Source organism: Ochotona princeps, chromosome 21 (assembly GCF_030435755.1).
Source record: "Ochotona princeps isolate mOchPri1 chromosome 21, mOchPri1.hap1, whole genome shotgun sequence".
Classification (NCBI taxonomy): domain Eukaryota; kingdom Metazoa; phylum Chordata; class Mammalia; order Lagomorpha; family Ochotonidae; genus Ochotona; species Ochotona princeps.
In genome coordinates this window covers 6,188,865-6,765,580 of record NC_080852.1, presented here as the reverse complement: position 1 = coordinate 6,765,580, position 576,716 = coordinate 6,188,865, and the positions used below count along the sequence as shown (strand labels likewise).

General features: G+C 41.2%; 1 protein-coding gene, 2 non-coding genes and 2 pseudogenes across 3 annotated transcripts; 1 reads left to right on the top strand and 4 right to left on the bottom strand.

The window, feature by feature from the left end:
• Positions 1 to 65,905: 65,905 nt before the first annotated feature.
• Positions 65,906 to 66,069, bottom strand: LOC118760317 (U1 spliceosomal RNA). Its single transcript, XR_004996715.2, has one exon. It is a non-coding gene; the product is annotated as a U1 spliceosomal RNA (small nuclear RNA).
• Positions 66,070 to 253,818: 187,749 nt separating this feature from the next.
• Positions 253,819 to 537,041, bottom strand: CNTN3 (contactin 3). Its single transcript, XM_004581629.3, has 22 exons — positions 536,910 to 537,041; positions 500,082 to 500,208; positions 483,394 to 483,569; positions 412,845 to 412,940; positions 354,089 to 354,292; positions 352,919 to 353,021; positions 352,221 to 352,405; positions 348,069 to 348,205; positions 347,049 to 347,178; positions 345,826 to 345,976; positions 323,061 to 323,188; positions 320,082 to 320,257; positions 292,055 to 292,172; positions 291,051 to 291,209; positions 290,812 to 290,961; positions 289,073 to 289,143; positions 287,533 to 287,767; positions 284,730 to 284,845; positions 271,209 to 271,395; positions 257,763 to 257,875; positions 256,634 to 256,802; positions 253,819 to 254,527 (listed from the first exon to the last, which is right to left on the bottom strand). Exons 1-22 carry the CDS (start codon positions 536,962 to 536,964, stop codon positions 254,427 to 254,429), a joined length of 3,087 nt encoding a protein of 1,028 aa, XP_004581686.2. The 5' UTR covers positions 536,965 to 537,041; the 3' UTR covers positions 253,819 to 254,426.
• On the top strand, positions 295,171 to 295,251 carry LOC118760310 (small nucleolar RNA U2-19). Its single transcript, XR_004996709.2, has one exon. It is a non-coding gene; the product is annotated as a small nucleolar RNA U2-19 (small nucleolar RNA).
• Positions 493,941 to 494,433, bottom strand: LOC105941605 (transmembrane protein 50A-like; annotated as a pseudogene).
• A 14,176-nt stretch (positions 537,042 to 551,217) lies between the features above and the next one.
• On the bottom strand, positions 551,218 to 551,341 carry LOC131482943 (U2 spliceosomal RNA; annotated as a pseudogene).
• Between the last annotated feature and the right edge of the window lie 25,375 nt (positions 551,342 to 576,716).

The window sequence follows — 576,716 nt, the reverse complement described above, 5'->3', positions numbered from 1 at the left end:
ACTTTACCAGGAATAGGAGTAAACATAACAAATGCGAATACAAGTCAACCATAAAATAAACTATAAGTTATTTGGCTTTTCTATATGGAAAAAATTCAGGGGCATGCGGTATATATAGAAACCACAAGTAAAACGGAATTTTGTATACAAGATCTTCCTACTTTTCCATGGGATCCCAACAAACTTAGAATATAGCTTCTTTATCATTCCTTAATCTAGAACTTTCTACCTTTTCATTGAAAGAGCACTTGCTGATTTTTTCTTGGCATATCTGAATTGCTTTTGCACCTTGGGGCTATTGCCAAGTAAAATAAGAGTTCCATGAACACAAGTTCTGGATGGTGCAATATTACAACAATCAATCTCATAGTTGTGATAGCTCATGAGTGATAAAAAGGAGGGTAGCAAATGCAGCGTGAATACACTGAAAGAAGGGGTGACTCATCCTAGACAGGATCAAGCAAGTGGAGAGAGATTTTATCAAACTGCTCAGAGCAGAAGAAACCTGAAAATGCATGAATGACTCCTGGGTGTTTCCATTTAGTGTTTTCAGACTGTGAGTAAGGAGGGAATAGCTCTAATATGTGTTTCTTTGCTCTCATAATGTAGATGTTGTTAATTATTGAAAGTTGCAGCAAGCATCTGAACAGATTTATAGTAAATTAAATATATTAAATCTTGCTTTATATTAAACAAGAAATTTGGGCTGCAGTGTGAGCATAAAGTGGCCCAGTGAAAGGCCATTGGGAGAAGTAGAGCCTTACCAAAATTGCATGCAAACGGCAAGTGTCTTTTTTCCGGTTGGAACACCTAGGTGTTACCTTAATAGTCAGAACTAGTCTAATGTGGCAATCACGTCTCTCTGGGGCGACTTCTTAAAAGACAACAAGCCTTCTGGTTCTGTGACCTCTCAGCAGAGGAATCCCAGCAGGGATCCAAGTCTCCGCTAACACCCTCTAGCATTATGAAATCTTTGAAGAGACCCAACTTTGAAGCGTGCCTTCCTGCTGTTAATGCGCATGTGCGTTCACAATCGGAGAGAACACCATCACGCTTGTCTGCTTTCCAAACCCCATCTAGCCTTGTCTCTCTATATCTCCCACGAGAGAAGCTGCCCAAGTCCCTTGAGAATTTTCAGGGGCTTCCTCTGGCTCCTAGCGTGGGCATGCTGCCAACAGGAAAACTAATGGGTGAAGAAAGGAAATTCTGATTGTCCAGCCATGAGGTCGGAAGCTTTGGTGGCTGCAGGCCAAGAGATGGGAGGGAAACTAAATGACAAAATAAATCAAAGACATCTTCACTTTGCAGTGTGTTTAAAGAGGAAGAGACTGGCCTGTTTGTGCTGTCCCAAGGCTTTCACCAAATTTAGCGTTGAATTTTAGCTCATTATTGCAACTTCCTTTCAAGTGCTTTAACACAGTCATGATGCAGTTCAACCTCTCCTTTTCTTTTTAACCAGTGATAAATCAAGCAATTTGTGTGGCTCCTCTCTACAGTGTTCAGCTATCTTGGAGGCATTTCCCATGACAAAGATAAAAAAGGATGACTTCAAAAGAGTTCAGAATCCAGGGGATGCCACCTTTTATAGAGCGAAGAAGGAAGAGTCCAAAGATGTGCCAAGAATGGGCTGTCTGTAAGAATTACAGAGAACTCAGTCACCTGTAGTGAGCGCATGAGGATACAAGGGTTCCACGTGTGCCACACACATTCACCAAACACTTCTTGGCTCTGGTACTGGGTTGCGAGTTTTAGACTCATAACCTCCCTTAATTTGGCTAAGAGGTGAGGTGGTATGCTTTCTGAAGTATTCCCCTCACTTAAAAATGGTTTTGATATCGGCCACAATCTGTAAAACATTTTACAGTTTCGAGGTTAGTGATCAAAATGTGATGTTCATGTTGTGGGGTCATAATTTAATGCATCATCCAAGTAGTTTCCATTCCTGATTTACATTTTATCCACTGCCTGCTCTTTAGACAACCAAGTCAGGGGAGTGTCTGTCACCCTGTAGGAATGAGTTTTTGAGCTTCAAAGCTCTTCTGAGTTTCTCAAATCAGACATAGACTGACACCATGAGTTTCCCCTTTTAGTTCCTGGCTAGAATCTCTTTTCCTCTGACCCCTACAAGTGGTCCTGGAACGAATCCCTGGGTACAACAAATCCCTCAGGCAAGTTTGGAGAGATCCAAAAACTTAGATGTCCCATGGCCTGCCTGGATCAGCAAGTGGGAACAGGTGTCATGCCCAGCTTCTTCCCACCCAGCTGCCTTTGGTTTCCAGTACAGCTATTCAGACAGATGGGCCTGAGACATTATCAGAGAGTTCCTGTTGGATTTCATTTGGCTCAAGGAGAAGCCAGACATTTCTGCACCCTCTGAGTGACCATGTGAGCTCTGAGAAAGCAAGGATTAGGATGGAAGAGGAAAAGCAGCAACTACCTGACACCTCCAGACTACGTAGTGCAGCACTTGGGCACCTGTTGGCACAGGAGGGTGGTAATAGCCCCTTGACCTCACTTTTTAGCATTTCACCCTCCTCCTCTCTCTGGCACATAGGCACAATTAAAGGGACAGTGGACTAGGTGAAAAGTTGATGGAAACGACACCCTGCTTGTGCAATTAATTGTTCTTTGTGATACAGTGAGGTCTTAAAAGAGTACTTGGGCTGAGTGTCTGAGTAACAGTGATGCAAAGCAAATGGAAATCCTGACACCAGTAAGTGAAGAGGTAAGCACCTGTAAAGAATGGGACTTCAGTCCAGGGCAGCAGACAGTGAGAGCTTAGCTGTGCAAGGTTTATTCTGCATGGGACAATAAAAAGAGATGGCTTGTGTTTTTGCCAAGCCATGAGGGACCCAGAGGTTTTGGAACTGGTATTACAATATTGCATTAGTACTGGTCCTTCAGGCAGTTTGCTGAGCAAGGCCAGGGACAACATTTGAACATCGGGGCTGGACAGCAGGGTTGCTCAGGTTAATGAGTGGTCAGTGATCAGCATCCTTCAGAGACAACAAGACACAATGTGATGTCACTGCAGTTTTCTGTCAAACCATGAGTAGTACACCTAAATGAATGACCTGATACTCACCCTGCACCTATTCTTGGTTCCCTGCAATACTCTGGGATGCTATGTGAGAAAGAAATTAAGCAATGCGTACATCAAACCCTTTGAGCAGTTTCTGCTGCTTCTCTAAGTTTCTATTTTCTATTATAAGGGAAAAATTGAGGAGAAAAAGGCCCAAATTCAGCGTCACAATCTCCCAGAAGATTCAGAGGAAATCAGCACATGGGCCCTCCCTCAGGGGCTCTCTGTCCATTCCTACAAGGGAGGCAGCCCATGGTGATCCAATTTATTAGAGGACATCCTCCTTTATTGATTAGAACTGAGCTACTGACAGCTTTCATTATTCTCCTCATTTTGTGGCATATTTTCAACATATGTTTATTTCATCCCTCCCCCCTTTAGATCTAGTCACCACTCCTCTTCTTGGCAGTAATATTGACAACCTCATATACCTCCAGGTGTTGTTCTTAGTTTTATTGCATTTATATTGAGCACTCATGTAATATAGATACATGATGGCTGAGAACAAGAAAAGGAGAGAGCAAGAGAGAGCGAGAGAGAGTGAGAGAGAGAGGAGACTGTGGCTCCATATTAAAAACAAAAGTTTAAAAATTATTTGACCAGTTAACTGCTTTTTAGAACCTCTAAGCCTTCTATAATTGTGAGATAATATGTGTCCAGAATACCTTTAGCCGCTCAGAACATGACCTTATTTGAAAACACTTCAGCTGTTGAAGCAGGGTTCCACCTGCTCTGGTGACCTTAAGACGGTGGCCATGCCAAAAAGAGATGTACAGAGAATGGCATGGGATGGTAAAGGCAGAAACAGATGTTTGGTGGCTATAGCCAAGCCACAGCCACAGTTGTCATTAACTCCTTGGAAGCCAGGAAGAAGCAAACAGGTTCCCAGTGCAGGCAGCAGAAGGACCATCGGTCCTGCTGACATGATGACGCCAGACTTCTCATCTCCAAGATGTGACACAGTAACTCCCCACCACCGAAGCCTCTTTCCTCAGTGCTTACTCATGGTAGCCCCAGAGTAGGAATACAAGCAGGGAAGAGCAGGTAGCTTTTCCCAGACAGGAAGCTCTGTAGCTCCATCACTGGCTCAACAGACTGCAGAGCAACACGCTTCTTCTCCCTCCTCTCATGTTGCTGGAGTCACGGTTACTCTCTCCGCCTGCAGTCCACCCTACAGGCTGCATTGCTGGAAGAGGCAGCCATACCAATATTCTGTCTCTCTCCTTGGCACAAGACCACCCCACTGGAGAGCAGTGTGCAGAAATGTGCAAACTCCCGCACATCCCCAGGGCTTTCTCCTTCTCAAGGCAGATTTTGTAGTCAGGTGCTGGAGAGGATTCTAGAGTTTGATCAACTCCTGCTGACTTGGTCACAGTATCTAGATGGATTCTGCTTTGGTAACCGGCCTGGCAGACAAACAATAAGCATCAGTTCTGCATATGGAGAGAACTCAAGTACCACTTCGGGAAAACGACAAACCAAGGAAAGTACCATGAGTTGGGGATATATGTGGGACCTATTCTGCTGTGTGGATTATTTATAGGACAGGGCAGATGGAGTCCCCATTTTCAGAATGGGAATGACTCTGCTCTTAGTTTGCCAAGTGCATGTTTATCTACTCACAGCCACACGAGTTAAGACATTTTGCTTAGATTTATTTATGTACTTACACATTCATACCTGCAGTCGAAAATATTTATTGAACATCTGTGAGATGGGATGCTCTGTGTGCTAGAGATATGACAGTAAATAAAGCAGAAAACTCCTCATCCTCATGGATTGCAGATCAATGGGACAAATGGGATGATATGCAAAATAAGGAAACATATAGATGACACACATAAATGATGACCGAGAGAGTCTAACGTAGGAAAAAGAAAGACCAAATGCCCAAAAGAAAGGGGTCAGTGGTCATTGGAGCCAAAGTTTAAAGACTTGGTGCTCTTAAAGTGAAATGAAAAAGGAAAATGAGTTTAAATCGGAACCATCTGGATTTAGCTTTTGTGAGAGACTATACACTATCTTCCTGAAACCAAAGCCTTAACCCCAAGTACCTTGTCCCGTGGATGTGCATAGCATCCTTGAAAAAGACAATGCAAGTAAAATGAGGCTGTTGGGTGAGGCCCTAATGCAACCTAGTTGACTTCATGTTGAAGATATGCCACACAATGAGGATGATGATAGGCACTGGGGTACTTCAGTTCTTCATACAATCTGCTATGGCGTTCTCATAAGGTGAAAAGGAGGTACCATGAAGAGTGTGCACACTGCACATCCCCCTGAGGACACAGCAGGAGGCCCCACCGCCTGCCAAGCCATCTTCTGCAATCTAGGCCACTCAGCCTGTTTGTGTGGCATTGATTATGGCTGCACAGCAGACACTGAGGACCCTGGGCTCAGACACCTGTCAGTCTTGTGACCCTGGGAGTATCTGTAGGGTACTTTGTGTGCTGCACAGAACAATGGGACAAGCTCACAGAACACTGAGGTCTCAGACACCTGTCAGTCATGTGACCCAGAGGGTATCTGGAGGGTACCTTGTGTGCTGCACAGAAGCAATGGGTCAACCTTACAGAGCACTGAGGCCTCCAGGACCCAGGTCACAGCAGGTGCAGAAGTCTTGCTCATTCTGACTCTGCCAGACTCCACCTGGAGTCCGCTCCTGAACTCCTCATGTCTACATTAAAATGCCATCTTCATCCCTGTACTTGCATGCTCAACATTTCAAAGTGCCTGAAACAGCTCCTCACTGTTGCCCCACCTCCTCTGCCTGAGCCCCTCTCTTCTCCACTGATTTCAGTGACGCCTGCCTTGTTTCTCAGAACCAAAACCTTAAAAACATCCTTGACCTCTCACCTGGTCCAAACCAAGACAGTATTTTGAGAAATTCGATTGGTTCTACTCTTGAAGCACACACAGACTCTTCTTTAGTCTTACCACATCTGTTTCTATAACTGACCTGAGTCACCAACCTCAGGCATTCAGCGTCCGTTTCCCAGGGTGTCACATGGTTTCCACTCAGACCTGCCCAGAGTCAGTTTCAGTGACATTCAGCATGAACACTGCAGGCTGACTGCTACTTTCCCAGGTCAACAGCCACCAACTGGGGGTAGACCAGTAATCTTTCTTTTTTCCCACTGCGGAACTTTTCCACCTTCCTCCCTGCCTTTTGTTCTCTGTGAAACACAAGAGATGGTACCTAGAATTTGTGTGGGAGCCAATCTAGTCTAAATAGGCTTTGCTTGTTCTCATTTGGGTGGTCTTCTTTGATTTTCACAAAAGTCATGTTTAAAACATTTGGTAATGATGAGGCTGGTTTTATGGGCCACAATGAACATTTTTTACCTTTATCTTTGCTCCATAAAGTGCTTATTTTGAAGATTGGAGTTTTCTGGATCGAAACAGAGGGAACATTAAGTACAGATAACTAAGCAATTATTGGACCAGATAGAATCTTTTGAGCTCCTTTTATGTAGTTCTGTCATACAGTCATACTTAAACCATCTCTGATATTTTCTGAAAATCTGAAACTCATTAACCATTTAGGGTCTCCACATCAAGGCTCCCTGTTTTCTTTCAACACATAATGATTTTTATGTCATGTCCCATCACATTTGTTCTTATCTCAATAGAAACATTTCTATGGAAAAATGGGGTAGCTTGACAATCTAATCCTCAATCTGCAAATTCCAGCATCCCAATGGATGCTGGTTTGTGTCCCAGCTGCTCTGACTTCCCAATCAACTTTGCTTATGGAGTGGGAGAGCAACAAAGGATAGCTCAATTCTTTGGGACCATGCACCTGATTGGGAGATCTGGAAGAAGCTCTTAGCTCCTGACTGACTCAGCTCCTGCGTGAACCAGCAGATGGAAAATCCTTTTTAAAAAAGATGATGAAGAAGAAAATGAAGCATATTCTATATTACAAGCCCCATTCTATGCTATAAGCATATTCTATCTTTTTTAAAAAGATTTATTTCATTCTTATTACAAAGTCAGATATACACAGAGGAGGAGAGACAGAGAGGAAGATCTTCCGTCCGATGATTCACTCCCCAAGTGACTGCAACGGCCGGTGCTGCACCAATCCGAAGCCGGGTACCAGGAACTTCTTTCCAGGTCTCCCACGCGGGTGCAGGGTCCCAACGCATGGGCCATCCTTGACTGCTTTCCCAGATCACAAACAGGGAGCTGGATGGGAAGTGGAGCCACCGGGATTAGAACCGTTGCCCATATGGGATCCTGGCGAGGACTTTAGCCGCTAGGCCACGGCGCCGGGCCCCAGCATATTCTATCTTGAATACCCTTCAAATACTGGATCCTCTGTCAACTGGTCTTTACATACATTTTCTCACTATTAGAAAACACACTTTCTTCATTTTTCCAGGATTGCTTCCTTACACAAACTTCCTAAGAAATGTGTTTTGGAATCTTTTCTGCCTGTACTCATCTACATACAGCATCACGTGGTTCAACAAGTATTAGGAAGATAGTACGAATTCCCAAAGCCTGGCATGATGATATGCAGAGAATCTTTAAGACACAGAGATACTTACATGAAACTGAACGACTCCTTTCCTTGTGCAGCCTTTTCATTTTGTCATTTCACATGCTCTAATGTTCATGTATTGTTCATGACTCTGATCAATGTTTCCATGCACTTCCCCTTAAATAAGCCTTCCATGAAGCAGGCATTTAATTTAGCAGTCAACAGGTTGTGAACACACACCAGGAACCTGTGTCTGGCTCCTGACTCTTAGTTGCTGCTGCTGTAGATCCTGGGAACCAGCTGATGGTAGCCCAAGAAATTTGATTCATGCCACCCTCATAAAGGACATCCATCGGTTCCCAAATTCCTAATTTTGACCCGATCCAACCTCAATCACTTCTGGTAATTGGGAAATCAACATTGGACAATAGTGTCTCTCTCTCTCTTTCTCTCTCTCTCTCTCTCTCCCTCCCTTACTTTTTTTCTCTCTCTCAGATAAACAAATAAAAGTTCAATGAAAAAAATGAGAGAAAATAGCCATAAACTACAGGAGTATTTGCATTTGGTAGCATCCTAAGATGGAAAAGTTGGAGGCAGAAAAGGGCACATCCCCTTGTGGAACAGAAACGTATCACAAAGAAATAATTTGTGGATCATAGTGCTCTTGGTGGGCTTATATACAAATCAATGACTTTCAGAATCTTAAAAACATTCTGTCTTGGTTATGTATCAAGGGATAAGGTTTCAGTGCTGAAAATAACTGCTGCCATAACTTCTCTGTTGCATTTTCCTACTAAAAAAAAAGATGCTGTATTTAGCACGTTTTAATTAATGCTGAGACCCAGATGTCATTATGCACAAGTAAATTTAATATTATAGGAGTCTTTAATGAAACTTTGATCCAATCAAATTTAGATCGTACAATCCTGCAGCTGATTCTTATTTCTTTGATGTGCATATTGTTCATTTTTGACAGTGTCTTTCTGTGTCTTTTCCTATTTCATCTCGTCCTCATTCTCGGCACTTATTTATCTTTCTTCTTGGGTAATTAGAAATTGAATTAAGATGCTTTTGCTAAGTACACTGATGCATTTTTGTGTCAGCTCTCAATTTAGCAAGACCGGGATGAATGTTAGTCATTTACTATGAGATGAAAGTCTTTATCCAATTTATGGCAAACAATGACCTCTTTGCTCTGTGTACACTTTATAGTTTTCAAAGCAAACTCAAGTGTGTTATTCCTTTGAGGTACAATGGCCGAGGCTAGAAACTCGAGCTCAGGGCCTAAGCAGACCAGGAGTTTGGAAAGACCGTTACTACCATTGATAGTCTGCCTTGGGGGATGTTAACTTAGTCCCCTTTAATTCCTTTCTATGTAAAGCCAACCTAGTAATAGTCTCATTCTCAGGGCTTTGAAATAAATGCTACCATACAGGAAGTTTTCAGTTTGGTATTAAATACATAGTAAGTGTTCCAATATTTTGCATAGTGAGGGGGGTAGGGATTAAGACTTAAACACTTTGAAGAAAAAAGCATAAATATGATTTATACTTTGGAAATGTAGTTGTTAATGTATTAATGAATTGTATTATTCAAAACCATATATCTAATTATTGGAAGAATCAAGCCTGGATTTTTTTTTTTACTTCAATAAGCTCAGTTTAATTCCTTAAAATTCAATACATAGAGGAGAAATGCTTCTTTTTTTTGTAATTTTGAATTTTATGGTGCCATTCCATAGGCTCTGGGATTTCCCTACCTCCTACCCAAGTTCCCACTCCCCAACTAATTTTCTCCATATTATTACAATAGTATAGTCCCTCAAAAGCAGTCTTAAGTCAATTAGTCAGTTATTTATGTGTATCCTGACATTGCTGACACAGACAACGTCAGACAGTCCAACATCCCATTGTCTAGATATCTCCAAAAATGTCACTGGGAGTCCATCTTTGATTTGGAAGTAGAAATGCATACTGCATTATATCATCACACCTGGATGCGATAGTCTCTATGACGCCATCACTACACATTCCCTTAGATGAGAAGCCACAAAACAAGGTCAACGACAGTTATGAAGTTAAAACAAAAAATCTACAGCACCATAAAGTCAAAAACATGCCACTGAATAACCAACACATGGGTGAAGAAATGAAAAAGAAAACACAAAGTCTCTTGAGTAAAATGATGCCACTGTGCAATCCATGAGGCAGCGATGAATTTAACAAGAGAAAAGAAACTATTTGGAAGAAATGAAAATGAAAAAAAAAAACATCAAAGCACATGGGATGCAGCAAGAACACTATAGGAAGTGTTATTGATCTTGCAATTTGCATGAAGGCTGCCTTATATCAGAGAAAACATATGGTATTTGTCCTTTTAGAATTGACTTATTTTACTGAGCATAATGGTTTCTAGTTGGGACCATCTAGATGCAAATGGCATAATTTCATTCTTTGTAATGGATGAGTAATATTCCATGGAGTAGATGTACCAGAGTTTCCTTATCCACTCCTCTTTGGACAAGCATCTGAGTTGTTTCCATGTCTTTGCTATTGTAGATTGCATTGCTGTAAATATAGAATTACAGATCCCCTTGTCATACGAGGTTTTCATTTCTTTTTGGGTATTTTTTTTTTTACTATTTCTGGATTTCTGAAGCTCTTTGTACACCCTGGACATTAGTCCCCTGTCACTTGTGGAGTGTGCCATTGACTGCTTCTTCACTTTGTTAAAGCAGAAATTATTTTTAAATTGTTTCGCAACACTCTTCACCACGGTTTGAATTTGATTTATTCAGCCACACTTAAACTCATATGGAAGTTTAACACCCAAACCTTATGTTGATAGTGTTACAAGGGTAGAAGCTTACTCTACATTGTTTCAAATGGAGGCTTTTGGAAAGTGGATTAAATTAGACTAGGTCATTCAGGTGAAGCCCCCAAGACTGGATGACATTGGATTTCTAAGTAGGTGATGAGAAACCACACAGATTTGCTTCCTGTCTGCTGTCTTGCAATGTTCTGTGGTGAACAGAGAATCACTACTGGTTGCTGCCACCTGGGTCTTAGGCTGTCTTGACTATTTTTGCTGAAACCTGAGTTCTTTGCCTTGCCTTTGATTCTGGGCACTGCTAATTTATTCCTCTCTCTCATTTTGCTGAAAAAAAAAAATTAGGCAGAGTCCGTTTCTTATACAAAGAAATCCAGATCAACTATTATCTCTCTCTCTCTCTCTCACACACACACACAAGCTGTAAAAGCAATCACCCTTAAACTAAGTGGCACACAAATATCTGCAGCTTCCATATTCAGGAAATCAATTGATTCAAACTGAGGTGAGATGTAGTTTGGCCCCTAATCAGTTCTATCATTTCTTACCCTCTCTGGAACAGTGATATGGTCTTTTCATGGAAAAGCAACTCAAGAGGGAAGGCCCATTCCAGTTTCTGCTTTTATCTTGTCTCCTACTTTTTCATCAGTTAAAACGGGTTAAATCAGGTCTGGAGTGATAGCTCTATTAGCTAATCCTCCACCTTGTAAGTGCCAGGCTCACTTATGGGCACGACTTCACATCCCAACTACTCCACTTCCCATCCAGTTCCCTGTTTGTGGCCTGGAAAAGCAGTAGAAAATGGCCCAAAGCCTCAGGACCCTGTACTCACATGGGAGACCTGGAGGAAGCTCCTGGCTCCTGGCTGCTGATTGTCTCAGCTCTGGCCATTACTGCCATTTGGGGAGTAAGCCATTAGATGGAAGATCTTTCTCTCTATAAATCTGCCTTTTCAATAAAAACACATGGATTTTTAAAAAGCAAGACCAAAGCAGAACAAGAAAAACCCAAACATGTCAAATAGCCAAATCCCTGTAGCCGTGACAGTGGGAGGACCAGAGTGAAGAGTGGCTAAGTAGGAGGGATGGTGTCTTCTCCAGATGTACTGGTTTGCGTTAAAAGGCATACCATTCTTCCATTGGAGAGAGTCATTTCCTTAATCCTATGGCTAGTTGAAATGTTCTCCTGCAACACAAGACAGATTGACGGGAGAAAAACACACAAGATTCTACAGATATCTGTGTGCTCACGGGGGACATCCAGGACTTGTCCTGCCCAGTAACTTTGCATGTCAGTTTATGTACATCTTCAACAACAACAACAACAAATGATAGATTTTTGGAAAAATGACATTAGGGGAAAACCCCTTTAACAGCCTAAGAATAGCAATTTCTGGGCCCTAAGCAATTCGTATTCTCCTTTTAGGGTATTGGAAGGAGGCCAGAGGGCTTCCTGTACCCGTGCTTCTCAGCTTTCATTCTGTAATGCTTTGGGGCGGCACATTTCTGACTGCCCACACTTCTAAGATATCTTCGCTTAAGATGCAAATGCTGGCCTGGGAGCGTTAGCGTGGTGGTTAAGGTCCAGGATCCCATATGGGCTCCGGTTCTGGTCTCGGTGGTTCTACTTCCCATCCGGCTCCCTGTTTGTGGCCTGGGAAAGTAGTCAAGAATGGCCCAAGGCCTTAGGACCCTGCACCTGGGTGGGAGACCCGGAAGAGCTCCTGGCTTCGGATTGGCTCAGTTTCAGCCATTGCGGCCGCTTGGGGAGTGAACCATCGGACGGACAATCTTCCTCTCTGTCTCTCCTCTCTGTATATCCACCTTTCCAATAAAAATAAATGAATATTTTTTAAAAAGATGCCAATGCTTCTGGGGAAGGAAAAGAAAATCTCCCATCAACACCGTCCGCCTAACTTGGCTGTTCAGCGGACTAGTATGAGGTGGCCACAGAGGGCTCGGAAGAGGAACCCCTTGAGTGAGAAACAGGTGAATCCACATGGCCAAAGGGGATTGGATCCAAAAGAAAAAGAAGCCGAGGTCTTCCTCAATGGGATGCAGTAGCATATAGGAACGCAAATAACTGATGCTTTGGGGGACAAAGGTGAAAGGTGAACTTCGTGGAACATGAGCATGTTTTTCTTATAGTAAGTTTGAGGGAAAATAGAAAGAATTTACAGATTTAAGTTTCCAAGAGTGGCTCTTCAGTTCTATGGTTCATGTGAATGGCTCACAAATTGCTTCCCTATACTCTGCTCTTGCCACATTGTCAGAATGGAGTTGATTTTTACCACACGCACACACACGGCACAAAGTCTCAACCAGGGGAGGATTATGGTGTTCCCGTTGCTGTGGGAACATATATTCTTCCAGCCACTTCTTGGTTATTGTGTCTATTGTATTTTAGACAAGGTCAATACAAATACCAGGTGAGGACGTTGCATGAGACACAGGTAACTTGCCAGGTTGTAAGGAAGCTCCGGGCGCTTTCAGGGAGTGTTCATTATTGGGTTATTGGAGTTTCAAAGGAATAGGAGTAGAGGCCATGGCCAAATCTGAGTCTAAACATGTCTAAAGTGTGTAAACCTGAATATCTGTGCGAGTTTGGGAGTCTGTGTGGAGGTGGGGGAGTCCATTTTCCTATATAATCCTATATACGTCGTTGGAAGGCTATAATTGGAGTGCGAAATAGCCACATTTGAACAGAACTCAATTCCACTCCCAAATGTATCAGCAGGCTTTGACTAGACTCTCATGCAAATTAGGTAGATATATGGCTTAAAAACCAACTGCTCTCAGAATAAAGGATATTTTCCCCAAGCTCACTTTAAACAAAATGAATGATATGCAGTCTCATAAAGACAGATGATTGACGTTTCGCAGTGCATGGAATTTTTCTTTTCAAATCATGACATTTTGTAACATAAAGAGATGGTGATTACTTTATGTACTCCCCAAACTTAAAATTTGAAAAAGAAAAACACACTACCGGGAAAACAAAAATAATATGCCCTACAAAGAATGCAATTAGGCAGAGCTGGATTAGTGAATCCATAGAGGATAAGCCATAGGGGCTGATTATCTCGAATTTAATTTGCTGCTTTTGATATTTTTCCCTCTGCATTTTGGCAATTCCGCGGAGATCAGCTTGCAACAGCTTCATTTTTCAATTGGTCTATTTAAAACATTTTTTTTTGTATCTGGCATAACAAAACATAACTATCCAGGACTATTATCAGTTCTTCCAGAAGCCTTGGTGAGAGCAGAGCAGTGTGGTACTTCACATCTAAAGCTGTTCCCATTGGACAGGTGCAGACCAAACATTTTAAGATAATCTGAAATGAAGCTTTACAAATATTGGGATTTATTGAAAATGGACCCACATCTAGTGAATGGAGCAAAACATCTCTGCGAGCCTTCTCTGCCCATTGACATCCTTGTTTCAAAGAGTGCCTCGAAGCTGTCCAATTGCCAACAGGTGTCCTTGGCTCGTAGCATAGCCAGAAATGATTGTAGGTCAGAGTCACAAATGCAGAAATGTTGACTTTGGGGTATGGCCCATGAGTTCCACTGTCTTCTCTCTGTGGGCTGTATAAGCCTGCCTATGCCCGAGGTCTGGCTGATGTTAGCTCCTCTCATGTTTGTTCTCAAGAAATGTTATCACATTCAAAATATCAATGGTCAGAGTCCCCCAAATTTCAGATCCTGCCTGTTTCCTGTAACTTCTTAGATTCTCCAGAGCTTTAATTTTTCTGAAGTTACAAAGTGTTTTTCCCCTTCCTTTTCCTATATTCAGGCTTGTGCCTTTATTTTTGTTTGTTTGAAAGGCATGGTGACAGAGATGCCAAAGAGATCATCCAGTTGCTGACTCATTCCTCCAACTGTCGTGACAGCCTGGGCCAGAGCTAGATGTCCCGAACACCATCCAGGCCTCCTACGTGGGTAGCTGGGTAGCAAGTACTTGGGTCATCCTCCACTGCCTTGCCAGGTGCACTAACAGGGAACTGGATTAGCAACAGAACAGCTGGAACTCAGCTGCTCCCACATGGGTGGGTTGCCAGTGGCACAAGCAACAGTTGTACATGTCGCGCTATAGTGTCAGTCCCATGACTAAACAGTTGAGCTCCTTTCCCATGCAGGCAACAGTGTCAGTAACCATGAAATGCACCCGGACTCTTGCTACCCGAAGAAGCTGTTTTGAATCTGTTCATCTTATCTTTACCAAACCTCAGCTTACAATCACACACAGTTGGGCCTGAGTAAACTAGTCATGGACCATCACCTGACTTCTATGATGCATTCGTTTTGCCGAATTATGGCTTGGAAAAAAAAATGGTAACAACAATGTATTTAGAAGAAAAACAATGACTTGAAGTTTAACAAAGAAAATAGTAGCTTTCAATGCTAGTAACCAGTGTGTCTTTTATTTTCTTTAGACATCAAAAACTGTACAACTTGAAGGGAACTTCCAGTGAAAAACACAAGGAAACTTGGTTTAGATTATCCTGTTTTATGTCTGTCTTTCAACATGATGTCTTGTGTGCTGATGAAAAGACTTGCAATGGAAAGTCACAAAACTATTCCAATACCGTTAATGCTCCAATGTCAAGAAAATAAGCTGTGTTTTTCACAGTAAACAAGGACAGAGAATCAAGGAAACGAGGTAAACTCTGTTATACCAAGATATTATAAAGAAGGCAATCCCCAATGAGGCCACATTTTGCTACAATCATCATTTTTGAAGAACTCAACTTAAAAAAAAATCGTACAATTTAGAAATGTGAAGTATTGATTATTTATGCACTTCTCATTGTAAAATTATAAGTATGTTAAATTTAAACTTAATTGTGTGTTTAAATTATGTGTATTTTAATATCTGTTTTAAATATGTGAATTTAAGTATCCATATTTAATCTCATACATGAATATTACTAAAAATTATAAAAATTGTGGTATACCATAATATCATAGCTTAATACTATTGCTTTTGTATTGCTTACGTTCTAGTAACCAAGTTTAAGTCTCTTCCATGTGATTTCTGCCAGCAACATCATCATCATCACTAGAACTACTTTTTGAGTCATTTAATGCTGAGTTTTTATACCTTCAATTTCCTCACAGTTTTCTAGCACTTTTTTAAAAAAAATATTTACTTATTTTTATTGCAAGGTCAGATACATAGAAAGAGGAAGAGAGACAGAGAAGAAGATCTTCCATCTAATGATTCACTCCCCAAGCGGCCACAACAGCAAGAGCTGTGCTGAACCAAAGCCAGGAGCCCAGAGCCTCTTCCAGGTCTCCCATGTGGGTGCAGGGTCCCAAGGCTTTGGGTCATCCTCAACTGCTTTCCCAGGCCAGAAGCAGGGAGCTGGATGGGAAGCAAGGCCGCTGGGATTAGAACCGGTGCCCCTATGGGATCCCAGCGCATGCAAGGCGAGGACTTTAGTGGCTAGGCTACCACGCTGGGCCTTTCTAGCACTTTTTAAATCCATAGATGAAGTTCTCTGTGGAAGTTTTATCACAAACCACAAGCACTCACTCAGAAAACCTTGAGAATTGTAACCATGGGAGGGTTTTTTGTTTTAATTCATCCCATAAGTACAAATCAGCTCACTCTCCTCACCACTCCATCTCTCTCTCTCTCCATCTCTCTCTGAAGATTTATTTTAATTTTGTTTGAAAGGGAGAGAGAGAGAGAGAGAGAGAGAGAGAGAGAGAGAGAGAGAGAGTCTTCCATGTGCTGATTCACTTCCCAAATGGCTGCAATGGGCAGAGCTGAGCCCAGCCAAAGGAGGAGACTGGAGCTCGCTCCATGTCTCCTCTGTGCGGGTAGGAGCACGTGGACCTCCATCCATCCTCTGCTGTTGGCCCAGGATATAAGCAGGAAGCTGGATCAGAAGCAGAGCAGCCAGAACATAGAACAAGAACTGCTACTCCGGCGGGATCCTGGCACCACAGGCCGAGCCTTAATTTAACATGCCACAATACCAACCCCAAATCAGCTGGACCTACGCTGATTTGGAGCCAAGAGTTTGCTCTGGATCCCCCATGGGGGTACAGGGTCCCGGGCCATCCTGTACTGCTTTCCCAGGCCACAAGCAGGGAGCTGGATGGGAAGTGGAGTAGCTGGGACATGAACAAGCCCCATATGGAATCTTAGTGCAAACGTCTCTTTTAAGTGATCATGAGATCGTAACAACCTTAAGCATCTCACGTTAACCACCGCAAGGTCATACCTGCAGGAATAAATACTAAGCCTGTGATAAATTCTTATAGTTCCCTTGTTAACAACTCCATCTTATAATCTCTGCAAGCTGGCACATATGGAATTAATTTGTGAGTAAAGTAGATATTGACACAGCTTTTGCTTGATAAAGTCACGAACGTACATACCCTAATCCTGCCTGTACCCCGGGAAAGCAACTGAGGATGCTTGAACCTATGTGGGAGACCTCAAGAAGCCCTTGTCTTCTAGCTTTAGATTGGCTCAGCTCTGACTTTTGCGGGCACATGGGGAGTGAACCAAGCAGATGGAAGATTTCTCTCTCTTTTTTTTCTGTCTACTTCTCTTAATAAATCTGCTTTTCAAATAAAAGTATAAATAAATAAACATTTGTTTATTTATTTTTAAATTTTGTAGGAAACAGGGGAAGGTAATCGTGCGCACTTTACATTTTTGGCAATAAAGACGTGAGTTCCCACTGACTGAGCTCTTAGGAACTACCTGCCAATGGCGCTCCCAGCATCAACACAATGACTTGACATTGCTGTTCTGTTTTTATTGTGGGAAGACAGTGGCCAGACTGGGTAAGTCCTGTGACCGAGTTGACGCAAAAATTAAGAATAGGGTCAATTTTCAAGCTGAGGCATTTGTCTCCGCAGTGTCAAACCTACATGTCACATCACCCAAACTCAAGATAAAGGCACGTGAGCACATTATCAAAGAAACTTTCTATGGATGATTTCCACAATGATTCTTTACCAAAAATTCCTCTTCCACCGTAATGTTAATTTTCCTCATGTTTGTGAGTATACTAAAGGGCGTATACAGGTTAAGAAACGGTATATTTTTCTAAAAAGAGATTTCATAATTTTCATCAGTTTTGAATGACGTGTGTGATTTTATGTAAAAGCCATTGCTTCAAAGAAAAGCTAGGCACTGGAGCTAGCATTATAATGCAGCACATTAAGCTACTGCTTGCAATGTTGCTATACCATACCTGAGTGCTGTTTCACGTCCTGGCTATTCTCTGCTGATGCAAGTTCCTGCAAATGTGTATGGAAAAGCAGGAATGGATGTCCAATTTGTCCCTCTGCCACCCGTGTGGGAGGTTGAAGTGAAGCTATTTCCGGAATGAACCAGCAGATGAAACATGTTTCTGTCTCTCTTCCTGTCTCTCTTTCTTTCTGCCTCCACCCCTGCCTCTCTGCCTGTCAAGCAAACAAATAAATAAATCAAAGAGGAAAAGAAACAGGTCATGAGCTTGGGTCAACCGCTGGCCTCAGGATCTCAAGCTTATCCTGGGTTGGTCATTGCTTGTGGATCAGCATCAAGGTGTAGCTGTCCAACCTCCAGGCAGAAAGCAGGATGGCTCCCAAAGCAGTTCTCCTATCTTCAAGGGCTGGGGTCTTCCCACCTTCTCCTGCCTCCCTGACCACTGGCAAGACAGAGGAGAACAGAGTAACACTGCTATCAAACAATTGTGTGATGCAAGAGAGTCGGTGCTTGGCGGGGGGATGCTTAACTGCCCATAAGAGAGATTTATATCGTTACCATGAGGTAGAAATAGATAAAGGAAAGGTTCGGGTGTGGGGAGGGGAGGAGAGATGAGGTTGCAGTGTAGCTACAGGTTGCAGGCACTGATGAGACATTTGCCGTTTTTTCAACTCTGAGTCAGCAAGTCCTGCCAGAAGCTGCGCTTCATCACACTGGGGCAGACAAATAGAAGTATTCGAGGTTCTGAAATCAACAAATGTTCATTCTAAAGAACAGCTTTTTGGGTTCAAAGACACACTGAGTTCAAATACGAAGAAAGCTTTCTCCCTGCCATTGGACACTGTGAACTGACTGTAGACCTTGTTACGGTGCCTCAGAGGGTTTATTTATCCCCTTGTTTTGAATACTTCAAAAGGCCACTGACTAAACAGGCAGCCTTAAACTTGATCTATTACCTTTCTCTGGGAGCCTAACAGCCCCAAAGCACAGGAATCATACGGCTCCTCCAAACGAACCTTTGGGACTGCGGTTTTGCACGGGCAAGAAAGAAATACAAGCTGCCCATGGACCACTTAAAACAGATGGTAAGGCAAATGTCAGGGGCTGAATTTTACCTGCACATCATTCATCTCATAAGTTATTCCTGTCCACTCGCCGACTGTTTCCGTCATGGTCATGAACTTTTTTACTACGCGAGTAATTGCCTTCACATCCATATTGAGAGGCACTTCAATGTTTACACGTCCACACCCATGATTTCACGTGCATGACTTTGTGATCTGGCATACAAGAAGAGTCATTTTGCGCCATTGCATCTGGAGCCAGCTTGGATGGATCACAAGGATTGAAACAGAGGAAACATTCCTTGGAATGTACTTGCAAAATTTCCTTGGCTGTTCTGATAACGGAGAATCATTCACCAGATGCTCATTGTTTGTTTTCAAGAGAATTTTTAGCTTCAAAAATGAAATGAGCCTTCCTCTTGTTCCCTGAGAGCCAAATGCGTTTCACCCCAAGTGCTACCTCTTATCCATTGTAACTTGCCATGTGAAATTCGGTAAACAAAACTCTGAAGCCTAGCCCAAAATTGAGGCGTAATGAAGAAACACAGATCATACTCTGCCTCTAGCCTTATCCACCCAAGGTGTAGGTGTCAAAGAAAAGGTGAAATGATTTACCTTGGCCACTTGAGAACTTAGCGGAACAGGGGAGAATGGGCCTTGGAAGTGAGATGTATACCCAACTTCTTTCCAGTAACCCCAATGAGCACTTTAGATAGAAGGAACCTGTGATTATTTTTCAAGAACTGATTCCCATGTCCTATCTTTGCAGGGTTGTGCCTATAACTATCGGATACTTTCTCTTTTTGGCAGGTGACTCTGGTTAAGAGGGAGGGGACCCCGCACATTTTCTTCCTATCTCCATGTAAGTGACTCACTGCCTGTGGAACAGAGAGCAGAATGGAAGCAATGGACTCTCAAAATGGGAAAGAGGCATGCAAAGGAGTGAGGAGTTTATGTTGGGGACCGGGCTTAACCTCCAGCAAGCTGTAGAAGGCAGCTTGAAGGGGCAGACAGTTTGGGAAGCAGGGAGATAGGAGGATTATTCAGAAAGTTGCTGCTTTCCTCATCTTTTCTCCACTGCCCCTTGCCAATTCCGGAATGCCTCAATCTTCTTCATTAGCTCTTTCTCTACCTGTAGAACTTTTCTCTCCCGGCTTTCTTTCACACATAAATTCTCAAATGCCAGGATGATTTTGGTTTTAAATGACAACTTCCACTTGGTGATATCCTAACCTTGCCTGGTTTCTTTATTTTTTTGAAGTTTTTTTTTTAAGATTTATTTTATTTTTATTACAAAGTCAAATATACAGAGAGGAGGAGGAGAGACAGAGAGGAAGATCTTCCGTCCAATGGTCCACTCCCCAAGTGACTGCAATGGCCGGTACTGCGCCGATCCGAAGCTGGGAGCCAGGAACTCTTCCGCGTCTCCCTTGCAGGTGCAGGGTCCCAAGGCTCTGGGCCATCCTCAGCTGCTTTTCCAGGCCACAAGCAGGGAGTTGGATGGGAAGCGAAGCCACCGGGATTAGAACTGGTGCATATATGGGATCCCGGCTCTTTCAAGGCGAGGACTTTAGTGGCTAGGCCACCGCACCAGGCCCAAAGAAGTTATTTATTTGAAAAACAGAGAACTAGACAATAGAGGCTTCCCATTCATGGCTGCCCTCCTCTAATGCCTGCAACAACTGGTATAGGGCAAGCTGAACCCAAGAGGCTGGAGCTCCATGCAGGTCTCCCTTATGGTGCAAGAGACACAAGTATTGAAGCCTTAGCCTGATGTGTCTCAGGATGTACATCAGCAGGAAGCTGGAATCAGGAACTAACCTACTTGAATCCAGGCACTGGTCTGCATGTTGTGGGCATCCCATGCAGTGTCTTAATCCCTCTGCCAGATGCCCACACCCTGCTTGATTTCTTCATAGCATGTATCGCCTGACCATGACAATTGGTTATGCCTGTGCTGATACAACACACGGTCTGACACAGAGTATTTGTTACCTTGTAGTAAGTTAGGTGCTTGCTTTTCTGACCTGTTATGGTGAGATGTTCAGATGAACATGTTTTTTTGTTCATGGCTAGTTCCCAGGCCGTTAAATAATCCTAGCACACAGAAGCCAGCCAGCCATATTTGTTGGTTTAATTAATTTGAAGAGTTGTTTACATTTGAGTAGATCTAGCTTTCAATTTCTGACTATATGGAGTTTCACAAGTGACAGTCTGTAGGGTACATCTAGCCTGTTCATGTAAGTTTTTTGGAACACACATTCTCATGCTGCTTTTATGTCGCAGTGAAGTCAACGCGATGGCAACTCTACATGAACTGTTTCAATCTAACCTTGTATAGAAGAAGTGTTCGTTCACTTCTGCGTTAGACCATTAACATGGATGAAAACAGTCAATGACACCTATAGCTCCCCTTCTGTTATTGACTTCATTGACCAACCAAAGAGAGGAATAAGTGTGAGACAGAGTACTGCTCAGGCTCACCACCCCCGTACTTGAACAAGGCCTAAGACAGAAAACTTCAGTCTACAAATATGTGTGTGTGTGTGTGTGTGTGTGTGTGTGTGTGTGTGTGTACCTCCTCTATGACAGACAGATCCTATGATGTATCACAGGATAAGAACAGAAGTTTTTGCCCTTTGGAAATGTACAGCAACGGAGGTAGACAGTAACCAATGGAAACCATAAAACAAAGGACTGTGCGGCACAGTAAGAATGAAGGACTACAGAGGAAGAAAGGGGAGTAGGAGAAGATGTGTTAGGGGGCTGTGGATATACGTTTCCTAGTGCATATAGGAGCCAAGGCAAAATTAACATTCAGCAAGCTAAACATGAAAAGGGTTGTCATAGAAGGGATGTTGGAAGACTACGAAAACAAACAACCATTGCAAAGGACCCAGGACAGAAGTGAGCCCAAGGAACAGCCCCAAATCACTATGAATAAAAAAGAGGGAAATTGATGGTGGAGCATCTACAGTGAACATATTCTTTTTGAAATATGTTTATTTATGGCCTGGCATGAGGGTTCAGTGGCTAAATCCTTGTCTTGAATGTGCCAGGATCCCAAGTAGAAGCCAGTTCATGTCCCAGCTACTCCACGTCCCATCCAGCTCCCTGCTTGTGGTCTGGGAAGGCAGTGGAGGATGACCCAGGTCCTTGGGATCCTGCACACATGTGGGAGACCTGGAGGAAGTTCCTGGTTCCTGGATTTGGCTCAGCTCCAGCCACTTGGGGAATGAACCAGCAGACGGAAGATCTTTCTCTCTCTATCTCTTTCTCTCCATGAATATGTCTTTCCAATAATAAATAAGTAAGTAAATAAATAAGTTTATTTATTGAAAAGGCAGAGTTACACAGAGAGGTGAGAAGAAACACACCCAGAGAGAGGGAGAGAGAGAGAGATCTCCCATATCTTGTTTCACTCCCCCACATGGCCATAACAGCCCACATTGGGGCAGGGCGAAAACGGGAGTTAAAACTCCATTTTGGTCTCCCAGTAGGTGGCAGAACTCCTAGCACTTGAATTATCTTCTGCTGGTTTTCCAGGCACATTAGCAGATATAAGGATTGAGGAACAGCCAAGACTCAACGCTATGGAATGCCTTTGTCAACAGGCAACAACTCAACCGTCTACACCACAACGCCTGCTCCTAGCTCATCCTGTGCTAATGAGACACTATAACTGGAAGGTAGTCACGTGGTCCAGTGCTCAAGACACCTGTGTTGCACACCAGACACACTGGATTGGACTCCTGATCCCAAGTCCTACTGACGTAGCTCTTGGGGGCCGAGCCATGGCTCAAGTAATTTAATTCTCACACTCAACATGTAAGACTTTAGTTGAGCTCACGGCTTCAGTGTGGCCAAATCCTAGCTATTACAGGTGTTTGAGGAATGACTGCCGAATGCTTGTTCTCTTTCTCTCACTCTTCCTCCCTCCCTCCCAAATAAATATTTTAAAATACATTCTTAATGGGAGCAACATGCAACTTAACATATCATGTGCAAACTTGATCGGACACTTTGGGAAATACGACACTGTCAAATTTTATTACACGCATTACCTTTTAGAGGCTCACTTGCTTTGATTGTTCCCCTAAGTTGCAAGAATTATTCGTTTCAAGAGTGAGGGAATTGACAACTTGACTCCCTGTGCCTCTGGTCCTGGAATGCCCTCAAAAGGGTCTCTACCCCGGGCAAAACCTCTGTTTTGTTTTGTTTTGTTTTTTATCATGAGATGGCACAACGTGTTTAGTTCTCGACACAGTGTTCATAAACATTTACATGCTTGAAAGCTATGATTCTGTGGTCTTTCTGTTCTCTGCTTGAACACTTCCAGACACAGGGAGTTTATTCTCTCCTGGGGAAGCTCATCCTCAGCCCTTAATTTATTTTTACTGGCCTGGGTTGTACTATTGTTTAGGGTTAAAAAAAGAGCTCTTCAAACACCCGCTTCCCCGGCAGCCATTCTGTGCTTAGAGGCCAGCAGAGGCAAGCCCCTCTCCCATGATCTGATCCCAGACTTGCCTCTTTTCCCATTTTTCTTTCCCTCACCACACTGGTTTTTCTTCTTGAATCTTGTTCTAATTCACCTTCCATCTATATATCTTCAATTGTCGTTATATTTCTTTGCAAATTTTTCCATGTCCGTCTTCTTGTCATTATTATTTCTTTCTCATACATTATCATTTGCACATGTCCAGGTTTACAACACTTATACTTCTAATCTACAACCCCAGTCTCTGCAGTTCTTCAGATCTTATGATTTCCTCTTCTTCCTTCCTTCTCTCCTTCCTTCTCTCCCTTCCTTCCTTCCTTCCTTCCTTCCTTCCTTCCTTCCTTCCTTCCTTCCTTCCTTCCTTCCTTCCTTCCTTCCCTCTCTCTCTCTCTCTCTTTCTCTCCCCGCCCCCGTAGGCAACTCAGCTGTATTTTCCTCTCTACAATCTTAACATCTCAATGGCTCCAGATTTGGTTGTACTTGACTAAAATTCACCTGGAGGACAATGTATTTCAAATGATCAACTTCTTATACACTGCCTCCAGATTCTGTGTCCCCTATTCTGTTTTTGTACAACAGATTGCTCCTATGACCCTAAAACAGAAACTTCTTCTAATCTTCTCTCCTCAAATATATAATACCAGCTTTGATTTTCCTTCCCTTCACTCATTAGGATCTTTTGGCATCACTGCTAACGTCAAATCAATAAGAAAATTTTAGTAGTATAATTTCTAAGTCCTTGTTCAAGGAACTAGCCTAAAACATCAAGAACCAAAAACAAGAAAATTTCATGGACTGCTAGACATCACCCACAGATTTCCAAATATCTCATCTGATTAAAACAACCAACAATGCTAAGTCATACACGTGGCAGAAAGGACTTACTCCTCTAATCATGAATGTATTTTGAGAAATCTTCCAAATGCATGCTCTCCCTTGGATATGAGCACCATGTGCAGCATGTTGAGATTTATTAGTTAGATATCAAACCAGGATGAAAGCAAATAGCCCTGTACTGATCTGACTTGTTGCTTACCCAGCACATCTGTTTAGAAAATCAAGTGATGTTTGTGCATTGAGTACAATCATTCTATGCTTTCTGTGGCCACAGAAGACAAGCCCATCAAATACATCATGGTTGCCCTTTCATTCTGGAGATCTATGGTTCATACACAGGACAACGTATGTCATTTTTTGTCATGACATACGAACAAAGGTGGTGCCTGTCATTCTCAAGCTGAAAGAGTGAATGTAGTTAAGCTACTGCTTGGGACCCCATATTCTGGCTACTCTGCCTATAATCCAGCTCCCTGGTAATGTGCCTGGGGAATAGTGCAGGACAGCTCAGGTGCTTGGGCTCTCTCACCAGAAGGGAGCTCTAGATGGAGTTCCTGGCTTCCGGCTTTGGCCTGACGGAAAGGAAAGGAAGGGAAGGGGAAGGAAGGGAAGACAGGGAAGGAAAATGCAGGGGGAAGAGCAGGGAAATCTTGACTGCTGGTGTCCATGGACAGTTTGTGAGGCAAATTCTCCCTGATTACCCTTATGGATCATGCAGATGGATAAGGAATAAAATGTGTTCTTACATGAAATCAACAGTGTTGGGAGGGGTAGTTTGTCACTGTAGTGTACCCTGCACCATGTAGAGTCCTCTCTCCTGTCCCGAGAGGAGAGCCCCAGCTCCTAGCATGCATCATTTCACTTCTCTCCCTCCCAGCACTCCTTCATCTCACTGCACTCAGTCTGCTCTGATCATGCTGACCTCATGGTTGTACCACACACTTCAGACCCAAGTCCTCGGGATTCAAGATCCCCAGATGTCTTCTCCTCTCTCTGGACCTATTTTGACCACACTTCCTTTAGATTCTGACTCAAGATAGCTCCTCAGAGAACACTTCCCAACTCACCTAAGCTTAATGATGTGATGTAGTCATCTCTTTCAAGGCACTCTGTACGTAGCACATACAAAATATGCAATGTTTTTATCTTAGTGCCTATGTTCTTTGCTAGAGTATAAGTGAGGGCCTTGACATTGGAGCTTTATTTAATTCAAAACTGTAACCCCCATGTCTTCTATAGTGACAGGCATAAAACCCTCTAAATTTTGACTATTCTGACACAACAAAAATGCACGTTTGTCCTTGAGGGCCTCAGGTCTAGTCATCCAGTCTTGTTTCAACTATGAAGGCTAAGTCACTTAACGCCCTGCCTAAGAGAATTACCTTCTTATTGATTGAGCTTATCAGCTCCCCACAGGATGTGCACCACCAAGTAAAGAGGGTAATGACGATGAAAGTCAGCATCTAACTGAGCAAGACAATCAGAAGAAGAGAGACAAGTCTATAGAAGAATGGAATTACAACATCTGTGTATCTTTAAAAATTAAATTAAAAAAAAAAACAGAACAGGCATTTCCCTTGGGTTGTTTGAAAATGGCTCATTTTCAGTATTCGGTTACTATACATTAATACTTTTAAGTGTTTTTTTTTTTTAAAGATTTATTGATTTATTGAAAGGCAGCCTTATGGGAGAGAGAAGGAGATCTCAAAAGAGAAATAACCTTTTATGTGCTATTTTTCTCACTAAATGATCTTAACAGCTGGGGCCTGACCAGACCAAAACCAGGAACTTTATTTAGATCTCACAGCTAGGTGACTGGGACCCAAATACTTGTGTTATCTTTTACTGCCTTCCCAGGCACAATAGCAGGGAGCTGAACCTGAAGTGGAACAGCTGGGACACCAACGAGTCCCTATGTAGGAGAACAGTGTTGTAGGCAGCAACTTCACTACGATTCACAGCAACCAACCCTTCCTTTGTTTTAAGCACTCTGTACTATTCTAAATACTGAACCTTCCAAAGTGAAAAAAGAGAGCTAATCTATGTCTATATAATACTGTAGTTTAAATGATTGAAATGAAACCTACTAATTGCTGCTCTTCCTTCTTGACACTGACTAGGCAACACGTCCATGCTTCAGATTCTTGTAGATGAGATCCAGAGATTGACAAAGGTGTTGGGCAAGAGGAAGGGGGAAATCAAACATGAGGGCAGGGGGCGGGCTCCCCCATCTCCAACCACTGTCCTTTCATCTAAACTTATTGGAGGCAAGGACTTCCCTCTTACTCATTTTAGTCATTTATTTTTCAGCATTTATTGAGTACCATCTGTACACATAACATTTGTTGGATCCAAAGGGAATATGATAATTAAAATTTTCATATTGACCCCAAAGACCTTATACAGAGCCTCCTCTGCTAAGTATGGTGGAGTACATACATTGCATGACATCTCCTGAAGGAACTGGACTCCTTGGTAACTTAAACCAGCCTGCAAACACATTGTTCTTAGGAACCGACAGATAAGGCACTACCAAAACATCAGTGTAACCCACCAGGACTGCTGACCTGCAGCATTCTAAGATCAAGAGGAGTACCTCAAGGTGCCAAGTGATACTGACTTGTGCACCAATAGCAAAGTAAAACAGAAGTAAAGTAAACTTAGGAACTTGGTCTGGATTTCAGAATACCGTCTTCTAACACAGAAAGTAGACTTTGCACGACCTACATGCTCGCTCACACATTCCCACAATTCTCATATTACCAAGACCATTCCTCAAAATAATAATGTCCACTGTTATTATTGAGAGTACTAAGTCAGTGTCCAGATTGCACTCACTCCATAAAAGTTTAATATGGTCTAACTGTATAACCATGCACCATACACTGTACAGAGCCCCAGCATTCAAAACTTGGATTCAGTGTCTTCCTTAAAGATAGCATAGGGGGATCCAGATGACAGGTGCCATCCCCATGCTGTGGGGTACCAACAGAAGTGCTTGGATATGCACAACAGCTTTAACTCAGTGCATGGGAAGGAACGTACTGACGGAGGCAACATTGACCCTGAATGTCAGAAGATATTGGGAAATCAAAATGTCTAGGAATTTTTTTTAAATTCCATCCAGTGATGACCCTTAAAATTGTGTATTGTTCAGTGGGCACAGTGATGAATTTAACAGGCACCCTGTGAAGTCGCAAGACCACTGTGCAAAAAATAACCCCCACAAAAGTTCACTCCATACTGACCCTTTGGAGAGTTACCCATGGTTGCTTTTGAAGTCATTTAACTTGATTTCTTTTTTTTTTTTAAAGATTTATTCATTTTATTACAGCCAGATATACACAGAGGAGGAGAAACAGAGAGGAAGATCCTCCATCCTATGATTCACTCCCCAAGTGAGCCGCAATGGCCGGTGCTGTGCCGATCCGGAGCTAGGAGCCAGGAACCTCTTCCAGGTCTCCCACGTGGGTGCAGGGTCCCAAAGCTTTTGGCTGTCCTCAACTGCTTTCCCAGGTCGCTAGGCCACGCCGCCGGGCCCAATTTAACCTTATTTCTTAGAAAGAAAAGCTTAGTGATTGAGGAACTTGACAAATCAAATGCATTTCCCTGTTTTCCTCTTAAATATATTTGCACTGGATTTGAGAAAATAGATTTTAGAAGACAGAGAAGCTGATTGTATTTCTGAAAGAGTAACTGTAGTAAAGTGATAATGAGGGAGACTCAACATTGCAACCCTTTCCAGGCATTCTTTGGTGGGTTGAGAGAATCAGCGGGGTGTCTGGACAGGTGTCAGCAGAGGCGCAACTCAGATTCTCATCAGGACCTCAGCATGTGAGGAAATGCAGAACGATTACATCTGCTTCCTAATTTTCTCCATTTTAAATTCAATTCCCTGTTTTTATTTTCTTGTGAATTACAAATTGTCCTTCAATTGTAAGACATTTTCAGAATTACAGTCCAAGGTCAAACACGAAAAAGAAAAAAACTCAAAGATCATTTTTATGCAAAATAGAGGTTTGTACACATACACGCTCACATACATGCTTCCTTATTTACACTGACGGGCTTATAATGTAGAACCGAACAAGCTTGAATCTCAACAGGTGTTGCTTTTTCACAATTCTGATGTCCAAAATCCAAGAACAATGACTATTGATCTCTGGTCTGTGTTACAAAGCGAACTGTGCTTTGTCCATGGGCTCAAGATGAATGTCTCTCACATACTAAAAGGCAGTGCAATTCAAAGTGCAAATTGACAAGAAAAGGGCAAGGATAAGAAATCCATGAAATATAAACACAAAAAGAAATGAGTGGGAGAGCATTTACTGAAGGAGAAGTCAAAATTCGGAAGGGAGAAGAAGTACTCGTTAATATGTACAGATTAAGGCAAAAAAAATGTGTGTGTGTGTGTGTGTGTGTATATATATATATATATATATATATATGGAAAAGCTTATGCTGTACCTAAGAGTACCTCAACAGAGCCACAAAGCAAGTGGGTAGGACTAAAAGGATGATAACTACTTGTGCCTTATTTAGCTGCAGTTTGTAAGCCGATTCATTTAGTTGGGGCCTTATACTGATGGGCTAGTAGTCCAATGGCTTACTTAAAACACACACACACACACACACACACACACAGCAGAAAACCACTTCCATCTGTACTCCTATTTCAAATTATTTGAAAGTTTCACGATTAGCATTGCTCTCCCAGATACTTTCTGATGCCATTTACTTTCCAACCTGCTCAAGGAAGATAGTGTTAGACTTCTCAGCAAGGACCCAATTCAACCCGGCAAAGCCTAAGCGAAGGTGAGGCCACAGTCAGAGTAGCATTTTTTGCACTTGCCAGTGTTGAGGAGACAATAGAGATCTGGGGAAACAACACACGAAATGAGTTGGTTTGTTGGGATAGTGCTTAGCAGAGTCTACCTGCTGCTACTCAGGAGCAAAAGCAGCATTTGCATGAACTTCACACCTTCCTGTGTGCACTGTAGACACTGACACCCTTAGTCCTCCAAGCAAATTGGAGTTGGAGAATTCATCTTCATTTTACTGAAGAACATGATGAGAAGAGCGTAAGTAAGTTGTACAATGTTAATCTCCAAGAAGTAGTGCCGCTAAATCTTGACCCAAGAGTCAGGTTCCACATTTTGTGTGGTTGTCCAATATCTTTCTGGGTGGCATAGTTGTACACAGTGACTGAGAATAACAGTTCTAGGTTCACATTGCCAATTTCTACCAATGATGTGATTTTTCCATTTTATTTCTGATCCACCCTGCTCAATCTCAGAAGTACCCTGATCCCATGGTGTGATTATGAAGACTGAATAAGATCTTCTCTGTAAGGTGCTAAGTGGCACGGGGACTCCTGCCTGTTAATCCCCGATGCTCTAATCAGTACTAAGAGAGACAAGTCATCTGTAAGTCATGATTTGGTCAGACAAGCAGTGCATCCAGAAGTTGCATAGGATAAAGGATTCATTACAGGATCGGCCCTTGTACAATAAGTAGGCTTTTATCCCTTTGTCTCATGCTGAGGCGGACAGTGCTGTAGACCAGGTGGACTGGCATTCAGGACAGAAAGAAAACAGGACAATGGCTCTGCCTCCAACCTTGATACGATGGGTGATCTGCTGGACAAGATGGTTCCCTCCATGATTAGCTGGCTCAACACTTGGGCTAAGGCTCAGAGAAGCTGGAGGATGCTGAGCCAGGTGCTTCTCAAAGCTAGCAATAATGTGTGCAGGCAACTTTAGTGCCATCCTAGCTTCATTTATTCAGTCCAAATGTGGCTACAAAAAGAAAATCTTCTGGTGGCTGATGGTGATGTTCACAAAATGAGAAATGGAATTCATGAAAAGATCATTTCAAATTAGCTGAATTGGCACAGCACCATCAGAGATACATGCTTCTTATATTCCTAAAATTGCCTCGTTTCTTTGTTTTAAAATATACTGCTTATTGTCACACTATGTCTAAACCACAATTGGACTGTAACCTGGGGCCACTTTTTGGTGGTCAAGGTAAATCTGAGCCTGTTTGTCTCTTCAGCTGGACTTACAGACCCCAAGGACATGTCAGCTTTATGTTCTGCCCTTTGCCATTGTCTGCAGCTTTGGGCATATGATGCTTCTAACCACCAGGTTCCTCCCCCATGCATAAACCTGTTTCAGAAACTGTTAAAAGATGATCACGATACTCTGCTAGCTCTGTCTTCAGACCAGAGAGGGTATACCTAAGAAGACGTTGAACTTGACTGGACAATAAGATGCTGGACTCTATGTTTGGTGTATGCTTGCAATGGGGGAATCTCAACTGAACTTGAGCTGTGGTTATGCAACAAGGTGGAGGAATCCACCATGGTGGGAGGGTTTGGGGAGGGGTGGGAGAACCCAAGTATCTATGTAACTGTGTCACATAATACAATGTAATTAATGAAGTTAAATAATAATAATAATAATAAAAGAAAGTATACAAATGGCCAACAATCAAAAAAAAAAAAAGATGATCACGGACTAATGATGTGGCACTATGGGTTAAACCTTCGTCTACAATACCAGTACGCCATGTGTATGCCCATCTGAGTCTGTGCTGCTTCCCTTTTTATCCAGTTCCTTGCTGCTTGGGCTTGGGGAGGCAACAGAAGAAGGCCCAAGTGCTTGGGCCCATGCACCCATATGGGAGATCCGGAAGAAGCTCCAAGCTCCTGGTTCAACTTGGCTCAGTCCTAGACGTTGTGAGCATTTAGGGGGCAAAGCAGTAGATGGAAGATCTCTTTTTCTTTCTCTCCACCACTGTCTCTGTCACTTTGTCTTTCAAATAAATAAATCCATTTTTAAAATGCTCAAACTCCATAATCTGATATTGTCAAGTCCTAATAACAATGTCACATTTTATTAGCAGGTGGGACTTCAGCCCAGCAGCTGAGGCACACAAGTTCCAAATCAGAATGCCCGGCTTTGATTCCTGACCCCAGCTCTTGATCTCTGTTTTCTGAGACAAAGATCCTGGGAGGCAGCATTGATGGTTCAGGTAATCGCTTCCCATTGCTCACATGGGAGACTTGGATTGTATTCCTTGGTCTCCACATCAGCTCAGCTCTACCCTGGCCATATGTATGTGTGTATATGAGTGTATGTTATATTCCTTTCTTATCAATGTTTAAATTAAAAAGATAAAAAATGTTAAAATGATATGCCTCTCCTAGGTAGTATTATAATTGTCAATAGCTATGTTTGAGTCTCTTACCAGAATTGGACTGCTTATGAATGCAGCCCAATTTAATAAATGGTTGAATGTAGGATTGGTTAAAAATAATTCAAATTGACTATGTCTGTTGTTCATTTACTTCACCAGTTTAACTTGCCAGTTTGTATTGGTGGCCTTCTATGCATTAGGTACTCTATTCAACAAACAAAAAAAGGGAATAAAACAGGCTTGCAGAGCGAACACTTTGACCAGCAGGTGACATGCTGAAAGCAGATGTGAATAACTCCACAATCTGTGTTTGTGACAGAAGTGAGAACATTTCTACAAGTCCATCATTATTTATATTAAGTAAATTTATTTTCCAAAAGACTGGGTCCATTTTTTTAAGGCTTGTTTTATTCATGTGAAAGGCAGAGTTAAAGATTGAGAGAGAGAGAGAGATCTTCTATTGTTTCATTCCCCAAAATGTTACTTGGGTCAGGGTAGGGCCAGGCAAAAGCCAGCAGCCAGGAGCTTCCTCAGGTCTACCACATGGGTGCAGAGGCCCAAGGTTCTGGGCCAGCCTCTGTTGCTCTCCCAGGCACATTAACAGGGAACAATTACAAGTGAAGCAGGAAGAACTTGAATTAGCTCACATGTATGGGATGCTGGTACTACCGGCAGTGGAATAACTTGCTATGCATTTGTGAATGTAAGAGCTCAGCATGAATGAGCCCAGTGGAGAATGAGCATTCATACAAATCCAACTTCAAATCATCCAAAGAACAAAATCTACTCACTGATTATTGTCGCAAAATACGTTTCTGGGCTCTGAGCAAGTGATCTCTTCAAACTCTACTAGGTAGCTTTGAGGAAACACGAACACAGGCTCTGAAAATGCCTATGCTCACTGGCTGAAATACATTGCCCTGTTATTACTTGGAGAGGAAATTCAGCTCTTGGAGATGAGGGTTAAAATGTCAGATTGTAAGATAGGTCTTATCAGAATAAAGAATTTCAATGAGTATATAAGATGCCAACCTCTTCTGAAAATTATCTGGCTTAAAAAAATGAGTTCCGGGCATTGGATTTCAATAATGGGATGTTAATCATTTATTTTGCACCTGACACATAAGATTCTCAGATCCTAACTCATTGCCGAAAATGGACATGTGGACAACAGCAGGCATGAGGAGATCAATCTTGTGATTTATGTGCCCTGCTGGCAGAAAGCCTCTAATGATTCGTTGCACGACTGTGGAGCAATTTCCCAACCAGAGTGTCTTTCCAATTCCTTAGCCCAAGCAGCTTATTTACCATTCACTTTGTTTATCTTTTGATCTTTATCAAAACACTTCTCTCTCAAGAATTCCCCACTTCTGAACATGGTGTCTTTGGTCACTAACAAAACATGAGAATCATTTTAAGAAGTAATATAAAAAGAGAGCTATTTAAAACCTTCCCAACCAACGGATCTCTTTGTGGAATATACTTACTCAAGCGTACTTTTTCATGTCATATTTTTGTTTCAGCTTGTCAATGGTTAGGCAAGGTATTAAAATTGCATGGGACATTATCTAAAAAGAAATGTTTAAAAACTATGTCATATTGCATTCCAAAGATTGATTTCTATTCCTGGGATGGAAGATAATGTTTTAACTCGAAGTCCTTGTGTGTCATTCTTTTAACTCATATGTTTAATCCATAAATAAATATTCAGTATATTTTAATTGCTACACATTATATCTAGTGGTAAGCAAAGTAGCTACAGTATCTTATTTTCTAATGATAAGGCTATGCCCGGATTAATGCAATTGAATGCGATAGAGTATGAACACACATGTTTGCAAGTATATTGGGGAGGGGCAACACTGTGGTGTAATGGGTAAAACTGATCCCTACAACCTGGAATCCCATGTGGGCGTTCATTTAAGTCCCTGCTGCTCCAGCTCTCTGCTCATGTGCTCGGAGAAACAATGGACAATGACTCAAGTGCTTGGGCTTCTGTGCCCAGGAACCAGAAGAAGCTCCTGATTCCTTGCTTTGGCCTGTCCCAGCTATGGCTGTTGCAGTCATCTGGGACGTGAACTGGCTCTCTTTCTCTCTATTTCCCTCATCCCCCTCCTCTGTACCTATACCTTTCCAATACATAAAATAAACTTTTAAACAAAAGTATGTTGGGAATACAATAAAATCACAGAGAAGCATTATGTTGTCCCTGAGAGTATGGCATCAGGACTTGGATTTTTCACGTGGTTGATGTTGGAGTTGAGACCAGAATAATAAGAAACCAGTTTTGCAAATATTTGAGGGAAGATTCCTTAAGTTAAGAGGAGGAACAAATAAAGACCAAGGAATAAAATGAGTTTTGAGGCACCAAAGGATAAGGATAAGACACTTTAAGGTTAAGACATGTAGGTGGAAGTAGGGGTAGGGACTAATCCAGTAGCTCTCTGTCATTTAAACATCCCCATTCAGAGTATTAAAGGGATGGTAGTTCTGAAGATCCACAAAACTCTTCAAATGTAGAGTAAAACTTTTGAGTTTGTGCATCTAGTTGTTCTGAAAACAGTCTGTAACTCTGAGATAACTTAAGAATTAAAACCTAATCTGCTGTGGTTTTCATGAAATCTAACAGTTGGTCTGATGTGTTTCTAATTTAAAATATGATGTTTTTAGGCACATCACACATTCATGGATAACTTCTTTCAAAGTCACATTTTATCTTAGAAGAGAGTGTTTGTAAAATCCCAGTACTTACACACTTACAAGGTTTGTCTTGTAAAATGACCTGTTTATTTGGGTGTTTTGTGGGGGAGATTGTATTGGTACGTGTTTTAGTTAACCATATCCTTATTTACTGAGTTTAACTTTCTTGAGGTCAGTGAAAATGGACTGGGCATGGTTATGTTCTTGTTGGACTCTGTATGAAGGAAATGCTCTCTGAAATAGACAAGATGGGTAATTCTTAGTCCTTGATAATGACTAAAAATTGTAAACTCTTTCCTCCATAATCTGCCACCAATGTTTGATAACTGCGGTGTGAAAACAATGGGAGTAGATATATGATACTATATTCAATATCCCAAAGAGATGATGAATGATAACACTTACAGTTTACAAGAAAAATGGCCCAATTTCATTTGTCCTTTCTGCAAGTTCTATGACTGCTTTGGGAAAACTTGCTAAAAATACTAAAGCAATAGAGACGGGAATGAAAAGAGTGAAATATAGTGGTCTTCATCTTTTTTTATGTTCTTAAGGATACTTACTATTTAACATACATCATTTTGACAAATTCAACTTTGTTAAGTTAAAACTTAGGATCATTAAATAGCTTTCCAGGGGCTGTGTCCATGAATAGTGAATTTTAGAAAGTTCATTATGTGAGACAAAACATTGAAAAATAGCATTTTACAATGTGATAAATGTCTCTGTCTGTTTCACCTCATAACTTCAGCTGAAATAACCTGACACATAGATAAATATTTATAACCACTTTTATACTAAAAAAAAGATAAGCCTACTTGAAAATGTTGGATTGTAACTACTCATGGACATTTGTCTAAAAATGATCTTCTTGAATCTCATTTAGAACTCATTTTGAAATAAGCAGAATCCACCACAGACTATCTGATACATCAGTCAACTTATAACTGGTTGAAAAAGAAAGACTGTTCAGAAAAATACTCTTAGACTACACAGCCTTGAATAAGTGGTTCGATTTCCGGACAAAGTGACAAGTGTACTTTTGCAAAGCTCTTGTTGCTGTGAATGCGCAGACAGAATGCTAGAGATCTTTCTCTGTGTTGGACTTTGGGATGGCATCTTAAATACTTCCCTCATTTTTTTAGAATTAGGAACTTGACTGGAGGGTTTTGAGAGAAGGAAAGGAACTGCCCAGAAGCAAAAAATAGAGGTGATGAAGCAGCAACGATGGATGCCGACATATCACAAAGAACCCTAAATATCAGAAACAGGGTTAGAATCTGGTGTGAGGTTTTTTAATCTGAGGAATAACTTGCTGAAACCTTTTTTTTTTTTTCAGAGTGATTTTTCTGCCCAGAGTCAGCCAGGTAGGCTTGTAAAAAATTGTTTTTCACTTTTGGGAGCACAAATGTAACCTCTGGAAATTCCTTCCTATAAGAAGCCAACATCAGGCCCAAGACAAGTGTCAAAAGTCTTCAAGTTCCCACATTCCAGTACACCTGCTGGCTGAATGTAGTTACCTATGTGACTCCACAGACAACTGGTACAATCATTGTCTATCTCCAGAACTTTAAGAAATGATAAATCATTGCTGTTTGAGCCAGTAAGTTTAGAGATGTGTTGCCTTGCAGTAGAAAAACCAGAAAGGTATACTTAAAAAACATTTTTTTTCTTGCAGTGAAACTCAGATTCATTGAATTGAAGGCATGGAAACCAATGAGAATGGTGTTTCAGGAAGGCTAGCCTTGGGTAGTGAGAACATGATCTAGATAAACAGAAATTGAGGGGTTGCTTATGTCCAACTGACTTCTTTTCATCAGAAAAACAAAAGTGAGGGAAAGATAGGAGTGTTGAATTTGGAAGTTACACAAAATGGGGCTCCTAGTCTGATTCTATTACTGAAATGTTTTCTTCCCTGAGAGAAGGCCATTTCTTCAAAAACTACAGAGCTAATATTGGTCCCCACATATGGAACAAACACTTTGTGAGGATTAAGTGGGGGTGTGTGTGTGAAATGGTTTAGCACCAAGATTTGCATATGGTAAGCTCATAGCAAGAAGTCAAAATAGTATTTTAAACAGCTGATGGCTGTTAAACCTTTTCCAATATTTCAGCGTCACCATGCTGTGATCTGTCTTCAGAGAGATGTCAGGGCAGAAATCCATAGAAAATAGAAAACAGCAATTCTTGCCTCTGGAGTCACAAAAAAATTGTGGTATTTGGGTTTCCAAGACTCTGCCCTGAGAACCAGCCTCTGGATGCTGAGAGCATGTAACAGAATTGTTATTTTCTCCCATTCTGCATCCCAAACAGGTAAGAAGGAAGACCGCTTAGGTTCCAGATTCTGGTGAGCAGGCCCTAAGAAGAAGCTCTCTCCCTGCCTTCACTCAGGTCTAACCAAACTGTAAGAACTACGTAATCTTGGGATGAACCTGAGCTAACTCAAAGCAGCCATGTGTGCCCTTTTACCCTCCCCAAAGGGAATGAAGTTAGAGCTTCAAGGATGCTCAGTGCTTGGAGATTTCTATCAATAAAAGCCTGAAAAGACTTCAAATGGGCAATCAGAGAACACCAGATATCCTCTCTAGCAAGTCCCTCTGGGCTCACTCTGTCTTTCAGCTGTTTTATGGCTCCATAAATCGCAGCATACAAGGAGAAAGGCAGATCATTCTTATCCATAGCAGAGAAGGTTATATCCTGGCAGCGGCGTTGACTGACACTCTGTGGGTATTGAGCAATTTGATGTGCGTTTGTAAATTCACTTTGACGTTCCCCATGCCCACCATGTCTGCCTTTTTGATTCTCCATAGAACACATACAACATGCATTTAATACAATCCCTACAAGAACAATGATATGACTCTGAGAGTTTACCAGGAGTGCCAAATAAAGTACCACAAATGGAATGGTTTCAGCAACAAAAATTTATTTTCTTCAGGGAATCAGAAGTTAGAGAAGAAGGTCCAGTGGAGCTGTTTGTGTTATGGTCTGTCAGCCTCTCCATGAGATTTGTTGGGACATAATTCAGCGATGTGGCAAACATACACACGGAATTGATTCAGCCAAAACACAAGTGCAAGTTCAATGAATCAGTGCATGAACAAATCGCCAAAAAAAGGCAAAAAGACTCCCAGATCATGGAAAAACCCTTCCCCAAGGAAAAAGATTCCAACAGAGAAATAAAGGGAAAAGCTGCTGGCCCGGAAATATCCTTCCTCACAAGTGTAGGTCTTCTGTGTACCTATCCCAGAGCATAGCGGTTGAAACCCAGCAGAATATGAAAGCCAGGGTTAAGAGCTGGGGCTTGCTTTCTAGGAAATATTAAAAGCATCATGAAGGACTGGGCATGTGAGTTTAGTATCATGACATACAAAGATCTGAACATCGTCAGGGGGACACCCCTGAAGCCATCTTGGTTCCAAGCTAGTGCTGGCTCTGAGTTTGCAACATGGTGCTGCTACTCCTAGTTTCCACAATCCAGAAAGGTACGGGGGTGTGCTGGTACATGGAAAGTGGATGTGCACAGTGTGGATAAAGGGAGGTTTGGGGGTTGCCAAGAAAGAGAAGGGAGTTTGAATCATGCCTAGAAGGGCACTTGCCCTGTGAAGGCTGCCATGGAGGCTGACCAGAACTGTCGAACGGTGAGTCAGCTGGAGCTGTCAGTCACCATTTCCCAGTGTTGACTGTTTGTTCACGTACTACTTGGTTCATAAGCATGCACTTTTGTTTTGCTCTGAGTAAATCCTGTCATGTTTCAATGCCTACCAATATTCCCCAAAGAGTTTCATTCCATTCTTCTCGGAGCCTTCACAGGATCATCCCGTGGTGTGTGTCAGTGTCTTCATCTTGTCATTTTAGGCTGGCACCAATATTTTGGAGTAAGAAAAACACATCTATCCATATCACATCATGATAAGACCCTATCTCCAAATACAGCGACGTTCTGTACATCCTGGGATTCTGAATTTAACAAGCGCATTTCAGGGAGAGGGCTAAAGTCAACACAAGGTGTTTCTTAGCGCTTCTCAAATGATGATGCCCCCAACTGGACTATAACAGTATATTCAACATAGCCCAAATGAGGTGGCATTAGGACTAAAGAGTATCACTTTGTTTCCAATAAATGTACCTGTGGACGGTACGACCAATGCAAAAACCTCATGCAGATTAAATTTAGTGGAAAACTAAGCATGGATTTCAATTTATCTTTGCAAGAAAATTAATGTATCTTTCTCTGAGGATTTATGTATTTATATGGAATTCAGAGTTAAACACAGAGAGATCTTGAATCATTTGGTTCAAAGGCCAAGGCCAAACAAGGCCAATGCCAAGATCCGAAGCTTCCTCCGGTTGTCTCAGGTGAATGACAAGGGCCAAAGTACTTGAATCACCTTCTACTGCTCTCCCAGGTGCCTAAGCGAATAACTGGATCAGAAGGGGAGTGACTTTGTAAGCATTATTGAAAACTAAAATTTAAACAAAAAAAAGTGAAGTGGATAAGATTTGAATGGGGAACCATATGCAATGTTTACACCACAATGTTTTAACCCACTGAGCCACAATGCTGGCTCTTGACATATATATTTTTTTAAGATTTATTTATTTTTATTGCAAAGTCAGATATATAGGGAGAAGAAGAGACATAGGGAAGAATATCTTCAATCCAAAGATTCACTCCTCAAGTGAGCGCAATGGCTGGAGCTGTGCCAATCCGAAGCCAGGGGCTCTTCCGGGTCTCCCACGCGGGCACAGGGCCCCAAGGCTTTGGGCCGTCCTTAACTGCTTTCCCAGGCCACAAGCAGGGAGCTGGATGGGAAGCGGGGCTTCCAGGATTAGAACCAGCACCCATATTGGATCCCAGTGTGTTTAAGGCGAGGATTTTAGCTGCTAGACCACTGCACCAGGCCTGGCATACATTTTAATTCCCTTTTTGTCCATGAAAATTTGAAATGCTCCTACATTTTCTCATTCCCTAGTATTTTTAGGGTGGATACCTTCTTTTTCATATTAGCTTACTTTCATAATTCTCTATTTGAAAATAAATCACATAAGTACCACAACCAGGGGAAACAGTTAAATTCTCTTCATTGCCTCTCATCTCCGGATAGTTCTGTACACAGATATTTTCCCAAAAAAATGTGTGAAATTAAGAAATCTGTGCTCAATAAATGCAGAGGCAAGGTAGGCTGAGGATGTCATAGAGGAAAATGAAAGTAATAAATAGAGTTCTGGAACCCAATATCTAACTTTACCTGGGTCTAGTCACCTGTGGCTTCTACCACCTTGTCTTCCAGTGTTGTACCATTGGTGAAATGAAAGTAACGTGCAGGGTAAGCTGAAAGGATTAGGAAGGTGCATGCCATACCACCACCAAACACTTCTAAATTCCTCTGGTACTTTCCTGGTACGCTGGAATGAGTCTGACTTTGAGGTCAGAGAAGTTTCTAGGGTGAAATTACAACTTTGTTTTATGGGGTTGTGTGAACACAGACGTTCTTGTTTCTTGAATTATCTTCATATCTATTGCCTGAAACCTCACTCACCTTTGAATGTGAACTCTTACGAGTTCTGGTCTCGCATTGTTGGCTGCATCTTCAGCGCCAGAAGATTGAAATGTGGTACCAGTTAAATAAGAATGAATGGAAATGATTTAACCTCTTTGTGTCTCACTTTCCTTATCATTAAAACAAGAAAACAGACAATAACACTCACTGTATTGTGTTTTGGTATAAATAACAGAGAACATATGCCATTTAGATATTTTCTGCCAGACCATTTCCCCAATCTTGTGACAAAATCAATTTCAGGTAATCATATATTTGGCTCCCAGTTTATGTTCTAGTTCTGACCTTGTTGCAGCTGCCTGTTATGTACAATTAATGTATATTTCTTTTCTAATGAAGAGTCAGACAACATTATCTGAAATTGCCCTTTGCTGAAATCCCTGCTTCCAAGAGTCTCCTGTGGTATCTGCCCTTAACCTCCATTCAGACATTGTTAGTGATGTGAACGGATACCTAAAGAACCAATGGCTCTCACTCTCTCTACATCTCCCCAGCTTCTCTTGGAAGCTTCCTTTATAATGGAATTTTGCCATGATCACACATTTGAGTTCAATGTTTGGGCATGACTGAGAGACGATGCTTGATTTGGGGAACCTTGACGTGGACAAATGGAAATTTTGGATGTGCAGTAATTTACCAACAACCTACCATATCCAGGAAAATTCCCTCAAGTCTGACTTCCAGGTGATCTCTGGGAGGGTTGGTGTTGGTTCTGATCGGTACTGACGCATCCACTTCAGCGTCAGCCTCTAACGGAAGAGTGAAGGATTACCTCTCACTCACAGGAAGTGGCCAGAAAGCTTTCACCCAGCAGTTGCCACAGGAGCAGATTTTTACAGAGGGCCACTACAGCCAACCGACAATGGAAAACCACCTGGAGCCTTGAATCACCTTTCCAGGGAACCAACCTCTTTGTGTTTCTTCCCAGTGTTTCCATGGTAGGGGAACGTGAGGACTCCAGCCTTGTCTGCCAGAGTCTGTCCTGTCGTCCTCCCTGGAGCTCTTGTTGCTGTTTTTCTGGCTCCTTCCATCACACAGATGGAGTAAGAGTCAGAATAAGTGCAGGACAGCGCTGCAAGTGGCAAGAGAGAGGTAACGAAGGAGAACACCCCCCCACCCCCCACAGCCTCAAGCACCTTCACGGAATTCAAGGTCCTTTTTGTTTTAATTAACTATTTCTTCTGCTGTAGAATCACCCTCAGGAGGAACTTAAAAACCTCAAACTTCAGAATGTGCAGATTCCCCGGAAGCCCCTTATGTCATTTTCCACTTGGCACCATCCGCGATCACACTGCCTTAAATGTTTAGCCGGGATTTTCATTTAAAGTCAAAGAATCCCTGAAAGTCAGCTGCAGCACAGGCTTACACAGCGTTTGCCTCTTTAAAAGCGTTAGGAATAGAACCAATTGACAAGAGGGACTACTAAGGCCTGAATCGTTCCCTGGACACAGGTTGAGGATCTTTGGAAATTGCATTAACTCTTTCTGGGGAGGCTTGGACATGGACCTTCATGCTGCGGTGTTAGCTTAATCAGGTGTTGGTATTTGCAGATAACACAGATTCAAAAAGGTCGCAAGGATGTCTGAGGTTTCTATTTGTGTTATTCTCAGTGACATGTGAGACACAGCTCATTCTTCTTCTAAAATTATTTCTCTATTTCATGAGAAAGTCCCCTTCCATTAGAAACTGAGAAAAGGTTTTAGTTTTCTGATTGGAGATCAGTTCCAATAACAAAGGAAGGAAGCAGAGAGAAAATGTTGATGTAATATGAGGTGGAGTGATCCTCCATAACCGTATTTTCACGTGGGCTGGTTGCATCAATTGAAAATTAAATATGTAAGAAAAATTCATCAGTACCAAACATGTTTAGAGTTTTTAAGTAGTATCTGCAAGGTATTGGCTATTAGAGTAATCTGGAGATAATTTCAGGCTTGCAGAAACAAATAGGTTAAACGGAAATGTTGCTCTATGTATGTAAGGGATTTGAGTATCCCAGGATTTTGGCATCCACAGGGGACATGGAACTGATTCTGTGTGTCCTTAGGGACAGCTATATAAAACTACATCTGTAACAGGCTTATAATAAGGTCAAGGTATTGAATCAACAAGGAAAACCTGCAAAGCTCCCTGTCAAAATTATTCTGTTTTTTTTTAAGATTTATTTTTTATTTTCATTACGAAGTCAGATATATAGAGAGGAGGAGAGACAGAGAGGAAGATCTTGCATCCGAAGATTCACTCCTCAAGTGAGCGCAACGGCCGGTACTGCACCAATCCAAAGCCGGGAGCCAGGAGCTTCTTCCAGGTCTCGCACACAGGTGCAGGGCCCCAATGCTTTGGGCATTCCTCAACTGCTTTCCCAGGCCACAAGCTGGATGGGAAGTGGAGCTGCCGGGATTAGAACCAATGCCCATATGGGATCCCGGTGCGTTCAAGGCGAGGACTTTAGCTGCGAGGCCACGGCGCCGGGCCCAAAACTATTCTGTTTTGAACAAACAATTCAAGTTAAGTTTCAGTCAAGTCAATGGATCATCACTTAGGCACCTGGGAAATAATGGGTTTGCTGTCAGGGGTATTTTTTTTTTTTTTACAAGTATGTGTATGGACAGTTTCCTAAACAGAATTTATGTTATTTGAAAGACAGAATGACATAGAGACACACACACATGAAGAGACAAAAAGGCAAAAGCATCTTCTGTTCACTGATTGATTCCGCAAATGCTTACAACCCCAGGGCGAGGCCATGGCACAGCCGAGAGCCAGCGCTCCCTCTCCCGTGGGGCTAGCAGCCACACAAGTGCTTAGACCATTGTCCCGTGGCTCCTAGAAGCACTAGCAGGAAGATGAACCACACGTGCGCAGGAATTTCAACTATGACTTACACTGCAGTGTGGGATGTGGGCATCCCGAGTGCTGGCTTAACCTACTATGTCACACACCCATGCTAGGTGTACAGTTTTAAATATACCTAGGATTTGTTCTAATTGGCAGTGGTATGGTGGACAGAGACATGAAAAGCTTGCCATGAAGGCAGTTCCGTCACAATGTCCTAGAAACTTCAGCTGTACAGCTCCACACAGAGCCATCTAGAAAAGTGTCCAAGTGATCTGCAGGTAGAGGAGTGAGGGAGGTGGAGGAAATATCAACTGGAGACTTTAAGGTGGTTTTTACCAGAAGCTAGGACTGATGGGTTTGAATCATGTCAGCAGGCTCTGGAGTATGTATGCTGTCCTTAATTGCCTAGTAACTGGTTTTAGTATGATTAGTTCAGGTGGATAGCAGCCGAGAATGACATGTCAACAGAAGAAGTGATTCAGGATGGAGAGGGAGGTGAGGTGCCTGTATATGCATGGTCTATATGGAAAATGCATGTTTTCAGGTATGTCCTGTCTCCAGGAAATACTTAACCCTGAGAAACGTAGTCTCTCCAGGTTTAGTAAGTCCCCCTAGAGCACAAAGCATCAAAAACATAAAATAAAACCAATGCAAATGTTTTCTCCTATTGATTCCATGCCTATCAGTCTTCAAAGTTTTGTGGCACGGAATGTATTTATTCTATCGTGTGCTCAATCTATTGTTGTCTGTGCGGAGCCATCAGGATTCGCCATCCTTTCCTGACCCAAGGTTAACCATCTGATCCAAACAGCCCAACGTATCAGCCACTGTTTTGCAAACTGATTTGCATGATTACTTTGTTTCTTGGTATCTCAAAGTTCAACTCCTTGGTATTTCCTCTAACTAAGCTCCCCCATATGTTGTCATTAAATCCAGATTTGATGTAAGCTGGTTAGAAGTGGTTTCTGTGTCTCACAAAGACACAGCACTGATGCGGTATGCCCAAATATAGAGAAAGTGCAGGTATTTGTTCTTTTCAATGGTTCATTGTCCTAGTGATCCAACGAAGTATTCTGATTATGGTCTTGCATCCTCTCTCATGAGAAAGGCATTCAATGATCATGTGAAGACAATGGTTTCGGTTTGCTGTGACAGCTGTGTGTGGATTTTCCATTGTGCACCGGTAAATGGGCATTCGATTTTCTCCCTCCGCCTCACTGCAGCTAGATAATTGCTCACAGTCTTTGACAAGAACGTGTCTTCGAAGCCTGCTAGTGGAAGGTCAAGTCATGTCACTCACGTGTAGACATCTTCACTCACTAAAGAGCGACTAATACCGGATACAAAACTACTGGTTCTTACAGGTTGCAGTGACACTTCAGGGACCAAGTTAGGAAGGTTAGTATAAAATTACTTCCAAGAGCCTCTGGTCATAGCAACAAGAACAGCAGCTTCATCACCTCTGAGTCGACAGCTGCCAGGACACTCTCCTTCCTGCCTCTTGACATCAGAGCAGTGCAGGCTCGCCTCTCCAGCTCTGTGTCACCTGGCTTCTCATGTAGATTTTTGTCTCATTGGTCTATGAAGAGGTGTGTTTGCTCTCTATGCATTCATGCAGGAGATGTGTCAATGTCTGCTTTGGGTCTTGAGGCAAAGGGTTTTGACAACTTGAAAGTATCTAGAAATAATGAGAAGTCAGCTACAGGATTTGGGGGATGTTTTCCGTCATGTTGAACTCCTCTTCTCTCATTCTTTGAGAAACAGTAATGTTTTCTTGCCTAGTAGGCCGTTACCGAGGTAATGGGGAGAATGGCAGCCATTTTGTCTCTTGAGAAAATTATGTATTGCAGATCAGCGTTAAGAGATGGCCGTTTGCAAAATGGTTCCTTGGACAATGAGCGCACATATGTTGGAAACATTATCAGAAGACTTTGGGTTTCAGAAAATTAGTTTGATTTTATCTGAATACGCTGTGTTCCATACATCATTTCTAATGGCATATCATGGAAGAGAACATGAATCCTGACTCCCTGTCGTTTCAGGGGCTGTAACCCAGCAACCTCTCGTGTTGTTGACACACCAGTGGTATCATCAGACCTAACTAGGTGACACTGGCTTGTTGCCTAAAAAGCAGGCTTCAGAGTATTTTTACACCAATCAAGGTTTCATTAAAGGATAATTAGTATGAGACAAGACTGGGAAATCTTTTCATCTGATTCATCAAGCTCATAAACAAGATAGTCCCAGCATGCACAGCTCAGAGAAATCAAAAGCATTTACTATCATGAGCTATAGCTTTCAGCCACCTGACTTAGGAGTCTAGAATGTCTGGTTTTATCAAGGTCTGATTAATTTAACTGTTTGCTCTATTTTTCACTCATTGTAAAAGAGACAAGGGTGCCCTGTGGCTAAATGACAGCAGTCAAAACTTTTCATAAAAGTAATTTAAAAATGTATTTAACATTCTGATGAATGTGTAAATATTTTGTACTTCCATGGGGGTATATGTAAGATTGCAGCACAAAGTTAAATCACCACTGATCAAATCAGGCAAGTAGCATTTTCATTTCCTTATAATTTTATTTGTACTTGGCATCTAAGGGCTTCTCCGTTCCAGTTCTTTATACAGAAAACAAGATGTTGTATATACAATGGCCACCACACTGCGCTGTACAATGCTAGAACTCACTACTGCGTCTAACTCTATTTTCGTAGCTATTATCCAACCATCTTCTTTCTTTCTGCCCTCGTCTTTTCTCAGCTTCTGTTAACTGCTATTCTAATTCCAGTGACTGTTTTTTTTAATTTCCATACATGAGGAGAATGTATCTGCCTTAATTAATGTTTGTGTTGTTCATTGTGCTGAAATACATCTTTTGTATTGTTTCAGAGGCAGAGGCAGATCCCATCTGCTGGTTCACTTCCCAATTGCCCATGATTGTTGGTGTTGGGGCAGGCTGAAGCTTAGAAACCTGGAGTGCAATAGAGAATTTCCATATGGGTGGCAGGAACCCAATCATTTGATCCATCACCTGTCTCTCAGGGTGTGCCTTGGGGGAATGCTTGACTCCCTAGCTGAATCTAGGATTTGAAGTCAGGTATCACAGGGAAGACCATAGGGCATCTCAAACATGAGGCTACATGCCCATCCACAAAAAACAAAGTTTCTTTTTTGCTTTTGAGAAAAGATTTAGTTGTGTTTTTTTTGTACTTGAAAACAAGAGAGAAAGAGAAAGAGACAGAGAGAGAGAGAGAGAGAGAGAGAGAGAGAGAGAGAGAGAGAATGGATCAAGTAATTGGTTCGTCCAGACAGAGATCCTTCCTCTGCCAGTTTGTTACCTAGATAGCTGTGACAGCCAGGACTGGGCCAGATGAAAGCTAACAGCCATCAGCCTCATTGAGTCTCCCACGTGATGGCATGGACCCCAACACTGGGCATCTTTCACTGCTTTTCATTATCAATTATAAGGTAGATGGATCAGAAAGGAGCAATCAAGACACAAAGCAATTTCCACATGGGATCCTGGTGTTAACCAACTCTCCTCAGCATTTTACTCTGCTAGTTACAGAGGACCTCAGATGTCTCCAGGTCTCTGCTGAGTGGCTCATGCCTTTAGTCTTCTACCACCCCGTGATTGAGGTGGTGAAACTGAGATCACACAGCCTCCTTACTGAAATCACAGGCAAAAAATTAGAATCTCGACTTCAGTGGCTAGCAAGATGCTATGTGGTCTAGGTTGCAGGAGGAGGATAGTAACGAAATCAGTCAACTACATAAAAACATGCAGTTCTGTTACTCCACAGGTGCAGCACAAACTGGTGGCATTCATGTGGAAACAGAAAAGTGTTTCTGCATTCCTATGACCTCCCCAAGTTGCTGACTAGCCCCGATCTCTTCCCTTGGGGTCTTCTCAAACCTTGGAAATTCCCTCCTGGATTTCTACTTGACCCAGCAACCAAAACCTTTGCACTTGGCACAACAATTGGCATCAGTGATCAATTCCTGCCATCCTGATTGTCCTAAGCTGCTATTGATCACTTTGAACACCTCTGGAAAAACCCTAATGACAGCCATCCTAAATGTCAAGTTCTCAGCTTGGTTCGCTTTTTCTCCAGAGAGGAAAGCTAAGGTATATACTCAACATCAGCACAATAAAAGAGAAAGTTCTTTTCCTTCTTATCCCATCAAATGCTTGTTATAAATCTCAACTTAATGAAAAAAGAAAAGATCAGGCAATGGTGGAGGGTAATTGTGAAAGACTAATTGAACTGGCAAATCTTCAGTGTCCTAAGGAAGATTTAGGGTTCTGTAAGGGATCATAATAATAATTTTTCCTTCAACTTTAGTCGTTAATTCTTTTTTGTCCCAGGCCTCTCATCTATATTAAATGTTTAAGAGGCGTCTGATGAATAGCTGATATGAAAACTGTCTCCTGGAAGCGGGAGTAGCTACCATTTAATAGTTACTTCCGACGTATTAGAAATGATACAAACATATATGTATTGTGCCAATATTCAAATTCCAAGGCATCACATACATCATATTCTAATTTTATAACATAGATGATATCATCCTCCTCTTACATGAGAGTGCTGAACATGACACGGATTTATAACTACAAATCAAGGCTGTGGAACTATTACATATTGCGGTGCAAAGTTGAAGACTCATTTTGTGATTACACAGCAAACCCCCTGAATCACTAAGAGGGACAGACCCAAAAAGGAAGGTGAGAGAGTACTGTTGTGGTACAGTGGGTTAACTCACAGCTTGCACTGTTTGCATCCCATACCAGCGTGCGTGTTCATGTTCTGGCTGTTCCACTTTTGATCCAGCTCTTTGCTAACACACATAGGAAGGAAGCAGATGACAGTCCAAGTAGCAGGGTCCCTGTCACCTCATATGGGAGACCTGTATGGAGTTCCTGACTTCTGGTTTTGGTCATTTGCCAAGTGAACCAGCAGCTGGAGTCTCTGTCTCCCTCCACTGTTGCTTCAGCTTTCGAATTGATACATTGGTCTTTAAAAATTTGTTTAAAATACAAGCTGAACTGGTCTTTCAAATTTCTGGTTAACATCTCAGCCAAGAGGGAAGCAAAGATGGTTGAAAACAAAATGGTTAACTCCTTTGAGTGCAAACAAGGAATCCAATGATTATCTGTTTGTCCTTAAAAACTTCTCCAAACGTTCTTCTTCCACTGGCATATGGTAAGCGAATTAAAGTGCACCCTCCCATCTCTACTGAAAAGAAATTAAGCCTCTGGATGAATTTAACACAAACGCAAACCTTTGAGTCCATTTCAGTCAAATGCTGTTCCCAGACTATTCCTCCGTTTGAAAGCAGAAAGGCAATATTAATTGCTTATGGGGCTTTGAGTTAATCCCCTTGCCTGCTCTAACTTACGACTACCATTAATAGACTTAATGTTGTAGTGGTGTGGGTAGTTAAAATCCTCTCCAATAAACACACACACACACACACACCACCACTAGAGGCAGGGAGGGGTGGCTGTTGTAAGGATATAAAACCTCTTAAGTATTATTGATTAACTGATTAGCCAATGTTTATAAAGAACCTTAACAATTAGTTTCACTATATGTATTTTATTAGTAGGTGGGTAGTACTGACTGATGTACTTTGCCTTTCTGTCTTTCTGTGTAGCCACGTACTTTCTTCCCTATTTGCATTAGCAGGAAGCCAGCATGGAGAGTGGAGTCAGGCTGTAGCCGGGCACATCAATCTGGGACACAGGCAATGCACACAGCAACTTCATCATTCCATTAAAAGTGCAAGTAAACATCAGGGAATGGAAGTTTAAAATGTGTGGACATACTAAGGAAAACCAATTTTGACTCAATAGAACATATTTTACTAATTTATGTATGAGAAGAATGTGAGAAATTCTCTGTAGAAGTTAAGATCGATGAAGATCATGTATATCCACATTAACATTTTGGCCTTTATTTAATATCGCTGAGAGTTTAAAACAGGTGGTCCTTCCTGAATCCCTGACATAATAACAATTATCAAGTGTTGTAAACCTAACAGAAATTCCAAGATGTGTCATCAGAGATGGATGGGGCAGCACAAAGGGGTTCATACACGCATGGCCTGACCATTAACTCTCAGGAAGGAGACTGACTGGTTCCCACCTGCCAAACTGGCTATGCTTTGCATCATGCCCACCCACAACAAACCTGCTATAGTTGATTGGACCAGAAGTGAGAACAAGATCCAAAGGCAGATTTGTTTTAGTTTAGGGAGATGCGGAACATGATTCTTCCTCTCTCTAAACATGAGACCTAGAAACATCTGAGGCAATGGGACCAACAATGGTGACATGAAGACAGAGGGATCGAAGTTAAGAAATCATGATCATTCCAGCATGAGAAGGATGAGCGGAACATGTTCAGGAACAAATAACATCAGAAAGCAAAAGCTCTGCGATGGACAAAGCTACTTCACAGACAAACTAAGATTGAGTTGTGTGGAGACTTGAGTCTCCGATGGCTACGTAGTTTTCACTCTCTCGGCTTCTGGCATTGGCTTTGCCTCTACTGAACACACGCCTGTTGCGTTTCAAGTATCGCCTATCTTCAGTCTCCTACATCTAGTCTCATCCTATACCCCACTCTCTGTCCTTGGAAGAGTGTAACTCTTCCCCAGCAATCAAAGGGACCAAAGGAAGACAGAGATTGACATCTCAGGGGCTTCTTTCTCCTAGACACTGAAGCTAGCAAAGCCCCCTCCCTTTTTTTTTACATTCATCTAGATTTACCTAGGATAAGGACACTCTCCACCACCCCAATTTGCCCTATCACTGTTCTTTTCCTATTATGATGTGGTTTAACTCATTATCTTGACCAGTTGGTTGCTCATTTCTTTGAGGCTGAAACAGATAAGACATAATACCTGCAACGCAAAAGATCTTAACCTAATACAAGGATTTGTAATCAGATAAAGGAATGCAGCAGTTTGTTAAGGTAAATAATACGTAGAGAACTCACTTGACTGATTTGCGAATGCAATGCCTTATATCTTCTCAGTAATGTTTTTGCTTGGGAAGATAAGGTACTTTTCAAAATTTCTTCCTCAATATAAAGTCACATGAATGAAATGTGTGGGTTGAGGAGCGAATAAATGGATGGGAAAAATTAAAAAGAATGAAAGACTCTTTTGATCTTGTATCTGCTGCATTTGCTATCTATCTTTGCTGTGAATTACACAATGGATATTTTTCTGATGGCAAAATAAAAAAAAAAATACAATGGATTCATGTCCTTGAGGGAACTAATGGTCTTTGTTAGTTACTTCCACTATAACATTAAAGATTGGATTCTAAGTATAAAAGAAAGTGGGAGAAGAGAAATAGCATGTTATAGAAAAATATTGATATTTATGCTGAGGTAGGCTTTGTTACTGTATATAAAGTTAGTGATTTAAAAGAAAAAAAAATATCCTTTACATGAACAACTCCCAGGGAAAGCAAAGTTGACGATTGAAAATATACTCCTATTTGAAAATGAGTTTGTGGACATTCCCTACAGTTCAATCTTTGATTTGTGTGCTTTGAGGTATAGTTCTACTACAGCGCTTTAAAATCATTATTTCATTTACTTAACAATTTAAACCACGTCTCCTCAATAAGCAGTCTTGGAAATGTGAAGGGTTGAGGATCGAACGAATGGGAAGAACAGCAGCAACAAAAAACGCTGTAGAAAAGCTTAAAAGACAAGGCTTCCTGTACAACACCGCAGTCAGCTTGTCACACACTTTGTCCTGACTGAACTGCCCATGCGCTTACACGTGTGTGATACCCAAAGCCACCCTGCCTCCAGGGACTGACGAGTTTCTGTCAGTTGCAATGCAAGCTTTGCTGCTTTTGTTCAGAACAGAGAACAGAACATCATGGTGCATTTTGCCTGGTTTGGATTTTGCTTCTTTCTAAACTGGTGCTGTTGTTCCTGGGGACCGCAGAGTTGTGACTACAGCAGTATTGTTTCCTAACTTACTCTTTCTCCTTCTGGAGCCAGAAACTCCAGCATGCAGGTTCATGGAAGTCTTCATGGGATGAAAGCTGACGCCCACAGATCTCTAGGGAATCAACAGAGAGCGGAAAGAAGGGTGTTTCATCCACTCTCCCGTGAGTGCCTAGTGAGCACTACATGGCAGCAACAGGGCACTCTAGCCACTGAGCCAGGAGCCACTGTGCATTCATCTCACCTCTCCCAGCAACTCCTGTGGGGAGTAGGGAAACATGGGTGGATATCTTGAGTGTGACAGCCCTAAGGATCTCCCAGAAGTGGGTCCATGCACACAGGGAACACAGGTCCTCCAGCCAATGTGCAGGAGCACAGATGAGGTCATCATCAAATAGATATGATGTAACCACCGTGGTACTTTACCAGTCTTGAAAATCTTCTTGGGTTACTTGTCTTGTCATGAAAAGTTAAGTCAGTAAATAATAAAAACTGAGGAGTCAAAAATGAAGCCAAAAACCTAAAACCCTTGCAGCCATCGGGAATGGTGCATGGTTGGAAAAGCTAGTTGCATGGATCTCAGCTCACCCCTTTCCCAATTTTCCCACTGATGACTTTTCCTTCCCTTTAGTTGCTCGCTACTCTTTGACTCTCGGTACCCTCAGAGGGTAATGCCCAGGCCCTCCACTTTGTATTCGTCCCAGCTCAGTGACCAATTATGCTAGACTTAACTGAAGTCCCTCTCCCTTGTAATGTAATGTCTGATCATAGAACAGAAGATTAGAGCTTAGAACTGGACCCAAACCTATATGTAAATATAACATAGTGGCGAAGAAAATTTATGACATTCCTGAAAATAATCGTTGCATCATTCACTCATTTCCTAAGACATAATTTTATCCATGGTAAAAGTTTACACAGTGAAAGCCAAAATATTAAAGAGTAGCTCAGACAAAAAGCATTGGCTGTGTTTGACTTTCAAATAGTGACAATATTCTGTGTCACAAAAAATTATAAAATCACAGACTATGTAGTGACCATTTTGCAATAAAAATGTTTAAAGGAAAGGGTTTTTTTTTTTTTAATGAAAATAGCACTGCAAACAAAAAAGGCAAAGACCCCAATAGGATAAACAATTACAAGGGACACACAGAAAAAGGTAACATAGAAAAAGAGATCTGTAAAATGTGATCGGAAAAATTCAACCTCATTCTTAAGAAAAAACAGAAACGGAAATTGAGTAATGAACACCTGAACACTTGAACACTGTTGACAATGATTCAGTAGTTAAACATAACTCCCTGGCAATGGGTGCCCTAACACTTGGTAGGCAAGGCAAAGCCGGCAGGGAGGGCAATTTACTGTCTTTACGTTTACAAATGTTTGTAAGTGTGGACTCAACACCTGCACTTTAGCAGTTTATTCATTTATTTCCTTTAAGATTTATTTTTTTGGGGGGGGGCCTGGCGGCGTGGCCTAGCGGCTGATGTCCTCGCCTTGAACGCCCCGGGATCCCAGATGGACAACGGTTCTAATCCCGGCAGCTCCACTTCCCATTCAGCTCCCTGCTCGTCACCTGGGAAAGCAGTTGAGGACGGCCCAAAGCCTTGGGACCCTGCACCCGCATGGGAGACCCGGAAGAGGTTCCTGGTTCTCAGCTTCGGATTGGCGCAGTACCGGCCGTTGTGGCTCACTTGGGGAGTGAAACATCGGATGGAAGACCTTCCTCTCTGTCTGTCCTCCTCTCTGTATATCCAGCTTAAAGATTCATTTATTGTTATTGGAAAGCCAGATTGACAGAAAGCAGGAGACACAGAGAGAAAAATTTTCCTTCTGCTGGTTCACACGCCAAGTGGTGGCAATAGCCAAAGCTGTGCCAATCCAAAGCCAGAAGAAGCCTGGAGCCTTTTCCAGGTCTCCCATGTGGGTGCAGGGTCCCAAGGCTTTGGACCATCCTCGACCACTTTCCCAGGCCACAAACAAGGAGCTGGATGGGAAATGGAGCAGCTGGGACACAAACTGATACCCATATGAGATCCTGGCATGTTCAAGGTGAAGATTTTAGCCACTAGGCTATCGCACCAGGTTCACAAAAGTTTTTAGGGATAGTTGCAAATTCATTCATATATGAGTCTAAAAGAAAAAAAATATTGTAAAAATTGTAAGATAAAAAAAAATCTGTCCCTCATCCAATATAGAACTCATAAGACAAATAGCTAGTCAAACACTAGCATTAATGAAGATATCCAAATATATATTTACGTGTGTAATAAGGAAGAATATGCAGAACATATCACTGAGTTAAATCAAACATCAGAAACAGAATTGCAACATGCTCCTTCTTGGGCCACGCCGCCATCCTACATACATGCGCATCTACTTGGCTGTCTATAGCCTTTCTCCCAGTAAACGCATAAGAGACAGTTAATGGAGGTTGTTCTTGAATAGGAAGGAACTAGGTTTGCAAGAGGAATGGAAGACGATCTTGTTTTCAGTGTTTCTCTCTTGAATGTTATACTCTGCACCTTTATGAGCTAGTCAGAGTGTGACTTTAAATACTCTTTCAATTGCCCCACTTTCTCGCTCAAAAGCCCTGTGTCTGGACTTCACCCTATGCCGTCACTATTTGCTGGGTGGGTAAATGAACAGATAGCCCTTGTCCAGCACTGCTGTGAATGACCTGTTCATCCAAAGCAAGCGTGCACACTCAGGATTGTGCAAGTATGTGAGACCTCACTCACTTTACCATAGCCCAGGCACTGTTGGTAACACCACCTTCCAAGAATGATTTTATTTCCATCACAGCATGCATTACTACTCTGGTATCTAACTGCTAATGTATAATTTGCTTATGTAGTATCTGTTTTCTCCATTCTGGGTCTTCATCTGTCTTTACTTGTTCTGTGCCTCCAGCTTGCAAAAATTACCTGTGTTCCTGGGTCTGGCCGATAGGAAGCATCAGAAAAGAACTACAGGAAGAACAGCCGAACAGAAGTGTAGATGCATAGAATTCTCAAAGCTTACTTACAATGTGATTGACTTTAGATAGTGTCCAAAAGAGTTATTTTTTCTAGGGTATTATTTCCTCTCTACAAGCTCTGGATCTAATAGCCAGCAGTGAAAACTCCCAACTCAAGGGCACATCAGACACATTGGCTCCCAACATCAGGGCTTCGATGCCCATGCTCCACTAATGTTTGCTGAAGAAGAACTCCTAGAAGCAGACACTCGACATCTCTATTATTTTTTAAAACCTCTAAATGATTTGGGCGAATTGCTGACCATCACATCACACTTCATTCCATCATCATCCACGAGAGAAATAATGTGTCCATGAAACCAAGAACTAATGAGCAAAAGACAAACAGTTGAGAACTAATTAGTTACTTAAATTCAAACTTCATCAAATTCTCCCTTCATGGTGGTAACATTTGCAGGCAAACTGAGCCATTGAGGAAGGAACTTGAAGGATGCAGAATGGGAAGATGCCTTCCTGACGAATCTTCTGTTTAAAAGTGACAGCAATTTTCATCAAGCTGGCATAACCAGTGAGCGGAACTTGGCAATTCAGAATGAGACAATGACTTAGTTTGCAGGCAAGGCTTGACCCAGCCACTTGCATGATGGTACTGATTCATTTCTTTCTGCCTCTCTTCCTTTCTCCATGGTGGCAATTCAACCCTCAGCTTCACAAAGCAGATGCCCCTGAAAAAGCAATTCAAGTTCTTTGTCATGGTAGCAAATGGTTGCCACTGTTCCAGAGATCATATCCTTACTCCCATACGTTCCAGAGCTGCCTTGGGGTAATATGGAGCACTGTTGGTTGTCTATGGCTCTTGTGGGTCTTGGGGGAAAAGTTATTTTTCCAAAATCCCAGTTATATATAAACATCACCCTGAATCCCTTTAGCTGCAATGGTCTACCTCTTTGTCTCTGGAGCGATGAAAATCTTCAGAGCTTTTGGATATCTCTCCCGTTTCTCAAGCAGTAACCACATCTGGTGGAAGGAAGAATTCAGTGGCAAAACTGCCCCACAACCTCCTACTTCCTGTGCAGTCTCCTAACCCTTGGTAACTGCTTCTCTGGGAGCCAGTGTCTTTAAGGAACTATACTTGTTACAAGGAAAGCAAATCCAGCTTGAGATTACTTATTGACATCCAAACTGAGTAGAACCCTCATGTCCACTAAGGGAACATAGGCATGCCCGTTCGTTCGAGTATGCTCTATAACTGCTTTTGTGCTAAAGCAGTCAAGTTAACAGCTGTGACTCAGACCTTACATCCTGCCTGCTCCTTTACAGAAAGTTTAACATCTACTGTCTCTGTCTGCTGGTCTTACTGCAAGTCTGTTTTCACTCAAGTCTTCAGTGAAGTCTCCAGTTGAAATTGGTGATGATGGAGTATTTACAACATGAATATATTGTAACCATTTGGAAGTTAAGGCACCCCATCCTGGAAGTACCGTTAAATTATTTACCAATGGGTCGCTATATATATTTGGATATATACATACATGTGGATGTGATCCAAATCATCATTGCTTGGATGATTACCCATATCCAAAAATTATGTTCACAAATGGGAGAGTAGAGCTTTCTCAAGAGCCAAGATGAGGAGGAAGAAAAGGAATACAAAAGGGAAAGAATGTGCTGGATGCTGAAGACATCCGCTTAGCAGAAGCTGTTCAGAAAATGAACATGAGGAACAAAGGCAAGAACTGAACACGGGGCTGTACCCAAATAGAAGAAACGACCGCATCTTACAGGAAGAACCTCACGTGTCTGCGCTGTCCGCCTGTGGAGCATGGCTAGTCTTCCTCCAAGTAGGGTTTTCCATCGCCAAAAATTGAAGGAGCATATTTTGCTGATAGCACCATCAGGATTGCTGGTAACAAGGCCAGGATTTCATACAGCTCATGGGCTTTCTTGAGTGCTTGGAGAGATGGAACAGAAACAGTATCTGCCTATGCTGGTCATTAGATTGGGGAAAAAAAGAAGAAGAAGAAAGAAAAGAGAGATAGGGTGGGGAAAGAAAGAAAGAAAAAAGAAAAAGAAGGTCGTATGAGGTTCGATTTGCTCTTGTCAGATTCACAGCTTTGGGCTTTGTACATGGTATGAAGTGGATGTGGTTAGAACACACCTTGCTGGCGACAGTCGGCCACATCTCACATGCAGAATTTGCAGGATAGAGATACTGATGCATCCAAGGGTTGAGCTTCATGATCCATTCAAATGGAACAGTGGTGTACTTTGTTGGCTTCCTGTCACATGGAGTCTTACCACAAGGCATGGAAGTTATGTTCTTTGAAAGCAAATCCAAATGTCCATTTGTGGAGTGAAAAGACAGAAATAATTCTAGCAGATCGATGGGAGGAATCATAATATCCCCATAAACCACAAGAACATTTAAATTACTGGAAAAACAATTTAAAAGACAGAAAGATTTTACCTTTTTAAAGGCTTCCATGGCATAATCAGCAAGTATGGCAAGCTAGGATTACTGAAGTCCCCTTTCAGAACAGTGTGTGTAATCTCTGATGTCTGACTGGTGAGGGATTTCAAATGTATATTGCACTTGCGTACATCTGGTCTGGATTTATTCACTCCCCTGTGTTTCATGGCAGCATCCTTCATAATTAGCAGCTTTGTGATCCTGATATCCATTCATGCTCAGAAGAACATCACTGGTTTTAATTTGGTCCCTCCCGCATCTGCTTATTCAATTTGTCAATTCATTGATCCATTGATTTCCAGCAAAAAAAAAAAAAAAAATCAGTCAGTCAACAAAAGTGAAGTGAGCTACCCCTCATTTTGTGACTTGCTAGTCCTGGAGATACAGTTTAAGATAGGAGAGACATGAAAAACAAATGTAGAGCAGGTTCTTAGACATGTCGTTAAGATTCTATTTAAGATATCTGTATCTCCCATCAGAGTGCCTGGATTTGATTCCCAGCTCTGGTTCAGGACTCTGGCTTTCTGCCAGTGCAGACCCTGGGAAACAGCTCCAGTAGCTCAACAACTTGAGTTCCTGCTGCCCACATGGGAGACCTGCACTGAGCTCCAGGCATTTGTCTTGACCTCGGTTCAACCCAAGTTCAACCTCAACCGACTGAATGCCTTTGGAGGCTAACCCAGCAGGTGGGAGCGACCCACTTCTTTCCTCAGCACTCTCTCTGCCTCTCAAATAAGTAAAATAAACACTTTTAAAGTGTTTAAATAACAACTAATTGCCACTTGTGGAAAAATTATAATAGTATTCTGGAGAATAATAGAGGGGTAATTCATAAATTTACTCAGCTGTAAATGACTGGCAATGGGAATAATAATTATTCTCACTGATGTTTGGTTTCTAATTAGGCTGAAGGCCTTAATGTGAAGAAATGGAATTTTTATAGTTCACTGGTTCCTAAAGTTGTTCAAGTGTTGAACCACCTGGAAATTGTAGTGTTCCCTTCAGAGCATAATGAAATATCATTAAATGTAATGATACCGTGAGCGTAGTTAACACAAACTTATATAATTTGATTAAGTTTGGGGAACTTAGGGATAGTCAATTAATTAAATATTCATACCACAGAATGAAAACCAAAAAAAAAATACAATATGCAAACACTTCCCTACGAAGTAAACTACTGCTATTATTTCACTGACATTACTCAGTGAAATAAAACAATCCCAGAAGGATGATTGTATGTTCTCTCTGATATAAAACCACTATCATCCAAAATATAAAATGAGTAGATATGTAGCTAAACAAGTATACACTTGTAATCTCAAACAAATGGTATAATGGAGACCAGAGTACTGGTAAACAAATTGTAGTTTACATCTAGACCCCAATAAAACTGTTACATAGACCTTGACAACAAAATACTAGACTCAATCATTGCTTATATCTACAGTGCCATAACATATGTAAACAACCGAACACTGGAGTTGAGACTATAGCTGAAGGATTATATTATTTAAATACAGGGGACAATGGAGAAAGGAGATGGAGAAGCAAGAAAAGGGAAGGGAAAAGAGGGGGGAAAGCCCTGTGCCTACAAAACTGTCAAATAAAAATAAGAATTAAATAGAAGAAGTCAACCTCTGAAGAGTAGGTCTTACCATCTTAACATTCCCTGCCGGTATTTATTTGCTGTAATTAAACCACAGGCAGATGCAAAAACACTGAAGAAAACTTTATGGAAAGAAAATCCTTAAAATTGAGAAAATTGCACATTTTATCTTAACTGTATTCCCGTGCTCTGTTCTTTCTCACAAATTTGGAATATGTTCCACACAACACTAATTTTAGAACACTGGCTGCTCGTGTAGGCTCTCCATGATTAACTTGAGTTCTTAAACCCCGAACCTAGTAGCTGAGTCATACACGTAGCTGAATTCTGCTAAATATCTTCACTGTAGACTATTACAGTAGGATTACCAGAATTTGAATTTAAACAACTTTTAAGAAGACAGTTTTTAAAAGGCGATCTCCAAAATGTCAAACAAGTTTTGAAATTTATTTTGGAGCCTAAGGGGTGGATTGATAGAGTAGGATGCAAAATGGTACTTGCTTGTTTTTGTTTCTCTACACATCCTGAAGGCTTCTGATGAGCAACTCCTCTTCAATGCTGCCTCAGTGTAGTGGCATCTTTGAGTCGCACATGGAGGACAAAGATCTGTTGAATTGTCACCATCACAGACACATATGTGAAGTTCACATTGTTTCCTGTCTTCTGGGTCTACATTATCTACTAATAAAGCTTTACGAAGACCTTTTCAACTTTTCTGGGGTGTCAGGTATCAAGAATTTTAATGAAAATGAAAATCAGTTACTGTAGGGCTACACAGAAAGCTTTTAGTTGGCAAATGATAATCTCCTTCTCACCATCTTAAGGGTAACAGATATGAACTGATAATGAAATTCTCACAGGTCAGGACTGCTTGGCAACAGAAGCACGTCTCCCTGCTCATTCTGCCAATTTCCCTCTTGTATCGGTCCCGGAATCTGATGGCTTTTGCAGTCTCTGGTTCCTTGGTGATTAGCTCCAGATAACAGAAAACTCTGCACATAAAGTTTCTGAAGCAGCACAATTTGATGTCAGTCTTCAACAAATCGACTCTGCGTATGCCCACATCTAAATACCCTGCCTAGAGAATCACCATCATTCTTTATAGAAATGTCTCGGTTTTCTGGGACACAAACTAATAAGACTAGACAAGAAAGCACAGTATTTTGGTTGTTGTCAATCCTGACATTATATGAACAGCCTCATCTAATCTATTTATAAACATCTGAATCACAGGGGTATAATTGAGATACATTATTTGTTTATAACCATTCATTCATGTTCAGCTTCTCAAAATATGTTTTCATAATGAATGAAACAGTCTAATTTTGGGGGAACAATAGGTGGATTAGGATCCCATGGCTCTAGATGGAATTGAGCCTACAAATGCTATCAAAAATGTCAACATTAAGCATAAACCAGTAGTTTCCATAACATTGTGGGAGACTGCTCCTGGTTCTCTGCCTGCTCCCCGGTGGGCATGACCCACTGCTTACCTGCCAGCCCACATGAACTGTGACATGATCGGAAGACTTAAAGGGATAGACATGCCTTCTAGCCAATTATCATGCCTTTGTTGGATGGGGGAACTGTCTGGAGACTCCCTTCTGCCTTCCCCTTTCCTAGTCTGTGTAAGTTTGTGCTCGTTTTACAATGAACAGACATGGCTCCACCAGACTGTCCCCAGTGCTTCCTGTGTCACCTTATCCCCTCGGTGGCCTTGGGCCTGGCTGGCAGGAAAACACTCAAAAACATATGGCCGTATTAAATATATATAAATGTACATTTATAACATATAAACATATATATCAAATATTTTATATATAAATATGTATATAATCAAATGATATAATTCAAAATAGAGTATACTATTTTTTCCTTAATTTTGAGAGACCAATCAGGAAAGAGAATCTGCTGGTTCACTCCTCCCAAGTCCACCACTGCCAAGGGTAGAAGGAGGCTAGTCCAGATGTCCCATGTGGGCAGCAGGCATCCAACCACTAGAGTACTAAATGCAGGAGGTTTGAATGAGGAGCCAGAGCTTCAACTGGGACCCAGTTACCTTGTAGGGAAGTGTAGGCATCCTCATGGGATCTTAACTGTTATGCTAAACACACTCTGATTATTTCAATTGGTTCAATCCTCACATTGCAAGCTCCTGGATCCCATTTGGGCACCAGTTTATGTCCCAGCTGCTCCACTTGCCTTCCAGCTCCCTGCATATGGCCTGAGAAACCAAGTGAGGACGGCCCAAGGTGTTGGGATCCTGCAGCCACAATGGAGACTCAGAGGAAGCTCCTGGCTCCTGGCTTCAGATTGACTCAGCTCCTGCCATTGCAGCCATCTGGGGAGTGCACCAGCAGGTGGAAGTCTTTCTCTCCGTCTCCCCTCTCCATATATATGATCTTGCTTTTCCAATACAAATACATAGTTTTAAAAACAGTTATTTTTAGAATATTCCATTGTATCTAAGAGCAAAGTGCTTTTATTCTGAAACTTCAGGCATTCACTTTAGCTCAAAAGTAAGTATGTGGTGTAATTAATTATTTTAAAATTAAATATTGCATAGGTCATTTAGACAATATTTTAGAACAACGTAACATAAGCTGAGGACTTTCCTAGATGCTTTAATATAATACTGTATGCAATATGTGCATGTGGGGGGTCATATAAAATAATGAAGACCATCTGTGTCTTATTTTAAGTAAATAAACAAACAATGGAAAACAAAAATGAGCAGTGGTGCTAGAGCCAACAGACTGAAATTATTGCTGGAGTGGAAGAAAAATGCACAACTTTGAAAGCATTGACCAGAAACCCAGGAAGCACCATGGTCTGTACTAAATGCGATCACAACAGCCTTGAGAAATGGGTATTAACTCTACTTAAAGAGAAGGGAGGCTTAAAATGAGTTAATTATCTAAAGCCACAAAGCCACATTATGGAAGATACCTGATTTTCCAACCTTTAGCACCTATGCTTGCCTCTTCAGAACTCTTGTTAAATGTAGCAGGCACACACACACACACACACACACACACACACACACACAGAGTACAAAAAAACATGTGTAATTAAAAGAATAACAGCACAGTCGTTAAAAAAGCAGTATCTTACCAGTAACGTCAGTACCCGTTTATACCCGTCCTATAAATGTAATTCCCATTCTGTAAACCAAAGGTTGGCTGGACAGCATAGTTTCACCCTTTGCTAATTCACCTGAAACTCTAATTGTTTCATTTTGTCAATCGGAGCAGTAAACTTGTAACACACTCAGGGGAAGTTCATATTGCCACTGTTAGTTTGAGGCAACTTGGAAAATATACTGCAAGGAGTGCTTAAAGTCTGTTGACAGTTTTCCTCGGGTTAGGACTGTCAGTGTGAGTTGCCTGGAGGTGAAAAACTATAATACTCATTACAGGTTTAGCCACCTCATGTGAACCATTCAGGAAATGATATTCAAAGAAAACATGTACGCATATGAGCTATGCACATCTAATATTTAACTTATTTAAAACATAGAGACATCTTCCATTAGCAGTCTTACATTTACCTTCCAAATGATTGCAGCAGCCGAGAGATGGTCCAGGCAAGAACCAGGAGCCAGAAACTCAACGTGAGCCTCCCGGGTGGTTGGCAATGATCGGGCTAGCTGAGCTACCTCCCAGGTGGTACAGCAGCCAGTTGCTGGAATGGAGGGCAGAACCCAGACTCGAGCAACGACCTTCGGATGCAGGAGATGGTATTCCTGACAACAGATTGGACAGTTGCACCAAATGCTCATTCCTGTGCATTTTTTGAAGGGTTTGCATGGAGGGTTTCTTTATAAAGTTATGTTTTTCTTGTATCATGGAGGCAATATCCTATGTTTAAAAAAGAAAATGTTGGACACAGCACATTAGCCTGGTGGCTAAACTCCTCGCCTTGCATGTGCCAGGATCACATCTGGGCACTGGTTCAGTTCCCTGCTGCTCCATTTCCCATCCAGCTCTCTGCTCATGACCTGGGAAAGGAATGGAGGATGACCCAAAGCCTTGAGACCCTGCACCCGTGTGGGAGACCTGGAAGAGGTCCCTGGCTTCTGACTTCGGATCTACTCAGGTCCAGCCATGGCAGCCACTTGGGAGAGAACTGGCAGATGAAAGATTTTTCTGTCTGTCTCTCTTTCTGTCTGTAAATCTGACTTTCCAATCAAAATAAATAACCTTTCCTCCAATCTGCTTGATCTTGGAGTTCAGTTTTTATCTTGGTTCCATGTTCAGTGTCACGGTTTGCCTTAAATATTTTAAATCTTTTCCATGTATCCTATTTTGAGATCCAGAACGTGGAAGCTCATGGGAAACTCTCACAACACGAGTAAAATTGTCAGCTGGGATCTCCATCACAGAGTCCTTTCAGGCAACTCTTGATCCTCGTCCCTTTCAGTTTTTCTTCTTGGATTGTTGAAATGTACAAGTTCATGCGCAGGATCTGGTTGCTAAGCAAATCCGGTGAGGGAAAAGGCTGGAGTTACCACAAGTAACATTTTAGCATGACTTATGCATTGAAAAGGGCTTCACAATCCTATTGCATATAGACATTTAAACTCCAAAGTCTTATATTAACAGATAACAGACTTGACCTCGTGAACACATCCGAGATGTGTGTCTACGTGGAGATCTTGATGTCAGTGGGGGCATGGCCTCAGAAGAGAGTTCTCACGAGAAGGTCAGATCTGTAAACTAGGCATGCGTCCCGTGGTTCTCTCCACACCCAACTTGCTTGGTAACTAGTTCTCTCACACTCCGCACCATGGCCAGCCTCCTCCAGACGCATGCCTATTGGGACTATCAGTCTTGAAGTGTTAACCTCCAAAATGTAACCCAAAGAAAATTGCTTCCTTCCCAAGAAGCTCCCTTCAGATAGTTCGGTTAAAATGATAAAAAAAAAAAAAAAAAAAAAAAAAAAAAAGCGACCAGCCAACGCCCTATGCATAGGATGACTTGAAGAAATTACTGCATCATTCAATGTTTCTTCATTTTATCATCTTGTGTCCACTAAGTGTTTTCATTCATTATTTCAGCAACATGAAACAATGGAGGCATGTCTTCAACTGTCTTCTCTATTGGATTGGGATTCAACCTCACTCATAAACTAACTTGTCACTATTTGCCCTTCTGCTTTTCCTCTCTCTAAACTTTTAGATCCTATTACTATTTTTTTCCTTTCTGCTCTTCCATGTGTGTGAATGTGTTTGTATTATCACAATCTTCGTGATTTCTGAAGAGAACGGAAGTAATTACATATTTTTACCTCCACCGACTTCACCTGGTAGAATATACAACGCATTGTTTCTGTGCGTCCACTGTAGATGGAGACCTCCAGAAGGTGTGGCAGTTACAACTGACCTGGTGAGACGTGATCTCTATTCCCAAGAGATCTATTACTCAGTTGAGAAATTTAGACTTTGTATATGCATGAAGAAACAGGAGTATTGATATTTGGCTAGTTAAGATATCATGTAAAAAAAAAAAAGCCTAGCCCATTATTTTATTTTGGAATACAGTGTCAGGAAAGTCAGGGATATGTTGTAGGTGATGATTTGAAGATGGAACAATACAGGGTGTAGGCAACAGGCATACTACGCAAATCTCAGTGCTTCAAAAGGTGTGGTCAGGGGCCTGGCACCATGGCCCAGCTGCTAAGGTCCTCGCCTTGAACATGCTGGGATCCCATGTGGGCACTGGTTCTAATCCCAGCAGCCCTGCTTCCCATCCAGCTCCCTGCTCATGGCCTGGGAAAGCAGTTGAAGATGGCTCAATGCCTTAGGACCCTGCACCTGTGTGGCAGACCTGGAAGAAATTCCTGGCTCCTGGCTTCAGATTGGTGCAGCTGTTGCAGTCACTTGGGGAGTGAATCATCAGATGGAAGATCTTCTTCTGTGTCTCTCCTGCTTTCTGTATATCTGCCTTTCCAATAAAAAATGAATAAATCTTTTAAAAGAATAAGCTTAATTTGATATATTAAAAAAAAGTTTTGAAATCCTTCTGTAGGAGGGGGTTTCCAAAAGTTCATGGAAAAATGTATATTATGTAAGAAACATGCATGGATTTAAATTTTTCTTTCCCTAAAACTTATGGTACCTCCCATGAACTTTTCAAAGTACTCTCCATTCAGTATCTGTAGGATTATTACAGAAAGCCACAAGGGAGAAAGAACGGAAAAGAAAAGGAAATGGGGTTGGTGAACAAGGAAACATCAAAAGGAAAGATGGGAGCAGAAAAGCTCAGGTCAGCTACTTACACTTTTCTTCAACCAAGCTTCATTGCCAAGGTCACCTTTCACCATTCTCAGAGGAGCAGTGGGCCAAGATTACATTTTACTGTTCCATTACTGAGCAATGGAAAGGAAGGGCTGGATCTGAGCCTCTTCTGTGCGCACACATGTATGGGCTGGGATAAAGTTGGAAATATCCTGGCTCTTGGAGCAGAACTGTCTTATGCTTCCACTAATTAATCCCTGTTTACCCTTGATGGGCAGCAAGGGTTTGGGTACAACAGCGAAAAGATGTTTTGAAAATATCGCCATCTTCTTAAACTTCAGCACTTTATCCATTAACCTGGGCTCTTGCCCTATCTCAGGCAAGAACAAATGAGGGATTAGCAGTCATGAAACCAGATCATAAGCATTATTACATTAAAATTCTTTTCAATAGCAAGTGCCTTTCTGGGTGGATTTTTTTCCCACAATTATTGCAGTTTTAGGCAACAGCAGCATGGTACTTTGGTAGCTATGGGTAAGATTATTTCTAAATTCTTGTTGCGTGAGGTGGTTGGTTGTTCCTATTTGAGTGGGAGCCGGACTTTGAGTAGTTTAAATATCAAACATGAACGTATGAAAGAAAGGCTCCTGGAACTGTTGCTTGAAATGTTAGTTTTGCCCATGTAAAATAGAGCCAAATTAGACTCCACCAATTAGCTAAAGGAAATTAATTAGCTACCTGTTGACACACTTTCAAATATACATATGACTGTGTGAATTCCTTATTAACATTTATTTATAAAAGATGATTTTCCCAGAATAAATTAGAAACATCTCTTTCGAGCCAAAAGATTTGTTTGACATTTATGGCTGGGAGATGTAACATAAGGTGATGTCATCTTTTTAATTTGCTTTCACCTTTTCCATAATTTTTGCCTCTTTCTTCTCTGTTAATACGATTGCCTTGGTCTTTCTATGAGTAAAGATTGCCAGACTGAAGAACCCCACAATACCACCGGAAGAAGAGATACCAGGTCTTTAAGGGGACTGCAGAGAAGCCTCATCTGGGCCATGGAGTTGGATGAACACTAAAGGGCTAGGAAACAATAGCGTGCCAGAACAGTGATTCACTGTCTTGCAAATGTCCATGTGAAGCAAATTAAAGGCATAAAGTTAGAATCTTTTTAAAAAATTTTTATTTATTTTTATTAAAGAGGAGAGATGGAGAGGAAGATCTACTCTCTGTTGGTTCACTCCCCAAGCAGCTGCAACAGCCGGAGCTGAGATGATCTGAAGCCAAGTGCCAGCAGCCTCTTCCAGATCTCCCACACAGGTGTAAAGATGGCTTTGGGCCATCCTTGACTGCTTTCCTAGACCACAAATAGGGAGCTGGGTGGGAAACGGGGCTGCTGGGATACAAACCAGTGCTAAATGGGATCCCAGCACATGAAAGGTGAGAACCATGCTGGGCCCAGTTTTTTAAATCTTAGGAACAGCTTTTGCTGCAAGTCTTGACATTTTATCCCACAAAGCGCAGGAAAACTGATCAGCAAAATTTGCAAATACTTTCTTCATGCTATGTGTTCATGGGAGAGTCAAATGAAATTCTGAGCTCCTCGCTTCACCAGAGGCTGCTGTTTGGGGGGCGGGGGTGGTGAATCAGCAGATGGAAGATCTCTTTCTCTCTCTTTTCTTTTTAAATAGAACAAAAATAGACAGACTTAAAAAAAATCCCTTTCAACTCTATGAAAATATTATGGGAAAGAAGGAAGTGGGTTGGGGCAGATAACCCTAAAACTTGGAACCTTTAACCTTGAGCTTTCTTAATCGCACAGGGTGTTAAATAACACTGATCATCTGACTGCTGATCTCTACCTAGCAATCCTGTGGGGTGAAAGGCTGCAACATACCGCTTCACAGAAGAAACCAAAGCCTCGTGCTTCAGTATTCCCCTCTGTCATTTTTCCCTCTGCACTCCGTTGCCATGATCACAGCAGCCATCATCACCCCTACCAAGTCAGGCCTGCACATTTCCACTCCACTCCTAAGATTCTTTTGGACACTTAAAAAAAATGATTCGTTTGGACAATCAGTGGAGTGGAAAGAATAGACAAGTGGGGACTAATATAAACTTTCTACTTTGTCACCCCACCCTACCTGTTTTCATAGATTAGAAAAGTGTTTAAGGTCCAAAGAGGATTCCCCAAGATCTTGCCTCTAATTTCAGATTCTGCTCAGATTAGAATCCAGTCACTCAGACTTCTTTGACAATGCTGTTTTTTTGTTTGTTTTTTATTTTTTGTTTTTTTTTTTTAGGGGAGAGCGCGAACGCAGTCCCCCACTACCACAAATTATGCAGTCGAGTTTCCCACATTTGGGGAAATCGCAGGGGTCAGCACCTCCCAAGTGCAATGGAGGAGCCTCACCCTGGGAAAACCACCTGCCTGATCATGGTATCTCCCCTGCCAGGTAAGTATAACAATGCTGTTTTTAATGTCCTGGGAAGGGTATAAAAAATGTAGAAAATTTGCTTGCCTCCAAATTTAACTGCATTCTGAGCACGGTGAGTCTGTGTCATGCATTTCAATTGTTTGTGTCAATCTGAATGTGGTGTCTGACTAAGTTTACTTCTAAAGACTGCTGAGCCCAGTTGGCTTCACTCATTCCCACTGCCTGTCCTGATACTTCTCCTCCACTCCTTGTGCTGTGAATCAGGCGATCCTAGAATTCAGGGAAGAAGGTTTAATGAAGTTTACTATTCTGGTAATTATTTCCATGCGTGTTGGGTTTGCATCTTCAGAAGGGTCAGCATCTCCTTGTGTCTTTGTCTTATCTTTCCTTGTGTGCGGCAAGAAAACCAGAGTCACTCTAAAAATGAAAGCTGTAGATCTTGTTTTTCCAGCGTACAATAGAGAATTCCTCATCTGAACCCTGCATAGGTGGATTGGGCGCCGTACTCATTTTTACAGTTTGAGGAGGGATGTGTGGGGGCTGGAATGTGGAGTGAGGACATATGTTTCCTGGGATGCTGTTGGGGGGCGTGACCTGGGCTCTGTGCATTCAACCCCTCAGCCACGGTGGACCTTAATTGACCTTGGTCAGAAGTTCGGACCTTCTCTTGCTTTCTGTATTGCCCACTTTGCTGTTCTTCGGTGCTCCATAGCTTCCCATTCCTGCTCTGTTCTCCCAGGAGGCCTCACTGTGTGCAGAATATGGTGGGGGCTGTGCTGTGTCCTGCCTTGCCTCCTGCTTCCGGTGGGGATTGGGTTTGGGAATGACCTTAGTGAAAGTGTGACCATACCTTGGGTCTCTTTGTGGCCTAAAAGCTGGGCCTATAGAGTAGGATCACTTTTTTCTTTTTCTTTCCGGTGAAATGAATGGTTTTTCAACTTAAAAAATAATAATAAATAAACCCTGCATATTGAACACCTACAATATGCCAGAATCAGACCAAATGTTTCCATGTATTCTAATTCATTAAGTTTTGGAGCAGTCCAATGAAGGACGGCTAGTTTTAAAATGAGAAGATAAGAAATATCAGAAGAGATCATTGTATTAAGAAAATAACATGTGTAATCAGTATCATTTCCTTAAAATGTAAAATGGACAAAGACTGTGCCACGGATGTTTATATAATAACTAACAGAAATCACTGACAAATTCATAAAACTATAATTTCCCCCATAAAACAGATAGGAAAACTGAAACATAGGGGTCTTAAGAATCGTACTCAGCATTCCATGCCTGGTAAGTAACGACATCAGATTTTGAAACCAGGCTGTTCTTTATAGAACATGACTCTTAAGGACTATAATTATGACTAAAAACACGGAGCAGAGGAAAACAGTAGAGTAGATACTACCCAAATGTACATCAATGGTGAAAGGGTGAACAAAACATGTTCTAGCTACACAACAAAATATTATTGTGCAGTGAAACGGAACGAAGAATAGATTCATGCGGCCACATTTAGTCACACAAGTAAATTACAAGGGATTACAGATTCTGTGAGCCCATTGACATTAACTGTCCAACAGAAGAGGGAAATCTGTAAATAGAGGAAGTAAGATTAATGACCCAAGTCGAGGATAAGAAGGAGTTGAACTAAGAGTAACAGCTCATGGGCATGGGATTTGGAGGGAGAGTAATGAGAGTGTGAGCCGGTTTGCTTTTCGCATGGTTGCTGCAAGGCTCTGTGCACACTCCACACCATGGAGTGGTGTGTGTTTTCAGTGGCTGAGTTGTATGACATGTAACGTACATCCCTGTGCATTTTTTTTTACCTATATCCTGGCCTGAAATAACAATTCCAGCTTTTTAGACTTCTAGACTGGGATGTTTTTCTACCATATTTTTCTGACACTTATGTCTTCAGAATTCCTTTACACCACTGCTTAGCTTCCCATATTGGTTCATTTCTCCTAATAATTGCTCTGTGGATGACTTTAGGGCAAGAACTGTGTGCTATGTTTGTTGTACCAAGTTCCAATAGGCCTAGGTTGATGGCATTTCATGTCAGTGTGAACTTAATACATCATCTGTTGAATGATTAGAATAAGATTATCCCCACTGAGGTGATTTTAAGCTTTACTGATTAATTTTATTCCTGAAAAATTTATTCATATTTTAATTTTATATTGTATACTTAAATAAGCTATTTTTGTCAATATTTGGAAGACCTTTTGCTCATTTCCGGAAAATACATTTTATTTTGTATGCACATTAATATCTTCTTACACCTGGATGCGTCTTTAACATTCTTGTCTATTTCCAGTTGATTTTATACATTGGTACAGGGGCTGGAGACTCTACAAAGGAAAATTTGAACTTGCTAAAAGTGTTTCTGACATTTACTGTCATAATAGTCAGAGTAGATTTCATTTCAACATTTCCATTAGCTGGTGTAATAACATAAAAAATAACAAATGATTAGAACATTAAAGCATGCAATAAACAACTATGTAGGTGTGTGAGTGTTTTTTCAGCAGTGTTCATGTTTTGGTGCTGTGATAAAATCATGCATTTGAATGTCATAAAATAATATTTGTGAATAGTAATATGAATATTTATTCTCCGTCTTCCTCGCCAACAACTAAAGCCCAGGATACAACTGAACAGTACAGTAATTACAGATAATATTAGTGTGTTATGTATTTCTCTGTTTTAAAAGTTATAATACAAGATATTGGATGACTTAAAAAATAAAGGACTTCTTTTTTTAATGATTTATTTATTTTATTACAAAGTCAGATATACAGAGAAGAGGAGAGATAGAGAGGAAGATCTTCCGTCCAATGATTCACTCCCCAAGTGAGCTGCAACGGCCGGTGCTGCACTGATCTGAAACAGGGAACCTGGAACCTCCTCCAGGTCTCCCACGCGGGTGCAGGGTCCCAAAGCCTTGGGCCATCCTTGACTGCTTAGCCAGGCCACAAGCAGGGAGCTGGATGGGAAGTGGAGCAGCCGGGATTAGAACTGATGCATATATAGAAATCCCGCGTGTTCAAGGTGAGAACTTTAGCCACTAGGCCACGCCGCCGGGCCCAAAAATAAAGGACTTCTAAATGGTTGAAGAGATAAACACATTTAACCCAGCTGGACATTACACAACGTATACATGTACTAAAACTTTACATAGTGCCCTATGCAAATGTGCAATTGTTATGCACCTGTTAAAGAAAAACAATACCATGAAGACCTCCCTTGCTTTCTTATGTCCCTTTTGTACATGTCCTTTATACTTCCATGAAAACTCTTCTGTAAGACAGACAGGAATTACTCATTGTAACACAGGGTTCTTCCGTGTTCTTAGAAAGGACTGATGAAGAATGTTTTGGGCAATTTGATTGGGATTGCGTTGAATGTATATATTGCTTTTGGCAGTATAGACATTTTAATGATATTGATTTTACCTATCCAGGAGCATGGGATGTTACTCCATCTTTTGAGGTCTTGTTCAATTTCTTTTTTAAGTAGTTTGTAGTTTTCTTCAAATAAGTCTCCTACATTTTTGGTTAGATTTATTTCCAGATATTTCATACTTTTCTCTGTTATTTTGAATGGTATCTTGCTGGTTAAGTCTTTTTCCATCTTGGGGCTGTTCGCATACACTATGGCTGTTGATTTTTGTTCATTAATTTTGTACCCTGCCACTCTACCAAACTCTCGTACAAGTTCTAGCAGTCTCTGTATTGAGTCTCTTGGCTCTTCTACATAAAGAATCATATCATCTGCATATAGTGAGAGTTTAACTTCTTCGTTTCCCATTTGGATTCCTCTGATTTCTTTTTCTTGTCTTATGGCCTCAGCGAGTACCTCTAGGACTATGTTGAATAGTAGTGGAGAAAGTGGACATCCCTGTCTTGTTCCAGATCTCAGTGGGAAGGGTTCCAGTTTTTCTCCATTCAGTATGATGCTGGCGTTGGGTTTTTCATATATGGCTTTAATTATGTTGTGGATTTTTCCATCTATGCCTACCTTGGTTAGGGTTTTTAGTAGGAAGTGGTGTTGGATTTTGTCGAAAGCTTTTTCTGCATCTATTGATACTATCATGTTGATCTCCAGAATATACAAAGAGCTACAAAACAACCAAAATGTCAAAACAAACAAGCCACTCAAGAAATGGGCACGGGAAATGGGCAAACACTTCACAAAGGAACAAACCCAAATGGCAAATAAACATATGAAAAAATGCTCAAGTTCCCTGGCAATAAGGGAAATCCAAATTAAAACATCAATGAGGTACCACCTAACACCAGTAAGACTGGCCCACATGAATAAAAGCACCAACAACACTTGTTGGCGAGGTTGCGGGGAAAAGGGAACCCTACTCCACTGCTGGTGGGGCTGCAGGCTGGTACAGCCTCTATGGAAATCAGTATGGAGAATATTCAAACAACTCAAAATCAACATACCGTATGATCCAGCAATAGCACTCCTAGGAATATATCCAGAACACTTGTTTTATGAGAAACCAACATGCACTCCTATGCTCATAGCAGCACAATCAGTAATTGCAAAAACATGGAAGCAACCAAAATGCCCATCAACAGAGGATTGGATAAGAAAGCTATGGTTCGTCTACTCCATGGAATACTACTCAGCTATTAAAAAAAACAAAATGCAGTTCTTTGTGGCCAAATGGGCCAAACTGGAAACCATAATGCTAAGGGAAATGAGCCAATCCCAAAAGGTTAAATACCACATGTTTGCCTTAATTTAAGATGATATGATGTTATGTATAACATGTTATGTTTTGAATGTTATATGTTGTGTATAAACTAAGATTGAAGTATAGGTGAGGTGGTCACAGAAGGTGACTGGGAACTCGCATTTACTTTTAACATGTTGGTTACTCATTACTATGTCAATTAATTCCATAATGATGTAAATTTTTGCTGATGGTATGTTGGAGCTTTCAATTGACTGGGATGATGCTCTGCTGGCTCTGTCTTCAGACCAGAGAGGGTATACCTAAGAAGCCGTTGGACTTGACTGGACAATAAGATGCTGGACTCTATGTTTGGTATACGCTTGCAATGGGGGAATCTCAACTGAACTTGAGCTGTGGTTATGCAACAAGGTGGAGGAATCCACCATGGTGGGAGGGTTTGGGGAGGGGTGGGGAGAACCCAAGTATCTATGTAATTGTGTCACATAATACAATGTAATTAAAAAAAAAAAAGTAGAAAACAAAAAAAAAAAAAAAAAAAAAAAGAAAGAAAGGACTGATGAAAAAGGGAGGGGAGCTGAGAAAAGGGAAAGGACAAGCGTACTGTGGCCAAAGTCTGAAAGAGACAGCTGGCCGTGTCAGGTCGTGTTCTGGGCCGCCTCTCTCGCTGCTGTCCAGAGACGATTGTCCACCAGCCCACTGAAGATTAAATTTGACAAAATGCTAATCAAATCTGTATGGAACAGCTTTCGGCCACATGCATTCTCACCCCCGTTTCACCTTCTCCCAAGCAGGTGCATACTGAGACCTTCATGGAAGAAGTCATTCTACTCTATTTATCTACAAAGGATATGTTATAAAGAGTCACTGATTATACAAGAAGCATTTATGTCCCACAGGCTGAAAGTCCAAGACTAACGTGCCAGTTTGGTTGATTCCACGAGGGATTCAAATTTCTCTTTGGCCTGTGGGTAATCATCTGTCTTCTATCATCATTCCTTCACTTTTTCTCCGCGTCCACATTTTGTCTCCCAGAAATGGTATCTGTCCTGTTGGATTTGGGTCCCTGTTAACGACCTCTTTGTTGCAAGGAGATGGGAGAGTCTTCCTCCAAATATGATCATGTTTCAAGACACTGGAGGTTAAGACCTCAACAAATGAATTTCAGACTGGGGTCAGAAAACAACTCAACTCATAAAACTTAAAGAAAATGGCATCGTATATCAAAACCACTTCTTTATGTGTAGCGTTTTCCAGAGCTCATTGCTAGAACACAAATCATTTTCACATAGCCTCACATCATCTGGAAAACTTAAGATGGAAAATTTCAAGTATAGGCATTTGATTTGGTTATAAGGAGACAGAATCTCAACACATGAAGTGTCTGAGAGCTGAGACATGAAAACGTTGTGATCTTTCCAAAACTTCCGATTTCTATGCAAAGCAATATTGCATAAAATGACCCACAACATTAATGATGTTTCTTCTATTACTCAGTCATGGGAAGAGAAAACTATCCCAACATCGCTGGGGAAACCTGATTGGATTGGATTTACCAAAACATGACAGTTATGCGAGTTTATTTCAGAATGATATTTATTAAGAGGATTGTTGTATTACACACTGACTCTAGAATCAATATTTTGACATGTTGCCCCGTATTCTGTTAGTCAACACAGAATTTCTGCATTTGCTTTTTTGAGAGTTTATGGCATCTATATTACTTATATAACACAATTTTAAGACAATTGCATGTATTTGTTAAAGAACTTATGTGTAAATACATAAAGAACACTTGCCAGCAATAACAGTAAAAGGAATAACCAACTTAAATGTGATCTTTAAAAATATTTATTTTATTTTTATTGGAAAGTCAAATATACAGAAATGAGGAGAGAGAGAGGAAGATCTTTCATCCGTTGATTCACTCCCCAAGCAAGGTTGCAACGCCAGAGCTCAGCAGATCCGAAGCTAGGAGCCAGGAGCCTCTTCCAGGTCTCCCACGTGGATGCAGAGTCCCAAGCTTTGGGCCATCCTCGACTGCTTTCCTAGGACACAAGCAGGGAGCTGGATGAGAAGTGGAGCTGCTGGGATTAGAACCGGCGCCCATATGGGATCCTGGTGTGTGCAAAGTGAGGACTTTAGCCACTAGGCTACTGCTCTGGGACTTTAAACATGATTTTACGATTTTATCTCTGTGATATTATTTCCAAAACTTCATCAACCCAGTTTAATCATGAGAAAAAACATCAGATAGATCTAGGCTGAGGGATGTTCTAGAGGATAGTCAGCTAATACTAGTTAAGACTGTCTAGCTCATGAAAAACAAAGAAACTCTCAAAAAATAACGTAAATCAGAGAGGAAAGGAGATGAAACAGGTTCACGTTACATGGGACCCAAACCAAACTCTCAGAAAAAAGCAGAAAAAAATGGAACACTGGTGGGATGCCAACGAAGTTTGCAGTTTAGTGCAATATGTCAGTGTCTACTTCCTAGGTATGATGAAGTTCTGTGTTCATACAATATGTTAATAATGAGGAACATCATAAACATTGCCAGGGAGAGAATTTCTAAAAGTTCATAAAAAATGTGTTGTGTGGAAAAAATACATGGAAAGAAAATGCATTGCACCAAACTAATCTTTTGAAGCTCGTTTCTATGAACTTCTTGGAATACCCTCTTCAAATAAATTTTGGGGTCTTTTTTGTAAATATTTTGTAAAACTAGAATCAGAAGAGTTCATTTTTTAAAGCTGGGTAAAATTTGAGTAAACCTTTCACAAAGAAGATACAAAGTGATTGACAAAAAAAAAGTGCTCAGGATCATTAGTCAGCATTAAAATGCAAATTAAAAGCATAATTATTTTAAAAATAAAAACCATCATTAGATACCACCACCACCACACACACACACACACACACACACACACACACCCCATAATTGCAAGAATCCAAAACAGTGACAATGCTATTATACTAGGTAGGGATAACTTAGGTCACCGGTGGGTGGAAAGATAATGAAGCAATGCTGAAAGCATTTTAGTAATTTTTACCACCTTACACACCAATGTATGCCTGAGTAATTACATTTCAGGTTATCTGCCTAAAAGAAATGAAAACTCATGACCCTACTTGAATTATTCACAAGAACATGTAAAAATAACCAATCAATGGATGAACCGGCCCATAAAATCCAAAATATTTGTGCAATGGAACATTATTCAGCCAAAAAAAATGTGTAGTACATGACACACCATGGATATACGGTGGAACATTATGACCAGGGACAGGGATTAGACACAGTGGAGACATCATGCTGTGTGACTCTATAAACCACCCAAAGAAGGTAAACAGAGAGGCAGATGTTGTGAAATGCTGGTGACCAGGTGACCAGGTGGAAGCATGAAGTGACTGTACGCACACATGTGCTTCTCTTTAAGAGGTAGAAACACTCCAAAGCAGCGCATCAACATGACTGTCCCACTCTGGAACTTTCCCTAAAGCCATCCCCCTTTCCAGCAAAATAAATGTATTGTGCATTATTTGTAAATTAATGAAGTTGTCATACATGCTCTTGTATGAAATTTAGGTCATGAGAGAAAACATTTATCACTGAAAAACTCCTGTTTTGTGGCTGGCATGATAGTTGTCTAATCATCCACTTCTAAGCACAGCATCCATGTGAGTGCTGCTTTGTGTCCCGGTGGCTCCACTTCCCATCCAGCTCCCTGCTTGTGGCCTGGGAAAGCAGTAGAGGATGACCCGAAGCCTTGGGACCCTGCACCTGCGTGGGAGACCTGGAAGAGCTCCTGGCTTCTGGCTTTGGATTGGCTCAGCTCTGACTGTTGCTGCCACTTGGGGAGTGAACCAGGGGATGGATGATCTTTCTCTCTGTCTCTCCTTGCAAAATCTCTTTCCAACAAAAATAAAATAAATTTTAGAGAGAGAGAGAAAAGAAAATCTCTTCATTTAAACACACATTTTGGCATACATCTTTTGCAGTTTTACTATTTTAATTTTAATTTTCAATTTTGATTTTAATTTTCAAATTGGAGCAAGTCTAAAGCGACTCATATTCTCAGTTGATTATACTCACCTTGAGAGTGCACCAGTGCAGGGTGTAATTCTGGGGGATTCTGTTTATAGAAATGGCTCTCCCTTCTTAGCACCTGTCACTAGTCCCTGATGACGTGACTGACAGGTGGCTCCTTGAAACAGCCTGAATGTCCCACAGCATCCTTGTTTCTTGGTCAAATGAGAGCCAGAGTGTTGCTTCTAACCCAATTAGAGATACAAAAGCTCCATCTTCAGAGTCTGAGGAGGTTATTCCACCCACACCTTGATGTTTCAGGTTGGAAGGCAGAGGGCACTTTTCCTGACATATAAACAGGTTGGAGTGACAGGTGCTGTCTGAGCTCTTTAGTGGCCATGCTGTGCACACTCTTATCTGCACGATCTGGGAAGAAAAGTGCTCACAGCACAATGTAAACACAATGGGACACAAAAATGGCTGTCCTGCATTGTTTCCCTTGATTTTCTTTTTAGTTTTGTTCATACAGATAAAAAGGGAAAGCTGTTGTATACCGCACAGACATTCTGAAAGTTAATGACAAGCTCTCGACCCCCAAACTAAATAATTCTCCGGAACTTTTTTGGCTAATCATGAAAGAATCATTGGCAAACCCCGAAGATGCAAGTTGTTTTAACCTGCATGTAGAAAATATAGAGAGACAAGGTTGCGAATAAAGGAAAATCCAACACAAAGGAAAAATCCATGACTTCCCTCATGTCAGTCAATGTCACTGTGTTTCTTCTTCTTAGCCAGGTGAAAAGTATACGCAAATCTCTCCTGTTATAATTGGCAGTAAGAAGGAAGGTAGACTATCCCAGCAAATACGAAACTATGTATTTCCTGCTCTTCATCTACCAAGTGAAGAACACTTGTAAAATTACTCGTGTTTCTGGGTCCTGGCTTCTTTCCTGTGTGCTATGGAATTATAGAAAGGCAACTATCTCTAAATCATTTAACTTAATTCAAAACACCCTCATTAATAGATGTTTGGCATCCTTAGAAATATGCCCACAGGCACTAGAGGGCAATGCTGGACAAATATTACTGAGATACAAGAAAGCACTAACGAGTATAACTGGATGCTCATTAGTTTCAAATCCATACTTGTGATGCAACTCTGAATAGTTGGAAGTTTCCAGCTCTTACCTTCGAACCTGATGACAGCAACAAAGAGGGCAAGAGTCTCCTGATAGCAATCAGCTCTGCCTCCTAGCCTCATCAGGGCATTTTGCCTCAGCTGACACTGGGCCAATTCAAGAGCACGTTGGCAGACCGACCAGATAAAACCGTCGTCAGAGCCAGGAAAGTGCTTGGAACTGAAAACGACAACCAGAAAGCCTGAACTCTGCAGTAGAGGACAAAGTGAATAGTTCAACAGTGTCTCATGATCTCAGATAATGTAAAGGACAGTTGCATAAGCAAGACCAGAACAAAAATCAACTCAGTTCAGAGTGGACCTGACACCAGGTTAAGTTGCTGCACTGGATCCCATATGTGAGCACTATATTCAGTCCCAGAAATTTGGACACCTTTTCAGTACCCTGCTAATGTTCCAGGGAGAGCAAAAGAAGATGGCCCAAGTACTGTCCTTCTGCCACCAACATAGGACCAAAAGATGATGATTTTTTCTGGGAGATAAACCAGGAGGTACAAGATCTCTGTGTCTCCCTCTTTGTGACATTGTCTTTCAAATAATTGCATGTATAAATAGATTTTTTTAAAAAAAAATTCAAAAAGTCAATTTGATTAAAAATTAGGTAACTCCTAAAACCATGAAATGCCATTTGGTTGTGGGCATGGCCATGGTGTTTATAGGTTACAGATTGCTCCAATATTGAAGGATTAAGCTCTGTCTGATTTTTCACTTCTCTCTCCTGTATGGTCTCACAGTCCTGGGGCATCAAAGTGCCGCAGAATCCTTGGAGGACCTCCACCTCTAGGAATCTGACTGCAGTGGTTTTCCAAGTGTGGTCCCTGCACCAGCAGTGCACACCATCCCTGGGGAACATGCTTGAAATGAAAATCCTTAAACGTTGTCCCCAAACCTTCTGAATTAGAATCTCTGAGGATGTGGCTTTTAAAATGTTGTTTAATGTTAACGAATCTTGTATGTGTTTTTGGAGAACACAACGAGGAAATGATATTTGCATACCGCACACTATGATTGAGCCAAGCTGATCAATATGCCCATCACTACACTTAACATTTATTCCTTCTATTCAAGCAAATATTATACCTTTTCATGAACACTTTCCCTTCCCCCACTCCAGCCCCTGTCCCTTGATAAGATACATGCTAATGTCTGTGGTCACTGGTAGAACTGATCATATTTAGAAAACAATGTACCCACAATAACACACATAACCATAAAGTATCTAATCTAGTATCTCCTCTATGCTTGCTTTAAGTAACATAAAAATCACATTGTAAAAATTATTTTCCAGAATTCATTACTCATTTCCTTTAATTTAGGAGGACTTTCAGCAGTGGATGCTCAGATTGTATGGCAGCTCTATTTTTAGTTAGTTTTTTTTTTTTTTTTTTTTTTTTTTGAGAAATCTTACTCTTCTCCACACTGTCTTCCCTAATTTTACAATACACCACTATCTGTTACGGTTCCCTTTTCTCCGCATCACCACCAGTGTTTGCCGTCTTTTGTCCTATCAATGAGCTTGAGGTAATATTTTCCTGTGATTTTGACCTGCGTTTCACTGACATTAGTGCTATAGAGCCTTTTTCATGTGCCTGTTGGACAGGTGTAGGTCATTGAGAAATATGACTGTTTCTATACCCATTTTTAAAATTTGCTTTTATTTGAAAAGCAGAGTTACAGAGAGGAGGGACAGAGAACATGTATCTGTCCACTGGCTTACTCTATGAACGGCTTCGACGGCCAAAGCAAGTAACCAGGAGTTGCAACAAGGTCTCCCATGCGGGTGCAGGGATCCAAGCACTTGGAACATCTTCGGTTGCTTTCCTAGGCATATCAGCGAGGAGCTGCATCGAAAGTGGAGAAGCCAGGACTTGAACCTGGGCCCATATGGGATGCCAATGCCACAGGCAGAGGCTTACCTTACTACACACAGCACCAGCCTCTTTATGCCCAATTTTAGTTGGGTTCTTTGTTGTCAGGTTGTCTGATGGCCTTCCACATTCTGATACAGAACTGGATTTAATTAAAGAAAGAACTAAAGAGATGATCTGGCTTTTCCAGAGAATGCGAGAAATTTTTGGAGTTTTTGAAAGAGTTAAAAAAGCAATCCATATTTGAGAGAGAGACTAGGAAGATGAGCCTAACTAAATGCTAAACTGTAAACATTTCTGTGAAAGGGACAGAGAAGGAGCGTCCTGTTTTTCTTCAGGAATAGAAAGAAAAACAGCGGGTATATTTGGGTTGGGTGGGGAGTTGATCACTGTTGCAGCCGTAGAGTTTGCAACAACAGAGACTGAGCAAAGTGTGAGTTGCTCATTATAAAGCAACTAACATTTGTTGAAAAATCACTATGCAATATACCCTATTCTGGGGCCAGGACAACGTGAAAGTGAGTGAGACACGTGTGTCAGGTACAAAATCTAAAGGGATAGCATAAACAAGTCATTACTTAAGATAAATAATATTTTAATGCAATATACTTAAATACCCCAATAAGTGTAAGAAATCCATACAGAATACAGTAACAAAATTTCAAATAAACACAGCATTCATTTTATTCATGTCTTTCTTGTTTAAAGTCTGTGCTGGAGTTCAGCATGATGTGATTACTAATTTAGTTTTCAACAGGAATGTTGATATTTTGTTCTTCTGGTTTTTTGCATTAGTTTTGACTTTGAGGATATTGCATAAAAATACCACTTCTATTGATTACTGAGATTTTAATCTTAATTTTTTAATCTATGGAACATACATCTTTACTTCACTGTAGTCCCAGTTCTGCCCTGTCCTAGATTAATTATCTCAAGGAATCACTGCACCCAAAATTGAACACAATTTGTAGAGTAAACCATTTGGATGCCTTTAATTCAGGAAATCGTTTTGGTTCCAAATGTATGTTAGTGTTCAATAATACATATATGTAAATAATCTATCACATTTGGCAATAGGAAATACCAGCTAAATCTCACCTGCCAGGTTGTTGTAAGAGATCACAGAATGTATAAAGATACAAGTCCATGTAGTATTTTCTTCATCTTCAAGCTAGCAAGTACACTAAAACTGTATTAGTCCTGTTATTTCAGGAACCACTGGGATAGTCTGCAAGAGTTCGATGTGGGTCACAGCATTTGTTGATTAATGAATGCTGAACCACCCTTGTGTCCAGGGATAAATGCTTGTTGATCGTGATGTATGAGCTTGGTGATGGATTTGCTCTATCAAGATTTCATTGAGGATCTCTGTATCTGTTCATCGACCATATTGACCTACAGTCTTTTATAACTTAGTTTCTTTATATGTAAAATGAGTAAGCATAGTGATAATTCACGCTCTATCCTCCCTCCTGTCTTTATTCCCCACCCTCCTCTTTTTAATTCTTTTCTTTTTTAAGAATATAATGGCATGCTTTCATGTCACTTCACAAGCACAGGCTTAATACTCCGTTAGGTATACTTTTGTTTCTGTGTTGTGTCTTTGGTTTTGTGATTAGAGAAATGCTGGCCTCAAAAAAGAGTTTGGCAAAATTCATCCTTTTCAAAATTTCAGATACTTTGTTGAGTATAGGAATTAGTTCCTCTTTGCATTTGGAAGTTATCAGGTCCCAAACTTTTCTTTGATGGAAGACTTGATTACTGTTTCTATCACATCATTTGCTATGAGTCTGTTTATGGTTTCTACATCTTCCTGCTTAATTTTGCCAGGTTATATTTGTCTGGATTGTATGCAGGTATCCATTGACATGTTCCAATTTATTATCATTTAGTTGGTCACAGAAATTTTTTATGATTCTCCTCATTTCTTTGGTTGTAATATTTTCTCTTCACCTTTAATTTTATGTGTTTGAATTTTTTCTCCTTTGTTAATCTGGCTAAAAGTTATTCTAATTTTTATTTATCTTTTGAGAAACAAGTTTTCTGTTTGTTACTCTTTGTGAATTGTGTTTTCTTAGTTGGTTTCATCTATTTATGCTCTGATTTTATTATTTCTCACTCCTCCTAAGATTGGTTTTAGCTTATTCCTATTGTTCTAAGCCCTTGAGATGATGATTCATACTTCCAATTTTAATATAAGCATTTATTAACATAAACCCATCTCTTACCACTGCTTTTCCTGTATACCCAAAGTTTCTATATGTTATCTTTTATTTTCATTTGTTTCGAGAATTTCTTTTCATTTCACGTCCCATGTTCTGATGAGAATGATGTCAATGATGTAGCTGCTGTATGAGAAGTTCTCGAAGTGTCTGGTGGGCCCATCTGTTCTACAGCATAGGTCAAATGTGATTTTTTTTTTTAGATTTATTTTCTGCCTGGGTTATCTAGCCACTGATGAGAGCAAGATGTTGAAGACATCACTCTTACTGTATTAGATTTGCCTCTCCCTCCATGTCTGATAACATTCACTTTTTGTATCTTGGTTGTGTAAACAAATTCTAGGCATCTCTAACACCATGCAAGCAAGCCTTGAAGGAGATATCATTTTTTGATAGTCAAAACATGCTCAGCTTATTAACCAGATAAACATGATCCTCTTTTGCCTCCTTCTAGGACAATTTAAGCAGCACAGAAAATCCTTGTCCTTATTGCTGATATAGCAAACCAAGCCACTTCATGTGGGGTATTCATAACAGAAACACATTACAATAAAAATGTGATGAGTCATTAACATAAAGTATTGTCTTTGCTCAATTTTTTCTCTCAAATGTGAAACTTTGAATTAAAAATAGTCAAGGAGTGGGTGTTTTGGGGCACTGGAGTAGGGCACGGCTTGAAACACCTGCCCCCACCCCCCTTAGGACTGCCAGTTCATGTCCATTTTACACAGTTTCCATCCAGCTTCCTGCTGATGTACCCCAGGACTTGTACTCCTACTGTTTATGTCGGTAACCCAGTAGGAGTTCTGGGTCCCTGCTTTTGCTGGAGGACCCTTGACTGTTTGGGGCATTTGGGGAGTAGGCCAAAAGTTGGAAAATATCTCTCTCCCCATGTCCCCTCAGTCACACTCTGCATTAAAAAGAAGAGGAAGAAAGAGAAGGAGGAGGAAAAGGAAGAGGAGGAAGAGGAGAAAAAGGAGGAGGAGGACCATGATGAAGAGAAGAAGAATCTTAAATCTCTTTGCAGGTGTTACCATCCATTCAGAATCTTGGCATGTTCAAGGCAAGGACTTTAGCCACTAGGCTAAGGCACTCAGCCCCAAAATCCATTACTTAAACAATTTTATTTATTTCAGAGGCCAACAAGAGAGAGAAGGAAAGAGAGATTTTATTCTCAAAATAACCAATACTGTTAAAAACAAGATTCAGGAGCCCCATCTTAGACTCCCACATTGGTGCCAGAAGTTCATCTGTTTGGGTCATTTCCCACTGTGTTCCCAGGGGCATTAGCAAGAAACTGTATTGAAAGCACAGCAGTAAGAACTTGAACCTGTACTCAAAGATGGGATTCCAGAGGCACAGGCAGCACCTATTGTACCACAATGCCAGCCTCTACTTTCATCACTTTCAAATGTATGCTTCAGGGGCATTGATTATGTTTACAATATTCAGCAGTCATCATCACCATCTATCTCCAGAACTCTGGGGTAATTCTTGACATGAATTGTATTCTGTTTTAAACACTGACATCTTATTCCTCCTCTCTGTAGCCTTTGCTAACCTCTGTGATCTTTATTCTCTCTGAATTTGCTGCCCACAGACACCTCATAGAAGTGGAATCAAACAATACTCTGGTCATTTTTTTGTCTGACTTTTTTTTTGCACTAGCAGTGTTTTCAAAATCCATACATATTGTGGTGCATGTCCAAATCTCATTCTTTTTATGACTGAATAATATTCCCTTATGTGTATATGCCACATTTTGCTCAATCGTAGGTCAACACACTTAAGAAGATCTAATCACAGTTAGTGAGAGGAAAAGAGAGATTTAGCTTTGTATCATGAAAATTTAAGTGAAGAAGGCAGATGAGGTGAGGGCCATGGAAAAGCAAGGATCATGGTGAAGGCTGGCGCGGATTCATGGCGAAACATGTGGGTCAAGCCCAGGTTAAGAAGTCGCCAAAGAAAGCTTTGTGAATGTGGATATTGAATGTTGATTTTTTCTGTCCTAACACAAGCAAAGCCCTCTACTCACTAGTTCATTAATATGCATGATTCCTTGTTATGTATGTATTTATTTGTCTTTCAGCATTGGATTCGAGGAAAGGCTTGAACTTTGTCTCCTGGTTTAAGGATGCACAGTTGACTGTAAGAAGGTAAGTGAAATACTGACGAGGGTCAAGTTGATCCCAGCAGAGCTTCTCAGGCCTCAGAAATCCTGTCACCCGATTATCGCTTCAATCATTTCAAAACCCCACAGAAAATGGAATTAGGTGCTAAGATTATTGTTGTCTTTCCAAAATGTGGAAATCCAATCCAATGAAAGAGTATTTAAGAAGCTCAAGAGAAATACGCATTATGAGAACATAGCATGTGAATTTGAAAAATTGGGGCACCAAAACAAGGCTACCTGAAATTTCAACATTTGTGAATGGCTCTAATAGTCCTTTTGTTTTTCTGATTTTTTTTTCTTTTGCCACATTTGGCAGATAGAAGATTTTGGGGGAATGACTACACCAACCTGACCAAACAACAGCCATCAACCACCATCTTGTTCTATCGCCTGTTCTCCTGGTAAAGAACATGAGGGTGACTTGGCAAAATTCCCCCTGGAAGTCCATTCAATTATAACAAGACCACAAGATTCAACTACATCAGAATTTCAGGGGAAAATCTCCTGGCATCTGTTAAAGATCATGTTTTGCAAAGCTGCTCCAAGTTGTGTAATTTTGAGTTTGCAATTCTGGAAAAGAGCCCTGATGCACTTGCCCACAGAAATAGCCCAGCATGTGGAAGGATACATGCATACTGCTTCTGAGCATGTGGGAGACCAAGAACAATCTTGTATTTGCTTTGGCAATAACTTAGATCCTGGGACGTTTACTCAATTGCCTTTCTTTTGCTCCTTAACTCTTAGAAACATTTCTCCTAGCTGCCATTCATATCAATGCTTTAGTCTTTTTATTGTGTTTCTCTTTCTGCTTTTTTTTTTACCCTCATCCCTATACTCATCTCTCTCTTACACACACACATACACACACATTCTCAATCATCATTTTCTGCCTGTTGAATGCACTCAAATTATCTAATCTTTTCTCATAATATTCCTCTTTTTTGACCAGCAAAAAAAAACTGTTCTGATATTGATTTGGACATCATTAACAAGCAGCAGAAGCTTCAGTGACTGACATGTCTGCTGGAGTATGTGGACTCTTATCAGCAATCAGCCTGATGAAGGAAAACGGCACCAAGACAAATAAATGAAAGACCCATGACACTATTAGGAAATGGCTTTTCTACTCCCCGCAGGCTTATTATGAGGCCATGTCACATATTATGTTTATCATTTGCTGCTCTGGAATCACTGACTTGGGTTGATGTCAGTCCTGCCCTCTCAGGCATGTCTCTGAATTACAGGACAGGTAAACGGATCAGATAGAGTAATCAGATGCTTTGCCCGTTGTAATTACTTGAACTCGTGTTACAGCTGTCCTTGTTCCTATGACCTTGCTTAATTCCCAGCACGCAACCTGAGGCTCTGCTTCTAATAACACACACATCTGAAGAATTCTAACCCTGGAAACAGCAAATCATGCCTTCTCTGTGATACTGTACAATCTGCCTTTTGATGGGACATTTGAGTCCTCTCTGGATAGGTCAGAGACCGGGGCAGACAAGGTTAGGAAAATCAGATGCAAATGATACATGCACAGGTAAAATTCCTAAATCCCAACTTGATAAACAAATTTCAAAGGAGTCATTTATTTATTCTCTTGTTAGCTTTGCAAGGAACTATTTTAGACATCCCATGTCCTTAAACATTCTTTGCAGGAGGAGATCACCGTTTTACTGAATGCTAGCACACAATATGCTTGGATAGTTGCTGTGACTAAAAAGACCACATCAAGTTTCCAGGATTGTAAGTTGAATCTTGACCCAAAGAAAAAAAAATATCTTAAGTAGATAAGTTCATTCTTCTCTATATCTGTTTACTACTTATAGTTTCCTTTCCCATTCTTTCTTATATTTATTTATTCATGCACATGAGTATGACATATCCTCAGTAGCCATGGTTGATTGGTCCTAGGAATTCCCATGGATACTGAAATCTGCAGACACTCAAATTCTTCATATAAAAATGGTATGTTATTTGCATATGACCCAAGCACATCCTCTCATGTATTTTAAATCATCTCTAGATTACTTATCATACTTCATGCAACATGAATATTAAGTAAATAGTTGTTATACTGTATTATTTAAGGGGCAATGTGTTCAGTATCGATGCAATTCTTTCTAAATAGTTTGGGTCTGTGGTTCTTGAACCCATGGATGTGAAACTGCAGATCTGGAGAGCCAGTTGTGTGATGTTATGTAAGAAAAGCATGAGGGCTGATAGTGTAGGATAGCCGGTAAAGCTGCCACCTCAAGCACTGGTACTCCATATGGGGGCTGGTTTGCCCACGCAGCTCCCTGCTAATGACCTGGGAGAGCAGTACTAGATGGCCCAAGTGCTTCAGCCCTTGCTGTTCCAGTGAGAGGCCCAGAAGAAGACTCTGGCTGCTGGTTTCTACCTGGTCCCAAATGAATGAAAGGATCAAGGAAAACAGACAGACAAGACCCTTCTCTTTCATGAACGTATGATCCAAAAGCCATGGCACTTTGTGCTTACTAATCATTTCATCAACAATAAAATATCAGTCCTAACAATAATGATGGATGGTATTTCCTAGGCAATTGATGAGGGCCCTGGCATTATTTCTTGTGTATCAAATCTATCAAGATAGCAACTGTGAAATGGGGTATTCTTATAATATCACTTTTTGGTTCATGAAACCACTAAAGAACAAAGTCATTACGTAGTGTTTCCAAGGCCCCATGTCTAGCGAGTGGGAGAGCCACCTTGCAATTCCGGGGTGTCTTATATCAAATAGCTTTTACCCCAGTATCCCTTTGTTTGTCTTGGTATTTTGTTATTGTTGAATGTAATTCTCCTTCATCTCTTCTGGTGGGAGAACAACAGCAAGAGAAGCAGGAAGGGAATCTGCAAATGCAGACAACAGGAGGACCCAGTGAAAATGAAACAGAATGGAATACAGAAGGAATAAACAAGTAATGCCTAGGGGAAATTTGAATTTAGATAAATATCTGAAAGCATTCTGTTTTATCTCTTACCAACTGACAAAGTGATACATGATTTAATTTTTCCTCATAAATTAGGTTGTCAATAGGAGCAGTGATTATCAACGATGATCTTAGTTATTTTTATAACTTATAGTAAACAGAGGCTTAAATCCATTCAAAACATTTTTGATTACTTCATTTGATATGAGGAGCCCTGTTATTAGACCTCCCTGAAATAGAGCTTTGTGCAAGGTTTGGTAAGATGTTAACTCAATCAACTTTCTAGAATTGCATCAAAAGTTAAGCGACCGGAAGTAGATTATTTGGTGTTCACCAGTGACATAATCATAAATGAAGACCATATGACTCGAGGTCCACATAGTTTATATAGTACACAACTCTATGAACTGCGTATCTTATAAAATAAGGTATGAATGACTACCAATGGAAGGAACTAACACCAGCTCTAACACTAGTTGGTCAGTAATGGTTTGACTATGCCTATAAGAGTGAAGTTTGCCTTTTTGCACTTCCTAGTTTTTTGCATCTTTCTCAATAAGTTCTTGTGATTCATTACTCGAGTATCTATAAGAGCAGGATTGCTTGTAAACAGCTGAGACTGTTAATGTCCCCTTCAACACTCTTACTGCTACATCTCATGGGTAATGATGCTCTAATTTTTATTGTAATTTCTTTAGCACCACGTGGGTCACGCACTGGCATATATTCCTACATGAATGTTTTTGAATCTCTTTCCCATCACTCTAGAGAAATATTGGTACTTTTATTGCATGTTTATTAACTTCGTGTTGGTGGAAATTTGCATTTTTCCTTCCTGTTGTGGCTGTGTCCATTGGCTCTGTATTTAAGTGGATGTATAATGGGAATGTAGCAGAGACTGAGCTGTTCAGATGTGGAGACAGAGAGCACTGTGTCTCTATGCATACAGAACAAGGGTGGACTCCCGGTGAAATAGTTAAAGATGTCCTGACAGTAGGATGATGGATTCTCCAATGTTGTCCATGCCTACATAGTTGGGAGACACTTCAATGACAGCATGATGGACTTATGACTGCTCGGCAAGGCCACCTGTGGTAAAACTAGAGGGGAAACCAATGTGGTGTGGGAAGAAACCTGGAGAGAGAGATGGGAAATCCCAGTGTGTATTAAACTGAGAGAGAAAGAAAGCCAGAACTCTTACAAAAGAGGTCCCAGCAGACTCATTCACTGCTTCTATCCTGTGAGGAGGAAGACAGCAGGCCTGCCTATGGTTCACCTGATGTAGAATATGCTGACACCCTGTCTTGTACTACTTAGGCTCTGGATCTGTTAGTCATGAAATCCTGCTGCTTATAAGCTAGTCAATATACAATATTTTATTGTAGAGCCTTAATGGGACTAAAGCAGTAGTAATAATTCAGTAAAAGGTACTTCAAGACATCGGGACATGGAAGATAAATTCACTTTGGTCAAAATTTTTTAAAAAATCTATGCACATAAGGTGTCTTCAAAAAGTTTATGGGGAATGTGTATTATAAAGAAATTAGGCATGGGGCTCAAAAATTTTTTGCTCCAAAATTAACTTCTTTACCCCATTTTCCATGAACTTTTGAATGTACTCTCTGTTAGCCCAGAGGGCCCAGGGGGCGGTCAGAAAGCCCCTGGGTGGCACCAAAAGTTCCCACAGAGAATATCCACCCCAGACCCATTCAAATGGAGCCAACCAATCAGAAGACAACATCAAGCCCAGGATCGCCACTACTTAAGGAGTGTGTGTGGCTCAGTGCAGGTGCAACTTTAGTGGCCTGTCCATCTTAGCTACCTTGCACACCGATGAATTTCACCTGGGAGCAGATTTCAATAAACCTGGTTTTACCATCATTCTGGTCTTGTTAGTCCCGCCGTTTCCTTGGGATTTGTATCTAACACTCTCCAATGTCTTCTATTTGCTAAAGCTATTCCAGATTACCTCTGTAAGAAAGGCACGTGATCCCAAAATATTTCTCTACAGAAACGTTGTGTTTTGTGTGTTCTGTCTGGGCAGATAGAGAGCATCACTTCTGTGAGTGTTGGAGGAGGGAGAACATTCCGGAGTAGGCAATAGCTGCTTGGTTGCTTAGTTGTACAAGTCCCCACAGAAGTGAAATTTAGCCTCCTGTTTGTAACTGGCAGCTTCATCAATAACTGAGACTGTGCGTGCTATAATTATTGTGTTTTTACATCTTTAAACCTACGTGAAAATACAGACGTCATTTCATTGCTGAAGCTCCCCAAGGAGTCATGGAAAACACAATTAAAGCATTACAGTAACTAAAATTTTTATAAGGAAGCTATATTAAAAATCCTTTAAAAAGTCAACTACCAATCATTGGAGGACTGGAAGCAATGGGGAAGTCGATCTGATCAGGTTCTTAGCTGCTGGCACATTAATAAAAAATAAAGATCAGCTGGATGGTGTGACTTAAATTGTTCCCATCTTATATGGCTTCTTTTTCCCTACCCAAAATTCTATTTCTTATGTACCCAAAAGGCTTAAAATATGCTGACTTAATGCCGGTGCCGAGTGCTACTGTGGGTGTAATTGCGACATTTCTCCAGATCTTTGGCATTTTGTCCATTTATATATCATCACCATGGCTACTGTGATAACATTTAAAATAATCCCAATGTAAATCTGACAGCACCTCATTAGGTTTTCTTAGAATCGTGTAATTAGGTAAGAAAAGACTTGATTGAGAAGGTAAGAGCAACCCAAGACAGGATTACATTCCAGGATTAACATCGCAAGGATTCTTTCTCCAGAGCCCCTTCCAATTGAGCCCCAGCTCCTGGCAGGTAACAATCAAGACACGGAAGTTTGAAGGGGTGGGGTGGAGATGGAAAGCACAACACTTGATGGAGTTTGGTGTCTTCAAGTGCCAGGAGTTAGACGAAACTGACACCACTTTCCCTTCCACCGCCTGGAGACTTGGCTTTGACGCTGGCCTCAGAAAAGCCTCAGGTCCTATACAGGTTAAGTCCCTGGATCTTAATATTGCAATTTATCATTATCATCATTTTTCTTAACAAATTGAGTCTAATTAAGAGAGATAAAAGTGCCATTAATTTGAGACTCTCTAAGGACTAAAAGTCACCTACCACTAGAAATGGCACAAACCTGATTCATTTTCTTAATAATCTCTGGATTTATGGCGAGTTCTGGGGCCTGGAGGTGACATTAAAGTTAAACACGATTTTTAAACAAACATATTATCTTTTCTGATGAGCGAGCTGCATGAAGGCTGTTTAAGCTTGCCACCACGGCCACATTGTTTGCAAAAGGGCATCATAAACACTCGGTTTGATGTTTTTTTGGGCTTTCAGCTGGGGGGAAATGTTTATGCTCTTGATAACGAGAAAGAAGTTAGACTAATTGGCAAATCTAATAGGAGAGCTGATTAGTTCATACAAATAACTCCTTTATTTGACACAGAATTCACAACTGTGGCCTTTAAAAAAAGCTCTATTTAATTTTATAACAGGCGAAGAAAATACAGACAAAATCAGTTAACTATTGTTCTCCGAAGCGTTAGTCTCCCCCGTGGAATTGACTTACAAAATTTGTGTTTAGAACTGAATTATCTAGTCAGAAAAACAACTCTACCTAGACACTCCTGCCACATCGAGAGAATAAGTAGAAGAAAGCAGTGTGGAACCAAATGGCTGGGTGCCTGCACCATACTGGCTATGACTTGGTGCTAACCAAGAACAGATTTTTCCTTGGTCCTATTATATTATTCCCTGTGCTTGCTTTTAACCCCAAAAAAGCAATTATCCGTTATTCACTAACCAAATTTAAAGAAATCCAAGTTGACAGGTGTGGCCTGTGACAATCTCACCTGACTCTCTAATCAGCAGTCTTAGACAAGGATGCACAGGCTGACAGTTTCTAGAGACGCATTTGGTTGCTACAACTTTGGGGAGTGTCGCTGGCTTCTTGTGGCTGGAGCTGAGGGATGTGTCAAGCAACCTGTGATGCACAGAACAGAACCAAACCATCAATATTGCCAAGGTTAGAAACCTCTGTGTATTGATGAAAGAAAACCATTCATTGGCTAGCCTTCCAAATGGGACCATTCAGACGGTTCACAAAAGAGATGGTTCTGATGGGGCTGCACTTGTTTGGAAGCAGTTAACACTTTTTTTTTTTCTTAAGAGAAGACCTTAGCACACAGTACCCTCTGAAATGGCGGAGAAAGTTCTCTTCGTGTGGCTGTTTAGAACGTACCCACAAAGGAAGCCCTTGCAATTCAGAATCAGAGGAGGCATCCAGCAGTCTTTCAGACAAGGAAGTTTCTTGGAAAATGGAGTGTGTGCCATGGGTACCGCTTCACTGCCAACCTTGAAGAGAGGCATGAGCAAAAGCAACTCTACGAACGCAGAGCAGGCAAAAATTCCTCATCATGAGCAAAGCTGAGCTTTTGAACATATTCTTTCTTATAACATTATATTTATATAAAATGAACAAATTTCACAATAAAGATTTACGGGCACAAGTGATACTTCCCAACCTAACCTGCCCATGTTCCCTACTTATCTGCTTCATGTTATTTTATTTATTTATTTTTTTATTTTTACAATGGCATACTTACATTTTACTTCTCAATCACAGACTGACCACTCTGCTTAGGGAAGGAGCTCAGCCCAAGCTTACCCTTCCTCGACAGAATGATGAAAGCCGCAAACAACAACAAACCTCAAGATGTCCATCTTGCTAATATATATCACAATTTGCTGTATTCTGCATATTACTACCACATATCAGGGACAACACATTTTTGTCTTTTGGGATTGGCTTCTTTCACTGAGCATGATGGTTCCAGTTGCATTCATTTGGTTGCAAACTACAAGATTCCATTTTTGATGGCTGTAAGTGTGTGCCACATTTTCTTTATGTGGTCATCTGGTGATGGGCGTCTCATTTGATCCCGTGTTTTAGCTATTGTGAATAGAGCTGCGATAAGCACAGGTGTACAAAGAAGTCTCTTGTATGCTGATTTCATTTCATTTGTGGTAAATTCCCAGGAGTGGGATGGCTGGGTCCCAGGATAGGTATATTTCACATGTCTTAGGAATCTCCATTAGGAATCTCCAAATGGTCCTCCATAATAGTGGTACTAGTTTACATTCCCACCAACAGTGAGTTACGATAACTTTTCCCCCATATCTTTGTTACGACTTGCTGTTTCTTGAATTTTGTGATAATAGCCATTTTATCTTGGGTGAAGTGAAACCTACTTATGGTTTTTATTTGTGTTTTCCTGATGGTTGGTGGTCTTGAGCATGTTTTCCATGTGTCTGTCCTTCATTTGTGTGTCATCCATTGATGACTACCTGTTCATATGCTTTGCACATTTCTTGAATGGATTGTTTGCTTTGTTTTGTTGAGTTTCCGGAGCCCTTCACTGATCCTGGGTATTAATCCAGCTATCAGCTGCAGAATTTGCAAATTTTCTCCTGTTCTGTTGGCTCCTCTTCACTTTGCTGATGGTTTCCTTTGTAGTATAGAAGCTTGTTACTTTTGAGCCCAGCCCTATAGGGCAGTGCTAAATCTTTACCATGCACACACCGAGATCTCATATGGGTGCTGCTTCATGTCTCAGCTACTTCATTCCCCATCCAGCTAACTGCTCGTGACCTAGAAAACAGTAGAAGCTGGCCCAAAACCTTGGGACCCTGCACCCCCGTGGGAGACCCAGAGGAAGCTCCTGGCTCCTGGTTTCAGATAGTCTCAGCTCTAACCAATGTGGCCACTTGAGGAGCTAAACTAGCGGACAGAAGATCTTTCTCTCTGTATCTCCTTCTCTCGGTAAATCTGCTTTTCCAATGAAAATAAATTTTTAAAAAATCTTTTAAAAAATGAGAAAGAAGCTTTTCAGCTTAATGTAATTCCATTTGTTTATTTTTATTTTAGTTGCCTCTTCTTCCTCGGTTTTTCCATAAAGCCTTTGCCTACATCTATGTCTTCTTGCATTTCTCTGATGGTTTCCTCTACTAATATGATGGTATCAGGTCATAGATTTAGATGCTTTATCCATTTAGATTTGATTTCTATAAGGTGCAAGTTTGGATCTTGATTCATATTTCTACACATTTATATCCAATTTCCTGTGCATCATTTATTGAAGAGACTGTCCTTTCTCTCTGAATTGATTTCAATTTGTTTGTCAAATATAAATTGAGTGTAGATATCAGATTAATTTCTGTGATTTCTGTTCTGTTCCATTGACCTTCAGGTCTTTTTTTGTGCCAAAACTAAACCATTTTGATTAAGCTGCCATATAGTTTATTTGAAATCTTGCATTGAGATGCCTCCAGCTTTGTTCTTGTTAACATTGCTTTGGTTGTTTCAGTCTCTTACGTTTCCCTACAAATTTTAGCATCATTTTTCTAAATCTGAGAAGAATGTCATAAGGATTTAAATTGGTACTTACACTGAGTCTGCAAATTTCTTCCAGTAATAAGTACATCTTGGTATTAAGATTACCAATCCATGGATACAAAAGATTTTTAAAAATTTTCTTTTAGTGTCTTCTCTCTCTAATGCTTTTCATGGTAGTGATCCCTTACATTGTTGGTTAAATTAATTTCACAATATTCACATCTTTTTGCAACTGCTGTTGATGAAATTGATCTTAAAAGTTCTTTTTCAAACAAGACAAGTTTGTGTACACAATGGTTATTGATAGTATCGATTTTATGTCCTGCAAGTTTTACCAGACTCTCGTATGAATTCCTGTAGTCCCTTCGCTAGGTTCTCGTGGTCCCTTATATAAAGAGCCTTGTCGTCTGCAAACAGGCATAGATTCGTTTCCTCCTTTCTAGTCTGTATATTCCTTTGCTTTTTTGTGCCTAATGGCTGTGGTGAAAACTCCCAGTACTACACTGAGCACCAGTGGTGAGAGAGAACCTTCACCTCGTTCTGGATTTTAGTGAAAATACCTCCAACTCGCCCCACACTCCCTGCTACACACACTCAATATGATGCCGGCTATGGGCTTCTCATATACTGCCTTGATTGGGTTGAGGAATGTTCCTCCTACACCCAGTTTCCTTAAGTTTTTTCAAAAATGTCACCGATACTGAGTGGAAAGCAGAAACATAAATTAGCGAAGGTCATTGATTTTTGAATAAATGAAAACATTGCTGAAAAATGTACTGGGCCTGGTGAATATCATTTCTTCTGCTAGACGAAGATGGACATGATTTTAAAAAATGGAATAAATGAACAGCATACAATTCATGACAAGCATTAAGTCAGAACAAATTTGTTCTTTACATAGCAAGTTTGGTACCGCTGATTAAATATGTCTGCTGTCATAGGTCAAACCATTCAAATTAACACAAATATATAAGTATTAAATTATTCCAATTCTGGGGGAAAAGCTTTTTTGGAAATAGGCACTTGGGTCATCTACCTAGGACAAAATGGCTTGGAGCACCATAGAAATTATCACACCATCAAGAGAAAACTTATGAAGTAGTTGTTTTTAAATGGAAGTGAAGTTAGCTCAAGTTGATGTTCCAGGATTTATACCAACAAAGGTTTCTGGGAAAAGCTGAGAATACTACACAGAGTGCATTTATTATTCTGCTCTGCGGGGCTGTCATCCTAAAAAGACAAAGCCTTTCTCTTTGGATTATAGTCAAAAGGAGATGGACAGAAATAATCTAGCTACAGTTTGAAAGATGAAAAGATGACATATGGCAAAATAGCACATTCTGTGAAAGATCAAGTGACTCTGGAACTAAAGATGTAGCAGATACTTTCTGCCTACCATTAAAAATAAATGGAAGGTCCCTGTAGTAAAAATTTCAAAACTACATTCTCCCCAAGAGGAGTACCCTTCTGCTTTCTCTACCCCTGCTCCTTGTTTCTTCTGTCACGGCTCTTACACTCTGTAATCTTTCCCCATGGCCACTTTAGGCTTGGATCTTAAGGAGAGGGTTTGATTTGACTGGAAGAGTCAAAGTCTTTACAGTGCTCGCATGCATGGCTCTCTATGCATTCTGATTGACCTCTCTTCTTAACACAGTCTGAGTAACTGCATTACTAAGTTATTTGATTATTTCTGCAACTCTAAGATTGATGGGCTGAGAGTGGGAGGTGGATCTGTTGGAGGGGGTTGTCCTTAGCTCCCTCAGCCTCTGCCCTCAGAAGGTAATTATCATGGAAAGGTTGATTCTTCAAGATGATGCTAGCCTGCAGGCACCGGTCTCCCAAGGATTAACTCCACAGCTTAGCTTGTTTCTCAGAGGGTAACAGGATGAGCAATTTTGGCCTGATACATCTAGCCACTGGCTTAACCGCAAGTTCCTGCTTCCTATTTGTCAAGTTATCTGCCAAGGGATTGGATAAACACAGGGAGGAACTCAAGGGATTTAGGGTGGAGACTAGAGGATTGGATAAACACTGGGAGGAACTCAAGGGATTTAGGGTGGCCACTACTGGGAGGAACTCGAAGGATTTAGGGTGGCCACTTGAGGACTGGATAAATACTGGGAGGAGCTAGGCAGAGTATAAAAGAAAGCCTGGAGTTGCAATAAAGATCAATCAATCAATCTATCATCGATCGGCATTCGGTGTACTGTGTGTTGCCTTGTGTTGTCTCTCTGCTTTGTCTTTTTTATAACCCTAGTCCCTCTGCTCGGCTCGGGGTACGTGGCGACGAGGGCGTTGCCAACACTAGCCCACATTATTTCTCTGACTCCAGGCTCCCACTGTGCTCTTTCCCCAGACCAGCTCCACCATGACCAACCTGCACCAGACAGCAAACTAATGGGGACATCTGATCCTGAACTGGGACTTGCAAACAGCAAGCCAAAATAAAACTCTTCTAAGAAGCTCTTTCCAGGTATTTTAATTAAAGTCATGAAAAGTTAACTAATAAAGAAGGAAATACCTAAAGATCAACTGCAACATCTTTCTTCAGAAAATTAGAAGTTTGGGCAAGAGTGGAATGCCACGCCTTAACGAGATCAGCTACCTCCAGCTGAGCAGTGGACGCTCATGTCCGAGAGTGGGCACTCACCTGTTCCCCAGAGGTCATGGTAACAGTGGAATTCACAAACCCATTTTTATGCAGTCAGAATGTTCTCTTGCATTTATCCTTCAGGTATTTGAAATCAAGTTTGTGACACATGCTGATTTATGACACAATATCACCGTCACTTTACCTCCTCATTTGTTTTATGCAGTACAACTCCTGCCTCTTTCTAAAGACAGGACCCTAGTGTGTTTTCTACAGTACCACCATATTTTCTTCATTTTTGATGTATATATCCTTGGAAAATGTTTATTTAGATGAATGGATTCTTGGAAATATTGTTCTCTCGGTAATACATCTGTGGGTGATAACATAAGACAAATCTCATTCCATTGCTTCTTTAAAAAAAGAGTTCTGTTCTCATTTAAGACATTGGAGTGGGAAGGAGCATACAAACACACAGACAATTCTCATCTGCTGGTTCACTCCCCAGATAGCTGCCACAGCTTGATCTGGCCAAGATAAAGTCTAGTGACGAGAACTAGGTCTGAAAGGTGACAAGAATTCAGTTACTTGAGCCTCACAAGGTCTGCATTGGCAGAAAGCTGCTGGCAGGAGCAGGTTTAGTTAGGGTACCCAGATACTTCAATGGGGTCATGGGGAATCCATTTTTACCATTTTTACTTAAAATGCAGAGACATAGATAGACTTGAAAAAAGATCTTACATACACCGATTCAATCCTTCAGTATATACAACAAGCAAAATGGAGCCAGATCAAAGATAAAAGCTAAAAACTCAATTCAGATCCCCAGCATGGGTGGAAGGGACAGCATCCTGCACCAGTTGGCATAGATCTGGATTTGGGAACACAGTTGAGGCTCAAACCTAGCACTGCAATGTAAATTTACTACACATTCTAAAACATTTTCCACCATGTCAAGTGCCCATCTCAGGTGCAGGCATCTTAACAACCACGCTAAAAAGCCAACTGTAAGATTCTTCTTTATAATTTTTATACAGTGCTGTTTTTAAGATCTACCTGATCATATGGCAGTAAAGGTCACGGTTAATGGTGGTTGAAGAGCATTCCATTATGTGTACCTAGTATGTTCTTTCAGCCTTCCTCCTGGTGATAGAACTGAAGTCACATCCAACTCCTGTATCTCACAGTATGGCCATGGGCATCCTCATGCCTTTCTCCTGTGGGTGTGGAGAGAGAAGGTCTACATCTGGCTGTACTAATGTGGCTGATCAGAGTCAGCCCAGGCAGATGGATTCCATTGAGTGGATCCTGTGCTCCCACCAGCACAGTGTGGGAGTTCTAGACCGTTCAGTACTTCTCAACATTACACAGTTTCTGAAGTTTTGCCAAATTCATAGATCATGATATGCTGTCTGCTTTCCATTTTAATTTGTGTTGCTTTATGATTCTTTCTTCTCGGAAATGTCCCTTATATTAAGGGGAAAAAATCCTCAGAGCAAAAAAAGCTAACAAAGGAAGAAATATGATGATCTGCAAAAGGTCCATGGCAAATATCTCTTACATAAAACTATGCATAAATTTCAAAGTGTTTTCACGTTTAAAAAAACAGTATTACAATTCCTTTTTCTATGAATTTTAAAAGAAAATTGTGTCTGTAAGACAGAGGGAGAAAGAGAGAGAGACAGAGAGAGGAGAGAGAGAGAGCTGCTATCTGTTGGTTCATTCCTCCAAATCCCTAAAATGTCTCCGACTGAGCCAGGGAGAAGCCAGGAGCTAGGAATTCAACTCATCTCCACGAACCATTACAACTGACACCCAGGATCCGCATCTACAGAAAGCTAGAATTAGGACCTAGAAGCAGATACTGAACTCAGACATTCCAAGGTGTAATGTGGGCATTCCAACCACAGGCACACTGCCTCCCCTCCATCAGCTCCTTATAGATCTATCCTAGGAAAAGGTTGTAGTCATTCAATTCCTTTCCATCAACTTTACAAGGAAGGAGACCAACATTGGTCTGACCTTATTGGGATCGGATCCTAAGAGATGTGGCCAATTTTATTCATCCATCGAAAAAACAACCCATACTCATCCTTAAAGGCAAAATGTATCAAATACTTGGCTAGATTTTCCACAACCAAGAATTCTAAACGATGTGGTTCTGTTTTCACATTTAGTTTAAACTCATAGAGGATTTTGATTGATTGAGATCCATTAAATGCATGGCAAACTTCTTTTTTATATATATAAAGATTTATTTATTTATTTGAAAACTAGAGTTTACAGAGGGAGAGAGAGAGAGAGAAAGAGAGAGAGAGAGAGAGAGAGAGAGAGATATCTTCCATCTGTTGGTTCGATTCACACCATGGCCAAAACCAGAATCCAGGAACTTTATCCAGATCTCCGATGGGTTACGGGGTCTGAATTCTTGGCTGATCTTTGGTTGCTTTTCACAACAGCTAGATTGGAAGTGGAGCACAACAACACAAATCAGCACCCACACGGGATGCTGGCATCGCAGACATCATGTTGGCTGTTGCATCACAATCCCAACCACCATAGCAGTCCTCTCTATCAGTCACAGGACAGACAGCGCTGAAGGCCCCAAACAATTGTAGAACCTTCCAAAAACATTACAAAGTTCAAAATGAAAAACAAAATGATAATCTTTTTTAGTGTAAACTGTTAATTACATTATGGAGGAAGAACCCACAAAATCAAATCTGACTAGAGCTGTTAACTATAGGAACAATATCATATTAAGCAGAATATAGCTCTGACACTACTTTATTGATTTGTACCACTATTAAAGATAGTTGTATTTACTTTCACAACATCTTATTTATGATCAGAAAAGCAATTTAGAGTCACATAACTACTTTTATGAGAAATAAATTCTAATGCATGCCATGAATCAGAAGCTAGACTCCTAGGAAAATTTTGCAATTAAATAGGGGGCTTGTTCAGAAGGATTTGTTTATTCAGGAAGTAGCCAGAGCAGCAGGCTGGACAACTCATCTTTGGACTCACAGAGATTCTTATCAGTGTATTAATCCAGCATTAGTTGGCATACACTGAATAACTGCATGATGTAGATGCTTATCTGGAAAAAAAAAAAGCAGCCAGTCTTCAGCATGTATCCTTGAAGAAAGAATGTAATTAAAAATTCTGACTTTTGTTTTTCATTTTTGAGCTCTTCCTACAAAAGTAATATAACGCAGAAGCTCTGTACAGTCCAAGGCACTGTGATGATTTGCAGAACGTAGAAATGCATGCACATCTCCTTGATGAAGCATATAGCGGCAGCTTTGAGAGGCACCGTATCCACTCCAGCTGTTACCTTAGGATGTGATGGTGTGTGAGGGACTTGCTTCACTGCTCTCTTCACCTTTTACGTCTTCATCTTGCTCTCCTTTCCACTCAGTCTACAGCATGCTCAAATCTGTTGCAAACCAGATAAAATGCTCCCTTGATCCTGGATTCTCACTGAGTTCCTACTATCTCCTGGACCTCTCTTAGACAAAACCCCTTCAGAGACCTGTATGCATGGAGTGAGTTTCTCACCATCTATCCTCCACTAGTTGTGTGAAATTTGGTCACAACATGAAGTCATTTTGGTTCAAACCTGCATACGTTTGCTAATGGGCTCTTTACATTTCTGTACGAAATGCTTTGCCTGTTCCCTGCTTTTGGGGACAGGTCACAAGGAGTGACATGCCCTGCCAGAGACCCTCAGTTCCAGGAATCAATACTGTATAATTTATTTACCTATTGGTTCTATAACTGCCTCCTGTGCCTGCTCAAGCCCACCCATTGTTCCCATGGCATCCTCCTGTGGCTGCCCAAGCCACCTGGTTCTCACAGCTGTATAACGTACTCTTGGTATAAAAACCTGTTTAACTGTTACCTCGGGGTCCCTCTCTGAAGGAAAAGAAAGCTGACCCAGCCAGTCAGTCTGATTACCTGCCTCCTCAATAAACTTTGCTGCTTTGTCTGGGCTGTGTTTCTTGGGGAGAGGCTCAGGTTGGATGTAACATTTGCATCACACCTTTCTGGATTTTGCCCTCATTACTTCACTAATAAATGCAAATGAAGTTTAGTAAATTGCAAACTCTAGCTGTCAGGCATTCGAGTTATATATCATTTTTTTTTTTTTTTGCCATAATGAAAACCATCTTGCTAGCAAGATGTCTGTAGTTTCTCTCAGTGCACATGCGGGGATATTTTTCTGAGATGAATTCCTGGAAACTGGATTTGGACCAAAAGAACAAAACTTTGTTAGGTGCAGCCAAGGTATCCTCCAAGAAGGTTGGACCAGTTTGTAGCCTTCTGTTGTCATTGGTAATGAAATCATACTGTCCATTTGAAAACACCCTACCCCATTGCTTCTCTAACTCTCACATGGATGAGAATAATTTCGGGAACTGGTTAAGATTTAGGTTCCTGGGACTGACAATGGCACAATTGGCTAATCAATCAACAGCTCTGGTTGTTTTGAATACTTTGGGAGTGAATCAGTGGATGCAAAATCTCTCTGTTGCTCCTTCTTTCTGTAAATCTGCCTTTCCAATAACAGTAAAAACAAATCTTTATTTTAAAAAGTCAGATTCCTGCGCCCAACCTAGATCAGAACCTTTGTCAAGCTCTGATACCCTCTCCTCTTGGCCTTCCTTCAGTCTCTGTGTCTGCCCCACCTAGGTCTTTAGCTGAGAAATTCTCTCTATGCTCCTCTCATATTCAGTGATTCTTCAGCAATTACCTCCTCTCGCTTGAGTGATGTCATTGACTTGCCTAGGTTACGGTACCACGGATGGTGCTGATAAATCTGACGATTCCTGGAACTCCACACTCACCCAAGAGTGATGCCCGTACGGCCATCAGTTTTTGTGTCATTTGTTCCACTTCCCATCCAACTCCCTGCTGATGGCCTGGAAAAGTGCTAGATGAGGGCCCAAAGCCTTGGGACTCTGTACCATTTGGAGACCCAGAAGAAGTTTTTAGCTCCTGGCTCTAGATTGACTCAGATTCGGCCATTGTGGTCATTTGGGGAGTGAACCGGCTCTCTCCTTCTCTGTAAATTTGACCCGCCTTTCCAAAAACAATATACAATTCTTTAAAAAAAAAATGATCACAGCTTGCTGCACCACCTTTCCTTATCTATCTACTCCTATTGTATTCTCTAATCCAGTTGATGATGACCACATTGGAGATATTCTTTGATTCTCCGTCTTCCATCAAGCTCTGCCAATCCTTTTCCTAGCCCGTTCACATTACTGCCTCTTATCTTTATTGCCTCTGTTAGACAGCTGGAATGACTTTGTCAAGGATCTCGGCATTTCCCTCCTTCTGTGGTTCCCTTGCTAAGCTATTTACCCTAGAGTCTGAGCTAACACAAGGCAAGCATGACTGATCTACTGTCTTCTGTAAGCCTCTCCATGGCTCCACGCCCACTGGAAGCAATGCATACAAAGGTTACCGCATGCCTCGTGTCTCACAAGGCTATTCCTTCCCAGCTCTGTGCATTTTACACTCCATATCACTGCTTCTATTTTTTCTAGACACAAAGAGTTATTTCATGACAATATGCCAAGTCATGGTTATGCTATTCTCTTCACCTAGAAATCCTATCCCGTTTTAAATGCTAATGTGCCAAATTATTTTTTAATGTATGGATTAAATTTTAATTTAGGTATAATCCTTTCTAGAAAGCAATCTCTAGCTTCCACTCAGAATAAAATGTACATCATTTGTAATCCATGAGCACAAAATCATTCTTGCATCTTTCCTCCACTCGACAAGTTCTGCGAAGTGACTGATCTTCTTGGGTATGCTAATAAGCATTGAGAACACGGTGGAGAATGGAGCCGAATGAGACTTCCTCTCATTGAAACATCATCCATCTTTGTACCCACATTGTTTGTAGTAGGCTCTAAATATTTTGTACAAAACTATTTGAGACTCACCCAAAAGGGATATTAATGACTACTGTAAAGTATACAAAATTTTGACATTGAAAATGATTCTTAAGATCAGTATTCTTTTAAAAACAAGTACCCCTAATCTGGGCCTGACACAGTAGCCTAGTGACTAAAATCTTCGCCTTGCACACACCAGTATCATATTTGGGCACTGGTTCTAACCCCGGCTCCCCCATTTCTCATCCAGCTCTCTGCTTCCCCTGGGAAAGCAGTTGAGGACAGCCCAAAGCCTTGGTACCCTGCACCCGCATGGGAGACCCAGAAGAGGCTCCTAGCTTCGGTTTGGCTCAGCTCTGGCTATTGCGGCCACCTCAGGAGTGAACCAGCAGATGGAAGATCTTTTTCTCTGTCTCTCCTCCTCTTCTCTGTATGTCTGACTATCCAATAAAAGCAAATATTTAAAAAAAAAATTATTCTAATCTAAAATTCATAATAATTGCTTTCTACAGAATTGCATTATGGAGAAATATTCTGGTCACTTTTGAGGAAACCAGAAATACCCTAATCTGAATGTATTGGGGCCTTTGAAGAACTACTGTAACTAAAAATCTGTCTTTGAAGATTTTACCTTCTTCTTTAGCAACTAGTTTAATAGACACTTGGACTTCAATTTTTCCTTGTAGCAAAGGAAACATTTAATTAGAATTTACAAGAGAACTACAGCCTCTATCTACTTTACTACCATTTAAAATATGGTAGCTTATCAGATGCCCACAAATGTCTCAGATAGGAGTAAAAGGCCAAGAATGAGCTAGATTGTGGTGTTAGCAATTCCCTGGACAATGCAAAGGCTTGGTGCTGTCTTGTGAATTCATTTGGAGGCCCGGAAAGGGTTAGTGAAGTCAGCCCAGAGGGTTATCAGAAAGTGCAGACGCCTCCTTGCCTTGAGAGTGTTCAGCGGGTATAAAAAGAATATTTTGCTGAATTAGACTTCTGTAACATGTTTCAGGCAAGCAACTGCAGTTTTAGGAAAGCAACATTTAGTCCTCTTTAGATTTAATACTGAAAAGTTGCAAAGGTGTTCCTGGATGTCTAAGTACTACATAGCATTCCCAAGGTGCCTACATTCCACTTCACGGAGATTAGACAGCACATAGCATGCGAGTGGTTCTGGCCACTGCCTCACAAGATTTTAGCAGTAGAGTTTACAAGACTGCTGTACAGACTAAGAGTGATGTGGCAGATGTTAACACAAAGTAAAAAGCAAATGAGATGTGAATTACAGGGTGACGAAGCTTGTATGAATCTCATTTGTTTAACCATCTGAATGGTAGACTCCAGGTTATAAATGAGCTAGATACTGTTGAACACAATTTTCTGAATAGTGCTGGAAGGTGGCTTAATGAACTATGGCCGCCTGAATCTCATATCATCTCACCACTTCAGTCAGTCATAGCCTGCTTAGCTTTTCTCCTCAAATCTTCTCAAGTAATACTTTCCGTGATTATGACCTTGTCATTCCACTTTTCAGGTAATGTAACATTAAGGATTATTACATGATTAGTAATTTAATTAGCAGGTGTATTACCAGAGACTCTATTGCAAATTAGGAACTTAACTTTTAATAACCATTCCACAAAGAAGAAATTGGCAGTTGCAGGTGTGCAAATTTAAACACTTGGCTTCTTTTTACCCACCCCAGTTGCAAGAAGCCTAGATAACTCATCCTGGTAATAAGTGACTTGTCTGAAAACAACCCTACGCGTCTCCCATACTCTCCGTGACTTAATGATTTGATTGTATTAGCGAAGCAAAGGTGTCAGCCCAGGATGTCATCTCTCCTCTTCTTCTTGCTGTCAATCTTCAGATCATTTCTGAAGCCAGATGAAACCGCTCACTCTTGAGTAAGGAGCAGAGACTGTAATTTAATTTGCCAAGAATAATGGATAGTTACACAGCTCATTTCTCACTCACTGGAACTGTTCCTCTGCTCACAGAGGACAATCTCAGTGGCCTGGTAGGTTAAGTCAATTTTAAAACTCACTCAGAGGTTTGCTATCATCCCCTTACTTGTTAGAAATAATTGGATAGAAAATAACACTTAAAGCATATACTACTTCTGTGGCCACAAAACCAACAATTCTGGGAAACTTTTCTGACTTGTAGACACTGTGTGTTTTTTTGAAAAACAATGCTTTATTTAAAAGTAGCTTGAAATATCATAAGTGTCAGTGTACTAAATAAAATTCTGTTTTTCCACATTGCTAACAATTACATCTGTTTAGGAATCTGTAAACTTAATATGGTGGTGTGTGAGACTAAAGAAAAAACTAATCAAAAAGATGAATTGTTAGATTATGGATGAATACACACGTTCCGCTGTAGATGGTATCCTGAGACTTAACCGATACCAAATGTTTCAGATAACTGGGAAACAGTGAAAAAGGTTGACAAATATCTTCTTCTTCTTCTTTTATTTTTTACAAAGGAGGAGAAACAGAGAAGAGTTTCACGATCAAAAGAGTTGAAATGGAACTTTCACGATCCAACATTCACGGTAGAAGTTCTGACAACAAGAAGCCATTGGAAGGCCTGCACTGGATTGCAGAAGCCATCCACAAGGGGAGATTTGTTGGTCAGATCTGTGCACAGGCACCACAGCGATTCATCTATAGGTTAGTCCAAAACATGCTCTGCCTAATTCTCTAGCAATTTCTACCACATCTAAAGCAAACTCAAAGTTCTCATGACTCAGAGGCACCATATCATATGTCTTCCTCGTCCTATCTTCTTGCCTCATCTTCTGGTAACACTTTCTTATGATGTTTCTCAGATATATCAGCCATCCTACTATTTCAGAAATGCTACAAATGTTATTCCATCTGTGCTGAACATGTACTAGAAAAAAAAAAGTCATACTGACCATAGGCAAGAAACTAAATCAGGCAGATACCAACCAAGGTTGGCAGTGCTATACAACATGCATTACTGAAGCAGAGACAGCACACAAAACACACAATGAGAGGAGACAAATGAAAGTCAGGGAAAACCGCTAAAGGGCAATAAAACAATTATTTTGGTAGCTGTTCTATGAGACTTTCAAGTATCTTCAGACAAATAAAGAAAAATTAGCCACTATTAATGAGCTTTTCTTTCTTTCAAATGCAGGTAATTTGGAGGGAGTTAAACAATTGCAAGACAAGTCAAGCAGAAAATCAGCATATAAATTGCAAGCGTTGAAGAATTTGAAAGTCAAAGGAAATTTATAAATAAATTTCCTATAATACCACACCATAAATTTCCTATAATAAATAAAAAATTATACTTTTTCCTAGTTTACTACAGTGGCTATGGAAATCAAAGCTAATATTTTTAAAAACCTATGAAGTTGGAATAAGTATTGTCAAAGTAACTTGTTAATTTCTTTAATAATCAAAATATAGCACTGAGCTATATGGCTGTTTTGATATTAAATAAACATCCAATGAGGTAGCTAACTCTTCATGTGTAGATATAAACATGTATATACAGATGCCAATAGAATATATACCTTCTATTTAATATATAATATATCTATTCTAGATATGTATCTAGAATGTGTCATACATTATATTTTATTTATATAAAACAATTAATGTGCATTAGATAGTATGCACCTAAGTTGTATATAAAAATTACATTTATTTAAAAGGCAGAGTAGCTGAGAGAAAGAGAGAGAGGGAGAGACAAGGAGAGGTAAATAGAGAGAAATCTTCAATCCACTGGTTCCAGTGGTGGCTGAGCCATGCTGAAGCCAGAAGTCCAGAGCTCCACTGAGGTCTCCCACAAGGGGGCAAGGCCAAAAGCACTTCAGCCATCTTCCGCTTTCCCAAATACATTAGATGGAGGATACATTGGAGTACTGCTGAGAGTTAAATCAGTGCTCCATTATGGGACGCCGACACTGTAAACCGTAGGTTAAACCACTCCAACCACAATGCCAAATTCAAGAAAATGCTTTGTTTTACACCAACAACATGGCACATAGAACCATTATTTTCTTTTCAAGATTTACTTATTAAGGGCCCAGCGTAATGGCTCAATGAATAAAACTTCACCTTACAAGTGTTGGGATCCCATTTGAGTTCCTGTTCATGTCGTGGCTACTCCACTTCCCATCCAGCTCCTTGCTGACAGTCTGGGATGCCTGTCCCAGGGCTGTCATACTATTGATGATGAAACAGAGAATAGTGTAACATTTACCATGGGCCATTAACGAGTGCTCAGGATTGCTTGAATTGGAGTATGGGCAGTTTAGCAATCAGCCTAGCTTCACAAGCTCTCTACCTCTGCTTTTTGTCTTATCATTTTTTAAAGACATCTGCAATCTCTATAGCTTTTCAGGCCAAAGTAATCCTTTGGAAAATTCAAAGTTGGCTTTCTCTTTCCATCTTTCATGCAAATCATTCATTGGGATCTCATTTTGCACTCCTGCTCTATTTCACACCACTGAATTCTTTGTAATTCCGATCTCTTGTGCCAGAATATGGGTATGAACTCTGTTTTCCCCTCTCAGACTCCACAAGCAGATGCTCTTCTGCACAGCAGATGTGTGCTCTTCACTCCAGGACCCACTACAAATGACCTGTAACAGGTCTCCCTTAAGACAAGCATTGAAATCTAGAGTAAACGTTGCAGTAACTTACATAGCTCTGTGCTAGAATAACTTGTATCTCCTAAATTCGGGATGAAAGTAGCAGCTTGGAGTTTGCACATCTGTGTTCATGCCATTCGTTTAGTAACTCATTGCTATTGTATTTAATCCCACTACGAATACACAGTGGATTAGAGGTGGAGAGGGTTTTCAGCACAGACAGCTGGAGGAACACTTCCCTGGTGTGCGGGGTGTCCCAGAGTGCCCCTTACCTGGGAATTGGGGAGTTGACAGGTTACAGGTCATTCACTCTTGAACCAGGAGAGTTCCAGGCAACCCAGGATAAACTGGTCACTACCCCTACAACTTTTGGTTCAGAGTCTCCATTATTATGAGCATCTTACAGACTTACTTTGGGTGGTTCTCCCTTTTTATTGTTATTTTTGAGAAAGCATATTTGCAATTCAAACTAGAGTCAAAGGTTTAATGCCCCACAGAGTTCAACAAATAAAAAGTTAAAACACCATGGTTCAGCAAGTATACAGATTAGAGCTATAAACCACAGCCAGATGAAAAGATGTCTATTTCACTCATAAATAGCAAGTTTTAAAATAGTCATAGCTCAGTAAAACTAGAGTAGCTTAATGATTTGTTTGACAAGGCACTGTATTTGTGAGAAAGCTGTTACACACGGGCATTTCTTTTTCACTCACTTATTATGTATTTATTTTTGCCTTTGTCTTTTCCCAATGCAGAATGCTTTGTTTTCTGAACATCGGAATTGAAATCATGGGAGTCAAGGATGGATGACATGATTCAGCTTGGATACCAGTTACTAGAGCTGTGATCAAATACAGCACAAAGGCATCATCTGAGAAAGTCAGACAAGGCTTTGTTTTTTAGTTTTCTAACTAATTTTATGAATACAAAGGACAAATATCATATATTTCATAGATGCAATTCTGAGATGGTAGCCATATTTCCATCCCTCCACCTCTCAATCGCCCTTTCTTCCTTCCATCCTCTCTTCTTTCCTTCTTTCCTTTAAATTTCAAAATTTATTTTTGTCATTTACAAGCTCATAAAGTGACCATAATACTGAACAAGTACGAAATAAAAAGATCACTGTTCCTCGGGAGTATAAACAAGAGATTAAAAACAACAATCAAATCGTGAGATGTCAGTCTCATTCTTACTCTTTTCTCATTATCTATGAACTACCACGTATCAGGAAAGATATGAAATGTGTCTTTCATTGACTAGTTTATTTAACTAAGTATAATGGTCTCCAGTTGCATACATTTTGCTACAGAAGACAAAATTTCGTTCTTTCTGTGGTTAGTGGTATTCCATTATGTATGTATAACATTTTCCTTACCTCATCATCTGTTGCTGGACATTTGGGTTGATTCCATATCTTAGCTATTATGAATGTAGGTGCTATAAGCATTTCAGGACAGATAACTCCATTCATATGCTGACTTCATTTTGTTTGGGAAAATTCCCAGGTATGGTATGGCTGGGTCATGTAGTAGATCTATTTTGAGATTAGTGAGGAATCTCCATACTGTTGTCCTTTATGGTTATATTACTTTATACTCCCACCAACAGTGTATCTGGGTATTTGTGGTATTTGGGTACCACATCCTAGCCAACACTTACCATTTTTTTATTTTTGAATGCTAGCCATTTTAACCTGAATGAGGTAAAATTTCACTGTGGCTTTTATTTGCATTTCCTTAATGGCTGGTGTTCCTGAGCAGTTTTGATGTCTCTGTTGACCACTTTCTATTTCATATTTTCAAACTTAACCGGATCATTTGCTCTGTTGTTATTAAGTTTATTGAGCTCTTTATACATCTTGGGTAATAATCTTTTATCACCTATGTAGTTTATAAATATTTTCTTTCATCTGTCAGTTGCCACTTGTTGGAGTAACACAGGGACACAGATCACTTCTACTGCTTACCCATGCATAACTACATGAAAATAACCATCCCCGATAATTCCATGTATCCATTGTTAGGGTTAACTTTGTGTCAGCGTGAATGGACCACGGGATGGCCAGGTAATGGCGAAATGTTAATCTGGAATAATGCTGGTAAGGATGTTTCAAGATGAATTTAGCAACAGAACTGGCAGACTGGGGAAAGTGGATGACCCTCTCTAGTGTGGAGAGTGTCATCAAATCCATTAGAAGCCTGCATAGGGCAAGCAGGAAGAGAAAGAGTGAGTTCATCCTCGCTGCTTTTGTCTTCAAGCTGGGACATCGGTCATAGCCCACTCTCTGACTAGAACTTGCCCAGCTGGGTTTCATTATTCTCAGGTCTTTGAATGTGAGCTGAGACTTAGTTCATTGTATGTCTAGGAGACAGGCTCACCTAATTATGCAGGGATACATGGAAATCAATATATACTAGATAATTGTATTTATGTCTATATTTAATCTCTTCTTTTGGTTATGCTTGTTTGGAGAACACTAACTCACTTGTAAATTACTGTGGTGTCACAGAACTGTTGATCACATTGTAGGAGACATAATTAATACAAAACAGATGAGAAAAACACCAGCCTTGCCACTCACTGCAGTTAAGCTATTACCACTGTTTCAACAGTCACAGTGATATTGACCTTGTGTCTCAGGGTACAGGGAAGTGAGTGATAAGGGAACACATAAATGACATACATTTGTCTTCCTTGATTCAATTGGACAAAAATACATGTTGCTCATTATTTCAAAGTTATCCACTGTAATATTCGGATCCTGGATTTATATTAACTCAGAGTCTCAGACATCCATACTGTTGGCAATAGGCGTGTGATGCCTGATGCTGTCTCTCTTTGATTGCGTGTGTTGCATTCCGCTGCATGTGCTGTGTGGTGTTGAGTACGCAACTGACAAGTTCTGATCATGTCAAGAAACGAGTAAAACTTACCATCTCATCGGAGACAATATCATTTGCTTTTTGCATACCACACGTCTCATTATTTCATAATTTTGAGGTTAATTTAGCTAATTGCTCTTTATTTTAAATGTTATTATTTGTTGCTAAGACTCTTAGACCCTTATTTACATTAGAATATTGGCTAGCTTTATGTAAATATTTTTTTGGAAGGGGAAAATTTATTTCAATCAAACTGCGCAACTTTACACTGTATATAAAGTTCACTTTTGAAACCAAACTTCCAAATAAGATTTTTTTGCCACGATTCTCCTCTTCTTGTTTGTTTCAGCGTTTCTTGTAGGTCGTTAGAGTGGGAGCTGCAGTTGTCACCAGCCTAGTCAAGTGTGAATCTCACATGTGGCACATTCTACTGTTGGATATAAAAATTCGAGAAAAAGTTAAAGGCCATGCTTGCCTTCTGTTCATTCTTAACTAGGAGAAAATGCAAATGCTCTTTTAAAAATAATACTTACACTCCTTGGAAATTAGTGATACACCGCCGATTTGCTAGCCTTGATTAGATTCACATGAGTTTTCATTTTGATGTCTAATATTATCTGTTCTGATATTTGTTTGCAACTATTGTAGCAGCCACACAAAAGACCAGTCCCTATTTTGAATAGTTTTAAAGAGCTTTGTTTTCTTTTCTTTTTTTTTTTTAAAGATTCATTGTCTTTATTTTAAATGATGAGAAAGAGAATGGTAGATCAAGAGAAGTGAGTCTTTCAACTTGCCTTCATTTCCCTTCATTTCCCAAGTGAGGATCATCAGGATTGCGTGAGTCTGAATCTAGTTGCCAGGAATTCCATCTGGCCCTTTTATGTGGTGCAGGGACTAGAACTTGAATCGTGCTTTGCTGCCTCCTAAGCTATGCATGTAAGGAGCTGGACTGGAAGCAGAGCAGTCTGGACAGGGATGCCCATGTGGGAAGATGCAGCTTAAATTCCTGAGCACAGTACTGAACCACAGAGAACTATTTTTAATATATATAGTGCCTCTATATGTTATGTCACCACAGGATTAATTTTTCTCTAAAGGATTATAAAATCAACTTCCCTCAGATAACAACTTAAGCAAACTTATTTAAACATTTCCCTCCAACCCTTTCATAGTTGCACATACAAGCATATGTGTGAATGTCCATGTAAATTCTACACACACACACACACACACACACACATTCACATACTTCCCCTGGATCTTAAAGTTGAACACTCTTCTTGTTTGTTCCATTTTAATTATAGAAAAACAAATAACATTATCCCAGTCAGCTTTTAATCTAGAATCCTTTGAAAGATATAAGTTTCCAATGTCACGGCTGAAATAACCTACACACACACACACACACACACACACACACACACACAGAGTCAAGAAATAATTGTATTAATAAATTTAAAACAATGATACCTATAGAAATGTCTGAAAAGTAAGTTCAGTAGAGAATAAATATTATTTGCACGAGAGAATATGAAGGATCTCCCAAAAAATATACTTGTCCTGAACAAAGGTATGGTGTTTATTTAAATTCTATTATACTTCTAGAGCCCAAGTCCTGTGACTAAAATACTTTTAGATAGACTGATGTTGTGGGACAGCAGAGTAAGCACCAGCTTTAGAGCTCATATCCCACATCACAGCACCAGTTAGAGGCCCAGCTGCTCCACCTGTGACCCAGCTTCTTGCTGATGAGTTAGGGAGAGCAGAGGGAGATGACCCAAGCGCTTGGTTCCCTGCCACTCAAGTGAAAGATCCAGATAGCATTCCCGGGTGCTGGCTGCAGCCCAGCCCAGACTTTGATGTTGAGCCATTTGGAGAATGAACCAAAAGACAGGAGATCTCACTCTCTCTCTCCCTCCTGCTCTGTTTTTCAAATAAATAAATATGCAAACAATAAAATGGTTTGATATTTTATGCATTTCTATGAGATGAAATGGATATGATCTTCTCAATAATTTGACAGGATGAGAAACAAGATTTAATTATAGGACCAAAGAATTCAACTATGAAATACACACATAAACATACCCAGGTTTATTCTCTTTAAGCTATTGGATATTTGAATTTCCTTTGCTATTTCAGAATTTTGATTTCCTTCAAATAATACAAGAAACTATTTACATTTTATATAGTTACTAAATAGGCTTTTAAAATGGTACACTCACTTCTGAATAGGGTCCCCTACTGTGATTGACAATTCCAGCTACCAATGAGGGATCGGCACTTGGAATCCACTTTATGTGCATCAGCCTCCATGCCCTTGTTCAATGTATTTCTTCTAGTCACGTAAATAGTAGATCAAGGACCTGGCGTGGTAGCCTAGCTGCTAAAGTCCTCGCTTTGCACTCGCCAGGATCCCATATGGGTGCTAGTTCTAATCCCAGTTGCCCTGTTTCCCATCTAGCTTTTTGCTTGCGGCCTGGAAAAGCATTCGAGGACAACCCAAAACCTTGGGACTCTGTACCTATGTGGGAGACCCAGAAGGGGCTCCAGGATCCTGGCTTCAGTTTGGTGCAGTTCTGGCCATTGTGACAGCTTGGGGAGTGAGTCAGTGGACGGAAGATCTTCATTTCTGTCTCTGCTATTCTCCGTATATCTGATTTTCCAATAAAAATAAATACATTTTAAAAAAAATTTATTGAAAATGGATTATAAAACAGCCATGAATTTGGGCTTTTATAAATTGAAGCAAAGCAAACATTAAATATCTTCTACAATGCCTGGCTGGTAACACCCATTTTTCACTTCAAGATAATACTTCTTAGTGTTAGTGTTTCTGTCTCCTTCCAATATCTCTATTACTCCCTTAAATGTTATTTATTTGAAAGAGTGACAGGGAAAAAGAAGGAAGAGAGATCCCATTTAGTGTCTAATGTTCATCCCCCATTAGATAACAAAAGCCACATGTTGGCCAGACCAAAGACAAGAGCCAGAAATTCTACCCGAGTTTATAAAACGATGTCAGTTGGCAAAGTACTTGGGACACACTCCACTGCCTTCCCAGGTGCATTAGCATGGAGCTGAATTGGGAGTGGAGCCACCAGGATTGAAATAGATACTACCGTCTCAAATGGTAGGAAAGATAAAATTACAATACCACTTTTCAACTTGAGCAAAGCATGATGGACTCATTGACCATTGTCCTACATAGTTGTTGCTTCTTTTCATTATAAATCAAGTCTGTTTCTGCATGTTCTTTATGTTTCCAAGTAAGCATTTAGCTCCTTGTGGGCAGGGACTGTATTTCACAATTATGCACAGTCCTCATTAAGGATATGCTCAATTCCATCAAATAGACACCTGACGATCCATAAACCTCCCTGTTCCTGAGAAAATTAATAGATGAAAAGATCCCACATGATATGTATATTTAAATAAGTCCCACATCATATTTTAAGTTTTCAATAAAATGATTCCCCCAGTTGCACTCATGTCGTTTTGAAAGATCAGGTGACATAAATTGAGCCTTTTAGTTTAATTTAATTACCTGTGGCATCACAGCCTGGAAAAAAGAAAATTAAATACAATTTTATTTTAGCTGCCTGATTCCATCAAAAGAAGAAAGAGCTCAACTTTCGCAGAAATAAAACTTTGGCTTTGAAAAATTCACAGGACGTGGTGCTGTTGTCTTTAAATTAACGATCTAACCCCTCGGCTAAAGGAGTAGTTATTGTACAGGTGTAGAGAGAAACAAAAGCAGTCATGTAGAGAAGAAATAACTGCATTCTTGGAATGGAAAGTAATCAGCCAAGAAATGTTAGAAATTGAGTGGGAAATGAATGAGAATTGCAGCAAAGCATCAATACCCCAATTCTTGCCAATGGCTTGTCCATCCAGGCAGGTAACAAGTATTATAATTTGGATGAAATATTCCTTAGAGGTTTTTAGGGAAAGAGTGAAAGCTGTTCGCATCGTAGCATCCAGTTACTCAAAGTCGTCCTACTGTTTATTGCTAATATTTTATGTGGCAGTGATACAGAAAAAGGACATGAAATTGTAAGCATTCACTGCTTCCTGGGAGAAATTATTCTTGCTTTCTTCTTCAGGCCCTGAGTACCCCATTAATGGGCACAGTCCAGGTAACCAGGAAACGAAAATGAGGACAGACCTAGCAGGGATCAATTAGCTGACAACTAAGGCTTCTGTTCAGAGAGCCAACAGAGGAGGCTGTAAGTGGGAACAGGAGGGAGAGTTTGGGGACCTGGGGATGAAACAAAGGGAAGTTACAAAAACGAGAAATGAGAGCTTTAAATGTAAACAGATCTGAATGTATCTCCCCACTCACTTTATTTTCAAAGAGGTAAGACTTGTAACAACGGTGACCAACACAAGCTTCACCTGCTGAGTGTTATCTTCTGCTTTATGAAAGCTGAGATAAGCTGACAGGGGGCTCCCCAGCACCCCTTCTTAGAAGTTGCATCTTCATCTCTTGATGGGGCTGATTTAGCATCATCACAACATTTAGCAGCATCACAACAGCAGCCTAGGAGGCCCTTGCTGCCATGCCAGTGGGAAGGGAACCAGAATAAGAGCTCAACATTAACAGGGATTATCTCACTCTACTTACAAAATATTGAGGGAACAAGTACTATGCCTACAAATGCCTACAAAAGAAACCGAGGGCCATGATAGCTAAGTCATTTTTCACAAGCACATTTACCAGCTAAGAAGAGAACATCTCTGATGACCAATGTAATCTATATAACAAAGAAACTAGCTCTGAAGCACATTGATTGAATGGCCAAAAGAGGAAAAGGGATGAGGATGTTAGCAACGATTATTACAGTAGGATATTTCAGAAAATTCTCAATTCAGGAAAGCGTTCTATCCATGATCCTAGTTATTCTAAGATCCACAGTTTAGTGTTCTTGTTCAGAAAGAATAGGAGTGTATGCTAGCCACAGCAGTTAAGGCGCTTACTTCTCATGCCAGATTGCTTCGTCGAATCCTGGCTTCTGCATTTTCAATCCAGCTTCCTTCCAACGTGCACCCTGGGAGACAATAGCAATGGCTTACATACATGGCTCCCTGCCACACTGATTGAGTTCCAGGATCCTGCTCTGGTCTGCTGAAGATCTGGCCGTTCTGTGTTGTGATTATTTAAGGAATGAACAGAGTGATGGATGAGCTCTCTGGCTCTCTGTCTTTTCATCTCTATCTTTGGCAAACTTTCACATGAAGTGAAAATAAACAGACATTTTGTAAAAAGAGGAAAATTAGCTTCATTCTATTTAGCTAGCTTAACTTCTATATCAGGAATAAAGAGCACTTTAGGTCTTCCTTACAAATAAACAAACTGAATCCCAGAGAGTCAAGCGGCTCTTATCTAGACAGTATTAGACCTAAGATCTTCAACTTTTAGTTTGGACTCCCTCTACTCTAGCACATCCTTATAGTCTCTGTGCTCTAATTGCAATAAATGGCTATCAGAGTGAAGGTGCGTTCTTACCACCAATATCACAGAAGAATCCTCACATTCAGCTCTAAAGATTAAAATATTGCAGAATGAAAGACAACATCTGCACGCTGCTTATCTGATCAAGGGCTAGCACCTGGGATGTATGAAGAATTCTCAACACTCACTGGTGACAGGGCACAAAAATCCTGCCTAATATATTCCACCAAAGAGGATACAGGAATGGCATGACACCTGAAAGATGCTCACCATCATTATTCTGTGAGGGAAACTGAAATTAAAGCCACAATGAGACAAAACTCTATGGTAAATGGAATGCCTAGGATACTTATCACAACACCAAGGAGTAGCAGGAATGAAGCGAGAATGAATCACTGGTAAGTTAACTGGTCAGCTTGTAAGATGGCACAGTCCCTATGGAGAACAACTTAGTAGTTTCTCAGAATAAACTGAATATATAACTCCCATATGATCCAGTAATTGTAATCTTGGGCATTTATTCCAGAGATACAGAAACTGAGAACTGGAAATAAGCCAGATGCCTCTCACTGGTTAAATGCAAACAAGTAGTGGTAGGTCCATCTAGATATTAATTATTGATACAAAATTCATGCTATAAAAAATATTCAGTACCGAAGGCTTATATACTATGCCACTTCATTTATATACTACTCTTTTTCAAGAGGCAGAGAGAGAAAGAATTACATGCACAGGCAGATGGAGGAGTTATTATCCACTAGTTCATTTGCCAAATGTCTATTAGGGCTGTATTGGGTCAAAGCTAGAAGCCAAGAATTCATTGCAGGTATCTCATATGGGTGTCCAGGACCCAACTATTTAGAGCATCCCATGTTAACTCTGAATGTCTTCTTTAACAGGAAATGGGAATCAGGGAAAAAAATCTGGTACTTTGTCTTGGGGCATGAGCATCTTAACTCATGACTTAAATCCTAGGCCAAAGGCCCAGCCCTGTTTCATAGTCTTAGCATGAACAAAGCCAGAGAACTGGAGAACAGGTTTGTGTTTGTGATGGGCAACAAAGGGGCAAGGTATAGGAGAGAAATGATGAGACTTTAAAAGTCAGGATGAAGAATTCTAGTTTAATTACTTTGTCTTCAACCCAACAGGGAAGGAAGGCTCCAGGGATACTTAATACTGGAGAGATGAAATCGATGAATCTATTCACTACATGTGGGACTCAAAATCTAGGAGAAGGCAAAATGCTATGCAGAACCACCTGGGGCATAGGAACAGAATGAAAAGCTGGGATCTGCTGGGCACAGATGCTGCCGTATCAAGAGTATGTGATGATGGCCCTTGGTTTCCATGGGAAACCGTGAGTGACTTGCTTGAAAAAGTCCTCCATCTGCAAGGAAAACTGAAGTTTACCTTCCAGAAATAAGCAAAATGTGTTCACAATCTCATGATAAGAAAGGCTGTTTGACTAGGGAACATGATTGCATGAATAGAGTGGGGAAGAGAGTTCGGAATCAGGGGATTTAAAGCCCTCCTGGTTTTCCAAGGCATAAACGATATTGAACCTCAATTTTAGGCTCCATGCCATAGATCTTATAGGAAATGTTCTGTGTCTTACCTACATCAGTGCTAACATCCCAGTTGAGATATTGCACTGTGATTTTACAAGATATTATCATAGCAGGAAGCTGAGAATGCAGTCAGCAAAATGATGGCTTACAAGAAGAAAACATAATTTCCATAACCCGGATTTTACAGACACAGAATGTGTGGGTCAGCTTCTCTACATACTTGAAAAGAAGTTACTTATGTAGAAAAGAGAGAGGAAGAGAGAGGAAGAGAGAGAGAGACAGATTTTTTTGACTCAAGTTTGTGGAGGTTCATAGTCCAGGATAGCGCAGGATGCCCATTGTATTGGCATTCAGTGAGACCAAAACAAGGTGGCAAGTCAGGGCTAGATGGGCATCACTGCTCTGTAGCCAACCCTCCGGTGAGGCCCACCTTCTGTGGGCACACCCCAGTTGAACCTAAGCAACTCTCGCTAAGCCCATTTCCTTACTACCACAGTTGGGTTAGTACAATTCGTTTAATACTTGGTATCTAACCACATTAGTTCAATTAATTTATGACTGGGGATTTAACTTCATACATGCTTTCAGGAATGTTACCCTATTCAAACCAAAACCCAAAAGTTGAACCACAAAAGATTGGTAGGACTCAAATAGACAGCCCCAGACATGCTAAAGTGTAAATCTTAAAAGATTATTACAGGACTGATTCTTTCCTTTTAAAAAATTACAGCAAGATTACACTTCAATACATAACTTCTGTACAAACAAGAAATAAAACCACACAGTAAAAATAGAACAGAAAAAAACCATGGCATTTCATTTGCAGTGCGTGACAAAATGTTAACACAGTTAATCATAAATGAACTCAGAAATCACAACAAAGGGACTGCTTTTGCAAGGAAAGTGAATAAAGAAACAGAGAAAACAAAATAACACAATTTGCTAATAAGGCTATCCGAGGCTGATCTTACTTAACATTTACAGTTGACAAAAAATAATTTGGCTATAATGCACTTTAAATAATCCTTGTTTTGCATGCACCATTATCCTATTTGAGTACTGGTTCATTTCCCAACTGCTCCACTTCCTTTCCAGATCCCTGTTTGTGATCTGGGAAAGCAGTTAAGGACAGTCCAAGTCCTTGGGACCCTGCACCTGCGTGGGAGACTCGGAAGAAGCTCCTGGCTCCTTGCTTCAGACTGGCTCAGCTCTGGCTGTGAAGATCCCACGGGGAGTGAACCAGGAGACGGAAAAGCTTTATCTCTATATATATTTCTCTGCTTATCCTTCCAATAAAAATAAATATTTTTAAAAGATGCTGCCATCTAACATTTATACAATTTTAAGAAATGAAATACTATCATTCGAATTCTGAGAGAACTTTTCTAATTAGTGAAAAAATTATCAAAAATGTAATTTTACAAATACTTAACCATTCTATAGAAATTAAGAATGCTCACTGTGTAGCAGTCTGTCACTGATAGGCAGTTCAAAGAACTTGCTATTATTAATACATGCATGTTTGCATTGTCTACTGTCCGTTGTTTTTTTTCTACATAATTTAAGATATGCAAAAAAAGGGAGAAGACTGTCCTCCTGAAGTAGATCCAGTTTTGCAGTGTCTAAACAAAACTAAGCTATGTGATGCCATCCACTCTGATTTCGGTTAATACAAGTGTTAAGTTAGTGTGGACAGAGCATATAGTTAGGGTGTGCTCATCCAGCAGGAAATGGAGACTAGAGAGCCCTACTTAGCGAATCTGAAGACACATAGACAAAGGGAAAGCAATTGAGTTTGAAGGGACTTCAGAACTATGAGAAGATTTCAAAAGGTTTGTGAAAAACGGAATTTAAAGATAGATATAGGGGACCTGCATTGTGGTACAGTGGGCTAGGCTTCCACCTGGGTGGCCAGCATTCCATATGAGTACCCGTTCAAGTTTCAGCTGCTCCACTTTTCATCCAGTTCCCTGCTAATGCTCTTGAGAGAGCAATAGAAGATGGCTCAAGTACTGGGGGACCTCCCAGCACCATGGGAAACCCGGATGGAAATTCCAGCCCCTGACTTTGGCATGGCTTAGCACTGCTTGTTATAGCCATCTGAAGGAAGATGTCTCTCTCTTTCTCTCTTGGTCTCTGTCTGCATCGGTCTCTCACTCTCCCTTTAAAATAAAATGTTTTAAAGCATGATAAATATGAAAAAAATATTTACTTACTCTCTTAGTATAAGCTTCCTCAAGTTCCAGATTCATATAAGCATTGATACCAGCCATTTAATTTATCCCTAAACATTTTAGGGTCTGTGCCTCAACAGGTTCATCTTCCACCTTCAAGCACCAGCATCTGAAATGGATACCAGTTCATGTCCTGTCTATGCTACTTTCCACATAGCTTCCTGCTTATGGCAGGAAATCAGCAGAGGATGGTCCAAGTGCTTGGAACCCTACACCCTTGTTAGAGACCTGGAAGAAGTCCCTGGCTCCTGGCTTGGGATTAGCTCAGCTCTGGCCATTGAGGCTATTTGGGGAGTGAAACAGTGGCTGCAAGATCTCTTTATCTCTGTGTCTCTTTCCTCCTGTAAATATACCTTTCAAAGAAAAATAAATAAATCTTTTAAAAAAAATGTTAAAAAAACTGAGGGTTCGAGAAAACCTAAGCATTTTTCTGCAATCTATTTTTACAGCATTAACCCAGTAAACTAGATACACTTTGAAGTTTCAGTCAAGGTAAGGCAACAAAAAGAAGTCAGAAGAAACCGAATTGTAACTAAAAGGTGGATGACTATCAATTTTTAATTAATTTTATTTCCCTTAGAGGAAATCGCCTTCTCCTCCAGGACATTGTCTTGATGGAGAGAAACTCTTGTTCTGCTAAAACTTATCAGCTTTCTTAGAACAGTCTCCTACTTACCAGATGCCACTCTTGCTTAATACTACAGAACGTGAAGGGGAAGAAAGCCTTGAACATGCACCAAATCTGTTGCTATGACCTTTGCTGATGACTGCTCTCCATCTGCCATGACTCTTAGAAATCATTGCTTTGTGCTTTGTCTGGCAAAGTGGTGTTTCATCTCTGAAACCCCATGGTCAAAGGAGTGCTTTAGGCTCTTAAAATCAAAGTTTTAAAGTTTCAGTTGAATATTCTGCTCTCTGCAGCTGATGTGGGCATGTTTGGGCTTCCAGAAAGCAGAAAATGTGTTGTACTGTAATTTGTGCAGATTAAGCCAGTTGAGATGTTTGATATGGCATTGAATATCTTTTCCAGTTTGCATAGAAACATTTTGTGTCACCCCGTCAATTGATGTGATATGGGCTTTGTCTTCAACATTATCTGATTCTTTCTTCAAGAAAAAAAAGATGTAATCCATTTATAAATTGTTGCTTGTTTTGAAACATTGTCCCTACAAACTTCATAAATTTCCAGTGATTTCACCATTCTCCCACCAAAACTTTTTACTGTAGATTTGTTGTTTATGTTTACTTCAATTTTAGAATTGTGTTGCTCTGACAACTGAGTCATTAGCATTCTTACAGCATCAAACTAGATCCTGTTCCAATAAGTTAGTACAGGTTTAGTTTGATAACCCCAGATGTAGATTTTCATAACATACATTCTCCACTGACTTTAGACGCATCCCAGGCCAAAGAGAAATTTACTTGAAATTACTTGGCTCAGTGACTTAGACATCAGATTCTGGTATTAGGCTGAGTTTAATTAGTGACTTTTCAACCTCATCATCCATTTGACTCTAAGAAAGTTATAAAGCTTACCACAAAAGACATCTCTTTATAGAAAAGTTACGTGTTCAAAAGCAAAAAATGGCTACAAATCTCTGTCACAGTGCTGAAGTACACAACATGCACTTGGTAAACATTAATGACACTTCAAAAGATGAATAAGTATAATTGAGTCAGGGAATTAATCGTTTAAAATGTCAAGATCAGATATCTCAGTTCCACAGATACAGGAGGCAACAGGAGATGGGGATATTTCTCCAAAGGGCTCATTATCCATTTGATAGAAACACAGATTTTGAAACAGTGGTTGTTAAGCTAAGACACTTCCATCTTTTTGCACATTGAAATCATCGTGATTTTCACATAAGGAAACTGGGCACAAAGTTTATACACAGAGCAGGTAGGAACAAGGCTCTTTCTATCAATAGCCTCCATGGAACAAGACACAGACTCATGACTGATGCTACATCTGAAAAGCAAGATTCATTACTAACAGAGTTAATAGTGTGTACATGGGAAATGGCAAGTAAATAAAGCAAGTGGAAGTTTATGATGGCAATCACTTAGGAAAATCAATCATACAACAGAATAAATGCGGGATGGAAGAGAGGTCGAAGCTGGATGAACAACAGCTCAATAAGCCAGGAATGCAAGGAAAGAATTCTTCACGGTGTTGCCAGTTGGAATGGCAAGAAAAGGACAGCTGGAAATATCTGAAGGTTGAATCCACCCAGACATCAATGTGTATTTTGAGGCTGATGTCATCAATGTTGCAAGAGTAGCTATCATCCTTTGATATTTTATATACTGATTAATTAAAATGCCTTCTCACAGTTAATAACCACCTTCAAAATGATGAGGCGGCCAAAGATCCTACAGTCACTTTCTAATTATAATGGTTACTGCAAACTGCCACTATCATCTCCCCTACTTGGATAAAGGGTTCTAGACACGTGAGTTGTGAAATACTCTTCGTTTAAATTTGTTTCTCCCCAATCATGAATTTTCTAGGACAACAGTAAAATATTGTAAACATATACCTTTGCTATTACCACTAACTGTATTATAATTTTAGCAATGTCTGAAATTCTCCATGAAATATAAACACAATCAACTACCAAAGCCCTTTGTAAGTCACAAAGACATAGAAAAAAATATGCTTAAACTTCCCACAGGAACAAAGAAGTGACATTGTGATATCTTTATTTCTTATTTCAGCCTTTTAAGGAATCTTGTCTGTTATTTCTAAGTGTAGATATTACTGAGTGATCACATTTTCTTGTGTTTTAATTTATTGGTGAATTCTTATATTTGACAAATAGAAATGCATTTAACTCTAATTTCAGGCTTGGCTTTGATTTCACAGAGAATGAACTACATGAACATTTAGAAGGACATCTGAGTGAGGTGGTAGAGGGCAGTGAAACCAATGTGATGAAAGTTGCCACAGACTAGGGAAGAGTATAACTCCAAAGAGTTATTTGTTCAATAATCCTGGAACTAGTTTCTCATTTTGACAAAACTTACTTCCTTTTTATTAAAGATTTATTTATTTATTATTTGAGATTCAGAGTTGAAAGAGAGAGAGATCTTTCACCCACCTACTCCCTAAATAACCTCAGCAGTCAGAGATGGGCCAGGTGAAATCCAGGAATCAAGAGTTTTTTCTGCCAGGGACTAAAGCACTTGGAATACCTTCTTCTGCCTTCCCAGGTGCACTAGCAGGGAGCTGGATTGGACGTGTAACAGCTGGGACTTGAACCGGTGCTCATATGGAATGCTGGTGCTGCAGGCACCACATTTATCCACCACCCCACAACATATTCCTTACCACATTTAAGCTTTACTGCTTTCAAAATGGAAGAGCCAGGGCTAGCATTGCGGTGCAGGAAATTAAACATCGCCTGAGACACTGGCCTCGCATTATGGGCACCAGTTTTAGACCCCGCTGCTAAACTTCACACCCAGTTCCCTACTAATGCATCTGGAAAATTAGCAGAAAATGGTCCAATTTCTTGGGCTCCTGCACCAATATAAGAGACAAGAAGAAGCTCCAAGTGACCCAGTTTGGGCTGACTCAGCCCTGGCCCTTTTTCCTCTTTGAAGAGTCAACCAGCAGGTGGAAGTCTGTGTGTGTGTGTCCGTGTGTGTGTGTGTGGGGGGGTGCACGCACGTGCACTCCTCTTTCTGCAACTGTGCCTTTCAAATAAATAACAAGTGAATCTTAAACTTTGTTTTGGAAGATTCGGGCACTCTGATAAGATATCAGATTCCTGTATGTGCGGTAATCTAACTAAAACTGGATGTTCACAGTTTTTTCGCCCTGTCTCCAGGGCTCCATGGCTTTTACAATTAGACCTGGCTGTGTTCAGCCATCTTCATTTTCCCCCGAAAAACAGATCTCCCACCCCATTGCTCTGCAAAGGAGCTAGGCCAGGATATAGTTACAGGAACAGACCGTAAGGCAGAAAGCGTGAGATCCAAGAAAGATCATATAGTAATCAAAGAAATACCGAAAATCTATGAAAGGAGCAACTTTGGAATCCATGGGAGGGATGGATGCAGAAGAAGGAGGAGGAAAGCTTAGGGCCTCTCTGGGAGATGCTTCTAGACCTCCTTTGTATATGGTTGCACCAAAATACAGCATCTCTGCTTACATTTGAATTCCGTACATGCACGAAATTTTAAGTATAAACATGTTCTAATGGTCTTCTGATATTTTCCCCCTTTTATTTGTCTTTCATCTTGTTTTCATTTTTCTTTCTAAACCCAGTGGACCTGCCTTACATTTTTATGAACTGTTTTCTTGTATTTATATGAGATACAGAGGCAGAGAGATGTTCCATCTACCTGTTCCACTATGCAAATGATCATAGCAGTCAGACCTGGAGCAGGTTTAAGATAGGAGACAAGGTGTTTGGGAATCTTTTACTGCCTTCCCAGAAGCATTCTAAAAGAATCGAATTCAGAGCAACTGGGATTCCAACCAGTGCTGCTCTATGGGATAGCAGCTAAGCCCCATAGTGCCACAATTCAGATACAATCTTTTTTAAATCTAAATTTGACTAAGTTTATTTGGCTTGACCTTATTCTGCAATAGGAGCAGGCTGAGCCAATTTTTAAATGGCTACATTTCCAATATGAGGCATAATGGTACCATCTTGGGAATTTTCTGCAATTGAGTAAAGCCTAGTCTTGAATACTTTGAATCTGTTACAATAACTCCTTGGTTTTCACTGATCTGTGTGCTTAAATATGAGACTATGAGTCATCACAATCTAACCAGACATCAAAGTTCAGAGGGTATAATAATATAATCTATTCCAATAAAATTACTCTGTTCCTGGGAGAGTTTATTACATAATTACAACAATCATAAAATATATCAGATTTATACAGTAAGGGCAGCTTTATATAGTTATCTGCCATCCATTTTTGACTGGAATTTTTAAAAACAAAATTCATTTTCACAGCAGAACAAAGATGAAGGTTACTGTAACTTCATTATTTTACAACTTAAATTTCAGGAGAAATTGGGCACACAAAGCTGTTATTTGGCTCTGTTTTTGAGTCTGTAGATAACAGAAAGAAATCTTTATGAAGTACGGGGCATGATTTCCTTCAGATCTGCACAGTAATTAGGCACAGTCAGCCTTCTTAACAGCTTAGGAAAATACTCATATAGAAGAGCCATATGATAAGCTCTCAAACTCAGCCTTTATTTTATTATTATAGTAGTATCGACAGTTACAGCATAAAAAATGAATGGTAAAGAATTTTCCCCTTTTTGCTTCAATATTCACTTATTAACTTATTTGAAAGAGTGATAGAGTATGCAAAAGACAGAGAAGAAGAACACAGAAGGAAAGATATCTTCCTTCCTGTGGTTCACTCCTCAAATGGTTGGAGCTAGGTCAGCTGAAGCTAGGACTCAGAAACTCCATGTTGGTCTTATGGCAGGGACCCAAGCACTTGGACTATCTTCCATGCCTTCCTTGGCATCCTAACAGGGAGCTGTATTGGAAGTGGAACAGCCAAAATTTCAACTAGCACCCAGATATAGAATATGCTACAAAGTCAGTTCCTCCTTTTTTCTTTTTGTATTCTTCATCTTTTCTTATTCTACTAACAAAATTCTTTCCCATCCCCAGATGTTGGAGTTCATTCTAACACTCTTCAACAGCCCCTCACCGAACTTAGATAAAGCTCTAAGGGCTTTCACGGTTGTCGTGGGCCCTAGCTGTGTGACCTCTGTCCAAGGGTTGCGTTTTCTCCATCATGACGAGTTCTCTGAACTCATCCCCTGCTTTCCCACTGCTCTGGAACTTTAGCTGTAAAGATCCATCTTGGGCCGGTTCCAAAATGTTAAATATCAAGTGTTCTCCCTGATTTGTGGTCACTAATACACAGAATAAAAAGGTAATATACATGAAAAAAAAAAGATCCATCTTGGTGAATAATAAACATTTCTCCATGGACCCCCTTGTATCACAATAGCACCTACTGACCCTCTTTGCCAGCTTGAGTTCTGCCTTTTTGGAGAAGTCATTATCTATCAGAGATAATTAGGTGACTTTACAATTAGCTCCGGTGCAGCCTGACATTACATTACTACACAGCAATTATTATTTTTTTAAAGATTGTGTTTATTTATATTGGAAAAGCAGATTTACAGAGAAAAAGAGAGATAGAATGAACTGCCATCTGCTGATTCACTCCCCAAGTAACTGCAACAGGAAAACTGATCCAAAGCCAGGGGCCAGGGGCCAGGAGCCAGGGGCCAGTTCTTCTGGGTGTTCCACACAGGTGCAGGGCCCCAAGGCTTTGAACCCTCTTCAACTGGTTTCCCAGGCCAAGGCAGAGAGCTGGATAGAAAGTGGAGCAGCCAGAGTATGAATTGGCACCTGTGTAGGATCCTGGTGCATTCAAGGGGAGGATTTAGCCACTGATCCATTGCATCAGGTCCAACCACTATTATTCTTAATTGCACATTTTTTTTCTTAATCCATATGTCCCATTCAACTAAAAATTCCTTTAAGATTGAGCTTTATTTACAACTTCATCCCTGGTACCTAACACAGTCTTCACACAAAATGAACCATCAATGATTATTCTTGCATGAATGAACATATAAATTATGTTTGTGCTGCTAGGAATTTAATTTGCTCTGGCAGATTTTCCAATGGCAAACTGGTTGCATCAGCAATGCTAATAACAGCCATTCTAACGAGAAACCAATGAATATTGCTGCAATTAGCAAAACGGGTGGATTCCAGGCACTGGTATTTTGTCTGCTTTTGAGTACCTTATGTCTTTGAAAAAAAAAAAAAAAAACCACATAAAAGTGGTTCACTTGGATGCAGTAAATTCTGTGCTGACGTCCTATGCCACAAATCACACCTGTGAAATTTCATTAGGCTGGAGTATTGCTGAATAGAGTGATAACACTCGGCTTTAAGTCTTCCTCTTTGGGAGGCTTAGGCTTCTGTACAGCCTTCAGCTAAATGACCGGAGCCCTCCATTTAAAACTTGAAGTCAGATTCAGCAGAGGACATAGCTGCATAATCAATATTTGACCACCTGAAGCTTAAATTGTTATCCAGGTTGATAACTGTTCAATTGGTCAATTGCCCAGAAAATATACCCATTGGCATTCTTAATAATTGAAGTTAGACTGTTAATTTTTTCCAGTGTTTTGAAGGCTGGATCAAACAGACCAATTAAAATCTGGTCATTTTCTCAGCAATCGACCTGCCTACATCTGTCTCAAGTAACCACAGTTTCAGACAATAGTAATGAAATATGCAATGAGTAATATGCATTTCTTTTGTTTAAAAAGATTATTTATTTATGTATTTCATTTGGGAGGTAGATTTACAGAGAGGAGAGATAGAGAAGGCAAATTTTCCATGTTCTTGTTCATTTCCCAGATGACAGCAATGGCCGGAGCTGAGCTGATCCAGAGCCAGGGGTCTGGAACTTCCTTCTGGGTTTTCCACATGGATGCAAGGACCCAAAGACTTAAAGTCATCCTCTTCTGTGTCCTCAGACAATAAGCAGGGAGCTGGAATAGAAGTGAAGCAACCGGGGCATGAACTGGTTCCCAGATGAGACGCAAGAGCCACAGGCTGAGGACTAGCTGGTTACACCACCACATTAGCCTATGATGTGCATCTCTGTGTGTGATCATGTGACTCCCAAGTAAGGAAGAGATCAAAACAAGAAAAGAGGAAGTCCCAATGGCACTCAAAACCTGATTTTGTTGAGAACAATGCACGAAAATACAAGTATGAAAAACAAGCTAATTTTAAGAGGGATGACTGCTTCCCTCCCTTTCCAATCATTGATACCTTAGTATCCCACCTTAAGGTCAAGTGTTCCATACACTGAAGTGCCTCAGGAGTAGGGATTTATTCTTATTGTACAAGTTTAGTGAGAGTCGTTACAACTTTGTAACCCTCCCTCACAGAGAGCTAAGATAACACGGAATGATTTTTACATTTCACTGCTATTGTTGAAATAAGATGCAATATCTTAGTGATGACCTTACATTATTGCTGCTTGAATGATTTGTGATGTACCAAAAAGTGAGTTTAAACAGAGCTAACTACTTTTGAAGTGTCTGGAGAGTATGCTTGATTATTTGTACCAGAGAAACAACCTACTAGATTTGATATAAGCTTTCCAATTTATCCATTCCATTCTGAATGTTTTCCATTTGGAGGCTCTACGGTGTTATTCTGAAGCCTGTTATGAGAAATATATTAGACGCTGATAAAATATGTTGGGCCACATGTCCATGGGGAAAAATCCCTTGGCTTCACCTGAGCTATTTTCTAGAGCTTTATAAAAAGAAGTATCAAACAGTTAACATTGTTCTGGTATTTAGGATCTCAGTTTGGAAAATTCCAGACATCCAAACTTATCTATTAATTGATTTATATTTCTTGCATACAGGTGGATAAAGCTATTGATATGTAACAAATAACAACTACAAATAATGTTAATTAATTTCCAGAGTTATCGTTTCCAAATTTCAGCCACTCTGTTTAAGTGATACTGGCATGGGCTTACAGTGTTATTTCCTCTATGGCATTTCAAGTGTTTCAGTTTGACAGATGCAGAACAAAAGAAATTTTAGGAAGGAATTGTATCATTGATGTAAGTTAGAATACTTACCATAAACAGCGAAAGCACCGGAAAGTACCTCATCATTAACTCCTGAAATAAAACTTGAGTGCCTAGCTTCCTAGTACATCACTAGGTCTGACTGGGATTTGTTTGTTATCAAGCTGAACATGGCTTTTTTTTTTTTTTGAATGATAAAAAGGCAAAAGAAAATGACCTGGGGATGGTAAATCTATCCCCAGCTGTCGGTATCAGTGCAACATGAATCTGAGGTTTCCGAGATGGGAACGCCTCCCAGAAACTAAAGTTGGTGAACAGTTTTGTATCCCAAACAATTCCAAGGTAGGAAATCCAATATTTTTAGCCCTCCTAACTTCTGCCATCTTGTTTTGAAACAAAGTCATCTATCACATACATTTGTCTTCAGGAGGCCCAGAGCCACCTCATTTCACCCAGACCATCACATGTAGTCGTCAGAAGCCTCAGCATTTGCCGTGCAGGGACTTCAGGATAGAGACTCGAAATTTCCGTGTTATTTCAATTGTAATATGTGAAAATATCCTAACCATGTTCCTGACCACTTTATTTAAAAATGTACAATCTCAGCATAACCAAACCCAGCAACCTCTGTTAGATTCCATTTTCTCCATTGTATGAAGCCCTGTCTAACCCATTAAATATTTCACTTATTTAGTTGTTCTCCAAAAACTAAAATATACTGCCAGTACAAAAAAAAGGATTGGGGTGCCTTGGTCCATTGTGTTACTACCCAGGAACTCCCAAAGTAGATAAAGATAATTAATATCTGTTGAACATAAATGAATGAATATATTAACAGGCAATAATAAGCTGCTAGATAATAAAAATTATGCAGTGGAAAATAAATCTTAGCTTTAGAAAAGAGAGCTATGGCTCACAAAGGCTATTGTTAGAATGCAAGTCTTCATTTTTTTTCTCTTCCACATATACCTGTTGGCTATTGTAACAAGAGGCCTTTATCAGAAGGCAAGAAGGTACTGGCAGTATATGCTTGGTATTCCCAACTCCAAATCCATGAATGATAATAAAATGGTGTTTTTCGTAAACTGCCCAGTTTCTGGTATTTTTGTCCCAATAGAAAACAGACTATGACCACATTTAACAAGTGTCTGCAATTTAAATTGTCCAGGATAAAACTTCTGATTTCCATCTCCAGACCATGATAAGCTAGTAGCCAATAAAAGTTGGGAAGTGGAAAATAAATCTAAGCCTCGGGAAGGAGAGATGTGATTCGCAAAGGCAGTTGTAATAAGGAGACAGGGATTATTGCAGTGAGGGAATAGAAGCAGGTACACCAGGGAGAAGTCATCAATTGAAAGATCTATAAATGCTTCTAAAGTTAGGCAGAAAAGACTTTGCTGTTACAGGAAGGAAAAAGCAAGATTAGGAATAGCTGGGTGTGGGGAATGGAATGGACTATCATTGGACAGTTGGTTAGGGAAGGTTTTTTTATTTAAAAGAGAGAGAGAAAGAGAGAAACAAGAAGGAGCTCACATCCACTGGTTTATTCCCAAGACACCACAATAGCCAGGGCAGAAACCAGATGGTGGAAACACAGTCCTGGTCACCTCCATAGGCAGAAGTGACCCCAAATCCTTTGAACAATTTCTACTACCCACCCCCCCAGGGTCCTCACTGGAGGAAGCTGAAGTCAGGAGTTGGAGCCAGACATCACACTCAGCTACTGTGACATGGGGAACAAGTTTCTTCACCAGTGCTGTAGCCAATATTATATTGCCCACCCATGATTAGGGAACTTTCTCTCGGAATCTCAGAAGGGTCTGTTAAGCAGACACTGTTCTCCCTTGCAATGCTGACTGTAGTATAGCCCAATGTCCTAGTACTTGTAACATGGAGAAGTCTAAGTTTGCTCAAGTTAATAAGCATTTTGTCCAGTTTGGCCAGTGGAGGCAAACAGGTCAGGCAATCAAGGGATGGAATTTGCTAAACATGCACGGCTAAGTAGACACAGAGATGCACAGATGTTGTGAAAGTCATATGGAACAAGGTAATTTTTAAAAAATAAATCATTTCCCTTAGAAGAAAAAAGTGGAGAAACTTGTTGATTATAGCTTTTTTGCAGGAAGAGAGGGTTTGGAGAAAGTTTACATTTTCCAATAGGGTTAGTTCTGCAGCACCGTGTCATGAATAAATAAAAGATCAAGTTTGTGAGTATAAATTGCAATCGGATAAAAAATGGCACATGTAGAGATTGGGCTGCAGATTTCATTCATCCAATGTTACAAGTGTCATCATTCACACGTTTATCCCACATGCTAACCAGAGAAAAATACACTTGATCTTAGCCAAAAGGCCAAGAAGTGAAAACCAGAGAAAAATAAATGGAAGGGATGTTGCATGAAATTCTGTTGACCATTCCTCTCTATGAGTGTCTTCCCCAAATGTATGAAAGATGTGAAATGGGAATAAAAGGCTTCACGATGCTAATTGTGATTCTCCTATTTAGACACTTGTGTTTTTACTCTTGAGGAACCCCACAAGCAAACCAACTGCATTTGTGTAACTGCTGCTTCTCAGGAAATGGCAGCTTCATACCTTCAGTTCTTTGCGCTGTCATCTTTATTTCTCCTATTTACAGTTCCCTCTTGATATTAAATCTGTCTGTGAGTGCTATGCAGTCTATTGTCATAACACATGCAGAATTTGACTCTTTCTCACTACTTACGCCACAACGGTCCAAGCGCAACAGCTGGGGTTTTCCACTGACAGACACCATCACAGCAGGTCTGGTTCTCCCATGGGGTTCTGCCTTCCTCTCTCCCTCTGTTCAGAATGCTCCTCCCACATCAGGATCTCGTCTTGTATCTTTCATTCTTGTTGTGGGTATCTCAGCATTAGAAAAATTCATTCCTGTTATTTTGGAATGATCTGATGGAAATTTTCAAGGAAGAAATATGAACTTGTCTATACATCAAGGAAAATAGCTTTAATGCCGTTTGTATCATTAGTTCTATTCAAGTGACTATCATTTTAGATTTATACAAATACAAGTTGGTACAACCTCATCTGAAAATATTTACATTTTTGAGTTTGTTTATTCAACCCGTTGATCAATCAGGTAGCAGATCATACTCTCCAGATCGAATTTTGGAAGAAGAGTCAGTGAGAAGGTATATCTCCACTTCTAATGGAAACTCCTTGTAAAAGTTGGGCTAATTGGAAGTTAGCCAGGCAAGAGACCCAAAGGGCCACCTCTAGCAAGCACTGAGACCTCGGCACAGATGGAAACTGGTGTCCCTGGCATAAAGTGTCCTGTGTGCAAATATTCTGCAATCAGAGCCTACATCTCACTGCTCTTGGACAGGAAACTTGGCTCTACCCAATGGTGCGCTAAGTCATCAATCAGATTGCATTCCCAGACACATCCATTGTAGGGAGACAGAAGCCAGAGCCATGAGAAAAATTGTCCAAGGACTGCTGGTGGAATAATAAAAGTCCAAGCAATCAGGTGAGTTTCTTTTGTGAAATAACAAGCCTCTCTCTTTATGACTGGCAGAGGCAGAATTAAAACAACAAACCTGTAATTTTCTCAGACTGATCCAAATACATTCTAAACAGCGTGTGAAACAAAAGGACTTTCAATCTCGGCAATAATAATAAAAATAAATGGATATTTTAAAACTTCCAGATTTTTTTATTAGAATATAGATGTCAGCTTGCTTCTGGATATTTACAACAAGTGGGCATTCACTGGGCTCGTGGGGATGGAATATAGCCCAGAGTTGATGGAGGAGAGATTGGCCATATGCTTCCTCCAAATTAGACTGTCCACATCTTTTTTTTATTCATCCTTTCTGTCTCTATGGCTTTCTCTTTCTTCCCCTCCCACAATTCAGAGATTTGGACATATCACTTCTGTATGAGACATTCACCAATATTGTTTATATGCATCAGTAACACATTAGAAGCAATCTAAATGTTCACCTAAAAATGAGTTATTTTAAAAATTATAAGATAACCTTGAACAAAGGAAACATAATTTTAAACAAAATACTAATGCAGGGCAAAACCAGAATTGGACAGACAATAATACATTGCCCAAGATGGGCCTAGGAACTACCATTTTAAAAGCTTTTAACATTAGAGAGCTTGCTTTTCCTTGTATTGCTCTTTCAGCCCAGCAGGTTTCTTTACCTCAGTCCTCATCCTCTGCCATTGAACCTTTCTCCTCTTTCTTCAAATCTAGTCCTTTCTACTCCACTTTAAATATTTTAGTGCAAGTATACACACATACATATAGATACTTTCCAACTTCAGTGCCTTTGCAATTTTGATTTATCAATTAAAATAATACTTGTTTTTCAGTTCTGGCTATCTAATAGCATGGGGTCTGCACAATCTTGCGGGGTAGAGTTTGGAGCCATGCAGACAGCCAAAATGTTTAACAGCCTGCCAGAGGGGGGGTGGGGGTGGGGAGAGAACACAGGCATTTGGTGTGGCCTTCAGATCAGCACTTGAGAAACCCACATCCCACATCAGAATGCCTGTGTCAAGGCTCAGCGGTTGTGCCTCTGATCCATCTGCTGATGAAAGACTGGAAGCGACAGATGAGGTCTCAAATACTTAGATAGCTGCCACGTATCATCAGAGACCTGGATGGAATTCCAGGTTCTTGCCTCCCGCTTGGCCCAATCCTGGCTTTTGAAGGCACTAGGAGAATGAATCAAGTATCAATCTCTCTCTCTCTCCCATTTAAATAAAGTGAAATACATACATACATACATACATATATACATACATACATGCATACATACATACATACATACATACTACAAGATGTATGCACCCACAAGAATGTCCTCTACCCCCACAGCATGCACAAATTAGGGAACCATCTGTATAGAAGATTGTATGAGAACAGAAGTTTCAAAATATACCCCACAAATGCTGGTATTTGTCAAGAAAGTGATGCTGCTACCTGATTCTGGCATTCTGCCCACAGTTCTACAGCCCATGTCAAAATTCTTCCCTGATGTTTTCTCATATCATGATGACAGCTTGTGGATGAGAACATTCAAAGCACAAGAGGCTCTGGCAGCCTGGCCTTCATGTACAAGTCCATGCACTTTATCAAGTTTAGATTTTTCCTCAGCTTCCCTGGTCAACTATCTTTTGCTTATACCCAATGCATGAACTTCAGAAAACTGACTGAACTCTTTCCCCTCAGGGGTGTCCAATCTATAACACAACGAAGTGCCCAGATGGAGATGGTAGGCAAGTGCCTGGCTTATGGATATCTTAGGGACTCCAGGGAAAGGACCCAGAGCAAAGTGGAGAGTCCTGGGAAATGCAGTTGTCAGGAGCTCAGGATAAAAAACATTTATCAATGGCATCTTTTCTATTAAGGATACTTTTAAGGAAAAAGAATAATTCTAGTCTGCATTAAAGAGTAATCCTAGCCTATAGTTGGCTCAAGACCCCAGAGATGAATCTCAGACTTGCAATCTCTCACTTCCTCTCAATATAGATGCACCAAAGCCTGTGTGTCACAGAAGCATTTGAGAGTTAACAGAATGTTCAAAGCTGAACAGGACACAAGAACCAAAATAACTGCTTTAATCTGAGTGTTCAGTCAATGAGCTGGCCTGGAGAAAAGCAACAGGAGTCTCAGATTGAAAAATGGACCATGGGTAGCTAGCTCATTTTCTGCCCATCCAAACATTCTAGAGATGAGCGAAGGTGACTACATGCATTTTAATAGATGCAATTTGTACCTAGAAGCAAACATCTTTTTGCAAATCAGCATTTGAGCATACCTGCTCCTTCCTTTTCCTGGTCCAGTGACCTTAACAGGTTCTCATTTATTTTGTGCTCTGTTGCTTTCATGTTTAAAAACCATTTCAATCCCCAAGATGAAGTAGAACAACGCTGGAAACCAAGTTTCCAACAAAGCTTCCAAGTGCAACATTTAAACTGTTCTGTTTCTCTTCCAAAAGCAAAACGCCTTACTCTCTTTCTATTAACTCCAGTAACCTGCGCTTATTGTCCAAAGTTCCAATATTTTAATCAGAAGGCAGTCATTTGCGAAAGGGAGTTATGTTTAGAAACCTTTCCAAAATCAGTCTTCAAAGTAGGGACTTTTAACTTGTACTTCAGTGACTTTCCAGTCCTCTGAATATATGCAAGATCTTCACCGGCTGTCTTGTTGCAACTAGGAAAGTTCTGGACATAAGTGGAAAGAGAAGATGCCTCCATGAAATTTTTGATACATCTTTCCCTTAGGATTCATCAAAAATGTCTGATGGACTCACCAGCTCTTTTGATCATCAATCTTTACCTTTAGAGCCAAAGAAAAAAAAGCAGAGGCTGGCTGTATATTTGAGCCCCTGGATGAAACCACGTCTGAAGCTGTTCTCCCATTAACCTTTCTCTTGGACTAGGGCCAGCCTCAACTGAATTTTTGGCTTCCCTAATGATACATTTGACATTTAAATTTCATGAAGATGAGTGATGCTGTTACCAACTACTGGTTACAGAGATAAAAACTGAGCCATTTGCTTAAACACACAACTTCAAAACGCTGAAAAGAACAAACTGTAATTACCATCAAGGAAGGAGGAGGGGTACTGAACTTTGCCGTATGAAAAGGGGCATTTGTCCATACACACTTGACTGACATCCGAAGACCTCTGAGCGTGGCTGACAGATAAAGCTGTTGCACTCCCACATTCCTTTTCTCTAACACTTGCAGCAGTAATCCTCATTGGTTGGCCATTTTCATTCCCACTACTCATATCTGGTTTGAAGTATTCTGCTTTGCATTTGATGCACAAAGGCTGCTGGGTTGTCTGTTCCTCGCTGAAACAGAAAATCTCACAGATTTTCATTTCAAACTTCTTCCCACATTAGTCCAAGTCATAAGGGAAAAACATTCTGAGTGTTTACCAAGTCATGCATTACACATACATCATGCCTCTTTGTACTCATAATGAGATTGAAAAAAAGTGGATTTATCCACTCTTTTTAGCATGTGCCGTGGAGATTTTGTGAAGATTAAGTAACTTGCCTACAGTCAAAGCCCATAAATGGCAAAATAGGACTTGAGGCACAGGTTTCCTGTCTTGGTAATATATAGTCATATAGTAATTATTATCCCTATATTACACAAATGTTAATAGTAAAATCCCTTACATGTGTTGTTTTCAGCACTTTACATAACCTCATCAGGCAATGAGATATATACTATTTTATCTCCATGTTTTAATCTACATTTGGAAGATGAAGAACAGAGATTAAAGATCTTACTCAATATCCCACAGCAAAGGGAACTCAAACCAGGTACATCTTCAGGAATCTGTGATTTTAGCTCCATCAACGACTCTGTCATTATTTGGTACGAGTGGTGCTTCTCAACTCCTCCTTCATGATCACTTCCCTGAGGAGCGCCTGGGGCTGAAACCCCATGGGGAATGCAATCCTAGGATGGATGGATCCAGAATCACCTAGGATGGTGTCTCCTTTTCCATGTTGTTGCTTATTCAGCATCACACCTGTTCTGTCAGCTCTGTCTTGTTCTGTGGACCCACAGATTTGTTCATTTATTTCAATGACCAGCATTCACCCTAAAGGGCATGAGCTCTGAGCAGTTGTGCACATTTAACCGTGTGAAGCTGGAAGAGAAGAGGAGGGACTGGGAGCAGTGCTCAGGTTCTGGGCAGGGGGCTTAGTCATTCCACTCTGTCCACTTCTCCCCAACTCTTGAGAAGCTGTGCTCTTGCATGGATAGCTGTGACCTACAGGAAGGCATGATTTGGTGGAGCAAAGTCTTTCTTTTGGGGGGTTAGGAGGGGTGGGGCTCACCATTTTATCACCTCTGCTGAAAAAGAAACACCTGTTTGAATTTGTGAGGCTGGAATACTCTCTGAAATCTATAGATCTTCAAAAGAATTATATGTTGAGCTTTTGTGGATTGAGATCTGGTTTGACCCCCAAATTTTAGCAAATTGCTTCCCAGTTCTCTAAATAAAAAGAAACGATTTGGGGGAAAGAAAACCTTGTTTTTTTTCTATTCAAATGGTTTTTCCACTGTTAAGTTAGTTGGTACCCCATGAGAAAACAGCTGTTACTGTATCATTTCTACCTTGTGGATGAGACATGTTTCTAAATTAATTTGTGACTGATGCAGCCTTTGTTTCATTTCATGGTTTCTACTAAAAGATGAATTATGAGTTAATGGGGAATTGCTAATTTCAACTCAATCAATACCATCTTTAATAAGTGAGGATTGCCCATAAAGAACCAATAGATCATTACGGTAAACATTAATAACGCTCACTAAACGCAATGTGGCCAATATACTAAACAGATATTGGGAATTTATTGCAAATATCTAGGAATAAACCTACTCTCACTTTAGATTTGAGTTATATTCGTTGACTCCAATCGATATGATAATGGGAGCTATTTTCAAGGCCACAGGAGCAGGTTTTTATGCCAGAGACTCGAGAGTAAATTTAATGGACACTTCTCTGATAGGCAGCCTCGCCTCATCTGGAGAGGCTTCCCATGAATTTTCAATTCAATTTCAACCTGAAATGGGAGCTCCCACAAATCCAAACACCTTGTTGAAGCAGCAGAAAATGAATTATGTGGATAACAATATTTCATCAAGCTCAAAACTCAGCTGTGTTCTGTCCAAAGCAGTAAAACTGTATAAATAAATTGCTAAGTCACAGTGAAATTGATGACTTGTATCTCATGTTTTAAAACCAGAGTGACTAGTTAAAAGGGGACCCAGGGAATCATTCTTTTGGCTTAACACATTTTATTGTTATTTTCAAGTTCAAATGAATGTTGGAACAAAAATCTATCCTGTTCAACTTAGTTGACATTAAACTAATATTAAGTTCTCTTTCTGTGCTTGGATGGTTTCAATCAGACTAACAGGTACCTCCTTAAAGATCTTAAAGAAAGCATTGTGTGTTCAAAGCAACATTGTGTTATAATAACCACATATCTTATTGGTTGTAAATGAAACTTCACAATGACAGGCCTAGTGTGTCAATTTGAGCATCAGTATCAACCAGGCAATTGGCATTCTAAACACCACCTCACACACCCAAACCTGAAGACAATTGCAATGAAAGGAGTAACCTCTTGAAATGAAGAGGTAAATGGCATACCCCAAGAGGAAAGAACAAAACCAATCCTTTTCCAAAGGAGAGTTGAAGAACATTTCTTAGCTGGATGAGATATCTTTAGAAGCATGGTCATGTGCATTGGGAATTCCTAGTACAGCATCTGTTTCTCAGGCAGTTGGGGTTGGAGGAGACCAGGTGTGGCAGCATGGAGAAACCAATGTTTGCTGTCTAGAATGCTCACGGATGGTGGAGCTGGAGTGTCATGGCCTCCAAGATGGTTTATGCAGCCAGGACCTATGGTGAATGCTTCTGTACACTTCAAGTGTCACTTGCTTAGCTCGAGGCACTGCCTTTTCAAATTTTCCCATTTTTTCAGTCCCATTTTCCCAGAAAAAACTCCATCCTACACTTTGCCTGAGGTTGGCGTTTACAGTATTCAAAGAGAGTAGTGCCAAACCCGATCTAGGCAGAAAAAAGCAGCACGGGGATCAAGTCCCACTAACTGGACAGATAGCATCGTTGACTAACTTTCTTTGTGAGATTTTTCCCGACATTATTTTGGCAGATTTCGTGGAAGGCAGCATGGTAGGTATGCTGTATGGGATGCTGGTAGGATGCTGTGTCTTATGCAGGCTGGTCACCACTCAGCACAGAAGGTGTTTACATGGAGTGTCCAGCACTTGATGGCTTCTACCTGCTCTTCTATGGACACATTTGGTGCCTTCTTTCACTTCTTTCACTCTTAAAAGTGCTTCTAGGGCCTGATGTAGTAGCCTAGTGGCTCAAGCTCTCAATTTGCAACTGCCAAGATCCCATATGGATACCGGTTTGCATCCTGGCTGCTCCATTTCCCTTCCTACTCTCTGCTTGTGGCCTGGGAAGGCAGTAGAGAAGCTCCTGGCTCCTGGCTTTGGATTGGCTCAGCTCTGGACATTGTGGCCACTAGGAGACCGAACCAGCAAACAGAAGATCTTTCTGTCTCTCCTTCTCTCTGTAAATCTGACTTTCAAATAAAACTAAATAAATCTTATAAAAAATTGCTTCTGCATTATTCTGCTTGCCTTTCCTTCCACTGGACATAGCTTATTTACAACAAATCTGCCTCCTTGCTTTGGATTCTTTAATGTTCAGACGTTTTATGGAACCATTGAGCACATCCTTTAGTCGCCTCTGTTCTTGATCTTCTTCGCCAGTTTAAGAGGAGCTACAATGGGGCCAAAAGAAAGAGTGAGTAGCAAAGAGCTAAAATGTCTCTTTTAATTTTGCCATCTTTACCCAGAAAAGCAGCTTATTTCTATTTTTGGAGGAATGATTCTCTTCTATAACCTATTTTATTTCTCTTTTACATTTTCGGACAATGAAAGGAAAGGTAGGTAGTATTTTCAAATTTTGTGAGCTGTTTCTAGTTTACCTTTAGATATAATAATAAAATGTGTTATTGCATTGTTCTTAGCTCTACACATGTGCTAATGTAACCTTACAACAATCTTTTAAAGCAGTTATTATTATTATACCAATGTTTTAGCTGGCACAGCCACCCGAGAAATTTGCTTCCTCCTCTTTATTTTTGGAAGTCCCAACCATATCGGTTCTGATCATTTCTTCCTACTTAAAAATAAAGGTCTTCTGAAATTGCTACTACCAGGTATAATGAGTAAGAAGAAGGAGGAGGAAGAGCAGAGAAAGAAAGAAAGAAAGAAAGAAAGAAAGAAAGAAAGAAAGAAAGAAAGAAAGAAAGAAAGAAAGAAAGAAAGAAAGAAGCACAACAAGGCAAAATAAAATCTCCTCTTCCATCCTCTAGTCCTATGATTCAGTCGGAGGAATTTCTGTTTTCAGAATTGCACCTATTGAGTGCTTTCGGTCTTGCATATCATAAACACTGAATTTATGGTTCAGACACACTGCTTTCATGCTATGCTGGTAACAGACTGTTGCAGGGTACAAGAAAAACATGCCAGACAAGTCTAAGATGTATTAAGAAGTGTTTATTGGGCCTGGCACGATGACCTAGCAGCTAAAGGCCTTGCCTTGAATGTGCTGGAATCCTATATGGGTGCCAGTTCTTGTCCCTGCAACCCCGCTTCCCATCCAGCTCCCTGCTTGTGGCCTGGGAAAGTACTGGAGGATAGTCCAAAGCCTTGCACCCATGTGGGAGACCCAGAAGAAGTTCCTGGCTCCTTGCTTTGGATTGGCTCACCTCGAGCTGTTGCGGCCACTTGGGGAGTGAATCATCGGACATAAGATCTCCCTCTCTGTTTCTTCTCCTCTCTGTATATCTGACATTCCAATAAGAATAATTTTTTAAAGTGTTTTTTTTAACCAAGCTTGGTGATGGCAGGGCCCACTAGAAATTAGTAAATGACATCACCATAGCAATCCAGTCTGAACCAAACCCTGAGAGGAACAAATGGTCATTACTGTGAACGCCATCCATTAAACGAAAGACTTATGTTTCAGCTTTCCCAGCAATATAAATGATTCCAAGGGACAGAGAGTGAATAACCAGGACACATTTACAAAGCTACAAACATTCACCATTTCTTGGCTTCTCTGACCCTATCCCAGTACTGCTAAGCCTCACCTCTCCTGGAACTCTTAAAAGTACACAAATTAGAAACTACAAAATGTCTTAGCATTTTTATCTTAACTAGTAGCGAACAAAAGGTGAGCAACAGGGACATAGAGTCACCATGTTCAGGAGCCACTTGTCCTCGGAATCTGTCTACAGGAAGCCAGAGAGCAAGCAAGTACTGGGAGGTCAAGAGTGGATGTGCCAGAGGGATGGAAGCACAGGACCAAGAGACCTCCTTCCTAGCATGAGCCTTTATGGGGGCTTGCACCCCATTGTTGTGTGGTTACACAACAATGCGATACCGCCCCCTCTCATGTTCCAGGCAATGAAAGGTGAGCATCACAGGTGGGCAGAAAGGATCACATAGGTACTTGGGGAAGGTGTGGTTTCAAGCTTTTGCCCCTGAACTAAAACCTCAAGACAAGGTAAGATCTCAGGCCTTGGTCATTGAATAGTTCAAAGTTCTACTTGGAAAGTCAGATTTGTCTTGAGGAATGGCTTCCCCTCATTTGGCTTCTCACTTAGAATCCAGCTGTCTTCCTCCTTGAATTGCTGGGTGGAGATTGTCATCCTTAGAACAAACCTCTTGAAATTCATATTATATGTATTTATTTTGCATTTTACTTCTGTGTCCATTTGCATATGTCTGTATTCTTTTCCTTGCTGCATGTTCAACTGTCAAAGTCTTCAGTTCAAAAAGGACAAGGTTTCCCAAGAGTGGCCCTTCAAACACCAGCGTGTAACCCCTAAGCTCCTGTTTGCTGCTATAGGTTGGTTAACAGCAAATCTGTGCGGGCTTGTTTTCCCTGCTTGACAGATGTCATCACTCGCAGCTACAACCACCCTAAGGTGTGTTGGCAGCTCTTGCCTTGTGGCTGGTAGTGGCAATTGTATTTCTTTGCCATCAGTTGCTTGTGATTAGAGATCTTCATCCGAAACAGCCCTTTTGGTGATTTCCTGATACTTAGTTGGAGGTGTTTTATTGCTATTATAAATTCCAAACTTTTGGATGGATGCTAGGACTAATCATTGTTGTGAGGTAGGCAGCAGTTCAGGGTCATGAGCTGGGAAGCCACTCCCCCCCCCACCACCACCTAAATGTTCCCTCCTGCCACCTGTATTGCTCACCTGGAGCCTGAGAGGGGGCGGTATTGCATTGCTGTGTAACCACTCCCCTAACAAGCCCCCATAAAGGTTCATGATACGGAGGGGCTCACTTTCTTGGTCACATGCTTTCAAGGCCCTGGCACTCTGACTCTGGGCCTCCCAGTACCTGCTTGCTCTCTGGCTTCCTGTGGACAGACTCTGAGGACAGGTTCCACCTGAGCACGGCCCCTGTGTGTCTGTATTCCTCACCCTCTGTTCATTGCTTGGGGGCGACAGTAAAGACAGCAGTGCTAAGAGGCTTTGTATTCTATTTTGTGTACTTTCAAGAGTTCCAGGAGAAGTGAGGCCTAGCCGTAATTGAATGTGGGCAGAGAAACCAGGACAAGGCGAATGTCTGCAGCTTTGTAAATGTGTCCAAGTGTTCGTTGTATGTTTCTCAGGATAACTTACATTGCTGGGTTAGTTGGAACACAGGTCTTCAGTTTTACACATGGACTTCAGGGTAATGACCACTTGTTGCTCTTAGAGTTTCAATTGACTGGATTCTCATATGTGACTTCTTATTTCTTATGGGTCCTGTAATCACCAAGCTTGGTTAATAAAGACTCATGAATACACCCTAAACTTGTCTGGCATGATCTCGCTCACACCCCACAACAATAATCACGCATTGACGTAATACGTTTTATTAAGGGAAGGAATTACACAATTCAAACCTTGTTTCATGCAAGTCAAATTAACACATGTGGGCTGGGTTTCTGCTTTCCAGTTTAAGGGATGCTACCACAAGGCAGCATCTTCAATTCCGTGCGCAGGTCACTCAGCATGGAGAACCTATCTGTCAGGTATTTAAACATCCAGTGCTCAACATGCAGCAGCCTTTGGGCTGAGTGGAAATCATGAGATGGAGGAATGAAGAAGAGTCTATTAAGGCAACTCTCATATGGGATTCCAGACCATTTACGGATTGATTGATAGGCAAGCAGCAGGGATTTGTCAATCCGCAGTCAGTTTCCAAATGACCATTTCAGTCAGTCAAGGCTGAGCCAGATGGAAGTCGGCAGCCAGGAACCCCAACCAAGCTTCCATGTAGGTGCAGGAATCCAACTATTTGTGCCATGGGAAGTATCAATTCTTCTCTCACAGGTAAGAAGAATTTTCATGCAGATCATGTCAGTGAGAAAAATAACGTTTTATTAAGTGAGAAATCCCCTATTGCAGCAACAGGAGGAGGCTCCAGGAATGGAAAGTGCAATTTGGGGGAAAAGAGGAAGAAAAAAAATCAATTAAAGAGTGTGGAAGAAAGACAAAAAAAGGCTGTAATCCTACCATTCAAAACAAAAAGACCATCAGAAGGGTGTGACTGGTCTCTGCCTCCTGCCAGGACCTAAACCTCAGGCACTACCTCCTTGCTTTCTCATGCAAAAAGTCAAAGAGATAGGGTTGACACTTTCATCTGGTCAAAGACAGCTTTTGGGGGAGTGGGAGGCTATCTTCTGATAAGACTGAAAATGAAAGTGAAATCTGTATTCCAACAGGGCTTTCACCTGCTTCCCTGTTCTTAGGATAAAACCAGTAACCAGGAGAAACTTGACTTTTCCAAGGAGGAAAATGAGGCGGGAAGCAAGATTTTATAGTTTTTCAAGGAAAATTTCACCGGGAATCCCACCTCTCAGTCCATTGGCCTCCTTACATCGGGACCATTTTACTATTTTCAGGAGCATTAGTAGGAAGCTGGATTGAAGGCCAAGTAAAACTTGGAAACGACACTCCTAATGGGATCTGTGGGTTTCAAGCGGAGGCGACGTCTGCCTACATCATAACAACCCTTCTGGGTAGTACAGTTTATTCACCGCAGAACACAACAGGTGAGAATTCCCTCTTTCTCAAATTGATGGGGAGCTGAGGTTTGGAACTTGTGTGACAACGTCCTTTACTGTTCCTTGGGGAGAGTCCCTTAAGCATCTTGTTGAACTGTCCTGTTGTGTCAGAGGAGCCTGGGATAACAAACTTCCTTCGTGATGATGCTAATAAGGCTGACAGAGTCTCAGTGTCAGCATCCTTAAGAGAGAGACTCAATGCGGCATTACCATGGGTTACATTATACAAACCTTCATTAAAAAAATTACCATTAGATGTTATTAATATATTCATTTTGTATGCTTTTAAAAACTTCACAATCCAAATGGATACAAAAATGATACGGCTGTTTATTTTGCTATCTATAGTTTCGGGGATAAATATGTCTACCTAAAAGTAAACTGAATTCTTCGTCTTGGATTGCAATTCTGGAGAAGTCAGAGATGCTAGTTACGCCTAGGAGACTACCTGGAATATAGCTAAGTCCAAATACAGAGTGTTGCGAACCTAAATAAATGAATGTATGAGTTTATATTGTCCCACTATGCTATTTGCTTAACACAAAATCTCCCTGTTATTAAAATTAATTTTCTTATCTTTTGTCATTGTTAGGATTTTATCGGTTCGTTTTGTTTTGTTTTCCATTTGTAATGATTTACTGAGAAAATGTTATTTACAAGAATGTGGGCAATTGCCCTGGGCCTTGGCCTGCTACCTGGTGGGCGTGGCTTAGAGCTTACCTGCCTGTGACCTGGGGCACAGCTTCCAGGCGAACACGGGAAGTGTGATCTCTGACATGACTGGAAGGTCATGGAGAATACATGTGGAACATGACTTATGACATGACAGAAGGTCAAGGGAATTAATCAGGTCTTACAGCCAATTACAGTGCCTTTGGTGGGTGCTGGAAGATGCCCTCCTGCCCTCCCCTTCCTTAGCCTTTAAAACTTGTAACTTGTGTATTATAAAGTGAACATTTATCACCAGCATGTCTCTGGTGTTTTTTATGGCCGAAAAACACTATCGTCTCACCCCCCCGATGACTTGGGGGCCTGCTGGCAGGTTTAAACCCTCCAGAGGAGGACATTTCAAAAAGTCAGCATTTGGCCTAGTGGCTAAGAAGGCAGTTGATATCCACAGCACACATCGGAGTATCTGAGTTTGCTTCCCAGCTCTGGCTCCTGACTACAACTTGCCTATCTTATAAACCCTGAGCAGCTGTGATAAAGACTCCAGGGAATTGTTCCTACCACCCGTGAGGGAGACTTGCTTGCATTCTCAGGGTTATGCTGTTACAGTTATATTGGAAGTGAACCAGCCATTGAGAACCTTCTCTCTTTCTCTCTCTTCTTTTCAAATATATTTTTTAAATAATTATTTTCGCAGAAACCGAAATAAAAATTTTTATTTATTTCCATGCAAAAAGAAATGAGCATCACAGACAGGAGTAGTATTTTCAAAATTCATGGAAGATGCATGTTAGGAGCAAACTGCATGGATCTCAAAATTGTTTCTACCAAAATAATGTTATCTTATAACTGTAATCCCCATAAACTCTGTGAAGGACCCTGTATGTCGCCAGTATTACAGATTCCAACTGGAAATAGAGTACTGCATGGAGTAGGTGCTTGTGAAGCCTAATCCTGTCAAAGACTGTACAGGTTTAAAAATGACCATTTTCAGAACAAACAGACTTCCTCAGTTAGCAATATGCAGGTTGCACCGGGCAGGCAGGACTCAAAAATTACTGACTACCAAACATTTCACCTACCTCTGTCAGCTGTGCTAAGCACAGTATCTTCTTTATTCCTCTAGTAAAGACTGTGCACTCTCTTTCATTAATAGTATCCATTTTGTATCAAAACAAAAATCTTTGGGTGAGTTAATCACAGGTTTTCAGCTGAACACTGACAGCTCACACGCAAAGCAAAGGTTCATCTGGCTTGCCAGCCTTGTCCTTAGCTAACCTGGCTGCTGCCTCTAAGACAATTTCACCAAGACATGATTGTGATGGGAGAAAAATAAAAACATCACTTTTACAGTTGCCAATATCACTATGGTGAGTTAGTCTGGATGATTAAAACCACAGCAAGACAAAATAACTGTTTTCAACTCTCTGAAGGGCTATCAAGCGGTAAAAATCAGTTTAGATTTTTCCTATGCAACATCAAGTGTTAGATGTTAGGATTAAAAATGGAAGTTTTAGGGTGAGCAATTTAATCTCAATATAAGAGAAACACAAGTTAAATCTATGCCAAATAGATTATAGGCTTCTGGGGAAGGCAATAAAAGCTTCTAATGGCAGAATCATGATTGCCTGCAATGATGACTTAAAAAAAAAAACAAAAAAAACAGATCTGTTGATGAATAGCCGAACCGAATGGCCTTAATGTGCCTTTAAAACTAAGCAATTCATGATCCCAGGATCAAACAGAAGTTATTAAGAAAGAAGGAGGGACTGACAGCAGGTTAGGCCACCACTTTGCATATTGGCATTCCATATGAGAGCCCCGGGATCACTCCCAGCCTTACCACTTGCCATTCAGCTCCCTCTTATGCATGGGGAAGTAATAGAAGATGACCCAAGTGTTTGGGCCCCTGCCACCAACCTAGGAGATCGGATGAGGTTCCAGGATCCTGGCTTTGACTGCCCCAGTTCTTGATATTTCAGCCAATTAAGGATTAAAATCAGCAGATAAAAGATCTCTCTCTGTGTCTCTATACTCCTCATTCTCTTTCACTCCACCTTCAAAATAAATAAAATAACTTTTTTTTTTAAAGAAAGCTTTGTTTCTTTTTATTGGAAAGTCAGGTTTACAGAGAGGAGGAGAGACAGAGAGGAAAGATCTTCTGACTGTTGATTCATTCCTCAAGCGGCTGCAATGACTGGGGCTGCACCTATCTGGAGCCAGGAACTCAGAGTTTCTTCTGGGTCTCCTACATGGGTGCAGGGTCCCAAAGCTTTGGGCTGTGCTCGACTGCTGTCCCAGGCCACAAGCAGGGACATGGATGGGAAGTGGGGCCACCGGTTCTAATCCCAGTAGCCATATGGGATCCTGGTGCATGCAAGGCAAGGACTTTAGCTGCTAGGCTACTGTGCCAAGCTTTGTAACTTTTTATTTTTAAAGAAAGGAGGGCAAAAAAAGATGGTGGAGTATTATTGCGTCATCTCAATCCTCACCATAAAGTCAATCCCAGTATGAACTCTAACCCTAACTTACCCACGCCAACAATATGGCTTCATCATGTAAATAAGAACTGAAAAAGTATTTTCAGTCGTGGGCTAACAACAGAATGTAAGAGTATGTAGAAAATGTGCAAGGGCCAGTGCCATGGAGGTAGAATAAACCTCCACCTGCAGCATTGGCATCTCATATGCATACCAGTTCAAGCGCCAGCTACTCCATTTCTGATCCATCTCCCTGCCAATGGGCTAGAAAGGCAGCAAAGAATGATTCAAATCATTAGGCACCTGAACCAATGTAAGAGACCCAGAAGAGGCTCCAGGCTTCACACTGGTCCAGATCTGGCCACTGAAGCCATTCTGGGAGTGAACCAATAGTTGAAAGATCTTTTTGTGTGTCTCTTCTCTCTGTGTAATCATGCCTTTGGAAGAAAAAAAGGAAGAAAGGGAAAAAGGAGAGAGAGAAGTGTTTAAAACAAATGTCAAGATGATATAGCTGTGTGACAACGAAGCCAGGCTTGAACCTTGATTTGTTTGGGCCATTATAAAATCTGAGCAAAGCGATAAACCATGAATTCAGAACAGCTTGAAGAGAGATGGGAGGACCAAGTGCACGCACAATGAAATGAGCAGGGGTAAGAACCTGAGCAATGGGTTGGGGAAGCTCTAGCCAAAGAATGTGCCAAGGGGTTGGGTTGGAGGGCATGCTCACTGGCAATGAAAATTGGGGTACAGGTGGGACAAATAATGTTATTAATACAACTATGATAGACCAAGCACAAAGGGCCAATTGGTTAATCCTCCTCCTTCAAGCACAGGAATCCCATATGGGCCCCAGTTCATGCTCCAGCTGCTTCACTTCCAATCCTGTTCCGTGCTTGAGCCCTGGGAAAGCATTACAAGAAGGCCCAAAGGCTTGGGACCTTGTACCCGCCTGGGAGACCCCGAAAAATCTCCTGCCTTTGGATCAGCTCGGCTCCAGCCATTGCAGGCATTTGGAGAGTATACTGGTGGATGGGACATTTCTCTCCTTCTCTCTGTGAATCTACCTTTTTCATAAAAATAAATATTGAAGAAAAAGGAGGAGGAGAAGGAGGAAAGGCAGAAAAACCCCTTCCAGGAAAGCTGCAGACTATCTTAAGGACTTGATGTCATTGCTTAGTGTGGTATTGAGGGCTGGACTTCAAGAAGCTAGGCATCCCAAAGAAGATGAGAAGGAACAGCAGAATAATCTATTACTTGTGATGCCAACATCTCGCATCAGAAGACACATCATTCTGATTCCTTGTGCTTTACTTCTTCGGAAAGGGAGACCAGAAAGTTCTCCATCTAGGAGAGATGCAACATAATTTAATTACAAAGTCCTGTAATAACCCCACTGTGCTTGTGAGGCATGGGTAGCTTACATGAAGAGATCAGAGCAGTCCCAGTACACACGTCACACTGAAGAAATCCACACTCTGACCTGCACCTGTCTGGAAAAAAAAAAAAACAAACATGTTTTCCATTAGCAAAACTGTCTCTCCTGACACAGCTGCCAACACTCTTCTCGCCAGTCCCCAGCTCTCATGCTCAGTGTAACTACCTCACTTGGTCAGGTAAGTATGTTTTATTTAATGCTAGCGCAAATCTCTTTTTTCTCAAGCTCACCCCTTGAAAGATGTCCCTCTCTTCCCAAACGTAACAAAAATGTGCAACCAAGGGGCCAGTGCGTTGATTCAACTGGCTAATCCTCCACTGCAAGCTCTGGCGTTTCACATGAGTGCTGATTTGTGTTCCAGCAGATCCGCTTCTGATCCAGCTCCCTGTGTCTGACCTGGGAAAGCAGCAGAGGATGGCCCAAAGGACCAGTTCAGCCATCTGGGGAGCGAGCCAGTGAATAGAAGATATTTCTCTCTTTCCTTCTCTCTGTAGATCTATCTCTCCAGTAAAAATAAACACATCACTTTTTTAAAAAAACTGAACAATCAAGAAAACTACTTTTTTTTAAGATTTATGTTTATTACAAAGTCAGATATACAGAGAGAAGGAGAGACAGAGAGGAAGATCTTCCGTCCGATGATTCACTCCCCAAGTGAGCCGCAATGGCCGGTGCTGCGCCGATCCGATGCCGGGAACCAGGAACCTCTTCCAGGTCTCCCACGTGGGTGCAGGGTCCCAATGCATTGGGCCGTCCTTGACTGCTTTCCCAGGCCACAAGCAGGGAGCTGGATGGGAAGTGGAGCTGCCGGGATTAGAACCGGTGCCCATATGGGATCCCAGGGCTTTCAAGGCGAGGACTTTAGCCGCTAGGCCACGGCGCCGGGCCCAAGAAAACTACTTTTGACAGTGTATTGTTGGGTTTTGTGGCTAATAGCATTTTCTGTATAGTGTTACTTCTAGATTATCTATTCCTTAGACTAGACATAATTTGAATGACATTTGTAGAGTCATATACTGGAGTTTTTATTCAAAGTGATTCCTTACCAAATGGATGGTTGTGCATTTGTGCCCACACCTTATTTCAGAAAAGGTAATATTGGGCATTAGGGCCAAATATTAGTAGAATGCTGAAGTGGAGGAGATCGCTTTCCACTTTCAGGCTGAAGATTGTAACATTCCTAAAATAGCCACAAAGGGCTGATTAGGCGGCTCCCTCTGTGGTGTGACTTCAGGCGTGTGCTCGGAGAGCTCATGTAGTTAAAACTGTATGTTTCATTAGTTAAAGGAAAAAACCCTAGTGGTGCAGAGACAACCTGTAGGAGGCAAGACAGCTGGGACAGCCAGCCAGAAGGTTGGGAACGCACCTGCTGGAAGTCGGGTGGAGTTACGCAGTTCAGGCTTTACCATTTGGCACCAGCTCAAACTATTTGGACAGAGCCAGAAGCTGTGGAAGCAACAGAGCAGGAGGACCCACTCCTGCTTGTTCTACAAGGGCAGCAAAGGCAGGAAGAACAGTTCTCCAGACCTCTCCCTTGTAATACTGTGTTCTTCATAGACAAAATCCAAATAACACCAGCTTTCCATGTGATGGGAGATCGCGGCTCTTAATTCAATAGGGGCAGTGGGTGGGCATGCACTAGAAAATTCCTTTTACCCATCTACTCCAACAAACGCAACCAGTGCCTTGATCCCTGCACTTCTTCTTTAGTGTCCAATAACATTAGCTTCACCTGAAGAATTAGAAATACAGCAATGTGGCTTGTATTCTATTGAATCACAACCTGACTGAACCGGGTTCCCAGGGGATTTATATGTGCATTAAAACTTTAGACTCATGACTTACAATAATTATTATTATCATTATTTTTACCCTTAAAGACATTTGTGTATTTGAAAAAAAATGAGCAAGAGAGTGAGAGTGAGAGAGTGAGAGACAATCTTCCAGTCCCTGAACGACAGGAACCAGAAGCAGAGTCGCCTGGATGCCCAAGGGACTGCAACAGGCACTCAGATAAGGGAAACATGTGAGCATCCCAAGTGATGGTTTAACGTGCTACACTAGAATGCTGGCCCTATGGAGAGGCATTCAGCATCATATATTCAATCAATATTCCATATCATATATGCCAATTATCACTAATAAAAAATACCCTTCAAGTAGTTCCAATATACAATCAGTTCATAAGGATAAAAACCTGCCCCAAACTACACATCGCAAACTGCCCCTCAGATGTTCCTGGTAACTTACACATAAAATTCTTGGTGCTTTCTTTCTTATAAGAAATGCTGATGATTTCATTTTGACTTGCAAAACACCCCTAACTGACAATGAGTTCCACAATGAGGAAGGCTCCCTGCCTCTGAAATAGAACGATTCTTAGTTTTTAAATACTGTTTACCATTCAAGGGTGCTCTTTGGATTGACTGACTGCCTCTCCCTTATTTCTTAAATCATTACTCAATAAGGGAAATAAAGAACCATAACTATGCTCAGTGTTTCCAGGCGTGCAGATTACAAATCTCTTGCAAGTCAGCTTCAGGAGGTGAAAAGCTTTCCTGATGACAGGTGATACTTTTGTTGAATCAACAGGATTGACAGGTCTCCTGGTCGATGTTTAGTGAGTCAATCATTCTCACAACACAATGGATCCTGGTGAAAGAAATTTTTCTTTTATTCCTTGGAAGGCTATTCTGTGATATTAAGAACAAAGAAAATCAACTCTCCGTGGAGCCAGACTCAATCCTCCAAAATGCAGCAGAGCCATTAGGAGGAAAAAAGTGTCAGATGAGAAACAAATTGGCTAAATTGGTTGCAACATCTCTTTAAAATTAAGTTTACATATTAAAGGAAAGATAAAAGGAATGTACACATCATTTTCTAAGACACAAATCTCTTCTGATTCTTCAGCTTTTGCAATTTCTTTTTTCCCCCTTTTATTACATTTTCAGTACTTTGGGTTATGAGCAGCAGAAAATAAAATCAACATGGCTTAAACAGAAAAGAAGATGAATCTATTGATGCATAGAACTAAAATCTCTCTGGATGTCTGCTGGAGTTGATCCACAGGAAAATTGTGCACAGATTGGTGGTAGAGTCTACCTATAGGATTTGCTTCTTTTCTGTGCTGCCTTATATTTTTTGTTAAGATTTATTTATTTTTATTGGAAAGGCAGATGTACAGAGAAAAGGAGAGATAGAAAGATTTTCCATCTGCTGGCTCACTCCCCATATGGCTGCAGTAGCCACAGCTAAGCCTGAGCCGATTTGAAGCCATGAACCAGGAGACTCCTCTAGGTCTCCCAAGACTCCCAAGGCTCTGGGCCATCCTTCATTGCTTTCCCCGGCCACAAGCAGGGACTGAATCAGAAGCAGAGCAGCGGGGATACAAACTGGTGCCCATACAGGAGGCTGGTGCTCACAGGTAGAGGATCAGACTATTGAACCCTGGCTACCTTAGTTTTTGTACCACATCCTGGGACGAGCAAAGTTCCCACCGTGTCTTACAGCTTTTTCTATTCCACTTGCCTGTTGCTAAGAAAGGTTTAATGGTCAAGGATAAGTGTTTTTTGCTTGTTTGTTTGTTTGGCAAGAATTGGGTCTGTGCATCTCCCACAGAACCAGAGAGAGGACTGGCCCAACTTGACCCTCATGAGCAGAAGATGTAAGGAGACAATTCCAGGATGATTCTCGCACATAAGCAAAGCACTGATATCAGGAAAGAGGAGAGAGGCCCTGGAAGAGGCAAACAGATTACTCTTAAAGGAATCCCATGTTATTTGCTTTTTAAAATGATAAAATGATACATGATATCGATCTTTATTGAGATATATTAACAACGATGCATCATTTTTTACACTGAGCCAATTTGCAAGGTGTTGTGTGCAGAGGGTTGACCCAATACTGGGGATGTTCGCATTCCATATTAGATCCTTATTCAAGTCCTGGCTGCTCTGCTCCCTACCCAGGTTCATACTAATGCACCTGGAACAGCAGTGGATGATGGCACAAGTATTTGGGTCCCTACTGTTCTTCTGGGAGACCCGGCTTCTGGCTTCAGCCTGGCCCTGTCTTGACTGCTGCAGCAATGTAAGAAAACAATGAGCACAGCTGAAACAGTCTCATTCTCTCTCGCTTCCTCATTCTGCCTGTCAAACAAACAAAGCAAACAATTACACCAAAGCAGTTGCACAACCTTTAGACACATAGAATCAGGGAATTCTTCAGCGTTTAGCAAGATCGTTAACTTCAAAACCAAGTTCTCCTACAGAGCCTTTGATGCAAATGCTAGATATTACCAAGTCAGTCTCCCGTGGCCTCCCAGTCTTCCCTTAGCTTAATGTTTCTTTGCCCTTTGTTTACTGAAATTAGCTCACTAGATTGACAGACATGCAATCTTGTCTTGAGCAAAAAGTAATTACCCCCTGCCCGACTGAAGACCACTTTAACATCACCCACATTTCCAGATGAACGCGGTTATCACTGCCCAGAGGATCATGACCAATGGGGACCAACCAGGCACTTGCACGCAAGTTGAGCCTTTCAATGCCAACTTCATCCTAAAGGAAACTTTGCCCCTAACTCCTACAGGAGCCTAAGGATTAAACCATGCCCGTGTAGCTCCTTGCTCTATACTTAGCAGGAAAACCGACTTCCTTCCACCATCCTAATGATTGGCTGCTGCTGCACGTTGGGAGGATGGGCCCAGCTTTGGAGGTCTTAGGATAGCTTCAACTCACCAGATGCCAGCAGCTGCCCCCATTTCATTGTGGTAATCCTATATATTTCAGATATGACCAAATGTCCTATGGGGTATAAATTTGTTCCTGTTGAGAAAGTGGCCCTAAAACCAAATAAATAGAGTGAAAGACAGGGAATAGTTTGTAAAGAAAAGGAGAAAACCATACTCTACAATATAAATTATCTCCTTTTTTTGGTCTCTTAAATACTGGCCTCATTGCAATCATGGCTTTGAAATTATCCACAGATCTGATGTTTAAAAGTTCTCAGAGTAAAAGCTGAAATGTCAAAAACAGGATAACTCCCCTTGCTGCATTCACCTTCAGAGGTGAGGAAAGTAAAGAGAACTGCCGCTTAGAGGGGTGCCAGATGGACGAGCCCCTGGAAAGGAAGATTCCTCTTTTCCACTTCCCTTCTGATTTTTTGCTGGTCACTATGGCAACAAGAACAGCAGAGATACAGAACCGGGACACATGCATTCCAGCATGACAAGTTCAATTCAAATCTAGATCAGCAACCTGAAAAAAAAAAAAATCCCAGGAACCACTACACTATTTGTCATGAGCACACACACCGCATCAAGCATCAGATCCACACAACTTGTTATGCCAATGGCAAGTGTGATACACAGTTCATGGAGACTCTTGCAATTCTCTACGAGTATAGAGACTTCACCAGTCAGATCTCTGAATCTCAGGCGGCTTACACAGTGTCCTTTCACTGTGCTCAGAGATGTCTTGCCCAATAAGGTGGAGCTGGGAGTATCTGCAACCACAGCATGAATAGGAATGTAAATATTGAAGTAGATGTCCAGAAAGCTTGTATGTTCCAAGATAAGGAATCAGTACATTACCACTAATAAAGAATAAAACTCTATATTCTCGAGTGAGTTTTAAAGCACTTGTTTTGCTCTGTCAAAATTTTAAATATAAAGTTAGAATTATGTTAAGAAGCAAAAAGATATTTTAAAACTGAAACTGTAATGGGTACAACAGAAACAGTGAGTGGTTTTCCAATGGATTAAAAGTCACTATCAGCATACTTACTGTTTTCTGATTTTTGTCATTGCAGATGGTTAAAGAAAATTATGGCTAGGGCTTTCTTTTTTGTTAAGAGTTTGCTGTATCTATACTTCACTTTAAAGACCTTGGAAATGCAATTTCTTAGTTTCATGAACTTGAAGTGCTAGAGGTGACTTCAATATATCTGGCCATGGTTCTTTGTGTAGAACCAAATTTGAGCTATTTTAGGCAAGTGAGTCTCTATCATTTTAAAAATTCACCTGGAAAAAGAATTGTAAAATATATAACATTCATTTGCTTCAAGAGTGGGATGTATTCTTTTATTCAATTTACTCCCTCCATTGCACCTAAAGGTGATTTTCCCTTGAGCTTTCCTCAGCAAAGGATGCAATTCATAGTTGCACCTGCCTGGCCATGCACTTCTATGGGATTGTCCTTCAACCATCCCCCAATGTATCAGAGTTTTACTTCAATTTCCTCTTCTCCAGATTAGTAACCCTAAGAGAATGTCTTAGAATTGATCTCAAATTTAAATTGCCTAACCATTTTTGAACTTCCCTGTTTCTGGTTCAATGTATATACATGAAAATATTCAGAAAAAAGAATATACAGGCTAATAAAATGCATAGGAAATAGAACCTTTCAAATTCCTATTCATGCACTCTTGTGTTAATTAAGGAACAAGTATTACTATATATTATGTGATTTTATATATATATAAAATCTCTTAGAAGTTGGCCACTTCTTTAATGAACTTATCTTTATTGAAATCCTTGTTCATAGTTTTTTCATTTATTCTTGAGAGGTGATGAAAATAACAGACCAGTACAAACTCAAGACTAGCAGTAATATAAGCCACTAAGTGGTATCATAGAGTCATATAGAGTTTCCTACAGGGCAGTTATCTAAAATGGATTTCAAGTGTATTTTTCTGGAATTTTTACGTGGGCTTTGGAGAAAGAAATAATTTGAAAATGATGTCTTCTTTTGTGTTCAAAATAAAAAATTGAAACAGTAGTTAAGTTTGCTAACCTTTTCCCTTTCATGAAAAATTCATTCATTTATTATAAGACTTCTAATTATTAATTTATAAAGGAAATTATCCTTTATTGTAAAATGTAGCATATATTCATATGTAGATATTTCTATATGCTTTATTAGCTCACTTTTGGACATAACTGTTAACAAGTGGATTAGATGCAAATCTCTTGAGAGATTTAACAGCTGTTTAGCAAACAAACAAAAAACCCAATTTTACAAAGTAACAGAAAACCAAATAATTGATTTATTTTTATTTATGAGAAAGGTAGAGTTGCAAAGAGAGAGACAGAGATCTTTCATACACTGGTTTACTGCCTAGTTGGCCACAAACACCAAGATTGAGCAAGGCTGAAGCCAGGAGCCAGGAACTTCCTCCAGGACTCCCACATGAGTGGCAGGGCCCCAAGTACTTGGGCCATGTTTTGACGCAGGTGGGAAGTAGTACAACTGGCACACAAAGCCAACCACATGAGCTGCCAGTGTTGTAGCCATTGGCTTTCCCAGCTTACGCAATAATGTGGGCCTCCAAACTAAAGTGAAAATAAAGTTATTTTGTAGGCAGAAACACGCTTGTTCAATAAATGAAACTCTATGCCCTGCCAAATAATCTATCTGTAGCACTCCCAAGTGAGAACTCCTAGTATTATTTGTTAAAACTGTTCTCAACCAAAGATCAGCTGAAGTAGCTTCTCTGACAACATGAAGAACCATCGTGATATTAAGGCTCAATGGCAGGCATGGAGATCTGGCTGAGTCTATCATGAAAGATAATATTTAATGTTTATCCACAGTTTAAAGCTTCACTTCTTTGACAAATCATCAAGAGTCATCCATTTTATTTAGGGTAAGACAATGAGACTTCAGCTTCAGATAGAAGTTAAAGGAGAGACCAAAACTATTGTTCATCAAAGTAAATCCTATTTCAATGGGATTTTTTTTAAAAAATAATATATAAATATGTTATCCTTATGGAGTGGTGTGTTAAGCCACCTGTTGGGATGCCTGCACATAGTATTGACTACTGGTTCAAGTGGCTGCCCTGCTGCTTCCAATCCAGCTGGGGAGTACATTGTTGCAGACGGCAAATGACAGCTCAAACGTGTAGTTCCAGGCTGCTTACCTGGAGAAGGATTCCTTTGCTCCTGCCTCCCAACTGATTCAGTCATGGCTCTTGTATTTGGGCAACAACCCAGCAAGGAGCCAGGAGCCATTAACTTCTTCCAGGTCTCCCACGCAGGAGCAGGGTCCCATGGCTTTGGGCCATCTTCTACTGCTTTCCCAGACCACAACCAGGGAGTTGAATGGGAAGTGGTGCCGCCAGGACACATACTGGTGCCCATTCAGGATCTTGGCATGTTCAAGGCAAGGACTTTAGCCACTAGGCTAAGGCACTCAACTCCAAAATCCATTACTTAAACAATTTTATTTATTTCAGAGGCCAACAAGAGAGAGAAGGAAAGAGAGATTTTATTCTCAAGATAACCAATACTGTTAAAACCAAGATATATTGGTCTGGCTACATCCAGTTACCAAAGTGTTTGGTAGGAGCCGGTACGGTGGTTCAACAGGCTAATCCTCTACTTGCAAGTGCCAGGATCCCATATGGGCACCAGTTGGTGTACTGGCTATTCTACTTCTCATCCAGCTCCTTGCTGGTGACCTGGGCAAGCAGTAGAAAATGGCCCAAAGCGTTGGGACCCTGAAACCTCATGAGAGACCCAGAAGAAGCTCCTGGCTCCTGGCTTCAGATTTGCTCAGCTCTGGCCACTATGGCCATTTGGGAAGTAAACCAGCAAGTGGAAGATCTTCCTGTTACTTATGCTTTTGCATGAGATTTAGGTCATGAAAGAAAATATTTATCATTGAAAATCCCATGATTTGAGGCTGGCATGATAGCTCAGTTGGCACATCTGCTATCTGCAAGCGCAGCATCTCATATGGGCTTTAGTTCATGCCCTAGCTGCTCAACTTCGCATCCAGCTCTCTGCTTGTGGGGGGAAAGCAGTGGAGGATGACACTGCACCCATGTGTCCTGGCTCCTGGTTTCAGATTGGCTAAGCTCTGGCCATTGCTGCCATTTGAGTCAGAAGATCTTTCTCTCTGCCTCTCCTTCTCTCCATCAAATCTGCTTTTGCAATAAAAATAAATAATCTTTTTAAAAAAAGTGTCTGGTAAATTTAATGTTTAACAGGGAAGTCATCTGCCCACAACAATTTGGAAGATATCTTACTAAGCTTTTTTAAAAAGGACAAAATGGACATGTGAGGCAACTTGTATTTTCTACCACAAATGTTAACGTAGGAAATGTGATTTTACAACAATTGGCTATTTGATATTCTCCATTATCTTTCTTTCTAGATCACTGAGCCATAAAATTGCATGCGCATGTGGAGAAGTGTACCACACCTGAATTAAGATCTCAAATCCTCCTGAGGGTAAACAAAAGTAGCAAGACTCACCTTTGAGGGTCTATGGCAAGTCTGTGATGTCAAAGTGAAAACCTGAGTGATTCCAAGAGAAATAAGGAGATGGACAATTACTGATTAAAAAAAGCATGACTTGAGGAAAAGGCAGTGGGATTAAGGGTATGGGACAGAGGACACACAGTCTCACATGTAGGGGTCAGAGTGTGGGTGAGCATCCCAAAAGACTGTGAACTGTGGAACTACAGTGTAGCGCCAAGCAGCAGAGAGAGGAAAAAAAAAAAAAAAAACCACTGGGAATTTGGGCAGACATTTTGGATGAGACAAACAAAAAATTTTTTATTGTTGTTGTTATTGTTCGCAATAAAAAAATTACAGATTCATCTAAGACCACGAGCTAGAGTTGGAGAGAGAAATTAGCAACAGTATTGGGGAGGGCAGTGGTGATTAAGTACTAAGATCAGCATTACTTATAATGTGAGACATTTAAACAGTGCCCTGAGTGCTGGATTTTTCTTAAGTGAGTCAAAGAGAACATCAATCAATCAAGCACATACTAGTCCATGCCCTATATGCTGCTTGTTAAAATGCTATTATTTCCAAAAAAATTATAACATTCCCCCCAAAATAAAATCTGGCTTTGGGTCACATTCTTATTCTTACCTTTTAACAAAAATCGATTCAGGAGGCATTTGCTGAATGCCAAGAACGCAGTTGCTGTCTGTTATGACCAAGATGTGGTTGTGATGTTTGACATCCTTACACACTCAGGCCGGAGCAGGAGTTAGGCATCTGTGCATGTGGTGTTATGCTAACACCAAGACCTGCAAGTTCATTCCAACTGACAGCAGGTTTCAATAGCACCATTTTCAAAAGCCCTTGAGAGCAACAGAGATGTTAAGAATCATTATTGTTGGTATAGGCAGAAAAGAATATGCGCTATTACAATTGTGTTTCCAAGAAAGGAGAGAAGGCATGTGTAGGATATTTTGAATACAGCCACATTTGTTGAGCTCCACAGAGCAGCAGGTCATCTATCTATTCTACCAGTCAGTCCTGTCACTTTTGCTCCCTCCTGGTCACTTTTTATCTGGCAGGTGCTGTGACCTCCTGCTGCCTGCCATCTATCCTCCACACAACAGCCAGAGTTCACTTTAAAATGCAAAGTCTATCTAATCCCTTCCTACCTGGAAACTTTCAGCAACTTCCTCATGGAAATTGAGGATATCTCAAATCTCTAATGGAAGATCAGAGGCCTTCAAGCTTCCCTTCTCTCAAGGCTACTGTCACAGGCACCTGAATCACCTTCCAGGGCTCCCGCCTCATGGGCACTCTGCTATTTTCTGCATTACAACTACACCCAAGGTGATCCCTTCCCAAGAAACAATTTCATTAGAAACAATTTCATCCTTCAGGTCTCCTCTTGGATGTCACTGTCTTAGACTATTGTTCCATTGCATCCCAGGGGAGTCTCCTGGTTGACATCCTTCACAATGTCCTTGTTGCTTTGTGGGATGCATCCAGTGAGCAAGATCTGTGACTCCTATCTCCTATTGGTCTGTCTTATGCTTATTAGACACCGTGAGAGGAGAGGCCATGTGGGTCCTCACTTCCTGATGTTCAAAATGCTCATTAAGTAAGCTAATGAATATGTGAGTGAATGAGCAGATGATCAAGGACTTTATCAGACAGACAACAGCACATTTTATTAACTTGTTTACATACTTATTATCTGAGAGACAGAGAACGAGAAGGTGTATACTCCCACTTGCTAAATTTTGCCCGAAACAATGGCTCTCGGTGGACTGAGGCCAAAGCCAAGGCCAAAAACCAGGAGTTGAGTCTGCATCTCTCCTGCGCTTGGCAGGAACCCAAGTACTTGAGCCATCACCTTCTGTCTCCCAGGGTCTCCGTTAGTATGAAGGTAGAGGCAGGAGTCAGAGGCAGGTGTCAAATCCAGTCCTCCAGTGTGGTCTGTGTGAAATGATATCCTTACTACGAGGCCAAATGCCACTCTGCCGTTACTGTCAACGTTTTCCAAAGGTTGAACTTCACAATGTGTCAGCACTCATGTAAACAACACTAATAGAATTTTTTTGTGCAAAAGCAAAATATTTATTTGAAAGACAGAAGAGGGGGGAGGAGGAAGGGAGAGAGAGAGAGAGAGAGAGAGAGAGAGAGAGAGAGCTTCCAATTGCTGCTCCACTCCCCCAAAAAACCCATTTCAATTCCGTGAGCCAAAAACTCTATCTGGTCTTCTACATGGGTGGTAGGAGCCTGAGTAGTTGGACCATCTTCCACTGTCTTCCCGGGTACATTTGGAGAAAGACAGATCAGAACCAGTGCAAACACAGCTAGAACAGTAGCTCATCATGGTAAACAGCAACATAAACTGTGCCACAACACCACTGCGTTCTGCCCCTCCACTACATCCACTCCTCCCCTCCCTCCCTGCAAAAAAAAAAAAAAAAAAATACTGTTGTTGAGATTAAACACTGCTGGTAAAGCTTTTGGAAAGATAATAGTAAGTATAAATAGCAAGAATTGCACTTACTTGAAGCATCATGTAGCAGATTCCACAGCAAGTAATTTGTGCCATGTAAATGGTAGGACCCCGAGTCCCATCTTAGAGATTCTTTCTCCGCCTTGATGTTTCAGGGTTGAGGGTGACAGAGCCTGGAATGCGGAGAGTGACTAGGTAAAGCAGGTGGCACTTCCCTTGCATGAACCTGAGTACCCAGGGAGATAATATCAAAATAAATTGGCAGCTGTGTCCCTGAAATTTGAGATTCCTGGCTGCCTTAAGTAATGCTTTCTTTGCTCTCATCCGAGTGCTAGAATCTGACCAATAGTAAAGGCAACATTTCTAATTCTGAATACAATAAGAGAGAAGGCCCATGGAACATAGTTTATCTGCAAAATGGATCGCTTCTGTATCAAACTTGTATTAATTCATTTTTTAAATATTAACAATTGACAATACCGAATCACATTTATCCTACAAAGTAGAATTGGGAATCCAAAACCATAATACCAGTTTTAGAGTAAAAAGAAATCTATCAGGAAATTACTAAGAATATTTGACAGATTTCTGTGCAAATGGAGCTACTTAAAATAGATTCAACTTTTCAGAGAAGGCATTATGGCAAGATACGATCTTATTTTTAATATGGTGTCTTGGAATAACTCTCACTAAACTATGATCTTTTGCCAAAATTTATGAGCCGAGACATTTTTTTGGATAGAGTTAACCTATACTATATTTATTCTGACTTACTTGGTCATTGCATTGGTCTGCACTACTAAATCATGAAAACTAGCTTTTCAGGTTCAGCTTGTGTTAAAATAGTGCTAATCAGTATCATTTAGGTATCTAAATGATAATTCATTTTCAATAAATACATCAGTATCAATTTGAGTGATATAATCTCCCATTTTGAATAACCAAACTGGGAATAAATTAAATCTTAAGCCATTTTATGTTAGTTAATTAACTAATTATTCTTTCTAATAGAACCTATTACAAAAAGGGGCATATGAGAAGATGAGATAGATATGAGTTTACATAAAAATATCATGGAAAAATAGAAAGTTAAAGGTGTGAGTTTATTTTGCCGAAAAGAAATTTTGAAATTCATGCAAAATTTTTTCATGGCATGTACATTCTTGTATTATGGAAAAAATATCTTTGCTGCTGGGCTCAACGCAGTAGCCTAGTAGCTGAAGTCCTCGCCTTGCACACACATGTGCTGGGATCTCATGTGGGTGACAGTTTGTGTCCCAGCAGCCTTGCTTTTCCCCATCCAGCTCCCTGCTTGTGGCCTGGGAAAACATTCAAGGACGGCCCAAAGCCTTAGGACCCTGCACTCACATGGGAGAAGCTCCTGTCTCCTGGCTTTGGATCAGCTCAACTCCAACCACTACGGCCGCTTGGGAAGTGAATCAACGGATGGAAGATCTTCCTCTCTGACTCTCCTCCTCTCTGTACATCTGACTTGCCAATAAAAATGAATCTTTAAGAAAAATCTTTGCAGCAAAAAATTTTGGAAAAAGTAAACATCCTGTTAATGCCATTTTGCAAACCTTTTGAAGTATCTGTGTTCATATTAGCAATGCCTGTAAGAGCATGATGCGTGCATATTAGAAACATATTTATAAATTAGGTTCATGAATGCACATACATGCATACATCTTGCTGTAGATACACATACACATATATACATATATATACATATATATGTCAAATAATACACAACATACTGTTACCTATCAACTATATGATCCTATGGCTTGATAAATTCACATATAAAATGGAGAAAATAAAATTACATATTTAATAGAGCTTTTTGTAAAGATTAAATGCCATCCAATAAATGAACTTTGGAGCACCTAGCCCAAGCGCATGCCCAATAAATGTTGGCCATTGCAATATGACTGTAAATATTTGAGGCTGCTGTGACAACACTTCAGAAATGATTTTGATGAAAAGCAAAAAGATTCACCATTCCATTACTTGATAGCATTTAAAAAATGGATGCATTCAAAAAGAGACCATCTGATCTGTACCAAGGGGTCCATTTGTAGCAGCATGACTTATCGTGTTCTGCCATCTCTCTCATTTTGATTCATTTTTATCTAGTGATGTGGAAGGAAAACAGTGATAAACACATTCAGCACTCAATGAATCTAACTATCTAATCTCAATCCATCACTCTCACCACTGTTAGTTAAAAATCAAAGCATTCTAAGAAAACAATACTTACAATGAAGAGTGATACTTTAAACCATGAAGCAGGGAAGATTTAAGTGAAACTGCAAATCAGTATTCAGTTCAGAGCCTGGGGTTGGATCTCACCAATTGCCTCTCTGGAGCAGAGATTTTTGGCATATGGAATTTGCATGTGAGTAACAAAATACTGCTAATTGTGTAATTTGCATTTCTTAATGAATGCATGAGGAAAGCAAGAGTAAACAGGAAACATTTAACTTCTTCAAGTGAAAAGATGACTATTTTCTATAGGCATTTCTTGGCTTTGGTGCCATAATGAAATTAAAATGAGAAATCGGGATGCGTTAACTATAGATCATAGGAGCTGGAGAACTCTGAGATTTTTGTTTCTTCCGTGAATAGTTGTACAGTCCATGAACTGCAATATGTTGAATTATGATTTTTCAGCATCGTATGAGGTACAAACGAGATAATCATTGAGTTCTGGTTTTCTTACAGTTTTGGGTTTGAATCTTTTCTGGGTCTTGTGATATGTAGTAAGACCCTAGGCAGCCCTGAGGTCAAAAGGGAAATGTTATACTCTACAATATGCTGTGCTACTAAGCTGTGATGTTCAGTGGCTTAGGCGTAGTAAATGCATTTTTGGTTAGTAGTATATTAGACTTCCTATGGTTTTGTTGGGATGTATTGCCAAGTCAAGGAGCATCTATCAGAATAATGTGATGTTTTACACCATCATGCTAAGGGTGTTCAATTATTAAAACTGTCTTACAGCTAAATGTTCTCTCTTGCTATTCTTAAATGATCTCTTATGATTAAACTTGATTGTTTAATGTTCAATGAAATATTAATAAGCTCATAGTGCAAAGCCAGGAGGATTATTAATTTTTGCTATCATTGGAATCAGGCAAATTCAGTATTTACTTCTGAAGGACTGAATCCTGTTTTTTTTTTTTTTTTCATTTTTTAAACCATGACTCTTGTTGTTGTTGTTATTGTGTTGTTCTTGTTGTTTGGGGAATTATTTTATTTTTATTTTTGATAATGTTTACATAGTTGATCAGGGTGGGGAAGACTGAGGGTTAGGGAAAAGTGGGTGTGATTATTGTTTCCAAATTTTCTATTTCGTCTTCCTGTTTCTGGGGAAAGTGGGGAGATTAGGAGAGTAGCCACACCCAACCGTCCCACCACCCCAGTACCCAGGGCTGGGGAATAGCCACGCAATATCAACCCAGAGTCCCAATGTGGCACACACTCTGAAGTGAATCATACCCCTTAAGGCAAAATTAAGAAAATCATGTCTGAAAAAATTACTTTCTGACATTTTCACTATGAGAATTTCATGCAGACATAAGCATTCCTTTGTACATAGATGTTTATTAGAATAAGTGATTTATGCCAGTCATAGACACATGTGCATTCAGCACATTGCTATTCTCTGTGTGATCTCTCTGTAATATAGCACAATAATCTAGACTAGTTTCTGTGAATTTTTTGAAGATCTCTCCTCCTTGTTTAGGATCAGTTAATTTGCAATTATAGTGCCGAAACCATTTAATGGGAAAGACATCCTTTTCAGCCAAGAGTGTGGGAAAAACTGGATCTAGATGCAGATCAAGCTTGACACTCACTGCAGGTCATACACAACAGTCAACTAAAAATAGAACAAAGGTAAAAAATGTAGACCTGCAATAGTAGAATTAGTTTGGGTGTGACTATTTATAACATCCAAAACAAAAGAAATTTTAAAAAAGTAACTTTATAAAAATTTAAAAATTGTAATACTAAAAAAACATAAGCAGAGTGAAGAGACAATGCCGAGAATGGGAGGAAATCACTCTGCAAATCATGTATTTGGAAAGGGAAGAACGCCAAGAATTTGTAAAAAAAAAAAAAAAAAACTCTTACTTACTAAATAATTCTATAAAACAGATCATTCACAAATCAGCAAAGGACTTGAATAGATGTTTTTACAAAGAAAATCAACAAATTACCACTGCTTTACGTCTAGTAGGATAGCTATTGCATTTTTTTAAGAGACGGAAAATAATAAATATTCACAATGATGTGGAGAAATTTGACCCTCTGTGAATTCCTGGTGGGAATATAAAATGGTGCAGCCACTTAAGATAAAGTTCAGGGACTCTCCAAAAATTAAACAGAGTCATCGTATAATCCAGCAAGTCCCTTCTTTAAGTACTGACTCAAAAAAATTGAAAGCATGGATTCAAACAGCTCCTTGTACAGCAGTGTTCATAGCAAGAATAGTCATAGTAACCAAAAGATGAAAACAACCTATCAACCTATGCACGGTTAAGCAAAGCAATATATTCATACAGTGGCATATCATTCACTCTCACAGTAGGAGGTTCCAGTGGATGTACAATACAGATGAACCTTGGAAATATTATGGGTAATGGAATATGCACAGACGAAAGGGCAAATACTGTTTGAGTTCATGTACATGAGTGTGTGAGTCGGTTTGGGCTGCTGTAACAAAAATAACGTAGTGATAACAACAAGTCTTGTTTCACTTCTGCAGGCTAGCAAGTTCAAAGCCAAGGCCCTGGCAGAGAGGGTGTTTTAAAAGTGTAGCTTGCTGCATAATAGACAGGTGATTTGTTCTGTATTGTTCCATGAAAGAGAGTGAAAGAAGTAGAATTGACTCCTAAATGGCCACAAAAGGTAGATCCGGGCCGGATGGAAGCCAGGATCCCTGCACTCCCTCCAGGTACCTTACATAGGTGACGAATGCACAAGCCATTTGGAACAACGTCTGCTGCCTTCTGAACCACATCAGCAGAGAGCTAGCTGGAAGGCCCAGCAGCCAGATTGCATTCAGCAACCGAAGTGACAGCTTAACCCAGTGTACCACGGTCACCAGCTCGAGTATCCTTTTCTTATAAGGGCACTAATCCCATTCACATAGATTCTACTCTAATGACCTAAACAGCTTCTGAAAGTCCCACCTGTTAACTCTAAGACCACACAGTCGCACCTGTAGAAAATCTAAGAGAATCAGAGATGAAGCTCAAAAACAAACAGAAGCCCCCAATGATTTGAAACTCGCTGGTAAGAGGTACTCATTTCTGGAAAGTATGTGATCACTGTTTCTTGAGCCTGGTGCACTCTGCAGTTACACACGTGCATCTTAAAATTTACTGAACAATGCAGTCAGGTTTTCTGATATTCTCTGCACGCATATGAAAGTACTCATACATTGCTTATTATTGGAAATATTTCTTCAGTTACGGAGATAATTATGTTTCAAAGAGTCTAACAACTAATATTAGAATTTATAGATACCAGATGCCGTTTTTAGTCCTATTAAACAAGAAGAGAAGTAAGCTTTGGAAGATTAATTTGTCCAATTATCTTTGCAACATGAAGACACACAGACACTTACGATGCCAAACTCATGCTCCTTTTCACCTGTTTTAATGCTTTCTCTCTTTCAGTTGACTTTTTAAAAAATGTCTTCTCTGCGACTTAGTTTTTTTCTGCAATTGCTCTTGACAATTTTTTCCTGTTCAAGATGTTAAGCAACAAACACCAGTGAAACTCTCATTGAAAATGATCGTGAATTCACAATAGCCATGAGCTCAAATGATTACATGCCTGAAAAACCCATGCTTAGGAAGATAATATTGAATGCACACTGCATTTTACTTACGTTCATGCAAGATTGACTCAACCTGTCAGGTGTTTAAGAATCAAAGCCAAACTTATGGCCCAAACATGTATTAAATCATGTGCACAAATGATTCATAACAAAAGCCCATCCACCTCTGTGGGCTAGCAGCCATGAACAAATCACAGCTATGCCCAACTCTGGAGAATCATTCTCCTCATATATGGTTAATGATCAGATTACATCGACAGCAAAGCACTGGAGATGAATGGGTGACCATAAAATATACGACATATGCTCCAGTAAGACCCAAAATAATTGAAAGAAATTAGATCATAGTGGAACTTTTCTCTCATCCATCCACTTTTTTTCAACTTTCAGCAAAAGTTGATGTAAGAAGAGAAAATATTTGCTGATCAACACTCAAGACAGTGAATCCTTCCTACTTTCTGCAGATGGAAGCTAACTTAAACTGGTTCATGTGTTTTAAGTACATCTTAAAATAAAAACTGGAGGCTGGTTTGCACCCAGAAAAACTGCGCATGTAGCTTCAGAACTAGGCAAGCAATTTAAGCTTCCAGTATGTCTGCATTTTTTTTTTATTCCAATGGGGTAATAATGTTACCATTTGCACTTCTTCGTTTGATTTCTTTTGAAACCCACATTTACACTTCAAATATTACATCTGACCTAATTATTTCAAGAAATGTTGAAGTTGTTTAAAAAAAATCAATTACAATACCCAGTATGTTCGGTTTCCACTTGGAAATTCATTATTTGAACTTGCTATCAGAATTCATAGCAGTAGAATTTCCAGCTATAAAACATGTACAGCATCTGTTATTTTCGCTTGGAAGTGGAGTCCTTGGAGTGCTTTGGCAGACTTGGTTATGAAAATCTACAGTGCATATCAGTGTGGTGTACATTAACGTGTATGTAACATTATTTTACGTAACTGGGTGATGCTTACCAAGCAATCACTCTTCTAACTTTTATAAGTTTGAAAATCATGTGATATGCACATGTTGTATACTTTTTAAAAGAAAACAAAAATCAAAGTATTGGATTTTGGTAAAGTATCTATTTAAAGGATTAAGTTCTTTACTTACTGTTCTAAAACTGGTTGGCATGTATCCCACTTCAGCCAGAAAAAAAAAAAACATGGAAGAGCTAGGCTGAAATTATATTTGGCTTTATCTGATTCTGTTGTTGCCAGTTTTGTTGAGTCCAGCAGGGAAGCAGCCATGAGAGATTTATTCTCAGATGCTAACACAGTGACTCTTGCATAGTGGATGCTCAGTAGATTTCAGGTGCACAAATGGATTGGCTACACAGTATCACCTTGGAAGACTCAGAGCAAGAAAAGAAAGAACATCAAAGGGCATCAGGAACACTCAACTTTAATGATTCACTAGGGAAATTCATGAGACACAACAGTCATACCCTTGGTTGTGATTTATTAAAGCATAAGAACCCAAACCACACTCAGCAATGGATAACTACACATGAAATGAAATTCATTCAAAAATAGGCAAAAGTTTGCAGGCGTTTCCTCCCGCACAGAATACGTTCCACTGCCCCCCATAGTATCACGTACACGGTGGGAAAACATTGCCTACTGAGGATCCAGTCAGGACTCTGAGCTCCCAGGTACTGGGCACTGGTCAAACTGTTCAATATTCTGTCCCTTAAATCACTCAGCCTTTCTGTGAATTATCAATGCCACAAACTTTTGTTGAATGGACAAATAAATCTTTGAATATATTTGCATATGTTCTTTGAAAAGTAAGTTTTGCTCTTGGTTGAAATTTTAATACTTTAAAGTCCTTTAAAATAATGCTTTGCTGTCCTACTCTGCTAAGGACAGAGGACTCTTTTCTCCTTAATGAATTAATAAAAAATGATCCAGAGCTCCAAATAGAAAATAGATGTATTTAAGTGGATGTTAATGGGCAAATTATTGTCTTCTGATGAAAGGATAGGTTAATTGTGCTAAATTGCCTTATTAGCACCAATTCTTCACCCTTTTAATAATACATGCCTTTCCCGTGTAATACTGCAGCTCTTTCCATCAAAAATACATCATGCTATCCTCACTCCTCAAACCTGATTTTGATCATACTCATTTTGGGCCAAGAAGATGTCATCATTCATGATACAAGTGGATGCATTAAAAATTCTCTCCAAGACTCTGTTTACGTTCTTGGGATGCCACTGACCCAACTCCCAGGAGAAGGATGAGAGCTGAGAGCCACCTGAAGCGATGCTGACAGCTTCCATGCAAGGCCATTCTGGAGCAGCCAACTCCACCACATGCCTGAGTGAGCCAAGCCAGGATAAAATCTACCCAGCTGGGCCTGCTTGAGGTCAGTTGAACTGCACTGACACATGAGATAAACATTTATTTTTATATGCTGCATATTAATAAAAGTCATGTAAAAGTCAGAGAGGCAAATTACAGGATACATTTTGCCAAGCCACAAAGTAGAGATTGTATAATAATATAACCACTTATAGCTGCCTGGAAGCTCAATCCAGGTATTTCCTGGAAATGATAGTTCTAAAGCACTTTTTATTGGTTCAGTTAATTTAAGCCATAAGAAAAACCAGCATTTGAATGCAGGGCTTTGATCAGTGTCAGCTGGCATGATTTGGGGATAGTCATTAACATGCAGGTGAAGAAGGTTGAGTCTCATTTCACAGAGCGTGGGCTCGGGGGCTGGGTTTGGATCCTGGTTCCAGGTCTGATGACTACAGATCCTGGGAGGCCGCAGGTGACAGTGGAACGCATTGGGTTCCTACCACTTGCTCGGATTCCCCGGATGGAGTTCACAACCCCTTGCTGTGACCCAACACAGTATCATGCATTGTGGGCAGGGATCAGTGAATGGGGAGTCAATCCACAGCCCCTCCATCTGCCATCTTTTTCAAAAGACAAAGTTACGTTTTAAAAAGGCTTATTTATTTTTTATTGAAAAGTCAGATATTCAGAGAAGAGGAGAGACAAAGAGGAAGATCTTCCATCCATTGAATCACTCCCCAAGTGGCTGCAACAGCTGCAGCTGAGCCAATCCAAAGCCAGGAGCCAGGAGCCAGGAGCTTCCTCCAGGTCTCCCACATGGGTGCAGGGATGCAAGACTTTGGGCCATCCTCTACTGCTTTCCCAGGCCACAAGCAGGGAGCTGGATGGGAAGCGAGGCTGCAAGGATTAGAACTGGCACCTATATGGGGGTCCTGGCCCCGGCAAAGTGAGGCATTTAGCTGCTAGGCTACCGTGCTGGGCTCAATAAAGTTAATTTGATATATCATTTTACGCTCACAGCATAAGGAAATACTTGCATAAGCAAATATTTATTTGGTGGTTGTGTTCTGCTCATCCCAAACAAATATATGTATATATGTATATTCTTTTCCAAAATAAATAGGTGTGTGTATTTTAAATATATAATATGTGTGTATGTGTGTGCATTGTAAATATATAAAATATTTATATATCTCTGTGTATATATGCATATTTGTATATATGTTTGTGTATAATATATGTTTTTTTATATATATATATACATATATAAAACATACTTGTACAAAACGTATATATTATACACAAATATATTGTATTCTCCAAATGCCTGCAATGGTTGGGACTGAGTTTCACTAAATTTGGGATCTGGGGACTCACTTCAGGTTGCCCATGTAAGTGTGAGTGGCAGGTCCTCAAATACTTGAGCCATTGCAGCTACCTCCCTGGGTCCTATAATCAAGAGGAGAAGGTATTCTGATGTGATATGCAACCCTGTTATGTGCCAGGCTAAACACCCACCTCACCCTCTATTCTTATATCTCTATTTTTTCCAGTAATTGTAAACCTGTTTCAATCTGAAAGACATTAGCCTGGCTGAGTAAACAGAGAAAGGAAGGTAAGCTGTCCTGTGAAGCTGTGGTGAAGAACTGGCAGGTGAGTCTTGAATTTTACAACCTGGAGAGTTAGTGGCAGAACCAGATATCAAAAGGAGACGCAAGGAACGCATTTTGTCTCCTTGTAGGTATCTAGCATCAAAAGAAAAATAAAGACTAGTCACAGAAAAAAGGATAAATAGTGGTTCTACTATAACCCCGAATTCTCAGAGTCACCTGCTTGGACACATCCACTACTCAACAATAATGAGTCAGCCTGCTGTAATAGGTAATTTCTTAGAGATTCCGAAGTCATTTTTAAAATTAAATTTATTCATTAATTACATTGTGTTGTAATTACATAGAATCTGGGATTCTCCCCCCATCCTTCCCCCATGGTGGGTTCCCCCACCTTGTTGCATAATCATAGTTCAAGTTCAGTTGAAATTCCCTCCTTGCAAGTATATGCCAAGCTTAGAGTCCAACATCTTATAGTCCAGTCAAGTCCAACTACTTATTGGGTAGACCCTCTCTGGTCTGAGGGCAGAGACAGCAGAGTATCATCCCGGTCAAATAAAAGCACTAACATACCATCTGCAACAATTAACATCGTTATGGAATTAATTGAGATTCCAAAGTCATTTAGAGCAAGTTTCTACTTGACAATATTATGGTGGCACTACTTATCATAACAAATTATCCTGTAATTTCCAATAACTTTAAATAGTGACTATTTATTTTATGCTCACTTAATAATCCTGTGTAGGTAATTTCTTCCTTAACATTTTTCAAGGACTCAGACTTTGCTCATATTCTGGTTGCCTCTTTTCCAAAGGGGGTCCCGTACAAACATCCAGTGCACACAAAATAAAGAATCAATGAAGCTCAGCCACCTCTCCAAAGCTCCAATCCCAGAAGTTGTACTCTCTCAGATCATTCATTGGCAAGACTTAGTCACATGGACACACAGACGTATTAAGGATGGAGATTGTATATTGCTTGTCTTCTCCGCTATCCAACAGTCTCCTAACATCAACTTAGCACCGTGAAAGTAGAAGTACACTGTTTGTATGGAAATTACTACCCTTGACAAACACAACTAGACTGTATCCAAGGAGCTATTACAGGATTTCAATGTCATGTGTGCTCAATACACATGGCATGCTGGACTTGAATCACGTACCACCCTTATCCCCTAGTGTTCATATAGCTGTTATTGATATGTTTCTTGGCTGTCATTGAGTAATTGTACCATGCCAATGATTTAGTTCATTCACCAGATCTGTGAGATGAGCAATGACCAGCATCTCTAATTTGTAGAAACAGATTTGATGATAGTTGAGCAACTTGCCCAAGGTCACAGTTTAATGAGTATAAAGCTGGAATCTGAAGGCAAGTCTGTCAATCTGACTTTACAACTGAAATATTTTAAGGCATCTAGTGGCTACTTCTCAGTTTTTAATTCAATCACATGTACTGTTCTCCATTATCGACAACTTGCTAGTTTCTGAAGGGAAAAAACCAAACAACTAAAACTTAAATAAGCTTGTCTTCCTCCTCTCCACAGCTTATATACATTTAATCCAACAGTAATCTGCTTTGAAAAAAATCAAAACCTAAATGATTCTTTCCATGTAGCAAATTTAGTCTATTTCAGCATATCAGGAGGTCAGTAAATACAGTTAAGGTAAATCAAATTCTCACCCATTTTCCTGTACTATATTCTGGTTTCAAATTAGGACTTAGGAAAAGATTGGAAAATATAAGTTGAGATGAGATTTTTATTCTGTTTATTGTAGAGTTCAAAGGCTGTCAGCAAAGAGTGAACTGTTATTGCAAAGCAGATTTCATTCTAATCTGAAGATATACCTTAAGCATCAAAGTCAGGGAACTGTCAAGCCCAGCTCCCGTAAACTGTGCATTGTTCCTAGCCCAAATGATGAGAAGAGAACATTGTGAACTGCTTCAGATATATCCTTGGAGAGTATCATCTCTCTCTGTGAACCCAAGCAAGCAGATCATTCTAGTAAAACTCACGAGAAGTAGTGCTAATGTGTCATCTTCATCAAAAATAGGGGCCCAGCATGGTAGCCTAGTCACTAAAGTTCACACTTTGCATGTGCCTGAATCCCATATGGGCACCGGTTCTAATCCTGCCAACCCCACTTCCCATCCAGCCCCCTGCTTGTGGCCTGAGAAAACAGTTGAGAATGGTCCAAAGCCTTGGGACCCTGTACCTGCATGCGAGACCCAGAAGAAGCTCCTGGCTCCTGTCTTTAGATTGGCTCAGCTGCAGCTGTTGCGGCCACTTGGGGAGTGACTCAATGAATGGAAGATCTTCCTCTCTGTCTCTCCTCTTCTCTGTATATCTGATTTTCCAATAACAATAAATAAATACAAAAATAAATACATAAATAATAATTTAATGCAGGTAATATGCTGTTAAAAATATTATGGATCGTAACTGGCTTCTCTCACATTTCTCCAAAGACTGAGAAAACTGGTAAGGAGCTTAAATTAGCTGAGGAAATCAAGAATCAGTATTCAGGAAAATTTAATATTACATTCTTTCTCAAATCACATTTGAACTGATGTACACCTTCACAAAAATTTAAGCCAGCTTTTTTTCCCAAGGTATTTTCTTGGCCTGGGGAGTTTACTGTATATGCTTACAGGAATGATTTTGTTTTTTGAGATGGGTAGATATTGTTAAAATTGGAAAAAAGTCCCATCAATGATTTATGTTCACTGCACCAGTGGATAATTCACTTTGCTGGTTACATCAGACAAACCTTCAAAGCTCTGTGGTTTCCAGGTCTCTTTCTCTCAGACAGAAAGTCTAATGGGTTAGGATGACCCTCTGAATATTAAACCTGTAATTTGGGCAACGCTACTTTGGCTGTACGTACAGGTACAGGGAGGGAAAGGGGATGAGAAAACATGTTGCATTCACTTGACTTTCTGATGAAATACATCTCTGGGTATCATCCATGGGCTAGCACTGGCTATGCAACTCCAAGCTCACTACCAGGAAGTCTGTGAAGTACCAGAGAGTCAAGGATGCTAAGCAGACAGTGTTTCTGCCAGTCACACCAGGAACAGGCACCCAGCTTTCCTGAGAAGTCAGCTGGAAGCTTTCCCCTGGTGCCAAAAATGCCTGCAAAATGAGATCAGGAGGTTCAAGGAAATCAGCTAGGGCCTTTTCCCCCTGTATTCACAGGGACTGTCATTTATATACAAACAAAATCTCAGCAGAATTGTGGTGGCAGATATTCACATAACACTCAATCTTGTGACACTGAGTTTGAATTTCTTGACAATGACCTGGGTAGTTAGTTGATGAGATAAGCTTCAAATAATTCCCAGATGAGCCTGAGAAATCCAAAATTTGATGATTGCATGTATGATTTAGTCAATAGATCTCATAAAGAAATATATTTATATGCGTGTGTACATATCTAAATCTATATCTATAACATCTATATCTATAACTATAGCAATTGTCCAGCACAGTGGCCCAATAGCTAAGTCCTCACTTTGCAAGCATCGGGAACCTACATGGACATTGGTTCCTGTCCCACTTCCCACCCAGATCTCTGCATGTGGCCTGGGAAAGCAGTAGAAGACTGCCCGAAACCTTGGGCTCCTGCACCCATGTGGGAAACATGGAAGAAGTTCCAGTCTCCTTGCTTCAGATTGGCTCATCTCCAGCCATTGTGACTACCTGAGGAGTGAACCAGCAGATGGAAAATCTCTTTCACTCCATAAATCTGATCTGCCTTTCCAATAAAAAATAGCAAATAAATCATATATGTGTATATATATAAAATCTTTCGAGTATCAACTTTGTTTCTCAGGTCGTACAATCTGCAGTAGCTTGTGAACAAAGCTTTCTGTGTGTGCAGGCTGCAATGTTAAAGCTTAGAGAAGGACACGTGAGGGCCAGTGCAAAGCCAACAACAATATGGACATCAGTTTGTCTCATGACTACTGTGTATCCAATCCAGTTCCCTGTTAATGGCTTGGGGAAAGCGGTGGAAGATGGCCCAAGTGCTTGATCCTCTGGGACTCTTCAGGACCTGTAAAAAGGTCCCGGCTCTTGGCCTCTGCTTGGCTCAATTCTGGCCATTGTGGCCATCTGGGGATGAGCCAGAAGATGGAATATATTTGTTTCTCTAACTGCCTTCTCTCCCTGTGCAAATAAATAAATATCTTTTTTAAAAGAAATAAAAACATTGAGTACAGAAAAATACATGACCACAAATATTTTTTTCTATAATGACATAGTGCAGAATGTCTCATAATAAAATACTGAAGAGATTTTTTCCAGTGTTAAGAAATTTTTAAATTAATGTTATGCAAGATAAAGTAGTATCTTCCAATCTTGTTCTTTAGAAAATTATGATGGCATCCATATTTCATCATAACTTGAACTTATTATCCATCATTGATATTTCAAGCACTTTATAAGCAAATTGCTATTTTTATGAAATAAATTCCTCAAATTCTGTTCATTTTGATTAGGAAAGATATGCCTAAGGGAATATTGAAACTCATGCACAGACTCCCACTTGTTAACCTGTTCTCATTATGACGAAGTACCGCTTATTACTCACCCACACTAGTGGACAAAAAAGGTTGTGTTAAACCAGTCTTTGGTCTTGGACTGTGGAGAAAATATCACCATCATTTGTCCAGACCAAATCATTGTAAATATTGCTTATTAGAAGATCACTGGAATTTCCTCAAAATGATATCACAATGTTCCTTACAAGCATCTTATTCTTCTTGATTTTCAAATTTCAAATGATATTATTAACAGTCACGCAATGCCTTCTAACGTACTTTTTCACTTTTTGTTGTCTGAAGGTTGTTTTCCTGGGTACAAAGGACAGCTTTGAGGAATCTTGATGGCTTGTGTTTTATTTATGTCTAAAAGAAGACTCAGTCTGTCTGGCTTATAGAAGCTAAAAAATGACCAGAATTCTAAAAAGCCATGCCATGTGAACAAAAAAAAAACAAAACAAAACCATTATTTCACATTAGGATCCCTGTCTTCTTGAAACCCTGAATGGTAACAAATAAATAGTATTTATTGGGCACAAAGCATAGAGGGAAAATTTTCAAATAGAAAATTTCAGAGACTTGTTGGAAGAGTTGAATCATATATATTAGTTAACTAAGGAAATTGAAGAATTAAAATCGTGAGCAAACAGCAAGAAAAACCACTTAGTTAAAATATACAACTCTCATTCATCCTCTGAATAAGTTATAAACTAAAATGACTATTCCGTGAAGGAGTTCAAGATACTTATTTGTGAATATGCCTCTGTTCCCAATAGCATGTCCCGTGTCAACACCTTGCGTCACAATGATTCCAGCGAATAAGGTTAAGAACTCACATGCAACAGGCTTTTTAGATACCTACCAACACCTGCGTCTATTTCCAAGTCAACAAAACTGCCCTCAAGGAAAATTCCTCTTGTCTGGGCCCACACAGAATGATATGGCCATATACTCCATAGGAAATCAAATAGATTTTTCAAAGGCAATTGAACACCACACAGTTTGTTACTTTATTGTGTAACTGGAGATTCTGAACATCTGAGGCGTTTGAATTGATACCATGCAGCTACCATGATAGGGCTCATGTCTACAACATGATTCACACTCAGGAGGGAAAAAGTGAGTAGACACCGGGGGGGAGGGGCTTCTGGTCGACTCTTAGAAGATGATGAATGTACAGATTACTAACCCCAAGGTTAACAGCCAAGAGACCAGCTTTAACCAACTGCACATGTTCAGAGTGCATAGCGCTTTGGACTCAGCCAGGAAAGGCAGCAAGTTAATCACAAGACACAGCTACACGTGGACAGGGAACGCAAATCCGAATGAATGCTTTCCCCACAGTCAGTCGAAGCTCAGCAAATAGCATACGGATCACCCATAGCTGGAATCCAAGCCTTGGAGTAAGGATCATGGAGACTCAAATCCCTTGCCTCTCATTTACTGTTTGAGTTAAATGTAAAGCACTTAATTCTGAGCTCCACTATTTGCATTTGTAACATAAGATTTGATGAGAATTAAGTGAAAGAAAAAAGGTAAAGTGCCCAGGATACTGCATGTTGCATAAACTAAGTTCTTATGTGTAGATTCAAAATGATTGACAATGCTGTTTTAAAATTTTTAAAAAATAAGATTCAGAAAAGTATATTTACCTCAATAGCAGAAGTTGAAACATTTGCCTGTGTGTGTCTGTGTGTCTGTGTGTGCGCATCACATACTTAGACCAGATTTTAGTAAACTCCATAGAGAGACAATTATATTAGGCTTTGCAGGGCAGACGGTGTTTTCTCTTGCAACTAATCATTTGTGTTTTTGCAACTCACCAGTCATAGACGGTACATAAATAGATAGGTGTGGTTGTTCCAATAGAACTGTATTGACAAAGCCAGGAGCAGTTCTGATTTAGTCTGAGAGCTATCACTCAGTATCCACTAGTAAAAGTCTGTTGTATAAATCATGCTGGATATCCTTCCATATAACTGGAAAGTTACACTAGAGCCCAGCACCAACAGTTGCCTCTGGGGAAAATCAAATGGATGATTGAAGACACAGATCTGACTTTTTGTCAAGTCTTTTTATAACTGAATTCTGGGCAGTATACTCTATATACATCACCCATAAATTTGCCTATGAGAATAATTATTATTCCCATAGAGCAACCTACTTGCTAAGTAGGAAGATAACATCCCTCCTTCTTTCGTTGGGTCATTGTGGAAATGAATCCAACAACAGGCAGAAATGTGTTTGATAAATAAGAATGTACCTCCTAAATATGCAATGCTACTGTCATTGTTTTATAGTTGTAGTGCCTGGAGAGGCAGCAAGCTCAGTAGCTGAGAGCCTAGACAATACCTTTCCAGGAACCGCACCGTGGCACCGGTTGAATGCACACACCATTCAACCCCAGGCCCAGAGTAGCCACCCAAGTTCTCATGGGGCCCACACTTAATAATCCATGATAATGATTGATTTGTTTTCATTTTGTCTGAAGACTGAGAGAGAGGAGAGGTGAAAGAAGAAACAGAGAGAGTGAGAGAGAGAGAGAGAGAGAGAGAGAGAGAGAGACGTTGTGTCTGCTAGTTCACTCCCAAATGCTTGCAATGATCAGGGGCTGATGCAGGCTGAATCAGGAGGTGAGAGCGCAAGTCTCCCACGCAGACAACAGGGACCAAAGCATCCAGGTAGCATGACTTGTAGCATGTGGGAAGTGAAATCAAGTAGAGTTGGACCCAAACGCAGCCACTCAAACATGGGATGCAGCTATCTTAAGCTATGTCTTAACCACCATATTAAATGCCTGCGTGGAATTTACTGGAAAAAAAAAACAAAGGCCTGAAACAATGAATACGTTTTCCTCTTTTTGCTCAATTTCCATGTCAGTTCTGGAGTTATTCAATGTTGAACCCTGGCCTCTCGACATTTGCAGCTTCTGTAAATGTGTATAGCTAAAATTGATTGAAACAATGACCTTTGACATAATAAAATCTTCAAACACTAAATAAGATTTAGTTAAGCCATATAAAAATATGTTATGGTAATACAATAAACTAGATAAACGTATTGTAAAATTATTTTCAACAATCAATGTGAAACAAAAAAGTTCAGGTTAAATTCCAGTTAAACCAAATAATGTGTTTTCATTACCAGCGGACATGATTGAGATTTATTTCAGGGGCAGATATAAAGTATTTTTGGATGATATTCCTTTTGTAATTGTTTATACTGTTTGGCATGCATAAGGAAGAGACAGAATTATTTCAGGAAATGGAAAGGTGAATCAGTAAAGTATAATTAGGAATTCATTTCTTTTTCTCCGAAAAGTTAAAATATAACAATTTTGACAACATGAGCAATACTGATGCATACTTGGTAAAGTGCACACTCTAATCGTATTCAACCAATTTGAAAGCGTTTTAAAAATCTGTCACTTTTTTTTTCCATGTACAAAGTTTGAGCTGGAAGGTGGAGGGTGCTTGGATGTCTATTGTTTTTCAAGATTTATTCATTTATCCACTCGAAAGGCAGAGATACAGAGAGAGATACAGAGAGGAGAGCAACACGGAGACAGTCACATCTTTTATCCTGTACTCCATCTTTTATCCTTCTTTATAACAATGCACTATTGAGGGAGACAATGCCATGTATGACCATTGAGTAATCCTGCAGTAGGACAACAATGAACAAAATTGTTTGTGTGCATGAATTTGAACTTGTTGAGCAATAGACTGCATAGGGACACAGAATTTTGTAGCAAATTCTCCAGGTAGCCAAACATAAAAGCTCTTCCTGGCTACGAGGCAGCATAGCAAGGAACCGCTTCACCAAGGCAAACGCTAATTAAACCTCTGGGAATCTCTTCTACGGCAGGGAAGATAGAAAGAGAATAGCAAGGTGACTAGTTTATGAATAGCTCCCTAAAGATGAAGAAAATAAACCAAATGAGAAATTAGTGGGGAAAAATGAAAAACAAAAAGCCATGACCATAAGACCCATTCCTGCTGATGGGCCTGAGAGTGGAAGTTGTGTGAATCACGGAGCATGATCAGTCCTTTACTGCCAGCATAGTAACGATGCAATGGATCTCCCAGAAATGAAAATTCTGAAGTCATGCGCAGTTGGAGAGCTCTTCTCATTGTGGCTCAGAAGCTCTAGATGCGGTCTCATGACTCCTGACGGCAGAATAATTCATGGCTGGTAGGCTAGGAAGACTTCTAGAACTTCAATAAGTTGGGCCTCTTCTCTGTAAGGAAAACATAAAATTACTTATACAAACATAGATATAAAAAGGGGATGCTCATTTATAAGGAGAAAAGAAATCACAACCAATCACAAGTGTTAAAAACCTGATAAATGACAAATTATTTCACATTAATGACACATAAATATCACATAATCACTGTGGGATTTATAAATTGATACAAATCAGATCCCATATCTTTTTGTCAAGATGCCAGGGAGACAGAAAAAGGGAACACCCTGGAAGACATTTCAGATTTAGATGGCGAATGTAACCTCATAACTGAGATAGGAACTTGGACACACTGACATCCAGCCACATCTTCCCAAACTAAATATTTCCTCCAGTTATGTTCCTGGAGCAAATCTTATTCTTAACCTCAGGAATTCCAGCCATCCAATGTGATGGAAGGCAAAACAGTGGAGCCGCAGAGGTCTTCGACAAGCAAAGTCCACAGGTTTCTCATTCTTGCAAATTTTACAGAAAGGCGTTGTGGTGAACAAACTGCAAGCACATTGTTGGATTCATCCAAGACCCTGGCCTGGGATCATGCAAGCAAGGTTTTCAGCAGCTCAGCTCAGTTCCCTTAGCTTCACAAGAACTTTGTCTCCAGTCAGCCCCAGGTGTTCCTAAACCAGACATACGTTGCTTCTAGCAGAGGAAAAAATAGACTGGTCCAAGCAATCGACTTTCATTAAAAAAAAAAAAGGATTAAAACACTGAAATATAATTTATTTATAGCATCCTATTTTATATTTGTAACACCACAAGGAAAACTCCAAGAGATATTTAAAACTACATATGAGAAATTTTTGCTTATTTTTCCTTTGATTTTGGCAGAAGGAGTAATGGTATTTCAGTGCCAAATGGTGTAAACTTTCCAGGTTATGTGAAATGATATGAAGAATGATAACACAGGGCTCTCAACCTAGGAAACAACTATCCTGTAAGAATATTAAACTTCTCTCTCAGACACTCAACAGAACAAAAGAAATGTTTCAAGGCCATTCTCCCAATACAATTTAAGCCCTTCCTAGCCAAGGCTAAAATCTGGGGCCACAGTTTTATCAATCAGAAGACTCCTCAAGGAACAGGCTATTTCAGAGAGCCACAAAGCATATGTTTGAGAAAGAAGCCCACAGGAAAGCTATGTTCTATATTTTTTTCAAGGAAAACTGAGATAATGAAAGAAGATGTGAGAGAATGATGCTTTGAAGTGAGGGTTTTTGCTCAGAGGAAACAACCCATGACCGGGCACTCAGTGAGGGTTGGCAAGTAGAGCATGTAGGCCATTTCACTGCTGAACAAGTAAGAAAAGTGGGACAGAACGTAGAGGTATGCCAAAGTGGTGGTGTCAAGAATTTGCCCTGCCCTTAGTACCCAGCAATAACAACGGGTGATATGTGACAAGAAGGCCCACAGCCACATGTGTAATCTATATCCTTTGTCCTGGAGAGACCAACAGTAAATGCCAGAGAGAGGGCAGCCCCTTTGCAGGACAGATCTTTTAATTAGGATCCTGTGGCAGGGGCAAGTTCATGCCTATATCTACTGAAAAGACCCACCTGCATCACCATGGAAATGGGAGGTGTTCTGATTTGAGTTGCCAATTCTTGTCAACGTTTTATTTTACATTTTATTTATCTTAATGTGATAAAGAAATAAACATCAGTCCAGCGAATTCACAGATACGATGATGTCTCCTCTTAAAATTGATTTCCCAAATAAATGAAGTATAGATTTCTATTTGGAACAAGTCATACTGCGACATCACAAAAATGATGAAGCTGGAATGTGAACTAGGAAGCCTAGCAAATAGCCTTAATGATTCTTTCCCTTCCTTGGGAGTGAAAAGAGACCATTTTGCAAGATACCAGAGAGAGCATAGCTTGCGATAAAGGAAATCCAGACCTCTGACTTCTAAAATTCCATCAAATAAAAATCATAATAGAAAACCCAAAATGTAGCTGTTAGCTTCTTCTGCAAGGTTTTAAGTTTTAGCGGGGCTCACAAGTCACTAGGTCAGTTCCTAAAGTACAAGGTACAGAGTTATGATTTAAATGCAATTCTCTTACCTCCCACTTCTGTGGTAGCGGTTCCTCTAGTGCTGGTTTGGGAAGACATTCTGGCAAAAAATTGATAAGGTAGAGAGAGAATCATCATAGATATGAAAGTGGAAAAATCTCTTAAGCACAACTAAAGTACTTGCTCCGTAGCTATTCCTGCAAACAATTCTATAAAATGTCGTGAGGTGAAGAGTTGTCAACACCAAAATACACATCAGGAAACTCAGCAGGAAAATGTGATGAGAACAGCTCACAGAAAACATATGCACTTCTGTGTGTGTTCACATCAACATACTTCCACTCCACACATCCATGAAATGGGTGCTGACTGATGAAAATCAAGGTAGTATTCTGCCACAGTAATCAAGAACAGCCCTGAGCTCCTGGATTCAAGCGCCAGCGATGTGACTTTTGGCATGTTTTTCAACTTCTCTAAACTTCAATTTCTTCAAAACAGCAATAACAGCAACGGGGCTATCTTATGGAGTTCCTGGGAGGATTAAAAAGGCTCTCTACACAAAACATAGAAAACCAGGCCATACATGGCAAATAACTACAGGAGTTATTACTACCACCCTTTCCCTGGTACATTGAAAATATATGCAAATACACAGAAGGTTCATCTTTAATAACTCTGTGAGTCACGTTTCCACTACAAAGTTATAGCTATATTATTATTTAGAAGCCTGAAGCATTTTCATGCCAGCATTTGACACACGAATATATCAAGGTAGTGTGCCACAGTTTGAATAACCTCAACATTTACTATAACCTCAACATTACCAGGTCCTTGCTGGACAACTTGCTCTTACCAGGAGTGGCTGTGGAAATAAATGGCCTGGTAGCCTGAATCTTTTTTTTTGATATAGTCTCCACACTGATTCTTCGGTTAATCAACTGGCCCAGATTCTCAGTACCACCAGGAAGTGAACAGGAGGCATCAGAGAGGCATAAAGGGGCACTTAGCCCAGTCTCAGACAGAAGCCTGAACCCCTGGAGATGAGATCTGCTAGGTAAGCAGCAAAGAGGAGGGAGGAATGCCCATTGCATCTAAACGCCCAGAGCTGAGATGTGCTGCCCCCGCTGGGAATGCACAACTCCTCATATAAGCTGAGCTACAATTAGGCTTGGACACAAGGCTAAGAAATGACTCACGCTCAGCTTAAAGCATACCTACGGGTCCTTGAGAGACACCAGGGCCCATGTGTCACACTCAGGATTTCAGGCCAACTGGGAGCAACTGCAGGGCTTTGTTGTGGGGACTGGCATGGTCTTCTTTGTGAAGAGACTGCTAACATCTGTGTAACGGGAATTCTGAACCTGGAGTCCATAGATACCTCTGGAATTCACTGACTCTGTGAACTGATACAATACAAAAGAATGGTGGCAGTAACAAAGGTGCTGTTACTGAACAATCTAAGGCCTTACTGAAGGGGCAAGCCTTCCTATCTCATGTCTTTGTTGTTTGTTGGTAACTGTTTAGATAATGATTTTCTGTAATCCTCTGTGCTTTATGTCATGCTTTATCCTAAGGAAGGGCCCCTACATTTCTTCAGTTATGCCAGCAGTCCATGGCACAGGAGAGGCTGAGAATACCTGAGGAAATATTACACATACATCCTCCAAGACTTTGCAAAGTTCCTCATGACACTGACCAGCTGAATGGGCAAAAGTTCCTGCTAAAACCACAGACTCCTAACAAGCTAACAATTAAACAGGCTAAATGGAAGTCTTCTACTTGCTTAACTGCGTTTGCTAGCAGGAAATGTCAAAACACTCAATCGTTTCTTTCCAATCTGATCTCTAGCACACGTGCAGGTCAAATCCTGCGTGGCATTTCAGATTTCTTCCATGCAAACATTGCGTTGCAGTGCATGCTGCCTGGGGATGTTGCCCCAGCCACCTCTCCTCCTGCTGGAATGCAACCTACAGCAATCAGATGGTTTTGACCACTGTTTGTACCCCTCATCCTCCAAATAGATGGCATTAGTGGTGTGTGGTGGAGGGTCTAGGGGAGGCATATACAAAGGTGAAGCCAATCACTGTATCACATTCTCCCAACCACAGGACACTAGCTTGTCAAATCACAGACTCTAGACTCTGCGGGAACAGCTTACAAGATTCTTGTCTTCCTTGGATTGGAACCCAAGGGAACTCCTATGACAATTTCACTGCCAAAGTAAAGAGCTTCATAGCAGAAATCAACAAGTCAGTCCTCATCACGCCATTAGATCCTTGAAGACAAAGCTAACAATGAACTATGTAAAGTTTTAGGCAGCTTTTATTTTAAAGAGTCATTTAACCTTTTGACTAAAGAGTAGAGGATCCTAACCAAGATGCCCCATGTCCATGTGCTTTCCGAGATAAGTCTGTACCATACGTCATGGATTTGTTTCTTCCCAAATAATACAGGATCGCATAAATTTTTGGTGAAAAAAAAAATACTTGTTTCTCTACTGTTAAAGAAGAACATCAAGTCATTGAAGGTACAAAGGTGTTGTAGTTGCATCTTTGGCATCCATGATGCATTAGCAGCTCTCCTTAAACTAAATTTTGCTAAGTATTCTCCACAAATCACTCAAAACATGGGTTAAGCTAACAGCTGGCATTCCTGAGTTTCAGGCTAGGAGTATTGAATAAAATCTCTCAAAGGAATGGTGAGACCCAAGAATCTGCATTTGGCTCAAGGCCCCCAATTTTCACATAGGCAGAAAACCCTAATAACCTTCTTCCTTTACTGTCACTAACAATGCAGAAAGCTTGGAGGGCTCTGCCTTGACCAAAGTAGAATTATCCTGTGTTAATTCTTTACTTGGTACATTTTGCTTTGAAATTTCATGTTATTGTTTGTGGGTTGGCACAGATGAATTTTCATGTCCAAATGTCCCATGTGCTATTGTTTCTGAAGCTTTTGGGTACAAAATAGATTCCAAGGACTTATTCTAGATTCAGCTCACATGGCGGAGCCCTGAAAATACATACTGAAAAAAAAAACACTTTGCTAGGCAATTCTGATGCATCCTGAAGTTTTCAGAACCATTGAACTAGACAGATCAAGGCTAAACTGAATTCAAGACCAAACAAAAAGGGAGAGATAAACCTGAGATCTTTTAATTCCCTTTTCACTTGGTCAAGCCAATAGATATCTTCATTTTTTTCCCCATTTGTATTTGGCTCTTGCTCTTTTCAACGCACCACATTTTAGCCCCTATGGAGTTTTAAAATTCATGGTGCTCTTTATGTAGAACAATTTTAGCCACTTGCAGATGCCAACTGGTTTCTAATTAGGAAGATCCCTAAGGAAAGGCTTGGACACTCTTCTGGGCATTGCTGTGTACATATCTTGTCACTACCCAGCAAGGCTTACCGCTTGATGAATTTTAAGATATTTTTTAAAGTAGGCAATTGTGCATACAATTGAAAATGCAAAAATACTGCTGCTTTCATGAAGTAAATTCACTGTGAGCTCTGAATATGCTTTCAGTGCCACAGTCAAAACTGAGTTTGAGTGATGCATACATTTCAGGTGTAGGCATACTATTACTTATCTCTTTGCAGATACAGATTGTGGCATCTTCTTCAAACTAGCTGTAGAAATGAGCTGCATATAGGTAAGCAGAAATGCTGCCATTTCTTATGAAATTTTTGACAACGGATTCAGTTATAACTGAGAACTTTTCCTCCATTGTGAACTCTGCACTACTGGGTGGGAGAAAGGAAATCGCGTTTATATAAGTGTTTCTTTCTCCCCCATGGACGGTTTTGTTGATTTGTTAACTCTAGGCTTTCCCTAATATTTCTCATGGTGGTGATATATTGGATAAAGTTAAGGGGACAGCTGAGTGAAAAACCAAGACAAAGAGAGAGCCAGTAAAACAAACAAACATGAGGGTTGCTCAATTAGTTACCTATGTCTATTAAAAAGCCACAAGAAAAACATACAGTATAGGTTATATTCATATCTATGATTTCTTCTAGGTATAAACTAAACAAAAAATCTTCTAACATTTACATTTCTTTCAATACATGGTTTTAAAAGTTGGGCATGTGTGTATTTAAAACATTCTGCACACTTGTAACAAGAAGGCTAAAGTATCTCATCATTAACATTTCCTCCAACAGACATGTTTCATCTGTAATACAGAGTACATCTATTATTCCTAAAATAAGTGATCAAATCTGTCCTTAGCAACCAAGCTTCTTGGAGCACCTCGTGTCCTCTTAATCAGTAAACAAGCCACTCTGCACTCTCAATACCCAGGGCAAACATCATTATCTCTTACATCCCTTGCTAACAAAGTAGTCACTGGGTCAGCATTTGGCCAATGCAAGAGGCTACCTGAGCATTTGTGTTATCTAAACAGTTGTTCTGGCATACCAACCAACAGGTATTTGAACTAAATATAAGGAGTCTCAGCAAATTAAAAATGCCACACACTTTGCTCACACATGCCCAGCAAGTTTCCTCTTGTGATGATTCTGTTTACAGGCATCAATAGAGTAAAACCATTACAACCATGTGTGGGGACAGGGTCTTCTGTGTGGGAGGTAGAGGAGTGCCCACCTCAGGGCAGTGTCTTCTACAATGAGAATTGGGGCCTTGCCTTTGCACATTGCTGGGTTGTCCTGTAGAAGGATAAGGAAAATGAGGGAACTAGAAAGGGACGATATGAAACCTGCCAAAACGAGTTAGTACCCCAGATAGGCAGCTGTGGATCTCATTAGGAATAGGTGATGCAGTCAGGAATGTAAGAAACCACAGGTGCTCTGCCAATGGCAGACAATGCCCACCGTGGGGCTCATTTCCAGCCATCACAGATTCCACCTCAATGTCCTTGCAAACACAGATAGCCACCTAGGTTTTCATTTCCAATCAAGTAGAGTTGCTTCTGGAGAAGCATTTGAGAAACGGGTATACTTTTACAAACCTCTCTAATTCTCTTGATCCCAATCCTTATTGATTTTACAATTTAAACAGGCTTTGACTATAATTAATCATGACTTAAAGCATTGCTTTTTAAAGGGAAAAATGAATTTCATGATTCACCAATCAACTTATGAATGCATTCTTCATAGTCTCCCAAGAGAAAGTAACTGAATTTTTTAACCTGAGATAGCAATAAGAAAAACCTACTCTTTTGAAGATGATCTTCATTTATTTATATTTGCTCTAAACTTAACATATTTCAAATCTGTTTAACTTGCCCCAAAAATTAGCTGTTAGATCTTGAATATGAGATAAACATTACAGGGGGCTGTGCTCAAAAAAAAAAAAAAAAGAAAGAAAGAAAGCAGGCTGGATGTGACCTGGCCCCTGCTTTCATCTGGCCTCTGTGGGAAGCCCTCCATAGGCATCAAATCCAGAAATAGCAGAAGCACATGGACTGTTCTCTTTCTACTCTTATTCACACTCAGCATAAATCTGCCTTTCTCGGGCTTTCACTCCTTTGATCTGAATTCTGTCCATTTGGGTAAAGCTGAGCACCTACAGTTCTCAGTAGTGACTCTTCTGTGGCTAGCTCTCCCTCGAATCTTCTTTGTGTGTCAGATATTGAAGGTTTTTTCAGATCTTCTCTTGGACCATATTACATTATTTCTCACACGTCCACATCTCAATTGCTCATCTCTAGAAACATGCTGGTTTATTCCCATTTCCTTCAGAGGCGTGAGAGCCATGTTCTGTCTGGCACAAAATGGAGCAAGAACATCACCACGCTGGTTCTGGAATATGTACTTCTGCAATGGCCTTGAAACTGGAAAGAAATTGCTGTTGCTCCTACGTTCTTGCGTGCTACTTCCTCCTTTGATCTGTGATCAATTAAACTCCTCATGGCTTTGAACGCAGGGTGCCATAAACCCCAGTGCCGTTCTTGTAATTGCTTAGCTGGACTATTTAGACCCAAGAGTAAATCAGTCTATTTGTCATTTTATAACCTATGGCTATCAAAAATATAATGCAAATGATGTGAGAACTCTTTGAAATTTTTAATTGAATCTGCAATCACTTTATGCAATAGCTACCACCCTTGCTAAGTGCTCACAGGCCAGCCTTAAAAAAATGTTATCTTGGATTTTATTTGGTTAGGTGGTAAGTTTGATGGTATAATCAGTATCCTGGGTATTGACGGTTAAAGGCTGTTAAGCTCCACATGATTGTTGCCCATTTTGGTCACCAGTGAGGAACAGATCAGCTCTCAGATCTGCAGAATGAATGAATAAATGTATCAGGCGCTTTCCATATACTAGATGATTCAATCATCTAAATAGCTATGAGGCAAGTGCTATTTTTATTCCATTTTATATATGAGGTATAAAGTGGCTGCTTTGAAATTTCAGAGCACATATTGACTGCTTACTGGAAATTAGCTATAGCACCTATATGGGAATCCAGAAGCTCTAGCCCAAGAAGGGGCGAACCAAATGTCCCCAAATTGATCACATATGTTGTATCTAGAAAGTTTAGCTATGCATTGATCCAGCCAACCAAACTTCGAGCACTTTGTGCATTTCATGAATGATGCTGTGTACCAGCATGAACTGAGGAACGAAGGAGAACTCGGGATCTGAATCCACCTTCAGGCAGGCTCGGACAGCAGCAGCCAGCGTCAATCACGGGCAAGGTAAGTGGAAATGGAAGACAAAGGGGCCATTTGTGCGTCAGTGCCAGAGTGCACATCATCAATACCCTCAACGGGCAGATAGGAACAAGAAGAAAAGCCCAGAAGGAAACTTTGAAAATCTAGATTCCAAAATGCAACGGGAGAGGACACTGCTGAGAGGCCAGGAACCATTGCAAGACTCCAACTGGGATTTAGGAGAAAGGAGCCCGTGTTGGGTAAGATTACCATCAGTACTTAACTGTCTCATGCTTGGGACTACAACTGATCACCTCTGATATGATGTGATCCTACACGATCAAAAGTGAAGGTCAGTTTTTATTCATGATGTTAGCATGAAGTGCTTGAACCAAAACAAGGTTCTTTAGTGGCTGAGTGTGAGCATCTGTGGTATGTACCTGTTCTTCATCCTGCTCATGGAAACTGGTCGTTGGTCATAAAACTTCCCAGGTTATAAAGCTTGGGAAATTGTTTTTGTTTTCTTTTGTTTAGGCTATTTCTTTATGAAATTCATATCAATACTATAAGACCAATAAAATGAGCTTAAGCCTTGACAATTCTGAGGATGAGTGCATAGTGGGAGTAATCTAAAAAGCCAGTGTGAAATGTTAGATACACAAGTATTCTCACACAACTGGCATCTGTCTAATGCACTCCTAGGCTATTTCTGTTTGACTTTTCCTTAAGAGAGATAAGTGATAGCCAAGTGTAGGTTTAATTTAAAGGCCAAGGAAAAAAGTGAGAAGATGTTTTACCACTTGATGTATAATAAGTGAAACATTCTTTCAGGTTACTCCCCTCTTTAGATGACACATTCATCTCAATGCCTATGACAATTGATAATTTCAATCAGCAAGACAGTAGCAAATGTCAGTCCTTGCTCTCCTAACTTCAGATACAAATCTTGCATCTCCCTTTTACTTTCATACCTTCCTATAGGATAATGTGCCATTTTGACCGCTGTTGTTTCTGATGAAAATGTCTGTGTTAATTCTTTCAAGAACCTCTGTGAATCAAGCTCATCTTGCTACTTTGATTAGATTTTTCACCTTTGGCAGTTTGACTATGTTATTCCAGAAACTGGATCCCAAAAAGTTGTAGAAAAAAAATGAATGCTTTTCATAAAATTTGTGGAACTTTTGGTTGTTATTTCTTCAAATAGTTCTTTTTGCCTCTTTCTTCTTCATAACGGGAACTCCAATAATACAGGAGTGATACTATTTCTGGTGTACCACAGTCTCTCGAGCTCTGATTATGGATCTTCATCCTTTATTTTTCTCCTAAACTGAATAATCCCAGTTGACATTGCTTCAAGTTTTTCAAACTTTGACTGACTCAGATCTGCTCTGAGCCTCTGTGGCAGACTGTTTTCATTTCAGTTGCTGTAATTTTTAATTCTTCATTTCATAATTTGCCTCATACACCTATGCTTCTAAATCAATACCTGTAACTAGCTAGCTGTCTAGCTCTCTAGCTTCATGATATTCTCTTCATTTCAGAGATATTATACATTAAATGTTTTAGACACAGTTTTAGTTCTAACATATTTCTTAAGACTTACTTTATTTTTATTGCAAAGGCAGATTTACAGAAGGAAGGAGAGAGAGAGAGATCTTTTGTCCGTTGGTTCACTCCCCATGTGGCCACAATGATCAGATTTGATCCAAATCCAGAAACTGGGAGCTTCTTCCAAGTCTCCCATGCCGGTGCAGGGTCCCAAGACTTTGAGCCGTCCTCTACTGCTTTCCCAGGCCACAAGCAGGGAGCTGGATGGGAAGTGGGGCAGCTGGGACATGAGCTAGCACCCATATAGGATTCCTGGCAGTTGCAAGGATCTTGCTGGGCCCAAATATAATTTCTAACATATGATTAAAATCTTCAGCAAGTAAACTCAAAATCTGGGTTATTGCAGGAATATTTTTTACTGAAAACATCTTTCTGTTTAAGAAAATCAGAAACTTTCCTGTTTTCTTTTGTGTTTTATAAAGTTTTTGTTAAATAGTGGATGGCTTACGTAATTTAATCCAGTAGCACTGGCAATCATATTTGTCCTCCTTCAGGAATTTTTTTTTTATCTTAGCTATTTTTTTTCTCTTGGACCACTTGTGTAAGGTTTATAATGACACAGAAGTCTCAGCTCAATGAATTCAGTGGGAAGAAATCCCAGGACAAACAATTCCGTAACTATCTTGGATGAACAAACACCTCACTCTTTGCCCAAAAACTCTTATATTTCTGACAAAATGAAGGGGATCTAGTATATCCATTTCCTACTAGGATGTTGCAAGAAAATATCTCAAAATGAATAATGTAAGGAAAAAGCAGTTTATTTTCTTAGTTTGGGAGACTAGAAGTATGAACTCCAACTACTGACTAAGCGAAGCTATCTTCAAAGGCTCTAGGGAAAGTATTGCCTTTTCTCCACTCTTTCTTTTGATGGTTCCCAGCCAACCCTATTATTCTGTAGCTGGTAGTTGCATCACCCCAGTCTCTGCCTCCATGTCCACACAGTCTCCCTTCCTCTGAAGATGACAGTGTGTTCTCCTATAAGAGCAGCAATCATTATAGCTAAGGTCCACACTGATCTAAACTGTGCTCATGTTAATTAATGACCATCTTATCTTCAGATAAGGTCACATTCTGAGGTTTCTGCTAAACACAGATTTGGGGGATGTGTTAAGCCTGCTATACCTGGTATCTTGTATGTAATTATATGTGGAAATAAGAATGCTCCTTGATACAATTCATATAAAATAGAGTGTTCTAACATTGTATCTTTAAGTATCAAAATCAGATGCAGCATATTAGCATATTATACTATCAAAAGCTGTAAGACCTGAACCAACACGTGTTAACATCTTCATCTCATGCATGATAAACAAAGATTGCCCTCACTAGATATTGCTTCTTATCTCTTTGGAATAGTTAAATCCCCTAAACTAAATTGTATTGCATCACTATTTTCAAAAGAAAAAAAATGATGGATCACTGTAATTATTTTATCTTCTTGTGAGTTTTCGATATATCAAAACGTTCCCATTAAAATGTACATTATTATTTTGGATACATTAGAATCTCTCAACATTGTCTATAAATTTCAAAATTTCTTACATGCTATCTCACTGTATTTTATTATACTATAAAGTTCTTTTTAGAAACTTAGCATTATTGTTACCAAAAAATCTGTTTATTATCAACTCTATCAGAGCCAGATCTCATATTAATACATCATGAGATTTTTATAGGTCAAATTCATTAATTTTCACATCAAATGATGATGGAAGCATTAGTTAAATAAGGTGCATAAGAAAACTGTCCATCAAGAGCCATAAAAGGAATTAACAAAAATTGGAAGGCAAGCCAGAATAAGCACTTCTGGAATGGCACAGCAGGATCTTCCAGAAATGTGCTTCTCCATAAAAACAATAATACTTACAAGATAAATTAAGGATCCATATTTTCAGAGCTCAGTATATGAGTCAAAAGCTACAATAATAAAGGAATGTTTAGTATAGAAAAACAATTAAATCTAAGCAATAACAGCAGCGTTCCATGGCTTTTATGTTTATCCGTCTATCTTTAGCTCTTTTATAGCCTTAAAGTTCTCCTAAAGCTGGCATAAACTCTTCATATCTGTGGGGTCCAATATCCAATTTCAATCAACTGTGTATCACAATATTCAGAAAACAGTCATACCCTTACTGATTTTTTTTTTGTTCAATTTTTAACCTACTTATTTATTTTTGTGAGATAGAGGCACACACATGCGAGCACACACACACACACAGATCCCACCCACTGGTTCACTACTAAGCATACTCAACAGCCGGGATTGGGCCAGACGAAAGCCAGGAACTCTGGGTTTCATGCTTGAAGAGTCCTGGACCCAAGGACTTGCATTATGGCCAGGTGCAGTAAACAGTGCCCATTAGCAGAAAGCAGAAACAAGGCGCAAAGCCAGAACTCCAGTCGCTGGAAGTGGAAATGGAACATCCTGAGCAGCACTTCATCGGGATGCCAAGCACATATCCCTTGTCATTATTCTTTAAGCTGCATTTGCATGGCATTTGCATTGTAGTCAGTGTTGTAAGTAGTATACAGATGATTTAAAGGATATAGGAAGACATGCAACTTAGATGAAAAGACTTCGGTACTTTAGACAAAGGTATGTCAAAAATGTATGGATAATGGAATCAAAACATAATTTTTTATTAAAAAAGTTTTGAAATCCATGCACAAGTTTTCCATAATACGCCTTTTCCAAGAATGTTTTAAATACCCCCGATACAAGGTACCAGAGAACCCAGAGGATTTTTGCATCTTTCGGTTGTTTTACAGACCAATCTCCCAGAAGTGCTGTATATTAAAACTCATAACCTTGCAGAAATTCTCTAAAAATTCACCTGCCCAGAGGATTGTTACTATTTGAGCAGCATTCCTGGAAAAACTCAATTTCCAAGGTGTGTCTTTATTTGACCAACTCAAACCCAATTCAGTGGAACACTTGCACCCAGAGGGTTTGGTGAAAAATCATCAGGAGTGTTGTTTAACCATGTATCTTTCTGAGGTAGGAATATAATGTACAACAAAGAAGAAATTGCCTAAGAAAACACACAGAAGAAAAGCTGAAGAATAAAATGCCAAGAAAGGTTTTGAAAAGCCCTGACATACACTGTATGTCTTGGAAAACCATGAATAAACGTACATCATAAATACACAAGTTCAGGAAATTCATGAGTAAACCCTATTGTAGTGACGTCATTTGATCTTATCACCTGACTCAAGAAGGAAATGATGGCTATGATAAAGATGCAATATTTATATATATATTTCATTATAATTTATGGAGATTAAATTACGCATTTAATCTTTCACACTCTTATGGCAGAATAATATCTGCACTGTGTTTCTCAAGCACCAAGATGCTGCTTATATTATATTAGACACCAAAAAGTTGTTTGAAAGAATGACATTAGTTTAACACACAATGAATCTAATTTTAAAGCTGAAGAACTCCAAAATGACTTTACAACTGGGAAAATCGAAATCTGACCTCCTTAGGAAATCACGCTCGATGAGATTATCAACACAGTGAAACTACACTCCACATCTTTAGATTCCTTATCTCCTACACTTTACTTTTCCTATCAGAGGCATTCTCAGTGGGCTTTGCACATTTGCTATAGTAATCAAGAGGATATCTTTCCTGAGTCCAAATCCTGGAGCTGTTATCCCGTTCCCTCAGAAAATAAAACATGAAAATGTCCATTAAACTCTGTTTCCCCATTTATTTTATTTGTCCCCCATTTATTTCCACATAAAAGAAATTGATAGGCTGATGCGTGCATGCTCATAATAGGACTCAAGAGTGTTAATATTCAGTGTGGTAGCAATCACACATTGTGTGCATCTTTGTAAAGAGTTGCCATGCAATAGACTTTGTGGCCTGCTCAACTCTATCTGATGGCCCTGTTGTTTCAAGTAACTTAAAGTTCTTAACCCAGGCATGGCTCACATTTGGGAATCTGTCTTTTTTTTCACAGCTGAAACTTCTCTTGTGGATTGTAGAATATTTAGCAGCATACTTGTTCTCTGCTCATCACATGCTTATAACACAATCCTCTTACCCAGTATAACAAAGTTGTTCTGTACACATTGTCAATTACCCCTGTGGGCATGATCATATTTAGTATCCATGGCTCTGGCTTCTAGTTCTTTGAGGATTAAAAATGAGTTTTATGCCAAACATTTTGTGATGTGAATCATTAAGTAATAATCTGATACGTAGTTCAGTATTTGGCATATAAGAGGTGTATGTCATGAGATGTGTTTGGATGGATGAAAGTCAGTAAGAGAAATTGCACTAATTACTGAAAGAAGTGAAAAACTTCCACTGTGTATTGAATCTTTACCATGTTCAAGGTTCTGTAGTAATTATTTTATGTATATTATAACAATGCTTTGTTGTCAAAATCCTGTTTTATAAATAAGGCGACTGAGATGTAGTTCAAAGTTACACAACTTGCAAGAGACAGGAGCAAGAATTGAGTGCCTATCTTCCTAAATTTTCACTGATGCTTTTAATAACACTCTTGATAAACATCCTTTGAAAAGGTGGAGTCAAAATTGATAGTCTCAGAATGAATAGAATCACCCATTACAATAACCATCTTTTGGTTTGTTTCCTAAGGTTATACAGGCACAATGGAAAGTTCTAAATCCAAAACAAAAAATGCAGTAAAAACTAACGAGAGCTGTTGATGCTGGCTTCACAGAATAATTTTAGACTGCAAGAATGAGGAAATGCTAGCAGGTGACACCCCAAAAGCATTTATTTATCAGCCACAAGCCCAGACCAACTTATCTTATTTGACATGCATCTCATCACCTCTACTCATGCTTGTAGCTCTCATTTTAGGTTGGGATGTTGGCAACGGAAAGTAAGTCTCAGAAAGATTTATTATGTCATTAATCAATACTCAGTGCCACAGAGCAAATAAACCACAAACACGCTGAATCTGCTAGTTCAGTTGTCTTCAGCACTGTCAACCCAAATGACTGAAACCTGGATGCTCGTTTTAGGATTGAATGTCTAAATACAAATGTATGTATATCAATAAATTCCATCTAGCAAAATTAAAAGCTATTGAATAATGACTTACTGCTCTTCTTAGACATTTCAGATCAGACCATGACACAAGGATTCTGAAGGACAGAAATTTATTCCCCACACATCACACTCAGCCTAAAAAATTTTTTTGTTATGTGCAATAAATTTGAACTTTCTCGCAGATAAATCATGTTCTGAATATCCATTTTAATCCAGTTGTTTCTTTTTAAATATCCAGCTGCTTCTGTGTTGGAATGCATTTCTCACTTTACAATGATAGGTTACCTATATAATCAGTCTACACAACTCTAACTCTTAAATACATGGTATTATTTCAACTATAGTCAATCATCAAATATATCATTTTTAGTGAAAAATCCATTTACTGCTTCTGGAAAACAGACTCTATTTGTTTAATAGTGATGGAAATAACAAAGCATTCCACTACTAACATGATGTAGAGGCAGATAATGTTACTACACATTAATATGTTCTGTTATCTCTTTAAGTCCATTAAAACTTGTCAAATACCTATTTAATATGTTCACATGGTAATGCTCCCAGGATATGCAGAGAAAGCAGATACAAGCAGAAGTAACTGCAATGGAGTAAGTTGAGAAAACATCAACTAAATACTAGTTGGAGGTTACACAAAGCAGAGATGGGGGAGCAGAGTTGAGAGCATTCCCTTTGGAGAGTGCTCCTTAATGACAGGATTGCTGGGTGCATGTGTCATGTCTCACAGGGCATTGTTGGGAGATGTGACTTGCAAAGTACAGGACACGTGATCCTACTGCATATGAAATGCCATGAGTTCATCTATAAATGCATTTATCAAAATTTAGTAGCTTATCTCACACCATAGACATTAGCTATAATGCATATCATAAGTACATTTATTTTTAATACGTTGAGTCAGTAGTCTGGGAAATAATCATTTGGAATTCCAACAAATACTAATGATAAAACTCAACATTGGAATACATAATGTAACTGGGGCACTGTTCTAAGTATTTTATATGCATTTAATGGTCACAGATTGCTTATCAGGTAAACTCTACAGTCTCCATTTTTTTTAAAGATTCACTTAATTTCATTGTATTTAACAAGAGAGGAAGAGAGAAAAATCTTCCACCCACAGGTTCACTCCCCATATGGCCACAACAGCTAGAGCTGAGCCAATCTCCAGTCAGGAGTGTCTTCCAGGTCTCATATGTAGTTGCAGGGTCCCAATCCTGTTCTGTTTTTTTTCAGGCCATAACCAGGGAGCTGGATGCAAAGCGGAGCAGTCAGGACATGAACTCGTGCCCATGTGGGATGCCAGCATTTGGACATGTCGGATTAGTCAGTTGCGCCAGCACACTAGCCCTTGTGGTCTCCAATTTTAAAATACTGAAAATCAAGCTCTGAGACCCTGATAACTTTCCTGATCTGACAGAAGCAGGGTTTGGATCCAGTCAGTCTAAATCTAGGCCTAGTTTCCTCTTCCATTTCAATCTTTTTCAGATAATTAAGGTTATAAAATATGCTTTTCCCACTTACCATTTTCCTTGAGTACAGAACACCATATTGAATTTAAGGTGATTTATTCTGGAAAGTTCTGTGTCTACTGTATCTTTTATGACCCAGAAGTTTCACTTCTGGGACTATACCTATTGTGTTCACCTATAGATGCTTTTAACAACCAGGCAATGGTCCATAGATGCACCACTCATAAGAACCTCCCCAATGGAAATTAAAAAAAAAAAAAAAACCACCTTCCCTTCCCACATTAGAATACATACAGGACCTGGGATGCATTCACACATTAATGTTGTATGATAAGGGAAATAAATGAGTCATAGCGTATGCTCAAGATGGATGAATCTTCCAACTTCACATATGAAATACTATGCACCATGTCAATCCATGGAGCTCAATAGAAAAAGCAGACAACACAGTGTATGTGGTTAAAAGTGAAAAAAGTGATTATTCCTGATAGGAAGGCTGGCAGAAGAGTACCAAGGGTAGCTTTTAAGCAGGCAGATAATATTCCTTTTATAGAACTGTGTGTGGCTGCATAAAAATCTTCACTTTAAGAAAGCTCATCATTTTCTTTAGTTAATGACACACATACAATTATCCACGTGTATCCTACTTTAGTTAAAAAAAATTGCCAAATGTCAGAATCTATGATGCATTCGACACTGAACAAAGTGGTTATTCTAAAAATGTAAGTAGTGAATGGAGTGCTATTAAATATTGTCTTAGTTAATCACACACATAGCTTTGGAAAATCAATGTCATGTATTCTGTCTTCCAATGAAGAACTTTTAAAGCTCAAATGACCCAGTAATTTCACCTCTCTAGTTGGGTTCTGGGCTAAAGATACGATTCATATCCATTAGCCTCCACCAGTAAACAGGCTAACTAGTGTTGGAAAGGGAGAAGGGGTTTGACTACGAGGCAGGGAGCCGAGTCACTAATTGAGTTTTGTTACCAGAGTCCCTTGGGAAATTGTAAAAGACGATCCAGTCAGGCATGAGTCCATAAAGGGAAGAAGGAGGTTTTCTTTGGCTATGGCTTCAGGGTCAAATTCAAGTACGAAGGGCAGCAATAAAAAGTGACAGTGGCAGTAAACAGTGGTTCCAGGCACAAATCAACGTTAACCATCTTAAATTGTGCTTCCTTTTTGCCTGTTGGTTTTTTCAGCTGCACAAACCATAACCACCTTGAGAGTCATTGTAAAATCTGTTCATATTAAGCATTAGGATTGTAGCTAACACGAGGGGTTTTATATGGGGCATTGGCACTTTTTCTTCCTCACAAAAGCCTCACACAACAATGTAAGAAAGCCTGTTACCCCTTAGAATGATAACGTGAAAAATTGAGAAGAGTCAAATGTTTACACATAAAACATCATTACAAGAGAGAAAATATTATTCATACATTATTGGTTACTTAAGTGGTGTAGCTCGTGGCTGCCTTGGACAGTGGATTCAAATAGGTCTTTTTAAGATGGTATTGGGATTATTAGTCATGTATTCACTGGTAGAGGCTAAATAATCAGACAAATGTCCTGTGTGTTAGCACTCTTTTTCTCCTTGTTAATCTATAATTAATTTAGGGAGCAACATATATGGTTTGGGACCAGAATCAATTCTGTCTTCTGCAGTAGAATGGTAAATCCCTTCATTAAGCAAAATAGGAAGCAATAGTTAACAAATATATTCTTACTGCATCACATTGGGTATTTATTTCAGATTGCAGTTTTGCATGGATGCGTATCATATGATGCTTTGATGACCTTTAGAAATTCCACTGATTAAATGCTGTTGTACTTCATTATGACATTTCTCTCCTTGTACTACAGGAGTTGATGTGTATGGCTTAATAATGCAAGCAGACACGAATGTTAATAACTTCACAATTCATTGCTTTGCTATTTTTTAATGCACATGAAATTTAGTACAAGTTTCACTGGCTGGAGGCTTACATGAATCATATAAATTAGAGGGTAACAAAAGAACATATTAGCATTTGTTAGCCTAGATGCACGAATTTCGTACTAACCATTTTAATATGTACTACAACTTTTCCACCCTCCAGTTAAAAAAGCCTTTCAATTTTTCAACCAACATCATAATTGAATTGGTTCTCTTTCTGCCTAAGGATAACGATTGTACACTGATGGAATCTTCATTAGATTCTAAGGATTACACCAATGCCACTGGTTTTTCAACTCAAGCAACTCCACCCAGGGAGAGGGATATTTTGATGAAATCATGAGCAAAACAATGTTAAATTTGCCTTTTAGGCAGAAAAGGATTAATTATTATCACAAAATAAGCTGAACAATGTCTGATGCTGGATTCTCAGGAGACATGACTACACACTGAGACAACTGTACAACTTAAAATTTCATCAACTAAAATGGGCCACAAACCACAGCTATTTGCCACACTGGTTGTTACATGTTGATGACTACACTTTAAAGTCAGTGTTTGAAGAAAATTTCATAAAATTATTTCATTACATAGTGCAGAATATTTGGTTTGTGTCTCCTTAGTTTCATTTTTAAAAGGAGTTTTAAAATCAACTATTCATATAAAATTTGAAGCATGTGACACTTGATAGTATCCTGACAGTAGCCAAAAGGAAAAGCTTGGAATCCTTCAAAATTAAAAAAAAAAACCCACACATAGTATCTTAGAGGTAAGCTAGGTAGCAATAAATTTTAAATCTGAAAATGACATGTGTATATGTATAACTAGCACATCCAAGAACGTTGATTGGCCCTGGAATAGCTTATTAGGTCCCTCTGATGTTTTTACTTTTAGTTAGAATTGGGAGAAGACTAAAAACAAGGGTGAGTGAATACAAAGTAGAATTGATGGTTAAAGTAACTAGTAGGAAACTAACCCATTTGTCCTTGTGGGTTGCAAACCTAAGGAAGACACCCTGTGTGCACACACAAATCTCCCCCTCTCCACACACACAGCACCACCATTGCAGATGAGTCAGTTGGAAGGAAATAATAGAGTTCAAAGAATTAACAGAAAAATGATAATACCGCTCCTAACAGACATGTATCAAGGCAATTCTGGATTTCTAAATAGCACTAAATAATGACATCATTTTGCGTGTCACCATTGGAATAAATGTTTGAACCACTCATTTTGGCCTCTTCACTAATCTAAAGATTTAAATACCAAGGAGAGAGAATCTAATTTATTTTTGTTTGGGCCCAGTCCAACTTGGCTAGCATATGACAGAACACTTTGACTGCTCCCAATTATACAGCATGCTGTGGAGAAGCAGTAGTCCCCAGAAGCAAATAGTCTGATATTAACAGCAATAAAAGGTTACAGATGCTGACCAGCCTTAGGGGGGCACCCAGGACAGTGGTTCCTTTCCTGAGGCCCCTGTTAACATTGGGAAGTCAGTGGGCTATTCAGTTGTTTTACAGGCTTACAAGCTGTGCTTAATGACAAAAGTGACATTTAGGAGAAATGAAAGGCTGACTATTAGAAGATATTATGAGAAGTTGTTGTTAGGAGTTCCGTTTAGCCCTGGCTCAGATCTTGTCTTCTCTACTTAATGTTGACTTAGAACAAATCACTTTAAGTGGTAATTGCTTCTTCTTCAAGACACACGAAATAATAGTACCTGTGCTTAGTCGGTGCAATAAGTAAATGCAATAATGCATGTGAAATGCATTGCACATCATTTGACACAGAATGAATGCTTTGTTTTCATTATTGAGTTTCTTTTCTTTCACATGGAATGACCCAGTTCTGCATAGGATTATTTTTATTTCATCTCTATAAACATTGCTGAATTCGTAGTTTTCACTGGTTAATGCAACTATGAAAAATAATTAAGTTTTAACTGTATCTCAAAACACACATAAAACCTTTGGAGACAAAGAGATTAATCTATGAATAGAGTAAATAGTAATAAAATATTTTACAAGGGTGTTTGGTGATGAAATCTTTGGGAAGCCCTCTGCCTCTGCTCTCTTCCCAGAGGACCACATTGCTTCAAGGAGGAGAGAATTAAGGACTAGTTCCGGAATAGGATTGCCTGAAGCATCTGGCGACTGAGAATTCCTCCATTCTCACCAACAGCCCTGAACACTTACTCCTCTACTGAAATATTTCTGTTTTGAGTGAATACAGTCCACTCAAACAGGAGGTTCAGTGAAACAACTCAGAAACGTAGTAACTCATTATTTATTGTTTAATAGACATGCATTAAATAGCTGCTAAGCTCTCAGAATTAGGCAAGGACTTACAAAGAATGAAATAGATATTATTTCTGTGCTTGATATCATGACTACTTTATGACTACTGTACAACAATTATTACCTGGCAAGTGGAAGGCAATGTGTTGAAAAGGTTAGGAATGTAGCCTTGGGATTAATTGCTTGAGTTCAAATCTTGGCCTCACCATCTGTTTGTTAGCTTGATAGTTACTTTACTTTCCTAACCTGGAAATGAGGGCAATGATAGGATCATTTGCTGTTAAGATTCAATGACATTATGCAAGTAAGATGAGTGGCCTTCTTGCTCCAATGAGAAAATTGAGAGGCCTATCACAGACAGAAACAAGAATGAATGAGGGATTCGCAGGCGCAAAAATATCTGCAGAGAGAGGGAAAATTAGATCATGCAAGACTTTTTAGACCATGATTTGAGATTATGTTTTAGGGGTAAAAGGAAGAATTGGAATTTTTATAAATCTAAGCAGGGAAATTGACAGTTTAGATGTGCTTTGTAAAAATGTAATTCTGTCTGCAGTGTGGAAAATCGACTGATTGGAAGTAAGAGTGGCTGTCAGGAGGTTAGATGGTAGAGCACTGCAATATTCAAAAGAAGGAATGATGAGCAAATCAACAGACTGCAGATAAAAGATTACGGTGTCCTGAAGGAGATAGGGTAGACATGACCTGATTTCTCCTTTAAGTGAGAAGACAGGATGTGGCAGGTGGAAAAGTTCTCCTGTATCCGACATGAGCTACCAGCAGGACTATAACCCGAGAGAAAGTGAATCTTTTCTGTTTTTCATTTTCAGTTATTTTTTTTTCTGGTACAGGCATTTAGACCTTTCTCTCAGGAACCAGACTTTCCTCATACAGTTCAAGAGTGGGTCTTGTGACTTTGACCTAAACAAGTGTGACATATTTTCTTAGACTTGGTGGTTGTCAAGCAACGCTCATGTAACTAATTATGTAAAATTTCCCTGAAACTTCTAAGAAACACTTTTATTCTCAACACCCCAAGGTAAACCTTAGGGGTTGAATGTTCAGAAGTAATTTTTATTTTTTTAAACCATGAAAATAAATCACTAGCACAGATTTCAGCTTAAAAATTAGCTTAACACAAACAACAAATTCTTTATGTGATAAAGTGCCAAATACAGCAAAACCATGGCACACAATAATGCATGTGACTGCTGGCTAATCTAACTGTATTAGAGTGAATACTCAGTGGATGAGGCTTGACTCTGCTCGGAGACTAAATGCATACAAGGTCTTCGCTTATAGCCAAACTCTAAGCAGCTGAACAAATGCCCCCACATCCATTAAAGTCTTTGTCCTTCTCTGGAGAAATGGTCTCTGTTCAGTCACTTAACTCTTTGTCCTTACCAAAATTATTGTGCCTATTAAAAAGGAATGCAGGGATGAAATCAAAATTTCAGTGGTCACTTAGTTCTAAGCACAGGAAATCATTTCGTATAAAATTGAAATCCATCCCTGAAAAAAATGGCCACAAAATATCCCAAATCACTATCTACTAAAATTGACCTTAAATAAGAACTAGGTACATTGCCTTGTTTCCTAGTGTAGTCTCCACAGTGACTCTCCAATGAACGACCCTACTCTCAAGTCAAGGGGATTGAAGCACAGTTAGTTTTGGGGGTAAAGATTTGATTCTATCTGAATTGAACCAACATCTGAGTTCAATTCCAACCCCTTGTCTTATCAATGGACATCTTCTGATTATGTACAAATTATTTTGAGTTTTGCTTTCAAATATGTGAGCTCAAATGAAGCATGCTCAAATCTATGTTTATAGTTGACCACTCTCAACTATAAAATTAAACAAGGACATCTTTTTTTGCAATTGTGGTTTGGTACAATTTTGCTATAGGCATTTGGTGGTACCTTTCATAAGATTTAAATGTTCTTGTATTACTTGATCATCTCTAAGGTTAATTCTAAGAATGCTCTCCAAATATTGAACATGATCAAAATATCCAAAGCATGTCTAGTTCAAAGCAATTTACAATAGTAAAAAGTTAGTAAGCAACTAAATATTTCTTTAAATCTTAATTAATTCATTATTGCAATGTACACAATGGAATATTACAAAGCCATTAAAATATTTTCATTGAGGAATAATTAACATCAAAAAATTTTTTATCAGATACAAAATAAATAAATCAGGACACTAAACATCCTGCATAATATGACCCTATGCTTCTATTTCCATACATACAAACACAGACACTTTTAGTTGTCACTAGATAAAAACATCCTGGGAATTTCTTCACTGAGTTATTTATGATTGTGGAAAACTGGAAACTATTGGAGTGAGTTTAAACATAAAAGATGTGATGCCCACTGTGTGGTCCAGCAGAGAATTAGGCTGCTGTTTGAGTTGCCAGCACTTTATATCTAAAGACTGATTGGAGTCCTGGCTGTTCTGTTTGCAATCCAGCATCATGTTAACCTGACTGGAAAGGTAACAGCCACTGGTCCTACTGTGTGGGCCTTGGCTACCTATGTGGGAGCTCTAGCCAGAGTTCCTGGCTTCTGGTTTCCAGCCTAGGTGGTCTTGGGTCTTGGGTCTTGGGGGTTGCAGACATTTAGTGAGTGAACTAGCAGGTACTCTCCTTGCTTTCTCGCCCTCTCCCTCCACCCAACTCTGCACCATGACTTCCTTTCTCACTCTCTTCCCATTTTCTGTATCTGTGTGCCTCCCCCTCACAAGTCGTTGCCCTTCAAAATAAATAATCAAAGCAAGGATAGAAGTTCAACTGGACGCTATGAGGAATGGGATGTTGACCTTGGATAGATGTTATGAAACAAGACAGTTATGTTTTTAAAATCTTCCCCTTTTATAAGGTACTCCAACAAACTCGTTTGTCTCAGAAGACCATTCTACTCTCCTACACTGGCTTCCTTGGCTTCCATGTGCACACAAAAGATTTCAAAAGACTCAACACATGCAAATGTGTGTGCTCTCAGATCAAATAATCCAAGAGGGCTGATCATAGTTCTTACTTCAAAAAATAGTATAGTATGTCATTGGTCTATCTCGGTCAGAGGTCAGTTCTACTTCAATAAACCATGATTAAAGAAACTGGGTTACAAATCATGAATTTGAGTATTCCTGTTAACTTCAGTGACTGGGAGTTAGCTGTTCGTGTTAGCTTTATGACTAGGAAATGATCCCCATTAGAAATCACTTCCTTATTTTTTTTTTGCATTTTATGCTTTTCTGACATTTTAAGATATGCTTATTTTGTACTCACATAAGCAAAACTTAGGAAAAATAAATTTGTCTACTAGTTTGAAAGCAGCAACGAACACACCAGATGAGTCTCCTCACAGAAGCAACTGAGCCTTGGGGTACACAACACGCTGTGAAAAAAAACCTCATAAAATGTAGATAGTACTCTGGATAGAACCTGAGAACAACTCTTCCCTTGACACCACACCCGCTGACTCCTACTTGCTTCTTTGAAGTCCCTGGAGCCATAGTAGAATGTCTTCTAACAGGTAAAACCCAGTCGGAGTCCAAAAGAGCACAGGGTTGTATTGAAAGAACTTAAAGGTTCCCATTTTTTGGGGGGGCAAGGAAAGCACAAGTAGCATGAGATGATGGGGAGAGGTGGTAGAAGAAATGTTCCATTACTCTCAGACACTATTTTATTTTCTAAAATGAGTGGGCATGAAGGTGTAATTCACAACTCTGAAAATGCACAGTTCTAAATGCTTGGTAAGAGTAATTCATGAAATAATGAGCTTTGAAAAATAAGTTCTTTGTTGAGAACATTTAAAATAGATTTTGGCCTGTGTATTACAAAGGGATTTTCAATATTTAGAATCTTGGTCATTTATTACAGAACAGGCTTTGTCACTCACGTAGGCAATGCACTATAATTTTAATGGGTTTTTAAACTCTCCTTCATGGTTCATTACCATGGATGGACATGACTGCAGAGGTCATAAAGCACAATGGCTTTCCTGCACTTAGTTGATAAATAGGTCAATCAGCTTACCTCATAGAGACAACAGCATTCCAGATGAGCACAAATTGAAACTCACGCACAACTAATTGTATATGGGATGACCAATATGTGAACTCAAAAGTGATGTGCATACATTAAGCTGTTATTGCTATAAGAGACTGCCTTTTGGTTTTGTTTTCCTCTGGATATATGCCACAATAGTTCCATTTTAAAAAAATACCCAAAACTTTGAGTTATCTTTCATTTGGAGAGATAGAGGGGGTACATATCTTCAATTAATTAAATCACTTACTATTGTGAGAGGTAATTATTCATAGACCCATGTAGTTAATCCGTATTGTTTTTAATACTACTGCCCACCATATGGCATTCTAGTTTCAGGCATATATATCCACATATATCCACATATGTACTTGAATTCCTTCCCTAATAATAAAAAATCTATCAAGAGGTTGCTGGCATTCAACTCTGATATTATACTGTTTGACATCATTCAATAATGTGTTGCAAACTGCACAAACAAGTGTTACTCTTCAATCTGCAATATATGTCAAAATAAATGGATGTTTCAGATCTAGTTTTCACTGAGTGACATTTCTATGTGGTGTCATGCTTTTACTTATCGACCTTCGGTTCTTGGAATGTGGCGCCACAAGACCAAATATTAGCTTTATTGTTCCCCAGCCTACTTTTAACAAATTGTCAAACCCAAATCCAGAGATCCATTCTAAACAATTTCATAAAACAGATTGTCGTGCCTCATCAACAAAATTGCTTTATTATCTTCAGTTATCATGGCATTAAGATTTGACCTTGTCTTTAAATTTCTTATTTACCTTAGCTTGTATTTCTTTGTAACTTTCTTCATTATAGTTTCTGGCTTTTCCATGTTTATTTTACTAAGATTATGTTGGGTTAATCATAAACAATTTGGATGCTTTAAAACAATTGGTAATATTTGAGAGGTATCTTTGAAAACTTTGTTATTGACAGTACAAAGAAAGGGACCCAAAAACTGAATTAGATGGATCTATGCCAGGTACTTAACTTCAATACCAAAGTCTTGCAGTGGCAAATTCCAAGTTTCTTTGCCAATTTATCCTGAATTTCTTTTACAATTTGTTCCCTCCACTAGTGAATTTTGTGATGGTTAACATGACAGTTACATCAACTATCTCTTTCCCCCCCTAAAAGATTTTATAGTCTCCCTTTGTAACAGAGAGTCTTTTAGATACTGCAAATTGTCTTTGCCTTCCTACCATCTCTCCTAGATGAAATGTGAAAGTGGGTCATGTTTTAAGAAGAGAAAACGGTGCTGCCATTGTAACAGAAAGAAATAACTAACATCCTATTTCAGATTGACCGTTGAGTTCTGGCTATTCTGCTTCCGAATCCAGCTCTCTGCTGATGTGCTTCGGAAAGCAGCGAATGTTGGCCCAAGTACTTGTGCCTCCAACTCCCACGTGGGAGATCCACGTGGAGTGCTTGGCTCTTGCTCTTAGTCTTTGTGAGCCTCAGTTATTGCATACATTTGGTGTGTGGGCCAAAAGATGAAAGATTGTCTGTCTCTCATCCTCCCCTCTCTGTGTCTATTCAAATAAACGAGAATATCTTTTCAAAGAAGAAAATCAATGCATAGTAGAATATTGGTCATCTCAAACTAGAGACCAATATTAAAAATGACTTTATTAAACCAATATTAAAGTTTATATTAATTTTATAAAGCTAATATTAAAATTTACCCTCCGTCACAGCTTACACATTTTATAAACACCACAAGATGTCTTTCAGTGTGACGGAAGACACACACTGGGGTAGAGCCAACACAGGAACATGAAGAAAAGAGGGAACTTTTGCAAAGCTTTGTGGGATGACTTAGCATAATCAAAGAACTGACAGGAAATAACCATATCCAGTTCAACTCCACTCTGACTCCATCCTCCAAACACACACAGTCAATGACATCTGATCACTTGATCTTAGCTGTTTTCAAATGACTACTTCCGAATTCTAAACTGTACACTTGCTCTGATGTTACTAGATTTATCAGCGCTGACAGTATCAAACATTTAACTAAAAGATGAGCACTTGTTTTATTTATCCTTCCTTTCCTTCCTCTTCATCGTCCCTCCCAAACCCTCTCCTGCCCTCTCTGCTCCTTCCTAACACTACCCTCATCAACACACAATCAATACACAATGAGCAGCTCTGGGCTTTTTTTTTTTCACTATCAGGGCCCAATCAAATACATCAGTTCATTCACTGGACAAACATGTATTGAACAACTACCTGGTGATCCAACACTTCATAGTTGGCATTAATGTAACAGTGTACACAACACAAACTCCATTCCATGGAACTTCTTTTATAAGGGGAAGGAGGAGAAAACAGACAATACGCACAATAATCCAGATGTTGACAAACACTGGGAAGTGAGTGGTGAGTGCAATAGAAGCAGCAGAGGGGAAGTGAGATCTAATTAAGGTAGACTGAGAAGGACTTTTTGAAAACTTGATACTTCAGCAAAGACCAGAATATAATGAAGGAGTGGCCATGTCAATGTCAAAGGGAGGATGAGGAAAAATAGAAATCTAACTTGTTTGTGGAAGAACTGGAAATAAAGGGAGTGAAGATGAAAAAGCAGTGATCTCAAACAAGTAACCAGGGAGTGTTTGGGGTATAACAGTTAAACCTCCAATTGGAACATCATTAGCCCATGTCAGAGTTCTCAGGGGCAGATCCACCACACACCCAGTTTCAGCATCCTCCCAGCATGCCTTGGGAGGCACCAATGATGGCTCTTTGTTACAGAGATGGAGAGACGCACATAGGGGATCTTCCACCCCCTGGTTCTTTTCCAGGTTATTACCAAAGCCAGAAACCAAGAGGTGCTTCTGGGTCTCCCACAAGAAAGGCAGGGGCCAAACACTTGGCCGTTCCCCATTGTTTTTCTAGACACATTAACAGAGAGCTGGATCAGAAATAGAGCAGTCAGATCACAAACCAGCACCCATTTGGGATGACAGCATCACAGGCAGTGCCTTTACTTGCTAGATTACAATGCCAACCCCTATTGTGGGCATTTGAGGAATGAGCCAGCACATGGAAGTGTTTCTCTCTCTCTAGCTCTCTCTCTCTCTCTCTCTCTGCTTCTCCCTCTCCCTCTTTGTCTTTGCCTCTATGACTTCCAAATAAGTAAATACATTTTAAAAATGAAAAGCCACTAAAGATGAGAGTGGTAAGCAGAGTGGCCTAGGAACATGGCATGCTGCAGATCACATCGAGATGAAAGAAGTCGGTTTTACGATTGGCTGCTGAAGAAAGAGGATTTCCTGCTGTACTATGCAATGGGATGAATAGACATACAATGTCTGGGGCCAGGGCCCTTCCATCACAGCTCACATATCTTATGAACACCACAATATGGTTTTCAGTGTGATGGAAAACACACTGGAGTAGAGCCAACACAGGAACATGAAGAAAAGAGAGGGGACTTGCGCAAAGCTTTGTGGGATGCCCGAGAACCTTGAATGAAGGCCCATGGATGGACTTATAAGAAATCTCTTAAAGAAATTGCTGCTTAAATGTGAGATCTAAAGGGAAAATACTAACTCCAAAATGGCTGAAGGAAATCAACAGTTTCAGTTGAAAAATCCAAGGAAAAAGGTTTTCTGAGGTCAAAAAATAAAGCTTATTATCAAATAATTTATGTTATTATCAAATAACTGCTGTATATTTATCTTCACAACTACACTATGAAATCCATTACTTTTGGAATAAGGGTTTTTTTAAAAAAATGTTTTTCTTCAGAATTCAGTGTGTACTAACATGTATAGGATTATTGAATCTGGGCCTGTTTTCATCAATTAAAGCTAATTGAGTTGCATATTTCAAAAAGGTGATAAGCTTAACGCCAAAGGTTACATATCAGCAGGTTGACAGAAATTGGCTGAAATGGTCTAGTCATTTAAAAGCCTCTAATTACAAGATAACTGACCTTAATATTCCAAATGTTGTGACTGTATTTTATTTCACTCAAAGATATTAGAAGACCTGCAGCTTGCCCGACAATATACCGGGTGCTGACGGGAAGGAGTAAAGCAAGCTCCCAGCTTATTCTTTAACAGTGGCATGTTCCCACTCATTTGTCCTGATAAGCCTTGTGGGAGCTCCACTGGATGATGGCTCAGTATTCTTAGTCATGCTAGGAGCAGTCATCTTAAAACCATCTTTAGTTTTATTTTTTCATGGCACTGTATACACCTTTTATAATTTTTAAAGCCATCCCTCAATGGAAAGTTTCAAAAAAAATGTTTGCTTTTCTTCATTTTTGAAGCACCTATTCTAAGGTTTGCAAATGTATAATCATCTCTTCCCCTTCAGTAAAAGAAATTACTGATGTAGCATACACCCTTTTCCAAGTATCTCCTGGGTTAATTTCCAAATACTTTCTTTTTTTAAAAGACTTATATTTTTTTATTGGAAAGCCAGATATACAGAGAGGAGGAGAGACAGAGAAAATCTTCCGTCTGATGGTTCACTCCCCGAACGACCGCAACAGCTGGAGCTAAGCCAATCCAAAGCCAGAAGCCAGGAACTTCCTCCAGATCTCCCACACGGGTTCAGGGTCCCAAGACTTTGGGCTGTCCTCAACTGCTTTCCCAGGGAACAATCAGGGAGTTGGATGGGAAGCGGGGCTGCCAGGATTAAAACCAGTGCCCATATGGGATCCTGGCGCATTCAAGGCGAGGCCTTTAACCGCTACACTACCGCACCGGGCCCCAAATATTTTCAATAATAAGATACAAGAAAGCTTATGACTATTTATGAAGGATATGCTATTGTAATGATATAGGGGAAATCAGTATGGGAAGTGAGGATTTGGGGAGGGGGGAAGGGAAATGCCTGTGGAACTATATCATAAAATAAATTTTAAAATAATTTTAAAAGACACAAGAAAGCAGAAAGCAATAATGTGTGCGAATGAGACAAAAGTCATTGCCACCGAAGAGCTGAACAAGCACTTAAGGGGATAAGAAATAGTGCTCATGCCTCTGGAAAAAAATGCTCAACCTCACTGGTGTTCAGGGAAATGCAAATTAAAACCACACTGAAAGATTCATGGGCAAAAGGAATAACTCTGACAATACCAAGTGTTGGCAAGGCAGTAGCGAATTGTCAACAGTATGAATTGGAAATTGATCCAGGCACTTGGGAAAATAGTTGATAGCTGAATATACTGCACAATTCTTCCACCCAGCCATCCCATACACAGCATGACATCAAATTTAAGCATTCCCTGGGGTCACTGAAAGATATGTAGCAAAATATTAGTAGTGGTACTATTGAAAAGAACTCCAAATCAGAAATAAACCAAAATGCTCCCACTATTAAATACATACATAACTATTTTTTGCATTATTATGGGTTATATTTTCACCTCTTTTTGTATTGCTGCATTAATCCATTATATTACATGATAGTGAACTTATAGTATAAGTGAATATCACACACAAAATACTAAACAAAAAATTAGGAAATACAAGAGTAAATGATGCGTTTTTTATTTATATAGACTACATGCATGTAAAGGCTAATGTATTTTGTTATAAGTCACAATGATTGTCACAATAAGGGTGGTTGAAGATGAGAATGTTCTAGGTGCTCGTTACATATTGGGTTGATTGAGCAGAAAACAGAATTGAGCTATAGTCATATAGTTTGTATACTGTCCATATGTATGTAATACTAAATAAAGCTCCTTATATATTTTTAAGAACTCTTGGTCGTCCTAGAAACTCCACTGTTAATTTTGGAAAATTTTTCCCCTCCCACAACTGTCTACACTCCCATTATGAGACTTTGCTATAATTAATTGCCAGAGAGTTTAAAAATAAAACTTTCAACCCTATTAAAATCAAATTTCAGGTGAAACCAATTTCTATCTTCCTTTAAGTGGAATCTCTTCTGATTTTCCTTTCACTTGATATTATCTTTAAGCCACAATTTTATTGCAAAAGCATTTTAATAAGCTAAGGAAAATATTGAAAAAAGAACTTTTGAAAGAAATCTATTCAATTCTTCCCACTTAATGAATAGAACATTTATTAGGACAATTTCAGGGCAAGGCAGGAAGTGTGGAACAACAGGTTAATTCACCACTTGGGACACTCACATCCCATGTTGGAGTTGTGGTTCAAGTCCCAGCTGCTCCAACTCCAATCCAGCTCCCTGCTGGTGCTCCTGGGAAGCAGCTCACAGTGTCTCCAGTGTTTGGGTCGCTGCTGCCCATGAGGGAGATCATGTGGGGCTTTTTGCTCCTGGATCAGCCTGGATCAATTTTCCTGTGTATGTATCATTCTGCCTTTCAAGTAAGTAAACATGTGCATGTTTTTTAATGCAGTATGTGCAGGGGTTAGATAAAGAGCAAATCAAAAGAGTAACAACAGAGGACAGAGGTACATGTTCATGGTGACTTTTGTTCTCACTGTATAATTTGTTTCTTTTTAAGCACATTCCCTACTGAGTCATCTAAAACATTTGCTCTGTTCCGTTGAGTATAACTTCTTTGGATGATAAAAATAAACTATGTATTGAATCATTCGTTTGGTCAGTTTCAAACCTTTTTTTTTCCTTATTTAATGTTTCAATTTGGTTTAAAAGCTCTGAGAAAAAAAGATTTAAGCCTTTCAAAGAGAAAATACTCCTGAGAAGTTTGGATGTATTGAGTTTCGGAAACTTCCCTCTGCTGCTGATGAAGACAGGTGTGACGCCTTTCCGGCCTGGGTGGTATGAACAGTAGGTTACAGTGGTGAAGACACTGAGAGAGGAGGAGGAGGACTGTAGCAACAGCAAGGCTTTCTTCCTAGAGTAATCACACAGGGGATGGTGTCTTTCCAATGTACTTAGTCTTTATTGTAGAATTATAACTGTGAACCAAGAAGGAAGAGAAAATAGCATAAGTCAAATCATTGGCAATGCAATTCTTCTACGGGAATTGCATCACCTGGAACTTCCAGAGCTCTGGGATCCTAAAAGAAGGAATTATACAAAGATGATTGAATTTTTTACTTTAATTTTTATTTTTTGCTGATATTGATGTAGTTGATCAGGTAGGAAACTTCAAGGGTTAGAGAAAACTGGGTGTGATCGTTGCTTCCAAATTTTCTATTTCTTCTTCCTGTTTCTGGGGGAAGTGAGGAGATAAGAAACGAAGCCATACCCAACCTCCCAACGTCCAGTACCCAGGGACAGGGAATGGCCACTTGCTATCAACCCAGAGTCCCCAGTGTGGCACATGCTTCAAGGATTTGGCCAAGTCGTTTTGACAGTTCTGAAATACTGTTGATCTAGCCGATCTAGGATGAGGAATACCTTCCAAGTTCCATTGGCTGGCAGAGTTGACCTTAAGAGTCTCCATTAATCCAGCTTCTTGCTACCATCATTTGTCTCAGGTGTTGTCCAATTTGTTCTGTTCTCCTTTCTCTGCTGTGGTAGCGGATGTCCTTGGCAGGCCAGTGGGCTGTCATATCCCCCATGTGCATCAGGCTCTGCCGTCTACTTCTCCATCACTTCCACTGAGAAGGACCAGCTCTCACACACGAGACCAAGGACCCGGGCCAGGCAACCTGGGTCCCTCTAGACGTCCCACTTCTGGGGCTCAGGGACCCAGAACCCACTGGCTCCAGACTGATATGGCTTGCCTCGTCTTGGCATCACCAACAGGTGCTGTAGCCTGGCTCAGTCCAGCCTGTGTTCAGTTCCAGCTCCAGTCTCTTCCCTAATGTGAATTGGCTGATGTTGCAGTCCATCTCGTCCCCTCCTACACCTCATCCTGGTTTTCAGATCTGCCAATGGGTGCTATGGACTGGCCTGCCCCCAGACCTGACCCACATATTTGCTGGCAGATACTGTAACCTTGCCTGGTCTGGGCTGCTCCTTGCTTTTGTTCTTGCGCTCACCTGCAGGTACTGTGTCCTGATGAAGGAGTTTTCCAGGTTCCTCTAACAGATCTTCTCTCAATGACAGATCTCATGCACACAGATGGGTCCTCGACCCAGGATGACTCTGTCCACCTATTGTCCTGGCAGGAACAGTGACCTTGCCCAATTGGTCCAGACCCATTTCAGCTCTTATTGTTGAGTGTTACATGCCCAGACACAGCTCTCACATGATACATACAGCAGGAGCTGAAATCTAGCCCAGTACATCCTACACCCACCATGACTCTCATGAGTACCAGTAGGTGCTGAAGTCTAGCCCAGTCTGGTGTACCCCAGTCCCAGTCCACACCCATGCTGAGTGAGACAGCAGCCATGTCCAGCCCAGCCCAGCTCAACCCACTGCCCCCATTCTGGCTCTCATGCTCATCAGTGAGAACCCAGATCCAGGCAGAGCATCCCCTTAGCTCCCCAGACAGATCTGTTCCTAGCCACATGTCTTGCACATGCCAATGGAAATTACAGTTCCAGAGGGGTGAGCCCACATACCCCCCTCCCCCCCACATACACACTCATACCCACACCCACACAGACTTGAGTCTCTGGCATGCTGGTTAGTGTCATGGCCCAGCCTAACATCACCTGTACCTTGTTCCCACTCTCATTGGTGGGTACTGAGATCTAGCCCTGCCAGGTAGGCTCCAGCCCTAGCTTTAGTGTATGCCAGTGAGTGGTATTTGGAGATGATTGATGTTAACCATCCCAGGTCAGGTCTCCCATGTGTGTTAGTGCTTTTCTCTGACCCTTAAAAGTCTTCCCATTCCCCACTCCAAACTACTTGATCCCAGGCCCCTTGCTTACCTACAAGCACAGTGGCCTTGCCTATGGAAGTGCCTCAGCAGTCATTTTTCACCTTGACATGAACCTTCAAGTCCCTGATTGACGCCCACCTCTGCCATCCCCCAGACTCTATTTAAATCCACAGTCCCCAAGTCCCCAGAGTGTGCCACCAGGTGGCCTATGTCACTGGATGAAGCCCTTGGGCCACCTGACCCACAGCAGGTGGGATGAAAGTCCCTGGTCCAAGCCTTGGCAGAGCTGGGCCTGCCCACCCAGGTGCTTGGATTTTTACTCTCTTTAATTTGGAGTTACATAAGGAAACTCCCAAGCACCCAAGTTAATTTGAAAGGGGGAGTGTCTATTCCCTTTGATACTTTGCTGAATACTTAATTCAATGTCCCAGACATAACAAGTACCCAACAGGTATTTGCTACTTTTGCCCTGTGTCCTTTCAGCTTTTACAGCTGTGTCTCGTGGAGCAGTCTCTCATCCTTTCTACATTACCCACCCTGTAACAGAAGACTTACATTAAGTTTAAATCATTTTTAATTAGCTAATTGGCATAATTAATTTTAACTTAAGTTTCATTCCTCCCTAAGGAGAGATTGCCTATTCATCTACAGTATCTCTCCCCTCTGCTTTTAGAATTCATAAGTTCGATGAGATCCAATTATGGTTGACACTTTTTAAGAAACATTACACAACACTTTCACTTTCTTCATATATTTTAGCATTCAATCACTGTTAAACACCTTTTGGAAGCAAAGAAAAATACAACAATTATTTAATACAAAAATACAGCACTACATTAGAATGTGCTTCTTTTGGATTTTTTGGTGGGGGGTGGGCGTTGGTGGTGTTTTTATACCTCAGCCAAAAGTGCTGAAAGATAGCCTGGGATCTGAGATGTGAAGACTTTAAAGAAAGGCTGTGAGGCAATGGCAGAATCTAAGCATCAATCCCTGGAATGGACAATTGGCCTAGCAGTTAAGAAGGGGTTAGGAAGTCCATTCTCTTTGATCAGAATGCCTGCGCTTGAGCTCTGGCTCTGGCTTCCAGGTCCAGCTTCCTGCCAAGGCGGACCTGGGAGCCAATCAGTGATGGACCATGTGCTTGGACGCCTAGACTGAGGTCCAGGCCTTTGCATGTATTTGGGAAGTGAACCAGCAGATGTCAGATCTCACTGTTTCTCTCTCTCTCTCTCTCTCTCATAAAGAGAATGAAAATACCTCCCTTCCCCCCAGATACAGGAGGGAAAAAAGTGAATGTGAAAATAATGGTCTCACCCACTCTTCTCTCGCTCTTAATCCTTTATACCCTAATCAAATATGCAAAAAATATATCAAAAATTAAATTTAAATGTGTCCAACAATTTCATGTCTAGATAATGGGATGTTGGACCATCTAACATTGTCTATGCCAGCAATGTTGGGGCACATCTAAATAACAGACTGATGGAACTATAACTTGTTATGAGGGACTATACTATTGTAATAATATGGGGAAAATCAGTCGGGGGAAATGAATTTGTGTTTGGGGGGGAAATCCAGACCCTACATAATTGTACCATAAAATTCAAACTAAAAAATAAAATTTATACAATTAAAAAAAGAAAAAGAAAAAAAAACAAATAAACAACAACAACAAAAAGAAAAGAATGTTTCTTATCATGGGATAAATAATGGAATGACTGGAGCCTGGAAATCCAGAGTTAGCATGCTCAGTACATGTGCTTCAACTACAGAAGTTTGTTTTTTTAAAGGACAAGTCTTCAAGAGGGTGGATTTTGTTTTATTTAGAGAGGTGCTATGTGCAGGTTGACCTAGCTAACCCCACTGCTATAGCAACCAACTACAGGTCACAGGAGCTAAAAGGAAAGTGTAGCTGGACAGACTGTCCTATAAATATCTGATGTTGAGAATCACACAGCCATGGGCTGGGGCTGGTGTTGTCACACAGCAAGCTAGCCATTGCTGATCCAACACCTTGATCGTGTACCTGAGGAAGCAGTGAAAGATAGCCCAAGCACTTGGGTCCCGTGTCACCCAGGTAGGAGACCTAGTAGAACAACCAGGCCCTTGCCTTTCAGCTGGCCCAGCTCTGGTTAACGTGGCCATTTGGAGAATGAACTAGTGGATGAAAGACCCATCTGTCTCTCATGCTCTGTTCCTCCTTGTTTGGGCAGAAATATTTTTTCAAATAGAAATAAATAAACCTTTTTAGAATTGTATGATTCCTAAGCCACCGCCCCCAGAGCCAAGGCAAATGATGAAATAGCCCTGCCTCCTTCGTTCTTCTAATTCATGGCAGTCTCGTAGCAAGTTCAAGGCTGATCCTCCTATAACTGAATCTCCATATTTATGAAAATGTGCCAATGCTTGTCTGGGGAGCCGGGGAACTCCTCATTCTTACAGTTTAGTAGGTTGATCCTTCCGACTGTGTAAAATATCAATCTACGGTACAGAGGGGAAAGTTGGACAAACAAATATTTACAAGTTAGTTATCAAATAAATATTAGGCCTAGATGATAAACTGCTTTATATCTGTACATACAATGTGTGTGTTTCAAAGAACACCCATTTGTAGAACTTTTCCTTGTATGCAGCCGTATTTCCAGAAGCTCAGGAAGATTTTTATAAGATGCATTATACAATATATCAGCAACTAATGAAGAAGAAATAATGATGACTGTGCACTGTAAAATGTATTAGAACACTAATTAAACTATAGCAGAAATGCTTACTGGTGTCTTTTAAACACCTGCTTGATAATTTCTAAGCCTGGATGTTACTTCATTTAACAACACACATTTAATTAGGAGATGGAGTTAAGATTAAACAATTAAGTTAGGACACCCTGTCATGTCTTGTATTTTCAAATGTCTACTTCATAGCAAAATATAAGGAATGATTATTCCGTTTTAAGGGAAGCAATCAACTTGATTGATCTGTTTCCTCAAAGCAGATTCTCATCATTGTTATGAGCTGCGTTTCGTAGGATGGCAAAGTAGACGTAGGGTGTGGACTGGGCCATTAGATAGATGCGCAGTGGAGGGGTGGGCAGCTGATTATTCTCAGGAGTTATTACAATGAACTAAGACGGTTTTGCATATAGGAGAAAGAAGGGGCTATGCATGACAGGGAATACCTAGAAACGAATTTACAGTAGTTGAGGAAGTTCTACTTAGCTGGGTGGTAGTAACAAAAAGGGCACTGTGAGATCATTTTGCAAATGTTACATATGTGCTGTGGGTTGTTTGGTCAGTGATATCTACTCAATTATTGAAAACATCTTTAAAAATTACAGCCAAATGTCCTGTGGGAGAGTTTAGTCCAACATGAGAGCTGAAATCTCATCTTTGCTACAGATCTCTGTGCTTTAGTAGGATAAAATGAAAGTCAAATTAAAAAGAAAAATACCTTTAAAAAAAAGCAATGCAAAACAAATAAAGGACATGTTCCCAGGAACGATCGTTGCCCCAACGATCTTTCTGAGTTCATCCTTTTTCTTTACTTTTGCTTCTGTTTTTTTTTTTTTCAAAGGAAAAGTAACTCCAGTGTTCTATAGTGTACTGGGATGCTGTGATTGACAACAATTATCTGTATATTTCAAAACAGCTGGCGAACATGATTTTGAATAGGCTTAACATAAAGAAATGAGAGCTACTTGAAGTAAAGGATAATTTCATTATCCCAAACTGATCATTGTGCATTTCATACTGCTCCTGAAATCTCACACTGGATTCCTTAAAATGTACAATTTCTTATTTTGGGATAGCAATGTATAGTGAAGTGCTCAAGCATGAGAGCTGTGGGGTCTGATGCCGCAATACTGACACTGTCTCCATTTGCTAACCCTGGACCATTTTCCGTTTCATCTGAGAAGTAGACATCACCATACTTTCCCCCAGTCAGAGCTGTTGCAAAGACAGGGATGCATGTATTCAATCAACAAGGACCATGGCTTCCCCATCTATGAGTTTAACGCCTATTAGTTCCTAGAAATAGTGAAAAGAGCGAAGCTTTTGGAACCTAATTGTTTGGAGTCCAGATTTTTAAAAAATAAGAGGACAATTTTAGGAAAAGTCAACTTATGAGCTAGCTTTTCACATCTGCAGCATAACACATTGTTCAAATATTAAATTGCTGTTTTGGAATAATATCATAGACGATGAAATATGTGTGTCTTTCCATACATATGTTGTGTTTGCTTCGCATCTTGCAGTCAATCAGTCCTGAAGTCAGAAAATGCGGCTTTTTTTTTTTTAAGTGAATGTTGCCTTAGACTCTTGGTAAATGTTGAATCTGCCTAACAGGTGTTTGGGATTTACTGTGTTACTTTAGATAGATAGATAGATAGATAGATAGATAGATAGATAGATAGATGAAACTTGCGTTAAAAATACATAAAGCTCCCCTTACAAATTCCTTCTAGAAGGAACCACGTTGAAGAAGTCTATCATAGCCTAACATGGCTAGTATTTCTTACTCAATTGAAAAAAAAATCATTTTGTTCTTTTGTAAAGCACCAGATGAAACAGAAGACTTGCCAAGTAGATGGGTCTTTTTGAAAAATGCAATGTTACTCTTATAAAATGTATTTCTCTGAATACTGGTGAAATTGGCCTTATTACATTTTACATCAATTAGTTCTATGAATGCCTTCTATTCATATCTTTGGCACATTTTTCGATGGGATCATTCATATTTTTATTGTAACACTCTGAGTGTGCCTCCTATATTACAGCTATTAGCTCTAATGTATGCTACATGTGGCCAAATTTTTCTGTGCTTGTCAGGTTTTGGTCACCATAACTATTAACTGAAATAAGCTACTTACAAAGGAGTGAGGTTGATCTTTGGCTCATCGAGTCGGTGGTTTACAATCCAAGACAGCGTCTGACCATCTGGTGAATTGAGAGTGTGGCAATGGCAAAGCATGGACAGCAGAGGAATGACACGGCTGGCCAAGAAGCAAGGAGAGCAACTGGCCCTCATTCCGGCTTCCCATAATGCATCCTTTCTGGAGAGCTACCTCTGAGGCCACCCCCACAGTGATCCAAGGACCTCCCGCCAACCCACCTCCCAAATACCCTAGCTGGAATAATCTTCCACTCCTACAACACTGCCAGCCTGTGATTTGGGGATTTAAATGTCTGCATGAGTTCAGAAGCCAAATCCTCTTCCAACCATAGCTCTTTTATTCATATACATATATTTTTTCTTTGATGTATTTTATTTTGCACTTCTCAAAGAACTCTCTCCTCTTGTGTATATATTATTTTCTCCTTATTCTCTGATGCTATATATTACATTTGCTTGCCAGAGTATGCATTTCTTGTTACAACACTTTATTATAATTTATTTGGCGTTTTGGTGAATTTTACGAAGCAGTGATTTAACCTTCAAGTAGTTAAGTCACTTATTCTAAAAATAAATCCCTCAGTCCCGATAGGCTTGGATTGTCTCTTTCTTCGTATCCTAATATTTACAAAGCAGGGTGCTCTGAATATGTGAGTCATTTTTGTTACAGTTAGCTACTCAAAAGTTTCCAACAGGCAGATTGAAGTTGCTGTAGCTGAAGTATTATTCATTTTCAGAAACAGATGTTATTAAGAAAATCAAAGAAAGAACCTTCATTTTTTTTCCCCCCACAGAGCTGGGCTGGGAAGGGGGAGGAAGAAGAAAAGACAGCCTAAATAGCTCTGTGACAATTCTGCCACCCCTCTCTTGGACCCATGGACTTCGGTATACCAGTATGGGCTCCACGACCTTGAAACAGTCTACAAATTCCTATATGAGCAGTAAAACTTTTTACCCTCACTCACAATAAGAATTAAATTGGTAAACAGCCTTAGAAGAGTCCCCCTGCTGACTTCAGCTAAGAACAGGTTTGACGCTGATGAGAGCCAACAGGAAGAAGATGCTGATGAGTGACTGGATCTTTGCAGTGCCTGAAAGTGGGTGCCGGAGAGAAACAGAGGTGGAGGGAACAACATTTTAAAGATATAGACTTTCAACACTCCTAATGATACACCAATTTTGAGAAAAGTGATCACGTGTTAGATATCCTATAGCAACCATTCTTTGGGAGATGGTTACTGCTTAGTCGATCTGGAGAACAAAAGGGAATAATTTTCCAGGTTGACCCTTGTAGCAGAAGTCTTAAACCACGCGCTGATGAGAGGAACTATGAACTCAAGACTAGCAATGCAACACAAATACACAGAAATGACACCAGTGTTAAATGTGAACAATCGTATTTCCAAAGAGAAAAATGTAATCGTGCATTATTTTAAATCATTTTGTTTCTTTTTAATTTTTTTTTCCTTAAAAGTCACAGTAACAAGGACAGAGGGAGAAATAGCGAGAGACAGCGAGAGAGAGAGAGAGAGATCTTCTACCAACTGGTTTACTCACCAAATGGCAGCAATGGCCAGGGCTGAGTCGATCTGAAGCTGACAGTCAGCAGTCACAGCTTAGTCTCCCACACAGGTGCACAGTCCCACGCTTGGGCCATCCTCCAGTGCTTTCCCAGTCCACAAGCAGGGAGCAGGATGGGAAGTGCAGCAGCCAGGACTAGAACCTGTGCCCCTATGGGATCCTGGTGCTGCAGAGGACCAACCTGTCATATCATCCTGCCAGCCCCTTCATTTGGATTTTTAAGATAAATCCTACGAACCAATTTAAGCAGACATATTTCTTTTTCTCTTATTTTTTTTAAAAGGAAACATTTGTTTATTTTACAGGGTTTGCAGAAGGCTTCCATCTTCTGGTTCAGTCATCAAATGGCCACTATGGCCACGGCTAGGCTAGGGTCCCTAGCAGTTGGGTGATCTTCTGCTGGCGTCCCGGGCACATTAGCATGGAACTGATGAGAAGTAGAGCAGCCAGGACTCAAACCAGAGCTCATCGCAGACGCTGGCCTCAACTATCCTGCCATAATATTGGCCCCACGTGCATTATTTTCAGATCCAGGCTGATCAGGGAGGGCAGAAATAACACTATACAAAATGAGTTGGATGAGAAATTCTCTGATCTCCAAGGGATCAAATAATACTTCCATATAAGATAGTACACACTTGGTGTAGATCTAGGGGCAGTAGACAACACTCCACACGATCAAAATTACCTGTACTGATCTCTGGGTTAACATACAACTAAAGGGCCGACACATCTTCAATGCAACATGTTTAATTTTTATTGAAATAAATTAACAAAAATATACTTATTCTTAAGAAATAAAATGGCTAAGGGATGATAATTTCTTTTTCAAAGTATGTTTTAATTCCTTTGTTGTTGGTGTTCTCCTAGTCTTCAAAGCAAAATGTACTCTTCTATAAGACGATGAAACTGTACAACCTTTCTTCTTAGTTGTGATATTTTTTTCCCAAGTAAGTTATTATGGCTTATTTTTAGCTTACATTACTCTTCCTCTGCAAATTAAGTCTTTTTAAACTATAACAACAGGACCTGACACGATGGGTAGGTGACTGAATCCTCACCTTGCCTACCTGGCATCTCCTAGGGGCACCAGTTTGTGTCCTGGTTGGTTCACTTCCATCCTGCTCCCTGCTTGTGGCCTGGGAAAGCAGAAGAGGATGGCCCAAAGCCTTGGGACCCTGCACCCACATGGGAGACCCAGAAGAGAGTCTGGGCTCCTGGTTTTGGATCGGCTCAGCTCTGTCCTTGAGGCCATTTGGAGAGTGAACCAGCAGATGGGATCTTTCTGTCTGTATCTCCTTCACTCTGTAAATCTGACTTTTCAATATAAATAAATAAATAAATAAACAAACAAACAAACAAATGAAGTGTAACATCCAGTTAATTTTCACATAGGTAAAAGTCAAAATCATATGTATGCTGTTAGTTGAGGTGAGCTACTTTCAGACCAAGTCTTATAGTGGAGTTCCTACGAAAGAAGGAGTACTACGAAAAATCAGTTTGGTGAAAAAATTCGAAAGAGTGCACAATTTTCCATCATGTTCATTTAATTTATCTTTTAAATACTGCTTATTTATGTGAGAGGCAGAATGAGAAGTGGGACAGCAGACAGAGAAAGAAGGAAAGAAAGATAGAGACTTTTCACCCTATGGTCCACTCCCCACATGACCACAATGGCCATGATTGGACCAGGCCAAAGCCAGGAGCTTCCTCCCGGTTCCCATGTAGGTGGCTAGGGCCCCAGGACTTGGGCCATCTCCTGTAAATTGCTCAATTGTGTTATCCGGAAGCTGGATGGAAAATGGAACAGCCTGGACTTGAACCAATGTCCATATGGGTTACTGGCATCACAGGCGGGCCCTTAACCCGCTGTGCACAACATTGTCCCTCTACATTTTGGCTTATTTTTTTTGCACATAAAAACGCATATACATGTTAATTTTACCTTCCATGCACTTTTTGAAGTGACTCTGTCACGTCACTTCAATAATCTCCCCAATGAGTAGATGATATGTTCTAGCTTATCAGGTGGAGGTTAGATTGAACCACATTTTAAAAAATTTCCCTTTCAATGACTTCATCTGTTCTCTGTTTGTGAGGAATCTGTGCTATTTTGTATGTGCTTACCAATTTGGTGATCATCATGATTTGGTGATCATCATAATTGAATGGTAATCCAAACACTCGTCTCTAGACCCTTGTTCTTAGATATAACACTCGGATGAAACAGCTCTTTGAATATTTCAACCATGTCACAGTTTCACCCACAGTTTCTGATGCTGTTTGTTAGAATGGTAATCTGTCTTTCCACTCCTTAAAGAAAACCTCTCGTCTGCTGTTTTTCCTCCTGGATGAATGATACAACCAGCGATGACTTGCAGCCAACTCAGAGCTCAACATCGGCGGCCTCAACATCTGCTAGTTACAGATGGAGCTGGAAGCTGTTTGTGTTGGTTCCTTCTGGCTGCTGTACTGCAGCACCATAACCCGAGTAACTCAGAAATACCAGGAACGTTTTCCTCCTGATTCAGGCAGCCTGCAGCTCTTCTGCCAATGCAGGTTGGGTGTGTGGTAAGGGACACTTGTGGGTCATAGGTGACTGCTGTTCTACTGTGCTTCTTGGCTGTGAAGGGGGCAAGGTGCTTCTCTATACATTTGTTTTAGAAAGGCACTAATCCCATGCAGAAGGACTCCATCCCCACCTCTAACCACCATGGCCCACCTTGAACACCACCACTTTGGTGACGGGGAGTGCAGTGTATGCATTGAGAGTATACAAGCACCAAGCTCATGACATTGCCAGAACCTCTTCTTTCTTTCCCTCAAATCCAACCATCCACTTGCAGCAATTTCTAACTGTAACTTCACCCTCTGTGGGCAGAAGCAAGAAAGGACAGCAGACACCAGAACTCTGCCATTGAGGTCGTGGGGCCACCAGCAACGCTTCATCTGCCGTTAGTGTTGGGGGCATTAGGTTCACTTCTGTGTTCATAACTCCCAGCTCCGTGAATGACATATATCTGCATAGTGCCTTAGGTGGCTTTCTTGTACCTCCTTTGGGATTTTCAGGATCTTTTCTGGCTGATCATTTTCATTTCAATTGACAATTCTTTTTGGAGAATATCATGCACCCCTCACAGCGTAGTAGAGAGAGGTGCTTATGCCTAACAGGGGTGCTGGGAAAGGTAAGAGGGAAGCATTTCAGAGCTGAGCATTGTAGAACGCCAGGTCCAAGATTTGTATATGCTTTCAACATACCATTGGTTGAGTCTCGAATCCCTGCCAGGAGCAGAAACCAGCAAGATCAACAAAAGAGGTGATATGTTTGTGACACTGACAGTGTCTGTGTCTGAAATGGCAAGGGTTCCTATTCCTTATGGGCAAATAAAATGAGGCAAAAATTAAATATGAAGAAAGCTCATTAAGAGGGTGTACATTAGATTGCAGCTTGGTATGCACATGCTAAAATATCAAAGGGATAAGAGAGTCTGCCAGAAGACAGGGTTAGTGAGGAGTCAGGCTCCTGCTTACAAACCTATGTGTGATTTTTCAGGCCTGACTATAGGCAATTATACTTTCCTTGACGGAACCCAGGGGGAAAGCTGCCTTCCCACACCAGATTACAGTACCAGGCATTGCATCTCTGAGCAGGGAACGGAAAAGCATTCACGTTCCCTGCTCACTGGCGCTCTTCATAGATTTGACTTCACTCCTGGTTCTTCTCATTACATTGCATTTGGGGCAGAGGGTTTCTGATCCATTGACCGCTCATGACAGGATGGAAGGGAATCTTTGAAGACACTTTCCCCTCATTTAAGCTCAGTGTTGAGATCCTTGTACTCATCTTCCCACCAACCCAAGGTCTGAGTTCACTTAAGGGAGAGATGAGCCAATGTCCGTGTTGCTGCATGTGACCTTTGGTTTGGGGGCAGGTCTTCAGTGCCTTCTTCCACTTTAGACACCTGTTTGGAACATAGCAGGTTAGGATGGCACGCTTAGTTCTCTTTTTTGGTGCAGGGTCTGATTAGCCACTCCTTCTGCCTGGTGCCTTAGTTCATTCACAGATCAGGTAAATTACTGACAGAGTGAAACAGGTGCGTCCCATTAACTAGTCCTTTATTTAGGAAAATCCATCTTTAACCGGATGCATTTACTTGATATGGTGGCATGACTCTTCTAAAGGAAGTAGAAGTGTTAATTATATGTGGCTTACATCTATGTATCTTCAACAGAACATGTCTCTCTCTCTCTCTCCTGTGACCTGGAATGCAGATAGAAGCTAGGGGGCTCCATCTCACCCTCTGAACCTCATAGACTGACCTGCTGGACTGAAAATTCATATTGATCAACAAAATAATGGGAGGTTTTGAATCTCTCTGAACCTTGTCAAACTAATGGATCCTGCTGGAACCTCCTAATGATGAACTTCCTATGTTAGGGAAAAAAAATTATAGAAACAAAGAAATCTCAATCCTAACACAAGAAGGCACCCTGATATTATTGAATATTAGCCATGATAAATCTACATATAAGCCACATTTTCTTTTCAGTGGTGAATTGAGAGCAACCCACATAAAGGTAATTATTCCAAATATAACTAAGCTCTGAGCTTTATAATGTTTACTGCCATAAATTACTCCATCAACTGGCATTAAAAACATGTTTGGACACTGTAAAAGAAGAGTCTCTTCAATCCTCATGCTTTGAAAAAAGATTTATGTATGTATTTACTTATTTATTTTTATTGCAAAGCCCAATTTCCAGAGAGAAGGAGAGACAGATAGATCTTCCATCAGCTAGTTCACTTCCCAAGTCGGCCAATGGCCAGAGCTGAACCAAACCAAGACCAGGAGCCGGGAACTCCTGCCAAGTCTCCCATGTGGCTACAGGGTCCCAAGGCCCTGGGTTGACCTTCTCTGCATTTCCAGGCCACAAGCAGGGAGTTGGAAGAGAAGTGGAGCAGTTGGGACATGAACTGGTACCCATATGGGATGCCAGCACATGCAAGGTGAGGACTTTAGCCACCAGCCTACTGTGCCAGTCCCAATCCTCACATTTTAAAAAATACTGTGAAGTTTAGAGATCACTAACGCAGCCAAACAAGTTGTTTTGAGGGATAACAACCAGACCATTATCATCACCAGATCACCACCTCACTGTGAGAGGTACACAAAGCACTCATTGGGAACCAGAAAGCCCAGCTTTTGCATGCTCTGACTCCAGGATCTTGGAGCGAATATTGACCAGTTCTGGAAAATGGGAAGATCACAAGGATTTGAGACATCCAGCATGATGACTACTACATTGCATGCATTTGATGAATATTTTGGGGGCCATATGTTGAGTCAAACAGGGGATTCTGATGTATCGTACTTCAAATGGGAGCTCTGCTTTAGGACATACACAGAAATAGAAGTTACCCCGAAGCAAGGCTCTGCCAGCACATTTGTGCAGATTATCAACAGACACTTTCCATGGGACAGATCATTTAAAACGACACCTTCTTGGCATTCAAGTGGTTCTGCATGCTCTAAAAGCTACAGCCCAGCTCTAGTGCGAGGCTCATGGAGGAGATTCCAGCCAGTTATACTGTCCAGTTCGTGCAACCACCAGGGTCCCAGAGTAGACCAGATCCTTAGATGACAGCATTAGCCACATGTATGGAACCAGGAAGGTGTAATTTCCTGTAGAGCAAGGCTCAGGACTGACAACACCTTTCAGAGTCCTTCACAAACAGAATGGACTTCAGGAAGTCATGGCAGCCACTGAACTGCAATTAGGCCTTTAGAGTTACCAGCAAGAAGTGGAAATTCTGCAAGAATGTACAAGGAAGCAACAACCATCCCTGGAAGAAAGCAAAGCATGAACCAAGTCACGGGGAAGGAAATTCACCTACACACAGCGTGATGGAGACAAACATATCCAGTTAGAAAGGAAAATGGCATGAGTGAATAAAGGCTCTTAAATAAAAGCTCAGGATATCTCACAGCCATCAGATAATTAGAACTCTGATTCATGCTCTGAATGAGAATATTTTTCTAGTATTTTGTCAATATTTGCATTTTTGCACACCATTAAAGGCTTGGAACTCTAGCCTTGAACTTCTGATGTCTATTGCTAAGCTGTAATTTATATCTACAAACTAGAGAGCAAAGGCGAAGTGATTAGAAGAGAAGCGATGGTGGGCAATGAGCATTTCCAAACAGCGTAGATCTCGGGTGAGCACCAGTACCGAACACCAAGAATATGTCTTCACTGCCCGTGGTGATGCTTGAATTGAGACCCTTGAAGGATTGAAGTCTCAGTGAATTCAGAAGTGACCTCAGAACTAATAATGCAGCTTTTTTCTCACTTTAAAAAGAATTTGGAATCTAACCTTCACTTTCGAAGTGTCATTTATGAAGCTCTCAAAATAAAGACCTGATTTTTATACTAAATGTGTCCTCCTAAGAATAATAATCTGATTTCTAAAGTATCTTTAAATATAGGAGTACCAATTTCCTTTTTTTTTTTTTTAAGGCATTTGATGTGAATGTAATCACAGATCCTATTATCTACTGAGCCTTTGACAACTGTTTTCACTAACTTATATTTAGCAATTTATAATGAATGCAGTATACCACCGCAGAGTCGCAGCTTTCTATTTTATGATTTTGATAATGAGTAACGATAATAAACGTCTGTGACACAGGGTCATCTTTAATTTCTCTGCAACCTGAATTTGAATTGCCTGCTGGGAAGTGGATGCTCAAGAATAAGTTAGTTTGGGCCTGGCACAGTTGCCTAGAGGCTAAAGTCTTCGCCTTGCACATGCCAGGATCCCGTACGGGTACTGGTTCTAATCCCAGCAGCCCTGGTTCCCATCCAGCTCCCTGCTTGTGGTCCATGAAATCGGTCAAGGACAGCCCAAGACCTTGGGACCCTGCACCCACATGGGAGACCTGGAGGAAGTTCCTGGCTCCTGGCTTCAGATCAGCACAGCCCCAGCTGTTACGGTCACTTGGGGAGTGAATCATCAGACCACAGATCTTCCTCTCTGTCTCTCCTCCTCTCTGTACATCTGACTTTGCAATAAAAATAAATAAATCATTTTTAAAAATCAATTAATTGATTTTTTTTTTTTTTAAAAGAGTAAGTTAGTTTGCCAGGGACTGAGCCACCGGATGGTTCATCAGCGACAAAACTCATGAACACCTACTCCATTAATGTCGCTCCTTGCCAGGCTGTCTAAAATGGTCAAAAGTGACACATTCTCTTTTTTTTAAAGAAGTATTTTTTAACATCTATTTATCTATTTGACAGGCAGGGTGATGGGAGGAAAGGAGAGACAGAGAGAGAGCGGGAGAAAGAAATATTTTCCACTTCGAATGGCATAATGCTTATTGGCTAAATCAACACCTTGCATCTGGTGGCATCCCATATGGGTACTGGTTCCTTTCCCGGCTGCTCCACTTCCCATCCAGTTCCCTGCTTGTGGCTAGGGAAAGCAGAAGGGTGTGGTCCAAGACCTTAGGACCCTGTCCCCACGTGGGAGACCTGGAAGAGACTCCAGGCTCCCGGCTTCGGATCGGCTGAGCTCATTGCAGCCACTTGGGGAGTGAAATAGAGGACAGAAGATCTTCATCTCTCCTTCTCTCTATAAATCTGACTTTCCAAGAAAAATAAATAATAAATCTTTTAAAAAAGAAAAATATTTTCCATCCACTGGCTTACACCCCAGATGTTTACAAAAGCTAGTGTTGGGCCAGGTCAAAGCTGGGAGTCAGGTTATCTGGGTCATGTGGCCTGGCTCCGCATTTTCAGTCTATCTCCTGCTGTCTTCACAGGCATGTTAGCAGAGAGCTGGATCAGAAAGAAGAGCCAGGATTTGAACCTGTGCTTACCTGAGATGCCCATATAGCGGGTAATGGCTTTTAGTCACTGTATCATAATGTTGACCCCCTGCCCCTGCAAGGTGACCCTTTTTTCCCGTGTGTGTTGTGAGCTGATGATTGAAGGCAGTGACCCCCAGTCTTAGAGGACACATCAGATTCACAAAAAGGGTTTCTCAAAACACAGACTGATGGACTGCTTCTGAAGAAGAAACTGAACTCCAGGCATGTCCTGCAAGTTCAAGGTGATGTTGATGCCACTGGTCTGTGAGTCAGACTGAGAGCCATTGACCTAAAGGCTAAGATCAATTTTATCATTTGCAAAACCAATCCCATTGAAATTTTTAAATAAAATTCAAAGTCAAGTTCCTCAGCAACAACAACAAAAAATTACCAGGAATAATCTAAGTCAGAACAGATACTTTGCAGATTATATCTTCCTGAGTGGCTGCCAATGTAGTCAAGCCACCTTAACACAAGTTGTTCAACAGCCACACCAACAAGGGAGTTTCACTATCCATGATCCAAGCCCATACTTTGAGGCTACCGGTACAATAGGGGCCTTCCAGAACCTTTGGATTGGTTGCTACCATTGGTTTTAGGCAGCAAGGTGTAACATGAATGAGAATCCTTCCTTTGCCCAAGATCAGTCAGCCTCCACCGTATCAAGAAGGAATTGAGAAGACAACATGACGACCCCTGTCTCGCAATGGCAGTTTCTCCTCTGGAGTCACTTCGAGGTGCTCATGGATTCTTCAGGCTCCATGTTATGCAGACTAGTTCTTTGTCAAATATCAGAAAGGAATCTGTGACAAAAACTCCACCATTCGTTCAGGGCAGACAGGAGGAACTTCTGTCCCAGAGAACTCTCTTGACCTTACTTAAGCAGGCATGGTGACAGGCAGGTTAAGTTCCAAGAATTTCAGCAACAGCTGTTGTGAGGGCACATCTCTCACTGGGCTTGCTCCGGGCTCTTGCATCCGTGCGAGAAAAATATTCAAGGAGGCAACATGGATAGAAAGCAGTGTATAAGACAGTAAGAGTTTTGGAAAGAAATAGCACACACTCATACATGACTTCAGGCAACCTCTCATCATGATGAAGGTACAGAGGCTGCCCCTCACCAAAACTGGGGTGGTCCTTTTACGGGGTAGCAAGTGGTGTCCTGGGCAGGGCCCAATTAAATAGTCGTAGGAGGTGGCACTTGGGAAGGGCTTAAGTACTGTTCACTTCTGTGTCTCTTTTTGGGAACTCTTAGAAATGTCGTGACATATCCATGCTGGGCTGGAACACACAGGTGGTCATGTTTAGGCTGCCCAGGTGGATAGTAGAAAGGGGGGTCTCCAAGCTTGCAGCCGTGTTGGATATATTTTCAGCCCCTGTACCTAGAAGCAGATGTGGATTGGAGCGATTGAGGTGAATGTGTGTGCAGGTGCCTTTTGGCATTGTTCAGTTTCTCACTCACTAGCTGTGTTACCTGTCAACATCACAGCCACCTCCAAGAGTCGGTTAGACAAACACATCAGTGGTGTTTTCAACATGATTTTGCATATGCAGTTCTAACATAATAATGAATGCGCAAGAATCACTCATCACTTTATATTTTAATGTAATCATCGACTTTCAAGATAGTCAAGGCAGCACGCATGCAGATATTCAGGGGAATGTCTCCGTAAAACCTTAGACAGATTTTTTTCTCTCAAGTCCCTGTTGGCTATGTTCTTCATGTGCAAATTACCCTAGTTCGAATTTAATTACTTCTCCTCATTTGATCCTTAGAGAAACAATTGGGGACCTCATAAAATCTCCCTACATTTGTAGCTAATGATCTGAAAGTCCCCGTCACCTTCTCCTTCCTTCCTTTCTTCCTCATTTATTCAACTCATTAGGCACCCACGCTGGCACTGGGCTAAGAACCAGATGTAATTCTTCTCCTCTTAACACAAATATTAAGAGAGAAGATGCAGGTTTGCAGGAAAGGACAGAAGGGTATATCATTGTTGCACTACAGAGTAATTCAGAAGGAAAGAAAGCCTGAGAGAAGGCCTTGGTTTGGGCCTCACTTGGAAAAGCTCAATGGTTACAGCGTTGGGTTTTTGCTTGGAGATTTGGACTTTACCTTAAGAACAAATGAAAAACCGTGGGGCACTACAAGTTAGGGATCATGTGCACATATTTGATTTTTAAAACGATCTTCTTAGCTTCAGGGTGAAGAAAGGGTTGGAAAGCATTTGCATAGGAGGCAGCAAACAGCTTCAGAATTCTGGCAGAATTTCAAGGCAGAAGTAAGGATGGTTTGCATTGAAAATGAAGGGAACCATGGCAAAGGGACATAAACGCAGAAGAGAAAGTAACCAAGTCATTTGGTGGTGAAGTGACCATAAGGGATGGAGATCGAGGATGCTTCCAGAGAGCCATGGTGGTGTCGTGTCTCCCAAGCTCAGGGATAGGAAAGACGCAGTTCACTTCCCGTTTGAGATGCGTGTGAGTCCTCCTCAAGGAGATACCACAGGTGGTCAGATTTCACTTGCTCATTCTCTGAATTTCAGGAAAAAAAGATTTATTATCTTGACCATGGATATCTGTAATAGTAAAACATATAGCCCAGATAGGACTTTTTTTTTTTTTAAAAAAAGATTGATTTATGAAAAGCAGATTTGCATCTGTAAATCTTTGCCTTCTCTCCAGAAGGCAAGACAGAAACACATTCCATCTGCTTGTTCACTCACAAATGGCCACAACAGTCAGAGATGAGCCAATCTGAAGCCAGGAGCTTCTGCCCGGTCGGCCATGTGGGCGCGGGCACCCAAACACTTGGGCCATCCCTCCGCTACTTTCCCAGGCAACAAATGGGGGGTGGGGGCTGAATTCAAAGTGGAGAACTTGGGACACAGATCGATCCTGGTATGGGACGCTGGCACTGCAAGACAGAGGATCAGCCAGTTGAGGTACTGTGCTGGCCACCAGATCAGACTTGGACGTCAAAGACCTGGAAAGACAAAGGAACAATCGACCCTCAGAGAAAGAATGAAAGACTTCGAACTTTCAGGGTATCCTAGTACTGTACACACATCCCTCCACTTTTAAAGGTACTGGTTCTAATTTGTGGGATTTCACATACTAAACTTAATCTTTTGTTTGTCTTAGTATATGTCTTGAGACCAATCATGGATTTCCACTTAGTTTTGCCAAGATGACTGACTAAACAAAAGCTAGATGAGGAGTCTAAACTCCTTATCTTTTATTGTTTTACTCCAATTTCTTGCCCCCCTTAGTTAATAGCTATAGTTTAACCTTGAGAAATGAAGTTATTATTAGAGCAAGCATCAGCTCTGTAACAATGCCTTATCCTAAATGGCTTGCTCAGACAATGTTCTGAGCACAGCCTGTGGGTGCCAGCTGCAGAAGTTATGCTGCCATGGTACTTGGTGCTCCAAACAGAATTCTCAGGCTCTCGACTGACTACCAAACATTACCCATTTGGTGCTAAGGAAATCATGTCGTTTTCTGCGTGTGAACGAATCTTGCTTTTCCCTGTATTAGTTTGCGACATAATCTCAACCCTTACAAAAAAGAGTACAGTTCCATTTGCAAAAGAATATCCTATGTGAATTGCTTCACTGGCTATTTCTTTTTTAATTATTTACATTTACTGGAAAGTTAGATTACAGAGAGGAGGAGAGACAGAGAGGAAAGATTTTCCATCTGCTGATTCACTCTCCATTGTAGTCGCAACAGCCATAGCCGAACTGATCCGATCTGAAGTCAGGAGCCAGGAACCTATTCCGGGTCTCACATGTGGGTGCAGGATCGCAAGGTTTTGGGCCGTCCTTGACTGCTTTCCCAGGCCACAAACAGGGAGCTGGATGGGAAGCAGGAGCACCGGGATTAGAACCAGTATCCATATGGAATCCTGACATGTGCAAAGTGAGGACTTGAGCCGCTAGGCTACAGCACTGGACTCAGAAGCTATTTTTGAATAAGCACATTTTTCTAATATGGAAGATCATTTCTTTGTGGTTTAAAAATTGATGGGAAGGACTGATTTTGTCTACTCATAGCATTTATGCTTTAGTTAGGACTTACTGTAAACTTAATACTTGCTATGGTAAACTCTTGGCAGCATATTATAATGTAAGTCTGAACCACTTTGACAGGAATTATACACATGCCTATGCTGATACATACAAAAGCATATTTCACATTGTAAATATATTTATATTATACATTTGCAAAGGTTCACAAAAGAGGGCTGATTCATGCTAAAGGGAAATGGTCAAGATCATTTCTGGCAAGTAGCAGTACAGACACTTGAACCTCAGAAAGTACTTACCCCAAAATGATTCCTTCCTAATCACTGTGAAGCATTGATCCCCAAGTCATTCTTCCATGTGTGAGATTCCCCAGTGTCATCCCACAGTTAAGCCTTCAGGAAACGGTAGATTTCAATGAGTAGCTGACATCCAAAGGGCTGCCTAGGGTAGGAATTAGGTATCTGGGACACATAGAGGTTGGTCTGCAAACATGGAATTATTTCCCCAGGTTCGGTACAACTGCTGAGAATTACTGCTTGCTCAGCCACAGCATCTCCTTGCCGTGAAATACCCGTCTTTAAGAATCATCAGTTCTTCCAGCCATTCGGCTGATGGTCCAGCTGTAAATTATTTGGAAAAAAAAAATCACCTACACGGTTCTAATAAATCTCTGGACCATTTCTCAGGATACCATATTTATTTGAGAATGTGAAAAATCGCCGTCTTTTCCTTCTTTTGAGCCAAAAGAACATGTACGAACTCTGCCGAAAACCTACATTACAGCACTGGAATTAGGTTTCCAAAAATAATCAAGAAGTAGTCAAATAGAGTCTGTGCATGTGAGTGACACTGATCAACAGCATGACTTGCAAGTCAGTGGTAATGCCAAACCCAAAACATAAAAGGTTACAAAGCAGGTGTCTACTTGTTTAAGGCAAAAATCATACCATTCACTGGGTATATATTGTTTTAATGCACTTCTCTTCCTTAATGAGTTTTTAGTAATAAAAAGAGAATTATACCAGAAATTTCATATGGAATTATGTAATATAATGAACACGGCTTGGATAAGGTTTCCCTGCGATCCAGAAGATGAAGTGTGTAATTCACTGGAAACCTGAATATTAACAGCACCTGTATCTGTACTGAACAGCCTGAGCTGGAAATGAAAATTTCATAGAAATACAGTCTAGTTTAAAATGTCATTCTCGGAAAAAGTTGAGAGAAGATAATATTTTGACTCAAGATTTGTGCCTTACCATATGTGGGCATGCTAAGGATGGCTGGAAGTTTGCCTTTATAAATAAAACACCATAAATACTCCCAAGGGACATCATTCATTTCACTTGACATGCAAGAGTTTTAGCCTCTTCTCCGCAGCCAACTCCCCAATCCCTTTGTCTTAATCAGCATTGTTACATCCCAAAGCCAACACTTTGAGACACCTTGAAGTTCTGAGCAATATCGTCCAGCTTGGTTTTCAGGAGCCTGAAAAGCCCATTCTAGGAACTCAGTTTAGCAAAGTTGTGTTAATATTGATAATATAGTAGTAGTACTATAGTTTATTAAATGTTCATTTAGTGATTGATATTGATAAATACATTTCGTATGTATTAGTAATAAGTATTTTATTGGTATATAATTAATAGTGTGCAATATTAATATTATTTACAGGGTCTTTAGATTTTATGGAGAACATTGAGAAACAAACCATTTCTCAAGTAAATCCACCTGAGACTCTCAAATGGTGGGGCCTGGAAAGGAACCCTGCTATTGTACCTGCAGTTCTAATTGAGAAAGCCATTGATTATACTTCTTTTTAAAGCCCTGGATCTCTTGAGACTGCTGTATCCACTTCTGTGTGAAAATGAACTCTGTTATATACATTTTCCTAAGTGCTCTCTGACAAAGGGAATTCCAAAACATGGATGGCATCTGGGACACCAAAGTAGGGAATAGTCCATTCTAGAATTCAAATGATAAAGTCCTTTCACAGATGAACGGTCAGACCTCACATTCCTAACTGGATACATTTAACCCAATTTGGCTTTTCTGCTTCCCTTCCAAAAGTGTTTAGCTCTAAAGTCATTAGAAAGCAGTGAGCATGGCCAGGTGTACTGGTGAGGGCACAGGGTGTAGGTGGCCCTGTCGTGACCAAAAAGGGCTTAGGAGGGTGTCCTTGTGAATAAAGATAGGGTGCGGTGGCAGTGACCTGGCATTAACAGTACAGGAGGACCACCTAATGGCGGATATTAGAGCCTTAAAGGATATGGATTCCATCCACTGAAGAGACTGTCTTCAATCACCATGATGTCCTTCTCTCCTTAACTACAAGATGAGTCTCAGAGGAATTCTTGGATGTTTCTGAGACCTGAGGCATCACACACGTAGACTTAAGTGCAGAACTTGAAGGCCCAATTCACCCATCGATAACGCTAAGGAACCAAGAACCTGGAATAGTAACAAGTGGAGTGATCAGATTGATTAAGCTGGGGCAAGATGTGAATGACCAGGTCTGCTGGTGCTAGCATAGGAGACAGAGAAATGCATCACAACGAATATGAAAGAAGGAATGACTACACAGCAGGTCATGAGAAATGTTTCTATGTTTGTCTCAATTATCCCAACAGCCCATGATGGGCTTCAGTAATACCGATAATAATCAGATCTTCTTTTTGCAAATGAGCTTGTGGAGTCTGGGGCAACTACAGTAGTTCTTCCAAAGTCTGTGGAGACGCGAAACAACAAGCTGTTTGTCTGATGTAAGAATGCACATTTTTTTTCATAATTTGCATTTTTGAAAACACTACCTATGTTATAAAATTGAAGACTTTTTTTTTTTTTCGTCTGATTTGAAGCCCCTATTTTTGGTCTTTACTTCCCTCTTGAATCAAGCAAAAATAGTCTGTGTTGGTCTTTAAGATGCTGCACCATTCGCAGACCCCAAATACTCTTATCAGTACAGATTAACATCAAGATCTTAAAAACAACAAAGTGATAAAATGTTTATGAATGAAATAAATGTGTTCTTCAAGTAATCAATCCATCTTTCTAGCCTAATAATGACAACTTATTCCTTTTCTAAGATAAATGAGTTAAATACTTCTGTTATTTTTTTAAAGATTTGATTTATTTTTATTGGAAAGGCAGATATACAGAGAGGAGGAGAGACAGAGAGGAAGATCTTCCATCCAATGATTCACTCCCCAAATGGCCGCAACGGCTGGAGCTGAGCCAATCCGAAGCCAGGAGCCAGGAGCTTCTTCCGGGTCTCACATGCGGGTGCAAGGTCCCAAGGCTTTGGGCTGTCCTCGACTGCTTTCCCAGGCCACAAGCGGGGAGCTGGATGGGAAGCAGAGCTGCCGGGATTAGAACCGGCGCCCGTATGGGATCCCGGTGTGTTCAAGGCGAGGACTTTAACCACTACGCTATAGCGCTGGGCCCTACTTCTATTATTCCTGCTGGCTTTCATTAACAGTGTCTTCTGTGACAATGGATTTTTTTTTTCCAGCCACTTGCTGCCCTCTTAATTTGCAAAGTGACCTGTGGGGTTTCTCTGTGGCACTAGATAAAAGAGTTCTCTTGGGAAGATTTTCCTTCCAGTTCTGTTAGGGATCTTAAATGTGATACTATGTTGGAAACATGTCCATCTACATTGTTGGCTTTAGGTGTTTGGAGACTGGCCAGTTAGCGTGAATTTACGTGTTTGTTGAAAACCTGTGCAAACATCCACATGTGGTTCTCTATTTCCAGGGCAGATATTTTACGTCTCCAGGTTTGCAGATGGGTAATTTTCTGACTTTCTTCTGTTCAACTATTTCTAATTCACTTTTGCATGAAGAATGTTGCAATGTAGAGCCACAGCTGCAAGACAAATATATCTCTTCTTTAACTTTGCAATTTCTTCTCGCCCTGGGATTTCTCTTCCGTTCCAGTACCCACCTCATTCCTGTGAAGTGCTCAGAAATGATGCTCAGAAACACTCGATTCACTTGTGCCTCCAGGTAAAAGCTGGCTTCAGCATTCCAATTTTTCTTGGATTTTGCCTTCACCCAATTATTGGCCTGAGCTCAGGACTTTCTTGCTGGATGGTATCTGGATTTCTTTATGTTATTTTAAAAATTATTTTCACCAGAAGGATCGGTCTTTGCTGTTCACCTGCCCCGTTGTGAGCAACTAAATCCAGAAGCATTGCTTTAGATCATTGATTCAACCATTTAGAGCTTGGTGATTTGGTGATATGAATTGCCAAAATTGAGAGACAGAACTGTAGCGGATGACTCAGAGCACCCAACAGATTTAAATCTACAGAAATAAATTTTGGCATATGTACCCGCCTCCCTAATGCATCGTTTTTCATTGAATGGAAATCATTTTCTTTCAGTACTTTTGAGACAATGTTTTACTGACAGGTCTACATGGAGACATTGTCTTTTTTTTTTCTATAATTTGTAGTATTTAATTGTTGTGAGCTTGTTAAATAATCTCTCTGGACTTTAGTTCCCAGAAGTTAGTCATCTCAACAGGGGAAGTTTTGTGTTTCTTAAAACTACTTAATCATGGACAGCAGCAATACATAAAGATTAAGTCACAACAAGACAGTTTTAGACTAAAACCTCATTTGTAACCATAAGATCCCTAAGTGTGCTGATTTTAAATCAATGGCTCTCTCCATGGCAGATCCTCGCCTATTTGTTATTCTGGAGTCATTTGGTCCCAGGAGACCTGATCCAAGGTTGCTGACGCTTATCACATTCCAACTCACCAATACCACTTGGAAAAATTAAACTATGCTAGCTAATTAAAATATGCACTTTTTAATGCGGTGCTTCAAAAGCTAACAGACACTTCACAAGGATACAAGGATTTCAATGACTTAGCTCTTGAAATTGCCTCTCTCCTTTAATCTCATGTTTAACCTTGTACTTCACAAAAGGAATGCAGTGGGATGGAACCTGAGTAACTCTGAGGTTCCTTTCTGCTTGTACTTGTTTGCGATGAAACAGGTTTGTCAATGAGTACATAACCAATTCTTGTTTCAGCTCATTTAAAAAAGGAAACAAATTTCGTCTTATTGGGTTAGTGTCTGTTAAAAAAAAATAACTGTAAGGGGGTGATGGTTGGCAAATGCATGAACATTTGATTCTGAGTTTGACATAAATGTCAGACTTGATTGAATCAAAAAGACTGTTGATTGGTTTTATCATGAAAGTCACATATTAAATAATCATATAAACATTTAAGAATAATGATGTTGTCTGGCACAATGTCTGGCTTATCAGAGCATTAGAATTCAATTAAATGCACATCAAATAAATCAATCATTGAATCACTAAGCTACAAAATAGATTTATAATTTTAAAACAGTTCACTAAATATTTACTGGGACATTATCCCTAATCCTATTAACTCATCAAACAGTTGGTCTAGGTCAAAACTTACTTACTTAATCTGCAAATGGCTTCTAGAAGGTTCCCATGATCTTGGAAAGACTGTGTAAAATTAAATGTCTTAAATAGATGTGATTTTTTTTTGCCTCCTGAGGAAAGAGTATTGCTTTCACAAGACTCTTGAAGTGTCTGAGATCTACAAAGATTAAATATCACCTTAGTAAGCAGAAGCGGATTTCTTGTGTTGGAGTAAGGAATTTCTCAAAGCATAATGGTGAGCTTTTACCAGAACCGGAAAAGAAGCAAAAAATCCGACAGAGCCATGTTTCAGGATTTCAAGGGGAGAGAGGCATCCTGATGCACCGTCATTGCACTTCTTACGTAACAGAGTCCCACATGAGGGAAAAGCCCACGGAGGCTGAACTTGGGTCTTCCTTGCTCACTGGTTATATTTCCCAACCTCCAGAGTAACAGTAGTCATATAGATGGTGGTACAGTGGATAGGAGAGAATCAACTGAAAATAGCTTTAAAATAATGGTACCATAAAATTCCAAATCAAATAAATAAATAAATAAATAAACCCAGACTATGGACTTCTTGGTTCTATCTCAAACGCTCAGGATTCTATCATTTCAGTACTTAACAAACCCCAGGTAAAAGATACAAATTCGATATCCTGATGAAGACCAAATGTGACATTTTATATTACAGTTGTTTTACATATTCAGATTTTGAAAATGCACTTAATGACTAAATTCAGAGACCTAGGAAGGTATTTTAAGTGGCTTATTATAATCTCAAAATTCTTTCTGATGCATGATGAAAAATATGAGAAATTTTGTCCAAGCAACTCTGTAGTTATCATATATCCAGGATGTTATATTTAGTTTTGAGAGCAAAAGTTGGCTCCAACACCCAGGTTCACTTTATTGAACAGCTTATCACATGCAAAGTAAGATTTAAAGAGAGCCATACACTGCATTTTATTCACTCATCAAAACCCTAGTGTGCACCTGAAACATACTGAGTTGGTGTACGAGGTAGCCGCTAATGAGGCTTAGCCTGGAGCAGAGTGCAACTGAATAACAGCGATGCTTGCTTGTGGTTCCTTAGAAAAGGATTACTAGATAATCAAACAAAATAGACAAAAACCAGAATATTATTTGTTGTAGCCATGTTAACATGTTACTGCGACATTTAATTTAGGACACACACTTCATATGATTTTATCCACCGGTCGTTCGACAGATGGGAAGCCTAAAACAGATGAGGTGAACTGGCTTCTTCAAGACAAGCCGGGAATACAAGAAGTCAGGCATCAGAGCAGCTGTGTTTTCTGTCAGCCATCTTGGAAAGCATTTCTTAAAGAAGGCTACTCCATTTGTCTCTCATGTAGTTACTGAGTGCATATTCGTTGCATTTATTTATTAACAGGGCAACATGCTAAATACCTCCTCAGAACAGCAAGAGCTAAGGTGTGGACTTCGCCATACTAATACTGAAAGACAGTAAACAGGAATACAATTTGTAAATAACTGAGATGCTAGTAGCTTTCACTAAGAAAGCCCAATAAAAATAAAACTGGGAAAACGACCATTCTTAAAGGGAATATTTCAATACAACCATTTCAGAGAACATTTGACAATATCTACCAAGTATTAAAATTGTCTATCTTTTGACTTTGAAATTTCAAGAACATAAACCAAGAAGTACGCAAACAAATTTACCCAGTGCGTTTATACAAGTGATGTGTAGGATGGTAGTAAGTGTAGTGCTTAAGGTAGGAACTCATGTGCCCTGTTGGAGTGTCTGGGTTCAATACTCAGCTCCCCCTCATGATTCCAGCTTCCTGCCAAGTCAGGGTTCCAGTAGTCAGCTTTCTGCCACCCCCTTGGGAGACCTCCATGGAATTCCTGACTCCTGCCAGTGGCCCCATCCAGCCCTGAGCATTTTGTAAGCAGCAGATGGGAGAGCTCTCCATTTCTTTTCCAAATATATCATTTAAAATATTAATAATGCTTCCAGGTGGAAATTTTGCCAGTTTTGTGGTGAGGAAGGGCGTCAGATCTTCACATCTTGTGTTAGAGTACCTAGGTTTGATTTCAGACTCTGTTCCCAGTTCCATCTTTCTGTCGAGACAAATACCAAGGGGCAGTAAGTGCTGGCTCAGGTGCTTGGATTCCTGCCATCCACGTGGGAAAACTCTTGCCTTCTCAGCTCCAGCCTCGTCTACCTCTGGCCATTGTGGACATTCTGAGAGTGAACCAATGGATGGGAACTTTGTCTCTCTCTACTTGAATACATATTTTTAAAATGATGCTTGTAATAAGGAAGAACAAGGGCAAACAACTTGCCTTAATGGACATTTAGCATAACAGAAAAATGATGATTTTAAACCTGCGTTGGATTCTCAATGTCTAAGATGGATCAGTTACACAGGAGGTATATAATAAAATTCAATTCAACCGATGTTTTGAAAGCGCAGGGACTATTTTAGCATTTTGTTAATGGACCTTCAATAAACATCCTTGATAACTTTATTCTGACCCACATGTAGGCATTCAACCTATTGGGCAACCATCCTCCAAAGGTTCAGATTGATATAAAGAAATAACTAATTACTCTTCCATTGTTTTATTGATAAAATGGGATCATAGCACTGACCTTCCTAGGTTGTTTTTAGCAATAAGCCAACATCAGAGATGTGGAGAACAGCCACCAGTACCAGCATACTGGTCAAATCTTCAGCCCCAGCGTGACTGTTGGCATCTGGGAAGCAGATAAACTACTACCTTCAAGGTAATGGATTGCAATGGAACTCAGGGAAGATAGCGACTACACCGATCCTGAGTTTCACGTTATTTTGTGGTAATATTATCTTATAATTACATTTTATCAGAAAGCCTGGCTATTCTGTATATGTGACTAATATATGACTAATGCACTAATCATTCAACAGCAAATTGTGACCTGGCTATTGAAGGACATGATCAATAGTCACAAATGAGCTGTTTTTAAAAGCACTCTAATAGATCACAGGTATACTATAGAGCAATCCCCAAATGATAACACTGTGTAGAATAAAATGTCAAACCGTCTTTCTTCTTTTTCCAAGTAAAACGATTTGTTATACTTGGTTTCTAGGTGAGGCACATGCAATTGACTAATATTATGGTATATATGTTTAGAGACCCAATACTTTGTGTCTTGTTTTCCAAGTTAAAACATATGTACCCTTTCAAATTATATGACAAACAGCTTGGGTAACTAGCGTGTATGTGATTGAATAGTTTTAAAGACAAATAGGGATGATTTATTTATATTTAGAATTGCTTAGTTTTTTTTTCCGATATAAAACAAGAAAGTATTTTCAGCTTTGGTAGCCATCTGATCTCTGTGATGACCACTCAAATCTGTTACAGTATCATAAACAGGCATAATGAATATGTAATTGGGGATGTTGTAGTGTCATGGGGAAAGCCACCATTCCCTGCTGGCATCTCATACGGGCACCCGTTTGTGCCCCATCTGCTCCATTTCCAATCTAGAGCCTTGTTCATGTCCTGGGGAAACACAACAGAGGATAGTCCAAGTGTTTGATCCCCTGCCACCCATGTGGGAGACTTGGGAGTAGCTCCTGGCTGCATCTCAGCCTAGTCCTGGGCCCTTGTAGCCATTTAGGAAATGAAACCACAAGGGCAAGTGTCTTTGTTTTCTGTTGTTCTCTCTCTTCTGCCACCCGCCCCCGTAACTTGACTCCCTTCTTCAAATAAACAGTTTTTTTTTTTAATGTAACACATGGACTCTGGTATGTTCCAATAAGACTTTATTTACAACAAAACCCCTGTGAGCTAGCTTTCTTGAAGGACTACACTTCCCTGTGCCTTTCCTTAGATCATTTTGAACATCAACTCCTGGACTCACAGTTCCCTAAATCAGACAGCACTTTTATGAATTTTATGACCTTGTGTAAACGCATGCAAATGGGAGACTGGATGTCCAGACTTTAATTTTTAAAAAGGTACACAGTTGTCAGATGGTGAGTTAACCCTTTTTATAGGGCAAATGAAAGGCACCCCAAATGTAAGTGGTCCCCATGGATGGAATTCTATTAGAGCGCCACTTCACGAAGAGAAAACAGCACATTAGTGTCTCTTCATTAAATGAAAAAAAAGAGCTATTAGGAATTATTAAAAAGTGCGTGGAGATTGAGGGAACAGAGAAATAGATGAGCTATGGCAGCAAGAGGAACCATTTCAATGCATTTTATTGATCATTAACCTTTCGCTTTAGGAGGCATTTGAAAACAACAGAGAAGTATGCTATGGGTTTGGCATGAAACCTTTAATGATACATGAGCATATATGCTCAAATATGTCAAAGGGCACAAGGGAAATCATGTATTGGCAGCTGAGATATTTTTGATATTGTGTTACACAGAAGAAAAAGGGCAGAGAGCTAGGGTTTCCTGTAGTGCTGGCTTGGGGGAACTTCTTGGTATTTAGTGAAGTTTAAATTGCGTGTGGTTCAATATGCTGTTGTCTTTCTCTTTTCTTAGAAGCCAACAGATAAAAGTGATTTATAAAATAGCAAAGAAATGGACATATTTCTTACAAAGAGTCAACATTACATTCAAAGTATTGAAATTATATCCAACAGTATTAATAGTAATTCAGCAAACACCAGATTAAACAAATATTCGTCAAAGGCAGGGAGAATACACTCGTTTACACAGAGAATCCAAGAAAAAAAGCAAACAAACAAAAAAATTAGAATAGACAGACAGAGAACAACAAGTAAAGCTTAGAACCAGACAGGAAACGGTCAGCATGGATTCACATATACCTTACCAGGTAGGAAACAAAGATTGTTACTCCTCACTAGGGTACTGAAGAGTTCTCTGCACACCCCTCCGAAAACTGTTCTGCACCTCAACTGTTGCCAAACTCCTTGTTAGAGTTATAAGCCAGTTTAGACTATCCTAAAATCTGCTAAGCTCAGCAAAATTATGCTTCAACACTCTAAAATGCTAAATATAAAATGAAAATAGATACGAGACAGCTGAATAGTACCCTATAGTCATTTTAAGGTATATAGTAGCCGGTTCTGTATATAAATTAAAATTGAAATGTCAATGAAGTAGTCACAGGATGTGGTTAAGAACTTGCATTTTTTTAACATTGGTTACTCAATACCATGTCAATTAATTCCATAATGTTGTAAATTGTTGTTAATGTTGTGTTGGGGATGATATTCTGTCAGCTCTACCTTCAAACCAGAGATGGTCTCCCCAAGAAACTGTTGAATTTATCTGGACAATAAGATGCTGGACTCTATGCTTGGTATGTTTCCAAAAAAAAAAAAAAATTCTTGGGCCCGGCAGTGTGGCCTAGTGGCTAAGGTCCTCGCCTTGATCCCATGTGGCCGCTGGTTCTGATCCCGGCGGCTCCACTTCCTCTCTGTCTCTCCTCCTCTCAGTACATCTGACTTTGTAATAAAAATAAAATAAATCTAAAAAAAAAAATCCTGACTGAATTTGAACTGTAATATTGCAACAAGGTGGAGGAATCCACCACGGAGGAGGGCCCAGGGAGGGGTTGGGGAATCCCAGAGCCTATGAAACCTCGTCACATAATGCAACGTAATTAATAATGAAAAAATGTTCCTCTGATTTTACTAATTCTGGGACAGCAAATGACTAAAATATGCCAAAGACGGTTGTAAAATATCAGGATAATCCATTTAGTTCTATACCAAAACTACTTGAAAACAAACTCCAGAGGTTTTGCAAATCTGTGAAACTTTATAATGTTACACACCTTTTAAATACCCACCGAAGAGCATCAGTAAACACATAGATCCTGTTACACGCAGACGCACAGAGCCTGTGAGATCTCATCTGGAGGCATTGAACAGTTTTATTTAGAAAAGAATTCAAACTAAGCTTTGAGGCTTCATTCATTTAACAAAAATTCAAATGCACTTTAGAACAAAAAAAGTTTAGCTTGATTCAAGAGTAGAATGGATTTCCAGATTTGGCTTGCCGATGCTTAATCATTTATTTACTATATGGCATGTAATTTATCTAAAAAGAAGACCATACTGATAACTTGGTGGCATAAAAAAAAGAAAAGAAAGATGGCTAAATTCAAAGGAAAATATTTGTGGGTTATCTTGCAAGGATTTTTTTTGTACTGACATGAAATGAATTGGCCTACGAAGTTTACTGGGAGTGATTAAGCCAAAACAAAGCAAAAGCAAAGTCAGCAGTCACTATTCTTGGCTCCCCAATTTTTCCCACATCAAATTAAACCCTACAGTATCAATCCTAACGCTGAGAATTTTCAAACACTCATTGTTCTTTTTCACATTTCTTCTCACTTCCCACTGGGACTGTCCCACTTAGCTGTTAACTGGTTTCCCACCTCAATCCATTTGCCACACAATGGGCAGCATGTTTATATATATATATATATATATATAAAATACATATGTATGTATATATGATTAAGTCAAATAATTAAAACATTTAATTTCTTCCCATTTCATTGGACAAAATAGTCCCACGTCCTTATCATGGTCTCTAAGTCCTCAGTGATCTTGGCATCGGATCTATTTCAGTTAACACCAGTTTCCTGCCTCCAGCAGCTCCTCTTGCCTGAAAGCCTCGCCCTAATGATGTCTCTTGAAAGCTCTCTTCTCAACCCTAAGTTTTAACCTGACTTGCCCTGATTTCTCCGCCAAAATACTCCTTTCTTTCCATTGTATCTTTAATACACACACTTGTTTGTATCTTTCTTGGTTGATAGTTAACATTTTATGATTGGTTTGATTCTTGCTATTTCTTTTTAAATGAAAGTGGCATAAAGAAAAAAGTGTGAATTATTTTTATCTTAGTACCTGGGATGAAAGCCCACTTACCATGGATAATCAAATATTAATAAATGAGGCTCACAGAATGGGTGAAATTTTTGCAGATCCAAGAAAAATATAACAATGAGATAATGTATACACTCAATCTGTGCTTTATAAGTAAAACTATTAGTGATTCGGTTTGTCTTCTATACAAGGAGAAATTTAATATAGTTAAAGTAGGGGAGATACTGCGCTAATAAAAGCAGAAACAAGAAAAGCCTTTTGCTCACACTAGAGAAGCCTGGGAGAAGTAGAGAATGATTTTTTTGTGTGTGTATGTAACTGATTTCCTGTCCCAGCCTCGATAGGATTCTGATCTATAGCAACATCTATCAAGATGCCAAGTCCCAGTCAATCACAGCTTTTTATTGACTCTTGTAAATGCCAGACACTGTGCTGTTTTGCTTCATATGAATTCTGAGTTAATCCCCACAACAGCCCCGTTGAGTAGCTGTGACAATTATCTATGAACTTCATCTTGAAGATTACGGAATGTAGATGATTTCCACCCAATAGGCCATAGACACAGGAATATTTCAACACATCATCTCCTGGGCGTGTGATAAAAGGGTCGTTGAAAATTTTACCACTGTGCTTAATCATTTATGAATCTAACTTATGTCTCTTGTTAGAGGAAAGAGAAACTATGTAGCTCTCAGTTAATTAAAGAGAAAAGACGCTTCTTGTCTTTCTCCATGATTCATGCAAAAATGTCAGAAAGGAACAGAGATGAGAATATTACCTCTGACAGAGGGAGAGGGGAAAGATGATCCAGAACTCTCAGTAATGATTTTATTTCATTAATTCTTCTATTGGTTGATTAATTGATTGCCTACCAATTACTCAGCTGCGTGCTATCTGCCAGAGATTCAGAGATGAGCAAAATGCATTCCCTGCCTGGAGACAGATACTGCCATTTGAGTAAATAGAAAAGTAAACCAATTACATAAAGCTGCTTGCATAACTTCTGTAATAGATGGTATTTATGGAACACTTTTCAAGAGTTAAATGCATGCCTAATTTCTAAGTAAATAAGGTAGCACAAAATAAATCCCTACATCAGGTGCTGTTTTGAGCTAATTGAGCAAAATGTTAAAGGTACAGTCCATGAAATAAATAAGTGCTGTACATCTCAGTCTATACATGCATAATAGAGAAAACTTCTCAGTTGGAAATAGAAAAATACTATGACCATGAAAAAAGTAACTGTATTTTCCTAAAGATTGGCTGGTTGAGAACTTATCTTACTCGCCCCACTTCCCATCCTGTTGTCATTTACTTCAGACGTAAAGCTGTCAGATGAATGCTTGCTCTCATGCAAAACTTCATCCTCAATTGTTTAAAGTTAATCCCTAAGTGGCACTGCTTGACAGATGGTTGCAACTTTTACATTCTCACTATAAAGAGACAAGTTTACCCTTTTCCGGCAAACTATCTAAATTTGATTTCCAATCAATCTTAGGGATAAAATTAGCTTCCAGACTAGACAGCTATGAAATGTCCAGCTATGAAATATATATGTAACATATTTGACAGTCAATTGTCTTGCAAAGCAAGTGATATTTTCATACTGACAAGTCCAATTTAAAGAATTCATTCAAATTAATATTTCTTCAAATAATCTCACGGTTGTTGTTGCCGAACAATACCCCAAACTGATTGGAGGCATTGTTATCGAAATCTGACTTACAGAAAGTCAATCACCCACAGCAGGGTGGTGCAAGAAAATAGGTCTTTATTGCGAGGCACAGAGCAAGGGGCTGGGCAGCTACTGCTTAACTCCTGAATTCCCAGAGGAGTTAGGGGGTGAAGGCTTTTCTACACTGGAACTGGGACTCAAAGGTATGTAATTCCTCTTGCCCAAGTGCCTGGTTTGTCAGCCCAGCTCTTGGCTTTCCTTTGAGTCTTCAGTGATGCAGGGTTCTTTAAGGAATGTGGTATGACAAGGTGGGCTCCAGTGGGTCTGGGGGTTCCTTGAATGTGGCAGTTATGATCTGCCCAGATGCGGAATTCCTCTACCCAGATCACTCCAGGACAGTACCAACCATTGGAGGTTCTTACTACTGGCGGAGCAAATGATTCCTTGAGTCTGGTGGTTAGAAGTTCCCGAAGTCCATTAAGCCAGCTGGGTCACATCCTTTTGCTAAACAGCAGGCAAGGACATCTGGGTTTTGGGGAAGGAACACGGATCTGGGCCATGTTTTTGCATTACAGGGGTTCTGATTCATTATAAATATAAATAGTTAGCAAAAGCACTTCTATTCCTGAATTATTACATTTATACTATTTACATTCTGTGTCATTTCTTGCCCTAAGTCAGAAACCTTTTCATCTTTGATAGTCATGTAGCACCAGTTACTATATAGTCCTATGCTAATTAAGTTTAAATTCCAGTCTAAGCTCTGTATTCAAACATGGCTATTTTCTTTTCCATTTCCATTGTGATCAATTTATGCTATTCCAGACTTTCAAAGATTAATGCCAAAACATTAAAGACCATCTTTTTGGAGGGAAAAAAAGGCTAAGTGATAAAAAAAAAAATGCAACACTCACATTTTGCATAACACCCTTTCTGTAGACCCTACGTTGAAGCCTTGATTTGATTCCAGGCTTCTCCCCAAGCAAGTGGCTGGAAATTCCTCTGACATATTCTGATTTACTCCTAATCATCTCCAGAAAGAAGTCCTCCATTTGCACATTTGGACACCCTTGACGTTTTTTAATGATTTATTTTTAATTTACGAGAGACAGAGAGAGAGAGAGAGAGAGAGAGAGAGAGAACTGTGTCAAGCCCAAGTCAGGCACCAGGAACTCCAGCCAAACCTCCCACATGCATTGCAGGGAAACAAGTGCTTGAGGCAGGTTCTGCTCCCAGTGCATCAGCAGGAATGTCGATTAGAACTAGAAGAGCCAAACTTGAATCAGGCACCCCAGCATGAGATGTGGACCCTTCAAGCTAAGAACCACTGCCTCTTTTGGGCTCCGTTGCTTCTTTTGCCTGGAAGTGGGAGTTTGGCTAAGGCTTTGTTGCAGCATTATGATTCTGAGCCTGCTGTTCGTCTGTTTTATTAAGACCTAAGAATGACTTAAGGTTAGAAAGGCTTGCACCACCAAGCGTTTGCATGTCTAAGTATGAGGTTTTGGATTTTAAATCTTGTTTTTGTCTAAGTTGTTGGCTCTCAGAACTTGGGAGGTCAAGGATTTTCTTCCTTAAGACTGGCCTGTGCTAGCACCGCTTTGCCTGCTGCTGGATCTACAGCTTCGTGATAGAGAACAGACCCCAGAGATGGAAGGAGACAACACCATGCAGCCAATCTCAAATATAATGGTAAGGAACATTGATTTTACTTGTGGAATGTGGGTGCGAGGGCCAGTTGAGATACGCAAATAGATCAAAGTTTGCTGTCCAACACTTGACTCATGCTAAATGGGTGTAAGTTTCAGAATGAGAGACTAGAAAATGTTTGGGGAGATAGTTGGAGTCTGAGCATGCTGACATCTCCTTTTTCCCCAAGTTGGGAAGGATATATTTATTGCCCCTTGTCCTCAATTTAAGAAACAGACTCTGGGGCTGATTTAGCAGGTTATGCCACTGCTGTGGAACGGCATCCAATATGGGTGCCAAGGCATGTCTCACCGCTGCTCGCTTCTAATCCAGCTCCCTGAAAATGGCCTGCGAAAGTACCAGAGGATGGCTCAAGTTCTTGGGTCCCTGCACCCATGGACCCAGAAGAAGTCCCTGGCTTCCGGCTTTGGACTGGCCCACCTCTGGCCTTTGTGGACAACTGGGGAATGGACTCGCAGACGGAAGATCCCTCTCTAACTGTCTCTACTTCTCTAAGTCTGACTTTCAAATAAAAGTAAACAAAATTACCTTGTGTGTTACATGCATTGGGCAGGCACAGAAGACAGACCTATGTCCTCTAGGTGGAGCTGTATAGATGACAAGTTCTCTAGCGAGTTCTTCTGAGTTGGGATGAAATAAGATAGTTTGGTGCTACATTTGGGATGACCTGTAGATACAGTTTGAGGAACAATGAATGTTTATATGTGTGGCTTATCGAAGATGTGGACCATGAGAAGACAGCATGCAATGCCTTTAATCCTGCCCCTAAATACAAAATACCTAAACTCAGAAAAATAAAGCAGCAGCAGCAGCAGCTGGGGAAACGAAGGATTGTGGAGTCCCGTAGCTAGCAAAGTGTTTTGCAGAGTGATGATAGGAAGAATGTCTCTGATGAGTCATGGGAGTGACCTCCGTTAACTCTCAGTAGGTCTTGGGGCTGACCCAGCATGGCAGCTCTCAAGGGTCAGGCTTAACTGGCTGCTGAAAGGTTCAAGACACACCATGCAGACTCTAGCACCTCCTTATTTTCCTTCGGTCAGAGCAGCCAGTGGCCAGCTCGCTTGGGAGCTCTCCCACACAGCTGGGAGAGCCGGACTGCATTCTTGGCTGCTGCCTTTAACCTGATCCAGCTTCAGTCATTGCTGTAACTGGGTGCATGAACTACCAAATGAAAGGTTTTTGCTCCAAATGAGAAGCAAAACAAAACTCAAATCTTCCACTTCAAACGTTTTCATCCTATGTTAATTATTTTTCACTCCTTTGTGCTTTATCATTGGATATCAAATTTGAATTGTTAATAATATATATTATATATATATCATATATATAATATCATATATAATATATATAATATCATATATATGATATATATAATATCATATAATATCATATATATATAATATCATATATATTATATATATCATATATATCATATATAATATATATATATACCCTCATTTATTCTGACAGACTAATTTAACTAATTTAAAATGGAGGGAGAAACCACATTTCAGTACCTTAGATCCGTAAAACTCCTGTTCATCCATGAAAATGTTCTTACATACCACTCCCAGTAGAGGGCAGTGTGTAGCTCATAACCTCTGATGTCCTGAGAGAAGTTAGAGGAAAGGCTTGGGTTTGTACAGCTCTCTGACATCAAGGTCAGCTGACATCAGCAACAGCTGTGCTGGGGTCTGGGGCCAGGAAACAGTCTCCTCAGGAAATGACCGGAAAGGAGAGATGTTAGTCAGACGGCAAAAAGTCAGATGGAAGGAAGAAGTTCCAGTAACCTACTGCAAAGCCTGGTGAGTACCATAGTGTTCCCAAGCTGCTGCTGAAAGTGGAGAGTCCCATTGTTTTAGATGGTGGAGTCAGCCGGGAAGGCTGAGGACGGACATGATGTCATCATTCTGCCATGTATCATGGACTCCGATGTCACATCATATCCCGTAAGTACCTGCAGTCATCCTTCTGACTACAGAGCAAAATTGAGAAGAGGAAAATTATCAGTCAATGATGCTGGGATGGAATTCAAAGATGTTCTGTAATGGAAGTTTTCTGTGCTTAAATTTATGTAATCTTCTTCTGTGATATTTTTTTAAAATCTATTTTCTTTATTTCAAAGGCAGATTTACAGAGAGGAGGAGAGAGAGAGAGAGAGAGAGCAAGCAAGCGCTCTTCCATCCACTGGTTCACTCCCCAAGTGGCTAGAATGGCCAGAACTAAGCCAATCCATAGCAGGATCCAGAGGCACACAGGTGCAGGGCCACAAGGACTGGAGCCTTTCCTGACCATAAGCAGGGAGCTAGTTTGGAAATGCAGCAGCCAGGACACGAACCGGTGCCCTTCCAAGATGTTGTACCACAGGCAGCGGATTAACCCGTTGAGCCAAAGTACCGGGTCCCCTCTGTAACAATCCTACAAGGCATGAGTTTCACAGCTGGAAGCATTCCTGGGATTTCTGTTCTTCGGGGGAAAGCAGCTATTTCTTTAGGTCAGTGACAAGTAATCTAAAGTTTGATCGTGTAAAAGAAAAACATCAACATCAAAATATTTAGTTAATCTACCTGTTTAAATTGCGATGTCAAGATCAAATTGCTTTCCTGTCATAGTCCACCTGTCATTCCCGAAGGTGCCCTGCAAGTGGGAACACGCTTGATCCTGCGCCACGAGGGAGAGTCACAGGTCTGCTTTACCCGTGGAGAGGGGATGGTATCGGAACAACAAGCTTATTCTGTGTCTACACACAGTCTTCCAGACAAAAACACTGGGGTCTGAATGTGGTGTGAGAGAACATGGGGAAAAGCGGTCCATGTACTCCTAGGAGGATTCTTTTTCACTTTTAAAACGTCATTTATTCTGAAGGGAGACTGATGAGAGTCGAATGCTTGGGGATTCATGGCCCTGCATTTATTTACGCTTGATCATTTGGGGGAGGTGTTCACGGGCAACAAAAGAAACAAGGAGATCTCTCCTCTTTGATCTGCCGTGGGAGCCTCACGAAGAGCTGTGGGCACTGCCTCTCCCTGGCACAGCACCTGTGCCACTTCTCACCTTGACAGAGAACAAGTCTGTATGTGGAATTTAAAAAAAAAATGCAAAAGGTGGAATAAGATATGCCAAGCACAGTAGTGGGTGCTTAGCTTACTTGCTGGCATACTTCCTTGGAGATCCAGGGTTTAAACCCCAGCTCTGACTCCTGACTTCAGCTTCCTGCTAATAATGGGCATCATTGGGGTTTGCAAATGATGGCTCAAGTACATGGCTCCCTGCTACCCACGTGGATCACGCAGGTGGAGTTCTGGTCTCCCGGGTTTGGCTTGAACCCAGGGTGTCGAAGAACAAACCACCTGATGGGAGTGTATTTTCTCTCTCTCGCCATTCCCCGTCTCCATCATTTCTCTTTCCCCGCCACTCCATGTTATTTATTTATTTTTCCTTAACAGGGAAGAAGCCCACACCAGACATCTCATTCCTACAATATCCCACATGGGAGAAAAGCAAGAGGCAGATATCAGGACGGGCTATGCAGGGTTCGTTTCTTCAGCTGCTGTGACAACTGCCGTGTACGCATTATTTCTCGTTGTCACACCGCATAGGCGGGTGCTTCTCGCCTCTATTTCGTGTGTGAGGACAGAAATTCAGAGGAGTTAAGAAGCTTGCTTCTAAAGCGCTAGGGAATTGACTGACAGATCCAGGACTTGGCTGGCTGGCTCCAAAACACATCCTCTTCATCATTTTCCCAACACACCTCTATCATCACTTTGAAAACACAATTTGTGCGTAACTACCAAGACTAGATTGCTGAGCTCACAGCTCTGCACAATTTCCTTTCTACCAATAAGTTGCTCAGATCTGGAAAATCTACCCCGAGGGGAGTTCCCACGTGCAATGAGTCACTTCTGGTTGCCTTGGAGCATTGCAAGTGCCAACATTTCTGCTTAGCAGCTGGGGTTCACCCACCGTCAGAAACACCCATAGCCTGCAAGCTGTTTTTCCAACAGTGTAGAGAATGCACAGAAAATTCTCTCTGTGGGACTTCATGAGACTGGGGTGTAGAATTACGGGGATGCATTGTTGTAAAAAAAAAAAAGTCTAGGAGGGACTGTGCAGTGAAGGGTGGATGTCAGTGGAGTGTGAAATATTTTCACTCATTATTATCTTGGAAAACATACCCGGCACTTACTCTCCTTTGCCTTTTTGTTAGACTGAAGTCTTGATCCATATACATTGTTCTGTCCCTCTAACAATGTTCACATCACTGTGAAATGAATCTCAGGGAGTTTGGAATGCGACAGCCTATGTTACCCCACAGATCCTTCCAGCATTCCTTATCGCTTGCTCTGACAGAAGAGGAACATTGCATGGAAACGCCACACTGGCTTTCATGCCCATGGTATGGGCTTCAGGGTGGGGACCTGGCCAGGAGGACACATCCCACGTTGGTGAGCCTGGATTCTACACCAGGCTATGACTCCTGCCTTCCAGCTTCCTGCTAATGCAGACTCTAGACACACACGCGGAACATCTGGCCACAGGCTGTGAGAGGCCAGAGAAATCATTTGGCAAACACCAGTGGGACTCAGAGCCCAATAGCTCGAAAAGAAACTCCTGTCTAAGTTGATCGTTTTGTACGGACCGTGAATGATGCTATAAAATTCCAAGTGGTCTTGGCAAAATAAACAAATAAATAAAGTTCCCCATCCTGCTGGAGGAAGAAATAACGGATCATGTACCTGGGTCCCTGCAACCCATAAAGGAGCATGGATTGTATTCTGGCTCTTGGCTTTGGCCCCAGCCCAGCTGTAACCACTGCATTTGGGGGGAAGGGAGTGTGAACCAGTGGGTGGCAGTTCTGCCTCTCAGGGCTGCATAGAGACAAACAAGCCAGTTTCTGAAGGCAGACCTAGGCAGACAGGGGGCCCATCACTCACATTCAGGGCTCCTGGCAGGGAACACCCTGGATAAGTCCTCAGTTGTCCCAGGACTTCAGCAAAAGAGCTCATCTTACTCAACAAGCTATGCAGTGCCCCGCCAGGTCAAGTGGCTCTGGACTTAGCTCAATGAGAGCCACTGAGGAGGAAGACAGCGAGTTCAAGTGCGCAGGAAGTCAAGCTTTCAGTCCGCAGCATCTTGCTGAGGACCCTCTGATTAGCATTGTAGTCAGGGCCATATTCTGAGACACTGGCCGCACCAGCCTGGCATTGGAAGGAAAAGAACAGCAGTTTGTCATCCACGCCCAGCACTGTGCGAAAAACTCTACAGAACAGCATCTTCATCCTCCCATTGGCGGGAGCGTGTATTTGAACTGCCTTCTTCTCCGTTCAACACCGCAGCCTAGCTGCCTAGGGAAGGGGAACATCCAGGCTGGTCCTGCAAAGGCAGGACTTGAAATTCAATACACCTATGGCAGGCCAAGTATAAAGTGGGTAATTTTGTACGGTCCATGAATGATGTTATAAGCATCCAAATGAAGTGTGGCAGGGGAGAAAAAAACAAGGTTTCCTATCATAAAATAATATTAACTTGAAAAAGAAGATATACTTACTTTACTTGAAAGGTAAAGTGATAGGGAATGAGAGAAAAGAATGTTCTGTTATTCTACTGTCCGAAGGGCTGCAAAAGTCAGGCCGGGCCTGGGGCAGGCCCCAAATGAGCAGCTTGACACTTTATCAGATCTCCGTCATGGGTGGCAAGGAGTCAGGTGCATGGGCCGTCTTCTGCTGTTTTCCCAACTGTATTAGCAGAAAACTGGATCGGAAGCAGAGAAACCAGAAATCTATCTGGAATTCTAACATGTTGCAGGAACTGCAAGTGGCAGCTTAAGCCACTGCACCACAATTCTGACCCCCCACGAATATTAACTTACTGAATGCTCACAAGCAAAGCATGACCGAACGATTTCTGTGACTATAACCCTGTAATGCCGCTCAGCAGCTCTCAAAAAGACATGTCCTGGGCCCGGCGGCGTGGCCTAGCGGCTAAAGTCCTAGCCTTGAAAGCCCCAGGATCCCATATGAGCGCTGGTTCTAATCCCGGCGGCCCTGCTTCCCATACAGTTCCCTGCTTGTGGCCTGGGAAAGCAGTCGAGGACGGCCCAATGCTTTGGGACCCTGCACCCGCGTGGGAGACCTGGAGGAAGTTCCTGGATCCTGGCTTCGGATGGGCGCGCACCGGCCGTTGTGGTCACTTGGGGAGTGAATCATCGGACGGAAGATCTTCCTCTCTGTCTCTCCTCCTCTGTGTATATCTGACTTTGTAATAAAAGAAATAAATCTTAAAAAAAAAAAAAGACATGTCCTTCCGTTAGCGCCATGTAAGCCAGGCAAATCCCTTGTCTGCTAGGATCACCTAGCTTGCACAACGCTGAAGTTATTTAGACGTGAATTGATTTCAGCTTCTGTCTGATTGGCAATACATGCTGTCAACCACTAGGCAACACCGCCTTCTTCATAAGCCCATCAACGTTCTCCATACTGATGGTCTGCTGTTTATCATTTTGTCCATTAAACTGTAGAACACGCCCCCTTCTCCCGATAATCTGATGTTATCGCCACAGGCAGGAAGGAGGAAAATCAAGCAAACAAAATAGGCGTAGATAAGAGAACATAGTGGGAAAATGCACTGGCTTTATTCATCACAGCTGTAAGGAGTGCAGAAAGATAAGCATCGCACAAGGAGCATATGGAACCAGATCACTGCCTCCTCTCAAAATGCACCTGCGGGTAGGAAGCTGTTCCGGTCTGGATATCCGGACAAACCAATGCCAACGTGACATCGAATGGACATTTCTCATTAGCCATTCTACCTCTATATTATTCATTAGCTTTCTCTCTGTCACCTTCTGCTATCTAAGGACAATGTAAACCTGCTAATTTGCCATGCTTATCGTTTGTCTGAAATTTCCTAGGTTCTGTCCAATGATAAAGGGTTGAGTTCTTTCTCTGTCCCACGGTATTAACGATCAAGGTGGAAACACCAGGCTCTGAGATAATTTCAGCAGGCAGAGCAGAAATAAAGCGTTAAGAATGAAGACTGACAGATGACAGGACCATGGCTCTCCTACAAGCTTCATTCTCAATCAGTGAATTAATGCTCCAGGCAAGTTCAAGGGGGCGATTATCACCTACATGTAAAGCTAGGCATGTTAAATTGGGACACTTGGCTTAAATAAACACAGAAGAAAAACATAAAACTCCATTTTCCAGTCTGCTTACATATTTTCTTTCCCCAAAATGGTACAATTTTCTAATTGCTAATTTTATAATTTGTGTTGTGAATGGATTTCACCTCCGATATTTACTCAAGTGCATCCGAATTGTAACAGTCTGATGTTTGATTTTTAAGAAAGGGTAAAATACTTTACCAAAAAAAAAAATGAATACAATTTAGATGCATTTTAAGTAAAAAGGCTGAAATTATAAGACTATGAAACAGTGGGGGGCAGGGGGTTAATTGAAAAAAAATTTGCAAAATCCTGATCATTTTGTATTCTCTTTAAGTCACTATCATTGTGTTAGGCGTTCACCGAAGATGCTGACATGACTGAAAATCGACAAAAGCTACCTTCAGAGTTTCACAGAAAATGTGTAGTGAAAGTTGGAATATTTCTTCAAAATTTCACTTAAAGCATTTTGAATCTGGGGTTGCTTTTAGCTTGGAATGGCTTTCCTATTAGGAATTAGGTAAACTCAAGCTTACAGAAGCCTCACACGGCACACAGGACAGGCTCTTTTGAGGCCGAGGCCCTGACTCACAGCTGCCCTCTGATTCTGCCTGGTCACTCAGCCATGGCTTCCGCAGGGTGCCGGAACTACTTCTGTAACTGAGCCATTCTCCCTAAAGCCTGTGAATGACAAGTTCTCAGGCCTTCCCCCTGCAGCTCCTCTGTCTTCCCCTGTCCATGCTTTAGGTTAACTCCCTACCTGAAAAAGAAGGGTGTTAAGTGCCAGGTTAGCCCTAGGTCACAAGGCTCAGAATTCAATGACCACTACTGTAGCTAACTTGCCAGTGCTAGTCTCCATCCTGAGATGCTTCTGGAAAACTCTGGGCCCTGATGAAACAAAACACCTACCTGACTACCTGTACATCCTGGCGGGAGCCAGAGCTCAGAAGAGGAGCCTGTCCCAGCTGATCAATCCAAGGGAGGTTACAAGCACCAGGCACAAACCGGGGACTCGCAGCAGCTGCCCACGCACCGCTCTGCTCCAACTCTATACCGGAGCAGATGAGTTTGTAAGGGGTCTACAATATTTTGATTGTATAGTCTATGATTGTGTACCGCTGGGGTCTTTCTTCTTTCAGCATATGCTAATACACCCATTACAAGTGAATACAAGAATCACACACCCAAACTTACACACTCCCCTTCTCTCACTTACTCGCTCTTCTCACTTAATTCTGCCTCTAAATAAGTCTTTCAATTCTCAAGCTATACGGAATTGATTGGATTATTTTAGCTTTTATTTTCCTTACGCCAACAATCATACTTGAACAGCTTATACTTCCAAATCAATCTTTTTCTAATATGTGCCTGATAGAGTTTATTTCAAAGAGCAATAGAAAAACAAGTCTCTACCCTGGTAAAACGAGAAAAGTTTATGCAGGACGTAATTTAAGAACGTACTTGTCAACAGGGTTGACGTTGCAGCCTCCTGGGTAAAGCTGCGGCCTGCAATGCCAGCGTCCCCTATGGGCACTGGTTTGTGCCCTGGCTGCCTCTGCTGAATCAGCCCTTTGCTAACGGCCTGTGAAAAGCAGCAGAAGGTGGCTCGGGTGTGTGGGTCCCTGCCATCCATGCGGGAGTCCTGGAAGAGCGCTTTAGCTCTGGGCTCAGGCATGGCCATCTGGGGAGTGACTCAGCAGATACATCTCTCTCTTTCTCCCTCCTCCTCCTGAAACTCTGATGGCCAAATAAATAAATATTTTTTAAAAAGAAGCACTAGGGATTGGAGCAATGGTTCAAATGGCTTATCCTTTGCTTGTAAGCATTAGCATCCCCAATGGCGCCAATTCCTGTGTTGGCTGCTCCATTTTCCATCCAGTTCCCTGCTTGTGGCCTGGGAAAGCAGTCGAGGACAGCCCATGCTTCCAGACCTCACAGCTGTGTGGGAGGCTTGGCAGGGTCTCCTGGCTCCTGGCTTCAGACTCACTCAGTTTTGGACATAGACACCATCTGGGGAGTGAACGAGCGAATCGAGGAACTTTCTGTCTCTCCTCTCTGCAAATGTGCCTTTCAAATGAAAATAAATCATTTAAAAAAAGGAAAAAAAATGCTTGCTAAAAATGTAGCAAGAACCACACAAAATCAGAAAAAATTAGACACTGTAACCTTACAAAGTGGTATTTTCTGCTTCCTTATGTTTTGCCTTCTCATAGCAGAGACACCTTGAATATGGATTTCATTTTCTCAAACTGCTGATTGTTGAAAAATTAGTAGAGTCTAAAAACAAGTTTTATGTATTCTGTCCAAAAAAAAGGGAAGAGTTAAATCTTTGGTTGAAACAGAAGAAATAAAGAAATAACAACATCGGTAAAACTATTTATGGTACCCCCTTTGTTCTGTGTTACAGGTTCTTCTCTGACCACGTCACAATGAATGATACGTGAGCATCTGATTATTATAAATTTTATTAGAATAATAGAAAATAATCCATACAGATAACCATAGGATACACACACAGGAATTAGATAAATTTCATACTTTTCAATATGAAACAAAGTACATATCTCATGGAGATATAGTGCTAGAAACGACAAGAAACAATAACCTTCTTGGAAATGAAAGTATAGGAACATAGTCTAGAAATTGCTAAATCATACAAAGGTACACTCCATTACATGTCGCATAAAATAGCAGAACTAGAGAAGGGGCTTCCTCACTTTCTGACCGGAAATAACGACGCTCAAATGAAATTTACTAGTCATTCTGATGGGTCTTTTTGTAGATATATACACTATATACACTTCTTACTGGGAAAGTTATATTTTTCTTCTGTGTGTGAGATGACATTATCTTAAATGGAATCTCTGAATGTAAAATGGTGCTTTATGAGGATCTCAGAATTTCATGATTTGGATTTTATTTTCGATATCTGAACCTTTGTTTTCAAATCCTACGATCTATGAAATATGAACAGGTTCTGGCAAAATGTGAAATTGGTAGGAAAGAGGTACAAACTTCTGCAATGTCTAACACTCAATCTGCCGGTTTTCATATATTCTCTGCATATTGCTATGAAGTCATGTCTTCAACAATCCTTTGCAAAGCACACATTGAAAGACTGAGTCATACATATCAAAGTCAGCAGCATCACCGTGGGTCGATTACAAATTGAACTCAAACTAAAAAGCCTGCCAGACTCACTCACGTACAAGGTGGGATTTCATTCCAAAAAAAAAAAAAATCTCCCCAACCCATGGAGGAGAGGGTCCATTAATGGAATCAGAAATTGGAAATGAAGGGTTCTGTGCATCTTGTTTAATATGAGTTGAGATTCAGGCCATCCCTTATTTTTCCCACCAGGTTTTGATAAAACCTGAGAACATCTTCACAAGTGTGAAAGCAACAATTTCTTTTTAAATTTTGTCCTATTGTGGTTTTTTTTGGAGAATAGCTAAGATGCCAGTGCGTCTACTTTTTTTTTTTAATCACTGAAGGAATACAAAGAATTCCCTACAAAGTGGGATGCAAGACGCACCAACGTGGTTGGTCCTCATAACGTGTACAAACTTTCACTCTGCTCTTGGCACAAGCCCGCCACACTTGGGGTGACAAAGTACTTGTGTGTTTCCTTCTGTGTCGGTTGGCAGTGGCTTCAAGGGGCAGAGGCATTCGAGATGCTCTGACTATCCCCAGCTCTTGGAGCTGAGCAATTGAGTAACAGAGAAAGCAAAGTGATTTTGAAAGTCTCTTGGCCACTCATTCATATCCCGTGCCAAAGATATTCTGCAGGGCCCCGGGTTAGCATTTCCAACTCCACTCATTGACTCACATGTGGCCTGCATCCAGCATAATTATTTTTAAAAGGCATGCTTTCCCCTTGCGGGTTTAAGTCAGCGTTATTCGGTGACACTGATCATGTCTTACAAATAATGCTGTTATAATAGGGAAGGAGCACTTGGATGACATCAAGCAGCTTAGAAATGGAGAGCATCCACATTTGTATCTGTGTGTGTGTGTGTGTGTGTGGTGTACACTCAAGAGTGTGTGAGTCTTTAACGACAGGCAGTGCTTAAACTCAAAGCTTAAGAAGATTCATATCAAAAATCTGAATTACATAATATGTAAATTCCTTTGGTTTATCAAGTAAATATTAAGGCATCTCAGATTCCCCTAGAAGGATTTACTGTTTTATTATAGTCCTCTTTTACCTATAATGAAGTAGAAAGTTAAAAATACAGAGCTGAAAAACACATGCATATTCACTGCGGTTCATGAAAGCACTTATTTTTTTTTTTCAGATAACCAATGAACTTTCCAATAAATACGAAAAAGGAGTAAATATCACCACAGGGCATTCACAATGAAGAGGAGTGCTAGAGGGATGCAGCTGGACACAGGGCAGATGTTGGAGATGGCTGAAGTGGATCCTCTTGCGTCCATACCTGCCAAAGGACAGGGGTCAGCTCATGACCAAGAAGGTGGCAATATACACCCCATGCATCAAAGATAGAACGTTGACGCCTTCCAATACATCTACATGTTGACCCCACAGTGTGATGGTGTTGAGAGGCGAATCCTTTGAGAATCAACACCAACATGACCTTGGTTTTGCACTTGGCATCCTTTAGAGCTCTCAGAAATAAATATCTATTCCATCTACAATAGCCTACAATAGTTTGCTAAAATGACCCAGATGGACTAAGCCATAGGAAAGAAGGAATGCCTTTCCTACCAAAATCTAATCCTAGAATGAACTTACCCCAGGCTCATGTTATTATTCATCCTCAGTTCATTTATCTACGAAGCATATACCGGTTATCAATAGTATCTATAGAGACGCTGGTGTGCTTAAGTTTTCTGAAATGATTCCGGGCTTTGCTCATCTAGTATTATTTAACTTTAATTGAAATTGGAAAAACAACTTCATCATGTTGCAAACAATTATACCAGATCACACACACTTTTGAGATAATTCAATGGTTTAATTAAAGAAAGCTCCATCGGATAAGGGTTTGGAAAATCTGTGCTTATTTCTCTTTTATGCATCCCCAGCTAAATTATTATGTCTCTTATAAAACATTTTTAAGAAGCCGTCAACAAAAGCTCTATTGTCAGAGAGACTGGATTGTGCAGTCACCACACTGTGCAAGCTCAGCGAGATGGCAGAGGTCAGAGCAAACGCTGCTCTTACCTCGGCAGCCCGAAGAGGCAGAAACACCGCCCCCATCAATGTGTCCAGCCTTCTCTTTCAACTGTGCCAACTTTGCCTGCTGTAACCTAACCCCGCAGTTTCACTATTCAGGCAGCATGAAGCCTGCGTTGACTATTTTATAACCTACCAATAATAATAAGCTCAAGTGCAGACAGTTTCAGACATGTCTATAGTGCCAAATGATTTGTTATGATCTCTCACATTGTCAAACTAACACAAGTAGTTCCTGTCTTTCAGGACAGCTTAGTTTGCTTGTCTTAGTCTGACAGTTTTTGTTCTTTTGGAAATAAAAATTCCTCTAAGTTCTCGCATCTCCCCTCACATGCAGTTGCTAATGTCAAGTCATTCAATTTTTCAGGAGTTTAGGCAAAAGTTTCAATCTTGATTTCATAATACTATAGATTAGGGCAGCTTAATAAATGGAACGAAGCTATTTTTTTTTTTCACTAAGAATTAGAGACTTGAATGTGAAGACAAAGGAGTTTTTAGGATTTAGGTGGAGGCCTTGGAACTCAGGACATAGGAATAATGCGAAGATAAAATTGCTCGTGCCACTGGTGCTGATAAAATGCAAGGGGGCTTCACGTTTGTTTGAAAAATGGAATTGGGAGATACAGAGAAATTTCTATGAATTCTTTTTACATCCCTGCGACAAGGGGACAAAATGTGTAATGCCTACAATAAAGTAGGTCTCATGCCAATTTTGAAAGAAAAAGTCAATGTGAAGTTCCTTTAAATTAGAAATAGATTTTCCTGTTAGGAGTTGCCTATTGGTTTGACTCATGTAAGTGGTTTATGATTTTAACGTTGTTAATTTTTCTACATCAATAATTGCCATGATGGAACTGTATGAATTACGACATTACGGGAAAAATCAACTGAGGGGTGGAAAATGGGGAGAGGGGAATCCCAGACTATACAAAATTGTACAATAAATTGTCAAAAATAAAAATTAAAGAAAAAAGATTGATCTGTATTTTGTAGAAGATCTAAGACTGAGAGTAAAGAGCCTATCATTGGGAACAGGGCTGCAAACCATTTTTGAGCAATGCTCATGGAACTTTGTCTTTCGAAGCAATCCAAAGACAGATTTAGGCATACATTCACAGCAAAGGGAAAATATCAAATTAATAATACATATGTCCTTTGCTTTCATTCTTATCTTTCTTCCTGTTGTGAACCAGTCTTGAAGAATTGTTTTCCCCCTCATCTCTCACATTCCACAGCCTTCTCAGGGTCTGACTTTATGCTGGGAAAGAAAGAATGGACGAGAGGAGGCTGTATGAGCTCATCAAAGCTATGTAAGTGATGTGCATAATGACTTCCCTCAACTTACTGGTCATCCTCGGAATCCTGATCTGTTCGCTGCTGGTTCCATCACCTCCATCGGTGGTGGCCTTCACTTCAATGATGTAGTCTTCCTTAATGGGCAGCAAGAGTTCAGCTGAAGTTTTATTTGTGCTCAGCACCTGTACATTATTTTGACTGCTAGTCCTATAGAAAACCTAAAATGCATAAACACTTGATCTTAGCCAAAAGGCTGAGAAGAGATTCTAAAATGCATAAACAAACACACTTACTTCTATCACTCTCTTTTGTTTTGGTCATGGAAGTTGTTCACTCTGAAATGAAGCTAATTTTGTTTGTCTTTTTCTACCCACCAGGATGTAAATTGAGTTTACAAGCCTGACCACAGGTCTCAGATCAGCGACTGGAAATGTGGAAGAATGATCAGGTTCTCGAACATCAAGGAAATCAGGGGTTGGCATTGTGGTACAGCAGGTTAAGCTGACACTTATAACGCTGGCATTCCGCACTGGAGTTGAGCTCTGACTGATTCACTTCTAATCCAGCTTTCTATTCATGAAACTAGGAAAGTAATGGAAGATGGGTCAAGTACTTGGGCACCTGCCAGCCACGCGAAAATCAAGCATGGAGTTGCTGCCACTGACCTGGCCCGCATCTGGGCTCTCCCTTGACCTGTTATAGTCCTTTGGGAAATGACTCAGTACTTGGAAGACCTTGTTCTTTTCTTTCTCTGTTGCTCCGTTTTTAAAATAAACAAATAAACCTTCAAAAGAATCAGGGAGGTAAGGGCAGAGCGCATTCCTCCATGGAGAGGTGAGGCTGGGGTGAGTCTTCGTGAGGGCCGAGAGACACGGCAGGGCCATAGTGTATGGACCTGGCATCAGAGCCAGGACAGTGCATAATAAGCATCGACAGCAGCAAATTGATGCATGCAGAATGTTGCACTGTGCCCAAAATTCCCACCTGAGTAGAATTATGCACACATTTGTATTTCAAAGATACGATTTTAGGAAAATATCTGTATGAAAGGTTTATTGTCTTTTCAAAATTAGCTGACAGTAAGCACCTCACCAATGTTTAGAAACTTCGAATCCAGCATCCCTTGGAGAGCACTAACAGAAGGAGGACAGCAGAGCTTTGTACATAAGGCAACTTACTTTATATCCTGTTACTTCGGATTCATTCTCCATTGCTTTAACTTGTTCCCAATTAAGTAACACTTTCGTGTCGGTAGCATTCCAAACAACATTTCCTGGTGGTTGACTTGGAGCTGGAAATGCAAAATGAACAATTAAAACCAATCTGAGGGTCTGAGCGTGTGGCATAGGCTACGGGCTGCCACTTGCAAAGCTGGCATCTTGTTTGGTCTACCTGTCTTGGGTGCTTCACTTCAAATACAGCTACCTGCTAGTGGCCTGGGAAGGGTGTCAGGGAACGGCTTGGGTACTCGAACCTCTTCCATCCACATGGGAGACCTAGAAGAGATTCCTGGATTCTGGCTTTGGTTTGGCTCAACCTTGGCTACTGAGGCCTTCTAGAGATGGAGTGGTGGGTTAAACATCTCTCTTTCTCTCACTCTTGCTGTGTAACTTCAATTTTGAAATACATACATGAATCTTAAATCTATTATTATTACTGTTCTTATTATTACGGAGTGGTAGTTCACATGGAGCAGACAAATGACTACTGCAAGATGCTAATGGAAACAGAACAGTAACTCTGGTCATACCTGCTGTATGGGGTTACAGGTGACCTCAGATAAAACAGAACAGTATGTAGTGTACTGTAAGATTGCATGTCAATTTAATTATGAGACAATGCATTTTGTCATACTCATAGTATAACTTAGGTCATTTCACACTTCTGGCCCTTCAGTGACTTCAAGAAAACATGCTGATGGCAAAGATAAGAACATTTCTTGACCCACCACTAGAGGGATGCTTGCTGCAGAGCCCAAGGAGGCATGCAACGCAACCTGTTTTCACACAGAGGCTGAGAGAAATTGCCAAAGGACCAGATTAAAGTCACGGGAAATGAAGTGTGGATGATTTTTAATCCAGCCTTGTAAGATGAGCAAAACAAGAAGCAATCAAAAATAAGGATTACTTGGATTTATTCTCGTGAAGTACTGGCTATCCACATGAAAAACAGCAACACCAAGTCCATATTTTAAGGTCTTCATTTTCCCAGTTTAAATCAATTTTTGAGAAAAATAAGGCAACACACTAAAAAGTTAATGAGAATTCCATTAGTGAATTAATGAAACCAGCCAAGGTTTATAAACTTGGAATCTTAATTTGTCTTCCTCTTGTGAACACTGGAAGGGAAACTCTTTTAGGGAGCAGACAGTGACCGCAGGCATTACTCAACCACTGCTCAGGTGGGACACTAAAAATCATTTCTTGTCAACCACAAACAGCAAACACGGTATTAGCTACTCACTAATAGCATCACATCTGCCCCCAAAAAGCATTAAAATAAGATGTCGCTGTACATTTCATCACAGAATGTGGTTGGTGTAACTGAATTTTATAATGAGAAAGTGATAGAAAAGAACAGCTATCCAGGAAAATATTTGAAAAATTTTTGACTCATTTCTTAGTGAGAGTACAACCGGACTCTCAGAACAGGAAAGGTCGCATGGTGATTGATTCTATTCCCTGAGGATTCCTTTATTCCTGTGTTCCTAGTCTTTCACATGTTATGTTGTGGCTTGTGTTGTGATGTAGTGAGTAAAGCCTCCACCTGCGGTGCTGGCATCCACTGAGGATGCTGGTTGATGCTCTCCCTACTCCATTTCCAATGCAGCCCACAATGAATGGCCAAGTGCTGGGGTCCCTGCCACCCACCCAGCCTAGGCCACTGTAAGCACTTGGGGAACGAACCAGAAGACAGACGGTCTCTCCATTTTCTCTCCCTCTATCTCTTCGTCACTCTGACTTTCAAATAAATAAGTAGATCTTTAAAAGAAATGATTCCATGCTGTCCATAAAACTTTGCAATATGATACTAGCAATGAGGTTAGATCAGCTCAATTTGTCCAAGATGCGATGTTTTGAATAGATGGCAATCGCGTAGGCTTGAAACATGAATAACCAAGTCTAGGGGTTCAAGTCACCTGATAGGAAATCATGGTTGAACTGATGATGCTTAAGAAACCCATTTAACATGGTCTATCTTGTCAAAAAATGTACACTTAGAGGTTATAGAGACCTCAGTAATTTTAGGTGAACCACCTATCCCAACACCTGCCTGAAGAACTGACTGCAAACCGGGGTTTTACTTTGAGATTCCAAACACATAACTGAGATGAGTCCAATCTGGAATGAATATTTTTTTGAAGTGATAGACCAAAAACAGCAAGAGCGAAAGGGGAGAAAAATAAAAGGCTTGTTCTGAGTCTAATTGCTTTTTCTGAATCTTTTCAGTGCTTTTCTCGCTTAGCATCAAGCAGTCAGTCACGGGCCATTTTGTCATGTTTGCAGTTTATCAAAAAGTGGACCTGATTTTTTAAAGAATAGAAACATCTATATTAACCTCATCCTAAGAAATAAGACTCACACAGAGAGGTTGATTTGCTAGCAACATTTTTGATACCTTCCAAAATACACGAAGCTAAGGCAACTATATAGACTTTAGCCTATTCATGTAAGAGGGGTCAAAGGAAATTGAAAGAAAATACATTTATAGGCATTGGAACAAGGGAACATGTCTTGAAAGCACGGTCCAATCTCTTCTCTGTCTCCCCTAGCCCAATGTGTCCTTGCCTTCCTTTGCCAAAAGGAATTCACAGAATTGAGGAAGCAATAGAGCTGGTCCAATCGGACTGAAGGAGTCATTGTTTCTCTAATAGGTAAGAATTTCGATGGCCAATATTGTCTGGCAAATGGGGGACCCATACTCATGCCCATTAAAAACCCAGTCTGAATACAGTCTGGGCCACCAGTCATTTACTGGTGTCTTCCTTGTCTAGCAAAGATAGAAATTTATTTCCCCTTGATTTTTTTTCATTAAAATTGTTAACTGCCTAAAATAAAAAAAGAATTCTTTAAAAAATTTAGACATGCTTGAGAGAAACCTTAAAACTACTTTTTATTACCCTAAGTCAGAATAATATCATCTGGGGCCCAGTGCGGTAGCCTCGTCTTGCATGCACCGGGATCCCACATGGCAGCTGTTTCTAATCCAGGCTGCCTTGCTTCCCATCTAGCTCCCTGCTTGTGGCCTGGGAAAACAGTAGCTGACAGCCCAAGGCCTTGGGACCCCGCACCTGCATGGGAGACCTGGACGAGGCTCTGGCCTCCTGGCTTTGGATCGGCATAGCTCTGGCCATTGTGGCGGCTTGGGAAGTGAATCCATGGACAGAAGATCTTCCTTTCTGTCTCTCCTCTTCTCTGTATATCTGACTTTCCAATAAACATAAAATAAATATTTAAAAAAGGGAATAATAACATCTGGAAAATTCTAGACCACATAAATTATTTTCCATGTTACTTCTATTATTGTCAGTTAATGCATATCCAACATCTGTAATGTGCTGGGCATGGCAGAATATGTTTCTATATATCCGTTGACCAGGTCCTCAGTACATTGCTTTGCTGGACCCACAGAGTTCTTAAAAATACAAAAAGGTTATCGAATCATGTTCATTGCCGCATTATTAGTCAAAACGTAGTAACCACCCAATTTTAATCGTATCTCAAAAGATGAATGGATAAGTATTTGCACATAGTGGACTATTATCCAAGCTTCAAAAAGCAATGAAATTAGTACATGATGTATATGAGTGAATCTTGGGGACATTATGTTAAGTGAAATAAGCCAATCATACACACACATAAGCATGCACACATATGCAATGCTATGCCATCCCACCAATGAGCTAGCTACAAAAGTGAAATCTACAAGGAAAGGAGAAGAGCCGGTGCCAGCGGTTGGTGGAGACCGAATGCAGAACTGTTTAAGCTGGCAGGGGTGGAGGCAATTTCCCTTCTGCAAGATGAGATCTGCAGAGCTATTGCACAGCAAGCTGAAGATACTTAGCACCACTGAAACTGTTGGCTGAAAAATGACTAGGATGGTAAATTTTATTTTATGTGTACTGCAGTGCAAGTAAGAATGTATTTCAAATGTCTTGCTAAGAAATACAACCACTGAGAAGTATTACACAGAATCACATGGCTCCCATTACATCCTCTGATGTGAAGATCAGAGATCTCTGCCTAGCATCAGGGACAGTAGTCTTGCCCCCAGAATGGGGCTTGCCTTGGCACACACTTCTTAGTACCTCGAAGACATCACTGCTCATCATCAAGGTTGCTTCAACCAACTGCCCTGAGCAAAAGGAAACACAGGCTGCTTTAAAGTGGCAGCTTTCATGCGCATGCAATAAGCTGCAAGACAACTCATTTCTAGCTCAGTGCACTGCACTGGTCCCACAGGGAAAATAGTACTGACTTTGACATCCCATGGGTCCCACCCAAAATAGGTCCAGGTGGTCCTCAGAGCTAAAAAAAAAAGCCACCGTGGTGGAAGCCTAATACAAGAGTCTAGGTCTAACAACAACAAAAAAAGAGTCCAGGTCTGACACTGCTAGAGGGAGTGGCACAAGTGACTGCAAACAAGGAACCAGGTATCAAACACAATTAGTAAATTCAAATGGTAGACCTGTGGGTGACACAGCTTAGAAACATGCTCTAACAAGAAGAACCTGCTAACCAGAAGTGCAACGACCAACAGCAAAAGAAGAGAGAGAGGCACAATGAATAATACTGAAGACTCCTATGCAAAGGTGCAAAAACCTTTGCCAACCTCAGACTTAACTAAGGAAAACATTGAGAACATGGGGGATACAGAATTCAGAAAATTCATTATAAGGCTTCTTATAAAGTGAGAAGCACATACAGGAATTTAAGGAATACAGGAAGTGGCAACACTGAAACAAAATCAAGCTGAATTATTAGAAATGAAGGACACAATGGAGCAAATTTAAAATTCCATGGAAAGTCTCGGTAGCAGAATGAATGATGCAGAAGAAAGAATCTCAGAATTGGAAGGTATTTCTTGCCACAATGGGAAAACAACAGAAAAGCTGGAAATAGAGCTCACTCGGGTCAAAAAAAGTCTTCAAGAATAAAGAGACACTATTAAAAAAAAGGTTAAATGTAACAGTCATGGGAGTTCCGGAAGGTGCAGAAAGAGAAGGTGGGTTTGAAGATGTATTCAACGAAATATTAAATGAAAACTTCCCTAACCTGGAGAAAGAATTGGGAAACAAAATACAAGAGGGGCACTGAACTCCTAATAGGATTGGCCAAAATCAATCATCGTCACAACACATGATAATCAGGCTCTCTTTGGCTGACTATAAGGAAAGGATTCTGAAATATGCATGTGAAATTAACATGCATGTTGAATCAATTAACATTTAGAGAATTCCCAGTCAGACTCACAGCTGTAGAGGAAACTCTACAGGCCAATGAGAATGGGGTGACATACCCCAGATTTTAAAGGGGAAAGTTGTCAGCCCAGAATAACCTACCCAGCAAAGCTTTACTTTGTCTTTCAAAGGCAAATGTGGAGAACACCCCAATAAAATGACAACAAAAGATTAAAGGAAGCAATGAGCAAACCATTGCTAAAGTGATAAGACCAAATTACCACCTATCCATGTCAACCCTGAATGTAAATGGCTTAAACACACTGACCACATGTCACAGATTGAAAAGAAAACTCATCTATTCATTGCCTACAGGAGACGCATCTTATCAGCAGAAAGTATCTCATGGGTTCCAATGTTTCTTCTTTTACTTTCATTTCTTCAAAACAGTTTTTTCCCTCATATTGAATTCTTTACTGACTCAGAGTTAATATGGTAGCAACACTTTCTTCAAGAAGGTTCTTGATTTCATGTCTTTAGCAATATATTAGGCATTTGTAGCCTGTACTTTAACTTCATGGTGTTGTAAATTTCTTTTTCTTCCTGTTGTTGATTTTGTTTTGTGGCTTTTCATCTAAGGGGATGTATAGTGTAATGGAGACTATCATCTCCAGAGATGAGAATAAAATGAAGTGTGCATCTCTATTCCAGACCAAAATGGACTCCCAATGAAACCGTGAAATACACCTTGACAATAAGATGCTGGACTCTCTGCCACTGTCCGTGCCAGCAATATCAAGACACACTTAAATAGCAGAATGATGGACTTACAACTGTTTATGAAGAACTATACTATCATAATAATATAGGGAAAATCAGTGGAGTGATTTCGGGAGGGGTAAGGGAAAGTCCAGAGCCTATGAAAATGTATCATAAAATGATAATAAAATGAAAAAAAAGTCAAAAACAAAAAGAAAACAAACCTATCACGAGAGAGTGAAGTTCACCTTGGCTGGGAGAAGAGCTGTCCCAGAAAGTGGCTGCTCCTTTGGACTGGGTCCTGGGGGAAGACAGGATGCCTTGGATCTGGTGGACATTGAGTATGAATACAATAGGAACGTTTCCATGCCACTGAGGTTTGGGGATTTGGGATACTGTGGACTGGATGAGCCTGCTCTGAATGGCATAGTTACTAGCCAGAAGCTGAAGAGCCAAGAAGCAACAGCCTTAACTACTGAAAAGGGAGAGAGCCGAGTGCTAAAGTGGGAATGGGCAGGAGACAGTGGTGTTGTGTTCCGTCTCATGAGGGAAGTGCAACTCACAACAGGTTGAGTCCCAGCTGTTATTATTCCTAACCTGAAATACAGACTACATTTGGGATTTTTTTTTGTTGTTTTTGGAAATCATTTGTCAACATTCATATCCTGCAGATTTTTTCTCTTTCAACGGAATTTCTGTTGCTGACAGTGTGCTAAAATGGGAAACAAATGCTGTCGTAAACTAATGTAAATCTAGTAGAAAGGTAGCCTGTTGCTACGTTTATAGCACAGCACTAATTAGCAGGCTATAAAATACTACGGATCACTTTAAGTATTTTGTAACAAAAAATGTGTTCTTGAAAGCCTTTCTGCTTGTTTTTTAGGTACTCATCAAGATCATCTATGCTTGAGTTGCCGACCTAGCATCAGCTTTGTAGATTTTATTTATTCTGCAGATCTCTGCCTGCAAACAAGTAGTATTCCTATCATTGCATGAGGCTGGAAATAAGGCAGGCCCACCAAAAGGAAAATGCATTATCCCACTGGATTATTACTTAAAGATGGTTATGATATACAGAAAACAATGTATACAGCATTCCTTCCACTGTATATGAGAAACATCCCATAGACTTGAGTATGATGTCATTTCGGGGTGTTAGGATCTTGAGTGAGTTTAACTTTCTGTTCTGTAAATCTATTTTTCCCCCAAAAATTCCTGCAAAGAATATTTTCTCTTTAAGCACTAACATGTAGATGTTGGTAAAATGCAGAGTACTACTGTTGAGAGTTTTCAATGCTGATGTCTTCCAAGGGGTGACAGTGAAACTGGCATTTACTTTCCAAATACAGAATTTTAAGAACATATGCTTGCTGTGATTAATTATACAAAACTCAGTATGTTTCTCAACTCTTTTTCTTGGCAGCCTGATGGCGATAACATTACTTACAGGAGAAGTGAATGTTATCAGCAAGAACTGGAAGGTACACTGTGCACTTGGACTTCAACTGAGATGATCAACAACCTTGGCAATTAGCTGCTTAAACCTGCGACACGATGCAAAAATCAAGTATCTGAAAGGTCTCTCCTCTCCAATAATGATACACATTTGTCTTGCGATCACTGAAGTGATTGCACATGGATTTAGTTTTTTGATCATAGGAAAGTGACTCAGTATTCTAAAACAAATCATCTTTAAAATGATCTAAAAGTCAGAAAAGACCAGCCCTGGAGGTCCAGCTGGGGTGCTGAGGAAGGTTTTTACTTGTTTTCTGGGAATTTCCTTCACCAACATTTCTTCTGCTTTGGATAATAAAAATATCTGTGACTGTAAACTATAAACAGAACATTGACAACTGTTCAGGGGAATCAGAGGCAAAAGGGAGAGATTTTCCAGAGTTGTCAAAGCTCTCACTAAATCAAGCTTATAAGTTGTACACATTTAGCCACAAGATTTACATGATTCTATATTAGCTGAAATTTCCTCTTTGAATTCTGGTAACATTGCATCTTATTTTATCTTTCTTTGGAGCCTACATAATGATAAATTACTTTGCTGGAACCCAAAGACAGGAAAAAACTAATTCATAAATCTGAGGAGGCACGTTATGAAGCATTGCATTCCACAGTTGTGTGTGTGATTTGTGGTTCACAAACACAAGCAAGTTCCACCCATGAGTGGGATGTGAAACACAGAACACTTAACAAATAGCATTGCATCACCTAGAGGGTAGTCCTCTTTTCGTCTCTTCAGTACACTGGAGAGAAAACTGAATCAGGGAACCAGTAGGTCTTTAATATCCCCTTGATACTATTATCACATGGAGGGAGCAGGTGCACGGGTTTGTATGGGAAAAAGAATGTTGGATTTTTCCATTGTATTTATTATTTTTAAACTTATTCTCTGTGTCTCCATGGCACAGATATAAAGTTAGATATCAAGAGTGGGACCAGCGTTACAAATGCTGGTTATGATGCCCACATTTCATATCAAAGTTCCTGGACCAATTCCCAGCTCCCGCTTTTGATAATGCAGATCCTAGAAGGCAGGACTGATGGTCCAGTGGATTTTGGTTCCTGTCATTCATGCACATAATGTGGGCTAAGCTTCCAAATCCCAGTCCTTGTCGCTGAGGAGATGTGGAAAATAAACCAATGGATGGGAGCACTACGTATCTCTTATGCAAATTTGTGTATATAAGGAGGAAATCTAGAATAAAAATTTTATAGAAGCTTAATTAAAAATTGTTGTCAGATGTAAGAAGACGATATTATGTATATATTACCTGAGAGGCCCATATGAATGGCAAAAACAAAGAAGGTGAATTTAATACAAAACTTGCAACTCCTTGTATTAAAATCCATGCTGAGCTGTAACTTACATGAGATGATTATCTCATTAACTTGCACACATGAAGACTTTAGAACTTCCAAATTGTGCATTGGAGGCACAAATACTCATTTTATTAAGTGCCTCTGAACTCTTCTCTCATTGTTTCAGTGTTCATCAGTTCGCATTTCCTACCCTTCGCTTCCTGAAGACACACTGCTTCCTGAAAAGCGGGCAAGTGATTCTGGCTCCACTCAATGGATGAGCACTGCCTTCAGGAAAGCAAAAACCAAGAAGCCAAGCCAATAGCATCATTTAGTATCGCTCTGTTTTCCCAGTGTGTGCCATGCACAACAATTAGCAAAGACATAAAGTTGCTAGCCTTGTCCGCAGGGAGGAGTCTGGGCATATGATCTAGAACAAACCAATCAACTCTAACAACACAGCATGAGTCAGGCACAGACGTTCATTAGAAACAATCCAATATTAAGCTGACCCGACTCTGAGTGGAGAATCTATAAAGAAGTCGCCCACATGTCTTGGTGTCTCTGACACAAAAGAGCCTCTACGGTGCAGTGGTCACACTGTCCACACCGAAGGAGTCTGGTTAGAATGAAGATTGGGAGGAGCAGATACAAGTGACCAAGTGGTTATTCAAGAAGTACTTACTAGGCAGAAGCCATGATGACTCAGACAAGGGATACAGAACTTGGGATAGAGCAATGATCGATGCAGGTGGCGGTGACAGCAATAACACACACACACACACACACACACACACACACACACACACACACACGATGACCTAAGTGCACAGAGCAAGAGAGGGGCAGAGGCAGGAGGTGAGTGACTGGACTTTACCATGCGGTGGTCAAGTTTTACAGAGGCTATGCAGAGACCTGAAGGAGGTGGGAGCGTGCAAGGAGAGTCTATTGAGAAACTCTTCTAGGCAGAGGGAACGGCGGAGCAGAAGTCCTGACGTGAAAGTGGCATCATGTGGTAGAAAATACTAGAATGCGAGTCAGGGCAGAAGTAGGAGAATGGATCATGTACAGCTTTGCTGGGTATTTTTAAGGATTTGGCATTTCCCTCGAGTGGATGGGAAGTGACCAGAAGGTTTTGAGGATGGAAGTGACATCAACAGCCTCTCTCCTGGTCTAAGAACTGGCCAGGGTAGAAATGGGTTACACAGTGAGAGATGAAAGCAGCTTGCGCTGGCATGGAAACATGCGCACAACGACAAGGAGCAGGTTCTGAACATATTTAGAAGTCAGAGTCTGCATCCTTTGTAGAATCTGAGAGAAAGTGAAGAGTCAAGGGTGATGAGATATGGTCCTGAGAAAATGAAAGAAAGGAGCTGAGTTTACTGACACAGGGAAGAATGCAGAAGAGATAGGCTTGCAGTGGGTGGGAGGAGCAACGAAGAACTCCATGACGGACATATTTGCTCTGTGATCTTTTAGGTGATTCTGGAAGGTACTGTTTGAATGTCTGCGTTTTGCTCACACCGAAAGCCAGGCTACCACTTGGCTTTCTAGTTTCCCAAAGCAAGAATATTTGTACCACAGAGTCTTTCTTGTAAACCTAGGACATCAAATTCTCACTACGTTTCCTTTAAGAAACCGATACATTTCATGCTAGTCCATCAGCAATTTTTTTTCTCGTCAGTTCCTTCAGACAGAGATGCTAGTTAAGAGTAGCTCTTGTCAGGTGGCAAGTGACAGCAGCTCATCTTTGATTACTGTGAGTGGCTAATTAGTGTTTAATGTACAATGCTTTCAAAAAGCGTAAGTATTTGGATATCAAAAATTAAGTGTTTAATGGAAGCTACAGTACTTATCTTGAGAATCCTTGTGTTATTTTACATTAATCAGAATAGCACCTAGTTATCTGTCTTGCTAGAAAGCCTTGCATACAGAATTCTGGGATGGTGAAGAGTACATAGGACGTGCACATTTTAAGCAAGATTCTAACGAGCAATGTGCCCAGCGCAAGCGTCTTTCATCCATTCGGCATCTGCAAGTGCTTGGTGGGGTTTGTACTGGGCACTGCGGCTGAATGAAGAAAGTACATAAGAACTCTTTCCCCCATCAAATATAGAATCCAGAAGAAAAGAGAGAGAGATCAATCACAGAATAGCAAATATGGCTGTAGTATTTTAGACTTGAGGCCTATCGATAACACTCTCATTGTGTTTATCGTAGGGGTCTTATCAAAATTCTTTTTTAGGACTTGAAGCTGAACCAGTCCAGCCAGCTTAAAAAAAAAACAAAACACAAAACAAAACAAAACAAAAAAAACGCTGTTTTACTTATACTTTGGCACATGTTAGTATATCAATTAACACACGTTCTTTAATGTTTTTTATACACCTTTAGGATTTTAATGATCATTTTAAGATATAAATGTAATTGTGTAATTTTCACTATCATGAAAATTTCCCATACATTATAGGAGATTTTTTTCTCTAATAGTACCTATAGCTCAACATATGAGTCCCAGCTGGACTGTGTCCATCAGGTACGCACTGTTTCTAAGGGATTGATCCAGCTGGAATTCTCATCAGACTATAGTTACATGAGCGTAAGGTTATCTTTGATTACCTTACCCAGTTCCTAAGCATGAAGCAAAAATCACAATAATCCTGGTGGTAAATGAGCCATGAATATTCTAATTATAGAGCTGTAAGAGAAGGTACCACGGTGGGTGAGGCTACATCAGCCTCCGGACACCCGTGCTGCGACTCTGTGACTGCAGTCACGTCACACAGTAGCTTGCTTCTTCACCTCGGCCTCCTCCCCACTACAGTGAGAATGTTAATAGCTTCCAAGGTTGCAGTGGTGTTGGGAGAACTAGGGATCAATGTACGCAAAGTGCTTTGAACCCTGACTGGAAATTGCTAAGTGTAAACCATTTCTGCCATAATGATCATCATCATTATGTGTAAATTTCTGCCTCTGAAATCTCTAAATCCTATCTCTAAATTACAAGGGAGTTTTACTTTCCTAAACAGAAATTGATTTCATTCCTCATACATCAGCAAGATATTCACCACAATTTGTCATCTTCTCTCTTCCCAGTTCACTAAGGACTTCCCTGATGAGATCATGGTGCCATACTCGTTTACAATTGGAATTTCCTAGTCAATAAATCACATCAATTATTGAATGGGAAGAAAAAGCCAAATAAACCTGAAGAGGTTTATTTTTGCAATCAGGATTTTTCAGGTGATGTGCCTTGACTATGATGTAGATTTAAGCCAAGCTATTTCAGAATTATGGCTGGGGAAGCCAGACATATTTGGAGAAAAGTTGTAAATAAAAAAAATGTGTAATTACTAGCCAATGTACTCCTTGTGTTTTGCAGGATGATTGGATCAAATTTCTTCCAATAAGGATATGGTTAAATCGTCACATGTATTGGCTGCTTACAAATGGATGATTCTAAAGGGATTAAAATATTTTGCTGCTAAACTTTTGCTCTGCAGTGCTCATTATCCCAGTTAAGTTGTTAGTCAATGCACATTAAACTAGACATTAGCTGTTAATGCAAAGATAAACACTTGAACACCACTGATCAAATTAGCACTGGTTAATTGGCATCTTAAGTACTAGTACTATATGTATATATTTCAAACTCTAACAGTTAGCCGATCACATTCTATTACTGAATGTTTTAACAATTTAAACCAAAACAGTAAAAGATGTTTGAAGGATGATACATGGAAACAGAAAAGCGTTAAATTGACAACCAAATATGATGGTGTCATTTCTATGTAAAGCCAGCTAATTCAACATATTCACGGAATTAAACCATTTTGAAAATGAATAAGCAAAGTTTCCTATAGATAAAAATGCCGTCATGTGTGTGGAAATATAATGGGAAAAGCCATAAAGTATTAGTGACACAAAACACTCTTTTTCCCTGCTAGCCAGGGTGACAATGACAGTAGTAAATCCAACAGTGTCACTATGAGACAGCAGCAATGCAACACAATGATTATGTGTATGTTGGTGATGAGCAGTTAACGAAATAAATGTGAGAAACCACAAAACTATAACCTTATTTGCTTGGAGACCATACACACTGTAACTGAATTCCTGGCTAACACAGACTCAGCTCTGAAGCCAAACACTAACTTCTAAAACATCAGTACATTCACATGGACCAACATCTTCTGATGATAGCCCCTGTATGTTTATTGCCAACTTTTGAATAATACAAGAAGGAAAACTAAAGAAGAAAAAAAAATCACTCCTGATTCTTTAGTATTAAAGTTGACTTATTCATGCTTATCAGAAATCCTCAAGCTTTGGAGCACAGAAAATACATGAAGGTAAACCCAACGGAGCTTACTACATTTTAAGAGAAACGTGGATACATGCAGCCGAACACCACACACTAAGATTTTTCAAAAAGTATCCATTACTTTTCACATGGCATCAGCACCTAGAGACTTAGGGATATCAGAAAGATGAGGCCACATAACACGTAGCTTTGCATTTATAAGAGTTTGGAGTTGAGTTTATAGCATCCAGTGGAATTACTGACTCGAACTGCCCATTTCTACTGGTAAAGAAGGTTATATGTTTAATACAGACTATTTTCTTGACTTTGAAACAAGGGGAAAATACGTACGTGTTTTCTTAGTGGTGACATTAACGGTGGTGCTGAAGGGACCAGCGCCTGCACTGTTGTAAGCCCTGACAGCTGTGTAATACACCAGATTGCTCTTCAGGCCTCGGAGTCTGGCCGACGTCTCATTTCCTGCCACTCTCACTTTGCTTGACAAGTCTTCTTCCTCTCCATCATACCAGTACCGCACCTGGTAGACACAGGACATACAACATGTTGAGGCTGAATGAAACACTGCATTTTCATGATAATGACCTTCAGGAAAAGTGGGTACTGTCCTTCATTTTCTTGTTCTCTTGACAAATATTGACAGAAGACTTCCTATACATGAAGGACTGTGTTAGCCCCTGAGTTACAGAAGTGGAAACCCAGGAAAGACCTCTAGGCTGGAGACAGACGCAAATTTAGACAGTTAAATGCCAAGTCTGCACAAACTACACAGTAAGTGGGAATATGAAGGAGGAATTGTGGCGAGTTGCATAGCATCCCATAAACAGTGGCTAGATTGATTCATTTTGTTTCCCCGATGAAGTTTCAAGCACAACTAACCTCAGCTCTTTGCCTCTGTAAACATGCTTGCTAGATGCTTGGCTTACGGGATTGTCTGAACTTCAGTTGATTGGACAGTTCGCACTGTGTGCCACCTAAGTTGACTGGATGCTCGGTACCATACATCACCTTAGTTGACATGGTGACTGTTGTGCCCCAATGCCAGCTTAAAAACCCCTGCCTTCGGCCACGTGGTGAGGCGGATAGCAGGTGCTGCCATTGCCAAGCTTGGTTAATAGACTTCTCCTGACATCCTATTTGTGTCAGGCATGATCTCCCTCATTCTCCATAACAGATTCTGATATCTAACACGGTTCTCAAGTCCAAGGTCAACTTTTGAATGCTGGTAGCATGCACAGGCACCACTGTGAAGGAAGCTAGCAGAGGAAGAGTGATTGGCATGGCAGAGAAGACACTGGTCTCCGACACTGGCATAGCTGGGTTTGATGACCTGCTCCAGTTCCTGATGGGAGCTTCCTGTTAATATAAATCTTGGGAGGTGAATGTAAGCATTCAGATGGGTTAATAAGTACTTAGGGTCAGGGTCCCTGGTGAAATTTTTCCTTTGAAAATATAAAAACATGCTTCTCCCCTATTTCACTCTTTGGAAAGGCAAGTTTATTCTGGCTCCTGGTTTTACCATATGAATGGCAACTGGACAGCCAGATGGAGCCCCTACTGAAATGTGAATTCTACTTCCCAAGACTCTCTGAGGGGGTCCAAACGATGTCCCAAAGGCTACCTTTGTCCAGATCAAAATGTCAACCTCTGTCTCAGTATCTGAGATTTCAGTTTATTGTGATCCTGGATTACCAAAACACCTTTCTGATGGCTTGTGGTTTTGAGCAAGCCAGACAGAATTAACCTTCTGGCCTTTGATTGATAGATGCTGTCCCTTTTTATCTGAAAATTGTGCTTAAAAGACACCATCTCTAGGGTGGACACCTTGGTAAAGTTTACTAAGCCTCCATCTGAGGTGCCAGCATCCAATTTGGGATTTGGCTTTCAAGTCCAGGGTGCCTCACATCTGATCCAGAGCCCTGTTGATATGCCTGGGGAAGCAGCAAAAGATGGTTCAGGTCCTTGGATTCCTGTACCCACAGGGAAGACCCAGAAGAAAGAAGCTCTTGGCTCCCAGCTTCCAAACAGCCCAGCTCTGGCCATTGTGGCCATTTGGCAGAGAGTGAACCAATTGACGGAAGATCTCTCTCAATCTCTCCTCATTCTGTTTTAACTTTCAAATAAAAGAACAAAAAAATAAATAAACCATAACTCCCCCCTCCACCACCACCACCACTTCCAGCATCTTCTCAGGTCTTTCCTGTCTTGCAGCCACTCTCTGTTGCTATCTTTAATATCTTTGATAACATCTGCTTTTCTCACTGAAATTGTTTGCAAGAAGTCTTCATGTGAGACAAGAATTGGGGTTGCCTTCATCTTTCGCGTGGAAGTCCTCATAACATAATCATGCTGGGTCTCGTGACCGAGGCCCAGCCAACAAAGGCAGGAGACCTGGTTTGACTCCCCAGCTCCTCGTTTGGCCATGGTGCAATCGCAGCCATGATGAACATCTGTCTCTCTGCCTCTCAAGCAAACAGGTAAGAACTTAAAAACAAATATTACTTCAAATGAAAGAGAATACATCAAAAAGAATCAAAAGAATCTAGTAGCTGGCCACTTGCTTGTTTTATAGTGATAGCCAAATGTCAACATATCTATGTGTGTCTGCAGAGAGAAAAACCAAGCCAATAAAACGAATGACTTTAACTGTGTATATATATAAATTATATACATAGCTCTATATAGCATAGATGCATGTATTTATAATATAGTCAGTGGTAATATTTTGTAGAAAGAGGAATAACAGTAGAAAAATATATAAAAATACTTGTTTCTTAGTCACTTCCGATTTATGCTACTAACATTTTACTGCATTGTGTTTGAATGACTGGGTTATCCGGAAGTAAAGCAAAAAAACAAAACCAACAACAAAACAAGTGAACAAGTTGCTCATAACAAGTGCAAGCATTCCTTCTATGGGTACTAGACCAGATATTACCATCTGATTATCTGAAACAGGGAAAAACATTTCACACAAACACGTACAGCAGAGCGGCTCCTCTCAAAAGCAAAGGCACACAGAGAGGCTCCTCTCAAAAGCAAAGACACATATATCTGTTCTCCTCTTGTAAAGAAAGAGTCTTTCTCCTGTGTTTTGTGCAATATGTGGCCTTCCCATTCTGGCTTTTGTTCTTCCATTGTCGATGGCAAAAGATAAAAATAGGAAATCGCTTTAAGGACGGATGGAGAACTAAATGGCACTCTGCACACACAGATGACACTTGGCCTTCAGAGGTGAGAAGCTTGGGAAGTGGAGAGCTGGGCAGTACAGGTTCTTGATGAGGGAGCCCCTACTTGCTGGGGACAGTGAGGGAAGGTGGACTTGGTGGACTGGTGATGACAGAGCTTACACCTGCTGATAAAGACAGAACAATGGATACTAATGTGAAATTTCCCTTTAGGGTTTGCTCAGTGCTTTCAAATACCCTATGGGGTTGAAACAAAATGTGCTGATGCCTGAATAGTGTCACTGCTTTTAGTATCCAAAGCAAATGACACCAGGTACAATGTTTTGCTTGTTTTTAATAAGCACCAGTAGAGCTCTTTCAACGCTTTTTACAGTGGCAAGAGAAGAAATCAACCTAAGTGCCCCTTTGAAGATGAGCAGATCACGTGGTAAATACACAACAGACCCTTCAATAGCACGACAGGATGGAAGCCTGCCATTGAGGAGGGTCAGTGTGAACCTGAAGGACATTCTGTCCGGTGAAGCACTCCAGCCTCAAGAGGCAAACACTCGGGAATCTCACGAGTTGTGAAACCCAAAAGGGCTGATGGACAGAAGTTGAGTAGCATGGTGGTTACCAGAGGGTGGGTGGGAGGAGGTGGGAGAAGAAGGGGACAGACAGAGACTGAGTCGTGGGTAAAATCACAGTTCCATGAAAGGAAAGTACTCCAGTGCCATGTCACACAGCAGGGTGATTCATGTTAACAACAGTGTATTTGTGCAATTCAAAAATAACTGGAAGATGTTTAACGTTCTCATGATAAATATTTCAGATGACCGTTATGCGCCTCATTTGATCATCATACAGTGTATACACGTGTCAAAACATGTATACACTGTGCCCCATATATACCTGTATTACAGAAATCTCAGGTTTTCCAACTATAATTTCAGGCTAGCAAACTAATATTGCGCTCAATCAATAAGTTTTGATTCTGCCTTGGTCAAATCCTGGCTACTGAAGATAGCTGGGGAGATCTCTTTGTCCCTCACATTAAAAAACAAACAAACGAAAGTCAATATGATACTCTCCTAACTGAGGCCACAAGAGAGGTATTCGGGGATCATCAGGACAACCCTGTCTAAACAGTGAGCTCCTGTTAAAATCTCATCCACAGGTCTCCTCCCACCCCCCACCAATACATCAAATGACTTCATGACAAGTTACCCAAGAAAGTGTTCCTTCATAGACTGATTGACTTGTCTTTCATAAATCCAACTGTAAAAAGTACTCAAAGGCACTTGATAGAAATAATCTGTCAGGACTCAGGCAAGTCCATGGATCAGAATGAGAAATTTCTTTTTGGATTTTAGTTTCTAAAATATGTGAGGTATACTTAGACACAGAGAGCATTCGTGCCAATTTGAACACAATACTCAGTAGTTAAAGTTGATTATATAATCCTCTTAAATAGTTTCACCTAACAATTTGAATAAGAACACATCTTAAAAAAAGGAAGCAAGGCTCTGCCATTGATTGTATCACCAGTTCTGTGTCAGTTGTCAGTTACTGACCACACAATCTTTTTCAGAAATATTTACATTATGCTAGAAGTCATGTTGACATAGTCAGAACAATAAGGGGCAAGAAAGACAAGGTCTTTCTTAATCGTGTTTGGATTGAAACATTGGAATCCCAACAACTGACACAACAGAATGTCCTCAGGGTGACTTGAATTGTATAACGCACAGCTAGAGGGGGAGGTATGGCATCTAGGCATCAGCAAATGTTGGGAATGTCATGGGCAGAAAAGAATTAACATGAAGCTGACAGGTCTTGAGAGTAGCCTCGACCAAAAATTAGCAGCAACAAGCAATTCAAAGCACCCAGAGATCTCAGACACAGTAGTTGAGCCCCTACCCCAGTACCTTTGATTTAGATTATATCAGGCTACTGCCTGCTTAGCTTGTAGTCCCTCTCTACAGGTTAACTTGTTAAATTACGGAAGCCACACAAGAGTGAGGCTGGGCCCAAAACCCAGAAACACAAACTAAGGTTTTCCCAACAGTTAGCACCCACTTCATGTTGGCCTCCATTCTGGTATCTTCCCAGGAACGTGGGCAGGCTCAGATCAAATAAACTGAAAGTCAATCTAAGACCCCAGAGAGGTAGAGCTGGCCTCTGCCATGCCAAATGAAATATGCTGGTTGGCCCCTAACACCGAGTAATCAAAGGCAGGCCACCAGAACTGTGGACTTTCCAGGGCTTCACACACATGTTGGTCATGGCACTCTCCTCCCCCACTTTAATCTGTAAGATTCCCTGCCTCTAGTACCTCAAGAAGTCATGGAATTGAGCGGTAGCTGCTTGACTTTGAGCTCTGTGCATTGGAAATAAACTACGATCTTAAACCATGTGAGTCTTAGCAATTGGCTGGCCACATGTAGGGCAAGCAGACCCTCCTTGGGTCTAAAGCAATTCCTTCAACTCATTTTTGGGATAATCTTTGCTAACCTGTGAGTAAGTCAGCAGACCTTGCTAGCAGGAGATCAACTCTAATGGGTTTCAACATAATTATAGTCACAATGCCTGAATTTATTATAAAGGGGGGAAGATCTATCAGCAAGAATAGGAGATCAAGGAACAAGAACAGGCAGATCTCAAAAATAACAAAAACTCTTGGACCCAAAATGTATACTCACTAAACACTCTATCAGTGACAGAGTTAAGATGAAGCCTGATGGTATAAGAGGGCATTAATAAATCCAGAACACAATTTGGAGAAAGAAGAAAAAAATGATGAGAAAAATGAGAGCCCCACATGCCAGACAGAGGGATTAGGAAGAGGCAACACTGAGAACCAAAAGAGAACAGTTGAGAAAGTTCTAGAACCGAAGAAATGCAAAGATTTTGATATTGTGCGTTCACTCTGCATTTGACACAGGACATTTGAAAGGCAAAGGCGTTCCAAAAGAGGTGAAGAGGCAGTCGTGATTCTCAACCATGTTCATGGCTGGCCTCCTGAGAGATTCGGGCTCCTGCCTGTCCTCCAAAGCCCACCCTCTGCCGCCCCTTAAGGGGTCATTAGAGGTACTAGAGACACTACTCTATCTTGGTCTGCTACCCAGAGGTGACTTGCGAAAGGAACTGTACTTCCCAGATCTGCAGAGGGCCTGAAGGGAGGTTGTTAGAGGAGAGGCACAGCCTGGTCTGCCTTTGCCATCACCTGGCTCTGTTGCTCTGAGCAGAGCCAGTCCACACCAGAGCCCCCTCAACCTGTGTCACTGCCTGTGGTTTCAGTTGCTCATGTCAACCACAGGTGATAAGGGAAACAGTAAGATAAGACATTGAGACAGACATCGCACATGCAAATCATTACACTATGTTATAATTGTTCCGTTTCACTGTTGGCCTTTGCTAATATCTTATTCTGCCTAATTGGTAGATGAAACTTCATCAAAAATGAAGAGGTGCGGGAAAAATAGCACAGTGCATATACAGTTGAATACTATCTTCAGCTTTAGGCAACTTGGGGAAGAGGACTTTGGAATGTATTCCCCACGGACAAAGCCCTCAGAATTGTTGAATCATTGAATGACTTGAACAAATACAGCTTACGCATTCCTCTCCGTGTCCTACTGCCAAGGTTTACCCAGCAAGGAAGAATTCAAGACCTAATATTCCAGGCAGCCTTGCAGTAGCAGCAGAGCTTCAGTGTCTTGATGAATGAGTACATTCTATTTCTTCAGAATCACAAAACAATTTTATGATCCAATATACCTTTATCTGAGTAAGTAAACAGAAATAAACTTGAGGAATTCCAGGATTCAAAACCTAATCTTAGTCTGGCATTGCAGCTTAACAGATGAAGCTGCCACCCGTGATGTGGCATCCTATACAGGCAATGGTTCAAGTCTTGGCTGCTCCATTTCTAACCAGCCTGAGAAAGCAGTAAACGAGGACTCAAAGGCTTTGGCCTCTGAATGTTGCAAGGTACCTGATGGGGCTCATGGCTCCTGCCTTCAGCCCAACCCAGTCTCCGATGTTGCATCAAATGTTGAGTGAGCTGACCAATAAGCGACCTCTCTCACTCTCTCCAACATCGAAATCTAACAAATCTTCCAAAGGTTAGCTCTCTTTTACAGGTATTTGGTTCTTCTGAAAACTAATGATCCACACGTTGAGACCGCCTCAAACATCCCCCCCTCTTCCTTAGACATTTCACTTAACCTTAACATAAAATTCAGCTAATAAACAGAATGTATTGAAAACTAGCACTATTTTCTAGCAACCAAAACAGGTATTAAGTGGAAAACATTCATCAAGAGAGTAAACTAATTCTATTTCCCTTAATAGCTTTATAGAGGCAAATATTTTAATTTAGCCTTTGGGCTAGATCTATCTACATATTTATGCATTTAAAATACATTTATTTGGGAGGCAGAGAGAATGTGAGAACCCTACATAAGCACTCCTCAGTACCCAGATGTCCCCAAACAGCCAGGGCTGAGCTGAAACAGAGAGCCAGGACCTCAATGTAGGTGTACCATGTAACAGGAACCCGACTGGAAGGGACCCGACTGCTTGAGTCATCCCTTCCTGCATTAGCAGGAACCTGGAATTGGGGCCAGAGTCAAGACTTAAACCCAGGAACGCTGATGTGGAATGTGTAGGCCAAACACCCATCAGATGCTTAGACACACTGAAATAAATAGAAGACAGAAATGCATTCCAACGTCTTTTAGGAAGACAAAATCAGGGAGTACTGGCCCAGGCTACCTACGTCAGTCTGACTCCCTTGGTCTCTGGCTTGGAAAGTGGAGGCTGGAATATTTACTCCACTGCATCCTAACTGCTGAGCCATGGTTTGGCATGCATGTGGGTGGTGGTGGTCGGGGAGAGTAACACTCTTGCCTAATACAGAACATACAAGGTGGCTTAAGTTACAGGCTCCAGGAGAGGCAACAGCTATTGCTCTCCCAGGCACCATCAACTTTTCCAACCATGCCAAACTCTGCATTTGACTCATTGGAAGGTGTTTTTTTTTTTTTTTTTTTTTTACCTGCATTCTATTTATTTAGACATGTTCCAGTTGCCTGTATCCAATTGGCCTAGGTCCATCACAATTGGACTGAAGTTCACTCTCTGCCCAATAAGCAGGGAATGAGACCGAATGCGTGTCTTTTTTCCCTATGGGAGTTTTCACATTCTCAAAAAAAAAAAAAAAGTACTCAAATGTTTGACATCTTTTTCCTGTCTAATTAAAATAGTAAGAAGTAAACACATTCTGTACAGCTGTTTGGAACAGGAGGCTGGGGAGAGGCACCCAGGAAGGTTTTTTTTTTTTTTCCCTTGAGTTTTGAATTGTGTTAACATTACTGGAGTTAGGTTCCGCTGCTACATTTATCACACATTCTGTGTTAAGTCCCCCTTACTAGGCAATTGTAACATCTCGCCAATGTAGACTTGTTCTCATCACTCGTCAAGGTCACTCTCCAAATGTACGCTTTCAACATACAAAACAACTTTGAAGAAACTGACGGCAGACACCGCCCTAGAACTTGGAGCATTTGTTCCTCGGGCACCCACCGCTGATGAACTTCAAGGCTTCTGCCTCATCTTTTTCATGTCTGTATTTCTTGTTCCTAGCCAAAAGGGCACCAGGCAAGATCTAAGCTTGAATGTACGGGCTTAGCAGATGAAATAAATTGGAGCCCAGGGAAATGAGCTCCTCCACTATTGCTTGGTCAAATCAGAAAGAAAATTAGTCCGGATGCTAATGATGATGTGTTCTCAGCATGCCACGCGGCACAGGATCCACCCTCGCTGAGATGTGAAGAAGCAGGCGCTATTAATAATCGGACAGCCAAATTGGGGAGACGGCAGCCCAGAAAGTTAGCCATGAGGCTGATCATTAAATACTCTAAGACATTTTCCCCACATGTTAATTTTAAAATCATTACTGAAACTAAGAAATGACATATTTTTATCTTGGTAGAATTACATAGAGTAGTTCCTAAGATCTTTCCAATTACTGAATCCTTTTTTTTTCCCCCTCTCAACACAATATTTCCTTTGTTATATTTGGGATAACATATTTTCAATGTACCTAGGCAAAGGTTCTGCAAATAACGAGTTCAACAAATAAAAAGATCGTAACTCAATTGTTAATGAAAAGATGTACAATTTCACTTTAAACGTTAGATTTTTTTTTGAAGATTTATTTTATTTTTATTACAAAGTCAGATATAGTGAGAGGAGGAGAGACAGAGGAAGTGGAGCTGCCGGGATTAGAACCAGCGGCCATATAGGATCAAGGCAAGGACTTTAGCCACTAGGCCACGCTGCCAAGCCCCTAAATGTTAGATTTTAAAATAGTCACAGCTCACTGAAACTATGGTAGCTTATCATTCTTAGAGTTGCAGCATCTTCCTTTTGGGGTGTTTCTTTTACGTATCGACTATTTCAGGAAGAACATTTTCACTGCTGCTTCCTTTTATACTGTATTCAGCTGCAGTTGGACACTGTTCCTCTTTGCTCAAGTAGGCAAAAAGCAATGCATTTCAAGCTGTAATTAATTTTGAGAAAGGGCTGCCTTTATTAGCACTTTACTCGTTGTTTTGTACTAATGACACCAGCCACAACAGGGTCACACACTGAGGTTGTGTAAAGGGTTCCTCTTTTATCTCACTGGCTTTCTTTCTTGTTTCTTTCTTTCGGTGAAATCACCTCCCAAAGTCTCACATTCACAACCTGGAGACGTGGACATCCTACAAGTCTCCTTGGGCCTCTTTATTTCACTTCATTCTCAAATGATGTGGGCCACTAAGTTTTAGCTGGGCCTTGGACAGCTTCAGGAACTCATTCAAGGACGCCCAGTGGGAGAGCACAAATGCCGCATTTATCCGTCAACACGCACGTTTCGCATGCTTGTTGGTGCCAGATGCTACCGAAGGTACACAAGATAACACACGACAATCCCCCAGCCCTGAAGAAGCTCAAGTCCTAATCTAGCAGGCTTGTCCGATTCCAACATGGTGTGGCCTTAATTAGGTTACACGGTGGCTGTGCCAGGCCTGATTTTTCTCTCTTCCACTCCGAACGTGTAACTCCATGTTCACAGAGAATGTCTCCATGGGGAGAACTCTTTCCAAGCTCAAAGGTATAGATTCAGAAATCACACTTACTTGCCCCGGAGCGATCTACCTGTCACCAGCTAGTGCTAACACTGCTGTCATGCTCCAAAGCCTGCTAAGCCCATTTATCTGCATTCTCTCATTTATTTCTCTTAACTATTTCACACCGTGCAAGCCGCTCAGGAATTATGATCCTGTCATGTGGCTCATAAAGGAACAAGTTACTCACAGTGGCCGTGCATCTCAGCGGTTCGTCTGAGTAGTACCAAATGGGCTCATCTCTCATCTATTTTCTTTAAATAAATTTAACTTCACATTAAATCCCATACTCTGATAGGCTAACAGGGACTTCAAACACAGTCACTCCAGAGGTTCCCTGCCCAACGCCTTGCCAAGAAAACTTAGGGGATCGGATTCCATCCTTTGGGTTCCAGCATGGTTCAGGGCCATTTGAACAGAGAATCACTACTGAGTGGAAGGCATACATTTGATCCTTCAAGGAACTCGTCATCAACCTGGGTACAATGATGTGGGTCCCAGAAGAGTCTTCATTCCTAGGCCTTTGCCCCCCACTCCGAGGTCATATAAAATTTTTCTTGTTTTTATCTTTTCTTTACTTTCTATTAGATTTTTCTCTCTTTTTTTTTTTTTTTCACTTTTCAGGATACACGGAAAAATCTCCTTAGAAACCTGGCCATTGGGAAGAATGCTAGGAAAGGAAGGATTGTGAGAGCAAGTTTTCTTCCGGAAAGCCTGTCACGAACTCCTCTGTGGGAAACCTGCTTAGCATTGAATATCTGCTAGAGAATTGCTTATTACGATGAGTCAGAAATTTAGACATGCACGTTCCATACTGAGCCTCATTTGTTCCTGTGAAAAGTCTGATGAGGTGAAATCTATTATTGTCCCTATTCCGCAGGTGAGGAGAATAAAGCAGTTGGAAAAGCTTATGCAATGTTTCCAACACAACCGGTAAGAACAGGGCTCAGCATATACTAACTAGCCCAGGGTGCACTCCTTTCCCTCCTTTCTTTACCCCGTGATGCCAACGTGGCTGCCACTTCTCCCACCCCTGGGGATCTACTGCTAGCTCCCCACCTTCCATCTTTGCTCACAGTGCAGCCAAGGCATTCGCCCCCGCCCTCTCATCCCGGGCTTTTTTGGAATTCTTTTTGTTGCTGAGCCAGTTTCTCTGCCTCATTTAAGTGATGTTCTACTTTCCTCTTTTCCTTAGAGAGGATGACCCTGTCTTTGATCAAGTTTTTATGAAGACCAGTGTTTGACCTGGCACTATGTCTCACTGGGCTAATCCTCCCCTTGCAAGCGTTGGGATCCTATATGAGTGCAGGTTTGTGCCCCAGTGGCTCTGCTTGGCTCTGCTTCTCATCCAGCTCCATGCTGTAGCCTGGGAAAGCAGCAGAGGATGGTTCTGGGACCCTGCACCTGTGTGGGAGACCCCGAGGAAGTTTCTGGCTTTGGATTGGCTCAGCTCTGGCCACTGCAGACATTTGGAGATTGAACCAGGAGACGCACGATCTTTCTTTGTCTCTCAGTAAATCTGATCTTGCCTTTCCAAGAAAACTAAATAGTTTTTTTAAAAAAGATAATTGCTTATCTAATATTTAAGTGTGAAGGAAGATGGTGCTTTCTCGTTGCCTAATAGAACAGGAATGCAGTCAAGATGAAGACCTAAATGTTGGCATTCAGTGGGCTCAGGCCGAGCTCTAGGAGGTCACTTTTAACAATAAATTCAGACTACATCTTGTGCAGGGGGCATAATTTGTACGTCTGTGATCTTGGTCCTATCTTTTCTCTACTTCATTTGTTAATATTTGTTTAGGTCAACGCTGGCTTGTGTACAAAGAACAGACATTCCGGCAAGGTAGTTCAGAAGAACAAGGTCATGTTGCAAAAAAATATTAGAGGGCCCGGCACAGTAGCCTAGCGGCTAAGTCCTCCCCTTGAACGTGCCAGGATCCCATATGGGCACCGGTTCTAATCCCATTGGCCCTGATTCCCATCCAGTTCCCTGATTGTGGCCTGGAAAAACAGTTAAGGACAGCCCAAAACTTTGGGACCCTGTGCCCGCATAGGAGACCTGCAAGAGGCTCCAGGCTCCTGGCTTTGGATCAGCTCAGCTCCAGTCTTTGTGGCCACTTAGGGAGTGAAGCAGTGGACAGAAGTTCTTTCTCTGTCTCTCCTCCTCTATGTATATCTGGCTTTATAATAAAAAATAATAATAAAATAACTCTTGACAAACATATATTAGAGCCAGGCTACTTGAGAAATGAACAATTTGTAGAGCTGTTTGCTTACTTTTAAGCTCATGGACCTGTCTTTTCCTCTCTGGGGCTTTCATGATCTATCTTGGCTCCATTTCATTTCTATAGATCAATTTCTTCCTGCTTGCACAGGAATTCAGAACAGAGTCCCCTATTTCACACACACACACACACACACACTTGACCTGCAGCGTTACTCCTCATTCTCTCTAATCTCGATCTTGCTTAAATATCTCAAGCGAGAATCCGAGCAGCCCAGTTTCACCGTCCACAGAGGAGGCGCTCGGTGCAGTGGCCACCGGCCTGCACTCGCTTGAGGCTGTGCTGCCTGGTGGAGAGGTCTGTGGCCCTGCGATGTGCCCAAGTCAAGTCTGCTGCTGAATCAGGACTTACACGCAGCAGGGAGGTTTGCAGAGGAGACAGCTGGGGGTGGGAAGGCAAACGCGACAACTCCCACAGTATCACAGAGGGCGAAATCCTAAGGCTTTCCTTTGTCTTGCCAGTTCTAACTCCACCTCCAGGCCTCCCTCCTAAACATAAGCTCAGTCTGAATGCTTCTTCTCAGAATTCAGGCTGCCTTGACCTGGCCCTCATGGGCCTGCCCACGGTCACCCCTTCTGCAGCTGGGTCTCTGCCCCCCGCCCAGCACACCATCATGCATCTGCAATATGGTCCCTCCTTTCAAGCTTTCCCATTCTTCCATGAAGCCCTGGGAAGCCTTACCATGTTCAACAAAAGCATGCTGTATCTTTCTTAACCACCAAAACACTTCCTACTTGATGACGTATTGAGAATTTCATTACATTTGGTGTTTTGTTATCTTCCCTTGCAGGTGTTTCACCTTATTTCAATGGACAGAATGGCTCTGAGGGTAAGGATTATGTTACAGATAAGCAGACTTCTGTAGAGGCTAGAAGAAAATGCCACCGTGCAACATGGCCCCTAAGGAGTACCTAAAAAACCTGACTAGGGTGATTACCCAAGTCCACGAAAGTCCTACAGACTTCATAATGCAGTTCAAGTTCAATGCGTCTGAAATATTTGGCGTATGGATAGATGATTTCTTCTTCCTATTTTCATGCTGCTTTTCTACATGGACATTGGCAGAGCTGAATTCAGCGTTCAGCGATAACCACACAGGACAAAGTGTTGGTGAGAAAGTGTCGGCTAGAGACAGACCTCAGCTCGGATGCAGTTCCTAGGGAGAATTTCAAATGAGACACGGCGGCATAGGGACACTCCAAAACGAGTTCATTTAAGAGGCATTACCTCATAGCCAAGTAAGTGTCCGTTGCTTAACTTCCACGGAACAGTGTCCCACGAAACCTCAATCTCTGAGGAAGACAGGCTGTTTGCAGTAACTTGGGATGGGGCTGCCATGGGTTCTGTTTAGAAACAAAAATCAAGCTACAATCACAATCCTGTTGATAAAACATATGTATATATTTCTTCTTTTTAAAAGAACATGTTTATATAGTTGAAAAACCTATAAAATGCTCTACAAAATATTTGTGAACAGGGATCATATCTTGAACATACGGACACTGGCCTGTTCCTTTAAGAGGGGCTGGCATCAGGACCACAGGCCTTTCCTGGTGAGACAGCCAGGGCAACCCGCAGTCTGCTGCCCTGTGTCAACCCCTGTGTCTTCCTCTCTTCTCTTTGGTCTTTACCTTGTGTTCATTTCCTTACTGTTTACCCCACACCTGCTGCTTGGGAACTCTCCAAGTTCTAAATATTAATAATTTTTTTTCATCTTGTAAACCAAAGCTCAAAGTTGAGTTCATTTCCTCACTACCTTTCACGGCCTAGGCCCGCAGAAGGGACACCTCCACTGAGCTAAGCTGGTGTGCTCTTCTGGTGTGGATACAGATGTATAGAGCTCAATCCACACTCCTGGGGTTTGGGGGTTCACAGTGAATTTCTCTTCTCACAGTAGAGCTCTGGGGAGGAATCTCATCTCCCTAAGGACCCGTTTCCATATTAAATGATCCTGCTTCCTGTTCTGCTGATGGACGCTGAGACAGCCTTGGTTCAAGGCATCGGAGCCCGTTTTCCGAATCCCTGGAGTTTCATTCCTAGAGTTTCTGCTTAAGGCTCTTCCTGAAGTGTGCTGTTTAACTTTTCCTTTAATTGCACGAGAGTTCCTTGATTTCCAATACATCCCTCACTTTCATTATGAGGGAAGCCAAATCCAGTTCTGAGATGTCAACAGAAAGATCTTTAATCAGCTTGCCTGCAGGAGCATGGTAACAGAAGCAGAGAGGAGAAGTGATGGGATAAAGGGCTGTGGTTATCCTCTTCCCACCCTACAGCTGTCGGCCCTCAGGGTGGGCGTGTACAAGGATGGCAATGCCTGTGCACTCCCTGGCTCACGTGCATGGCTTCTCCATCCTGACTGGCCCTGGTAACCCCTGGAATCTTCTGGACCAGTGCTCTGCTGGTCCATACAAAACTCCTTTTGTGAACACCTTTTACAAAACAGGTGCAGACTAAACCAAAACTCCATCAAACATACTCCCCAAAATGTGTCTGCACTGAACATGTAGACCTTACGATTGCCATCATTTCCCGAATATTACAGTATAACAACTACTTACATAGAATTTATATATATTTTCAGATATTGTAAGTAACTTAGAGGTGATTTAAAGACTATGGGGTGATATACACAGGTCATATGCAAATACTATATCATGTTACAAAGCTTTTTCAAAAGGAAAGAGACAAATAGGTTGACGGGGAGATAAAGATGACATGTAGCTAGATAGCTAGATAGATTGTTCACTCCTCAGATGTCTGCAACAGCTGTAGCTGAGCTAGGCTAGAGACAGGAAACTCGATCTTGGTCTTCTGTGTGGACAACAGGAACACAATTATTGGCACATCTCTGCTGCCTCTCAGTGACTGCATTACCAGGAGGCATACATCAGGAGCTGGGAACCGAAGCTGGGAACTGAACCCACTACTTGGACAAGGAATAGGAACATCCTAGCCAGTATCGTAACTGCTAGACCAAATGAGCCCCTCATTGCACCATTTTCTATACAGATACAAGAGTAGATTGTGGTATCCACGGGGGTGTGGGACCAATCCCTTATAGAAACAGACAGATGACTGTACCTGCTTTCATCCTTCCAAAAACTCAGTGAAAAATGATGTCAAGAAAGGGGAGGATGTCCTAAGAAAAACCGACTACTTTTTAGGAATGGTGACTGTACGCTACCAATTTAGAATTTACTGCAAGTCTATGAAATAGGAAAGATACTCTGGGGTCATACTTCAGTAACTCCAAATACTGAGGGTGAAGTCCTGGGTGAAGACACTGCTGTTTTGTGAAACTTCCTTTCACCAGGCTTTTGTTTCCTCATTTGTAATTGGGGAATGATACTACTTCCTTCATTCCTCATTGGAACATTCTGGTAAATGGTGAGTTTTCAATAGAGGGTAGCTCCTGCCATTTTTATCGGATGAACTAGCCAATATTTAGTTCTTAGTCTATAAAAATGGCTGTTGCGTACAATCCTCTTCTTTTATTACAACTTTTTTAAAGTGGTCTTGGGAGAAGCTGTAGCTCTCTCAATTATCTGGAGTGGGCATTTAAGAAGTCAGGGAACAGGGAGTTCAGAGTGAAGTGTTTGTGTAACCACACCATTTGGAACTCATGTATGTTACGCTTACGTACTCAACTGTTGAGTGCCATACTTATGGTCCTAACGCTACACTCCATGTGCTGTGCATTTCCTTGTCTCGTGCCACGGGAGCCACCATAAAGCTGAGGAACGAAGGCAGCTTCAAGGGCATATTTGCACTCCAAGAAGCAAGGGTGGCGATGATTCTGCTGTTCACTGCTTCACAATGTGCAGTGGAGGACATGTGGTGGTCCTCACAGCTGTAGCTGATGATGGTACACTTCCGGTCTGTTATGATGGACTTTGTGATCTGAATAAGAAATCTAATGAAAATATGGGTCTTTATCATTCGAGGCAATCAGACTGGAATTTCCCTGTCAGTTTCCGGAACACAATGTGGTGATGCCCTGGGCACTGATACATCACCCGGTCTCCCTTACCTTCTTCTGCTGAGAACACTGTGGCCGCTGGGCTGAACGGTCCTTCACCTCTGTTGTTGTAAACACCCACTTTAACTTCGTAAGGGGAAAATGGCAAGATGCTTTCGTTCTTGAAGACATATCTTGGGGAATCGGGGGATGTAACCACCGTCTGGATCCAGTTGGTAACCCCAACAGGGCGGAAAGCAACAACATATCCAAAACCTTCCCCATTCTGCAGTTCTTCAGGAACTGGCTATAAAGGAAAGACATATTACATCACATTTACACGGGAGGGCGTGGGGGAAGTGAGTGGAGCTACAATCCTTGGCCTTTCTTAAGAGTCATCCAAGAGGCCCAGTTCCATAGCCTAGCGGCTAACGTCCTCACCTTGCATGTGCCGAAATCCCATATGGGCATCGGTTCTAATCCTGGCAACCCCACTTCCCATCCAGCTCCCTGCTTGTGGCCTGGGAAAGCAGTGGATGACAGCCCAAGACCTTGGGACTCTACACCCGTGTTGGAGATCTACAGGAGACTCCTGGATCCTGGCTTCGGATTGGCTTAGCTCTGGCTGCTGTGGTCACTTTGGGGAGTGAAGCAACGCATGGAAGATATTTCTGTCTCTCCTCCTCTCTGTATATATGATTTTCCAAATAATAACGCACATTGTATTAAGCAGTTGGGTTTTTAAAAAGGAGATAAAAATCTATACGATAGTCAAATCAGCTGAAATCCCTTCACATATGCTACCTATTCCAGGATGTCTAGCTCAGATACTGGAATTGTCTGTGATTCTTCAAAATGTTCTAATAGCTGAATTCAAATAAAAATGACTTGACCCCTGAAGCGGATTTTGTGGATAATGAAGATTGCATTCCACCAAGTAAGACAAAAATAATGAATAAGAAAGAAAAAGGAGCTAACATAAACGTATTAAACGCCAAGTTCTTAGTCATGTAAAAATCTGACACTGTGGCATGACCTCCTGACTTTTTGGCTTTTTTTTTTTTTTGATCACCTGCTCCAAGCAACAGACAAATTTGAGTGCCTTCTGAGTTTGGATGTGCTAATTAACTTCTCTCTGATAAAACAAAATGAATAGCCATAAAAGCTGCAGAGGTTCAAGTAGCTGCTGGGTCAGGTGACCAGCCGAGCGGGATATGCAGGGTTGCGGGAACCATCTGAGCGTAGCGCAAGAGTCGCAGCCAGGACTTCTCACCCCTGCCTTCACCAGCTGTGTGACCTGGAGCAAACTGCTGATTATTTCTGCACCTTAACACTTTCATTTACAGAATGTCTTGTAACAGACAGATACAAACAGAAAAATATGTGCAAACGATAGAAACCGTGGCTGACATGAAGTGAATCCTAACACACATTACCCGTGCTACCTTCACCACTGGTAGCGCCAGCAGTGGTGGCACCGCCACTCCCACCACCACCACCAACAGCACCGTCAAGCCATCCCAGTGTCTGCCTCACTGGCACCAGGGCCACCCAGGAGGCTGAGGGAGGATGGAGAGGACAAGCGAGAACAAGGCATGGCCTGAACACTTACGTCCCATGTGATCACGAGTTCCGACCGGCTTCCCCCTCCTCCGCTGACTTCAGAAGGAGGCACTTCGGGAACTATGTGGGGCAGGAGACAGAGATGAACTCTATTTCCATGTAGACATACATATTGCATACATACTGTAGTATATATCAGAAAGAAGACTTGGCATTACTGATTTTTAGTAGAAGACATACTTAGTATAGAACACGTGGCTACGAGGTATGTTTAAACGGCTCACGGAAAATCGAATATAAAGGTCGATTTATTTTGATACAAAAATAATTTTTAGGAGTGTGCACAGAAGAACCTTCAAGAAATCCATGGGAAAAAAACAACATGCAGATCTCAACATCTTTGACGCTAAAATAAGCCTTTCTTTGAAGCTGTATTTCCATGAATTTTCTGAACTGTTATCATGTATGCGTGTGTGATTGCTTGAAGTTACAGCAGATATTGTTGAGAGCATTCGTTGGGTTTTCCTGGTAATTCTCAAGCAATGATGACCGATTCCCAAATCACTCAATCAGTAAGAACAAAAGAACAGGATTTGCAAACTAGTACGACAGACAGTAGAGGAAGGCAGAGGTAGTCACCAGCAAGGATGCTGGGACATCAGGCGGCCATCACATTTAACTTTTGAATGTTCCAAGTGGAAACACAACTCTCAAACCAATCTTGGCTTTCCACAGGCGTGACCCCAGCTCAGACCATGAATCCTGTTCCAAGCTAGTCTGTGCACGTATCACACAAGCTGCAGATGTCTCATTCACACCGGAAACTTTAAGCATGGAAAACCCCAGGACACCATTAGAGCATGAATTCCAGAAAAGTAGGTTTTTGGCCTGTTCACGTGGTGGTTCCCCAATCTCAGAAGTGCGGCACACAATGCAAATTCTCCCCAAACCGGGGTGTGTGAACAAAATGAAATTTTAAAGTTCACGGAGGCACAGGACTCCCACCCCTCCTAACGCTTGGTGCACTGTTCTGAGTAAAACAGCATCTCCCAAAAGACTGGAACACACCCCCTCAACTGCTGCATTAGTTTGTGGCTTCTACAGCGGCATAGCAGCTCTGCTTCCAGCTGCACTGCAGTTAATAATAATCATCACAGACTCTGAGAACCAAAACCTTCAGCTGGTATACAGTGTGAGGCTACGACTGCCTATACTTCCTCATTCTGGATTTTCCTGTGTGTAGCACTCTAAGTTTTTCTTCTGGTTTATAGGAACACTTCTCTCGCATGGAAATTCTTTGCAAAAATCCCTTTTCACTTTAACTCTTGAGGGACCAACAGTCTAAACTATTCGGCCCCAGCTTAAGCTCATTTCCTGAGCTTGGTGGCAGAATGAGACTTCCCAGCCAGAGAGCTCCCAAATGTCATTATCCTCCCAATTTGTCAATGCTTGTTACAAATGAAAACAGGGCTTCTCCTGTGAACAGGGTAACTATGTCAGATAGTAATTACAACCTTAAGTGACAAAAACATATTCAATCAACATGCACTAATGATCATTTATGATGGACCAAATTCTTGGAAATGTCACATTGCATCAGAATCACTTAGCCATGCTGCTTTTGACAAATGCCATATGGTCAGCGCTGCCATTAGAAAGGTCAGTTAATTGCAACAATGGATTATCGAAGTGAACCCCGCTGGCTTGGAGAGCAGGGCCAAGGGCAATGGAAATAGACACCCGGCAAAGATCTATTAACCCATTACTCAGAAAACAAAAAACACTAACCTGCCTCTTCGGTTCTTACTTTTTCTGAGGGCAAACTGGGCTCTCCACCTCCGATTTTGTTACTGGCTACAACCCGAAATTCGTATTCCACCCACGGGTTTAACTCTACGACAGTAGCCGTGCGGGTTTTCCCGTCGATGACCTCAGGCACTAGGAGGGAGGAAGGCAGGGAGATTAGGGATAGCACAGTTTAGCACAGACTTGAGATCACCACTCATGGCACCTGGCCCCCCCGCTACCTGTTGTGGCGGCTTGCCAACCCACGGAGAATGGGGTCCTCGCCTGGATAGAATAGGTGATCACAGGGCTGTGGTTGTCTGAACCTGCTTCCCAAGACAGCTGGGCTGTTGTATCTGTAATTTCATCTACCTTCACATTTGCTGGCGGTCCGGGGGAACCTTAAAGGAGGCAACAATGCAAACAGTAGGTAGTAGTTCCATACATGTCATGCTCTTACACCAGAGTGAAGAATGTGTCACGTGAGAGCTTTGATACCTCCAACAAATTCCAATTTCAAAAGCACTTAAGGAAAAAGGCCATTTACCTGGCAATAAAATTAGCACTGTCCCCTGTCCCCCACCCAGACCAACTCTACCCCCCCATCCCAGTTTCTGTTGTTAAGATTTTAAATCTGGGTGTGAGGTAGGAATTTCAAAATCATATTATTGTGTGAGTACACATGACACCTCCTGCTTTGGGAGACCACAGTTAGCATTCCCGTGCCTTGCTGCAGTCTAAGTCCTTTGCATGCGGTGTGATGCTCCTCCCTTTCATGTGCTAATTCTCAGAGTGTTATCCAGACCTGCTGGCTATAGTGCGGCACTCTGGCCACTCAGTTTTGGGCCCAGCAGTTTCAGCACCCTGGACAGTAGCTGGGGTTGACACATTTTCTCAGGCATCTTGGACAACCTGATTTCTCTTTGAAGCAGACACATAAGCACACTCTTTTCTCATATTCAATACGATTGCTGAATTAATAACATGCTTAAAAACATGTCACCTCGGCAGCAGTTGTAGATGTTGATGACGGGGGAGAGCCCTTTGAAGGGTAGCCTTGAGATGTTTATTTCTGAGAATTAGTATCATTAGCATCATTCCATTGGACCTATGGGAACCCTTAGTGTCATTTGGAGGAAAGTCTTATGCGTTTGGTCACTTCTTCATCATGCATTTTGTTTTCCTGCTGGAAAGATTATCTAGTAAAGATGTGACATTAAAAATATTGGGAGGTATTAATGCTTACCTCTCACTATGAGGTCAGCAGCGGAGGAAACACTGTCCACCCCCGTCTGCACCATACACACATACTTTCCACTGTGCGTTAGCTGAATGTTTCTGATCATTAAATCCCCAGATGAACTCTGTTGGGAAAAAAAAAGCAGATAACACTGTGATTTTAAAAACACAAAGAATCACAGAGGCCATGGTCAACAACACCACTGCAAGGAAATTCATATTTAAAGAGGAAATCAAGGTGGTGCAAGCAGAGGAACGCTACAATAGAATATAGGGTGGGACAAAACCAAGTTAAAAAAAACCCTGCATGATTACAAAGATTTCTGTAGACAAACGAACAAGCTTTCCCCTGGGCATTTTTGGTTTCAAAAATAAACGAGGGCAGAGATTATAGTCTCAGAGTCCATTTACTTCCACCAGGGTGACACTTCTTTTTATATCCGCTGCTCAGCACCAGCTAAAGTCTTTTCTCTGGTTCCAACCCCTCTGCAATTATCTGCCCGAGAAGAGGGAGGGAAGCATTCAGGTATCTGGTGGGAGATAAATGCGGCACGACAAGAGGATTACCACGGTTGAAACACTTTTCTCAACACATTGCAGCTTAAAAAGCCTAAAGCCATTTAATTCCTTAGTGACAGAATTTAGGGACAGCCAGTATGAACCCTTCAATAAAAAGAAATTAAAACATTCTGAAACTTTAAAATAACAGCTGTCCATGAAGACATTTGCTGCTGTCCCCCAGTGCCAATTAACAGAGCAAATGTATTTCCAAAAGCTCAACTTTAAATAGCCCTCATTTAAAAAGAATGTAAAATCATGTTCATAAAATGACTAACTGCAGGCCAGTTTCACGCATTAGTAAATATATGGATTGAAATAAAATGATTTGGAAAGCAAAATCCTTTGAAAATGCCTACCAGTCCATGTCTGAAATGGAGCCATGGAAGAAGCATTGAGTGTGTATATGATTAATTAAAAGAGCAGTTCTCCCCTAGGGTTTCCCTGAAGAGAGAGATGAATTCTACTATCCTGTAGTTAGGTTATTTCTCAATATCTTTTACTGGGAAAATGCTTCAATATTGTTCCCAACCCTTAGGATTGCTAATGGGCTATATATTCTCCGTTGGCTGTGTTGCACAGTTTTCAATGGCAATTCCTGGGTACCGGGAGAAAGCAGATGTAAGGTGATTGATGGCTACAATTAAATGATAATCCAGAAACTGTTAAGTTTGCACATTTTACTTTCATCAAGTGAACTTTTTTCAGTCCCTCCTTCCCTCCCTCCCTCCCTCGCTCTTTCTCCTCAGGGTTATTCAGAAATTTATCCCCAGGACAAAATCTTCCATGCCTGCTGACCTTTAGAAACTCTTCAGGTTTTATGAGCACCGTATACTCCCAGGAGGGTGATTATCATTTCTATGGAAATCTCTTTTTTTCGGTGAAGAATTGTTACGATTAAATGCCAACAAGGTATCAGCGTGAGGCTGTTATTTTTCCCCCCTCTATTTGCTTATTTTGAAAGCAGCTGGGTAATATATATATATATATATATATATATATATATATATATATATATATTTAAAACAGAACTTCTGTTATGGTGTCAGGCATTTAGATAAACCTTTTAGGCAGACTGGTAGGAACTGTCTCTTGTAATAATAAAGAAGGGCTTGCTGTGGGGCTCATGACTTGTGTTCTCTTTTGGTACGGCTGAGTAAAGACAAAGGTATCACTGAACTGGATTATGAAAACAACCAAGTCGTCTTAGCAGAGCTGCAGTCAGGCTCAATCTCAGGAGAAATAGAAAGTTTAATTATCCTTTTCCATTGCAGAGTAGAGAAAGGAAGCACTTAACTAAGACGGTTAGACAACGGGGGCCACCGATTTATCTTCTTCAGCACCAACATGAAGTTGAGTGAATACATACAGGGAAAAGAAAATTTAGCAAATAGTCAGAGGGATCTCACCTTCATCTTTGCCTCTCTCCATAAAATGTATTTGCAGACTTCCTTTTTCACTGCCTTTTTTTTTTCTCTCCTAACTACCGTCTTCTAATGGAGCATCACATGGAGGTGAGATTCACCCTAACAATAAGTGCATCCAGCACTTGTCTCACTGGATTTAACGACAAACATCTCACACGTGGAGCCTAGGGTGTCAACTCAAGCCAGGTCAATGAAGCACACACAGGTGGGGCAAATTGTGATTTCGATTTAGAAAGTTTAACACAGGTCCGATAAAACTACATGGCACGCACTATAGCCAGAGAAAACTAGAAAAGGTCCCAGCGAAGATGCAGACACGGGTCTTCATCCGGCAGACAGGAGTTCAAGCTGGTGCAAGTACTCTGTAAAACTGTCTGGACATATCTTACTGGGACAAGAAATACACATAATCCATGACCTGACAACTCTACTCCTATGTAAATACTCTATGGATGTGCATACATGTGCCCTGCAAGAGACAGTGTCAAGAATACTTGCAGAAGCACTGTTTATGATACCTAAAAAATGCAGACAACCAGATGTCCATGCAGTAAGGTAGATAAATACGCAGTGGAATATTCATTTAATGAAACAGTACGAAGCCATCAAAATGAATGAACTATATGCATATATATATGTGTGCGTGTCAGTCTCAAAGACACAGATAATATAAACCACAGAGAAGATATATGATATTAATATGTCATATAAAATGTCCAGAGTTATCTTCATGATTTGTGCATTTCACTTAGATTATAAATCAAGGCTATCAAAACTTCGTTATGACTACATACAACTACACTTCTAAAGTCTCAGCTTTCAGTAAGTTGCAGCAGTCAAAGAAACTGTCATTCTAAGCCCAAATTTATTTCACAAAAATAGATTTAAATAGAATTCAACCAAATGTGCTATTAATTTTCATACCTTACAATTTCATATCAAGATGCACCTGAATATTCCCAGATGATAGAAAATTATTTTAAAAGACAAGGAAGTACCATAAAACAATTTTTGTTTTATAAAACCAAGCGTTGTCCTCATCAGTTTCTCATTGTGAATGGTCACACACATGATTACGGAAAAGCTAAAACATCAGAAAGAGGGGCTGGTTTCTCCAAGATGTGCCCAATTAAAGGTGGATTGAGGGCAAAAAGAGCCAAACCCAAGCATCACAAGATCCTGTAGTCTTACCTGATACATGAGCTCCAAAGTTCCGAAATGCAAAACTATGAAAATGGGGGGGGGGGGGTGATGATGTGGTGTGTGTGCGTGTGTGTGTGTGTGTGTGTGTGTGTGTGTGAGAGAGAGAGAGAGAGAGAGAGAGAGAGAGAGAGAGAGAGAGAGAGAGAGATTATTCTGGGCAACGATGAGATAGTTTTACAACTGACCTTTGCAACTATGAAGTTTTCTATTCCTGTGCCAAGATCACGATGCAGGAGGTGACAACTCAGAGAGACAGTTCCGCAATGTTGGGATGGGGGGTCAGGGGCTTAGGCAAACGACACATTGCTAATCAGTCCCCCGAAAACTCAACACTTACTATCAGTCTTCATGTTCATATCTGCATCCTAACGGGAACAGAGTCCTTTTTTTTATTTTTGGCTTTTTAAAAAAAATACGCTATGCTAATATTGCTGTCTTATTTATTCGCTCACCTAATCATGTAGGGTTTTTTCCACCCTAAAAAAAAAGCCTTTGTTTCCAGAAATTGTTGTAAATATTAAAGCACATTGTTTATACCCCAATTCTCTTTGAAACGAAGGGAAAACCTAACACGTACCAAATTAAATGGAAGAACTTACGAACGTTTCCCTTGTATTTTCTCAGGTTGTGACACTAACGGAATTTTTTAATGTAATTTAAAACCCACTCTGCACTGAAGGAAAAGCCCTACATGTGGTCATCTACACCAGGTGAAGACAATGCAGCAAAAAGGTCTTTAGTCATCCCGGGTAAGCTGGACGTGCATGTGACTCACGTATGCGACTATACAACGACTATTCCTACCATACGCCAGCCATCAAGGTATAAAATCAACTTTGGAGTTAAGAGAAGCTCTTGAACATGGCAAATACAGCATGAACTTTCAGTGTAACAAATAATCAGCAGAAACAAATTCCCCAGCAAGCACTCTCCAGGGAAAAGCTGATGCCCCACTGCCAAGAAGCATAATTATCCAGTTTAAGGGGCAAAAAAAGAGGATACTTCTTGATGGCGATTTGGAAGGCAAGGTGGAAGGTCGGCCCTTCTCATTTTTATCACTTTACACAGTCTGTGAGAACAAAGCTTCCCATATTAATCACATTACCCTTACCCTGACTTGCCTTCCAAATCCTGACGCTGCATGTAAATCATACCCGAGGGCCTTGAGAAACAGGCTGGCTTCTCCGTTCCTGCTGGACTCTGGTTGGTGCGCCCCTTTGTGAAGGTCCCAGGAGGAACTGACAGTGACAACAACTACTCCTTGTATCTCTGACCCAGCATATGAAACCTTGCCCCTCCCATCTCCAAGGTCATTTCATTGCAAATGTACTCACCCAAGGCACAATAAATGAACTGGCAGCCACTGAAACCTGAAATAAAACCTTCGTGTTGTAAACACTTCTGATTTTTTCTGACTGATGAACAATTTCAACTGTCATTTAGTTGTCTGAACAAGTGTTACCGCAGGCAGGCAAGATGCAATCTGTTAATAGCAAAATTTGTTCAACTTTCTTTGGTACCAGTAAGCCAGGAATAGTTGTTCCATTACAGGATTTAGAATCCCAGTGTGCCCCATCACCAGTGTTTTGAAAGAGTGACACTTTCAAGAATGACACAGAAAAGCCTGATGGAAAGCATATTTGTGCATGTTTTAGGTTGTGCAAAATGCCCACATTTTATTAAAAAAAAAATCAGCTCTTTGGTTTCCAAATCAAGCTGACATAAATAAGCAGGTATTTTAGTTTTTCTGAGTGTGTGCCCTGTGGATGGACGTTCTCATTGGAAACTCATGATGTCAGAATAACTTGGGTTTTGCTCTCCTGAGAATTTTAAACCAGTATTCTTTCCAAATCAGTCATCAGAGTTCCAGTTCCAATACGCTATTATTTATAAAGTTGATTGGCTTTATTTAACCTAATACAGAAGTCTATGTGGAAATAGTATGTTTTACCTTAACTAGAAATATACTCACTAAAATAAGTCACTGAACACAGTAAGGCAAATGAACATTTCCTTACTGCACAATTCTGAAACATGAAACAATGAGACCCACTCTGATATCCCACAAGGAGATCAGCAGGTACCCACAACCATTAACGACAAATCTAACACCATATGAACCATTCTCCTTTTTTAATCTAAATGACCAAAATAAAAAGAGCAAACAGAATGGTTCTCTCATTCTGTGTGATATTATTTAATACCGCCTGTTGAGGGCCATGGTTTGTGTTTTTGAAAAACACTGTTTTTGATGAATTCATTAGTTCTCAATGCTGGCTGTAGTGTAAACTCACCTGGGGAATCTTTTTTTTAAAAAAAATCAGAAATGCGTGGGCCACATCCCAGAACAATTAAATCAGAATGAACTCGAAGAGCCTCTGGGTGCTTCTAATGAGCAGGTAGGGTCAAAAATCATTAAGCCTCCTGGGATTATACATCCCTTCGTCTCTGCTCCTCTTAGAAACAAAAAGGCCTAAGATAATTGCTCGGATCTCTCCTAACTTCCAAATGTTGCTGCTAATAAATGCACAATTATCCAGGAAGGATGGCACACACTAGGCTGAGAAGCTGAGAAAAGTGTACCCACACATGTTTTCATCTCTAAAGGCAGGTGAGAAAGCTAGTATTCGTGGAAACACACAATATAGATCAAGCACGCTTGATACTGCCTAGGTCGGCTCATGGGCGTTTTACAGCCAATAGCCAGTGAAATGATTCAATAGGGTGATCCATTTGCATAGAAACAGACAGAACTCTGCTATTCATCAATCTGAATCATTCTAAGATTCCTCTTGATGGATGTGACGATTTCTGCACAGAAGGGAAGTGTTCTCGAGTCAAATGGGCTTACTTTGAGAAACAATTTAATTCCTGGATTATATTTCATTATCTTTTGTCTTAACCCCTACAGTGAAGGGATAAAATATGTTGAGACTTGCGGCACATAGAAGGTTATGCCAGCACACAAGAGAAAAGGACTTCATCGACACAGAGGAATAGTCACTGTTTCCAGGAAATTTGATCAGGTGGGATCAAATGACTTAGGTTTGCTTCGCGCATCAATTACTACTACTGTGTAATACATTTTCTCCAAACTTGTTTTTTTTTAAATAGAAATATCATACATTCTGTTCAAGTAAGAGCAACAGTCTGTGGAAATGGCCCATTGCTGCTGCACACCCACTAAGCAAGGGGGCTCTCAGCAGACACTGGCATGTCAGTGCCATGCCTGGCAGGTTGGCAGTTCTGCAGGACTGTGGGCTGAGACTCATTCCCTTTGAGATCAGTCTCATGGTCTGCTTTGGCGCCCTCATGCTATAGTAGCTGCCTTCCAAGAGCCGCTGTGTCCCCGGAACAAAGCCGAAGTGTACGGATTCTCATGAGCAAGTCTCAGCGATCAGGCAGCACCGCGTCTCCAGCTCCTCCCTGACCAGGACAATCACAACAGTCTCCTCGGCTTCCAGAGAAGAAATGGTTTTGACAACTTGATGGGATAACATGTCAATGCTGGCTAGGACATGTGGCAGCCATCACTGAAAAACCCAACCTAGCACACCCCTCCAGATCCAATGCACCTGCCACATTGCCTGGGCCTTCCATAGCTGATGCAGGTGGAACACAGACAGTGGTCTTTCTCCCTCATTGTGGGGAGCTTTCTTATAAAGTGAGCTGAGAGAGGGATAAGAGCGAACGTGTGCTATTTACTCAGCAAGATTCATCCTTGCAGGCTGTTTGAGCTGACTGTGCCAAGAACTCAAAATAGGTCAAAAAAAAAAAAAAGCAAACTTTGACTAGACACCTTTCCTCTTATGTTAATCTCCTGCGTGTAGATCCAGGGAGAGGACTCCTAGGGGCTTGCAAGAATAAAATTATACCCTTTCCTGGGAGAATCGCTCCCAAAGAGATCACACTGTTTTTTTTTTTTTCTATTACAATTGCAGATCAATGTATTCCAACAGTTTTCCTCATACTTCTGAAGTGTGGATTCTCTCAGCTCAAAGTCATAGTGAAAAAAGATCAGGGAAAAAAAAGATGGGGTTCAATATCTAAAGTGACTAGCAATCGTTTCTTTTCCTGATAAAAGTATAATCTAACATATTAAATTCTGTTTCAGAAAAAAAAAGATTGATAAAAACCACAATGCTTTCTACAATAACAGTTTTGAAAAAACTAACCCACTCCAAGGTCCTGACCTCTAAGTCTAAAATTTCACAAAGTGGGCCTGGCGGTGTGACCTAACAGCTAAAGTCCTCGCCTTGAACGCCCCGGAACCCCACATGGGTGCCGGTTCTAATCCTGGCAGCTCCACTTCCCATCCAGCTCCCTGCTTGTGGCCTGGGAAAGCAGTCAAGGACGGTCCAAAGCTTTGGGAACCTGCATCCGCGTGGGAGACATGGAAGAGGTTCCTGGTTCCCGGCTTCGGATCGGCGCAGCACCAGCCGTTGCGGTCAAGTCACTTGGGGAGTGAATCATCGGATGGAAGATCTTCCTCTGTCTCTCCTCCTCTCAGTATATCTGACTTTGTAATAAAAATAAATAAATCTTTTAAGAAAATAAATTTTCACAAAGTACCTCAATTAAACCATGTATATAGCACTTTATTGTTCATGTTCCTATCAATTATATGGTACAACTAAATATTACAACCTGCAAAGCAGTGTGGTTTTCTTTGGAGCATATAAGTCCAGCCAGCATGAACAACTAATAGCTCAATGATAAGAAGGCCAGTCACTCAATTTAAAAAATGGGTCAGTCAGTGTGACTTTTGGATACTGGCCTGCTGATAAGGAGTGGAGATGCTGTTACTCTGTCTTAACGATGAGGCAAAGGCTGAAGATGCTAAAATCGCCGACTCTTCTGGATCTGGTAGAGAGATGAAGGCACAAGCTACGCTGCAGACAACAGCAGCCACAGAGAATCACGAGTTCTTAGAATCAAGAGTTCTAAGGGAATTAGGGTCAAGTAGGAAAATTCAAATTTGATAGCTGGAGGATCACAGAAGACGCTTCTGAGAGCTAAAGCTTTGGGGGACCTTCATAGACAGGCCCCAATAACTTAACTCTAGGCTTCTAGGTCCTCAGTGTCAACAGCAGAGAAAAATCTCACCATGCCTTTGGCCAGGATAAGAGAAAAGGAATATATTGGGATGCTCTGCTATTCTTAATAAGGTCTGCCCTTTGGAGAAACTGCTTATCTGAGACTAACTTTCTGGGGTTTAATAGGAGGCGAGGAGGGTAGAGAAAATTCAACCATAGTCCATTTCAGCCATCCTGTCCTACCCAAGGTGGACAGGGACAAAGAAGACCTGGTGAAGGCTACATGATCTTCCCAAAGACTGAGACTTAATCCCATAATTGTAGAACTTTCTCTTGCTACACACACATCATCATCATATTAAGTAAAAGCATGTTAACACAGTCCCTGCTTCCTAGTACAACATGTTTGTCTAAACCACAGGGCAGACTGACAGGGAAAAAAAGTCAGTTTGGGATTGGGTGCTTTGTGCAGCGTTTAAGCTGCTATGTGGGACACTACATTACATGGTGGTGTGCTTGGATTTGAGCCCCAACTTGGTCTTCAATTCTAGTTTCTTGATGATGCACAGTCGGGGAGGCAGCAGCTCATGACTCAAATAGATGGGTCCTGGTCACCCTCATAGGAAACTGGGGCTGAGTTTCTGATTTTCTCTGTGTCTCCTGACCCCAAGCTATTGAGAGCACTATGAAGCTAAACCAAAGGATAGGAGATCTTTGTCTCAGTCTTAGAAACAGATGCTAAAAAAGTGAAAGGCAAGCATGACAATTTTTGAAAATCCTTTTAAAAAATCTAGCATTATTAAAGGTCTAGAGATCAAAAACACTGTAACAGAAATGAAGAATGTTTTCGATGGGATCATTATGAGAATTTATGAGCTGCCAGAGAAACGGCTATAGAATCTCTAACAAAGGTATGGAAAGAAAGCAGAATATTCAAGAGCTGTAATAGAACTTCAACTACTATGCAAGCTTACATGCAATGGAAATACCAGAAGAGGAAATACAGAAAGGAATGTAAAAAAATATTTGAATCAGTACAGAATAAGCATTTCCCAAAATTTCATGTCAGACAACACTGTAGCTCTAGGAAGCAGACAAAATCAAGCAAGCTGAATGCTATAAGCAAAAACGAAACTCCTAAGCATATCATTTCAGAAATTTCAAAACAATTGATGAAGAATGTCAGAAAAAGTCCAAAGGTGGAAAGAAAAATAGTTGAACCATATACAGGTAAAGATTTCTATCCTTCCTTTATGAAAAATCACGTTAAACAAGAAATGCAAAGTACTGGCAGCACCGAAAGTAAAATAAATAAATTAATCCACAAAAATTAACCTAGATTCCAGCACCCTGTGAAATTATCTTTCAAATGCAAAGAAGAAATACTTTCCCAAGGCAAACACAAATGACAGTATTAATTGCCAGTAGACCTGCCCAACGAATGGGAAAAAAAAAAAAAAAACTCTTCACAAAGAAGAAAATGATAGGCCAAGAAACCTAAATCAACAACAACAACAACAAAACAAAAAAATTAAGGAGTATCACAAGGTAAAAATAAAAGTTCAAGTTTCTTAGCATAACTGATTTACATATAATGTTTAATTTCATTATCATATACAGTATTTAATTGGAAACCTACAGACCTAGGTACATACAAAGGTAATTCAGAAAGCGTGAGAATGGAGGTAAAAGTTAAGTTTATAATGGTGCAACATACTTTAAAATACTTGCACAATTTCTCCTAATATTCATTTCCATGATCTTTTTGAAGACTTTGAATTTTCACTATTTCTGTACCAACATGAACTGTTCTTCTAATCCCATTTTCCAGGAGCCTTTCTGAAGTCCTTGATTTGTAACTGTATTACAATTTTTATGTACTTATGTAAACTCAGGAAATTAATGACAACAATAATACAAAGGACAAGGGAGAACTATAGCGCTTTAAAAAACTACAAGGTATTTTATTCTTAAATAACATGGCATTTTTATTATATGTAATACCTGTGAAGAGGGCTTGAAACATGCTGACTAGAGATCTGCCTTAGTTGTAAATAGATGTTACAAACTCTAGGGCAACCACTTAACAAAGGCAAACAGAGGAATATAATTGAAAAGACTTCTAGTATAATTCTGTTGGGGACAATAAAATACCTTATACTTGGAACTTCATAAACAAGACATATTTATTAAATTGTGGAGTCTGGGAATTCCAAGATTAAGGTACCAGCAGTCACAGTGTCTCATGAGAGCTGCTACCTGGTACATGAACTGTGCCTGCCCCTTGAAGCCTCCCATGGTAGAGGGGATATTCTTGGACCTCTAATAAAGCCACCAACCCCATTTCCATTCACAAAGCCCTAGCTCCAAAATCCACTCACACACAAAGGCACCACAACCTAACCCCACTAACACCATCATCTCAGAGATGAAGATGTCAACATATATTTCTTTTCTTTTTTTAAAAAGAGAGGAACATCAATATTCATATAGCATTAACATTATCTTAAGACATGAACAAAACAAAATCATAAAATGTTCAATGAAAACCAAAAATTCAGATAAAAGGTATAATCAAGATACAGAATAGAAGTGTCAAATGACAATAATAAAAAATAACGTTGGTGCCAATAATGATGTGGACATTAATGGGCTAACTGCATCATTTACAATAGAAATTGTCTGAGTGGATAAAAAAATGAGTCTCAACCATATATGTGGCCTACAAGCAACTTGTTTACTCTATAAATACACATTTAAATTATAAGTAGAGTGCCGATTCAGGTAAACCAGGTCTACACATTTCAGACCAATAAAAGATATCAGGGCTAAAAGGCAGCATCACTCCGTGATAAAAGGTCGATATTCTAAGAAGACATAATCCTTCATGTGCATCAGAAAAACTGACAGGACAAAGATCAGAGACAGATAAATACATGGTTAAAGCTCTCAAAAGGAAAAGAAAAAAAAGCACAGAGAAGATGCAATAGCCAGAAACCAAGAGATTTTGTTGAACTCCACAGCACTATCAATCCAACGCTGTCATGACTTCTGTAGCCCACTTCATGCGACACCAATAAAAGGTGAATTCTTCTCACACTTACATGGATCATCCACCAAAAAAGGTTGCATTTTTTTTGACCATATAATCTATCTTAACAAAGTTAAAAGTATAGGAGTTACACAATATCTGGCCATGGAGACCAGAATTGGAATGAGATTAGAAATCGAGAAAAAAAAAAAAAAAAGAAAGAAAAATCCCCCTCAATTGAAGAGTAAATAATAAGCTTCTAAATAACACAAATGTCAAAGAAAAACTCTCATGAGAAATTTAAAAAAAACATTTTTTTAAAGATTTAATTTTTATTACAGCCAGATATACACAGAGGAGGAGAGACAGAGAGGAAGATCTTCCACCCGATGATTCACTCCCCAAGTGAGCCGCAACGGTCGGTGCACGCTGATCCGAAGCCAGGAACCAGGAACCTCTTCCGGGTCTCCCACGCAGGTGCAGGGTCCCAAAGCTTTGGGCTGTCCTCAACTGCTTTCCCAGGCCACAAGCAGGGAGCTGGATGGGAAGTGGAGCTGCCGGGATTAGAACTGGCGGCCATATGGGATCCCGGGGCTTTCAAGGCGAGGACTTTAGCCGCTAGGCCACACCGCCGGGCCCATTTAAAAAATATTTTAAGTGGAAAAATACAATGTACCAAAACTTGTGGGATACAGTGGAAACAATTTCTAAAAGGATTTTTGCAGCATTGGGTGCACATATTCAAAAAAAAGAAAGATCTCAATTCAACAATATGAGTTTCCATCTTACAAAGTTAAGACAGATGAGCAAATTAAACTCAAAGCAAGCAGAATAAAATAAATACAAGTCGAAGCAAAAAACTAATGAAGCTGAAAACAAGAAACCAACAAACCTCAAAACTGATTCTTTGAAAAAACTAATAAAATCAATACACCTCTGTTTAAGCTAAGTAGGAATAATAAGAAAGCAGACACAAATCGGTATCAGAAATAAAGGCAGGTGCACCACTAAAGATGTCGAAGCGATCACAAATTGCACTAAATGAGTTTTATGAAGACCTTTCTGACAACAAACATGATAACCTAGATAAAATGGACTAATGTCTTAAAAGGCACAACCTGCTAATGTTCACACAAAAAGAAACATAAGCTTAAGAGGACTGCATGTTCAAAATAAATCACATAGCAATAATACTTCAAAGCAGAAGCCAGAGGAAGAGAAATTTAAAGAAGCAGTTATACTAATTCTCTATGTGTCTTCCAGAGACAAGAGTGCGAGGGATTCTTCCGAACAGTACGCTATTACCAATAGCAGACAAAAACATTAAAGGAAATATATATCTATATATCTATATATAGATATAGATAGATATGGATAGATAGATCCAAGTCCCATGGCATAGATGCAAAAATGCTTATTAAAATATTAATAAAATTACTCCAACCAAGTATTACAATAATTATGCACCATTCAAAATCAGTTAGTATTCAAACCATCATGTAACTAGCAAAAGAAGAAAAATCATAGATGATCCCCCCTTTGCCAAATTAACAAAATTCAGCACTCATAGTAAATAAACCAAACTCTCAGTAAAGTTGGAAGGCAGAAATAAGAACTTGAAAAAGAACATCTATTATAAACCCATCATTTGCATCGGACTTAATGGTGAGAAACTCAGAGTTTATTTCTCAGGTCAGACCCGAGGCAGGGAAGGTACTCCCGATCAGTGCACTCAGCATCAGAGTGGAACCTTTAACCAAAACAATCAGTTAAGAAATGAAAGCAAGAAGGCGAGGACTTTAGCCGCTAGGCCACGCCGCCGGGCCCTTTTCACTATTTCCTTACTGGACTTTGGGCTTTAAACTTTTTATGTATTTAACTCTTTATTCAGCAGATCATCAAGCCTTTGATTATAATGCAAGTAGAAAATGTTATCTCAAAAATAATGAACTATTAAGGTGAAACAATGCAATTCGGAAAGCAGAAAATTAAAGAAAAAACTGTTTGGGTTCACACACAAGATCATCCATGTATGAAATCCGAAAAAAGTCAACAATATCATTTCTGAAAATAACTAGTGATACAGAATGCAAGATTATAACAATAACAGCTTTCCTATATGTCATCAGTGAACAAGTGGGATTGGAAATAAACACTTGGGGTCAGTGTGAAAGTCACCTCGTGGCTACTGCAAGACGGACTCACAATTACACATGACGGAAAGGCTCAGATTAGCCGAATCCCAGTCGGAGAAGACAATTAGAGGACTGGCACTAAGCCAGTTCAAGACTTACACTAAAGTCATGGTAATCAAGAAAGTGTGGCATCAGTGAAGGAAAAGATAAGGGGACCGGCAGAGCGGCACAGAGTCACAGAAGCTGAGCCAAATAAATACTGTCCATTGATAAAGAAGCAAAGAAAACACCATGGAGCAAAACAGCTTTCTCAATAGTCGGTGCTACAACTGAACATCTACCAAAAAAAAAAAAAAAAAAAAAAAAAGATCAGCCCGGCGGCATGGCCTAGTGGCTAAGGTCCTCGCCTTAAACGCCCCGGGGTCCCATATGGGCGCCGGTTCTAATCCCGGCAGCTCCACTTCCCATCCAGCTCCCTGCTTGTGGCCTGGGAAAGCAGTCGAGGACGGCCCAAAGCTTTGGGACCCTGTACCCGTGTGGGAGACCCAGAAGAGGTTCCTGGTTCCCGGCTTCGGATCGGCGCGCACCGGCCCGTTGCGGCTCACTTGGGGAGTGAAACATCGGATGGAAGATCTTCCTCTCTGTCTCTCCTCCTCTCTGTATATCCGGCTTTCCAATAATAATAAAAACCTTAGAAAAAAAAATCGAATCTCTGCACAGCTCATACATTAAACAAAAAATTCACCTAAAGTGGATCTTAGATTTAGATGTAAAGTGGAAGATTATAAAACTTCTAGCAGATGCCAGCACAGAAAAACTGAGATGACCGTGGATGTGCTGAAGGTTTTATGAACACGGTATCAAAGGCACAACTCATGAATGAAACTGGGCAGAGCGCACGGCTCTGTGAAAGATACTGTCAAGAGGATGGAAAGAGAAAAAGATTTGTAGTAGCTCCTTCTGCCCTTCTGCTGGTAAAGGTCTGTGGTACAAACTCTACAAAGGAGCCTTCCAACTGCAAAGCAAACATGAACAAACCGGTTAAAAAGTGGACACCAACAGATCTCAGTAGATTCCCAGCCAAAGAAACACAGACAGCAAGGAAGTGTGTGAACATGTGTCCGCTATCTTATACCATTAGGGTTTTGGGAATTGAAAAAAAAAGGAGAGGGGGAGGGCACAATGAAATGCTACTCAACTATCACACAGGCCCAAATCCAGAACACCAGAGTTCCCAAAAGTCCTGGGACCTCTGCTTCACTAGCCGAGGAAGGGGAGACGGTGTAGCTACTATGAAAGATGGCTTGGCAGTTTCTTATCAAACTAGACATATTCCCACTGGAAGATGGAGATGTGTTTGAGTGAACTGAACACTGGCGTCCACACAGAAACCTGCACACACATGTTATGAGCACCTCTGTTGCCAAAATCCAATCATTCTCTTTATCCTTCAGTCGATGAGGGGTAAGCAAACCAGTGCATCCAGACAGTGGACTGTGCCAGTGGGCACTGAAATGAGCTAATCAGCCACAAGAAGGCATTGTAACCACACATTATTAAGCGAAAGAAGATAATCGGGGAACACGGCGTGCTATCGGATTCCAGTTCCACGCTGCTCTCCCAAAGGCGAAAACTACAGTGGCACCAAAAATAGCAGTGCTCTCGGGGAGTGCCGGGGAGAGCTGGCAGAGCAGAGGAATTTAAGGGCAGTGGAAATTGCTCTGTATGGTACTACAAAGAGAGAAACACATGGTTTTACATTTATCCAAAACAAAGAATGCAAACAAAAGCTAACTCTACTGTAAACAAACTATGGGCATAGTGAGATAATGATGGGGCAGGGGAGCCCCATCAGGCTCTAACAAGGGGCAGGCAGATGTGGACAAAGGAGTGGGTTGAACCCGTGATTCCCATACATTCTACACAATTCTGCTGTGAACCTAAATGTGCTTTACAAAATAAGCACTTATCAATAAATCCAAACAAAACAGTGGGCATCAGCGACATGACATGTCCAGGATAGCAAACACACAAAATAGATAGGATGTTGTTTTAGGGTTGGCAGGGAAAGAAGAGGGGTTAGTAGGGTTAGCATCAAAAGATCTGAAGCTTCTTTTTAAGGTAACAAAATGGGGGTAGTACTGTAGCACTGGGTAGTACTGTAGCACCTCATATGCCAGAGCTCACATGGGTGCTGGCTTGCGTCTTGGCTGATCCACTTTCAATCCAGCTTCCTGCTAACTGTGTAGTAAAAGTAGTGGAAGACAGCCCATGTGCTTGAGCCCCTGCTACCCATGTGGGAGACCCGGAGGAATTCTCGTGGCTTTGGCATGGCTCAGCCTGAAATGTTCTTTCAATATCTGAATGTCCCCTAAGGTTTCTCTCCCACAAGCACAGCTTCTCTAAGATCATGTGATTTTCTTCTGTGACCCTCTATGAACACTGGTGCTTGGAGTGTCACATCTCTCCTCCAATTCCCTTAGCTTACATTCCTCGCTCAATCCACGAAAAGCAATGGACATGCTTATCAGAAGACGAATGTACACTTGCATATGGCGTGATGGGCAAAATTAACAGGAGAGTGTCAACCTAGAAAATGGCCTCTTACAGAAAAGGGCAGGTGTTTGTTGCAAAGGATAAGACCCCACACAGGACACCCAAACCTCACACCAGAGTACCCAGGTTTGAGACCTGGCCCTGCTTCCAATTCTGGCTTTCTATTCATGTGTTCCTCTGGATGGCAGCAGGTGAAGGCTCAGGGCATGGGTCCCTATTCCGCACAGGAGAGCTGAATGGAGTTCCAGGCACCTTAATGAGGCCTGCCCCAGCTCTGGTCATTGTAGGCATTGGGGGAGTAAACTAGCAAATGAAAGATCTCTCTTCCTTTCTCTGCCTTTCAAAACAGAAAGAAAACAAAAACAAAACAACTATTTCAAAACTAAAAACAGAGGAACAGTTTGATTGATAAGAACCTACCATGAATGTACATTACGAAATTCCTACACTCCAATAAAGAAGTGAACCAAGACTTGGCCATTTTCAGAGGGTTAGAACCTACATTGTGAAGTCAGAAATTACTAGTCTATATTGAGAACATAGGAGACAGTGCAAGATTTCCTGCTGAGCCAAATGCTGAGCTCTATTTAAGGACACACAAAATCGATGTGATGACCACGCTGTATACCCAGATGTAAATTTCAATACTTTTCTTCCAGGAAAATCTTCTATAGCTGATTGTCTTAAATACTATATTTCAGCTTATAATAATTTCTAACAAAAAAATGGGGACAGTGCTAAGGCATGCGTGTTAATCCACCGCCTGTCATGGGAGCTGGTTTGGTCCATCTGATTCATCTCCCTGCTAATGCTGCTGGGATAGCAGTGGAAGACTGCCCAAATGCTTGAGCCCTAGCACCATGTAGCAGACCCACATAGAGTTCCTGGCTCCCACCTGTGACCTGCTGCGGACCTGGCTGATGCTGCTTGAACATCCAGAAGTACAACAATCTCTCTCTCTCTCATGCTAACTCTTTCAAATAAATAAACTAAATCTTTAAAGATAGTAAAACATCTTAAAAACATCTGGTTACATGTGGTACTTTACATTTCAGTGGAATTCAGGGCAGCATTTCAACACACGCAGTATAAACTGACCAAATCAGGTAATTAGTTCCCATTTCTTAATGTGTCATCCACGATGGAGCCTCATCCAGAGATGGAGCCAAGCTCCTCTTTCCAATTCTTCACATTGTGCCTAACACATTATTGAGAGCTGCAGTTGCTGCTGCGCTCTGTTTAACTTCGGAAAGTCATTCCCTACCACCAGAGATTTTTTTTTTAATAGTTAACAACTTTCTCTATAATAATCCAAGTAGCTTTTTTGTGTGTGCAAATGTGAATTTCTCTAACAAGAAATAAGATAGTAATTTGTTTCTCATTCTGCAGAAGTAATCTCACATTTCACAGAAGTAGCTATTAAGGCTCTAATTGTCATGATTTGGAAAAGTCGGTCATAATTTTCAATCTTTCCTTCATATCCAAGTTAATAATCAAATGGAGAGATTTCATTCTCAGAATTAATCTGAGAGATGAGAAGTTGATAGTAATGAGGTATAACTCCTAACCATTTGCTTGTCATTTTTTTTAAAATCATGGGGGAAAACCCATGTGCAAGAAAGATAATGGAGATAACACTGCTCATGGGAATATGCAATGCTGTAACCTTCTTGGAGAACAATCTAGAAACACTTCTGCCACCACTACTAGTAACAGGACAAAGGCCAACACACTCGGTTACTGTCAGGACTGTATGAATACTTCTTACCAAAATGTGACTATCTCAAACTGACACATACATCACCATGTGTATATATGGTGCTATGTATGTAAATTTTAAAATTGCCATTTTTTAATATGTGGGACTCTATGTGCATTCCCCACCTGGGCAAATATCTGAATAAAACATTCAGAATTACTGGCAAAACACAGCCATTCTTGCAGAATCCCGTTGCTTATTCTTTAAAAACTATCTAAAGTGAGATCTGAGTGGTAATATTTACAACCATGGAAAGATTTAAGAAAAATTGAAGTCTTACAATGTGCACTTGGGTTATCTTTTCAAGGAAAGTTATTAAGCATGTACTGTAATAATTTTTATTTAGGCTTCAAATATTGTGTAAAATATATTTTTTTAGAAATTTACTTATTTATTTATTGGAAAGGCAGATATACAGCAAGGAGGAAGAAACAGAGAGAAAGATCTTCTATCTGCTGGTTCACTCCCCAAGCGGCCGCAACGGCTGGAACTGAGCCAATCCGAAGCCAGGAACCTGGAATCTCTTCCGGGTCTCCCACATAGGTGCAGGATCCCAAAGCTTTGGGCTGTCCTCGACTGCTTTCCCAGGCCACAAGCAGGGAGCTGGATGGGAAGCAGGGCTGCCAGGATTAGAACTGGTGCCCATATGGGATCCCACCATGTGCAAGGCGAGGACTTTAACCGCTATGCTACCGTGCCAGGCTCTTGTGTAAAATATTAACATGTATTTTATCTATCTTGAGATGTTGTATTTTCCTTATTGGTTTCTGTTAGCATATAAGAGAACAATTACAAATTTATTCAGTATTCAGTTGACTCTATTAACTTACAGTCATTAATCAGTATTCAAGCAGTTGACTGTACTCCATTAACTTATAATCAACACTCAAAATTTGAAGAATCTTATAATCGCTCTCTTCCACCAGGGGTAACTTGTTTCCTTACATCCAAAGTTACCTTTTTTTTTTTTTTTTTTTGTATTTCATGCCTTATTGCATTGGGCAAAACATCTCCAAATGGCGTGATATTGCAATGATGACAGTGTTGATACTGTAAATACTTACCGTAAATAAAAGTGCTTCTGGTAATTTCTTTTAAAGATATGTCTTAGGGTGTATAAAATAAATCCTCATGTTCCTACTTTAATGCAAATTAAAAGCTCAGTAATGGTCATTAAAATTTCTTTAAATCTTTTTAATGATCATTAGGAAGACTACATTGATTGGATCTGTTAATATAAATACGTTCGTATTTCCTGGGATCTCCTCAGCAGCTTATGAGGGGTTAATTTTTAGATTATAATGTTGAATCTGACTTGTCATAAATTTACTTGTATTTTTATACTATTTTCATAAAGTCACTTTAAATCTTACACGGTGTGATTCTCAGGCATATGCTATTCTTTCAGACTGAAGCAAAACTGTTGATGTTTTTTCCCCCTCATTTTAAAGAAGCAGGTAAGATGTTCATTATCCTGGAAACCATTTGATAACGTAGGGAAAAGATTACAAACAAAAGTATCTAGCCCTATAATCTCTCCTGTGTATGGTGTGCTGTGCTGTGTTTCATAGTCATGGGTCTACCTTGTGACCATTATGAGGAACAGGGTTCCTGGCTCCTGGTTTTGCCTGGCCTCCAGGCCCCGCTGTTACAGCCATTTGGGAACAAAACAGCAGACAGTCACTCAAGGATCTACTTGTGTAGACCAGCTGTATTAGATTTTAATTTTAAATGGATGAAATCAAACTTGATAATTTGTCTTTCTTTCGAAGTTATTCTTTGACTGGATTTTTGAATACGTGACATGAACATGGAATGTTTTGTTTTCACATCTCTTCTTATCCGTTATATTTTTTGCCATATGGAATTTCAGTTTTTGTCTTTATTTCCTTTATATCTATTGATTTAATGTGTCATTTTCACTTTCTTCCTCATATCCATTCCATGAATGTTTTGTTATTTTTTATTGCCTATATGTTACCAGTGGAAAAAATGAAAAAAAAAATGTATATTTTCTGCTTACAGGGTAAAGTTTTCATATGGACTTCAATTAACTATAAAATTTAAATTTTCTTATAATTTTGGTTCAATTGTTCCACTGGTGTTTGAAACAAGAGCTCTCACATGTACACAATAATTTTGCTCATCACTATTGCTTTGTTTTTGATCTAATACATTTTTTCAAAGATCTATTTTTTATTTATTTGGAAAGGCAGATATAGAGAGAGGAGGAAAGACAGAGAGAAAGATCTTCTATATGCCAATTCACTCTCCAAGTGGCTGCAATGACCAGAACTGCGCCGATCCGAAGCCAGGAGCCCAGAGCCTCTTGTGGGTCTCCCACGTGGGTGCAGGTTCCCAAGGTTTTGGGCCGTCCTCAACTGCTGTCCCAGGTCACAGTCATAGTGCTGGATGGGAAGTGGAGCTGCTGAGATTACAATCAGTGCCCATACGGGATCCCGGCGCATGCAAGAAAAGGACATAGCCATAGGCTACCATGCTGAGCCTGATCTGATACATTCTGATGGTACATTATTTGAAATATTTTGGGTTGCAAGTATTACTCCATGTTTAAAAAAAAAAGCTTCTAAAAATAAATCAATCCATTTTCCCCTTAAAACTTGCCTTGAATCATTCCCTGCTTGGAATTAATACTTATTAGCCTCCATATATCTATTTTTGCTACCCTTGCCTGATAAACTTTGGCACATCTCTACCACATTCCATTAACAGCCTTGGTTACTGTTTTAACTACGCTGTTTTTTTTTATTATTATTCATTGATTACATTGTATTATGTGATACAGTTTCGTTGGAACTGGGAACTACGCTGTTTTAATGAGTTTTAGCACAATATGTTATGTAATACTTGGTGGGAGTTCTACTTATCTCCTTGCAAATTTAAATCTATCTTCCAGGGTTTCCAGGAAGGGGTGGATTTGGACTATTCATCTTAATTAATTTCATACTTGACGAGCACGGCCCAGGGATACGAAGCACACTTTAAGCAAGAACAGAGCCTTCATATGCCTGGTTGAGTAAATGATGCGTTAGGGAAATAGCTAAATATCAACTGTTGAGTGAATCCACCTCCCCTTTTCCCAGCTAGAATCGGGGAACTATGGTTTCTTCCTCCCCTGAGGGACAGTGCAGCAGGAGTGTGCCTCAGGGATGTGTGTTTGCTTGCGTAGGACAGTTCTGCTAGCTTCATGCCTCGCTTCCACGGGGTGTGTTAGTCAGAATGTCGTCCTAATCATCTCCCCAGATTGTATAAGATTCATGCAACAGTCCCGGGGAGAGATGTCTATAAGCTCAGGCTATGGGAGTGCCCGCCTCAGATCTACATTACAAATACACACACACACACACACACAGACACACACACACACAGAAATCGTTCCTAGATTTTTGTTATTAGAAAAGAACTGTACTTTTTATTCTCCTACCCAAATAATTCTATTAAATCAACCTGGTCAAAGTGACCAAATCATCTCACACAAGAGTTCACTTTCAACGATTTTTTTCCTTCTCCCATCAGAAGCTGGGAAATGCATCAAGCCTCAAGCTCACAGGTAGCTGTTGTGACCAGACTGAAAGTGTAGCCTCAGGGACGTAAATCCCACCGAAGCCGGGCAGGCAAATGAATGGCCCATTGCTTGTCACTGCCGAGCCTCTTACTGCTTCCACTGACTTTCATCCACGCACGTTCTAATTCATCAAAGATCCAATCCCACAAAAGGTTTGTAAAGCTGTATAGCCTGGCCGAGGCGTTCCTCATTTCTAAAGCACCACATATCCTTTCTTAAAACATATGCATTTAAACACTTGTACAACATACTGTGAGTGCCCAGTGAGTTTAGGTTCACCAGTTTGTTTCTTGTGGGCCCCAACACCTAACGCATCTACCGCTAAAAGTTAGCTTACTGTACAAGTCAAAATAATCCCTGATTGTCTCCAGTTCAGCCTCTCATGGCTGGGTCCTGAATTTCTAGAAACCAGTCACCCTTGATTTGTAGTCTTTTTAAATTTAGGTCACTATCCGCTCTCTTCTTATTATTGGAAACTAAGGGCCATTTATAGATAGAGAGAAAAGACCTTAACCTGGAGTTAATAATGACATTCTCCATCCCTACTCTCTCCCCACTCTACTCCCTCTGTACCTCTTCTGTTTGGTTAAACATTTGATGGAGAATATTTCTGGATGACTGTGGGTATGACAGAATGCTACCCTCTACCTATCGCTGCACCTGTATTTCCTCTCACAACTGTTCAATTACGCAAGTACCTAGAGAGACACAGTTATTTCTAAAGATACCTGGGATGCAGGCAAAAAAAAAAAAAATACTGTCTATGAAGAGTATGCAAGACCTCGTGGTGGGAAAATTCCAGCAGTCATTAGGAAAAGTGAGAAGAAAGTAAGCAACAGAAAGTTCAGTGACAAGGAAAGTCACCCATAGGTATCTTCTACAGACAAAACCCCCAGCACCTGTGTCTTTGAATGCAAATCTCTCACTTCTCAACTCACTCCACACCAAGCCGAGAAGTGAGATGTGCTTGGCCAGGAGTGAAGTCAAAGGTCTTCTCTGCAGATTTTAATTACATGACTTTGTTTTGTCCCACAGCCACAGACCAATGCCAACCATTTGTGTCAGTGTGTTTTACATACTGGGTTTAACACCCATTTCTGAATGTGCGGTTCTGACTGCAGAAACCTGTGACTGGGGTCATAACACTTCCTTGGCATAATAAAAGTCTGTATAACAGACCTGGTTGAAAGTATTGTAGCTTTTGGAGCTTATAGGTTCTCCCTACCAAAAGTGTGCATTTTTTTAAAAGATTTTATTATTATTGGAAAGCCGGATATACAGAGAGGAGGAGAGACAGAGAGGAAGATCTTCCACCCGATGTTTCACTCCCCAAGCGGCTGCAACAGGCCGGTGCGCGCCAATCCGATGCCAGGAACCAGGAACCTCTTCCGGGTCTCCCACGCTGGTACAGGGTCCCAAAGCTTTGGACCGTCCTCGACTGCTTTCCCAGGCCACAAGCAGGGAGCTGGATGAGAAGTGGAGCTGCCGGGATTAGAACCGGCACCCATATGGGATCCCGGGGGGTTTAAGGCGAGGACTTCAGCCGCTAGGCCACGCTGGGCCCCAAGTGTGTATTTTTAAAACACGAATCAATGAGCCTGAATATGTGGTGCTGTTCCGGGGCAACTGGCTGCAGGAATCCAAGTCTCTTGGTTGGATTTTGCATGACTGAAATGATTCTTTTAAAGGCATGACTCTCGTTATTGCCTTGCTAGGTAACTTTCTCACGTTTTGCAATCAGGGGACCAATCTGTGATGATCCCACGGGAAGAACAAGCAGCCTCTCTGGGTCTTTGCGTGTGTGTCACAGCAAGCACAGAATCAGAGGACAAAAACTGTCCTCTGTCTGCCTTCCCCAGCAACTGAAAACCCATTTCCCTAATTGCTTGTGCTTAAGGGGAATACTGTCTTGTAAGGCTCACTGTTTTATTCTGATGAGAGCATATTAAGTTACTAATGGCAGCAGTCGATAAAAAAAATTCACAGGCCATGAACCAGCATGCTAGAGAAAGAACAGAACTGGCAAGTGATATCATTCATTTATGAAATTTCACGTTTCAGATACTTGACTCTTGTACTGCGATGGCTTTATGCCTTTTCAGTGCTGGGGAAATCCAGAGAGTTCAATTACATTACAAACGCAAATGCTCTTAACTCCAAGATGCTTCTACAGAAACCAACAATCTGGCTCGCTCTTCGTGTTTGTTTGCGACTGTCTGACACATATGGCAATCGGCACGCTTTGGAGTTTCAGTCTTTCAATACACATTTATTTAGTGTTAGCTGACAAAGGGCACCGTCTTAGACAAAATATTATCAACAGCTTACAATCCAGCTGAGAAACAAATCACAAGCGTAATCATCTACAGTATGGGGCAAAGGTAACTAAGGTTTTAAATTGAATTGTTTATCTTATAGTACTGCCATCTTATTCACAGAGGATATGTTCCAAGATAGAAGTGCGTGCTGGAAAACCACAGACAGAACAGAACCTTATATATGCAACTGCTTTCTTTCCTATATGTGCATATCTGCAATATTGAATTTATTACTTAGGCATAATCTATACGGAATGAATAAGAACTAATAAAATAGTGCAACTGTAAATAACATACTGCAATGAAAGTTATTGAAAACATATGGGATGTATGAGAGCAGAAGGGGATGTGAGACAGACTGGACTAGTCTGCTACACATACTGGCAAACCAGGGTAGGGGGTGGGCCTGATTGGGGTTATTGTGGGGCACTCTGGCTGGGCTGCAGCCCCCACTGGTTTATGCGAGGGCTGAGTGTGTGCTGGGCAGAACCAGGCTGGACTGCAAACACCCACTGGTTCCAGTGGAAGACAGGGATGGAAACAGAACCAACCCAGCAACTGCAACCACCAGCTGATCGGGACGATGGACTGTGCCGGACCCGGTTCTTGCTAGTACATACAAGAATCTGGTCTGGGAACACCTCACACAAAGTTTCTTTGGGGATCCTCCCCAATCGAGCTTTCGGACTCAGAACGCTATCAAATGACAGAGGACAGAACAAGTCAATCAACCACCTCAGCCATATGTTGCCAATGAAAATACTGGGCAAACGGAGACTATATGATGGACTATATCAATCAGTGGATTCTCCAACGACCGCATCGTGCCTGGAGTGGTGAGAGTGGCAGCAATTCAGATCTGTTGAACTATCAAAACCACCCTGCCGGCTCTACCTTCAGACCAGAGATGGTCTCCCCAAGAAACTGATGAACTTATATGGACAATAAGATGCTGGACTTTATGCCTGGTAGATGCTTGCAATGAAAGAATCTCAACTGAATTTGAACTGTGGTAATGCAACAAGGTGGAGGAATCCACCATGGGGGGCCGGGGTTGGGGAGGGGTGAGGGGAATCCCAGTGCCTATAAAACTGTGTCACATAATGCAATGTAATCAATAAAAATGTGCATAAAAAAGAGTTCAACAGATAAAAAGACTGTGGGGATATAGGCAAGGGCTGTTAACAATATCATTCTGTGGTCATTCGATACTTGTTTTCCATTTTTATTGTACCTTGTTTCTTTGCGTTTTGTTGTAATCTTTAGTTGTGGCGAGGTGATTTTCTCTAGTAGTGTAAGTTGGTTCCTTACTTTTTTTTTTGTAAACCTATATATGGATTTTGTTTTGTAGTTATTATGGGGCTTATAAAAACCTTGCTTTGGCCAAAAAAAGAAAACATATGGGGGTTGGCACCATGGTACAGTGAGTTAAACAACCGTTTGTGATGCTGGCATCCCGTGGAGGCACTGGCTTGTATCCCAGGGGCTACAGCTGTGATTCAGCTCCCTGCTTCTGGGCCTGAGCAGGCAGTGGAAGAGGGTCCCATTGGTTGGATCTCTGCTACCTACGGGGGAGACCTGAGAGAGTTCCTGGATCCCAACTTGAGCTGGCCTAGCTCTATCTGTTGTAGCCATTTGAAGAATGAACCAGCAGGTGAAGATCTCTGTCTCCCTCTCTTTTGTTGTAAATCTGCCTTTACATAAAAGTAGGAGCTGTGTATCTTTGGAAATTTACCATTAATATCGCTGGGCCCTGTTTGTGCACAGGTGATCAAAGTACAGAAAGTAAAATGAAGAGAGACTACTAGACTCCTAGGAGAGGAGCTGGGTTGCAGAAGGCTTTTCTCATGAGACAAGGGAACATTTGCACCTTTTATCTCTCCCTTGGCTTCTCTCCAAGCAAGGGAAAATGAAGAGAAGTACTGAGAGAGAAGTAGGGGCGCAGTCAGGATAGTAGGCATAGGTCTTTCCCTGTTATAACACAAGAACTTAGTGACTTTGAAAAACTGAAATTTAAACCAAAAGCAAAAAAGAAAGTTAAACTTTTGTAACAGTTGCTAAAACCTCCCAGATCTTAAATCAAAACCACTTAACTATTATTCCTAAAACTAAATCAAATGGGTGAGAGTAGAAAGAAGTAATACTGTCACTGAATTTAATTGTGGCTGGGAATCTAAGTATGTCAACTATCCTCTTCCTTCTAAAAAAAAATCCCTTCGTATTAGGATCTCAGGGCTGCCATAATGATGTCCCCTACCCCGTGTGCCTTCAGTCAGCAGCAATCCCTCCCGTCACAGCTGCAGGTGTGAGCTAAAGGTGTCACAGGGCCATGCCTCTGCCAGTAGTACTCTCCCTTGCCTTTCCACTTTCCGGATGCCCACAAAGCCATGGCTTGGGCAGCACCACTCCAACCCCTACATCATTGCCCGTGGCCATTTCTTCTCTGTGTCAGTGTCTTTGTTCCAACAGTCATGTTTTTAAAAATGACATGCCCACCCTAGTCCAGAATTCAGCTCAACTGAATGCTTCTGCAACAATACTGGTTCCAAAGAAAAATCACATTGTAAAATATTGGACATGAGGGCTTGAACACAATTTTTGGAAGGATCGATTCAACTCAGTCCTCCTCCTTTTAACTTGGCGATAAGACTAACACATGGAAAGGTTTATGTATACTTAAACATACATGGGAGAAGAAGTTGTTGTAAAATGAATACTGCATACTTGACTATCAAGTGCTTTTTTGCTTTAGTAATGCTGACATATGAAGTCTTTACATATAGGCTAAAGTCCTAGCCTTGAGGGTGCCAGGATCCTATATGGGTGCAGATTCATGTCCCTATAACCGTGCTTCCCACCCAGCTCCCTGCTTGTGCCTGAGAAGGCAGCAGAGAACAGCCCAAAGCCTTGAGACCCTGTACCCATGTGGGAGACCCAGAAGAAGCCTTTGGCTCCTGGCTTCAGATCGGCTCAGTTCCAGCCATTGTGGCCACTTGGGGAGTGAATCAGCAGATAGAAAAATCTTTCAGTCTCTCCTCCTCTCTGTATATCTGATTTCTCAATAAAAAATACATAAATCTTAAAAAAAGAAAACCAACTCCAAGCTTAGTTAAGTACCACTTGCCTATACACCTAACCCAAGCAGAAAAAAGCCATCCATGTATCAACGCATACGAGCTTGCCAAGAGGCAGGCCTAACAGTTCTGGAATCACAGATGTGCTGCCAGCTATGAGGCTAGTTGTTAGACCAAGGGGCTCACCAGCATTGACTCACTGTTTAACCAGTGTCCTCCAGGCCTGATGTATTTTAATTCTGATTCTAATGTGGAGCCACCACCCATGAGGACACAACAGGATGGAACACTGAAGGACATCTGTGCTATGCGGACGCACAGCTCTGGGCTTGGAGTTCCTTCACTAATGAGCTAACTACTAGGGCAATTTGTTACATGGAACAAGTCATCACTTTGTGTATCTTTAACAGTCTTGAAGCGAACATCCAGGGTAGCAGTGCAGATTATTTGAGATGAAACACTGAGTCTGGTACAATAGCTGGAATATAGCACATGGATGAGGAAATCGGAGGACCTCTCTAGTCATCACAAGTATGTTCTTTTGAAAGACATTTGCCCAAAAGTGAAAAAAAAGTTCCCCAAATCTGAAGTTTAGCCTCTCAGTTTAAAATTTGAGTGTGTCCCAGAGTGCCTAGCCTGGAGACCCACTCTGGCTCCCGTGTGCATCTTCTGGCTAAACCAGACTCTGGGAGACAGAAGTAACGATTCGAGCAGTTGGAATTCCACCCCTCTTGTGGGAGACCTGGATTGAGTTCCCAACTCTTGGTTGTGGCTCCAGTCTAGCCCGGACTATTGTGTGCATATGGGAAATAAATCACGGATTTACTCTCTCCCGCTTTGACTCTGAAAGTTAAAACAAAATGGTGGGAAAAAATGGAAGTGAAAGGTGAGCCTACCTTGGTGCAAATAATTTGAAATGCATACGTTGTTTCTCATAATACATATTTGCTATGAATATTTTGAAGATCCTTTATATGCATCAGTTTCAAATATTTTTGTGCCAAAATAAATGTGTCTTTCAAGTTTTTAATTCCCCCTTTTTGTTTTTACAAACTATGAACTGCCTTGCATAAGAAAACTCTCCATGTGTGAGATACTAACAACAAAGTATGTCATGGAAAATGACAATATAAATGCAACATGCATGAATTTGATCAAAATCACCGATCAAAGAAAATATGCTCAGTTTCTGCTAACAACAACAAATAAAATCAGATCAAAACAGAATTGAGTGTTCAGACTATTTAGCAAGCGTTTCTAGAGCATTGCCTAGGTGGCGGATTCGCTTCAGAAGCAACATGTCAGAGATACGCGGAATACAAAAATCATGAGGAAAAGTGTCACAACTTACCCCACCAACTTTCTCAAAGTGAGATCCATCTTTCTTAAAATCTGCAAGGGCTCCATTGAAGTACCAGGTAAACATGATATCTAGCAGGGGATCGTGTTGCACCTGGCAGGGCAAAATGACGCTTTCGCCTACTGAAACATCCATGTTGGATGGTGCCAAAATGATTCTTGTTGGTTCTATTGGGAAAACAAAACTTAAGTTGTTTTTAAGCATAACTTCAGCCTTTTCTGTTGTGGTGAGTACAATCTGCACAAACTATCTAACAATTTACAATAAATATGCTTGCATGCACACACTCCCATCCACACACACACACACACGTACATCTATGTAGTTAAAAGTTTTCAAGATAAAATCAAGAGTTAATGCACCACAATGAAACACTGCACTACATCAGTTATCCTTGCTGAATGGATTAGCAGATCTCAATTTATACTTTGCTTAGGTTAAAAACATAAAATCACCTGTAAGACGCAAGTTACAATTCCACCAACAAAACCAATTTCAACTTATCTTTACTGTATTTTGAAATACTGGGCAAAAAAATCAAAGCCAAAAGGTTCTCACCAAGTTTAACCATGAAATACATTAGCATTGACATTGAAGTGTACTAAAACACTTAATAGTAGCATGGACTTGAAGACTAAACAAATGATGTTTGCAATGGGTAGTTTGAGAGGAGTACTAAGCTAAAATGTTAGTATATTTTTTCCCCCAAGACAAATTTTCACAGGACTATTTTGCACAAACATACCCACTGAGAGCTGAACTTTTCTTGACTCCACATTCCCACTGTTAGTTCCCAAACTGAAGCTCTGAATCATTCATCCTGGCTGCCGGCAATTAATCTCACCACAGTCTAGTCAGACTTTGGCCCACCCAACTCCGTACCCAACCCAGCTGCTCCATTATGATCCCAGTGCCATCCTACAGTGAGTTACTCAGATGCTCAGTTGTATCTGCTACACTTGCTCATTATCGGTTACTTGGCACACTTGCTACACTTGTTTTCTGGAATACCACACTGAGTTTCCAGTCATGCCACTCCCTCCTATTCTCTTTCCATAGATGGTCCCTCTACTCTTCCTAATTTCTTAAGGTGGAATGCCTCAAGGTCAGGTTTGGCTTCTTAAATTTCCCACCTTCACTCTCGGTGATTTTAACTAGTCATGGCTTCAAGGACCCATGAAAATGACACTTTTCAAATATGCTTCCCCATCTTGATGTTTCTCCTCAAATGCAGATTTACACATCCAACTACACATTCGGGATTTTCACTTGGGTGTCATTCTCCATTACTTCTTTCAGGGTAGACAGTAGAGCTAAATTCTTCACACTTTGGAATTCAGGTGTAGCCAAACCATGCCTTGGCAAGTGAAATCCAAGCAGGAGTCATGTGTGGTATTCCAGGCAGAAGTCTGGAAGAATGAGTGAGTCATTGGATGTGCCTTCCTTCCCTTTCCGGGATGATAAACAATGCCCCAGATGATCCCTTTAGGTGTAAGGATAACGCAGCTGGCTCACCACGGACTTCTAGCAAACAAAACAGAAACCCATGCCGCTTTTGCTCCACTGAGATTTTGGCAAATCCATTATCTGGATTTACAAAGACAGAGTCAAATAAATATCTCCTATTTGATTTGCCCAAACTCAACATCCTGCATGCCTCCTTCCAAAAGCTGTGTGCAGCTATATCAGCTATGTAAATCAGGCTGTTCTAGTAGGTTAGCACACACCCGGAAGCCACCCAAGCCAACTTCATTCTACAAATCACATCCAAATTGTGGGCACCTTCTGTTGAGTGTCTGTGTAAACTGAATGCAGAATCTGACCCCATCCCATCAATTTCTGTTTCCAGCCTCATTTGGGTAATTTTTGTCTTCTTCCTGGTTTACAGAGAAGCTGTCTCTAGAGATCTCTTTGGCCTCCACTGTCCTACTGCAGACTCTTCCCACCAGCCATAGGAGTCCTTTAGAAGCGTTATTTCACAGCCCTCACCTGCTCAGAATCTTTCCGATCCAGCTACAAGATGAAGTTCTAATAAATCTAAACACTGCCAACATATTGATCCCCCAAAAATCGTTGGCTGACAACAACATGGAACTTCAGCTGAAAACTTTCCTTCTTGAGGAGGTCTAGTCAAACCACCCCATCCCATGCGAACTCAAGCTCCCACCCAACCTGCTTTCCTTTCTCAATGTTTTCCTTGCCTCTTAGTCCTACCGCCTAAATTCCTTTCACCCCAGTAATACTCATGGGGTCACTATAGAGCCCAAATAGCTGGCGTCTACCAGACAGTTCAACTTAGTTCTCTTAAATGAATAAAAGAAAGCAATGCATCCACAGCTGGAACTCATTCTACCTCATGGATATCTTCAAAAATCACAACTGCCAAGAAAAAGAGAAAGCTATGAAAGAACAATAGTCATTATTATTGCCCATTGTTCCAGCACAGGAACTAAGGAATGTGTTCCCCTCTGCATATTGTGCTGTGCAAATGAAGATTCGTTTGCTTAACTTACACAAAAATGTTGCCAGCATTGTGGTACAGTGGGTTGGGCTGCTCCCATTCCTTGTCCAAGTACCTGGTGTGTGTCCTGGCTGACTGTGTGTTTCCAATCCAGCTTTCTGCTGATGTGCTTGGGAGGCAGTGGATGGTGGCCGAAGCACGTGGCTTCCTGCTACTCTATGTGGGAAAGCTGGATGGAGCTCCTGGATTCTGACTTCATCCCGGGTTGGCTTTGGCGGGTGTTGGCTATTGGGGAGTGGATCAGCAGATGAACATCTCAGCCTCTCTCCCTCCCTTCCTGTCAGCCTGTCCTTCACATAAACTGTTTTTTAGGGGGAAAAAATAGTGCAATCCTGGGTTCTACTTTTTAAGGGTGTACAGCATTTTTGTAAAAAAAAAAAAAAGTGTTAGTTTCTTTGATTATGATCCAGTGTCTCACTCCAGAAACAATATTTTAAACTTGCACCTACCTGTAACCACCAACTGCGTTGTGCCATTTGCTTTCCCAAACTGGTTTTCTGCTGTACATGTATACATTCCAGTATCAGCTTTAGTCACATTTGCTATTTGCAGGCCTCCCTCCTTTGAAAAAGAAATTCTAAAGGAAATTACAAATGAGATAAAGGCATATGAGGTGGTCGATTGTTCAAATAAAGCGCATATTTGAAGCAGAATGTGTTGCATTAAGTTAGTATTTTTAAGGTATGACAGCCCACAACTTAGCTTTGAGGAAATAAAGGCAATCAAAATGAAATTTACACACACACACACACACACACACACACACGCACACACAGAGTCAATTGGGAACAAAAACGCTCTACAGATTTCTCTTCTCATGATATTTTTATGCAGGGATTACTTAACTGCATGGCTTAACATTATATCTAATTTGGGAGATGCCTTTATCAAGTGGGTGTGAAATGTTTTCCAAAAACAATACGTGGTGGTGGATTGCTCATGGGATAGCCTTTCACGTTTGGGGGAGAGGAGGGGGATGGCATTTCTTTCTCTTCAATTTATTTGGTGCAGCAGTTCAGCAAGGACTCTGGATGCTGTGGAGTCCCGGGTTCAATTCATGGCTCTCCTGCTTCTATTCCAGCTTCTTGTTAATGTGTGTTCCAGCAGGTAAGTGGTAACAGCTACTGCACTTGGATCCCTGCCACCCAGGTGGAGGACCTAGACTGAGCTCTAGGAAACCGGTGTCAGCCTGGCTCCGACATGGCCACTACAGGCATCCGAGGTAGAAGAAAACACCTGTTTGTTTCTCTCCCTTTAAGAGTAAATAATAAGTAACATTAAAGAAGTTCACATGAGTCTATGAGAAATAATAAAACTGACTGGGGGTTCACATTTGCCTTTTCAGAAAGCCAACGTTTGTGAAAAAGCAAAAAAGAATCAACACACAAAACATTTGCGTGGTCACTTATGGATTAGTTCCAAGATTCCAGGGCAACTCAAATTAGCATTCTTTAGAGTCTCTGAAAATGGACTCGAAATACATAGAGTCTGATCAGTTACTATCTAACTAAGGAAAAATAAACAACTGTCTGACATGTGCCCATGAAATTGGGTGGGTCCAAGCCATTATAATGTGAGCAAGCTAGAAAGTGTCTACTTTCATGGGAATAATCTTCTAGCGAGTGACACAGATAATACACATCAGCAAACAGGAGAAGCTTAGGTTGTGGACAGGTGCTATGACGGAGGCTGGTAAGCTGACAGAGAACTCACTGTCTGTGGAGATGCTTCTAGGATAGAGACACCAAAGGAAAACCTCCTAGAGGAGGGCTCTGCACTAACAGCCACGAACGACACAAGGCTGGCCTATCATTAGCTGGCTCCTTCTCTTGTGAGTGCCTGACTGGTTTATCCATAATTATATTCCCCCTTTGAATTCCTAAAACCATTTTGATATGTATCATGCATTTAGCATATGGAAAGTATTACGTTGATCATGGCATCTTTAGCGTATGAGTACTGTACCTATGTGAATGGATAAAGCTTAAAAAAAATCAGTTTTGTAGCCTAGGGTCAACAAGGCGTCCTACATATAGATCATGATCAGTGAACGCTTTCAACTTTTAGGTCACTGAGTTTCTGATTTGGGTACCTCAAACCAGAAGCAGATTATTTCAGATATCTTCTCCCACTGTGAATGACGTACCAGCTCACCTTCCACTTACAGGAGCTATTATTAGGAACACTGAGAGTACAGGCTAGCCTTCGCTGTACTACACTGCATAATGTTAATTGGGTAAGTATCTGAGGCAAAGCCTGACACCTTAGGACTCACACTCAAACTCCAAGACAAACATATTGACTCTCAAGAATGCAAACTCCGAGTCCACTGTAAGCTTTTGAGCTAATTAGGTATGTTCTTCCTAACTTGGTTCTTCCAGTAAGTTTCAAGAGGCCCACAAGGCACTTGACAAACATAAAAATAAGTAATATTCAGTAAGAGGATGAAATAAGTGTTTCTCAATAGAAAATCTCCAATAACCCATGCTTCCCCAGAGAACCTCAAAGTGAAAAATTTACACTGTTTCACAATAAATGAAATGGTTTTCTATGCTTCCTGGCAACTGGTTTTTCTAACTATGAGTAGAGCTGAAAATCTAAATAACAGTGATTGATTCTTGTCTTGGCAAACAGAGATGAAAATTTCTGAGATTAACATTCAGAAATGTGGCACCCGGTTTGCTTGAGAAATGTGCAATTTAAATCCTTCATCTAAATTTTAATTCCTTGATCAGTTTTATAATATACTTTTAGATGTACCTTTTTATTGGTCTTTCCTTTTGTGGTGAGAGGTTAATTATTTCACTTAACTTTGTGCAGTCTATGGTTAGTTTGGGATAAGTAAAGGTAATTGCTCTAAGCTGCTCTAATGGTCCATGCTGTGATTCAGTGATGGCATTGAATTTATGACTGCTAAAGAAAACTCTGTCTCAGAAAGTAAACTGTTGTCTAGGCAACACTGACCTGCTCTTTATGATGACATTTAAGCATCCATAATAACACAGTGTGGCTTAGAATGGGGAAAGTGTGGGGTATTATGCATGCAAAGCAGAATTTCTGAAAATACCGTTTCTCCCTTGCCTATGTTCTGAATATTACGGTAATTTATTCAACTTGAATTTTAACAAACATGCCACAACTCCACATTTTCTCAGGAAGCACATCTCAGTGCAGATGAGATCACATGAGATCGTAATGATTAAACTGCCGTATAGGAAATAACAAGGCTATTTTGGATGGCACTTTCTGAGTACATATTCCAGGAGATGGATGCTTACAATTAGCTCTAAGAGAAAAGTATTCACAATGCATATATTACGAGGATAAATAATGACAGTTAGGAAAAGCAAATATATATTGATGAAAATGCATGAGAAATAAATGTCAGCGAGGAGGAGCTCACAGAATATGTTCTTATCTCCGGCTACTCTCACTCCCACATGCTTGGTGAAAGACCTGCTCTCCCTTGAGTTCACAGACAACCTGCAAACAGTGTTTAGGAAAACAACATTATGACTTTTCATTCTTTTTGCGATAGCAACTTGGGCTTTGGCCTCATATATTTAGCAGTGTTAGTTTAGTGATTCCTTGGTTAGAAAAATCTCCAAGGAGAACAGAGAAGAATCAAGGAGTAATGACCGCATCTTTGAGTCAGGATCAGGCTAATCAGTAGCTGGGCTATTTTGTTGGACACTCATATTACATGAAAGAAGCACCAGTGTGCTGATAAACCAAGGAACCTGGCTCCAGTCTCTAACCTAGGTAGTTCATATAAATGAACATGTCTTCATATTCGTAAGAAGAGAACCAAATCTATGAGATACTTCTAAATGAATATTATTGTGATGAATATATCTAGAGCTAAATTTGTTTCTATGATTCTAAACCTATGAGTTTTCTCTTTTAAAATGGACTCAAATTGTAGAACAAAAGGCTTCTCAATGGAGATTTTGACTCTAAATGATTATTTACAACCATTCCCCCTTAGTAATTCATGACACCCAGGCAATCATCTGTGTGAAATATTTGCATCCCTATGCAAAGGCGCTCCTAGAACAGTTATAAATACTGATCACAGAAGTAGTAGCACACACAGAAAAAAAGGCACAAAAGAGACAAACAATTCTCCAATGGCCTATATTTTAAAAGAAGGCTTCAAAGCAGATGATTGTGAAAGCTCAAAAGTCCCTGCTACTTGAAACTATTCTCTCTGCCTCAGTGTTGAATGTATGATCAAATCATTGGAAATCAGAATGCCACCTGTGTTACTTGTGGTACTGACAGAGCAAAAAAAAAAAAAAAAAAAAAACCCTGGTTTGGAGACAACTCAAAGCTAGATGGACTTCACCTCCTTAGTCCACCTAGACAACGACAGGCCCTGGCTGTAAGGACACAGCCTTGACCAACACATGCAGCGAAACACCCAAGAGAAAAAGGGGGAGTACTGAGCTAGAAGGTCAGGTTCTCTCACCAAACTTCAGGAGTCAGACACTTCTCCAGGGGGCCTTTGGGGAAGAAGTTACACCATCTTTCCAGGTGGAGACTGGAGGCCCTGGATTGGAAGTCCCCACCACCAACAACAAGATATATCGTATGTACAAGGGGCATCTCACTGCCTCAAGGGCTACCAAGATCTGCTGTTTTGCACATCCTTGGTAGGGCTAAGGAAAAAGGAGTCCTCAAAGCTGGTGCATAGCTGTGTGACACACGTCACAAACTTTCAAACTTCCTTGAGCTTTCATGGGCTAACCACCAAACAGGCTCCAGAGGGATGGGCTCAAGCAGTTACATTTCTTTTTTTAATCTCTCCATTATTAGATGAAGGGACTACGTTTCCTGTCTCTCGCATACATGCAGACATATGCACGCAGTTTTATGAACATGAGGATATACTTCCCATCCTATCCCTTTATCTTACCCTCCTTCTTCACCTCATCTCACTTTCCTGCTCCTTCTTTCTGTAGTTTTCTTTAAATTTTTGTAGTACTTTCAATGCTCTTTAAAATCACAGGCTCAACCCTCTAGCAAGTTCCCAGGTTCAGCACGCACAGCCACGGGAAATCACACCCTGAGATGCAGGGTGTGCCATTTGGATGCCTCCTTTGAAGAACATGATTTGTGAATAAAAGACAAAATGATAGTTCATTCATTCCAGTACTTTCCCTGACAAGATGGTACAATGTCTATTGCCAAGATTTCTGGAGCCATCCATTGCCTATCCAATCCTAAGTCTGGATATAACTTATCTAATGATTTTTTTAAAAATAATACCCTTAAATTAGTTCCCAGCTGGAATTCCCATATCCCTATAGGAAGCAGGCTACCAAAATGTGTTGCTTTGTACACAGTATTTTTTCAAGATGTATTTATTACCTCAAAACCTTGTGATGAGTTCTGAAGCAATCTTTATGCATAGAGAAGACAGACTATTGCTGCAAATCATGGATGGTCCCACAAACATTGCCTGACTTCCTCTGCTCTGAATTCCTCAAGGACAGCTCTGGCCCCTTATGCCCCTTGCAAAGGCATCTCATCTTATCTGTATCTAAGTAACTCACAAACTATTCAACATTTGTAATCTCTATGGGACACAAAAATCTTTGAAACCATTGAACTATTTGAGGACTCTCTGCAATACAAATGTGTATGCAGCTAGACACACATACATCTACAAGCAACAATTGCTTAAAATTCAGCAGTGAACCAAATGTCTAAGATTCTATGGATGTCAGCTCAGGAACACCTGCTAGGAATTCATCTCATCTAATAAGATGGAAATGTGTTGGGCCCAGTGGCGTGGCCTAGCGGTTAAAGTCCTCGCCTTGAACACGCCTGGAACCCAATATGGGCGCCGGTTCTAATCCTGGCAGCTCCACTTCTCATCCAGCTCCTTGCTTGTGGCCTGGGAAAGCAGTCGAGGATGGCCCAAAGCCTTGGGACCCTGCACCCATGTGGGAGACCTGGAAGAAGTTCCTGGATCCTGGTTTTGGACTGGCATAGCACCAGTCATTGCGCTCACTTTGGGAGTGAAACATCGGATGGAAGATTTTTCTCTCTGTCTCTCCTCTTTTCTGTATATCTGACTCTCCAATAAAAATAAAATGAATCTTTAAAAATTTTAAAAAAGATGGAAGTATGTTTAAAATATCTTTGTCTACAGTACTCTTGGAGGAGGGGCACTTTCAGTGGGCCTTCAGGACACCCTGCTTGGAGGCTTTTCTAACCAACACTAGTATGCACAGTTGAGCACACTGGCTGCCTAGGGACAGGAATGCTCAGTGGGCTTCTGAGACCACCCCATCTTGGAAGTTCATTATTTTTTGACCAGCACACGTTCCTGTAGCCAGGCTGCATGGCTCTTCCTGGATGGGCCTGGGCAGCCCCGGCACCAAAGGCACTGGGCAAAGCCCCTTGGGCGAGCCACCCAGTGGCACACCCTCATGATCTGAGGGGTCTTGATTTACATGGGAATGAGGGATCGTACAGGTAATAGTGAGATCTGTGGTTTTTATGCCCAGGTAAGAATTACAGTTGAGGGACTTCCACTGACAAGTCCATGTGTATGTGAGTAGGGGATGGACAGCAAATTGGCTTGGAGGGGAGAATAAGAGTGAGAGAAGTGGGTCTGATAGCAGAAATGTGGGGGCAATGTGGGCTCACCCCTGTAGAACTGCAATCTCGGCTGGCTCGCCCAAGAGCTATGGGTTGAATCAGGACCTGCTGGGGACTTAACAGGGTCCCCACTGGTGAGGACAAGAGGATTAGGGGCAGCAAGCTTGGTTGGATATGGCTACAGCCTACACCTGCACAGGTGTGCACTAAGATGGTGGAGCGACAGATTGGGCTAGACTCCAGCCCCCACTAGGACTCGTAAGAGCCACGTTGGGTGTAAAACAGGCTAGGCTATGGGCCCAGAGGCATGGCCTAGCGGCTAAGGTCCTCGCCTTGAACGCCCCGGGATCCCATATGGGCGCCGGTTCTTATCCTGGCAGCTCTGCTTCCCATCCAGCTCCCTGCTTGTGGCCTGGGAAAGCAATCGAGGACGGCCCAAAGCTTTGGGACACTGCACCCGCGTGGGAGACCTGGAAGAGGTTCCTGGTTCCCGGCATCGGATCGGCGCGCACCGGCCCATTGCGGTCACTTGGGGAGTGAATCATCGGATGGAAGATCTTCCTCTCTGTCTCTCCTCCTCTCTGTATATCCGGCTTTCCAATAATAATAAATCTTAAAAAAAAAAAAAAAACAAACAGGCTAGGCTAGAACTTGACTCTTGCTAAACTACATGAAAGCTGTGTCGGGATGTGGACCAACTATTGCTGTTCTGCAACACCCAACAAGAACCAGAATGGGTGTGGCCAATCGAGCAAGGCTAGAGTTCTTGCCAGGACAGGAGGAGGACAAAGTCAACCTGGGCCAACGACCCACTGCTGTGTGCGAGAACTGCCACTGGGAGGAGACTCAATGGAGGAACTTGGGAAACTTTTTCATCGGAACATGGTCCCTGCAGGAGAGCACAAGAAGCTAGGCAAGGAGCAGCCCAGACCTTGCCAGGTTACAGTACTCACCAGTATACATGTGGGTCAGGTCTGGGGACAGACCAGTCTGGGCCAGCACATAACACTCACTGGTAGATCTGAGAATCAGGGCAGGAGGCAGGAAGAGCCAGATCGGGCTGCAACACCAGCCAGTTCACATTAATACTGGGACAATACTCAGACTGGGCTGGGATAGGCTGTGGGACCCACCAGCAGGAGCTGGAATGGGGGCAGATTAGACTAGACCAGGCTGCACATAAGATTGCAAGTCATGCCAGTCTGAGCCCAGTGGCGACAGGGTGCATGAATCCCAGGGACTGGGGAATCTGACAGGGCTCAGGTAGCTTGGTGCAGGTCCTGGGGCCCACCTATGTGGTAGGAGCCTGGTCCCTGAGCCCCAGGAATCAGTGGAGCTTGGGTTGCTTTGCAGGCACCGGTCTCCCAAGGATTAACTCCACAGCTTAGCTTGTTTCTCAGAGCATAACAGGATTGGTAATTTTGGCCTGATACATATAGCCACTGGCTTAACCGCAAGTTCCTGCTTCCTATTGTCAAGTTATCTGCCAAGGGATTGGATAAAACTCAAGGGATTTAGGGTGGCCACTAGAGGATTGGATAAACACTGGGAGGAACTGAAGGGATTTAGGGTTGCCACTACTGGGAGGAACTGAAGGGATTTAGGGTGGCCACTACTGGGAGGAGCTAAGCAGAGTATAAAAGAAAGTCTGGAGTTGCAATAAAGATGAATCAATCTGTCATCGATCGGCATTCGGCGTACTGCGTGTTGCCTTGTCTTGTCTCTCTGCGTTGTCTGCGTTGCAACCCTAGTCCCTCCGCTCGGCTCGGGGTACGTGGCGACGAGGGTGTTGCCAACATTGCTTGGCCCAGATCCTGGGCCTTCCTGTTGGGTATGTTTCAGGTTCATGAACCCCAGGGTTGGGGGATCTAGTGGAACTCGGGTTGCCTAGCCTGGTCCTGGAACCTGTCTGTGAGGTTCATGAGTTCACCCAATTTTTCCCCAAAACCTCGATTCTTCCCACCCTGATCACCCATGTAAACAAACAAAAAATATAAAAAATATAAAAAATAATATAAAAAATATAATATAAAAAACCAAAATTTATATAAAAAAATAATTAAGTGATAAATGTGGTTTTACACAGGAATAAAAAAAAAACCTTTTGTCTTAGATGTTTCAGTGTTAAGCCTTTCTAAAAATGTTTTGAGATGTTCTTTCATAATGACTGGTGTTCTTTTGAATTATCTTGCACAAAATGTGAGTTGCGCAGATCAAGAACACAAGTCTTATACCACACATGATGTCCATGCAACGGAGTTGACGCCAATATATTTTGAAGAAAAGTTATAGTCCTGCCCACTGCTCTCTTCCCCCTGAGGGTGGGGTCATCACTTCTTGACTCAGGCATTGGATCTGCTGAGCCACTGCCCATGCGATGAAATAATACAAAATTTAAGTCTGGCTTCAAAACTCATACACGTGAGAAATGACATTCGTGGGAAGCTCATTAAAAAGAAATACTTTTTTTTTCTTTTTCAAGAGGTTTTTTTTTTTGTTTAATCTTAATGTTCAGTTTCCTTTGGAAAAAGGAGAAAAACTTTGTAAGTGAAGGATGCTGACTGTTAACACTGCATTATTCAGAGAGCTTCCATGGCGGCAGGACACACGCGTTTGCCTCGTGGCTTAGCAAGACTTGTGTATCTTCTCATTAAATCACTTTATTTCATATTCTGTGGATTATGAATTAGTACTATTTTTTCTTGGTTTATTTATTGGCACACGTGGACCCGAAATTGGGCGTTTCAACTAAGCAACTGGATCTTTTGCATGTGCTGCAAAAGAACATCCGACATTCATTCTATGAACACTACAAATATTTACTGAACTTATCTTAGAGACTATGCTCTGTGGTAAGCAGCAATAAATACTGGGAAGGATTTATTTTGTCCTAATGTAACCTATATTCCAGAACATTTCAACATGATATCTATTTATTTATGTTTACATAAATATATTTACACATCTCCTTCCTATTCTTCTTACTGTTAATTTTGTGTATTTAAGTTTTTTCCTTTTTTTTTCTTGCAATGAGGCCTGACAGAAATAATGCAATAAACTAGAAGACATAACAGCAAAAAAACTAGGCTACTTTAACAAAGAAGTCACAGACATAGTGATTCATAAGTTTTAAAAAAATTATCTGAACTAGAAAAACTTATTTACATAAAATTTCAAGGTACTACCATTTTCCAATTCAATAAGTTAATAAATACTACAAAAAAGTAAGTGTCTAAAAAAATCCAGAAGCTTATATTTTAGCACAGTGGTTGAGCTACCCCTTGCAATGCTGGCATCTCCTACGATCGCCAGTTCAAGTCCCAGCTCCACATTTTCAATCCAGCTCCCTGCTCATTTGTCTGAGAAAGCGGCCAGCGGAAGACAGCACCAATGCTCGGGCCCTGTCACTCGCATGGCAACACAGCATGAAGCTCCTGACTTCTAGTTCCACACAGCCCAGCCCTGGCTGTTGCAGCCACTTAGGGAGTGAACCAGCAGAATGATAGTATCTCTCTGGTTCACCTTCTCTCTGTCACGCTACTTTCAAATAAAGAACTCTTTAAAAATATCCAAAGTCAAGGTAAAGGTTAACATGCGCCTTTCTTTAAATCTGCATGTCACAGTTGAGGAAGTAATTCGATTTTTTTAAAACACCACAAAATTTTTGCACGTTCTGCCTTAATTATCAACTATCAAATACGTTTATCTTCCCAGAAACGCCACTCTAACCACAACATCTGTATGAAGATGGAATTGTACGAGTCACACATAAGCTTAGGAAGTGGAAAAAACAGGTTAAAGTGTCCCCCCAAAAAAGTTTTGAGCTTGTTAGGCAGTGCGAAATGTCCTTCAGTAGCACTTATATAACCATTTGCAAATGTATGAATAACTCCTGCCAGGCATCAGAATCTGGAGACAGGAAGCACTGCCACCCATCTGCACACTGCTTTGTCTTGGAGACTACTGCACTGCAACGGCGCCTCACCCAACCTCCACCTGCCATTCATCCCACCTTCCATCCACTCAGCCCTATTTCTGGGGACAGGATGAGGGAGAGGCAATAACCAATACACAGGCACTCTTTGCAACTGAAATAGGAAGCTTCAAGGAGAAATCTATTTAAAAAATCAATTCTATACAAGTCTAAGAAATAGGGCAAATTATAGGTACTTTTAAGATATGCGGGACTGTCCAAGAAAACGTGAAATGCACTGTAACAGATATTTATTAGGCACTTACAATGCATTACACATCTCAGAGAAGAAAAATACATACAAGAACATGGACCCACCCCTTAGAGACTCACATAACTGACCATGTTTGAGCTACACCAGCTCACCTCCTAACACACACTCCATTTCTATTGTTCTACCAGAAGTCAGGCCTGCAGTAACTCTACATTTGGCGACTATAAATTGCCTCCTAAGCCGATTCTATGCTTGCCTCCTTTCTCTGCTCATCCTGTCACCCTCCCCCTCATTGTAGCCAGAGTCACCATTCAGCAGATCCTATCACACCCCCCCCCCCATGCTTTAAAGTCTCAATCCAGTTAGAATCAGAATCCACACTCTTGTTCTGGGTGGCCAGGATTGCCTTTATGGGCTCCACCTCCCTCTTACCGCCTGCCTTTCAGCACACGAATCACCCAGGACTTCAAGTTATTCCACCTAACCCTAATCCAAGGGCTTCACCCTTTTGGAGATCCCCGTCTGGAAAATTCTTCCCCCACTTGTTGGCATGCTTGGTGCTTCTCACTAGATGTCTCCTAATAAATTACTTTTTAAAGGAGGCCTTTCTTGAATTACACTACATATTTATTTATTTATTTTGGCTAAGTGTTCTTCAATCTCCAGGAAGAGTGACCCATACCTGACTTACTCGCCCTGGCAGCTGCAGGTCTAGCAGAATGCACAGCACAGAGGAAGCTTCGGATTGAGTTGCTCTATGGTTATCCCACCCACAGTTCCCACTTTCAGGCTCCCTGGCAAGCCTGCAACTCACTTAGGAAATCTGATGCATGGATAAATATGGAAGACAGGGCCTGGCAGGGTAGCCTAGTGGTTAAAGTCTTTGTCTTGCATGTACTGGGATCCCATATGGGCGCTGGTTCATATCCTGGCTGCTCCACTTCCTATCCAGCTCCCTGCTTGTGGCCTGGGAAGGCAGTGAAGGATAGCCCAAAGCCTTGGGACCCTAAACCTGCAAGGGAGACCTGGAAGAAGCTCCTGGCTTCTGGCCCCTGGCTTCTGACCAGCTCAGTTATGGCCATTGTGGTCGCTTGGGGAATGAATCAATGGATGGAAAATCTTTCTCTCTATATCTCCTTCTCTCTGTATATCTGACTTTCCAATAAAAAATTTTTTAAAAACACCCTTAAAAAACATGGAAGATATAGAAATGTAAAACAGATTAGTATTCAGTCTTTAAAATGGGACAGGAACCTGATTCTTGCAAGGATGAGCCTAAAGGACTTTGCAGTACGGGAAATAAAGCAGACACAGAAAGACACACATGACATCATCTCATTTGCATGAAGAACCCTGAACGGTCAAGCCCACAAAAACAGAGAGCAGAATGAATGAATGGTGGCTGCCAGGGACAGCTAGGTGGGAAGACATTAATCAGAGCCCAAAGGTTCCACTATGCAGGATGGGCAAGTAAGAATCTAACAGTATTACAGTCAAGTTATGCAGAAAGACTAACACACCAATGAAACTTGCTGAGAGTTCATCTTAATGGCTTTTATTCCCCACACACACTAACAGTAACTGTGTGAGGTGACAGAGATGTTAATTGGCTTGATCATGGCAACTATTTTGGACCCCTTAAACATGTCTAATTTGGCATACTAGGCAAAGCTGCCACTTGGGGCACTCACATCCCATGTGGAGTCTGGTTCGAGTTCAGATACAGTACCTCCAATTTAGCTCCCTGCTAATATGCCTGGGAAAGCTGCAAAAGGTGGCCCGAATCCTTGGGATCCTGATTTAAACTGGGAGAACTGGAAGAAGCTCTTGGTTCCTGGCTATAGATCTGCTCAGCCACAGCCATTATGGTCATAGGAGGAGTAAACCAGTGGATAGAAGATCTCTATAACTCTGCCTTTCAAATGAACAAATCAACCTTTGATATATATGGATATAATTTTAATTTCTCAAATTTATCTTGATAAAACTAGGGGGGGTTAGAGGGCAGGTGTTTGGCCTAGCAGTTAAGATATTCAGTTCTACACTGGAGTGTCTGGCATCAGTATTCAATTCTGTTCCTGCTAACGACCTGTTTTCTGTTCCTGTCCCCAACCAGATTCCTGCTAGCACAGGCCCTGGGAGGCAGCATGACTGGATCAAGCAACAGGGTTCTGACTCGAGTTCCTGGCTCTCAGCTTTGGCCTCAGTCTCAGCAATCCTTTGGGGAGTGAAACCAGCAGATGGGAGTCCCCTCTCTCTCTTACCAAATACTAACAGCGATGATGATTTGATATGAGTCCAGCTTCCAGCTCTAGGAATCTGGCTAGCCTTGGGACTCAGTGAAATACATAATTCTCTGTCTTCAGAACGCAGGTGATACAGCTTCACGATGATGCCTTCGACGTTCATTTGTAACGTCGTTGATGCCTCGGGTACTTAGGCCCACTCCCCGGGACTAATAAATAAAACAAATGCTGCTTTCAGGCGTGAGGGATGCTGAGTAACATAGAGACAAGGGCCACATAAGGCCTCAAACTCATTTAGTTTGGCTTCACCAGGCAACCGCAGGTGAGCCTGAAAATTCAGTTCATCCCCAGCTGGATACTTCTTAGTTGATAATCTTGCATGGTCCAGCATTGGTCTTATAAATATCCCAATGATTTCACAAGAAAAAAAAATTTTTTTGCAACCCTTCTTAAGGTGACTTACTCTGCAGTAATATTTATGGAAACACCAGGTGCTAACTAAATACTTGATAAGTAAATGAATATTGAACAAATGTGGATGGAGCAGAAACTGAAGACACAAAGATGAACATGGTAAAGGCCCTGCCACAAGGCAGTGAGCCAGCCACAATACCCTGTGACACATCTGAGATGAAGAAGCCACTAGAGTAAAACAGCGGAAGGATCAATTCATCTCACCCATCACGCTTCCAGAAGGCTTCCCACAGGGCGTAACAATAAGCTGGACCGTGAGTGATGAGTAAGGGTTTTGTAGATTGAAAAGAAAACAGATTCCAGCCAGGGGAAACTGCAAGAATGTACAGATAAATCTGCTTCGGTTTCCTTTCTTTTAAGGATTATTTAAAAGGCCATAGTCTAGCTACTTTTGCACTCTATCTTGATGGCGCTCAACAATTAACATTCTTATTCTTAAGAAAGCAACAGGGTTTGGTTTGGTTTGGTTTTGTTTTCTGTTTGTTTCCAATCTATATAAAGTAGAGAGGGTTGGTGCCATGGCTCAACAAGGTAATTCTCCACCTCCAAGGGTCAACCAGTTCATGTCCTGCCTGATCCATTTCCAACCCAGCTCCCCGCTTATGGACCGGGAACGCAACGAACGCTAGCCCAAGTCCTTGCACCTTCCACCCACATGGGAGACTTGGAAGAGGCTCCTTACTGCTGGCTTCAGATCAGCTCAGCTCCAGCCACTGTGGTCATTTGGGGAGTGAACTAGTGAAAAGATGGAAAATCTTTTCCTCTGCCTCTTCTCTCCGTAAATTTGCCTTTTAAAAAAATGCAGAAAATGCAAAAGAGAATGCAGTTTCTTACCTTTAGCATTTGTGTCATTTTTGTTTGTTTGTTTGTTTGTTTGTTTGTTTTGAAGTTGGAATGAGACTAGGGATACAGAACTTGGACTGGCTAGGTGTCTGGATCCATATTGGGGTTTGAGCGAGACGTGTCGTAGGGCTAGAGAAATGTAACTGGGTGGATACTGCTGGTAAGTAACACTGCTTTGCTGGACACGGATAGGAATTAAGTTACCTGATTCCAACTGTGAAGCAAGGAACCATGGATTCCTATAACACGCACAGTAATGTTCATCACATTACTTTCTCCCCACAAAGATCAAAATAGTTTTTCAGTGGCCTTCGCTTTCATAATCCATAAAAAAACAAATTCACCATATGGATTTAGGAACCACGTGGCCACCCACAAAACTTAGCTGATATAACTTCAGAGGCCATTTGGCAGCCATGACTTTGAAATACTTGAGTGGATTTTATTTATTTAAGAAGGCTTAAATAATATAAAACCTAGCTGATTGTCCGAAAAATGAAAGATTTGTGCTTACCCTTCTTTTCAACTCAGTCTCTCTAACCCATAAAAGGACCGAGCAGCACAATGAAAAAAAATTAAGCTGTAGCAGCTTACTACCCAACAGTAACTATAGTGTCATGTCCCCTTTCTTCTAAGAGTCTACACAGAAGCCACATTAGCAGACACAAGTTATTTTCAATCTTTGCCATCAGAGTGCCAACAGAAAAGAAAGGGGTCCTGCAGAATGAGAGAAATGGAACAGACTCGAGAGTTGTAAATGATTTACCCAAAGGAACCCCCATGCTTTCCTGCCTGTCCCAAGGGAGGAGTGTCGTTGGCCCACTTCTCAATAAGCATGCGCACCACACCATAGTCATAGGGTGACTATACCCTGGTTCCATCAAGGACTCCCAGCCCTGTTTGGCAAAGCAAGAAATCAAGACTTCAGGGTTATGCAACTTGTGGGACACTATGCAGGAGGCAAAGGACTGAGGCAACACCTGAGCTGAGTCCTTCGACTTTGAGGCTTTGCTCTTTCCCAGAGCTAAAATTAAATGGGAAAGTAGAAAAAAAAAATAGCCTCACATTTAGCTTCATCTGACACAGTGAATAATGTGCCTGGCAATTACTATACTGCATGTCAATTAGGCATGCATAATTCATGCAAATAATGATACAAACACACAGAAACTTCAACTTTCTTGTCACTCAGAGGGAGTGACAGAGGTTCTGGTGGACGATGAGGTACGGCAGAGAACACACAGCATGCTGTCTGACCCCCCTCTTCCAGACGAAATGTCCTCAGCCTCATCCTCCCGGGGGGCATGGGACTTCCATCAGCCTTTCCCTCTTTTCCAGCTGGAAGCTTACGAGACCTGAAAGTATGAGCTGGGGCAGCCAGAGGGGAAAGGTGGATCTGACATCGCAGCATCTCTTGAAGGCGAGAAATTGCCATTTGCCACTGACACAACTAGAATAAAGAAGTCGCTATGTCGTTTCATTTGTTATCTAAGTGATCCATTTTGTCTGGGTGACCTTTTCTCTCCACTTTCACTTTTCTCTATTTGACATCACTTCCCTCGAGATGACTGTCTCTTGGGGGAGGGAGGGTTGGAGGGGCTCTTCTCTCTCCCGGCTGAGACAAGATCTCTCTATGTGCTTCTTGCTGCCTTCTACACACCACCATTATAGACAGGACGACAACGCCCACTGGCTTCAGTTGGTCTGGATGTGTTGTGCTGGAGGGAATTACTATTAACGCCCCCTTTCCTTTTTAAAGCTTTTATTTATATATTTTCATTTGATTTAACAGACTGAGAAATGTCTGTCCTTTGTCTTCCCAAATGTCCGTCCCAAATGCCTTCCCTCAACATCCAAGGTTAGACAGGAGTAAATCCAAGAGCCCTGGACTGAATCAGTTTCTCCTTTATGTAGTGGAAGCAAACAAAGTATTTTCACCAACAGATGCTGTACATCAGCAAGAAGATGGAGGGGAAGTGGGGCAGCGGATACTTGAATTGATATGAACAGTCATTCCAAATGGTGTCTGAACTCCTACGCCAAATTCGTGTCCTCCATGTTGTTTTTTAAAATGTGCTAGATCACAGAATACATCATATGGCCATTTAGATTAGACAGTTGAGTCCTCTATAAGGATGGCTTAATTCCTGGCTTTCTAACAAAACAAACCAACCCATGGGTTCCTTGAGGACTATATGTTTCTGATTCACATAGGTACTCCCAGGTCTAGACACAGGGCAGATATCTAGCACACACTTGTGGACAATATCTTTCTTACAAACAGGAGCAGGAACATCCCTTTCTATCAGTTTACACAAAGTTCCAGAAAGCGGTAGCACCGCACGTTATGAATGAGATGTTCCTTCATGATGCAAAGTTCAACAGAGACTAATTCATTGTTCTGGGTCCAGGAGTAAAGCATTAGCTGAAATCTGAGGACAGATCGGTTGCACAGCTTAGAAGATTAATGGAAAACCATTGAGCTCCTGTACCTGTGTGAGGGCCACGCGGGGCCAGCTGTTTTATTGGGCAGGCTGTGGATGGAATGGACACTAAGACAATTCTTTCAGTTTGTGGGTGAGGTTGGGTTGCAGCCTGAGGGGTAGGGGAGAGATCAAGGTAGAAACTGTCTGGCCAAAGGGGTGAGCCGAGGAGAAGTGTTCCTTCCTCATGGATCTGGTACACAGTAGCAGGGGTCCTCGATGCATGAGTACTAAAGTGAGGCCGCCAACCACTGGGAGAGGCGGTGCCAGGAGTGTCACAGCCCTGGCTCTGAATGTCCTGGCCTAGTTTCTGGCCAGACAACTTCTGCTTCTAAGTCCCCACCAAGTGATTCAATGTTTCACAAAAGGCAGAAGTTTTTGGAAGCATTGCCAGAGCTACTCATCAAATCAGGTTGAACTGAGCATAAAATGGCATGTAATCTTTTTTTTTAAGAAAAAAAAAAATCAAAGTAGAGCTTACATAAAGAAAAACTCATCCACTTCAGTGGACAGACTGTGAGTTCTAACCAAAGTAATCCAAGTGCAGTCACAGTTAAGAGTTAGGACAGTCCTTCACTCAGAGAACCAAGCTCTTACTGACTCCCAGGCTCTGGAAAGAGGACCAATAGTTGCTACTAATGTAAAATCATGCAGTATGCAACATCTGTTGCATTTTAAAGCTGGTTTCCAACTGTATGCAAAACATACATCTAATATTGGCTCATAACCTATTTTAAAAACACTAGCTGGATTACAACTATCCACATTTGGAAAACAATCTCCACCATTTCCTTCTCTTGAAGGCATTTCCATTTCCATAGTATTAAATGCTGCAGAGAACATCTGACACAATTTTAATGTGTTTAATTAGGAGTAATGGGCCATTCTTTGACTCTTCTGAACTGAGGCTACAGCAATAAAATATCTACCATAATAAGCAACAGCACCCAAGTGAAGGCTCCTATTTTTAAAAATAATTGGCTAATGTGTTTTAAGTACCAAAAATGATGGATGAGAAACGTGAGCATTCTTTAAAATATGCCAGTGGGCTATTCTGTTGTGTATTGCATGTCTGTTCTCATTCTCTAAGGTCTTTTTCCATTTTAGCTTGCTTGAAGAAAATGAAAGAAACAATTTTAATTGGTCGTTTTGCAAACGCATGGATTTACACGAACAAATGAGCGGAGCTGCCCTAAAACTTTAATACTTGGTGAAATACTATTTGATGTTCACAAGGGCAAAACAGTTACGTTTCTCCAAAAAACATGCTTTCTGTTGGGAGAAAAAATACAATACCTGCCCAGTACCGGATGACATCAACACACACACACACACACACACACACACACACACACAAAACCAAAAATAAATACTCCATGCTGCAATGCAAGGAATTCTGAGGTGTAAAATATTGATTTAAGATGAGCTTTAGTTCACAAATATACTGAGACCTAAATGAGCCTAAATAAAGTGTTGTTCACATATCACTTGAATCTCTCTCCTGGGGCTTCTTGGATAAGAGGTGCACTCCTCACCCACTCTCTAACCATTTAACAATATCTGTCTTCCCAGACACCTGTAGACACTGCCTTGAAGCATGGGTCACCATCCGCATCTCAGCCAGGTTGTGAACTGTAACCACCATGACTTTTCTCATTAGTTTCACGTTCATATATAGTCAATTGCTGCCAGTGCATGCACATATCCAGTTAGTGTTCCCTTATCAGTTATTTGAAAGAGAGTGAGTTAGTGAGAGAAAGAGACAGCCTATTATTTGCTACCAGTGGCTTACTTCTCTAATCATCACAACAGCCAGGGTACCCGGAATTTCACTTGGGTTTCCTGAGGTTACCAGTACTGCCATGACTTTTTTCCTACCCACACGTCTGTGACTTGAATTCAGGCACTCACACGCAGAATGCAGGCACCACAATGAGGGTCTCGGCTGCTGTGTCAGCTGCCACCCCTCAGCTGCTGTTTTCAGGAGACTTTTTAAACTCACCCATTCCAAAGTATGACTCATCATATTTGCCCTTGGTACTGCCCTTTAGGCAAGGGTCTCTGACATGCTGAATGCCCTCTGATGCCCAGCTTGGAAGTCTAGAGATCATTGTTGACTCTCCTCTTTCCGATCTTGCACATCCTCAACAACTTCCCAAGCTAACTCAGACTTCTCTCTGGTTCATGCCGCCTTTCTTCAGTTCAAGCTCCAACACCCTCTTGTTTGGATTGCTGGGTTGCTGCCACGTGGAATTCTTGTCTCCAGAACCCATCATTCCAATCCTTTGTCGCCACTTCTTTTCTTATTTTATCTTATTTTTATTTTTTTCCTATTTGATCTTCTGCTACTTTGATTTTATCCTTTTGTTGTCACATTGCTTGGGCATTAAATCCCAAGCTCTAGTGAATAGAATCAGTCCCCTTATAAAACAGTGGAAGGGAGTTGCCTTGCCTGTTGTGACCCTGTGATGGGACATATGATTTACTGCAGACATCCCAGACCCTAGAACTGGGTGAAAGAAATTCCTACAACTTAGTTACAAAGGCTAAGATGTTTAGTTAGAGCAGTCTGAATGGACTGTGAGAACAGCCAGTCCACTCCTCACCTCTGGGAATTATACATACTGTTCCTTCTCCCTGCAGTTTTCTTTGGTAGCAAGTCACTGTCATATATCAAGTTGTAGTATAGAGACATTCCATTCTGCGCAAAGCTTACTGTGATCCTACTTTGTAAATGTACTCTTCCCAGATAATTTCTGCATATGTCTGAGCTTTTCCCAATGCATTTCATTGTAACTTCTCTGCATTACCTGTCTGCTATCCGTGACCGTTACAAACGATGGGATCATCTTCTCTGATAAAAGGAAAAGTATCTCTTGCCTGGAAGACAGTACTGAAAACGTTTTTGAATGCATGAATGAAGGAGAACTTAATAATCTGAAGAGTCCAGAATCCATTATCAACCTGTTATCTATTTTTTTTTTTAGAAGTGTTCGAGGACTTCCGTTGGGCAGTATCCCATGACTACCTTAGCTTGAAATCTCTTCCATACTTGAAAGCAAAGACTCTCATTGGTTCCAAAGAATTCGGCAATTTAGACTACTTTCTTTCTATTTTCAAACGCATCACTGAACTAGTCTTTCCCTGAAATGAGATTTGAATCTGCAGTTTTTAGGTTGGAAGACTCAGTGACTAAAAAGCTATAATAAATCTGCCATTTAACGTGCTGCCCTCATTTGGCTGCTGTCGGTGGATCATGCCAAGAGGGATAGATACGAGGCTTCCATTACCAAGTGATGACTGTGGCCACTTTAATTACCCATGAATTTGGAGAAGATTCAGATCTACAACTTGTTCCCTAATTGCCTCTAGCAGTCCTGTCCCTAAGCATCAAGGCTCTGGCTCACCGAGCCTTTCTGCTGTCCAGAGAGGAAAAACAGCATCTGAATGTCAATCCTGTGAATCCTCTTCTTATCATGCTGCCTTTTTTTTTAAGTCTGTCTTCAAATCTGAAAATGTCTTAGTATCCAAAGAGAAGATTTAAAAAAACATCGTACAGAGCGCAGACACGGTGGGCTTTAAGGAAGCAGAGAACTGTCTTACCAAGAGACCCCACTGGAGTAGCAATATTTTCCTCACATCTCTAGAAACAAGCTCCATTTAAAAACAAAACAAACAGGGCAAACTGACCTACAGAAGACACACAAACTATCCAATTCTTGTAGTTGAATGTGTTCGCTAGTTTCTGATGAGTAAGGCATGGCGGGGATGATATGGAGGACTGTTTGGGCAGTCCTTCGTAAGGGAGAGATGTCATCGAGAGGCCACTAACCAAGCAGCCAAGGAGGAAGGTGGGCCAATTTGATGACTGTGAAGTCTTAGAGGCCTCTGAATGCCCACCTTAAGAGAAAACAACCAGCCAAAATGCATGCAACGAACACACCAGAAGCTTCTTCCTTGGCCATGGCACTTGCAACATTTTCATTGTAATATAGAAAGGCTTCAAAAAGGTCATGGAAAATCGTATGGAAAACTTACTGGATTTCAAATAGTTTATCCCATCAATTCATCCTATAATTTCATGGTTCTATGAAGTCTCCTAGCATAACTTTATTTTACTGATTAGTATATCTGCAAATATCAGACATTCTGTTAAATGCTTAATTTATATTCACTGTGTGTTGAGGTATGCGATTACTGCCTCTATTTTATGCAGGATGTAAGTTCCCGAGTTTCCCATAATTAACAGAATTATGGGAAATTTCAGCATGGACTCGAGAACTTACACTCATTTTTTCCTAGATCATCACAATGTTGGAGTAAATCTCATTTGGGGTAAAATTACATTGTTGGGGTAAATTTTACTTGCTTAGTGAACTAAGTTTCATTTTTAATCTTCTTTTAAAATGAAGATAAAACCTCTGCTTATATATTATAATATTATGAGAATGGATGCCTTTCTTATTGTGCAAAGCACTGAATTCCTTGGGAAAGTATTATTATTTAACTTCTGGATACAGTCAAAATTACTTAAAATTTTTGAACACAAAATGGTTAGTGTAGGAAGTCTCCCAGTATAATCAAATATAACCTATTTTGCTGCACAAACGTATACCTGTTCAACATGATTTACAAAAACGAAGTTGAAACGACTATCTCAGAAATCCATTCTACGTCCTGGTATTTGTCCTGGTATTTGTCTGGACTATATTTGAACACCTACTTCACAATTCTGCCTTGTCATCCTGCTACGTCTGTCTTGCAGGTTGTGTTGTTGTAATCAACTCATCTAAGAGTTCCTTTCGGCCTATAATCTAAGAGTGGTTCAACCTGGTTGTTTGCTATACAACTTGGTGATTTTCAGTAAAGCAAATTCCCATCGCTTAACTTACAACCGTTTGTTTTTTCTCTCGTGTCTAAGTAGTAATTTGGACTCCATGACTTCAAAGGTGAGATCGCCTGTAAGATTCTGGACTCCCTACACAAGAGCTGGCTCTGAAAATGTGCAGCCGCTATAGCCTCCAGTCACAGAGTCATGGATTCAAATCCTAGCTTTGACACAACAGGCATATTATATCATCCTTTAAGTCCTGGTCATTCGCATAGAGCTCTGTATTGGGTTTCCTATTGTTGTCATAACAAATGATCTCCAATGCAGTGACTTAAGCAATATAATAAGTTTGTCTTACAGTTGTAGAGACTGGAATTCCAGTTAAGATCTGACTGAGCTAAAACCAACTGGCAGGGATGTATTCTTTCTGAAGACCCCAGAATTGTTTACGCTTATTCAGAATACTGGTGGAACTCAGTTCCTGTGGTTATGGAACTGAAGATCCTGCTGCTCTCGGCACAGCTGGTGGTTATGCTGGTGGCTCCTTCCAACAACTTTAGAACTATGAACACATGTCAAGTTCATTCTCATGTTTCAATACCTGCTGCTTCTCTAATCAGCATACCTGTGACCCATCCTTCTGCCTTCTACCTCCTATTATGAAGACTTAAGTAATACTTTGGGCTCACCGCGATAATCCAAGTTAATATCCTTACTTTAAAATCCACTGTTAACAACCTTAGTTCCATCTCCAAGTATATATGCACTTACCATCTAATGTAACACAGGTTTTTAGGATGAGGACATGGGCCATTCCTTAGCACCCATTCTGAGCATTATGTACTCAACGCATAGCAAAACAGTCAATCTAAGCACGCACTCTCCGGCTGGTATTGATCCAAGATCCTTATGAATATTCATGCACCTCATCTGCATAACACTACTGAACATGAAACATGAACTATTATCATCCTCCCCACTGACAAACACAGACGTGAGGCATTGAAGATTAGGCAGCCTTATCAAGTCAGTAAAGGCACAATGGAGAGTACAACCCAGGCGGTCTGGCTCCAGAATCTGTGCTTTGAATTGAACTGAATTCTGCCTCTTCCCTTCAATGTTACTTTAACACATAGGACCCTAGGAAAGCCTTGGCTTCAAGCAACACTAAGTTATCTTAGTACAAGGTAAAAACAATGCTGGTTATTATATTTTGCTACATCATCTCTTCTTTGTTCTTGGACATTGGCCTGCACCTGGAGCTGACATCCTTCTATCATTCTGCTTGGGCCTTCCAGGAACACTGGAGAAAATCCTTGCTAAAATAGTTCACATAGGAAGAAGTTGGGTAGGTGTACAGCTAACATAGACTGATTACAATATCATGATAGTATTATAGAATAAAAGAATTTTGGTTTTGGGTCTTAAATACCTCTTACGCTACTCAAGTGCCACTTCATTTCCCACCGATAGCTTTGTCCACATTACCATACAGAGTGCAGAGAAAGCTGATGTCGCCCTCTGGGAGGAACCGGTACCTGTCATGCTCCTGGACGGTCACATCTCCTCTCTTCCACGAGGCGAGAGCCCTCGGGGAGGCGCTGGGTTTACAATCCAAGCTGACCATGCTTCCCACCTGCACCTGGACTAACTTTTTCATTGGATTCTTTGAAAAATCTGGGGCAGAGGCTAAAAAAGAAGAGAGAAGAGAGAGAGAGGAGAATGAAAAGAGGTTGGCTGATTTAATGAACACTGGATCATTTTTTTTTAAACTTTCATAAATTCAAAGGTTGGCTTGATGACCATTTTTAAAGTTCACTTGCTATGTAAGGTGTCAGTGCTTGCTTTATTTGACTCACTGCATACCACACACAGAATTTCAAGGCTAAAAAACTAATTTGCTCTCCTGTTTTCTGACAAGTTCTGAAATCTACCAACAATTATTTACTTAGGCACTCTCAGTATTTACTGCTGAGATTTAAAATTTCTCAGTGGTGAGTTTATGATGTGAAAAGAAAACATATCATGTGGTATATTTTCAGAAGGGAGTTCCATGAAGACAGGCATGGGGGTCGGTCTCTCTGTTGACCCCAAGGGCATAAGACTTGTATGGTGCCTGGCATTGAGCCATGACAAGTACATGCTTTCAGAATAAATATAAAGCTTTGCTAGGTTATGCCATTTTGGTTAAGCATTCAATCATTTGCAATGTCCAACTGTACAAAATGGGATATCACATGTCTCACTTCTTCTACACTGACAGTGCAAAAAATAGAAAATCTTTCCATAGTTTCAAGTAGAAGAACTTGCTTCATGAAGGCTTGAGTATGCACACCGCTTGACTTTCCCACAGGGTCACTAAAAGCAAAGATAACTCCCTTCCAATCAAATATGATTGATTCAAAATCTGGAGTTTACTTTTATGAACTGGCCACAAAGAACACCAAAGCCACTTATTCTACCAAAAGTCACGGTTTGTTGCATAGCATTGGTGTTGGACATGGAAATCTTAGTCCAACATCTTTTTTCTGTTGCTGGCTGACTTCAACTTGTCGCCCTTGATTTTGGTCACATAAGTGTTTTTATCCTTGGGAATCATTAAAATGTATGCCCCGATTAGAGAACTTGTATAATCATGTTATAACAGTGCAGATAGTCTTAGATGTAAGAATCTAGTATTACAAGTAAATACTTTTGCTTGCGGCAACAAAGGAGATTTTAAGACAAAAATTCGGACACAAAGAGAGAAAATCAGCCTTACCGACAACCTTGAGTTCAGCACTGGAATAGACAAGACCATGCTTGTTTTCTGCTATGCACTGGAACATGCCAGAATCTGTCACGTTCAGGTTTGATATGGTAAGGGCACCATTTTCTATCTGTATTCTTTCCTAGATGATAACAAAAATGGCTTGCATATAAACAAATAAACCATTTGAGAGAGAAAATGAACACCACTGCCTATCATTTCAATCAGACACAAACCTCCTGCATTCTGCTCAGGGTAGTTGAGGCCACCTGACCTGAAATTTAACCTTTCCCTTCTTTGAAATGTGAAAGACTGATTTAGCATAACAGCTCCATACTGGAAATATGAATAAAAGTCATTCAGCTCAAGAGCACATTAGTAAAATAAATAACAAGGCGGAGGAAAAAGATGGAAGGTGTCAGGTTTTTAAAAATGTACCACGAAGTTAATTTCCATCCCATATATTGTGAAGGCTTTCACCATTAAAAAAATCATGAAAATTAAGAATATATAAAATTAATTCTGTGCATTAAAAAGGATTTGGGGAACCATACACTCACTGAGACTTATAGGAGGTATGAAACATTATATGTATAGAAATTTAAATGAATATAACTGATTGAGCACACAGAAAAATGGCAAAAATTACAAGGCTTAAGAAGCAGAGCGGTTGGGAGAACAAGGACTCCTACAACAAAACAACCAAAGAATAAATGTATTTATTCTTTAGAGGTCACACTAACTTGTGTACAGGAAAAGAAAATTATATTCTGCATTTGAATGGAGCAAGTCTTTCTCTAATTTAAATGCCTGAAACACAGCATGTTATTTTATGGACCAAGCATGTAAAATCACCTTCGTCAAAGAACTGCAGTATTGACAAGATCACCCCACTGGCCCACTGGGTGCTTGATTTTACAGTTGGTTCCCTAGCTCCTTGGATGCAGAATGAGAGAAGGTAGACTCAAACAATGAAGATAGTCCTCACCAAACATGGAGTAGAGCTGGGGGTTCCCTGAAACTCTTCCTTACCTCCAGCACCAGAGGCTCTCCATTTTTCAGCCATCGGTAGGAAGGCTTGGGCTTACCACTCGCCCGGCATTCCCAGTGAAGGCTGTCCTCAACAGCTATTTCTACATCCCTGATGAGTTGAACCCAATGAGGCTTTGCTGCAATACAGAAAAGAAAGAGAATTCAAATCACTCAGTTCATAAAGAACAAATCCATTATCCAGTAACTGTAAATGGACATAAGACTGTGTAATGCTAGAACTATATATTTTTAACTAAATAATGATTTGTTTTATTTTTATTTGAAACAAGTAAGATAGACAGATAGAGAGAGAGAGAGAGAGAGAGAGATCTTCCATACACTGGTTCACCTTCCAAATGCATGAAATGGCTCCAGTGAGATCCAAACGGAGACGTCAACCCAGCAGGGGCCCACGAGCCTGAGCTGTCATCCTCTGCCCCCACCCCCTAAAGAGTGCACAGCCCCAGGAAGCTGGATCAGAAGCAGAAGAACTGGGACTCCAACGAGTGACCCTGCAGTGGGGTGTGAGTGCCCCAAGCACTGTCTCGCCTGAATTCACTCAGTCTTAACTACAGCGAGTGGATATCTATAGCACTTGTCTTGTTGAGGATGAATGCTGCAATTTCATCATTTGTTAAGCCAAACCAGCTATGTTTGCTCTGTGTTTAAAATTCCAAACACTGCATTATATTCTTCAGGTGTCTATTAATAGATAGCAATACATGCACATACAACGGGTCTTTCTTTTCCTAGCTCATTTGTCAATCAGGAAATCACAATTCATGACAATAAGTGAAGACAGCAAATACTTTTCTCAATTATGAACTAAGAAGTAAGATCCCTAGAACAGAAATGAACTTCTAGTCGATGGGAAAAAATATTTCCTTTAAATCAGAAACTACTCTCAATGAGAAGCAAACCACTGTGTATCATAGGAACCTCTGACTGAACGAAAATTAAAGCAGGAAAGGATGGATACATCGGTTCCATTTGAACACCATAAAAAATAAGCAATGGATGCAACTTTAAATTATGCATGTAAATCAGTTGGATCAAGAAGATTAATCATTTTCCACACGTTTCAGAAGATAGTTGGAAAACTTTTTACAGATGAAAGAAACATTAACACTAAGAATGAAAGTCACTCAGTATACACAGTACACTCAGCCAAGTCTCAGCTTGTGTTTCAGATCCAAAACTGGGAGGTGAGATGTCTTACTGACTTCACATTGCATTATGCATGGGATGTGTGCTGTGTGAGCCACATTTGCATCCTCCGTATGGAGAAACAGTTTATCTATTTCTATTTAATTGCAACCATGGGACGATTCGTCTTTCCATTTCTAGCTCATAAAATTGTTTCTTTGTAAATGAAATTGAAATGAAACTATAGCTATTTAGCTTTGACAGAAAATGCACAGGTCTACATGTTGCGTTTTTTTTTCTTTAAACATATAAACTACTTGCCCAGTATGAAGAGTAGCTCAGTTACAAATCACTTGTCTCCACTTTATATTAAAGCACACTTTATTCTTTCAGAAATTAACAATATGAGACAGAAGGTTGCAAACAGATTCACACAGGAGCCTGTGATGGAGACCTGAGTTTCTGGCAACCATGTCCATCAGCTGCCCACACTAATATTCTTTTCCTCTAAATGGGAGAGTAATTTGCAGCACTAAGGCAACCCATAGGCTTCAACTGGCACATCAATTGTGATTTCCCCTTGTATTCTACCACAGGATATCCAAGTATTCCATCAGCTTGCTCTTTAATTGAAGTAGTGCAGCAGACAAACAGACCTGCGTGACATTTATCAAATACAGTCTTCTTGATTTGGAACTGTAGGGCAACTTGCATGAAATTCTTCATGTCATTAACTTCTAATTTATTTCTCCGAAACATATCGTTTTACCTACATAATGGACTAAAGCCATACTCTACCTCCCTGGCTACGTATGACGGATGCTACAGGATATCTACTGGGTATTCATTTCCTCTCATTTCTAGTCCTAAAATAATTCCACGTGCTCATTCTGTTTTCTTCTTTTCCATCACCTCATACTATCCATGAGTTAACTCCATGGAAACCTGGCTGTAGTTTCTATCCCAAAGGGAGACTTTTACATCATCTAATTTCTTCTTGGCAATAGTTTATCTGCAAGGAACATGCAGAATTTGAGGAGGGAAGTCTTGGATATTTGGGGAAAAGATGAATGATTAGTTTGCTGGTCAAGGGTGGCAGCCATTTTGTGAACATAAAGGAAATTAAGACACAGAAAAAAAAGGAGAAAGATTGACAAAGAAGAAAAAGATCAGAAAAATTGTCAGGGCTGAAGACACATGTGGATGTCAGTTTTTTACCTTCATATCTGTCATCATACGAGGCATACAGCTGTTTATTATTGGGTCAGGATTGCTGATGAATAGAAACATGAAGACATTTGCAATTTCCTGCTTTTCCCTATCATGGTTAGTATCATCTTATCCTGGTATTGTTCAGACAACACCAACTAAACCAGGGTAAAAAAAATGGTTACTTGCTTTGAGGGAGACTTATAGCCACCCCATCCCATGTCCATTTTACTTCCACAAAGGACAAATATCATACATCCTCTCTAATATAAGGCAACCTTAACTCAAAATACAAGAAAAAAAATATATATAGGTAAATATGTATACATACACATTTTCATAGGCTAACTGTATGATGGAAACTAGCATAACAGGAAGTGAATATGCATTGCAGATGAATAAAAGATGAATAAAAGAACTCCCAATGAAAGTGTTCAATATACCTTGAAAATACTGGATTTTCTAGCCTTGGCTATACCTACCATGCCCTGATACACTTGAATAGCAGAATGTTGGACCTGTGAGTGCTGCTGAAGGACTGTGCTATTGTCATACTATGGGGGGAGGAAGACCGATGAGCGGATGCAGAAGGCGGAGGGGGAATTCCTGTGCCAAGGGAACTGTGTTACAGGAAAAGAAACAGGAGAAAAAGAGCAACCAAAAGGAACCTTTGATGCCTGAGTACTTCTGTGCTGAATAATCTCAACTAATTAGCTACCAAGAGGGAAGAACCACAGACTGAATGACTCATGTATAGAAACCATGCTTCCATTTTGTTCCTGGCAGAACCTAAGACCTTGTCATAAAATAACAAGTGTCAACCTTGTCAGAAAATAATATACCTAAGGACTTCAAATTTTTCTGAGGAGGGCCGGAAATAAGTCCTGTAATTTTTATGACCTGTCTTTGTAGATGTTTTCCCTCCTGTAACATTCACGCAGACTATACAAGTCCGCATAGCAAACTTTTTTCATCTCCAGCTTAAAATAATGTTTATTTCAAATAAATAAATTATATTGCAATTTGCCTTTCTCAAAAATGGTGAGTTCCCACTAGTTTTATGTTTCTACAAACTGAATTACAAACACCCAGCCATTTAGTTTGTGATTTCGTATTTTTACAGGTGTATTTATTCTTTCTAAATCATGTTTTCATCAAAAACCTTGCACACTTTTTTTTAAACAAGAATACTAAAACAGATTTTAGGGAAAAAAATCTAATGCTTCTACAAATAGATTCTGCACACAGGTAACATTATTATTCTTTCTTTGTCCAAACTGAGTATTCCATCAAACAAATGTAATAACAAATTAATGGAGCCAGTGGAATACAGGTAGGTTAATGGAAGGGATAGAATAACGCCAAAGAACTCAACAAGATCCCGAGTTGATGTGTTTTTTTCTTATGCAGTGGTTGTAGCATTTCCCAGTAGCATTTTCTCTGGTTGGTAAACGTGTTTAAGAAAGATCTAATACCTCCTCTTCTACAGAAGAGGATGACACAAAAGATTTTTCTTTAGAGCATGCCTAAGGTATGAAGGTTCATTCTTGGGGAAAAATAGGGACCATTTCATTGCCACAGCGATCATTTCAAAATACAAAAGAACGCATTATGTCTTCACTTCATGACCTTGTTTTATTATTCTCTTGATACAGTTTCCCACATTTAAGGAAAAGCAGAAGCGAGCGGTTGAACACGGTGGTGTGTGCTAATTTCCAACACTCTGCGACAACAACAGCAGCGTTTCACATACAAGAGCCACAGTCCCGAAGCCACTTGTCCCCTGTAGATGCTCACCATAGTAAGTGAGACGCCCTCTGGCAACATTTTTTCCTCTGGAATTCTCAGCAATGCATTCGTAGGAGCCTGTGTCTTCCTGCTGGAAGTTGGGGATTTCGAGCACAGCACTGAACTTTTTCAAATTAATTTTGTTGGGAAAAGGTAACCCATCACTTCTTCTCCAGGCAATCTGAGGAACAGGACTAAGAGGAAAAAACATCAAGCTTATGGGCTGTCTTCTGGCAGCATTTTCAATTTGCCAAAAGCAAAACTTTGATTGACATACACTAAAAGACACAGGTTCCAGAACACCACATCCAACTCCTTCAGTTGCTATCTGAAGAAAAAGAAACCATGCATGCTCTTGTGTCAATTCATGCTCTAAAAACAAAGTCTGTTGCCAGCTCACTGTATGAGAATAGAAGTGAAAAAGAACAACAAAGCAATATTCTTTAAAAAAAGCCCGAAAGCAAAAATTATATCAGTTTAGTTTCTGGAATGAGCCAAGCCTTGTCATTTTCTCCAAGCTGATTTTAAAAGTTCAAACCAAATTTTCTATGTGTATTTTCCCTGTACTGGATTTTTTTTTTTTTTGGCCTTCAAGTGAAAATACATTTGATACAATAAGGAAAGCCAAAGAGTCCGTCAAAAATCACCGTTATCTCTTACAGCAACCTAATACCTTAGCACATAGCAGTAAATACCATGAAACTCACTTTCCAAGGGCAAAACACTCCAATTTCACAGTTGAACCTTTAGCCACTGGAAGAGTTTCTGGAAACTGAACTTCTATTTTGGGTTCATATTCACCCATCACACCTGTAAATCACAACACAAAGTTAAGAGCATCAATATTTCTTTGTAATTGCATTGTTTTTCTGAAAGAGAACTGGTCTTGGCCCCATCGTGAAGCATCTTCCCCCAGGGGTTCACCTTGCTCACCTGTGTTCATCTGGGTCAAACAGTTAATATCCAGGCATGCTTAAGGTCTTAGGTGATCTGATTCCTAAATTACACCGCACAGGGCAGTTCAACGAAAACAACTGTCTTTCACATTATGTAAAACAAGAGGCTAAGGAAATTTCCTATCCAGTTGAAACAGTTCTAGTCAAACTGAAATATACAGTGCGTTACAGCTTCTTGAAATTTCCAAAAACAACAAAAATTATGGCAGGGAATTTACCTAATGGTACCCTGGTAGCATAGATACCAATCTTATATCTGTTCAACGGCTCCCTGGAGTGGAGAAATGGTGACTTCATAAATGGGAAAGGTCAAATTCAATTACAACTGACTGTAAAGATGTGCTGTGATACTTCATGGTTACAGCATTATTTTCTTTCAGATACGGTTTTGTGAAATGGGTCATCTCCTAAGCTTACGAATCACGTGGCTCTGCAAGTCACTGACTTCTCTTCGATAGCCAAGAAGCTGTTGACGAAACAGATCTTTTTTTTCTCCTGTAATGATTTTTTAGTGATGATTTTTAGCTCTATAACAAAATACCCAGAGCTTTTTGAAACTCACGCTGGCAAAAGCCAGAACAGGTGACTTGATAAAAATGCAAGCTGAGCTCCAACCCCAGAAAATCTCATGCTTGGCTTAATCCTCTTCTGTCACTCGCTGGAAATTCGTAACACCTTCTGAGCAAGGTGCTCTTCATTTCCACCGGACATTGGTCCCCAAAACCATGAAACCGAGTGAGCATCGCATAAAAAGACTTGCAGCTTAGGGAATCGGTTTCATCACTGTGGTCACAAATCTTTATGTCGAATAAAACAGAATATGACAGTTCTTTAGGACACACTGCTCACATTTTCCCATTGGTTTTGCATGTAGCCACCAGACCCGTGTCATCCAGGACTACACTTTGAGGCATTCCATACCATCAGACCGCAGCACCAACGGAGTTGGTGAGCCGAGTACTCGGGCATTTGTCACTGTGCTTGTCACCACACACGTGTAGTTCCCCACGTCAGATGGCTCCACCTTCGCTATGTACAGGTGTCCAGTTTCTTGAGACACAAACCTCCGGTTATCTTCTTCAACAAACGAGGGATATTCATTGAAGATCCAAGCATATGAGAGGTCTACAGTGTTAGAGGAAGGAAAGAGATTCTGTTATTAGAGAAACTTACCCACAATACAACGGAAGTGCTAGAGACAAAAGTATGCTTACACTGAAGTACTAATGTTGAGCGCTCACACTGCAGGTCGGGAGGAGAGATGGCCGTGGGAGCTGGTTCTGTGTCTACTCTTTGGGTCGGTGAGGACCTTGGTGATCTGTATTCTTACAGCAGCATCATTATCACTGCCATCAATATCCCCACTCCACCTGTGCCCTGGAGGCCTCTCTAGCTCCAGTTTTGTTTCCTCCCTTTCTCATCTGCATTCCCACACCGCACATTCTGTGACCTTTCAGTTACCAAATTAATCACGTCAACACCTGACATCTAACTTTCCGCACCTTCTCAGGAACGATGCGAAATCACGATGCGATCCCCATCATGAGGGACACTGGCCCACAGCCCTATTATCCAAGAGACACACTCTTACCTCTGGGTTCGTTCTCGCAGGTGCCACTCACCCCTGGGCCGGCAAAGCCCTCAGTTTCTCTGCCTTTGTTTACTGTGTTTCCAACACCAAACCCCATCCTGCTGCCCTAATTTTCAAATGCAGCTGAAGCTTCAGGCCCAACATCAGGAATTGTCTCCCCTCCAGATGTTATCCTAATGGTCACTGCCTGGGCCTGTGCTCCCATAGGGCACCATTTCAGGCTCATTCCCATCAAAGCACTCATCACCCGTGATGGAAGCAGCTATTTACTGATCTGTCTTCCTACCACTTGAAAAATAAGCGTTGTTAATTTTGATTCCATCTGCTCCACTCTCGCCCCAAATTAGCAGAATGAAACATCCAAAGACACTTCATAGGTCCTTAATAAACATGTGCTACGTTAACTAAAGATAGAATTATACTCTGGATTCCTCTATGGAAAGTTTTCTGGGAAATCAGCCTTCTCCGAAGGAACCACTTCTCTTCCTCTCTGACGTCATGTGGGCTAAAGGACAAAATACCACCACATTGCAGATGCCAAGGCTGTTCAGAGCCAAGCTGGTATTTAAGCACATTACTTGGTTGGCTTATTAGCTTCTTTATTTCCTTGGCTCTTTCTTTTTTTCCCCCATGTACAACTGCATTAATCTTATTGTAGTGGTTTATTACCGTAACATTTTGCCAAAGAATTTTCGATAAAGGTATGAAATTGGAATACATTTTATGAGTACGTTAAAATACATTTAAAGTTCAATGATAAAGGATCTTTCTGTCTGGTGGAGAAGTAGTGTTCAAAGCAATAGGTAAGCACCACAGAAATCGTGTTGTAAGGGCTGGGTGAGAGTTGCCACCTGTTTCAGAAACGAAGGTATCATTCTTCCATCATTGAAAGGCAGGTGTAAAGGGCAGTGAAATTCTTGGACAAGCAACAGAAGCACTTCAGGAGTGGCCAGCCTGAGAGAGAGCTTGCCAGTTACTCCATGGACATGAAACGTGCGAGATTCTCCCTGCCCACACAAATGCAATGCTTGGTGCTTCCCCAAATTAGCACACTGCCCACAAATTACACGCACCTCCCGAAACATTGGCTTTGGGCCTGGACGTGGTGATACCTTTAGGCAGAGAGTCTCTGATACGATTTCAAGCAGTTATATCCTAGCTACTGACAGCTGAAGTTGTGTGAGGAGCAATGTGACACACGTTCACTCTACCAGAAGTTCTCTGCACATCCTAACGAGGCTATTCTCTTGGAATACTACCAAATAAACTACAGAGGAAAGTAATGTTGAGAAGGTAGGCTGAATTGTTCAAACTGGCAGCTGTTACAGCAACAACCCATGGGATCATCGTGGTGCTTTAAGTACCCCCATCCTATCCCAACCTTCCCAACCACTAAACCTCAATTTGCTTTGAAAAAGTCTTACTCTGCTTTCCATAGTATTCCGCATATGCTGTGGACATGGTTGTCCCTCTCCTTTTATTTTTGATTTTTTTTCTTTTCTAAAAAAGATTTGTGTATTTTACTTCAAAGTGAGAATTACAGAGAGTAGGGGGAGAGACAGTGATTTTCCATCTGCTGGTTCAAATCTCCAAATTGCTTGAAAGGCCAGAACTGGGCTGGTCTGAAGCTGACCGCTCTGAGCTTCTTCCAGGTTTTTCCATGTGGATTCAGGGGCCCAAGGACTTGTGCTATCCTCTGCTGCTTTCCCAGGCCACTAGCAGGGAGCTGGATTGAAAGTGGAGCAGCTGGGACTTGAACCTATGGCCATATAAGATGCTGGCACCACGGATGGAGTCTTACCCTGCTATGCCACCATGATACCCCACTCCTTCTTTCTTTTATTCACCAGATTAAAACTTCTACTCCTCCCCAGTTTAACAGCATCTTAGTTGGGAAACAGAAGTAAGAAGTCAATCAAATGTACAGTTCCATGAGAATGGCTGAGGAAACTATTTAGTTTCAGTCAGAAAACTTATAATCCGGTCATGTCACAAAAAAGCCTATTGCACAGTAACCAATGTGTGGAGCTAACACCAAGGAAAAATTTGAAATCGGTACCACTACTGCAATTTCAATTAAAACACATTCAAGGTGACAGGTGTTGGTGACAACATGACAGGTAGTGCATGATATGTTGCTTGGGACACTTGAGTTCCAGCTCTGCTCTTGGCTCCAGTTTCCTGCTAAAGCAGACCCTGGGAGGAAGCGGGTGCTAGCACATGCGGCTGAGTAGCAGCTATCCATTTGGGAAACATTGTACGAGTTTCTGCCCCAGTTATTACAGGAATTATGGGGGGTGAATTAGTAGATAGAAGTCATCTCTCTCTCTCTCTCCCTCTCCCTGTCTTTTCTCTACGCCTTTCAAATAAATAAAAGATAAAATATTCAACACGAAACAATATAGGCTGTATGACTTCATTTCTAGCATTTCTTTTCCATGATTAATTTAGTATTTTATTTAAAGGCACAATGACAAAGAGTGTGCGTGGCAGGGACCTGCTGCCCCACAGGTGTGCACTGGCAGGAATGTAGGTCGGCAGAAGTGGCAGGACCCAAAACCAGACTCTCCAATAAGGAATGCAGGTTCAACAAGTGATGGATTAACTGTTCTGCCACGATGCTCACCCCCGTAGTATTTATTTAAATCCTAAAATTAACGTCCTTGATATTCATGCTTCAAATATAACAATACTTCAGTGGCCAAATGCTTTGGGACACTGGTTGATTATTAGAGAGGTAAAGGAATGAACCAAACATTTTATCATTTTAAAGTTACTCTGAAAGTTAGCAAGAAGTGGACATCAACATACGAAAGCGTGGGCGATAGTAGACATGACGGGGTCCACTGAACTCTCCCATCAAGGAAACCCATCGCACAGAACGCAAGGCTATCTGCCTGCAAAGAGCCTGGATGCCAAGGCCACACTCCCTTGGGCTGAATTCAATGGAGTGTTAACTCCTTCTCACCACCTGGGGCAGGATTCTCTTTTTGAACTTCCAGAATGAACCCAGTCCCGACCATATCTTGATTTTTGGCCAAGTGAAACTGGGTTTACAAGTTGGATTTCAGGACTGCAAGGCAATGCGTGTGTGCAATTTGGAGTTTTGAAGTAACTTGTGACAGCAACTGTGGGGAAGTACTAGAGACAGTACACAGAGACAGGGCTGTGAAGCAAAGCTCACCACGGCCAGCCAGAGAAAAATGGGAGATGTGACAATGCGTGCAGAGATCTGATTGGTGCTCTTGCCTGATGGTGGCCCACAGTGGAGGAATGTGGAGAGGGTCTAGAAGCTACACGAGGCCAGCATGAAGATGCATCCTAAAATCTTTAGAAGGAATACAGCATTGCCACCACTAGATTTGAACTTCCAAAATCTTGATAAATATAAGACAACAGCTACATGCTGTTCTCAGCCACTGTGGTTCTGATGATTCATTACAGAAGCAAAGAGGAAATGAACACAAATGACAATAGACGCTAAAGATAATCCACTGTTTATTATTTGCCAGGTAAACTACTAAGAGCTTTAGATAGAATTTCCAAAGTGAAACAAAGGATAAAAGACAAAAGTTAGAGAAAACCCATACTTGGAATGTCAAAAGCAGAATCAGATTTTATATAACATGATTATATGATCAATATAATAGGATGAAGTTATCCCAAAAGGGACGTCAAAGGGTAACTTGGAAATAAATGAATTAGCGGTGATTATTTTTCACAAAAATTCAAAGCCTTAAAGACTCGTGGAAAGGAATCAAATTTGAAATGAATATGACGCACGCTGCTATGAGCCATATGCAGAATCCGTACAACTACTTTTGTTTAAAAAGTTTGTGTTTGGTGAAATGAAATATAACTTGATATCTAAGAGAAGAACTGTGCCAATTTCTCATTTATTACCTATATGACTGTGTTAGAATATAAACACTATTGCTTTGATTTAAAACATTTGAAAATCATGTGCTTTTTTAATATTCTGAGTAAAGTAAAAACCATTGCATAGAGTTTACTTATCCCAAAAATCTCCATTTCTAAAATATGTTAATTGTATACTGCTGAGTAAAATATATGTAAATCCGTATTTGTGATTTTTCAACATCTTTTTATGTACCATGATAAACAACGGAAAACTATAATAAAAATGATAATTTTATATACTCAGACGAGCAAAACTTTACAAACCTTTCACAATCTCTTGTATAAATCACATGCACATTATATCAAAATGACCGGGCCAGTGAGCATTCTATTAACAATGCCCCATGAATATTAGGAATCTGAAATGGTGTTTATTAGAGAGCCAAGAGGTTTTACCATTCAAAGCCATAAATTAAGAAAATGAAGTGCTGAAGCTCAGCTTTCTAAAAAGTAGTCTGTGATGAATCACTCTGCCAGACACCTCCCTTCCCTGGTCCCGTAAGTATAAGACCTGTCAATTTAACAGGAAATATGTCACTCTAGTGTTTACCCAGAGATACATTAATACACATACTACTGACATTTAAGGGTTTATTTCTAGTCCCATTATAAAATTCTATTATGAAGGTGATTTAATCCTTCATAGAGGCACTTTGTAGAAGTAATTCTGCCAAGCAAATTGCAGTTAGGCAAAATTGTAAAAGGAACTTGGGCCATGTTGTGTGGTACCAATCGCAAAGGTTGACCTACTTTAAAATAAGACCTATTTTAAAAGGGTGTAAGGGGCCCGGTGCAGTAGATGAATGGACAGTCCCAAAGGACCCTGCACCCACATGGGAGACTTGGAAGAGGCTCCTAGCTCCTAGGCTTCGGATCGGCGCAGTTCTGGCCGTTGAGGCTGCTTGGGGAATGAATCATCGGATGGAAGATCTCCCTCTTGGTCTGCCCCTCTCTTTGATGTTCCAATAAAAATAAATAAATAAACAAATCTTAAAAAAAAAAAAAGGATGTGAAAACCTGTTTGAGGTTATTCAGGCTTTAGATCCCTGACTCACCAATGAGGTAGTAAATGATGTCTCGGTGCTTGTGGTTGATACCTCATGGGAAGGAGGCCTGGAACCCATTACCCATGCAGCAATCGAAGAGAACTTGAGTGCCAATAGGCCATGGGCAGGCTGGAGGAGTCTGTAGTGTGAGTAGTGCGAGGGCACTGATAACAATGTGTTGTTTCTAAAAGCTGTTGGGTTGGTTGTTACTTTGCGGAAGAGCATTATCATGTATGCCGCGGTGGCCCAACTTACAATGGCTCCACTTACACGGTCGGCTTTACGATAGTGTTTTATAGAAACAACGCTTAGAATTTTGGATTCAGATCTTCCTCCAGGCTAGTGCTATATGGTCCTAAAATAAGGAGGAAAAAAAATAACGGGAGCGAGGAAAAAAAACAAACTGAAAAATGTGACTTCCTTTCTGCTTCATACTTGAGAACTGACTCCAGGACACAGGTTAGAAGTTATTGCTAGGAGGTCAGGCACAGCTTCTTGACTCTCTCATGAACTGCTTTGAAACATAATCAGCATAGTCATCCATTTAGTGACTAGTGCCACTGGCTGTTTTCATGCAACGGGAGTAGATTTGAAGTCTTAGGACAGATTGCATCATCCATAAAGCTGAAAATATTTATATGACTTCAAAACTTTTTTTCACATTACTTGAAAGACATGGAACTGGATAAAGAGTTCTTTCACCCACTGGTTCGTTCCCTGAATACTTGTAATACCCAGGGTTCGGACAAGCCAAAACCAGGAATCAGAAACTCAGTGCCTTTCATGTCGTTGGCAGCGACCTAAGCATTTAGACCAAAACCAACTGTCAATGGAAAGTGGATCCAGGAATCATATCCATATATCCTGACATGGGATACGGGCATTCCAAGTGGTATCCTAAATTGAATACTGCCTCCCGAGGCTAGACTAGCAGGACGTCGGAGTCAGGAGCTGGAGCTCGGCATCAAACCAGACTGCTCTGATACAGATGTGAGCATCTTAACCGTAGGCTAAACGTCCACCATCCTGCCTGAGCATCATTATATATGAACCCAACTCATATCTCCTAACTTAAGAACTGCGGGTAACAAGGAGGGAAGGCTGGGGGAGAGGTGAAAAGGCAAGCAATTCATAAGACAAAGGATACAAGAAAAAAAAATCACAATATCCTGGTGAGAGGATTCCCTGCGTTTCTGCTATGAAAAGGATGGAAGAGTCTCATGCAGGCACCTCACCATTATCGTCATCACCATCAGTAGCAGCAGCAGCAGCAGCAGCAGCCATAGTGCCAGGAAAGAGAGGAAAATCCTCCAGCAGAAGCCTCAAAAATAAAGACGAGGGAGGCAATATCTTACAGAGCAAGCATTAGAAAGAGGATGGTGGTACCCAAGGGGAAAAAAAAAAAAAACCACTGTTCTTCCACGAGCCAAAAGTGAGGGTGACACAGCATATCCAGAAACTGTACCACTTCTTGGCGATTCCTGCTAGGAAGTATAAATAGCTCAGACGTGGTCATTGAAGTTTGATCGAAAACAAGAAAAAGAGAAACAAAGGTGTGGCGAATCAAAGGCTCGGAGGGTGAGGGAGAGCTGTGAGAAGCTTCCTGTGGGAGGCAGGACATCTGATACCCCAGGAGAGGAGAAAGCACAACACAAGAGCTCAGGGACTCCAGACCTCATGGACCAGTCTACGGAGAACGCCAACCTGGAACAGGTGTCAGAAAGCTTTCTCCTACCAGGCTAGAAAGCAGTAACCATCCATTCAGTGGTGAGGATGTGACTGGGGATGCCTGCATCCCGTATCACAGTCCTTGAGTTTGGCTCAAATTAGGATCCAGCTTCCTGCTAATCTGTATCCTGAGAGCAGAGGCAGCACCTGCTGGATTCAGTAGTTTGCTCCCTGACTCCAATGAGGTTGAGTTCACAGATCATGGCTTCAATCAAAGGCTTTTGCAAGCCTTTGACCAAAACCAAGTAGGTTCATTTGTTATTTTCTTTCTCTCCCTCTCAAATAAAAAATAAATATGAAAACCAAAGAAAACCAGAACCAAGGTGTCCAGCCATGGTAAAACGGGGATAAACACTGCAAGGCACTTAATGACATATTTCTACCTGCAAGGTAGTAAAGCATCATACCACTGCTAACTTAAGAGGCTGAATTTGCACAGAAGAAAATGAGACCTAATACTATCTGGATAAAGTTACTGTGGTGTCTTAGACATATCTGACAATTTCCTCCTATCACAGACCCAACTTATAGTTAACATCCACCCTCTAGCTGATACCTAAACTTTCTGGTGCAGGGACAGGACCCAGGAAATGGCATTACTGGCACCGAATGCATAGTAGGCATCACAAATGCATTTTCCCCCTCTGCTTCCTCCTTTCTATTATAAAAAGTACCTTTTCAAAAGAGCTCAGAGTGTCTGAAAATGCCAGAAAGCAATCTTGAGATTAGCTGAAAACCAAGATGACGCAGACAGCTGCAAGTCCCATCGCCACAGCCCGCTTGTGCAGCTCCAAGAAAGGGTTTTGTGACAGCACATTTTGCACACTGCCATGCTGAATGCAATGTGTACTTGGCGTGCACATCTTAAATCCACATTAGAGCACTGCTGCTGGACCTACATCCTTCCCAACACGCACACTGAAGAGTGGACTCTTTTTGTTTTTTAATGACTTCTGTGACAGCAAATAGCATTTTTGTGAGTGCAGTCTCCAGAAATGGGTAAAAAAAAAAAAAAAGCATCTTACGGCTCATGGGAGTGCTAATTGGAGACAATTATAATTTGATTGACCTGCCCTGCTATTAAGATGATATGCAAAATTTACACTGCCTTTGCAAAAACGGAAACGATGTTTAGTAAGAGCTGACTGGAGGAAGCCCCCCTTTAATGAGTCCAACAGTGGTGCTCTGGGTTAGGATGCTCACATGCGCTCTCAGAAGCAAATTCCACAGAGGGCCTTCATGGGGTTGCAGGTGACACCAGAGAACCCTGTAGACGGGGAAACGGGCAATAAAAGAACAAAGACAGAAGGCTGGGGACCAAAGGAGTGGGATCACTGTGACTTTCAGTCCCCATCATGTCTTGTCTGCTTTTAGGGAAAGGAATACTGTGTGTGTGTGTGGGGGGGTTATTGTGTCTTACTCCACTGGTGATCTTTAAAAGCAGTATAAAAAAAGCCCTGTTTCCCTGGTCAAGTGGAATGATGTCACTAACAGAGGATGAAGTCACCCTGTAAAATCACAGGGGTCTTCCTGCCAGGACGACGGATGACTCCTTCGGAAGCTGGAGCAGTTGAGGCTGTCTGGTTTGCTCTCTGTCTCTCCTACACTCAATGTCCTACTACTGATGATCAGAACATCAAACCCTCCATCAACTGGATTTAGCACCATTTCAATAGCTCATACCTTTTGTGATCTAACTTCACTGAATGACAGGTTACAATAAAAGGCAATGGCTTCATGATCAAAACCCACCTTAAACTAGGACAAAGTCACTTGGCTTTCAGGGGAAATTGTGGCTCTTTCGGTATTTCTTTAAGGAAGAATAGTGCAGTTATGGCTGAATATCTGAAATAAACATGAGGACAAAAAACAATGCCCAAAGAAATTAAGACCCCAAAACAGTCCCCATGCTTGAAATCAGCAGCGCGCTGGAAGTTTCTGTTTCTGTAGGCCCTGCAGGATAGGCAGAGATTTCATGGCAGCTTCAGGTCCACATCAGTGACAAGCCTTGGCAGGCTTGGAGAAAAGCAGCAGAAAACAAAGTTGCAGAAATAGCACCCTGAGCTTCCCTGAGTGCTACGCTAAACAACACACCCACTGTTTCTCTGCCTCCATTGCCTTCCCAGGCTTCCTCCAAATCAGCTACAGGACAGAAATGTCCCATGAAAACTGCACCTGCTATATGTCTGGGGAAGTGTCTGTCACAGCCTGAAAACAACGCGACAGGTTTTTTTTTTTTTTTTTTGACTAGTTTTAGCCATGTAACCATTTTAAAAAGCTCTGTGATGTTAGAAATAGATCTAAATAAGTGTAGCTACTACTAGAATTCCGATTTCAGTTAAAAGTCTCATGTGTGTAGGGTTTGGCTCTTTTAAAACAAGCTTTTGTAAGTTTTTTTTCCTAAATGTGTAATTTTTATGTGCTTACAGGGTGCAATGTAACATTTTGATATACACCATGTGAAATGATGAACTCAATCTCATGTTTCAAAAAATTTTAAATGAATAACGGATCCACTAGTTCACATCTTACTTTGCAGTGAGAATGTTTAAAGCCTACTCTTAAATAAAAAAACAGCTGGTGGGGCCCGGTGGCGTGGCCTAGCGGCTAAAAAGTCCTCGCCTTGAAAGCCCCAGGATCCCATATGGGCGCCGGTTCTAATCCCGGCAGCTCCACTTCTCATTCAGCTCCCTGCTTGTGGCCTGGGAAAGCAGTCGAGGACGGCCCAAAGCTTTGGGACCCTGCACCCGCGTGGGAGACCCGGAAGAGGTTCCTGGTCCCGGCATCGGATTGGCGCACACCGGCCCGTTGCAGCTCACTTGGGGAGTGAATCATCGGATGGAAGATCTTCCTCTCTGTCTCTCCTCTCTGTATATCCGGCTTTCCAATAATAATAAAATCTTTAAAAAAAAAAAAACAGCTGGTGTCATAGCTAATCTGCCTTGTAAAACTCTTGCATCTCATGTTGGGCCAGCTCCACTTCTATTTGAGTTTCCTGCTGTTGCGCATCCAGAGATACAGCAGATGACGGTGGAAATACTTCAGTTCCTGCTACTCACATGGCAGACCTAACTAGGTTCGGGCTTCCTAGCGTCTGTCTTACCTACCCTCAGCAGTTAACAGCAGTCAACTAGAGGATGGAAGGTCTATCTGTCTGTGTCTTTCAAATAAAGTGATAAAACCTATATCATGTTACACTATACAGTTTACAATACATTATTATTAACTGTGGTCATGGTATGGTGCAATAGAACTCAAAAACACTCTTGGGGTTTGGTGTTTAAGACACCAGTAAAGACAGCCTGTCCCACTTGCCTGCAAGAACATGTTCTACTTAATGAAGAAGATGGAGCAGTGGACACAGGCCCTGTTGTAAAAGCAGAATATTGCAGCTCATTTGGTGCTGTAGCAGAAGAACAGAACTAACTGGATAACTGCCCCAAACAATGACAGCAAAAAATCTCGGTGAATGGAGTCAATATGGATATTGGGAGGATGACATCATCCTGGGATCGGTGAAATTGGCAGCATTTCAGAACTATCCAAACCACTCGGATAGAACCCCCGGAATATGTACACATGGAGACTCTGGGTTGACATGAGGTGGCGGTTCCTCATCCCTGGGTACTGGGATGTGTGACAAGCCATGAGTGATTTCCCTCTTTGTCTCTCCCCTTCCACCAGAAACAAGAAGAAACAGCAAAACTGGAAGCAACGAATTCACCCAATTTTGCCACCCTGATCAACCATAAAAAATAAAATGTATTTAAAAAAATATACACCCTGTCCCACATCAGAGGATAGAGAAGCTGAGTTTGGTTCCTAGGCCTGGGTCCTGAATCCAACTTTCTGGAATAGTTCAAGAAATTGGATCCTGTCGCCTTCGTTAGAGTCCTGGATAGAGTCCTGGGTCCTGGCTTCAGCCCCGCCTAGCCCTTGCTGTTGGGAATACTTGTGGAATGCATCCAAGGATGAGAACTCTCTATGCCTCTTTGTCTTTCAAGTTCATAAACAAACCATTTAAAATATCTAATATTCTTCTTCACAAAACACATTCCTTCTAACTTGAATTCTGTATGTTTTTATCAGTATCTCTTCACTTCAGACACCTATCCACATCCTTTGCAAATCGTGATCCTATTCTGTTTCAAAGAGTTTGAAATTTGTACACTCTATCCATCCCTGAGATCATGCAGCATTTGTCTTTCTGTGTCTGTATGTATTTCACTTAGCATAACATCCTCCAGTTTACTCATCATGAATTACAGAATTCCCTTGTTTTGTGAGGGAGAAGAACGTTCCATTGTGAAATCATTACACATTTTTCTTTTATTCATTCACTAGTTAGATGGGTTCTGCATCTTGGTTAAGGTGAAGAGTGCAGCAATAAATGTGGGAAAGCAGGCATCTCTTCAAACACTATGTCTTTTCTTTCATTGTAAGCATCTGCTGTGTTGGCCAACTGAATTATTTAACACATCCACACTGTTTTATACTTGTTGCTTTCCTAGGAACTGCTTCTTCTTTACTGTACACTTCTGTCAGTGCAAAGAATCACTTGTGGTCAAGTACAGATTCACACCGCCAGAAATATATGACTGTCCCTAACTCAGAATGACTTCCACACATTTCACACCTACCAATAAGGAACAGGTAGAAGTGAAAGCAAGAAAAAAAATATATTGATCTTATTCAATCCATATCTCATCCTTGGGGCCCTCGAAATTGATGGCTTAGGTAATGCAAGAGTTTTTAAATTTTACAAAAACCTTTTGGTCTAATGATCCGTTAGTAGCTCTGTCTTTGCTACTTAATTGAGTTTCCCTTGCCTTTGTCAACAGTCCACCTGTACTTTTGCTAATCAACTTTAGTTAGTAATAGACATGTCTTGTATTAGTAAGTCAAGGTTGATACGTTAAGATTGGATGGGTAACAACAACGAGTGCAGCATATCAACAGCAACAATTTAACCAATCCCGTATCCTGCCAATCACACATTTACATATCTGGTTAATAAATTAACGATACTAAGGAGACATTAGTTTTATCTGGTTCTTGCTCTCATATGAAAAATACTGGATTAATACTAATTTCCTGTAATGTTCAACTTGCAGAACAGAAATCTATGGGGAGAAGTCAGAGTTGAAATGAAACATACATGTTTTCAAATTCAGCTTAAAATCAGCAGTTCTTTGCCTCAGAGAGAAAGGTTCATGCCATAATCCTCAACCGGCACAAAGATCCGTTGCAAACTAACTCAAGTTTGTACTATAATCCAAGACAACTTACTCTCATCTCTAAAAGGCAGCAAGTGTGTTCTTATTACTTTAAGTATTTTCTTTCCTTTCACATTTTCCTCCAAAATAAATAGCTTGTAGCAGAAGTGGCTACAGCTCTACTTTTTTTCTTTTTTTGGTTCCAAATACATTTTCTTGAACAAAAATACAAAGAAATGAAGTGTAATCACCTATTGCATCTTTGGATTCTTTCTCTAGAAAACAATTGTAATAAATGAAGGGAATCTGTGCAAAGAAACAAACAGCAATGGTGTGAGTCTTTCTCAGTCAACAGGATGAACAACATTTCAACAAACACATGCACAGCTCTTCTCCCTTGAATAAAGTCAAGGCAAGAATTAGCTACACATTGTAATGTGTTTGACATAAATAAACATACGTTGGTCCCTTTTCAACTGGAGGGATACCGAGGATGTCTTTAGTTTATAATCCCTAACAATATTGCACTTTCATTTTTCAAATTATCTTACGTTATGCAAGTTGCTTTGCTGGTTCATTTGGCCCACTTTAATGGTTTCCCTTCCTTTTATTTAAGGTGATGGAAGGATTGCCTTTTCTACCAGTGGCATTGCAGAGCCTGATGAACATGGTGAAAGCAATGTGTCTGTTTTAGCTACCGTGTGGGACCGCAGTCTTCTGCCTTTAAACACTTCCCTGTCTGTTTTGAGACCATATGTTGCACAGGGTTCTGGGAATTACTAAACTGCTCATATTTATTTTGTACTGTATTTTTACAACATACCTTCTGGGAAATTTATGAGTGTGCTTCCTATCTTTATTTTATGAATTAAATTATGTTGACCTTCAGCTGGCATGCAAAGATGTGTCCTTTCAGATTCCATTCTGAATGTCTTAAACCACAGAATACCTTGTGTCATGTTTTAGATCGAGCTATATTTTGTTTCTGTTATTCATAGACACTTATCCTATTTGGGCTTTAATAAAAAAATAATAATAAATTTGACTGCTTCTCTTTGGTAAAGATTTTCAGGTTTAAGTTAGAGAATCTCTTGTCTAGTATGTGTACTCCAGAGGAAATCTGAAAGGCACTGAGGGGGACGGAACAGTAAGAAGGAGATCAGCCCCATCTCTCAAGGATGCAGCGTGACTGTTCACGTTGGCAGGAGCAATGACGACCAGCCTCGGAACTTTCTGTCCGTTTCCTCTACAGGAAGCCAGGAAGGGAAGCTACTCTGTCATCGAACAAATCAATGGCAATATGGAGAACACACAGAATGTGAGATGCTGTTTAAGGATACGCTAATATGGGACTAAGCTCTCTTTTGGACTGCAACAGAGCCACATGAACTAAGTTTTGGGGTCAGAGGTGGAGGTACTTTTGGTAGCAGGAATGGTCTATGCATTGAGGTCTTGGGATTTAGGGTTAGATGTGTCTTTGGTCTCCAGGCATCTACCTTTGCTAAAATTACTGAAATTCTCCAAACACAGTTACTTCTTTGATCTGGCATGAGCTGTCCAATTGTGATAAGTGTACACTTTGAAGACTATGGAATTGTCAAGAGGATTAGAAATTCCTTTTGTATGCTGTGGGTGATAGAGACACTGAATCTCAGGTTATGGAACACATTTGCAGGTCTTTCTACTTATGATTTACTCAATGATTAACAAAAAAATATACACCGGTTACAATTCTAACTAGTCCCTAGGGCAGGAACACAGAGAAGAAGATAAACCTTGTATAGAGCTTTTAACCTGGAGCCCATTGTTACTGAATTCATCCCAATTTTGGGTTATCTCAAAAACAACAACAACAAAAAATAACAAATGACACAAAAACTTGCTAAATTGAGCTGTTACAGTGAACATGATACTAACACCAGCAACTTAGACCCATTTGTAGTGTTACAAATCACATGTTATTTATGCTTTCAAATGCCTGTAGGGAAAATAAAATTGGCCGTCTGTACCCATGGGTTCCATATCCATTAATTCAACCAACGGTAGATAGAAAACATGTTCTTAAATTTGAGTCTGCTCAACAGGGACAGCCTCTTTTTTTTTCCTCCTCATTTTCCCTAAACAATACAACATCAAAATGATTAGCATTAACATTGTTGCATTCCTTGTGAATAATCTAGGGATAGTTTCAGGATGCATGAGGAGGTACATAGTATCTGCGAATGAACAAGCACAGCATCGTTTTATCAGTGACTTGAGCATCCACAGGGTTTAGTATCCACAGGGGTCCTGAGATCCTCGCCTGCGCATATGAGCAACAACTCTATTCTGTACCGTCATCCGCTGCTTAAGAGGAGCCACCATGGACAGCAGAGGAATGTTCGGGTGACAGTTCGAGGGATCTGAATCCACGCAGCACAGCTCACAGGTTAGAACACTGCTCAAGGCTGCCTTCTTCTGGCAGCTTTGCAATCAAGGGAACAGCAGTACCATTTAATAGCTAGGGCTGGTGATGGGCGATGCTTAAATTCCTCCTACACTTAGCATAGAAGGAACATTCCTCAAATCAGTGCAATGCATGACAAACCCGCAGCCAGCATCATACTGAATGCATGACAGAAACCATTTCTACTGAGATTCCGAAGCTCACAAGGCTGTCGACCCTCATTCCTACTATTCGATTTAGTTGCCCAATATTTAGTCAGAACCATTAGGCAAGAAAAAGGGATCACAAATTCAAAAGGAGGAAGTCAAATTACGCTTGTCTGCAGATGACATGATCCTTCGTATAGGGAAACCAAAAGATACCACCCAGAGACTATTGGACTGTGTAAGATAGTTTGGTAAAGTTGCAGGACAGAAAGTGAACGTATTAAGGTCAATAGCCTTGACAATACAGCCCTGGGAGAGCAAGAATTTGTGAGCTCAGTACCATTCACAATAGTCGCAACACAACCAAAATCTCTAAACATTTAACAAATGATGTAAATAAGCTCTACATTAAAAATAATATAACATTAAGGGAAAAAATAGAAGACACACACCAAAAAAACAGAAAAATCTTCCATGTTCATGGATCAGAAGAACTAATGTCATCAAAATATCTATATTGCCCAAAGCAATTTACAGATTCAATGTGATGTCCATCAAAATATCAACAACATTCTCAGATTAAGAAAAAAAAACACGATAAAATTCATTTGGAAGCGCAGGAAACTACAGCTAAAGAGCCATCTTAAACAACAAAATCAATGCTGGAGGCATCACAAGTAACAAATTTCACAATATTACAGGGAATTTATAATCAAGCAACCTGGTCCTGCCACAGAGACAAGCATTTAGACCAGTGATGCAATATAGAACTCCAAAAATGAGTCCACACATCTACAACCAACTGATCTTTGAAAAGGAAGTTAAAATCAAGCCCTGGAGAAAGAAAACTCTCTTCAATAAATAGTGCTTGGAAATCACATCACGTGCTGAGGTATGAAACATTATTCCTTACACAAAAAATCAACTCAAAATGATCCATGATCTAAATCTAAGATCCGATTCCATCAACTTATTAGGGAAGGAAATCAAAAGGAGGCACACACTTCGAAAAGATTCTAGAAACACAGGCAGTAAAAAGCAAAAATAGATTACATCAAGCTAAAAAGCTTTTGCACTGCAAAGAAAACAATATAGAGGTATCTGACAGAATGGGAAACGGCAAGCTCTGCAGTTAATAAAGAATACACATCCAGAATTTACAAAGAGCTCAAGAAACTCTAAAACAACCAAACATAAAATAATAATAAATGAGCAAAGGACATGAATGGGCATTTTTCTTTTCTTTAAAGACTTTTTTATTGGAAGGCAGAGGTTCTTTTCAGAGAGAAGGAATAACAGAGAGAAAAATATCTTCCATCCTCTGATTCACTCCGCAAGTGGCCGGAGCTGAGTCAATCTGAAGCCAGGACCCAGTAGCTTCTTGCAGGTCTCCCTTGTTGGTACAAAATTTCCAGGCTTTGGGCCGTCCTCCATTGCTTTCCAGCCCAAAGCAGAGAGCTGAATGAGAAATGGAGCAGTGGGTACCTGAAACAATGCCCATAGGGGACGCCAGAGCTTAGAAGATGGAAAATTAGCCAGTTGAGCCATCGTGTTAGCCCCTGGTATTTTTCAAAGTATAAAATTCAAACGGCTGAGAGACAGAGAGGAAGATCTTCCATCCACTGATTTACTCCCCAAGTGTTCTCAACGGTCAGAACTGAGCCGATCTGAAGCCAGGAGCCTTCTCTGCATCTCCCACATGCTTTCCCAGACCACGGGCAGGAAGCTGGATGGGGAACACGGCTGCCAGGGTTAGAACCAGTGGCTGTAATGGATCCTGGCACATGCAAAGCATGGACTTTAGTCACTACGCAACCGTGCTGGGCCCTTATATCCATTCTTAAAAATTAATTATTATTATTATTATTTTATGATACAGTTCCATAGGTTCTGGAATTTCCCTTACCCCCTCACCAAATCCATTCCTCCCCACACTGATTTCCCCATATTATCACAATAGAATAGTTCCTCACAATCATAAGTCAATCATTGTGGGAATGGAAAATAGCAGAGTCCAGTATCCTACTGTCAAGATATATTCAATAGTTTCCTTGGTAATCCATCTTTGATCTGGAAGTAGAGATGCATACTGAATTGTATCCTCACATCTGGATATGATAGTCTCTATTACACAGTTGTTACACATCTCCTTAAATGAAGAGCCACAAAATAAACAACAGGAAGGAAAATAGAAATTTACAATGCCATGAAGTTAAATAATATGTTATGGAATGACTAATGTGTCATTGAACAAATGAAAAAGAAAATCAAGTACCTTCTTGAAAAAAAAATGATACAACTCTATGACCTATGTGTCAGTGAAGAATTTAATGAGGAAAAAAAATTTGTTTTAAAGAAATGAAAATAAAAACATCAAAATCTATGAGACATAGTTTCTGCTGATCTTTATTGGTGAGATGTGTTTCCTTCAGGAAACAAATACATGGGTTTTATTTTTTGAATCTGGCTACCAATGGATAACATTTGATGGATGAATTTAAGCCATTTATATTCAAAGTTTATATGAATACGTGGTAATTTGGTCCTGTCATTTTAGCAATGGGTTGTTCATTGTTTGCTTACAACCCTTTAAATGCCTCTGCCTTAATTTTGATGCTGCTTTGTGGTATTTGGTAAGTGGCTGTCACGTGGGATACAGTGGGATGATTTCAACCGTGAAACGGCTTCAATGTCAGCCACACCTGCTGCGGTGGGCGGGGCAGCTGTGCAGAACCTAGGGCAGGACCCATCAGTTCTTGCCATCAGCGGAAGCTCTAAGCTGATCTGCTGCCTCGAAACATCCTCCCTCTAACACCACGAGGAAAATCTATCCACTGAAAGAAAGCAAAGAGCACTGTTTAATTACCAGCATCCTGCTTTGTATTTAAGATGTAACGATGCTAAATAAGCACAGTGTCCGTGTCCGTTCCTTGGGTCGTATGTCAGCCTGTAGGTTCAAAAGTTAAGTGGAATGCGGACCTTTCTCTCATCTTCATTTAGTCTCTTTATACCACCTAAAACAATGGCAAGGAGATAAGCACTTAATGAATAGCTGCTCTGATTTCCAAAGCGGTGCTTGCTCTCATAAGGAAGTAAGAATGTATTTCTGTGACTTAAGACTAGGTGTGGTCAACTGACATTTAATGAGCTAGAACCAAAGCATCATTATTGGCCAGTACCTACAGCACTGTGGGCTAAGCTCCTGCCTGTGGTGCCAGCATTTCATGGGACAAGTTTCAAGTTCAGACTACTCCACTTGCCAACCTGCTCCCTGCCTGTGGCCTGGAAAGCAGTAGAGGATGACCCAAAGCCTTGGGACCCTGCACCCCCATGGGGGACCTGGAATAAGCTCCTGGCACCTGGCTTCATATTAACTCAGCTCTGGCCATTTCAGCCATTTGGGGAGTGAAGCAGCAGCCTGAAGAGCTCTCTCTCTCTCTGCCTCTCCTCTCTGTAACTTTGCCTTTCAAACAAAAATAAAATAAAATAAAATAAATCTTCTTAAAAAACAAATCAATAGAACGTCATTAAAATAGCGATTATGACATATTGAGAAAGGCAAATCTTGGAGTAGGAATAAGGAAGTTGAGTAACAAGTTCTAGTGTCCATTAGCCTGTAGTTCATAATACCATATGAATAGAAACAAGAATGAAAATCAGTCCTACAAAAGAATAATAACGACAAAGAGTAGGAAATATTAATCACCTTTCTTGTTATCAGTGCACGTCATAAACGTTTATTGAAATTTCATCATTTATCCCATCAGTATGTCCAGTGATCAGGTGTCCATCAGAAATTAAAAAAAAAACCTTTAAATATGTGGAAATGTTCAACTGATGAGCACACTTTGAATACATATATTGAATGATCGTACTGCACCCCATAAAACGTACAATTAGAATAATGCTGATGTTGTTAATTAGTCATGGCCAGCTTTCCAGCCCCTGCAGAGGCACAGACCCGCTCTGCCAGCTCTCCGTGGCACCTATACTGCAAACCCCTGCTTTTGTGACAAATTCAGTGCTGTCGGACTAATGTGGCAGCACAATGCTGTATTTTTCCCATTTCTCAGAATTAGAGCTTAGTCCTATTAGCTTTCTGTTCAAGGGAGACTAGATAATCTTTTCTTAGAACATTTACATGGGCTTGTAGTCTCTTGAGAATGGTTTTAATCCATTTTCTTGTATGCCTCTTATATTGTGCTCTGTCTATAAATACCTACTGTTTAGTCAGTTGTATTGATTAAACCTAATTAAGACTTCATCATGTTTCTTTTCCACATTTTTATTTATAGTACAGAATGAACATCCTTAATTCTAAAAGATTTATTAAATGATTTGAAAGTAAGAAATGGAGAATCGGGGAAGGATCTTGCATCCAGATATCCACTGCCAAAATGGCCATAAATTTGAAGCCAAGAGTCTGGAGATCCATTTGGGTCCTCCATGGGCATGCAAGGCCCTAGAACCTAGGCTGTCCCCCACTCCTCTATTCATCACATCAGCAGGAAACTAGCTCAGGTGTGGGGCATCCGGACTCGAGCAGGTGCACACGTCAGATACTGACAACATGGATGCAGCACACTTTGCTGTACCACCATACTTTCCTCAATTAAAAACTCCTAGATTAAAAAAAAAGGGCTTCAGAATCCACAAGTGAACAACCCCACACATGGTCTCGTGGAAAAGATTAACATCCCAACACAGGCTCAATAAAGCTAAGGGTGAGATTGGCTTCAAAGTATGTTATGTAAGATATGTATGGATTTTGATGTTTGAGCAAGCCTGCATCTCCAGGATAGCTTACTGTGTTTATTCAAAAATTCCTAAGTCTGAAAAAACACTTCTGGTCCCAAGCATTGCCGAAAGTGATGTGCCACCTGCAGTAACCATGGACCCGTTACTGTTTACCTTAGTGTCTGCGAAAAGGGCCATGAACACTATAAGGAACACCACTCTCTCTCTCAGTCTCTGGCTCCTGGGAGTCAAATATCTCCAGCTACCATGACTTGAGAGCTTGTTGTTGTTAGCCAAAGGTAAGAGCTGTGTTTGGTACCTGGGTGGCCCGCCCCCAACGACCCCATCTCACACTGCTCCAGCTGTTGTTGTCTGTGGCTTTGATGACGAGATCTACACTGCTGGCCACAGGGGCGGGGTCACCTCCATATATGTGAGGGTCAGTCCTGCCTTTCCACTTCTTCCCCAAAAACCTACCTTAGGAATATTGAACTTCTTGTATGACCCCACCGGGAATAATTCAGCAATGTCAAGACCAGGGCAGAAACCATAACACCAACCACTCCAGTTTATTAATCACTCACTGTTTGTAAGCATGCCTTTATGGACCGGGTGGGTGTGTCCTCGCTGAACCCACAAGACAGATTTTGTGGGGTAAATTCTCTTCTTAATTTGAAAGCATAGAAATTGTGGCTAGAGAGGAAAAGGAACTGTTCCTGACATAATAGCTAGTTGAGTGCTAGAAATAGGGTTGGATCCTACTGATGGTCTTTATGGTTTTTATTTATTTATTTGTTTGTTTGTTTGTTTATTTATTTATTTATTTATTTTGCCAGTACTGAAATTTTTAACGACTAGCTTAGACTGTCTTTTATAAGAAGTATAATTGAAGGCCCAGTGTCATAGCCTAGTGACAACAGTCCTTGCCTTGCAGGTACCAGGATCCCACATGAGCGCCATCCAGCTTCCCATCCAGCTCCCTGCTTGTGGCCTGGGAAAGCAGTTGAGGACGGCCCAAAGCCTTGGGACCCTACATTCGGTTGGGAGAGGCAGATGAGGCTCCTGGCTTTGGATTGGCTCCGCTCTGGCCGTTGCAGCCGCTTGGGGGAGTAAATCATTGGAAAGAAGATCTTCCTCTCTGTCTCTCCTCCTCTCTGTATATCTGACTTTCCAATAAAAAAGTAAATACATCTTTAAAAAAAAATAAGTACAACTGTAAGTAAAGTTTAATATTTCAAGGTTTGGAAGAAGTTTCTTTTTTAATATGACATGGTTTTAGTTTTCTTTGTAAAATAAACTCAACTCCTGTACCAAAGAAAGAATTAAAGAAGTTGTAAGTAAACAAAACAAAACTATTAGCAATCAAATCTCAAAATGCACATGATTTTACTAAGCTGCACTTTTTGTGTTCTGTGTATTGTTACCACTAATCAGGGAGAAGATGGTATTTTATCTTTTGGGGACCGGTGTGTTTCACTAAGCTTTAGTTGTTTCCATTTCGTCTATTTTGGCATGGAAGACAGAATTTCAGTATTTTTATGGCTGAGTTATATTCAATAGTGCATATATTGCATTTTCTTTATTCAATCATACGTTGATGGACATTCAGTTTGGTTCTATCTCTTAGGTATTGTGAATTGAATTGTGATAAACATAGAAGTACAAAAACTGTCTCATATGCCTATTTCTTTCAATTTGGGCAAATTCCCAGGGAGAGGATGGATCGTATGGCGTATCTATTTTTAGATTTCTGAGGAATCTCCATATTGGCTTCCATTGGTAGTTTCCAACATTAATGGATTAGGGTACCCTTTTCCCATAACTTTCATGGCACTAATGTTTGATTTTTGCATAGCAACCATTCTCACTGGGGTGAGGTAAAACCCACTGTTATTTTCCATTTGTAGTTCTGTGATGGCTGCGGGTCTTGAGCATTCTATGTGTCTGGTCGTCAATTCGATTTCTTCTGATTTATTTGCTTTTATCAGAGAGTCAGAAAAATAATGAAATAAAAATAAAATAAATAAAAAGGATATAAGCTTAAGTTGTAAGATTTATATTTTATTTATAGAAACTGTCCTGCAAATATTTATTATACATTTTTTTAAAGATTTATTTATCTTTATTGGGAAGTCAGAGAGGAGGACAAAGAGGAAGATCATCTATTCGCTGATTCAATCTTCAAGTGGCTGCAACGGCCAGTGCTGAGCCAATCTGAAGCCAGGAGCCAGGAGCTTCCTCCAGGTTTCCCACACAGGTGCAGGGTCCCAAGGCTTTGGGCCGTCCTCGACTACTTTCCCAGGCCATAAGCAGGGAGCTGGATGGGAAGCAACACTGCCAGGATTGTAACTGGCATTCATATGGGATCCTGGCACATGCAAGGCAAGGGTTTTAGCCAGCAGCCTACCGCAGTAGACCCTATTATACAATTCTGATGATGAGATGCACATGTTGAGTGGTTATCAAATAATACATTTTAAAATTCAAGCATTTCTGATATGATGCAAAGCCAAGTATAGGGCTCCATGCGAGAGCCTAGTGACTAAATCTTCTGGGATCCCATATGAGCACTGGCTCATGCTCCAGCTACTCCACTTCCTTTCCAGCTTCCTGCTTGTAGCAGTCAAGGACGGCCCAAAGCCTTGGACCCTGCACCTGCGTGGGAGACCTGGAAGAGTCTCCTAGCTTCTGGCTTAGGATCGGCTCAGCTCTGGCCATTGCGGCCACTTGGGAAGTGAACCAGTAGATGGAAAATCTTTCTCTCTGTCTTTCCTCTTATCTGTAGACCCACCTTTCCAATTAAAAACAAATGTACAAGAAAAAAAATTTAAAAAGTATAAAAAACAAGTATAGGAAAAATTACAACATGCAAATACTTGAAGGTCTTTAATTATCACATAAATGCAAAAGAAACAAAGGTATGTAGACTCTAACCTTTAAAATCAGCGTATAAAGGAAGTAAAACCACCATGTGGGATTCCAGTATCCCATGTGGGTACCTGTTCCTGTCCTGGCTGCTCCAACTTCCCATCCTGCTCCCTGTTAACAGTCCGGAAAAGCAGCAGAAGATAATCAAGTACTTCAGCCGCTGCTTAACCTGGGAAACTCGGATGAAGACCCTGGTTTCCGGCTCTGGTCTGCCTTAGTCTCCACTAGTGCAGCTAGCTGGTGAGTGACCCAGAAGATGGGAAATCTTTCTTTCCCTCTCTCTGTAACTCTGACTTTTAAACAACTAAGCCTAAAAAAAAAAAAAAAAACCTATGAAAGAACCATTTCCTATTAATTAAAATGCATGAAGTAAATCCTAGTCGTATAACTTATTTTTGGAACTATTCCCTGCTTAGCCGGATTTGTAGTGGTAGCTAAAAATAGGTTGTTGAATACACAATATATTCCGCTATTTTCCTGCACAGGACAATCTACAAAATTGCCTGTGAGTACACAGGTAAGAGAAAATTGATGGGCCTTTGCCTCCTCTATAGTGGAGGTCCTCGTGTTCTATACCACAGGTTCTCCTGCATAAAACTGGGGGAAAAATAGGATTTATGAAAATTCATCATTCACTTGTCCTTCCTGGAAAGGAAAGGACATTTGGCCCACCAAACTTGTTTTTGTCATCGCTGCTGTTGGTTACTACAGTTTAATGTAATCGTCGGAGTTAATTCCTGTTGCTTTCAGTGGGAGAGATCAATATACACGCTCTTGGCATTTGTCCTACATGACTGATTAATTTTCAGTTTAGATTCACATCGTCAACCTGCAGCGTCCGCTGACTCTCTGTACAAGTTACTAACGGGAGCCACAGGCATACTCAAAAGAAAGGTTTAATAATTAGAAACTACTCACCCTTATCTCTCAAACACCACATATTATATTAGGTACTTATAGACACACTTAATGGAATTACATTGGCTTTTATATTTGTAGAGGACTAAATTAAATTAAATCACCCTGGTGGTGTCTGAATAGCAAACTGAATTAGCAAACCGGATTAGTTTGGGAAGTTGTTTTAACACTGCTCAATAATTATGAGTTTTCTAGGAGTGAAAACAGGTATCTTGCATTTCTTAAGGGACACTTACGGCTGACTCCTTTTAAAGTCTAGTTAAAAACAAGACTTTCAAGGTGGCACATTGTGGTCACCCCTGAATATGTATCACAGAGTCATTTTGAGTCTCAGCTGCTCTGCTTTCAATCCGGCTTCCTGCCAATAAGCCTGGGAAAGCAGTGGCAGGACTCAGGTCCCTGCTGCCCATGTGGGAACCCTGGATGGAGTTTTTGGTTCCTTGCCTTTGACCTGTCCCTGTCCCAGTCATTGTGGGCAGGTGAGGCAGCAGACAGAAAAAAATTCTCTCTTCCTGGCCCTCTTCCTCTAGCTTTGAAATCAATCAGTATCAGTATTTTTAAAAATTGAATTTTTCAGAAAATAAGTTTAAAAACTATTTTATTCAAATAAACATAATAAACAATAGTATTTTCTAAGAGAGCTATGGCAATGACTTTGTGTTTTACATGCGTTACTCTAAACAGTATTAGATATGCTGAAAAGTGTATTTTTTAAAAGTTTAGTTTTTCGAAAGGCAGATTTTACAGACAGAGAAGGAGAGACAAAGAGAGATTTTCTATCCACTGATTCATTCCCCAGACGGCAGCAATGGCCAAAATTGAGCCAATCCTAAGCCAGGAACCAATAGCCAGGAGCCAGGAACTTCCTCCAGGTCTCCCATACAGGTGCAGGGGTCCAATGACTTGAGCCATTCTCTGCCTCTTTCCCAAGCCACAAATCAAGAGGTAAATCAAAATAGAGCAAACTGCCGCCCATATGGAAAGCCGATGTGTGCAGGTGAAGCATTCTTGCTATACCACCTTGCTGGCCACGAGAAAAGTATTTTGTGGTAGTGATGGTAGCAGCAGGCAGCAGTATAGTAGTAATGATAACAGCTAACACTTCCTGGGAATCACTCTCTGCCAGCTGTTGGATTATCGCACACCACCATCACCTCTATTCATCACTTCTTTTGATGGACGAGGAGGTATTGTCCCCTTTTTACTCAGGACAACATTGAGGAGAATAAAAGTCAAAGAAAGGAAGAACTCACAGACAGCAAAGAGGGGAAGCAAAGTGGAATCCAGCCAAATTCCTTTATCCTCGCTTTTAAAATCTAAGCCGCTTTGGACAGCAAGTGGCCTGCTGGTTAAGACTCTGGTTAGGACACAATCCACGGCTCCAGCTTGTGATTCCAGGTTCTGGCTTAAGTGCACCGGGGGGAGACAGCAGCAGACGGCTCGAGCAGCTGGGGTCCTGCAACCTGCGTGGGAAATTTCGATGGAATCCTTGGACCTTGGCTTCGGCTCCCTGACTGTGGCACACAATTGGGAGCGGCACAGTGGATGGGAGACCTCTTCCCACCTTTGCCTTTCTGCGTCTCTCAAATTAATAGGAATAAAGTCAATCGGTTCTGCATTCACACATTCACTCAGCCTTGTCATCATTAATCCATCTGTTTGCTGGATCCAAGCTCCAGCTCAAATATCAAAGGCAAATGAGAGAAATGAAGGCCTAAAATTGAGATCTCAGACTTTAAGATTTGGAAGAAAGCCTTCTTATTCTTTTTGAAATAACTGATGAGCTCCTGAAAGACCTAATTAAGATTCTTAAGAACAAGAAGGATGATAATTTGCAAGAGTCAACATTAAACCTTGGCCTCTCTTTGGATGCCTTCTTTTAAATGGATCCTCCATTCTCCGAGTTCTCTACCTCCCATTGCAGCTAGATGCACAGGTAATTGCGTCCACTAATCTTTAACAGGTCCTCCATGGCCTATTAGGTACAAAAACGCCATTTAGCTAACATATGTGAATCCCAAGTCCTGCAATGTTTGACCTGGGTAGGACTCAGCCACAGAATGAAGGCTTTGTTGGGGCCTTTCTGTATGTAAAAAGAAAACTGCCAAGCAGCCCTAGCCGTGTGCCATTTTACACTTTTTCATGCTACAAAGTCTGATTTTATTTTAGAGGAAAAGACTATTTCATGATAGACTAATTGGCTCTCATTTCATGTTTCATGTGTCAATGTTCTTCCACCCATAAGGTCCCAAAAGTTTTTAGGGGGAAAAAAAAAAGTTAATAGCCATGACCTGTTTGAAACCTCTACAGCAAGTTCAAAGAGGCAGACCTTGGAGAGCCAGGGCAGGCACAGAGGAAAAGCAGAGAACTGTGCCCAGTCATGGGTGATGGGCATTGGCATAGCAGCCACTGCCAGCCAGGTACCAGGGGTCAGCCCCACGCCTTTGCCACCTGACCGTCTCCACCCGTCCATATGCTCAGCAACATACTGAACACTTAACAGATGCTTTTCTAAGTCACATCATGCCAGTACACAGGTGGCAATGGAACCACGGTAACAGTCACATTCCGTGGTGTTCAGACAAATGGGAAAGTGTAATTGGACAATCAGAATGAATGATACGAAGGTTAATTTAGGTGAAAAGGTAGAATTTGAAAAAGGCATTGCGTACTCTGAAAGTTTTTTTTTCTTTCACATTTAGTAGTTTCTACGCCACTTCTCTATTTAGCAAATTATGATAAGAACCCATTCCTGGTCATGAATTACCAGAGATGTGCCTTACCAGAGGAATTAAACACATAACGGCCTGTAATATGAATGAGGGTGTTTTAATAACTTTGATTTTGGCAGCCCAATAAAACATTATGATCACCTTGAGATTTACGCTCAAGTTAGCAGCCTTGCTCAGTAAAAAGAGAGCTCCACCTGAATAATCTATGGTTGTTGAACCACAAGCCTTCTCTTTAAAAATCACATTTTTTTTTTCAGTTAGAGTGGATATGGAATACTTTATGACCATAAAGAAATTTTAAAAAGTGGATATACTGCAAGTAGCAATTACTTGTTTACTTGGTTACCATGTTGCAAGGCAGTACCAATCAATGCTCATGAAACAGCAGGAGAGCCAGCATTGTGGCACAGTAGCTAAAGCCATGGCCAGTGACTCAGACTTCCATGAAAACACCAGTTTGAGTCCCAGCTTCTCCACTTCTGATCTAGCTCTCTGATAACATACCTGGAGAAACAGTGGAAGATGGCTCAACTGCATTGGCCCCTAAACCCACATGGAAGAGCTAAATAGAATCCCAAGCTACTGGCCACAGCCTGGGCCAGCCCTAGCCATGGTAACCATTGGAGCCCTGGCCATTACAGACACTTGGGTACTAAACCAGTGGATAAAATATATCTCTGTTAGGAGGAAGCGAGGGAGGGAGGAAAAAGGCATACACAAAGCATGGGTTTTGACCTGGCTTTATCACTTACCAACTACAACTCTAAGCCAAACACTATTCCTGTGTCCTTCAGCTATGAAGTGGGGGAAATACTGATGTTATTTTGAAGATTAAACCACAAAAGCGAACTGCCTCTCTGTGGCACAGATTAAGTACCCAAGTAATAATAAAGACGGCTGCTCTTTTTGACTCTCGGATTCTTAGGATTGTTGCCTTCTGATCTGTACGAGAATTGTTATGTGAGTGTACTCATCACAGCAGTGGAGACGGGTCCTGTAATGAAGGAGCACAAACCACAAGTGACCAAGAAAGGGAGAGAGAATGAGAGGGTGAGACAAGTGGAGAATGGAAAGGGGAAGAAGAAAATCAGAAGAGACAGTAGCAAGCCAGGTGGGCTGTAAGAACAGTTAGTGTGTAACTGAGGAGGGTTGAGTCATGAGCATTGCTCTAACGGTGGCAGAGCAAACAGACAAAGGACGAGGATTTAGGAAGTGGATCAGAAGCCGCAAGGGGAGGGCCCTCTCAGTCTACTTACACTGCCTCCACACTCACTCCTTTCTTTCCTTCCTTCCTTGGTTGTGACTTCCTTCTTCCCTTTGTTTCCCTTTCTTTTCTTTCAACCAAGGAGCATCTATTCTGCAGTCACTAAACCACAGGATTTTTTTTTACGTAGCAGTTGGGACACCCTTTGGAAAGCTGCCATCCTGCTGTCAGGGTGCCTGAGGAGGAGTCCCAGCTCCACTTCTAGTCCAGCTTCCTGCTAATGTACAGCTTGAAAGGAAGCAGCCGATGGCTCGTGGAACTGAGTTATGCCACCCACACGGGGAGACCCAAGTGAGGTCCCTAAACCTTCCAGCTGCAGCCTGACTCAGCCCTGGCTGTTGAGGCTTTGGGGAGAGAGACCAAGGGTTAAGAGCTCACAGGGTAATGTAAAACAGGGTTTTGCTTGTGTGTTTGTAAAGCTGATTTGAAGTTCAACATTCACATAGTGGAATACAGCATTTTAAGTACACAAATGCCATAGGTGGGTGGTTGTTTGTCTACATGTTTATCTGTCACATAGATGTGGCATTGCCTGTCATTGAAACAAGTCTCGAACAGTCTCAACATTTTTTTTCATCAAGTCCTATTCACCCTTTCCCCACCTCCCTACCTTCACAACACACACAGTGAGAAAGGGCATCTATTGTTCCATTTCCTAAATGTCCACCAAGGCTGAGACAGGCCATAGCTGGTGACTGGAGCCTCAGTCCAGCTTTCCCATGTAGGTGGCTGGGATCTAACTATTGAACCACCACCTGTCAACCTGCAAAGTGTATGTTAATGGGGATACAGATTCAGAAGCAAAGCCAGTACTTAAACTCAGGTACTCCCACATGGGATGTGCATGTGCCAAGTAGGATCTTAACCACGATGCCAAAAACCCCACCCCAGACCAGGAGCAGCAGGGCTGTGTCTGAATCACTAAAGCAATAATTAAGTAACCAACACTAGACTTCAGCCAGAACACACAGCAGTGTGTACTCCCAGCCAGCAGGTGCATAACTAATTACCATTGCTTGAATTTGTATGTCCAACTATCTCTAAAACTCTTTAATTGCCTACTCTTACATTCACTGTTGTTCCTGGGTACATCTGCTGAAGTGTGCAGCTCTTCCCTTCTTGGTGAAGTGCGAAGGCAGTGTAACTAAGTGATTTTCAGTGAGTAGTAGACTAGGAGGTTTAAGAAATGCCAGGCATGTGTGAGCAGTGTCTGGGTATGGACAAGCCTTGGCTAGGCTGAAATATCCAACAGTAAGAACCAGAATGGACTGAAGGCCAACAAGGAGGGCTGGCCCATGGACCCATCAGTACCACAAGATCTCGCAAAGGGAGAGGTTCTGATGGAGGAACTTGGGGAACTCCTCTGTTGGGACAGAGTCCCTGCAGATGAGAGCAAGAACCATGATAGGGAGCAACCCAGACCAGGCAAGAGTAAGATGCCTATCGGCATACATTTGCCCAGTTCACATCACCTACTGGCAAATCCGAATACCAGAACAGAGTGTGGGTCAGACCAGGTTTGGTCACAACACAAACCAGTGCACATTACAGAATGCCAAGGTGAGGTGAGCCTTACCAGATGTGGCCTCAGCGCCCAAACAGCACTCATGTGAACCAGGGAGGGAGGGGGCAAAGCCAGCAGGGGGGAATGTGGGCTCCCCTGCTGGACAATCACTCCCACTGGAGAGCAAGAGTTGCGATGGGGCAGACCAGACCAGGCAGGGCTATGACACCTGTGGGCCTCATGTGAGCTAGACCAGGGAAAAGCCAGGGTGAGCTCACTGTTCCGACTGGTGCAAGCAAAAATCGGAGTGGGTGAAGGTTGGTTGGGCTTTGCCACAGCATCAGCTGGCAGAGGATGGCTCTGGGGGCTAAATCTGTCAAGTTAAACTCCAGAACCATCTGGAGAGTGCATAATCAGGGAGTGGGAGTGGCCTAAGAGGGAAATAGTGAGTATCTCCCTCTTGGGTTACTACTCCCACTGGTGAGCATGAAAACCAGGACAGGGGCAGGGATGGTTAGACAGAAACACATCTGCCTGTTTGTGTGTGGGCTGGATAGTAGGGTTGGTTGGGTTGAACTAGCTTCAATGCCCATTGACAAGTACGAGAGCTAAATAGGATGTGGGACAGACTGAACAAGTTTGCCATACATACCTGCATGTATGGGAACCAGGTTAGCGGCAGGCCTGGAGGGGCTTATGGGGAGTCGCCCCAACTAGGCTGCAGCTCCCACCGCTTTGCGTGAGGGCCAAGTATGAAGTGGGCAGGATCGCAACACCCATCGGTTCACATGAAAGACAGGGCTGGAAACAGAACTGACCCAGCAATCGCAATCACCAGCATGTGCATAAGCTGATTGGGGCGACGGACGGTGCCGGACACTGTGCTGGCAAGCACACACAAGAATCAGGTCTGGGATCACCTCAGACAAAGTTTCTTTGGCGAGTCCTCCAACTAAAGTGCTGATCTCAGAACCCCAACCATGAAGAGACTATGTGAGCCAGTGGATTCTGAAGAGATTTCATTGCGATTGGAACTGCGAGATTGGCAGCAATACAGAACTGTTGAACTATCAAAACTGCTTGAGCAGGACCCTAAGAGCACGCCTCACATCGGGGACCTGGGATGGGTGGGAGGCTGGGTGGGGCTTCTCCCTTTGTTTCTCCCCCGACCCCAGATACAGGTGAAAAAAATGATGATATTAGAGTAGAAACAATGGTCTTACCCACTTTCCTGTAGACCTTAACCATCTGTACCCGAATCAACTAAGTAAGACTATAAAAAATAAATAAATAAATTTAAAAGAAAAGAAACGCCAAGCTATAGATACCTAGTACGGAGGCGCACAGGTGGGCCTAAGGCTGTCAGGCAGAAAGAAGGGAGCCCACGTACGTACACCACAGAGGGAACTGGGGGGATGGGGACAGAAGAGATTAGATGCACCAAGACCGGAACACAAAGAGTAGTGAGATTCCAGTCCATCAGAGAGCATAAGCGTTCCCTCTTCCATTTGGAGAATGTTTTGATGTTGGAGTTGCTTCTTATCACCCATCAGCAACAGAACGATCGACACAATTTGAGCCAATCTAACTTTGAGCTTAATGACAGTACAAGCAGATCGACATCTGTAATTCACACCCCTCAGCGCCTCACGACAGTCCTTTCTAGAAATGTCTCAATATCTAAAAGGTAGGAGAAGAGGCACTGGATAGAAAAGATATCCTGTAGCGGAAAAGTCAACACATCACGAGAGAACTCAGAAAACTGTTTATCTCTCATGAGAGAAGGCACGAAGAACAATACTAATAAACTGATCTAATTAGAATGATCTGCGAAGATGCTCTTTTCAAATTAATACAGAAATGAATCTACACAAGGTGAGGGATTTGGAGATTTAATTTACGGACATAACTGTACTTCTCATTTACTAAGCCAAAAACTCAGAGGGTAGAAAGTTAATAGCTGTAAACTGAAGATAAAAGAGACCAACCAGGTCTGATCAGTGAAAATACTATGTAGTGAATCTAAAAAAAATTTTTTTTTACACTTTCCACCTGTTCATTAAGCAAACAGCAGTAGAAAAACAATGTGATTTTTGAAGCGATGCCCTGAAGGTAATTAAGAGAAATAGGAGACTAAATGTTTTAATCCACTCTAGAGTAAAATGGCCAAGGATATGTCACTGGAACAATATCCACAGTGTATATTTTACTGGGACACGTGAAATCCAATCTTGCTGTTTCTGGTTAATTGTAAGAAGGCATTATAAAGGGGCCCAGCGGCGTGGCCTAGAGGCTAAAGTCCTCACCTTGAACACACCTGGAATCCCATATGGGCGCCAATTCTAATCCCGGCAGCTTCATTTCCCATCCAGCTCCCTGCTTGTGGCCCGGGAAGGCAGTCAAGGACGGCCCAAAGCTTTGGGACCCTGCACCCGCGTGGGAGACCCGGAAGAGGTTCCTGGTTCCCGGCTTCGGATCGGTGCAGCACCGGCCCGTTGCGGCTCACTTGGGGAGTGAATCATCGGACGGAAGATCTTTCTCTCTATCTCTCCTCCTCTCTGTGTATCTGACTTTGTAATAAAAATAAATAAATCTTTTAAAAAAAGAATTGCAAATATAAGGAAATTATGTTCATGTTTATCCAGAGATACATGAAATTTATCTAATTTTAAAAGAAAAGTTAATGTCTGTCTTTCAGTCACTTGATTCCAGAAGATCCTGTGCAGCTAACACAGCTAGAGAGAGAGTAGTTTTTAAATCTTTGCAATAATGTTGAAACAATGATCTCACTTAAAAAAAAAAAACCTGGTTTATTTTAATCTATGCTTTATCAATAGCTTTTAATTTCAACAGAAGACATGGTTTTTTATCACTTCTTGTTTCTCTTTTCCAACAATAAGTAATTTTACATACAAAAAACGTATTTTAAGCTCACAGAAGACTCCTTAAATATAGTACCCTTGATATTTCACATAAATAAAAGCCTGAAAAATAGTGTGCAAATGAAGATGGAATATATATGAATACAGGAACTTGAAAAATAATAGAAATTGGTTACAGTGCTTTCAAAACACTATTATTAACCGAGCGGCCCTAGAAATGTAAACTGCATCTTGCTTGCACGTGTCACGTGTGTTTGTTCTGCTCTCCTACACACTGGGCCTGTCCTCTCTTGTTTCTTGATCTAATGCACCCCACTCATCACATGGCAAGAGCCCCATATACGTCTCCGTATTCCCAGAGCGTGGGATGGGGTCAGGCTCAGGAGTGAAAAACTTCAGGTAAATAAACTACCCCCATGCAACTTACTGCAGAGGGTAAAATGCACTTTGGAGGGCAAAATCTAGATCAGGCTTATTCAGCTTCTCTGTAATCCTATGAAAATAATCACACTGCCTGTTACATCTCTCTCTCTCTCTCTCTCTCTCTCTCTCTCTCTCTCTCTCTCTCTCACACACACACACACACACACACACACACACAAACACACACAAGCAGACACAAAGAAACCGAAAAGATCCCAAACAAAGCAGCAATGGAGAGACTGAAATCTGGTTTCGAATGAACACATATTTCGGAAAGTATTTAAGATGGTGCCTGGCATTTCCTTAAGATGCACAAAGTGCTGAAGTAAACAAATACAAAAACAAAACCAATCCAGCCCATGCTGGCTACGAGAAAATCAACCAAACCCAAGTTATTTTACTGCTGCAAGGGAGACTGAATTGTCCCCTGAATCTTAGAGTGACATCCATTCTTTATCAGGCTTCAGTCAGCGGCAAAATGTGAAAAACAACAAAAATGTATGATCATTTCAATTCAGGTTTTCAAAGAGCATATCTCAGGTCTTCGTTTATGTTGTCTAAGTTTTTAAAAAACTGATGTAAGTCAGCTGTATCAACTCAAACTTTGCTCTGAAAATGTTCCCTTATCGGATAGTGAGTTTCCATGATGAAAAAAAAAAACACCGTATGGCCAAAAAATCATATTAAGGAGCCTCAGCTTGGGGGGGGGGGGACCTCAGTAGTTCGTTTCCTCTGTGGTCCTCATTGTCGATACTGCATGCTAAAACACAGGATCCTGCACAACCTATTGTATGACTTCCAAGTATTTCAGTGAATTCCCTCTTGCCCTCACTAAGCATCAGAGTGGCCATGTTATCCTATTCATCTCTGTGCCCTCTGTGTCCAAAATAAAGTGAGTGTGGAGTAAATGCGTGATAAGTTAAATGAGTCACACTAGAGAGATCTCACCCCAAAGCCTGATTTCTCTGTGTGTATCTGGGTGGAGGGAGGAAGAATGGTGATTCCCAGAGCAATTGCTGCACCACCTAGTGATGAAGGAGCTTTGAGGCCAGAAGATGCAAACCACCTACGGGGAAAAGCTTTTGGGCCATGGAATACTCACTCGAAGGCAACAATGCAGTTACAAGTACACCTTGCAAATCAAGTCACAGTCCATGTTACGACCACAGTAGGCACCAGCTGGTCTGCTTGCCCATGGCTTCCTCTCACTGCATTCAAAGAATCTAGCCCTGCCCACTGTGGTCTCCACTGAAATCTTGTCACCACCATGGATGCTGGCCTCAATCAGTCGTCTCCCATGACAAAAAGATTAGACTGTTTAGGATGGAGATGTGGACGAGAGTGTTAAAATGAAAATAAACTCCTGGATGTGTCTAATTAAAATGTGTCAGTCAAGTTTACACAAAAGGTTCTCCAAATACACACGAGGTTCTTTCTTTTCCTTCAAAGATCCTATCCCTTTTTCTTTTAACATCCTCATCATTTATCTTCAAATAGGCGGCGTTTATAATAATCTCCATTTAACAGATGGGAAAACCGAAGTTCAGATCGGCTGTGAAATTACTTTCTCTAGAAGGAGCCCTAGCTCAGCTGGGGTCACATCAGAGATTTGGCATCTTCCATTACTCTTTCAATTAGGATCCGCTTTCTCATCATTAACACATTTTCTTTAGCCTGCAAAATCATCACCCGTTGTCGAGCTCCAGTGTAGAGAATTTCCCTTTAAGAAAGCCTTCAATTGAAAATTTGATGTGGACTTGCAATCGCAGGCCATTGTGACAATCGTGGCACCATTCTAAGTTTAATGTGCAATTGTAATCAACAATTTCCTGCAACTATGGCAACACACGCTTCAGTGTCGTTGTTTATTTTGAAGGAATTAGTGTACTATTTACGGATTAGGAGTCCCATTAAATGCTGTACCCAGCAACCTTCCCAAAGGATAAAATGAAAGGCCTAGGTACCAGGCTTTATAACTCGGTGCTGATAAATTACCTTAGCTTATGAGGATCTAGGAAAGAACATTTCAGATCTCTAGAACCATCTAAAGTCAAGCAATAGCTAAGATACTTTAAGAACCAATTTATACAGCAAGCAAAACTTGAATGCAAGTATCTATACTTGCATAAGTTTGTGGATCATAGTTTAATATCAATCATAATATCAAAAGAAGGATTTCTTTACATTTTGAATTTCAGAATAAGGATGCATTCATCTGGGCTTGCTTTGCGGCTTAAGCCTATTCCCACAGTGCTGTCTTCCCATACTGATGCTGGTTCACACTACCCCACTTCCGGCAGATCTGGTTCTTTATTCATATTCTGGGGAAACCATGGAAAATGGCCCAAGAGCCTGGGTTGCTGTCAGTGTGAGATCCAGATGCATCTGTGGCTTCAGGCTCCGGCCGGCTCCAGCCATGTTGTCATGACCACTGTGCAGTGAGCCAGCAGATGGAAGATCTCTCCCTCTCTCTTTCCCTCTCTCTCTCTTCCTATCTCTCCCTTTCTGTAACTTTGTCTTTTAAATAAATGATTTCCACTACTTCTAATATTAATGCAAGCTATTGATGGAGTGTATTTGGGAACCCACTGTGGCACTACACTATAACGTTTGGTTTACTCATTTAATGAAAGAGGAAAGCAAGATGTTACATCGAAGTTTTTAATTAAAAAACTTAAACAGATTTCAACACTTGTGTAAGCAGAGAAAGAACCATAAACTCAAGGGAGAGAAGCTTGTGATGTCATAATGGACAAAGGATTTGAAACAGACAAGTTATACGTGCTTGACAACTCAAACTATTAATGAAAATATTTTATAAAATGTTGAACTTCATTCAGGTTCCATCCCCTAAAAGGATTCAATTTAATTTAACCCTTGAAACTAAATGACTCAAGAGTTTTTCTTTACCCACAATGGGTTAAGGGCTTACAGTAAAAAATGAGACGCAAATGATCATTATTATAACCAAGTCACTTTCCACAACAGCATGTGTTCAAGATGAAAAAGAAAACAGGAAAACACTGTTTACCGACACATCCTAAACAAGGAAAAACAAACAAAAAAACCAAGACTCACGCCCAGTGCATGTGTCTTTAACCCCTCTGACTGCACTCTGACCATTCAGTACCTCTCCAGACAGCCCCCTCTCTTTTACATGCACACAGTTATCTGAAATAAGCTGATTTAAGGCTCTAATTAACATTAAAAAGTTGTATTGGTAAGGGCCATTCTAAAATGGACAAGATAAATTGATTCGGGGGAACATAATTTCACGCTCAGACAGTAACACTGAGCAGTGCTCCATGTGGGATTAAGCTACTGCCAGGAGCTGCAGCAGGTGGGGGGGGGGAGAAGACTTTGAGGACTGCTCCCCAACCCTCACACTCTCCTCACTCCTTCACCTCTAAATATCCTTAGCTCTTCTACCTCATTGAATCATTTTTTTCCAGAAGAGCCATTCTTCATTTTCTTTCCATACTCAAACTTCTGTACCTGCAGGCATTTCATAACCTAGTTTTTTTTTTCTGAAAAGCCTGATATGCTTTTTTTTTTAAAGATTTATTTTTTTATTGCAATGTCAGATATACAGAGAGGAAGATCTTTCATCTGATTCACTCCCCAAGAGGCTGCAACGGCTGGAGCTGAGCAAATCCGAAGCCAGGAGCCAGGAGCTTCTTCCGGGTCTCCCACACGGGTGCAGGGTCCCAAAGCTTTGGGCCATCCTCGACTGCTTTCCCAGGCCGTAAGCATGGAGCTGGATGGGAAGCAGAGCTTCCAGGATTACAACCAGCACCCATATGGGATTCCAGGCATACAAGGTGAGGACTTTAACCACTATGCTATCACGCCGGGCCCTCATAACCTAGTTTTAAGCAATAGCCATTGAGCAGAAAACTCTGAAGCTTAGAGCCTACCTTTTGCTTCTTCCAAATATTGCAAAGAGTACAAGGTCTTTTTGTTTCTTAGACTGCAGGACATGTCCCCGGGGGGCAAAGGCCCAGGTTGTGGGAGGCCCTGGGCTTCGCACTGCCTCTTTCCAGTGCAGGGTATTATCATGTGGATATATTAAGAGGGGAACATGAAAAATACCACATCATCAAAGTGAAATAAGAGGTTTCAAAGACACCTGGGCTTGTGCTTGCTGTTCCAGAGGGGTTCTTGGATTCCTTCTGCTCTCTGCTTTTTCTAGCAAAAAAATACAGAAGCAGCGCTTAAGGCTTAGTTTCAGGCATGGGTTCCACGGATGGAGAAGGGTCCTGCTAATCCGGCTGTAGTCTTTGAAGACACGTCACTCTTTCTGTTCCCACGACAGCCCACACAGGGAAACATCATCCAGGCTCATAAAACTTCGGCTCTTTGGAAATCTTGACCTCCTTCTCACTTCTTCTCCATCAGAAATCATGATGAAAGAGATTGCCCAAAGTGTGTTAGTTTAAATAACATACACAATCAACAAGACTGCTGGGGTTCCCATACAATTGTTACTATTAGAGAGTCAAGGTCCCAGCAGAATCCAGCCTCAAGCCTGTCACCTCTGGTCCCTTTAGTATGCACCACTGATCAAGAGGAATTCACTGAGCTGAGGGAGTAGTTCAGTTGGCCCTGTAAGATTCTGTTCACGAGAGTCAAGGAGTCACCAGGAGGGGTTTTGGGGGAAAGGGATTTTGTTCTTCAGTCTTGCGTGGGGTGCTTTCCAACTGTGGAACTTTCCCTGATTGGTGGCTGTGTATGTTAATAAGGTGAAGCCCAGGAACCACTCAGGGTGCAGTGCTAGCATCACCTCTTTTGCACAGATACGCTAACAAGACAAAACTCAAGGGCTCATCCCCAACCACTCGGAGGTCAGAGTAACTCATTTTACAGAGTGAAGATGACAGTGTGCTCAGACAGGTCCCTGGGGGTTGGCATCTTTGGTGGGCATCCACTGAGTCTGGTAATCGCGCTTCCCAGGGCACCCTGCCCCTCTCTGCATGCCTGTACATAAGACGGACCTTCATTCACGTGACTCCTTAGTCCCATAAGATTCTGGGCTACCTTTCTTGAAGGAGGGATGTTAAAGATGCCAGGTTAGACATGAGACTACCAGCATGCATGCCTCCTCTGTGTGTGCGTCCTAAGAAAAACAGAGATATCTGTATGATAGGAGAAGGCTGCAAGCCTTGGAAACAAGCCAGCATTTACCCATGAAGTCTTGTCACTGCTCAATAACCTGTTCTGGCTGATCCAAGCCCTCTGCCTATGTGGCCAGCTTAGGGAAATATCACGCGCCCTACACCACGGGGACTATTACAAAGTTCATGGAGAGATTTCATCCACAGAAAGCCCCGTACCCAGCAATATCCCAGACAGGGTACAAGGAGAGGAGAAAGAAGGCCCATATTCAACAGCCACAAAAACACCCAGTGAATGGAAACCGGACTCTCCACTCTCTACTGAGGTGACCACCTGGTCTGTCAAGACTGTTCATTCAGCTATGCTGGTATGCTTACTACTGTAAAAAAAAAAAAAAATCTGTATGTCTCCTGTCTATTTCATGAGGGAAAAACTTAGTGATAGGATAGGGAGGGGCTGGGAAGTGAGACTGCTCTAGATGCAGTGGTCCTGGAAAAAGCGCACAAGCTGTGTGAACCCTTAGGTCCAGGGATCAGCAGGTGCAGAGTCCGGAGGCGGGACTCGCTGCTGTGGCATCCGCAAGAAGCGGGAGTACAAAGAGTACTGTACGCCTTGTAGGCAAAGCAAGGCATTGGGATTTGACTTTACCTGTGACAAGCAGCTGCCAATGTGCTGTGAGCAAGAGAGTAAAGAGATTTGCATCACCAACAGCAAGCAGTAAATCAGGCTATTGTGTGTGTCCAGTGGCTGAAGGAGGGGGACTGGGGTGGAAACAGGCAATCAGGCAACCCCAAGTGATAGAATGGCAAGCCCGCCAAGGTTTTGCTGAGAAAGCAATGCAGAAAGAAATGCAGCTCATTTTACATACGTATATGTCAAGGGTACTTTACATGCATTCTCAGTCTGTGTCCTTATTCCTGGAGTTAGCAAAGATAAGGATTATCCCTGGTGGAAGGTCACAGGCTACCGGGCACTTGGGTCAGGATTTAAAGCAAAACGTGATGTGGTCAAACGTCACGATGCCAAGTCTGACATATTCACATGCTTTATTTTATTTTATTTTTTTTTTTTAATAAAAGGAGAGGGGACAGAAGAATCAGACAGGAACTCAAAGTCTAATCCAACCACAACCTGACCCAGTGTTTTGGTGAGTTTGTGATCAATAATTAATTCGCTCTTAAGAGTATATGCTTTTATACAAATGTAAGAACTAGGAGCCTGTTCAAGGTGATGATGAAAGGAAAGAGAAGTCGCTGGGCCCTTTGGAAATATGCTGTCCCTTATTCTTCCTGTTACTCATTAAACTTATTAACGTAGAGCGCTGAGTTGATTCTCCTACACTTTCTCTTCTGTCTCTAGATTTATCGATACTCCCTGCTTTACATCTTCAGGGCTCCCTTTTCCAGGAAACTCCTCCTTATCTGTAAAACAAATTTTTATGGGCACCTCCTCCCTAATCCTTGTCTTCTCCCAAGCTTAATATAATTTCAGCCCTTTAACTTTCGGGGCCTCACCATTCTTAATCTTTTCTTATTGAGACCTAAGAATATATCTCCCTCCCTCTCACACACATCACAAGCTATTTCTGATTTATCTTTTTGATAAAATGATCTCCCTCCATTCGAGTCTTTGAATACAGATGGTGCAAACTACAAAACAAGCAATCCTCTAACCTGCTCAACGAAATTGATCTCTACCAGGAGCCTATCATACGATAAAGCAAACTTCAAGAAACAGGCATTTATTCTTGGCAGATGTGGGTGAAAGGGAACTTACAGGTGTTTTAAAACCAGCACCCATTGACTTGCACATTGCAAAGTGTTAGGGATGCCCTATGCCCTAGATCAAGAAAAGGAAGACAGCTATTAAGTTTTCTTAAATCCATTACTTCGTTTATGTAATTGGGGCATCTGAACATGATGAGTCCTCTGCATGATGTCTTACTTTAATTACAACACCGCCTTTTCCTCCTAAATGAAACTGGACTGCTTCCTTTTCAGAAAAACTTAAATTTTTTTTTTCCCTTGCAGAACTCAACATGGTCTCATTATTACCTAGGAGACAGTATGCTGGATGAGAAGGATTCGAGTTATCAGAAACCTGAGTTTTCATATGGCTCTTCCACGGACCTTATGATTTTTCTTAAATCAATTGACCGACCGATAGGCCTGTTTCATCATTTGTAAAATAAAGAGATTAGATCAGATTCCACAATGCTTTTCCCGCCCGGCGCACTATTGCAAAAGGCTACAGCAACATGAAAAAAATAAAGATGTAGTTTATTCCCAATTGGGAGTTTTATTTTGGTCTAGAGGGACATTTTTAGAATAGGGGAAAAGAAGTAAAAAAATAAAAAGATGTATCAGACAAGAATGGTTCCTATTCCAACAACAGATGTTACGTTTCCAGTTGTGGTTGTGCTCCGGAAGGAAAACTCATGAAGAGTAAACTTGTTCACAGTGAGTGGGATAGGTAAGCTACTCACAGGAGCAGGACAGAAGCAAAATCCCAAGCAATCGAAACACACAGCAAGAGAAGGCTGAGCAATAAAAGGCTCCAAGCCCGAGTGCAGCAAGAAACTTCTGCCAAAAGAGCAGATAGCAGGTGCTCTCAAGCTAAAGGAACAATGGGCTCACCCTTGGGGGGAACTCAACCAAGTTCACTACCCAAGAATCCATTAAAGCTAAAAAAACCAAACAAACAAACAAAAAAAAAAACACTTAGGAAACCAATCCGCAGACAAATGTGGAAAACTGGATCGCCTTTTGCATACTAATGACATCTGCTGTAAAAATGACATTTAAGCGGCTGTATAAGGGACCGGTACTTGCCCTGGGGTTAGGGGGTCACGTGAGATGACAACATCCTGCATGAGAGCGATGACTCCACTCGTGATGCCGCTCCTCGTCTATACAGACCCTGGGTCCATGTCCCACGTGTGCACCGTGTGCAGGACCAACACTGCGTGTTGTGTTCCTGGCTGCAGCCTGGCCCAGGGCTAGATGGGAGTGACTCAAAGACTGAACTCTCTCTCTAAATGGATCATTGTCTTTCTGCCTTCCTATACATATATATGTGTGTGTGTGTTAATATAATATCCATATTATATACTAATTATATATAATATACTATATGTTATATGCATATATTATATTATTATATTGTATATAACATATTGATTGATTATATATATAACTAATATATATATTATATATATATATAAGAATTGGTGAAAAGTCCTGTAAAATTAAAACTTGGAAAACACATTTAAAAAAATTAGAGTATACATATAACAGAAAGAAATAGTAGTTTTACTGGACAATATTATGAACTTATTGCTAAAAATATAAGCCGTATTTAAGTCTGTGAAACCTAGTATGAGACAATATTAATTTTCCAGAGACAATCACAGATAAATGCAATGAAATACTAAATCTTTGGTAATCATGTCATTGATGTGCCTTTGGAGGATGCTACATTTGAAAGACAGCATATGCAGGTGTACCCAGGCTAGCAGGGGTATGATACCATGTGCACAGGGTCACACATACAGAAGGTTGTAAGAGTCTTCGTGAACAACAAAATTCTTTTAATTCAGCATTTTGAACACCTACTTGTAGATACTGACAAAATAACTTCTACTCGGGGGCTTCAAACATTTTATGTGCAGCTGTCTTGGCACAGAGGCTAAAGCTGCTGTTTGAGATATTCACATCTGGCACAGATTCCTGATAATGCAGGAAAGTTAGTAAATAATGACTCAAGTACTGAACCACCTGCCAATCGTGTGGGAGACCTGAATGGATCTTCTAGCTTCAGCCAGGGTGAGCCCCAGCAGCTCTGAGTGTTTGGGTGGTGAGCCAGTGGATAGAATCATCTCTTGTTGTCTCTCTCTCTCGATAAAGAAATAAACTCTAAAAAAATCTGCGGATGACAGAATTTAAAATCCAGTGCACATTTTCCAAGAACCTGTTAAAAAGCCACCCACCCTCACGAAATTTTAGAACCTGTCCTTCAAATTACTCAAACGTTATTGAGCTCCACTTGGTAGAGCCCTTAAATACTATCGTTAGGGCTGTGGCAGCCAAAGGAGTTCAGAGCTGAACCCACCCTGCACCTGACCAGTTTCAGACAACAGCAGGTGAAGAAGGCACAGAGTTGGACAAAACTTGGATTAACCAAAGAAGAGCTTTGGGATCACCAGTAATCCCTCTGGCAAGAATGAATACAAATCCCTTTCTTTACAGCTAAAAAAAAAGTGGTGAAATCTCATGCAAACACCAAAATATGTAGATATCCTTGTAACGTGGGGATGAGGCTGACTTTACCGATCATGAAACCCAATGTAAAGAGTTGGATGTGCCCATATCAAATGCTGGCTTGAGATGCAGTGACTCTGCTTCTGGCCAAGTTTCCTGCTAATATATCCTGGGAGACAGCAGAGGATGTTTCTAATGCCTATGTACACTCTGTCCGCATGGGAGACCCAGAAGGAATCCCTGGCTCAGAATTTCAGTCTGGCACAGCCTGGGGCATAAACCCTCTCTCCCTCTCTCTGTATTGGTCTGCCTTTCAAGTCAATGAAAACAGACAAACATTTCTTTTAAAAAAATGTTGAAGAAATGTAACAATTTAAAATTGCAGTAGATCAGGGCAAAGCAGGCAAACAAATTTAAAATCCACTAAATGTAACAAGAAACGGCGACAAAGAGGGAAATGCATGCTACGTATGATACGCAGCATTATCAATCGTCTCCGAATTTAGGGAATGACTGAAAAGTCTTATTTTTAAAGGTAAGGTTACCATTTTCACAATCAAGATCGCTTCTGAGGTGTTTATACTGTCGTTGGGAACTGCCTAGGCTAATGGGAAAAAGTATAAATTTGCAAGGTAGTTCTCAATCATGGAAAAATACACAGAAGAAAAAACAATGGCATTATAGGTACATGGGTAATTTTACTTTTGTTATTTAAACATACTCCATTTTCTACAAAAAATCTATAATAAGCATCACTGCTTTTATCATTGGCAAAAAAAAAAAACACACACACACCAGGAATTGATTTTTTTTGTTTGTTTGTGTTTTAAGTGCCTTCAAAGGGAAAGCCTGGGTTCATTCTGGTATCTTCCTGTCAATACGCTCCTTCAGTTTAACCACATGCAGCAGGAGGCTGTGCCAGCCAACACCTTCCTTTCACACATGCGCGATTTTCCTCCAGCCAGAGAAGGCGATTCTATCATTTTGTCAACAGGTTAAGGAAACTCCATATATGGATGCATGCATGTAACTCCCAGGCTCCCCAAAGTAACTGCTAAACTAGAAAGCTACAGTATCTCTCACTGCTGGTAATTCTTATGTTTCTACCTGCAGAAGAAAACAATAATGAAAAGATATATAGGAGCCTTCCACCCAAGAACATGCACTTCTTCATTCTTTTCGGGGCTAGAATGACAACTCCGCCATGTCAGACTGTATCTTGAAAACTATACAAAAGAATGAGACTTCTCTTGCTAAGCAGCTCCTTTTTGGACCCGAGGACTCAGAGTGACATGGTAGTGCAAAGAGTCCTTCATTCTCTCTCAGGATCAAACACTGAATTCCCTAATATTACACTGAAATATTCTATACTTTTCCATGTAATGGCCCCAAGATACAAGCAACATGGAACTTGAGAAGAGCACTGAAGAGTTTCCGCTGTCTGTGGGTACAGGAAGAAGAGGTGTGGAGGTGTGGGTAAAATCAGAGGGAGACTCTAAGCACAGGACCAAGCAGCATCTTAAAGCATCTTAAAGGAATCAGTTTGGAAAAATGTTGACAAATAATGCTTGTACTGAATCCACTCAAAGGCATCTCATTTGGAAAAAGTACAGTAGCCCGGCATTTCAAAGGAGCTGCACATGCCTTCCTATTTGAATGAAAACATACCACAGAGCTTTCTTCCTAGATTCCCTAATGGTTGCTAGTGAGTGTGAGCAACGTGATGAGTCTTCAGTTAATCTTTTTTGACCTGATATTTTTCAACTTAGCCAGAGTGGCCCAGGCAATCACAGATCCCCTGCAGTCCGCTTATAACTCAGGGTAGGTAGGACCTTAAGAGGTCATCAAAGACGCTAGACTACATTCTGTTGCACCGTGGGAGGGAGAAAACTCCAAGTTAATGTGCTTCAAAGGAAATTAATTTCCCACTGGTCCTGCAACTTGGTGTTACATAAATCCCTGGATTTAAGACTGGGAATATTTCTGATGTGCTTTTGAAAAAATCTGATCTAACTAGTGTTTCAGAAAAGGAAAACAAAATTCTCCAGAACTCAATGTTGTAGGCCTTTAATAAAAGGTTTGTATTGAGTAAATCTTATCCCGGGATTATCTCCCCGGTCTAGCAACAATGGCTGGTTTTTAAAAGGTATCAAAGAAATCAGGAAGGCAGGAGTAAGCTCCACTCAGGAGGCAGTGCCCATTTTAATTCTCGCAGTTGCATTTAGATGGCGAATTTGTCTATGTCCTTGGAGCACACAAGCCAGAGGCCTGAGAATTGACTTGCTTCCTGGATCTCTTTGCCGTGGCTACCTTCCCAAACAGGCCAGATTGGAAGGGCCATCTCCAACCCCACCATCAATTTAATCATCCAATGCAATCACACCCCATTCCACAGTTCACAGCAGACATTGTTCTGAGCTCCTGTTATTGGATTTGTTGTTCTCTGGAACATTTCCTAGGCTTCCCATTAGGAGTCAGGAGCTGTTTCTTTGGGAATCATGATCCTGTAACAGGTGCTTCTGTATCCGCTGATGGCAGAAACAATCTCCAGGTAGCCTGCCTCCACGGTTTGGGTGGCTAACGAAGCTTTCCCGTCTTTTCAGCGGGACCATCTAAAGGGAGCTCCAAAAGACACACCGGCATTCTTTCAGGACTAAACCAGAGTACAAGAGTGCTTGAAGGTGCTTGTGAGAAAACAGAAAGAAAAGCTAAGTCAGTTTGTTTTGGTGCCAAAAAAATGCTGCAATCCATGTCTGCCAGGGTCTTCAAAAATGCATGTGATGAAATACCAGCTGCATGGGTTTCTAAATTGTTGCACCAAAATAAACTTCCCACCTAATTCCATTTTTGAACAAACACCTTGAAATACTCTTGTAACTGCCTATACACTTTTTGTTCCTGCTACATTTCTTAAAAGCTGGTGCAAAGCTTTTTTTAAAAGATTTACTTATTTTTATTGGAAAGACGGATATACAGAGAGGAGAAGAGACAGAGAGGAAGATCTTCCATCCGATGGTTCACTCCCCAAGTGAGCGCAGCGGCTAGAGCTGAGCAGATCCAAAGCCAGCAGCCAGGAGCTCTTCCAGGTCTCCCACGCAGGTGCAGGGTCCCAAGGCTTTGGGCTGTCCTTGACTGCTTTCCCAGGCCACAAGCAGGGAGCTGGATGGGAAGCAGGGCCACTGGGATTAGAACCAGCGACCATATGGGATCCCGGGCATGTGCAAAGCAAGGACTTCAACCACTGCGCTATCACACCGGACCCTAGTGCATTAGCTTTTAAGCCTTTCAGCAAAACTCTGCGCGTGCGCACACACACACACGTTAAAACAACAGCTTTCCTGGACAAAACCTGCTCAAGTACTTCACTTCTACTCAGGCCGCCTGTCTGTTTCTTCTCAGGATGTCTTATGACACTCCTGTTAAACAGGCTGGTCACCTGAGATGGTCTCTGAAGCCAGAGCTCACAGACAACATAGGAACTTCACCTGAAAATATTTCTAAATTTCTCAAAACCGCCACCAAAAATGAACCTCAGCCGATCCCACATCGCCAAGCAGCTGAGTGGTTACACAACTAGGGCCTGCACATCAGATCATATATGACCAAGCCAAATGACATCACAACAACCATTGTATCTCTGTGCCCTGAGTTCACAAGTCATTCCAACACATTCCTGTTACTCTGTTGCAAAGGGGGAGTTTCTGAAGTCTTACTTTTAAGTGCTGCCCTGTTCACTGAAATACACCTTGTTAAAATCACTCATTTGAATTGATTTTATCAAATTTGTTTCTCTTAACAGTCCTCATAAACCAACTGCCAGCTGCTTCAATTCCTATTACAATTCCACCTAGGATTCTGTGCCTGATTGTACGCACAGAAACTAAAAGCTTATTTGAAAAAAAAAAAGTATTTTTGATTGTAAATTTTCTCTACACCGCCCTTCCAAATGAGATCCAAAGGTTATCTGTTTAATGCTTGGTCCCTCTGTCAAGAAGTCCCTTCTTCAGCTGTCTTCAAGTTACTTGGCCAGCTATTCAGTTTCGGATCACACCAACTCCTACTATTCCCTGGAAGTTTTTTCTTTTTTTTTTTTTTTTCAAAAGTATGATGATGCTCTGGTTTGGGTGACTCAACTAACTGGCATTTCCTTCCACTTAGTGGAAGAGATTGGCTGATGCTTTGTAACTCCATCTATGTATCTCCAACACACTTCATCAGGAATTAGGAAACTATGGAGTTTGAAGACCTTTTGTGAAATACAGTCAGAACAGATGGCTCTTAGAGGTACAGAATTTCATTCTCCTTTGCCTACTCAAGCCTCCATTACGCCTTGGGGATGCTGGGATTCAACTTCCATAGCTGTATCTTGTTCATAGTCCAGCCCTTCTCCCAGTGGAGCTAAGGACTTGCTCCAACCTTCCCTGGCCTCACCTTTGCCAATGATCCAAGAATTAGATAACACAGCTAGGGAAATCAAAAAATAACATTTACGAGTACTAGATTTAGAAAACACGGACAGACATTGTATGACAGCCACACGGAAAGCAAAACAGATCACATGAGAATCTGTGCGTGGTTGGCAATATTAAGCAGGAGCTGCAAATTAACATTTCATGTGTATACCAGATGTCAGGTATACTGTTTCTCTGAGCTGTCAAAAAGCATAACGCAGAGAGAGAAGGTCATAGCATCCAGAGGGATGTTAGTGCTGCTTAAAGGTTATAATGATTGAAAAAGATTGCTTTAAGTCTACATACATCAGCACGAGAGATGTCTTTTCACATCTCAAGTGCAAACAGAATAGGCCTTCTTAAGAGAGTTGTGGAATGCAATATGTTTTAGCAGTAGAGTTGAAAACCCGCTCTGGTGACTGTAAGCCAGCCAGAAAAGGGTCCCCTTATCTGAGGATCCGTGATTACGGATGATTGATGGGCTCCTTCCTCCCCAGCAAACATCAGCCTGTTGTGATCACTGCAACAGATGTAATGTGATCCACACTTAATTAATTGAATTTACAAAATGCCAGAGGTACATTAACTAGTCAAAGCAACCCTTTAATTTTCTCCCCCAGATTTCATAATGATCAAATGGCGACACCACCCAATAATCTATCAAGAAGACTACAGACAAGTCGAATCTGAAGAAATTCGGGCAAGTAATTCCACTTTCTCAGTGATAAAATACAAGGGGCGCCCTCCCTCCCTCGCCTCTGTCTCCATCACCGTCTCCTGCTTATCATTTGTCCGTACAGAATCTTATCTTTACAAAATATTCAGATGGAAGGACATTTGAAACAGTTACAGATGAAATCACTCTAGCTGAAGAGGAAGTTGTGCAATTAGACGATGGTGTATCAGAGCGTCTCCACAAGCACTTTAACAATCCCTTTGTATGTTTCATAGAGGTTGTTCTGAATACGATTTGAGTTTCCTGTCTTCCAGGTTGCTCAGTCCTTCCTGACAAGAGCTTATAGACTGTCTGGTCCTGTAGGATACTCCGCTCCCAAGGCTTCCTTTCTCAAGGAAGTATGGGAAATGCTGTCCGTTGCACTCTTATTCTTGGGTACCTAAAATGAATATTGTCCTTTTATACAGACACTGAAAAACCAAACAATGGCTGCCTTTGCCTCCCTGGCATTTTGATAAAAGCTCTTTTCTTTCAAATGAGCAACACATTTGTATGTGATATCTATTATTTTCGCACAAGAGAATGCTGTGAAAATCTGTACCGAGTCACCCAAATGATCTCTGGGGGTTATGGATGTTGATAAAAATAGAAAACCCACAAGAGAAAATAAGGGTTTTGTGACAGCAACACAGATTTCAACTCTGGGTAGTTTTTAACATAGGCCCTCCTTCATCGCATAGTCCTACGAAGCAGGTCGTGCTGGGTAGGACACACCTGCTTGGTGGACAGAGGAGATGCTGTGAAAAACTCAAAAGAAAAACTGAAAAACTGTACGAGGCATAGGCTGTAAAATGTCCAACACTTTCAAATGATGTTACTGCAAACGCCGAGAATGTGAGCTAAAAAGGGAAACAGATTTACACAAAAAGTACTTCAGAAAGAAAATGGTTTAGTCATAGCTGTGATAGAAGAATCAGGTGCAATTCTGTTGAGGAGCTAGTGTAGTTGTGGGACCAGGATGTGTCCTCAAGGGACCCTGGCTTTCAAGGACAGCTGTCATTTAGCTTGTCTCAGTCTCAAGAATGACACAGTTGGAGGCCAGTGTCGTGGTTTAGGGGTTTAAGCTGCCACGTTGCAGGTGCTGGTTCCTGTCCCAGCTGCTCCACTTCTATTCTCGCCGCTCCTACTGTTAATGCATTGGAAAGCCTGGGAAGGCAGAGGAAGATGGCTCAAGTCCATTGACCCCTGTTCTACACAGGAGACCCAGAAGAAGCTCCAGGCTCCTGGTTTCAGCCTGGCCCAGGCAAAGTAGTCACATCCACATCTCTCTCTCTCTCTCTCTCTCTCTCTCTCTGCATTCCAAATAAAAGAAATAAATGAATCTTTCTGACAAATTACACAGTTGGTATTTTCATATAGTAAAATAGCATTTAATATATTTCCACTACCTTTGATTAATTAGCTACCTGATTTATTCCTCTTCGGGTACATAAGAAACTTCTCAAAAAAAAATAAGTTATGATTGGACATCATAAGAGGCAAATACTTACTCAGAAAAAAAAAGCTGTGAAACAAATTTGGAAACTATTTCCTGGGGTATTGATATATTACTGTCAAATACTGGGAGCTGCCATGAGCCTGCCTTATACAGTTTTCTTGCAATTATTTTATATATTCCTGAATTTAATAAAAAACAATTTAAGACCACAAAGCACATCCTTAATTGTCTTGTTAATTTGTGTGTTGAGAGAATGAGGCTTAGTCATTTTTTTTTAATCAGCGCTCACGAATTGTCCTTGAAGACACCAACTGTGGTCCACAGGCAAGCTCCTTCAAAAACAGCTTTTATTACTGTTGCAATGGACAAGCACAAGGGATGAAGCCATAGCCCCAGGATTAAAAAAAAAGCTTGACTTGGGTCCTGTCCCAGCCAGAAATGTCATTCAGTTGGAGCTCACGCATGTTCGGGTTTGTTTCATTAGAGCAGCTTGTGCACTCTTAATTAAAACATAGCATCCACACAAATGCACTTTCATGGCAAAGCAGACAAAGTCCAGTTCCTGTTGTTAGACCGCGGTCACTAGGTCTCACCCAGGGATGCTAAGGTATTTTCTTCCTGGCAAAAACAACCAAGTAATTATCATCCCTGACTTGGAGAAAGGATGTTAGGAAGCAAAGCTTTACCATCTTTGATGTGCGTGAAATTAACAACCTAACTTACACTTACAAAAATCGCTCATCAGAGCTCTGCAATTGTAAAAGAAAATTTTGGGTTTTTTTTGTAGCAGCATTATCTCCGTAACTGGATTAAAAACCCTGGGCCCCTGCATGCAATCTTTTCGATGGGCTTAAGGTTCCTTCTGACTTCTGTCTGTGGGCGGATGGAATCACAGTAAGAATTCAGCTGTCTTTCAAATGGGAGAAAATAATTTTCTCATCATACTGTGGCAGACCATTTAGGGGAAAAGAGAATGGAAGGGGAGGGAATGCAAGAAGCCATGCTGGGGAGACACAGTACGAAGACTGGGCTGTGTCATTCCTCAGGGCTTGGGAAACTCGCCACAAACAGTAAGTGTAAGTGGCAAGGAATGAACCCACCTTTCTTTCCCATTGATCCCCATGGCCTAGACTTTTTCTAGGGCCATTTGTGGTGTGCTCATGGTGTAATCAAAAAAGGATGTGGGGATGGCCCATGGGACAGCTGCAGAAACATGTAGCCATTGTTTCTTTTTTTTTTATACTACCTCTCCTGTTCTTGGCACTGCTTTCATTACTCTGCCCCCACACACACATTTACTTTTGGCCCTGACAATAGTGACCATTGCATCAGTTGCGTATCTTTGCTTGTGACAACTAGAAACCTATCAGTGCCAGCCTAAGTGAAGACAGGATGCAGGGCAAGGATTTGGAGCTACTGTATAGCATCCAGGGGCAAGAATAGAACTGCCATGAAGCAAGGCAGTCCTTCTTCTCCATCCCTGGCCTTCTTTCTGCAGCCTCTCCTCTGCTACCTTTATTCTTTCTTCAGGTGCCAGTCTGCGTGATAGAAAAGGACTGTTCCAAGCTTTCAAATTCAAATTTAAGGACTTTCAAGGTCAAATACCAAATTCCCAGAAGACAGCATCAGACTGGCCCTTGTGCAGGTGTGCTGAGCCCATCAGTTGATTCCAGTTGAAACTCACTAGCTGGTGAGGAAGGGATCCCCTGGGGAAGACCCCCTGCCTGCTGCTAGTACAGAAAGGGCATTCAAGGGCATCCCTGTTTCTCTGTCTCCAGGCAGAACTATTTGTTAAAAACAACCAACTCTTTCATCCTCAGTCACAGATGATCCAAACAAGACAGAAATCCAGACATTTCCTGGACTTCGTTTCCTAAAACAGAGGGCAAATATTCTAAGCAAGACAATTCTTGGGACGCATAACAAAATCAGAGGATATTGAGGGGTGTGAGCGAGACCATGCAAGACAAATACAGGGTGTGTTAAAGAGTCTTAATTAATCAAGCTTGGTGATACGAGGGCCCACTAGAAATCAGCAGATGAGAAGTCCATATGACAATCCAGTCTGAGGCAAAACCCCAAGAAGAACAAATGGTCATTACCCTGAAGTCCATCCGTTAAGCTGAAGACCTATGTCCCAGTTTCCCCAGCAATGTAAGTTATCCTGTGAGACGTACAGCGAATACCCTGGACACACAAAGCTGCAGACATTCACCTTTCTCTGGCTTCTCTGCCCACATTCCATCACTGCTAGGCCTCACCTCTGCTGGAACTCTTGAAAGTACACAAATTAGAAGTACAAAGCATCTTAGCATTGCTGTCTTCATTGTCCCACTCAAGCAGTGAGCAGAGGGTGAGGAATACAGACACATAGCGGCCGTGCTCAGGGAATACCTGTCCTCGGAGTCTGTCCGCAGGAAGCCAGAGAGCAAGCAGGTACTGGGGAGGCCAAGGGTTGAGAGTGCCAGAGCGATGAGAGAGCGGGCCCCTCCCTATCAGGGACCTTTAGGGGGGCTTGCGAGGGGAGTGGTTACACAACACAATATCGCGCCCTCTGAGGTTCCAGGTGGTGATGAGTGAGCATCCCAGGTGGGCAAAAAGGACCATATAGCTGATGGAGGCTGTGGCTTCCAAGCTCGTGACCTTGAACTAGCTGCCTACCAAACAAATAAACCCTCTTGAGAGATCTAATGTTCTTTATTTTCAATTTTGTATTTGTCCCCCATAGTGAACATGCGAGGACGGTTGGCATCTGGGTTAAAAAAACAAGACTCAAACAATTTGACAATTGTTTCAAGTATTATTCTCTTCTATCCTTACCATGATCCTATAATAATAGTTCAATGATTACAGATAAGAAGTAGAGGTTAAGAAACCTGTCAAAAATGATTGGAATACAAGTGGTTTAGCTTCAAGTGCCAGGCTTATATCCTCTATGCCTCCTGTGTGTGTGTGTGCGTGTGTGTGTGTGCGTGTGTGTGTGTGTGTGTGTGTGTACTTCTGAAGATGGAGTCAGTGCTGTTTAGAAAGGAACAGACACAAGCATGAAGTTCAAATCTACTGTTGTCAGCCATTGGACAAACCACGGAGCTGCCCGAGCTTCTGTGCCAGCTCAGAAGGAAAGCCATGCTCCCTTCTTTGATGATGTGCTGGGAGGAACAAAGCCAGCGTCAGCCAGGATCACAGCATCTCCTATTGTCATTCCTGAGCTAACAATGTCACTGGGAAACTCACAGGTGTTTCTCCCTGTGCCACAATGGGTCCCTAGGTACAGGAAAATTCTTAACTTTTGATTTCCCACCTCATGAGTTCCACGCCTTCTACCTGGGGAGTGACTTTGAGTGGGGTTCAACAAGTATTGATTTGGCTATATCATCATGTTTACTAATATGTTTTCCAATACCAAGGCTATTTATACGAAGCGCCATTATAGCAGTTATTCGGCGGAAGCTTATGTGAATTATTAACTGAATAAAAAGACGAGGCAAATGGCATGAAGGATGAACGGATGGGCAGAAGCAAGGAAAGAAGGGAGGAAGGAAGACAGGCAGGCAGTCTTCAACATTTTTATTCCTGTTTCCACATTAAGGCGGCTTAGGGAGACTCGGGGCGTTTCTTCTCCATTTTCAGTGACAAAAGGGATGTGTAACAATTAGGACTCTCCGCCACGGCAAATATTTCTTTAGAGATCAAAATATTTTGCAGTTTTCCATAGAGGAGCAGCCGAGGTTGATGTGTCAATTGAATCAGAGTATTCTTATGCCGTTACTATGAATTTGTTAATATTTTAGATCCCTGGAAATGTCAGTAGTCAGATCAACATTGACATACAATATATTTTGAAAAAATAGTTTTGCACTGGTAATACATTATTCATTCCGTCTACAGATGGATTCTCTCACTTGCTGCCATGCCATTTTAACCTACCCCCAGGTTAGCAGCCATGAATAACAAACAACCCTCGGTGGCACATATGTCAATTCCTCCATCACTCCCCAGTCACACGCATCAGAGTCTTGACTTCCCACTTTGTGAGGGTATTGATGTAGCTATGATGTAGCTCTTGGACACACTGCTTTGTCAAGGAGAGAGAAACCACTTGGTTCTCGGAGGAACAGTCCACGTATAGACGTGGCGACGCAACCGACGGGAGCACAAGACATGCGCTTCTGTGAATGCGTTACTGTGTTCTTGACTTCAACATTTTGAAAAGCGTTCTGCTGTTAAGTTTCATTGCACTGCCAGACAGAATGGGAGAGAACAGCACTTCCAGGAGAAATAAGTGGCTGAAGCAACGCGAGATTATGATTACAAACTAATGTACATGGGGAAACTACTGTTTTCAGCTATAATTTTATATCCCCAGCACTGTCTTAGCATCTAGATAAAGTCTCCTGCAATCACACATATTCTCAAAGAGATGAAACTTCCAACTGGGCACCTGTTCCTCGGGCTCCTAAATCTATGCTAGCTGAGATGGCTGTTGTATTTCTGCCTACCCAGCTTGGGGAAATTAAAAAATAATAATAAAAATAAAGATGTGGATACAGAGGGTGTAAATCCCACACCATCTGGTTACCTTGCTAACAGTTCTCACCTCTGTCACACCAGGTCTTACAAAGCAATTTTTAGCATCAGTCATTTCACCCTCCACTTCCTGCTGCTGGGCGTCTCACTGTCTCCTCCTTCACACCCCGAGGGCGATGCTGCCACACAGCATGGCAGCGTGCAGGGCTGCTTGCTCAAGAAAATGTGCATCGCTCATCCCGCAGGTGGACTTGGAGAGCAAAGTCACTTGGTGAGTCATCCCTGGGACAAAGTTCAAGTTTCTTCTTGATTCAGAATCCATTTTATCATACTGGGCAAAACTGAACTCTTTGGTAATATATGTGTGTGTGTGTGTATAATTCTTCGATTAATGCAGGAATCCTTGTCAAATTGTATTTATCATGAGGTACTCCTGTGGCCTTATCTTTTTCTCATGCATTTAATTTCTAAATACTTTGGGGATGATCTCAGCAACCACAGGGTAATTGCACAACTTCCCAGCTTTCTCAGGATTTTCCCTTGAGCGCTCCCTTCTTAACCCATCAGATGCCGGGGCTGCTCCTGAGCAGAGTTAGCCCCTGGTTGTTGCAACTTTCATCCAAGTGCATAGAGGTGTTGAAGAAGGATGTGTATTAGTGCAATCTCCTACTTGAAGATGTTTACTTAGGTCCTTGTCTAATCTTTTTAGGGAGAACTTTTCTGATTGTTATCTCAAAGAAATTATAAATTTATTTCACCAGGGGAACACATGCTTTTTAGACAATTTCATGAAAGGTCCCCAAAACAGAAGGAAGAGTAGAAAGCAAGAGACACAGGGGAGAGCCAGGTCAGGACAATACTTGCTCTCTGTCACTAAACAGCTTGGCACTGGTTCCTACAGATCATATTGCTGGCTACAGGAAAAAAAAAAATCAAACCCATACTAAATAAAAAATCTTGGGCTGGTCCCGATTCCACAGCCTCACAATTCCCAAATGGCTAAGCCTCCCTAGGACCCCTTAACTCCTGAAGCACCCATTAAAAGGAGAAGGTAGAGAGAGCTGTGTCTAGGGGTGCATGGAGCATCTACTGGTATCTCATTAGCGCTTGATGCTTTCATCTCTTTGCGAATAAAGGAACCAAAGTGGAGCCTATTTGTAATGCTGGCATCTCCTATCCGAGTGCTGGTTCCAGTTCCAACTCCTGAGCTTTTGTTCAGCTGTCTGCTGCTGTGCCTGGGAAAGAGGCAGATGATGACTGTCGTACTTGGGCCCTAGCCACACATGTGGGAGCCTGGGATTTAAGTTCAGGGCTCCTAGCTTTGGCCTGGTCCAGCCTCCACCACTAAGGCCATTTGGGGAGGGAGTAAACCAAGGAATGGGAGATCTCTTCCTCTCTCTCTCTCATTCTGGCTCTCTCTCATTCTGGCTTTCAAACAAAATCTTAACAAATAAAAAGAAGAAGTATCCAGAGTTTAGTGACACCCATGGATATTTTATTAGAAACTCAAGCACATGGCAGAGGGTGACTCCACCCGCATCCATGACAGGGTTCAATTTAATTTCAAAGTCTGAAAAGTGTCCTTTTAGGGTACGCTGCTTCTGTTAGAAGTAAGTGCTTCCCTTTCACCCCACAGGTGTGTGTGGGGGCAGTGAGAACTTCTTTCTTTTATACCTACAATTGTGGGGACCCTCCTTAAAAGGGGCACCATAGACTCACAATCCTACGAGGTTAAAAACAAAAATATACAAGCATTGAAAGACCTGGAAGGTCATCGAGCAAGACAGTTAATCAGGATAAAGTGTGTGTGTGTGTGTGTGTGTGTGTGTTGCGGCAGAGAACCAGAGACACAAAGTCAGATAAACAGAGAGAAAGAGAGCTCCCACCTACTGGTTCATTTTTAAAACGTCCACACAGCTAAGGATGAGCCAGACCAAAGATAAGCCAGGAACTTAACCCAGGACTCTGACAGGCGTGCCAGGGACCCAGCTCCTTGAACCATCACTCCTGCCACCCAGGGCCCGCACTAGCAGAATCCTATAATCAGGAGCAGATCTGCAGCCCAAACCCAGACACTCTGCGGTGGGTTGTGCGCATGCCAAGCAGTGTCTTAACTAATGGCCCCATGCCTAATCCAATGTCAAGAAAATCATGGGCAAGACAATTCAAGCTCAAGTGGGGGAAACAGGACTGTTGTATCAGCCACTTAAAGTTTTGTTTCTGGAGTGCCCAAAGCATCCTAATGTCCGGGCTGAGAAATGTGGTAGGGCACAGGGGAGGATAAGGATGCAGAGCAAGGTAACAGACACTAATTAGGAGCAGACTGATGCCCCCTGCTCAGAGGCGCCCTTGCACCAGCAGCATCGACCCCCCGGGGGGAGCGTAATAACAATGTTGAATCTGAGACCTCAACCCACTGCCCTGAGCCAGAATCTGCATTTGATAAGTCCCAAAATGATGGATTTGCAATTAAAGTCTGAGCAGCAACTGGGCTCCAGCATGCCCGAGCTGGGCATCTGGTTGAACTCTAGGGATATTTCCGCTAATGTGACTTCGGTATTGCTGATGGCATTAAAACAAAACCATTAACTCGGCTGCTTTCCATTTTGAAATGCCAGAAGTTCTTGGCAGAGGACAGCAACGTTCCTAGTGGGGACTCATGCCTGATAATTTAGAGAATGGTTCTGTGACTGGAGAGAGCCCTGGCCAGGAGCCAGCACAGCCACACTCCAGTTCTTCACCGCTCTGGTTGTAGCAAGGCTACTTGCTTTCTGAAACCCGGGAGGTTTTGTGTGGAGGTTCGTGTCTGGCTTCCTGCCTCATGTGTCCGCGGTCTGGGCTCAAGGCAGTCAGCCGCAGCTGGCTGACAGCTCCTTTCTCAGTCTCAGTTTCTTGATTCCACCTGTCTTTCTCTATCCCATCAACCAGAAGAACCGATCTCACTAGCTGATAATTTCGCAGAGGGTTCACCCACTGCCTAGCATCTATGATGCACTTTGATAGAGACTGCTGGGACAACTATTAGAAGTCTGATCAATTTAATTTCCATTATTATCATCCATCATTAATATTATAACCTTCTTGTGCTCCTCTGGGAGGCTGTTATGGGAAGGCGAATGACATAAGTACAACAGAATAGCATCTTTAGTTACCACAAAGTAGCACATGTAAACATTTTCAACCATGGACAGACAAGGTAGAGAAGAAGAAACGTGAAGCTACTAAAAGGCATACAAAATAGAGAAAACAGAGAGAGCAAGCCATGTCCTCCAGGTACTGTGCAGCATCTGGGGGTGGGACAAACCCCACCAGCACAGGGGCGGAGAGCTCTGAGAGGAAGCCTTCTCGGCCAGCACTGATATATCCTGGAGTCACCACATTGGCTTCGTGCTGACCTGGCCCACTCTCTATGAACTACAGTGCCGCAGTCAACAACACCAGCATATGCAAGGGTTCCGTGGATCTGTCGCCACACAACTGACTGCCTGCCACCCATTTTGGTGATGAAACTGCTTCTACCTCCAGAAACAATGTTGCCAGTGAATTTTCAAAAACGCATTTATAGCTGACCAAACCTGAAAAAAGAATTCATGAACTCGTTTCTGGAATGCGTTCATCTGTCCAATCGATATTGACTGACTGCCTGTTATAAACCTGCCTTGACGCTGGGGCCCTGGGTGCAGAAAAATGCTGACACAGGTCCATGCACGGGAGCTCCTACGCCAACGTGTCAGACGTGTGGCTGTGGACTATGAATAGAAATTTCAGCATTAAGGAATCTTGGATCAATGAGAATTGGGTTTTTGGATGCCCCTCCTTGCTCTGGTCACTTGCTTATACACTCTAGCTCTGGGGGAGGTATGCCTTGGGTCAATGATACCTGCTCTCCTGAGCATGCTCTGAGTTCTCAAGTCATGGGGGTCTTGTTTCCTAGAATCTTATTTGAAATACAGCGTCCCCCCCATCCCATGTATTTCCAACCAGAAAGGACAAGTACGTGGAGTCACATACTTGAGCCTGTAAAGCTCCTCTGGAACTTCATCAGCAAAAATAAAATCAATTATTAATAAAATGAAAAAGATTTGAGCAAAATGCACTCTACTGGAGTGTGTGTAACAGCATTAAAGCACAGTGGATTCCATTTGGGACACCTGCCTTCTACATTGGGGTGCCAGTTTGAGTTCCAGTTGCCTCATTTCTGATCCAGCTTCCTGCTAACGTGCTTGGGAAAACACTGCAGAATGGCCCAAGCACCAAGTGTGTGGGCCCCTGCCATTCGTAAGCAAGATCAGGTTGGAGTTCCTGGCTTCTGGTTTCAACTTGGTCCTACCCTGGATGTTCTGGCCTTTTGGGAAGTGGATCAGATAGATTTCTCTCTTTGTTACTTTGCCTTTCAAATACGTAAATGGATGAATCATAAATAAATTACAAAGTCCAATTTCAAACCACATTGACCAATGTGATGCCAGTCATATCTATGAGTAAGCCACATCTTCAGATAGCATAACTATTTCGCAGTGACAGGTGTTGGAAATAGGAAATACATGTTATATAAGGTTGAGTTTTTTTTATTGAAACTGAAAAATCTTTGGGGGAAAGGGACTTTGTCTTATATGTCATAGTACAAAGAAAGCCTGGAATACTTCCCTTTGATGAAGCTTTATTTATCATGATGGGAAATAAACTCTTTAAGCTCCATACCGATCAGAAAGATCTTCTATCACTCATGTATCTCTCAGCGAGTCTCATCTTCTCTACAGCAAAATCTGTGTGTTTCTTGCAGAAGTGTGATTTCTATATTAATAACGCCCTTTTTGTCCCCCAAAGTGACCAAGTTACAACAGTGAACATGAGAGGCAAATCAAACCAGCATTTCAACCTCATACTGGGGAGCTAATTAAACTCTTTTCCTAAGTTGTTCAAGTTCATTTTCACTGTATCTGTTTTCTTAAGCTGCTGAGTTTCCTGCAACCCATTTCAGTTTATACTAATGCATTTCAGGCCAGTATATTTCACTGTATCCCCATGCAGCAACCCATCTGTAATTCTAATGTCCTGGTGAAGATAAGGTGCTGCTATACACACAGTGTCTCAAATCTACCGGCAGACTGCAAACAGCTCTTAGAAACACGGAAGCAAAAGGTAAGCTTATCTTGGTACCCCTAATTTTTGAAACCCATGCACAACTTTTTTCCTAACATGCACTTTGCATGACCTTTTTTGAAGATACTGTATATATATTTGATATTTACAGGGTAGTCCAACCGCACATATTAATGTGTGTGTGTGCGTGTGTGTGTGTGTGTGAGAGAGAGAGAGAGAGAGGTGTGTATACAGACCTCAATTTGTGCCAGTGTCAAAACCTAAACAACAAAAGATAATGATGTCATGACAAAGCATTGTTCAGGCATTAGATGATCAAAACGAATCTCTGACTTCCTTTGCCTTTAAAATCCTCCTTGTCCGAACCTGTAAATTATGCTCATTGACTTCTCTGGATGACCTAATTCTGCAGAGCTGCTTATATTCCAAGGCAGATGACACACTCCAACGCTCAGGTTTTCAAGCTCCAAGGAGGCAGTTTACAAAACCAGTACCAGGCCGAACGCTGTGGGCCTTGCCCTGAAACTTTCCCATAGAAATGAAAAGCATAAACACGCAGTCCTTACCTCCCGAGTGTGGCGGGGGTCCACAGAGCAGGACAACACCCTGGCCTTCACGCACTGACACCTTGCTCCTCATCTTGGTTTTAAAATTTTCAAGATCTGATGTGGAGACAAAACAAAAGTAGATTTCAGAGAGGATAATTCAAGTCACACGTTACCCAAAGAAATTTATTTTCTTTCTTTCGCAAAGCAGTTTGGAAATCTCTAGATGTTTTTATTAAGGCTTTTAGAAGTTCAATAATACAATACAGACATACACCTATCCCGGTGTAGAAAGCTGCCAGGAGACTCTCCAAAGTAGTAAAACCATGTATCAGAACTAAACAAGTAATATGGTTCAAAGGAGGAAAGGAAATATTCTGAATCAAACATACCTGCGAAAAATATGGCGCCCACATGTGTCACAGTGATTAATCATAGCATGCAAACTTTGGTCATCATCTTGTAATGACGGCCAACCATGTCTGAATTTCTCTACATAGCCTAAGTGTATTTCCTTCTATCTGGAACCAATATTTACAAACAGACCTGAAAATTCTCAGGTCCTGGATGTAACCTGAGAATTTGTACCATATCCTGCCGGGATTCTGTAGAAGACATATATTGTTGCACGTACCAAGTGGGATTTGATGAATAACAGTAAATTAAGTCTATCCATGCCTTTTTAATGTACTGCTTTAAAAACAAAAAAGACCCTGAGTGGCATCTAAAATTCTTCACGTGATTAGTAATCTAGGGAATACAATGTTTTGATATAAGCAGCTACTGTTAGGAAACATTTAATTTCTTCCAACAACAATCCAAGACAGCAAAGAGTTATTCGTATTTTCTAGCATTAGACGACAGTACAGAGAAAATCCTACTGGTATCGTGAAAAAACAACACCAGGAGAAAAGAAGATCTGCCAGTTTTCTAAACTCTGCCTTAAAAAAAAGCCTGTGAATTACAGCGTTAGTAGACTCCATGGTGTTGCTTTCTGTACCAGAACAATTGCATTGTCAATATGTGGAAGATATACTCACTTCATAGCTCTTAAGGGTTGCAATAAATTGCATAAGTAGTGACTGCAGAAAGTGAGGCAGTGTTCATGTTTTAGAATATAACCTGGAAGATTTCAACATTCTTTTGGAAAAATCAAAATAGCCAATCATTGTTTTCAAATTCATAAAACTACAAATTGTAGGCACTTATGACTATTCTAAGCACCTTAAGTCAGTAGCTGAAGGAAGACAGCCAGTGTGCTTTATTTTATTGTTCGTTAAAAATGGTATTAAATTGCTGAGTTTTAAGTACAGAGTAAAATGCTTCAGCAAAATTCACACACACACACACACACACACTATGCCCAGAAAACAAAACAGAGCTATATACATATTTTTAGCAGAGGTGCCGTACAGAAAAGATATCACATTGCACTAGTTACCGTCTTAATCTGCTGCTAAAATGCAATATTCTCAAAACAATGAGGTTCTCGAAGTGTGGCTCAATTAGAACTGAAAAACCAGACCATCCAAAATGTTTCCCAAGGGTTCAATGAGAAAGCACATCATATAAGACTGTAACCTACTCATGGAAAAAGAACATCCAAATACAACTTTTTTTTTTTCTTTTTTCAAAACCAACTATATATCATCTTGATCGTTTTGTTGCCCAAGCACAGATCCACTTACTGGTCCGGACTTGCGCTCTGTGTTTCTCGGAAGTGCCTAGAGGGCAAGGGGCATGGTTTCCCAGACTTGATGGAGGCAGCTCATGGAGCGCACGGGGCTATGCGCACAGCAGAGCACTGGGACCACGGCGGGCTTTTTGCTTGTTTTGTTTTTCTTTTCCTATAAAACATTAGCATTCTGATTTGTTAGCTTAAGTTACTTGAAGGGTAGTCCAAGAATCTCTTGTCTAACCATCATTCGGGATTTTTAAAAAAAACTGAAGCCAGAAGCCAGGAGCCTCTTCTGGGTCTTCCACATGGGCGCGGGGGCACAAGCGCTTGAGCCACGTTCTGCTGCTTTCCCTAGCACATTAACAGGGAGCTGGAGAAGAAATGGAACAGCTGGTGCTCCTATGGAATGCCAGCCCGGTGAGCACGGCTTTGCCAACCACGCTGCAGCCCAGGCGCCTGAGCTCAGAATCTACCCATATACCAAGGCCCATGATGCAGTTTGCCATTTATATGTATAGAGTTCAATTCTGATTATGCATCCCATTAATCTTCAAACTATTTGGAATATATAAAATGCCTAGGAGATAGTCCATGAAACAACCACGCACGCAGCACAAGGGAAGCCAGTCACTTTTTCAACCATTAATTGAGAGCTTATAAAACACTAGCCCACTCAGTACTAGGCTTTGAATGTGTGAAGGTCTGCTTTCAACATGGATAGAAGGGAGACAGGAATTGCGTTCTAAATGGCATGTGCTGCGTTTTAAATGGCAGGAAGTACATCGAGGCATGAATACTAAACCGAGAGGTGAGAAAGATGCCTTGCAGACTACAAGTTGACCAGCTGGATGGTGGTGTGCGTTGCAGGTAAAGTGTTGGGGAGATTTTTTTTCCCTTGTTTTCATTTTTCACTTGTTGAGATGACTAGATGAAGGGACCAACTTGCAAAAAAAGTAAGAAAAATAAAAACAAAAGAAAACAAACGAACACACGCCCAGCCCTTGGCCCCGTGGTCCAGCAGGGATACAGGCAAGATCTCCATACAGTGACCAAATGAAAAGACATCAATTCCACTGAAACACTGTAAATTTAAAAATAATCACGAGTCATAGAAACCTTAGTAGAAAATACCCTTCTTAACAATTGGGCAAAGATAGAAAGCACTGTTTTGGCAAAATCATATTTACAGCAAGACTGATATGCATGCATGTCTTTTTCGTTCTTGCTTTATGATTATTTTCCCTTTAGCTCTCACATACAAGGAAGACTAAAGTATTTGTCTTTCTTCTTAAAAACTTTTTATTTGTATAAAGTGAACCAGTTCCATGGGTTTCACAGTGATGTTTCGCATCCCACACTGCCTCCTGCCTGCGTTCCTCACCCTCCCTCATTCTTCCTTTGGCCAGAGGCAGCAGCATAGTCAGAGAACAGGCACATCAGATCACATAGATCACAGTCAAGCTAGACCACTGCTTTTGCACCTTTTGTTGGAACAGTTAGTTACTATAAGAGAAATATACTAGACATGTGTAAAAATATTCCCAATTACTATAATACCTGAGAGGTTACAAAAGTATCTCAAACACAAATGATGTTGTATGCTGCACGTGGTTCAATTTCAGCAAGACTCATACTGATGACAGCTCTGTTTGCAAATGAAACTAAATTCCAAGTCCAGTAGAGGCTGAATGGAGACTTTCCTATTTCTCTTGCAGTCCTTTCTAAGGCTTCTTTGTACTAGCGTCCATAAGTAGCCAGTCTTTAAAATAGGCCAACATAATTAATAAGGTCAATGAAACACCACAGCTAACACTATATTTAGTGGTAAATGGATGAACATTCTTTTCTTAATATTAGAATGTCCATTCTCATCATTTTCTTCAACACAGAAGTTCCAGTGACTACAATAATTAATTAAAAAGGGAACAAAGTATACTTATTTGAGATCATATGATTGCATAAATAGAAAAGCAAAAGGAATCTGACCAAAAAAAACCCTCTTAGTAATAAGTGAACTAAGTAGGTTACAGGTTATAAAATCTATGTACTAAAATGAAACACTTAAAAATAAAATAAAACTTCAAAATCAATTGTACTTATTCCAAAGATGGAATATCTTCATTATACAATACAAAACATGTTAATAATCTTCATACTAAAAAATAAAAGGTGTCTATTAAAGGAAAAAAGAGAGATCACAGAGGCCCACACAAATGCAAAGACATTATGTTCATGGATGATTCAACTCAACACGGCTGCCAACTCTTCCTAAATGCACATTCAAGTTTAATGCAATTCCTATCAGAATATATTTCATTTTATTTTTACTTTGTAGATATAACCATGGCTCTAGAAAAGCTAAGATAATCTTGACTAAGAATAAAGTGGAAGAATCATTTTGTGAACGTCAACCTAACCTCACTCCTCTATATAAACGAACTGAAATTGGGTCATGAGCCTAAATAGGAAACATACAACTGCAGGACTTCTAGAAACAAATACTACAGAACATTTCTGGGGATCTCAAATCTGGTAAACTGCTTTTAGACTTGGCACCAACAGAGTACAGGCCACAACAAAGACAGATCGGTAAACAGGGCCTCGTTAAAACTGAAAACTCTAGCTGTCCAAAAGCACCTCCCCCCCAAAAAAATTGTATGCCACATCTGGAAAAATATTTGTAAACCAATTATCAGTAAAGGAGGAGTAGCTAAAAGAACATGAGTTCTCAAAATTCAATAGTACAGGGCAAGGGGGTCAGGAGGTCAGGTGGGTGAGCAGTTAGCACATCCCATATGAGAATACCTGGGTTGGAGTTCTGACTCCACTCTCAACCCCAGCTTCCTGTCCATCCGTCCCCTGAGAAACAGCGTGATGGCTGGGTCCCTGGCATTCACGCTGGACCCTCAACTGAGTTCCCAGCTCCAGGCTTTGGTTGATCCAGCCATTGCTGCTGTGGGCATTTGGGGAATGCGAAATCAGCTGAGACTTCTGTCCTCAAATTAAAAACAAAAATAATAATAGTAATATCTATTGATCTCAGTAATAATAAAAATAATATTTAGTAAGGAAATGTTGCAAAAGACATGATGGGACATTTCAAAGAAAAGGCTACAGAGCTGGCAAATAAGCATATAAAAGATGTTCAATACCGTTAGCCGTTAGGGAAACCGAGTCAGCACTGCTTGCCCGTCAACACAGCTCAAATAAAGAGCCCCGAAGCAGACGTGGAGAGTCTAGAAACACACTGCTTGTGAGAGTGTAAACTGTTACACTCTGGAAAACACTTTGACAGTTTCTCACAAAACCAACCACACAACTACCAAACGACGGAGCAATTGCACACTTGAACATTTATCTCAGGGCAATAAAAACATAGGTTCATGGCAAAACCTACGTATAAAAGTTCCCACAACTTTCTTTATTTATAATGGCCCAAATCTGGAAACCACCCAGACATCCTTCACTGGGGTGAAGGACTGGATGAACAGCAGTACAGCCACGCCACAGACAACCACTCAGCAGTGAAACATGATTAACTATTGATACACCATACCACTTAGGCGGATCTCCAGGGAATCACACTGACTAGGAAAAACCAACCCTAAAAGGTTACACACTCTGCAATTCCACTTACATAACACATTTGAAGTCATAAAATTTTAAGGATGCAAGTGCTTAGTCGGGAGGGACCATGTCGGGATTAGATTCCTTGCTCAGGTTCCCCATTCCAACTTCGCATCAAGGCAGACCCAGGGAGGCAAATGATTAAGTCATTGGGTTCATGTAACCCATGTGTGACACCTGCAATGCATTCAAGGATCAAATGTATCTTTTAAAAATTAAAACATTTACAAATGCAGGAAAGGGTTTGCTCTGATTATTTCCATGGGAAAATCCACCTTGTTTATTTTCAGTTGTGTAAAAGTTCCTCCCTGGATACAGTTTTCTATACTGGGCCAAGTTTCCACTCATCACTGTAGTATCCCCAACACCTGACTTCATGGTGATCTCCCTCCTGCATACAGGACCACAGGAGACCATCCACGCATACGGCAAAAGACTGCATGGCTCTCACTTCCTCTGGTATTCAAGAGCTGAAATTGCCATCTGATTGTACTTTGTACCCATTGCTGATGCTGGTTTCTCTTGTGGATTTTTTGAGGTGGGTAAAAAATCAAGCAGAAGGTATCAAAGGCCATCAGGGTTAACTCCAGGGCGAGAGCAGACAAGTACATCCCTCTATGACTTAGCATGAAAATTTGCGAAACCCTGCACTAGGCCAAATTACACGAGTTACATTAGGCAAAAGAAATCAGAGATTTTAACAGAAAATATGCACTGATACGATCTACTAAAGTGGGATGAGTACTACAGACTTTTCTAAACATATCAAGCCAAATAATTCTGTGTAGAACATTTTATGGGACAGACTGGCAAAGGTGACACAAACAACTGGGTACAAAACAGTCCAAACATGGCATTAAGAGACTCAGAGGCAACTATTTCCCCCTAAAAACAGGAAAATGGAACTGAAAAGTGATCCTGCAGTAAAAATGTAGAACACCTTGTGACCACTTGCAAGCGCAGCATGAGGAGCTAAAAAAAATCAAGTGTCACTGAACACTGCATGTGACATTTACTACTTTTTAAAAATAGATGTTTATTTTTATTGCAAAGTCAGATATACAGAGAGGAGGAAAGACAGAGAGGAAGATCTTCCATCTGCTGATTCACTGCCAAAGTGGTTGCAGTGGCTGGAGCTGAGCCAATCCAAAGCCAGGGGCCAGCGCTTTCTCCAGGTCTCCCATGTTTGTGCAGGGTTCCAACGTTTTGAGCCATCCTTGACTGTTTCCCAGACCACAAACAGGGAGCTGGATGGGAAGCAGTGCCACCAGGATTAGAACTGGGGGCCCGGGGCGAGCAAGACAAGGACTTCAGCCACTAGGCTACTGCGCTGGGCCTGAAAATTTACTGTTTGTATGACTCAATCTTTTTTTTTTTTAATGATGATTTTTACGTAGTTGATTAGGATGCGAGGGGGGTCAAGAGTTCAAGGAAAGTGTGCCAGACCATCGTCTCCACATTCATTTTTTCCTTCCTGTATCTGGGGGGAGAGGGGAGAACAGTGGGGAAACCACATCCAGCCTCCCAACCATCCCAGGGTCCCCGAAATGGGGCCTGCTCCGAGGGTGCTGCACAAGTGATTTTGATAGTTCAACAGTTCTGAATTGCTCATATGACTCAATCTTATTTGATGATATACAGCAAAATGTTGCTTGTTTAGATTAAAATGCAAAATATTACCCCATAGTGATCCATTGTGCCAGAGACACAGATACAGGCCATGGAACGGTCTTTCACGTTCACAGAATGCCTGAAATGTCTTTAATGTTGAAATGATCAATGATTGATAGTTACTAAATTAAACCATTTTCCAAACAGCATACATGACAAAACTACCTCTGGTAGATACAGGTCACTGATTCAGAGCAAATATGCACACGGCTATGCCAAGGCTGAAACACTTATTTCAATGAAGACATTCCACAACACAGACAAAATGAAGACTGCGATTTGGCTAGGTTTTTACCATAATTTTCTTTTCTTTTTTTTTTTCTTACTGCTTTTTTATTATTATTTATTATTTTTAATTCATTAATTACATTGTATTATGTGACACAGTTTCATAGGTACTTGGATTCTCCCCACTCCTCCCCAAACCCTCCCACCATGGTGGATTCCTCCACCTTGTTGCATAATCACAGTTCAAGTTCAGTTGAGATTCCCCCATTGCAAGCATATACCAAACAAAGAGTCCAGCATCTTATTGTCCAGTCAAGTTCAACGGCTTCTTAGGTATACCCTCTCTGGTCTGAAGACAGAGCCAGCAGAGTATCATCCCGATCAATTAAAAGCAGCACCAGATTCTGTAAAGGAAGAATCATCCTGTGCATTCAGTTTCCTGAACACGTGGTAAAATTTCAATTCACTGATATATCTCATATTAGTATTCCCACTTACAAAAGAAAAAAAATACAATGGAAGACTACAACCTAATTCCTCCGTAAAAATTGCTTGCTTAATTTTGAAAGAGAGCCAGCATGCTCTCCATTCTGCTGGTTCACTCCCTCTACGTCCACAAAGACAGAGTTGAGTGGGGTCAAAGACAGGGGCCAGGTTTTCAATCCAGATCTTCCACATGGGTGGCAAAACTCAGTCACCTGGGACAAAATCTGCTGACTCCTGGGTCTGAGAACAGAGCTAGAGCTCCAACTCAGACACTCCAATGTGGATATGGCCTTCTCAACCCAAAGTTAACCCCAAAAGGATGGCTCCTTCAATTCTCTTCTGCCACATGAAGGTGTATATGAACGATCTCCCAAATTAGAATTTTAGTCAAGGCCACCTGGCTTTTAGTCATCTCAATACTATCATCTTCAAAAGGCAACCATACTTCAACCCCCAGTGACAAGTCTCCTTTCCCCACCTTGTTTCGTGTTCCCTTTCTTACTAGCTCAATTTGCAAAACATTTAATTAGCCACCTTCCTCTAAGGGAAAGTCATTCCATGATGAAACGTTTCTTAGAAAATAGAACTATTCCTTTATGTAAAAACAATAGCTTCAACAAACTTAAAGGGTGTCTCTGTTTTGTTCATCCTAAATCAGAACATCAGAGAAGACTGGGTCAGGGAATTGACATGATTCATAATCTCGGAAGACAGGAAGAGAAAACAATGATGGGAAAACTTTCCCTTAGAGGAAGGTGGCTAATTACTGAAGCTCCTGGAGGCACGGAGTTCATTCCACGTAACCCTCTGATACTGAAAGAACTCAGATCTCCTGTTTGAAAGATCTGTGTCTTCGGGGTAACTATAGATAAGCTTCTAGGCCCAGCAGGGGGCAGTTTTCCATGGGGCATTAAAGAACAGAGTGGGTGTAACACATGGCACAGATAATGTCTACTGCAAACAGGTCTTTCATGTGTACTATAAGCGTCCAATCAGAGATTCAAGTATTCCACACTGTCCTATGGCTACTCAGGAAATAAGGAAGCTAACAGTAAGATCTTAACACCCTCAGGTCCTCTTGTTACGTTCTGTGCTAAGCACAACTTGGGAAATGTCAGGAAAACAGGGAAACTCTAGGCATTCACGCACACTCCACAAAGCCCCTCCCCACAGGTATCTTACTCTTGGGCTTCAAGTCTCTCCCCGCTCATTTATTGCATGAACGTCTGTCTGAGTTTCTATGCTGACATCCTAACCCCAAGGTGATGGTCATAAGAGGTTGGCCATCTGCGACTTAATTCCTCTTTTACAGTGAAGTCTCTTGGGATGAGATCTGCACCTTTATAAGAGGGACTTGATGGAGTTTTCCAAGAGAACATGGCAAGTTGATGCCATCTACCAAGCAGAGGAATGATGAGCCATCGCTGGGCACTTAATCTGCTAGCACTCTGGTCTCAGGCATTTCAGCTTCCAGAACTGTCAGGAAAAAAAAAATCTGTCACTTGTAAGTTATCTACACGTGTTACAGAATTCTGCACCTAATGAAGCAAGCCCCTTCTCTGGCAAGCCGTACTCCTAGTATCCTATACACACACACAAATGTGAACAAATTATTTGGCTCTGTTCAACTGCGAAATGCAAGTACGGGATTCCCACCCTTCACAGATACCATATATAGTCATCTTCAAAACCAGTCACATGGCTTTCTTTAAATCCTTGAAACCACTGTTTTGTTTTGTTTTTTTTCCATTCACTTCTGAATTTTCTACACTTTTAGATATTCGGATCTTGTTCTATTCTGGAGGTTCTGCTAAGATGAAAGTCATATTTTTCCTGTGCTCCCAGTGACAAAGGCCCTCTTCCAATTTCCACATTCCCGTTATTATTTCTCTCAAGAACTCCCATGTCCAATGTATTTCTTCTATTTCCTACCTTTGCACAATCCACTAAATTTATCATAACAATCGTTGCATGATTTCTCTAACCATTTCTCTCTAGTTTCTCACCACCACAAATCTACATTTTTTTTAAAATTTCTTTGTGATAGCTAGCTGGCACATAGTAAACATATAGTTCCACATTTTTAACACTGTAACATCTCCAAAAGAATATGCTTTTTTTGTGATTTATTTACTTCTATTAGAAAAGCAGATTTACACAGAGAAGGAGAGACAGAAAAATCTCCCATCTGTCATTGCACTCCCCAGATGGTTGCAATGCCTGAAGCTGAGCCGATCCAAAGCCAGGAGTCAGGGCCACATATATCATATATCATATACATATACATATACATATACATATACACGTACATGTACACATACATATACATATATATAATTTTTATTGAAAAGGCAGATTTATAGAGAGAAGGAGAGATAGAAAGATCTTCCAGTCACTGGTTCACTCTCCAAATGACCACAACAGCCAGAGCTAAACTAATCCAAAACCAGGAGCCAGGAGTCAGGAGCTTCTTCTGGATATTGCACACTGTTGCAGGGTCCCAAAGCTTTGGGCCACCTTTCACTGCATTCTCAGGCCATAAGCAGGCAGCTGGATGGGAAGTGCAACAGCGAAGATACAAACCAGCATCCATGTGGGATGCCAGTGTTTACAGAAGATCATCTAATCGTACCAGCAAAAAGAATATACTTCTTAAAATAATGACTAAGTAGGTATACAAAGAATTTAGGCTGGGTGGATTTGCTAGACATTGTGACAGACATTTTGGGGAAGTTATTTAATTTACATAAAAGCTTTATTGCGAAAGTAGTGTTTTTTTTTTTTTTCCATTCACCAGAGAGCTATGGTTCAAAGCTCCTTTTGAGTTTGAGGAACAGGATGGAGCAGGTGGTGGAACCATGCCCCAGGTCCAGTTTCACTTGTTTCAAGCCCAGTTCTTATCTGTGCAGTATGTGAGAATCCATTCTCCTCAACTACAGCTTCTCCCCTACCATCCAATCCATGTACCTTTACTGTCAGTTCAGTCCAGTTTTCTTTAAACTTCCAATTTTCAGTATCTGCTAAAATATCCAAATTTTCCCCCAAAAATGTCAAGATGTTGCATTTCTTTTCCTAACACCCATTCAGCTGTTCAACACATATGCATGTCTCTGTAATATGAAATCAGTTCTAGATTCCTGGACAAGCAGGCATGGTTGCCACATTCAGTATTTCTAACTTAAACTTCTCCTCGCATACTACCCTTCTCTTTTCAACTTATACATGCCTGCACTCAAGGTTTTCTTACAATTAATTCCTCAGGTGCAGGCATTGTGGCATAGCAAGTAAAGCTGCTGCCTGCCATGTCCAGCATCTCATGTAGGCAAGGTTCGAATCCTGGCTGCTCCACTTTCAATCCAGCGTTCTGATGGTGGCCTGGAAAAGTAGTGGAAGATAGCCCAAGTGGTTGGGGCCCCCACGCATGTGAGAGACCCACATGAGGCTCTGTGTCATTGTCTGGGGAGTGAACTAAGAGATAGAAGATTTGTCACTCCATCTCTCTCTCTGTAACTCTGCCTTTCAAGTAAATATTTATTTAAAATGTGTGCATTTTCCCTTGTGAAAGAGGCATGCTTAGAACATTCTGAATGTTCATGAAGATTGTATATCAATCAAACCTCTCAACAAGGCAAAGGACAAGGATCTCTTAATGTGTGCCTTGCGGGCTTTCAGGGCCCCTAGCTGCACCTATACCCTCTCCAAATGCCCTCAGCAGAAGCAATTCAACCTGTTCTCTCTGTTCCCTGTAGGGCCAAGAGGAACCGGATGGCTGCCAGCCCTTCTCTATTGGCTGCATTAACAATATTTGTTCAGAATACTGTATTTGTTTATAATTTGCACAGGACATATTTTCACTGAAATTTAGTCATGAGAGGAATACCAAAAATATTGTTGAAATGTGAACATGCACAGGAAAGACTGTTGTTTACATAAACACAAATTTAGAGGCTTTTGAAAAACTCAATAAAGGAAAATCACCTTTCCTTCCTTGAAAACTCATGTCAAAATAGATCGAAAAGATGATGCTTGACAACCGTAAAAGCTTGGAAAATGCAAAATAAAAATCTTTATGCTATTTATTCTATTTCTGTACCCAGCCTGTTTCAAACATTTTTTTTAAATTATCACTCAAATGCAAAGGAAAACAATAATTGGAAATCACAGAAAATTCAAAATGGTTGAAGTTTATTGAAAAGAACACAATGAACTCTTCCCTCAAACAAGAGAACGTGGCATATTACAAACAAAAATGAAAAGCATGCACAGTTGTGTATTCAAATAAAAATTAATTTGTTTACAACATGGAGACCCCTTTCTTTAAATGATTTTTTTTTCAAATAACTGTCAAGCTATGGCTTCCAACTGCATCCAGTGTTTAATAAGAGGGAAAGCTTCCTAAATCTAACAAGGAAACCCAAACCTACAGCAGCGTTTCTGATCTTTCATCACCTAAACAATCAACTCTCTGATGAGTACTGGTGTTAAGTTCACATACACCAATAAAGTTTAAACAGCGTAGGTAAATTGAAGAGGAAAATAAATCGCTGCTTTTTGAGAAAATCCTAACTACTTTTCTTTCATTGTTGTGGTAATACTAGGGATCATTTTGCTTTTCCTCAAAACAATGATACTGAGGTATACATGAGGTTTGAGATAGCTCAGAAAAATCCCCAAAACTGCTTTCAAAAAGTTAATTTGATTTCAGCGCTGGTGAGGTTGCTTAACAGGTTAATCCTGTGCCTGCCAATGCCAACATCCCATATATGGATGCTGGTCTGTGTTCTGGCTGTTCTACTTACAGCTCCCGGTTTATGGCCTGGGAAAGCAGAAGAAGATGGCTCAAATCCTTGGATCCCTGAACCCACAGGAGAGAGTTGAAAAAAGCTTCTAGCTCCTGACTCCTGTCCTTGGACTGACTCAGTTCTGGTCATTGTGGTCATTTGGGTAGCAAAGCAGCAGAGGGGACACTTCTCTCCTCTCTATAAATCTGCCTTTCAAATAAAAACAAATACATCTTTTATTTAAAAGGAGAAAATATATTTTAGAAAGTTAATTTGATTTCAGCAGGGCAACAGAAAGAACCAGTGTCCTTACACAAAACAATACGCAAGAAGAGTATTAACGAATATTACAGAAAGTTGCATTTTTCAGTGCTGTTGAAGAATTTCATATTTTAAATACATGGCAAAGTTGTGTCATAGAGAATTCATTGATAATTAGCTATTTGAACATTATCTGGTCCTTCACTTAGAAACATATGATTACCACTTCAGTAATAAAGCGATCATGTGAGTATAAAGTGATAATATTTCAAATGCCAGGGACAGATCATACCACTTCAATGTAGATATCTTCATTATGTATTCAGATATTTTTAAAAAGCTTTATAATAATCTGCATTGAAATGTCTCATTAAAATTTGTTTCCTTGGGCCCGGCACAGAAGTCTAATGGCTAAGATCCTTGCCTTGAATGTTCCAGGATCAATCGGAGTGCCAGTTCCTATTCTGGCAGCTCCACTTCTCTTCCAGCTCCCTGCTTGTGGCCTGGGATAGCATTTCAGGACGGCCCAAAGCTTTGGGACCCTGCACCCGCGTGGGAGAACCAGAAGAAGCTCCAGGCTCCTGGCTTGGAATTAGCTCAGCTCTGGCTGTTGCAGACATTTGGGGAGTGAACCAGTGGTTGGAAGAGCTTCCTCTCTGTTTCTCCTTCTCTCTGTAAATCTCACTTTCCAATAAAAATAAATAAATCTTAAAAAAAAAAACTGATTCTTAAAATTCCAAAGCAAGGTCTAAGTTTCTTCAGCAAAGAAATTGAGCCAGACAGACTTTGGTGGGAATATTCACTATGAAAAACAGCTTTGTGCTATTTGTACAAATTTCTCAGACCCTATGACACTTGGGTTTTTCATGTGAAAAATGTAGATAGTGTGGCCAGTGGTAGAGACCTGCAGAGAAAGTTAAGTCAGAAAATACATACAAAATTATTAGAATTCATTAGGTGTTCAATAAGGGTTAGCAGGCATGCTGTTTCCTGATCTGGGAAAACATCGGCCCACATCTTCTCCTGGGCAAATCTATGCAGGCTTGTTGGTCGGTCAAGCCCAGCTACTGTCAGTCATTTTTCCTTTAAGCCTTTAGCCACCCGCACAGTTTATCCAGATCTGTCGTCGCGCTTTTTCTAATCGTGGATGCTTTCCCTAGGGTACCATTTCTAGTCTTCTCCCTGCCCTTCATCCTCACCTTAATTAAGCAGAGTAGTTGCTAAATAACATTGGTTGCATTCAATTCATGAAATGAGTTTTAAAGCTCCATCCGATATTTGCTCTCCGTGGTTGGCTGAGTGTATCAGTCACCGAGACTGTTCAGAAATTTCATGGAACAGTCACCTTTAAACCGCAGGTGATTTCTGCAACGACTCTGAGATGCAACAGCATAAGCTTCCATCACCTTAGCAATAATAGAAAAAAAATACATTTTAAAGAGCCTAATGCCCAACTCTAGATACCAACTACAGCAAACACGGGATCTGCATCTTAACTTAAAAACAGATTTTTTTTTGGACTGCTTCACTCAGCAGTACTTTTCCAGATTTCATAAAGTAGCTCACTAGCCTGGGAACTGTAATAGCTGGGCGTTCAAAGAGCACCCTTGGACCATGGAAAGAACCTAATTAGATTTTCTTCTTTCATCATATGATTATCCCACTCTGACAATTTTCATCAAAATAGGAGAGAAGAGCATCAAAGACTACGAATCATCTGAAAAAAAAAATACTCCCCTCATGCAAGTGAAAGGGAGAGAACTTTCCAACGGACTATCAATGACTCAAAGGTGTAAGATCTAGAGTTGCACGTATTTCATCTTTGGGATTCATCAAACAGTGATACATGATGGAGACACTGTGGTTCCCAATCTTGGCCTGGGCAAACCAAGAAAAGGAAAGCTAGATTCCTTGCATCTCAACAGAGCTGTAGCCACATCTTCTGATTTCCAAAGGAAAGATAAAGGAGGGTAACACAGCCCATTAAAGTTCAACCTTCTGACACCAACTTTAGGAGCATCTTCTAAGAGGGTTGAAGTAGAGATGCATCCAATTTGAAAGCCACACTTAGATTTATGATTCTAATTATCCTTTCAATTACTCCATAAGATTGAGTGACTTGCACGTCTTCCGGCCCTGCACCTGAGCAACTGATTCCTCAACCACAGAATAGCTTGCTTTCATTTTTGTCCACCATTTTGGTTACCCCGGGTCCAAGAATTCTTGTGATTTATGATAAAATGGAAGCCAAGGATCATGACCCAGGAGAGAGGACTCAAAATGCAATGCAGGGCAGGCCTCTGGTACAGCAGGCTTGAGCTGGCACGTGGGAAGCCCACCTGCCATACTGGAATGCCTTGTTTGAGTCCTGGCTACTCTGCTTCCCATCCTGCTTCCTCTTGGTGTGTAACCAGCAGAGCAGCAGGTGATGGCTCACAGGCTTGAGTCTCTGCCACCCAGGTGCAAGGCCCAGGTGGAGTTCCTGGTTTCCTGGTGGCAACCGGAACCAACCCTGACTGTCACAGGCATTCGTGGAAGTGAACCAAGCCAGCAGGTGGATGACAGCTCTCTCAAAGAAACTGAAAGACAAAACGCCTTACATGTACATGGAGCTGGTCTCCATTCATTATAACTTTCTGAAACCCTACATAGCTCTTGGTCTCTGCAAAGTTGATGCCCTAGGTTTTTTTTTCATCCACAGATTCAAGCAACCCTGAGTTTTATTTTTTTATATATATATATATAGTTTTATAAACATTATAAAACATTATCTTATAAAACATTATATTATAAAAATTTTATATATATATATATATGAATGAAGAGGGGGAAAATACACAGAACTGCATTATTGCTAATTTAAAACCTATAAGCCAAGTAGGGAAAACTCTCTTATGAAATATAATTACTGAATACAGAATAGAAACACACATATTTTCCTCTCATTTTAACACTGGGTCAGGCTTGTATTATGTATCTCAATTTCAAAATTTTGTAAATACACAAATGCATGTAATTTATAACTTACAACAAAAATTAAAACTACGCTCAATGTGACTTCTTGCTAATTTTCGTAAAGTAAGCTTTTAAAAACATGGAACTCAGAAAAATACAACCAATAAAACGCTATTTAATAAAGTCATATATTTTGTCACTTTCACACCAAATCTTAAGAAAATCCTAAAGTATAATAAATGGATATAAATATTATGATACTCTGTTGCCATGGAAACATCACTATCAGTACACCTCTGGATATGCAACTGCCTATTTCTCTGGCTAAGCAAACAAGCACGAATTCCTTCTACTTGCTTTCTTTATAAGCTACACCTGAGATCCAAAGTAAGCCCTGAACAAGAGTGCAATTTAGTTCTTCACAAATGCATTCCACATGATATGGGGTGACACATGCATCCATTAGCCTGGCAGAACCCCAACTTTATGGTATTTAAAGAACCCTTGAAAAGGGTTTACAGTTTAAATTTATAAAGGGCAAATCTGTACCCAAATTAGAAAACAATTAGGGCAACTGTGCTGATGCAGAGGATAGTACGATGTGAAAATGGAACACCTGTATAAATCCATTTTTGTTGGAATAAATGTGTCAGCTTATTAAACACATTATATTATCTTTTAAAAGTGTTCATTAATTCAAAGCATCAGAAATAATGAAACTGTGAGGAATAAAGCATCCCATTAATCATACATATGATACTTTTCTACATAAAATACATTCTTTCCTATTTAGCCAACAGGAGATGTTAGGCTACCACTTGCACAGATATTACCTCCCCACAGGTAAAAATTGTTTATTTGAAATTCAGAGTTACAGAGGAAGGGAGAGCCAAAGAGAGATCTATTCATTGGTCTACCCCCCACGTGGTTTCAATGGCAAGGGCACAGCCAGGAGTTTCTGGTCTCCCACGTGCTCATAGGGGCCCAAGCACCTGAGCCTTCCCTTTACTGCTTTCCCAGGCCATAAGAAAGATGCTGCATCCAAAGTGTGGCAGTTGGGATATGAACTGGTACCCTGAAGGGATGCTGGCACTTGCAGGTGAAGGATTAACCTGTTGAGTCACCATGCTGGCCCATAACATTTTGAAATTATTAATTTAACAGTGAGAGAGAGAGAGAAAAAAGATATGGAAAGCAAGAGCTAACTTACTCACTGGTTCACTGCCCAAATACCTACAGTCATCCCTGGCTGGGGCTAAGGTGAGGCTTACTTGACTTAAGTGCTATGCAAGTGTGAAGTGATCCAATTTCTTGGATCATCACCAGTGCCTCCCAGGATCTGTACTGGTGGGTGGCTGCAACCAAGAGCTATATATGGACAGCAACCCCATGCACTCTGATCTGAGATGCTATCCTCCAGTCCTACATTTTGCAAAATTCTTTATTATGGGGTGATCTTCTCCCAGCTCCAAGAAATATGCTTCCTCTTTAAGCTCTAGCACTTTTTCTTTCTCGCTTATCAATATTTCCATAAGTGAGAATCAATGATTCCACCTTAACTCTTGGAGGTATTCCTAGAATTCTTCTCACATCCATATCCTATCTAGAAGTTAGGTTAAAGTGCACACCTAAAATTAACTGTGAATTCCCCAACCACTGGATGGGTAAATGAAGGTTCAGCAACAATAATAATAGGTGGCATCTAATTGGCTCTCTCAAGTGCTAAGCTCTTTGCAAAAATCAACTCATAGATATCTTAGCAGTAAATACTTTTATTTTTCTGCAATAAGAATATAGAAACTGGAAAGCAATGACAATAGGTGTCATGTGTTAAGTAAAGGAACTAAAACTCAATTGCTTCACTGCCCGTGTCCCTGACGAATATGGCCATAGATCAGACACACGCTTCCAATAGGGATGTTCCTGATTTTCACACCACATTGGCTTCCCCCGGATTCTACACTTATCTTCAGCTTTGGAAAGGGAAGACCCTGGAGTTGTATAAAAGGAATGAGTCCCAAATTTAGGGAGACCAGCAGCAATTTTAAGGAGAAAAGAATGAGTTTGGATGAGAAAAATACAGAGTGGTTAGAACTTCAGAGCTACAACTGCAGTTGCAGGCTTGATCGGAAAAGGCCTATGGTGATGCCTTGTTCATCCGGCTCATTCCTTCTTTCTAGGCCCTGAAATACCCAGTCTCATCATCCACTCATGAATGTGTAATTCTGGCATCTACAGAAACCTACCCTCCTAAGCAACCTTGTCTTCCTTCAATCCATTCTATCAACTGTGGCCCACTCCTTCTTCTCTGCATGTAATTCTAATTGTGCATACCTCCACTCAATTCAAAGGCTCCCCAGTGTCCTAAGAAAGACACCAACCTCTTCCATGGTTGAGTCCTTTCTCTCTGCACTGAGTTTTGATTGCTTGTGGCAATTTTCTTACATTGCACAGTATTAACTGTCTAGTTCCCAGAAAGCATTCTTTTCCTTGGTATCTCCTACTCTCACTCCAGCTAGTACTTTCAATTTGTACAGTTTCATTTCTAATTATCAGTTGAACCGAACTTTGATATGCTCGTAGGAAAATCATTTTAATTGAGGCACTTGCAGCAAAACTTAATTTTTTTCAATTATAAATCTGTCAGATACTAGTTAAATGTGGCCTGCTCCTTTACTGCCCAGTTAAAGTACACTATCAACCAGAGAAAATAATTAATCTTCATTAAAATTCACAAATGGGTAAGATCAGGACATAATAAATATCAATGATTATGAGTAGTTTTACATAGTACAACAAAATATCTTACCCATGACACCACACATCACAATGTGAGAAGAGACTACTCCAGACTAGATAGAGCCAAACAAAGCACTCTGTTACAACCAGCAAAGAGAATAGCTACATCATGTCATCTCACGTCATCACACCATTCTCAGGTCATCAACATGGCTACTGCAGAATTGCTCCAGGATGGATACCCCTTTCAAAGTCTTTGACGCTACTCATAGGTTTCATAACATCTAAAGTCCCAATGATGTATCTTAGTTAGGAGTTTTAATGATGCTCACAATGCAATAGTTTCTAAAACACCAACAGTCCTCTGCCAAAAACAGAAATACTAAAACCCATCTAATTTTATGAGTGCCTTCTTCCAGATTCAGTGAAATGAAACAGAAATATTCTAAGATACATATTTAACTACGACAGTAAGCAAAAGTCATGTTCCTAAGTCACTGTATTTTAGGTATCCTCATACTGTGTATTGCCCAAGCAAGGGAAACAAAAATCAAGAATGCTACATCAGAGTGGTAGAGAAAGAAGCCCCCCATCAATAAGATAGGACCACTGTGATGACATCAGCAAGCATTCTTCATTGATGTTTGAAACCGCAGATGGGAAAGTCCAGTCATCTGCCTACAATTATTTTTAGCATAAATGAAGTCAGAGCCACCACTCACGTCTGTTTAGGTTGTACAGTGCAAAACTCAAGTGGGCATCTTCCTCATGGATGCCAATGTGAGCAGTAGCCTTCAGACAGGTGTAGTGTTCGGCAGTTATAACTACACACGGCAGCTCTGCCCCAAAGCCAAGTCTCTGACTCACACTGACACTGATTGTCTGCCACCACATAGCCTGGTCCTAGAGTCAGAAGAACTGGATGCCAGTCTATAACATGCTGTTCCGTAGCTGTGTAATTCTGACCATCCAGCTTCTCATTCACTCGAAGTCACTCTCATCATTGGAGAAACGGGAAGAACCCCACTGGAGTATCCCAGGAAGCTTAGAGTCACAACCAGCAACATAAAATGGCATCTGGGAAGTCACACTATGCAACAAGGACAGCTCTACTTTATGGACGTTAATTGTGGCAGAGAAGAGATGGCTACTGATTTTGTCGCAAGGCAGGCCTTCAGGTTAATTTAGATGACCAGGGCTATCTTACTTTACAATCCTGAAAGAGGTGCTGTATGAGTCGCTATGTACAGACATGTATGTGCATGTACAGGTATTTATATGTAAAAAGGTATACTCTATGACACATATATGCAAACACACATATACACATATGCAGACAAAGAGAAGAGAAAGAGAAATTTTTTACTAAATTCAGATGCCATATACATTGCCATATACATTGCATTGGATTGCCCAGTAACATCACCACTAGTTATCCACAGTTAGAGTTGTTGAACTGTGACCAGTCTGAACTGAAGTATCTCCAACTACTCAATATGCACAGAATGGATTTCAAACACCGGCTATAGAAAAATAAATAATAATCATCCTCATTTTTATGTTGATTACATGTTAAAATAAACTTGTGTCAAACAGGATCTATTAATAAAATGATTTTTGCATATTTTTTTTGTTTCTCTAAGTGTGGATCCTGGAAATATTTAAATTATAAATGTGACTCACTTCATGTTTCTATTGGACAATGCTTCATTCATAGAAGGCAAAATATTGCTACATCCATTCCCGGTAAGCATGGTCCAGCGGTACATTGCTTTTGAGTTTTATACTGACAGACTCACATTCCAGGCCATGCCCATAAATTGCATCGTAATGTCTGCTGTACACACAGTCTCTACTACATCTGATTCGAGGTGAAGAGAATACAAAGCAGTTTGCAAGTTGCAAGGATACTTCTCCATCTTTTGTTTCACTTACAGATTTTTCAAAGACAAGCTTTCATTAGACTCCTAGTGATATCCAGATGGCACATGTCAGTAGGGCAACCAGGAGAGGCTGACAGCAAGCCAACAGCCATGATGCAGCCCTGCAGGCTTTGTGAGTGGGAAGCCACCACCACACTAAGGCTGGAAATGTGGGGGCGGCAGAGGTTTCCAGTACCCAAAGAAATCAACAGTACGGAGCCAGGTGCTATGGCAGACCTGGCCCCCAGGAGGAGCACTTCTAAGGCATCATACGGCGATAAGCAAGGAGCAAGCCAGAAACATAAGTACCTTGACGTTCCTTCTTACTCTCCAATTTCTTACCACTTCTCCCAATAGCCAAAACCACCAAGAGCCAGAAGGCAAGACAGCCCTCTGAGGCAGTCCATAAGGATCCCCGTGGACATAGAAACAAAAGGAAATGAATCTAAAAGAGACAGATGGAAGACATCTATCGAGCACCACACGCATTTCTCATGGCTGTGAGTGGCATTTCTTTTCAATACAGGTAATCAAAAGGACCCAAAATTCCATAAAAAAAAAAAAAAAGACCTACTAAAATGGTCCCCAGCACAGGCTAAACTGAACTTAAAGATGCAGCTTTTGTTTTGTTTTGTTTTGTCTTCCATGATGTCACAGTAACAACACCTTTCCCATGTCCAAGTTCATGATTTATGATTAACCCCCACGGGATAGATAATCATATGTGGATGTGATCATCCATTCCTCAGGGCAAGAGCCACTGACCAGTAGGAACAGCAATCTTAGGATCCCAAATTAAACCGCTCTACTTAAAAAACAAAGTAGTGCTTGATAAAGAGATAAAAGCAATCTCCCTAGGCCAATTTTTCAGCAATTCAAGGAATAACTCATTCTGGCAGTCCCATCAGGATGCAACCCAGCTTAAAATTGGATGATCCATGTAGACCATTGCCCAATGTCATTTTACAGATGAGGCAGTCAGCTGCGAACATCTGCTTTACGAGTTTCCAGGTTACAGCTCTGTCTTCTATGCTACATGGGGCAAAACTCCATAGTTCTTAACCTATTATCCAGACACTTGCTCAACACCATTCCTGGGTCTCTTGTGGGAGGAACACCTATTCATTCTTTCCGGTAAGTCCATGATTAACCTCCACATGGAGCCCTTTGTCTAGGAAAACATGGAAGCACAATTTTGTCTGTCTTCTTGTTTATAACCATTCCGAATATACATTTTTGGCTGTTTGTTCCCACAAGCAAGGCACCTGAGTTTCTTTGAACCAACAACATCAAGAGAAAACAGATTAACTGGGGGATTTTGGGGCACCCCATTTTGGGCACTAAAAGAAGTGATGAATACATCTGTGTTGACCTAGAAACAAATACTAGCCCTCTTTTTGCCCTTACTCACTAAAGATTTATAATTAATGATTTCAGTTCATGTCATCAGAAAGCGAACTACTGAGAAAGTTCTGGCATGCCTGCAGTGTGTCACTACATCGCCTCTAAAGTCAGCTTGCCACTTGCTAATCTGAAGAACTCCACGCAAGCATCGCTTTCTTACTGCAAAATAAGAATAATATTATATGTACTTACAAAGTTGCTATGAAGATTGGATGAAACAACACATGTAGGCAAAATAAATACCAAGTAATACTTAGTATTACTACACAGTGTCAGCTCAAGCAGAAATGTCTGCCATGGCTATATTTAACAAAATGCCCTGAACTAGCTTTTGTTGTTGTTGTTGTTGTTAATGTTTTAGAAAATAGTTCTTGTCCTCTGTTATGTAAGTCTTATGATTATACATCACACACTTAACCCTTACTTCATTCTAATAAACATTTTCCTCCTCTGATAACTGAATATGCTTTTTACGTACAAGATGAAACATGTATACACCAACATGTTTCCATTTAGGTTTCAGCTATCAGGACACTTCCCAGCTGTTAGAATTAACATCTCCCAGGGGCCTCTAATCCTTTTAAATGGTATTCTTCTATCTTTATCTCTGTGTGTCCTGTTTTACAATAATTTCCTTCTGTATGCCAACTCAAGTCTTTCCAGAAGCCATAGAGTATCAATCATAAAGAAACATCTCGTATTAAATAATAAAAATGAATGCAGATTTATTGTGGCTTCTTATTGCACCTACTCCGGGACCGTCTCATTGCCAACTGACAGCCAACCACAAAGAAGATGAAGTAAGAGAAAAAGACTGAAAATTGAATTAATCATTTTTAGAGGAGGATCTGAGACTTAAGTATTCATAAATCACATCACTGCAGTAAAGAGTTTAAATCTGAATTATTTATATACTCTTTCAGAACACTAATCTCTCCAGTCATCTCTGCTCAATTAAAAAAAAAAGCAATGATTTTTGGTAAAGAGAAAAATAAGAGCCGTCTTGGTTTATAGTAATCAGCAGGGGCACATGTTTCAAGTATAGCTCAGGGGCCCTGGCCTACAGGTGGAAAGGACTTAGGACTGGTTGATTATAAAGCACATCTGTAACAATCTAAATACTAAGCAGACACATGCAGATGGGAGAACTACGCATCCTGAAACCACAGAAAGGGGTAATCCTCGATGCTATGCACAGAAACCCCGGGACACACCTCAGCTTTCACTGAAACACAGGCCTGGGTGGCCCAAAATCATGGCCATGCTGACATTTACCAATAGCCACTGGGACTAATTGGTTTTCCATCAAATATTCAGTAGGAATCGCTGAATTCTTCAACATATAGTAAGCTGAAAACAATTGCCTAGGACCCTAGCATTCAGAGGAATATTCTTGGAACATTATCGTTAAGCACAAGAGGTATTTGAATGCCCTGGACACTGAAGGCAATTTAATTACATATGTTTCAGAAGAACATGTTAAAGTACATGTCTTATCTTTAGAATAATTCGTTATGATCACATAGAGTTGTATCATCACTGCATAACGAGATAATGAAACATGCTGAGCCTGTCCTCTCCATGTCCCCAATCTAAACAGTAAGTAGAGTTCCTGGAAGATGTGGAAATTAGGTGACTTCGTTTGTAAACCACAGTGGCCTTTCAATAAACGGTAGCTACAAGCATCTATCTCTTTGCAAGGGAGGTTTTAGGTTTGGTTTTATCAATATGCAATATACTTTACAAACACATGTTTTTGACACAAAGTAAAAGTCATATAAAATTTTTAAAAAGTTTTAGATCTTGCAGTTACAACTACACAGAAGAAAATGTCAAGAAAAAGTCTGAAATATGCCAAGTTGCACACATTATTAATGGGAACGGAGCCTGGTCTAGGGAGCCACACTTGGAAGTTTTCCATACCACACACTACTACATGTGTGGAAGAGTTCCCGGAGCTATGTATTCTGACATGGAATGACCCCGGTGGTGTGTTGCACGTGAATCCTCAGACGTTGGTTACTCTGCAGAACCATGTCTAAGGATCTGTATCTACGCACGCATGAGAAGGAACAGGGGATGGGGGAAGATGTTTGCTGACCAGGATGTGGGGTGGAAACATTATTTCTATTGATGTTTTACATGTTCATACATTATTTTTAAATGAAGATCCATATTACTAAAAATGCAAAAATAATTTAAGAATCTCCAACTTTGCATCACAAGACCCCTATCATTTTTCTGGGCAGCATCTGACTTCAAAGGAACTTTAGCAGCTGCAAATCTGAAACCTGAAAAATCCCCAAGCTGATTCCAATGAACACACTTTGTGTTGATGTCTTTGTTTTTGTTTTGGCAACACGTTACGGTGACGTGGCATTAACGGCCTGAGAATGAGGGGGAGAGATATGAAAAGCGGTGTGACTCTTTCTAGAGCAGTAAAGAATAAGGAGAAAATAGTAATTTACTGTCAGAATGCAATAACAGATGAAAACACAGGTTTCAGAGGTGGAGACAAAACCATCAACTACACTTGGCTCACCGAACTTGCTATAAATAGGAAGCCAATAGCTTGTAGGAAGTTTCACTGTAGCCAATTCACATTTTCAATCATAAAAAAAAAAATCATTTTGAATTTCCCTTGTCATAACTTAATTTAAAACTTTTTTTTGGCAGAAGCAAATGTCGTTCATTTCATCTGGCCAAGGGTTTCATGTTGAAATAGCAAACCGTTACGAGAACAAAGGGAAAAGTAAAATCCGTGAAACAACAGGTTTTTCAGACACATTCCACATCCCTCAAAAACAAAGCAAATAAAAGAATTCCAAAGACCACACAACACGAAGTTACAAAATTTCTTGTACAAATATGCTGTAGTCTGCTAATGGTAGAATTTATATCATTCAAATGTCACAGGATACAGTTCTAGGATAAGTGAAGTTAATATTCCCATCAGTGGCCTACTGTATGTTAATATTATTAAAAGATGATATTTGGTCAATTTGTTTGATACACAAGGTTATATAACTGACTTCAGTGAAATTAAAAAGTCACTAGTTCAAGGTTATATAACGGAGGCGATATCAAAGTAAGTCACTATTTGGTGTATGAGGGAGAGCAATTAAAAAGGGCCGTGATTGTTTTCAAAGGCCTAATGTATTCTAAATGGGTTACATTTTTCAGAAAATAACTTTCCATTAAGACAAAATTTTTGAGGTCAGATACACAAGGTGGTTAACAGCCTTTGATTTTCAGATAAGTGGACAAGGTTGGAGTTTATACTTAATCATCAGCTGTGTGCCTAAGGCAAATTACCTTTGTTCTAGACTCCATATTCTCCATGGTAAAACAGGGAAAATAGAATAATAGCATCTATTCCAACCACAGTAAACAAGGCCTTTTCTTCAAAATCCCATCTCCAAAACGGGTACCAAATATTCAAACTTAAAATGTTTCTTTCCTTCTCTTCTTCTCTTCTCTTTCCTTCTCTTCTTATAAGGTAACGCCCAACAACAACGACAACAAAGTTTGATGCTCATACGAAAGCCACAAGTATAATCATGAATAAGAAATATTTTCCATTTAGCATTTATAAAGAAACTCAGACTATAATAACCATGAAACACTTTGTCATGTTTAGGAGAATACTTCACGTAGCTCAGAAGAATGAATAAGTTAACACAGGACAATAAACAAATTGGAGGGATCTAACCTAGACCAAAAGTAAAAGCAGAGATTTGGAATATGTAAGAGTCAGGACACATTACAGCCTTATCTATTTGTATTCAGGTCACAGCTTTCACTCTGAGCTTCTGAGCTTTCTGACAGGTACAAAGAAAATGAGCATTTGGTTAGTTACATAACTCACAATGCCCAGAAAGGTATTGTTTTTATTTTCATTATGCAAATGAAGCAAACCATAACTGATGCCAAGACGAGGGACCAGAGGCCCCCTTACAGGTCCCCATGGGGCGGGGTTTCTGCCCGAATGTACATCATTGGCTGATACACTGATCCCCACAAAACCACACAATTTATCACTATACTAAGACTCATCTGAATGTGAAAACAGGCAGTGACTGGAGGCAGGAAATACAGAATACAGGTGCAAGAGTTCCAGGAATGTCATGGTAGATGGTGAATGTCACTGAAGCTGTATTTGGAAGAAGCTAATTGGATTAAGTCTGGGCACGCTGATCTCCACTGTGATATCAACTTTCTTAAATTTTAAGTAGTCACTGAGACTCACAAAACTTACAGTCACCAATCTTTAAAGGGTCATGACATTCCTGGAACTCTGGCACTTCGCATCAATTTTCTCTACTTCCTACCTCTAGCCACATTCAGATGACTCTCTGCCCTGTCTTGGGGTGTTCATGCAGTCTCCTTTTGGGAGCTTGTTCTCCGTACCTAACGCTGTCTCTCAACACATCCAGTGTTCTTAGAGTCTCAGTCCCAGAGAAACCTCACCTTCACTAAGTCTTCCCTCCACCAAATACCCCGATCCTTTCCTATTCCTCTCCAAGCTAGGAATCTCTTCCAGGTCACCATCATGCATCTATTCTCTCTACCAGCCATCCTTCCAAGTGTAGAACTGACCCTCCCACTGCCCTATTTAGCCCACCCCCATGACTTCCCAGTGACCTGACTCAACAAGATCTCTCCCTCTGTCTACCCTCTCCACTCATCTCTATGAATTCTGCCACCAAGCTTGCCTCAGGCCTATGAATGCTCTAGGTGTGTTGCTTTTCCTACCACTCAGCCTTAGCACATGCTATTCCCTCTGCTGCAACTTTCTTCTTCCAGCCCCTCCTTCCCAGAGCCATCAGTTCACAGCTGTCTTTTAGCTTAAGGACCACGTAACCCAAACACTCCAAGATGGAAGGGCTGACTTCTGTCTTTCATAATTTCCAATCAGACCTTAAATTGTTTCCTAAGTCCTAGCTTCTAATTTTTTTCCTGAAATACTTGAAAGAAAATGCAAACATCTCATTGGCTTAAACACTTTACAATTATTTTTTACAGCCATATTTTTTAGCTGCTTGTCCACTATCACATAGAGGGTGTTACAATATATTACCCTAGTCTCTAGAATGTCTTTTCATCTTCATGATGTTTTTTTAGAACAGAGGCTGTTTATAATTCTGATTTCTCTTTGCGGATCATGTTTTTGGCATCAATTTAATAGTACTTTAGGTAGTTATCCTATATCCCCAAGACTGTCTCCTATTTTTTTTCCCCAGAGGCTTTACAGTTGCACATTTTGAATTTAAGCTCATAATCCATCGTGACTGACTGTGTGAATGAGGTGTGGGGGTTAGGGCAAGGTTCATCACTTCAAAGGACACTCAGCTCACTCCAGGATCATTTTCTGGAATGGCAGGGCAGGCTAACCCTCCTCCACTGAATTGCCTGTGCTTGGTTGCCAACAAATCAGTTCAGAATCTCTGGGCAGGTCTATTTCTGGATTCTCTGTCATGGCCTGCTTCTCCATCAACACAACACAGTTTTGACTTCGAAAACTAAATAGAATTTTTAATATTCAATAAAGTGATGTGCTGTACTTTATTCTTTGTCAAGGTGGCTACAACTATTTCAGGGTCTGCACCTTTCCAAAAACAACACAATGGACTTGTGACTGTTCATGAAGGACATCCACTGTAAAACTACAGGGGAAATCAACGCGGGGGGTGGGGAGCAGGGACCTTGGGGAAGAGCACGGGCAACCAAAGCCAATGGAACTGCATCATAAAGCAAACCAAAATGTTTTAAAAATGTAGAACATATTTTTATTTCATCTGAACGGAAAGTGTGGACACCAAACAGAGTTAAGCCACACTAGGGATGCTTGCATCTCATGTCAGAATGACTGGAATCCACTTTCATCTCTGCTTCTAATCCAGCATCCCATCTAGACACAGCCTGGGAGGCAGGAGATGATGGCTCAGTGCTTGGGTCCCTCCCACTCATGTAGAAGACACAGATGATGTTCTAGGCTCCTGGATTTGGTGCAAGTCAAAGCTTTGTGGCCTGTTGAGGAATATACGAACATATGGAAGATCCCTCTCCCTTTCGCTCTCTCTTTCTCTCTCCCTTTCCCTTATTATCTGTCAAACAAATAAGCATTTAAAAATAGGAAAACTGGGCCCAGTGCGATGGCCTAGTGGCTGGATCCTCTCATTGCATGCACCTGGGATCCCACATGGGTGCTGCTTCCTGTCCTGGCTGCTCCACCTCCCATCCAGCTCCCTGCTTGTGGCCTGGGAAAGCAGTAGAGAACAACCCAAAGCCTTGGGACCCTGCACCTGCGTGGGAGACCTGGGGGAGGGTCCTGACTCCTGACTTTGGATCAGCTTAGCTCCAACTGCTACAGCCAGTGGATGGAGGAACAATACAGTGGATGGAGGATCATTCTCTCTGTATATTTGCCTTTCACATAAAAATTTTTAAAAATTCCTTTTTTAAAAAAGTAAGAAAACTAACAAAGAAACAAAGAAAATCTCACTTTTTAAAACAAGTAATTTCCCTGACCTATGTATTACTACAGGGACAAGTGACATCTATACTTATTCTCACTCGTCTGTCTTATCTCTCCACTCACACAGCATGGCGTAGCTCTCTACTTACTTAGCTCTCCTTTCTCGTCTTTCTGTTCCATCAACTTGAAAACATTTGTTAGCATAAAAATGTTGAGTGTGTGGTTATGTGTACAGCCAAGAATTTCAATTTCTATATGCAGTTTTTACTTGTTACTCTTCACAATTTTGTTTCCGCCAATCCATCATCGCCACATAAAGCATGAACTCTGTGTGTTAGTGTCAACCTTGCATCATGTGACAGGGCTGATCTCACTTAGCTGCAAGAAGTTTCTGAAGGTGACTTGGGATTTTAGAGGTATTCTCTAAAACCAGAGACAGTTTTATTCCGTTTTTGATTTATTATTTATTTATTTATTTGAAAGGCAGAGAGAGTGAGAGAGAGATCTTCATACACTGGTTTACACCCTAAATGTCTCCAAAAGCTGTGCCAGGCCAAATCCTGGAACCAGGAGCTTTGTCCAGGTCTCCCTTGATGGTGGCAGGGGCCCAGGTACTTAGTTCATGTTCTATTGCTTTTTCTGGTGCATTAATAGGGAGATGGACTGAAATGCCGCAATATAGCCTGGAACAGACACTAATTATGAGATGTCAGCAACTAACGCAGGCAGCAGTTTAACCATGTATCCTATAACACCAAGCCCGTATGTCTTAACTTTCTAATCTATACTCCTTCTGCTTCCTCTTCTTGCCACACTGCAGGGGCTTATCATTTCCAGAATCTTGTGGAATAAAAGAGGTGTCAATGGACAAAATTGTGCCTCGCTTCTCATCTTACTGTCAGATACATTACTAGGCATGACCGACTGGGGAGGGGCTGCAAGACCCTATTCCAGGAGTGACAAAGAGTGACATGCTCTCTGCTGGAATCCACACTGTCTCCCATGGGGTATGCTAACTCAGGGTTGAATTCTCCCTATGAAATGGAAGTGCAGCCAGATGGAAAAGCATAGCTTACGGCCACATGCACAGAAAGCTCGAAGGTAAGCAACTCGCAGATGCCCATCACCAATACCAATCATGAGCCTGAGGCCGTAACAGCAGCACTCACCTCCCATTGGTTAGTGGTGAAAGTCCCAGACCGGGCAAAGAGGGTGCCACGGGCTCTCTGGACTCTCCCACTCCTCCCTTGGAATGTGTTTTACTCTGCCTACTTTCATCTCTGCAGTATGATTCAGCGTCCCAGTGCGATCGGGACAAGCCGGCCGCCACTAGAGACAATATAAACCACTTTCAAAACCCAGTTTTTCACCAGCAAATTGGATATGGATCTGTAGGTTTTCATTAAGATGGGATAATTGCCTACAACTTCTAACTCTGTGAGAGCTTTTGTCATAGAGTAGACTGGATTTTGCCAAATGCTTTTTCTGTGTGGACAGACCTGCTCATGTTTGCTTCCATTTGTTGATATGTTATATTATGCTGCTAATATAAAAATGTTAGACCACACTTTCAGAACTGGAATAGACCTCATTTGAACTGACAACCATGGCTTCTAATTCTTTTGCATAATTTGCAGAATTCAATTTGCTAATATTAACTTTTTGAAGATTTTTATATCTTGAGTTCATGATAAATACTTGTCTATAGATATTCTTTTTTTAAGGGGGAGGAGTTATGACCTCACCTGGTTTTGGTACCATGTTAAGCCCTGCTTCACAAGTGTTCTCTGTGCACTTTCTTATGGAAAAGACATAGCAAAATTAGTGTTAATTCTTGGAGTTAAATTTTGGCAAAAATTTGGGGTCTAAGATTTTGGGAAGTGGGGAGGAAAAATGTTCTTAATTATGAATTTAACTGAAATGCTTAAATAGATTTACCTGAAAGGTAGAGAAAGAAGGAGTGACCCACCCTCTGGTTTGCTTTCTCAATGCTTGTCTCTTCCTGGGCTGGGCCAGGGCCAAAGAACAGAGCCCAAACTTCAATCCAGCATTCTCACATGGCTAGCAGAGATCCAACTACTTGCATTATCACACATTGTCTTCCCTGGTGTGCATCAGCAGGAAGGTAGAGTCCAGATCCGAACCAGGACTGGAACCCAGGTATTCTGATAGAAGATACAGACTTCCCAAGTGGGAGCGGAATGCCATGAATGAATGCCTGACGTACGAATTTCGTGTTTTAACAGAACACTATTCAGATGATCCATCTCATTTTATTCCGAATTTTGGTATTTTTATTTTTAAGAAATTGGTCAACTACCCAGCTGAATTCATGCACCTAGAGTTGTTCAAATTATCCCCTTGTGATTTTTAATAGCTGCAGGATCTGTAGCAATAACATATTTTATGCCAGACAGTTGTCATTTGTGTCTTCTCTCTTTTTCTACCAGTCATATTAGAGATTATCAATTTCATTGAATTTTTCCAAAGATCAAGCTTTTTAATTTCATTGATTCCCACCGCCTCCTGTCTTGGTCTTAGTTTCAATTTAGCTGATTTCTATTTTCTTTCATGGGTAATTCATTGCTTTCACAATATTCCACTGTCTTGAGATTTTAGAAACTTGATTATAATATATACTGGTCTAGTTCGCTTTGGTTTTATCCTTTTTTATGGTCATTCATTTCTCAGATCTGCAGATTTGAAACTTTCACCAAATATAAGGCCAATATTTCTTTATGCAATCTTTTGGTACGACCTCTTTCAACAACGATAGTTCAATTTCCAGACGCTATGCATTGCATTGCTGTTTTAGTGGATTTTTTTTTTTTTTTTTTTTTTTGCCTCTGCTGTTAGTTTTGCCTGGGGGAGAAGAAAGGGATTCACCATGCAAGTCAAGGGAAAGGGCATGAGAGCCGCAAACTTGAAGCTTATATGCTCTCTCTCCTGCTTCCAAGGAGGAAAAGCCTTTCCACCTCCACCCCATTCCAGCACCTGTGCTAGGATTCTCCTGCCAGTACTGCTCCATCCTGTTAAGGGGGCCAGGAAGGAGGGCCCCGGGTCACACGCAGAAAGAATTCCTGTAGGAGGCTATTGGTGTGTCTGGGTCCATCTGCGATTCCACCCACCCACTCCTGTATCCCTGATGACACGGGCTGATGCGGAGGAAGACTAACTGTTCCTGGCACTTAATGATGAGGAGTTCCATACATCCCCTCAAACTTCTTAAGTGAGTTCACCTAACATGCCAGTGACTCTGGGTCAATCAAGGAGGAAATCATACTTGGGCTACTTTTTATTGTTACCGTTTGGGTCTAAAAATGCCTAGTCAGGGCACTTTCTTCTATCCACCGACAGGGGCTAAGGAATCATATTTTCTGTCATTTATTTGTCTCCAGTGCTAAGTTCCCACATACGTTTTCTACTTATCACCACATTTCTTGTGCAATTGCTTCTTGCGTTAATTTTAGGTTTTCCAATTGTGCTTAGACGACAGGAAAGTTGGCATGGTGGCATTGCACACTAATCCTCAAGCTGCAGCACCAGAATCCTACAAGGATACCGGTTCAAGTCCCACACATGCACCACTTCCAATTCATCTCCCTGCTATGGCCTCAGAACGCAGCCGAGGATATCCCAAGTTCTTGGGTCCCTACAACCATGTAACAGACCCACAGAAAGCTCCTGGCATCTGGCTTTGGATCCCTCAGCTCTGGACATTGTGGCCACTTATTCAGTGAACCAGCAGATAGAAGATTCTCGTTTCTTTCTCTTTCTCTTTGTCTCTCTCTCCCTCAATCTGTATTTCGAGCAATATTAAATAAGTAAATGTTTAAAATAAAACAAAAAGGGGCAATGTTATGCAGACAAAAAATATTTAAAATCTGTAGTAGCTCTCTCCTCCTTTTTCTCTCACGCCAGACATTAACCACAGATTTATTATGAATTACAAACAGTGTCTTTTGAACTTGAATTTCTGTTCTCTGTACTGGTGGTTAGATCTAGAGGTTTGATGAAAATCCAGTTGTTCTTCATATATGTACTTGTTGGTTAACATGACTTCTCAATTCTATGCTGCAACCATGAGGAACTTTGTATCAACAGCTTAGAAATTAAGATATAGCATCCACACCTTTAAGGGGCCAATCTCCCATACCCTCTGCTATGACTTATCTTTTTAAATAATCACATTTCTCATCTTTTTTCTTTCCCTATCTTTATAACCAATATCAAATTGCTCTCATTTCAAAACAGGTTTTTTTTTTATAAGCAAAGTGTTTTCTGTAAGCTTCTTGGTGACCACAAAGCAAAAATCTATAACAGGCTTACCAAAAATACATTCACAAGGAATCAAAACACATTATTAGAGAAAATCACAAGATTACAAAGTGAGACTGTAAGAGAAGTTATAAAAAGAAAGAAACAACCAGAAAAAAAAACAGAAAAAGAATCAGTATGGCTTTATTAAGAACTTATATATCAATGACTTCACATAAAAATTGAAAAATTCTTCAATCAGAAGACATAAATTGACACAATGGATTAAGAAAACTAGATGCACCTAAGACTGCAGATCAAAAACTCACTTCAGCTGTAAAGATATGCACACACTGACACTAGGAAGCATAGAACAAAATATTCCTTGTAGGGGTCAGCATTATATCACAGAAGCTGATTCTGGCATCCCATATGGGCACTGGTTCAACTCCTGGCTGCTACACTTCCAATCTGTCTCCTTGCTAATGGCCTGGGAAAAAGTAGCAGATGATGGCTCAAGTGTCTGGGCCCTCACCTCCCATGTGTAAGACTCTGATGAAGCTCCGGGTTCCAGGCTTAATCCTGGCCTAGTGTTGGCTGTTGTAGCCATCTGGAGAGAGCCAGAAGACAGAAGACCTTACTCTGTCTGTCCATCTCTCCGTAACTCTGATTTGCAACATAAATAAATCATTTTTTACATTCATTTATTTTCATTGGCAATTCAGATTTACAGAAAAAAGGAGAGAGAGAAAGGTCTTCCATCCACTGGTTCGCTCTCCAAGTGGAAGAAGTTTCTTCCAGCTTTCCCACGCAGGTGTAGGGTCCCAAGACTTTGAGCCATCCTCTACTGCTTTCACATAAAAAGCATCCCAGGCAAATAAAACACAAAAGAAAATTGTAGTGATGTATTGGTATAAAATAGATTTTTTTTAAACTAAAAGTAGTAAAAAAAAGGTAGCCATTTAAGGATAAAGGATTCAATCAAGGTAGAAGAATACTTACAAATATACATCCAACCAATATTGGACTCCAAGTGCATAGAGCAATTATTAGTAGACCTAAACAGAGAGACAAATTCCAGTACACTAAGGGTAGGAAAAAAATAGCATACCACTTTCAGACCAAAGAATACCACTAGGTCAGCAAGAAATAGACTGAAATCATACCCTAGATTAAGAGGACTGATCATTCCATCCAAGAGCTGCACAGAACATGCATTCGGAACAGCGCATTCTCCAGGACAGACAGGTATAAAACAACTCAGGAAGCATTTAAAATATGCCAATCCGACTGGCACCTTTTCTGACCACAAGGTTACAAAACTAGAAGTCGGTTCCAGAACACAATGGGGAGCTACACAACAGTGTAGTCTTTCATTGTCTCATATGCAAACTCGTCACCCCTAAGTACCCCTGACAGGTAAAACCATGGTTGCTAAACAATACAATCAATACCTTAAATCTTAAAGACAAAACTCTCTGGTACCATCTATCATAGTCTTCAACATTGCCCTTTCTGAACTCAAGGGCTAAGACACATCCGGAGGGTTATCTTGGTTTCTTATTCTTCCTCGTCAAATCAATTCCTTCTGGTACATTGTAGGATAGAAATAAACGTGTCTCTTTTCTCTCTGCCTGTCCTTTAGCCTTTCTGCTTTCTAATCTCTTTAGCCCCAGAGTTATCAGAACATCCTGGTGGGCTAAATCTCCTATCACACAAATATGAACATCCAGTTAACCCTGACATTTAGCAGCTCCTTATTACCTACAAACGACTGTTCAGATCCCATATGCTGTCAAAGAACACCTTATGTAATCACATTTATTTCTTATTATTCTCTTTTATATACCTTTACCCTAACAAAAATATCCTCTGGCACCCGTCTGATTTCTTCCCTATACTTTGTAAAATGCACTACTATGTAGAACACCATGTATAAAATCTAAAACAGCATATCAATATTTAAGTGGTGAATGACTGAGAAGACATAAGCATCAAAAAGTTAAATTGAGGATCAGACAGCAGATGCCAGCGGTGGGCACCAGTTGAAGGGCAATTCTATTCCAAAGTCTCAACATTCCCCAGGAATCCATGTACCAGGCAGATTGCTCTATCATGTCTTCAATGATTCCCAGTCCCCCATCAGCCAACACAGATAATGAAGTACAGAATACCACTTCCTTTTAAAAATTAAAGCACTTGCCATTTCCCATTCCAACCTGTTAACTTTCTGAGGTTAAAAACTTTCTAATTCATCTTTGATCACCTAATTATTCTTAGGGTGAAGCCAATTCTCACTTTGTTTATCTAAAGATGTATAAGATTTTGAAATCCACGGGCCAAGAGAATCCCAATGGAACATTTTTCATCTCTTTCCATGCCTTACTCATCTCTTTGTCTCTGTGCTTCCCTAATTTCTTTGAATTGTACTTTTCTCAATGCATCCTTCTTATTAAACTGTGGGTCATTTACAGACACAGATTATGTCTTTAAATCCCTTGCATTTAAAAAACAAAATGCAGTTCTTTGTGGACAAATGGGCCCGACTGGAATCCATCATGCTAAGAGAAATGAACCAATCCCAAAAGGTTAAATACCACATGTTCGCCTTAATTTGAGATGAAAAGATGACAACCTGAAAGATAGTACCTGTATATTGTAATATTATTGCAATCTCTAACAACCTGTATCCAATACAATAAGATAATGCGATATAATCTATAAACCAACAATTAACGTCAGAATACTTAAGATCTACACCGAAAAACTGTAAAACCTACTATACCCTCAATATGCTATGTTAATCCGTAATGGGGGGGGAGTGCAGGGAAGCCTTTCAAGACCATAATAAGAGTGAGGAAGAAGTACAAAATAGCCTATCAAGATCAAATCTGGTAATTCATAGACAACAGACTCAAAGAGGCACTAAACAACAATAAAACTACTATACCAATGCATGAGGGGGGAATCGGGTGTGATCCTGACAACCTCTTAACAGGAGGTCATGTGCGTGGAGCAGGGGGGCACTCCAGGGTGGAGCAGGTGGCAAGGAGAAAGCCTGGATCCCAACCATGAAGACTCCCAGACCTTCACCACAAACTACTAATACGAGCAACAAGGACTATATCCCAACTGCCAAGCAGGCCACAGGGAATTGGATGCCCTAGGAGGCCGAGTACTCTGAGGTCACCCACCCGCAACCGGAGCTTCCGCAGGGGATGGAAGAAGTCCAAACACTACCGTGCAGAAACCAACATCATCGGAAAGACAACCAGAAGCCCTGAGCGGTCCGCAGAAACAGAAGAACAATAAATGTCCTTCGGGACCAGGGAGGAGAGCTTTCTCTGGTCCGAGCCTGGCTCCACCTCTGGACCCCCACCCTCCTTTGCAATGACCATCAGGATCGCTCCGAAAACCCCTCATAGCAAACAAACAATCATACAAACTAAAAAAATCTAAAATAAATAGACAAACAACAAAAAGTAGAGCTTGGAATCTGACAGGAAAAAGCTGGCATGGATTGGCTAATGCCTCGCTGGGTGGGACACAAAGATTAGTCACTCTTCACCGTGGTGTTGGGGACTTTCCTGCACACCCCCCCCAAAAAAAATGTTCTGCACCTTAATTGTTGACAAATGTCTTGTTAGAGTTACAAGCCAGTCTAGATTATCCTAAAATCTGCCAAGATCAGCAAAATTATATTTCAACACAACAAATGGCTAAATACTAAAATGAAATAGACACGAGACAGCTGAATGGTACCTTATAGCCATTTTAAGGTATATAGCAGCCGGTCCTGTATACAAACTAAAATTGAAATGTCAATGAGCAAATCATAGGTTGTGGTTAAAAACTTGTTTTTTTGTTGTTTTTTTGTTTTGTTTTTAACATACTGGTTACGCAAAACCATGTCAATTCCATAATGTTACAAATTGCTGTTAATGTTATATTGGGACTCTTAATTGACTGGGATGATATTCTACCAGCTCTAAATTTGGACCAGAAATGGTCTCCCCAAGAAACTGTTCAACCCATCTGGACAATAAGTAGCTGGACTCTATGCTTGGTATATGTTTTTTTTTTTTTTTTTTTTTTTTTTTTTTTTCGGTTTCAATTTATTTATTCTTTGAAATTGCAACAGACACGATTGAAGAAGACTTCTCTGATCAGAAAGAACTTTGCCCTTGCAGGGAAAGACAAATATTAAATTACCAGAGCAAAAGATCTTTTTTACCATAGCTCTATGGGGAAGGAAACAACTGCCTGACCCTGCAGACGGCTTTCTTCTCTTTGCTTACAGAGAAGGAGACAGCGTGCCTTAATCCCTGCCCTGTGTCAGGTGCTTTGCTAGAGGCCATTCATTTAAGATCTTATTTTATTCTCACAACTCCCCCCCACGCCCTGTCCTTTCCAATCCCCTTCACTCATGTAGCTCCCTTAAATGACCAAGGGCTAAAAATATGTTTTGTTCCCTGTCCCGGAAGCAATGGTTTATGTTTCAAAAGCAAAAAGGAAAAACTAACTTCGAAATAATTTGTAAATTTCAATTCTTTTTTTTTTTTTTTTTTTTTTTATTAATTATTATGCATTATGTGACAGTTTCATATGCTCTGGGAATCCCCCCACCCCTCCCTACACCCCTCCCCCCTGGTGGATTCCTCCACCTTGATGCAGTATTACAGTTCAAATTCCATCAAGATTCTTTCCTTGCAAACATATACCCAGCATAGAGTCCAGCTACTCATTGTCCAGATGGGTTGAACAGTTTGTTGGGGAGACCATTTCTGGTCCAAAGTCAGAGCTGGTAGAATATCATCCCAGTCAATTAAGAGTCTCAATATAACATTAACAGCAATTTGTAACATTATGGAATTGACAAGGTTTTGCGTAACCAGTATGTTAAAAAAAACAAAACAAAACAATACAAAACAAAAAAGAAGCAAGTTCTTAACCACAACCTATGATTAGCTCATTGACATTTCAATTTTAGTTCATATACAGGACCAGCTGCTATATACCTTAAAATGGCTATAAGGTACCATTCAGCTGTCTCGTGTCTGTTTCATTTTAGTATTTAGCCATTTGTTGTGTTGAAGTCTAATTTTACTGATCTTGGCAGATTTTAGGATAATCTAGACTGGCTTGTAACTCTAACAAGACATTTGTCAGCAGTTAAGGTGCAGAACATTTTTTTTTTTGGGGGGGGGGTGTGCAGGAAAGTCCCCAACACCATGGTAAGGAGTGACTAATCTTTGTGTCCTACCCAGCGAGGCATTAGCCAATCCATGCCAGCTCTTTCCTGTCGGATTTCAAGCTCTACTTTTTGTTGTTTGTCTATTTATTTTAGGTTTTTTTTTTAGTTTGTATGATTGTTTGTTTGCTGTGAGGGGTTTTCGGAGCGATCCTGATGGTCATTGCAAGGGAGGGTGGGGGTCCAGAGGTGGAGCCAGGCTCGGTCCAGAGAAAGCTCTCCTCCCTGGTCCCGAGGGACGTTTATTGTTCTTCTGTTTCTGCGGACCGCTCAGGGCTTCTGGTTGTCATTCCGATGACGTTGGTTTCTGCGCGGTAGTGTTTGGACTTCTTCCATCCCCTGCGGGAGCTCCGGTTAGGGGTGGGTGACCTCAGAGTACTCGGCCTCCTAGGGCATCCAATTCCCTGTGGCCTCCTTGGCAGTTGGGATATAGTCCTTGTTGCTCGTATTAGTAGTTTGTGGTGAAGGTCTGGGAGTCTTCATGGTTGGGATCCAGGCTTTCTCCTTGCCATCTGCTCTACCCTGGAGTGCCCCCCTGCTCCACGCACATGACCTCCTGTTAAGAGGTTGTCAGGATCGCACCCGATTCCCCCCTCATGCATTGGTATAGTAGTTTTACTATTGTTTAGTGCTGCTTTGAGTCTGTTGTCTATGAATTACCAGATTTGATCATGATAGGCTATATTATACTTTTTCCTCACTCTTTTTATGGTCCTGAAAGGCTTCCCTGCACTCCCCCCCATTACGGATTAACATAACGTATTGAGGGTATAGTAGGTTTTACAGTTTTTCGATGTAGATCTTAAGTATTCTGACATTAATTGTTGGTTTATAGATTATATCACATTATCTTATTGTATTGGATACAGGTTGTTAGAGATTGCAATAATATTACAATATACAGGTACTATCAGGTTGTCATCTTTTCATCTCAGATTAAGGCAAACATGTGGTATTTAACCTTTTGGGATTGGTTCATTTCTCTTAGCATGATGGATTCCAGTCGGGCCCATTTGTCCACAAAGAACTGCATTTCGTTTTTTTTAATAGCTGAGTAGTATTCCATAGAGTAGATGAACCATAGCTTCCTTATCCAGTCTTCTATTGATGGGCATTTTGGCTGCTTCCAGGTTTTTGCGATTGTAGATTGTGCTGCTATGAACATTGACGTGCATGTTGGTTTCTTGAGTAGGAGATGTTTTGGATATATCCCTAGGAGTGCTATTGCTGGATCATATGGCATGTTGATTTTCAGTTGCTTGAGTATTCGCCAAACTGATTCCCATAGAGGCTGTACCAATCTGCAGTCCCACCAGCAGTGGAGAAGGGTTCCCTTTTCCCCACATCCTCGCCAACAAGTGTTGGTGGTATTACGTATGTGTGCCATCCTTACTGGAGTTAGGTGGTACCTCAAGGTTGTCTTCATTTGGATTTCCCTTATTGCCAGGGAGCTTGAGCATTTTTTCATATGCTTGTTTGCCATTTGGGTTTGTTCATTTGTGAAATGTCTGCCCATTTCCTGTGCCCATTTCTTGAGTGGCTTGTTTGTTTTGACATTTTGGTTGTTTTGTAGTTCTTTGTATATTCTGGAAATTAGCCCTCTGTCACCTATGTCGTGCGCAAAGATCTTCTCCCATTCTGTGGGTTGCTTTTTTACTTTGTTGATTGTTTCTCTAGCTGTACAGAAGCTTCTTAGTTTGATGAGGTCCCAATTGTTTATTTTGGTCTCGATTTCTACTGCATTTGGAGTCTTTTTTAGGAAGTGAGGGCCTACTCCTAAGTGTTGCAGTGTGTTTCCAACATTTTCTTCCAAAAGTTTGAAGGTTTCTGGATGTAGGTTTAGGTCTTTTATCCATTTAGATTTGATCTTAGTGTATGGTGAGAGATGTGGGTCTATCTTTTTGTTTCTGCAGGCTATCAACCAGTTGTCCCAACAGCATTTATTGAACAGACCTTCCCATTTGCTTGGATTGTTGTCTGTCTTTTTGTCAAAGATTAATTGACTGTATCTATGTGGATTACTGTCTGGTGATTCTATTCTGCTCCATTGATCTTCCTCTCTATCTTTGTGCCAGTACCACGCTGTTTTGATAACCACTGCCCTATAGTATGTCCAGAGGTCTGGAACTGTGATTCCCCCTGCTAACTTCCTGTTCTTCAGGATGGTTCTGGCTATTCGTGGTTTTTTATGCTTCCAGATGAACTTTTGGATCATTGTTTCCAGTTCCATGAAGAATGTTTTGGGCAGTTTGATTGGAATTGCGTTGAATGTATATATCGCCTTTGGCAATATAGACATTTTAATGATATTGATTTTACCTATCCAGGAGCATGGGATGTTACTCCATCTTTTGAGGTCTTCTTCAATTTCTTTTTTAAGTGGTTTGTAGTTTTCCTCAAATAGGTCTCCTACATTTTTGGTTAGGTTAATTCCCAGATACTTCATAGTTTTCTCTGTTATTTTGAATGGTATTTTGCTGCTTAGATCTTTTTCCAACTTGGGGTTGTTTGCATACACTATGGCTGTTGATTTCTGTTCATTAATTTTGTACCCTGCCACACTCCCAAACTCTCGTATAAGTTCTAGGAGTCTCTGTGTTGAGCCTCTTGGCTCTTCTATGTAAAGAATCATGTCATCTGCGTATAGTGAAAGTTTGACTTCTTCATTTCCAATTTGGATTCCTTTGATTTCTTTTTCTTGTCTTATGGCCTCAGCGAGTACCTCTAGGACTATGTTGAATAGCAGTGGAGAAAGTGGACATCCCTGTCTTGTTCCAGTTCTTAGTGGGAAGGGTTCCAGTTTTTCTCCATTCAGTATGATGCTGGCGTTGGGTTTTTCATATATTGCTTTGATTATGTTGTGGATTTTTCCATCTATGCCTACTTTGGTTAGGGTTTTTAGCAGGAAGTGGTGTTGGATTTTGTCAAAAGCTTTTTCAGCGTCTATTGATACTATCATGTGATTCTTGTTTTTCAGTTTTTGGATGTGGTGTATCACATTTATGGATTTGCGAATGTTGAACCATCCCTGCATTCCAGGGATGAATCCTACTTGATCCGGATGAATGATCTGTCGGATGATTTTTTGAATTCTATTGGCTAGGATTTTGTTGAGTATCTTAGCATCAATGTTCATCAGAGAGATAGGTCTGTAGTTTTCTTTCTCTGTAGGATCTCTGTCTGGTTTTGGGATTAAGGTAATGTTGGCTTCATAGAATGAGTTTGGAAGGGTCGCTTCCTTTTCTATTATATTGAAGAGTTTGTAGAGGATTGGGGTTAGTTCTGTTCGGAATGTTTTGTAGAATTCTGTAGTGAAGCCGTCTGGACCTGGGCTTTTCTTTGTTGGGAGTTCTTTAATCACTGATTCAATCTCTGCTTCAGTTATGGGCTTGTTCAGGTCGTTTGTTGCCTCTGGGCTAAGTTTTGGCAGGTTGTATAAATCTAAGAACTTTTCCATTTCTTGATGGTCATCTGATTTGTTGGAGTACAGTGCTTTGTAGTAATTTCTAATTATGTTCTTAATGGTTGCAATGTCTGTTGTTATGTTGCCTTTTTCATCTTTGATGCTGTTAATTCTTGCTTTCTCTTGTTTTTTCTTTGTCAGTCGGGCCAACGGGGTGTCTATTTTGTTTATCTTTTCAAAAAACCAGCTTTTTGATTCATTGATTTTGTGTATGGTTTTTTTTATTTCTATATGGTTGATTTCCTCCCTTGTTTTGATGATTTCTTGTTTCTTGTTGTGTGTGGGGCTCATCTGCTGTTGCTTCTCCAATTCCTGGAGGTGTGTGTTTAGTTCCTGTATTTGGCGCCTCGCTTGGGCCTTGACATGAGCTCCAATTGCGATGAATTTACCCCGTAGCACTGCTTTGGCTGTGTCCCACAAGTTTTGGAATGTTGTGTCAGAGTTTTCATTGGTTTCCATAAATTTTTTGATCTCATCTTTAATTTCTTCTCTGACCCATTGTTCGTTCAATAGCATATTGTTCAACCTCCAAGAATTTCTGTATTTCCTTGGGCATTTTGAATTGCTGATTTCCAGTTTCATTCCATGGTGGTCTGAGAGGGTACATTGTATGATTCCTATCTTTTTGAAGTTACTTAGATTTGCTTTGTGTCCTATCATGTGGTCGATCCTGGAGAAGGTGCCATGTACTGCTGAAAAAAATGTATAATCTGTGGCTTTAGGATAAAAAGTTCTATAAATGTCAACCAAGTCCAGTTGTTCTATTGTTTGTATTAGCTCTGTTGTTTCTTTGTTGAGTTTTTGTTTTGTTGATCTGTCTATTGTTGTTAGTGGGGTGTTAAGGTCACCCACTACTATTGTGTGCATATCTATGTCTCCCCTTAAGTCTGTAAGTAATTGCTTCACGTAGCTAGGCGCATTGGGATTTGGTGCATATATGTTCACGATGGTAATTGCTTCCTGATGGATCAATCCTTTCACCAATATATAATGTCCTTCTCTGTCCTTTTTGATGTCTGTAAGCTTGAAGTCTATATCATCTGAAATTAGGACAGCTACCCCAGCCCTTTTTTCTCGTCCATTGGCGTGAAATATCTGTTTCCATCCCTTCACTTTAAATTTCTTAGAGGCTTTTCTGGTTAGATGTGTCTCTTGTAGGCAACAGATAGTTGGATCTTGTTTGATGATCCATTCCGTTAATCTGTGCCTTTTGATTGGTGAGTTCAGGCCATTTGTGTTAAGAGTCAATATTGAGATGCTGCGATTTTGCCCTGCCATACATATGTGTCTTTGTGGGTGTTGTTATCTGTGTAATTACCCCTCCTTGTGTGGGCTTTAGTGGGGAGATCTTCCTGTTTGCCATCTTTGCTTGTGGTTTGCCCCTGTTTTTTCTGTGTTTAGCACATTTCTAAGGAGATTTTGAAGAGTTGGTTTTGTGCTGGCATATTCTTCAAGTTTCTCTTTGCTATGGAAGTATCTGATTTCGTTCTCGAATATAAATGAGATCTTTGCTGGGTACATTAATCTTGGTTGACAGTTGTTCTGTTTCAGGATTTGGAAGATCTTTGTCCATTCTCTCCTTGCTTGTAGGGTCTCTTCAGAGAAGTCAGCCGTGATCCTGATTGGTTTTCCCCGGAATGTGATCTTTTCTCTGGTTCGTACTTGTCTTAGGATTCTTTCTTTGTCTTCGTTGGAGTGGAACTTGAGCACCATATGTCTGGGTGAAGATCGCTTTGGGTCATATCTGCTGGGAGTCCTCTGACCATCCTGGATTTGGGCTGGGTTCATGTTCCAAGTGTTTTGGAAGTTTTCCTGTATAATTTCGTTGAGCACCGTTTGCATTCCTGATTCTCTTTCTGCTCCTTCGGGCAGTCCCATAATTCTGATATTAGATTTTCTTAGGTTGTCTTTCATCTCCTGAATGGTCTTATTGGCTTTGTTCAGGCTTGTTTCTAGCTGTTTAATGAGCTGGGTGTGTTCATTTTGTGTGTCTTCTGTTTCAGAGATCCTCTCTTCTGCTGTATTTATTCTGTTAGTTAGGCTCTCAAGTTTGTGCTCTAAGTCAAGGATTTTGTTTTTGACTTGCTGTATTTCTGTGACTATGTGGTTCTTGAATTCCTTGAAGTCTTCCCAGTTCTTCTCATTGTCTCTGACAGCTTTTAACATTATTTTTTTAAATTCCTTGTCTGGTAGAGCTTCCATGTCTTCTTCTCGTAACTCCGAAATAGATATTGGCTTTTGGTCTTTTTTTGGTGAGGTACTGGCTCTCTCGTCTGGATCATTCCCTTTTCTGAAGTTTCTTCTCATTGCGTTATTGTTTCTTGTTGATTTCAGGGATGTATTCTCTGATTTGTTTATCTACAGTTTCTGGTCTTTGTGCAGTAGTTTGGAGTAGGTGTGAGTTCGCTGCTTCCTTTAGGTTTACTTTTGAAGGAGAATTTCTTTGAGTTCTATTGGAGATGTTTGGTGCGGGGGGATAGCTATATCAACCCCTGAATGTCTATAACCCTCTGTAGCTTGGTTTCTGTAAGGTCTGTTGGTTAGACCTTTCGTCCTGTGTGTGTTTTCAGGGGTAGGGCTTAGTAGCAGTATTTTGTAGCTTCAGGGCTCCTTGTCTGTAGTTTTGGGGTGGATTTGGAAGACCCCTAGCGCCCCTCAGGCCTGCAGTTGTGGAGCTGCCCAACCCTGGCCTGATGTGAAACTCAGATGCTGGTGTGCTGAGGGGTTTGCCCAGAGGGATTCCTCAGAGGACTGCTGTTGTTGTGCTGGGGCAGTTTTCCTAGGGGGATCCCTCAGAGGAACCGAAGCAGCACTCCCGCCGCAGGCGCGCACTGCTGGGGACCTCCTCTGTGGGGCCTCGGGGATTCAGCAGTGAGAAGCTGCAGGCGCGCACACCAGAAGTTGCTGTTGCACCGAGTGGTTTTACTGAGGCAGCTCCCTCAGAGGAACTGAAGCAGCACTCCCCGTTGCAGGCGCTCGCTGCTGGCGCCCGCCGCTGGTGCCCGCCTTTGTGAGGCCACAGGCATTCAGCAGTGAGAAGCTGTGCTGGCGCACACCAGAAGTTGTTGCTGCACCAAGGGGTTTTACCGAGGCAGATCCCTCAGAGGAACTGAAGCAGCACTCCCTGCCGCAAGTGCTCGCTGCTGGCGCCCGCCGCCGGTGCCCGCCTTTGTGAGGCCACAGGCATTCAGCAGTGAGAAGCTGTGCTGGCTTGCACCCCAGTTGCTGTTGTTGTGCTGGGGCAGTTTTCCTAGGGGGATCCCTCAGAGGACCCAAAGCAGCACTCCCTGCCGCAGGCGCGCACTGCTGGCGGCCTCCTCTGTGGGGCCTCAGGCATTCAGCAGTGAGAAGCTGCAGGCGCGCACACCAGAAGTTGCTGCTGCACCAAGGGGTTTTACCGAGGCAGATCCCTCGGAGGAACTGAAGCAGCACTCCCCGTTGCAGGCGCTCGCTGCTGGCGCCCGCCGCTGGTGCCCGCCTTTGTGAGGCCACGGGCTTTCAGCAGTGAGAGGCTGTGCTGGCGCACCCCAGAAGTTGTTGTACTATGTGGTCTGCCCAACGATGTCCAGTAGAGAGAGTTAAGCTGCGCAAGTCTCCTGCACCTTACCACTGGGGGACCTGTAGGGACTCTCCGCCCTGGCTCCCACACAAGTTGGAACGTTCAATTCTCGCACAGCCTCAGACTGGGAGAATTCTGGGGGACAGGGGGCACTGAACAGGGACAGTCTCAGTATAGTTCTCTCAGGGAGCGAAAAGCCCGAAAATAGTTTTTTTTTTTTTCACCTCTGGCGCACTCCACCTCTCTGGGTTCCTGTGTGTCCCAGCGCCACAAAGTCGCCAAGCTAGGTGCCTCCAGGGGCCAGTGTTGCTGTCTCCAGCTGCCCTGGGTCCTCTGGGCTTCCCGCTGTTGCACCCCCTTCCCGGGATGACTCACCACGTTTTAACTGGGTCTTTGTGTTTCCTGCGTTCCTTCTCTGGATTTCTTCCGAACCATGTGTTTCTTCTTGGATGCTCGATGTCCAGGGAGCTTCTGGCACTCCTTCCTGTGGTTCCTCAGTCCGCAGATCTCTCTCCAGCCGCGCCCTGTCTCTCCTTCAGCGCCTCCCTTTCTATGCCCGTCCTCCCAGGTCGGCCATCTATGCTTGGTATATGTTTGCAAGGAAAGAATCTTGATTGAATTTGAACTATAATACTGCACCAAGGTGGAGGAATCCACCAGGGGGGAGGGGGGAGGGGCGTGGGGAGGGGTGGGGGGATTCCCAGAGCCTATGAAACTGTCACATAATGCATAATAATTAATAAAAAATAATTCAAAAAAATTCAAAAAAAAATCCCTTGCATTTAGCATAGTGACTAGCAATCAGGCTTTATTCAATTAAAAAAAATTTTTTAACCTAAATAACAAAGTATCGAGTTCAGTAATCACTGGTTAAATGAAGATCTATAACAACTTTGATCCATTTAGTGTTCGATTTCTACAATGCATGGATCACTAAAGTGGATATTCTATGTTATTTTTTAAAAATAAGTGTAAAACTTCAAAAGTCTGTGGTCTGTTCCTTTTCTCACAGAACTTTCTGTACATGAGTATCTATGATGACTGACAGTTAACTCCGTTACAAACAAATATGTGATTTGTTTGTGAGCAGAAGTGGAAGATTAAATGCTGGCCACACAGGTGAGAGAATTGCACAGGACTGGGACAGGGAGAGGGGCATACCAGCCTCGCCTCCTGCTGCTGCTGGAACCCATGGCTCTTCTCTCATTAGGATCCCCACTCCCTTCAGCACGCCACTAGGAAGAACTAATTGGTTCTCTGGATGCCAGATTTCCTACACAAGATGTCAAATGAGTTTGTACCTCATACAGACATACCTCACAGCAGGGACAAGACTAGCTTAGAAATGTGATGTGTTTCCAGTCTAATGCTATTCCGGCTGGTTTCCTGGTCAGTCACTTAGGGAAACCTGGAAATACATGCCTTCGGTGATTGTTGTTTTGTTCCTAGGTCAACATCTCCCGCAGAGCCAGCATGTCTTATTTAAACCTTTCACTTGCTCTCTAATGAAACGATACTGTTTTCTAAATAATATTCTGTCTTGTCCACCAGCAGTTTTGAATCAACCCACATTGCGGAATTTTTGAAATGAAAAAGGAAAATCCTCAGGGAAAAGAAACGCTGGGGAGGTGATTTCCAGCCAAGATGTGGCCTAGAGGAACTTGGTCTTATATTTTCTATTACATTTGATGCATTGAAATTCATAAACTGACACTTCTTGAGATACTTTTGACAATATCAGCTGCTGACTAAATTGAGCTAGACTTAAACACCTTCCAAAGCTCTTTATCCCTGAGTCAAAAACCTCTGAAGTGAAGCAGGCATTTTAGAATGGAAAAAAAAAAATGATGGGTTAGGACTCTACCCTTGCTAGCTGTGTGACCTCACAGTTGTTCTTATGACGACATTAGAGGACTATGTAAAGGGCTGATTTATCTTGGAGCTTGGTGTATGATAACTGCTCAACAGCTACTATAATCATGTTGAATCTCAAAGCTATATGTGCAAACAATTGTGAAAACAGTGTGCTTGTTAAGCAGTACTTAACATTCTCAATTTACGCATTATCTACTGGTCCCAAGACAACAGCTTCTAATTTTTTCCTTGATGGCCACACAGATATGAGATCAGGAATGTATAAACACAGTACCACTTCACGAGATGAAGAGAGGGATTTAAATGAAACAACAGAGAACGAATGCACGGTGAGCTTCAAATCCAGCTACTAAAGTCAGTGACTCCAAGAAACAAAAATATTATATAGTAAATTCATATTACATAACTATTGACTTTGAAAGTACGGTGCATGCAGAGAGAAAAGAAACAGCTCCAGCCAAGAACAGATATACCTGATTTTACTGTTTTTATTACAGATGGCTCTGTTGAAACCTGCCAACAGAAATTTCCTCAGACTCTCCTGACAGCCTCAATTTCCCATCAGTGCTAACTGGAAATGTTTCCCATGTATTTGGGTGGCAGCTGAAACAGTAGATTCTCAGCTACTGCAATCTACTTTCTCAAATTCTACACACCACCAGTTCCACAGTGCCATTCTGTGGATTCAAAAAACAAATATTAAATTATCCCTACTGAGTATTCTGCTGCACATATAAAAATAAATAAATAAAGGTCCTTAGCATGACTTATTACATTCATAAGTCAGTTAAGGAAGACAGAACTTGGTCATTAGTTAAGGGGGGGAGGGAAAAAGGTAACAAACAATGGGACTAGAGACCCCATGAACAAAACAGAACTAATTTTTATTTCCTGCTTATGCTCTAAAAGACAGGTTCCAGGCAGCACTGTCGAGTGGTGATTGTCTCCAACGGTGTTACATTCATACTGACATTGGCTCACGAGCCATCTTGTGTTGAAAGCTAAGCTTTGTCTAAGTCAAAGAGTAGACCAGAATGCCGGGTTCTGCTGCAGAAACCCCTGTTTCTGATGACGACACCTTTATTTTACTGCCCAGACCATTCATCCCTCCCAGTGCATAGTGACTGCACAGGCACCAATCTAATGATGCACTTCACACCTGTCTCCCAAACGTTGGTCCAGGGATCAGTATTTTTCCTTTCTCCTTCTTCATTGGGAAAGGCTTCTTCATGGAATTTCTGTCTAAAACAGAAGCTAAACCTGTTTCCTGAGACTGCTAAGCTTGGGAGAGTGGCTGCCATCCACTGCCACAGGAGAATGGAGGATGCCCCAGAGGGAGGCCAGCTTTAGAGAAAGGACAGATGGAATCGCCCAAGGTTTGAAGGCATCCTTTAAACTTTTGGATCTGGGCAAAATGTAACCACGTGACCATCTAGGGAGTCAAACAATTTTTGGAGCTTACGATCATTCCAGCTTTGACTTTCAATCACTGTTCTGAAAGAATTCAGACAAACAGCACTGTAGCCTGAAACACCAGGGGGAGAGATCTGCATGGCAAGGAGGGAAAGACAGGAAAAAAAAGCGAGTTTGCTCAGACAACTAGAGTCACTGCAAGCTAGAAGAAAGCTGGAAGAAACAGAAGCAGAAGGTCAAGATGCTAAGTGGCACACTGTTAGACCAGCAAGAGAAATCCTACTCAATGTAGAATTATGAAAAAGATATAATGTAATACTATATTCCTCCGAATACGTGCCTCCGAACCCAACAAAAATAAAGCTGGCAGGGATGACAAAAGAAGAGAAAGAGAAGCAAGTCCTCCAAAAGAGATCATCACACTTAAAATTTTGGTGTTTCAAGGATGTTTTTAAAGACTCTTTGGCAGAGAGGGATGAGTGGCCTACTTGAGGCAGAAAGACGTGGAGCTGTTGACACTACCAACAACTGATACCAGAAAAAAAGCATCAAGAAAACATCAACTGCAAGACGTTTCTACTCGAGAAAGGAAGACAAGCACGACAATGAAATGTAGATGAATTCTCCAGAGAGCTTGCTTAAATGAATAAAATGCACTGAGCAACACTGCTGTGTTGACAGTGAGAAAAACTGAATATATATATATAATTAGAAGTCTCATCATTAATATCAATACCAAATCTAGAGGGAGCTTCACACCCAAATCAGGTGTCTTGGAGGAAATTTCATCTAAAGATTAGGAGTTGCATTAGACGTTTTATTAACTTGTCCACTGGAGTACCTGTGGCTAAATACAGGTGTACAGGAAGCATTTTCAGTCAAAAACAAATTTAATAATTTGAGAAGTCAGCATAAAAAAATTGAAGCACCGATCGAGAAGTCCTAGTTATTGACTTTAATAAAGTTATTATAGTTATTGACTTTAAATCATTTTGTATTAGTGATCTTGAGCATGAAGGAATACAAATTCTGGGGAAAAGTGACAGACAGTATTGTTCATCATAGTCTGAGTGCATAAAGAAGAAAGATTGATCAATGTTCACTGACAGAGGTTTGTGTCAATAACTCCTCCACATTAAACAACCAAAGGGATACCATATTCCATTTTCTAAAACCCTATGTATCTTTGGGGGTTTTGAAATTACCATTTTCAAGTATAATTTTTATCAAATAAAAAATTTTGGAAAGCTGTACTGTACTCTCAAAGAGCTTGTTCTTTGCTTTGTCATAGGGGGATTAGGACAGACAACCCCCTCACATGCCCGCATACTCACATTCACACGGACACAAGTGATACTGGGTGTCTTCTAAGTCAAATTCTTGTAACGTTCACTAAAATGCAAGAGCTATCTTACTAAATGGAGGACTGTGAAAAGATGAAGTGAAATGTTACACTCCCATCAGTATTATTTTCATTTTCAAAGTCATACATCCAAGTTTCACAAAAGTAAAGCTAACAGGCAAGGCAGAAGAGAAAGAAAAAGGAAAAAAATAAAACCCTCCCAAAGAGATCATTACTCTAAAAATTATGAGATTTCAGGTATGATTTTAAAGACATTTTCCAACGTTTGCAAAATAGGATCACAGCAGTATAATGGATGAGCATTACACCAGGACCCAATTAAATAGATGCTCATGTAGAAGAAGAAATTACAGACTATTTTTAGCATGCTACAGCAGGAGAACACAACAGCCTAAAAATTATGGTGCACGATACACTATAAAACACCACACATATATAATAGTGCTTTATCTGAAATTAAAGGGTTGAGTCCAATCCTAGCCTTTTCACAAACCATTTGGTTTTAACATTATGTACCCCACCCAAGCAGCTGCTCCCTTTACCACGCAACCCTTTCTTTCACAGACAAGCCATCACAGGCTGCCATAGACAAGAAATTGCTTTTAGAGTTCTTACGAAGTGATAAAAAAAAAAAAAGATTCCCCACAGAACAGCAATAAAGGAACCCTCCCACAGTGGCCAAAGAGGGAAGGTAAAACAACACAACAGCACATGATTTCTAAGCAAGAATCGTTCTGAGGTTCAAGGAAATAAGACTGATCCATCCTGAGAGGCAGTCAATCTACTTCCGAAGGAATGGTATCATATTGGAACAGAAGGAAACTCATAAGGAAGTATAGCGGTTAATCACAGGGGCCGAACAGGCGGAAGATCCTGCCAATGTTGAGACACAGGACCTCAATGAGACAGGATTTCACAGCACATTCGTCTCATACAATCACGCTCACTGGGAGGGAGTCTGCATCAGCTTGATCAAAGGTGAGGCAGCACTTTCTCTTTGCTATCGGCCACAGTCCACACAACATGACTTATAAAAGCAACAATAAAATGGTACTAGTATCTCCAGCAAAATCTTGGATCTAAAAGCATCCCAGGATGGAAAAGCAATTAAAAAAGGGAGGTCAGAACCAATGCTTCCATACCAAAGAGCTGATTTTACTGAAATAAAACATAGTAGAAAGTAAAATATATACGTCCTTACAGAATCAAAAGCCATCAGTCAAACCCCAGTCATATTATTATCACTGTCAATGAATCTAGCTCATTAAATTTCATGTAATATTCAGCAATTGGCCCATGCTGCTGTTTTCATTCTAACACTTTCAAGGCGAATACCTTATTTGAATGCTTGGAACTAAATGGCTAAATGTGTACAGGTGGCATCAGATAAGGCACTTAGGTAAGACAGAACTGTCACCAAAACAAAGCAACAACATCAAGGAAACAATCAACTGGATTTCCCTGAATGCCAGCACAGTTCAACACAGGAGACACAAAGATTCTCACTCTCTAGACTACAACCCTGTGGTTACTGCAAACTACTACCACTCCCACGAATCCACATCCACAGACACGTGAGCAATAAGGCCCCTTCAGATGACAGACTTTGGAAGGGCTTAAACATCACTTTCAAACCATAAATTATATCATCTTACAGAACTAGAGTTTGCAAGCCTGTCATTTAGTTGTTAGCATCAACAAAGTACTGCCTGAACAGGAAAAAGGCAAGAGGGTTCTAAAGCCCATTGTTGCACTGTGTTATTTGGCAAATTCCACACAGTAAAGAAGAAAATAATGACACTTCATCCAAATCTCTCACTTTGCAAAATCTAGAAATAATCTTAACTGGGTTTATTCTATTCATCGTGTCTCTTAAAAAGGAATCAGAGTAGTAGCAAACAAGAATACTTTTGAAGACGTATCTGATCCTTGTCACACATAAAGAAACTGAAGCCAAGAGAGGCCATGTGGCTCCTTCCAGTGGGCATGCCAGAATTAAAATCAAAGTTTTCAACTAATCTTGGGAATGCTCCACTCCAGCGGGTTGACATGAGTAGTTGAGTTTTTCATTTTAACCCTGTTAGATCATTTTCTGTTGGAAAATACCCCCTTGTCCGTCTATTAATTATAAAAGATTTCCAACAGAAGCCTCCAGAAATTCAAAGATGTTGCTCAAAAAATGGTAGGAAATGTTTGCAAATATCAGACAAGATTTTTGTAACTGCAACAGTAGAGGCATGTGTCACACTAATAAAAACACATGTAATCCAATTACAAAATAGGAAAAAGATCTGAATAGACATTTCTCTGCTAAAGGTATTAAAATGACCAGCAAGCAAATGAAAACATGTTCAACATCATTTGTCAGCAGGGAGATGCAAACACAAACCACAGTAGGACAGTACTTGGAGAGTTGCAATGAAGAAATGAAGGATAGGAACAAACATTCATGACACTGTTACACAACTAGGACACTGGCATCCTATACAGGTGGTGACTGGAGTCCTGGATGCTCCATTTCAGATCTAGTTCCCTGCTTATGTGCCTGGGAAAACAAGGAAGGTTGTCCAACTGCTTCCACATGGAAGACAAGGATGAAATTCTAGGCTTCTGGCTTTGGGCCATCCCAGACCCGGCTACAGAAGTCATTTCAGGAATGAACCAGTAAATGGAAGATTAGTCACATGACAGACTATCATCAACCTATCTATCCCCTCTCCCTGTAACTTCGCCTTTGAAATAAATAAATCTTTTAAAAAATTCTCAGAAAAAGAGAAACAAATGTTGTCTATGATGAAAAATCAGACCAAAACACTCCTGTTAATCTGCATTCTACATTGATTTGTGTTATGCATTGGAAACTCTGGGATCTCTACAAAAAGTTCAATATAGAGTTTCCATACAGTCCAGAAACTTCACTCAGGTATAGGCCCAATGTAAGTGAAAATAATACATACGTGTAAGACTTCAAAACAATGTTTGATTAGCATTTTTAGTGACAGTTAACAAGAAGAAGTGATCCTAATGGGCACTAATTCATGGCTAAATAGCATGTGATGTGTCTAAATACTAGTATATGAGAATGTTTCAGAAAGTTTGTGGAACAATGGAATTAAAAGGTCAGCTGATTTTCGTGTAAAAAAAAATTTTAAGTCCATACATATTCGTATGCTTCAAAAAGCTCATAAAAACATAAGGTGTATTTTTTGGACCAAAACAATATTTTAATTTTATCTTTCATAAAGTTTTTGAAGTGCCCTAATGATTCAATAATAAAAACAAAAGGGGTACTGATACATGCTACAATACTGATAAATCTCCAACATTATACTAAGTGAAAAAGTGAAGCTAAAGGAACCCAATTATGTGATCTCATTTACATGAAATGTGCAGATTAAGCCAGAGAGAGAGCAAGGAGTTCCACAGGCTAGAGAGCTACTTGAGTGGAAATAAAGTTTTACTTGCAGGAGTAGGCATTTTCGTTAGCAGCTAGGGTATCAGTTGGGCACCACAGCTCAAATTAGAGTGCCTCTAATTGAGTCCTGGCTCTACTCCTAACAGTTTACTGCTGGTGCACACGCAAGAAGCCAACAGCAGATGACTCCAATAGTTGGGTGCTGTGTTCCGCCTGGTCCAATCCTGCACACTGCAGCCACTGACATTTTGACAGTAACCAACAGATGAGAGGTGACTCTGCCTCCCTTTTGCTCTCATCCAATCCTGACTTTCAAATTAACATACAAATGGTCTAAAAGTTTTTTAAAAATGTGGGTGGTACAGTGGCTTAATAGGTAAAACCATGGATGGAATCCAGCGCCATCATTCCACATGGGGGTTGGTTTGAGTCCCAGCTGCTCAACTCCCAATCTGGCACCCCACTAATGTACCTGGGAAAGCAACAAATGTTGCTTGGTCCCCGCACCCAGGTGGGAGACACAAGTTAAACTCTTGGGTCCTGGCTGTGGCCTGGTCCAGTCTTAGACATTGCAACCATTTGGGGAGCTAACCAGTAAGTCAAAGACTTCTCTCTCATCTCTCTCTCTCTCTCTCTCTCTCTCTCTCTCTCTCTCTCTGCAGCTCTGCCCTTCAGATACATAAATACAACTTAAAAAAAAATTAGAGGGGCTGTTGATGGCCATAAAATTTCTTTGGAAGATGTTGACAGTGTCCTAATACAACAGGAGTTATATAAATGGTTTCAATGAGTTTACAACATGCATATGTTGAAATAACTGTACATGGACTTAAAATTTTTCCACCAAAATAGGCTATCATTTTAGTTTATAAAATTTTTATTAATATAAAATGACAGATTTTATCTGGTCCACAGGTATAATTTCAAGAAGACGACCACACTTGACTCTATTTTTCCAATGTGTTTTTTGAAATATCTTCATACAGGCAACAAATAGTATATGAATTATATCTCCAAAGCTGCTATAATGAAAGTAAGAGAAGAAAACATAAGGGAAATGCTTCAGAACAGCCAAAAGCACAGACAGCAAAAGTTTAAAAATAAAAGACAAATGGTTCTTATTAAAACCAACAAGCTTCCACACAGTAAAGGAAACATGAGTAGAAGGAAGAGGCAAGCTACAGAATAAGACAAAAATATTTGCAGGCTTTCTGTCTGACAAGGGCTAATGGCAGAATATATAAGAAATGTGAACAACTCAATAACAAAAACAAACAATCCCATTACACGTGAAGCAGAATAGAGCAGAAACATGAACAACTCAATAACCAAAGCAAACAACGCTATTAAACGTGAGCAGTAGACATAAGAAAACATTATTCATGGAGGATGTACAAATGGCAAACAGGTACATGAAAATAACTTCAACATCACTAATCATCATCAAAGTGCAAATTACAACTACAGCGAAATATTTCCTCACTGCAGTCCCACTGGCTATTATCCAAAAAGTATAAGACAACAAATGTTGGTGAGAATGTGGAGACCAGAGAAGCCTTGCACACTATCGGTGGGAATATAAATTAGCTTAGCCATTATTGAAATGGTATTGAAGATCCTCAAAACATTAAGTGTACGCCACCTTATGGTCTACCATTTCCACTACTGGGTTCAAGAGAAATGAAATCAAGTTATCAAAGAGATAACTACACCCCCATGTTTATTACAGAATTACCCATATAGACAAAAATAGAAACAATCTGTAAGTGTTCATCCACTGACAAGTCGATTAAGAAAATGTGGCACATGTAATACACAAGGAAATATTATTACCCACAAAAAGAATTAAATGTTGTCATCTGCAGCAACATGGAGAGCACTGGAGTGCCATTATATTGGTGAAATAATCTAAGCACAGAAGCAAAAGTACTCTGTGACCTTATTAAATCTAGAGTCTAAAAACATTGATCTCATCCAAGTTTAGAACTTAACAGTAGTCACCAGAGACTGGGGAGTGTAAAGGAAAGGAAGGATTGTGGGAAATGTGATTTTTTTGAAGATATATTTATTTTTATTGGAAATTCAGATATACAGAGAGGAGGAGAAACAGTTCTTCCAACTGCTGGTTCACTCCTTAAGTGGCTGCAACAGCTGTAGCTGAGATGATCCAAAGCCAGGAGCCAGGAGCTTCTTCTGGGTCTCCCATGCAGGTGCAAGGTCCCAAAGCTTTGGGCCGTCCTCTACTGCTTTTCTAGGCTGCAAGCAGGGAGCTGGATGGGAAGGGGAGTAGCTGGGATAAGAACTGACACCCAGAGGGGATCCTGGAGCATGTGAGGCAAGGACTTTAGCCACTAGGCTACTGCTCTGGGCCCGGGAAATGTGATTTAATCGGTACTAAGTTACAGACACATAGAAGTAAATACCGATTCATATTTTTAAAATTGAAAAAAAAAAAACAGAATAGAGGATTTTGAATGATTTCACAAGAAATGGGTGACGAATTTTTGAAGAGCTAGATGTGTTTACATTTATTGAGCATTATAGAATGCATGTCCATGTCAGAATAACACATGGTTCCCTACAGATATATACAATTTCTACCCATCAGTTGTTGTGTTTTAATTATGCATATGAAGCAACTTGCATCTATCAGCTTAAAGCACATACCAAGACATGCACTTCCCGCATCTCAGTGCCAAGATGCAGGTACTGCCTCTGCTTCAGGTTCTGTTCCCCGATGCTTAGGACCCTGGAGGCAGCAGCTCATGGCTTCAGTGGCTGGATCCTTGCCACTCAAGGATGAGATCTGAACCGAATTCTCAGCTGCTGATCTGACCCCGGCCCAGTGTCACCAAGTGTCTACGAGAGCTCTCTGTATCTCTCTGCCTCTCAAACAATAAATAATGACCTATACAATTTTTACCAGATTTATTTATTTGACAGACAGAATGATAGAAATAGGAAGAAGACATAGCTTTTGCACCTGCTGCTCCACTCCATAACCAGTCACAACAGCCAGGACTAGGCAAAACCAAAGCCAGCAGCCAGAAACATCATCTGATCCTCAGACAGGCAGTAAGGTCTCAAGGACTTGGCCATTTCCTGCTGCTTTCCCAGGTGTACTAGCAGGGACCTGTATCGGGAGCAAAGAAGCCAGGACTGGAACTCGTATTCTGATACGGGATTCTGGACTTGTTATGCCACAACAAGGCCCCTAAATGAAATGGTAATAGAAATAGTAATAATAATAATAAGAAGAACTATTATTAGAAAGTATAACCTGAACCTGTCTTCCCTTGACCTGGCTCACCATATCTCTAGCTGGTAACAGGATCATTGCTCAAACACACAGGGCCAGTAGGGAAGTCAGTTTAGTCACGCCTTCCTCCATGCTGCCCCAGCCAGACCTGTGCCAGGCTACCTCAGTGAGGAAAGCAGCTTTGGTTAAATGTCATGGATGACCTGGCTGATGAACCACTCTACTACTAAACCTAAAAAAGCTACTCTCGAATCACTCTAAGATAGTTCTCCACACAACAATGTGTCTAATGGCAACCCCAGAACCAGTCTCAGCTCTGCCATCTCCTTCATGAATGATGAAGATTTCAAAGCCAACGCTGTGTCCATCACCCAAAAACTGCTGGACTCAGCAGGTTTCTGAGCAGCGTGTTCTTAGATGCACAGTGAAAGGACTATGCTTTTAGGACTAAAATAGACTAGGGAAAATTCTGGTTAATTCGAGTATGCTGATCATATGCATACTGCCTACTCCATTCCAATCATGAACAAAAGTGAATATCAAAGATAAGAGAATGAGTGGCTTACGTCTTGTTACTCATATGTATTGTTACATTTTTTTTCTCAAGTAACTTTTCCCTGTAACATATATACTCAAGTACCATTGTGATATCCTGAACATACTAAGATATCCGCAATTATATTATAAATTAAAGTAGTTTGTAATTCATAAAGCAAATAACAAACTCCATTTATATGAAAAGGGATAACGTATATAGTATGAGAAACAACAGAAACAAGTTCGAGTTCCTTTTCTTAAGATTTTTTTTATTAGAAAGGCAGATATACAGAGAGAAAGATATTCCACCCATTGGTTCTCTCTCCAAGTGGCCACAATGGTCAGAGGTGAGCTAACCTTAACTCAGGAGCCAGGAGCTTCTCCTGGGTCTCCCTACGCAGCTACAGGGTACTAGGGCTTTGGGCCATCCTCGACTGCTTTCCCAGGCCACATGCAGGCAGCTGAATCGGAAATGGAACAGTCAGGATACAAACTGATGCCAATATGGAATTCTGGTGCATGCAAGGCGAGGACTTTAGCCACTAGGCTAACAAACCAGGCCCACAAGTTTGATTTCTATAGTACTTACTTTCAAAAATTACAACTTTCCTTCTGTGCTGAAAGACCTTCTGTCTTCATACTCATTATTTTCATTCATTCAAAAAAAGATTTTTTTTCATATTAATTTCTTCACTGACTCATAGGTCACACAGTATCATCATTTGCTTCAAGATGATTTTTTACTTTTATTTTTTCATTTCCTCAGTGACACATTGGATATTCAGTAGCATGTTATTTCACTTCCTATTGTTGCTAATTTTCTAATTTTCCTCCTGTTGTTGATTTTGTTTTATGACTTTTTATTTAAGGTATATTCAGTAACTATGTAATAGAGACTATCACATCCAGATGTGAAGATACAATGTAGTATCAAATCCAAGAAAGACTCCCAATAAAACTGTTACATATATCTTGACAACAGGTACATTGTCTGTACCTGCAATGTCAGGATACACTTAAATAGCAGAATGATGTACTTATGACTGATTATGAAGGACTATATTATTGTGAAAATTTCAGGGAAATTGGGGGGTTTGAAGGTCTGGGGAGGGGGAAATGAAAGCCCAGAGCCTATGCAACCATATCATAAAATAAATTAATTAAAAAGGAAAAAAAACTCATACAGTACGAGTAGCATATTGGGTTATAGACTTTTATTGTAAATTTAACTTGTTTTTGGACCATCAGAGCAAAGCAGCTTTGAACTTCATCAAAGCCATTTTTGCTCAAAGATGAAATGTGTGCTTTTACTCCTACTGTGCAGTTACGAAAAAAAAAATCACAGCAAACTAGGCTGCCACCAATTATTCCACAACAATCTTAGCTAATTAGTAGTCAGTAACTTTTCAGATAGAGCCAGTTAACACTCTGGAGTTCTCACTTAAATTTCTTGACACTTTGTTTAATCTTTCGTCAAACTTTCCTTCCAAGTCTCAATGTGCTTTCAAATATTACAATCTAAGACAAGTGAATAATGCACTATCTTCTCCATGAACAGAGGATGGGCACACCTTTGTAGGGGCAATATGGTCAATTTCTATTTCACATCAAGAGAAGGCAAAATGGATATAACAACAAAAAAAAGGGCGGGGGGAAGGAAAAAGCAATTCTGGGCTTGGCAGATTCTATTTCATTAATCTTGTTAAGGGAAGTAGGCAGGATCTCTCATTATCCAATATAATCCTTCAATTTCATAGCGTATCAGCTCTCAATATCGGGGCCAGAGGTCAGTACCTGGTGGCCTTCAGATATATTTCATTTAAAGCATCAGTTTTGGTTAACATGCATAATGGTTTTAGAAAATTTAAGTTAATCTCCAACACATAAAAAAAATCAATGCACTTCATGTAAAGAATAAATACTGGTTGACCTTGAAAAAGTGATTAGCTTTAGTGACACTGCTTCCGCATTTTCTCATTCATTATTTCATTCACTGAACAGACACTGGGTGAGCATCTAGTAAATTCTGAGAGCTCTGCAGGTCCTAGGAACCTGAAAGCAGCATAGATTTTTCAGTCTAGTCAGGGAGAGAAGTAGAAACCAGTGAAAGGATGTAGAAAAGTCTGGTAAGGGTCAGGCCATGGAGAAACTGCAGAGGGCAAGACTCAGTTTTCAGAAGCCAGTGGAGTGGTGACCTGGCTGAAGTGAGCAAGCCCTGTACGGCAGCGGCGAACGCCTGAAGTAAGGACCTCGAGCTTAGAACCTCGAAGAAACACCAGTTCGGTGCAGAGTGGGGGAATGTCAGTAAATCACAGACACAGCCCAAGACTGAGTTCTTGGAATCAAAGTAATAAATGAAATTCAGCCTCATTCTTATGAGACACCACTAAAGGTTTATAAGGCACGATCTGTTCTGCATGAAATTAAAGGAATCATTCTGATTGTTGGGTGGAGACTAAACAATTACAGCCGAGAGCGGTACTGAGAATAGCAATGAATCAGAAGGCTACCACAGCAATGGAGAAAGAGGTGAACTGTCTCCCATTCAAGCAGCAATAGTCGAGGGAATGGGATGTGACACGATTCTGCATATATCCTAAATAGGAGCAGCAAGATTTATTGAGAAACAGATGTGGAGAACAACAGAGGATGGCAATCACAGATGACTCTTAAATTGAGGCCAAAACAACACAACACCTTACCAAAATGCAGAAGAGTGGACAAGAAAAGATTTCGGGGAATAATCATGATTAAATTTGGAAATACAATCTTTGAAATGTCTGCTGATACTCAAACAAGCAGCTATTGGAGAAGGGTATTCAAGGGAGAGGTCAAATCTGAGAGTATGAACGTTGCAGTATAAGTGATAAAAAAAAAAAAAAAGAGTTGAAGAAAGGCTACCGCTTTTGGAAAACATGGATTCTCCAGTCCATTCTAGACCTTTTACACCTCATTGTTTACACAAACCTTTTTCAATTCACAATCTTTATGAGTAACATAACTGCACAAAAATACAAAGACAATCAAGAAATGATAGGTAAATTCTAGTTCTAAGTGCCTATCTATATTGAGGAAAATACAGTAAAATTAAATCTCAAATACACAAATAAGCATTATATGAGAGAGGAGAGACAGAAGAAACACACAAAGTACATTCATAAATTCCTGAGCTTATTCTGTGTTTGCTGGGAATTAAAATGAGGTTTTCAGAATTACATCATCAGCCTGGTAACCTGGTAAATCAGATTTAACTGTCCATGAGGAAAGTAGAGATGTACCCTTGGTGCTAGAGAAAGGCCATTTGGAAAGAAGACCTTTGCATATATCCTGCCTCCTGGAAAGACTTCCCTGCTGGTCAAATCCAGTCATGAGCCCAATGGAAGGACATGGGATGAGTTTACTCATGTTTCTCACTGGAATAAGGTTGGAATAGGAATAGCAGGAATTGCAGAAGTAGGCAGTGCTCCCACCATGAATTCAGTCTGCTGATCTGCATCTCACAGGGTTTGGAGTGATTTTTTTTTAAGATATATGTATTTTTATTGGAAAGGCGGATTTACAGAGAGGAGGAGAGACAGAGAGTAAGATCTTCTGTCCTCTGGTTCACTCCCCAAGTGGCTGCAACAGCTGGATCTGAGCTGATTCAAAGCCAGGAGCCAAGAGCTTATTCTGGGTCTCACATGCAAGGTGCAGGGTCTCAAGGCTTTGGGCCGTCCTCAAGTGCTTTCCCAGGCCACAAGCAGGGAGCTGGATGGGAAGTGGGGCTGCTGGGATTAGAACTGGTGTCCACATGGCATCCTGATGTGTAAAAGGCAAGGATTTAGGCACTGAACCACGGAGTCGAGGCCCAAGTCCAGGGCTTGGTGTTTTATATTAATTTAATATATAGCCAACCCTTCTTATTCATGGATTTCATGCCTGAAACATTTCTCAATTCTTCTGTGACCCTAAAAATCAATATGTTCAGCACTTCGCATGTCATTCCCCATGTGCACAGTGACTGCAACGGTCACTCCCCTGAGAAGCATACTCCCAGCTAAAGCTGAGTAAAGTGATGTTTTCTCTTGTTTTAGCTCTCATACTATGTGCAACTGTCCCTTCTGCTATACATTTAGCACCACCTTTTTCATATATTTTTGCTTTCTGTGGATGATTTCTCTTTTAAAAATGGTTCCCAAGTGTGATGCTGCAGTGCTCTTTAGCAAGCAGGCTGTGCTGTGTGCTGAGGAGAAAATGCAGGTGCTAAAGACGCTTTCCTCAGGCATGAGCTACAGTGCAGCTGGCTGTGAGGTCAGTGTTCATGAATCATCATACGAAGGTGTCTTCCAACGGAAACACATATAAAGCGCAGTTCTGTACTGTTGGCTTGATGTGATGTTGTGAGGTTCACAGAACCTTCATCCCTCAGGAGCAATGGTTCAGGATTCATTAATTAAGGGTTACCAGCAGCTTCCTATAATACAACTACTAAGGATAAGGAAAATCAACGCTCTCTGGTATGTTACAGGCCATCATCATATTAATACAACCTGATTCCCTGCTTGGTTATATTTCTGAGCTTCCCAGTACCAGTGCATCCAGCAACTTGGTGGGAATACCTCAGTAACCAAAGCTAACAAGATGCCAAGGTCTGCACGGGTGATGAGGAACTCGGCTAAATTTCATAGTCACAACAGACATGAAGCGGTCAAGGGCAAAGCAGAGCCAGCAGCAGGTCAGCAAAGCTAATTAGCACAACACCCTGAGCTAACAGAATACTAGCAAAGACTTCAATCTGGGGGGAAATGGGAGAGAATCAAACATTGGAAACCAATCCAATACTCTCCGTAAAGAACAGGAACATATGAAAAAGAACCAGACAAAATGTCTAGACCTGAAACATAAAATTTCTACAAACTCAAAGGGCCATTTAACAAGAACCAATGTGCGAAAGATAGTTATGATGTGCCGGTAATAACTCAGGAGGCAACTCTGCGGAGTGCAAAAGGGTACAGAATGGTAAACAAGGAAGAGAGGTTAAAAGCGAGGAAAGAGAAAATGAGAAAATTCAACAAACATTCAACAGAAAACCAAAAAGAATAAAGTGCATATACCAGCGATTAGCAAAAGAAGTGCTCAACAATTTCAAAAGGGTCCCAAAAATATACATGTCAAGAACCACATACAAGAATCATATAAAAGTGATGATATTTTATCCTTATATAGTATACATAGTATACAATATGGTCTAGACGCTGTTCCAGGGCTTGATATCTACTCGTTGATTGAATCTCACATCTAATGAGATCGATTCAGTTATCCTGCCTTTACAGACAAAGCAACCAGGCTACAGAGAGGTTCAGAACCTGCCAAGACAGGGCTACGACACCTACTGTCCTCATGTGAGCCAAATCAGGCAAAAAGCCAGGCTTGGCTGGCTGTTCCTACTGGTGCAAGCATAAATCAGGGTGGATGAGGGTTGGTGGGACTTTGCCACAGCATCAGCTGGCAGATGCTTACACTGGGGGCTAATTCTGTCAAGTTAGAAACCAATGGGGAGTACAAGATCTGGGAGTGGGAGTGAGCCCAGTAGGAAAATAGTGGCACCTCCCTCTTGGGTTATCACTCCCACCGCAGAGCATGAAAACAAGGACTGGGGCAGACGTGGTTGATGTAGAGACCTGGAAGAAACGTCTAGCTCTTGGCTTCCACTTGTCCCAGTCCCAGCTGCTGAGGCTCTCTGGAGAATGAACTACTGGATGGAAGATCTCTGCTTCTCCTTCTCTCTGTCAACTGTGACTTTCCAAATAAATTTAATATTTTTAAACAAAAGTAAACACATTTTCAGATGAAAAAGGAAAAGAGATGAAGAACCAAGCAGTGCTACCAACAGGAAGGACTTGTAAAAGATGCTGATCTCCTAAAAAGCAATGATGTAAGCAGACAAGGCTGACCGAAGGGGAAAATAAACATAAGGGGGACTCCAAAGCAGAACTGATCCTGTGAAACAACCACAAGGATCAATGGAAAAAGACACCAGCATCTAATGTCTCTTTTCCCTGTGAGAAATGCCCTTAACTAGAACTCATTTTCTCTTAAAAGATTTTTTTAATGAGGTATAAACCCACAGGACAGGACAATTAAAAAAAAAAAAAGTGCACATTTGTACCTAAGAAAACAAATGTGATGGGGCTAAAGGGTTAGGGAAAATGGAGAAAAAAACGACTTCTAAGCTCCCAGTGAAGAAAACCTTGCAATGACCTATGGATGGATGGAATCCTCAGCGGTATAGGACTGGAAGGAAAGAAAGGAATGAAAGTTAAACAGCACCTACCTGTCCACAGCCACCACTCCACCCGCATCACACTGTAAGTGCTATACTCAGAAACCGCAGGTCTGGGCTCAAGAAGAACAGGTGCATTCCTGTGAGCGGCCTTGTGAGCAGTGAGCTGAAAGTATTTAGCTCACAAATCCTATATGCTGCAGTCCACCCCCACCTATTTCTTCTTACACTTGGCTCCTGATGCAAGCTTATAGCTTCAAGGAAAAAAATTGAAATCTGACTTTCTCAAAGAAAAGAGCTGAAGCTTAGCTGAGATTCATGAAAATGAGCCACGGTATAGCAGTCAACCTCACAATGACACTATGTTCACATCCTCGGTGGTTTTCATTAACTTTTAGCTCCCCCGTCTTAAGTCTGTGTCTACAACCAAATTTAACCAGGGATCTGCAAAATACAGCAAGACAAAATAGAAATAGAACAATCTCAAAAAATAAGTGTTTGTATGGGGAAAAAATGTAGAAAGCAAAAAGCATCATTCATATCTCCACGTGGATATGACATAACTATTTCAGAAGAATAAGGTATTAACGGATAATTTTAAATATGGAATGTTTCTTATATTCTAAAAATATTGATACTAAGCAGGAGTAAAATTGTAATATGCAACCAAAAGCAGAGGTGAAGGTCGGAGAAGAGGAAATAGGACAGACTGAGGACAGGGTTGAGAGGAACCATCCAGTTCAAGTGGTTCAAGTGGTTCAAGATCAAGCAATAACATACATGAGATAGAAAACAGACAAACAGCCAGGAGCAGAAATCACAAAATCTCCCATCATTAGAAAGGACAGGTTTTGACCTTACACAGGCCCAGAGAACACAGAGGAAGGCAGCTCAACTTGAACCACTATAAATCAGGTCATTGTGAAACTCCACAAAACAAGGGGCAAAGATGTGGCCTTAAAAGCTTCCATGAAGAATAACAGGCATTTCCATGGAGACAAAGGCTCCAAATGGTAGCAGACTTCAAATCACCCTATAAGCTGGGTCGCAGCAGAAACAGCTTCCCATTCCACAGGAAAACGATCCCCAGCACGGCACTCGTGCAAGACCAGCATTCCCGGCTCCCTGCACCCGTGTCACCAAGTCAGGAACACGGTCTGCAGGAATCACAGATACCATCTCCTTGCTTATGATGTTTGAGGGCCTGTGGTTTTACACACAGAACACTGAAGGAGCCCCGTGCCCGTGATCTAGGAGAAGCGGGGGAAGATGTTGTACTTGTATTTCAAAGGCAAAGAGATACCTCTTGCCAGTATATCAAGAAAAAAAATGTATGGAATTTTATAATATAATGCAACTTAAAAACAAAAGATTTGGTGATGAGTGCCGTAAGTACCAAATACACTCAATAAACAACTAAGAGATTTCCTCAAATGGAACTCCAGGCTATTCTGACACCAAAGCCAGAAAAGAACAGTATAAGGAGAGAAAAGGAGAAAAGAAAAGTTTCAGCACGAATATATACACAAAAGTGCAATAGGGAAAGGTTTGCAAACAGAAACCTTGCAAATATTTTAACAATTACGGAAAAGCTATTGCGACGCTAACACCAGTATGGAAGGTATTTAATGTTAGAAAACATGAACATATACAAGAGAAACACAGCATGAATAACCAGGTAAGTGTAAAAAAAAAAAGCATTTAAAAAGGAATAAAGAATCCATGATTAAAACTGTCTGACTGAAAAAACCTCTGAAACAGAAAATATCCACAAAACGTAAGGTAAACATTCCATTAAATGGTGAGACACTAATGTTATTATAATCTAGAGCAAGATGAGGATATTCACTATCAAATGTTTATTGAGTGTCATATTTAGACAAAGGAAAGTGAGGTGATGTGAGTAAATTCTACACAGGAGGAGGAAGGATTGATAAGAAACCCCATGTTCCGGTTATTTGCATGCCACATAATTATCCAAGCAGAAAAGCCCAGTGAACCTGATAAGGTGACCACACACTGCACTTCAATGGCAAAACACAGGCTTCTTAGTCAACTGAACTGATGCAATTGAGTTTCCACTTTCAAAATATATGAGTGTCCCAACTTCACAAGCGCAATCCCAGATCATCAGAACGTAAAATGTTACAACCAGAACATTTAAATTTGTATTAGCACATTTGGGGGGAATATCTTCTTCATTTCAGGATAAGGAACACACAAAGTTGAAAGACTTCAGAAGAGACTATAAGCTACAAAGGAAAAGACAGACACTTTAAGAACACTTTAACACCATCTGCTTCGGGTCCTGGGCCAGAAACCTAGTGGCTGAAGTCCTCACCTTGCATGTGCCAGGATCCCATGTCTGTCTTTCCTTCTTGGTAGCCCTGCCTTTCCAATAAAAAGAAATAAATCTTAAAACAACAAAAGAAAAAAAATCTACTTCATGGGCAGTACCAAGAAAAAAAAACTCTAGTCTAACAACAACAACAAAAAATTTCTGTAAGTCATTTATAATGTGCCACCATCAAGTAGAAAAGTATCCAAATATCAGAAACACAAATAAACGTAAAGGGGCTTAACTTCAGGGTGACTGGGGATTTCAAAGTTTAACCAACTGTTGAAGCCAAATTTAATATTCACCAGATGTGTACAAGTATAAAACAAAATATGTGTTGGTAAACATATAGATGAATAGACATTCCCAAGTATTAATGTGGAACAAAAGAAAAGAGATAAATAAATGCACCTTGTTCAGTAGCATACATAAAGTATATGAGATTAAAAGGGCAAATGGTTTTTTTGTTGTTGCTGCTGTTTTTCAGAAGTATATACATAGGTAGCAAAGTATTAAAAATCCATGGAGGGTCCGGCTCAGTAGCTTAGCAGATAAAGTCCTTGCCTTGTACTCACTGGCATCCCATATGAGCGCTGGTTCTAATCCTGGCGAAGCCACTTCCCATTCAACGTCCTGTTTGTGGCCTGGGAAGCAGTCAATGACAGCCCAAAGCCTTAGGACTCTGCACACCTGCATGGGAGATCCAGAAGAGGCTCCTGGCTCCTGGTTTGGGGAGTGAACCAGCAGAAGGAAGATCTTCCTCTCTGTCTCTCCTCCTCTCTGTGTATCTGACATTCCAATAAAAAAAAATCATTCAAAAAATGCATTGAAACAAAGCCCATCCAATCCCCAGGCAGGAATACACATCTATTGAGAAGGGCAAGAAAGGACATAAGGAAAACCATCAGGAGGGATGACTGTGTTGTAATTTGCCATCTTAGAGGAAGCGCTGGCCACACAAACCTCCTTTGCACTGTTGTCTGACGTATTTCACGGCTCCAAAAGAGTTCAAATTAAAATATTTTAATTGCAGGTGATACGAAATTCAAAAATGAGACAATTAAAGCCAATACTGCGAAACCAAAGATATTTGGATCTCTGAATCTTCTAGAGCTGATATTAGGCAAATGACACCACCTTCAAATAGAGGAATATATGGGCTAAGCACTAAAATGACACACACATAACTTAACTGAACATAGCTGAGAGGTGTATTTCCGAGGTAAGTAGCCTGTCATCGTGTGTATTTTCTAGTCTTAGTGTATGGAACTATTGGCAGAAGAATCTGGAAAGGCCCTGGAAGTGTCTATAAATGCTTCTTCAACTACGAATGGCCTTCTCACTTTTATTTTATTACGATACCATTTTCAAGAAATCTGAAAATGAAGATGAAGTTGCTCTGCATTTTCCTAAGTGTTCCAAGTGGAGAACCGATCAGACTTCCGTGTAGACGGTACAAAGAAGTACTTCCTCCATGGTTATTAGCAACGAAGCACTCTCACGCACACAAGCACACAACACAGTCAAGAGAGCAAGCACAACTGTATTGAAAAATCCGAGAGGACATTTTCAGGGACAATACTGAGCCATCTTTTCGCCTGTGGGAAAGACTTAGACTCCTCTGAAATGGAGTCTGAGCATCCTCTTCAAACAAGGGTCTCCATCTTCATCCCATCTTTCAATATTAAATTACTTCAGCGTACAATCATGCTTTAGTATGACTGCTAATTATAAAATACCTTCTGCTAATTCAATACCCCAACAGAAATCAATACCCCAACAGAAGAACTGATATATTTCAGGGGGCAGGTGCTTGGTGCGGTGATTAAGATCCTACTTGGCACACTCTTATCTTTATGTAGGGTTTGAATCCTTGAGTTCCACTGCTGCTTCTGATTCGATTCATTCTAGTATAAATCCTGAGAGGAAGCAGGTGGCAACCCATGGTCTCAGGTTCCTGCCACCTGCAACAGAGGCCCAGAGTTAGTTTCTGTCTCCCAACTTCAGGCTGGCTCAGCCCTAGCTTAGCCTTAGCCCTGAAGGTCTCGGAAATAAAGCAATAAAAGTGAAAAATCTGTATCTGAAAGAAGATCTGTCTATCTCTGCTCATATCTGTGTCTTTCGAATTTTTTTAAAAGCAAAAATAATTCCATTATCTTCCCAAACCATTGCAATATCAGGATAAGGATACTCAATGTTGTTTGTAATCCCTCAACAAAACACTTAGGAAAACACACACACACACACACAGACCGAGAAAGTCACCACAAAACCAAATATTCTCACCGTGCAGCAAAACTCTAGGCGATCCAATGCCATGAACAGAAAGATTAAAATCTCATAAACCAGAGGAGGGCAGAATGATGGTCTAAACTGTGACTATGAGTTTGTTTCCACAACAGAGGTAACTCACCATAAACACAGGGAGACATTTCGGACCACAACAGCCACATCTATCTCCAGATGTACCTATCAGCTCGGACACCCAAAGATGGAATCAAGCAAAGGAATCAACATTTGCTAAGAGAGACAACCTACCAGGTGTTCTAATCTTCCTTGCAGCTATGGCTGGGGATGCCAAGAACATGAAACCCAATGGTTCTTGCCCATTTCTGGTGCAAGACACGTTCACGGGCAGCATCTTCTCCCATCCAAGACAAAGATCCAATCTGTTAACTGTGTAGTCAAAAGACAAAGGCCTTCCAATCCTGGGGCTCCTCAGCAGTGGCTGCTGAAACCATGGGAACTGAGTTAAGGATGCCGAAACACTCACTGTTGGTGGTTCTTAGAGCCACAACGTATAATGAGCCTAGAAGTAGGTGAAAATCTGATTCCTAACTCAACTTGAAAGCCCTCTGCCTGTAAAGCACTGGCCAGGAACAAGGTACAGCCCACAAGAGGTGCCAAACAACGTGGGGAGCATTTTTCAGGCAATGCTCTCCAGGAGTTCTGGCTAAGGAAGGTCATGAAAGTGAAGAATATTCCTGCACATAGTAGAGCGTGTGCAAGATCATTATCCGGGAAGATCGGTACCTGAGAAGAGCAGCATCTTTCCTGAAGACACCTGCAACAGGGAATGCGACTGGGAGCCGCACTTCTCCTTATAGATCAGACAAGACACTAATGGCTGCACGACACAAAGCAAGCAGGGCTGGGACGGTCCTCCATCGCCATGTGCTGAAAAATACTGAGTCGGGGCACAATTCATTTGAGAACTTATTGAAAATATGTCAGGAGAAAAATGGAAACACCAAATGAAAGTCGAGGAGGAGAGCCTGCTTCTAAGATGGAAAACAACATCTCAGAAAACCGCATCTTCAAAAGATTCATAGGAGAGAACAGGCTGAGATGAAAAGAATTTCAAGAAAGACCACATACACACACACACACACACACACACACACACACACACAATCCAATAAATACTCAGTGCCTTTAAAAATAGGAATAACACAAAACCAGAGAAGAAAGCCTCATATATATATGAAATTGTATACATATATACGATTTATATATATGTATGTGTATATATGTTATATGTTAAATATATATATGTTGCAAGAGAATATGTTAAATTCAAAGTCAAGTCAATTAACATGGACTAAACTGAACTACGTGCTGGAAATAGGAGGTAAGATATGAGTTAAAAGCAAAAGGGGAAAATCTGCCACTCTGCAAGACAGTGAGCATCAGAATACAGGGGTAATGGTGAACGCCTAGGAGACAGACTATAGCCTGGTGGCAGACTTAATGTAAACAGCACTAACACTGGGGGACAACAGAGCAAGGCACGCACAAGATTCAGCAAATGATTTCAAGATCTGCAGTGTACACCAACCTGGAGTTGTCTGCATACCTGAACTGATACAATTCTTTAACTTTGAGCCATCTAAGACATATCATATACTCACAATAGATTGAAATATAAACCGAGAAATTAAAAACGTAGAACAAGAAGTGGTCTGGTATCCGATGCGAAAGCCAGGTAACACATACATACACCATAGTTTTGGCTACATTTTGGTCAAAAAGTATATTCACATGCTTAGTAGTGCGTGGGAAGAATATTTTATATATATATATGTGTGTGTGTGTGAATATGTATGAATACGCTTATGTTTACTATATATCCGCATACAGGCATTAACACATAATATGTATGCAAATATAATCTGCATAATAAAATGGCACAGTAACAACTTAAATCAATAACCAATACCAGGACTGCAAAGTAGTCACTAAGGGAAAAATGAACTAAATCCAACAGTTGAAACAGAGGAATTCCGAAGAAATCATTTCAAATTCCATTAGAGAAATATATGGAAAGTACTTCGGGAAACCTAAGGGAATCGGGTAATGTCAACATGATACACAGCTTTCAAAATACCCAGTGGAAACAGAAGTAAAAATACTAAGCATAGAGGGTAAAACAAAGAGTAAGTATGAAAAACAGACCACACAGAACACAAAGGCAGGAGCACAGCCAACGGCTGCCTTCGGGAAGACAGTAGAACACCACGCCACGCATGAACAACACGCCGTCCGTGTAACAACAGCCAACCCCGTCACATCCCAAGAACACACACATCCCAATAACAGAGTTAGGGAGGCATAAAGAACGAAGAGAAATCTCAGAAACAAACAAGCCACGGCGTGCCTCATATACAATATGTGTACACACACACACACACACACAGGAACAGAGCTTAGCAGAAAGAAACAAGGATAGGAAACAGGCAAAGATTAAAAACCAAATTGGGCTCTGATCCCAATTCCACCTGCCCTGGAGAAAGAATGTGGTTAGGCCGTGTGCTCACCCAGGTCCAATTATCAGTACACATGGCTCCGGGGCTCTGGCCTCAGTGGAAGCTGTACGGAAGCAAGTGTGAAAGACAAAACACCCTTAAGGGGTCAAAACTCTATCACCATAGGTACCGTCTTCTCTGTCTCACTGTGCTGGGTTTTTGTTGTGGTGGTGGTGGTTATGGTAGTGGTGGTCTTGTTTGTTTTTCAATACTTTCAAGTCTGACACATGCAACGCCCTAATTTACACATTCTTCAAGAGCAAAGGCCACATCATTAACATACCTTTAACTGGTCTTTTTCCTTCACTACAGAGTCCTTGCAAAATAATAAAATCACACCGACACACACACAGGCACACAAGGCATACCTTTAAAGTTCTGACTCATTCACGCTACACAGGTTTGAAAGGTCATACTGAACTGTTCCCTCAACCTCTTTTCTAAATTGATAAAATCCATGCATGTTTCTGAAATCCAAAATGACCAAGTCAGTCATATATTTTGAAAAAGCTGATTTTGCTAGCTGTACCAACAGGAACTTACAGGCAAACTGAAGTTTGGCTTCTCGGCTGACGATCGTCCCAAGCGAATTTGTTGCAAAGCACTGGTAACTTCCTGTGTCCCGGTTTCTGTTGGGGTTGATCACCACAAGATTTCCCCCACTCAGCTTATAACGATGTTCCATCGTCATATCGATATCGCTTCCATTCAGCTGCCACCTGCAAAACACGTGTCAACATTTTAAAAATGAAAAAAGCACTTGCAGACGGTGCCCTCGGGCTCAGCAATTAAAGACACTGCTTGTTGGGTTGGCATCACAATGCATGCTGGACTGGAGTGCTGGCCCCACTTCCCCTTCCAGCCTTCTGCTAAAGGCTCCAGAACCAGGGTCTCTGATATCCACCTGGGAGCCCCAGGAGTGTCCCTTAGCTCCTGGATCTGGCCTGGTCCAGCCCTGGCTGATGCAAGGATTTGAAAAAAAGAAAAGGCTGAAGGCATTCTCTCTTCTTTTCTTTTGCCTTTCAAAGAAAAATTTTTAAACGTATTTTAAAAATTATATGATATCACTCTTAAAGGAAAGGGCACACATACATTAATAGTACTATCTAAATGAGACTACATGTACCAACATGTGTATTCAAGAAAAAGGGAGGGTTCAAGTGAAGAAGAAAATTCAACCAAGTAGCATCCAGAAGTTAAAGACTCTTAAAAGACCATCTGGAAAATGTGCTTCTTCACTAAGGGAAAAATTAGGCCAGGTCTGCAAAGACCAAGACAAAGTAGGAAGTTGAGGCAATTATCTCCGCTACTTCTGGCCAATCGCACGCTGAGGATGAAGAGGGAGACAGTACATTTGTGTGATTTATTCAGACTGACTGGGCACATTTAATAAATTAATTGGATAAGTGCTCAACTATCCATTTCAATTTGTCTGGGTAAATATCTGCCCCCAAGGCCTTCTCCACTTTTCAGGCACAATCACAGTGCTATTTACAAAATGGTACACTGTGGTAAAAGATCCTAACCACCACCTAGGGGGTCTCTGAAAGAAAAGGCAATAACCCCAGAGCTGTATTTAACCGCGGGAAGCCAAAAGAAAAAAAGAAGAAAGAAGCTAGCTTTAAAACAAGAGCTTTGAAAGTTCGAAAAAAAAAAATCTAGAAGTTTTTAAACAGCAAGTATATCTGACATATCGAACTACACATATTGTTTTAAAGGCACAAGTTTATTTAAGCTTTGCTTATTTCAAAAGGAGAGAGAAGAAAGAGATTTGGCCAATGAACACAGCAACTGAATACGGGAGTAGCCAAAGTTAGGAGCTTAGAAATCAACCAGTTCTTTCATAGATTGGCCAAGCTCAACCACAACACCCACCATCTGTCACCTTCCAGTGTACAAAGCGGAAGGAGGCAGGAATCAAAAGCAGAGCTGGGAGCCCAGTTCAATAGTGCAGTGGTTAAAGTCCTCACCTTGCATGCCCGGGATCCCATATGGGCGCCGGTTCTAATCCCGGCAGCCCTGCTTCCCATCCAGCTCCCTGCTTGTGGCCTGGGAAAGCAGTCGAGGACGGCCCAAAGCCTTGGGACCCTGCACCCATGTGGGAGACCTGGAAGAGCTCCTGGATCCTGGCTTTGGATTGGCTCAGCTCCAGCCACTGTGGTCACTTGGGGAGTGAACGACTGGATGGAAGATCTTCCTTTCTGTCTCTCCTCCTCTCTGTATATCTGCCTTTCAATAAAAATAAATCAATCTTTAACAAAAAAGCAGAGCTGGAACTGAAACCCAGAATGGTGGGTATCTTAGAGGCAGCACAGTCACTGGGACAAACACCTGCTTCTAGATGGCAAACTCATTCCTCTCTCCCAAGCTCAGAAATACATCCATTGCATAAATTAAAGCGGTCACCTCTCAAACAGCTAAATTCTTACAATAAAATCACATTTCTGTAATTGTATTTTACCATACCTAACACTGGTGATCTCAGTGATGCATTACATGGATTTTGAGAAAACTGAGCCATGCACTGCCAATTTTACAGCTCAAGATTTGGATGAATTTTAAAATGTTCCCAAATTATTAATTAGCTTGAACAAGAGTACCACTCATTTGAGTTCTAGCTCAGAGTTCTCCATCAAATCCATGGGCTGTCAAGAATTCTTACAAATATGTAAAATATTTAGCCTGCACATATAACATACAACATGAAAGCCATAAAGAGATAAAAACATCACCTTCCATACAAGTGCATGAAGTTAAATGTAGTATCATGCAATTTTAGGAGTGGATGACCTCTTAACAATTTAAAAATAAAAAAAAATTTTAAAAATTAGTTTGATATCACTTATGAATTTTAAAATACAGATAGTAATATAAAATGCATACTAAATATGTTTTTAAGTGTATGGAAAATTTCTCATGGAGAGAGGGTGGATGTGTTATAGAGAACACACTAGAAAAATGTGTCACTTTGAGTTTAATTTCTTAGACTAAGTGGTGTCAAATGAATATTCACTACTATATGTTATTAAATATCTATACTATCTTTTATAGCTGAGAAACACACAAGGGAATCAGAATCACGAGGGAATACAATACAGGGAATAGCTAAACTTATAAGTTCAGTCCTTACTGCTCAAAGTAGTACTTCATTATTTGTTCATTTTGGAAATCTGTTTTCATTTTCTTTTATTCACATAAAAGTTTCCCAGGTCTAAAACAACATTTCTAACAAGAAAGGAAAATGCAATTAAGAGAAAAACTTGAGACCAAGACTCTCCTCTTAGGAACTTACAAGGACAAATTTTCTGGAGAAATAGAAAACTCTGTAACCTCTTTCTCATTTGTGGCTGATTGCTGCCGTTGCTTTTGTATGGTGTGATCTTTCCCAGGCAAAGTCATCCGGATGAACACTTTGGGTCATTTTCTCCTATTCCGCTGTTGAAGTTTTTAATGTTGAACCATGAGGACTTATGAACCTCCCCCTACATGTCACTCCTCCCAAAGGTCTAAACTTACAGAAACTCAGAAAAGAAAGGAACCTGCCCATCCACGAGCTATCTACCATGTGCTACTGATGCACAACACACCTGCAAAGTAGCATCAGCACCACCAAGAGCTACTGCCAATGAGGAATCTTGGCCTCATCCCACATCCACCAACTTAGAACACCTTAATGAGATCCCCAAAGGTTTTATATGCACCTCCAAAAATCATGGACTGCCCGCAATAGACACAGGCACAAATACTCCTCTTCAATCAGTCTCTCATCTTTGGCAACCCTGATTACCAATCCTTCCCACACCCCTTCCCTTTCTTCCTCTTAGCCAGTGGAAAAAGCACCTGTCAGGCACCTCCACATTGGGCAATATTCCAGACCCAAGCCGTCACGAAGCTTATACTTAGGTAGTTTTTCACCAGTTTCCCAGCTCCCACCACCAGTTTGTCCATGACTACCAAGTCATAGCTGGTCTTCCAAAGAACAGCATGATGGAAATTAATGGGGTCCAGAACCAAGCGCTCCCTAGCCTGTTATCTGGACTCATTTTCAACAACTTCTTGTCCTAGGGCACAATGCCTAAGTTTCCTCAAGCGAAGTATTTATCACTGAAGAGAAGAGGGTGCCATCTTCCCGATAAGGTCATTCCAAAGATTTATTCAGACAAAAGAAGCAAAACTCCCAGCTCAGTGCCTCCAGGCAGGTGTCTAACAAAATCTGGATGCCCTGGTAGGTGGCAGGTGACTCCAGCAAGGTGTGAACCTGACTGTTCACTTTGCTTCCCCTTTATTCCTTTCTCATGAAGCACCTGTTGATTACACACCACTTAACTCCAGGCAATGTTTTTGGTCATCTCTCATGGGAAACTGACTACCTTACACAGGCAGTACGTCTGCATTTGTGCCTACCTGCTCTTGGAAGTCAGTGACACGTGGGTTAAGGGACATGCTGGGCTTGACCTTTAAAGAATAAATCTGACAGGAAATCATGAGTGGGTGGGCTTGACTTTCAAGGTGTAAATAGTTTGTTAGTTACTAAATGACTAAATGCTTGAGGTGCGAAAAGCTCTCAATTAAAACGAGGGGAAAACATAGCACATTTCATACACTTTTCAATAAAAGGTTCTTGTGACAAAAGGAATGTGTTTTTTGATCCCTACAATACACCCTTTCTATAGGAAAATAAAAGAGCATTTCACCAAAGACTCAGAATGTTTTATGGCCTGACAAAGCAGGCCTGATTGTTTCACTCGAACTTTGTTGTTGTGTTTAACTGATGAATAATTGAGGCACTGTGGCTATACGAAAAAATTGTAAAGATACATAAATATACAGGAAAGCACTTCTTGCCAGTTCAGTAGCTGGAAAGATTTAAGAGATCATAAAGGAGGTGGGGAAACTACTTCATTTCCATAGGCACCTACAATCTGAAAGCCAGCATCCTAAATTTTGACTCTAGAATCAAATGCAAAAAATGTGTGGCTTTTATACATGTACTTTTCACTTCCTTTAGCATGGCCTTCCTTATATAACCATCTCTAGACTCTGTTGACATGAAAAAAGCAAAATCACTCCCTTTTAACTGTTTCTGCTCTAGTACAAGCATTGAATATCGGCCTTAGCAAACTCTTCAAAACCAAGAGGCACGTGAGATACCCTAACGAGTTATTTTTTTTAAAGACAATATAATTATTTTTCCTCTTCCTAACTCTGCTCGACATTGCGTGCAACTCATCCTCAGGGGATTTAAGGCTTCTCGATAGCTTATTAAGCATGGATGGTTTCTCCTTTGCTTGAAAGCGTGCAAACTGATAAGGGCAGTCTTCATTTAACCGGCTCTGATGTGTAAGTCATTCTGGACCTGCGCCTTCCACTGTGATTTTACTGTGAGAGTGTACCTATGTTCTCTAATAAAATATTCATATTGGGGTCTGATGTTTAACCATACTTTCTATTTTCATCTATCCAGATACATTCAAAAGAAGAAAACCCATATGAGGAGCTCCTTTTTCCATAAAATACATGACAAATTAATCCACAAATTAGACTCTGCCTTTGGTGAGAACAATATAATTGTTCAGGATGCATGACCACAATGCTTAGTATGAAGTGTGCCAGAAAAATGGTATATGAAGGCTATATAAATTTGGGAAACTTTTAGAAACACTACAGTTCAGTTGTGCACATTCATAATTCTTTATGGGCATCCTACATTCTCACTTGTTAGCCCAGAAGGCCCAGGGGGCAGGCAGAAAGCCTCTAGGTGGTGCTAAAAGTTCCTGCTGGGAATAGCCACCCCAATAGCCAACCAATCAGAAGACAACATCAAGCATCCTCATCACCACTACTTCAGGAGTGTGCGCCACTCAGTGCAGGTGCAACTTGAGCCTCCTGTGGACCTTAACTACCTTGAGGACCTATGAATCTCACCCGGGAGCAGATCTCAATAAACTTGGTTTTACCATCATTCTGGTCTCAGCAGTCCTGCTGTTTTGGTGCGTTTTTGTTTGTTTTGTTTTGTTTTGTTTTTATCTAACACCACTGAACTATGGTCTTTTTCAGTTTGCACTTTAACTCCTTACCTAGCAGAAAGGAGTATGTAAAGAAAGAGGGTAGCAGCATTATATTTCCAGAATTGTGTTTATGAATTACACTGAACCTGTTCTCTTTGTGCTAACATCACACTGACATGCAAATTGATGAGAAAAAGCTTCAGATTTCTACTTTGTAACAGGAAATTCTAAAGTTCACCAGCGAATCTCAATATCAGAAGGAAAACTTTTTGAAATACGGAAATGATTTCAAACTTCATAAAACACATTTGCATACTCAAATTCTATTCCACAAAGGTTTAATGCAGTGATCTAGGGCAAAAAAAGACAGCCCCGTGGCACTGGGTGCACCACACCTTGCCCTATAATCAGATAAAATGCACATTTTTCTCCAGAAACAGACGAACCTTGTAGCTTTAGCTTAGTGCTAAATGTCACAAGATTAATAAGCATCTTTGCATAATCATCGTGTTGTAACACTCTTGAACGATCTTATATGCTCGGTGTCAGCCTTTCGTACTCAGACGTTCCTTCTACATGAATTAGAATTTGGTGTCAGGCTCCCCAAATGTAGACTGTTTCATTATTCATAATTCACAAATCTACCGATTCTCAGTCAGTAAGCGCTCATCCCCAGCCAGTTCCTGAGGAAGTTCCTTGTAATCTGGCTTCTGGGCAGGTCACTTAGGGATTCAAAGTCAAGGGTTACCAGTCCCTTGGAGGCAATCGAAATTTCCCAGGCAGCAGGGACACGGAGTAGGCAGGTGCAGGACGAAACTGGGCCAAAGCTAACACAGCGGGGTGAAGGAGTCTATAGGAGATTTCCACCTGGAATGAACTTAGCACATTTCTTTTAAAAAGTCTCCATGACCTTGGGCTCATAGTTTTTGATTCTTTAACATATATCAGAAGGAGTCTGACATAGGAATTATCTTAAAACTCGTGGTTACTCCCTCACCTGATGAAAGCTTTAATTGTTCCTTTTAGGACATCAACTAAAAGCATTATTGCTTTGCCATAGAAAGACCAGGAACAAGTCTGAATATTTGTATGTCTGTATCAATACAAACTCATACAAATTGAATCTTATGAAAAGCCTAATCACAGAACTGAAAGGCATTTTTCGAAACTTGTCAGTTCTATTAGATAATAACTATTTCTTGTTTTAAAAATGTATTTATTTCTTTGCAAGGCAGAGGAACAGAAAGGGAAGGGACGGGGAGGAAGACAGAGAGAACCCTTCTTCATTGGTTCACTCCCCCACATGGCTGCAGAGACTGGGAGCTGGGTCAGTACAAAGCCAGGAGACAGGAACTCAATCCTAGTCTCCAGGATGGGTGTCGGGACAAAGTATTCAAGCTGTCATTGATGGCTTCCCAGTTTAATTACAAGGGAGTTGGATCAGAAGCAGGGCAGCCAGGACCTACAGTGGCACTTACAAAGAGGCCTAAGTCACAACGGTGGCTCCACGTGCTGTGTGGCAAGGCCAGCCAGAGGGTGATGACTGTTTCAATTACTGCTGAATCCTCACCAGCTGGATCATACTGGCACACGACTGGAGATCATCAAAGCTTCCAGTCCCACCTCTACCCAAGCCAAAAGCAACCTCCATAGAGCGCTCACTGAGCTCATCTCTGCTGTGAATACACCATCTCAAAGAAGGCGGAACTGATGCGTCATTATTTTCAATTACTTTGCCATTTATTACCTGTTTATCACACTAATTGTTACCTGACACGGCAACCTTGTATGCAACACATTACTAGTATGGAAAAACAATAATGAATGCAGAAACACAGTCTGTTAGCAGAAAAGTCATCCAGCTCTAAACTCAGTCTTTCACTCGAACTCGATAACAATGTCAGAAAAAGTGACATTCTAAAACTGAAACTAACAAAACTGAAACTAAATCAGAAGACTTCTAGTTGTTTCAAAAACAATCTCAAGACTTAATACACTTGACAATCACCAGCAGCGTTACTGTCCTTCACAACATCTACCATCTAGGTAAAACTTGACCAAGAACGTGGAAATAGACAATATTCTGCAGAAAAAAAAAATGCGAAGTTTTAGAGTTCAGTATAAAAAAGCAAAAGGAACAAAACAACTGAGTTTAAAAAAAATTGGGGGTGCTGCAATGGCTAAGAGAAATATGCCGAGCTAAACACTTGTTTTAAATTAACAGGCAATACTTTATTTGGGGGTTGACAGGAAAATTAGGAATTTAATCACAGAAGCAATTTGTGGTTTTAGATTCGGCTTTCAAGTTAATAAGCAAATGCATTTGTGTTCAAATGCAATGTTTGTTAATATGTTTACTGAAGTGATCAGAATAATTGCAGCCCTGGAAAGAATGAATGTTGAATTTGCATATTCAATACTTCATCCAAAAATAGCTAGTTAGTCTTCAGCAATAATTGCTGATGATACAGATGAGTTAAGTTGCGGATGCGGTGTTTTTTAAAAAATTAAGTTTCTAAAAAATTTTTTGACACAGATTCTCATTTTTCACTCATTGATAAATTTGAGACATACATATGTACAAATAAAATCCGAGATTAGAGCTACACTAGGATGTAAAAAGTTCACAGAGTTATAGCCTACGGCAAATCCATCAGGGGCTGTGCTAAAATTATTCCAAGTGACTAGCAGCCTTCTTGGAGACCTGTGCTATGACTGCCTGATTGCCTTCCCTACATCTGACAGTGATTGCTTCCAGGTCCTGTGCTGAGGCTACTCAACACATGACATGCTATGGCCAATCAGAACATTCCAAGTCTCCAGCCTTTGTGATTGGTTGAGCAGGTGAACATAAACTAGTGTATGTAACTTGGGTTTGATCAGTGTATACCACTCCTCCTGATTGATCCCCTGCCCTACCCCCACTCCCCCAAAAAGAAAAGACAAAATCTAAAAAACACAAGAAGGTAGAACAGAAAAAGGCACGATTTCTCTTGTCATCCCAACACCATCAATGCTGAAAATCCAACCTTCACATTTCTGCCGGGTGTTGCGTCACGACACTATTAGCTTCGGTTTTATTTTTCTGACATCATTCCAGACATCTGACGTCACCAACAGGAAAGATGCCATTTTCCCCAGGTTGATGTAATAATGAAGATATGAGGCAGTCTGGATCTTTGCCATCCCATGGCAATCAGTGGTCACACGGAGCCAAGAGAACTCAATCCAAACAAGCACATCCGATCGGGGCAGCAGTGGCTGTACAGGTTAGCAAGCTGTCTGTGATGCCTGCATCCCCTATAAAAGGGATCCTATTCTACATCACTGGCTCTGTGACAGCTTCCTGCTGATGGGCACCATGGAAGGCAGGAAGTGACAGCTCAAGCCATCGCTCCAGTTACAAGTCCTGAATTGACGTCTGTGTCCCTGGAATCAGCCTGGACCAGCTTTGGCTGAAATGGACATGGTGAAGTGGACCAGTAGACTGACTCAGTCAGTCTCTCTCTCTGCCAGATTCCTCTGCCTTTCGATTGCATAAACAAATCTTAAAACACTACCACTCTCCTGCAGAATAAATTATTTATCACTCAGCGATTCTTTAAGTCATTCACGAGTTCTAAAAGGTGACGTGGTTCAAGATCCCACTGAATTCTTCACACCTGTTGGCTTCGTTCAGTTCTTCATTCAGGACACAAGCCGAGCAGTCAGTACTGCTAGGTATCTGTGATGCAAGCATGGCAATGCACTGTCTGCATCCTTCAATGAGTCACAGCAGATGTAACCAGTCAACATTCTACTTACAGTTAGATTGGTTGGAGTACAAGGGACAGGCCCATGGCTGGAGTGTGAAATCCAGGGCTCAGGACACCAGGAAGGCTTCCCGTAAGAAGCAGCAGCACCACGGTCAACTAGGAACTGTCCTGGAAGAACTGCCATCTGCCTCGCCTGCCTCAGGAACCACACACATGGTTGATTCGTCTTTTACATTCATTCCACCTATGTGGACATAACCTTGCTCTCAGGGCCAGATTATAGATATTGGACCAGTACCCAAAAGCTGGAGATGGAGTCTGGCGTGGTGGCCTAGTGGCTAAAGTCCTCACCTTGAACGCGCCAGGATCCCATATAGGTGCCGGTTCTAATCCTGGCGGCCCTGCTTCCCATCCAGCTCCCTGCTTGCGGCCTGGGAAAGCAGTAAACGAGGGGCCAAAGCCTTGGGACCCTGCACCCACGTGGAAGATTTAGAAGAAGCTCCAGATTTCAGATTGGCTCAGCTTTGGCCATTGTGGCCACTTGAGGAGTGAACCATCGGATGGAAGATCTTCCTCTCTGTCTCTCCTCCTCTCTGTGTGTTTGACTTTGAAATAAAATAAATCTTAAAAAAAAAAAAAAAAGGAGACAGAAGGCCTGGCGTGGTGGCATAGCGGCTAAAGTCCTCACCTTGAACAAGCCAGGATCCCATATGGGTACCAGTTCCAATCCTGGCAGCCCTGCTTCCCATCCAGCTCCCTGCTTGTGGCCTGGGAAAGCAGTCGAGGATGGCCCAAAGCCTTGGGACCCTGCACCTGTGTGGGAGACCCAGAGGAGGAAGTTCCTGGATCCTGGCTTAGGCTCGGTGCAGCACCGGCTGTTGTGGTCACTTGGGGAGCAAATCTTTGCATGGAAGATCTTCCTCTCTGTCTCTCTTGCTTTCTGTATATCTGACTTTGCAATAATAACAAATAAATCTTTAAAAAAAAAAGCTGGAGACAGCAGGAGGCTGCAACGATTGGAGGTTTGGGGTGAACACAGGAGTTTAGGCTCAGAAATCTGGAAAAAAAGATTATCTTTCTTTTGTTAATTTTTTGTCACTGACTTTTATTTTTCCAAACTATGCCATGGTAAAACATGACAAAGAGCACTCGTGTGGAACATTTGCCTTTAACATATTACAAGTTAATCAAGTGCATACCATAATAGAGTTTGCGGAATACAGAATTCTCATGATTTCAGTATCAATGCAACAGGAAGCTGAGAATAGACTCAGAGAGGAGTTTACAAAACGGCATTACAAAAAGACAGGGCTTGGCAGTAAAAACCTCAGCGCAGACGCAGGGCTGTGTGCTGCGGGAAAGCACCTCGCTGCCGTAGGTCTTCGGTGCGGCCAAACTCCAAGACCAGCCCTCCAAAGAAGATGAAGGCGTTCTGCCAAAACACAGTGATCCCAGGGTACAGTGCGGGTATTTCTTTTGCCACATAACCTCCAAAGAGGATCTACAAGGAGGCAATCAGCTAGCCAAAGGTCAACATGAAACCAATGAAGCTCCAGATGCAGGCACCTGTTCGACCCAGACCACCCCCACTGTCCATCTGATACTGCATTGATCATGAGGAAGGCAATGGTTGTTATCACACCACACGCATGACAGGAGTGGTTGAGTATTTCCTTAGAGGCATTCATCACCATGGCTTCTAGGACAACCCACCAGCTTGTATAAAACAGCTCCCCAGCAGCGATGCAGGCAATAGAGTTGCTCTTCGCTCCCCAGTCAGCACATTCCAAGCATCTCATGCCTTCTAGAAAGCCCGACATCTTTTCAGGTCACTTCAAACACACAACTGGAGATCCTGCACAGCTCGCTTTACTCCTGACTCATGTTTGTCCGGCCTGACCTGCAGCTGCAGGGGCTCCAGAGTCTGCGGTCCCACCACGCACTGCACCCCGCATCAAGATGATCTTTCTTTAAAACCCAAGATAATTTAGAAGAACATTAATTCTTATTTAACTTGGAGCATATCAATGGTATCATAGGACACATGAAAAGTACGTGTTTTTAAGGTCCACAAATCACTATAATCAAAATTGTACTTAACAAATATGCATCACAATAGTAGGTGATATATTATTATATAAAATACAATAAATAATGTATATCCAGGTATATGATCTGCTGTGCTATCTATGTATACCAGCTGTACCGCATGCTATTTTTATAGCATATATATATATATATATACATACACATACACACACACACACATATATATATGCGCCAGGTGTGCCACATATGCTATGTGGTATAGTGTGTGTGTGTATACCAGGTATATCATATGCTATGTGGTATAGCATATATATATATGTATATATGCACACACACCACGTATACCATGTGCTATATGGTACAGCATATACATACATGTTTTATGTCAGGTGTGTCACATGCTATGTTGTATAGTGTATATATGTATGTTAAGTGTGTCATATGCTATGTGGTATAGTATATTTTATGCCAGGCATGCCATATTCTTTGTGGTATACAAGTAGTATACCTATTTTCTATAAAGGGAGTATAAGTAGCACATATAATTTGTAGTTGACACATAGTAAACATTTAATCAAATATAGTGCCATATATAGTACTATGATCACACTATGTGTTACCCTCACTATATGGCATTTAAAGACCAAACATAAACTGACAGTTCCCTTGCTTCCACCCACTAATGTTGAGTAGAAATTAATCATTTTACTTTCCTTTCTTATACTAAATGTGTTTAGTTGACTTCCAGCAAATTAAACAGGTTCAGCATATGCCACTGCCTGTTAGAAAAAGGAAACCATGGAAGAACTCCTAGCTTGCAATGATATTTTGCCCAGAAAATGTGCATGCCAGATTCTTCAGGCAGTTAGCCTAGTAGCTAAGACACCTACATCTCACAACCAAGGACCTAAGTTCGATTCCCAGCCCAAGATCCTATTTCCATCTTCCCGCCAAGCTGTGATGGCTCAGGAGGGAAACCTGGCTTGAGCTTCAGCTCTTTGTTTTGAGCTAGCCAATCCCTGGTCCATGCAGGCATCTGGTGAGTAAACTAGCAAGTAGGAGCTCCTTGTGTGTCTGCGTGCATCTTTCTGTCGCCCTTCTTCCCAAAGAGATCGGTAAATAGAACACACAGATGGGGCCTTCTCCAGCCAGTTCACTTGTTCAACAGAGTTGCAAGAGAACGTGATAATCTGGTCATTTCTTTGTGGAGAGAAAACAATGGAAGACTTTTTTACATGGATAAGAATTGTTGATAAGAAGGTCTGTGTTGCAGTGTTGTCCAAGAAAATTTTCTACAAGTGCTGGTATTTCATCTGTGCCTTCCAACACTGTCGTGACCATGGGGTCACTGAGCACTTGAAAGGAAGCAGCAACAATTGAGAAACTACATTCCTAATCCAATTGATTTAAATGGCAGGAGCCATATGTGGCTAGCTCTTGCCTACCAACTTGAACCATAAGGTTCCAACTTGGTAGCCAGGCTCTGGCTGGAAGACCCAAAACCTATACATGCGGTGGTCAGCTTTAAGATTTATTTTCTTTGGCCTACTTTACCTACAAAAGCAAAGCAGACTGTAAACTAAAATCAGAGATTTGGAAGACAAAACATCTGAATTCTAGGATTCTGAGAAGCAGGTGTGACCACCTGACAGAATCATGGCAGGAACTCTGAGGCTGATCATTCATTTTTTAGAACATATGCACATTAGGCAGGCCCACCCTTGCAGTTTGGCTGCTTGCCTGGTCTTTAGTAATACTCAAGGAGTCTTTATTTTAGCTCCAAGACGTGTCCCCCTTAAAAGTAGGCTGGCATTGGCAGCCATAGCCAAGTGAACCTTTCTCCAACAAGACTTCTTTGAACAAAGGCAGGAAGTCTCAGAATCCACACAAAGTAGGGAAATCTCTCCCACTTAAGGAAGTACTAACACTTCCTGAGGGCAACCCCTTTCAGCATCAACAGCAATTCCAAAGAGACTGAGCACTCATTAACCTTTCAATATAAGGCTTGGGGGCTGAGACAGTGAAATGCAAGAGAAAGTAGAATTCTCAATTAAACCCTGAGACAAGTAACTTCTCGTGAGAATTTCTGAACCTTTGGATTTCTAACATGGCCAAATAACAGTTCTTTTTACCCAATGGGGAAAATAACAAAGATGAAATCTCTCATCAGACAGGTTTGCCTCCGTGAACCAATCAGCCTCTAAGCTTTCAAAGAACATTCTTTCCTATTCTGTGTTCTGAACCTTTAAAAACAAGTGGTTTCACATGACTTCCTAAGCTTCCTCATTGGCCAGCTAAGTATATTTCCATCTACTTATCTAACTGTCCAAAATCCGTTTATTAAAAAAAAAAAAGGAAATTTCAGAGTTAGAGAGGGGTGGTTCAACTCTACTGGTTCTCTACCCACACACTGACAAGGACCATGTGGAGGTCAAGAGACAGGAACACAATCATTGTCTCTGACAAGAAGCCCACCACTGGGGCCATCATCCCTGCCTGCAGGCATCTGCCTGACCCGACATAGGTACTGAATCCAGCTATGCTGCTGCCGGATGCAGACATTAAAACCAGTGTTTTAACCGTTAGTCCAAACACTGTCCCCACCGTGTCATCTTTGTTATTACATATTTATGCAATTGACCTGTATAGTGAAGACGGAGAAAGGGAAGGAGGAGGAGGAGGAGGAAGAAAAAACGAAGTAGAAGAAGGAAAAGAGGAAGCAATAGCAGCAAGCTTACTTTCTTCTGGGTTACTTAAAAGATACAGAGCAACAGTGTCTAGCTGACCATGACAGCTGCGGGGAAAAAAATCAGTCCAACAGTGAAGGGTCCAGCTAAACACATACAGTTGTGTAGGCAACCCCATTACTCTAAACTGCATTTACTTCATTCCAACAATCCAGTCATCACACAGCTACACTAAGTAAAAAGTTAGTGTTGCAGGAAAGTGTAATATTTTTCCAGTGCAAAGACCTGTTTTTGTACTTCTCAGGATTTCAATTTTACAAACATTTGGTATAAGTGATATTTTCTGTTAGTAATCCTAACTTTAGTACATCTTTAAAGCTATAATCAAAGTCTCTACTACGTGTGCCGCAAATCAAATATTTTGAAACAATACCCAGCATATTGAATGTTTTCACTTATCTCACTTAAGAGTAATAAATCAAGTAAGTCACACTTCTCTGTTGCAGATTTAATGTCAAGTGTAACGTGTCAATGCCAGGTGGATCCTGCCACAATATAAGAGTCACCGCACTGATAGCGAAAACACCACATCAACATTTGATACATGCTATCACAATATTTAAATACAGGTTCATAATTATAATAATGACCTTGTGCACAGAAACATCGACAAACTCCCCCACAAATAAAATCAAAAAAGGATATTTGTGCATTTCTGAGTCCCAGACATCTGGCTATTTGATAAAGCTATCCCAACATAATAAATCTATTCTTTTAGAAATATTTTCCTATATGATTAAATCCTATATCCTGGCAATATTTCAGCTGAACCCACTTTTCAGCAAATTATTCATAAATGCCAGAAAATATAACTTTACTGACATCAAAACAGCCCATACATGAGTCATTCGCAGGATTCTTTATCATATTTACAGCCATGTTCATTGAAAAAAGAAATCCTCTATCTCATAGAGAATTGAACAGATGCATTTAAAAGATAACCGATCGCCATAAAAACACCGGAAACAACATTTCTATGACACTGTCTTGTTAAATGAACTGTTTATATTTCTCCAAAAAAAGAAATATTTCCAGATGTTGCATGTGCTTCTAACGGAATTAACTCATCAATTAAAGTTTTTAATTATTTTAAGTCTGCCATCCTTTCCTTATTTAGTTAAGAAGTAAAGGCAGAGTAAAAGGTTTTTCTCTCTCTCTTCTACCTTTTTTTTTGTTCTTTATTTTTATTTATTTGAAAAACAGACAAAAGGTGGTACTGATAGGGAGAGAAAGAGAGAGAAAAGAAATTCTCTCATCTGTTGATGCCCACAACAGGCAGTGTTAAGCCATACTGAATCCAGGGGCCAGGACCTGAATTCAAATTTCTCATATAGGTGTCAGGGACCTAACTACCTGAGCTACCACTTGTGTACCGGATAGACTTAACGGGAAGCTGGGATGGAAAGCAGAACTAGGACCCTCAACCTAGGCACTCCGGTAAGAAATGGGAATAGCCTAAGAGGCTCAAACACTCCTCTCTCAAACACCTGTCAGTTTTGATCCGTAACCTGAAACCACAATGCTTATTTCATTGAAAGAACACAGCAAGCAATCAATAAGTCTATTGTCAAAAACAGTTCAAAGAAAATGACCTTAGTTCCTTCTACATGTAGAGGATGAGTAAATCTACCTTGTACCCAAATTCTAACTCAATTGAACAGGCACAACTGGCTTCTACTGTTTGTGTGGTTTGAAAGAACATAACAGGTCAGTAAGATCAGAATCAGTACTCTAAACATTTAGTTTCCTTAATATGGAGTTAAGTTTGCTTGCTCTGCAGGTTCTAAGGAAGTTTTTGCCAACAAAGGCAGAGTGTAAACAGCTTTTGAAGTGGACGCTCCCAGCACTTGGAAGAACACACTGTTTGGAAGGTGCCTTGAGCATTTCCTTGAAGCCACTTGCATGAGAGCAGAATGTGTTATTTATAAATATTTCATCTCTTCATTAAAGTGGGTCCCCTGAGCACCCTGAAAAGTGACACTGTTAATCTTGTGTGACTGAACCAAGTAAATATCCATCCCATCCAAACAGTCAACATGATCTCCAAATTATTCCTGGTTTTATCTTACGAGGATAGGGGCTAAGATTTATTTTCTTTTGTTTTTTCCTTATGCATTTTGTCATCTTTGCAGATTTTCTTTCAGAAGGTATCATTTTCATAATGACAAGAGATAGAATTTAGCATGATTAAAAACAAAAAACCACCTAGTATGCGACACAGGCTTTCTTCAAAAATGACTTCCGTAGGAATCCATTCTATTCCAATGTAGTTAATGGCCCTTCCGACACACACCAGTGAAATGGCAGAGGAAGACAGAGGAACATGGAAGCATACTACTTCACCTAGGACCTCAAATTACCTTTCGCATACACTTAATTTCTTTTCCAAGATGGATGTATTCTACATGACTGTGCAAAACTACAATTATAGATTCTGTTGCACTATAAATCAATGAGAAGACATTGCTTCGTCACAGAATTTTATCATTCCTTAAATTTAGAACTCCTACTATACAGTAGTTAACCAATCAACATATGCTGTATGGATTCAAATGTTCTTAGATCAACTGAAGATATCATATCATTATAGATTAACGTGTTATAAATATACCAGAGCAAAAAGTGAATCAACTCAATCGTTTTAGTTTGAATTTTCCAACTTTTCACTGTACCTGTAATGAGGTGAAGGGTTGCCTCTCGCTTCACAAGTTAAGGTTACTTTTTTATCTTCTGAACCAACAGGAAAGATGCTGTTGCTGGGCTCTTTGATAAACACGGGGCCTTGTAGGAGCAGCTCCCCTGCACAGGTGGGAGACATCCAAAAAAATAATAAGTAAGTAAGTAACAAACAAGCAGACTGAACAATGCAAGCCACTAAGGTTCATTCTTAAAAAAAAAAAAAAAAAAACCTGGAAAACAAACAAAAACCCATGTATTGCTCCATAAAGCAAGGTCCTCTGTAGGCACTGTTTTTTCCAGCACTATTGCTAGTGTATCAATCCCAACAGCTTAGGGATGCCTCTTAACAAAGGAAATCGGTACAGAAAAAAAAAGTTAAGCAAACTGTGAATAAAATTATAAAGGAATCACTTTGCATAACAATAGACAATAGGTGAGTATTCACAGGGGAATAAACAATTACAGTTTATTGAAAAGTCTTTTTCAATCACAGGCCTCTTGAAGAAACTAAAGCCCAACTTAAACCAGTTGAGCACTTGATTGGGACTCTCTCATAAAGACAGCTGAGCATTTATATTTCACAGCTGGCAATGTTATTCTGCCATCTTGGTGGAATTTCTGTTTTACCACTAGCAAGTTGAAGGCCACCACCTTGAACAGGTGTCTATTAAACAAGGTTTCAGACTTTGGTAAAGGGAACCTGAACATGTGCTGAAGTCAATTTTTAGTTGCACGCAACAAATTCTCTCTTTGCACTAAGACTTTGAAAAAGAAGGACACAGGGCCCTCACCAAATGCTTACTCTGGGACAGCTGTAATAGTTAATGTCCACAATGTTTCAGAAAAGATATTGACAGAAAAAAAAGGGAGGACGGGGGCTCTTCCCAATCATGCAATACACGCTTAGCTTTCTAAGGCATCTCCACTGAAACAAAAGGATGAACAGATAGCCTGAGACAAAAGGCCACCCACGAGCAACTAGACAGAGCAAACAAGACCTTTTGCAGCAGCCAAAACAAAGGGCTGATGTCTTGGTACCTCCAATAGCAGTAACACAAGAGAATATGCATTGTATCAACAAAAAGTGTAAAACGGAAGCACAATCATTGAAAGAATCATTGAAAAGAGCTACAGCAGAACTGCCCAGGGAATCCTATGTGGATACACGTACTCATGAATCCCTCCAGTGTTCTGCAAAGCAGGTACAAGAGCAAGGCTGAGCCCAAGGATGGTGATGTCAGTGGGTTTGCACAGTGACTCAGAATGCCCAACACATTCCAGATGATTGACTCTACAGTTCCTGCAGGGACACCCTCTTGGCCTTTGGCATAAACTGCCTGGGCCTTGCCTTAGGTCTGGGAGGTAGTCTGTCTCATAGCAGATAGGGCTGTCTATATTTAGGGTGGGGTGGGGAAAATTGACCATGAAATTACAAGTAGTGGGTTCGGTCAACCCTACCAGCTGACCTGAAGACAGAGCTCAGCTACTTTAAATATTCGTTTGCAAATACTTGTATATGGGGGTAAATTTTTCATTAACATTTTTCTAGCATAGTAACTTCCAATTTATTTTGGGGTGACTTTTGTATTCATTCATGGGATGACAGAGCATCATCTTTCACACAAAGTGTCTGATGTGCCCAAGCCATGAAAGCAATCAGATACTAACGTAACTGCATGAATTTGGAAATAAAAGCTGGGAACAGAAATCAAAAAAGGCAAAGATAAGCAGAAGGTTTAAGTAACAAAGAAGGTGCTTAAAAAACTTTTTCTAGAGTGCCCATGATAAAAACTCCAATGTCAGGTCCAGTGCGATGGCTCAAGTGACTAAATGCTCGCCAATATGAACCCAGGAGCCAGGAGACTCTCTGGGTCTCTCACACAGGTGCAAGGTCCCAAGGCTTTCAGACATGCTCTGATGCTTTCCCAGGGCATAAGCAGGGAGGCGGAATGGAAGTGGAGCAGCCAGAATATGAACCAGCATCCATATGGATCACAGCAATTGCAAGGGAAGGATTTGCCAATTGAGCCATCGTGTCAAACCCTAGACTGGGTTCCTGCTTTTCAATTCTGAGGCCGAGTTGACTGTCACATTTGAAGTCACACATCTGCAGCTCTTACTTCTTTTGGTCATTCAGGCAGAGTTGAGCGTGTTACCTTCTCAGCTTCCAAAGGCCGCCCTCCTCCATCTACAATCGTTCTTCGCACACTTGCGACAGCACATGGAGCACTTGGTTATCTTACTTAAGTCCCTATTAAAAATCCCGTAAAGGTGTAAGAGTACAACAGTTCATTTGGGATGTGCCTGCGATCCACTCTCAGCTCTGCTCCCAATTCCAGCTTTCTGCTAATGTGCTCCTTAGGAGGCGACAGGTGATGGTAGCTGTATCCCTCCGAACCACGTGGGTGACCTGCATCGAGTCCCAGCTCTTGGCCTTGGACCTGGTCCAGTCATAGGTGCTACGGGCATTTGGGGAATGAAGCAGTAGATGAATAGTAATCTATTGTCTATCTATGACTTTCTCTGTTTCTGTCTCCTTTTCTTCTGCCTTTTGAATAAATAAATTAAAACTTTAAAATCAAAAGAAAACAAAACACTGTCTAGATTGAAAATCTCCCACCCCAAAATTCTTGGGACCATAAGTGTTTGGGATTTCAAACGTTTCTCGCGTTGGAGTATTAGTACATTTTATATACAATGAAATATCTTGGTAATGAGACCCCGGTCTAAATACAACATCCACTTCTGTTTTACATACACTTTATACACAGAAACCGTGTTAGATTCTGTATATTTTACTGTAGCTTCATTATGACTATGACCTGGCACATGAGGGCAGATGTAGAATTTGCTATTTGAGGTGCCCCAAGTTTTGAAATTTGAAATCTACCAGATTTTGCATTAGGGGTACATGTATATGTACTAGCTGTTAGCTTATAATTCATTGTTATATAACCAGCTCCTAAAAACCAGTACCTACTCAACAGCAAAATTTGTTAGAGTGAAACGGCGGTCCCACAGAACGGTCACCTCTTTACCCTGTCCTAGCAAATGGGGCTCCCAGGCAGGTGGTTGCTGTCCTATGTCGGAAAGGCACCTGGGGTGCACAACTGTGAGCAAACCCTGGGGTGTCGGTGGCAAGGCTGGTCAGCAACCTACGTTAAAAGCCAAAACAATCTTCTGCTCCGTAGTCAGACGAGCCAATCCCAAAAGGTTAGATACCACATGTTTGCCTTAATTTAAGATGATATGATGTTATATAAAACACGTTATGTTATGTATGTTATGTTATATGTTGTGTATAAACAAAAATTGAAATGTCAATGAGGTGGTCACAGAATGTGGTTAAGAACTCGCATTTATTTTTAACATATTGGTTACTCAATACTACGTCAATTCCATAACGATGTAAATTGTTGCTGATGGTATGTTGGAGCTTTTAATTGATCGGGATGATACTCTGTGGGCTCTGCCTTCAAACGAGAGAGGGTCTTCCTAAGAAGCCATTGAACTTGACTAGACAATAAGATGCTGGACTCTATGTTTGGTATATGCTTGCAATGAGGGAATCTCAACGGAACTTGAACTGTGGTTATGCAACAAGGTGGAAGAATCCACCATGGTGGGAGGGTTTGGGGAGGGGTGGGGAGAACCCAAGTACCTATGAAACTGTGTCACATAATACAATGTAATTAATGAATAAATTAAAAAAAAACCAAAACAAAAAAATTCTCACCATGACTTCCTCTGAGGTGGTCTTACTTGACAGCTGCTTATGGCTAAAGCTGTGATTGTCCTTCCACAGCTCATCTTTCTCATAGCTTTTGCTGGTATACCTTCTCAGGAGAACTGAAGCACAGAGATTTTAATAATCTGACCTTAGCGACACAAGTTCTTGTTGGGACACCTGGAATCAGATCCAGTCCGTGCTTCCATGGTTTGTTCCTTTTCCCAAGAAACCACAGTGTTCTCAATACGGTCAGAGGTGAAAATGACACATCAGCCTACATGTCCAACCATATGTCAGTAGCGCCTGATGACAGTGAAGTTGATCGCCTGTGGGACACACCATCTCTGCAATGTCAAGATATCAGGGGTTTTCGAGACAATCAGTGCCCATTCAGGAGCAACCACGTAGCGTCAAGTAAGTACAAACCAATAATTCAATGTGGCAGCTCAGTATGTAGCTCTGCTACATATTCGGGCAAGACCCCAGTCCTGCATGCGGGCACCACCTGGGTATTAAGAAGCTGAGGACTTGAGCTCATTGCACTCAAGATAAACTTGACGGAATTGATGCTGAAATCTTCGCTAATCTAAAAGACACTATCCAACAATCTCTCAAAACGAATTTTGATCCTCAAAAGGACAGAACCTTGACCATGGGCAACGGATATTCATAAGCAGCAAGAAGCACTCTGGCATGAACCGAAGCGGGCCTCCTGCCCAGCTGAATGGATTCCATGTAACATTTAGATCGATGCCAAACTTGGCTTTTGTGACAGGGGCATTTTTTTTGATATGCTAGTCTGGCTCCAAAGCTCCATTTTACATTTACAACCTAAAATAAAGGCTATATAACATTTCTGAGCAGGACTAATAAGTCCAAAAATCTAATCCTAAGGTGTTGCTTTTTTTCCCCCACAAACACCCACAGGCAACAAGGAACAGCTGCTTCTGAATGTGAGCACAAGCTTTATGAGCTCCTGAGGTGATGTCAAGCGAAAGATCAAATCCCAACCAGTCAATTCTAATACTCATGTTCTATACAGTTTTTTTTTTCAAGACCGACTTAAAGAAATAGGCAGGGATTGCAAGCTTTTGCATCCCCTTTTTTTAAAAGAAATAAAACTCCTAAACATCAATGATGATACCTTCAAAATTCCCAGAGGGCAAAGGAAAGAATATTTTAACTCCCCTTGTTGGCTAGAGTCGTATCTAGATGAGTGAAAACACAAATGCATTTTGAAAAGAAGAGGGTAAATTCTAGAAAGGAGCAAGAACAGATACAGCTATTAAAAACACAGAATTTAAGCGGAACTGCATCTAGAAAGAAATAGCTCCTGTACTTCAAAGGTTATCAGACCCAAACAAGATGAATGCGAACCCAAGCCAAAGAAAATAAAATATCTCCCATAAGAAATGATCTACATTCTAGGCTCTACTGTTCAGTAAAGGGATATGGACACATTGTGGCCTAAGTGGTATAAAGCTAAAAGATGCCAAAGCAACAAGAAAAGACCAAAATACAATTCCATTTATAGGCTTCCAGAGCCAGGGGCGATAAGGGAGGCAATCTTGGGACAATTCATTTAGCTGACAGATATCTGAGGGGCAGATGTGCAGCAAGTGAAGGAAAACCTGGCGGTGTCCAGCAGCTGACAGCTGCTCAGTAGCTACCACCTACCCTCTCCCCGAGTTGCAGAACCTGATCTGCCACAAAGACCAAAGGTGCCATAGAGATCAGTTCCCCAGAACTCCCTGTACTTCTCAGCTGGACAAGAAGAGAGGGGAGAACTGGTTTCAACACCAGTCATCATCAAGGAGCATGCATCAGAGTGCTATCCATGCCATTACCTGGCACCACAGCCTGGCATTTTCAGCCACGTGGTTCCAAAGGCCATGAGTCTGCACTCAAGGTGAAGGTCTCATTCCTTCTGAGGGCCCTGGGGGAGGCTCAGTTCTACTCTCCCCCATCATGTCACCTTTGCTCTCCATCTCTGCCCAATCCCCTTTGTAGGAAGACACCTTTTAATGACCTCCATCTTACTGAGGATATCTGCATTAGACCCAATTCCATCGAAGTACCCAAACGAGGCACAAGGATTAGGACTGGACTTGCATTGGGGCTAGAGGGTACAACTCAGTCCCTGGCAAGAGGTAATGGAAATAGCTTGGAGTTTCTAGGGAAGAGTCCAACCCTGGTTTAAAACAAGAAAAGTGAAGGAAACGCTCACCATGCCTCCCTTGCTTTCAGATTTGGAAGTCATCACCCGAGGAAGGAATACTGGTAAGATGTGACCTATGTGGGGAACACGCAGGCCTGGATGTCTCTGTTTATATTTCCAGCCACCTGTGTCTATAGCTAGAAATACAGACATGGTCAGATCCTGCTTAGTGATAAGGGTATGTTCTGAAAGATGCATGGCTGGAGGATTTCATCCCCAGGTCCTTCCACACACCTACACAGGTGAGTCTATCAGACACCTAGGCCACAGGTACAGTTCTTATTTCCCTTGGGCTCAGACTGCACCACATGTCACTCTGCTGGCTGCTTTCCCTCATGCATAGCAGGCAGCATACATTAGGTACCCACAATGTTGAGTAGCTGTGTTTATCAACACATCTAAATATAGAAAAAGCGCACTAAGACACAAAGCAATCTAATTTAATCTCCATTGTATCATCCTATATATGTGGTCTGTCACTGACTGAAATGTCTTTATGTGGCGCATGATATTATCCACAGAAAAGCCAACCGAAGCCCTCACATCTTTGCTAACTACATAGCCTCCAAAGGCATGTGTTGGAAAAATCTCTAATGAACTTTTTTTTTAAAGATTTTCTTTTTTTTTACTGGAAAGGCAGATTCACAGAGAGAAAAACAGACAGAAAGATCTTCTGTCTGCGGGTTCACTCCTCAAGTGGTTTCCACAGCTAGAGTTGAGCTGATTCGAAATCTGAAGCCAGGATGCTGGCACTTCTTCCAGGTCACCCACATGGGTGCAGGGTCCCAAGGCCTTGGTCCATCCTGTACTTCTTCTCCAGGCTACAAGCAGAAAGCTGGAGGGGAAGTAGAGAGGCCAGGACATGAACCCGTGCCCATATGGGATCCCGGTGGTTGCAAGGTGAGGACTTTAGCCACAAGGCTACTGCACTGGAAACTGCCCCCAATTCTTAAACACAGGTATACAAAAATGGTTTATTTTAAAGTAAGTTTAACTTTGTGGAATTTGGACATTTGGTGTTGGTGATCTAATTACAGAGCTAGAAGTCAAGTCTGATCTTTTTCACGGGACTGATTAATATTCAAACTATAGTACAGCTCATTATAAAAAGAGAACTTTAGAGTATTTCCAAGAGTGCTTACAATTGTACATGGAGACTTTTTTTTTTAATTCAAACACTCTCATTTTGACTGCTGAAATATTCTTTACAATTATGAGCAGATCTGCAGTTATATGGCAGGAAATCATGTCTCTGGGGAAAAAAGAGGAGAACAGAAGGTGGACTAAACCTGGGTAAATTCAAATGTTTTCTTAATACCTCATGTCTTTCTCTTTTTTAAATGCATGCTATTGTCTTTATAGGACTCTGAGCTCCAGTACTTTTGATCCAGCCTGACATCTTCGACAATTCCCAAACCATAGTAATACCTTTCTGGCTAGATGGTTTAATAGCAACTCTACACGATAAAAAAGGAAATGTTGGCATGCTATTGTTTGAGGCATTGTGTAATGTGCTCAATATACCAGGAGAACACAGTCCATAGTCCATTTATTTAAAAAAAAGCAAAAACACTTCTATTTCTGCTTTCTATTATACCAACTTCCACTGAGCATCTCTATGAAAAGTCCTCACCGCTCAAACTGAAAAGAGTTCATTAATCAACTCCTTTTAAAACATTTCTTTACTATCATTTTCTCAAAGCTTTTACTAAAAAAGATTATAGTTTTGGTTTCTATTCTTCACTAAAGAGTTTAGGTCAAGGCTTTGGGAGCCCAGACATGATTTCTTTCATGTATTTTGAAAAGAATGTTTCATAGCAAACCCTAGTTCAAGGTCACTGTTTCTATGAAAAAAAAAATAATTAGACAATAAAGCATTCTTATTATCAATCGGTTGTAATGGGGAAGCTATTAAGAAACAATTGCAGCTGGTGATTGCATTTTGTAGTATTTTTGCAGTTGAAATCTCATAAAATTTAAAAAAAAAAAAGCATCATCTTTCCTGGCCTCATCTCAGATACCAGAAGCCAACATTGCATGTGTAAATATCTGAGTATATAAGATACTATTTCCATCTTCCCAAGCAAGGACCCTGCTTTTCTTTTTACAGGCCACTGAAAGGAATTATGTTTGTTATGTAAGGATGGAGATCCAGCAAGACGAGACAGGTGGGACAACTTTTCCCATGTATGTGTCAGGAACTATGACACAGAAGTAGGTGAAAGGTCTCAGACTTACCCAGATACACCTTTTCCAAATTATTTTTAATTAACCATCTCTTATTGTCAGATGCATGCACACACACGTACATGCACAACTAATACATAACGGTCTGGAAATGCTACTTCTACTGCATGTGGACCATGATTATTTTCTCTTCAGATCATCTCTGTTCTTAGCAATGTGCATTATCCTGTTCCATGCGGGTTTTTTAAAAAGATTTATGTTTCTATCTGAAAGAGTGGAGGAGAGGAAGATTTTTTCATCTGTTGGTCATTCCTCCAAGGAATGAAAATAGCCAGGTGTGGGCCAGCAGGTCCTTTCAAGTTTCCCCCATGGACTGAATTCCACTGCCTTCCCAAGACCATTAACAACAAGCTGGATCAGAAGTGGAGTACTGAGGACTCAAACCAGCATTTCAATATGGGATACTAGCCGCACAAGCAAAGACTTAACCCACTGTGCCACAACGCCAGCACTTCCATTGTTTTGGAAGCTGGAAATGAACTAAATTTGTATTATCATCCATAATAGTAATAGCAGTTAGGACTGCTACTACCAATGTTATTTTTACTTTATTATTTAAGATATTTATTGAGAGGATATGCCAGTAACAGTAAATAGAAATCTGTATATTACTGTATATTACTTTTGAATCTGTATATTACTTTTGGTAATATGGACATTTTGATGATGTTGGTCCAGGAATATGAGAGGTTTCTCCATCTTTTAATTTCTTCTGTTTCTTTTTCAGTGTTGCATAGTTTTTATCATAGAGGTATTCTGCATCTTTGGTTAGAATAATTCCAAGGTATTTAAAATCCCTCTCCAATATTTTAAAGGAGAACTATACTTACAAATTCTTTCAGAGGCATCTATACTAGTGCCATTGATTTATGTACATTAATTTTGTATCCTGCTACCCTGCCAAATTTTCTTATGAGTTCCAATAGCCTCTTGGTTGAATCCTTTGATTCTCCTATGTAGAGAGTCGTGTCTTCTGCAAATAGGGATAATTTTAATTCCTCAGTTCCAATTTGAATTTTTTCAAGTTTTTTTCTTGCCTAATAGCTTTAACAAAGACTTCCAGTACTATACAGAGTAACAGTGGTGACAGCAGACATCCTTGTCTAGTTTCAGATCTTACTGGAAAAGCTTCCAGTTTTCCACCACTTAGTAATGCTGGCACTGGGTTTTTCAAATTGTTTTGATTGTGTTATAGAATGTTCCTTTCAGGCCTGTCTTGTTTAACGTTTTGAACATGAAGTGGTGTTGGATTTTATCAAATGCCTTCTCTGCATCTATTGAGAGGATCATATGGTTTTTGTTTTTCAATTTGTTGGTGTAGTGTATTACAATGATTGATTTGCGAATGTTAAGCTTTCTGCATTCTAGGGAAAAATCAAACTGCACCTTGTCCTGGTCAGGGATTTGCCTGATGCACTGTTGGACTTTATTGGCTAGTATTCTGTTGATGCCTTCATTTGTTTCAAGCAATTGGTAAATTCCCCCTTTGATTTCTTTTGTAACCCATTGTTCATTTAGCAGCATATGATTCAGTCTCCAGCTGTCTGTGTATCTTCTGGGGGCATTCTGACTTATTGGTCTTCAGTTTCACTTCATGATGGTCTGAGAAGATGCATAGTATAATTAGGATTTTTCTTTAATTGGCGGAGGCTTGTTTTGTGGTCTATAATATGATCATTCCTACAGAAAATTCCATGTACTGATGGGAAAAAAAAAGAGTATTCTCTGTAAGAGAAAGGGTTCTATAGCAGATATCAATTAAGTTCATTGGCTCTAGTGTCTGGGTGACCTCTGTTGTTTGCTTGCTGAGTTTTTGTCTCCAAACTCTGGAGAACTATTTACTGATGTGTATGAAAAGCAAGAAAGTCATGCAGGAAGCGGAAGGAAACTCCTCTTAGTGCATTCACTAATCCTTTCTAGGTATCACCATCTTGTAAACTTTTCCCATTCTGAATACTTAGAGCAATCCTTGTGGATTTTACTCACGTAGTACGTTCATTCTACCATATATATTACCTTGTTTCTCATCCCTTCCAACCTATCCCCGGGCTTTTAATTTTCAGAAGACAGTGACCACATGTAACACACATTTTTACCCTTTAAGCACTCACATGTCCCGTATATTGGAAAATTCTGGAAATTAACACTAGACTTGAAATGAACTTCTCCTATTCTTGTGTGCTGGGGACTAGGAGAGCTTACACTTCCTTACAAATGCAGTTAAATTATGGGCAGACAGACATTGCCTATTGCAAGAATAACAATCCTACGCAGACTGTCTAACTCCATCTGTAATGCATGTATCCAATGAGCAAGCATTCATTATACAAACTAACGAGATGCAAATAGAGGTACATTCAAGAATGGCATCCATGATTCTTTACTAAACAATCCTCAATGTCATCAACCAAGTATTTTGAGCAATGTATAGATTCCTGCTCACTGAAACCCTGTCCATTCCCTTCTGAGTATGGTAAACACAAATATTACACAGAAGCTTCATGGAAACACACACACACACACACACACACAGATTTCCTTTCAAGATCAACAGCATTCTACTTGTCATCTGGGACAAAGCATAGTTAACAATTAAATGACCTGTTTGAAAGAAATGGCTGCCCCAGTCACTAAAACAAACGAAACAAGATGAGTTTCTACAAGGCAATGCCATTCCTCAGAGTCCTAAGTTTACTGTGCTTAGTGTGTGAAGCCACACTGTGCCACAAGCTTAGCATCCCATGTGGGCTCCAGTTTGAGTGCTGTCTCCTCCGTGTCCAATCCAAATCACTGCTAATGTGCCACAGAAATCAACAGAGGATGGCCCAAGTGCTTGGGCCCCTGCCCACATGGGAGGCCCAGGTGAACTCCAGGAAGCTGTGTTCATCTGGGGAATCAACTCGTGGATAGAAGGTCCATCTGTGTGTTTCCTCTCCAGAACCTTGTAACTCTGCATGTCTAATAAATTTTAAATGTATTTTTAAAATAAAAGAGTAATCATGATTGTCACAGTTCTTCCTGTTCCCATGCAACAAGAAAATAGCTCTGCAAAATATCCTAACGTGAGAGGAATCACTGACGCAAATGATGAACTTAGTTAACAAGTAACCCACACACAATTCTAACTTTAGGCTCCATCTTCTCAAGCAGGGTGAAATGTTAGCATCCTCATCATCACCTGTTGGCTGCCCAAACATTTCCACAGCCCTATCTCTTCATCTCACAGTGGCAGCTTTGGGTGTGCCTTGGAGATCTGACCTGTGCTAGACCACCTCTTTAGAGTTTTGCAAATCAAAGACTCTGCAACCCTATGCTATGCAGATGCTCTGTCATAATTGCTTGGAAGCTGCAGTTTGCAGAACTGCACACTGATGGCTGTTAAGCCAAATTCATCCTAAAGACTTCTTAGTTTTGCTTGATAGAATATTCAAAGGGAAAACCATTCCCTTTTAATTAAATGACTTCATTTTAAAAATCCAAAGATGTTAGCCATAAAGTCAAATTTCAGCTTCTTAAAAAAAAGGGGGGAGAAAGATCCAAGGTCTGACAATCTTTGACTCACCAGTGTGATTTTAATGAGGCACACTCTCCATTTCACATGTGGTAAACAATTTACCTGTAACCATTTGCAAAAAAATAATAAACTTCGCTTACTAAATAAATGACCTAGGGTTGATCCATACCAGTCTTCTTCCCAGAATGTAGTTATGATTCTGCTTCATGTTACAAACCCCCTTTTGACAGCCCTCCCAAAAGAATCCCATCTCATCAGCAACTGAACCCAGTGCCTTGAATCTGCCACCTCCTACAGCATCTGTATTTTAGTAACATGTCCGGGCTGCATCATTGATTCCTCTACTTATGTTCTTTTGGATCTCTTCAAGGGACATTGTAAAATACATTATAACTGATCATTTCAGAAGCATTTGGTAAGACCTAATCTTTAAAAAAAAGATACATTTATGCCTTAGGATAGGGGTTGTTAGATTAGGACAGTAGGAAAATTACAGCCCATGAGCGGAAACTAACCAGCCTGTTTTGGGTCAACCATAAATGAAAAGAATAGCATTTCTTGACACGTAAGTATATACGAAATTGCAAAGTTCCCATCTATAAATAAAGTTTCACTGGAACTCAACTGCTTTCACTTGTTTACATGTTCCCTCTGGCTGCTTTCACATCACAAAGGTCCAGTTGAATAGTTCTGACAAAGACCATAGGCCCCACAAGGTCATGCAGATTCACTGTTTAGCACTCAATGAATAAAATGTGCTGACCTCTGATTTAGAGAAGTGTATAACCTCTAGAAGAAATAGCAACTTTCCATCATCAAAGACATGATGTTCCCTCTAATACTTTCACTTAGCTTTAGCTAAGTCATGTAATCTCTGGGGACCGTTGAATTCTGTCTTCTTCAGTGGAAATGAGAGCAACATTATGAGGAATTTGATGCAAGGATGAGTTGTGGTTTTTCAGCGCAGTAGCAGTGCAATCGTGGAATGTGGTGATACTAGTGCATACCTCTTGCTTTGCATCAAATTGTTAATTTTATCTGGCCGAGGAATAACAATTTATGAGAAGACAGGACTAAGAACAAGCTTTATTCCTAACAGCGTTTTATCTACCTGGCATGAAATGTAGAGTGGGACTGCCCTTATCTCCATGGTGGTTGGAACACTGGTCCCTGTATTCTGTTATCTGGCTTGCACAAATACTTGCAAGTATTTTGGCTAAGACATAAGGTCCTCCCATCTGTGATGGGAGGAAACTCAAGAGAGGAGAATCCTCGCAATGCTGACTGCATCAGTTCTCACGGAGGTATCAGTTCTCTCCAACAGGTATTTACCCGCCACTCTGTCATCAAATAATCACTCACCCAAGTGGTATCAATGGGAAACTGAACAAAATAAGCACTGAAGAGCTTTCAGAAACCCCACAGGGGAAGAGAAAAGGCATCAGATTCTTCTCAACTATTGTTAGCTAAACATGTATTTTCTCTTTTCTCCCTTAATAGGTATAATGTCTATGGCACTAAGGGTTTTAAAGGGCTTGGTTGTATGAATAAACTAAGAGAAAAAAAAAAGCATTGTCTCCTCACACCACAGCTAGTATTAACTACTAGTATTCTGAACTGAAAAGTCAGTTGTTAGAAACCAGCACAGCTCATCATCAACGATCAATGATTCGCTTTTTTCTACACCATTTGGACCTCTTAACATTTCTCTATGTTAGGTATCACATATGCACCTGCTCACTGGAACAAAATGAAATTCTGACCTCCTTTAGAGTCAGCAACTCAAGCCAGCTGCTGCAGTGTCCTATGGAAGAACACAATATGAAAAGCTTATCCAGAGAATGAAAACCTACGAGTTCTTCTTGCCATGTTTAAGGCGAACATGCAACACCATACACGCTTTCATATGCCTTTAAAACTCCCTGGCCAGCGCATCCAGATCAAAGAGGATCTTAGACCAAATGGGAGCCCATGATGCCAACAGGAACGATGCAGAACAGGGAAATGCTCTTTCCAGTAAGCACATGCTCTTGAACAATACTCTGAACTTCTCAGGGCCCCTATGTTCACAAGAGACACCGAGAAATCCCAGAAAGGCAACCGCTAACCCAGAACAGTCTGGATGCATGACCTCCAGCCAATGGCATCCTTCGCCACCTCTCTGACTGTTGAACTGGGAGATCAAACCACATTCACAAGCTTGGGTTATACAATAGGGAAGTTACCAGAGCCACTGAAAATGACAGCCTACCGACTCCCACTCAAGCCAGCAGAGATGTCCTGGGTCTATCCGGGTAAAGACACCGCACAGAGTCACAGTTCCAGAGGACGGGGATTCACACGTCAGCACATCCACTCCCACATGTGCCCTTCTGCTCCTTCCTCGCTGTCATACATGACTACGCAGTCACTTCACTGACCCTGCACCAAGTGCAAGAGCAGGGCAGCTCCTCTGCGAAATGCTTCCCAAGGTCACACACGAGAAGCCGTGGCCTAGCTCCGCCTGAGTACACAGCTGTCCTCTTTCTTTTTTCTTAGGCTGTCCTTTCAGTTAACAGGAACAAACTGCCTCCCGCGTAAGTGACAGGTGGGAATATTACTTTTGTCTCCAGGAGTCCTATAAATAAGAAAAGTAAACCCAGACGGTATAAGGAGAAAGAAATAAGTCAAACACCAAGATAAGAGCTTAATCCCGTAGCTGCCAGGCAGACAGTAGAAGCAGCAGCACATTGAAAAGTCCACCGGCCGGCTAAAGGTACAGAAATATTTTTCATTTCTTTTGAAACGTCAATTTTGATATTTTTCTTCTTCTTCAGCAATGAAGATCAACAACGTGGACTGGCCAAAAAAGGTCAACGTTTCCCTCTGAATACATGTTTTCTAGACGAATAGCAATTTGAGTAAGGATTTCAGAATCACCAACATTCTAACCCTAACTATCTCATGTGTTATTACATACAGTTTTTTTTTTGTTCCCCCAATGACTCAAGACTGCACCACTGAGGTGGGCACTGTGGCACAATGTGTTGAAGCACTGTCTGTAGCACTGCCAGCCAGCACTCTACTCGGGCCCCGATGTAAGTCTCAACTGCTCCACTTCCAATCCACCTCATCGCTAATAGGCCTGGTAAGGCAGCAGGAGACAGTCCAAGTGCTTGTGCCCCTCTTATGTATGTGGGAAATCTGGAAGAAGCTCTAAATCCTGGCAGCACCTTGGCCCCTTCCTGGCCATTGGAGCCACGTAGGCAGTGAAACAACAGATGGAAGAGTTTTCTCTTTCTTCTTCTGTCTGTAATTCTGCCTATCAAATAAATAAAATAAATCATACACACACACACACACACACACACAACTAAATATACAAATGGCAGTTATGATAAGCTCCAATCATTCTATCAATGATTTGAACACTAAAAAGTTAATGAATACGCAAGAGTCACTGACAAATGAATTCTATCAACTTATCCATTTCTGCAAGTCATTTTCCTCATCCTTCTCAAGGTATACGCTTCAAAGACATTAAGATAGTGTTCTTGGGGCCGGCGCAGTGACCTAGCAGCTATAGTCCTTGCCTTGAATGCGCCAGGATCCCATATGGGCACATTCTAATCCCAGCGGCTCCACTTCCCAACCAGCTCCCTGCCTGTGGCCTGGGAAAGCTGCTGAGGACGGCCCAAAGCCTTGGGACCTTGCACCCGCATGTTTTTTGGTCCAAAGGGCTGGTGGAAAAGGGGCAGGGAAAGGCCCCAGGCTAGCGTGGTGTGTCTGTGGTCTGTGCTTAGGATCTTGCACACATACCTGTGTCCCACACAGGCGCATGTGTCAGACAGGCACATGTGTCAGAGGACAGGGTCAGGGAACCTGTCTATGATCTTGGGTCTTTGGTGGACAGGCAGAGTTCTAGGTCAGCATGCCACCAGGAGGCTAGGCTTGGGAAGACCAGCCTGGAGAATCCATGTGCTCCTGGGCATAGGAACTATGGATTGCTAAGGAAAGGCATTATGGGAAAAGTGAGGGAGAGAGGACTGCTGAGGAAATACGTTGTAGGCAAGGAATGACTTCTGGGGGATGTCCACTGACAAGGTCACTGTACTTGCAGGTCAGCGAGGGGGCTGAGACTGAGAGGTTTGGAGTGGGGAAGCCGGAGGACCTTTCTGGGTCAGACTGATACACCCACCAAAGTGGGAGACCTGAGTTGGGCTATTTAGTGTCAAACATCACCAGTCACTACCCTCTGATGCACACAAAAGCCAGGGCTGGAAGGCCCAACTGGCAGGGCTAGATCACAGTACCCCCCAGCGAGTGTCGGAACAGAGGACGAGTCATGTTAGGCTGGGCCATGACACTAACCAGCATACAAGAGAACCAGTTCTGGGAGTAAGTTCTCTGGGGGATATGTGGGTCCACCTCTAAGGAACTGCATCAAACATGGTTCGGGGATCTTTTGGACCTAACACTTTGTGCTACTGTGAATCCTGGCAGGCAATGGCGGCGACTCAATGAACTGGTCTCTGAACTCAGATGAGAAAAACAGATCTGTTCCCAGGTTCCAGGGTCAGCAAGCTTGACTCAATCAACAAATGGGAGGTCTTTATTTTTTTTTTCTTTTCCAAATAAATACATTACTTAGTTTTCCAAAAAGGCAAACAAGAGAGAACTGGAGAATTAGCAGGTGTCGTAAAATACATGGGCAACACCTCTGTTTGCCGTGAGTGACAAATAAAAATCCCCAGAGTTCCTGAGTAATGGCGCACTGCTTTAAGATTATGGAATGTCGTATTTCCAAAGATAAGCTAACTAGCCATTTTCAGTTTCTTGTAACTACACACCCAGACACTTAACACCAGTGCAAAGATTCATGTAAAATATGATTGGTCCCTACAGCCTGTTGCAGTACAAGAGAATACGAAGTAAGTCTAAACCATCATTCAGCATTCTATCTGTGTAATCGGAGTTCTGTCCCTTGACATGGTCACAAACACAGTATTAGTGCAAGCATAATGCAGATACCTGAACACAACTTGTATTTGTGTATCACATCCTTGGGGAAGAGAAGCAGACAGGGGGCGACTTAGGGCTCACTGACAAAGCGAGAGCAAGGTGCTCCACCATTTCTCCAACAAAAAGCCCATGAGTATTGGACTTAGAGTTTAGCTTCAAATGTAGCACAAAAGCAGAAAGAGCTGCTGTGCACGGACACTTTCTTATGTTCAGGCTTTGAAATGAGGAGTGTGGGATGGAGCTAGGTACGTGCAAGGCGTGAAGGGGACTCAAGGGTCAGCAACAGGGCACTCTACAAAGCAGCAATGGGACTCTCAAGGAACAACCCTTTGCGGGCTTTGTCATGGCAGAGGCTCTGGATGGTATACAAAGTAAAAATAAAAAATGTGTTAATTCACCGGAAACGTGAGATAGAAAATATATGGGCAGTGGGCACTGCTCTGTTGATAGAAGAATTACAGAAAAATGGGCCCCGGCGGCATGGCCTAGCGGCTAAAGTCCTCGCCTTGAAAGCCCCGGGATCCCATATGGGCGCCGGTTCTAATCCCGGCAGCTCCACTTCCCATCCAGCTCCCTGCTTGTGGCCTGGGAAAGCAGTTGAGGACGGCCCAATGCCTTGGGACCCTGCACCCACGTGGGAGACCCGGAAGAGGTTCCAGGTTCCCGGCTTCTGATCGGCGCGCATCGGCCCGTTGCGGCTCACTTGGGGAGTGAAACATCGGACGGAAGATCTTCCTCTCTGTCTCTCCTCCTCTCTGTATATCTGGCTGTAATAAAATGAATAAATCTTTAAAAAAAAAAGAATTACAGAAAAAGACATAAAACACCTCACACAATGCCTGTCACTGAGGTGTTCAGGCAACAGTGTCTTCCTTCTTCTGTTCTGAAACACTTATTGAAAGGCAGACTAACACACAGAGAAGATGAGCAGAGACACCTGCCATTTGCTGCTTTACTCCCCGAAGGGCTTCAACAGCAAGAACTGGCCCAGCCAAAAGCCAGGAGCCTGGAATACCACATGGGTCTCCTGTGGGGGGGGGGGTGTAGGGTCTCCAAGCCCTTGGACCACCTTTCACTGCTTTCCTCTGCACACTTTGACACACAGGCTGGCAAATGACAATCATGAGACAAGGACATGTTTAGACACTGGTGAACATTTGCATGCAAGCAAACTCACCTAATCACTGGTAAGGAAGATGTCACACAGTTGGAACATAAGGACATACACTAAAAAGTAATTGGGCTTCAGGGCCCAGTATTACAACCACTCTACAGTGGGTGGGATGAGTCAGTACCAGTGCTTGAAGCAGTGAATGAGATCACCGACACCACTCACTCCAGGACAGCAGTGGACAACAAGCAGATGAACGGAGCAAGCAGCATTAGAACTGAACAAACGCCCTCAAGATCACATCGTGAAGGCGTTTCTGAGCTCCTAAGCTTCCAACACCCAAGGAAATTTCACACCAAAAACACCAACTCAGCCTCAAGTTATCTGGCTTGGGAGCTGCGCTGTCTGAAAGGAGACATTTTCTAGCAACATCATCACGTCTTAGGGGAACTTTGGCTTTTGTTTAAAGCCATTCATCTTAGCGACAAGAGAAAGGAATATTTTCCATGAACAGTTCTCCATAGTCCTGTATGCAGTACATACACAGCTGCCCTCCACATGTGGTCAGGACCCACCAGAATCAGAAAGGATTCTTCTCTGCAGGAGGAGCTAGAACACACCATGCTTAGCAGTTGCAGTCTCCCAGGATGGAAACTGAGGTCATCTAGGAAAAGTTGCTACTGGGTCATTAACTAAGAACAGGTGCTATCTAAGGTGGGCACTCCCCTACCCTCAGCCACAACATGAGCAGGTCTAGCACACACATGTATGTTGTCGACCATATCTTCCGGTACACAAATGAGTCAAATTCTGTTTCATTAAAGCAACAGAGTCATCCATATATTTTCTTTCTTGTTTATCACACACTTCTCTCTTAAAGGCGTATACTCCTAGAATTCAGGACTCGTGGTACACACGGCTCAGTAGCTTGGCTCAGAGTCCACCTTTTTCCACTTGCCTGGGCTCCTGCAATGCTGCTTCCCTGGCCACACTGCTGCTGCCGTGAGGATAGTTCCACAGTTGTGCTCACTCCGCCCTGTGATGGCTTCTGTTCTGCACCTCCATTCCAAACACTACGCACACACCTCCTCTCTTACCTCCTCTGCTGATTTCCACTTCCATAAGCACCCATTCCGGGATCCATTCTCCCACCATCCTCCTACTGCAGTTCCCACCACCTTCTCGACTCCTTATTCATTGCCTCATCATCTTCTCAACTTCAAAACTGAAAAAGTCGTTTCCAACAATCTCTACTCCCTCACGGGGCATACCCACCCCGCTGTTTGTCAACCTTTCAATTCTGACTCTGTCATCTCTCTCAGCTTCCATCTTCTCTTTCTTCATTACAACTTCAACAATAAGTTGAAGCACCCTTTATGTACTTACAGCAACGCTCCCAGCAGGTTCCTCTTTCAGTTTTCTTCCAATCCAGCCTACAATCACCCTATTGAAATAATGTGTTTTTTTCTGATCTGCATATTTGAGAGGCAAAGACACACACACACACACACAGAGATGCTTCATTTGCTAATCCACTCACTAGCTGGGTCAGGTCCAAGCCAGGAGCTCCAAATGGGTCTTTCCTGTGGGTGACAGGAACCCAAGAACTAGGGCCACCATCCACGTGTTTAGGAGTTCAGAAGCAATGGAACCAGGATTTGAGAAAGCTGTCTGGGAGGACCAGCCCCATGACACATGAGGTCAAACTCCTGCCTGAAGTACCAGCACCATCTACCAATGCCAGATGCTCCACTTCTGATCCAGCTCCCTGCTAATGCACCAAGGATATCAATAGAGAATGCCTCCAATGCCTGGGGCCCCTGCACTCACATGGCAGGCACAGAATAATGGCTCCAGATGCAGCCATTGTGGCTATTCGGGGGATACACTGAGCAACATTTAAACCCAACCTTTTCATTTAACAGCCTTTTATTTTTGCCAACGAATTTTTATCCTGTGTCCTAAAAGCAAGCAGCAATGTGCAATTAAACACATGATACAAGATACACCTAAATTTTCTAGTAGTCAAAAATGAAAACTAAGTAAGTGAAGATCGTTTAATTATATAGTATTAAAAATGAATAAATCAAAACCTTCACAATTCAACATGCAATTATCATACATATCCTAATGATATCTCATATCCTTTTTTCATAATGTATATGAAAACCCTAGTGTATTTATACTTAATCCAAATTGAGATGCATTTTCAGGTGATCAGTATCTTTATGTGGCTGTTAGCTACCAATTTGTTGTTGCCTCAATTTTCTAATTTTTACCACTTGATTTCAGAACAGCTTTAAAAATTTACAAAATGATAATGTTGAGGTAGTAATATAAAGAGGTACTATTAATTCCCTTCAGTTTATACATTCTTCTGCTGTGCAAAAGCTCCTTATATTAATATTATCCCATTTGTCTAGTTTTGCTTTTGTTGCCTGAAATTTTGCAATTTTATCCAAGAAGACATTGTCTATTACCAAGGTATTAAAATATGTCCTTTATATTTTGCTTTAGGCATTTCAGAGCTTCAAGTCTTCAATTTATATATTTTTTCTAAATTATTTTTTATTGGAAAGGCAGATTTACAGAGAGGAGGAGAGTCGGAGAGAAAGATCTTCAATCCACTGATTCACTCCCCAAGTGGCCAAAATGGCCAGAGCTAAGCCATTCCGAAGCCTGGAGCCAGGAGCTTCTTCCATGTATCCCACGCGGGTGCGGGCTTTCCAGGTTTTGGGCCATCCTCAACTGCTTTCCCAGGCCACAATCAGGGAGCTGGATGGGAAGTGGGGCATCCGGGACATAAACTGGCACTCATATGGGATCCCAGTGCCTGAAGTGGGGGGATTATGCAATTGAGACCATTGCACCTTACATCTGGGTCTTTGATTCATCTTCTGATAGTTTTTGTATATGGTGATAATAGATATCTAATTTCATCTGTCTATACACACACAGATACACAGTTTGACGGTACTATTTGTTTCCTTTATTCAATTTATATTTTTAGGACTTTTGTCAAAAATCAGTTAACTGTATGCACATGGATTAATCTTTGAATAACCTGTTCTACTGACTTATGTGATCACTTCTATGTCATTAACAGACTGTTTTAATTCTATAGCATTATACTATGCTTGAAATCAAGTACTGTGATGACTCTTCGGTTTTGTTGTTTTCGTGTGATCTCTTTCGTTATTCTAGCTTTTGCGATATCATATGAATTATAGGATTTTTTTTCTATTTCTGCAGAGAATGTCATTGTTAGTTCAATAGGCATTTTTACGTCGCTTTATATAACAGTTTACCAATATTAATTCAACCAGTCCATGAACAAGGAATATCTTTTCATATTTTGTATCCTTGATGATTTCTTTCATTAATGTTTTGTTATTTTCATTATAGAGCCCGTTCAATTTTTTGGTGGAATTTATTCCCAAATACCTGATTTTTTATAGCTATGTGCATAGGATTTCTTGAGTGATTTAGGTTTCAACCAAATCATTATTTGTGTTTGTAAGTGCTACTGCTTTGTTTACGCTAACTTTGTATCCTGCAACTTTACCAAGTTAGTTTATCAGTTTTAAAGTGCTCCTCATCTTTCTCCAGAGCTGAGGGGAGCTGTTTTACACTTTTCTCCACTCAAGGATCTGTTTCAAAGGGTCTTTCATTTTAAGTCATGTTTCATCCACACTCAACTTATTGAAGGTTTTTTTTTTTTTTTTTTTTTTTTTTATCATGAAGGGTTGTTCATGAAGGGTTTTTGTCCATGTCACTTCTGGTGTTTATCGATGTCTGAACACTGAACTACGTTTTCATCTCTACAATAAAGTTCACTTGTTAGGCATGTACTTTTTTGCATGTGGTGTTGAATTTCATTTGCCACTATTGTGTTGAGAATTTGTGCATCTCTGCTCAACAAGGCTATATGTGTCACAAGTCTTCTTTCGGGATTGTGTCATTGTTTGGTTCTGGGACAGACACTGGCCTCCTAAAAAGAGTATGGCAGAGTTGCAACATTTTAATTTATTTGGATCCTTTAAGAAATACTGAAATTAGTTCTTTAAATGCTTTGTAGAACTCAGCAGCAAAAATCATTAGGTACTGGAATTTCCTAGGATATTTTTAATTATTGCTGCAATCTTGTAGATTTCCAGATGTCTGTTCAGATAATCTACATCTTATTGGTTTAGTCTTGGTATACTTTCTGTGGCACAGTGGGTACGTTTTCCTTTTAATCTCTGAATTCATTTGAGTTTTTTTTCTCCTCGTTTCTTTGCTAGTAAGGCAAAAATGTATGTCTACTTTATATCTTTTTTTAAAAATAGCTTCTCACTTTCTTGATGTTCTGTACTATTTTCTTCATTTCAACTTAAATTCTTTTTACTATGATTCTAATTACTTCTCATCTCCTATCCACATCAGGTTTGGTTTACTATTTTTCCCCCAAGTCCTTCAAATGCATCCTAAGTTATTTACTTGAGATCTACTTTTCCAAATTTAAACATTTATTACTATAACCTTTCCATACTGCTTTGTTCGTACTCTTTCAGTTCTGATATATTGAATTTTCACTTTAATTTGCTTCAGGAAACATTCTTATTTCCTTTTTAATTTCTTGAATGACCCATCTGTCATTCAGTAACTTGTTGCTTAGCCTCCACGTATTTGCAAATTTTCTAATGCTCTTGCTGATTTCTCCCTTATGATCTGAAGAAGTGCATGGTATTATTTCTGTCTTTGAAAATTGAATAAAGTTGATTTTTAGCAAAGTATCTGGTTTACTCTAGAAAACATTCTGTGCTGATTATAAGAATGTGTACTTTGTAGCTGTTCAGTGTTCTGTAAATGACTGTTAAGCCTATTTGCTCAGTAGTATGACCCAATTCTGCTGTATCTTTGTTGATTTTCTGTCAAAATGAACCATCCACTGAATATATTACACTGTTGAAGGTCCTTATATGGAGTCTGATTTTCCTACAGATCTAGTAACAGTTGCTGTGTATGTCTGGATGGTCTTCTGTTGAATACATGTATATTATGGATGGTGACAGTTCCATCATACACTAATTCTTTTGTAAATATATAATGTCCACTATCTCTTCTTATAATTTTTAAAATTTAAAATGCTTTATCTGATATAAATACAAATATTCTTACTCATTTTGGGCTTCCATTCATATAGTGTAACTCTTTTGAAAACTTGACTTCTGATCTGTATGTTTTTTTTATTTTTGAGGGCAGTTTTCTTATTGACCGCATCATGGCTGAGCCTGGTTGCTTTATCCATTCAGTCAAGCTGTATCTTTTCACTGGATCCTTTAACACATTTTCATTCAAGGTTGAAACTGATAGATACGAATTAACTCCTGACATTTTGTTGATTAGTTAATGATTGTACCAGAGAGCTTGATTCTGTAGTGTATTTCCTGATTTTCACATCTTTTGTAGGATACGGATTTCTCATAACATTGTTCTGGGGGTGGTTAATCATCTTTAGTTTTTTGCTTTTCTAGGAAAACTATAGTATTTCTCCTTCCTGTCTCCAGCACAGCTTCACTGGTTATCCTCTTCTTGGTTGTAAGGATTTTCTTTCAAAACCTTGAATATATCCTGGTCTCCTTTGGTCTGTAGGACTCCTACTTAAAATGTGCCGCTAATCTAAAGAACGTTCCCTTCTACATAAATTGATGTTTTTGTCTTACTGTCTGTGTGATCACCTCTTTCCTTACCTTTTGACAATTAGACTATAACATGCGTGGAAGAGGTCTAAGTTGGTTGAGTCTGGTTGAGAGCCTTTTTTCTGCCAGAACCTGCATCGCCACACTTTTTTCAAGACATGGAAAATTCTCATCTATCGTTTCATTCAGTGGCTTTGAACTTCTTTTCTTTCTCTTCTCCTAAATTTTTTTAATCCACAAAATACAGATATATATTTGACAGTATACCATATGTTGCATGAGCTTTCTTCATTTTTACTAATTTATTTCTCTGATTATTTTTTATCAGACACAGATATTTCAAAGGTCTTGTCATACAGGTCAGAAATTATTTCTACCACTGGGTCTATTCCTCACTTCTCTGTCTTCTGCATCTTAATGAGTTTCCTTGGGATTTTTTTTCCAGGCATTTCATAGATTTTTTCCAGCTCAGTATCTATTTCTGAACAAATACTATATTCCTTAGGAAGTGCCCTATTTTCCTAGATTCTTTTGCTACCCTGTGTACATATGTGGGCATTTCAACATCTGGCATTAGAGTTTCTTTTTATTTATAGGATCAGCTTAATTATAAAAGACTTCTCTCGGGCCCAGCGCTATAGCGTAGTGCTTGAAGTCCTCACCTTGCATGCACTGGGATCCCATATGGGCACCGGTTCTAATCCTGGCAGCTCCACTTGCCATCCAGCTCCCTGCTTGTGGCCTGGGAAAGCAGTTGAGGACCACCCAAAGCCTTGGGACTCCGCATCCGCGTGGGAGACCTGGATGAAGCTCCAGGCTCCTGGCTTCAAATCGGCACAGTACTGGCCTTTCTGCTCACTTGGGGAGTCAATCAGTAGATGGAAGATATTTCTCTCCGCCTCTCCTCCTCTCTGTATATCTGACTTTCCAATACAACTTGTTTCATATCTCTCTATATATATAGATAGATATAGATATATATAGATAAAATGAACAATTCCTTCAGCGGTAATCTGGGTCATCACCATCTACAAATGCTGCCAATATTACCTTTGTCAAGTCTACAGACATCGTAGAGGTATTAGTACAACCCTGAAATGGATGTGAGCCTCCAACTACACGTCTTTAATCCCTAGAGGGTTGGCTGTCAATCACAGTAGGGTTTGTGATGGCTGTGGAGCTGAGGGCACCAAGGGCACTGACCCCTCCTCCTATCATGCAACCCTTAACGACACTCAATCTTGTGTTGTCCATAACCATGACCTTCAGACTATATGATGTAAACAGGAGCTTCCCCAGAAGCTGAGGTTTGGAACACCAGGACTCTGAGTCCCAGCTCTGAAAGATGTCAAGGGAACCTTGCCCTAGTCCCAAAGAGTGAATACAGTTCATGAGGAGGATTGTGCGCAGGAAGCTGTGAGTCCAGAGCCCGGTCCTGATGCTGTAAGGATACAGCAGGTTTCCTTACAGAGCCCCACAGAAGGAGTGCCATTGCGGACTGAAAGTCACCAGGCTGAACAGGAAAACTTCAGACCAGGAACCTCTATCCCACAATTGAACGTGCATTACTCCAGTTACAACAGCAGCAGCAAGAGTCACAGGAGTACAGGGCTCAGAAAGGACCATCTCGAATCCCTGCTGGGCACGGAAATGGGCTTCCACACATGGCAGCTTATGCCTTGGGGGCTGCTGGGAGCACAGAGACTACCTACTACATGTGGAGTTTAGCACCTTCAGTTTGGGTCTGGTGCTTTAGTGGAAGGAGGTGACAGTGTGTGTTCATTCTTCGGAACAAAGTAGTCACTCTAACCCTAGTAAGCTCTCTAGATGTGAGGTGAGGTCTGTTCGAAGAGTTACGGTGGCCCTTCTGCATCTACTTTTGATATGGTATAAAAAACATTAAAGTTTAGATGAGCTGGACCTCCGAATCACTTGTATTCTTGCCAAGTGAGGCTATCTTGTTCACTGTCGCCTGATACACCCATCTTCTCAGGATGAGTCCTTTGTCCTGGAACTACAGCGCATGCCCATGGGATGGGGTGCCACTCCTTCCCATACAAAAAGAGGTGGTGGGTGGGAGCTGCTTAGCACAAAGCCAGGGTTGGATGCAGTGATTAACATCAGTCACTGCTATGATGGCCATAGCTGCCCGGATACCCACTCCATGTATCACTTTCCTCTAAAGTCAAACCGTATCTCCTGTCCATTCTCTGAATTACGTCCAGCCTGAACCTAATGGCTATGTCTCCATGCTATCGACGAAGGCCGACTTTTTTTTAAGATTGGTTTTGAATCCTAATTCAAATCCTTAATAACCACATGAATTGCACTTTGTCAAAGGATCAATCTTTCCTATTTAAAACAGGGATCAAATCTGTACAAAGTTTAGAAGATCAGGAAGGGATTGAAAGCATTCAGATAAGGGCCTTAACTTCGTTCCCTGTTAGAAAGGAAGCACTTAGTGAGTGTTCATTTTAATTATTAAAGAGCACTTCAAATACTGCCTTTCCCATGAATGTTTCTTCATCTTTGTTTCTACAAGGTTCTTAACCATTCTTTTCCTAACTTTCCTAAATGGGGAATCTTAAATCATGTTTCTGCTCTGCACACAGGCACCTATTTCTTCCTACACTGATCAATCCAAGGATTCCAAAAATCCTCTGCCCCCCTTCTCATCACACGTGGCACAGAGAAGACTCTTAGGAGTCACCCTGCCTGATGGCTGTACAAAGGGATAATGTGGGTGCAGTACACGGGATGCCCAAAAGAAAGGAAGAGAAACAGGCATAAAACATGGGGCCCGTGTTGTGGTACAGGGGTTGAAGTGTCACCTGCAATTCCAGCATCCCATATGGGTACCAGCTTGAGTCCTGGCTGTCCACTTCAGATGCACATCCCTGACAATATATCTGGGCAAGCAGCTGAAGATGGCCCAAGTGACTGAGACCCTACAGTCACTTGGGAGACCTGAAAGAATCCCCCAGATGATAGCTTTAACCTAGCACAGTTCTAGCTGTGGCAGCCATTTGGGAAGTAATCAGAGGATGGATCCTGTCTCTCTCTCTCTCTCCCTCTCTCTCTCTCTCTCTCTCTGCTTTTATGATACATAAAAGTAAATCTTGAAAAAGAGCAAAAAGATGAAAAGCAAAGCTTGGACTATACTCCAGAAAAGAGATGCTGAAGATCTAAGCTGCATACAAAAATGCACAGGAAGGAGCGAGAATCAAGGGTTCTTGAATTTTCCATTTTTGTGGGAGCTGGGCAGGCACTGGGGGCCCATATTCACTTCTCATGTGATCATACCTCTAAATCTATTGACCCGAGGCTATAGATTCCAAGAAAGCTCTCCAAGGCTGCACCAGTACAGCCTCCTCTGCTTACACACGTTTATAAGACGTGAGTTACCAACCAAAATCACTATGCCTCCTTTAATTGGAGAAATGCATGCATATGTGTTTACCTTATCTTCAGAAAGTCCAACATTGCCCCTGAGCTGAGACTGTATCCTTACAGAAGAGAGTAGGAGTGCAATCCACTTAGCTCCCTTCATACAATTCAGTTCATAGAAAGGCATAATATAAAAAGGGGTGTTTGAAAATCCTTTAATGGGATGAGTACTTCAACACAGCTTAACACTCAAGCAAATCTACAATTAAACTAGTCTGAGCACTTTATTTGGGAGAGTCAATGAACTAATCAAGACACTTTTAAGACAACAGCTGCTTTCAAAGCCATATAAAACTGTGGGTTTTATTTACCTCAATTGTCTATTTAACTCCAACGTCACCTCCAATATAACCTTTTTTTTAAGTCCCCTAAATTCCTTCTTAGTCACCACCACACTTACAAAAATCCAGCACGTGGAGTTCTCAGTAATCAAGGTTATAAGAGCAAAATACACCAACAACACTTGCATCTTTTACCTGTTCTCCCACGCATTCCCTGATAAACTGTCAAGATTTAAACGGGATAAATGAAAAGCAATTCAAGACTTAGGCTGCTGCAATAGAGGGGATGATGTGAAATAAGTTTATCTGTAAAACATGGAGGATGTCAAGATTTATAAGCAGAGATTGGTGACATCTCCATTTCTCCCATATCAACGCTATCAACTCGCATTACACAGCACACAAATACTACAGAGGGAATGACAGTCATTGGAGTTTATGCTAACAGCTTACTTGAAGTGCCACATCCACCGCCACAAACTCTGACACTTCCAAATCTGCTTTGAGATGAAATGTGGTCCTATCGAAACCTCCAATCATTTTTTTTTCAGTGATTGTAAGAATGATGTTATTAAAACCAATGGAGAACCACTTCCCCATCATTTCAGGGTGAACTTGAACAGTGCATATTGCTTTCGAAGAAATCCTTACTCACCGTTTGGATGAAAGATAGCATAGCAACTTATTCACATGAAGATACCATAGAGTGACTGCTAGAACTAAGGGTATGTCAAGATGGCTCCACTTTTATTTGCACATATTGCAACTTTCTGGCATTAAGACAAGCAAAATAACTAATTTTCAAATAGTATGTGTTGTACACAAATAAATATACAATATTAAAGCAAGCCAAAGGCCAGGTATGGCAGATACTTGCTTTATATTAAATTTTAACAAACTCTCTAGTAAAGGGAATACATATTATTTCATAACGCATAATCTATGGCCTCAGATCAATAGATCTAGGGGTATGATCACATGAGAAGTGCATATGGGCCCCCAGTGCCTGCCCAGCTCCCACAAAAATGGCATGATGGACTGTCTGACATTGTAGCAGCTATGGGGTCAATGCAACTCTTCAGAATAAGGACTACGCCAAGAACCAAAGGGGGGCACATCCTGAGATTTGTGGGGCTATGTTAGCATTTCAGCAAAGAGCCAATTGCTTTAAAAAAAAAATCAGTTTATTTGAGGCATTCAGCGAGAGCTTGTATCCACAAGATCAGGCCAAGCTAAACTAGGAGCCAAGAATTTAATCCAGGACTCCCACGGGGACTTCTATCAAAAAGCATTCAGTATTTATACACAGAGCATCTTCAGAGTGTATGAGAAACATTTCATGTAAAACCAAAACAAATAGCATTATCATAATTTGGTTTCCCATTGGTAGAGAAAGGAAATGTTACAAAACATTTGCAAAATGGTCAGGCTTTATTTTCTAAAAGTTTGGCTCAATGCTTTTCCATAAAACAATAGTATAAGCCACACACATATGGTTATACAAGGGCATTCAGGGGACAGCAGGATTTGTGCACTGGGCTAGATTGCTACGTAGAATGCCTGCATCCCATTTGCAAGTGCCAGTTCAAGTCCTGGCTGCTCTGTTTTCAATGCAACTTCCTGCTAATGGACCTGGGAGGCAGCAGATGACATCCCAAGTACATGGGTCCCTGCCAGCCATACAGGAGAGTTGATGGAGTCTCTTGAACCCGGATTCAGCCTGAACCAGCCCCAGTTGTTACGGGCATTTGTGAAATGAACCACAGGATGCTAGACCTCTCTCTCTTTTCCTTTCTGAATGTCTCTCTCTGTCGTTCAGTCTTTGAACTAAATAAACACTTAAAAATAAATCTATTTTGTTGCCCCCCCCAAATTAACTACAAGAAAAGTTTTCCATGATAAACATTTTTCATGAGCTTTTTGAAGATTTTATATTCAAAAAGTTTAATAGAAACAAGGGAAAGCAATTCAAATATGTTACTTAAACAAGAATGTATTCGTCATTATATCTGCAACATCTAACTATATTAAAAAAAAGCTATGGGAATAGTTTATAATCTTAAATTTTTAAGATTAAGTTTTTTAAGATTAAAGTTTTAAGTCTATGAAACACTATGTTTGCGTTACCCTTGTAACATATTTCATGTCGAACTAGTCACTTTTCAAATCCCCAATAACCACAAGCAGCTAGAGGCTTAAAGTGTCTAATATGTCTAAGTAATTAATGAATAGGTAGTTAATTTGGAAAACAGAAAACTGGGATCTTTGATGACTCTTCGCCTATGGCCTAACCACCTTATTTCATTCCGGAAAATAAATTATTCAAGTAGTAAAGAGTGGTGATTCAAAAAGAGAAATACCATGTATTCTCTCTAATATAAGGAATCCATCATGCAAACTGGAATGTATTGTGGAAGAGGAGTGGAGACTACCATATCCAGATGTGAAGACACAACACAACATGCATTTCTGCTTCCACACAAAAGAAAGATTCCCAATGAAAATGTTGGATGTAGCTGGACAATGGCATGATGGACTGTCTGACATTGTAGCAGCTATGTCAGGGCACGCTGAAATAGCAGACTGATGGAACTGTAACTCCTTATGAAGAGTTGGGACATTATGGGAAAAATCAGCCAGGGGATGGAAAACAGGCGGAGCAGAATCCCAGACTATATAGAATTGTACGATAAATTTCAAAAATAAAATTTTTTTAAAGCGTGGTGATTAAAAAACAATGTTTTGATTTCTGAGATAACCATGTGGATTAAAAAGCGTTTAAACCCTTGGAGGCTCTTTCCTTGTCTCTCAGAAAATAATGACATTTCCCTGATTGTACTTTCATGAGTCCCACAGTGCATTTTCCGTAGCATCCGTACACAGTAAATGAGCTTTTCATTCAATGATACTGTCAATTTTAGCATCGTTATTATTGTTTTAACTCTTGTGTTCTTTCTAACTTCCTCTTAGCCCATCAGGAGGTTCTCTATCTCCTGCTTTCTACTTACGTCACTGCCTCTTTAAAGTTCTGGTTAGCATCTCAGTAAGCAATAATGTACCCTCAGGACCCAAAACAGCTAAGAGTATATTAAGGAATCCAGTTACATGAAGCACAGGTTACTGTCTGTTTTATTTACTGAATGTTATATACCAAAGATTTAGATGAGCTCAGCAGGCAATATTTACCTAGCAAATACAATCTGCTAATTGCTCATTCATCCTTTTTACAATTCTAATTTATGTGTTCCAATAAAAAATACTAGTCTTGATCTACTGAAATGATTTCTTTTTCTTCTTTTTAAGATTTATTTATTTTTATTGGAAAGTCAGATATACAGAGAGAAGGAGAGACAGAGAGATCTTCCATCCACTGATTCACTCTCCAAGTGGCAGCAATGACCAAAGCTGAGCTGAAGCAAAGCCAGGAGCCAGGAGCCAGGAGCTACTTCTGGGTCTCTCACATGGGTGCAGGGTCCCAGGGCTTTGAGTCATCCTCAATTGCTTTCCCAGGTCACAAGCAGGGAGCTAGAAAGGAAGTCGAGCTGCCGGGACACAAACCTGTGCCCATATGGAATCCTGGCACATGCAAGGTGAGGACTTTAGCCACTAGGCTACCATGCCTGGTCCCTGAAGTGATTCCTAGTTTAGAAAATTCTCTTTCTGATGTGATACCAGGTCTTCTTCTCATCTTTTTCACACTTTTTTTTTTTTTTTTTTTTTTTGCAGTGTGAAATCAGGGGCAGGGGTGGATAGAGGATTTCACACTTACTCCATTTGGAAATACCATGTTCCTACCTTCAAAATACATTCAAAGCTTGACCATAAACCTTGCTCCCCCTTGGCATGAGCCACACCATCCCTTGCTGGATGACTGCATTATCTCACTGGTGGCCTGCTTGCTTTCCTGTTCCTCTGCTATCAATTTGCAACACAGCCACCTGTCGGATACTTTAAAAACATCAAAAATAAGCCGGATCTTATCACCTCTCTGCTCAAACCATGCTGTGGCTCCTGGGGGAATTCAGTGTAAACATTCAAAATATTTCCATTGATTTACAAAGTCCTTCGTTCTCTGCTGTGTCCTTTCCCACACTACCTCTCGGCTCTCATCTGTTCTTTCCCACAGCTTATCCTCATGCAACTGGGCTGGCTTTCTTTTTCCTGGACACTGACCATATCATGCGTTAGAATCTTCGCAGAGCTGATGACTCTGCCTGGAGCCGTCTTCCCTAAATATCCACAAGGTCAACACACTGACCTCTAAGTCTCAGCTCAAATGCCACCTTGTTAATGAGGACTAACCTGATGACCTCCCTTAAAATAGCAGCCCACATCCCAGTGCTCCGCAACGCTCCTCCTGGTTCTGCTGCCCCTGCCACAGCAGATCACCTTCAAAGTCCATGTCATCATCCACCCCATGGGACAAAATGGAAAGCCTGCAGGTGGACAGACCTCGGCCATTCCTCACGGCAAACAATGTGCGGCACGTAACAGACACTGGAGAGTTATTTAAGAATGACGGCAGTCTAGCATTTTTGAGGGAAAACACAGTCAAGTTCATCCCAGGATAGATTCCTAGCCAGAAATTACTATTTGCTTCTTTGTTGCAGAGGAAATCTGCAGAGTCAAAACAACAGAAGAAAATGAAAGTGGGGAAAAAAACGTATACAAAATAACCAAAGCTTAAATTCAAAAAGCTTAGAGAAAGCAGTCATGCGGCATCTGCTGCACTTAATGAGTTTGTATCTTTTGTTAAATACTTCTCTGAGCAACTGAACTTACACAATGGATTTTATTTGCCATTGATTAATATCTAAGATTTATGGGATCTTTCTGACATCGGGAACAGTTTTTAATTTTAATACACATAAAATGACCCAATATTTCTTAATACAACATCACACTCACAAAGCAGCCTTTTATTCTAAATTGAGCATAGACCCAAAAGGAGTCTACCATGCAGTACATGAAGCGTAGAACATAATAAAACCTCTGTAAAATTCTAATAGCAGCCAAGATTTTTCCCATAATATAATTATGAGAATTATCAACCCCCTGCACGATATGCTACCTTTATCATATACAAACTCATCCACTGCTTCTTTTCAAACCCTTGAAGCTGTCGTATCACCGTTCCCAGGGAATCAAGTTGACCTTCCCATTTCTTAAGGATGCTTTTTTACACTTTAGAAAAACAGACATTGCGTTTCCCAGAAATTTGTTCATCAATATGTAAACATCTCTGAAAAGCACTGAAACACAGTCGAAACAACTTGCGCAGTGTAAAATAACAACTACAAATCACGAGCGTCTGAGCAACTGACCTCATGTTCCTCAGTTCTGAGTATCTTTCCAACTCATTGTAGCTTTCAAGATGGTGTCTAGAAAAGCGAGATGACGAACAGCTCACTGTGCTATGGTGTACTACCTAGCATTTGCATTCTCTACTAAAGCATAGCAAATTCGAAAGTTCTAAGTGAAGAATCCAAGAAGAAATGGCTTCGGCTTTGATAACTGTAGCCCATTGGAAAAGGCAAAAATTCATTAATAACTAGTAATTTTCTCCCCAGTATCACATGATTAGCAAGTAAAGACACTTTCTGAAACAAAACTGAAGCATCACTGTAAAAAGTGTTTTAAAAATCCTTTATTTTAAAAGATGAAAGCTGGAATCTCTAATCCATTGCTGATTGGGTATTTTGGTTATGTACAGTCTGTTAAACACCTGAAGATTAGAAATTTGACTCTTACAGCAGTTCAAGGTTTTGTCAGAACCCAACCCGAATATATTCATCTGTATAAATGTTTCACTGCGTTCATTCTATGGCAATTTCTTTAGAAAGAAATAAAAAAAAATAGTTCTCTTAAACATCAAAAAGAAACTGCATTTATGTAGAAAATTGACCTCTTATTAGTAAGGAAAGAAAATCTAATTTTTTGGGGGGGAGGGGAGAGATATTGGTTTCTATAACTTACTTTAAAATGAGCTAGTTAAAAATAAGTGGGTGAAACCAATGCTTTGTGTCTACACCAAGTCTCTCTGATCACTGTGCAGAGACACTGCACTTTCTACAAAGCGAGTCTGTGGGAAGCTTGTATGGAGTAAGTCCATCGCTGTCATTTTTTTTCCAACAGTACATACTCACTTCACCCCTCCGTGCCATGCTTTGATAATTCATGTAACGTTCCATACATGTCCATGACTATTATAACGGCTCTGGAGTCCGTGTGTTCTGACATTACCACTGTAACGGTTTGGGAGTACCACGAACTCTACCCAGGTAAGGCCGCAAATGATCCACATGCCTGACTGCTCTGCTGATTAGCCATTTCCACCTCCCTCAGCCACTTTTGGCTTCCCTATTTTCTGACACAGAACAAGATGGAAATTAAAGCAACTTCCCTACGATTGTCTCTAAGTGTTGGAGTGCGAGTCGCAGCTCCTAACAAACCCAGAGATGATGAAACTTCTGGAGAAGGAGTACCTATTGCTGATAAAGAGAAGTTTGGGTAGCCTGGATAGAAGATGAATCATCCACAACAACTGCCTTCAGCCAAAACCTAATTCACAGCCCTCACTCTCTTCAGCGCTCTGAAGCTTGAGAGAGGTGACGAAGCGGCAGAAGAAGTGGTGAACGCTGGCAAATGTTGCTCCTGAAGTTGAAGGAATGAAGTCATCTCCACGGATAAAAAGCAGATGATGAAGTGGCCGATGCTGCCATAGAGACTACAGCAAATCAAATGGGAATCCAGCTAAGGAAATGAACGAAGGCGGCTCAACCAACAACGGATTTGTAACATGGATGAGCCAGCCAGCTACTGAAAGAATACGGCCACCAAGAGAAGCCAATGTCTAGTTTCAAAGGTCTAGCTCAAAGGTCAAGTTGACCATCCTGTTAGAGGCGACCGAAGCGGGTAGCCTTTCGCTGAACCCAACACTCATTTGCCATCATGAAAAATCCTAGGCTCCTTAAAATCCATGCTAAATCTACTCTACCTAGGCCTCGGAGATGCAGTAATAAAGCCTGTATCACATGTGTTTACAACACGGCTTAGTAAATATGTCAAGTCCAATGCTGAGACCCACGGCTCAAGATAACAACGCACCTGGGTCACCCAAGAGACATGACAGAGAAGTAGAGCAAGATTAATGTTGTTGGTTTCATGGCTGCTAACACAAGGAGCATGCTGGTCAAAAAGTCACCCGGATTTCAAGTCTTATTCTCGAAAACACACATTCTGTAAGGTACTGAATGGGCACAGGAACTTGAAAAACTTCTGTAAAGAACTCACCCTTGTCAATGCCATTAAACACAATGGTAATTCATGGAAAAAAAAAAAGGTCAAAAAGCAGTAGACACAGGACTTGGCAGAGATGGCTTCCAACCCTCATGGATGATTCTGAAAGACTCAGGGTACCAGGGGAAGAATTAACTGCCATGAAAATTAGAATCAGAAGTGCAGCCTGCAGATGGGACTGAATTATTGCCACCCACGGATCAAGCTTTACGGCATGTAGACTTGCTGCCCACAGACAAGGAAAGAAAACAGTGTCTGGAGACAGAGTCCACTTCCGGTGAACACGGTTCAAGTCACAGAGAATTTATTCTTCCTGTTACACTTTAATGTTAATTTTCTTTCACTCCACATATTTGGATAGTAGTCCAGTGTGATAATTCAGTACACACGTGTTCAATACATGATGATCAAATCGCCTTAGCACGTCCATCTTGTTGAACTCTTTAAAAATTTCATTAACAGTTAATAACTCAACGTATTTATACGGTGCAACGTGATAGTTCCATAAATGGAAATCCTGTGTACTGATCAAATCAGATGAATTAACCTTTCCCTCTCCTTATTATTTTGTGTTTGAAGCCATCAGGCTCTTCTCTCTTATTTTTTTTTCCCACAAAATCATAATGATTTATTGTGAACTGCAGCCACCCTACCACACTATAGACCACTAGCACTTGTTACCTCTATGGGAACATTTTAGTTGCCACCATCCAACCTGCTTCTATGTTCCTAGCCACGATCACCATGGTAGCGTCATGTCAATACTTCTCAGCATCCAAGTAAGAACGTGCAGTATTTGTGTTCTGTGTCCTGCTTATTTTACTTAACATAATGTCCTCCAGTTCCATCCACTTGGCCTCAGAGGACAATATTTCTTTCTTTCTTTGCGGGTGGATACCTTGACGTGTGCTCATTCAATCTTTTCCTTATTCAGTTATCTACTGATGAGCATCCAAGCTGACTCCCTATGTTGACTACTAAGAATACAACTGCAATAAAGACATGAACGCAGGTATCTCTTTGATACAACAATTTAATCATTTTGGATGCGTTCCCAGCAGTGGACTTGTCAGATCATGAGGGAGCTCTATTTTTAGTTTCCTGAGCAGTCTCCATACCGCTAAGAATGCATTTAGATTATTACATAAAAATGGCAACAGGGTTTGAGAAGATTGACGCCAATTTTGAAAGCAGTTCTGCTGTGGGTAGCACGCTATCAGACAGCATCACGTGCCTCATGGGGGGAGAAGTCAATCAATACAGCAAACACCACGTTACCTTCTTCTCAGAAATCGCCACAACCACCCTGCAATTCAAACGCCACCAAAGAGGTTTCAGACCCAACAGCAGGCAGTTTCTCAGTCACTGAATTTTTCTTTTAGCAATAAAGTATTATTTAATTAAGATGGATGCCTTCTCCTAGACATGGTATCATCGTCCACTTAGTAGATTATAATACAATATGAATGTATCTTTTTTTGTGAACTAAGAAACCAAAACCTCCATATTCCTCGCTTACTGAAATATTCACTTTAATGCAGTGGCCTGGAGCCAAACCCACAATATCTGCAGACAGCATGCAGTATTTAGACCTAACTGTACATATGCAAGCCTTCGCTCTATTCTGTTCTTCAACTTTTTTACATGCCCAGAAAGCGATCAATGAAATAAACATAAAACTAGCTGAAAACAGACTAACTCCTTAAAACCCTTGTGTTCACTCACTCCTTCAGAAAACAAGATGAATAAACAGAAAACAAACATATGAGGCGATTTCTAATAGATGCTTTTCCATAGTACAAAGCTGAGAAGTTTTTCATTTCCTTTGTGCTCTAAATTTCAAATTGCAAAAACATCATGAAGTCTGACTTCATTATTTGCTAAAAGAAAACCAGGTACCATATTTTAAGATAGGACAGGAAAATACTGTCATACTTTAACATGTATATTAAATCTCTCTGATACCCTCTCCACTCTCAGCTTCTTTTGGCCAATATTATTATGAATGAACAATCTCCAATGTGTGTTGCTACATTGATAATACTTGTCATAAGGCAGCAGTAGCTGTGTAGGGTCAGGCTTCATTATGTTTTCCATGGAAGTAAATGGCTCACAAATTTAGGAAGGAGCTCCACAAACATCCCAGTGTCAGAAATTTAAAAAAAAAAAATGTAAATTTTTTTCTGTTCCCTTTACAACAGGTAGAGTTTTCTTTCAACATTTCAAAATTAGTTAAACACATGATCCAAGAATAGCACCAACTTCACCTTAGAAAATACAGCTTATTGTTACCTCCTAGGCAGCCAACGACTGAGAGCAGGATCAACTGTTTCCATGACAACACCATCTTTAATTGCCAACAGCAAGAGTAACTCTTGTCCAGTCTCCGATGAATAGAAAGCTTTGTCTTCAGGTAAATCCTTTAATCTGTAAAATATATGTACAAAGAAGTTAGACTTTAAAACAGGCAGCTGCTTTCAGTGAAGAGATTGACATTCTTCTGGAAATTCTATCACTCATGGACACTCAGAATTTTCCCATTAAACAGGCTGAATATACAAACAGTTTGTATACAATTGCAACAAATAAAATATTAACCTGAAATCCAAACTTTTCCCATTTTCTTCAGTGATGACATTGTAGTAAAACTAAGAGTCAAAAAAAAAAGCAGATATTTTGAAATGCTGCTTTTCATCGTTCCTAAATCTCTAAGAGGGCATACGAACCATAAACACCATCATCAATGTCCTCCTTAAGTATATGTAAACTTTGACAACTGTGAAGTTCTGAGTAAACACACGCTTCACCAAGACAGGTAAAAAAATGTGAGTGATAGCAACTGTTATTTCTGAAACTCTTACAAAACATAACTATGTTCTTCTTTGCCCTCCTGAATGTTCACAAACTTCAGTGTGCTGATTGAAATGAAATTTCGTGAAACCACTGAGTTGCTTACAGGGGCCCCCTGGAAACGAACGAAGCTGCAGGTCAGTGATCAAGTAGGCTGGAGAGGCACAGGCAAAAGCAGAGCAGCTTCTGTTGATCATTGAAACTCAACTGGTTGCAGGCAGGGGAACTGGGGCTGTTCAAGTGTGCTACTGTAGCAAGGGCAGTGGAACAGCTCTAACTCAGCAGGTGTTCTTGCCAAGCCAAGAGAAAGCGCAGGCTCTTTCAGATGCTGCTTCTCAACAGTGTTTTCCGACATGTGGTATATTCAATCAGATATGAAGTGTGGCCCAAATAATAATTACTTCAACAGTGAAAATATGACAACATGCCAATAACGCACTTGAAATAATGCTTGAAAGCAATCATTCCTATAATAATGTCCTTAGGTAACTGCAAGCTAACCTAAGTTCTTGGGTTGAGAGGAAGAGGTAGAGTGGCAGCCAGAAGGGCAGGAACTAGCCACAGGTATCAGTAAGTTTATGAGAACCCAGAGCAAGCTGAAACACAACTGAAATACAACAGAATTTCAGGTTAGCACCATCCTGGGATACGAATTTCCTCTCAAGACCCTGGTTCCTATAGCCCACCTGTGTCTTAGATGCCCGTAGCACACACTGCAGAAGGAATTTAGTCAAAGACAGAGGAGTGAGATAGGGAACAAAGGCAGGCGGTGGAGAGCAGGATCTCTAGTCAGCTTTCACCGTGGGTGACTGAGGAAGCCCCAAGAAGTCCAGTTCCACATGAAAATCACCCCCCAGAGTCATCCATGAGTTCCCCTTCCCAAGAGACAAGACAGCCGGTCGATTTCATCACGATTTGAGACTTACTACCCAGGGAGTATTCATTCCATCCAAGGATTCTAACCCCCTCCCAGACACAGCAGAGGGCTCCAGATGCCTAAACCAGAAACACGTGTGCCGGGCATTGAGAGCGGGGAGGGCCGCAGCAGTGAAGGCAAGAGGGTGTGGAGTGAAGCCCTAGGACATACAGGAGGCAGAGGTATGTCTGAAGTTGTGTCTAGCATCAGCGCCAAGGTGAGAGATGGCCAAATGTACTGAATCATCCAGGCACACAGAGCAGGGGAGGACCGTCCACCTCCATCAGTGAGGACACAGCCACAGTGATGACACAGGTTCCGGCGTTTGATTTTCCCCACTTGGAACAAGGGCTCACAGACACCTCTCTTCCCTCCTGTATGTCTGGCTCAATCAGCAGCACATCGTATGTCCATAGTCATTTCCCACTGCTAACTGAAATGATTACTGAAATCACCGTGGATGAGATTTAAATTATAACTGAGAGGCAGGTAAGAAAACTGCAGGCCAGAAGTCACAAGAAAAGTCACACACACACACACACACACACACACACTCAAAAATAACCCCAGGTAGAGCTGCAGAGGCATTGTAGAAGGCCAAGAATTATTTTAAATATTAGAATATTAGAATATTTATTGGAATATTTAAATATTAGAATATTTTAAATATTCTAATAAAACGCAATGCCAAGCAATCCTAAGGACCACGGGAAACATAAGATGTGTTCATACAACACAGGGGATATCATGACAACGTCTGCTAGTGTCTGGAAATGAAGGCTCAGGTGCCACGAAGGCTTAAGAAGTACGAAAAATGAACTGGTAGGTCCTCGCTTGGCAAACCCAGAGCTCTTCAACACTACCCCACAAAGAACTCAGTAATACCAAAGCAGCAGATTTAAGAAGAATTTATAGTTGGGGATGGCAGACAAGGAAGTCCAAGAATCCAACAGCATCACCATCAGCAGCACTATTGTCATCATGACCATCCAAAAGCTATCAAATAAATGTGAAGCTTTGTTCTACGGCAGAGAGAACAAAATACATTGTCTGCGTTCTAACGCAGTAATGGGGACAATGTTATCAACTTCTAGAAACAGATCTGACAGCAGCACCATAGCGCACTCTAATTTTCCCTACACTCTTGTTTATGGTAGGCCTTAAGCAATGATTTACCGTCCTTTAAGAACAGTGGAAAAAGTCAACTTGGAAGACCAAGCCGTTGCACTGGATAGCAAATGAGGGAAGAGCATTTATCTTGCAACCAAATGGTAAGTCACGGCGCAGGATCTGGGCACCGCTGGAAATCATTGCAGGAAAGGTAAGAAAGTCCAATGAAGGTGACAGCTTGAAAAATGGTACTTTCTCAACAATGCATTGCCAAAGTAATATGCATAGCAAGTACATTTCAAAAGTACAAATGTGGCTCCAGCATGGTGGGACGGGGGGCGAGGGGGGTTGGAGCCACCATCCCATACGGAAGTGGCCGGGATCCAATCCTGCTTCCACTTCCCATTGACATGCCTGTTCATGCATCCTGGGAGGTGGCAGATGAAGGCTCAAATATTTAAGACCCTGTCCCCCCAGTGGGAGATGCGGATGGAATTCCTGCCTCCTAGAATGAACCAGGTCCAGAGCCCGCTGCTACAGGCATCAGCAGAGTAAATCAGCAGATGAACTATTTCTCTCACTCTCTCTCATCCTCCTTCCCTGTCCCTCACTTTATCAAATACACAGTCTAAACGAAGTTCGAACGTTTTCAAAGCCTCCTGCACTTCAGAAATCTGTGTTGCGCCCCTCTGAGGTACTGAAGTTACCGTGACAGAGATGCTGGTAGGGTTATCAGATGGATGACTGTGTCCTCAGATAATGACAACCTACTCCAAGGATTATAATTGCCTGCAAACTGCCCACTGTGAAAGGCCCCATAGCAAGCACAAGTTTCTACCAAAGCCTACATCAGAATAATCCTCGGATCAGGCGCGGTAGCCTAGCGGCTAAAGTCCTCGCCTTGAAAGCGCCAGGATCCCATATGGGCGCCGGTTCTAATCCTGGCAGCCACACTTGCCATCCAGCTCCTTGCTTATGGCCTGGGGAAGTAGCTAAGGATGGCCCAAAGATTTGGGACCCTGCACCCACGTGGGAGACCTGGAATAAGCTCCTGGCTCCTGGCTTTGGATTGGCTCCGCTCCAGCCATTGTGGTCGCTTGGGGAGTGAATCACTGGACAGAAGATCTTCCTCTCTGTCTCTTCTCCTCTCTATATATCTGCCTTTCAGGTAAAAATAAATAAATCTTTAAAAAAAAAAAAGAATAATCCTCATGAGAAATGTCAGGATAAGTTCCTGAGAGGGAACATTGCGAAGCGAAGGCAGAACTCTCCCAGGAAGAGAACGGACTTGGAACAAACTCAGTAACAGGTGAATTGTCATGGCCTTGACCCTCCTGCAGCAGCCACCATCTGATCTGTCAGCCTGTCTCAAACCTAGGTTTTCTGATCTGGGATGCAATTACCCTAACGGGTATCTTAACCACCAGCCTAATACCCACCTCTGGCCTCTAGTCTCTTGCAGGTGACTGGTTCCCCTGTCTTCCTGTTGACTGAATACCTTGACAGCCACCACAGGGCATAGGAATCAAATACGCCAAGTTCCTGTTGTTTAAATACTCCCAGCTTTCTGCGAGAAAGGCAAGATGATCAAGATGACATGCAATCACCCCAGTCCAGCTGACTGCAGACCACGTGCTTGATTCAGGAATATTAGTCCAAGTTCTTAGAAGAGTCACAAGCACATGAACTAGGGAACTGACTTCATCACATTTGCAATACACATTCATGTTAGACACACTATAATCTCTGATTAAAAGATTGTAAAAGAAAACACTTTACAACAGTCTAAGTTTCCTGTGAGGCACAAATTCACAGGGATAAGGATTTAGACAGGGCTAGTACTACGGCATTGTACGTTAAGCTTCCAGCTGTGGTGCCAGCATCCCATATAGGCACTGGTTTGGGTTTCTCTCCCAGCTGCTTATGGCTTGCGAAACAGCAAATGACTGCTCAAGTCCTTGGGCCCTTTCACCCACATGTGAGAGACCTGGAAGAGGCTCCTGGCTCCAGGCTTAGGATCTGCTCAGCTTCAGCCACTGCAACCATTTGGAGAGTGAACCAGTGGATGGATGGAAGACATCACGGTCTCTCCTCTCTGCAACTCTACCTTTCAAATCAAAATAACATATATCTTTTTTTAAAAAAAAGAATTCAGACTGTACGTGGTAAGCTATCTGCTTTAAGAGATTAGTACTCAAATATTCTAATGTTCATATATAGCTACACACACATAGCACATCTTATAAAATTTGATAAGAAATTTCATGGAGGAAGAATTTTTCAACTCTTAGGTTATCTTCAATTAATTTGAAAAGCAGGGAGATGGACACAGAAAGTGAGAGAGAGAGAAAGAGGGGGGGAGAAAGAGGGAGAGAGAGAAACAGAGGAAAAGAAACAGGGAGGGTGAGAGAGAGAGGAAGAGAAAAAGAGAGACCTTTCCTGTGCTGAAGCACCCCAAGTGCTCACAACAGCCAGAGCTGCAGTGAGGAATCAGGAACTCAGAGTCCCAAGGTGGGTGTCCGGGGCCTCTTTGGGTGTGCACTAGCAGGAAGCTGGAATCAGAAGTGCAGCCAGGGCTCAGACCACAATCTGATGTACAAGGCAAGCAACCTCAGGTAGTAGCTTCACTGCTGTGCCAGGAAGATGTATGTTGTTTGTATATTTTTTTTAAGCGTGTCGCTTATTTTTAGTCCATGTTAAAGTAGGGCGTTGACTCTTTAAATAATGAAAGTAATTAACAGAATCATGATTTGACTTCTCAGCACGGCCAAGTATTGTCGGGGAGAGAAGGCGTGCATTAACGCTCTTCCCCCGTTTCTGAAATCACAAAGCGAAAGCAAACACAGAGGAGGCCACTGAAGCAAGACAAATACAATCAAAATGTCATCTGCTACAGGAAGAATATTCTGCTATTCACCGAGTGTTTCCAACCCAGGAAAAAAATAGATACCCTGTCAAATTCTCCCTGCTAATAGACGTTTGCATTTGAGGGCTAAAGCTTAATATATTCACAACACGTTTTTCTTGGAGGTCTTTAAATAGCCCCCAAATTTAGTAGATATTGACAACTGTAATTCTTAATGTCAGTTGAGCTAAAAACTGCTAGACCTTGGACTTGAAACATAAACGCTCTAAATAGTTGTTCCTGGTTGTTCTAAAATGAGGGAGAGACCATTTGTGGCTTTTGTCATATACTTTACAAAATTGCTACGAAGACTGTGGATCATGAAATATTAATATGCATATAATCTTTTAAATGTATACAGACAACTTTGAATGCAGCCTTGGCAAGTGTTCAAAGTTAGATTTCTGTGTTTGAGAAGTTTAGGTGTGAGAATCATGTGGCTTCCTTTCCATCAGTGTAACAGGTACCTAACAAGCATTTTTTTTTCCTCCAAAGGAAATAATCCCACCGCAATTTTGTCTCCAAGACTTACTTAACACACCGCCACTTCTCACATCTTCAGGAAGCTGCCTCTGATTTCAACCTTTCAGAAACAATTTCTGTTGATGAAGATACACTGCTCCCAACCCTTGCCCAATTAAAAAAAAAATGAAATACGCCTGAAACTTCCAAAGCAGGGAAATAGTTATGAATGAGGAAGAAGTTTGAGATCCATAACTCACACTCTCGGGATCTTCTAGAAATTTTATGAACACACTTGCCACAGTAGGCAACCACAGTATTGCAACAGTTTGCAAACAGATGCGTATACCAAACTTGATGCCTGGATAGATGAAGCATTCCGCCAGAAGAAAAATCAGGCATGGTTTACCCACTTTGTTTACATTTGCAATCACAATCAGCTGTAATCAATCATTCACTCACGGACTGCGCACCTTCCAGACACTCACTTCTGCCTACTAACCCCGCCACCTTCCTGCAGAAACCAGCCCAGCAGAGGATGAAAGGAACATGAGCCCTGGGATCCCCGTCCAAGATTCTTGATAACTTCACTCCTCCCTGCCTGCAGTTGAGCGGAGTTCAGCAGGGATGAATCAAGGGCCCAGCCTGATCTCACCTCCCACACCAGCAGTTACATGTATATACATGTAATATACATGTAGATGTTGGCCTGCGCATACATTTGAGATCTATTTCCTGCTTCTTTTTTCATGCAGAAGAGAAGAATTTCATGAAAATGGAAATAGATTTAATAGATTTAAATTATGCAAATTGAAAAGAAAGTAAAACTGTTGAAAACGTTTGAGAAGTCTTGAAAGGCTTGACAAAAAGGCTGACACTGTCGGATGGCTCTTGTATAATAAAGGATGTTAAGTGGATATCTTGTTACCTTTTGCCTCTGGTCTTCCGGCAATCAGAAGACAGCCTGGTCTCACACCGGACTGTTGGACACCATAGCAGGTGGGTCTGCAGTATGAACCTACAGCCAGAACAATCTCACATTCCTTGTGTTGGTTTCCCAGCCTCTTGGCTTTGTTCCCAACTCAGAGATCTTCTGTGATGTGACCAAACTGAATGAGGCAGGTCAGAAAAAACACCACAGCACAAGTTCATTTTTCCCCAAGTTCCACTAGTCCTATCCAAGCACCACCTAAAAGGAGAAGACCACCAAGCACGCCAACCCATAAGAGCTTCCAGCTCTTAGTATACTGGCACCCACATGGCTTCTGCCAGAGCGGGCAGCCTTACCAATAGCTCTGCAAACACCAATGAGCATGCTTCCACAGACAATAGTGACACATGGCTGCAGGGTTCAAAGCAAGATTTCTGTTTTTAGAGCAAGGTAAAGTTGCAGAATTTTCAAAGTAAATGGAAAGCCCCGAGAAAGAATAGCACTACCCAATGTGTGCACAAGGTCGCCATGCCTTAAAGTACTCTTCTGGGATTTCTGTTTTCTTTCTTCTTTTTTTCTTTTTGTTTTTAAATCATGTTACCCTTGAAAAGAACCTTCATATAGAAGATGGACCAGATGTATGGGTTCTACCACATTTGATCTTGAATGGAACACACGCAACTTCTACAAAACAGCCTTGTCCTTGAGGTTTGCAAATTCAACCGGGAACAAAATGAACCAAGACAACTTTCCAAAATTATAAGCGCTACATAAAGTGTGCTTTCCCTCATCCTCAATGGGAAATTATTCCAGACCGTATTACCTGGAAATGAGGAAGAATATTCATTTATTAAGTTTGCTTAACAAGACTGCTTAACCCCAAATACAGGTTATGCATCCCTAGCCCACAAATCAAATACCTAAAGCTTTTTGAGCTCTGATGTCATAGGTAAAAAAAAAAAAATTCCACAACCAACCACATGCCACAGGTCACAGTCAAAATGTAAGTATATTAGAAATCCTGAATCAATTCACCTTCAGGTTATGTGTACAAAATATCTATGACACATAAATGTATTTTCTGTTTTGACCGGATTCCACTCCCAAGATAACTAACTATGTATGTGTAAATACTGCAAAACCTGGAAAATTATGAAATGTACTACACTCCTGGGACCAAGCATTTCTGAAAAGCAAGACTTATCCACACTCATTAGATTTTAAAAACAGTTTATGGCCCGGTGGCGTGGCCTAGTGGCTAAAGTCCTCGCCTTGAACGCCCTGGGATCCCATATGGGCGCCGGTTCTAATCCCGGCAGCTCTACTTCCCATCCAGCTCCCTGCTTGTGGCCTGGGAAAGCAGTCGAGGACGGTCCAAAGCCTTGGGACTGTGCACCAATGTGGGAGACCCGGAAGAGATTCCCGGTTCCCGGCTTCGGATCGGCACAGTACCGGCTGTTGCAGTCACTTGGGGAGTGAATCATCGGACAGAAGATCTTTCTCTCTGTCTCTCCTCCTCTCTGTATATCTGCCTTTCCAATAAAATAAATAAATCTTAAAAAAAAACGGTTTAACAACATAACATAATATGATTTTTTACAGCAAAAAAAAAAACCCTTTCACAATAGATATAGCCAACTTTGATTACCATGAAAGGATTAAAAAGTATATGGCAAGACTGAATTAAAAGATGTTTATCTTGAAATGCATGCAACTTTTTTCAATAACATCCATTTTCTATGAACTTTTGAAAGAGTGCTCAAAATAACCACTAGCTTTTAAAAGAATGCTCATAGCATAGGAACACTCCTTTTAGCATAAACAGATCTTATTTACTGATTCTGTGACAGGTAGAGAGACAAAGAGATCTCCCAGCCGCTGGCTCATTCCTCCACCACAAATGCCAGAACAGGCCGAAGCCAGGATCCGGGGAGTCCACTGCTGTCTTGCCCCTGGGTGGCAGGCACTTTCATCAGCAGAGAGCTGCAGTGGAAGTAGCTTAGCTAAGATTCTAGCGGGCACTCTGACTCGGGATGTGCATGTCCTAAACAACAGCTTCACTTGCAGCTCCATTGGGCCTGCCCCAGGCACTACTTCTTGAGAACTGGTAGTATTCCAGGCTAAGAACTATGCATATATTAGTCTACTCAAATCTTCACAACCACCCCTGATGCCCATTCTATTATCAACTCCATTTTCCAGATAAAGAAACAGAAACACAAAACGGCTTACACAATAACCAAGAATACAAGCGGTGTGCTTTTTAACCTTTAAACATAATAGGTCTCAAATAATAGGTCTCAAGCAATTAGATCGGGGAAACACGAAACGTAGACTGATATTTCACGTACTGGGAAGGTCTGTATTAATTGCTGATTGAAAGCAGTCACAGAAGTGGTGATGGTGACATTTCAGGAGCCTTTTCTGTAGATGGGCAAGGCTGGCCTCTTTCTGTCAACACGTGTGCGGCTTCACTTTGATCACACGCACCATGGCAATGCACCATCCCCATGGGAGGCTCCTTCCAAAAGTTCAGGGGAATATGAAACTGACAAGTGTTGGGATGCAGCAAAGTTTTCAAATATGTCTATTTTCATGATACGCATTTTTCATGAACTTTTGAAAGACCCTTCACGCTAGGTACCAACGTAAAAGCACGCTGCAACCTCACTGGAATTGGACCAAAATTTCTCAGAGATATGCCAGATCTTCAATACAGTATGTTTCTGTGCAGAGGCAAAATTGATGACACACATAGACACGTACAACTGTACAGAATAACTCTGAGAAGAGCTCTGAAGACTGCAGGAAACTATGGACATTATCTAAGCTTTCCTGGTAATATATCACAAAATTGCCTTAGAGTTATATAGCCCATCTGCTGTACTTTTTTTTTAAAGACATATTTTATTTATTTGAAAGGCAGAATGGGATTGGGTGAAAGGGTAGGTAGAGAGCAAGAGAGAGAGCTCCTCCATCTGTTGGTTCACTCCCCAAATGATCTGAATTGCTGTGGCCAGGCCAGGGTTAAGCCAGGAGCTTGGAATTCCATTCAGTTCTACCACAAAGGTGCAGGGACACAAACACTTAGGCCATCTGGAGCTGCTTTCCCATATGCATCCGCAGGGTACTGCATCAGAAGTGGAGCAGTTGGGAGTAAATTCACATTTATATGGGATGAGGTGTTTCGGGCAGGAGGATTCAACTCAACACTAGCTGGTGCTTCTTATATGTAGACTGTAGATAATAAGGTCAGTGATTAAAAAAAGGGAAAACTTGGGCCCAAGCAAGATAGCCTGATGGTTAAATCCTCACCTTGCAAGCGCAGAATCCCATACAGGCACCAGTTCATGTCCTGGCTGCTCCACTTCCCATCCAGCTCCCGCTTGTGGTCTGGGAACGCAGTGGTGGATGGCCCAAAGCTTGGAACCATGCACCTGCATGGGAGACCCAGAAGAAGCTCTTTTGTTTTGGATCAGCTCAGCTCTGGCCGCTACAGCCCCTTGGGGAGTGAACCATCAGAAGGAAGATCTTTCTGTCTCCTTCTGCCTATACATCTACTTTTCCAATAAAAATAAATAAATCATTTTTTAAAAAAAGAAGGAAAGGGAAATTTCATAGTAATAACAAAGAAGAGGTGACTTCTTGAGGGATCAAAGAGAGAGGAGAAGTAAAACTGCCAGACCTGGCACTGCTGCAGGTGGCTCCTAGGAGTGACAGGAAGCCCAAAAAGCACTGGGCTAAGGGAGGACCCTGCATGAGGTATGAGCAGAGGACAATGGGTACCAGGAAGAAAACAGCAAAGGAACCTCTCTGGGACAGCCAGTGACGCTAACCAGGTGTTCACTGTGAGGGAGCAGAGCATTTGGCTTTTCAAGGAGGTGATGAACGGAAGTGAACAAGACACAGTGCCTGGAGTCGGGACGGTAACGGGGACAAGCTGTACACGGACATGAAGGTTCTTCTCATTCTCAAACTGGACAGGGCCACGGCTACACAAGTCTGCGGAGTTCCCAAAATTCACTGAATTGTACGCTAGTATCCAGGAATTTTATGGTAGGCAAATCTATCTCCCTAAAACTATTTCCAAAAGGAAAAAGGAGAGGGATGGGAAAGACCAGAGAGAATCTGGATATTAAGGCATGGAAAATAAAAGTGTTGTGCTGTGGGACCAAGCTGTTTTCATGGAGACATGAAGTAGTCACATGGGGATGTAGCAGGAAACACAGATTGAGCAACGAGCCACAGCAAGAATCAGCTTTTGTTCCAGTGTGTTAGAAGACGAGAGACTGAGACAGTGGCTAGACATGGGCGCAAGGTCAGACAGAGTGACTGAGGGCGATCTCTTTTAAGTTTGAAACTTTTGTAAAAGGTTGAAACGCAAAATACAGGATGGAAAAGGCCTGTTTTCCTGGAGAAGAATCTTCCTGCGGTTTATATACACGACAAAACCTCAGCCTTAGCCAAAATCACCTGCCCATGTGGGACAGCCCAAACAGTAAGGCTAGGTCTTCTGAAACCCTTCTGGGACATGTCCATGACCTGACCTTTATTTTTTGCCATAACCTTGGGTTTTTGGAAAGCCCCAAAAGAGAAGTGAGAGAGCTTATCTCATTCAAGGCTCAGATCTTTTCTTTTACAGCTCAGGCAGGAAGCAGGCAGCTGATTGACCCAAATTGTTTTCTGTAAACAGAATTGGAAAGTCCTGTTTGCCTGGTTCTGCTGTTCACTCTTAGGTGGCAATGTGACACTTACTGATTAGATCCTGTAAAGTGTACCATGCTAAAACTGGCTATCTCTTCCACACTACTACAGTTGATTGGGTCATTTGGATCTTGCACTGATGCAAGCTCGGATGATGGAATGATTCGTATTATGTGCCAGTGCTCTCTTAGTTGACTGGGTGATCATTGCTTAAGAACCCCTGAACACGATCGATCAGAGCTGCTCCCCACTTCCTCATGTGGTGGAATGGGACAGTCCACTGGTAGGTGCCAGCCAGTGATTAAAAATTGAGTGTATAAGAATCTGCCTCTGACTGCTTTTTGGGAACAGATTTGGTCAACTCACAACACACGATTGACATCTGATTGACAAGGAAGGAAAAGTGATGCACTACTTTTAAGAAAGTGGCACAAAAAACAGGGGCACGTAATGTCGGGAAAAACCACGCAGAAATAGGCATTGAAGAAACGGCCCAACTGAATTTATTAGAGACAAGTACAAAGAGGTGGCCATCTGCCCGGTGCAGATGGAGTGACCACATGGAAGAGGCCCAGTCCTTCAGCAGGCAGGCCTATTTTATAGTTTGGGGCTTTGTGGGTGTTTCTAGGGGTGGGGGAATTTCAAGAAAATGGAGAGCGGGATGGGCACCTGACCAACTTTTCACAGACATTTCAACCTTGTAGATCTTGTTCCCTGGGGGGCGAGAGAATGTAGAATGGGGTGGCAACAGCTTAGACTGGTCTCTTGAAATGCAGTGTCAGAGTTCCAGGTGATATTTAAGATGAAACATTTCATAGGAACCTGTAGGCTCATGGCCTTATGCAAATTACTTGAACTTTCTGGTCCTCAAACTTCACATCTGTAAGACAGGGTTGGTGAAAGTGGATGCATAATCGGTTTATTACAGAATTAAATAAGATGATGATCATATATTCCATCACCTTATGGGCACTCAAGTTTTTGATACATATTGCTATTTTATTTCTGAGAAACTGAATCTAATGGATACTTTGGAGATGAATCAAAATCTTAAACTAAGCACTCAAACACAGGTCTCTAACTCCTTAAAAAACTGCTCACATTTTTTTTTTCTTTTGAAAAACCACTTGTTCAGCTTAACTGTGTTTTCAAATGTTGCTTAATCTCAGTGCAGGGAGTGATTCTGACACCTTTTGGAAATGCTAAGCAGGGCTATGAATAGTTATCTGCTTGGAGTTCACACCTATTAGGGGCTGAATCGAGGTGTATAAAACATTCACTCTATCAGCACAGAAGTGGGAACCTAAATTGGGGCAAGCTGTGATAGAAGCTTGCATATTTTATAGCCACAGTATCAACTCCAGAAGTACCCCCTGAAGCCTTCCCCCTCACAACCACAAGTCCCCATCTGCTTTCCTACAAACAAGTAATATTTCATGTGAACCCAAAAAGCACATGGAGTAGAAACTGAAGGTCTGTATGGAGCCAGCTGAAAGGTACAGGAGTGCACCCGGGCAGACAGGAAAATGCAATGGTTTGGGGTGTGGCTGCAGGAGTTGCATATCCACGGGCCTCAGCCTCAGCTTCCAGGCCATCTACACACCGCAAGAGGCTGCAGTCCGATTCCTCCCAAGATCCTGCATAACCAATGTTCAAGGAGGTCCCCACAGCTTTAACATTCCTGCATCAGCCAAAGTATATATGCAATCCAGAGGCAGGCTATCTTGAGATCTCTATAATCAGAATTACTATACCTAATATCATGAAAAATCAAACTGATGATCCTGCTACTCTGGGAGAAATTCAGCAAACACTGCCTATTACAAACCGTTCAATACATTCTCCTAATTAAGAGCGGATTTTTAAGGTCTTTCATTGCAGGAAGTATGATAGTGTGGGAAAGACAGAAACACTTCTTAAGTTTGTGAAAACGGGAACTAAAAGGCAAGTTGATTCTGGTGCAACAAACGTGAAAATCCATGCACAGCATTTTCATGATTAACATTTTCAGCAAACTTTCTGGAGACCCCACAGATGCATGAATCTCACCACTGTTGTACCCAAAACACTTAGATTTCAGTTGCAACTTGCATCAACTTTTTGGGGTACCCTCCCACCTCTCCCTTACTTTCCAAAGAAGAAAAGCCTCCGTTACTGAGGAAGTATTCCACCGTCTCCTATTTTACTCAAAGTACTCTCATTCATCCACAACTGAACACGCATGAAATTTGTATGTAAGAACCAAGAGTGCAGCAAGGGAACAGAGGATAGACAAAACAGAGATTGGCTGGAGACCTGCCCAGCCCTCAGTCCACAGGCTGCTAGAGACCTCAGCAAGGTCTCTGCAGACTACAGTAACACCTTCTGCGGGTGTCATATGCAAAACATTAGGCGTGCCTCAATAACTACTACCAGGACAAGTCTGGAGACCTTAACAGACACCTTGTGGTGAAACTGTAAGTTGAGACATTTAAGCACAAGTCACATCGGTTATCAATGTGGTTTCATTTTCTCACACGCTAAGATTGCTCTGGGGAGATGGAACTGAATTTACATTTAAAAAAAAATTACGCACAGTTTTGGGAGTCAAATTCCACTTCTGCCTATGCAGCACTCTGCCTTGATCGATAGCTTTACCAAGAATGCCCCTCCGGGAACGGACTTCGTGATTTCTGCTTTGTGGCTTGCTTCTTGATTCTCCAGGCTCTCAGATAAAGGCCCACAAAGGTGGCTATCGAACACATACTTGATTTTGGAGACTCAGAACAGCTTCCCTTCTCTTGGCCCTTCGTCTTTCAGAATAACAGCTACTACACTTGATCTTAGCCATAAGGCCAAGAAGCGATCCCTTTCAGAATGCCAGTGAGCAAGTGCAAGTGTTCACACACACATAATCCACATCTCCCAATACACTCAGGACCTGAGCGTATGACAGAAGCAAGAAAGTTTGATACACTGCAGAAAGCCAAGCAGGGACAGCACTAGCTCCTAAAGCACCCTCCAGGGAGAAGGACCAAGTGCAGCAAGGGCTTAGACCGTAGTGGTTGAACTCTCAGGCTTGAGCGTTTTTGTCTTTGTTTTCGTTTTGTTGGGTTTTTTTTTTTCCCCACAGTGGTACTTGGCTAAGGACAAGATGTGCCTTTGCAGGCCAGGTTGTTTGGACCTCTGACCGCACTCTCTTTCAGCAAAAAGAATAATAACCCGGAACTATTCAGAAACTCTTTCCTAAATAAAAGAGAAGCTTCCCATTCCTGGGAGCATCCCTGTTGTACACCCAAAAGCTTATCCTGGGGGCCAGCCCACAACAAATACCAAAACAAAATGTGTGGAATTAACGAGCATTAGACTTAGGGCAGGAGTTGCTGCATTTGGCTCCTTATCACACCATCTGGGGGAGCTATGCAAAAACACAGAACCCCTAGTCCACTGAATCATAATTTCCAGGCAGCAGGCCCAGACTTTGTATTTTAAAAAATAAATAAATAATATGATTTCCTCCCCACCTTCCCCCACCTCCCCAACCTCCCAACCAAGCAATTCGGCTGCAGGATCACCAGTGCCCTGGAGGAACCAGGCAGAGATCCAGGAGCCTTCCACATTCGAACTCCAGCTGGCAGGGACCAAGGGGAAGTTGTCTTCCACTCTGGGCCCTTTGGCCATTTTAACTGGAGTTGATTTCCCCCTGGAACCTCTCTCCTCAGCGCTCTCCACTCTCTCTGTAGCTCTAGGCTCTACAAGGGCTGAGGCAGGAGGGAAAGCAACTTCCAGTAGCACTCCAAATGAGTTTCCAAAGGCACAAAACTGCTTCCAAAAACCCACCAAGAAGGTTCAACAGAAGCCTCAGCAGGCATCCATGCAAAGAGAAAGAAGCTTTTTCATCCTGGGGAGAGGGGCTGCAGGTCTCAGGGGGAGTGACAAGTCTAAAGAAAATAAAATCTCCCTTAGGGTAGTGGCTCCTGAAAGATGTCCCGACTCACAGGCGGGGAAGGATGGCCAGAGGGAGACGAGGGGACTGCTCTGTAACCCTGCTTTTAATCCCCAGCTCTGGGGAGAATGACAGACCAGCAAAGAAAACAGAATCAAAGTTTTTGTTTAAAAAAAAAAAAAGAAAAGAAAATGCAGTTGAGTTGATACCAAGAATATTTTGAAATTCATGTGTAGTTTTATCGCAAAGCGCATTTTCCAAGAACTTGTGGAAAATCCCCCATCACAGGCATGAATTTGACAAACTAGTGCACCAAAATAAATGTATACTTTAATTCCATTTTCCTACTAAGTTTTTGAAGGGTCCTTTTATAGTTCCTCATGTCATCCGAGCTGCTGGTTCATTTTGAGCCCCTATGGACTGCAAGCAATAGGGGATTTTCTACAAATGGGAAAAGCATGATACTTAGCAGAAAGCTTGGTAGGTAGATTAATGAGCAACTGTTTGGGAAACATGTTGGAGAGTATAATAAAAATTATTGGGGTTACATAATCTACCTGTTTTACAGTTTGAAAGCAGACTAACTAACGTTTCATCACCAACCAAGCAAGCCAAGAATGTTGAGCTTCAGTTAAAATTCTCTCCCCACGCATTTCTCCTGAGCCCAATTATAAGCAAGGTCCAAGATCTATTATTTTTTTCTTAGCAAAACAGGTGCTTTGAGACATGTTTTCATGGACAACAAAAAGCTGGATTCTGACTTCTGGCAATGAAAGTTCGCCTGCTTCCTGTTCGCTTTGGAGATAGTCTTGTTTATCGGAACATGTGTATTTGAAAAGATAACACTTCCTATCATTTTAGCATTTTGAAAATACCCATCTTTTATGATTCAAAGGATGTGTGGACACTCAGGTCTTTAGCAGTTGCTGTTTATCTCCCCAGAGGTAAGAATAGCAGGGGGAAAAAAAATTAAAACTTCAGCTGCTCCTCCGACAGGAAATAAGAATGAAAAGGCGGGAGACTGCTGAAGATTTGCAGCCACAAGCCAGCCCACCTCCAGCTGTCTAGGCCGACAGCTGGTGCAGGTGTACACAGCACATCTGTGTTAACTGTGTCCCACTATGGCCCATCTGACTAGAGCAGTACCACATTCCTTCAAAAAGATAGCGAGTTTCACCCTTGGCAAATTGAAAAAAAAAAAGTTTAGTAAACTTTTCTCATTAGAAAGATACAAATGGCCTTTGGCTAGGCGTTTAAAACAAAACCTCACATTAATTTTGATATGTACTCATCTATTTTTTTCTCTGCCCATAGCTTCCTGAGGATACAGCACCAAGCATCAGTCAGGGCCGTATACACCACAGGGTGCAGGGTGCCACCAACACCCATCTACTTAATGAGTCATTTGAGGCAATGTCGACACTTTCAAAATTCAGGACCCAATTTAAACAGTTCAGTCATGGATGTCTGTGCTAAGACATGTTTCTTTTAAAGCACTATTTTAAATGCTAATGGGTAATTTCTGTCATTTACTAATTATCTGGTGCCCAGCACTGAGCCTATCACATTCTCCCAAGAGCCCTATGTTGGAAGTACACGTACACCCATTTACAGAGAAGGAAACCAAGGTTTGGGGTAACAAAGAGAGTCCTGGAGTCTACTCCAGAAGAATCCTAGCACTGAAAATACTGGATTTGCATGTCCTGGGGCATACATAGGTCCTGTTCAGTCCTTCTGGGATGAAATCAAGAGAATTTAATCCAATACCATCATGCAGTTGATACACAGATGCAAATATTCGCACCGTGGGTTTCCAGTGCTGCTGTTTCTACAGTTCTGGTTATCATGCCTTCCTGTTTTTGACATTTCAGCTTAAGGGATGTGTATTTGTTCCTTTAAGACTCCAAGGAGTGGATGGTGGGAGTAGATAAAGAATTAATACTCAGGTCGAGCAGGTAAAAGAGGAAGTGTAAGCACAATGAAAAATCACTTAATACAGTCTAAACATAGAGGCATTGTGCCCCATTTCCACACCGGATTTGTTCGAAAAGTCAGCTCCATTTGCTGGGAGGAGGTGACAGCGCGACCTGGCAGTCAGCCTTCCAGAGCCACACACATAAAATCCAGACCTGCATGACCTGTCATGCAGCACATTCTATTACCGAAGCTTGGCTTCTGCAAGGTTACCTCTCCAGGGGACAACGACTCCAAGAACGAGGAAAGCGCATCGTTAGCAAAAACACATCCCCTCTTGAAGGGCTGGCGGTCATCCATAGTCAAAGAACTACACCTCGGAAACACAAAGCCGCCCACAAGCTCTAAAATTCCACTCCGGTCTCGTGTGTGTGTGTGTGTGCGTACACTTCTCTCAGATTTTCTTCATGGATTCCCCTTCATCTGTCTTTCAACAACAGTGACGGGGGACCCTGAAGATGTGTGCATGGCTAAGGGATAGCTTTAGATTCTCCTATTTCAAGACTTGGCTCTGCATAGTGCTTAGCCATTAATATTTCTAGAATGAAAATCTACATCCACTTGCTTATGAATGATGCTCTGGGCTGACGCTGGATCTTAGCATGTGTCTTCCGTATTGTTATCCCCTGCTTCTCCATGCGGAGACGAGGCAACTCAACGCCAGTCACCCAAGTTCACTGAGCATTTCCTACAGACTGGGCTCTCTACACGGAGTGCTTTCCACGGATGACATCACTGACGCTTCGCACCAACAGGATAGGAACTATCTTACACCGAGTTTCACATGAGGGATTGAATGAGGGAGATTAAACAGTTTGCACATGCCTAATTAAGTGGTATGACAGTTTCCAGTGCTTTATCTATCTCTACACGGCCTCCAAACTGTCAAGGCCTCTCTTTTCTCTCTTCCTGTCTAAATTCTTAGTAACCCCTATGTCAAAGTGTGAAAAGAATACATGAAAGAGCTAGATGGTCACATTTAATCAAGCAATACTAATGATGCAATCACTTATTCTATCCCACACACAGATACACACAAGGGTGCCATCCCTCATATGTCTCCACATATAATGCAAACGCAGCCTGTTGCACATTTTAATCAAACAATTTAAGATTTTAAAGCTTCAATCTAATCGTACAAATCCATTGTATTAAACATAGAAAGCGAAACAGAAGAACATGAAATGCAACTGAAAACTTCCTAATCTAGGTCTAAGTACCTGCAGAAATGAAAATGTTAGATAAAAACCAAGTGTTCCTGAGTGAGTAAAACAGAAAGAGTTGACATAACTTAAGCATAGGAACTTAGGTTTGCACCAAACACCTAGAAAAGCAAGGTACCATCATTCCATAATACCAAAGGCATAGCAATAACCTTCCTTCCTTGGAATTCCCTCCAGGCAAACTTCAAAAGCTTCACAGAGAAAGAGAAAAACTTACTTTCATTCAAAAACTTTTGAGATTCATAATACAGCTTACAGTGGCTAAGACACATCTTGGGATGCCTTCACTCCCTATCAGACTCACTGGCCTTCAGAGTGGACTTTGCTCCCAACTCCAGCTCCCTGTGAATGTGCACCTTGGGATGCAATGGGTGTTGGCTCCGCTTGGTACCTGACATTCCCTCGGGAGACCTGCACTGAGTTCCCTGCTCCTGCCTTTGCTCTGTCTTACTTCCAGCTGTTGGAAGCATTCCAGGATTGAACCAAAAGATCTGTGTGTGTCTGTGTTTCAAACAATAAACTTAAAAAAAATCAGATCAATTTATGCCTTAAACTCTCATCTTCAAAGAACTCTTCTACATGCCCTCTTGTACCCATCTATACATATATCTGTTATCCTCACACACGAAGCACTCCTGGACACCATTCAACATGGACATGACTGCTGCACACTACAGGGAAGAGCCGAAACGCAAACCTCTCCTTCAACAGGTGTGCCGACAGACACAGCTGATGAATTATCCCTGAGAGCATGATCAAAACTCCTCAGCTCAGACTGTGCCCCAAGTGCACCAGATTTCATGATGGATTAGGGACAGAAAAAAAAAAAAAACAACTCTTCAATCTGGTGTGACCAGGCCAAAATCACACAGTACTGACTGCAGCTAACAGGGCAAATGTGTGTCCACGGCACCTTCTGTTTAAACAGTGTTCCAAAGATTCACACATTTTTCATCCTAATTATTCCTTTCTACTTTTAGCACTGAGAAAAGATCTCTTACAATCTCACATTTGCTTTATAATGTGAAGGGGACTGACTGAAAGAATGAATTTTCTGGGTTTTTTCTCATTTAAGCAATAAGGAAGGCTGCTGTTCCCATTTTTCTGACCGTTTAAAACACAGTGCATGACGTTTGCCAAGTAGCCAACATGCTGAAGATGTACGGGATCTTCGGAATAGTGGAAAAGTAATCCAACATTAGGCAATAAGACAAGGGGAAGGTCACACAAGCACTTAAAGATACAACGGAACCACAAAAATAAGGTTTAAAATTAACATAGAGTTTAATGCTGTGGAATCATAACCTCTGGTGGGAGCACCTGTTCCGAGCAAACTTCAAACACAACCTATCAAGCTAGGGTTTTCCAGGATAACACACCAGCAAAGTGTGATTTTGACACTTGTCACTACTTTCTTAAAAGGGTGCATGACAGTGGTGGGAGACACACTGAAATCCAAAACAGAGCTAGATAAACAATCATAGCCACAGGAAACGCAAATTACTATGAATAAGCTAAGTAATTTTCTAGGTAAGATGATATAAACCAATCGAGTAGGAGATCACACAAAGTACTGCATGTGGCCATCAATATTATTGTCTAAATTTATCCAGATATATTCATCACTCGCCCTCTTTATATACAGATATTAAGTTGGACCTGTCCTCTTTTCCAGAAAATTCCCTAAGGGCCTGATTAAAGCCAGGAATTCTATCTGAGTTTCTCTTGTGGGTGGCAGAGGCCCAAGCACCTGTGCCTTCCACTGCCTTCCAGGGTGTAGCAGCTTGGAGTAGGGTCAGAACTGGAATGGATGGGATGCCAATTATCTGTGTGCCATGGGATGCCAGAATCACCACAAGCTTAGGATTCACCACTAGGCCACCACATGGGTGCCTAACATGCCTGCCAGCCTATCTGACTTTGAGTTAAACTTTCAATGGAGAAAGTTTGTGGAGTCCTTGAGGCTAAATTAATCAGGATCTCCAGTTGTGCAAGAGTCAGAAAGAACACAAACTGATTTTTCTATATTGATCACAGACCACAAGGTAGAAAATAAATTGGGGGAACTGACATGGGAGGTCAAGCTGACACTGAAAGGGTAAAGGCGTTATTAGAATATCTTCTCAATAAATTATGATATGAACTCGCAACCTTAAAATCTGTTATATACTGAACAGCTCAAGAATATCACACGCCTGACTTTGCGAAACATTGAAGATCAAAAGAGCCCCGTGCCCCCTTCCAGATTACACTGTTAAACTTTTCAGTGAACATGTGTCAGAACACTTCGCTTTTCATGTATTATTTATTCCATAGCTTCACTAACTCCAGAAGATTTAATGAGCTACAAACACCTTTATTTTATATAGTAAAAAAAAATACTGCTGTTCACAATCTTTCTAATTTTGAGGCAGAGAACAAAAAATCTTTACAAAACCGTGCCTTGGCAGATCATCCTATACAACTTGACCAAAGTTCCAGGAGACGGTGTCTACAGGCTAATGCTTCACGCACTCTAAAAGCAAACAGCTCTTAATCAAAACCAAAATTTCCAAAAGGCCATTTGTTGGCCTTTAACAATTTCTAAACAGGGGCTATCTTTCAGATGTCTCCAGTGGAGGTGAGAAGAAAGGTGTGGCTCAGCACCTAAGACACCAGCCGTGGCCTGCCTCGGAGGGCCTGAGTGCAATCTCTGATTCTGTCTCTTGATTCCACTCTCCCAGCAGTGCAGGTCCTAAGAGGAGGCAGTGGTGCTGGCTCAAGTAACCAAGTTCTTGCCATCCCTATGGCAGAGCCAGATGGAGCTTCTGCCTCCTTGGCTTAGGTCCAGCTGCTATGGGCATTTGGGGAATGAACCACCCAGTACTCTGTTCTCACACTCTTGTTCTCCCGTACCATTCCTCTCTTCCAAACAAATCAGAGAAGAAAAACAGCATTTGCAATGTTTGCTAGAATGCCAATGTAGGCTTTCAATCACGTCAAAATAATTTTCTGAAGGCATTCAAGGTATTTTTTACCACTGATCTTCTCCTCTTTGGGATTCTATGACCACGATGTTTCTGGAGTCTCTCACCTCCTTCATATTTTACCAATTCCAAATCTGGCTGGTGTCCTTTTCACCATATTCAAATTCTTCCACCACATCCAAAGCCTTATCACGCCCACACCACACCTCTTTGCACTGCAATTATTTTATGGATTCATCCACAGCTCCTTTTAGACTGTACATTCACTTACGGTCACAGTGAAGATCATCTGTTGTTTCTAAAAGGCAAGGTTTTCATTTGATGATTTTTTCTTTCTCAGACAAGACACAGAGAATAGCTCATCTTTAAATGAGAAACTTACTATCTTTGGAAGGCTCACACACTCAGTGAGACCAAACCAGCAGTGACACGTCTACGGTGCATTTTGTATGGTTCACTAAAAAGTAATAATAATAATCATAAAAACCAAACAGGTAACATTCCAAAGGAACAATTCAGACAGAAGCAGCAGCAGAGGCATGTTGATGCTGGCAGCCTGAGTTTTATGTGCCATCCCCAAGGGCCAAACTGCGGGTCCCCTCCGCTCCTGACCACTCAATCTCAGCGTCACCGAAACATCACTTGCTAAAGCTCCCAGCATCTTGGCTTCACTTCCTGACATCTGACACAATCTCTCCACGAACGATACTCACATTCAAAAACATCAGAAATCCTTTCAAATGTCATCGTTTTTGCTAAAATACGTGCCTTTGTTGATGATTTAAACAATTGTTATTTCTTCCACTCCACTTGGTTTTCCGCACACACACATAACCGTGTCATTCCCATCCACTTGCCCCAGGCTAACAAGTATGCAGTCCTAATTTCTCCTGGTTTTGTTACTGTAGCTATACGCCACACACATATATGCGTTCACACACATTCGCATATTCATGGGCAAACAAGCCTCTGAGAGCACTCGTCACTGATTTGTGATACGCACCCACCGCCTTCTCTGCACCTTGCTCATCCTCCCAGCAACACCTGATTTCTGCAGGTGAGCGAGGCCAGCTGTGACACATCATTTTAATGGTTGCATATATGCCATGAGGAGAGCTATCAAAATGTGTTCAAAGGTTTCCAATGTTTTGACAGCTCTGTGTAACATACATACACCCACCTACAGAATTCGAGCTGCCATTTATGTGGGCTAGGTTGTCATAAATGAAAATATATGCAGTACATAACTCGCAAAATCTTAACAGAAAGGCCCAGTGCGGTGCCTAGTGGCTAAAGTCCATGCCTTGCACATATGGGGATCCCATATGGGTACCAGTTTGTATCCCAGCTGCTTCACTTCCCTTCCAGTTCCCTGCTTGTGGCTTGGAAAAGCAGTCGGGGACGGCCCAAAGCCTTAGGACCCTGTACCCACATGGGAGACCCAGAAGAAGCTCCTGGCTCCTATTTAGGATCAGTCCAGCTCTGGTCTTTGTGGCCACTTGGGGAATGAACCATCAGATGGAAGATCTTTATATCTCTTTCTCTCTGTAAAACCTGACTTGCCAATAATAATAATCACAATAAAACTTTTTAAAAATGTAATAGAAAAACACAATATTACTCTACTAAAACAGACCATTTGTATTTCTAACCAACAAGAAAACAGCATCAGTTTTTCACTTTTACCCTATTCCCCATGAATCTGAGCACCTTTCTACGTGTGACAAATCTCTGGTTTTCCTCTCCAAAGAATTTCTTTATTCACTTACTGATTTAACTGTTTATACAGACACTTAAATACTAATTTGTAATAACCATTTCTGTATACTACTCCTTTGCCTATCATCCATTTTTTTTAATTTTCCTTACCGTAGTTTTTTTTAAAGATTTATTTATTTTTATTGGAAAGGCAGATATACAAAGAGGAAGATCCTCTGTCCACTAATTCACTCCCCAAGTGACAATGGCTGGAGCTGCACTGATCCACATCCAGGAGCCAGGAGTCTCTTCCAGGTCTCCCAAGCAGGTGCAGGGTCCCAAACCTTTGGGCTGTCCTCGAGTGCTTTCCCAGGCCACAGACAGGGAGCTAGATGGGAAGTGGAGCTGCCGGGATTAGAATTGGTGCCCATATGCGATTTGGGCGTGTACAAGGCAAGGACTTTAGCTGCTAGGTTACCATGCCAGGCCAATGTATTTTTTTTGCTTGTTTGTTTGTTTGTTTATCAATTCTTTTTGAGCCAATATTTTTAATGTTTTAATTGAGAAAATACATCTACACTATTTTCTGAATGGTGACTTTAAAGATGTTTTATTCTACTAAATTTAAACATGTAGCCTCTTTAGTGTAATTCCAAAACTTTTATTTTGTTCATATTCAAATAAGAAAGAATTTACTTGAACGTATATGATCAGGTAAGGATCCCACACTTCTTTTACTCTGTATACTCATTTGGACCAGTATTACTAATTACAAATTTATTACTTAATAGAGATATCATCTTTGGTATTCTCATATTCAGATTTTTCTGGATTCTGCAATTCACAAATCTATTCTTATGCTAAGTCATTTAGATTTGGCTGCATATAGCTAAATAAAAATGGGTTTTGATCATTTTTTGGCAAACAGCCTTTGTTATATCTAAATCCTTCCTATTTCTATTTTATCCACATATCAAATAAAGAATGGCAACTGAAGTTTATCAAATGCATATCAGCATGCTTTCCTCACAGTCATATGGTAATGTGTTCAAGATGATGATATAAAGTATTTTAATATTCCTGTAAATAAACCTTTTTTTGGTTAGATTTTTTATTCTTGAAAACAAACTGCTGAATTCCAACTAGCAACACTTATTTGGAATTTCTGCACACACTTTTCCTAAGATCATATATTCACATATATAGTCATTTGCTTTTATCAACAACACCAACTTTGGACATTAAAATTAGGTAGGCCTCATAATAGAAACTGCTGAGCTTTCTATATTTTCCTAAGCTACTCACCGGGCTAGACAACAATACTCATTAATGCTCTTGCTGGATGGATATGATAATTCCCTTATTCATGATTCAATACACTCCTGAGTAACCCTGGCACAGCAGACATTCTGTAGAACATCAGCTTTGTCCATTAGACAAGTGTCATCAATGTTAATCAGACCAAACAAACCAGATGTGTGGAGTGTAACAGAGGCCAGAGAATGATACATGTTTTCCAGCAGGTGGGCATAAACCCTGCTTAGATTCCAACATCTACCCATTTTGTTGTGTTTGCTTGAATCCAGTGATCTGGGGCAAGCTGGGATTGAAGTAAAGATCAAATCCCTGTATGCTGAACCTTTTAGCACAAATGATACTTCTCTGGCGATTGCTTCTCTGCCCTGTTCAACAGGTGACACCAAGCTGAGCAGAGCCTCACAAATTCTCACTACCAGGAGGATACTGCCGGTGTTAGGTATTCTATAACCAGGAAAGGTCCACTGGAGAATCACACCTCCCCACAGGCACCTGCAGCAAGGGGGCATCATGTGCAGTGAACCACTACCCACCATTTATTCAAGAGCTCCTGTGTTGCAACTGAGCCCTGGAAGCAGAGGCATATGGACACAGAGGGGAGAGTGGCCCACCATAGTGCAGTACCGTTAGTTACACTTGTCATGTTCTGAGACAGGCGCAGGAAAACCATGCAGCACAGAGTGACAGTGGGTTCCAGGGTGAGGCATGAGCTGCGCCAACTCAGCATGCGGCTTCAACTCAAAACAAACCTGCGTCTCCACGGTGCCACTGGAAGACAGCAATCAAGGCAATCCTTCCCAATGGGCAGAGAACTCGCTTTCTGTTAAAACAGAAGAAGCCCAAGGCAAGAATACACGAGCACTGGCAGATGGTGGTGGCAAATACAGTACTTCCCTTAACTTCCCTTAACCACAGGGACATCACCCAAGACCCTCCAGGTACTCAGGTACTTCTAAGTCCTACAGGTCCTGTGTTTCCTTTTTTTTTTTTTAACATTTGTATTTGTTTGAAAGACACACTGTCAGATAGTAAAGCAGGCTACTGTTTGAATAGTGATCAGGAACCTAGCAGAAAACCTGGCACATCGGGGACAGCATAACTTGTCCTATGAACAGAAATATGGGAGTGGATATATGGTTGTGATGACCTCAATATCCCAAGTTAATACGCACCAGAAAAAGAACCTGCAGGAGGAAAGGAACCAACTGGCTAAGTAAAGCAGAGCAGCTTGGTTGGGTTGTCAACAAGCAAGATGATCAAATGCTTGAGTACAGGCCAAACGTGAGTATGAAAGGAGCAGTAGCACTGAGAGAGATTACATATGGGCCCAAAGGACAGCTTCTTCACTCACCAAAATTATGAAACTCTGCCAGCCAGAGACCAACATACCAACCTACACTCTCCATGGATGGGCAATCCAGTCTCCACAGATGGGCAACCCAGTCTCCACAGATGGGCAATCCAGTCTCCACGGATGGGCAATCCGGTCTCCAGGGATGGGCAATCCGGTCTCCACAGATGGGCAACCCAGTCTCCACAGATGGGCAACCCAGTCTCCACAGATGGGCAATCCAGTCTCCACAGATGGGCAACCCAGTCTCCACAGATGGGCAACCCAGTCTCCACAGATGGGCAATCCAGTCTCCACGGATGGACAAGCCCCCTGCCAGTCAGTTCATCACATGAGACTCCTTACACCTGGCAGGTCATAATCATCTCACAGCGATGGAAACTGCTCCATATTCTAGATAGACTGGCTTTCCATGCCCACAAGTCATAACAAACATCACCATCCAGGTCTTCCAGACTTCTTTAATCCTCCGAGACCTCACATGTTAATATCACATCAAGCAGCCTATTCTAACAGCAGTGCAGATGCTAGGAGGGGCCACCAATAGCCCAGAGTTCACTTAATCTTTTCACCACCCACACGGCTCACAAGCTCTAATTCTGAAAAACAGGGATAACAGCCACTTTTACAAACAGACTCAATTTCTCAGGGAAGTGTTAACGCTCAGAAACAAAAAACAGAGGGGGAAAATATGGATTTCCATAGCTCCTATTCCACTCTACCCCACACACAACCTCCCCTGCCATCTGGACCACCACCCCTAGTTAATAGTGCAGCCTACACTCACACCTCACGATCACTCAAGGCCCACGGCACAACTTAAGCATCACTCGAGGTATGCACCTTCTCTGAGTTTGGATGCATGAGCCATTAAGGCATACCAGATAGCTTCAATGCCCTGACAGCCTTGTGCTCCAACAAACTCGGCCCTCTCTCCTCCAAACCACAGGCAACCATGTATTATTTTATTGCCTCTACAGGTTTCCAGACTCTCATACAGTCAGAAACAGCAAGCAATCTTTTCAGATCTGCATATTTCACGCACTAACACATATGCACGTTTCTGCCATCTCTTTTTTCCCAACACTTAATTTTTTCATGTTTTCATGATAGTAATAGAAAGAGAACATGCTCAATATAGTGTATAGATAGAATAATTTTCCTCTCTTTTTTAAAAGATGCATTTTTTATTCGAAAGGCACAGTTAGAGAGAAGAGACAAAGAAAGGTCTTCCATTCACTAGCTCAATCTGCAAATGGCCACAACAGCCAGGGCCAGGCCAAAGCCACAAGCCAGGAGATCCCCCCAGACCCTCCACATGAATGCCAGGGTCCAAGGACTTGAACTATCTCCTGCTGCCTTCTCAGGCCATCAGGGAACTGGATCAGAAGTGGAGCAGGGGCCCAGTGGCCGAAGCCCTCACCTCCCGCGCCAGCATCCCATATGCCCATCAGTTCCAGTCCTGGCAGCCTCGCTTCCCATCCAGCTCCCTGCTTGTGCCCTGGGAAGGCAGTCAAGGACAATCCAAGGCTTTGGGACTGTGCACCTGTGTGGGAGACCTTGAGGGGCCTCCAGGCTCCTGGCTGTGGATCAGCTCAGCTCTGGCCACAAGGGCCACTTAGAGAATGAATCAATCAACGGAAGATCTTCCTCTCTGTCTTTCCTCCTCTTGTATATCTGACTTTCCAATGAAAAAAAAATAATCTTAAAAAAAATAAGTGGAGCAGTCAAAACCCATGGGATGCCAGCACCACAGAAGAAGGGTTAGACCACCACAGCACTGGGCTGGGCCCCTGATATTCATCTTTTCTTTTTTAAAGATGTGTTTATTTATTGAAAAGACAAACCTAGGAACAGAGAGAAACAGATCTATCTCCACTGATTCACTTTCCAAGTGGTTGGGAACTGAGCCTGGCCTACACAGGATCCAGAAACTCCATTCTAGCCTCCCGTGAGGGTGACAGGCTGTGAGCCACTGCAGCAGCCAAGTCAGGAACCAGCACTCATCACAAAAAAAAGGCTTACTCCATCGTGCCACAATGCCAGCCCCTCTCTATCTCTTTTCATGGCCTGACAGCTCTTTTTCTTAGTACTAAACACAACTCCATCATGCGGCCGTTGGATTGAACCTTTTTGAACCTCTGGCCTACTGAAGGACATTTGGATTACTATCAAGTTACCAATAACTTCAGTAAGTTACACATTGGTATATGTCTACACACAGACTGTGTGAACTTAAGTTTGCAAATGTTCTGCTTAAACACCAAGCAATGGGACTGCTGGGTTATACTGAAAGAGTATGGTTAGCTGTGGAAGAAACCGCCAAAGTGTCTTTCACAGTGGTTGTCCCATTTTGCATTTGCGTCAGCAGGAAATGCAAGTGTCATTCATTTGCATCTGTCCTGCACCCAGGATGGCAAGCGGTGCCTTCACTGGCCTGGATGTGGCCTAAGGATGCAGTAACGTCTCGCTGTTGTTCTAATCTGCCACACCCTCATGCCAAATGATACACAGCATTTTTTACGGGCTTGTTTGCAATCTCCATCTCTTCTCTGGCAAGGTGTATTTTGGGGGTCTTGTGCTCATTTTTAGTGAGATTGTTCATTTACTTTTTCTTAAGAGTTCTTTCTATATCCTGGATTATAGTTCTTTACTGCAAATGCAAATATTTTCTTTATTTTCTCATTCTCCGGACAAGCAAACTTTTCAAAATAAACAGCATATTGAGAAGTAGAATATTGACCTATTGTTCACTTCCCATAAAACATACCCTTGTTGAGTGTAAAATATCAAGGATTTTAGTATGTTCACAGAGCCAAGTCACCGTTATCCCCATCAAAGAACGCTCTGACTGCTTCGAAAGGAAATCTTGACCTTCACATTGGTCTCACTACTTTCTGCTCCCCCCAACATCCCCAGCAACTATTAATCTACTTCCTGTCTCTATGGGTTCACCTATACTGAGCAGGTCATGCACAGAGAAACACAAAATACTGGTGTGTGTGTGTGTGTGTGTGTGTGTGTGGCTTCTCTCACTTAGTGTAGAATGTATTCAAGGCACATTCATGAGCTATTCATGCGGCCCTATCACATTTTGCTAATCCAGTCATCCATGGACAGACACTTTGGTACTTTCTTCTTTTTCACTGTCATAAGTAGTGCCACCATGAAGTCTTCGTGTAGATGTATGTCTTTTTTTTAAAAAAAAGAGATTTATTTTCATTGCAAAGTCAGATATACAGAGAGGAGGAGAGACACAGAGGAAGATCTGTCCATTGATTCACTCCCCAAGTAATTGTAACTGTCACAGCTATGCCGATTCGAAGCCAGGAGCCCAGAGTTTCTTCCAGGTCTCCCATGCGGGTGCAGGGTCCCAAGGTTTTGGGCCATCCTTCGACTGCCTCCCCAGGCCACAAGCAGAGAGCTGCATGGGAAGCGGGGCTGCCAGGATTAGAACCAGAGCCCATATGGGATGCTGGTGCGTTCAAGGCAAGGACTTTAGCTGCTGGGCCACAGCGCCTGGCCCAGGTATATGGTTTTATTCCCCTTTGATAGAAACCTAGAGACTATCATTGCTGAACACAGGGTGCACCTATATTTCACAATCTCAGTAAACACCAAAATAACATTATATGATCCAAACAGTAGTGCGTGGATATTTCAATATCTCCTTAACCTTGCCAACACTTCTTAGAGCTTTCTAAATGTTCACTTGCCCTAGTGAGTGTAAAATCTAGCCTACTGTGATTCTGACGGGCATGTCCTTATTGGCTAATGGTCAGGAGCATGATTTGATAAGCTTATTTGCCATCTGTATGTGTTCTTCAGGGATTATCTATTCAAACCCTTTGCCTGTATTTTATATTTTATATGGTTACTCCTCTCTTTGTATTATAAAAGGGTGTTTTTTTCTACTTTAGATTTAACTCCTTTATCAAGCATATCATTTTCTAAGTATTTTATTATATCCTGGGAGTTGTCTTTTCACTTCCAAAAGACATGCTGTGAAGCGCAAAGTCCAATTTATGTGTATTTTTATCATATGGTTTCAATGCCATGTTAGGAAATACGTGCCTAATCCAAGTTCATGAAGATTAATGTTTTGCTTCCAAAAGTTCTTAGTCTTTTACGTTAAAATAATACATACAGATCATATTTGTAATTTATCAGGCAGAGACAAAGAATGAGGGACACAGAGTTGTCACCCATGAGTCCATTTCCCAAGCATGCAACCGTGGGGCTGAGCCAGGGGCCAGAACCAACAAAGGGAGTACAACCAAGGTCTCCCAATCCACTGAGCCACTTCCACTGCTTCTCAACGTGTGCGTTATCAGGTAGTTGGAAGCGAGAGCTGGCGCTGGGACTTGAAGCCAGGAACTCCACTGTGGAATATAGGCATCTTGGGCACTAGGCTAAACACTAGCTCCCATGATGCATTTTAAAGTAGCTGTTCAACATTTTTTTTTTGCATGTAATATTCAGTGGTCGTAAAACAGTCACAGCATGAAGAACAACCAAAGCATCACCATAGAGAGGGCTGCTCGCAGGGATAAATCATTTCCTCCAGGACACAGGATAACACCCTCAATGACCGATCAGCACCCAGTGCTGTGGCCTAAACAAGATACAGGTTTAGGAACGCAGCGGTGGAAGCAGAAAGCGGCCTCATTCAACATGAGATGCAGTGACCCACATGGCAAATGTCTCTTTTCCATTTTGCTGAAGCTCAGAAGGTTTAGGACTCTTTGTTCCAGAGAGAGAGAGAACATTTCCACCAGGGGACACAGCCAGAAGCCCAATAAGCTTTATGCTACACTTGCCACCCTGTCACTTCAGGCTTTCATGCTAGAAGATAAACAGAGGAAGGAAGGAAACACTAACTAAGGCACAGGGACAAAGGGAGAGAGACGGTCACCATCTGTCTCTACCTTGAGGTAAGCTCAAGAGTGAAGGCCACCTGGGCTCATGAGCTGTGCCCTTGCAATGCTGAGGCAAAAAACTGTGTCAAGGGCAAGACCTGGATTCACTTACGATACAGGAAGCTCCAACCTTCCTCAACCTTGAGGGGCCACTGCACCCCACGTTTCTCCCAGTAGGATGGCCTTCTGAGGGCCCTGTATCATGTCTTGCTCTCTCCCAATTCTTTCCTTCTCTCACATGGGTTCATCTGTGGACAACTTCCCAACAAACTTCCTAGACCAAAAAACTCTGCCACACACTTAGTCACCCGAAGAACGCAATCTGGGAGTGGCTTGATGCTACAGCATGCTTCAGCCGTCACCTGGGATTCTGACATCCCATATTACGGCACTGCTTCAAGTCCATCTGCCTGATAATGGGGCTGGGAAGGCAGCAGATGATGGTTCAAGCACCTGTCGCCCTGCCACCCACATGAAAGACCTGGATGAAGTTCTTGGCTCCTGGCTTTGGCCTGGCCAAACCTGCAATGCACAACCATTTAGGGAGTGATCCAGCAGACAGGTCTCGATCTCTCTCTCTCTCTCTCTCTCTCTCTCTCTTTCCCACCATCCATCCATCCCTCCCTTTCTCCCTCCCACCCATTCTCTCCGTTTCTCTCTCCCTCTCTTCTTCTTTCAGTCAATAAATCATTTTTCTAACACACACTCAATCGGGAGTAAATGCTTTGACCACTCCTCACAAGGGTAACACCCACAAATAACTATATCATGCATTTAGAATGATCCCTGTGACACGCAAAGCCCTCCAGTCGAATACTTTTTAATCAAACAGATATCGTTTGAGGAGTCAGACTGAACACGGAAGTGCATGGAGATGGTTTACATAGCCTTTGATGTAACAGATCTGCCTTTGAATCCTGGGTCTGCTGTTTACATCTTTGGCCTGGGGCAAATTCTTACACCCTAATTTACTTACCTGCTGCACAAGGTTAGTAATATTAACTGCAGTTGGGAGTCATGTTAAGAGCTGGGTAACCCAACACATAGTAAAGCACCAAACTCACAAAGTTTAATAACATTAGCATTTTCTATCATCACCATGAACACCATTCTTGAGCAGAGATGCTCGCAAAAAGGTTTCTACATCTGGTCTACCACTGGTGAACCTTCACTGAGCTTCCTTCTCCACTGGGCATCTCAGCTTCCCGAACACACAAATGAAGACAGCAGGTGAAAAGTTGCAAAGCACTCTCTCTCTCTCTCTCTCTCTCTCTCTGCTCTGGAAAGTTGTTATTCTTCCAAGGCAGGGATCCAAGGTTTGTATCAGTGGGTGTTTCACTTCTAACAACCCCTGAGATGTTGATGATTCCTCCGCAGCACAAGAAAGCCACAGTCGTCCTCACTCCTTGGGGGCCTCATTAGCACCGAGTGCCTTAGCCACATGCAGGATTCCTCCTTACCCAGGGACAGGTGCCGTAAAGCCTGCCTTTGCACAGCCTCCCTCCGGCAGCAGGGAGTTCGGTGGCTGGCAGTCACTCCTGACAGAACCGGAGGGTAAACGGGAAAGATTAAAATAAGACACACATAAGCCAACCTGGGCTGCAAAACGGGAAAGGAAGAGAAAAGGCAACACCATGTTAGTACACGTGGGCTTCTCAAAAGCGAGAAGGAGTAAAAGATGTCTGCCTTCAAAGAGGGCATGAGGTGTGCCATCCTAGTTCTTTCAATTGTTTTCCACTCTTTTTTGCTGGCTTCTTGCTTCTACGACACAGTCATTTAATACACACACATACACACACACACACAGATTCTGTGGTTTCAGTAACCCATGCCTGGAATCATGTAGGCAACAGACTCAAATGATATACAGACAATTTACAGAAATCGATGCTTTTTCTATACTCCAATCTTCAGGTTACCCTTAGTCAAATAATTTTGTTAAAGGATTATTAAAAATGACATTTAACTTGTTCATCTGCACCCTTCTACTCCTTGCTTCCTCCTTTTATCTCCCTCTGAGCAGCCAACACTAGAAATCTAGAATAGAATTGATTTCTTTACCTTAGTTACATTCTGCTAAAGGCTTTCCACTGTCCACTCTAGAAAATCCAGATGGTCAATAACAGGACAGTTCTGGTCCCTGTGTGTCTCTTGCCTTTCAGGCCTGGGCATGGAACGCCAGCAGCACGGACCTCCTTTCTGTTCTTCTAGTAAACCAAGTTAGCATCCTGCTCAGGGCATGGCACCTGCTCAGCTGCCCTGCAACGCTTTCCCCCATCTGGTCTCTGGTCAGTAAAGGCCTACCAAAAACGAGCCTCCTTGTCCTCACCTCTCGCATTACATAGCATCGCTAGGTTGTCCTCTAAGCCACGCTCACCTCCTGGATTTATAATGTCCCTTCAGTGTGGGGTTTAATGCTTATCTCCTTTCGATTGAAATGGACGCTCTGTAAGAGCAGGATGGGGCACAACTCTGCAAAACTTTCCACGTAGTAAGAACTTGATAGGCACTTTCCAAATGAACTGGTTTTTAAAGAAAAGAAATACGATTTCATGGAACAAAACACCACGTAATCATGTTAATGAAGCTTTCTATGTTTACTGATCATTTATTTCAGAAACAGCAGCGAACTGCATTTGGCATTCAAAATGTAAGGCCACGTGGTATTTAGGAAACTTTCCAAAGACTGGACGTTCAGCCTAGCAGTCAAGACATCCATCTGAAATCAGAGTCCCTAGATTTAATCCCCAGTCCCAGCTACTTGCTGATGAGAAGCTTGAGAACTGTCAGATGATGGCCAAAATAGTTGGGTCCCTTGCACCCACATGGGAAACCTGGATTGAGTTCCCAGCTGTCAACTTTGGCCCTGGCCACTTCCTGGCTGTTGCAGGCATTTGGAGAATTAACCAGCAAACAGTGGTTCTCTTTCTTTTGTTTCAATTCTGTCTCTCTGTATCTCAAATAAGTTTTTAAGAAAAGCTTTCTAAGATCTAAGAAATGAGACATTTTCTTTTTTTATTTTAATTTTTTATTGTAAAATCAGATATACAGAGAGGAGGAGAGACAGACAGGAAGATCTTTCACCTCATGATTCTCAGGTCAAGTAGCTGCAATTGTGCCAATCCAAAGCCAGGAGCCCGGAGCCTCCTCCAGGTTTCCCATGTGGATGCAGTGTCCCAAAGCTTTGGGCCATCCTCTACTGCTTTCCCAGGCCACAAGCAGGAAGCTGGATGGGAAGTGGGGCTGTTGGAATTAGAACCGCCCCCCCTCCATGGGATCCTGGTGCATTCAAGGCAAGGACTTTAGCCACAAAGCTACCACGCCAGGCCCAGAAGTGAGTCATTTTCACTAGCCTAACTAATCCCAAACAACAGTCATCCATCTAAACTCTTGGGACTAGGAGTCTCTTTTCATTTTCCTCACATTTTTACCACCCACATTATGTTTTCATTGTTATTTTCCCAAAGAAATGGTCAGTAAAACAAAACCAAAATTTTTAACATGTTTGTAGGTATGGATTGTAGTACACAGAATCAGCAGTAAAAGAACACTCCAAGTTTCACACAGAATTAGGATCTGCTTTGTTACAATTGCACTGTTTTCATCATTTCCCAAAATACATTGCTTCCCCTTCTTTTAATTTTTTTTTTTGCATTTATAGCTATGTTCTTCCTTTTTCTTAAAAAAAAAAAAATCTTTCTTTTGGTGTATGCCTCTTTAACTTCAAGTACACACACTATTATTATTTCTTCTCTGTTTGCCAAAGAATTAGATACTATGGCAACGGCGTCCAGAAAATGATTATTGAAAATAATTAGGGCTGAGGCCTGGTCACAAATCATATCCAGTAATAAGCTCAAAAGGGAGAATTTGGGACTGATGTTGGAACTTAGCACTTTTGCTCCATAAGGAGCTCCTGGCAAGCTGGGAAGTTCAGCGTTCTCTGGGCAACACTGCTACCGTTTCTCCAGCTCAGCCTCTTCCCGGCGGCCACCACTCAGCACTGAACTCTGCAGGTGTCACGCTCACACACCACCAGGTTACTTGAGCCCACACACATGCCCTATAGCACCTCCATTTCGCAGACCCGTCAGACATGACAATTTTTCTAATCATTTTCTTCAAAGTGGTTCAGACCAAAAAAAAAAAAAAAAGAGTAGTAATAATAATAGTAAAACTGAGGGAAATACTGTATTTGACCTTAAAGTGGATCACTTGAATTTCTGTGCAATTAAAAGCCCTCGGAATGTAAACCCCACAGCGAGCTTCTATTAGAAAGGCTAAAAGACACTTAGGCCTCCCTGGCATGCAAAGAGATAATGCCCATTTGAGAACCATGATAAAGCAGCTGCAGATGTTCAGTCAATTAGATTGCCTGATTAGCTCAACATTCCAATGCATCATGCACCTCAATAAAGGATCGTCCCACTGTTCGTTTTCGAGGGAAATAGCTTTAAACAGCAGACTCACTGCAGCTGCTGGGTTCTTTCTATCTGTTTCTATATATTTCACTACTCAACCCTCATATTCTTAGTTCTTCGCTTGGTTGCCAAGTTGCAGATGTTTCTGTTTTCTCATTTCTCCTCTGCAGAATACCCGCCTTTTTTTTTTCATTTGAAACCCAATAAAGTACAATGTGGAGGGAAAAAATCCAGGTTAGCCCTTCAAAACGTGGGATCTGAAAACAGACACACCACTGCCTACTGAAAAGGTTTGCCTACAGTCAAAGTGTCAATTTTCACAATGTTATTATAGAGTCATAATGGGATCCCATTTGTAGCTGCCCTAAAGTTCCTACTACAGGTGGAGAGAAACTTTGTTACTTTATTTGGAAAGCCAGCATGCTTATTCCCAATCTATGAAAACTTCCCTATGTTCTAGATACAACCTTCCAGAGAACAGATATCCAATTGCCAGAAATCTGTTTTCCTGGACTCCCTTGCAGCTAAAGGAAAGCACTTTACATAGCCTGACAAGTAAACACACCCATTCTAGAATTTGAATGGTGCAAAAATTGATGGACTGACAGAATTCACGCTGGCAAGATGTAGCAGGATAGTGGGTGCACCATCCATTTTTCAGAAAACAGACAACAGCTGGGCTTCAGATAATCATGACATTCACAATACCAGTTCTCAATTACACGGTGTTCTTGGAGGCAATGTGTAACCTCTCCTCTTGATCTTCTGGGCCTCCTTGATTCATTCAATTTGACTTTAATAGATTTCCTCTCTGCTCAAACAGTCAGGTCAGCATCGCAGCACAGACAGTTAAGCCACTGCTTAAAATGCTGGTATCCCATAACGGAGTGGCAGTTCAACACCTGTCTGCTCCACTTCTAATCCAACTTCTTGCTAATGCACCTGGGAAGGCAGCAGAAGATGGACCAAGTACTTGGACCCCTGCTACCACATGGGAGATCCATAGCTTCTTGCTTTGGCTTAGATCACACCAGACTGTTGCTGGCAACCAGGGAGTGAGCCAACAAATGAAAGATCTCTTCTCACTCTCTCTTGCTCATTCTTGCTCTCACTCTCTCAATAAATAAGCCTATTAAAAATTAACAGTGGGACCTGACACAATGGTTTAATGGCTAAATCCTTACCTTGCAAGTGCTGGGATCACATGTGAATTGCCAGTTCACACCCTGGCTGCTCCACTTCCAATCCAGCTCCCTGTCTGTGGCCTGGGAAAGCAGTAGAGGATGACCCAAACCCATTTTCTGATCTGGAAGAAGCTTCTGGCTCCTAGCTTCAGATCAGCTCAGGGCTGAGCATTGCAGCCATTTGAGGAGTGAACCAGTGGTTGGAAGATCTTTCTGTCTCTCCTTCTCAATGTAAATCTGCCTTAGCAATAAAACTAAACTAATCTTTACAAAGAATTAACAGTGACTGGCGTGCAATTAGGAACCCTGTTATACACAGAGTAGAAAACTGATGCACGATTGTTAAAGAATACAAGGAAACACATTACTCAGTGACAAAAAAACTGAGATAGAAAATTTCTCTTACTTAACAATTTACAACTATGCCACACGTTGACTGAAGATCTGGGTTCTGTCCAAATTATTTTACCATTCTCTTCTGCGAAGACAAATCTACCTTGTGCCTTCTCACATTTCAACCCAAAGAAAAAGGGCTAAGTGCGGTACCAGCAGTTGTCCGCATTTGCACCTTCTCCATGTATAACAGCTTACAACAATATAAGCTGGTACTCACTGAAAGTGAAGAGTGGCTAACTCATACAGCCCATATGGGCTACAAACAAGGTGTCTGCGGAGCTCTTCCCTTCTGGAGGTTGTACAAGAGAGTCTGGTTCCATGCCCACTTCCAGGTTCAACAGGCCAGCTGCAATTTCTTGGCTTAAGACCCCTTCCTCCATCATTACATCTCTGTGAGGCTGACCCTCCCACTCCTGTTTCATACAGACCCTTGTAATTATACTGGTCCCACCTGGATAACCCCAAATATTACTGAAGACTCTTTAGTAATGATATAGACAGAGTTTAGTTTTGCCATGAAAAGCAGCCAAATCTCACAGATATATTTGGAGATCCATTATTCAATCTACTCCAGAATGGAATCCAAGTGGGACTCACCATTTGCACTCATCTCCCCTCAATCTGAAATCAGCCACCCAGCCAACACCTGGCCACACAGAGAGACTCGGGACCTTCAGTAAGTCTTCGGGAACATGTTTCCTGCCAGATCTCTAGGATACTGGACAGAAAGTGGGGAGGGATAAGTTTTCTGCAGGAGAAAGAAGATGGGAAGTATGGAATGAAGGTGTGTCTGTCATCGGGGACGCCCTCGTGGAATGGGATGGTAAACTGGCCACAATGAGGCTAAAGGAAGCCAAACATGAACAGGCAATCCAATTGAAAATGAACAAAGCTGCAAAGTGGTCCCAGCCCCTTAGCTCCATGTGGCAAGGGGAAGGAGTCTCCCAGAAACAGCAGACATTTCCATCCATTGGCTGGGGAGGCCCAATGATGAGGTCAGTGAGGCCGTGCTCCCCAGAGCAGAATGCTTCATTGCCTCTTCCAGGTTCTGGGGTTTGCTCACAGCTCTTATCCATACAAATGGCAAAACCCCTCAATGGCTACCTCTGTTTCCTCCGTGTTTCCACTGGCCTTTAAACCTTTCTGTCTCCTGATCATTGCTCTCAGGGCAGGCTGCAATCCAGTAAATGTATCTTAATTTGATCCGCAAACAAACCAAGCGAACACCTACGCACACTATTTCCCCCCACAGTCATGGTCACAGGTGCGGGGAATGTTGATTTAAATGTATATTTTTGAGACACTCGATTTCATGCACAACAGGAGGACAGGGGACCAGGTGCCACCCAGGAAGGAGTCTAACTTAATAGGAACTGTGGCCTCCAGCAGAGAAATACAGCCAACACAGAGAAACTAGAACAGCAGATGTGATAAATATCCCTGCTATGGCCTCCTTCCACCCCGACACCCTACTTTCCAGGCTCAACACAATTAGAATACACAGGGATGTGCGTGCTAGATTCAGGGAGTACATCTTAGCCAGGCAGAAGACACCCTCACAGGGCACCAAGCATGAGGGCAAGGGTTTAACGGGGAGACTGAAACAGAATGCAAGCAAGAGGACTTACAGAGCACAGGAATCCTTAGGAACCCAACACCGAGCACAGCTTTCAGGTCTCCTGCTGTGTGACACATAGCACCTTGAGGATGAGGACAACTAGGAAATTTGAAAGCTGGCACTGAAGCACTAGGGGGAATCATCACAGCCTGCAAGAGGGGGCAGGGGCTTTGTTGGTGTTTGTTGTATTTGCAAGTCAGAATGTCAGAGACAGAGCGACAGGGAAGAGGACAGGGATAGGGAAAAAGAGGGAGAGATCTTCTATTTCCCCGGTTCACTCCCCAAATAGCAAGACCTCAGCAAAGCCAAAATCAGCAGTCAGGAACTCCATCCCGGTCTCCCTTGTATCAAGGGCCCAAGTGCTTGGGTCATTCTCCTCTGCTTCCCAAAGTGCTTTAGCAGGGAGCTGGATGGGGAGTTGGACTTGAATGGGTACTCCGGTCTGGGATGCTGGTGTCAGCAGGCAGCGACTTAACCCTGCTCCAGCAAAATGCCAGTACCAAGGAGGCTTATTTGAACTGTAAAAAGGAAAAATGTGATGGCTTCCCATAGTAGCACTTGCTCTGCTGACAACCCGGGGACTCTCACGGGGTCCCAGGAAAAAATATTTCCAAGACACCAGGGCTGGGGCAAGGAGTCATTCACGTATAACTGGCAGTTACCAATTGAGAGCTACTTCGGGATTGCACCTAAGACCGAACAGCAGCCCCCAGTATCTCCTACAATACCAAAACAGAGAAAAATGTCTAGGCATCTTGAAAATCATAAACATCAATTTTCCATTTTTGAAGAGTACTCCAATATAGAAAGTCTCATTCCTTTAATAACTCTGAGAATATGTGTGACATTTAAGTAGGGATTCCTAAATGACTTGATGAAGGCAGATGGGGATGCACTCAACTGTATTTTTCCGAAAGCTTGATGCAGGGCCTGGCATTGTAGCACAGCAGCTTAAAGCCACCATTTGCGACACAATAATCCATACTGGAGCAACATTTGAAGTTTGAACTTCTCTGTTTAGACCCGGCTCCCTGCTCGTGTGCTGGAGAAGGAAGCAGAAGATTCCCCAAGTACTTGAGCCGTGGCCACCAAGGTGAGAAACTGTATGGAATTCTTGGGTGTTGGCTTTAGCCTGGCCCAGCTCTGGCTCCTCCAGCCATTTGGGAGTAAATCAGCAGAGGGCATATCTCTGTCACTCTCTTGTTCTCTGCCACTCTGCCTTCAAAACA

Bases quoted from the DNA above. Each gene is read 5' to 3' on its own strand.
- CNTN3 (XM_004581629.3), bottom strand. From the start codon at position 536,964: ATGGTGTTGTCATGGAAACAGTTGATCCTGCTCTCAGTCGTTGGCTGC. The intron at 290,962-291,050 runs GTAGCGGGGGGG...CCTCCCTCCTAG, and splicing joins TTGGCAAGCCGCCACAACAG to TGCCTGAGGTCATCGACGGG. The intron at 254,528-256,633 runs GTAAGTTGAGGG...GTCCTTTGGCAG, and splicing joins CAGGATTCCGAGGATGACCA to GTATGGACGCAAGAGGATCC.